Source organism: Rhea pennata, chromosome 2, assembly GCF_028389875.1.
Source record: "Rhea pennata isolate bPtePen1 chromosome 2, bPtePen1.pri, whole genome shotgun sequence".
Lineage (NCBI taxonomy): Eukaryota > Metazoa > Chordata > Aves > Rheiformes > Rheidae > Rhea > Rhea pennata.
In genome coordinates this window covers 158657887-159187886 of record NC_084664.1, presented here as the reverse complement: position 1 = coordinate 159187886, position 530000 = coordinate 158657887, and the positions used below count along the sequence as shown (strand labels likewise).

The following is a 530000-nucleotide window of genomic DNA, read 5'->3' as shown; positions in this document are numbered from 1 at the left end:
TGAAAAGGCAGTTCTGTTTGGATCCAGGTAGAATCAGTCTAGGAGATGTCCTTTACTCAGACATGGTCTACACTTATCCTTGTTAACCTGAGCAGAAATTAACTTGAAGATGATTGAGACTTGATTCATCCAGCCTATCCTGAGCAGTGCTGGTCCCTGTGATATATTATGCCAGGGATGTTACTTCCTTTAGCGGTGGTTCTAGGTACAACAGTTCAGTAGGGTGTAAGAAAACTCTTAAATACTTAGAAAGTCTAGAGCTTGGAGTGGCTGGACCTTCCTCTGAAGTCCATGGAAGCTTTACTGAAGCTAAACTTGTCTAGACTGGGCCTAAGTTTTTCATTTCCTTGGAAATTGTTTGGTGGTTGTTCTTATTTTTCATCTTCTCCCCAAAGAGGCTTCTCCAAAATCCCTGACTGATTCTTTGTCAAACAGTGTTATCCATTGCACAATTTTCCAAGTCATGTACATGTACACATCAGTATTCCTGTAGGGAAAACTCCAGTATAAAACTTTAAATAGGAATTTTCAGTATTTGTGGCCCCTTTCCACTGGAGTTCCATTCAATTCACAGAAGTCACTTTCTATGTGCGCTGGAGAAGACATGGGAAGTGCATGATGGCTGGATCTGCACATTCCCTAGGCAGATGTCGAAGCTGCTAAGCTGGCTCTTGCTTGCACATTCTCTGAAACCAGTGACTTTATACTGCTGTGAATGAATAAGTTAGAGAGAAATGCAGGGCACTAAAATAATAAAAAATTAGCACTGTAGGGCTAATTTTTGTTTGTGCAGTTCTCTACTATTTTTAACTGATTTTGGTGCAGTGCAATGAGTCCCAATTTATATCCTTCTTACTGAAACTGGAATGTGGACCTCTATCTATTTACTGTTAGATATTATATCATTATCTCCAGTTAGTGATTGTTGTGAACAAACTTTACTAAATATAGTGGTGGGAGCAGAAACACCTAAAGACAACAGTCAACCTGTATAACTCATGCTACTGTATTTTGCTTGTGGAATCCAGGCAACCAAAGCTACTTAGCTAATTTTAGGCTGGAAATATTATCCCTGGAGCCTTCAGTTGTCTCATCTTCTGTGAATATTGTAATTAACAAATATCTCGGAGCCTTCCCCCAACCTTGCTTTCTGACCATGTAAGGAGTGCTGCCATACATCAACACCCACAATAGATTAAAAAAAAAAAAGAAAAAGAGAAAAGAAATAGGAAATAGGAAAGGAAAGATTAATGCTGCAATTTTGCTGATAATTAATATTCATAGTTCCAAGCTGTGTTGTCTTTGGTCCATTTTGAGAAATGCAGAGCAAACAGCAGCATGATAAAATTTATCATAGGTGGCTAATTCACAAGTGGAGCTAGCAAATATAATAATCGAAACTGTGTTCTATTACACATCTTCCTCATGCATGCGTTCTGATACCCCTAGCCTGCCTTTGATTCACTGTTGATCTGGTCTGTGGAACAGCTTGCAGTAATTGCTCTATCCATAGCACTATACTTGAGGCTATAAGAAAGATCCATTTCACAGAGAGTGGCCCTCAGGCTTTCGCCGTATACTCTCCCCTTTTCCTGCCCTGACATTAACTCATTAGCCATTTCACAGACGTATGTTCAAGTCTAAGATCACCACATTCTGTACTTTCTCCCATCATGTTTTAATGAAAAGCGTTATATTAAAGAACTGCACCCTGGGGAAGAAAATGTTCCACTCTAATTACTGCTGACAGAAGAAATCTTCAGACTGATTAAAAACAATACCCAGGGAATCAAATAGGAAATGTAAAGTGCACAAACCTGCACGTGTGAGATCCACTTCTTGGCCAAGATGCTATGTGTCAGCCCAGGAGGAGAATTTGGAATTGTGCTTCCTTGAGAGAAGGCCTGGGCACTGGCAGAAAGGAGGGCACAAGGAGAATGAGCAAACAAAGCAGCACAGTGATTTACTCATTGCCTGTAGGTCATTGGCAAAGTCTGTGGTATGATTTCAAACCAGAGGAAGAGCTGTGGATCTTCCTGGTTTAGTCTATTTGCTAGTTGTCTGCATTCTGCCTCCCACAGCAGAAGTAGCAGGAGGTGCAGGGAAGTCGGCGCGTGGCTGGTTCATAGTGGAATGGGTTGTTGTTGGTGAAACTACATTACCAATCTTGAGGGAAAGCAGGGAGCAGGGAAAAAGGTGTCTTCTGTAGGCCTCTTCCATATATTTGTCCTAGTAGAGGTCCATTACATAATCTCTCCCACCTCGTGCTATAAATCCGCAGTCTAACCACTGTGGCTTTGAGAGATCTGGACTGTTGTATCCTTATCCATCTTGATAGATCCCAAGAGCTGTCTCATATAAACGTGTGGGAAATGCTGAGCTACTCCAGTTGGGTGCAGGAGGTCACAGTATAGCAACGAAACATCTTTCTACTGACAATGTTTGGAGAGTTCCTACATGTAGAGCAATAATCAAAATAGACCGTTAGAGAAATAACAATAATTCATTATTGTTGGCTCTCCCTACAGCATTAGTATGCAGCTTCTTTATTATAATTATTGTTAACAGACTGATTAATCTGATAAGAGTATTTAATTAGATTAGCTGAAGTAGTGTGTAAAAGCTTTTGGCCTCCCAGAGACTGAACTCTCAAGTCTACTAAATGATTTCCAAAGGACCTGCTTGGTGATATTCCTGCTGATGAGGAGGGTCATGCCATGGCTATCCTGTTGACAAGCATCAAGATAAGTTGCCTCGCTCTCATGGTGGGAATTTCTGGGGAAAGGATTTGAAGTAAGGTCCAATAAGTGGGGAGAGGACCTTAATTCTCACTGAATTAAATAGATGCTTAAATATCTTTGTGGAGGTAGGCTTTGGACCTGATTTTGTGTTACCTGTAGATGAAAAAACTAGTGCTGTATCACAGATAGATGACATGATCCGGATGGTACTGAGCAAGGGGCTACATTTCAGCCTGGTTCTGATACGAATTTGCTGCATGGCCAAACCGTCTTGGTTGTGATGTCTGAGATGGATCACACTTCTAGGACAGAGCCCAAAGCTGGGTGCAAGGCAAGGGTGAGCACAGAGATGGATTGCTGGCTATGTGTGCCAGCATGTTAGGACTCCTTGGGGAATGGGGAAGGTGCAGCCATGTTTCTCTGTCACAACCTGGATTAATGAGGGAGCACATGCTATTGACATACCCTTCTCCCAAACCCTATCTAAACCAGGTTGAAAAAGGCAGAGTAACAAGGTGGATTTCTGCCTGGAGTCTAGGTGAGGGTAGCGGAGAGCAAGGATGGTTTCTAACACTTTGGACTGCATGTTGGTCAAGAGCTCAGCACAGCACTCTCCTTAGGGACGATGGCTGGAGTCAGGAGCCATCTGCATTTCTTTTGTAAGATAGGAGTAATATTGCTTACCCTCTTCACAGGTGTGTTGCAAAAGGTTTACTTGCACGTGTCTGTCCAGGACCATGAAACTAGTTTATGGTGGGTTTTATTCCTGCATGTTCCACTTAGAAAAATTGGTTGCAAGATTCTGTGGTGGGGGGTGGGAAAGCAACCCTCAAGAAATCAGTACTTCAACAAAGAAGAGGAGCCAAATTGACTGGAACTTTTTATTTTTATTTTATTTTGTTTACATTTTCCCATTTGAACTTGGATTTCAGTAACTCAGGGGAGTCCTTAGAATAGGTATGTGACTTCTCTGGAGGCCAGTCTTCCTATTGCATATTGACAGAGCTTCAGACAGCTCCATATCTATTGCTTATTTTTCCTTTAAACAACTTAATATGTTTCTCTGATCCCTCTGATTCAAAGCTGCTCTTCTGAGAGCCTCTTGTGAATGGTGATGTGGGTGAATCAGAGTTTCTCATTGAGCATGCAGCAGTGGAGCAAATTCTTCTATCTGCTTTGTGTAAATCATCCACATGAATCTGTGGGACAGCTCACAGCGATTCATTGTGCTTGTAGCTACCAGAAAATGGCCAAATTCTTCTGTTTGCTTTGGAAAACGGCCATTTTGCCAGAAGATTGGCCAGGTGTGCACACAGAAGTGAAGACATAGTACCTCTGTGAGTTCCTTTTTGGAGTGCATAGTTAGACTTTTTGCTTTTTTATCTTTACTCTACTCATCTAATTTTCTTCAACGTCTAAGCCCCAGTTGCTTCACAATGACATCTCTTTCCACATGAGAGGACTTCTCTTGTCATTGTAGAATTTCTCACTGTCAAACACATTTTTCCAGCATAGATCGATATCAACATTGTTCCTTTTTAGCATATCTTTTCAATTTCCAGCACGAAGAAATACTGCAGTCAGAGGTAACAATAAGAAATTTCACTTCATCCTTGATACTGTGCCCATTATATTCTCCTGCAGAACCTGGGTGTTTACCACCAAGAGCTTGCTGGTGCACTCAACACAACTTAATGATCTCTTCATGAGAGCTTTTCTTCTTTTTTGGCTGCTCAGCTGCATTTACATCGTGGCAAATATTTTATGTACAAATTATTAATGCAGGAATATTATCCATTTACTGGTGGAAGAGTAGACTGTCTACATAATGAGAGAGGGACCCAACTGTCCAGGTTACAAAAACATCTGACACTCTGACTCTAGTAGTTGGCTTTATTGTTAAGTCATTTCCTGGGTACCACTCTGGGGACCTCTTTTAGATTTTAAGATTAGCAAATTTGGTTAATCCACCTGAAGTTAGTTTGGGTATATGAGTACCGTTGGATTTAACCCTGCATGAAAAAAGACTAGTACATGCTACAGAAAAAATCTTGTTTACTACAATTTTTTTTTAACAATTAACTAATAAGCAGAAATGATGAGAGTGGCTCATTCCTAGAAAGCAAGCCTAATCTGCATTTCTTCTACAGAATGTAAATTTCCTATAATATGCTATACAATCAATAATCCAGCTGTTCCTTTTTTGCAAGGTCGGGAGTGAAAAGTGAGGGAAAAAATATTTTTTTCCTCTTCCCTTGGCTTGTTAAGATTTGTGTGGCTGTTTGTTGCCATTGAGGAGTATTGACTAAAAATATTGATCCTAGTGATATGACGGCAAAGGAATTATTTGGAGCTGGATAGGTCAACGGGGAATGGGAGGGGGACTTAAAAGTTGTTTCCAGTAGGCCAAAAGAATGTGGATACTGTCTCTTCAAGGTGCAATTTCTTACTTCAACAAACTGTTCATCTATGAGAAACAGGGATAAAAGTGTTCAATTTGGGACCTAAGGAGTTTATATGGAAATTCTTGGATTTCTTCCAAACACACATACATGTTGAAACTAAATTGCGATTCCTACTTTGGAGTCTGAGCCTTCCTGCTCAGATACAAGCGTGTGTGTATGTGTGTGTTTGTGAGTGTGTGTTGATGCTAAGTCTCTTTTGGATCTCTTGACACTTTTTGGTGCATTTTTGTACTTCTTTGAATGTGTATAAGAGGACTTACCGATGGTGTATCGACGGCATTCTAAAGGCCCTCAACAGCTCGAGATAGAGTAAAACTCTCTAAATTTCTACCCTAGTTGATACATTTTCTGTGCAGCACATGGGGAATTAGGAGCACGGTCATCTAGAAAGAGGAGCAGGCTAGCTGCTTGGCTGTGGACTGCACTGAGAATTTACCTCCTGGAGGCTTTTTTCTCTGCTCATTTCAGACCATTTAACTTCAACACAGTTGTTGAGCTGGTCCTAGCAATGGAGAAAGAGCAGGTCATAAGCATCAAGATGCAATTTGTTACACCAGTGATAACTTGATTACAGAGAACCAAATTAAAGACTCCTTTGTGTTTTAATTTCTTTTTTCTGGCCTTCTCTGTACCTGGAGAGGTTGCCTTCACCCATGGCCTTAGAATGCCGTACCAGAGTTAGAATGCAACAACAGTCAAATGAAAATAAAATGCATTGCAGCTTACATGAAGAATGAAAACTGTATCACACAAATGTTTACAAGTCCAAGTAGACAGTGAACCCCTGTACAATATGTAATTTATGCAAGGGATTGCATCTTTCTTTTGTAATGAATGCACTAAGCAACCCTGTATATATTTTACAATGTCTTTACAGAGAAAAAAAAAGAATCATTTACTGTAGTGTTGTAAAATAATGCACTTTTCTAATTTTTTCATTAAAAATCCTATGGCACGTTTTCAAATGTATATTGTTTCTTTTATATTGAATGTGGAAATGTTAACTTCCTGTAAAATTGCACTACAGAAGTAAAATCCACCGATGGAACCTATTTTGTTAAAGAAAAGTCCCTTGGCAACTAACAGATGTTTATGATTATACAATATGTATGTGTGCGCATATATGTATATATAATGTGTATATAATGTGTATATATATATATATACACGCACATACGTATATCTAGTACTATGTGTGTATATATATAAAATTATGTAAGTTCAGGTTTATATACAATTGTATTGATATAATATCTATAGATTGATATATATATATTCATACATACATTCATACATACAACAATCACAATGTACAAAACCAGAAAGATTTACTCATTAAATTTAAGACGGGGAAAGAGAGATGTCATATACAGAAGATATTTTGCATTACAATAAAAGCTTTTCTGACAAAAGTATGTGCTGAGTGAAATATGAACCTTCATCAAATACCCCACCAAGCTGTGCCCAAAAGATTACAGTGCAGAATACACAAAAGGAAAGGTTTTAGGGACTGCATTAGAGCAGAACAATGTATGGTGGTTTGGAGTTAGCTATTCAGACAGCACCCACCTCACCATCAACAAGATCTGCAATTTCATTATTTTGGGGAGTGGTCTTTGCCACCACACCATTGTGGAACTGAAGGCTAAGGTCTTAGGATACCAAAGTCAACAGCATAGCTTCCCCCGACTTGAGATTGCTGTTTCACACACAAAATTATTCATCTAGCTCTTCCTAGCCATAGAGGGGAGGAGGATCTTAGTGCCGATTTGAAGTGGTCCCTGTTGCTATGGAGCATAAGCATGAATCCTCATTAAGGATGGGGCATTGGGCAATTTTTATCGTTGTTCCCTTCCAGGTAAGTCTCAGGTGATGTCAGGTACAGGACCATTGTCCGTATGGTATAATTTCTGCACTCTACTGCTTATGGAAGAATTCTAAAAGTTCCTAGATCTAATATTTGATATTCTGTAAAGATCTTGCCTCTTTTTTTTGATGATGATGAAGACACTATGGTCAGAAGCTGATCCTGGCTGTGAAGCAACACAGAATGTGAGTTTTTATATTTCACTCCTTCAGCATCAATGAAGGAAAGAGAAATGTCAACATGAACAGTGAGAATAATTAACCATTAGAATAAGTAACTGGTTGCAGTGAATTTGTGATGACTTGCAGTGATTAAACAGAGACCAACTACCAAGGAGTTTTTCTCTCAGGAAAAAACTATTGTCTTGATGCAGAAAGTATTTGGTAGAATTCACTGGTTTATATTATACAGCCAGTGAAACTAGATTATCATGATAGCTGTCATCTGCTCTTGCTGCATATGTATGTGGCTTGCTTAAAAATGAACAAACTGGGCTGACATGTACTGTGCAGTGTGACATGGCCAGTTTTGTATACACACTATATATTGGTTACTGGCCTAAATTAAAACAAACAAACAAAAATGTTTATAAAAATGCTTCATTTTCTGATGGTGAAGACAGGAGTTCTCATGGTGCTGAAAAGAGAATGACACCTTTAACAACAGAGATAAGTACACCCAAGCAGTCTCACGTACATTTTATGTGCTGGATCAGATAACACCTCTGTTAGCCATTAGGATCAACAATTTCATTATTTTTGGAGTGGTCTTTGCCAGCATATTTTGTCATCTCAATTTATCCAGCATGCACTGACAAGCCAAAGAGTCGTTGAACTCTGTCCTCCCCTTTTGCAAGCGAAAAAGCCTTTTAGAGTAATTAATTGAGCAATCAATAATATAGACTAGAAGACCATGTTTTAAAGGGATCCAGGTAGTGCAGAGGCATACCCAGAAGAATTTGAAGGAGAGCTCTTGTGCTGAACTCTTCTTAACAACTATAAGAAAGTGAGACATCAGGAAAAAAAATCTTGGAGAAAAAAAAATCTCCAATTTTTCATATACAGACAAATGATCTTTAGAAATCTAGAGCAGAGTCATGGATGCTTGACAGTTCAGGGGTTGGCTGCTGCCGTGTGCCTGGGTCTTGTCTGTGAATGTCTCAGAGGAAGAAACAAAAGCATCCTGCAGCAAAATACTAGAGCCTGCTCAGTACACATCAACTGTTTGGTTGACAGCAAACAAAATATTTCAGTAGCTGAAAATGGGTTTGTGTCTATAATCATGCTGTGACCAGACTACTGCATCTTTCTCACCTAGGGCAACGGCTTCAGTTCTGCTTACTCTATTGCAAAAGTGTTGACTTTTGAGAGGGAACAAATGAAGGAATTGGTGCTGGAAATGTACGAAATAATGAGCAGTACAGAAAGGGTAAATGAGCTCTTCCCTGTTGTGCTTTCTCACTCTTCCAGGACAAAGCAATATCCAATCAAACAGAAAGCAAAACATTTAGAACTGAGAGAAGGAAATATTTTTAGCAAAGTTATAAAAAAGAAAGAAACATTTTTGCAGGAAAGAAGCTACATTTCTAGGGTCTTCAGAATGAGGAAACACTGTTCTTTGATTAAAAGGCAACAGAAGCTCCGTAAGGCTTGTAATCAGTGTGTCAGTTGAAGGCTCAAGTTCAGCCACTAGAGCGTGTATAAAAGACTAGCTGCTGCTTATATTGGGACTAACCTTGGTTCCAGCATCTTACTGCTGGGAAATGTTGATCATTGAAGGAAAGGAAGATAATGTTCCCATAGATGAAGTCAGTGTGCTATGCTACTTACATAGCGTCTATTAATGGAAATTCTTGGCTTTAACACTTGACATGGATTCAAACAAGCTGTCCTTTCCTAGCACTATGGTTGTGTGTTCCAGCTCTGGCTGGGGCAGGAGGGTGTTGCTTGGTTTCTAAGGGGGTGGGGGGGAATGCCAGATGTAGAAACTATACTGGCAAATACAAACAACCCAGATAACTTGGACTCTATTCAGAGGCTGATCTTTCCCTTCCACTTCCTGTTTGAGAGTGTGAGGAAGAAAACCCTCTAATAGTGATATTGCTTCTCCATACCTAAAACCTGTCTTGTACTGCAGCACGATCCTGTTTCATTGGAGATTTAGGTCATATCAATGCTGGTGTGGCAAAGAGACCACATCTGGAGTGCTGTGTCCGGTGCTCGGCTCCTCCGTAGAAGAGAGGCAGGCACATACTGGAGCAAGGCCTGTGAGGGGTCAGGAGGACGAGTAAGGTATGGGAGTGCCTGGTGCATGAGGAGAGTCTGACAGAGCTGGAGCTATTCAGCCTAGAGAAGAGAAGGCTTGTGGAGGATCTCATCAATGTGCATAAATACCTAATGGGTGGAGTAAAGAAGATTGGGGGTCCAGATTCTTCTCAGTGTTGTCTAGTGACAGGACAATAGGCACAAGTTGAAATACAAAAAAATTCCGTTAAAGCATAATAAAGAGCTTTTTTACTATGAAGGTGGTCAAACATGGAAAGAGGATGCCCAGAGAGGTTGCAGAGTCTCCATCTTTGGACATATTAATGTCCTGACAAGACATGGTACTGGACAACCTGCTCTATCTGCTTGAGTAGGGAATTTGTACCCATTGATCTTCAGAAGCCCCTTCCCACCTCAGCAGTTCTGGGATTCTCTGATTACATGAATAAACCTAGTATTTCCAAAGGGAACAATCCATGGCTGTGACATTAGATTTAGGCTTGAATAAAAGGAAAGCATACGATACATCTTGATCCCAGGGAATTTCAGAACCAGCCCTTGTGGAGCTTGTCTGTCTCCAGTTTGCACACATCTACTGGAGAGGACCCATGAAAACAGAGACACATTGCTGGTGCCATAGGACAGGAAGAATATCTCCAAGTGTGTCATGCTTCTGTTAGATGTGAGCCAGCACCTGACTTTCCAAATGACTGTTATTCAGTCCGTGTCACCTTGTAGTGTCCAGTGCAGCACAGTGCATCATGAGCGGAAGATTATATCCTGCAACAGCTCATATCTTCATTGTTGTAGTGCCTGATGATGTTATCTGACGCAGTTTAAATTGTAGGATGCAGAAATAAACTGCAAGGCACTGACACATCTGTGGTTGTGCTCTACACAGGAGTGAGATGAAATGAGGTGAGTTTGCTGCTGGATTGACCCTAATTCCACACACTGAGCTATGCTTCTTGATGGTGCTCACACTTAGTCCTATTACTGTGCTTTCCTTTCATTATTTTTGCTTTATAAAAGGTAAGAAATTGCATGTATTAGAAAGGAGAGGCCATGACCTGATATCACCCTGCTCCTCAAAGATTACTTTGGGAATAGTATCCTTGTCTCTGTCTTTGAAGATGTGAGTTGAAATAATTTGCCCAAAAGTTTAAAGGAAACAAGAAGCAGAGATGGAAAAAGAACCAAGACTCAGAAATTTCTAGACTTACTTTACCTTGTAAAACACTGATCATGCAATAGGGGTGATCCCAGCTTGTAGTTCCATGTTGGTCTGTAGTCCCCCACATAGTTCATGAGCTCTGACCCTTGTGGTCCAGACTTTGCATTTCAGAGCATACCTCCTATCAGTTTGCTGTATTTGCATTACAGTAAAGGAGAGGAATATTTGGCCTAATGGGTTAAATTCATCCATATTTCAGTCCAACTACCTGTGGGATGGTATGGGCCAAACTGTCGCGTGGTAGTGTAAAAGCCAACATCACTGAGCTAGGACTCTGCTGAATGCAGATGGGGTGAAAAAGAAAGGAGCTGGAGCTGCTAGAGCAGTGATTAATAACTAGTAGTTAACTAGTCAGAATTACTAAAATAGATTTTGATTCAATTTCTTAGCATGGTATTAAGCAGTTAAATCCAGGCACAATCTCATTGGGGCTGAACTTTGCTCATGTGAGCCTACTCCCAAAATTGGTACAAATTTTATTACCTTGCTAGTTCTGTCTGCTCCTCCTTCCTGAAAAACTCACATTGACTAAGTAAATCCAAGCTCTGTTTGCATTACTGAGAGCCTTACTGTATTCTCCTTGGTCCTGATTTCATCTTCATGATATGCTTTTATTCCTAATGCTAATACAAAATACAACTCATTTTTCTTTCTTTCTTTCCTTCCTTCTTTTTTTATGCATTCCCAAAATGCCTGCAGAAAAGGCTTTGCCATTTTTGTCATAAATTTTCCTGCCCAGATTTAGTCACCAAGGAAGAGCCCTCCTGTAGCTATAAAACATGTAGATGGTGGATGTAGATGATAATGGCTTCTCGCTCATTAGCACAAGAGCAAGTATCTGTGGGAGGTAATTGCTGTAAGGGTGATAATGTAGGAAACATCCAAACCATCGATCTCTGTGTGAAGGTGAATCCCCAGGTGCTAAATCACTTAAATTAATCACCTAGAGCTGTTACTGGTAATGATTAGTGTCTGCCCTCCAGAGGAAGAGGAATAGAGAGAGGGAGAAAGAAAGAAAGAAATCTAGAACACTAAACCCTCCTGTGTTTGTTGTCCTGCAGCAATTCTCTGTCTTGAACAGTGTCTCCTTGGAGCAGTTCCTAGGCCAACATGACTTTGGAAGATGTGGCCTTGTCAGGCTCCCCAGATATAAAGAGGTCAGTAAGGTCTGATGGATCTGCTAGCATAAGGCACTACAAGGGATATGATGTTGTTTCAGTGAAAGGGAGGGCTCTGGGAGCCTGTTTGGTAAGTGGAATCACAAATGCAGTCTGTGGTGGTTGCAGTTAGGTACTTTCAAGATGATTTGGGCTGGTCTTTGTTATTTAAATCCACACCACCTTGATATGGGGTGGGGGAAGGTCTGACCATTGAATGACTGTTCTGTTTCTTGTAAGAAATTAGCTTGAAAATTTGCCATTATTTGCCTGTGCTCCTTTAGACAATCTTACAAATTCCAGTGCTCAATAAGTTGTGGAAACAGAATAATTCTGTAGACCTGAGCTACAGCAAACTAATTAGTGCCTCCTGTTTGTTTGGGCCTTGAGTGGAATTCATGAAGGTAGTGATGGCCTGGAGGTGTTCCTGAGTTTACCAAACTTCATGCAGCCACAGAGGTAATAGAGAGGTTCACCTCTGTCATGAAGTTATGGTGTCTTAACAAGCTGTCATGTAACAGATGAGCTGTGAAACCTGGCCTTGTGTCTGTCTTTAGCCTGTGGCCATGCTATGCAGAGATTTCCAGTCAGTTGTGGTGGAGTGTGCGTTTCTGGACAGATGCACAGAGACCTACACGTACTACCTCATACTTACTGGGGAGCGGTCTGGTCTGGTCTGCTCCATTTAAGCCTCTGTAGGAAATTGGTTTATCCTTATATCCAGTCTTTACATGAGGAAGCCCAGTCAAACTCGTTATTTGGTTTAAACAGTGGGTTCAGAAATACTCTTCTGATTTCAATTGCTACTAGCTCATAACACAACAGGTTTGAGGCACCCAAGACACCCAATGAGCCCACGCAGGGAACCAGCAGAATCTGTGTCGCTTCAGCTAGGATTGTACAAGGTAGACCTGAGGGACAGGAAAAACTGTCTCTTACTTTGGTTTTATATTCATGATTACATGTTATTTTGACAACAGTTGTGCTTAATGCCGAGCAAAAATGGAGTTATTATGCTTGGTGTTGTACATAGACACTACTGAGGCAAATTGTTCCCTTGAAGTGTTTATAACCTAATACGCTAATATGCGCTGCCCTCTTGGGAGTGTTACCATGAATTAATGGAGGAAAAACTATACTCTGCTACTCCAAAACATCAAGCAGTCATGACCTGTTTCTGAAGTATCTGAAAAGGGGTAAACACTACCCTACAGCCATTTATATAGCACCTTGGACTTCCCTGGTAGCTGTCATCCTGGTCCATTTGTGCTAATCTTCCACTGAGCCCAAAACATCATGTTTCCAGGTTTGTGGCCTCCCAGGGAGAGCTGTGTGCAGCTTGGGTAGGTAGACATGAATCATTCAGGACTGCAAAGTGATGGATGGCTGAGCGCGCAGGGCACAGTGTGCTTTCATTCTCAGAAAAGACTGTGATAAGCAGCAGCCAGGGTTGTAAGGACATGATTATTAGTGTAGCTGTCTGATTACCAGAGAAACGGCAACAGAAAACATAATCTGTTTGCAACAGGTACCCAAACACTTCTTCCCTGCAATGGCTCAGTGAAAGGCAGAGAGATGTGAGAGACGGATCGCCTCGCAGCACTTGCAGCTCTGCAGATCGTCTGTGAAGTGGCATTATGTGCTGAAATGTGTGGTTGTCCTCTCTGCTTCTAAAGGAGAGGGTGACCTGACATGGATGGTTGCAAACTGGCCACCTGTGCCTTCCCCCCATCCTGATGCTGCAGAAATTCATGAAGAGCTGTATCTTTTTTGACCAGTGAGTTGGGAGGGCTGGGGAAACTGGGGGCAGAGCAGCATCTGCGCTTGTCAGTGTTACCACATCTTGTCTGTTCTCTGGGAAGCTGTTTCCTGATGCTCATGATGGCTCTGGAGCATCTCCTCAAGTTCTGGAGAATTTATCTGTGGTAAATCTCCATACCTGTGGTACAGTGATACATTGGTGTGGAGAGCAGTACCCAGCCTTAGAGAGACAGTTCGTTGACAGACAGGGGCCATAAAATCTGGGGCCATAAAACCATCATTCAAAATGATGCCAAAAGTTCCCCTAAGTGGAAATCTCAATATGATGAGAGGGACCAGAGCATAGAAAACCAGGTGATTTCTTCCATCCACCTCTTAAAATGGACTTAGGTCCCTACTGTGGCATATAACTTTAAAGGTAACTGAGATCCTTTCCAGACTTTGGCAGGCAATGGAAAGAAATAGTACTAGACACAGGTTGTCTGCCTCCTCCAGCTAGCTGACTTAGCTGTTGTAACTACTTATGTCTATTGACTTTATCAAAAGCCATGCTCTGGTGCTGCTTGTTAGAAGACTGTCTGAATAAATCACACTGTCACACCAGCTGGGAGGCACATGCTGTTGCCTCTGTAAACAGAGGACTTCTCGTTTCAGCAGTGCTTGACTCAACTGATACACAGAAAAAGTGACCATAGAGGGGGAAAAACAGTGCTGACATGTTTGTGAAGACTCTCCTACGCACCTCTGTCATCTGAAAAAATGGCCATTCCAAAATACAGTTGGGAGGACATGCAACTTACACCCAGGTCTGCTTTCCAACATCTGATTTCATGGCTCTGTTTGTTTCTAGTACATATCGCCTTCAGTTTTGGTTCAGTCTGCTCTTTATCTCTGTCATCTATCGCTGAAGGGCAGCACTATTTCTCATCTACCTAACTATCGGATAGGAAGCTACGAGGAACTCATGCACCGTGTCAAAGGGCCCTTCTGAGCGGACGCATTGTAGCTTTGATTTAGAACTCCAGAGGGAGATGGAAAATAAACATTTGCATTCAATTTTCAATAAGCAGATGGTTCACGGCTTGTTTTATAAAGCCGTAAATTTTGAAGTCCCTACAGAAAAATAAGAAAAGCTAGCATATTTGCCTTTATTTCAAACTATCCCTGTTTCCATGGCAATATCCCAGTGAGGTACCAAGAGTAGATGCTGCGATATGAGGTATTAAATAGTCCTGTTTCTCTGCATCATGAAAGATAATGCTGAGGTCCACGTGTAAAGAAAAACAAGTCAGGGAATCATGCAGAGAAAGAACATGGAGGAATTGCCCTGGGAATTAGTGCTGAGAAAATTCAACATCCTGTAAATCATTCATAGAAGGACAGAAAGATGAGAAAAGTTCACCCCTTTGTTTTAGGCCAGTTGAGCTCATTTGATTATCAGTAGACTTGGCCCAGAATTAAAAGGATGGGAACATTCCCACATTATATGAGTGGTTATGGAGAAGACAGAGCCAGGCTCTTCTTGGAGCTGCAGCACAAAAAGATGAGCAGCAACAAACACCACCTGCAGAAAGTGAAATTCCCATTAGATGCAAGGAAAGAATTAATCACAATGAGAATGGTCAAACACTGGAGCAGGTTGTCCTAGTACAAGCCTTGGAAATATTAAAAGTGTGACTGGAAAAGGTCTTTGGCAGCCTGATCTAACTTTGAAGTTGGCTTGGCTTTATGTGGGGTGTTGAATAATCAATTTCCCATTTCCAGCTGTGATTCTGTTAATTCCTATCACAAGCCAGTCCAAAAGCCTTTTCTCCTACCACACTGTACATTCACCTAGTCTGTATTTAGCTAGCTGGAATGATATTCCTTTTATGCCTCCTTTTGAAGACCATTCTGCAAACTTAGAGATTTTTCTCACGATAAATATGTAAACCAGACTTCCCCACTGCCCCTTTCTCCTCAGTTTCAGTATTGCCCTTGGCTGAGATGCTGCAGCACATCTGAGCTGCGTATTTACTATTTACTTCAGTAATTGCAAATCTTTGATATAGCAACAGCCAGACAAGAAGACACCTGTTGAGATGAAATGTGTAATCCAAGCATCGTTAGGTAATAGCACCAATGTAACAAGATCATAGGATAACTCAGGTAGGAAGGAACCTCAGGAAATTTTCTAGTCCTTCTTCCCAAAGCATGATGTAAAGGATACTCAGAGATGCAAGAAATGGTGTGAAAGTATCTTAAGAGAGTCCGAGGACCTGAAATTTTAGCAGACATTTTTTTTTCTTTAAATGTGAAAATAATCATAGTAATCTGTTAGTGTTACTATTATTATTATTTATTTTGCAGTGAAGTCTTAACCCTTTAAACAAAAAGTTAATTCCTTCTTAAAGTCTAGAGAGGGAAGAAAGACAAATGGAGAAGAAAAGGAGGATGATTAGAGTCATTATTTTACAAGCTGAGAAATTAAATGACATTTCTGAATGATACCTGCTGATCACACAGCCAGAAACTCAGTCTTCTGAATCTGGGCCATTGTTTACAAATAAGACCACTCTTTAATCATATTTTTGGTCTCTGAGGTTCATATTTGCCCCAGTAACATCAGCTAAATCTTAGAAGTCTTCAACAAGGAAGAGAATAAAAAGAGAACATTGCCCAAGACTTGAGAAAGAAATTGAGATAGCTTTTCTTCTTGTCCGATATGGTAATGATGAAGCTTATTTTTCAAATGGGACTTACCCATGAAGATTTTTTTCCTGTTTCCAAGTGTGGCAAAGATTTTCATGAGATTGTCTCTGCTGTTAATATAAAAGCATATGAATGAAAGAAAATCTCTACAGCCACTTTGAAAATGGATTTTCCATCTCTCCCCTCACTATAAAGGAAGTGGATGTGGTCCTTACTCAACTGCTAGAAATTCACCTTTAGTGGCTTCTGCACTAACACAGAGTGGGTACCAGCAGAAAGTGCAGCTGAACTTGAGTGCTGTAAAAGTCAAAGACTATACTGCTATGGGGCCCAAGAAATCTAAAGTAGTCCTATCCCTTTTGATGTTGCTGGGCTTAATTTATTATTCTATTGCTTTTCAATATTATAGTGTCTCATTTTATTTTATTAATTTTTTTTATTCATTATGGACTCAATGTTTTTCTCTAACAGAGTCTATTTTTTTTTTATAATGAATGTACAGTGTGCCACTTCTCTGAATACAGCAGTTATCAGTCCCTTTGCTCAGAGTTCAAATTGTCTTTCCAGCCAGGTCAGTAGCATCCTGGGTTTCTCTCAGGGTCATACAGTCAGCGCTTCTCTTGCTGTTTTCCTCCTTTTCAGCCCTTCCACCTGCAACTGCCTGTGCAGCACCTCCCCCATCATGTGCATCAGTCCCTGATGAAGTGGCCACTCTACTTGTCTGTGTTTTGGACAGTGGCTTGGATCACCAAGCTTGTCTCCTTCTTTATCTCCTCCTGTAAGAGGGCTGGCTGTAATGCTCACCACCTTCCAGGCCTTTGAAGGCAGCGAAACAACTTAAGATTGATACAAAGAGCCATGGATGCTCTGTTTTAAGAGGATCTTGAAGCAAAATTGGCAGTGGCTATTAAGAGCAGTTTAAGTATAATATAAGTCTGTCTTGCCCGAAGGGAAGGCAGGACCTGAGCTCTCAGGTCTTACTAGCCTTTACCCCCTCACAGGAAGGGTTCAAGGATCTCCAAGGGACTAATGCTCAGGGAGTGCAAAACAGATTCCTAGACTAGAGAACTACCCTTTGGAGAAGGGAGCCAGAAACCTTCTGGGCAGAGGCCCCCTTCTTAATATTGGATTAACACCATCTTCTGTAATGCAAAAGAAACCACAGCTTGTGACGTGGGCAGTGATTCATGACACTGGAAAAGTCCAAGTTCTGCAAATCATTTGGTCAGGACCACTTCAGTTGCTGAGAACAAACTGATTAAAAAAAAAAGAGCCTTGTTCAAAGTCCAGGAAAGGCATTTGGTAGATTCAGCTGACATCCACCAGGATTTGGCCAAGTCCTGAGGCAGGATATGTTTTAGCAAAAAGCACAACTGAAAGTTCTTCGCCAGATGGGTCTCATCTGGACACTGACTACCCTTCAGGAGTACCCCAAATATCAGAGAGCACCAACTGTTCAGTAATGATGTAGGAAAGAAATATTTTTCAACCAGCATTATTTTTTGTAGTAACAGATGGCTTGATGCTGCCCCTAGTAAGAATTCCTAATGAGGTGGTTCTGGTGGAGCTCCTGCAAAGGGCAGAGGAGGGACAGAAATAAGCCTTAGTTTTTACAAAAGTGCTTGTCTGTGCTCATACTGTCTGTGTCTTGTCTGCAAGAGAAGAAGAATCTCACTGCCTCCTTGCAGAAATTAACCTCAGCAAGCAAAGTTAAGTCAATGAGATAAATACAAAGCTGAGCAAACAGTTCTAAAAAAAGGTATGAGCTGGAAGGTGGCTTGCTTTCAGGGTTCATAGTTGGTTAATTTTAGTGGCATGTGGAGGACTGGGATGGAGCTTTCATATTTGCAAAAGCAGTGACGTGTGAATGGAGTGCTGTGCACAGAGCATGAGGCAGAGAGAGACCCCTTTGCCATCTCTCCGGCAGAGTCTCAGAAAATCAATACTAATAATATTAACACAGAGAGAGGCTGAAGCAAAGTGTACGCACCAGGGCTGTGATATTTTAATATGGTATTTTCAGTGAGCAGTGAAGGAAAACAAGATATTTAGATACTGAGAGAGCAGTTCTTGGAGCTAGAAATAAAATGGGCTTAGATCATTTAAGTTACTTTCTGTGATATCTAATTTTTACTCTTCTGGTTCTAAGTGTAGAACTGAGCCCTCCTGAGTGGGTGTCCTATGCTGTGCAGACAGCAGAAAATTAGGAGGAATGTCTGATACACCAATGGTCTCCTGGGGTGCATTAGGAAGAGTGTTGCCATCTGGTCGAGGGAGGTGATCCTGCCCCTCTCCTCAGCCCTGCGGAGGCCTTATCTTGAGTCCTGTGTCCAGTTCTGGACTCCCCAGCACAAGAGAGACAGGGAGCTACTGGAGAGCGTCTAGCATAGGGCTACGAGGATGATCAGAGGGCTGGAGCACCTGCCCTCTGAGGAACAGCTGCGAGAGCTGGGCCTCTTCAGTCTAGGGAAGAGAAGACTGAGGGGGGATCTGATCAATGTGTACAAGTACCTGAAGGGAGGGTGTCAAGGGGACGGGGACAAACTCTTTTCAGTTATCTCGTGTGACAGGACAAGAGGCAATGGGCAGAAATTGAAGCACAGGAAGTTCTGCCTGACCGTGAGGGGGAATTTCTTCCCTGTGAGAGTGACGGAGCACTGGAACAGGTTTCCCAGAGAGGTTGTGGAGTCTCCTTCTCTGGAGATCTTCAAGGCCTGCCTGGATGCAGCCTTGTCTACCATGCTCTAGGTGACCCTGGTTGAGCAGGGAGGTTGGACTAGATGATCTCCAGAGGTCGCTTCCAACCTTACTGATTCTATGATTCTATGAATCTTTTCTTTAACAACAGACATGCTGACAATGAAGATGATAAATGTATCCTCCTCTTAGACCATAGCTTTGGGGCTAAGGCATCTGCCCAAGAAAATAAGACTCTGGGATTTTATTCCTTCCTCACTTTTGAGTTATTCATTTCTCACTGCCCAATAGAAAACTTCAGCAGTTAAGATGGATGCCCTTGCTATTACTTCTGCTTCGTATGGCTATATTTGAAATGCAAAATGCAGCTATTGGTCCGCCTCTCAAGGTTTCTGGTTCTCTCTGTGGTGTGGAGGATGTTCTGATGATGTCCAGTTGGGGGCGTCTGGAGATATATGGGCAAAACTGTGCTTTGTTCTAGGATCCTAATCATACTTACACTAATGTGGATAAATGAGCTGGTGCAAACTTCTGGTGCTTGGAAAATTTCAAGATCATAAACATGAAGATTTTGAGGTTATGGAGGACAGATACCAGCTGAATGGGATTTTCAGGCAAAGATATTTTGAAGATATTATGAAGATAACATATGGTTATCTTCAATCATTTAAACCTCCTCTTGCCTTTTTCTAAAGGATGTAGCCCACTGTTATATTGATAGTTAAACAGCTAAGCTACTGGAAATAGAAAAAGACTGCCACATCAAAGAATAATGAATCTCTTAAAAGATACGAAATGTTATAAGGTAGCTATCTTCAAACCCTGTCCTGAAGAGGGACTAATGTCCACAGAGCAGGTAATGGGCTGCTCTGTGCTCAGCATGCAAAGAACTGAGTGTCTCTGTCCTGTTTTCCAGGGCTGTTTCCCATTAGGCTTGATTTTTTTTTTTTTTTTTTTTAATGTCATTCTCATGATATACAAGCTTCACAGTTGAGGATGCAGCATGGTTAGGAATAGGCTGGAGCTAGTGTAGTTCTGTCACTGTGTCCCTCGGAACCAGAATTAGTGGTGCGTTTCATCCCAAATTCATTAGCACCCCAGAGTGTAACTTGTTCATAATCCAGCAGTAGGCCACAGACATTAGGAGCATTTATTTCACTGGGTAAAATGTGCTTGTCAATTTACATGGCTCTGTGGAATATGAAGATGAGTAAAGAGGCTTTACTCCCACTTTTCACAGTAGCCATTGCACAGAGGAAGAACATTTCTTTTACAGTGACTTATGATTTATCCCCTAACCAAAGGAATATTCATTATTCTTAATGACATTCTTAATAATGTCCTTAATGATAGCCTGTGACCACAGGGATATTCATTAGATATCTTTATTGACCATCTGGGCAAACAGAAATTGCACTAAGCTATGTCAAAAGAACATTACTCTTTCGAATGCTAGTGGGGCCAGGCCATGGTGTGAGGATAGGCTGCTCGAATGCTTTTCTTGATTGGGTAAGAAATCTTTGAATCTGAGGAAACTACAAGGAAGGACTTGGTGTAAAAAAGAAATAAGGGCTCTCTACACGAGTTTCCTTTCCTGAGGCAGCCAGATGGTGAATGGGCTGCATGAGTATCAGCGTCCTTGAATAAGAAGGGTGAGAAAAATCTTTCAGTTTATTAGCTGAATCACAGAGTGTGAAAGAAACTTCACAACCTGCTAGACTAGAAAGTAGCGTATTTATAAAAATGTCTCTGTAAACTGTATGATCTATTCTTATACTGCGTGCTCTATCTGGGACTGGGCATTATGACTATATGCTCTTACTTTAGCCTAGCTTGAGGAAAAAGTGCTTTAGAGACAACAGGCTAGCTGCAAGGTATTTCATCCCCTTGATGTGCCAGTCCTCAAAATGAAGTTACTGAGATACTCAAACAGCACTGAATTTCCTGAGAATACAGAGCTAACGGGAGCGTATGCCCACTTACACTCTAGCAGATGACTGGGCACTTGGGTGACACAGTACCATGGAGGAAAGAGAAGCTCCTCATGACCACTGTTAAGCCAGAAGGTCTCTGATGTGCAGCAGAGCCCAAAGCACCCGTGTGATAAGACCACTGAGTTTGCAAGCGCTACATGATAACATTGCAGAAATGTAGGCAATAGTTGGTATGGCAGGAACAGATTTACTCCGCTGAGACTCTGTGTCCTGAGAAAAATTGTCCTCTCTCTGGAAGAATTTTCTGGCCCTGAGCCCAGCTGTTTGGGTTACTCAAATGGACTGGGTTTTGAGTGGCTGCAGTTCATTTATTTCAATTTGTGTGAGCATGAGCATCAGTGTGTGCACTGCCTGCGACAGAGTCCCGCTCCCTTTGTAATGCAGTTTCGTAGTAAATATTGCCACTGATAAAATAAAAGTAGCTGTGCTTATTAGGCGTGGTTATGGAGCTACATGCTGGTGGGTTTTTGGATCCTTCTCTGAGTGTCTTGGTTCTTTTCCTGATGAGAGATTAGAAAGGTTAATGGTAGTATCAGAAGTAGTTACATCCTTAATCAATCACAGCTTATTCAGAGAGAAGCAGACCAGTGAGATGCAGGGGATTAGTCCTAGAAAAGATCCACAGCAGACCAGTAAAACCACCTCTTGCAGTCCTTAGAGAGTTTCCAGCTATCTACAACCAGAGCTCTTGGAGGGTGCTCATATGAGACGCTCTGTCAAGGGAAACAGGGCATCTGAGATGTTAAGTACTGGTCTGGGCGCTGTCTCCGGGTCTCGTTGTCCAGGGTGTGATGGGTGACACTCAAACTGTGCAAGGCAATAAGCAGGGAAAGAAAAAGAAAGAGGAGGGAGGGATGTGTTCAGGCCTAGGGAGCATCCTTGAGTCAGGTATCCATCCTCTAGGATCAGGGGCAGCATGGTGATAGTGCAGCCGAGGCGGCCCCATGCCTTGGCCAATGGTGGAAAGAGGCTGCCAGGGAGTGAGGTGGTGGGATAGCCTGGCTGGCAGGGCAGAGGCCTCACAGCACCCCGGCAGGATGGAGGGAGAGGGACCAAGGAGAGGAGCCTTCCGTGCAGCACCTAGCATGACAGTGCTCTGGTTCTGCAAACGTGAACCAGAACTAGGAGCTGAACTTCTGACTGTGAACTGCTCTTTCTTCAGTTGTAACTTACAGTGAAGCTCCTAATCACTGTCACAAGACAGAAGCAAAAATACAGTTGATAGTAGCAGTTTTCTTCCAGAGGAGATCCTAGCAGACACAGGAACAGAGAAGCACAAAGCACAGGACAGTGGCAGCAGAGAGGACAGAAGCAGCAGTGGGAAGTAAGTGGGTGCAAAGTGAGAGCTGGATGGCCAAGAACATTGGTGTTAGAGAGGGAGCTGGGATGCCTTGTGAGGGAAGAGGAGATACCATTTATCACTGTGAAGTTTCTATTTCAAGCCTTTTTAATGTGTGGTATCAATTAACACCTATCGGCATCCTGCAGCAAAATGGTGTCTGCTCTTCTCTCCATTCCCACAAGTTCCCCAAACGAGCTGCTTTCAAAGTCAGTGCTTTCCCCACATTTGTTGCCGAGGGAGGGAGAAAAATCCATGTTTCACACACAATGTTTCTAGATCTTTTTAATCTGTTCTACTCTGTGGCCAGACCTTGGTTTGGATGGGATTTGGGGGTGGAGATTATAATGATTCTGCCTACCAGTGTGTTGCAATGCCGTAGTATAATGAGTGATTGCTTCAGATAATGGGTCATTGAATTACCGCTCTTGTCTGCTTGGCGATCACCACTGAGTGCTTCAATATAAGATTTTTAAATAGGAATTCAGAATGCCTATGAAACTAGAGTAATATGATTATTGTAGAGAATTACTACCTGTTTTTTTAGAACTTTATTCCCTTAAAACCAGTCATGATGTGATTTTTGATATTTAAAATCAAGACACAACCATTGCTTAGGCAGGAAAAGGCTACAACAAACTGAGCTGAAAATTCAGAACTGAGGGAATGAATATCTTCCTTACAGATATCCTTTGAAGCCACTTGAGAGTTTGGGCTTTTGGTTTTGAATTGCTATAGTCTATCCAAGGTAAAAGCTGAAGACAGATCTCCTGAGGACTGGCTAACGCCTTTGTTCTCCCATACCTAGCCCTATATTGCTGAACGAGTGGGTCTTGATCCCACCTGCCCGTCAGAGGTCCACCTACCTCTCATAGCCTTTAGTGCCAGCACTATGGGAGTGTGAACACAGCCCATGCCTATTTGATTTAATTTTGTGCAGGATGTCCCTGGAGAATCAGCTCTGATGGGAGGTCTACAGACCAGCAAAGTTGCTTGTACTAATGACAAAAGTTTATTCACTTGCAGCTGTATATTAGTTTCAAGGTAGGTCGGGAAGTGTGGGTTGATGTGACAAGGTAATACTGAAGTGCTCTTCTATCACCTTTATTTCACAGAATTAGCAAGGTTGGAAGGGACCCCTGGAGATCATCTAGTCCAGCCCTCAAGTGAGTGGCCCGTACAGGGATCAGACCCATAACCTTGGCATTACTAGCACCACACTCTAACCAACTGAGCTAAACCTAAATGACCTTTGTGGCTTAGTACCCTGGTAAGGCCATTCATCTGGTTTCTCTGGTCTGGAACTGCTAATTCTGCAGCCGTGACTGCTTAGTACCTTTACTACCTGTAATTTTTAGGTTGTCTCTCATCCAAGTTGTTCTCAGTTCCAGGATGCCCAGGACAAGGGAGGTGGGTTCAGAGTATGGATGTGGGCGATCTCTGCCACCATGCCATGGGCTGCCTGCACTTTGCAGTGTGTAAGGATCAATTCTGCAAATTAACTCCTCTCAGCATTGATAGCAGCTGAGCTAGGAAACTCTTGTTGTTCAATGTGTCCTTCCGAGACGGCAGTCTGTACTAGCCATTTAGACTCCATGACCATGAAATGAGATAAGGAGAGCATAGAAGACTGGTAGACACAATCCCCAGCGCTCTTGATTTTTCCTTCAAAAAGATGGCTTTCTGTTCTGTGTTCTTGGATAGGATGCACCAAGCCATGCATCTCTATTGTCTGACTCTTTTGCCTTCTCTTCCCCTATTACATCAAGAGCCTCTCAAAGCACAAAAGAGTGCTGCAGCCAAAGGGAATTGCTGAAATGATCAGAAGTGACATTCCTGGGCTAAAAGTGAATCAGAACTGGAATTTTCAGAGCAAGGGTGGAGGGCAGCCTGTACAAGCCAGAAGTGCCTGGGGAGCAGAACTGTGCAGGCACTGAGCATGGCACTTGATGCCTTACGCTTGCCTGCTCTCAGCTACTTTGCACTCAGAGGTGCTTAGATAAGGCCTAGGGCCACAGTACTGCAAGTTCAGAAAGTCATTTGAGGTTGAAGGGTTTTGGGTTCATTTTCCTACCACCGACAACTCCTTTGCTCCCTGGTGATTATTGTGTGCTGGTGGGAATGTAATGTGAACCTGTCATTTCAGTAGGCGCTGCACAGGTCTGGGCAGTGCAGCGGCAAACCTTCATGACTGTGTTGGCTGGCTCGCAGAGAATGGTGCAGCAGTGGGGTACAAAGCTTGGTCCAGATGAGATCCATGCCAAGCCAGAGGTCCACCTCTATCTCTTGCAATAAGAACAGAGGAGCAGAACAATTTCCAGTCTGTCACAATCCTGGTAAAACCACTGAGGACACCCAAGGGGGAACAGCTAAATGCTATCTGTTGATTCCATTGAAGGAGCCATACTTCAATGTCATGAAACTTCTAAGTCATTCTAGATCTGGCGTGATTTTTATAGTCTTTACATGGGCTAACACCTTTTGATATAGTCCTTGGATTCAGTTCGACTGTACCCATACAGATAGCATGAATAATTGAATGGTCTGCTTTCCGGGTCAGACCTAACTTCAGAATTTTGAATTTCGGGGTTGACAGTATCAGGTACTCTCTCTTCTCAGTTTCCCAGCTTTGTTCTATGATGCCAAGAGGGCTGAAGGAGTGTTTGACCTTTAGTTTTTGCCTCACTAACCTACCGAAACAGCTAACTGGGAGGAGTGAAATGCAAAAATGGTAAACGTTAAAGTAGTTTGGTTTAATAATACCAGCAGTGATGAAAGCAAGGATGAACAAAAGCCAAGTCCTCGCATCTGAAGCCACATTTGGGGTGCCTGAGAATGCAGAGGTCTGGACTATATCAGGTTTTGCTCCCTTACTCAGTGGTTTCTGGGCAGGGCTGGGCTTTCTGCTTTGGAAATATTTTTTGCACAGTGAGGATGTCGTTAAATTTTTTAAATGCAGCCCTGAGTGTCCAAGGAGTCATCCGTACCATGCTCCCTCCCTGACACTTGTGCATTTGCAACTTGCATGCTCAATTTTTCCAATGAAAGGTTGCTAAATTTCCCCCAAGAGCCAAAACGCATCTCTAGGGAAAGAGCGTTGCAGCAAAATCCCCACGTACAGCCGACAGGAGGGGAGAGGACATGTTCTGCTGAATAAGGTATGTGAGGTATTGGAGAATTTAAAATCTGTTCCTGAGGGCTCCCTTCTCCTCTGTAAGAGTCAATTTTCCCTCACACCGTCTATTGTTGAAACCGATGTACAAGCTGTCTGCATGGTGCCTAACACAAAAAACCCCATACCTGAGTCTGCTGCAGATACTAATGGATAATTGAAACAGTCATGCAAGTGAATGGTGAGCATCTTCCTGAATGTAATTCACTGACGTCCCCACTTCTACTAGAAACTCACAGATCATCAGCTGATCCAAGGTCTACTGGGGAGGGGAAAAAGAGCCCCATGCATGCACAAGCATAGCTTCTACCTTGTTCTAAGTCTTCCTGAAGCTTACGGAGCGATTTGAATGAAAAATATTATTTTTGAAGATAACTTCAACAGTTATAAATAAATATAGGGGGCAATGCAATCTCCCTGCAGGTGCAGATAACCTTCCAGGACTTACACCTGGGACAGAGAAGGTAAAGCATAATTCACAGACAATGGAGAAAGGAGAAAAAAAAAAATCTGAAAAGCTTTCATCAAAGAAAATTGAATTTAGGGGATGAATTTGCACCATAAATCTAGGAGTAAAAATAGCCAAGGCTGGCTGATAGTGGTCTGAAAAAATGAGTTCAGTTAGAACGGTCGCAGCTGTGATGGATAGGGGAGCTGCTTCTTATCAGGTCAGGCCAGTAATGGAAAGGCAATGGGATAACCATCAAATAATTCTTTTTACTACCTATCAGTTACACATAAGTAGTTGCCTTACAGAGCTAACTAACTAGTGACAGTAAATCTGAGCAGAGCCTATACACTCCAAATGAGGATCTTTTTGCTCCTCCCTTACTCATTCAATTGCATTTTGTTTTGCCATCTCCAGTATTGCCTGGTTTGGCTCTAAGTATCATTGCCAGCTGATAGTGTCTTGTGCTAAAGATGCCATACTAGTTTCAGGTGAGACAAGTATTAACAACACCCTTTCCACCTTCCACTGGTTTCACCAGTGACACTAACCTGAGAGTTTTTAGGAGATTTATATTTCTCATAAGAGTAAAGCTGAAGTCATGACTATGGCTCCTGTGAGTGTTGCTGTTAGTATTACTGATACTCATGGTATAGCAAACCTAGTAATACCAACGATAAAAACAACAAGCAACAGCAATAATAAACCTCACCCTTCCTGCACACTAAAAATCACTTTGCAAGAATAAAAAGACTAGCTCTGACTCCCTGTCACCATTTGACCTTGGATATCTGCAGTTTGTCCACCAAGGAGCTCCCTAGGGCATCACTTTGGAGCTAGTGTTCTTTGTTGTTGAACTCTTGGGTAATTTTGGTGCATGTTGCAGGTGCATGTTTCCACCTCCAATGTGGTGGCAGAAGAAAAGCTCTTTAAGATATTTTAATGTGCTCGCACTCATGTGCCTAAAATGGAGGGATGAAGGTAAATAGCCTGGTGGGAGAGGGTAAGTTGGGGTTGTAACCTGTTACAAACGTGCTATCAGAGTCCAGTGCTAAAATTATAACCATGGGCACATTCACGTGGATGTGCCATATGGCTTTGAAGCTCATTTACAATTTTCAGAGCAGATAAGATCTTTGTAGAGCTAGATGCCTACTTGCTCCCCATGTTTCCAAGCTGAAATATATCTCTATTTTGTAAAACAATGACCTACATGGTATTGTGGGTCAGCTGTTGTGTTGAGGCATGGTGTATGCATAGAATAGCTAGGTGAGGAGCTTGTCTGTCTCCTGACCCTTATTTCTTCTGGTTTAATGAGATAACACTGGAACTAGGCAGAAAGGGTTGCTACTGATATGGCATAGTCCAATCATTTGACTCACTTAAAATGTTCATTAGAACATAAACTGACTTTTAGCTTAATGGCATATGCTTGATCATGAACTGCCCAATTTTCCAATCAAGTTATCATGCATCTGCTGAGTGAATATAGGTCTTCAGCCATGCCCTGTGCTCCCTGCTGCCTTCAGCTGGCATTGGCTTGAACCTTTCTCACTGAGCTGGGGCTGTCTCTTATTTTACTGTGTAACATTTTGTTCAATGGAGTCCTAATTTTATGGTTTTGCCATCTCCCAATATATGGTTTTGGTTGCTACTTTACTGTAGTTACAGTAACTGGTTGCAAAAGGGAAATGCTCATTTTCTTCTTTCTTGGTGGACCTCTCTCTCCTTTCACACAAAAACTCTACTGAAAGAACAATATGCAACATTTGATCACTGATGATGATGTTTTTGTAGTTGTCATACGTAAAGCTTCTGCTTCTGTGCTGCAGCAATTCAGGAAGCTTTTTAGTTTTCCTTCCAAAGCATCACACTATTCAGTGAAGCTTGAGCCAACTCATGAGTTTAATTAGTTATGTGACTTAAAGGAAAACATGATTGCAGTTTCCTAGATGCCATGTTACTCTGCGTATCTGTCAACTGGCTGTGGGAGTCTTCCAAGAAATGCTTGCCCTACTATGCAGAAAGCCATGGCCTTTTGTTCCCTTCAGTGGCAGCTTGACTGAATAATTAATACTTAGCACTATGTAAACATGAGTTAATTCTCATGCTACTCAAGGCTAAGGATTAGTGCTTCTCTTATGCGAAGGCGGAGACTGGGTCACAGCACATCCTACAGGGTCTCCTTCTCCAGTTATGAGGTATTTTTTGAGCATGCAGAAACTTATGTTCCCAAAGCATGTAGGTTAAGTGAGGTCCGAGCAGCAGTTTTCAGTATGCTGATGATGCTTAATAAATGACTTTAGGTGCCTAGATGGGTAGAAGAGGAACAGAGTGTAAGTAGTTCACCCAAATTGCTCAATTTTGTGGGAGAGCCAGAAACTGGAGCCAAATCTTCCAGCGTGCCCCAGTGTCAGCACAGTTAGCCAAACATAAAAGTGAATGACAGTTGTGCACCTGTTCACTGCTACCCGTTGTTTTAATGGTGTCAAGGGCTGGAAGACCTTGGCCAAGACTCTTCTTTCAGATCAAGCCATATATGGCTTTAGCCTCCTGCAGGTCAATGAAAAGTTTGGCAGGGAAGAAACTCCAGAGGAAGGGAGACCTCTTCCTCAAAGAAGCTTAATCCTAACAGGGAATTGCTGCTGAGCCCACTGCAGAGGGTCAACCTCCCCTGCCACCTCAGCACACTGGTGGTCTAAGCTTGTTCTGGTGACTTGGGCTTCTCGCTGTTGATTGCAGAGGTGATGCAGCAACAGCAGCTCACCACTGATTCACTTCCTCAGCGTCTGAGAGAAGCAGGGGCAGGAGGGATATCTGCGTTTCCTTCATTTACACTCCAGCTTCTCTACAAAGCTGGCAAAGTGCTCCTCACACTGTCTGCACGCAGTGTTAGAGAAACCTTCATGCTCACTTCCTCTGGCCAACTGTTCGTGGCATCCAGCATCCCTGTGAGTCGGAGCTGGCAGCTCTTTTGTTTGTTTGTTTCACTGGACATATACAAATCCACCACAGGGGAAATCGCAAAATACATTCAAAGGATGGTCAGTGACATTGTCATGAATGCCATTGCTTTTCACATAACACAAGGGATAACAAGACTTAATGATAGCAGCATCTCTAACGTATTTGTGTGCCAAAGCTCCACAAACAACCAGAAACAGCTGCGTGTTCCACAGTCTTCCCCAGTTCTCTGTAGCAATTGCCTTGGGATGTCTGATAAATTACCTTTGTCTCGAGCTGAATTAAAAAAAGGCCGCTTTTGTCAGTGCATGTGTTACTCTCCTACTCCCGGTACTCTGGTTCCTTGTCCGTGGTGCTGCTGTGCAATGGAGCCTCTTGAGTTCTTTATCTCAGTGTCTGACCAGGTTTTGACCTTAACATGTTGTGCCTTTGAAAATTATAATCTGTTTTGAATGCGATACATATCTAAAATGGGTCAAATGACTTAGAGCTTATAATCCCAGACTTCAGTAAAAACTCTAGGCATCAGACACACAATATCTCTCTGTTCAGAATGCAGTGTTATAATCTGTCAAGGGCCCTCATTTGGTAGAAGGGATTGAATTCCTTGTGTGTAGCGCAGACACCATCGCTTGCATGATCCCTTTGCTTTCAAGTCATTACACCATTGATTGCTCTGTTTGCCAAGCAGCTTCTACAGCTTCTATTTCTGTGCCTGATCCCAGGCATTTTATTTCCATGGTTCACAGAGTATCACACGGCATTCATCAGCAAACCATTGGTGGCATCGGTATCTAGGAGTTCAAAGCCTTATCTGGCTCAGGTGGCTCTGCAAGTGTTTCAGCCAAGGGGTTTCTGAATAGGAAGGATATTGTAACATTCGTCAGAACAGTAGGCTTTTCTGTTATGTTATTTTTCAGTGTTTTCTGCAAAAGTGTGTCCTTCTCCATGAATGCGGAGCAATATGCACTGGTGTTAGTATGAACAGCCATTTGGAGCACTGCCTTGGCAGGCTGGTGTCCTGATCTTCTGCACCAGCTCTTGCTGTCACCAGGCAGATGACAGTCATGTGAGCGAAAGTGTTTTAGCAGGGTGTTGCTGGTAGCTGATCGCTGTTCCTTGTTAGCATACAAGTGCCTGTGGTAATAACAGTGACCATGGGAAGAACCTGGAAGGGCAACAGGTAAATCTTGGCTGTATATCTACACAGCCCTGCCTTAGCACTGCTCACGCATGTGCACTGGTTGCTGTTCTCATGTATATTTGTTCCTGAGAGAAATATACTCTCAGGAGAAACTGAGACTATATTGTGAAAGCAATGTCTAGCATTGGAAGGCAACACCAAATTTGTTCATCTGTAAAGACCCTGCAAGTATAAAACAGACAGATAGTGGTAGAACAGTTGAACTGGATCTGGAGATCTGAGTTGAAGCTGTGCCTTGCTGCACGCAGGCAGCCTTGCACTGAGTGTGGACTTGCACAGCAGGAGAGGGAACCAAAGACACTGCACAAAGTGGATCCCGTCACATTATTGGGTGGATTCAGCTACACACAATGGTGAGTTTTGCTCAGTGACTAGACTTGGGATAGACACTGGATTGGCCTGTGAGCGTACTGCAATTTTTTTTTTACTACACTGAAATATCCTTTTCCAAATCCGGACAACCTTGAATAACCTGGGAGATGAAGCAGCTCTCTACCTGATTTTGAGTCTTTTCATTTGTAATCTGAGAAGGCGACAGTTGTTTCCAGTTCTAGGCTGACTCTATCCAGGCACATACTGGAAACAACATGCTCTATTTCTGCTCCTCTAGTTGTGGCATGCAAGCCATATTAATATTGAAACAAGTCTCTAAAAGAGGAGGAGAAGAACAGAATGAAGACTTTTGCCTCAAGTAGCTCCTGAAATGAATCAATCTTCCTTTTCTTTGGGCAATTTCCCTGTGGCATTAACTTATACTCTTCTGCCTTAGGACCTGCTCATGAGAACTGTTTTATCCCTATTTTTCACCACTATATGAATACCTGTAGGGGTTGCCTCTCTTACCTCTCTTTTCATTTTCTAGTGTTATGGCAATACAAGACATCAGACTTCAAAACTAGGTGTTCAGCCAAGTCCTGTCCAATAATTTAGTACGAGAGATGATAGCCCAGATCTGAGGGATTTCATTTTTAAAGCAGACTTTTTCTTTCAAGGTCATTTGCTTGATACAAGTTAGAATTTTGAAAATAACCTAGCTGGAGATTAACTGTGGTTTGAATGCAAAATGAGGTGTCTTATTGCAAAGCTACTTATTACAAAAATATGGTAAAGGCAGTCTCTGGAGATGGGAGATGTCAGGTTTGTATTTTGATGGAGAGCTGGAGGTTCTGTTTAATTTATTAAAGATTTCACTTGGAAGTTTAGGATGCCCATATTATTCACGAGCAGCCCTTACATGTTTATGCTGCAGATTCTTATAGAAATATTATGAATTAAAAAGTTATAAAACATTTCATGATGCTATAAATCCAGGTTGCCTTAGTTACCATCTAGCCAACTGCACAGGTAAAGAGAGAGAGAGAGAGAGAGAGAGAGAGAGAGAGAGAGAAGGAGTGAGAGAGAAAGAGAGAGATTAGTATTAATATATTTCTTAAATCTCAAAGGATCTTCTGAGCTGTAATGTTGTGGTAAGATAGGAGGATTTCAACACTCGTACAGTGCAAAAGGACTATGAAAGCAAAGATTCAAAATGGTGGTTCGATGGCAGGATTTTGAACACACTTGTACACCTTTTTATTCAGAAAATCATGAACCTAAGCCCAAATATTGCTGAGTCCAAAGCTTTAGCAGAGCTAATACTTAAGCTTCTTGAATACCTGCTGTATCTGGGCTGGAGAGCAGTGTCTTCACTGGTAATAAAATGTACCAGAATCTGTTCTTTTGCTGTGAGAGCAGGTGGCATGGCACAATATGGCATCCACGTGGTTAAACCATCTTCCCTTCTCTCCTATCCAAAGTGCCTAATGGGGCCAGAACAGTCTGTGGTACATTCTGGACCTCATGGTAGTCTGTGCTGTGTGAGAACCAGGCACAGACATTGCCCATACTAGTTTGTATAGACCAAAACCATGCCCTGGAGTATGCAAATCACTAAACAGTAGACAGCTGCAGGATAGCAATTGAATTTGTGCTCTGGTCTGATTTAGTGTGGATAGAGGCATGAGTAGAGAACATAGTATTTTCCAGATACCTTTAGAATAAAGCAGGCTGGAATGGTAGCACTGGTATTCTTGGTAAATTTTGTGACACGGTTGTGAGTCACATATAAGTTGATGTTTTTCTTAGAGTGAGTCCCAGATGCCAGAATCAACAGTGAACACTTGACATTTTCAGCCTTCATTCAAAAGACAAAGAAGGAGAAGACAAAATCAAATAATTTCTAGCTCTCTGTGTCGTAAAGGAATGTTTGCATGAATGATGGTCCCCCTGAGGGCTGAGAGGCCAGCATTTAGTAAAAGCTATGATCTTAAGCCAAATTCATAATTTTCTGAGGATAGACTCATTTCTTTGTGAGAAGTGCATTACAATTAACAGGTTAGATACCTCTTCTTCCTAATACTTTCTATCTCCACTACAGTAAATCAGATTTGCATTTTTGTGTGGTAAAATCACCTGAACTATAAGGAGTTTTGAAACAAAAATAGATGTCTGTCCTTTGCCTGTTATTTCCACAGTCTGGCTCAGTAGTCATGGCTCATTAAGCCCATGGTTTGGGTTTTTGGTTAACTGCTACTGAATAATATGATCACATAGGTTGAGAGCTGTGTGCTGACTTGTACAGGAGTCTGAGCCTCGAGGGAAGCTGAATACAGATGTTTGCAGTCACTTTTCTCTAAATGATACCCCAGGGACCTTCAATATTAATGATGATAGCTCTTAACTGCGTCCTGACAAAAATAGTTTGTCTAAATTCAAGTGAAGAGAATGAGTAAAAATCATGGCACCCTTGCTTTATTTTTAGCCTGGTTTCTTAAAGAAATAAAGGTTGCCCTGAGAGGTGGTGGAGTCTCCTTCTCTGGAGATCTTCAAGGCCTGCCTGGATGCAACCTTGTCTAACATGCTCTAGGTGACCCTGCTGAGCAGGGAGGTTGGACTAGATGATCTCCAGAGGTCCCTTCCAACCTTACTGATTCTATGATTCTATGGCTCTGTGGACATGCTGGCTTGTTATGCTGCTTGGCCCCCTACTCGCTTATTATTTTAGCCTGATGGTCAGTTCTAATCAAATCTAAAAGAAGGAGGGAGATCTCAGAGACAGGAATTTGCTACATGCTCAAGATAAAAGATGTTGGTCATTCTCTCTCTCAAAGTCATGGCAACTCCTACTAGATACCTGAGAATTCACATCAGAATACAACTTTAGGACATGGCACCAAGGCCTATTGACTCCATGCTCAAGGACCTTCTGGTTTCAAAATGAGATAGTTTTTCACACACAACCATGTGTATAATGATTAGTGGAAGAAGCTGTTTGAATAATTTATTTATTTTGGGGAGGATGAATGTGGCGCTTGTCCTCATGGGGCCTCTTCAGAGATCTCTTGGAAGAATTCTGAGGAATACAGCCCAGGATGGAAGAAGGGTCCAAGATAGTTTATTAATATTGAAGGATCACCTCCTCCAGATTCAAGAATGGTCCATCTAACAAGCAGGATATCAAGTAAAAGCAGCAGGAAGCCTGCATGGATGAACAAGGAACTCTTGACTAAACATGAACAGAAAATGAAGCATACAAGAGCTGAAAGCATGGATGGGTGACCAGGAGGAATATAGAGAAAATGTCTGAGCATACAGGAACGGGGTTAGGAGTACAAAAGCCCTCCCAGAGTTAAAACTGGCAAGGGATGTCAAGGGCAACAAGAAAGGCTTCTACAAATACATCATCAGCAAAAGGAAGGCTAGGGAAATGTGGGCAGAGGACCTGGCAACAAAGGATACAGAAACGGCTGAGGTACTGAATACCTTCCCTTGCTGCGAAGACTGCTCTATTTCTTTGCTCGTAAAGACTGCTTTGGTGGTAAGAGCAACCCTCAGGAATTCCAGGCTCTTGAGTCCAGAGGGGAAGTCTGGAGCAATGAAGACTTACTTGATGGAGGAGAATCAGGTCATAGAATCATAGAATGGTAAGGTTGGAAGGGACCTCTGGAGATCATCTAGTCCAGCCCTCAGTGGAACCCATAGAGGGATTGAACCCATAACCTTGGTATTAGCAGTACCATGCTCTATCCAACTGAGCTAAACCTGGCCCCCATCAGGGAACAGTTATACAAACTGAACAGACCTATATCGATGGGCCCTGACTTGATGCTCCTGTGAGTCCTGAGGGAGCTGGCCGATTATATTGATTAAATTTGAAAGGTCATGGCACTTGGGAGAGTTTTGTGAGGCCTGGAAGAAAGAAAATGTCACTTCTATCCTCAAGAAGGCTGAGAATGAGGATCCAGTGTACCACTGGCTGGTCAACTTACCTTGATCCCTGGGAAGGTGGTGGAGCGATTAATTCTGGATCTCATCTCCAGACACATGGAGGACAAGAAAGTGATTTGAAGTAAACAACGTAGATTTACAAATGGGAAATCAAGCTTATCCAGCCTGATAGCCTTCTACGATGAGATGATTGGTATGGTGGATAAGGGGAGAGCATTGGATATTGTTTACTTTGAGTTTAACAGTCTTTTGACACTGTATCCCATAACACCTTAATAGGCAAGCAGATGAAGATCCAGCTAGATAGAAGATCAGTGAGATGCAATGAAAATCAGCTGAACTGCAGGTTCAGAGAGTTGTGAGCAGTGGCACAAACTCCACTTGATGGCCAGTGACTAGTATTCCCGGGTGCTGATACTGGGTCCAATAGTGTTTATCATCTTCATCAATGACCTGAATGAAGGGATAGAGTGCTTCATCAAGTTTCCAGATAAGACAAAATTAGGAGAAGTGATTGATTCACCAGAGGGTTGTGCTACCGTTCACAGGGACCTCAACATACTGGATAAATGCACTGGCAGAAAGATCATGAAGTTCAACAAAGGGAAATGCAAGTCCTGCACTTGTGGGGTATTAAACCTAGGCACCAGCACAGACTGGCACCAAGCAGCTGCAAAACACCTTTGTAGAGAGGGATCTTGGGGTCCTGGTGGACACCAAGTTCAATGTGGACCAACAATGTGCTCTTGTGGCAAAAGCAGACAGCAGTATCCTGGGTGGCATTAGGAAAAGTCTTGCTAGCAGGTTGAAGAAGGTGATCCTTCCCATCTACTTAGCACTGATAAGGAGCACTGGAGTGCTGTGTCCAGCGCTGGGCTTCCCAGGACGAGAAAGTTGTGGATGTCCTGGAGCAAGTCCAATGAAAGGCCACCAAGAAGATTAAGTATCTAAAGCCTCTATTGTATGAGGAGAGGCTGAGATGGGTAGGACTGTTCAGCTTGGAGAAAAAAAGGCTCATCTTCTCAACATGTATAATATCTGATAGGAGGGTGTGAATTGAGCAGGGCTAGATTGTTCTTGGTGGTGACCAATGACAGGACAAGAGGCAATGGGCACAAACTGAAACACAGGAAATTCTACTTGAACATACAAAATACTTCTTCACTGTGAGGATGGTTGAGTATGGGAATAGGTTTTTCAGAGAGGTTATGAAGTCTCCATCTTTAGAGAGATTTGTCATTTGACTGAACATGGTCCTGTGCAGCCTACTTCAGCTGACTCTACTTGAACAAAAGGTTGGACCAGATGATCTCCAGACATCCTTTCCCACCTCACTGATTTTATGGTCCTATGATTCTGTGTACTGGGAGATTTTTTATCTCTTTATCATATTCAGTGGCTTTACTTATACTATTTTTTGTCACAAGTATGAAACAGTTTGACACCTGAATAGCTTGACCCCTCATCAGATTCTGTGTGGTGTGTTGCCTCTCACTGTTTTTTTTTTTTTTTTTTTGACTGCTTATGTCCTCCTAATATTTTGCAAAGTCTACTGACTCACTAAAGAACTCAAATATTCTATGCCTTAATTAAAAAAGGCCACAGTTCTCTTTCTTCAGTGGTAGTCATAATAATGAACAGCACTAGGTAAAAAAAATCAGGGGTGCTAAGCTGATGTACTTGGAAGGGAGTATGATCCTCCCATTCAGCTGAAAGTGAAAGAGGAACCTGAGGAGATGTTTGCTTTTCCTGCAGTAACAACCTGACTGGTGGCATCAGTTTGCTCCGTAATATAATGACCCTCTTTCATGAAACCTACAGTCAGATATACTCTTCTTGAGCTAACATGACCAAAACAGCTCTCTTGGCAATAGTGCATAGTGAAGGAAGAGTTGCTGAGGTTCACCAAACAGAAGACTGCGATACTAATCTTTATTCTCAGCTCTGGCATTGAAGATGTGATTCCTCAGTGCTTCTGTTTACCTTTCTCCATTATGAATGTGATCATAACTTATCTGTTTTATCTGTTGAGATTTTCCTAAAGAGATTTTAACATACAAGTTGTTTTCAAAGTTTAACTATTAGAAATAATTATTCCCACTGATCACAGCTGAATTAGATGGAACCAAGAGACACAAATATTTGATTTGAATACAGAGTAGAATACCAATTAGTCCCAGTATCTACTTCACAGTGCCCAGTTTCTTCTGCTGACTTGATGTCTGACATATACTGGATAGACATTTTTTATAGCAGTGTTAAACACAGATGAGTAATTCTTATGGTCTTTAAAAATAGTTCAGGCAAAGAACTAACCATCTGCACAACTAACATCACCATCACATCTTGAAAATGCCTTACTTCCTTTAAAGGTTCATTGTTCAAGCAATTGAAACTTACTTTAACAATAAATATGGCGACACTGTCATTCCTGATGGGACAAGAAGCTCAGAGCTGGTTAGTGTTAATTTACTCCTTGAGGTGGTTTGAATCTTGACAAAAATGTAGCATTTTTCTGTTGCTGTTTCAGTTTGCTGGCTGAGCATTTCTTTAAATGCTTACAGCCTTTGCTCAGCAATATAGAAGCAAGATTGCTTTTTATTGCCGTTCTCTCTCAGCATAAGTCTGTGTCTGGGTCTCTTAAAAACCTAGCTAAGCTTGTCGATCTGAGAACTTCATTTGTAATTTGCCAGGAGGCCTCAAGCCATATTTCTTTCAGTCATCCTCATCTTCTGTCTCATAGGATAGGGGCTAGATCCACCCTTAGGAGTGTGGGGAGGGCTGGGAACCAGCTGGGAACCTTTCACAGGTTCTGCAAGAGCTGGTGGTGCTGCAGAAGGTGGGCAGCATGCTCTCCCTCCTGTGTCATGTACGGTGGGACTAAAGCAGCAAGCTCCAGGATTCCAGGGAGTTATGTTTGCTATATTTTTGCCCTAACCCTGCACATAGCTCATTGCAGCCCAGCTCAGCTCCCCTCACTGCCACTCTCAGTCGCCTCCTCAGATCCCTCAGTTGCCTCCTCAGCCCATTTCCACAATCAGCCTGGTTCTTATCCCTCCTGCTTCTCGACTGCCTATGTGACAGCCTCCACATTTTCATTTCCATAGTTTTCCCAACCTGCCAGAAGGAGTAACTGGAGGGAAAGGTCATCCCGTTCTTCCAAAATCTGGGATGGAACATGCTTGCTAGATCCAGAGTCTTAGAAGGACCCTGCAACCCTCTGCTACATGTCTTGGTGAAAGTGCAGTTCACCGGGCACCAGGGCAGTAGACAGGGCACCTCTGACACAAAAGGCATAGAGGTGAACATGAAGGTGCTGGACAACATTCATGGAAACAGTGCAAGAATTACTTTATATCTAGGGAAGATACTTTTATCCTTTGTCTTATTCCTTGAAACAGTAGAAGGAATTTTGCTGAAAATTTCTAAAGACTTTTTTTTTCCTAAATCAAAACATGCATTTAAGGGAAAATGTTCAAATTTTACAAGTCTCTGCTTTCTCTTCATAAATAAAGCTAAGACATGATATGAAACTTTCTGTTGATCTCAATGGAAGTTGAGGACAAAGAAAGCTGACTGAGATGGGAGCACAAGAGACAAAGAGGAGAGATCAGTGAAAAAGTGTCAGATCAGTGAACACATGCAGTCCTGCCTTGATGGCTCAGCTTTGATTGTTTTCCTCCAGAAAAAAAAAAAGGTCTTTTTGTGCTCTGTGAGTACAGTCTGTGTCTCACTGAGGATGCTGAGAGGAGGAAGGGAAGGCTTAGAGAGGAGCTGAAAACTGAAGGGAAAATTCCACTCATGAATCATGTCTGTGCTTGGAACCTGAAATTCAAGGTTCAAGCTTCATTTAAAGGGATATGATTAAAGCCTTAGCAAGTCTCTAAAGAGATTTCTGCATGCAGAGATGGATAAGGGTGCCTAGCAGCACTTACAAAAGGACCTAAATAAGGGGGTGTGCCTAATCCTCTATGGTTCCCTTTTTAGGCTCTTTTGTAGATTATATAGAGTTCCTATCTCACATCTTAATATGCCTTTGTAAACCTTATATAATCCTGTACTCACCAAATTCCTTCGCTTGGTTATAAAGCAGGCAGTTATTCGTAGCAGTATCTTGTGAGAATGATGGATGCTTTCAAGCAGCACTTCCCCAGAACGTTTTACTTTCTGTAAACTAAACTGTTTTATCCTCCCTGTAATAACAGTGGCCCTTTAGGGACCCCATCGCAGCAGAGTACCAGGGCGTTGCTAATAGTGAGCGTTCCCGTATGTGCGCTGTACGGGGGCCAGTACGGTATCATCCCGCTCTCACTTGCCCAGCGTAGCTCCAACATGGTACTTGCTCACCTGCTGCTGATGTCAGCTTCCCATCACAACATTTCTTTCTCACATTCCTTAGAAAAACTATCACTCCTATATGCACTTGTTCCCTGCTTTTGATAAGTATGAATACTGAAATGATAAAGGTGCAGCTCATTTTTACCTAGCTTCATTGTTGGAAACAGCAGAAGGATTTTTGCTGCAGCTATCAAATATATAGATATAAATATAGATGTCGATATCTGAATTTTGAGGCCTATTTTAGATGCAACTGCTGAGTACCATGAGATACTGAATGTAAAGAGTGCATTACAAGCTGATACATATTGCCTTTCCCTTGTTTCTCATCTTTTGCAGCATTTGTAAAGAAAAAAAGAGCTTGAAATAAAGTAAATCTAAGTAACTCACTTTATGATTAGTTCTTGAAAGACTCAGTCAGTTTCCTGAAACAGTCACAATTGATTTCATAGGAGAAAGTAACTCTCTAGTTAGAGGACTAAGTAAAGAGAAGTCAGTTTTGTAAAGGTATGCTCTACAGTGATGCCTGAGATTCAGACATTGCACAAAAATATCAAAATAGTAGAAAACAGCATTGAAAAACGGCCTTGAGAAACTCCCTAGTCATCTCTTTGACCTATTCCAAAGCTCAGTAGATCTTTCTTTAGCCTAATGATTCTCAAACATTAGGTTAGAAGCAAAGGGACTGGTTGCTTTCATGATCTATGATGTTTGGAAGAGCTTGGGAGTAGCCTAGTCTGAGGAAATTTCATGTTTTTCTATTTTTACTCCCCATTTTCCTGTTTTCCTTTCTGAAAGTTACTGCTTCTTCCTCAGTCATGGAACAGATATGACACTTGTTTGGACAATAGGACGAAGCCTCCTTTTCCCCATGCACTTGCGAACAAGCTCAGATTGGTAGAAGTGCAGCAATGGCTGCAGAGGTGCCAAGAGAGGAGAGGCTGGACAGGAGTCGAGGGGGTTGGGGAGTGAAGGGTCCGGGGGAACCCTTGCTGAGTGATGGACCGAGACTTGGTGTGGCTATGCTGGGTAGGACTAGAAGCAACTTTGCAGGAAGGTGGGATTAAAGTCTTTTTGGGGAGAGAACAGGCAATTATAGATTGCCAGAGGAAACCAGAAGGCTGAAGGGGGGAAGGTTTGGGGAGAGCAGAGGGTGGAAGCTATTTGTGTGGAAGAAGGTGGCACAGAACAGTCCCAAGTTGTTAAGTAAGAAGATAGGAGATTTTGATCTGAAACAGGGGTGAAGGAAGGAATGGCAAGTCCTGACGTAATCTGCACAGAAGCCTCTCCTAACTCCCACCACTGCCCTGGGCAGTCTCTTCCAGTGCTTCCCTAACTTGTGACTAAGAGTTTTCTAATATCCAAGCTGAATTTCTCCTCCCACTGTCGTTATTCATCATGACTTGCTGGCCTAAACACCAAAAACATTCAAAGTCTGCATTCCCCCCACCTCTTCCCCTCCCCCCCTTTTTTCCCCCAGTAGCAGCTTTTTAGGTATTTTAAGATGGTGGACTATCCTTCTTCAGCCTTCCTTTTTCTAGAGCTCTATTTTCTCCCCTGTTCCTAGGGCATTTCCTGTTAGACTACATCTCTGGAATAATGCTCCCCAGGCACTACAGTGTGTCTGAATGAGGGCAATACCATACTTGTGTGGATATACATGCAGAAAACAATGACAAACAAACACATGTAACAGGACTCAGCCCCAGAATAAAGACAGAAGAATTTAGGGATGTGATTTGATTATACAAGGATAGACCAATAATGCCATTTCAAACAGCCTCCTGCTTCTAAGATGCCTGCATGGGGCTGGCAGGACTGCTAGAGCATCTTAAAAGGCCTGAGATGCTTATAATGTGGGAGCTGAAACAGGCTCTAGGTGTTCATCTGTAGATGTCCACTTGGGCGCTGGATAAGCTCCTGTTGCAGTCACCAGAGATACAGGACTTGATTCAGTTGTCTAAACATAGGTCTCTAGTGCCATTTAAAATTTCTCATCTCACCAACCTTGTTTTCAACTTCCAATCTGGGAAAGCACAAATCTCTTCTAAATCTACATGGTATCTGCCAAACGTATGTGGGTGTATTGAGTAGGATATTTCAAATGCTTCTAGATCCTTTTAGGAAACTGAATTTCTTGCTTAGTCAAAAAGCGCAATTCAGTTCATCCTAAAGTAGACACTTACTGGCTGGTCAGCCAAATTTCTCTTTAGAGTTCATTCACTGTATTGACAAGATCAAAGCAGATTATAATGAGAGCTTTGGCCTCTACCTTATTTTTAGACATATCTGTCTTAATCAGCAGTTAAGTCCCACCTGAGATGGGACAGCATACAAAATCGTAATGGACTTGGAGTTCCACTGGTTTGTCTTTCCCAATGCCTCATTAAATTACCATCTTCTAAATGCAGCGCTGTTTTGACCAGCCAACATGTGACTGCTACATCAGAGTCAGCATTTTCTCTCTTCCTCTGCAGGGAATTCTTTGCTTAGAGTTTCCTAAGAGGAAGGATGGAGGCCTCAGCTCCAATTATCCTTATTACTTGTTTTCACAATATTCTTCAACGTGGTTCCTGAGCAGGCCACTGCTGTAGTCACTGCTCCAATGTCCTGTGTAAAAAGTGCTAACTCTTCTCTCCTATTGCTATTTATGTCCTTCTGTTTATACGTCTTGCCTGAGGGGAAAAAGGAGATTGTGGATACACCAGTGTAATCTCTCAACAAAGTTTTTAATGAGTGCTCCTTGCAAGGACACAAAGAAATGGAGAATATCATGTTTTCTTGCGTTGGTCCCTTCTACAACACGGCAAGAAACTTTGCTTTAAACATTATCAGCAATATAAATCTAATCCTGCTTAGAAACACTTGTTTAAAAGATAAGAACCAGAACCCAAAATATATAAAACCTTGATACTGGTCTGCAATCACTATTTTACAATAAATGATAGAGATTTCTTTTTCCTTATTTCTCCTCTTGGGGAATTCATAGCTTTTGCTTTGTGACAAATAAAAATATTTTTAATAACCTTGCAACAGGGAATTTTGTGTGTGGTTCTTAAAGCCAATGTGAGAAACAAAATCTCCTCTACTCTGGAGTGTGAATGATCAAAGAGATGGTATCTGAAGCACCTCTAGTGCTATCTGGTAGAATTCCATTCATTGGTGGCGCACTCTTTCCATACAAGTGTGAAAAACAGCAACGCTTAATGCATTCATATCCAGTCACTTTTACACTTCATTTCCTTTTCATATTATGAAGCATTGTCAGACAACTAGCTTTCTGTACTTTACGGTTCATTAGCACCCCTGCCAAAACACTCACAAGATTACCAAGCTCTGAGGCAGAGTCGCTGTTTGCACAAACACTTATACACATGCATACACACACAAAAACTTTGTTTAGATGGAATTATTATTCATAAATTAGTCTTAATTAGACTGTTCATCAGTCTGAGAGATTATGCTCCACCATTATGAGTAGCATTAAATTACATCTTAAAATCCATTATTATAACCTGTTTTTCATGTGGGTGTACACCCCTTTCCTCCCCAGTTTCAGTATAACATTCTCTTATCTCTGAAACTTTTGACAAGTTTTTGATAGTCCTGGTTTCTTGTTCAGGCAGGGTGCTTCACCTTGCATAAGAGGTGAACAGCTGTGGGAGAAGGTCTTACCCAGCAAAACTGGCTGATATGGAAATGGTGAGGTCTGCAGCATGGCCTACCTTGCAGTCCCAGAAGTTTCGTACATGCGATTCCCTGTCTAGATCTTCTGTATCCTGGGCAGGCCCCTGCACTTCTAGAGGTCTGTTTGAAAAAAGAGGGTTTAATGGATAAATTAATAAACCCTACCTTCAGGAGAGGGTTTAAATGAATATAGCACTGAGTAAGACAGTTAGAGCCTAAAGAGGAGGGGGATTAATTTGCTTTCAGTATGTCCTATTTCCTAGCATAGATGTTCTTGGCTTTCATGTGTAGCTGTTATAGATCCTGTCCAGAAACATTTAAATCTCCTTTCTCTTTTCAGGGAGCCTAAGCACTTATCCCAAATTCATGGTTTCTACTATAAAGCCATGCACCAAAAGTAGGTTCTGTCATCCTGAGCATCACAGTGGCTGACTGAACCTCTGGTAGGTTTTGACCAGCTGGAGAGGGTTAGTGCATGGTAGGGAACCAATTCTTCTTCCTTTGGACTGTCTCATGTAATTTAATGCCTGATCTTGATTTTACTTCACAGTGCAGCTGCTACTCCAAGAGATGTTCAGCATCTCATGCCTGGGAATGGGACTTCAGCACCCATGTGCACAGACACAGCTGGATCTTTCACACCCATTTCACCAGGAGGTATCCGCTTATGACACCTACATCTGGGAAGTCAACTTGCCCTGTTCTCTGTGCTCCCTAACAGACTGCTCTGTCAACTGCTTTTTTATTTTACTTGTGATGTGGTAAGGCAAGAGGCAAGAAAGCTCAGAAATAAATACTCACACAGAGCCAAGAAGAAGAAAAGACAAAACAAATCCTCCCACTGAGGTAGGGATCTCAGAGCTCATTTATTTCAACTTCTAGCTTAAGCTGAGATTTTCCAATTTGCTGACATTGAAAAGTACATCGAATCTTGGCTGAAGTACAAGATCTCAAACTTCTTTTATATATATATATATATATATATATATATATATATATATATATATATATATAAGCAGAATTTACATCTATGGCTGCACAGGAGACAGATAAAAGAGCAGGCAAATGAAGCCTACCCATTCCAGGACAGGGAATTTGCACAACTCATTGAGAGCACTGTGACAGAGCTCAGAGAAAGAGTCATTTCTTTCAAACTTCAGTTGTGTTGTGGTATTGAGAACCATCAAACCTAATTTCCCTGTTGGCAGAACTGTGAGAGAGGAAAGGGACACTGCTACATTGTTTAGGCCATTGCTTTTGTCATCTGAAGAGCTGAGACCGACCTGCCCCAAAGACATATCACAGAATCACAGAATGCTTGAGGTTGGAAGGGACCTCTGGAGATCATCTAATCCAACCCCCCTGCTCAAGTAGGATCACCTAGAACATGTTGCACAGGATCACATCCAGGTGAGTTTTGAATATCTCCAGAGAAGGAGACTCCACAACCTCTCTGGGCAACCCGTTCCAGTGCTCCGTCATGGGAGAGAAGTTCTTCCTTATATTCAGGTGGAACTTTCTATGTTTCAGTTTGTGCCTATTGCCTTTTGTCCTATTGCTTGGCACCACTGAGAAGAGTCTGGCCCCATCCTCTTGACACCCAGGTATTTATAGACATTGATAAGACTCCCCCCCCCAGTCTTCTATTCTCCAGTCCCAGCTCTTGCAGCCTTTCCTCATAGGGGAGATGCTCCAGTCCTCTGATCATCTTCATATCCCTATGCTGGACTCTTTCCAGTAGTTTCATGTCTCTCTTGTACTGGGGAGCCCAGAACTGGATACAGTACTCGAGGTGTGGCCTCACCAGGGCTAAGTAGAGTGGCAGGATTACCTTCCTCAACCTGCTGACAATTATCAAATAGGTCTAGTAATGAATCCTCTGTAAGATCAATACAGCACAAATTTCCTCTACTTGCATATAATCGCAGAATCACAGAAAGGTTGAGCTTGGAAGGGACTTCTAGAGATTATCTTGTCCAACTCCCCTGCTCAAGCAGGGTCACCTTGAGCACGTTGACTAGGATCATGTCCAGATGACTTTTGAGCATTTCCAAGGAAGCAGACTCCACAACCTCCTTGACCAGTTTGGCAAGCCTTATACACTTATAGTTGATGTCTAGGCTAACATTTTATAATGCTCCTTAAACTGAAATATCTTAAGTCCTGGTTTAAGACTCTTCTAATGAAAAATGGATCATTCAAATACATTTATTCACTTTTGTTACTTCTCAGACATCTTTCCTTAGCATTATATGTACAAAATTCCAACAAAATTACCCAGTGCTGATTCTTATGATTGCGGGAAAAACCTTGCCTCATCACTGTCCTAACAACTGATGCCTGAAGATCTTTTCTGTGTCAAGGTGAAGGCACCAGAGTAAATGGAAAACTGATGGAACAGCAGTTTGTGTAGAAAGACATTTAAATTTCATCATAAATGTCTAGCCTCACAAACTTTTTTGAAAATTTGAATGACTGACACACTATTGAAGATTTATTGAGAGCATCATTGGAGAAGAGTACGCCTTAGTTCCTCAAATAGAGGCTGAGGTGGCTGTCCCTAGGAAAGATTAGAAACTGTATATTGTCTTTAGAGTGCCCTTTCATGAGAATAATCCCAATAAAAAGCATAGTTAGCATTACTGTGACCCTCCAAGTACAGGAATAGGTTAATTGCTGCTCTTTGTATTCTGCTAACACGGTTTCTCTGCCTGACTGACCACACTTTCAAGATCAAGGGACTGCATCTTCACATCATGTATCGCCAGTTCATCTGACTAGTTTTTCTCTCCAAACCAAAAAGGGACTAGTGATGGTCAAAGTTTCTCCTCAAAAGCCTGGGAAATATTCTGGGATAATATATGCCTACCTCTTGGATAGCCTTCATGCTGAAGCCTCCTGTCTACCTGTATTCTAGGTGTGCTCCGGCTGCCTGGATTGTACGGTTTCAGAAACCTCCTGATGTGAAATGATAATAAATAAATGAAAGAGGTTATTGAAAACATTACAGGCCATAATTTTAATAAATGTTGGCTTCTATTCTCTAGTATTTATAGTTTTATATACTGCCAACAGATCCAAATGTTTTGTCTTTTTGACAAACATTTCATGCAATCATAAATTAACTCATTTTTCAACAACATCTGACATCAGCAGTTAAGCTGTCAGTACATAGAAGTACTAGGGTTGGCAAATCCTCATCTCATAATAAAAATAAAGAGCTTTATATGAGCCCCAGACAGTGAGCTAAGTGTGCCTGGGCTGAGTCTGCTATCACAGGCCCCATCGGTCACACATCTGACAGGCGGTGATTCTGTAGCTCACACATTAGCCAAAACAGCTCTCACAAATGTTGGCCTCATTAATAATGCTGCACAGGTATGCAAGAGCAGCTCCTGGGCTTTTGACGAAGCCAGGGAAGTTAAAGCCTCTTCACAGTTGCTTGCTGACCTGTATTGAGTGCTGCGTGTTGCTAGTTTAGATCTTAAAAGCTGTGATGCACCAGGTGGTGGTTCTTTCAGCTGTAGTTCTAATAAAAACAGACCACAGCCTGGTATAAGAACAATTTCTCTCCTTTATTCTGGGTTTCTCCCAGATCCTGATGGAGCAGGACACTTTGGGCAGGCTTGTAACTGAACTGCAAGTTCCCTTTGGTGAACCTACACTCAGGTAGGTTTGATGCTACCTCTTTTGAGTATCTGAAAGGGATGGGACAGAGCTGCACAGAGTTACAAAGAAGCTCAAGAATGCTCTGTTTATAGCTATAATCCATGTGAATTTTTCATTCTGAACAAAGCCTTATGTTTTTAAAAAATCAGTACTTTATTCTCATTACCTGTTCCACATCTCATTGCTTTTGGGGAGAGAGTTCCCTGAGAGACTGCCTCAAGGGGAACATCCTGCCTGCAGAGACCAGCCAGCTGCTAAGGCTATAGGGATACTAAGGCTGTATGGAGATGTAGTACCCTTCAAAAAAGGGAAACATTTCTTCCTCGCAGCACCTCAGAGCACAAGGTGGAAAATGCATGTCAGCACAAAGTTGTATTAATAATAATTATTATTCATTACAGCAATGAGTGACTCTTTGAAAGAGCTAGTGCAGAAGGTAAGAGCAAGAAACTGTAACCAGACTGTTACCAGAAGAGGTGTAGGAGACATGGAACTACAAAGGCTGCTGAAGAAGAGTTTAGGAAGCCTGAGAGAATTGAGAGTCTGCAGATCCACAGAAGTCCTTCCAGGAGATGTCTTGAAATTAATAGGTATCACCCAAGTTCAGACTTGAATGTTTGAGATTAAACATGAACAGGAATTTAATCTCCACCCAGACATTGTTGCAACAAAATTGCTACAGGAGACCGCTGATGCTAAGGTGGGGGCTAAAGAACAGACAGAGATCGACTCACTCTGTTGTGTATCGGTATCACTAATATCAATATCAAGGTGGCCACACACGAGCAACTCCAACCAAGGATTTGTGGCTGTGCTAATAGGGCACTGGATTTCCTAGCTCAGGTATGGTGCCACACTAGCACAGCCACACATCCTTTCCTGGAAACTCTTTCATCCCAGGCCAACGGAGAGCAGAACAAAGCAAATTCATTTTACTATTGCATGCTGAAAGGGACTGAAAGTTTCGTTTGGGTTGGTAAATCTGCCAGGCTAAGCCTTCGGAGACACAAAGAAGAGACAGTGAGGTGACGAGACTCCAATCAGAATACACTTACTGCCTAACTGCATAAATATAAGAGTTTTAGCTGCTTTGGCATATTCCACATGCTCTCCAACAGGCTATGGATCTCCCATTGATGTTGCATGTTATGTCTGCCCATGTGGATGTCTAAGACATCTTAGAGGTCTGCGGAAATATTGCAAAAACTTCCCTGTGCTTTGAAACCTACTTTCAAATGACCTGGGAATTTATCACCCAGGAAAAACTTTTTCTACTCAGGAAAAGGTTTCTACAACCCTCTCTCACATGCACATTTCTTTTAGCATGGGAAAGAGGAAGAAGTTGTCTCCCTGCTCTGAGACACAGGGTGGGGCAGTTCCATCTTGCATCTCAGGAGCCTACTAACAAAAGCTTCTGTGGACATCATTTGTGTTTCCCAGCCTGTTTGGGGATAGGTGGTGGCAGTGGTGGACTCTTTAATTAAGCATAGCCATTATTCAACTTACATGGAATTTACTATTAAGTTGAAAAAAAAAATGATATGCTTTAATAAGCAGAAGCCTTTGGATTAGCTAGTGACAATAAAAGCAGTGACATGCCAATGCCTTATCTTCTTTTTGTTCAGTGTTCCTGCGTCAGCTAAAGTCTACTCTCATTCGTCATAGCTTTTCAACATTTTGGCTTTCCTCCCAGGCTGGGTACAGCTGATTTTTTTCTAAAAGGAATAGAATATAACAGGAACCATTTTTGTTTAGTTGCTGTGGACTATACAAGGAGATAAAGAGTACCTGAATCAATAAAAAGTGAGACCACAGGTCTTACTGTTTAAAGATTTAAACACTGCTTGTTTCTTCATATTTCTTCAAAACAAAAAATGGTGATTCCTTTATCATTTGAGGACAGTTATAGTCACATGTTTGGATAAGGCCTTTGTTTGTTTACCAGTGTCTCTAGTGTGCTGTATTCCTCTTGTCTTCACTTCTTTAATGCAAATCCTTCAAGATCTTTTCCCTCAACTCTTCTGTTGAGGAGTGCAGAGAATACTTAATACAGTATATTGCTTAAAGTGCCAGTAACTTCTCACTTTTCATCCCTTTTTTTTTTTTTTTTTTTTTTTCAAGATAGAAAGCCAAATGGGAAGAGCAGAAGTAAATTCCTCTACCAGTCCCAGGCTAAGAGTGGATATGGTTTCATTGACCTGAAACCCTACTGAGAAATCTCATTGTCTCACTTGCATTCTGGGCTTCGGCTGTTGACCACCCAACAGGAAAATGAGAAGGGAGCATGAGAAGGATGTTCATGAGAGCAAGGTTTTGGCACTACAAGAATATGAGAAAGGGCATGCCAGCCCATGTAGTGACTAGTGTCCTTCTCTGAAATGTTTGCTGCCTGCTTATTGATCATTTCTAGTAAAGGGAGATACAACTTGTCTTAATAATGTTATAGATTTGAACCTCTCATTGGGAACTCCAGGCACTGCCTAGATATTAACCCATTGACCTATCAGCTTGAGAGATCAAAACAAGTATAAAAGTCCTAACAGAAAATAAGGAGTAGTCTAGCGTCTTCTTTACCGTTTCCCCTCTATAGTCTAGAAGGAACAGGAATAATTCTTAGCAACAAAAGTACCTTTTACTCTTATATAGTGGTTTGTTTTGATCACCGTTTAGCAGTAGGTAGTTACCTACTGTTTCCTGGAGGAGAAAAATAGGAATGAAAGAGACTAAGAGACTTGTCATGACGTCACATGTGGTGCAGGGGAAGAGAAAGGTCATTCTCCAAAGTGATGAATGTTTAGGATTAGGGAACCCTTTGAAATTTAGAGATCTCTCAGAATGAGTCTGGAAACACAAAAGCAGCTTGATGTGATCGTTGGGCCAAGCCAGACTTTTCTGTGTTGTGAATTCAGTGAGTCAGATGTGCAGCTTGAAGTGCACCACTGAGCAAGCATGCTTGCTAAGGGATTGCTTTCCCCTTCTCGCCCAGTAAATCTGTGCTTGGTTGCTTAATTACAATTTGCTATGATGTATCTGAGCACAATGCCAATCACATCATTCCACGGTGCGCTGTTAATTATAAACATGAGGAGGCCTTAACTGTAGTAGCCAAGTGGCCTGTCTGGCTTGAAACTGAACCTCAATCTCTGCAAATCCTGCCATTATAACCCCAGTTTAGCAAGCAACTGTCCTTGAGGATGCATGTGAGTGTTTCCCTGAACTGAGATTTTTTTCCTGGATTGGGCTTAAACGGAGTGTGTAAATACACACTGTACTCCAAATTCACAATTTCAACAAATGGTTAAAACTTAGACTAGTCTAACAGTCTAGACTGTTGTAGACTTCATACATGAAAAAGAAGTAGTATAGAATTAATTGGAAACCAAATGCATAAGGGCTCTTGAAAAATCCATTGAAAGATCTGGTCATACCAAAGTGAACATAGGGACCTTAGACTGGAGTAGGCTACTTGGTTCAAAAACTTCAATTCCTTGCAATTATAAACAAGTGTATAACAAATGTCTAGTATAGAGGGGCCACAGAACTTGTATTCCCCCTACCTTCAGAAACCACAAAGCAATTTATAATAAACTGTAACAAAACCTACAATCAAAGACCAAATGCCACCACTGTGATATGCCATGCAAAGAGTGTGTTGTGTGTTGCTATGAAAACACCAAGGTACTCTGAGGAAGAAGATAGTGCATTGTGCTAAAGAGGCGAAAAATCTGACCCCAGCAGCCTGTGCTGCTCTGAACTGAGAGGCGCATGCATTCCTAGGATGTGAGAGAGTCAGGGAAACACACCAGCAAAGAGACAACTTATCACCTATGTCCGTCTGCAGCAATCTCCAGTGATTCAGAAGGTGGTGAAATCTTCTTCTGGCGAAACCCTGAAGAATGGTAATGGTATTATATTCTAAAATTTAGGCTTTCCTGCCAAACCAACAGCATCATCTGAAAGCATCAGCTGCTACAAAGAAAGCAGAAAAATGAAGTCAGCATCTGAAAAGAAATGACAGAATATGAAAGAAAACCACTACATTTGAGAAGTGGGTTCAGACCATTTCCAGTGTTCCTTATACTCTGAGTGTCCCGTGGACAGGTGGTCCATGAAATGGGAAGGATATAAAGGAAAGAAAAGCAAATATGCTCTCTCACTCATGAGGGATGAAAAGCTGCCAGTGGTAACAGTATGGCCTGGACGTTTGAAATGTTAACTTACCAAGTACCTATGTTCACTCAAATAGAATCGTGAACATGCACCAAAGAAGTAATCAGGGGAGAGGCAGGCTCTGACAGCTCCTGTCTGTGAAGTATCTTCCAATTTCTGGTGTTTGTGGTGACGTACTGAGAATAACATTTTACTCACCTATAGCTGCTGTTGCGGGGAGTATAATAACCACATTATTTGGACTTGGACTGGATTTTTACTCTGACAGATACAAATTAGGTTATAATGGTCAAATGTTCGGTTCCCAATTCTCAACTGAGCCAATTAAAAGTTGCTTGACTTTTCAGCAAAGCAGAGTTCTTGCTGGGAGATGCATGAATCCAAATGCTTTTGAAAGGCAAATTCTTCTTCTTTACATCCCTACATATTGATTTAGGAACTTAACATTGGCTACTGAATATAAATTAGGATCCAAAAGATACTGTTCTGTTTTATGGACACAGTTAATGAATTAAGCTTTCCAGTATGCCCTCAAGGTAAGTAACAATCATTACATGAATTTTTGAAATGCAGAAAGCTAAGACCAAGTAATCTCTGAAGTATCCATTAATGTGTCGAGTTCAAGACACTTCCATTTTGGTTGTCCAAAGGCTTGTTCAGCACTCTGCTAACAGTGGGTGCAAAAACTAAGCCAAAGAACAAGATCTGGAAAGATACCATAGGCATTTCCAATTTAAGTGCCAGAAGGTGAAAAATTAGATATCTGTTCAACCCCTTCTCCAACTGGTGAGGAAAAGGAAGAGTTTGCCGTCAATGCTCCCTGCATAGTCATGCGGGAGAGTTACCATCCCACGGGTCAGTGAGTCACAAAGCCTGGCATTAAATAACCGTGTAGGGTTGGGGCAGAGGAATGCGTTCAAGCATCCTATCCAGAATGTGCATGTCTGAATCAGGGATGTAGCTTAGCTGCCTCCAACTGTTTGGGATTATCAGCTGAATGAAAAGTTGTGACATGAGGGGGCTTTTCTCTCTTTGAAGGCAATGGTATCATGAATTTTTGTGTAATGGACTATGGGTTAGAGCACTCACCCCAAACAGTGATCATGTTGCCTCTAGGCTTTCACCAGCCTTCTAATACACCTCACTGAAGAGAAACTCATAATCACATATTTTACTGAAGTTAGTTTACTCTTCAGTCAAGGATATGGGAGACTTTGGACTAGAAGTTGAACAAAATGGTTCTAGGCCTACTCTGTCTATATACTCAAAAATGGAATATTTAATGCAAAGTGTGAGGAGCAGGGGTTGGAACCAAGCTCTCTTTCTGCACAACTGAGTCTCCCGAACAAGATAGGTAGGAGGCCAGCCAGCTGTGGAAGCTTTTTTGTGCACCCCCAGGTCTGGGAATGGCCTTGATCCTACTCACTTTTTTAGGAATTGAACCTGAAGTTGCAACAGTTGTGTGTTGCACCAGAAATCCATGCCAAAAAGAAACCAGATGTAGCTGATGGAGGAGGTTCACTTTGTAGGTGCAAATTTATTTTCTAATAATTATAAATATATATTCTGAATGCTATGAATGATTTCCAGATTTCTAGGAGAGTGGCTAAAAGGAAAATTGAAAAGGTAGCAGAAAGCTCTTGTGGGAAAGAAAAAAGTTGAAGCATACCGTGCTCACCAGCTTCCTTTTGAATGAGTCGACAGCTGTTGTCGACACAGCCCAGCACTCATTTGAAAGATGTCCGTGGAGCACAGTTTCAAAGGAGAACTATTTTAAATTATACCAGAAGTAAATACTGAGGAGAAAACATTTCCCAGCTATCTGAAAGATAGATGGAAGACATGGATGTGCTTATGCCAAGACTTATTTCAATAACAGCAGCTGGTGCTTTTCCCTTGCTTCCATATGATACTGATTTTTCTTCTACTGCACAGGAAAGTTTTGCCTTTCCAGAGCCCCTGAGAGCCTGCATAGGCTACCAGCAATCCTCATCTAGCACAGACCATCCCAAGAGCAGCAAATCACACCCCTGTCAGATTCCATTACTTCTATTTTTCAAATGGTCTTTTAAAAGTGCACATTACAGCTGCCTACCTTCTTCACATAACAGTGCGAGAGAAAAATACTGAAAAGTTTTCAACACATTCTTCCAAAAATATGTCAATTCTTGGATCAGAGAGGTAAGCAATATGAAGAAGGTCTTCGTGTCTATCAGCTTTGACTTTCACTGTTGAGATGACATTCAGGCTTAAAGACCTTAATCTCGAAATTCAAAGTGGAAGGAAAACTGTCACATATAATTAATTGGTAAATTCTTTCAGAATGAAACTCAGGCTTAGATAACCCAGGTCAACCCAGAATTCTTTTTCTACACTTCAAAAGAAAGTCAAAGAAGAAATAAATTTTCCTAAGTTGATATATCCACAGTATTTTGAAAGTGTTATGAGTGATTTTGAGAAACAATTTTTCTGTCTTTCTCTGAAACAAATTACCCTGTTCACCACCTTCTTGGTTGTTAGAGGTATATGCAAAATGGCTAATCAGATTGGAAATGTCTTCAGAGTAAATGTAAATGACCTGGAATAGAAATTGTAACCTTGCAAACAGATATGCAATTAAAAGCACAGTCAAGTCAATCATATTTTTAGTCTTTACTGGAAAAAGCTCTGCTTTCTGTTTCTGAGTGAAGTTCCCTCTTGATTAAGTGCATGTTTCAGGTCAATATATCTAAGTGAAGCTGAAAATATTGAAGTCCACATTCAGGTCTTTCCTGTCAAGTGACTGGAAGATGAGACTGCAGACAAGAAGCAGTGACACATTACACATCCCAAAAGGTGATCAAGAGTATACAATGCTAGAGTTCTCATTATTGCTTCTCTCAGAACAATTTTTTGACACTGATGGCAATAACATGCCTTTTGCCTATGTCTGCACTATATTTTTAATATAACATTATGAAAAATTTTAAATTATGCTAAGATGATTTAATTATTAGCTACTGCTATCTATTTTAACCTCTCATTTTTGTGAAAATTACAGGCCTTATGGAAAAATCTTATCCCACCATTGGCTTTGAAAAGGAGCACAGTGAAGGCACGCCTCAGTAGCTCAATGCCACTCATGGAAGAAATTCATAAGTAGCCACAGGAATCAGGGCTGGAGTAGATTTCTTGCTTCTGGACCTGAACTGGCTTCTCCATATAGCTATGCTGGGTTGTTTGAACTTAATGGGTTGTTTGAGGCTCTCTGTTTTGCACCTCATTGTGTGTTGTGGTTACACCCAGGTTTGATATACGTAAGTGGCCCTTGGTCAAGAAAGGTTTATCATTCTGGTCTAGTTCTATGGGGAACTGTAATTAGTGGAAAAAAATAAAGAAACCGTGGCTTGGAGAGCGAATAATGTATCAAATAAATGAGCAATTTTTCATCCTGGGAGCATGCTGTTAGACTTGGCCAGAAACAGTCAGGTGATGAATTTTGTTCATGTCTTTGCAGAGGTGAGTCTGGAGGAGATAGAAGTGGTCGTTTCACAGTTCAGATGATGCTTTCTTTATAGCAAAATGTAATATAGGAAGGCAAGTAGGTATGACTTGGTTGGTAAGTAGATATGCATAGTGCAAGTATCCATGGCTTGACTCCCCAGACCCTTCAATTCAGAGCGAGAGATGTTCGACATTTCCACCGAGGTGAATTGGGGTGCACAGGCTCCATCTGCACTGCTTATGGATTTGAGGAGCTGGTAATAACTGTTGGGAGGGGAAACCTGTGCATGCAGGGTAGTAATCTCTAACTGAACATCTCTGTCTGGGAGATGGTGTTTTTCAGTGCTTTAGAAGCACAGTAAATCTCTAAATGTCTTCTGGCCCTCTGTGTCCAGTGGAGTGACTCAAAATCCCAGTTTCTCTACAGGCAGGTATTTATATCTTTGTCAACACCACCAGAACAAAAGTAAAGAACCTGGAAACCAAACTCATTCTCTCTCCTGAATGCAAACACTTCCCTGCCTGTTGTTAACAGCCTGTCCATTTTGACAGCATATATTGTTCTTACTTAAGTATTCCATTAACTCAGATCTCTACCAAAATGGGCTAGTCACTCTTAGCTTTTCCTGTATGAGTTGTCCCAGCTTAAAAATGCCTCAGTAATAAGCACCTTAGCTTAATCTCAATACCATGATAATATATTATGGCCATGCATTAGAAACTATTGGATAATGTATCTTACAGCACAAAACAGCTTTGCAATAAATTATGAAACAGCTCCATCATAAAAACCATAAACGATGATTCTTCAGATGAATACACCATTGACATTTTGTCATTGTTTATTATGCTTCACAGCACAAATCATGGCCATCAATATTGCTCCAATGACTAACGCGTGACAGATTGTAGTGTAATACTGTTCCTCAGCTTGATGGGGAGGCAGTCACAGCTTTAAACCACAGCTGAGGCGAATCTGTGGAGGGAACAGGCAGACCTCTGCTATAAGATGGAGTGGCCTCCACAGCCAGAGCACATAGACTGATGCATTTCAAGGACCTCTGATTTTACTGTTCCTGTATCTACAGGGAGTAGTGTTACTACCCTGAATTTTTATGTTGGTTCTAGATCCTGGCTTTTTCATTCCAGATCTTGGCTTTTTCCTTTATTCCTTTAACCGATTTTGGTGGAGCTACTCCTGGGCTATGCCACAACAATAACATCAGGATCTCAGCAGAGACCCATAACATTAATCTTATCTCTGTTAAAACGTATCTCTGGATGCTTCTCAAAGGGGAAAGTTGGAGCACTGCCCAGAATCATGGTTGTCTGACAGAGTGGAGGTAACTGGCTTCTTTTGGGTAGGACTGGTCACACGTGCTGTCTTCACTGCATTGCAAAAAAGTCAAATCAGAGAAGATGGATATATCTTGATGGATATTTTATTACCATCTAGTATCTGGAGGGGTTTTCCAGTGGACACGTAGCTGAGAGACTACACTTTTGTCTGAATACCCTCTCGGAAGAGAGAACAGCAGGTGTTGGAAAGTAGGTATCCATGAAATTAATAATATGCAACTCCTCAAAGTGTGCTAGCCACTTCCTAAAGAACAGACTAAAACATATTCTCTACCCCAAAGAAAGTGCAATTAAAACAGCCTACACACAACATTGTTGGTGTTTTCCTTCCCAGTAATCAACACAGTCATTTCACAACAGGGCTCAGCTTCAGTGTATAAATGTGAAAGTGTGATTTAGACGCACCTGAGTGTACAGGAGGATTGTCCAAATGCATTGCCTAGTTTTAAGCTAACTGGGATTCAGGTAAATGAATGCTAAATGGGAAACCGCTAAAAGACAAAGTCCCTGGAAGGGTGCTATATTGCTGCATCTTTCCTCAAGTAAAATCTAATGCGATGCCCTGGTTATATGGAAACAGTGACTGCATATGAGTGTATGGGTATGACCCTGTTTTAGGCAACAGCTAAAACTGAGGTCACACCAGCAAAATCCCTTGCACTTTCTGAATGAAAAGTACTGTTGGCTGTTTTGTGCTGATGAAATTCCAAGGTCTTGTTACAGGAAAACAAGCAAAAAGGTTGGAAAATGCTTTCCCCAGCTTCCTAGCAGTATAGCATGCCTGTCCCCAGTAAGACTCTCACTAGGTACCCGCATGTATTCCTTCTGGTGCAATGTGCTCTGCATCACTAAAAAGCTGCTTGTCTGACCTCATCATTAAGTTTTTATTTTACTTCTTGATTGTAGTGACTAAATATAACAATACATGATTTAAAGTGGAGACAGAAATAAATGTTAGAGAAAACAAACAACCTCCTCCCTTCCAAAACACTGAGTGGTGTAGCAGTGAATGGTTAAAAGAATCACATTTAATTAGGCTTCTTTTCAGCACTGAAAATTCCATTTATGCACACTATTAAAATAATCTTCTGCATTAATACTAATTTGCATCATCAAAATAGCACTTCATCTATTATTCATGCGGTATTGTAATTTCTCCCGACTGAGAGGATGAAGCGTGGTAAGACTCTTCTGCTAAATACTGCAGAGACATTAAGATATCAGTAATGGCTTAGTTTTCTCTACTACATTAGATATCCCACACAGTTTCCATGCTGCTTCGGGTCTTCATAATGACCACTGAAAAGAAAGTAATAATTATTGCACATTTTGCATGACCTTATGGCGAAAAGGTCTCCCTCCCATAGTCATTCATGTAATCAGTCTCCCTTTTCCTGCTGCTGAAGTTCAGCCTCAACCGTCACGGGAAGGTGTAGAAGCAAAAGAGTAATGCTTGAAGAGAGAGAGAAAAAAAATCCTCTTTTCTTCTCAAGTCTGGAGGGTGATGGGGAGTGTTGATGTGCAGAACACAGCGTAGCTGAATTCTCCTGCATTTGAGCCTTGGTGATGGCAAACTCTTGCTTTCTGTACAGAAGTAAGTGATGTTGGTTTGCATCTGTCACTCGTCAAGGTGGGTTATTCCGGGGTGTGTGCGTGTGGGGGTGTGTGTGTGTGTGTAGGGTGTTGGTGCAGCTCCCCATTACCAACAGACATCAGAGCACACAGCCTTCCTCACGCTGTGTGAAGTGCCAGGCTGGGGTTGCTGGTTCTTCGAGCATATCAGGATATTTGCCAGTTTTGAGGCTGAGTGTCATTACACTAGGAAACAAAACCAAAGTTCACACTACTCTGGCAGTATAAAATAGTCTTTCAACAGTGTAGTTTTCATTTACTTGGAATTGCAGTTCCTTGAAATGTTTTTGTTATTGGGCTGATTTTTTCCTCATCTACACAATTCTGAAGCAGAAAAAAGATTAAATTGTCTATTAAGGAGAAACTTTTCTGATAGGACATCTGTTAGGCTGTAAACATAGTTGATAGTGAGAGACATTTGAGAATTGACTGCACTGAGCATCCGCTTATATCTCTGCTCCAACAGAGCGAAGGGCAGATGACCTAACAGGACGTCTATGTTCTGCGATGGAGTGAGTCACCCTGCTCCTACTGATTAATATGAAGGAAGAAATAATTATCTATAAAGACTGCTGCTAATCACTTGTTAACAAGCTGAAGAGAGGAAGAGAGGTAGTTAGGAGGTAATGTTACTTTTGACAAAGACAGAGGTCTAACCAGAAATCTCAAGTATCAGTTGAAGAAGAAAAAAAATCCCACGTGGTATTTCTTAGCTTTGAGGCTTGAGCGGCCTCTTTACTTCTTGTTGGTGTAGAGTCTGCAGCAAAACAGGGCTTTAAACTAGGGAGGGGGGTGTCATACAGACAGGGTAGACAACAAAACACAAGTTGGGTTCAAGACCTCCAACGGGTGCATGCAGCTGGGGATGTGCATTTGGGACATGGGTATGGGCGACCCCCCGTACACCCTTCCTGGGAAACCTGCAGGCATGACCACCTCTTTGAAATGCCTGTACAGCAATGCACGCAGCATGGGGAACAAACAGGAGGAGCTGGAGATCTGTGTGCGATCGCAGGGCCATGCGCAGTCAGAGACATGGTGGGATAGCTCACATGACTGGAATGCTGTCATGGATGGCTATGTGCTTTTTAGGAGAGACAGGCCAGGAAGGTGAAGTGGTGGAGCTGCTCTTTATGTGAGAGAGCAACTGGAATGCATCGAGCTCTGCCTAGGCGGGGAGAAGGAGGCAGGTGAGAGCTTATGGGTAAAGATCAAAGGGCAGGCCAACATGGGGGACACTGTTGTGGGTGTCTACTACAGGCCACCTGACCAGGAAGAGAAGGTTGATGAGGCCTTCTATAGACAGCTGGAGGTAGCTTCAAGATCACAGGCCCTGGTTCTCATGGGGGACTTCAGCCACCCTGACATCTGCTGGAAGGACAACACAGCAAGGCACAAACAGTCCAGGAGGCTCCCGCAAGGTATTGATGATAACTTCTTCTCACAAATGATGGAGGAGCCTACGAGTAAGGGTGTCCTGCTGGATCTTGTCCTTACCAACAGAGAGGGACTGGTTGGAGAGTGGTTGGGGGCAGCCTTGGTTGCAGTGACCATGAGATGGTGCAGTTCAGGATCCTACCTGAGAGAACTAAGGCAACAAGCAGGAAAAGAAGGTGATCAGGAGTAGCCCAGCATGGATTCACCAAGGGGAAATCCTGCTTAACCAACCTGATAGCCTTCTAGGATGGAATGACTGGTTGGGGAGATGAGGGGAGAGCAGTGAACGTTGTGTACCTTGACTTCAGCAAGGCTTTTGACACTGTCTCCCATAACATCCTCCTAGAGAAGCTCAGGAAGTGTGGGTTAGGCGAGTGAACAGTGAGGTGGATTGAGAAGTGGCTGAAAGGCAGAGCTCAGAGGGTCGTCATCAGTGGCATGGAGTCTAGTTGGAGGCCTGTGGCTAGTGGCATCCCCCATGGCTCAGTGCTGGGTCCCATCCTGTTCAACTTCTTCATCAATGACCTGGATGAGGGGACAGAGTGCCTCCTCAGCAAGTTTGCTGATGATACCAAGGTGGGAGGAGTGGCTGAGACACCAGAGGGCTGTGCTGCCATTCAGAGAGACCTGGACAGGCCGGAGAGTTGGGCGGAGAGGAACCTCCTGAGGTTCAACAAGGGCAAGTGCAGGGTCCTGCACCTAAGGAAAAATAACCCTAGGCACCAGTACGAGCTGAGGGCTGACCTTGTGGAGAGCAGCTCTGCAGAGAAGGACCTGGGAGTGCTGGTGGACAAAAAGTTGACCATGAGCCAGCAATGTGCCCTTGTGGCCAGGAAAGCCAATGGTCTCCTTGGGTGCATTAGGAAGAGTGTTGCCATCCGGTCAAGGGATGTGGTCCTGCGACTCTCCTCAGCCCTGGTGAGGCCACATCTCGAGTCCTGTGTCCAGTTCTGGGCTCCCCAGTGCAAGAGAGACATGCAACTACTGGAGAGCGTCTAGCATAGGGCTATGAGGATGATCAGAGGGCTGGAGCATCTGCCCTATGAGGAACGGCTGCGAGAGCTGGGCCTCTTCAGCCTGGGGAAGAGAAGACTGAGGGGGGATCATATCAGTGTATATAACTACCTGAAGGAAAGGGGTCAGGGGGATGGGGCCAAGCTCTTTTCAGTTGTTCCATGTGACAGGTCAAGAGGCAATGGGTAGAAATTGAAGCACAGGAAGTTCCTCCTGAGCGTGAGGGAGAACTTCTTGACTGTGAGAGTGACGGAGCCCTGGCACAGGTTGCCCAGAGAGGTTGTGGAGTCTCCTTCTCTAGAGATCTTCAAGGTCTGCCTGCATGCAACCCTGTCTAACGTGCTCTTGGTGACCCTGCTTGAGCAGGGAGGTTGGACTAGATGATCTCCAGAGGATCTCCCTTCCAGCCTTACTGATGTTATGGTTCTATGAAAGAACAATCATCATGTAGACTTGGAAATCAATAACCGAAAACAAAGCCATTTCAACCTCAGTAAATCTGAATATAAGAAATCTTTTGAAAGGGAATATTTCTTGTATGAGATGAAGAGTCTTGCTTTATTACTCATATAGTTTTATTAATCTCTATAAAGCTATTTTTACACCTAAGCTGGTGTTTAATAATTACTGATTTTCCTGCTCTGGGCTCTTTAGAGTATATTCAGCACTACAGAGCAGATGGACAGTAAAGCCAACTAAGTCTGACTGGTCATCTTGAAACTGCCTGTGGGAAGGGCACTTTTGTCAAGAACGAAGTGTAACTTTACTAAGAACTTGTGGAAGCAGGCTGAATTTTCAATGCAGTTAGAAATCCGTTAAGTAACATGCATTATGGACAGACTTCCATCGCAGATATCTTACTGCTATCTATGATCATAATAACATAATACAGAATCTCTGATAGAGTGAAAAAATAAGCTTCATAGTGGATTTATATGATTATAAATGAGTGTATGAAAAAAGGATCTTTCAATATACTCTGCATTATCTTCCACAGCATGAGACAACAACTTTTTGAGTTCTTTGCTAACTTATTGTTGCATGTCATTACACTAACAACAAAATCAGGATTTACATGCAAAGGGGTTTTGCACTGTTGTATTGATTCATTGGTCTTCACAGTCAAGCTCTTATGGCTTCAATAGAGAAGATAAAGAAGACAGGACAAGAGTCAACGGGCACAAACTGAAACACAGGAAATTCCACCTGAATATGGGAAGAACTTCGTTACTGTGAGAGTGACAGAGCACTGGAACAGCTTGCCTAGAGAGGCTGTGGAGTCTCCTTCTCTGGAGCCATTCAAAACTTTCCTGGATGCAATCCTGTCTAACATGTTCTAGGTGACCATGCTTGAGCAGGATGGTTGGACTAGATGATCTCCAGAGGTCCCTTTCAACTTCAAGCATTCTGTGATACTGGAAGCAAGTAAGGGATGGGCGAAATGAGTTTCTATAAACAGCTGGAAATTTTTACCAGAAGATACCTAATGACTTTTTTCCCAAGGTCTCACAGGATGTTTGTGGAAACAGGGAGCAGTTACTTGGGAAAAGAGATCCACATTAGGTAGTAAAAGTTGGCTGGGGAACTGGGTTTCGTACGGTTTGATAACCTGGGAGTTGTAGTGACTGGAAAGAAGGGAGCTGCCTTTAGCAAATGTAGAAACCAATGACAAAGCAAGCTTGAACAGATGGTTAAGCTTTCCCTGGACCATTCTGAGAACTTTTTATGAGAAGCAGAAGGATCATGACCTAACAATATACCTAAGTTTCTCCGTGAAATTAAGGATTTTGCTTTCTAGCTCTTCTGAAAGTTTCCACATCAGGTTGCTGACGTCCAGTGACACCGTGACCCATCTATAAAACATCTGGAAACACAAAAAAAGGGTGGAATTCACAAGCTGTACTCTCATCAAGTACTCCGACTGCAACAAGTACACCCAAGTCATGACTCACTGTTTGGCAGAAAGATGCTGCATGCTAATCTTCAAATCCTAAATCTCTGAAATAATTGGCTCTTTTCCTAGTGTAGCAGGTTTCAGAACTAGCAGGAACTACAGTAATAATTCAATGTGAAATGTGTAGGCCAAGCCACATGACAAGGTATAGTTGATTCCTGTTTAAAGCCCATTGTCTCTCCTTGAGTTGCAATGTAACTTTCAGAAAAACAGCCAACATCACTGATTTAAAAATTTTCAGTGATGGAAAAGCCATCACAACCATTCATAAGTTATTCCAATGCTTAATTACTTTGGCTGTTAAAAGATGGGACTTACTTCTTTTCTGAGTTTGTCTAGACTAGGTTAGATCTTTCAGTATCACTCCATCTGAAGCAGAGGAACCTCTAATTCACTTTTCAGTTCCGTATGTGGAAACTGGTAGACAGCTTCAGCTACCTGTGTTAACTTTCTAATATTCTGATACATACAGTGAACTAGAAAAAGTTTTCCTACAACTGTGATACCTTACCAAATCGAGAGGCTGTGTAATCGCTGTGAGTACATTCAGAAATCCTCAAATTTGTGCGTCCAGGCATCACAGTGGCTTTCTGACTACGTGTTGCACTGGGAAGTCATGACTTCTCCAAAGTCGCTGATCTTCAAGAAGGAGTGGGCTCTACCCTTATTCTTTATTCCTCTTTATGTAGCTTCACAGCTAAACATGATAAAAACATTGTGTGCCTACTTTACCAGGTATCTACGTCTCGGTGACCTCTCTTTTCAGTATTGTCTATTTAAAAACACAATCAAATACATTGTGTTTGCAATTACATTTGGAAGTCTATCAGTCAACTAGTTTGCAAAAAGTCAACATCTACATACTCATTTTGCATCCTACTAGTTTCTTGTACAAATTGTTTCTAGTGGAAAGCCAAATACCTTATTGGTTTCTACATTATTGTCTTTATCATCCCAACTTGCAATCTCATCAAAAAAAAATACGTTGTATTATTTTAGCAAGATTTGTTTTTATACTTGAATTCTGATTTATATATTGTCATCTTTAGTTTCTTATTAACCAGTTCTCATACTATCCTGGCTATTATTTTGTCCAGGATAGGTGACAGATGGGAATTTAGCCCTATACTTACCAACATTTTTCTTTCTTTTAAAATATTGGCTAATAATAATATTAATTTTCTCTCAGTTTCTTGGAATGTCCCTAGTATTCTTTTACATATATATATATATATATGTATGCATATATGCATATATAAAATAAAGATAAGGATTCCAAATGCCTTCTCTTTTAAGAAGCTTGGAGGCAAAAAATATGATATGGACCCATGGATAGAAAATGACCTAGTTTAGTAGAGGCTGTTCCAAAATCCACCAAAAACAGTAGTAGTTTTTCTTTTTACTTATATAAGGAACTCGGCCATGCAGAGCTTTTTAGCATAATAACTTTGGATAGTTGAATTAATATACATAATATTATTTAATGCCAAGAAGGATGGTTCATTATGACATTAATAGTTCTTAATGGTCATGGTTTAATGATCAGGTACTCTGTTATATTTCTCTTGTGTTCCTAATATTTTGTTCAACAAGAGTAGACTGCAATTGGATCCACTTTCATACAGTGGTGATGGTAAAAAGGAACTATGTTTAATAGGAATTTAATAGATATTTCTTTATTATTTCACAGTTAATGTATGTTTTATTTTATTGAGTATGAATCAGAATAAAGTAATAAGGTTTTAAAATCTGAGTGATAAACATCTTGTTTATATGACATGAACTTTAATCTTGAGAGAACAAGGGCGACAGAAATCAGATAGTTTAGCCATGGGTCAGATGTTTTTAGTGGCTTATACGCATGACATAGTAAGAGGTGATGGTCAGATACTCCTAACGGTGATATCTGGGGTTTACTTCAGCAGATGTGTTCAATTATGTGTTTTCTGTTCGGTTGCTTTTAGTACCTTAGGGCCAATCATTGTCTCCTTTATGCCAGAGAAAGACCGTCAAAGAAAACTCAACTCAGTAAGCAAAGGCAGATCACATCCTTGATCAGAAGAGGAAAATTGAGAAACTGCGTGGGAGCTCCCACATCACATGAAGGGGAATGTGTTTGCAGAAGAGACAATAATTAGGCCACACTATTGTTAGACAACTTCCTAAAACTGATTTAGTTCTGCTGAGCATTTGTCCCTGATTATATCTTTATGAACAAGTGGGTATTTCTTTCCTGCTTTCTTTCTTTTATTTTTACGTATATATTTATATGTACGTGTATATAAGTATATTTTTATTTATTTACTTTTGAATCCAAATAAGGATAAGCCAGAAGGGCTTAAGCATAGTGAATTATCACGTGTTACAGAAGAGGTCACTTGCGGTGCCTAGAGTTACAACTGTCATCACTAAACTGTAAAGTAACATTATAGAGCCACTAAAGGCTTGTGAACTGAAGCTATGACACCACTATTTCAGGTGAAAAGGGATGCGTTTTCCCATCTGTTCTTTCAGTCGCACTAGTTAAACAGATTAATTATTGGCATGATTCCAGCCCATTAGCAATTGATATGCCTGAATTATTTTTTGCATTATTGAAGGACTGCAATGAAGCATATAGTATTTTTAAGATGAAAAGCACTAACCCATAAGCTCTAGAGAACAGATTTCATCTCTGCCTTAATTTACTAGATCTTCGCTCTCTTAAGCCTGTCCTTACTGGGCATTCAGCAGTGTTACAAAATCACCAGAAGATGATCTGTGGCAACCTCTCAGAAACTCCAGAGGGCTGTAATAAGGCAGAGGGCTCCCAGTTGGGTTACAGTGTAGTTATTTTGCTTTCTCACCATTACTTTCTTCTAGTAGGAGAATTCAGCTGAGACATATCTAAAAAATAAACAACATCTCCAGGCTGCACTGAAGACATTAGCATGACATGTGTGCATCATACCTGTCTGAATACAGGGACTGTCACAACATTCAAAGTGACATGGTGCTGTTTGTGCCCTGGCTAACGTTGTCTCTCCCAAACTGGGACTTGTTCAGCCTAGGGGAGATGCATGCCCCTGACTTCTGGATTTCCTTTGATCTTGTGTTGCACACTGAAGGATTCATCTCTCTCCCTATTTTTGAAGCTTCCTGGGGAACTCCCTCTGGCTTGCTTGGTTCTCGAAAACATTCTAAACCAGACAGCTGTTACTGTAAAAGTAGGGGATGTATTTATTAATACCTTTCATAATTAATACAATAGCAATGTAGGAAATGAGGGTGCCTTTCTATAACTATGTGTATATTTGTTTTCCTTGAAGGGATTTTCTTGGTTTCAGTCTGCTTGCTCAGCTCTCCTAGCTGTGATGCCATCCTTAGGCAAGGCTCTAGCCTTCAGAATTGCTTTCATTGATTGGGATCTTGAGCTGGAGCCAAACACCTCCTTAGAGACTCATCTGTGCTTGGGATTCTGCTCGAGTTCAAACCTTTCCCCTTGAGGACTTTCTATCACTCATAAACTTGATACTTTATCGAAACATTACATGTTCACACTTCTCCTGAAGGGTCATTTCCTGCTCCTGCCTGTCTTCACAAGTGCTGGTCTCCATCGAACGTGGAAGGCTGAGCAGACAGATCTGTTGGCTGGCCAGAAAACAAAACTTGTTAACTTCAGCTGCAGTAGGATGCTCTGTAAAGGAAACGTTTCCTCTGATGACGGGTTCAAACACACAGTAGACTAAAATACTGAAAACTGTCAAAGACATAAACATAGGCTGAGAACTATACTTACACAAACATACACAGAAAAACAACGTCTGCAAAGGGTTCCAAATCCAAAAAATCCAAATTTGAACCATCATGAGATACTACTGCAGCTAAGTGACATTTGTATCATAGGAGATGACATAAATGACAAAGCTTGACTTTGATGGATACCATGAGGTGGAAGCAGTGCATAGACATCAATGGCCAAGTTAGGATAAACACTGAAACTTGATGTATGTTTTCTCTCTCTCACAAAAAAAGCCAGGATATTGAAACATTACTATGATTTTATTTCTGTTGTTTGATGGACTAATGCAGTATTGAGTTTTCAGCCGTGACAAATGACAGAGAGGCAAGGATGCAAGCAGAAGGAACTGACAACATCAAAGCATATATTGACACCTGCTGCATTAAGCAAGAAAACATAAGGGAGCTGACAGTGAAGGCAAAATTTTTAAACAGTGTGGATGTCATGGGAAGAGCACATCTGCTTAGTGTCATCGGCCAGGCTGGGAATCAAAAATCAAGCATGAGTGGAAGAATCAGTGATGTGGCGAATCAAACAGTTAGAACTGAGATACAGTTTGGGTAAATTATCTAGGCTTCTTCTGGTTCAGCAGAACAGTTTTTCCTCTCCTCTCTCTTATCTGACTACTGTTATTTCTATATCTGCAAGTATTATTTGATCTGCTTTTCCCTTCACACTCATTGCTGGGAAATACTTAATCTTTAAGCCAGCCACATTGGTAAAAATGATCAATCAGTTACAGGAAATCAGAAGACTTAAGGTAAAATAAGAAAAGTTATCAAACATTTACAGTAAAACCACTGCCAAGCTGTGAGTTTTGGTAGCTTTTCTAAACTAAACAAACTTAATTAGTAGCAAGATAAGAGACCCCTAAAGAAAACTCAGCCCAGTAAGCAACAATTTATCTTTTCAATCAGTTTATCATGGCTCTTCCAATATAATGCCATTAGCTATCATACTGGTTTTGAATAAATAGGTGTTAGAAAACAGTTAATCTCAATTCCTTGTTTTTCTTTTCTGTTCATTCTTACAGAAGGGAGTCTTGTCTTTTTAGTTGCATGAAAACGTAAGGGCTGCTTCATTACCCCCAAATTTGACAAATATGTTAGCTGTTATTTTCCCTATGATGCTGAAGTGAAGTTTTCTATCCTAAGTGACTGTTATGCACCATCCCTTGTTTACTGCTTATGAATGCCTCTCTCCTAAGATAAATGGAGTTTACAAGCAGAGAGCTGACTTCAGCTTGAACACAAACCAAAAACTGGTTTACAGAAACATTTTTTCTTGAGTTGATGATGAACTGAATCGGTCAGTATGAATTTTTTTTGAAACTGAACTACTTTTTTTTTTTTTTTTTTTTTTTTTTCCCTCCCTGGAAATGGAACTAAAGCCAAACTGTTCTTTTGAAATATACTGCATTTAAACCTGTACTGAACCAAAACAGTTCAGGTCATACCTGGAACAACAAAGAGCAACAATCAAAGTTTTTCTATTGTGACTCCTTGTTTACAAGTAAAGAGCCCCCAAAATGCATATAAAATTATATATATATATATAAAAAAAGAGCATGCCATCTATTTAAAAGCAATTAGAAATAAGATGAGATGCTCTTCTTAGCTTGTGTATCAACACTGGAGTCATGAATTCTAGTGAAAAGAGATTCTCCCTTTTCTAGATGTCCCACAAGTAGTGACTTGCACCACTACCCCTGGGCAAGTTAAATAATGAGGCAACTCAGGCACAGAGAGTCTTATTCAAAGCCTACTCAGGTGATGCTGTTCATTGACAACACTGATGCTTGGATCAGACTCGGAGACCACAAGAGCATCCAGACACTCCTGAAGCGTGTAGGCTGGCTTGGTGGATTAAGAGACCCCAAGGGCAGTAGAGTTTCACTTCTCATTGATCTTATCTGAAAAAATTAAAAATACCAAACCAAATGCGTGGATCTTCGAACATCACTGCAATGCAGAGCACTACTTCTCTCACTTACTGTAGCTCTTCCTGGGGAAACTTTGCTAATAGGATTTAACAGTTTACTGCACAAGAAAACCAGTGGCATTCAAAAAAACCTCTTTGTTCCTTTCCTCTCTCTCTTTTGTTCAAAGCTGCCAGACTGAAGTTTACTCAGTAAATATGTAGAGACTTAAAATTAGCTCTCTGTTAGCATGGACTGAAATGGGAAAAATCCCTTTCTGTCTAATCTAATTTACTGCTGGTATCAAGAGTGTCAATAGAAGAGAGTCGTCAATATGACTTGCACACTGAAAATAATTCATTTCTCTGTGTTCCCAGGTGCTCATTGTGCAGATGCAGCGGTTGCTTGCATCCCATAATTAAGCCCCAACAGCTTTACAATTGTATTATCTGTTACATACATTATCCTCAACTTGTTTCCCTTCCAATGTTGTGTCTGATTGATACGCTGTGCTGTACTGCTGAACAACTGACATGAGGATGATGATGATGATGATGCAGCACCAGCAAAATGAACCCTCTGGTGCAGGAGCTGGGATGATATATCACCCTCTAATGGCTCTTTTTAAGCTGGGGAGAAAACTGCAATGTGGGACAGGACAACACAGCTGGAGGCTTTTGCGGAACTGGAAGCAATTTCCCTGTTACGCTTTCTCTCCTGCGCAGTTTCTGTTGTTTTTATAACAGTGGGTTTCTAAACCTGTCTAACTTCCCTCCCTCCTTCTGTGTTTAGATAACAATACTTAAGTTTTATAGCACTGCAGTGGCAGGGATAAGCTGTGACAACTGTACCTGAAAAAGGAGAGAAACTACCAGAAACCCCATGCAAGAGCACATGCTCTTGGCTTCACATTCAACGCTGCAGATTAAAGCTTCTCATCACCATCTCCAATGCTCTTCGTAGCTCTTCTCTTCCCTACTCAACCCCTTTGCCCAATTCTGTGTCCTCCCCACTCCCATGACCACTCTAACCCCTGAACACTTCTAGCTTTGCCAGGTTTTAGTCTGCAATTCCCACAGTTGCCCATGAGCCCTTTCAGATACAGCCCTCTATATTCATGGCACAACTCCCACCCACGTCTTAAAAACTTTGCGCTGAATTACTTAAAAATGAATTGACTTGAATAGACACTGCCCAGGCAGAAGCCTCAAGGACTGAGAAAGTAGATGGTTTTCTACCTCAGATATTAGGTGCAGACAGTAGTTATTATTCGGTAGCAAATTTTCCTCATTAAATTTTGCAAGAGTAAGAAGTCTGATCCTATTCATGTCTGATGGGGAGTAGTCCAAAAACTTGGCACAAAGTACTCCTGCCTGCTTGCAAAAGTAGGCTAAAGCTGGCTGCATGCCTGGTTCTCTTTCTCTCCTTTAAACTATATCCATCCTCAGATCATGAGCTCTTGCACATAAAATAGCCCTGTCTTGAACCTAGCAAAAACTGAGCATAACTTTAAACAGACAATGATCTTTTATACAAACAGTCTCCCTAAATGTTTTACTGGTTCAAGCAAAACCAGTGTGTGTTAAAAGAGCAAAGTAAAAGATGGTGCAGTTTAGAGTAATGGGTGGAAAGTGTTTATAGCTGTGGTTTGAAAAGAGAGCTCAAATAGGATGTAAGGAAAAGTTGATGTGACATAGGAGCTGCAGTTACTGGAGGCACAATGAAAAGAATTACATTTAAGGAGTAAAGAAAATGTAGTGAAGAGGAAAGGATATAACTGAAAAAGTTATTGGGGCAAAAGGTTTAACAATTTTAAAATCTAAAAGAAAATGATTAAAATGGAAGTCTGTAATTACAGGAAAAGCCCCTATAAAATGGTTAGGAAAATGTTGTCTGAGGTAGCTTTCCAAGTGAGAGACAATGATGGTCTTGTGTGTGATACAATATGGAGAGTTGCAATAAAATTAAAAACAAGGAAGGAAACTGAAACAGGTTGGAACAACTGGGAAAATGCATGGAAGGTGATAATAAACTTCTGGACCTGAAAGCTGGGGGAAAAAAACAGAACAAAACAAAACCCCAAGGTCAAAAATTGAATCAACAATTGCAGTAATCAGATAATACAAGCACCAGTAATTCTGGATGATACAGAATTAGTCTGTCTATAGACTTTTTGTGCCCCTGATTCAAACCAAAACAATAAAGTTGGCAGTTGCTGAAGAATCATCTAGGTACAAGGACAGGGGGCTGTGTGGGAGTAATCCAGAGCTCCTGATGGCATCTGATCCTTTTCAAAGTGGCATTGATCCATGACTTCAGTGAGAACTACACTGGAGCTAATTTATCCTTCTTTTTCTCAGATACTTGGACTGTTTCTTGGTTAATCTCTATCTAGTCTCTTCATGCTGTCTTCAAGTCCAATCCAAAACCAAGAAAAGACAAATTAAACATACTTTTTGATTCAACAGATTTTTAGGTCGTACCTTTGAAATCACTAGCCACAGGCCTCTAACTAGACTCCATGCCACTGATGACGACCCTCTGAGCTCTGCCTCTCAGCCAGTTCTCAATCCACCTCACTGTTCACTCGTTTAACCCACACTTCCTGAGCTTCTCTAGGAGGATGTTATGGGAGACAGTGTCAAAAGCCTTGCTGAAGTCAAGGTACACAACGTCCACTGCTCTCCCCTCATCTCCCCAACCAGTCACTCCATCCTAGAAGGCTATCAGATTGGTTAAGCAGGATTTCCCCTTGGTGAATCCATGCTGGTTACTCCTGATCACCTTCTTTTCCTCCATATGTCTGGAGATGACATCCAGAATGAATTGCTCAAACACAGCTTAAATACCCCAATGCCAGGACTTCTGTTTTCATACTTTTTTCTTCTCTGGTTAACGGGAGCTGCAGGAAACTTGAGAGAAGTCATTAAAAATGAAATGACTCATCCAATAAGGCAGTGAGGGACTTAATTGGATCCCAAAATGAGTAAATCAGGTTGATCCATGGCAGTGTAGAGCAGGTGCCAAGCCTCTTTGCGAGTATGGAAAGCCCTGTCTGTTAATTCAGAACAACCTTGGGGTGCAGAGAGTGCCAAATATCTGTCAATAACACTATACAAGGAGTGCGCACGCGGAGACAGACATGCCATCAATAAGATCTGCAACTCACTGCGCCTGCCATGATCCCTGGAGCAGAAACTCATTGTAAAAGTCCCAGTGTGCAGCGTACTATGGGATCCTGCTGCAGGGTTAGTCATTTATTATCTTTCTCTGTGGCAGCCAGGCGAAAAAGAAAGGCGAATTTTTAAACAATGACAAGTGGAAAATTCAGAAAACTGTAATGCCTGACAAATACCAGTTCAAGGACCTTTAATGAACTGTGATTAAATATTTCATGTTTCAGTTAGAACCTAACTGAAAGTTGATTGAAGCCCACATAAAAACTTCCCATGACTTCTGGCCCCTACCTTCAGAGTTTGAGTTTGATCTATAACTTCAGATGGGTAGCAAAGCTCTTCACAGGGGTCTAGTTGGAGGTTTACCAAGTTTGCTTTGTGCATGCATGTTAAAGGAGATGGGACGATTACATGGTGCCCCTCCACATTAGGGAGAGCACTCCCAGGTTTTGGTCACCACCTAGCACAGCCAGATCCCTCCTGACCGCTGAAGGAACCTACTACATGGGTGTGGTGGAGACTGCAAGTTAGTGCTCTAATAGAGACACAGATCAGACACAGGGCGGCTCAGCAAGGACCCTCCTAAATAGTTGTTCCTGCAGATGGAGAAGGATATAGTTTGGTAAACATAAACATACCTAAGGGCCCCTTAAACTTTGCTATTATATGAGGAATGAATAGCTGAGCTCCCTACTTCATACAGCGGGGTTAATTGTCCATTTGCAGCAGGGGCCATTTGAGGCTCCTCAGCCTCAGAGGCTTTTGCTCTCCTCCACCTCCTCCTCCTGCCATGGCACAGAGGTGCATTCAATGATTGCTTTATTTCTGTTAGAGTCAATCAGCATTTCACTTCCTTAAACAACTGCCACCAGTCAAAATGAAGTACTTGCACATATCATGCCTCTTAACATTTAGTCCTGCTCAGTCTACAGTTTTGTTTTTTCCCCCAAAAAACGGTTCTTTCAAAAATTATTTTTCTGAAAGTAGAAGATATAAAATTATTGTAAAAGGAAAGTGATTTAAAGATTTCAGTGTGATTTAATACAATTCCAAATAATATTCTTTATCATTTTACCTGTAATCAGTTTTTATGATGATGTAAAAGTTTCTGTAACTCTATCCTGCTTCCTGGCAATTATTCGTATCTTAGTTGAAAGGCTTTACATTCATACAATCATAATTTTTATATTAACGATTTGCACATCAACTATCCAGAGATATTTTTCTCATTCTACAAAATTACTCTTATAATTATTCAGAAGCCAAAGAGCATAAAATTTACTTTTGGAAAAGAACTTGTTGGTATCTTTTACTCAGCAGAGATTGTTATGTGGAAGTTTCCCAAAAAACTAACAACACTGCTCATTTCATAACAGCATGAGTTTCAACCACAAAAAATACTGAAATCAAGAAGTAGCTATTCTTTCAGGGAAGCGAAAGATAGTAAAAGTAGACATATGTATAGTTATTTCTTCAAAACTATTTTGAAACTAGTTGGAAGCTGTTTGGGACACCTACACTTATGAAAAGGACTAAAAGGCCTTCTTTTGTCCCCCAAATCAGCCTGTTTTCACTTTTCCTGGTTTGGTTGTTATCATTAATATTTTTTTTTTATTTTATTTTCCCTGCCAAAAGCACTTTGTGCTGAATAAAAATTAGAAGTAAAGACGGTAACTGAGCTTCTAATAAGCCACTGCCTCGTATGCTCTCAAAAGGCACAACGCACAGCGTGCCGAGATGTTGTTTCATCTTTGGCTCATCAGCACCGTTGGAGAGAACAGCCAGAAACCTTTCTTCTGAAAATAACAATGCGTGCTGTTTAGGGATGTTTCATCCATAGTAGGTTTTGAAGCACTTGTTAGAGAAGTCAACAATTTCTCCTGTCTGAGGGGATTTTAATCTAACTGTGGAACATTGATCTTGAAACTAGTTTCATCTGGAGTGACAGAGTACCTGGGTGGAGGAGAAGCTCCATGCAGCTGGAAGTTCTGCGTCCTTTATGGGACAGTCATGGCAAGCTGTGTCTAGAAATGCTCAGCAAACAGTGTTAAGTGAAAACAACATGACACATCAAAGTTATTACTTCCATGAGTCTATGTCCTAGATGTTTCTCTTCCAACTGATTAATCAAATTGGATGAAAAAAAAAAAAAGTGTTCTAACACTCCAGAGGGTTCCTGTTGAAGTAATAACATCATAGTGTAACAAATTATAATCACTTGTACTTAAAATAAAATAACATCCCTCCCATAAATGGCAGCTCATTTTTTCTTCAATCCCTTACACACAGTGGAAGACAAATTCATGACACTGTCACAGAAATTCTGTCAAATCATAATTCAGGGTGGCTTTATCTTTCAGGAGAAAAGGGAACACTAAATTGCAAATTGGAGTCAGATCACTTTACCAAGGGAAAGGGAACAGGCTAACATGCTGCTTCTTGAAGACTTCTCACTCGATTATTTCCCATTCACACTGTATTCTTGGAAAAAATGATTAAAGCTATGAAATATTCAACAAAGGAGATTCAGAGTAAATTCCAGTTATTGCTGTTTCTGGTGGCTGAGATGATCTAACCTTTCTCTTACAGTGTTTCTGGTCTCACAGATTGAAATTTCTTCTCTTCCAATGCTAGAGTTGCATGCAACATAACTGGATTTCAGATTCGATTATGCATCGTGGTTATTCAGAGAGAGCTACACTTATGCTCTGAGATACAATATCAACCGCAGGCTCCCAGATTCCGGGATTAAATCATCCAAAGGAACCGCTGTGGTCAAATAGTCTAACTTATTGTGCGGTAGAGGCTTTGGGACCTCCCTGATTTTACCTTTATCAGAACAAGAGCATATTGTTTCCAGCATACTGCAATTCAGCCAGAAGTGCTGTGGAATCCTCCACAATTCCTCTTCCAATACCGCTGTGCTAAAACTGTGAGCCGCTGTCTAGCTTTGTTTTCCAGCTACGGACCCTTGTATTTTAATTTTGTCTGTGTGATTGGAGAGCTCATTATCCAGGAACATATTCAAACCTTGTCCATCTCCACAAGTGTAACAGCTTAGCTCTGAGGAGGGAGTATTATGATGTTGGAAAAATTAGGCACCCAATAGTCGTTCCAATATTGTGCATAAAGTACTGTGACTTCTCAAAGCAGCCACAATTATGAATTTTACCAGGTAGCCGCAAACTTTTTCATTCACAGTTCACAAGGCTAGAAAGGACCATTATGATTACCTAATTTGACTGTTTCCATAAATACTCTGAATTACAGTTCAAGCGAGTGAGTCATACATAAACCCGTTTAGGTAACAGCATTTTTTGAAGACATTCATTGCTGAGTGAAAAAATTCAACTGATGGAGGATTCATGAGGTCTTTAGGTAAGCTTGGGCTACTTTTAATTTCTCTCTAGGTTTATATATATTTTATTTTAATACGTGTTGTATTTTATCCAAGTATGTCTAATTTCTGGTACCTGTTATTAGATCCCTAGTCTTCACTCCCTACAATAAAGAAATGACTGTCCTCAGAAATCCTCCCTCAGGGTAAGTATTTAGACTCACTTTGCCAGCTAATGTGGGTGAGCTTCATTTGACTATATGTAGATATATGTGCAGCATAATCTAAAAAGTCTGGGACAATCACCCATTCCTCTCTCTGCAGTCAACAGATGTCTGTTGGCTCTACTCAGCGAAGACTAAGCTACAGTTCATCTCATTCTAAAGTGTACCTTTAAATCCATCTGATGTTCTGTGCTATGGCAGTGATTATTTCTCTCCAGTAACTACGAAGTGAACACTAAGGTCACCAGCTCAGCTAACATGGAATGAGACAAACCTCATCCCTTTTAACCTTGCCTTGAATAAGAAGGCACTTCAAAAACAATACCTGTCCTGTATCATGAACATATGGAAGAGACTATTTGAAGAAGAAGAGAAAAAAAAAAGTAAGGTCACAAATGCTCCAAATATATCCCTTTCAAGACTGAGGTTGCTGACAGCAACAGAAATCATATTTCCTCTAGAAGTTTTTCTGAAATTTCACAGTTCACATCCTTATGGAACAGACAACATAATGCTCATGGCTGTATCTGGACTTTGCCTCTTTTTGTTATTTTGGCATCTTGGGTCTAACCGAGTCATTTTCCCCTGTCAGTGAAGCACCCTAGTGGTTCCAATGGGCAACAGGTAGAAGATGGTACAAACAATAAGTAGACAAGAATCACTCTCCTGCTACCTTTGTATAAATCAGTCCTCTACGATTGTTTGAAATGGGAAAGGATACCAAAATATGAAAAACAACTCCCATTTTTTTTCTCAATAGGAAGATGAAAAGTACCTGTGCAAAGACTGGAGAGGTGGTTACCACCTGATACCCTGTGCTTCAATTGCTAGGCTGTGCTTTCTAAACAGAGTCAATATGAAATGAACCACAATCCTATTTTATGTTGGAAGAGCAAAAAATGCTGGGGCTCTGTATAATGTCCCCCAATTGCACATGAGAACTCATAATTCATTTACCCAACGCATATTAAAACTTGAAAGGAGAGTAAAGATATTTTGGAAAAATATTAGTCTCTGATGGTTCAGGCTGGAAAGCGTTTGGCTTTGATTCTGTGCCAGCTAACAAACTGAGGACTTTATTTTCTTTTCCTGTGATCTTATCATTTATCACAGCATCAGCAATAAAAACAATAACAAATTAAAAGTGCTTACAATGCTAACTCTTGATTTCAGGACTTGATTACTTATTATATAAAATATTATCTTCAGGTCTGCGTGTCTTCAATACTTGTAAAAGGTAAAAAAAAATCAATTTAAAATCTCTGTAAATCATGTGAAGCCTAGAATGAATCTCTGATGCTTGATGTGAGATGCTTATCTCTGTTGCTTGTAAATTCAGGATGCATATCTCTCTCCCATTCTCACCCCAGCAAAAGTGGTCTGCAATGTACATAACTTTTCTACGGAGCTGGTTAGAATACCACCAAAACATCAACACTAGACCTTCATTTTGCTATTAGTCATACAAATATTACATTTATATTATAATTTAGAAAATAAATGAAAGGATATTTGCGCTAAGTTAATTCTCAGGCTCTGCAGCCATATCAGGGCTCTGCTACGATACACTGAACAGAATGGCTGAACCCCCAAGTGCTCACAAATTAAATGTGAGTTAGGACAGAAGAGTCACAGAGACAGGAGCTGCATGATACAAACAACGAGAAGACGAATGGATGATTGAGAAGATCATTTCTCAGTGCTGAGGTTCTACATGACAAGACAGCACAATGAATATGGAGATCTTGACTGTGACCCCTAACAAAATACTTTTGAGAATCAAGGCATTTCCTCTTTAATTTTACCTATGGCGGGAGGAAATAAGGAGTCTCCCTACTCCATTCTTCATTCAACAGAAAAATTCCTCCTTAGGAGTGCTTGTTTTGAATGGAGGGGTTTGCTGTTACATGTTTATCCCCCTGGAATGACATGGCCTTTGCATTTGGAGGTGTTGATAGGCTCCACTTGGACATGAGCTTCCTCTGGAAAGCTCTGTTATCCCATTTCTGGCTTCAGTCAGATGTATCTATTGAATAAGGTATCAGTATAGGTTCCAGAATTTTAAAGATACATGGAAGCAAAACAAAACAAAACAAAACAAACATTACTAGCAGGAAAAGAGCTCAGATGCATTTTCCAAACTCCCCACAGCTCAGATGGGTGGAGTATGAGGGAGGGTATTTATACTGGAATTGTCTGTTGAAGGCAAGTTATCTTAATAGATTTTTGGAACAGTCTTCTGAGAGTTGCACACTGATACTGCTTCTTAAGGATTTCTGTTATACTGCTGTCTAAGCTCTTTTTGGTGGGACAGATTCCACGTGCTCAATTCTTCTCTCATGCAGCAAGGGAGCCACATGGCTCGCTGGTGGTGATGGTGTAACGCCGGTTATTATCTATGTAAACAAGATGAGAATCAGCCTCCACCTATGGAGCTTAAGGCAATGAACCAGTAAAATATAAGCCTGAAACACAGAGAGGCTGAATTTTTGCAGTGGGATTTTTATTGTCCTTATCCAACCACCTATGACAAAACTGGATGGGGCTCTTTGCTAATTGCCTTTCTTTACAAACTAACCTCCAGCAGGATTGCTGCAGGGGCCAACAAATCTTTAGGAGTCTCATTAGAGGAAGTCTGATAGGGCACACACTGTGGTCACGGTGTTAGGCAGGAAATTGGATAAGCAAGAAATATCTGGGATCAATGAAAGGATCTTTGAAACAATCAAGTTATGTAACAGCTTTTAATGTAGAAGGGCACATGGCTGCAGTCCCAGCAGGAGCTGCAGGGGAGTCTAAGCTAAGCAGAACAGGGAAGATCTCTGTAGCTCCTTTGAAAGTACTGTGCTGCTGCCAGAAAGCCACCCCTGCTACCCTACACAGGGATGGACAGGGAGAAAAAACAGGAAGGCATCAGTCATCAGTTTTTGGCTATGTATTTGTATATCTGATTTGTAAAATAATTACTAGTGTAGTATCTAGATGCTCTGCTTTGACATGAGAAGGAACCTTTTGATGGGATGAATAGCAAACCTACTTATCCTAAAACTAATAGTTATTAGCATAAATACATTAACATAAAACCTGGAGTGAGGAATTTGAGGCATCGGTTGTTATTGTGTGTGCTCCTTTCTTGACATAACTTTGCAGCACATGTCTCAAAAATCCCTTTGAAACTCACATATTGTGATGAGGACCAGGGCAAGAGGAAAATGGAGAGAGGGCTGTAAAATAAAAAACATGCTTCATAAAATTTATCAAGGGTCTTTTGGCTTTCTTTCCACTAGTCTTTTACAAACTAGTCTTTTATAAATTTTTCTCAAAGGAGTATATAAGAGAAAGATGCATCTCAGAAAACCAGCTTGGATACAGCAGTAAATTGCAGCTTCATACACATTTATAGTGAATTTCCAATCCACCGGGCAATTAGTTATCCTGTAATGTTCCTCTTGTGTCTCACTTGTACTTTTGTACAATACATACAATAAATTTGTATTTATTCATTGAATCACAGCTGAAACCTGGGAAATATTACTGAAAAGTTACTATGAGATGGATACCACCAAGAAATTCCCGACCAGTTCTTGCACTGACCAGTTTATGCTTCCAATACTTCTTTCCTTCTCCTCTCCAGTAAATTGCTGTATGTAAGGTCTTCAAAGATGTTCACATCTGGAGAGTCCAGAGTTAACTTACTTGTTGCTCTTTGTCTTAGTAGAAAAGAGGCAATTGTGATACACAGGCACATTGTGTTGATGCATCAATACAGGCAGAAATTAATGTAATATTAGCAACATTTTACATGCGCTTTTCATTCAAGAAACAGAAGGACAATGGAAGAGCAGTTGTATCTTAAAGAACTGTTACACAAAATATATGAGACTTTGTTCTTCATTGTTCTCCAGCTTGTAGCATCATCTTCAATGCGAGGTCCATCTGAAAAGGTATCAGATTTAAACAAATTCATGATCAGCAAGGCAGAAATGAGTTCCAAAAACTTCTGTTTGAACTCCTCTGGCCTTTTTTTCACAGCTTGCATTATTAGTTTGCAATTTTGGCTTCAGCATGTTACAGCACTATACACTTCAAGGTAGTCTCCTTCTTGAAGAGGTTACCTGTTTGCCTGGAGTGCCTTGCCTTTGGCTTTGCTGTGTCCTCGACAAAGCCCATGCTGAATACAGATTTAGGATTTGGGATTATAAACATTACATTCTGGATTAAAATTTAAATTGTGAAGTATGCCTAATAATGAGGGCTCATAATGGAAAATCAAACTAAGAGATGAAGAACATAGGAAAATATTAGGGAAAGGAACAAAGGAATATTTCTGATGAAGACAAATAACTTCTCTGTCCTCCTTGGCATTCAATTCTCCTTCCTCCTTGGTTGTGTCCTCTTCCATTCTAGTATCATCAATCCATTGCATTAATATTATGTTTGCTCCCTCTTCTTGATCATTAATGAAGGTGTTCAATCTTCAGTTCACTAATTAAAACTGACCTTGGAAAGGACAGCCTAGATGGACGTTAGGGAATGAAAAGCAAGTAGTCAGAAATACAGGAGAGTTTTAAGACATGAAAATCAGAAGTCAGAGAAAGTACTGAAATTGTTGAGAACTTAGTAATGTGGCATAATTCACCAGAAGGAAAACAGAGTAGTCACTGAATAGTCAAGAGGCTGTGGACACCCTGAGGTCCCATGATTACCAACAGGAGTATCCAGACTTCTACATTCTGACTTGTACAGTAGAATTGATTGGAAAATTTCCAGTAAATCTCAGTGTACCTGAAAGCACTATCTAATAATACACAGTATTTGTGAATAATCTACCTTTGGTTCACTTTGACTGAGGAGGTCTTCATCTTTGATGACCATATTTATGAAAGCAAATTAGGATGTGCGAATATAGCAGGATGTTTGCCCAGAAAGTCAGAAAAATGCATTGTATACGTCATTTGATACCCATTCATTTGACAATTTCATCACATAGACACAGAAGTACATCATTTATTAACAGAATAAGAATGCTGAAATAAAATTATTTATTTGAAGGATATCACGAACAGAAAAGGGATTGTATTTATAAGGTAATGCATGAAGAAGAATTTTGGCCCTTTAAACCTTGCATGCTGACTTAGATAGATGGTGGGTTTTAGAAGATGTTGTCTGCAAATACTATCTCAGAAGCTAAAATAGTAAAGGAAAGCGGATATTTTATTCTCTTGTTTCTTTTTTTCCATATATATGACTGTCTGTTAGAGAAATGCCCAGCAAGAAAGGGTCCAGTTAATATTCTAATACTATATGACTACATTGAATAAATAAATGTAAACAATCTTCCTCCTCAGTTGTTGGTACAGTGACTTTGAAATCTCCTGATATATCTTCTAAATTGTAGTTACAATTCCTGTTGGTTAGAAAGAGATAGCTCCTCATTTTTCTTTTCAATCTTCTATCTTTCTATCTGGCTCCCATGACTTTGCAAATTTTACCTGCTGTTCATAGAAGCAAAATATGTACTAAAGCTTAGTATCTTGCAGTAAGTTATAAAAAGGTTTGAACCCCAAAACCTGATATTTCAGCACTAGGTTAGAAAGTGAAGAGATGGTGTCTGAAATAAATGACAACAATTTTTTTTTTTTTTAAAAAAAAGTTTTGAAAATTAACCAGGTGATTATGTGGCAATGAGATAACACAGTAAGTCTCCAGTAAAGTCTCTGCAGTGCCTGTGCATGTTGATGTAGATTATGAAGCCTCAGGTCAGCCTTGGCTTGTTCAGTTGCAGATCCATCTGGCTAGCAAGTTTTCTAGCTCGGATCATAAATCATTAAAAAGATATTCCTGTTATTCCAGGCACTGATGCTTCAGTTTGTTGACGCTTTTTTTTCATTCAGGGGCACAGCACAGTGAAGCAGGTCATTGACTTATGCAGCACTTCTAAGAGAGGTTGGTAAAATGCTCAGAATCACTAATGCCCATTATGTGTCCATTGGCAATGACCTTTCTGTGAGATACCTGCAAAAACACAGCTTGTGCTGAGATTTAGCACTAGGAGAAGCTGGAAGCTCTGTTGTTGCTAGGCAGATGCTGTGGGTGAAGATAACATTGGTTGTTAGACAAGCAAAGATCAGGACCACTGTACCTCTGATATGCATCACAGATGTGCATGTTGGAATTTCCTAGATGCATACTTTATTTTTTTTTTAAGCCCTCCTGCTGCCCTAGGGGGATTTATGACTTCTATCATAGCATTCTCTGGATGCCCTACTGCTGCTGATAGCCTGTGTAGCAAAGAAAGTGCCTTTCAGAGAACTTCCTGTCTATGTATGAGGCAAAACAACAGCAGTAAGGGAGCAAAAGGAAAAATGAGATTGTCTATAACAGCATCACAAAAAATAGCCATGAATGTGCCAAGTCTGACCAATATTTGCTACCAGATGCCCCTGTTACCAAGTTCTCCTGGTGTCTTGGAGGTTCATCAAGATAGCTTTTGTCCTGGGGTGCAAGATTATTGTTTAGGGTTGGCAAGAAGATGTGCTGGGGACATAGAGGGATGGGAAGGAAAAGCCAGAGTTGCACATGTGTCAGGGAATATGAAAGGGCTTATGTCCTACACACAGGTCCAACCAAATGAAGACCTTTACCTTCACTGGCCATGATTTAGCAGAGGTGGCACTGGTGAGTTGTTTAATGTGACTGAGTTGTACAAAGAGGCAGAAAAATCTTCCACAGACAGCCATGATACGCAGTTTACTATATTAGGGGAACGGAGGGACCTCCAGCTATGACGTATTTGGAGAAGCCAGTGAGTGACTAATGGGTGAGTAACTGTATGTGCTGACTTAATTGCAGTCCCTTGGCTTGCGAATGCTGAGAGTTTCTGGAGACGTTAAATATGCATCTTTGGCTTTCCACCTACTTCTGAGCCTCCCATTTGACTGTTCAAATCCTCCTCCCCACCTCTAGCGCTCTAGAGCTTGCGCACAAATAGCAGGCTTCTCCAGCAAACACCGTGTGTCACAGGAGTGGCAAGCCTTGCTAAAACTGTATAATCTCCTTCGATAAAATCCAATATAAGTGACTCTGTCAAGATCCCTGCTCACTCTGCCTTTGTTCCAAATGCTCTGCACCACCTACAACACGGCATCATTTTACATACTCTCCCTGGGGCAAACTGCATCCTTAAATTGCTGCCCAGAGATAAAGAATGAGGAACGTCACAAAGAGAGAAATCATCATTTCAGGGACGTGAAGGGAGCTGAGGCTGCAGAGAAAATCTGAAAGTGAGTAGAAAGGCAAATGGGCAGCAGCAAAACTGCAGTATCTGCTTCAAGTGCTGGACTTCAGCCAGAATCGAAATACCCCAGCCCAGAGTGGTAATACTGTGTGTCTGAGCACTTCAGAAGGCCAGTTTTCTTTTGGTTCATATTTTTTAACAATAAATCACAGTATATAAAGCTGACTCTGTCATTAAATTGAGTGTCAGATAGTCTGGCTATTCAGTTGGAAGGAAACTTCCTTCTTAATTAACATAAATAAAACCGTTAGGGCTTGTAGGTGTCAGCCAAGGCACAAGGGAGAAAATGATAAAGGAAGGCAACTATGGATGGCAAAATGAGAGGCTTTTTAGAAGGGCTGGAAATGGACCTGTCACATGTAGTTTTACTGGTAATTTGATTATTAAAAAATTAAATTTTGATGATCTTAGAGAATAAATGGCTCATTTTACAGTGCTGGAAGGGAAATTTAAAGTGGAGTGAATAGAACTGCAGACTCTGGTATATCATATTCACCTCTGTTTCAGAAAACTGGAAGAAAAGCTCTCCTACTGGCCATTGTAGAAAAGTTCACCAGGCTTCATCTTTGGAAGAGGAAAATTATCTTGTCAAGGGTTAGGCTTTTTTTCTGTTGTTGTTCTTCCTCCTTCACAACACTTCCATGACACTGGGGTCTAATTTAAGCCCCAGTGAACTGTCCTGTCTAGGAATACGATTGGCCATGCTTTCCTGTTATAGAGCAGGTTTTAGAGATTAACTCCTTGGTGCTAAAGGCTCTGCATGGCAGTGACAGACTCTCAGAGCGGACGCAGCACTGGCAGTCTTTCAATTCCCCTCAAAGATGTTTGCTCCTGTACAGCCCCTGTCCCCACAAAGCAAACACCTGAGATGGTTGGTTGGTGTGTTCTTGGAGATACCAGGGACTGAGCAAGGTGCTGTTGTGACCTTCAAGGAATCCAACAGGGACTCGGCCCAATTTGACATTTTTGTGCTTTTAGATATTGCCTGAAGCCTTGTGAGCCCTAGCTGGGAGAGAAGAAGGTGTTACCTTCTCCCTGCAAGAGCAAATGGTCACTCAGGGCTTTTGGACCTAGTCAAGAAATCAGCTCAGACAGAGAAGAGTAAGTGCATCTGAATGCAACCAGCCTCAATAGCCTGCAAGAAAATCCATGAAGAAAGGAGGTGTCTTGCAGGCGTCGCTGTTTTCCAGGGTCTACCTTTTTTATTTTGTTATCTAATCGATTTCAAGTTTATCTGGTTTTGGAAGCAACCCATTTCCATGACAAAACTTGCACTTCCTGCTCAGGAAGTTGACCAGACCCAAACAGCCTGCTGCCAGAAGGAGCAGTAGGATCAAGGCACGGCAGTCATATGCCAGGCTAAGCTGGGATGCACGAGTGAGGATCAGACAGAAGTTTGCATGGCTTCTTTTTTACATTTTATTCATTCAGCTCCTTTGTGTTCATGAAAAGAACTCATGGGAATATTTTTTTCTAGATTTCTTGAACTAAAATTTCAGGGTGAATTGATTTTTTTCCTTCCCTTAAGAGACATTGCTGGTGCTAGCAAGCGACTCTTTAGACAAAACACTTTCCTCTGACGCATCTGTGAAAGTGAGAGAAATAAAAGAGTTTTCCTAGAAGAAAAGCCATTTGAATTTTTCAGTGAAAGTATTTCAAAGTTACTTTTTCTTTTTTTCCTGATATATTTCAAACTATTTAAAGGGATTGCAGTGTAGCAGTCACTGTGGGTGAAATTAATCTTTTTTTATTCAGCACAGCTAAGCATTTAATATTTTAACAATAGAAAAAACTTACCTTGTTCTCTGTTCTCTCTTAAGTTATCTCTGAACATGGACAGGGAATTGAAAAACTTAGAATCAGCAAACTTGCCTAGGAAACAAGGGAAAATTTTGCAGCTTATTTCAGGTTTGAAATGTCTCTATTTTCTTCTCCATGATGGATATCACTGGAAATGGTATGATTTTGCTTAAGACACATTTATAAATTCAAAGGGACAGCATCCAAGGCTTTAAGTTCAGCTGTTTCCATGACAGATTCTGAATGACCGCTCCTTTCATAAACTTGAAATTACTTGGAGTAAAGGTCTGTCAAACTGTCCTTCCTCATTCAGAAACAGACACTCAAGACAGTCTATCGTTACTATCCATGGTGTGAGAATTGACACCTTAATTGCAAGGTGGCTGTAACAACTGGGTAATCTTTTCAGAAAAGTCATTTAATTAATCCTGTGATAATGTGACAAACTTTAATAATGCTCCAAATTGCCAAATGCTCCAGATCACTGAATGTAAAAAGATCTGCAAATGATTTTCATAGTCTCAGATTTTACTCTACAGGGCAAAATCTTTTCCAGCTCAAAAAAGCTTTTCAGTTCTGATACTCTAAATACAGGATAACTAGAATTTAATATAAGGGAAAAACAAGGGAAAAGAGTTATTATGAGATAAATGGGTTATTTAATTACTGCTTGGCAAAGCCACTATTTCTTTGGGCCTTCTTGGAGCATGATCTATGCCCCAAGTTTCTCAGCTAAGGGAATTCCTACCGGAGTCTGGGTCTTATCACAGACTAAGTATTGGGTCATTGCTAAGAAAGTATTTCTGTGTCCAATTCTGGGCTCCCCAATGCAAGAGAGACGTGCAACTACTGGAGAGAGTCCAGCGTAGGGCTACGAAGATGATCAGAGGGCTGGAGCACCTGCCCTATGAGGAACAGCTGTGAGAGCTGGGCCTCTTCAGCCCGGGGGAGAGAAGACTGAGGGGGGATCTGATCAATGTGTACAAGTACCTGAAGGGAGGGTGTCAAGGGGACGAGGACAAACTCTTTTCAGTTGTCCCGTGTGACAGGACAAGAGGCAATGGGCAGAAATTGAGGCACAGGAAGTTCCACTTGACCGTGAGGGGGAATTTCTTCCCTGTGAGAGTGACGGAGCCCTGGCACAGGTTGCCCAGAGAGGTTGTGGAGTCTCCTTCTCTGGAGACATTCAAAACCTGCCTGGATGCAACTCTGTTTAACATTCTGTAGGTGACCCTGGTTGAGCAGGGAGGTTGGACTAGATGGTCTCCAAAGGTCCCTTCCAGCCTTAACCATTCCATGATTCTATGGAATATCCTGAGAGTGGATTATTATGTAAAAAGGATTGTGTGCAATTTGGGGTAACTTGGAAGTACTAGGAGGAAAAACAGGGCGTAAGTAAAATGCAGGCTACTTGATTATATCCACATTGCCAGTAGGGTAGCCTAGTGAGACATACCCCACATTCAAAGATTTACTCTCAATTTTAAACATATTTTCTCTTACCTATGTGGCCCCAGGCCATGCCATGTGTCCCAGGAGTGTTTTTGGTTTGTTCCGTACTATGCCTACATGTTGACCCCACACCAGAAGTGCTGTGCAATTAGCCATCAGTCATGGGGGCTCGGGGCACAAGCTGTCCTCCATAGCTATGGAGCTGAGCTATGCTGGTGTGCCTAGCAATCTCCCTATGCCGGGTCCCTGAAGCTCATCCCTCTCCCAAATTGCCAGAGCTTGTCAGCACCCAAAGCCATGAGGGGTTCTTCTTCAGTGGGCAAGCATGCACTAAGAAGAGGAGGGAGACGCTGAGTGCTAAGGTCCTCCTTGGGTGCTGGGTCACTAAAAAAGGGCCCCTCCATGTCCTTCTGAAAAGGCATTGTTCCCTGTTCAGATGGTTTCAGTCTCTCTCAAGCCCCTGCGCTTAGTGTTTTCTGTCAACTGAATTTGGCCCATGGGAAGCTTTAAGCTGAAGGCCTGAGTTGGGGTTTAGGCCATATGAATCCAGGCTGGTATACAACAGCCCACATGCAACCACATATGGGGAAAATAACTGATGCTTCAGTCAGGGAAATGCTACAGCCCATATGGGACAGGGCGTGTAGGAATCGCTCTTCTAGCTTGAGCTATCTTGAAGGAAAACTCTCACAAAAGGAATATCATAGAACAATAAAATCAGTATGGTTGGAAGGGACCTCTGGAGATCATCTAGACCAACCTCCCTGCTCAGCAGGGTCACTCAGAACATGTTAGACAGGACTGCATTGAGGCAGGCCTTGAAGATGTCCAGAGAAGGAGACTCCACGACCTCTCTGGGCAACCTGTGCCAGTGCTCCGTCACTCTCACAGAGAAGAAATCCTTGTCACAAGTGGTGGAGGAGCCTACAAGGAAGGGTGTCCTGCTGGATCTTGTCCTTATCAACAGAGAGGGACTGGTTAGAGATGTGAAGGTTGGGGTATCTTTGGCTGCAGTGACCATGAGATGGTAGAGTTCAGGATCCTGCAGGAAAGAAAGATCACTCAGGACTTCAAAAAATGTGTCATTAACATAAAAAAATAAACTAGTCATGGAGCTGGAAGTTGACTTGCAGTCACCTGGGATCTGTGTATCATCACAAGGGCATGGATCTCTTCTCACATAAGCCATTATGGTGCTTGCAATGATTAAAATTCAACTTGACTAGACTAAAGCAGCACCTGTAATTGCAGCGCTGGATTAGAGTTGTATCAGTATGCTGTTCTTAGCTTGAAAGATGCTCTTTTCATTAACAGACACAGAGAGCTGGGTGACAGTACTGCAGCCAAAGGGAGGAAGGGAAACAGGTCTGGGGAGATCACTGGTGTTGAAGATCTGGAGCTATCATGTATGCAGGAAATGATTGCAGTGTACAGTGTGAAGACTGTTAATTCTGGGGGAAAACTTAAGGTATTGTCATAGCAACTAAAGAAAAGAAACAATTCCTGATGGATCCTTTGACATCAAAAGTGAAGATTTAACTTGTCCTGGCCACTTTGAACTAACTAAATTGATATATTACTAGAAGGTCTCCAAAGGACACTTAGCAGAGTGGCTTCCTTGTCATGAAGGGCAATAGCATGCACAGCTTTTGCACTCTGGAGCTTTACACAGCCAATAGAGATGGAGACTTTCGGAGTGGGAGTTTGGCTCAGAGTCATTTTTTAAAAGACAAAAGACATTTTAAAGTCTTTTAGTTATAGAAAGCAGGGTAGAGAAATCAAATAAATACTGATGAATAATGAAACTGAGCATATGCAATCACATTCATTAGTTTGCACTCCTCTGAGCCCCTGTGATATTTTATGTGTTTTAAATTAACCAGTTTACCATAGGCCATCTTAATTCCTATTGCCTATATATACATAATATATATACTTATTTTGTGTGTATATATATATATGTATACATATAAGTTTATATATTTTTAAGTTGTTGCAGGAAACAGGAGATATTCAGCTAAGTGTATGATGTGCTCCACAAATTTTCATTTTAAATTGAAGAATGCCTTGAAAGTAATGATTAGAAGCCTCAAGAACATGAGGCCAATAATAACAGAAAAAAAACCCTAAGGCACATAAGCATGCTCACATGCAGAGAGAGGAGGAGCACGACTAGGTCTATAGAATGCTCTAAGACAATTTTCTGGCAACCACATTTTACTATTTCTACCCCAGACTGCAGAGAAATGAATCCATTCAAAGTTCACTGTTGAGTGCTGGGGCAATTTTTATGACAAATTTGTATAAAAACCCCAAACAAACCAAAAAAAGCCTCTAGTCATTTCCGCACAGACTGGGAAAGATGTGTGTCCTTGCTCTTATCCTAGCTTTGACACTGACTCCTTCTGTTGCCTTAGGCAAATAATATACATTGATTCAAATTTCGTGATTTCTTGAATTGGTTTCCTGCCTTTGTGAAGAAATTCTTGAGTGATAAAGTAGTGTTAATCCTATGTGGAGTCAAAAAAAATCCCTGTCAGCTGAGACTGAGACATAATCTGGAAATGAGACTTTGCTTTTTGATGTGCTTATCAGAGAGCAGTGGATATAAGAGCAAATATTTTATCCAGATGGAAATCTAATGGAAATTTGGGGATGCAGATCAGGATGACTAGAACATTGAGCATTTAGAGCTCCCAGCTCAGGGCTGACAGTATCTTCACAGTACATGTACACATATTGAGAACTCAAACTATTTTGCTGCAATGTTTGAGGAGAAACCCTTTTTATTTAAAGGAGGGATGGTTGAATTGTCATTTTTTGGAATCATTTTGAATGAGAGCAGCAGAAATAGTTGCTGATCTTGTACAATGATAGAAGGAAAGGGGGGCTATTCGTATCTTCCTTGGGAAACTCCTTCATTTCATCCAGCTCAAATGTCACTGTGTCACTCTTAGAGATGAATCAGACATTTTCTTTCTCTCCCCCCCGTCTCCAAAATTTAATGCTTAGGTATGCACAATTGGTAGTACATATTTACACTTTGTAGTATCATCAAAATCGGTGTAAAAACTGGATGATTTCCTGATCAACTTTTGATTCAGAAATAATCGGGGCTCTCAATGCAAGATCCAATGACCTTGGAAGGCCTTGCATGCTTTGCCAGTTTTATTGCTAGTGTTCCCTTCACCAAAACAGTATCTCCTCAAAACAAAACCAAAATCAATCCTGACAGAACTCAATTCATTGTCTTCTCCTTGAAATGAAAGTCAAGTTGGCAATCTGTTGAAATGAGCTGTTTGCTACAACTTTCAGGTGGCATCTGATGAACATGCAGCCAGTGGGCTGGTCCAGTTGTGCTTCCTCAGCACTGGTCCCGGGAAAACATGAAGAAGAGTCTTCTGTTCTGAGATCTCTGAATGCTCCTCATGCTTACCTATTTTCAGTCTCAGTGGTCTTGTTTCAAGCTACAGAATAACTCGTAAAAATAAGCATTAAAATGAGCAAATGGCTCATATGGACTTGATGGGAGAAAGGTGCCCCAGCAGGACCTCTGTAACACTCTAGCCACTCTCAGACTACTACGGCTCTTGGTAAGAAACCTGTATATACCCAGAACTGCTGGTTTTAACAATATTATCATGGCTGGCATCTAGCATTGCCTCCAAGTCCATGTAGTCTGAGAAAAGCCTGTCCATTAAAGCATACTGGTCCTTTTTTTCTATTTGTTTTCTTTTGCTGTGATTTTAAAAAGCTCTCCCGACATGCTTGCCATTACAGAAAGCACAGTGTGAGATACCAACTCACCACTCTGGGTGAGCCGTGGGAGTTCCCTGCACTGTGCTATCGCTCTCGCTTCCCGCATAATTACGTGTGAAAATAAATTCAACCTTTGGCATGAAGTTATTACTTTTAGCTTCTAAGAGACAGAGCTCCATCTCTGGAAACAGCAATTCAACTGAGTTAAAGATACAGCTGATGAAGTAGGAAATGCCAAGTCCGAACCTGGAAGCGTTCAATTTCATTCAAAAATATTCCCAGGCTTTCATGAATACCTGTATTATTTACTAATTTTTTACTAAATTTTTTACTATTTACTAAGCTTTTACTAAATATCCTTGACGAAAACTTTTCAATCTGTGCACTGTTTGCAAAATGTTCACTTCAAATCATCATTATTCATTATATGTGTTGGCTCACATGGCCTGGTTTTTGCATGTTGCTTGGGTGCCTGAGATGCATTCACAGGAAAATAATCTTCGGTGCAAGCTGTGCATTCAGAAATATTTTCCTGAACAGGAAATAGTTCTTCTATTCACAAGTATGCTGAAAATGAACAGTACGACCTGTTGAATAGCAAAGCTCTAAATTAGAATCTCAATTAGATTTGATTATTCTGAAAGATATTCATGAATATTTTACTTAGTCAAAAGTATGCAGTAAAATATTTAAAAATGTAGGCCTGACTCACACGAGAAATAACTTCAGTGTTCAGTATGAATAATGGCAGACACTTTATGCAATAGAATTCCTCTCTGCATTCTTGTTAAGGACATATATGATACCAGCAATTTTCATTACTGTAACACCTGACACCACTGAAAGGTATAACCATTACAAGTGAATGCACTTGATGACCCCAGGTGCTCCAGCAATAAAATGTGCGGGCATCTTTACTTGAGTTAGGCTTAATATAACATAAAGATTAGCTAGACCAGATCTATTTTTTGCCCAAGGCTCCTGTAAGAGCTGTTCCCTGGAATATGAGAATTGGTAGCTTGTGAAATGGAACTGGGTTTCCGGACTTTCCAGCATTCATGCTCTGAATTTATCTACATTTTTCTGAGCCTTCTTAAAAACTATTCCCAGCCTAACTCACTCTTAAAGATGGTTTTGAATTTCCAAACTTAATTAATTTTTAATGGCTTATCATGACGTCGTCTAGTTTTGTGATATGTCATTGGTAAATCTGTGAATGCATTTGACATCATAATTTCATAGTAGCACTATTTTGGAATATCAAACTTTTGCTTGCTTGAAGAATTAGACTTTTGAAAAGAATCTAATCATATACTCTTTTTTCCTACACAGTTCGTTCACTCTTTAAGTCTCTAAAAACAGTATGTGATGAAATTTTGTCACAGATAAAGTCAAACTTTGCTGTAAGTGAAGTACTATGTTTGCCAGTTATTTGAAAGCAAAAAGAATTGATAATGCTAGAAAATTAGAGTTGCAGAGTGCTGAGTTTTCAAAAATGATGTAGGGATTATTTTGAAGAGGATGAAAGGGTGAAGTAGATGGACAACTGAAGAGTGGAAGCATAACAGAAAGCGGGCTTTGGTATGGTAATCTGTTGAAAGCCTCAAAAAGCGAATCAGAGTTCAGTGTTACCACAATGCAGATGATTTATACATATCTCACAATCTGCTCTTCCAAAGCATAAGAAAAACAAAATTTTTAACCTTTTGACATAATCAACTCTACATCACATCTCTGCTGTGAAACTTTAATGTTCTTCCAGGCTTATCTCCAGCTGCAAAATGATTATGGCAAGTACCTGAACATTTTTAGCTAGTCTTACAACAGCTCTTTTTATTTGTTCCGCTTTGTGGTTTTTGCAAGTAAAGTACACTGTCAGCATCATTTAAGGGCACCATTTGAAGTTAGATGCCTTGCACTTTTTTTCAATGGCACTAAGTATATATACTGTTGTAAATATAAGACATAAAAGCAGAAGCCTTGATCTATGGAGGCTTCTGAGAAGCAGTTAGACACTGACTCAGGGAGAAATAATGTGGAAATCTTGCATATTCTTTCAAAATTCATTTCCTCAGTACCTAAAAATATTTCTTTATTTCACTGTTAAGCTGAGTGTGATGAGGACAGGGTGAGCTACTGTGAAATCAGAGGATGTGCTTCTTTCTAAGAACTGAAATACCCCAACAGATCAGTGTGTATTGATGTACCTAAAGTCGGTCCTGGGTAGAGTTCAAGAGAGACACAAGCCAGAGGCAGTTTCCTTCGAAGCAGGAGAGGATTTGTGTGTGTTTTGGGAACAAATAAGATTTTGGGTAAAGGCTTCCTTTAGATGCAAGGAGCAGAGAATCTCCATTCTCATCGCTCTAAACAAACCTCAAATTCTAACAATAACCAAACCCTTGTTAGTTTTTTTTCTCTATTTTCTGCACGTTTCTTTTTTCTCTTCTATACATGTATGAATGAAGCCTACAATGATTATTCTTTTTTCTCTTCATTTTTCTGAGAAACAAATTTGTCATAACTATTTTTGGAATTCATTTTTCCACTTCTCTTTTCCCTCCAAGCTCTTGTTGACAGGTTTCCAAGCCTGCCTTCTCATGTGCTGTAAATAAGACAAAGAGATCAGAGTTGGAAATTTTCTACACTTCTTATATAAGATGCACAGAGAACAAATTCCAAAGAAGACAATCACAGATGTCCTCAGTATGCAAGACTACTTTTGGCTTAAGTTCCAGGATTAATGACTGTGCAGTTAGTTATTGTTAAAACTAGATTGACTGCCAAGTTTTTTAAAAAGTATTTGTAATTAAGCTTGATTTTTTTTCCTTACAAAAATTGATATGGCCATATCTTTGAAGTCATCTTGAGTCCTGACTTAATTGATATAGCCCAGATTTCGCAAGTATCTTTGTCTATTCTTATAAAATAATTGAAATGTCTCGGTGTTTCGTTTGATCAGTTAAATTTTTAGTTACTGAAAAAAAAATCAGATATTCCAATGCCAAGCAGAAGTAGCTCATGTCTAACAGGGACAAATAATTCAGTGAAATGACAGTTCTTGGTGATGAACAGTGCATGGAGAGAAGAACTGAGGCCCGCAACACAAAGTGGCTTTTACACTTGAAAGTGAGTAATAATGACTCTCCTTCATTGTAATACAATGAAGTAATTGGGACATTAACTTCCTCAAAGAAATCCATTCTATTAAGAGAGACATAGATGTTACAGTTGATTCAGATGCTTACAGTAGAGAAATTCTGAAAAACAACAATAACAACAAAAGCCTCATTTTTAAGCCAACTTCTGAGAAATAGAATTTACATAGGAGAGAAGTGTGGTCTGTGTGATCATTAACACTGAGATGAGACCATCCTACATAAGGGTAAGACTCAAGTCCCAGGTCTAACACTTGGAGATACTACCATTTAATCACTCCCATGGGTCTGCTGAAACTGCGAATCACTCATCTTCTGACTTGAGCTGTATAGCCACACTTCTCTTTGTGCTAAAACTTAGATGGACTTTCCTTGAACAGCTGTGTGGAAGAGGTATGTGACGGAAGACTCAATTTCAAACTGGTGCAACGGGCTTCAAAACAGCTTTCTGGAACCAAAGTCTAGCTAACTGCCCTGTAACTTTTTCTTAATGGCTGCAGATAAAACAGTTGCATGGATTCCAAGTTGCTCCTCTTGAAAGCCAGATATTAATTAAGCTTGTTTCTGTGAAAGCAGCTTAAGCACCTTTGCCCATTCAGTTTCTTATTTATTTATGCTCTTGCACTATAAAAATATTTCATTAAAAGAAAAACAGAGGTTATAGTCAGATGCGGAATAAAGTCTCCTCGGTTACTGAGCTTGAAACGTTGCCATAAAAAACAATGCTTTCTGATGAGATACATTTTGTAATGTTTAATGAAAGGTAAATGAAGACTTAAAAAATGATAGGTCATAAAAAAAGCCCATACTTAATGCAGCTCAAGAGAGAAAGATTTGTAACTCTGGTACAGGTACATTTAGGAGGAGATTTCTGTGGCATATCTAATTTAACTCAGCCAAATTTGCAAAATATGTTAGATGTAGAGTAGCACCAATCTTGTTTTTTCATACCTCATGTTTTGCACTGAATTCTTTCCCTTTCTCACATAGACAGATAGATAGATACAAAAGTGCATGCATGTGTTGCGTTCATATCTGTCTTATTACAGAATCACAGAATCACATAGAATCACAGAATGGTTGAGGTGGGAAGGGACCTCTGGAGATCATCTAGTCCAACCTCCCTGCTCAATCAGGGTCACCTAGAGCATGTTAGACAGGGCTGCATCCAGGAGGGCCTTGAAGATCTCCAGAGAAGGAGACTCCACAACCTCTCTGGGCAACCTGTGCCAGTGCTCCGTCACTCTCACAGTGAAGAAATTCCTCCTCATATTCAGGCGAAATTTCCTGTGTTTCAGTTTGTGCCTGTTGCCTCTTGTCCTGTCACATGGCACCACTGAGAAGAGTTCAACCCCCTGGGTAACTCTACTAGCTACAGGCCTCCAACTAGGTTCAGCACCACTGATAACGACCCTCTGAGCTCTGCCTTTCAGCCAGTTCTCAATCCACCTCACTGTCCACTCGTCTAACCCACACCTGCTGAGCTTCTCTAGGAGGATGTTATGCGAGACAGTGTCGAAAGCCTTGCTGAAGTCAAGGTAGACAACATCCACTGCTCTCCCCTCACCTAGCCAGCCAGTCATTCTTATTCAGGTAGACAAATAGACATCTTATTTTGCAAACTCTGTGGGACAAATTTCTACGTGAAAGTTTGTGGGTTTTTTTAACTAATAGCATAGCTGTAATTTGAAACTCAGTGAGTAGGGGTACTCACGTATGCCACAGCCATAATAGATAACAGATCCTTGTGGACATTCAAAACTTGACTGGATGAACAGCCTGATCTAGTTTTACCAGCTTTGGGCATGAAGTTGGCAAACCTAAATTAGTCTGTTCTATGAAGCTGTTTTTTCTAGACCAAGAAAAACAGTTTTCATCCTATTATAAAGCTGTTAGCAAGATTAAATTAGGTTCCTTATATGGCTTATTATGGAAAAGATGAACTCTGCAGCATTTATCCAAAACACAAAATAAGGCAATCAACTCCTATATAGAATAGATCAGAATGTATTTATCTCTGTTCATAAAATTTTTAATTACCAGGAGAATTATGATGTTGAAATTGCTTAAAGGTATTAAAAATGAGTGACATTTAGAGAGAACTGATTGATGATAAAAGGAGGCAATACTATGATTATGAATAAATAAAGTGAAGCCAGTTCTTTCTGCTCAGGAAGTCTTTTGGTGAAACAAAGAGAAGCATGAGTGCAAGTGTGTTTGGTAGACCGTTATTATTTTTCTGCAGGAGATATATATCCAATTTTCTTTCAGGTGACTAGTGAAGAATTTATTGATTCTATCTTGTTCCAGTCTCCAGAATACTGCAGCATTGCACGAATATCTTCTTCTCAACTAAATGAATTGAGATGTGTCACAGACTGGAAAGATCGGAGTTCATATACTGTATATATATATATATATATGTAAACTTCTTCCTCTGATATGCCATCTAAAAAATAGATATCCTTTCTAAATAGCTACAAGCTCCACAGTAAGTTTTGGGTCCTGAAAATTGAAAATAACTTAGAATTTTGCAAAAACATTTCTATGAATTTCTCTACAAAAATAAGCATGACTTGGTACTTTTAAAGGCCATATTCTTTCCAGAAGTGATTATATGAATATCAAGTAGATGTTTCATTAGTAATGAAATCTAGTGTTCCAAACTAAGACCGCAGTCTTAGCAATATATATCAAAGAAAAATGTATTTCTCCTCTCCCCATAAAACAAAACACTCACCCCTGCAAAAAAACCCTTAGATTTTATTGTGTCAAAGAGTGACAAAGTGATAAGATTGACAAAGGCAAGGCAAACCTACATTGCTCAAGACTAATCTGATATTCTCATCAAAGAACTGATTTTTATAGGGAAGGGATATGCCATAGATTTTAACCTATTCGTATCTCAGTAAGATATTTGAGAATTCCACATTAAAAAATAAGAAGATAGAGAAGATAAAAATTTGTGAATGAACTGAAAAGCCTCAGAAGCTATTGCAATGGGATCTGAGAACTCTTTATAATGAAAAGAGACTCATCAGACTGGAGAGAGATTACTTCTGCTGTTAGTCAAAGCTAATTCTTGAACCTAATGTCATTTATTATTTTCATTAAGGATACTGGAACAAAAGTAAGACCATGTCAGTAAAAATAACTGATGACAGATGTTTTGGGATGCATTGTCAAGGTAAAGGAGTATTGGATTACCATACAAAAGGAATGGATGGCCATGAATACTGGAAAAATAGATAGGATGAAATTTGGAGGAGGGTCTAGGAGTTTTGAAGATCTGCTGTAAGATGAACTCTTCTCTGTAGAAAACAGAAGAGGAGATGGACACAGACGGAGCATTTGGTTCTCAATGACTGTGACCCATCAGTGTGAGGCTGGGGTCACTAGGATGCTTTGGGTGAGATTTTTCCGTAGAGCGATGGAGATGCTAGCATTAGCATTGTAACAGATGTGGAATACAATGTACACCTCTGATCAGCAGTATTGGATAGAGCGTCATTAAAACTAGAACAAGGTTACTAGAATGAACAAAGTGTAAAGAAACTGCCTTAAAAAAGAACTGAAAGCTTGCTTCCTTCAGCAAGCTGAAGTAAAATGAAAACTAGTAGAGGATGTAATTGCTGTTTATAAATATCCACAAGCGGGTAAATTCCAGGAAGAGATAGGAACTATCTAAGCTAAAGAACAAATGGGGTATAAAATGATCATAAATATGGTTAGGCAGGGAATTAGAAGAAGCCTTAGAGGAAGAAGATTAATGCAGATGAGCTGTTGGCTTGGAGTAGTGGGTACAGATGACATAACTAATTTTAAGAGGGAGTTTGATAAATGTACGACTAGGGTGATATGACATGACTTCCTGCTGTGACTGAGGACTGGAGCTGATTACCCGAGAGATCAGTTCCTAAATGGATAGGTAATTGGTTGAGAGATGAGGGAATAAGACAAGGAGCATGTAGTGTTGAGACTTAAACAGAGTGAAAGCTGGAGATTAGAAATCATTTAACCATTCAGAAGCTTGATGTTTGGTTTAAGAGAGTCATCTGGGCTCACCCTGCAGACAATGCAGAGGAATTGGCATTTTCAAAGGGCAATGAATCCCATCACAACGGAAGCCTACAAAGTAAGTGGATGAACTACCTTCTGCAGAGCACTATCTTTCTCAAAGTCTTTCTCTGTTGAACATAGTGGGAACTTAAATGGCTGGCTTAGATTGCATACCTAACTTTTAGACAGTTATAGTTAGTCAAGAGTGAGGGAGCACTGGATCACATTGCCCAGAGAGGTTATGGAGTCTCCCTCTCTGGAGATCTTCAAGGCCCGCCTGGATGCAGCCCTGTCTAACATGCTCTAGGTGACCCTGCTGAGCAGGGAGGTTGGACCAGATGATCTCCAGAGGTCCCTTCCAACCTTACTGATTCTATGATTCTATGATTCTATGAAGTAAATCTTACCACATCTAGGGGAAAAAATGTGAACGGATAGGAAGCTACAGAGGGAGATGTGAGAAATTCTGCAGAGGGGAAAATAAGGACATTAAATAAGATGTGATTTAATGTAACTCCTGTAGTTTTATAATAACCTTGCTAACTGTTTGGCATTTAAATTACCTTTGCAATAGAAATGAGTTGACAATGACAGCATGTTCATCAGAGAATGCCTGCTAGAGATGTGTGTTGAAGAGCTGAAAGGTGAACGTTTCATCTGAGATTAAGAAAATCATTTTATTCTCATCTTCTGTCAACGTTTCTTAAAGTTACATTACTGTTGTTTCTTTATTTCTCACTGAATTTGATCTTAGGAGAAATAGAAGCTTATATAGGATTTTAAGAAATGTGCCTATTTCACTTTTGGACCAAGTTACAGTCCTCTATCACATTTTCTATAAAAAACACAGTTCATCCTTATACTAACCTGAATGCTGGGTTCTATGTAATTCCACAACAGTGCACAGGATATTTTCCTTTAATATTGGCCTTTGGTGTATTACAGGCTATTACCATAATACAGAAAATGCACTTACAGCAGCAGTTTGCAATTTCCTCACAACCATACAGACATCAAAGCTTGTGAGACACATGAATGAACAATATCAAATGCATGCCAAATTGGGCAAAAAGACAAGGGGCAAGATCAATAGCAAATACCAAGGAAAAGGAGAACACTTCTTTCCTATGTAGAGAAACAGTGATGCTTAGCAGAGATCATTAAACATTTCATTGTTCCTGCTATATCATGCAGATGAAAGCTTTTAATTTAATTTCTATAGGGAGCTGTTTGTGTGGATTCTTTTCGTAGTTATGACCAAAAAGCCAGTTCAAAGGTACTTCAAAAATACCTGTCGCACAAACACACACATGCACACCATTTGTCATTTCACCAGTTCCAGAGGTCATACTTTTCATCCAGGAAATATTAGATCTTCCTACCTCCCACATGGGCCTTGTCCAGACAACTCAAATGGGAGGACTTCTACTGACAGCTGTAGGATATGGATGAAACACCGAAACTAGCCGTTACAGGATAGGATGTTGCCTCCTCCAAAGGCAAATGCTAATATCAGTGGTTTGTCTCTCATGTCTAGTTGGGGTGCAGAAGCCAACAAAAAACTTCAGCCTCGACCCTCCAGGGATGTCATCAGCTCTTCATAAGCTATAGGTAGTTCCAGTTGAAGTGATATAATTTTTCATAGTAGAAGTGGGTTCTACTTGCCAAGAAAATGAAAAGTCAGAAGCTTTCTGTTGTTCTGATCATTGTAACTGATCTCACAACTATGTCAGAGTTGTCTCAGGGGAGAAGATTTGGGGGTTTTGTCATTTCAGAGATAAAGATCTTGAATAGTTATGTATGAATTCTGCCGCCATATCAAGTTCTCATTTCCTCCGCAACAATAGTTGATATATGAAACTTGTGTAAAACTGTAATATGCCACACACTTCAAGCATTCAAGCTAGGGTAGGCAATACACAGTGCTGTCTCAGCAGGGGAGTTACTTATCTTCAAAGAAGTGAATGGCCAGCTGGCTTCCTGGAACTGATGCCTTGCAATTGGCTATTCCAAGGTGATATGAATATGCAGTGAATTTACTGAGCCTAGACACAGTTGGCCTGGTTGGGTTAGTTTGTTGGCACATTCTTGTTCTGCAGCAGATAGAGGTTTGTTTTAATTACTTAGAAGTGTTTCAGGCACACAAATCATTACCAACCACTTGCTTGTAATGCAGAAACACTAGTGAAGATTCTACTAAGTGAAAATGCCTGGGCTAGTTTTTTTCTGTAATTGCTTTCTTGCAACAGAAACATCAGAGGATTTCATCATTTTTTTTGACTAGTTTTATGCCTCTCAACTCCTCTTAACATTTCTGAACATCTGCAGGGGGATAAGGAATGGAGAGGCTTCCCTTCACATGACTCACCCTCCCTCTAGTGTTAGAGCCACCTTGTATTTTATAGTTTTCAGAGCAGAGGATGAAAGTAGACTAGGCAAGGCAATTACAAAAGGGGAGAGGAATTAGGGATTAAAGTCCCTTTTCCTGCCCTAAAACACTTTGCTCAGGATGCATTAATATATAGACACATGTGGTTGGACAGTGCCTGGAGGAACCACCAATAATAACTGAAATATAAGGACAGCTAACGTTCGGACATCTCTTCTGCAGTCATGACAATTGTACAAATACGAAATAAACAGCAGTCCCTACCCTGAGATGCCTTTTTTAGATGGATGAGACATAAAAGGTGGATGACACAAACAAGAGGACCAGATGGAAGTGAAAAGGAAAAGGTTTTGGCTGTAATAAGCTGTAATAACATGAACCAGCTGTGTGCTCAGTTTTCAGTCCTTTGGAAGCAGAAATTGCACCTGTCCCGCTTGCTGCATAGCCAGTCTCCAGTGTGATGGACTGTGGTATTAGCTTCCCGGTCACACACAGTCTGTTTTCGGAGCTTGCCACTTTGTCCAATTTTGGCCAGACTGAGGGGGATGATGAAGTCAGAGTTGATGCAGAGGCTGAGGAGATCCAGTCATTTGGTCTGGACCACTCCATCATTTTGGAGGAGGCGGGGAGGGTTAGAGAGGAGAAATGCATGGCTCAGACTTAGCACTGCCCTTCTTTGTTTCTCCTACTTGCAAAATGTAGTTAATAATACATTTTTTTCTCTCAAAATGTCCTGTCCAATCTGCATAGACTACTTTCTGTTTGACCAGCCCATCTCTTGATATATATTTGCACAGTCTGTCCTAGGTAGAGATTTCTATGAGTTGCTACAATACAAAAAGTACAAAATAAATATTTTAATACTTGAAACATTTATATAGATATTCACAAATAAGACTACTCCAGGTAGTGTCATGACCATGCTTTTCCAGTCCCTGTTCCTTCGTAGTGATCATCATCTGCCTGTTGTGGCTGACTATTTCAAATCTTACTTGTTTAGGAGATTTCTCTTTGCTCTTTCACAATGTTTTAGCATTTTAGAATTACTTTTCCTCACTGTCCCAGCAACTTCCAATAATGTGACAGGCATGAAAACTTCCAATTAACTTTAAATAAGGCCTTCCACTAATTCCAATTAAAATGTAAATCACCATTAACAATTCTTTTGCAAGGTTAAATATGAAAAAGGAGAAGAATGGCTCTTCTGTTTTAATAATCTAGACTGAAAATAAGGGTTTACTATGCTGATCAGAGAAAAAAGTACCTGCTTTAAAACCTCAGCAGCAGTTCACTGTTGAAATATGATATTTAATCACAGCAGGGTGGTCGGGCTTCTAGGGACGTTATAGCTGTGTTAAGACTAAAAATAGAGATGAGTTAGTAATAAAGTACCAACCTACTTTTCAGTGGTGTGTACTCAAATGTTAAGCACCTTAACCTAGTGCCTTAAAAACATGTGGCTTGAATATTTATTACATGAGAAAGGATGAAGACATCACATGTAGATTTTGCCTCTGGTGCAGCATTTGCTGGAGCGAGATCTTGTGTATTTTCTCCTCCCTAGCTCTTGTTTACACACAGAACAACCTCTAGGTCAGTAATGATAGGTTTTAAACTCATGCAATCTGCCTGTCCATTGGTGGGCCCCCAAGCTGGTGTGCAGAGCTGAGGAGAACTTGCACGCTGAGCCAAAGTCAGAGGAACTCATGGGAAGTCTGGAAAAAGGGGATTGCCTAGACTGTCCCAGACTGGCTTTTCATCTTGCATGGAGAAGATAACCATGATGCACTCTTTGGAGTTGTGTAGCAAACACCTTATCTTCTGGTAATGTGCCTCATGTAGCCATTTGCATCATACATAGTGTGTTTCAGGGTCACCGCCTTGCACAAAGCAGGGGAAGTTCCCCTTCTCAGCTAGAACTATTTGCAGCAATGATCCTCCTCCTGGGTAGGTGGGAGTGCTTGAACTGCCATGCCTCAGATCTCTGTGCATTTTTCTCCACGCCAGGGCAGCAGGATGTTTGGGCTGCCTGACTATAATTAGCATTGTCACTTTGCTGATGTGGAGTGGGGAGCAGTACTCTGTTTATAGCTCACGAAATTATGTGGGATAGAACAGAGCCATGTAGGTGGTTCTGACTGGAGCTGCCAGGTCCAACTAGCAAAATGACTGTTTCTGCTGGAAAAAAAGGGAAAGAGTGCTTTATTCCACTTTAAAAAGCAAATAAAAGATACAGAATTGCACTTTTTGGAGCCTTCATTCAGTATGGTCTGATGAAAGTAGAATTGTGTATATTTTGGCTTCTCACCACCCTGATATTTATGGAGAAAGGATCTGGTACAGGAATATCAGGAGAAAACAGCCCAGCCCTGAGCACGTAATAGCAGACCCCTGATTATGCAGAAGGAAAGCTGAGGAAAGTGTTTCGTATGCAGCTTCTTGCATCCTTCCAGAGGAACAGCTGGAGCTACAAACAGCTTAATACTGCTAGCTACTTGTGGGAGCTGACAAAGCACGGAATTCACCTCCTCATACTCATGCCCCCTTTGCGTATGCTTTTGCAGACCATACTGCCATTCAGAAAGTCTGTCTTAACCAGAGACTCAAAAATATGCACAAAGTCCCACATTTGCACCCAGAACGTGAACACTGGTGGTTTTCCTTTAGAGTAATGCTTCTTTAAGGAAGGGTCAAATAGAGAAGAGCCAGAGGTGACCTGCTCAAGGCCAAGTTCTCAAAAGGACCTAAATGCCTAATCCCTACCTCTCTATCAGTGTTGGCACCTAAAACCAAAATGATATCCCTCAGACACTGCATACCTTTGACTGTTTCTATCATCCCAAAGCGCCTTGAGATGTGTCAGTACAACTACTCCTTTATGGATGAGCCTGGGGCAGACAAGCTGATCTGTAGGTTAGCTTTACCCAGTGTCTCAGAATTAACAGAATCTCTAATAATATAGGAAGCCTATATCAGTACTGATTTTTGCATTTTTCATATCCACATCTCCTCAAAGAGTGCCCAATCTATTGATCTAAAGCTGTTCTTGGAAGAGCACTTCGTTCTCCCATTGAAGCTCCTGCGTGTTGGTTGCAATAAATAATTTAACAAACTTTTTCATCTCTGTACAGTTGTCCTTTTTCATATTTGACAATATTATGTGGATTTTTTGGGTCTATGTTAGCCCCTAAAACACATTTGAATATATCTTAGTCATTATAAGAAAACGGATCTTTTTTAGTAAGATCTTGAACTAGATTGTGTGTACTTCTTGGGAGTAGATTAAGAACTGCTTTTTGTTTTCTCGTAGATTTTTGGATTATTTGGTCCATAAAGAGAGGTCATGGCAGTCAAGAACAGAGATATGATATCTGCTGTAGTATAACTCCAGTTGACTTGGGCATAACTGAAACCTTCCATTATTCTTTTATATTTTGCCTCGTAACCTCTGTGATTTCTATCACTCTATCGTCCTGATTGGGTGATGGACTGTAATGTCCCAGTAATACTTTATTCTTCTGCAGATAACCCATGGGGTTTTTATTTGAATATCTAATTTTCTTTTGCTTGACTTTAGGCTCTCCTTGCCGAATAATATTAACCATTCACCAGAGCAACCTATCTTTCATGCAGTTCCTATCCCAGCTATTACATTGTTACATGGATGACCTTTCTCCACTGTCATTTTTTTAATCTCAATATCTGCATTAAAAAAGAGGCATTTTAGTTCTCCCATCTTATTTATGAAATTTCTAGCATTTATGCAGAAGCACGGACAGATTTAGCCTGGGCTTGACTGACACCTTTTCAGTCTCCTCCTTAAATGGGTCTGTATTTGTTGAATCTGATCTTTGTTGCTTCCTACTCTGATGTTATGGATTTCTATGCTATATTTTGATGAGGAAAGGGAGGTTTTGTGACTTCAACTGCTCTTCAAAGCAAACATTTGTGATCTCAAATTGCTTTTTTTGTGAACCAGTTGCTTTGTCCTATCTCTAGACCAAGACCTCTCTTTAGCACCTGCAGGTTGATTCTGTTTTGGTGTCAGTGTTTTGCTTCATCCCTTCTATGATTTTCTGTAGTTCCTAACATATCTGAACCCCTCTTCCCTATGGCTCTTTTCATCCAGGCACTGGGACTTCACTTCTAGTCAGGTCCTGCATGTGGCACTGGAAATGTGTCGGGGATGTTCCTGTGGTATCCTGGTGTGTAATTCTTACAAAAAACTTAGAATTTGCCTTTAGGAGTTCCCTCCCATCTCATATTTTGTGCACATTCATAAGTGCTAGCACTACCCTAGCATGCCTTCCAGATGTAGTGAAACGTGCCATAAAGTGTACAGGAAAACCACACTTCCTGCTGGATTTCCATCTCCATTCTGTCTTATTGTGATGTTTCCTGTGATGGTTATTTAGTTTATTTGCCTGCTCCCACTTTTTACTCTGCGGACTGGGGCAGGAAGAAGTGTATTGCCTTAGGAATTAGCAGTCCTGTATCTCAGTCCCACAGCAGCTGGACTCCCAGTTAGGAACACGGCAATGCCTTATTGATGGCAAGCAGCATCCCAGTAGCTTCACTGGGGAGACTGGTGCCTCAGCTAACTCTGCCCTTCAGAGGTGTTTAACCCTCTCCATCGACCAACACTAAACTGGGTACCAAAGTTAAATAGTTACGAACATCTTGCTAAGCATTGTAGAAGATGCCCAGAGTGGATAGTCTGTGTATGGCCTTTTCTTCCATAGCAGGAAGTGAGGATTTTAGTATCTTATTCCTAATGGAGGTGTTATTAGGATACTGGGAGGTGCTGTTTCAGAGGAGAGGTATAATACTTGAGATTGATGTGTGTTGACAACACAGATCATAGCCTGAATTATTATTCATATTGCAGTGAGATGTAGAGCGCTTAGCTCTATTGTGTTAAGCTGTGCATGCAGATAAAACAAGAGAAGATCTGTGCTCCTTACAGACTTGGAATAAAACAAGAGATGGATACAATAAAGAGGGGAGGAATGTTACCTAGTGATCATGAGATAATCACGGCCACTGTGATAATTAGACTGTTGAAATTATGCCTTCAAGACCATTTTCACTTCAGAAAGTATTTGCAGAAAATGTTCAGCAGAATTTTCAAAATAATGAATTAAAGAAAATAGTGTTCTCCTGTACTCACAGAGCACAATTCACAAAGGGAAAGTATCTAAATTTGTGAAATAAATTATTCACTCAGAAGCAATTGCCAGCTTGACTTCTTATGATGTCCTTCGTAGCAGTGAGGTACGAACCAACAGCTCAAAGACACTCAGGAGAAAATTTAGATTTAACTGAAGAACAACATTCTTCACTTAAATGTGATATCCCAGAGCATCTTTCAGTGTGACCTCACTCACAGCAGTGTGATGGCACAGTGATTTGATTCTGTCTCAAAAAGGAAAAGAAAAAAATCTATCTCGTGAGCAGTGGAAGATTAAAGCCCACCTTCTTGTGGATTCGTAAGGGGGAGTGGATTTTCTAACTCTTGGTAAGGGTGAGCTCAGGCTGCACCGACAGTACCTCTCTCCTCCAAGGCTTTCTGGACAGACAGGTGGGTAGGAAGGTACATACAGATTCATACAGTCATTCACAGAGTGGAATGGCTTAAGCTTTGTATTCTTGAGAAAATGACAAAACCAAAAACCAAAACAAACAAAAAAATGTAGTCATCACAATTTTATTAATTTCCTTTGTACTGTAACTGTTAGACATCTGAGTGACCGAATTCCCTACCTTATTTTTTATGCTTTGTTAGAATAGGGAACACAGACTTTGTGCTCCTCACTCATAGTTGCCTTACTTTAACTTCTTCGCAAGATACATTTCTCCTTGAAAAAAGTTTCACATATCTAAAGAACAACATTAAGGAACAAAAATTGAGAGTAGCATGGGTCTAACCCCACAAATTATCAAGTTCTACAACATTTTTTAAAGGAAAGGGTGACTAAAGACTGAGAAAACAGACAGAAAGCAAGTTGTACTTACAGTTAGGATTGCAGAAGTTTACCCAATATCTTTCTTAATGGGAAAGTACTGGGTGTTATCAATTTCGTTTTTCACTGGAAATTAGCAGTTGATTTGGGGAAATGAGGATGGTGCAATACTTGAAGGACCTGTAGAGATGTGACTTAGTGGTCACGATAACAATGAAATATAAGCACCAAGGGGCGCTACTAAGAGAATTTATCAGGGACAAGTTTTGAGACTGATCATATTTAATATTTTCTTTAACAATTTGGCATGAAATTCAGGGTATGAAAATAACATTCACTTATGACAGAATAGATGCATCCTCCATGCGAAAAAGATGGGGCTATTGTGAATGAAGTGTCGGATGACTTTGAAGATTGCATTATGAGAAATGAAATCAAATATAATCCGAAAAATATGCAGGTCGTATGGGACAGAAGATAAGAATTCCAGCAGCATGACAGGGCTCATTAGCTCAAAATGACTCAGGAGGAAAAAAAATCATGGATGTATTAGAGGTTTACAGATTAACAACGACGTGTCAAGGTGGCAAAATTATGAAAAAGTACAAAAGGATAGATGTATCTCAGGATACATCTGCCGAACCAGTCTAGTAGATACAGAGAATTTTTAGAGAATGATGAAATTATGTTATTTGGAATACTACTCAGTTTTGGTCATCTAAACTGCAGGTAAATGAACTCAGACTAGAACTCACAGAGGGTATGTTTTTTGGATCTTCATGGCAGGGGAGAGCTTTCTTGACTGAGGACAATAAAAGAGCTTGGCTTGCTTGGATTAGCAGAACAGTCCAGCTGGGGATTGCACCCCTATGAATGTACCAAGAAGGCAAACACTCGAGTAGTAAAAGAGCTATTTAAACTAAAGGGCAATACCAGCAAGAGAACAAATAGCTATAAAGTAACCAGGACAGCGTTTAGGCTAGAAATGGAGAAAGTTTATTTTAGAGAAATGAGAAATTTCTAGAAAGAGAAACAGAGGCTCTTATTCGTTTAATAAAGTCACAGCATACTGTAGCTCTGAATGTAAGGACCTGGACTTGCTGAGCCAAGACGTTGTTTGTATTCCAAGATCACAAAAAATATTTTACATCAATGTATAACTGAGTGTTGTGTTTTGATAGTGCTGTTTGACAGGCTGGAAGGGAAATTCACATGAAGTTTCCTATTTATTAGTCTGCAGACGATTTCTTGAAGTTTGCCTTTTCAAAAGTTCCTTGTGAATAGACTTGGACTTGTTTATGAGTTTATTACTTATGATTACCTCTAACGGGTGAGAAGATAAGCTAGGAATAACTCAAACACTGTTTCTGCTGTATGTTTTTATGACACGTCCCTTAATTCATATTGTGTTGCTTCTGCAGGCTGACTGAAGGTAACTGTGATAACGAAGGGGAGACCCTGAGTCACTGGTGGATGCCTTTGGCTGTTACAAGGAAGGGAGAATTGGAAGTGGTGGCTGTATGTATCACACGTGCTATTCTTTACATGATACTAACTGTGTACGTTGCAAACTTCCTGCTTTCTTTGACCATCATTCATCATAGTCATAAGCATACAATAACTACAAGTATGTACTGCAAGAATTGTAGGAAGGATTTGATAGTTATTGCTGTGCAGGTCTCTTCTTAGAAGTGTTGGGAATATTTCAACATATCACTCCCTCTGAATTAATTTTGAGTTCTGTGTCTTTTCTGTCCTTAGTATGTGAGGCAAAATGTCCAGAAAAGAGACATCTGTGGAGAAAGTATATGACCCTTTATCTATGAGCCCATGCAAATCTGAGGAAGTTATTTAACATGAGTTTGGACTACAGATGAAGATGGATTGCCTACACTACAGCCTGTAGTCAGAATGGCTTGGATACAAGCTTTAAGGTTTTACCTGTCACAAATGTCTACATCTTAACTTGCTAGTTTCTTTTACCTTGCTCTTTTAGACCAGGAGGTCCAGGTTTTTGTCTGAAATACTCTCTTTTATAGGAAAAAATCCACTTAATGGTATCACGCACCTTTGGCTCGTGTGAACCAACGCATAACTGATTCCTCAATCCATATCATGTATGTTGTCCTGGTGTTCTGTAGGCTGCATCCTAAACACAAGCTCTGACCTGTGAAGTCCTCTCTAACTCATGTTGTCTGTTCCTTTTTGCAATATACCCGTTTTGAGTCCAGCACTTAGAAATGGGAAGACAGTAGCCAAAATAAGAGGTCTAGTATGGCATTTTGGCAATTATTACTACTTGCTGCATCTTCAGCTCTTCCCTTTAGGCTGTTTTCCTTTTACGTTGTTTTCTCTTTGTTATTTTGAATGAGCAGATGCACGTGCACAATGTCATATCTTCTCAAGTATAGTCAGGCAAGGGACTTCCACAAGTTCCCTTGACAAGGTTTAAGAGCAGCCCTTCTCTCTGGAGAATGACTTTTAGAAAGTTACTGGAAATTTGTCTAAAGTCACCTTAATCGTTCTTCTGCACAAAAGCTGTAATGCTGTAAAATCCAGGTCTGAAATATGACAATCCCAGGCTGCCTTTCCTTCTTGTAGGTTACCTTTATTGTACGTATTGTTTCTCACATCCCAGATCTCCTTCCCATCAGTAGCAATTAATGTCTTAATAACACTAGCATTCATTAGGAAAATGTGTTTCACCTTCTATCTCATCCAGATCAGAATGGATCTTTTTTCTATCTTCAGAGAAGAGGTTTTTTTTCTTTGTCTAGGAGATGCTTGCTATTCAGAGATTGTATTTCACATTGCAGTTGAAAGGGATTTAATGATCCATTTATAATAATTAGAGCTATCGTGTTTTTGTTCTTAATACATTTTTGTGAATGACTAACTGCAGCACCTCCCAGCTGGCTCCAGTAACGTTTGATGGGTTCTTTGCCCCACTAGGTCTGAAAAGTTTCATAAAGAGAATCATTTCTAATAATGAAAGTTAAAAGGGTGACATGTAAGGCTCTATGGCAGAATTTGACATGCCTGTTCAAATCATTTGTCATACTATAGAACTGCTGAAATAGGACTACAATAATGTAAAAGGTAGAAAATGATATGTTGTTTTCCATATTCACTACTTTATTTATTCCATGACCTTAATTTTGAACAACATTTTAGGCCTACCAGACCTAACATAACTAGAAATCGCAGCCTTAGGCTGCTCCTACCAGTCAAAGATCATGACTGTGGTATACCAGGTGAAACTATAATGATATAATAGCTTTGTAAGCAAGCAAAAGTGTCATTAATCACCTATTAAAAGCTGAGAAAAAATGTAATTGGTCGTCTTGTATAGAATAAGCTGCTTAGGAAAAGAATTAACAAGTTTAAAGATTTGTCACTTCTCTCACCACTTTACCTAAATGTCTTACTTTATCCATTTATTCATTTATTTATTCCTCTTTTCATTTATTCTTTTATGTTATGAGCACCCCCAGGCATCAGTCTTGTGGTCTCGAATGCTATATTTTCCTCTATTTTTGTCTATTTTTAGTATGTTACATGGGTCTGTACTTTGTGTTTCACATAATGATAAGAAAAATGAGGTATATTTCATATCTCTGGATGTCAGTAAAGTGGTTGAGCTGATGTGGTGTCAAACTTTACTAATGATATAAGAGATACTGGAAGTTAATATATGCATTATAAAATGAGCAAGGAACTGGATAAACTGGATGAAAATGGATTATGTAAGAAGGAGAACCAAGTCATTTCAAAACAGAGCTTGATCCATTTCCAGAAGAGATTAGATAATACGTATGTCCTACTGGAGGAGATCTGTGGATCTTTTCACTTTAGAGGTTTTTTCCCAAGCCTGCCTTTTTGTGGAGACAGAAAATGAGACATATTCAGAGTCATGGAGCAGAAATACAGCTTCATCAATAGCCTCTTGACTGAAACCGCAAGGCTGGGACCAACACTCGTCAAAGCCAGAGAAAACTTTGTTGAGATGGGCCTGGACAAATCTAATTGTGTGGCCTCAGAAGAAAGTTGTGTCTTCCAGGTATTGCCTGCATAAATGAAAAAGGTTTCCAGCATTCAGACAGAGCAAGAAGAACATCAGGACTTGGATATTTTGACATAATGGTAAGTGCAGGGTACACACATTATTACGGGGGGTGGGGGGCCTGGATCTTTCAGATGCTATTGGGACACAAAGAATAGCTGTAATACAAATGGTGGCATGCACTGGTGGACATTAGCAGAATCAGATGTTTCAGGCACTGTCTTACATTCTGCCAGTATAAAGCAGATGAGCATAAATTGAATTTCATGCTAACTTGCTCTGGGCAATGAGGACCCAAGTTTTTAATTAAGTTTTAGTGAATTAAGGTAACTTAATTAAAAATATTTTCACACAGTTCATGGATACAACAAAAATGTTTTGATAGCTATATTAATCTGTTCCACAGTCTGCATACGTTACAGACAAGGTTGCTAGTGTCATTAGTGATACTGGTGAAAGAACTGCATCCTGGGTGTAAAAACTTGGCAAAGCAAGTGTAGCAATTAAATAACCTGGTATAGTGTAGATGATTGGCAAGAACACCACTATTCAGATACTTAGAAGCAATTAGATGAGGGTGGGAGGGAAAACAGTGAAACTGGAAAGGAGAGGAGAATGAATGATGTGGCAGAGTGGGAGGAGAATGAATGATGGACTTGGGGGTTGCTGAGCTAAAGGAATTAGTGAATAGGATAAACAGGAGTTTGGGTACAAGAAACAAGCTGGACATGCAGACTGGTCCAGAGGTGTAGAGTACTAGTGACTAAAATGAGGCAGGCAGTGAAAAAAGAAAGAGCATGGGACTTGGAATTCCTAGGGAATGGAGAAGTAAAATGAGAAAGCGGGAACTGGAAGGTAGAGAGGAGAAGATTAGACAGGGAACTGTGACAATATTTGAAAAAGTCTATCTGAAAAAAGAGGTGAAGAAAGGGAGAAAGTGGGAAAATTGGGAATGAAGGAAAACTAGGCCTATCTGGCTGTTGAAACTGGGACAGGAATGGCAGACTTAAGGAGTGGTATCTAGCACTGCCAACCGTGAGTGTGATGAGGTGTCAGGGATGGGCAAAAGAAAAGACAAGGAGAAAATGAGAGAAAGCAGACTATGCACCAAGGACCAGTAAGTGGTAATGGCTCCTTTGGTGTACTGAAATAAGGCTTGTATCCTGTGGAAAATACAGCACTAGAACATGAAATGGAAATCTGGCCTCATCTGTACCCAAGCAATCAAACTAAGCATGAACCAGCAATGTGCCTTTGCAGCAAAGGTAGCCAGTATTATCCTGGGCTGCATTAGACCGAGCGTTGTCAGCAGGTGGAAGGAGGTGATCCTTCCTCTCTGCTCAGCCCTGGTGAGACACATCTGGAATGATGTGTCCAGTGCTGGGCTCCCCAGGACAAGAGAGACATGGGCCTACTGCAGTGAGGCCAGGGAAGTGCAACCAGATGTTTAAGGGATAGGGAGCATCTGTCATATGAGGAGAGGCTGGGAGAGCTGAGACTGTTCAGCCTGCAGAAGAGAAGACTGCGGAGGGATCTGGTCAATGTGAAGAAACATCTGATAGAAGGATGTTCAAGAAAATGAGGCTAGACTACTCTCTGTGGTGCCCAGTGACAGAACACGAGGCAATGAGCACAAACAGAAACACAGAAAAAATCCTTTAAACATAAAATCTTTTTTCCTTTTACAGTTAGGAGAGTCAAACATTAGAATGGGTTTCTGAGAAAGACTGTGGAGCCTCTATACCTGGAGATATTCAAAATGTGACTAGACATGCCGAGAGCCATCTGCTCTAACTTGACCCTACTTAGAGCAGGGGAGGTGGATAAGAGGATCTCTGATGGTATCTGCCAACCTCAGCTATTCTGTGTGATTCTGTGTGAACTAATGGTTGCACAGAAGGTCTTGCTTCTGACATTTGCTCATTTTTGAGTGCCTGACTTTGTCACACTCCAGGTCTTTTATTCTAAAGTGCATATGTGCATGTGCAGAGGTGAATATATGTATTTGGGAAAGTGTGGAGGTAAACACACACAAATACATATATATATGTGTATGTGTATATATATATGTATATATTCAGAATAGCTGTCAGTTGCTAACGCTCATGTGTAACATATGAGACATACAAGCTCCACTTTGTGCTTCACTGCTAGCCCAGTGAGGGTTAATGCTTTTCCCCATGACAGTCAATAGAGTACTCCTAGAATTGCCATGGTATTTACATGGGTAAGAAATGCACCTTTGCTAAAGTCAAGAGAAGAATGAGGGCTCATTCTGTTAGAAGAAAGTAATGTTAGCCCATCCAGTGTGCCAGGAATTGGCAGAAGAATGGTGCATTCTTGACAGATGTCACAAGCATAGGGCTCAGGCACAAAGATAAATAGGCCCCCATGTACTTGTACATAGGGCATCTGCATTGTTCCGGTTTCTCCTTGCACGTACCTTCCTCAGCCAGAACCATGGGGAATTAAGCAGGCATCATGCTCAAAAGGGGAGCTAACTAGTCAAATCTCTCTCTTTTTGCTTTTCAATTTCATATATGAGTGGCTGAGAGGACAGCTTGTGAGCTCCAGAACTTTTTGCTTCTAGGTCACCCTTTGAAACTAGATCAGGTCAACATTGACCAAATTGTTTTCACTTGTAGAAAAAATTAATTGGTGGTGAACAAGTGCTATCTTAATGGATACCATGAGTCTCCAAATATAAATTGATGCTCTCGCTGGTCTATCATTGCTATTAATCTTTCTCTGACCACTGTGGAAGATTGCCTTGAAGAGCACGGGTTGTGAGGGTGTGGGCCAGCCTACACATTCAGTTCTTTCTGATGCAGAAAGAGGAAAAAATAAGCATAGTGTTTACCAGAAGTATTCAAATGGACTCAAAATGTCATGGAAGAGAAAACAAAAGGATTTATGCCCACCTGTTTTTATATCTAAATTTCAGTTACAACTGCCCTTGTATGACTGGTGCAATTTTGTCAATGTTCCTCTGTTAAAAAATTCTTCATATTTTTAAGGTTTTTGCATCTTAACTGGTATCTTCCTTGGTGATCCCTGAACCAATGGCTGAGTATTTTTCTTATTCAGAGGCAGAAAAAGCTCTAAAAAGAAGCATGTCCAGAAGCAAAAAAGTGAAAGAAAACCCACACCCATCCCTTGAGACTTTCAACGGTGGTGTTTAGCACGAGATCTTGGGGGAAAAGAAAGGCATGTATTGCTCAGACATATCATATGATATGATATAGAAGAAATATCATATTTAGCTGCTATTGATGAGAACATTGCATGAATAAGGGGCACACAACTGGCAGAACATGGGATTTAAATGGTGGAGTCACAAAAAGAGATAAAGACTAAAGAAAGACACCTGCAGAACAGTTCAGTGCTATGGAAGGAGAGAGAATCCTGAATTTGACAAGGGAGACCAGAAAACAGAAAGAGCCTCATCTAATCTTCTCCAAAAATTTGACCATCAAAGATCAGCTAAGCTGGGATTCCATTTGGTTTTATTGTCACCTAATGAATAGGGGGGAAAAATGGCAAAGGAGGTGAAGAGGTTAAGTTACAGATAGGTTACAAGGGAGGAGGAAATATTTGAATATTTAGGCAGTCTGAGAAGGAAGTCTAGAAAGAATTAAGACAAAATACATCTAGTCAATGAACTGCAGTTTTTTGGCGAAAAGAAGGATAGTAAAGACACACTGGAGAAGTTATGTAGCCCAGAATGTAGCCTAACCAGGGTGGCTGGAAGTACAGTGCTACTTCTTCACAGTATGAGAGGATTTAGAGAGTACGGATAAAAAAGAGTGACATTTTCCAGCTTTCAGTTTCAAAGGTGGCTGAGTGTCCAAGGAAAAGGTTAAGAACAGTTATCAGAAATGTTACACTGAACTGGTCATTAATGGAGAGAGACTTATTTAAGGCTGTAATAGAAGACATGGCCATGAGTCAAGATTATGAATGTCCCCAAGAAAAAGGAGAAGCTAAAAATAAAGCCTAAGGAGACACTAAGCAAGAGGATGGAAAAAGACTCACTGAGGAGTCTCTGAAAGAGGTAAGGTGAAAAGCCCTCCAAAAGGAGAATAGTAGAAGGAAAAGAAACTAGGATAAGGGGTTGCCAGTGAAGATGACAAGTCAGATATGCAGAAACTGGAAAAAAAAACTTCCATCCTTGTGCAGGACTTTCAGGAGACTTAGTAAAAACCATACCACTTAGATCTCTGAAAATGGGAAAGAAGAAACCATGGAGTGAATATTCTGTAAAGGAAAAAATCTTGCACTGTTAGAGATTTGTATAGAGGTAGGATATTGTTCTCTTGCTTCTAGTTTTTACAGTTCTTGGACTAAAGTCCCAAACAAAAGCAAAAGAAGAAGATCTAGCCAAATTGCAGCTGGCAGATTATCACGGATTCCTGGCACACTATTGTAAATGTGCCTCACTTGCATATTCTTAGAGTCTATGCCAGCAGCTACTTCAGCCTCTCCAGTAATGAAGATGTGTCTCTCTCATTTACTTGTATTGAAGCTGTTCCATGTTGCATAAATAATTAATTATTCATTGGAGAAGAAACTAGGATAAAGTGTTTTGTATCCCAGGTGAATGCTCCAACTACTGTCTTATGGAGAAATTCCCACTTTCTCTTGCTCATTAGATCTTAATTCAGGTCTACAAAGAAGAGCAGTGTCAACAGAAGTAAATGAAATGGCTTTGTCCCAGATAACTGTACAATGCACTGAGGAGGGCATCTTGGAAGAGAATGAGAAGCCTGGATTCAAGTTTCCTTTCTACTTCATTTAAAGAAGGGGTTTGAAAACTTACAAAGATGAAGCCACAAGGGTATGCAGTTTTCTTGGGCTGAGGTCTCTCACTTATTCCTGGGGAATACATTGTTTAAATTCAATATTTACTGAGCCAGAGAAAATAAAAATGTCTGTGTGAAGAGTTGTCTTTTGTTACAGTACTTAAGTCCTTATTTCTTAGAGAAAATCTGAGGAAGAAAGAGCAAAAATATAATGCATAGAGACTTTTGTCTCCTGTATCTCCAAGGAGCAACTTCTTTCTATTGACTCTTTTTTACAAATGAAGATTGCTGATTGGAAGAGAAACAAAACAACGGGACAAGAGTGAGTCAGAGTGATCCTGGCTTAAATATTGGTGATTTATGCATCTGCTATATCTCCTGGTGCCTTGTTACACTAAAAGCACTATGCAACTTCTTTGTGAAAGGTTAAAAGAAAAGGTAGAAGCAGCAGGATAATTTTCATGTCTGGGCTAGGAGTCAATGTAATGTGGTCATGTCAAATGACATGAGATTACATCAGAGGAAAATCAGATGTGAGCCCTGTATCACCACTGCTGTGAAAACCAGCTCTTTGGGAGTGTGAGTCACAGGCAGAGCTTTATAGATATCTATTGCAGATGAAGCACTGCTGTAATGCCCCCACCATTTCCCCCTCCAGGCTATGCACAGGACTTCCTCGCTGACCAGGTGCTCGGATGGATTCAGCTATAAAAGCTGCTGGCTGGAGCATGGACACATGTTCATGCACACATTTGTTCATGCGCAACATTGTCTGTGCAGAGCAGAGAGAAGTAGGGAGGCAAATCATTGGGAGGAGAAGCACAGGATGCATGCTTGGTGCCAGGACTGAGATGTTCACCTGTGCCTGATGACACAGAGCAACTTGCCGTCACCAAGAACGGGAGGAGCAGAAAACATTGCCACAGGCACACGCCAAGGTGTGCCAAATTCCTGTGCCTCCTCCTTCTCTTTTCTCACTTGGGTGAAATAGGCAGATGATGAATGTTTGTAGTTAGGTCAGCTTATGGGCTTTGCATGCTTTGAGGGACCTGAAACACAGCAACCTTCACCTTTCCCGTCAAACCATTGACAGAGTTCATATTACAATCTGGATCTCTCTCACCTGGGGAGTGGGGTAGAAAAAGCTTGTTTTCCAGGAGATATATATATATTTTATTTTTTACACATATTTGCTCTTCCAAATTTCCAAATACATCCTATACTTGTGTTTTCTGCCTCTTGCAATAACCTTACATTACTTTTAACAGCCTTCCATTGGTTTAGCCACTCAGGGGCATCCTATGTGGTGTGGACATTTTTTCCAGATCATGGACAAAAATGGGATGTAATTGTGAAGGCAGTGGAGCATCTTTAGCAGTATTTTGTTTTTCCTGGCTTGTGGTGTGGAGGAATTGATAGTATCCCCACCTTTTCAAATGAAAGGAATCATTTTCTTAGGGAAATATAAAAAGTAGACAAAAACAGCAATTTTGTGCATTTTATACCTGCTGTTGACTTGAATGCATGTTATCCAATACAACTATCTGCCAAAGCCCGTTATATGGGAACACTGGGGAATAATAAAAATCATATGACTACATAGTGCTGTCGGGGAAGAGCAAAGCAGAGTAAAGTTACACCCTGTGCAAGCAGGGATATCTGGGAGTGCTGTGTGAAGATGGGAAGCTGCTTAGGAAGAGCGATTTCTTGCATAGCAGCATATGGAGATATTGCTGGCTTTGTGAGAAGCTTTGAAAGTAGTTTTAAAGGTTCTCTGGAGCTGATTGCTGCATGCAAGTTTACCTAATGCAAGTAAGAAAATGCAATAAAAGAGCTGGGGTACCGATCTGTTCAACGGCAAGCAGCACCTTAAACATTAGTGCTTTTCTATTCTGCACCATGAATTCGGCTAGGTGAAAAGACCCTTACACAGACTGAAATGAAATGCTTTTAGTTTCTTTTTTCTTCATCTGGTGAAGGGTTTCCTAGCTTAGTCTCTTTATGGTCACACTTTCCATGAATTTTTCATTATAAGTAGCTAAAGGTTTAATAAATAATTAATTGTTTCTATAAGTATCTTACAGATACAAGCACCTGGATAAGAGGCATTTTTAATTACAATAAACCTTGGCATGGGCAACATATTGGGCTGCCGGGGTTCATCAAAGCTGATTATAAAGTATTTATTAAGTGGTCATTTTTAAATTAACCCTTTACAGAGCAATCTTCAAGGAATAATTGACCACATTTCTTTCCAAAACAAGCACTGTAGAATTTTTGGGCAGCAGCTCTAGGCTCCTTTCCCATCCGATTGCACCAACATCTGTAATGGAGCTGCAGGTCTTTGGAGCTGAACCTCACACAGGGACGTGGGGGGGTGATATGGCCAAAGTCTTCATCTGGAGAGAGAGGAATGGCTGTCATATCTGTGATATTCCCGTGGTGCTGCCACACTCAGAAAATGAGATGACCCCCATTCTGTGCTCTGCTCCCTGTAACCAGCTCTGCCAAGCCATGCTTCCCTCTGAAACCTGGGATTTCGATGTCCTAAATAAATAAATAAATACTTGTTACAACAAAACAAGTGCAGAGAGTCAGATCATAGGAGGAAAAAAATTTTTTCAAAGAGAGACCCAATACAAACCCAGTCCCAGCTGTCACTCAAATACCCCTCAATCACAACCAGCCACTTATGAAAGACTTTGGCACCAAGACTAAATTCACCTCCTCACTCACATTCAGAGCAAGACTTAAGCACAGGCATGAGCTTCGAAGAGGACAACAGCTTTCACCAGCAATTGCTTTAGCTCTACATCCTGAAATGCATTTCTTTCATGCCAAGACCCTGACTGAGTGTGTTGCACCGAAGGGGCAGGTATTGACAGCTATATCCAGGGGCCTTGACCATCTGATCGGAGTTTAAGCGCTGAAAAAAGCCCCTTTCCTTGCAAGTGCTCAGAGCCTGCAGTGCCTTCAGCCCCATCCTCTTACGGACTGAATATTTCTCTTCTAATAAATCTCCTTCATACATTGATAAATGGAGGCTGTTTGAGAATATAAGGAAAAGATATATCTATATTAAAAAAAAGACAGAGAAAAGGCTTCTCACCCATTTGAAAAATTGCTTCACAGACCATCTGCCTCCTCGCTCTCCTCCACTCTCTTCCCAGGCTGCTTAGCACTTTGCCTGGCCGCGTTTTCACATGAGTCGTGCTTATTCCCGGCTCGGCTCCCGGCTCTTCGAGGAGCCGGTCACCTTGTACAAAGTCAGGTGCCTGCAGAAGTCACGCAAGCCGGGCAGTGCCTGTGCTGACCGTTCTCCGGGATGGATCCTGACCAGGAGTAGCTGCGTTGGAGGCATCCAGGCCCCGCTCTCCTGCCAGAGCCGAAAGCACAAGGCCAGATTGATTGAGGCATCAGAAGTGCATTTTCCCCAGAGGTCAACTATATTCAGGTAATGATGCAATGCTGCAGTGCACTCCTCCTAATCCAATCATCTAACGTAATGGTCGGGGCTCTAAGAAATAAAGTTCAAGAGAGGCATGTGAAACGTGGCCGCCCCTCTGCTGCTGGCAGCTTTCCCAAGTGCCGAGAACCAGATCAGAAGAAAAAAAAAAATAAAAAAGAGCATCTTCAAAGAGAAACTTTCACTTAGACATAAACTTGGAAAGAAGACAATACTTAAGCGTAGCTTTCCATACCAGGATTTTTTTGTTATTATTGTTGTTATTATTATTATTCCCATTTCATTGCCGATTTATTTGAGGCCCAAATGATTTCTAAAATTGATGATGAATTTGGATGCCTCATTTTTGAGGTGGGAGCATGTCTGGGAGGCAGGGGGGTACTGATTTGTTCTCAGACATGAGCAGACTCCGTATATTGCATAAAATCAAGCTCTTATGGAAACAGATCAAATTAGATGTCCAGAAAGTGATATGTTACAAAATATTGGTTATTTCTGGAAGTCTTTGGCCTTCACCTCTGGGACTGGACATCTTTACTTAGTAAAATCACGGGCATTACTTGAGCAGTTTTAAATATAAGACCAGGGGATATAGATCTCTATGTAACTCATCTGGTATAGGTTAAGTACTGTAACACTGTTTCTGTAGAAATTTAATTCCTCAAACAGTAAATGCACCAATAAAAATTCGCACAGGTATTGATCTGATTTATTCCTCATTAAATGTTAATTTAAGTTTCTCTCGTTGCTTCTTGTCCTATGAAAGCTGTCCAGCTGTGTTAGGAATGTATGAGTATTTATCCTTCACATAATGCAGTGCATTGATCTGAACAGCACGCGGAGTTAAGTAACTTACCAGTTATTTCCCATGCAGAACATCCGAATAAAAACAAATTGGAGGTACTCTTAAGGTCTGTCTGCTGCATCAGTACCACCCTGTCTAAGGCTGAATTCTCCAGTGAGTTTCCATTGAATTTTCTACCTTGTAATGAGCAGGGAGGTATGCACCTTTCTCAGGTGGTTTGAGGATATGATCAGTTTTTATTTACCTGTGAGGGGGTTGTCTAGGGCAGGGATTAACCCTGTTGAGGGTGTGAACCGTTCAGCCTGGACCTGCTTGACCTGGCTTGGATCTCCATGCAAGCACAGCGCTGCACGTGTGGACAACCTGGCTTGATCCAGCAGACACAACGTGGCTCTTTTGCCTGTTGCAGACTCATGCGGTGGTCTCAGAGCCTACTCTGCATGTGCTTCTCATCACTCCATTTCCCCCAGTTATCCTTCCCGAATATTTAAAAGAGCTGACTGCATTGTCAGATTAAAACAGTCTGTTGGGTTATACTCTTTTCTTCTTCTTGGAATACCTCTCCCCCATCTACTTTCTAGTCTGTTTTACATTTATAACAATTTTCTGCAAGCGAAGCCAGCTAACAGTTTATTTTAACAGCACCAAGGTGGCAGGTGAAGAAGAGCTGTGCTAAGTTGTGTGGCTGCTGTACATAGGTTGAACTTGTGGATTTTTTTTTTTTTTGTCTCTTACTTGTCTGTTGCATTGTAAATCTCTGTGAGGGCAATGAATTAATCAGATTTTGCTGAAACCTTGCTAAGCCCAGTTTACTAATGCAAGACCTGCTATCAAAGGAAAAATGAAGCCTGGAATTCGTTATTTAACCCTGGATTCCTTCTTCTGTATCAGAGCCACTGACTTTTGTTTTCTGGTGAAATCTATGTGTTCATCTACCATTTACACACATTTTCCCAGGTTCTGCTGTGTTGTTGCTCTGGGAGTGAAACAGCTTCTCTCCTCTGATTTATTTGTTTCCTGCCTGCTGTGAGCTCAAGAGTCCAACTCTGCCTGAGTAAGTGTTCCTTTGGAGTCTAGTAGCTCTTTCTGAGTAAACTAAGCAGTTACCAATGTTTACTGAAGGGATTCGTAGACCGAAAAATACAACTGTTTCTTTCACATTGATTGTGACTCTCACTGGCTGCAGTTTTGAACTGTGCATTTTTTTTCTGAAGAGTTCTTTATCCAGGCCAAGGGTTTTGTTTTCCTCAAGCACAGCTCATGTGTGCTATGTGGATCTCAGTTATTTCACCTGGCCATTTTTTAAAGCTTGTGGTCAGATGAGCTCTTTTCAGCACTACAGAAGGGTCAACTCTAAGCCTAAACCTGAATGGTCACAGAGCAATATACAATGCATCAGGTCCCATCCCACATCCAGACCTCATTCTCTCTGAGCGCCACTGGGCTTTTCCATGACAGTGCTTGATGGGATGAGAAAGGTAGATCAGGGAGAAGCCATGATAAACATGTGCTTTGCTTTATTCTGGGCCATGTGGACTTTGATGCAGAGAGGGAAGGATTATGCTGTTCCTGAATGACCAAGACACTAGATTCAGGACTGGGCCCTTGGCTGTTGGCTGATAGTGTCCATTTGAGCGCTATCCCTTGCTGTTGGAGTGCTCCAGCCTCAGCTGCAGAAGTCCTGGGGAAAGAGGAATCTTGCTGGCAGCCTTGTGCACCCAAATGAGCAACCACGGCCATGGCAAACCACCAGCAGCAAGGACATGAAGGAAGCTACAAAAGCAAGTATTGAATCAGTAACATCATTCCTAGCACTTCTGCTACAGAGGAGTGGACCAGTCTTCTAACCATGCTCCCTTTCTCTTTACTTGCATGAATAATAAAACATACCATAAGAACTACCCTGCTTTGGAGGGGACTTACAAATGATGGTCTAATAGTTTTCATTGAGTCTCCTTCTCTGGAGATATTCAAGGCCTGCCTGGATGCAACCCTGTCTAACATACTGTACGTGACTGTGCTGAGCACGGGGGTTGGACCAGATGATCTCCAGAGGTCCCTTCCCACCTTACTGATTCTATGATTCTATGATCTTTTCCTACAGTTTGATTCTTCAAAGGAATGAATCAACATGTCCCAAGGTCTGAGAAATCTGAGGGAATTTGACTTCAGTAAAGTATGTTTTTTGGGGAACATTCTTTTCAAGATTTCTTTTCTCTGATTATGTTTGATTTTCCAGCTGTACTCCAAAGTGAAGGTTGGGCTTTTCAGGGAAGGAGTGTGTTTAAGTTAAATTTCATCCAGAGATACTCCTTTATAATGCCTATTGCATAGGATAAGGTACAAGTATCTAAAGTAAGAAACTCTCTCATTTCTCAGAAAACATTGACATTATAGTGATCTCTGGTCTATTTTTGGGAGAAAATAACTGGGACAACTTTATAGTATTGCAAAAACTATTCATGCACATTATTTAAATCACGCTGTTCTGTTGACAAGCTAAAACCTACTAGGAAATGAGTTTTATTTGCTCTTTAAGTGGATAATTTTGGAGGGGGGACAGTGAAATGAGGGAATCTGACAGGAGTAGCAGTTGTGATGGTGACAAAGACAGACAAACTTCATCAAAAATACGTTCACTAGACATGCAGAAATAAACAATTCTCCACTTTCTGAATAAAAATGACATTTCAAGATAATATGCCCTAGTTGCTGTTTCTTTTTTCTCGTATTTTTCTGCCAACTTTGTGTGTGAAAACATCCTTACATCCTTCATTGTCCTACTTATCATTTTAGCCACAAGATAGGGGGGAAAAAGGGTTGGATTCAAGGAATAAAGGATGAATATGGAGTGAAAATTGCCCAAGCAAGTTTCTTAAGGCCATATACAATAAAGGATCCAAAAGATTAGAAAAGTATCCAAAACATGCCTCATGCTCACTAAAGAGCATGCATCTGCACCGTGCTCAGCTTGCAGTTATCTAAAGCCAGCCAGTAGAAGATGCCAGTGCTGCAGAGAGGTGCCTCCATTTTGCCTGGATCCAGCCTTGGACCATTCCTAGAAAGTGTTACAGCTCCTTTTTGTCTCCACGTTATCTCCAGAGAGATCAGATCTTTGTGGTGTCTCTCATCAGGGATAGATGTCTGTCTAAGCTGTTCTTATAAAGGTCTGGAAGAGGAGGAGATCCTCAAATCACTGGAGGGCGTTCTACTGCCTTTTGTCATGAAAATCGCCCAACAGTCTAAAGTAAATTGTCTTTTTCTGCTAATTAGGTAGATTTTTCTTTTCTTGCTCTTCCTCCATAGGCATTTTTCATAACATACCTTTTATGGGCTGGAAGACCACTGTTATATCCCTCTTCATGTCATCCTTTCCTGAACAATACAAACTCAATTCCCCCACAAGACACATTTTTAAACCTGCTGTCCTTGCTGTGATCCTCTGGACTCCCTCCAATATTTCTACATCTTCATATGAAGCCCAATACTCCAGCTGAGGTTTTCCCACCAAGATAAAGGAGTATAATACTAATTGCCTCCTGTGTCTTCCATATGTTAATTCAGTCAGGAATTCTGCAATAGTAGCAATCATTGACTCCTACTTAGTGGACTTTCACCCCAACTTCTTTTCTGCAGTATTACTGTTCTGCCAGCTATTTCCCTTTTTTCATCTGATTTCTTCTTCTTAAGTATAGCATCTATTTATTGATCTTGTTTTTATCAGAGCATCTCTTCAATAGGCTGAGATCATTTTGGTTTGTGATCCTGTCCTCTGGGGTGCCTGCAATGCCTCTCAGTTTAACATCATCAGCAAACCTTATTAGCCTTTGCACTACCATCATTCAAGGTTGTAATGAAAGTATTGAATATAAGCTACACTGAGAAAAGACTCTCACAGGATGCCTTGTGAAGCCCTCTGAGTTTGACAGTAAACTCTAGTTAATTCTTGAAACGATACATTTACCTGAACCAAGATATATTTTTATCTGTATCTCAACCCTGTGCATGGGGTTCATTAAAATAATTTAAAGCAAGCTCAGGAAGTGTGCGCTAGACAGTGAGGTAAATTGAGAACTGGCTGAAAGACAGAGCTCAGAGGGTCGTCATCAATGGCGTGGAGTCTAGTTGGAGGCCTGTAGCTAGTGGCATCCCCCAGGGCTCACTCCTCGGTCCCATCCTGTTCAACTTCTTCATCAATGACCTGGATGAAGGGACAGAGTGCCTCCTCGGCAAGTTTGCTGATGATACCAAGCTGGGAGGAGTGGCTGACACACCTGAGGGCTGTGCTGCCATTCAGAGAGACCTGGACAGGCCGGAGAGTTGGGCGGAGAGGAACCTCCTGAGGTTCAACAAGGGCAAGTGCTGAGTCCTGCACCTAGGGAGAAATAACCCTAGGCACCAGGACAGGCTAGGGACTGACTTGCTGGAGAGCAGCTCTGTGGAGAAAGACCTGGGAGTGCTGGTGGATGACAAGTTGCCCATGAGCCAGCAATGTGCCCTTGTGGCCAAAAAGACCAATGGTCTCCTGGAGTGTATTAGGAAGAGTGTTGCCAGCAGGTCAAGGGAGGTGATCCTGCCCCTCTCTTCAGCCCTGGTGAGAACTCATCTGGAGTCCTGTGTCCAGTTCTGGGCTCCCCAGTGCAAGAGAGACATGGAACTATTAGAAAGAGTCCAACGTTGAGCTACAAAAACGATGAAGGATCTGGAGCATCTCACTTATGAGGCAAGACTGAGAGAGTTGGGACTGTTCAGCCTGGAGAAGAGAAGCCTGCAAGGGGATCTTATCAATGTGTATAAATATCTGAACGGAAAGTGTAGAGGATGGGGCCAGACTCCTCTCGGTGCACAGAGATAGGACGAAAGGCAACGGGCACAAAGTGAAACACAAGAAGTTCCATCTGAATCTGAGGAAGATCTTATTTCCTGTGAGAGTGACGGAGCCCTGGAACAGGTTGCCCAGAGAGGTTGTGGAGTCTCCTTCCTTGGAGATATTCAAAAGCCGTCTTGGACTTCCCACAATCTTGGGGAATGTGCTCTAGGTAACCATGTTTGAGCAGGGGAGGGGGGTGGACTAGATGGTCTCTAGAGGTCCTTCCAACCTCAACCATTCTGTGACTCTGTGAGAAGTGGTTTGGGCAATAGCTGCTTCCCATGTACAGAGGGCTGGTAGGAGAGGCTGGGGTATTTTGCATCTCCCCAGCTGCCACTGGAAAGAAATAAGTTATGTATTCTCATTTAAGGTAAAACATCGTAAGCTACCTTCTTTTATGGAGGTGCAAGGAACTTCAAGCTCACATTTGTCAATGAGAAAAAGCCTTTTAAGAAATTTCCTCCAAACCATCCTTATCTTGGCTGCTTATGTCATGTGAGAGTATAAGAAAGCCTCACTAAAGTCAGATTAAAGTGCATCCACCACTCCCTCTTCACCTACCAGTTCTGTTACCTTGTTAGAAAGGAAGTACGATCAGTTTGACATGATGTGTTCCTTACATATCCATGCGGACTGTTTTGTGTCACCTGAGTTTCACTTAGGTGCTTATTGATTGTTCAGTAATATGTCTCCTGAATCAGTTTATGAATAAAGGTCAGGTTAACTGGCCGAGTGTAATGAGAAGCCTCTTTCCCCTCTCATTAAAGTTCTATATTTTCACTGCTTCATTCCCCTGGGATCTCTCCTGTCTTCCAGAAGTCCTCCAAGATAATTGATAGTGGTTCATAGATTACTTTGGCTAGGTCCTTCAACATCCTTTGGTGAATTCCATTATGCCTCGCAAAGTTGAATACATCTATCTTATCTACATATGCTTTAACCTATTCATTCTTTGTTTGAGCTTGTCCTCTTGTTAAAATTAATTGCTTTAAGTAGTTGGTCATAATTAATTTTTTAGTATAGTCTGTTGCAAAGAGAATATTGAATTCTTCAGCGTTCTCTGCATCATGTGCTATTTGTTCTCCTTCCTGGTTAAGTAATGGACCTATAATTTCCAATATTTTTTCCTACTTCTAATGCATTTATAAAACTTCCTCTCACTTTTTATGTTCCTTTCAAGTTGTAACCCACTTCATCCCAAACTCTTTCCGATTTTTTCCTCACTCGTTCTTAATCATATGCCTCTTTTTTTGCCTTTTGTGTGATTTTTTTTTAGTTTATTTTCAGGTCCTTTAAGAACTCCTGATGTAGGCATAATGGCTTCTCACTGTGCTCTCTGTCCTTCCCTTGTATCAAGATAGGTTGCTATTGTGCCTTTAATACACTCTCTTGCTGTAACTGCCAGCTCTTCTGCACTCCTTTATCCCTTAAATTACCTTCCCAAGAGACTTTACAGATGAGTTCTTCTGGGCTTGTTGAAGTCTGTTGAAGCCTTTTTTTTTAAGTCCATTATCCTTACTTCATTTCCCTGACTCCTTCCTTTTTCTTAGAATAGTGATTCACAGTCCTTTCACCTAAGTCACCTTCCTTCTTCAGATTTTCAACCACTTCCTCTCTATTAGACACAGCCAAATCCAAAATGCTTTCTCTCCTTATCATTTCTTCCACCTTTTTAAATGTCCCTGATTCATTTCAAAGATTTTAATTGACTATTTGAATCAACCATACTTTCCTAACAAACATTTGGGTGCTTACTGTTATTTATTATCACCCCATCCTGTTCTTCAGATGTCCATGGTATACAGAAGACCCATCTCATTCTATAGCCCCTCCTCATACCCATGTCAAGACATCAACAAACGCTGCATCATTTCTGAACTTCAGAGGAATTACACGTCCTTGATATGCAACACAACACCCTCTTTCTTCTCTGTCCTTCCAGAAGAACTTGTGTCCTCTGTACTGATATTCAAGTTCTCCTGCCTTTCCAACTATGATATTCAGGTTCCTTCATCATTTCTTCATATTTTTTGAAATCTAATTGCCATAGTTTAGAAAGCCTGAAAAAATCTGTGAGGAAAGATCAGCACTGAGCTGGGTGCCCACACCATCAAGAGTAAGATACTGCTTTTTTCTCTGTCTGGACACACGCAGCACTCTGTCACAGCTGACTCAGCCTTAGAGGGATGGCTGAAAGACATCTCTAGAAGATGTGCTGTGCAGCTACACTTGAGGCTCCAGAGGTGGCATTCAGACCTGAGAGACTCAAAAGGGATCAGATGACAATCCTTTTAGCTCAAAAACCTGTATCAGACAGTGGTCAGTAGCAGTCGCCTAAGGGAGGAATATCAAAATAGAGGAGAAATATAGAAATACTACTCTACTTCGGTGGCATACTCCCCAGCTTCTGGCAGCCTCTAGCTTGGGGATTTCCTGAGCTGCAGGTTGCCTCTCTGCTTTGAGTTTAACAGCCCACATTAGATTTTTCTTCCATGACCAATTGGTTTTTGCACCTATTTATAACTTTGGACTTCACAGCATCTTATCATCATGAACTCCAGGATTTAATTATGCACTGCATAAGGAGTTCTTTGTGTAAACCTTCTGGTTGATAATTTCGTTTGATATCTTTAGTTCTTATGTTTTGAAAAAAAGTAAAAAATAAATGTTCCCTACACGCTTTCTCCATGCCATGCATAATTCTGCTAGAGCTTCTCCATACTTCTTCCTTTTCCTTTCCTTTTGCAGTCAGAGTATGTAGAGATGAGGCGAGGAAGGCTAAGGCCAAGCTGGAATTGAATCTGGCAAGGGATGTCAAGGACAACAGGAAGGGCTTCTTCAAATACCTCAGCAGCAAGAGGAGGACTGGGGAAAATGTGGGTCCGCTACTGAATGGGGCGGGGGCCCTGGTGACAAGGGATGCAGAGAAGGCAGAATTACTGAATGCCTTCTGTGCTTCAGTCTTCATTGCTAAGGACAGCCCTCAGGAATCCCAGAGCCTGGACGTGAGGGAGAAAGTCCAGAGAAGGGAAGACTTTCCTTTGGTTGAGGAGGATAGGATTAGAGACCTTCTGGGCAGGCTAGACATTCACAGATGAGGGAGCTGGTGGATGTTCTTGCCAAGCCGCTCTACATCATCTTTGAAAGATACTGGAGAACTGGAGAGGTGCCTGAGGACTGGAAGAAAGCCAATGTCACTCCAGTCTTCAAAAAGGGCAAGACAACTATTGGCAACTATTGGTCAGTCAGCGTCACCTACGTCCCTGGAAAGGGGATGGAACAGCTCATTCTGGATGTCATCTCCAGACATATGGAGGAAAAGAAGGTGATCAGGAGTAGCCAGCATGGATTCACCAAGGGGAAATCCTGCTTAACCAACCTGATAGCCTTCTAGGATGGAATGATTGGTTGGGTGGATGAGGGGAGAGCAGTGGATGTTGTGTACCTTGACTTCAGCAAGGCTTTTGACACTGTTTCCCATAACATCCTCCTAGAGAAGCTCAGAAGTGTGGGTTAGGCGAGTGAACAGTGAGGTGGATTGAGAACAGGCTGAAAAAGCAGAGCTCAGAGGGTCGTCATCAGTGGCGTGGAGTCTAGTTGGAGGCCTGTGGCTAGTGGCATCCCCCAGGGCTCACTCCTCGGTCCCATCCTGTTCAACTGCTTCATCAATGACCTGGATGAAGGGACAGAGTGCCTCCTCGGCAAGTTTGCTGATGATACCAAGTTGGGAGGAGTGGCTGACACACCTGAGGGCTGTGCTGCCATTCAGAGAGACCTGGACAGGCTGGAGAGTTGGGCGGAGAGGAACCTCCTGAGGTTCAACAAGGGCAAGTGCTGAGTCCTGCACCTAGGGAGAAATAACCCTAGGCACCAGTACAAGCTGAGGGCTGACCTTGTGGAGAGCAGCTCTGTGGAGAAAGACCTGGGAGTGCTGGTGGATGACAAGTTGCCCATGAGCCAGCAATGTGCCCTTGTGGCCAAAAAGACCAATGGTCTCCTGGGGTGCATTAGGAAGAGTGTTGCCATCCGGTCAAGGGAGGTGATCCTGCCCCTCTCCTCAGCCCTGGTGAGGCCTCATCTGGAGTCCTGTGTCCAGTTCTGGGCTCCCCAGTGCAAGAGAGACATGGAGCTGCTGGAGAAAGTCCAGCGTAGGGCTACAAAGATGATCAGAGGGCTGGAGCATCTGCCCCATGAGGAACAGCTGCGAGAGCTGGGCCTCTTCAGCCTGGGGAAGAGAAGACTGAGGGGGGGACCTTATCAATGTGTACAAGTACCTGAAGGGAGGGTGTCAAGGGGATGGGGACAAACTCTTTTCAGTTGTCCCGTGTGACAGGACAAGAGGGAATGGGCAGAAATGGAAGCACAGGAGGTTCTGCCTGACCGTGCGGGGAAGTTTCTTCCCTGTGAGAGTGACAGAGCACTGGACCAGGTTGCCCAGAGAGGTTGTGGAGTCTCCTTGTCTGGAGATCTTCAAGGTCCACCTAGATGCAACCCTGTCTAACATGCTGTAGGTGACCCTGGTTGAGCAGGGAGGTTGGACTAGATGATCTCCAGAGGTCCCTTCCAACCTTACTGATTCTATGATTCCAGGCTAAAGACTGTCCTTGCACAGAGCTATTCTGTAACTTTTGTCCTCTTTTTGTCCTTCGCTGTAGACTTTCTAGTTCTTTTGCACCTGTTTGAGTTGGAATAACCAAAAAATGCACCCACTGCTTTGGGTTCACCATTAATGCATCCTGGGCCAAAAGAAAATGTTCTGATTTGTTCTCTGTTCTTTTTCTAATAAGTCCTAACAGGTTACTTGACGTCTGACCCCCTGCTGACATACTGTTGACACTTCTGCAGAGCTATGTCTATTGAATCAACATCCCTTTCTGCAGATGTATTTAGAGATTTAGAGTACACTAGTACACTATAATGTAGGTGCAGCTAATTTTTTTTTTCCCGCCGCCATACAATCCTTTGCATTTACCATCAAGGAATTTAATTTGCCATTTTCTCTCCCAGTATAGTTCTGAAACTTTTTGTAGTTTTAATGGCTGTGTAATTTCAAATTTGCAGCTAACTTTGTTGCCCTGTTACTCAAGATTGTCTGGCACTAGTCGGGTGTTGTGTCTATTAATTATATGGTTATTCTGGACACTCAAATATACTGATTTTTTCCCATTTTTTTAAATCAGTCTAAAAAATAGGCTGCATGCAGAGCCTTTTTGCAGATACTATAGACCTATTCTGGAAATTCTTCAAGTGTTTTTCTGGTTGTCCTCAAAAAATCCTGCTAAAGAATTTGTTTATATGTGAGGCTGCCCAAGATGATTGGTATTTTACTGTCTTTCAATGATCTAGGCCATCAGCTCTGATTTCCATAAGCTCCCTCTAGCAATGAGAACGGTGATGTTCCTTTAAGAGCTCATATAATAACTGTTAAGGGCACTGACAACACAGAAATTATCATCTTTGCTTTGAGGAACTGTGGCATTTTTTGCAGCTGCAGTTCGAAGTAAGTGTTTAGTAAGTGGGAGGCACTACAGAGCAAGTCCCTTTATCTGTCACATTATCCTAATAATTAAACTGTCAGCCAGGGATGTCAGGCTTTAATAGAAAAAAAAGCCATCAGAATCAAACAGTGGCAAAAAACCTGTGACTATTCCTCCAGTTAAGCCTATAATTTTTTTTTATCTTAATCATTATGTTTGCATAAGGCATTGCTCAGATCATGCATTTTAAAATGTTTTTTAATACTTTCTGTATGTTTTAAAATAACAAGAAGTTATTTAACCACTCTCCATTGTTCCTATGACTCTGGGAAACAATTATCCTAAGAATCATCTGTAATTGTGTATGCATGTGGTTTACGTCTAAAATGAGGTTCAAGGGTGTTTTCTAGAATCTCCAGGCACCTTTTCCTTGAGTATGTAAAGTTCAGCAGATGGTCTGCTTCTTCTGAACTCTCCTGGTGGGGCTCATTCTCCTGGCTGTCATGTTGTTAGAGGTCTCTATTACAGACAGAAGTAGCTGAGCAGCTCTGATCTCTTTGCAGGGGGACATGGTTGGCTGTCCCCCATACTTATGCTATAAATCCTGAGACCTCTAATTTTATTTTATTTTTCCCCCTGCTTTCTGTGTCCCACAGTTCTGACTGTGACACATTTGTCTGTAATGAAGCAGGTGGTCACTCCTGTAAGTTATCAGATGGAGGCACTGAACTGGTGCCACAGAGCCTGATTAGATGACCATGAAAGCGATAACAGTGAAGCAATGCATTTGTCCCTGGCAGGTGGCTCTGCCCTGACTCAGAGATACTGTCTTTCAAAAAGATAATGCTCTTCTACCTCTCCTGCTTTTGCTGTCAGGATCAGTTGTGCTAAATGAGCCAATGGTAACGAGTAACTTTGAGAGAGTGATAGAAATACTTTTACTCTGAGAAAGAGACAAAACCTCCTGACGCATTTTTCAATGAACAGCAGGGCTGTTGGGGTGAGAGGAAGCACCTACACGTGCTGGCTGTTTTATCCATAAGACATCTACTCCAAATGGTACCACAAATCACAGAAGGGTGACTGGTATACCTGAATTCATGCTGTAGTAAAAATCTGAAAGCCAAAAGCATCATCTACTCTTGGAACAGTGACGAAGAAGGTAGATAGCCATAGCAATATCCACTTGTACATGTTGACCCATATTTCTCTACATTTGAAATAATAAAGTATTACAGCACACATCACACTTTGCAAATGGTTGGAAAGTGCTATTTTTTTTATGTTATCACTTTCTTTAATGGCTCCTTGTGGTATACGACACTGTGACTGTCATTGCCTTTGTCCTCATCTAACTAGGACCAGACAGAGAGAAGTGCAAGATTTTAGTATCCCATTACCAATTTCCTGAGCAACAGAATGCCAAGTTCCAATTTGCGTTCTAATTTTAACTACACTATAGATTTTTAAATAAGCCTCAAGCTTCCTATTAACATGATCTGTCTGCTCTTTTGGTGCTCTCTCATCCCATCCTGATCGACCCACGAATGGGCTCCCTGTATTATTCATTGTACACTAAATTAAGCTTTTAGTGTTAAAGGCTTTCAAGTGTAGCGTTCCTTCCGTAGAACTCATTACCTGTGTCAATATACAAAGCAGAAGCGCTTAATAAATTTAAAACATCTAGTATCTGCCCATTTTTTTGGCTGTTATTAAGACTCATGGGTATCTGTTATTCTGGTAATATTCCTTATTGTCCTGATATTAATTTCATTAGCCAGTGAATGTGCACTATAGAGTTCCAAAGTGTCTTTGCATCACATTAACTTTAATTAGTCCTGAGGTTTTCTGAAAAGGTTAAGTAAATGAAAATTATTATGGATGATCATGGCTTTGTACACCTTTGGAAACTAGGAAGTCTGCTTTGATCACTTGTGGACAAGTAGGGATAGCAGCATAGGAAAGACCTCATCCACAGAAAAGCATGTTACAACCATGAAATATGCAAAAATCCAATGCAGATTAAGATGATATATTGTTAGGTTTCATTATGGTCCTAAGGAACTTCTTAGATTTTGTGGGGAAACATTTGAATAAGTGTAGAGCATCCTGAAAAACCTTTCCCAACATCATTCCCTGGGGGACCCTACAGAAGATGCCATTCCAAGATATGTGACCCTCTGTCTCATTTCTGATAGGAAGAAACCAAGAGTCAACATTATCAGTAACTACTCAGACAACACTTCATGATGATGGCTCTCAAAGCTGTTGATTCAAGCCTATGCAAGCCATTAAACCAAATCTGGTTTAAGAAATTCTTATCCTTCAGTGCCCCAGATACTCCTCCTTGCTCCCAAGCTACAAAGAACTGTCCCTTTGCTGCATCTATGAAATCATTTATAAGCCATGCATTAGGCTGAATCACTGAAACCAAAAATAAAAATCTGGATATTTTGCAGATGTGATTTACAGTGATATAGGTTCAACATTCTTCACTACTTCCCTTATCCAAAGATCCAATTTCCAGTAAAGTCTCACAAACCATTTCAGTAGCTCAACAGAAGCTGTGGGACTGAAAATTGTCAAGGGAAAGAAGTGGTCAGCAAGGCTTGATTTGAACTTTGACAGCTATGGGAAAGAAATGTTTGTGGGACAATACCCTCAGACACAGCTTTGTGGATATGATTTTCTACACAGACACAGCATGCACGTGCTATGCACATTTGGGGGTTTGTTTTATTTTCTCCTTATTTTCAAAGAAAGCTAAGTTATAAAAGAGCAGCTTGCTGAGCAGATGAGCACTACCAGCTCCCTCAAAGCTTCAGTCTCTGCTATTTGTTATGAATCTAAATGCTCCTGGGTTCTATTCATAGTCATTTCACTTCTGTTATTTGAGGAATATTGCACAAATAGTACTCAGCCTTTGTCTGCTTAATTGACCTCGATGCAAATGCTAAGGAACCAAGCAGAAATACAGCTGCTGCGTGTCATAGGTGATGACCTGTATATGGATAGAGCAGAGCTGATATTCAGACCCAAAGTATGAATGAACAGGAAAAAATAACTATTTTTGTCATTTCAGTTACTAGTGTGAATTTCTTTTTTGTTAAGGGTGACTAAATTGTCTACAAAAAGTTGCACCATTGGTGCATATGTCCTGTAGCTAAAGGACACAAACCTTCAAGACTCCCCTGGTTTATGCCCAGTCATCTTACCGCTGAAGCTGTTTTTTCTCTTAGGGGAAATAGAGTGCTTTTATTGTGGATTTTGTTTTTTCAGAAAGGCACCTACAAGCTTGCTCTTTGCAAAGACCAGAGTTTGGAAGGGAAACTGATAAGTCAGCTTGCCTCCTTCCAGAAGACTCAAGTTCCTCCCACTTTTTCCAAGTTGGGAGCTCCCTTAAGACATATAAATGGTTAAAGCAAAAATCATATTACTTTTTAGTCACAGAAATAAAACAGAGAGAAGGAAAGCTTTAGGGATTTAACTGCTGCATTGTTGGGTATTGGTAATCAGACTCTGGGAGCTTACACAGATGACCTAACACAGGAGGTGGGTGTAATGTATTCGGTTGCACTGGGTAATGTATGCTGAGACTGTTGGTTTCTGTGGAGAGAATGCAAAAAAAAAGAAAGAAAAAAAGAAAAAAGAAAAAAAGAAAAAAAGAAAAAAAGAAAGGAAAACATAAATAGTCCTGGTTAGTGGAAGAAGTGAATTCAGCTCTGTGGCTCCTGAGCAGCTCCGCCCTGCTTGTCCCCATCTTCACTCCTCCATCAAGGTGAAAACAAGAAATCAGTAAGCTGGGAGTAGTGTCAGTGTGGAACATCTTCCAGGCTGCCTTTGTCTGCTTGCTAATAATGAAATTCTATTTATAGCTCTGTGCAGAGCAGGGAGAGTGTGCTGTGGGTGACAACGTGATATGGATTTCACAGTCCATCAGTTTGAATTTCAAGTTTACAGTCCTCTTTTGGACTAATTTGGAAGTCAGACACTGTTTTGGGCTGTAAAAGGCAATGTAAAATAGGGCATTTGGTGCGGTGTTTAGCGAGCATTTGGGGTCAGATTGGCTGGGGAGACGTCACAGTGCTCTGAGATCAGTCAGGTTTTGCACAGTGGCCTGGGAGAACCTAGCTCATGGAGAGAGGTTTTGCATGCTGATCATCAGTGTGATTATAGGCCTAATATCTGCCATAGCCGATCACTTCATCGTAATGATTACCATCAGTCCCTGTTCAGAGGGCACTACATGCGCACTGTGAGGGCTTGGTTGCACATACACAGCAGTCTCACAGCTGTATCTCTTTCTCCTGCTCCTCCTAGGCCTGGCTCCTTGGGCCACCCAGTGTCTTGTCCCTACAGCCATTTATGGAGTCACACGATGGGGCTAGTCTGGGTGCCAGCCCCCCTTGCAACAACAAAAGGGAAGCTGGAGGAGATGTTTCGACATGGCCCAGTTCTGTGGTCTGGTTTTATGGCATGGCTGAGGGGTGGCATTGTGATGAAGAGGGGAAAGTGTTCCCCACGGAGAGGAAGGGGAAAGCTCTAGGAGCCATGCAAGCAGCAGAACTGCAGTAATAGCAATGCCCTGAAGAACAGCTTTCTCTCCAGAGGTTTAACACTTAAGCAGACAAAAGTGGGAAGAGTTATGGAAAGAGGCATGGAGGTAAGAGGTGATTTCCTGGCAAAGTGAGAAATAAGTTGAGTCTTTTCTATCTCAATTCAGTTATGTTATTCATGAGAAGATTCCTCCCAGGACCTGCGGGGCAAGAAATACCCTTCTCCTTCCCAGACTGATCCAGGGGATCTGTATCATACCCCCAGCAAACCATTTCCCAGAAGCGCACATGACCACAGTATCATCCATCTCCCCATGCTGGTCGGTGTGGACAGATGTCATCATATCTGTAGGTTCATCGCTGATCTGGTATCACAAAGTCTGATTACACTTAGATGGGTGTGACCGGGGCCAAATTAACAGAGAGGAAATATCCAGGATGGATATTCAGTGGTCTTGGATAGCTTCTGAACTGCTAGAGCAAGCTGTTGTCTGTGCATGGTACTAGGATTTGGGTATTTATGCTTCTCCTCTCTCTTGCTGTGAGTTCAGTACTTTGGGCTTATTTCCACCATTCACCTCTTTCTGGACATGTTTTCAGTGAAATGCTATTGGACAGGTGTGTTGATGCAGTCCAGTCTGATGCTTAACATTTTCCTATTGCCATTTCCATTGGTAATTCCTGCTCTTGATGGTAAAAAGCCTACTCAGAGCTCCTCACCATGTGGAATCAATGATGGAGTCTATTCCAGGGGATATTTTGTCTAGACACTTCAGTTTCACAGAGATGGTGCCTAGTATCATAGCTCCAAATGTAGGTGCCTACACAGAGGCCCCTGAACTCAGTGGTGGCAGTTAGATATGAGGTCCATATGGGATCTATTTGGGGTCAATGACTACAATGCCTATTTTAGACCTCTAGGTTTCAGATTTTTAGTCTTTTTTTGCTTTTCAGGTTTTTCCCTCAGTCAAATGAGTCTGATATTATTTATGCACAGCTTATGCACACCTTCTGCATTTTGACCCTATTTTCTAAGAAGAAAAAGCATAGTAAGGCCCAGTAGTTTCACATAAGAAGAATCTACCTAAAGCACTGCAAATGCTAGATCTTCATTTAGAAGTCTCTGCCAAACTGTTTTACTTTTCCCTGAGTCTTTAAATGCAAAGTAACACCATTTTACACTTTATTTATGGCTGCAGCAATGGCTACTCCCAGCTTCATGGTCAGCTCTTGAAGAATTTCAGGGCCCTATGAGATGAGGAACATACTCAACACTTGGAGAAATTGGTAGGAACCTGGGCTAACATCCACAATAGACTTTAGATGCTTCATCAGCTCCATGGAAATTCAGGTACCTGCATCTCTTTGTGGGTCTGGTCACTGATCTGGCAGTTTGGAAGGTGTCTATTGATCAAGGGATGAGATTTATCCTGAAACAAACACTCATCTCACTTTCCAGTGCCATGTTCAATTTTCACTTGGATCGAGTACTTGCTGCAAGTTAAATTAGAGTTGAATTAAAGATGTCACATTTTGCTGGTTTTTACAGGTGATATTGTAGAGACTGACACGTGGTATTCTCCCACCAGTGGTGGTATATCAGGCCCATTTCCTCTCCTTCCAAGCCCAGCAATATGGTTGTTTTGCTACATCTTCTCACGGTGAGAGAAACCAGGCTTCTGTGTCAGAGCTAAGTCATTCTGGGATCTGATCAGTGCTGGAAGTTTGAGGCACTCTGCACTAGCAAGTTGACATTGCAAAGTGCAAGGCAGCAATGAATTGGACCTGATCAGCTGTGCTTTAAAACCATAGGACTGCTCTGAACTTGGCACCCAGACAATACAAATTACAGCACCAACTGAGTTTTAAAGTAGCTTTATTCAGAGCCTTTCAACTGTCTTCTCACTCCCTCATCTAGGTTTTCATTTAAGTTCACACCCTTCTCATCGATATATCTGTAATTCAGTTTACTTGACATAGTCCTGATATCTGATATTAAGAAAAAAAAAAAAAAAAAAAAAAAAAAACTTGGAGCTGGGAAAAGCAAACAAATTGCAGTTTAGCCTCTTGATGTTCCCCACTCTCTCCTCCTGCTCAAACACACCCCCACACAGTATTTTTTCAGCCTTAAGAGGAGAAGCACTACCGATACAGAGTTACTAGTTTCATGAGTTCATAGGTCAGTTATCTGATAAAGCCTGCTCACCTCAGATCATGTTTGACAGCAAAGACCCTGAGTTGCACCCGATAAGGGAAAAGTGCTGGATTATTCTGCATTCCTGCTGTTAATGGCTTGCAGTAAAGACATTATGAAAGGAGAAAAGGTAGTTAATTTAGTCAGTGAGCTAAAAATATGCTCTTAAAAAATTTAAGAAGCAAACTCCTAAATTGCTATGTGTTCTGATAAGAAGCAATGCAAGTACAACATGTTGTCACCTGTCAGAAGCAGTTTGCTTCTTTCCTTGCTGAGTAGCCTTTATGTTTTGTTTCTCCACCGGCTAAAGTGCAACCCAGATCATCTGGTGATGACTGTACCATTCCCCTTCTATTGAGGAGCAAAACAGCTCCCTGCTATGATAAAAATACTCCAGCTTCAGATTTACCGGTTTTACCAGCTACATTCCAGGCTTGAAAAATCTCCAGCTATAGCGAGCTAAGTGAATATTTCTACAGCTTCCTTCTGCATTTTGCTCTCATTTAATGGGATTTTTTTTCAGAATCACAATCTTAGCTGTTAAAAAACTTATCATCCAAATGCAGCAGAGATCACATCAGATCTACTCACTGAGCTTGAACTGGGGCTGAATGAGTTTGTGCTTTTTGTATAAAAGACCCTGTGTTTCAGCATTTTCTGAATATGTACATTTCCAGATAGAGCTCATGGCAGAAGAGGCTGATTTAAGGATTGAAGGATGTTGTGGTCACTCCCTGGACCTTGACACCATAAGTCAAATTTTGCTTGTGTGACATGGGAGCTCAAGACATGCTTCTTTGCTTATGTGAGATATGACAGATAGGTCAAAATGTGCTCGTACCAGGTTCATCATTTGTATTGAATCCACTCTCCTCTGCAGTAGGACCAAACAACCAATTGTTTGGTCTTGTTATAAGATTGATTCAACCTTCAAAACACTCTACAACTGACTTCCCAGAAGAACAGCTGATGTTTATGGAGGGTGCAGTTCATGGTGATGATAAGTCTTGACCTCTGTGTCTGACCCTTGAATCTCCAGTTCATCACAGTCCTACCTAGCACCAAGTGCATCAGTATTTTGAGCCCTTCTTTTGAGGAGCACATCCAGAGAGTCTTGAGGGACCTCCAGTTCTGTCTGTATATCTTACATATGGATAACCACCAGTAAAAAGAATTTTATTTCACACTTTAGTTATAATTAACATGCTGTCATTGGGAGAACTGGTAAGATAATATAGGCTATAGCACCACCAGTAAACAGGTTAGGGCTATATAACTGTTGCTGGACTGGGCAGTGTGATGTACAGACATCAAGCATAGAGCTGAGCTAGTGCAGCCTCAGGGTTGAACACAGATATGGGCAAGATCCTGAAGCCATATTAGTGTAGCACTGGGCCAAAATGTTCTGATAAATAGGTGTCAGAGCTCCCAGCCTGAGCCTGCTGCTTCCACGTGTGGCGTTAATACAAGCTCTGCTAGCTCAGACACCTTGAGACACCCCAGAACTCGAGAGGAATGAGAGTAATGGGCACCCTAGGCTGATGTTTCCCAGCAGAAACTATTGGTGTTGGCACATGAGTTGGGGCAAACTGAGGAAGAGGCAGACACTGTTCATGGCTTTGCCAATTTGCTTCCTCCTGTGTACCTTAGAGGGAGCAAAATGCCTTCTTCTGCAAGGCACAGAGGGCTTGGCTTATCCGTATCAAGAGTTTTTCTTCTTACAGATAAACTCCCTCTCCTATAAGGTGTGTTGTGAGGGAGGAAGAGGCATGTTTGAGGGAGCAGGAGGGCTTAGTGAGCAGGTTTGCTTGCAAGGAATTAATGGCTTTTGATGACACTCTTTGTACAGGTGTAAGTGCCACAGTTGTGTGGAAATAGTGATTTCATGCACTTGGCACAGAGATGCTACATTGGCTCAACATCATCAAGGATAAAAGAACTTCTCTGATCGACTAAGGGCCTTGATTTCTATTTTATTTTCCAAATTTGCTGGTGGGGGTGGGAGGGGAGGGGCAGGGGAGCCTGAGAGAGCTGGCAGAGAATAACAACATATCCAAGCTTTGACAGACTCTCGTGGCATAACTTAATTAACTAATGGCCTGTGCAGAGCTATAATGGGATCTGAAAACAGAAAGCTTTTAAGCAAAACTTAAAGCCAGTGGCATCAATAACGGCGATCTGAGGGCACTTACTCCCTTTGGGTTTTCCTGTAAGGCTGGTGACACAGCCTGTCACCTACTGCCTATCCTTAACTGCGTTTCTCCATCTAGTGTCCCTGGGCAATAATTGCAGCCAGCTTGGTCCTAATATTCCACTTTTCCTCCCAAAAGGCTCAGAGTTTTTTTTCTGAAACCCATAAATGCTTTAAGCAGTGTGAAAGAAAAGGGTTTCTGAAAGGATGCTCTCTAGAACATCCTGGACTGCAGTCACTTGCCTTGAGTGCCTCCAGGCACCAGGGAGCAGACTGCTTCTTGGTAGTTGTGGGGACAAGTGGGAACATTCTAGTTTGTTCTGCCACCATGGAGCATATGCAGGCTGAGCTCTTCCACTTCTCCTTCCACAGTGTTTATTCCTACGAAGTAATTGCTGTCCCAGGTTCAACTCTGGAGTTGCTTCATTAGCTTGATAAGGGAGCAAGGGTTTCACACTGCTAAGACACCCTCTTTCCTGCATGTCTCTATCTTTAGGAGGGAATTACCATGTGAAAACAGCCTGCAGACCCCAGCACAGAGTTCTCCCATCCTGTGGCATGCGTGTGGGTGTATATTCACACGGCTGTGAAGTCTAATGAAGCCATGTGTTTCAGGTAACACGGCACTTAAACTCACTGCTTGATGTAGGCTAGCAGAATCTATCGCATCACCTTCACTGCTTATATTCTCTACTAAGCTGTTAATGTGAGTAGTTAGACCTTGGTCTTTATCTGTACTACTAATATTAATTTCTTGGATGATGATGTCGCCTCTCTTCCAAGCACAGTATCCTGGAGGCCCTGAGGCATGCACATATTGTGACACACCGGTCTGTTCCAGTGAAGTAGGTGGTTGTGCTGTGCTCTTCTCTCTAATTTTCCTTTCAGGTGTATACCTTCTTTTTAAAGATGAAAACTACTGATTCCCTGTCACGTTTTCCTCTCACCACCTCCCAGCTTTTATGTGAGGCCAAATGTGGTTTATTCTGCGGGCTTGTGGGAGCTTGCTGGACATTAGCATCAGCAGAGGCAGAAAGTAAGCTTGGACAGATGGCTCTCAGCCGAACCTCCTGCCTGTCAATGGCTGGCAGCTCCTCTGATATCCATAGCTTTTCAGGGAGAACAAAGAGCACTGCCAGCTCCTACATTTAGTGTTGTTGGTTGCAACCTGCCAGAGACAACATATGGTCCACACTACCTACAGAGATTTGGACGGGAGATAACTGCAGGTCCCCCACTGCGATTATGGGCATGCCTGATTCTGCTGGTTGTTACCAGCCGAAATGCCACAAAGCCATGTATCTTGGATCATTCCTAAGAAGGCACCCTCAATGCTATAGAGCCTGAGGAGGAGGCATCCTTATCCTAAGATGTGTTAAAAACCTCTCAACTATGTTATAGGAACCTCATTTAAGATGTGGGGGGATTTGGTCCTGTGACTTCAGTGGAAGTGATATTCAAGGGTCTCTTCAAAAAATTTGAGAGTCCTAAAACTGGCCTCGTGTCTGGATCCTGGATGGACCTTCTTGTATGGCTTTGTGGGTGTCTTTGATGTTTGGAGGTTGAACTGTCCATTTTGGTAGAGGAGGAAAGAGAGGACTGTTCCTCTGGCAGAATAATCTGACTCCATACTCTTCCCACAGGAAGAAGAAACTTTCAAACTTAGGTAAATTTGGGTCCAGAGAAGTAATCCAAAGCTGGTCACGATGATGGCAATGGCCATGAAACAAGCACAGGGATAGATGATAGTCTTCTTTAAGAGAAGACGAGGGGGGATCTTATCAAAGTGTATAAGAACCTGAAGGGAGGGTGTCAAGGGGATGGGGACAAACTCTTTTCAGTTGTCCCGTGTGACAGGACAAGACGCAATGGGCAGAAACTGAAGCACAGGAAGTCCCCCCAGACCATGAGGGGGAATTTCTTCCCTATGAGAGTGATGGAGCCCTGGAACCAGTTGCCCAGAGAGATTGTGGAATTTCCTTCTCTGGAGATCTTCAAGGCCCACCTGGATGCAACCCTGTCTACCATGCTGTAGGTGACCCTGCTGAGCAGGGAGGTTGGACTAGATGATCTCCAGAGGTCCCTTCCAACCTTACTATGACTCTATGATAGATACTGCTGCAAAGGTGCAGCAGACAGAAAATATCTCCATTGAGGCTGGTTCATTGCACATAACTGATCAATAGCAAGAGCAGAAATGCTTCATATTATGAGTAATACTTCATGTCAGTCAAAAGTGTGACTGCAGGTCTTGTACATATGCATGAATCAGCTTTTAATTAACTAGTATCAAAGAGCTTAGCACAGACAGTCTCCAGGGGGGGATTGTGCTATAAGTACACTGTAATTAGTACTTAAGTAATTACCTGTTTCAGAATTTACTTGCACACTTGTCCTCTGCTGTACTTGCACCTTTCTCTGTGGACACATCAGAAGCAAGTGGTGTGACACCTGGTGTTCACTTCTCCAAAACCTACTGGAAATAGGCTAACACATTCTTGACATTTCTGGCCAGGAGAAGCAGTGGCAAGAGCCAAGATGCTGTCCTGTAGTCCTCAGTCTGCCCTGTTATGTAAGGTTACTCTTTACAAGAGAGTTAACTTTTCTGATTTCCTTCTTACCCTTTGTTTCATTCGGATAGGGGACTTTATCTTATTCTACTGAGGTAGAATTTAGCACCATATGGTCCATATCTCAGGTAGGTAAAGACACTTTTTAAATGTAAAGAGGTGATGGTAGTAGTTGTTTGGACCAAGGACATGGAAACTCTGTGATAGTCAATAAGACTTCCCTATGCCCTCTGGCTGGCATTAAGCACAGAGCTTTGAAAGTAGCAGGGAACTTAGTAATTCTAGGAAACCTAAAAATCATTAAAAGGATTTAGTTCACAGTTAACCACAATTTCCCCATGAAAGGTGAAATGCTAATTATTTTCCCCTAATTATGCTAAAATCTTGAGAGGATTCAAATATTGGCATGACCTATAGTTTACAGAGACCCAGATGACACCCACATACCACGTAATTAGCAATGACTTTCCACAGAAGGCATCTTTTTTGAAGTATTACATTTTCCACATGCTTTTTCATATTAGCACTGTGAAAATAACCCTCCCTACTTGCTACAATGGAGGATGAGTCAGAAACACATCACCACGGAGCACCCAAAACCTTCTCCAACCAGAAAAATCCTTGTAATACTTGCTAATAAGTGATAAAAGGGGGGGGTGTCTGTTCTGATCTTCCTGTCAATGGGAGTTTAGTGTGCGTAGGGAGGAGAGAACACAATTAAAACGAACAATTTGCATTAGATACACGTTATAACAAATACATTTTAATCGTCAGGGAATAATTATCTGGCTGTATTAGTAACCAGGTCATGCCTTGGTCCAAGGCCCTGCGGCCACAAGATATTACTTGCCAAATTCTCCGAAGAGCAGCAATGCTGCAGAGATATCCAAGTGGAGATCACAGCTGCTGCGGGGAGCAGGGCTGGCAATTAACTGTTACTGTCAGACCTGTGTGCATCCCTCAGCTCAGCTATTACTATTTCTCATATGAGCACTAGTAGAAGACAAGTAACACCTGAAAGTTTACAGACACGGGAATCATATTTTAAACTGGTTACCTCATAAGTCAGCTACCTTTTCCCATTTAAGTCTACTGAAAAGATGCAGAAATTTCACTTTGTGAAAAAGTTGCTGGATATGTCAGCACTACAGATTCTCCTGTTTCTGCCTAGGATTTAATCAGCGTAGTAATATGAATAAATCATTCTAATTACAGTGTTGAAATACACACACTCATATGCATACACATACCTAGGAAGCCGGTAGTAAACATCAGGCAAAGCTGGAAGTCAAACTATATAGAAACACGCATGTCTCTGTTGCATAGTTTGTTATGTAAAGAAGACCGGTGTTTCCTTCAGGCTGATGTTGCTGTATGCAGTTACTAGCAAAGAAAATCTTCCAGATATATCAGACCAGTGTTGCGAGAACCTAAGAGGTGAGAAGAAAACTTGAGTGAAATAAAGCTGATGTGGAACAAAGTCTTCCTTACCTCCCTGATCTGTCTTCCCAAATCTAATTAGCACAGGTAATCAGTAAAGCCATAAGGAGGAGATGCTTTACTTACTCAGCTTTTGGTCTCCTAAATATAAGCCACGATCTATATTTTGACGAAGAGACTCTTTTCATGTTTTTCTCCACCCGCCTAATCCTAAAGGTAATCTGGATCCTGGTAAAACAGCCAGTTGTGCTTGGATCATCTGTGTAAATATTTCCCTTCTGCAGAGGACCTTAACAGAGTGGGATAAAGCACTGGTGGGAGAGGGGACTCCAGTTTGTTTATGAAACTATGTTGTTCTCTGTCTTTGTACTCAGCAGACTTGTCTGCTTTAAAAGAGGTTACCAGTGGGAAAACTACATATTAGGGGAATGGCATTGCAGAAGAGGTTTGTTTTAGCATGAAGCCATACTTCATGACCTAAAGAAACAATGTATGAAGTTAAAACTCATTCTAGGCTGAAAAGGAAGCAAAAATTCCTTTCCTTTGCTCCTGGCAAGGATTTTTAAAATGAAATAGCAAAATTTTGGGATCTAAATCTGCATTATCTAAATGTCTAAACAAATAGGCCTGACCTGTGAGAAACCCCACAGCCCAGCACTAACTTCAAGTCACCAAAACCCACGATCTTTCAAACAGTATTTCTGTATTGAAATGTGCATGAACTCCTCTGATATGAAGGTGTTGAGGACCTAGATAGTTTAGGGAAATTACAGGGCAAAACGAAAGCAGATCAGTAAGAAGGTATTCCAGCACCATCAGAGAACTGCTTGTAATCTTGTGAGTTTTTTCATACATGCTAAGTCATGGTTATTTGCTTATTGGGCACCTGTCACTAGATGGGAACAACTTATATTAACAAAATCTGAGGCTCAGCAGTAAAGAATGACTTATCTACACAAAGTAAGACAACGAAACAAACTAATTCATCTCTTATTAATAAAAATGAAAAATCTAGATTCTCTAGGAAGGAATGATTTGATAGAAATCGCGTTTTCTGCTAGCAATGGTGAACAACAGCACATTGGGGAAAATGAGGGAAAGAGGACTTCAGGAAGGCACAGAGATAAAAATTGCAGCAACCTTCACCTAATAATAGATTAAAAGTCTTTTATTTGGGGTAGGGGTGAAAACATTGCCTGAGAACATACTTCGCCTTGTATCTGAGTAGCAGCTGATATTTACAGTCGAATTAAGAACTTAAATAGAACGAAAATATCACTGTCCAGTTGCAATTTCAAGACACTTCCTAGCTCTGTGTGCTCTGCAGCAGGCCTTCTCTAACTAAAGCAAGTGGCTGCAGCTATTTGATCTCCATGAGGTGCAATCTCCACTCTTTTTTCTGGCACCTGTAGGGAACCGGTAGGCACAAAGAGCCATTATCTAGCACAGAGGTACCACCTTGCTGACAAACCAGTGGGTGATCTTCTCTTGCCTAGGACTGGCAGAAGCTCCTAGGAAGAAGACTAAAACCTGGACTACCTGCAGATACTACAAAAATCAAGTTAAGTTGATCAAATTGGCAGAATAGGAAGCAGAAGGATTGTGCAAGAACATATATTAAAGTGTCCTATTGGTCCTTCTAGAGAAAGGAAACCCACGGAGCACTTTTAACCCCCAAACTAGGCTTCCTTCACTGGGGGGAGTGCTTATTTCAGCCAATTGCTCTGAACAGAGTTGGGTTCAGCAGACATATGCTTCCTGCTAAAAATTTTGTTACAGCAAAAGCTGCTTCAGAAAACTTGTTGGAGGTTAGAGCTGGTGGTGTAGATGATGAAGGATGCGTATTTCATCTTTTTTTCCTCATATTTGGCAACTGTATTATTTGATATGTTACTAGTTTTGCTCTGTAGCTTGTACAGGCCTATTTTACCGAGTAATTTACATAACATATAATAGCCACACTCAGGTAACATTTGGGGTTATTCTTCATGTTCTTCAGTCCTCTCCTCTATAGTCCATTAGCTGAAATGCTTACACCTATTATAGACAACATCTTCTCACTCATTTTAATATATCCCTCTTTTGAAACAAAAGACTTAAAGAAAAGAACAATTGTATTGACTATTTAGCATCATTAATCCTTGCCTGTTGATACCTGAATTGTCATTCCAGACCATAAAATTGCTTATATAGCAGCTTTCATGCAATGCATCACAAAACACTTTACAAATAATAGCTTAATGAAACACAATAGAACAACAAATCATTACCAGAGCAAAAGGACACATCATAAAATCTATTTGAACACTGCAAGTGATATCAAATGACTTGAAAACAGATACTGTCTGTGCTCCTTGTACTTCTCAGCAGAAGGCAATTCTGTGCATGAGGTGCATAGCAAGTAAGAGCTTTGGAGCCATGCAGTTTTCAGGTAAACTTTTCTGCAGGCAGATTTACCTGTGATCTGAAAGATTGCCCATAGATTTACAGAGGCAAATTCTTCTTTCTTTATGACTTATTTATATAAGAAATCTATGATTTATTCATATTTGAATATGAACAGGACAGGAGTTTAAATAATACGAGCTAAATTCCTTACTTGACTTGTAGTTAATTCCAAGGCTTGCCGTTTCCAAAGCGGAGGTAGCAGTCTTGCACTTACTGGGTTTCCTAGGGGGGATTTAATGCAGAATATGCAGAGACCTATACATTCAAGTTACGCAAACTGAATGTCGTGATTTTAGCATTTAGATACCTCCTTGTACTGCTGAACTTCAGAGCGTTATTCCTGAGCTGTAGCAGTGGGAGAAACTGTAAAAATCTTGGTCTTCTGGTCCTTAAGGGGCAAGAGACAATCCTGAACAAATGTGATATAATTCTGTTCTTTACTACTATTTCTTCATGTAAAGGCTGATTAGAGCTGCAGTCCTCCATAGACTTGCAGTTCCTTTTGTTTGCATTGTCTGTTTAAACGGATGCAAGTAACTAAGGTGCAGTGACAACTACATCTCTGGCCAAGCCAAAATTTTGCTCCGGGACTCCTTATCCCACCCTAGTGCATTAACAGTGATGCCTCATGTCCTCTTGCAGGAGGAAGCCTATATATTTTTTTTTTTATCTGAAAGATATGTCTTCTCTAGGAATAACTGCAAAATGCTTATGATTTGCAAGATGTGTTGAAAATGCTTCCCCTTTTCAGAAGCTATAAGCTGGTATGGCTGGGGAACATGCCATCAACAAACAGTTGCAGGAAGAATCTCAGTAATATCTGTTTGAAATATATGGATAACACCACCCAGCGACATGCCTCCCTCCAACAGGATAAAGACAATGTATTTGTGCAGTATTGACTGCACAAATGGTTATGCTGAGACAGTTTGAATGCCTGAATGCTCTCTGACAGGTACTGAATCAGCTCTTCCCTCTACTGTATAAGGGCAAGGAAGGCTTTGCACAAACTGGGGAAAGTTTCAAAGTTGTTGTGTACAGGAAAAATGGAGTTATGGGTGCATCATAAAACATCTAGAAGCTCTAGCTGAAGGTAGAACTGGATGCTAGAGCAATATGGAACACCACACAAGGCCTGCTATGCTTAGTGGAGAAATAGAGTGAGCTACCTAAGACCAAACAAGAGGTCTGTGGGTCCTTTGATTGCAGTGCCAGCAGTCTAATTTCTTGGCAGTGATATACCCGTAGGTACTATGTGTAACTAGTTCATACTCAAAATGCTGCAACTTAAATGGGAAAGGGAGCAAGAGAGGGCATAAATCCTTAGTCACGGAGCATATGGGAGCTTTGCTGCAAACAAGTATTGTTTGGTCCGTCTCTCTTGTGTTCTCACAGTTTCTAATAGTACTAATGATCCAGAGATGTAAACCACTATATAAGAGCTGAAGCTGATTATGGAGCTTTGTGCAACAGAAGATGTTAATTTGGTTGAGTTTTCTGTGAAACTGATGAATATTTCTGTTCTTGCTAACATGCTAAAGTTTATCATTCTGTTAAATTTGTACTTGATTGTATATATATTTTAAATGCTGGTGAACTGGAAAATTTCTGCATTAAAATCCATTCTCAAAACAGCTATGTTCCTTTTCTTTCAGAGCAGAACAGTCATTACCCAACTGAATAGAGTGGCAACACAATGTGGAGGAGAACAAGAACTCTATAACCTTGACTGAGTCCAAATACATTCAGCAGTATAATATATTCTAGAGCTGGTAGTATTCTCAAGATCTGGTGCAGTGGCATAACTCATATAAACAGATCTTCCACTTTTATTGTTTCCTATTACATTCTCCACTCACACTGAGTGTATTCAATAACTTTATTTGTATCAATTTCAGAAATATGGCCTCATTCCAAACATAAAAGCAAGGTAACATAAGAAAAAAAAATGTTTTAACAAAGTCAAGGACAATGAAATCAAAATGCTGATGTATGATGGGGAAAAAGTTCTCCAAGTTTTTCCTTCCATCATTATGGATCTGGGCAATGCTGTACATGTATGTGCTTCCATTAGCACCAAATAATTTCAAAACTTTTATATTCTTCTCAAATCCCTCTTTTAAATATCTGAGATTCAACATATTACTTAAAACATCGCTTGATGGGGGGGGGGGGAGAGCCTTGTAGTGATGGCACTGTGTGTAGACTGATGTGTAGGGCCACTGACACAGATTCACAAAACTGCGTAGGCTCCTAAGTCCTGTCCTGCACTTACTTTTTTACAGACTTTACTGGGATTTGTGGGTCTTGATCCTTATCTCTTCCAGCCATGGAGAAAGGAATTAATATTGCATAAATAAATAAATCTCATGTTCCTCTGAAAAGGGCATTAATGTTCGTGGTTGACAGGTAAGAGCGGTCTTTCATTTTGCTCTCAGTGACTAAATGTCACTTCACTTTGTGGGGATACAGTCATTATGAACTGTATGCACAGAACTGAGAAAATAACCTCATCTATCATGGAACAATCCCAGTAATTATCTGTGTACCCAAAGCACGTCCCTTCCACCCACTTCTGCAGATGTTTCTGTGCTTGGAAGTATTAGCAAATTCTTATCTTTGAACAATGTGACATGACACCTTGGGGTATTTGCCCATCAAGCTTAATAGTCTCCATGTGAGAATGGTCAAGTCTAGCTTTTAAGGTGAAAAAGCCACAAATCATCCATATCACTACAGGGAAAGTCCTTCCTGCCGTCTCTGCCCATTGACTTATATCTGAAAACAGGACAGGAAAATGAAAAATACCCGGGTCCTAATAAGGCTTATTTAAAGCAAACAGCAGGTAACATACCTAGCTGGAATGCTGCCACTCTCTATCACCACTGAAACGATCCATCCTCTCTGACAAGCCACTGGAAAGGGGCAAGGATGCTGTCATGGCTCGGCTAGTTTTTTGGCATCTGCCTCCCCCCACCCCAAATATGCAATCCTCCTGCTGGGAGAAGGCTGCTTCTGGCAGCTTCATTCTCATTATTACCCCCACACCATCCCGAGTTGCTGTCATGGCAGTGATGACCTTTCTACCATCATCAGCGGGAAGTTCCTTACCTCAACTATCAGGAAAACTAAAAATGAGTCAAAGTAGAGGCTTCAGCTGAATATATGAGATGTACAAATACGTGTATTCTGCTGAAAGGTGACTGCAGCCACCTTCGAGGTAACAGGGGACAGCGGAATAAATGAAAGTACAGATATCGGATAGTAGAATAAAATTAGAAAACAGAATGTGGCTGATACTTGGAGATCAAGTGTCTATCTTTAAAAGAAATCTCAGAGAATCTCTGGAAATATCTAAACTTTTGTCTTCTTTAACTATCTGTGAACCAGTACGTATATAATGATCAGAGTTACAGAGTGTGTAGATGGTGGGTTTATACTGTTGGTGCTCCACAGATACAAAGTTATGCAAATAATTCACAGCATACAGATGTTTATCCTATTAAAATCACCCTGAGGAATGAAAACTTCCTTGGGATGCTAGTATTTTCTCTAGAACTAACAATATTCATAATTCTCACCTATTTCATCCACCTTATGTAAGGGACAGAGCGCTGAGGCAATGAAGTGTTTTTAATAGCATTTTAAAAGGATCTAGTAAACATTCTGCAAAATAGTGAAACTACATTTTCATGTACTTGCATCAGATGAGATATCTTCACAGAGACTATAGACAAATACAAAATTAGTAAACTATTGAAAATAGTCAACAGGACAGAGTAGGATTTAGACCACTGCTTTTAAATAAGTGATTTAGACCACTGCTTTTAAATAAGTGAACAGTGTCCTGTCTTCCACCAGCGGATGTAGCCTCCCCGAAGGGCTGGGCCCATTTAGCACTACCATCATGATCAATAAGGAGAGGATGTGAGGTGTATTTTTGCCAGGAGAAATATAATCATGGGAAATTTTAGGTAAGCAGGACACAACTGAATGCAATTATCCTGCTGGGAGTAGGGTGGATATGGTTATTCGCGTCTATTCTGGGAAAAAGGACTCAGACGGGGTGTTGAGCTGTCAGTCATTACAGTGGACACACAATGTGTCTCAGTGCTTGTTTGAACAATGTTACGCAGGAAAGAGAGAGAGAGTGTTATTACAGGCAGACATTTGAAGCTTTTTTAACTCTAGCATTTAGTTTAACCCTGTGCTCCTTCCTTTCGGTTTCTAGGAAGATGAGAAACAGACCTAACCATGCAAATGTCCCTCTGCTGTGCCTCCAGCAATAAGATTAATGGTTAGAAGCTTTGCGGTGCTGAGTTGTAGACAAACCTCCTTTAATGCTGTCTAGCTCAGTGGCTCTGTGAGAACCTCTCTGAAGGTGCCGCTTTTTAAAAAGACTGCTAAATATAGAAATGCACTTCTCTGAGTATGGACTGCTTTCCACATATTCACCTTTGCAGCTACTTTTATATATACGATATAGATTTTAAGGAGAAAAACTGGGAAGGAGAAGCAAAAAAGGAAAGAATTTTTGAAAGTGAGAGTGTTTGTTTTAAGCCCAGTAAAGAGAGGCTTTGGCAAGCAGATTGGCCAGCAGTGCAATGGCATGAAATGGCAAATGCACGATAAAATACATCAGTCAGAGTGTTTTTGTTAGCCATAGACAAATATTAACCTCATCACTTATAATACTGGTGAAATGGTGATTGAAAATACTGTGTACTCACCAAATTTCAAGAAATGTGGGTTCAGACTGGGGCAGATCCAGGTAAGGGAGTGTAAGCTGGCTAGAGGAGGGGGGATCCTGTCTGGGAAGACAGGCGTGAAGAGCCTAGTACATTCAGTCTGGCAGAACAGATACTAAGGGAGCTGAGAAAACTCTTTGGAAACAGCTCCAGAATGGAGGAAGGCTGTTGAAGCTAAAGGAAAATGCTGGCACGAGGGCACCTCGACATAAGCAGTCCATGCATACATTTCTGACCCCAGGAACAGAGGTTCTGTTGCGTCTTTCTAATACGCAATATAGCATGAAGTCAAATTTGCTTTAAGAAAGAGCTCTATGATTTTATGAATAATATGACACAACATCATTCCCTGTGCAGGAAGGTCTTCTCCAGCCCTCTGCCTTGGATCACCAAAATGCATAGGGGGTATAAAGATGCATTTAGTCACTCTTCCCAACTCCGGAACTGACCTAAAGTTTAAATATGGTTGAACTTAGCGCTTTCTGCCCATTAAGGATGAGGAGGACAGTCCGGAAGTGTGTCCTCTTCAAAAACTCTGTGGTGCCACTCCATGCCATAGGACTTATCCTAGTGGCATTTTGCACGACAAGGTGCCCACCTGTCCCCAGAGGAGGTCAGGACAGTGGTTTGAGCCTGCAGGAGGGGTCACTCACCCACTGCTTGGCTTTGCTCAGTGCTGCGAGTCCTCCTACTGCTCCTCCCAGGACAAGTGGGGGGGCATGGAGACTGCATAGGGAGCAGAAGACAGGGATGCAGAGCGGCACGAGGATCTGAAGTCTCACAGCTCTGAGGGAGGCAAGACAAGTGTTACTGAAGCTAAAGAAAAGAGGCATGGCATGAGCAGTGAAGGAGAGGCAGTAGAGGGAGTGGAGGAATAAAAGGAATGGGAAGGCAGGAGCAGGTCAGTGAAAGCTATTGGTTGGGATCTGAAAGGATCAAACAAGGTTTATGCCAATATTCACTAATAAAGTGATTTTCTTCTTCTAATGGCCTATCCTAGCTGTAAAGGGTAGGTAACACGGATTCAGTAAATTAAGGTTCCTACCCATTTTCCCAAGAGGAAATCTGAGCTTTTTGTGGTGGCTGCAAACAGGGGTGACATTTCTCCATGCTATTCTTGCTTTCCCAGTGACTTTGTATCGCCGGCTATGAGTGGGCCTGGATCTTTGAGAAGCCATTTTAAGACAGGGAAAAAATAAGATTACAAAAATTTCACATTGTTCACTAGGGATTCACATCAGATCTCCATCCTGAGCAGCATCAGAGCCTTCAGTCTGTAGGGGGAGAGGAAGAAAAGAGGCCAAAGAGGATTGCCTCAGAGGGAACTTTTGAGGGACTTTTGTAAAGGCTTCTTTTTTCCTGTTAAATACTGGTGTAGTTTTGTCCTTGGATTCATGTATGAATGGCACGAAGAAAACAAAGAAATAACCACTTGCCTAATCCCAGAACTGAGGCCTTAGCTCCCCTGTGCAGGACCCCTGGGAGGTTTTTCTGTCAGATCTGAAGAGACTTCGGAGTTATGACCATGAGTTTGGAAGCAGCTTCCGGGGTTTCTAAGTCCATCCCCTCCCCAGTACAACAAGCCTTTCATCCCACTCTCCTCACCACATGTAATCCACTTTGGATGCTTGTTGGGCAGAAGCAGGACCCTTTCAACAGTGCAAACCCTCCTTCCCGTCATGCGGCCACGTGGCGTCTTGTTCTGATTCAGAAAGCTGACATATCATGCTTGTGTACCTTGCGAGGGGCGGTGAGCAATCACCAACAGCTTCGTGTCTCTGTGCAACGTGCACTATAACCTCCTCTACATCAGCCATGCGTTCATCCTATTCACACCCGCACGTTGGCAGTGAGCAGCTTAACTGCACGGTGCATTTGCTCTAAAGAGCAGATAACACGAGGATTGACTAGCTCACTCTATTCCAGTAAGAAATCTGCGTGAGGAAAAAGTACTTGGAAGATGGATCCATTACAAAATGATATTAAATTAAATTGAATTAAATATGCAGTGTTAAACAGGTGAACCATAACGGAAATCCTTGAACTGAAAATGGTCGAAGATTGAAAGAGTGTTAGAGGGACATACACGCTTGCCCTAATCTTATCACTTCCTGGTCATCTACTTATAGATACCATTCGCTGATTTGTGGGAGCCAGGACATGTGGAATACAGGGGCTGAGCCTCACACAGACAAGTGCTGCCTCTGCGGTCAGCACGTCTGTCCTGTCCATCCTGCCACTGAATATGGGGCTGGCTGGGCCGTCAGTCTGCAAACTGTGGCTGTCTGAACAGCAGGTATTACACGAGCTGCCTGTGTTTCTGCATGTAGTTTCAAATGTGATGCTACAAGTACTATTCAAAGAGTATCCTTTTCTAAAGAGTGCACTGTCCTTTGTTTTTATTTTTTATTTTTTGTGTCCCTCCCCTTCTTTAGCTTATTTTGGTATTTGTTATGAAAAAAAGTTCCATAACAATTAGTTGCCTTGGTTACTAACGAATTTCTTGTATTCATATATAGTTCTTTGTATTTAAACATAGCACCTAATCTATCTGCTTTTGTGTTGCTAAAAGTGATGAGGCCATGGTGAGCCTGTGGTTCAGTTTTGATTAAATTAATAGCATCTTCAATTTGCTATTGGGGGGGGGGGATTCTTTTTCAGGAAGTAATGTTTAGTGGAGGGATTCAGCGAGATCACATTGAACCTCATGTACTGTTTACAGTGCACCATGGGAGGAACTTCTTTGGCTACTGTATGATTAAAGAAATTAAGGCAGCTCTGTCTGTATGCAGATGTTTGATATCTGGGAACTTGCAAGACTATGGATTTTTGCAATGAGTTAAAACAAGAAAAGGAGGTGTCCCACAGCACTGGCATCCCATACTGCCAGCCTCCTGCAATAGCTACAAACAGAAAATCCTGAAGTCTGAATAAACGGTGCATTTTTACACAGTCATTTCCAAAGAAATACCAAGCTAGCTGGCAAGACGTATCTAGTGACTGTAATTTACTCCAGGTCACACCAAGGTGACCCCATAATAGGGAAGTGAGCTCTGCCTGGTCTCTTGGCCAGGCCAGAGGATTCAGCACAAGGCCAGCTTATTGACTTTGCACTGGAGACTCAAGAGAACAAATATTCAGAGGGGGCTCTTGATGGTCTCTTGAGTGGTGAGATTGTGGTGATTAATGCCCAGGAAAATTTTGCCTGAGTTCTGGGAAAGAGGAGCGCTTGCTACAGAGTTCTGACCTTATATTTCTTGGAGAAAGACTAAGAAAGATTCGCACAAATCAGGTGCCTGAAGTTTGTTTCCTAGCATGGTGAAGTGACCTCCTTGCCCCAAAAGTGAGAAGCAATCGTCATTCCAGCTGAAGCCTGTGGGAGCCAGGGAGACTTGGCACCTATGAAAATCAAGCCACTTAGCCTCAGTAAGAGGAGGTGGAAATAAATGTGAGAGCATCTTTTCTTCAAAATGATACCACAAGTGTTACTCAGCTGGTGTCTGAAATCTCCTGCCAGCAGCACCTGTGCCACCAGTTCTGTGCTTTGGTTTTATGCAACTCCAATTTCATATCATCTAAAGAAAATTATGAACAAGCTTTTTGTGTATATGGTGCATGTGCCCAGTGAAACTATTATCATGAGACCAAGCAGGGGAAATGTAAAGGCTTGACTATGTGTGCACCACTATATGTCACAAGTACAACTCATCTGTCATGCCTAGGAATAAACACAATGCTTTTTGGGGAATAGAAGCACATAGCAATAGAGGTCTCAGCAGCTGGGATGGGTCCGTTCTGGCCAAAAGTTTTGCTTGTTAAATCACATCCTCTATTTTTGCCCTTCAGCTCTTACGCATAGCTATGTTCAGTTTGGCTCTGGAGACAAGATTATGCTTCGGTCCATGCTTATGCCTAGTCAGGGAAATAAATTTGCAGCATGAAGTCTTAGTCCTGCTGAAGTCATCAGGAACTTTTCCATTAAACTGAATGAATGGCACCCAAGGCCAGAAGAGAAGTTTTTACAATTGAATAGTCTTGCTCAGCTCTTCCTTGTGTCACATGGCTGAACCTAATGTATAATGTCAAAAAGGCATGGTATTAATTTACCACTAGACAGCATCTTAGTTAACTACTTAGTGGAACAGTTGGACCTTGTATTATGTTTCCAGTTTGCACTTCATTGACTTGCTCTAATTGGTATGTACCAGAATGGATATTCTTATGGCCATCTCAGGAACTCCTCCTTACCTATACAAGGTTTGTTTCTTCTTGCTGAAGCACAGAGGTTTTTATTAAGGTGACTGTACTTTGAGAGCTAGCCCTGTGAAAAGGTCATCTTTGTGCAGAACAGAGCTGCTGTCCAGGGTTTCTTACTCATGCCTGCTCATGTGGATGAGGTTACTTCTTTGCACTGCAGAAGACATTGGTGATCCTGCCCTGGCTGTAAACCTGGCTACAATTAGCAGTAATCCAGTGTAGCCCTGCCTACAGTTAACCAAGCTGTTAACTAAAGCTAAGCCCAGTGGAAGATCAGGCAGAGCCACCCAGCATGGTTCTCGTTAGGTTGTTAGGTTAGCTTGTTAGCAATTGCCATTCAGCCAGATTGGTTAGTAATCATAGAATAGAATCATATAATCAGTAAGGTTGGAAGGGACCTCTGGAGATCATCTAGTCCAACCTCTCCGCTCAGCAGGCTCACCTACAGCATGTTAGACAGGGTTGCATCCAGGCGGGCCTTGAAGATCTCCAGAGAAGGAGACTCCACAACCTCTCTGGGCAACCTGGTCCAGTGCTCTGTCACTCTCACGGGGAAGAAATTCCCCCTCACGGTCAGGCAGAACTTCCTGTGCTTCAATTTCTGCCCATTCCCTCTTGTCCTGTCACACGGGACAACTGAAAAGAGTTTGTCCCCATCCCCTTGACACCCTCCCTTCAGGTACTTGTACACATTCATAAGATCCCCCCTCAGTCTTCTCTTCCCCAGGCTGAAGAGGCCCAGCTCTTGCAGCTGTTCCTCATGGGGCAGGTGCTCCAGCCCTCTGAGCATCTTTGTAGCTCTGCACTGCAGTCTCTCCAGCAGCTCCATGTCTCTCTTGCACTGGGGAGCCTAGAACTGGACACAGGACTCCAGATGAGGCCTCCGCAGGGCTGAGGAGAGGGGCAGGATCACCTCCCTTGACCAGATGGCAACACTCTTCTTCATGTATCCCAGGAGACCATTGGCCTTCTTGGCCACAAGGGCACATTACTGGCTCATGGTCAACTTGATATCCACCAGCATTCCCAGGTCCTTCTCTGCAGAGCTGCTCTCCACAAGGTCAGCCCCCAGCTTGTACTGGTGCCTAGGGTTATTTCCCCCTAGGTGCAGGACTCAGCACTTGCCCTTGTTGAACCTCAGGAGGTTCCTCTCCGCCCAACTCTCCAGCCTGTCCAGGTCTCTCTGAATGGCAGCACAGCCCTCAGGTGTGTCAACCACTCCTCCCAACTTGGTATCAGCAGCAAACTTGCCGAGGAGGCACTCCATCCCCTCATCCAAGTCATTGATGAAGAAGTTGAACAGGATGGGAGCCAGTCCTGAGCCCTGGGGGATGCCGCTAGCTACAGGCCTACAACTAGACTCCACGCCACTGATGAGGACCCTCTGAGCTCTGCCTTTCAGCCAGTTCTCAATCCACCTCACTGTCCACTTGCCTAATCCACACTTCCTGAGCTTCTCCAGGAGGATGTTATGGGAGACAGTGTCAAAAGCCTTGCTGAAGTCAAGGTACACAACGTCCACTGCTCTCTCCTCATCTCCCCAACCAGTCACTCCATCCTAGAAGGCTATCAGATTGGTTAAGCAGGATTTCCCCTTGGTGAATCCATGCTGGCTACTCCTGATCACCTTCTTTTCCTCCATATGTCTGGAGATGACATCCAGAATGAGCTGTTCCATCCCCTTTCCAGGGATGTAGGTGAAGCTGACTGACCAATAGTTGCCTGGGTCCTCCTTCTTGCCCTTTTTGAAGACTGGAGTGACATTGGCTTTCTTCCAGTGCTCAGGCACCTCTCCAGTTCTCCAGGACCTTTCAAAGATGATGGAGAGCAGCTTGGCAATAAGATCCGCCAGCTCCCTCAGTACCTGTGGGTGCATCCCATCTGGGCCCATGGATTTGTGGATGTCTAGCCTGCCCAGAAGGTCTCTAATTCTTTCCTCCTTAACCAAAGGAAAGTCTTCCCTTCTCTGGACTTTCTCCCTCATGTCCAGGCTCTGGGATTCCTGAGGGCTGCCCTTGGCAGTGCAGACTGAAGCACAGAAGGCATTCAGTAATTCTGCCTTCTCTGCATCCCTTGTCACCAGGGCTCCTGCCCCATTCAGTAGCGGGCCCACATTTTCCCTAGTCCTCCTCTTGCTGCTGATGTATTTGAAGAAGCCCTTCCTGTTGTCCTTGACATCCCTTGCCAGACTCAACTGCAGCTGGGCCTTAGCCTTCCTCGCCTCATCTCTACATACTCTGACTGCATTCCTATAATCCTCCCAAGTAGCCTGTCCCCTGTTCCACATTCTATGTATTTTCCTCTTCTGTCTGAATTTGACCAAGAGCTCCTTGCTCACCCATGCAGGTCTCCTGCCCCTTTTGCTGCACTTCTTACTCATAGGGATGCACCGCTGTTGAGCTTGGAGGAAGTCATGTTTGAATATTAGCCAGCTCTCCTGAGCCCCCCTTCCTTCTAGGGCCTTAACCCATGAGCCTCTGCTAATTAGGTCTCTGAAGAGCCCAAAGTCCAGTCTCCTGAAGTCCAGGGTTGCAGTCCTGCAACCTCCACCATCTCGTGGTCACTGCAGCCAAGGCGGCCCCCAACCTTCACATCTCTAACCAGGCCCTCTCTGTTGGTAAGGACAAGGTCCAGCAGGACACTCTTACTCGTAGGCTCCTCCACCATGACAACAAGAAGTTGTCATCAATGCATTGCAGGAGGCTCCTGGACTGTCTGTGCCTTGCTGTGTTGTCCTTCCAGCAGATGTCAGGGTGGTTGAAGTCCCCCCTGAGAACCAGGGCCTGTGATCGTGAGGCTACCTCCAGCTGTCTATAGAAGGCCTCATCAACTTTCTCTTCCTGGTCAATGCTGAAGAGCAGAAGTCTTTACTATAATGCTACTGACTGCAACACCAACTGACTCGGCAGTGGGAAGTCTGGACATGCTAAGTCGTCCACATGAGTGTCTTCCACCAGTCTCTTCCAGGGATAGGTTGGGGAAATGGTGAGTAAAATCAGACTAAAAGCAAAGCCTTGAGAGTGTGTTGGTACTCAGATCCACTCCTCCCCAGTTACCCTGTCCTCATGCCTGAGTCGAAGGAACGAAGGAAACAGTAAGACATTTTCTGTGGGCAACTCAGCCTGGTTGAAGTGTGAACCAATGGCTGCCTCCAGCTCCTGCCAACCACTGTGGAGGGATCTCAGCACAGTTACTCTTCAAACAGAAGTATTTATGTGCCTAAATTGGAATGGAATGAAACCAGGGATGCCAGGCTTTATTCTATGGCAGAACTGCATTTCCTTTCAGAAGTGCTCTGAAATACAGATATGCATAATTGTTCTTAAATAAATGCTTCAGTGCAGGTATAAAAAATTGCAATGCCTGCAGCAATGCACTTATGGTGAGTAGTCTTACAATAACTAAACAACAATTTGTGTATGCACCCAAGGCAAATGGGCTAGTAATAATTCAGTGTCAAGCTTCTAGGGGATTAATATAGGAACATTGCATTAAATGTATTTTATTTTTAAAAACACACAGGCAGCATCTTTGCATGCAGCATGTTATTAAAAGTGACATGAGTGACTGTTAACTAATGTACACAAGCACACTCATGTCATAACTCATGCTTTATTATGAAACTCCAGGTAAGTACATAAAAATTCAATGTACTGTATTACATCTTATTTAGATTGCTGTTCCAGTGAAATATAAAGTATCATCAACAGATTTGCTCTACTAGCAATTCTATAGTAAATTATAAACAAACTCAATGAAGCTAATCCTCCTGTAATTTATTTAACAGGGTTTTTCCATTTATATTCAAGATGCATTTTGACAAATATGCTACATCATTCAAAAAGAAAAGAAAAAAAAAATACCTTAATATCTCGTAAACCTTAATGCCTCATACTGCCAGGATTAAATTGCTGCTGACCTAGAATCTCTGCATGTAAATAAACTTCAGCAGAGTGTCATCCCTCCTCAGAGCCTCACCTCCATCCCTGGAAAGGTGATGGAACGTAATTTCTTCCCTGTGAGAATGACGGAGAACTGGAACCAGTTGCCCAGAGAGGTTGTGGAGTCTCCTTGTCTGGAGATCTTCAAGGCCCGCCTGGATGCAACCCTGTCTAACATGCTGTAGGTGAGCCTGCTGAGCGGAGAGGTTGGACTAGATGATCTCCAGAGGTCCCTTCCAACCTTACTGATTCTATGATTCTATGTTTAAGAATAAAAACTGCAAGAGAACACACATAGCAAGGGCCACTGCATAGGGGTGCCTCATTAGTACCTTGTCCCAAATGGAGGGAAAGTTCCGGAAAAGGCTGTCTCAAACACACTGAATGCCAAGGAAGTCTTTCCCTCCCAGTATCTAGCAGTCAATAGCTTGATGCTCCGAGCCAATGTTTTCATCAAGATCATTGTGCTCCTCAAAAGTCACTTATCTTCCATGAATATGTATAAACCCTATGTGGGAAAATTTATGCCTTTAGGAACAGTTATGTCCTGTAGCAGTAAGTTCATAGTTTGGTTATGAGCTTTCTGAGGAAGAAGTTTCACTTGTTTGCTTTAGACCTACTGCTTGACTATTTCAGTGGACGTTTTTAGTTCTTGTATAATGAGAAATAGTTAATAGCCATTTCTTCTTTGCTTTTTCCACACCATTCACCATTTTTAGTCTCATTTGACTTCTTCAGGCATCGTATTTGTTTTCTCTTAAATCTATGTGAAAAGAAATATTCCTCTTGCCATCCCCAGAGTTCCTGGGAAGTAACAGGAGATGATATGAAGGCAAATTTTTGGCACTGATTTTCCATGAAATAGCTGCAGTGCACTTCTGGTTATAAAAGTGAGTTTATTCCAGGAGCTGCTGTAGGAAGTGGAAAGCCGAACATCAGCACAGTTTCTCACTCATAACTGGCTGGTAGCTTTATCAGACAACTGCAGTAAAATATGTATGTAAGATGCACACAGTCCAGTTAACACTGGAGTTAGGTAAGGACTAAATGATACCAAAAGATTGCTTGAATTTGAAAATATTGTTTTCTTTAAAAACACAATTGCTGAAAAGAAAAAACCCTACTGATTAAAACAACAACAGAGGAAACATTCTAGACAGAGACCTGGGAGATCAACATCAATGGTTAATTTTGATGTAGATAAAGAAAAATAATGCATTTTTTTTAGGGAGGGGCACATTGATAAGGTCTGTAACAAATGCTCTCTGCAACTGTCACCATACATGACAAATGGGTTTCGGCAACCTTAGCTGTTTTAAATAGCAATTTACATAAAACGAATGCTGAGTTTAGATCTAATGAAAAGTGTTGGACTGGTCAATCAAAACATCAAAACCTGTGGTCCCTTCTGCAGCTGTTTAGAGTGGCCAGCTATAACACCAGCTTCGGTGTTGTACCCAGCGGAGGCTGAGGACTGCAGTATTCTTAGGTATTCATGGAAATCATGCCAAAATCCCAGTGGAATTCCCTTGCAAAAGGCCATTTCACCCTCTTCAGTTCTTTGGCAAATCCTGTCCTCAATTCTGTTCCAGCAGTACCGTCTTTGGCTGGCTTCTGAGTGCAGAATAGAGCTGTGCACAATTTTTTAAGCATAGCTATACAATCTGCTTCAGAAAAGTATGCAAGTAACTATTTAGTCTCTGTCCTTAGAAGTGTTTTTTTAATGTTCATTTGTTTATTTTTAAAATGTTCATTTATGTATATACAGTAATATCATTATAACCCACTCAATCCAATTAGCAGAACCATGAAAAAGGGATGGAGGTTTTTGTTTGATTCAATTGTAAGCAAATGAAGCAGTAATAAACCCCCAATTAGCTCTGAGGAAAATAGGCTGAATTTTTTTTTCCTAGCGTTTCACTGTAAACAAAAATGTGTGGCTGGCATTCAAGAGGAAAGAAAATACAATTTAAAGACACTTTAAATCTTCAGTGATTAATGTCATGCCAAGTAACTCATTAAAATTCCCATAAAAGTATGACCGTAGAAAAGAATTCTCTTCTGAAGAAAATATCAAATGTAATTAAGAAGAGCGAGAAAGAGAAAGAACGGGGGGGGGGGGGGGGGAATGATCAGCTAAAATCAAGCTATGCTAAGCTGAGCTGCTAAATAATGTTTCAAGGCAGAGGGTAACCAGGCCTCTGTTGAAGGGAACGGATTGGGAGTCAGGAGGAATGCATCCAGGTCCCAGTATTACCACCAATCCTTTGTGTTACATCTAGCAGATTGCTCATCCATGGCTTAGTTGCTTTTGTGTAAAGTGGAGATGATGACAGATCCTTTCTCCCACCTTCTGATGACTGTTGATTGTGATTGTGGCTTTGCTGCACAACTGTAGAAGATCTAGCCTGAGAAGATGGTAAGGTCAGAGGCACCTTTCTGGTGGTCTGATGGGGCAAGATACGGCTGGAATGCAATATGGGGCATCAGCGGTGTTAGGACCTCCTTCTGCTGACACCAAGTCTACAAGTCGAAGCATCAGACCCCAAAGTTTCCTGTTCTCCACTCCGAACATCTGAGGAGACACAGATTTACACACCTGTCTCATAGCATTCTCATTTGAACTGGAGTTTGGCTGCTATACATCACAGATTTGCATCGCTGATTATCCTTCAGGGCTCTCATCCACTTCTGATGCCTTTTCTGCAATACAGCATGTTGTAGGACTAAGTTTTGTCAGAAGTCTGGCATCTCTGTTCCCTCTGCTCAAATTTTTGCCCTGCAGCCCCAAGCAATTGGCTGAAGGCTTGGCTTTAATCATGTTGTTCAGTCTACATGTTAATTCATATCTGGCTCAAGCATGCTCTATGCTATTTTTGAATTTTTGAATCAGGAAAAATATCTTATTAAGATGGCAGGTGGTCTGGCACTACAGAGATAAGCCTGCTTCATTTGGCAAAAAAAAAAAAAAAAAGAAAAGAAAAAAAAAAGAAAAAAAAAAGAAAAAAAAAAGTAAGTTATCTAGATTTCAGCATTTCCACCTTGCCTTTAACATGGGCAAAATGCTGATCACATTTAATTTCTGTCTGGTTTGATTTTTTAGGGGTTTTTGCTTGTTTATTTCTGAAAAGGAAAGTCTTTTCTGGTCACAAGTGGTAGCATATACCACAGATGTCCCATGAGGATTCAGTATGAGAGAAATGTTTATTTAATGTAGAGTACAAACAGGAAGGGGAGAAGGAAGAGGACCAAGCGCTATTTATAGACTATACTTGAGTCATCTGGCCTACGTATTGTGACTTCTCTCCACTGAGTGTGCAGAGAGTTAGACTGGCAAGCCAAAACTGGGCTGTACACACCGTTCCTGAACAGAAACGTCATGACTTCTGTATGTCTTAGACTGCTCAATATGGCCCCAGGACTTTCAAGCTACATCCAAAACCAGTCAAGATCTGTTCTCTGCCCCTGAGGTCAAGTGGCATAGCACAACCCATGCCGAGCATGTGTCTACCTCCAAAGAAGCTCCCTGGAATGGTCCTGGCTGTGCTGGCCCCCGCATCTCCTGGGCATTGGCTGGGAGAGTTAAAGTTGACAAAGGCTATAACTGCACCAGGTTCATGCTCAAAGCTGAACTATCTACGATGACTGGAGAGCTCAAGCTCTCCTCCATATGAACAGTCATTTAACTGCCAGATAAAGAAGTGGCAACTTGAAGTCTGATCTTGAGGATGAATACGGTTAACACAAATAACTTGTGCCCCATGTAAAGTAAAATTTTCCTTCATTAAACATAGATGCATGCTGTGCAGTGTTCAGCAGTTTGCTCTTTTATATCCAAGCTCTGATTGTTTTATTTTTATCCTTTAAGAGAAATCAGATGTTAAAGAGGAAGCTATTCTTAGGCTGACTGTACAAGTGATCAAGCCAAGCATATCCACATAAGACAGCTGCTGGCAAATGACAATTCAGGGTTGTGCTTTCAGTGCAGAAACAGCAATGCGAGTGCTGGGAACGCAGACACGGTTTCCTTGGGGATCAAGAGAGTAGCTGTCATTGCACTTCTGGTCCTCATCTCAGGTCCTCAGCTGTGTACAAGTCTCTTCATAGCAACAATTCCAATCCTCTTTCAGGCTGAGACAACTCATTCTTCAGTGCCACGACCTTTCACAGCCCTCAGCCCTACTGTGGAGATAGGCTGCATCAGGGCTGGCCCCAAGGCAATAAGTAGTTCTGGATGATGACTCCTGAAGATTTTCAGAATTTTCTGCTCCACATTGGCAGATCGAAGAGCATAGATCCATCAAACTGCAGTCAGCAAAGATCTGACGGAAAAGCATTGCTCAAGTTCTGTCCCTCGCTTTAATTTTCTGAGTTTCAAAGTTCCTGACCAGGAAGGGGGCTTCTTTGCTCTGTAGGAGCAACTCCCTTAGCAGCTGATGTGGGCTGCAATCATTTAGTAGACCAGAGGGAAGGGAAACACCTTCAGAAATGCACTGAATGGATAACTTTGTGAAATATGGATACTAACTGTTTCTTTTGCATATCTTTTTGGGGTATTCTCCATCTCTTCCTGTGTGCCTATGCAATATTTGGCACAATGGACCTTTGCTCTCATTTGGGATCCGTAGGTACTAAGAAAGAATCGAACACCATATGTGAGCGTGTGTCCCCAGACCCTGGGAATGGGCACTGCTGAGCAGCTCACAGGGTCCAGTCAACCTGCCTTGTCCCAAGTCGTGGCTGCAATAACAAGCATCTTCTGGCACACCAACCAGCACACGGCAGCCCCTCTTGGCTGTGGGCATGCTGCAGCACCAGAGAGGTTGTTGTTGACCTAGAAGTGACAACACCAAAACATACAACTGGTATTGGGTCCTCAGAGTCTGTAAAGAATTATACATGTATTAGAAAAAGTCATTTGTTCTTTTGAAGAAAGATTCTGAAGAACGGCATCACAACGACTTCTGGGATAACGTGAATGAACCAGGTCAGCCTAGGTGAATGTAATAAAAAATATCAGTATTTCAGTAGCTCAGGTAGGGCTATAGGAAGTGCTTGATATCTTTTCTTGCTAAAATTTCCACTTTACTTTACTTTAGGGAGTTTTATTAACCTCATCTTAGTGCCAAATCAGGCAGGCAGATATGGCTGTAAATTTGCTTACAGTGACGTGGTTAGCTTGTAAAATACAGACTGCTAGCTCTAAAGCTTTACAGTATTTCAAAACATTGGTCCCTTTTCATTAATTTAAAGGCCTCTTTCTTTTATTTAAATCTTCTTCTACCGCTAAAGATTCTGAGAGTCTTGCTTCCATAGATTAAAATCTTCTGGTAGAAACATGTAAAAAAAGGAGAACAATGAGAAAATAGGTCAAATAAAGCAGAATAAAGGAAAAGTTTGACTGATGCAAGTTTCTTCACAAGTGGATATTTTTTAACAATGCTTACAATAAGATGCAATTAGTGATGAGCAGAGGAGTTTCATTCTTAGCAGCAGATCGCTTTTGTGAGCAATTCATTGCGAGCATTTAAAGCAGGTCCAATCATGTGCTAGTAATACCTGTTGGCCTTGGGCTGCTAACTGACTAAATAGTGGAGATAGGATAGAGCCCAGCAGGCAAGTGCTAAGCCAAGCCTAAATCTCTAACCTCATTGCTGAAATTTGCTTTAAGGGTTCAGCCAGCACAGATGTGACAGCAGCAAATGTAGAAGGCAGCAGGAGCTTCAGGAAGCCTCCTTGGAGCAGACACAGTTGTGCTGGTGTGCAACAGCAAATATGCAAGGAGTTGCTCACCAAAACTGTGCTGAAACCCTATGGAGGCCGATGGAGTTGTCATATGGTGGGATCCAGAATCAATGCATAAAGGTATGGTCCAATTTATTCCTGCTGTTCTTCACTTACCACCAACTTTTACAAAATGTTCTGACCATACTCCTTTAAGTGACATTTGCTACTCCTTTAAGTGACAGCAGTAAAGAAATGATGTAAAGAAATGGGATTATTTAATCTGGAAGAAAAGGAGTCTGAAAACAGAGATGACTCTTGCTGCAGAGAGTAACAGGATATACTGCTCTCCGTGTCCAGGGTGGGTAGGACAAGAAGTAATGGGCTCGATTCATAAAAAGGGAGACTTAGGAGAGGAAAAAGTTTTCTAACAGTGAAGATAATGAAGACCTGGGGAAGATGTGTTTCATCACTGAATTTTTAAGAATAGAGCAGACAAATATGGGGCGATAATGGCTTAAGTTTACCTAATCCTGCCTTAAGGAGGAAGGCTGCATTACATGATACTCACTCTATTTTCTATGAGCCATATCCCTCTATTTTTCAGAGTAATTGGATGCCTGGCTCCAAGGATTCCTTTTAAAAGTGCCAGACTAAGACATTTTGAACATCTTTGCTAATAGCTTTGCTATTAACTGCAGAAATACGAGTTAATCTAATATTAGTGTATCTACTCAGCTGGCAATTTACTGATTGCCTTTTTCTTTAGGGGGTCTCATCCCATCAGACACCAAGGTCTGGGTGCTGAGCATTAGTGACTCACTGAAGTCAACAGGAGTCAAGAGTCTTCATTTGTGTCCCTGATAATGCTTTAATTTCTGTTAAAATTCTTAAATATTCTATTTATATCTTAAAAATATTATCATGTGAATCTCTTAAAGTATTACTCTGCTGACGATGCTTTAGGTAAGTTGCCAAAAGAGATGTATTTTGCCTTTTAACTGGATGTAAAGTTAATTCAGATTAATCTCAGTTTTTTCAACCTAATCAGTGTTACATACGACTAACTTTTATCCAGCCATGTGTCCCTGTGTTCCTGTGCATGTGTGTGCTGATTACTCATGTGACTGGTCCTACTGATGCCATTGGGCAACTTATTTTAGACTTAGTTCTAGTAAGTCTAACATTAGACTTACTTCTAATATTAAGGATTCTTTTTTTCCCCCACCAAATAGCCTGATCTCAAAAAAAACCCAAAAAACAAAATACAACCTCCCTCCATCCCCCATTCTTCAATTCCCAATCTACAGCTATAAATGAACCTACCCAAGACTTTAAAGGAAGCAACACTGGTCACCCACTGCCTTCTGGGGTGTGCAGGAAGGTTGTTTTGTGTTGACTAAAGAGCCAGAGACTGAGTCTTTCCAGTTCTCAGGCCTTATTATGTGGGCAAACTGCACCTTCCCGTCAGCACAGGTCATGCCCGCCACCATCTCTTGACCTGCATTGTAGCAAATTTACAGAAATCTCTAATCCAACAGAGATTCTCTAATTCCTCAGAGTATGACTGTTTCTTTTGGTGTAAGACTCACTTTTTAGCATCAAGAGACCTTTTTAACCACAATCTGAGGATCTCTAAACTGTGTTTCACCATTTCCCATAGCTTTCTCTCTAAAGACTTTCTTTCTCAGTGTGACTTCTGCTCATTAAGTGCACTTTTGTAATTATTTTCTCTGGAGTGTTTGTCAGTTCTGTAGATCCAGTCACCAGGTAGAAATAGTTTTTCCCTCCCTCACTTTATCTACAAGGGAAAGTGCCAGCATTTTATTTACTTCCCAAATGGGCTCTTCTGTCTTGCTGAATGAGGCTTTTCTCTCACTTCATAGCCCACACTTGGCATTTGCATGGTTTCAGATAGATAATAAAAGCACTCATCTCCATTTATTTGAGCCCTGCTATAAATCTGCATGTAGCAGATAGTGTAGCTTTTTGGCAGAAGGAAAAGCATGGCCTGATTGTTCGCTGAAAAAAGAGTGTAACGGAGGCCTATATGCTCCTTCGGCAGGTGCTATTGGGAATTAATTTGTCTTCCAGAGCCAACTCTCTGCCATGAAGTGAATCCCTTGAGCTTGAAAACCTCAGAGATTCCTGTTAAGAGTCAGGCAGAAGCTAGGAATACACTGAAGAACTTGAAAAAGAAGCTGAATAATGTCAGGTGATGTCTTCTGTGGGGAGAGTATTGATTGGGAGCAGAGAGGGAAGGTTATTGATTTAGATTTTTACCTTTCAGTACGATGAGTTTTAGTCTGATTCCTCCTTCTCCCTCCTGGTCCCCTGTGGCCTGCATTGCTGATCATGCTACTTTCACACCAGAGTCTGCTCTGTTCTGTCTGATCTGTGTTTTTAATAGATGGCAAAGGTGCTCAGAGCTCTCCTTAAAGCCATATAAATCTAAATAAATGCAGCTTCTCTGTTCTGCTGGAAAGCATTTGGGCTGCCCAGGAGGATGAAGACTAGTCAGAGTTTTCTCCCCGTTCCTCATGTGTGAGGGAGCTCTCATCATGCCTTGGCAGGGCTGGCTCGATCATGGGGCACCCCATGCTGAGGCAGGGGGAGGATGGCGAGATATACCCGAGAAATGATATTTTTTTGTGTCAGTCTGGGAGGAGAGATGGTGGGCCTTCATAAATGCTGGAAGTCTGAGGTACACTGAGAAGCCCTTTGCACATGTGCAGTATACCCACAATCTGTCTGCCTCTTTGACAAAAAGAGATTTGCAAAATCTGATATTCTCCATTTCTAAATTGTTATTCTCATATGGCACCAAGTAGCATCGGGGTCTGCTATGGGCCATGGGAAGCATCTAAAAGCCCAGATCCTTTGGGTGCCCAGATGACCCATGGGAAAGGAGAGTGTCATTCCATATGCCTCTTCACAATATACTGCCTTGGGATTTTTATTTTTATGGAGTCAGTAAGGAGATTTTCCTAGGGAGAAAGATAAATCTTCCGGCTCTCCACCTTCATTTATTAATTTTCCACCTTGCATCTGTGCAAGCTCTGAGTCTCCTCCAGTAGCACCAAGAATGAGTGCAGGATCCCCAGGAAGCGCAGAGTTACCAGAGGCAGACTGGTAATGTGCAATGTCCTCATGTCCCTGGAGATCTGGCACACTCCCCTAGGAAATCAGAAGTCAAAGCAAGGTGGCAGTGGCCATGGCCTGGTTTGAAAATGAGTCTACTGTGCTTTGCTTCCTACATCTCACACAGCCCCCTCTCCTCTGCCATTACCTGAGAAACTACTTCAGCAACAAATTAAATGCATGCACTTTGCTCATAGCAACACACCTTCCATTCCTGTAGCATCATCCAGCAATCAAAAACTCCGTTCCCCAGCCATAGGCAAATATTAATTTCTGTCATGTTGCAGATGGAAAAAACATGATGTCTGCAGAGGTTAAATGGAAGGCTGATCATATGTCTTCCTCTTGCCAAGGGCTTTGCATGAGGTTAACATCAGAATAAGGAGGAGACCTTGTTTGCCTTGGTCTGTGTTCACTCTCAGGCTCTCTTTCCTTCTTGGAGTTTGTACTCACTTTTGCTGGTGCCCCATCCCAGTGTACTTGTCACCACCTTCCAGCTTCCTCTTAGCTTGGCCCATCCACTTTAAAACCTTCCCATTCCTCCTCTGCAACTCTCTCCAAGCCCTTGTAGAGTTGTCTTTGCTTCCTTGGTGGCTTTCTGAGTTTAGGCTCTCCCACCTCTTTTAGCTCCAATCCACAGTGCCTGAAGCTGCCATCGCACCATCCACTATATCAAATTTGTCTGAACTTGTCTGCTACAACCAGCTTGAAGAGTTATATTGGATTCACACGAAATACAGTTGAAAAACATTGCCCTCTTACTCCCTAACATCTCCCAGTCTGTGGCATGGGAACCATCCCTTCCGGTCCAAAAGGAAGATCTACTGCACTCGCTGATTAGCATCACCTGGAATGTACAGTGTATGTACATTTAGGTGGGTATTTATTCAAGATCAAGTTTGTCAGTGAAGAAGAGAGTGGGAGGGTGTATTGCTCTGGCCTGTGGTGCCATTTGTCTCTTCTTTAGTTCATAATAAATATTAATTTACTTGAATATATAGAGTCTTTTAAATCTTCCAGGTGCATTACAAGCATTATCTAATTAATTTGTCATCCCTTGTTGCCAAAGATGATATTTTGTGTCTGGTTAAAGATGTCTCTGAGGAGGCAATGCTTTGATTTTTGAAATTACCAAATGACAGGCCTGTGTTGCTGGTTTTTTTAAAAAATAATAATAATAATAATAAAAGGAACTCCTCAAAGGTGAGGTTCTCAGGAAAAGACACTTTTACTAGCATAAAAATGTATCCCTAAGCCACTAGCCTTCTCACAAAAAAAAAAGGCACCTCCAGCAAACAGCAAAGCTGCAAACATGCCCTCTGTACAGGAAAGGTAAAGGTAAATCGCCTGTTTACAGGAAAGGTAAATCTCTGGTAAAGGATTGCGTTGTCCATTGGTGAAGATGCTATTTAAGAGCTATTCATAGCAGCATTTTTTTTAAAACCACCTACATACGAAAACTAACCACTCTCTGCAGCATCATGTTTAAACTATCATTGGTCTGGACAACTGTAGAAAGTGAAAGTCAGAGTCATAGACCAGGACCCTCCTGTGCTAGGCTCTGCAAAATCCAGACAGCTCCTGCCCCAAAGGGTTCACAGCAAAGGGCACTACAATCCGAAGGTGCTGCTGTGACACTGAGCAAGCCAATTCGAGAAGGGATTTCAGCACATAGAGTTAGACAAAGCTGACCCCTAAATGTGCGGCAGGTCCCTGGACAGGCTCTGCAGTGCATGCAGAGCTCCTCACTGTGTGATAGTAGCTCTTTCAGACTAGCTTGTGCTACATGCCACGCAACCTTTTACTGCAGCATCTCCTTTTTTTTTTTTTTTCCACAGACCATCAAATCCAACTCCATCATGCTTTGCTTTTGAAGCCTTAAAACATTATGACCAAGGATTATAAAGCTATAATATAGAGGACTATAGATTTTAAACTATCATTGGTAGCTTACTAATGAAGTTCCTTTTCGGTTCTCAATAGATGGAATCTGTGTGAAAGCAGCAATCACTGTATTTTCCATTAAGTTTAAAGACCACCTAAAAACTAAAGTAGCTATGTAAATTTCCAAGCCAGAAGTCAGTGGCGAGAGACAGGGACATCCAGAAGGTAGTTCATTCCACCCTAAGCACTGAATCCTTTCTCTTTTCTCCTCAAGGCAGAGGGAGCCCTGGGCAAATTCACTCCTAGCCTAGTTAGACAGGATGAATCCTCCATTTGTATGACGTGAAAAGTTGTTCCTTGAGAACTATCTTCATCATTAACATATAGACATAGGATTTGTTGTGCTTTAGGTTTAGGGACAATCTAACAAGCTCAGAAGTCATCATCCGTGGGCCAGGCAAAAGCCAGGAGACTGCAATGATGTCTCAGGAAACTTTGTCTAAATATGGATTTCCAAGCTCTGTCCTGCTGTTCCTACCCAGCCGGATCATAACAGGTCCCATAATCTGTAAGGCTGCAAGACTGCAAAATAGCTGTACTTTGCCTCAGCTGTAGTGAAACCTCTCTTGTAGGTTCTCATATGCTGCTGATTAAACAGAGGAAAAGGTAATGTCTCTCCAGAGGTGAACTACTTCAGCTAGTCTTCAGTGGTGTTAAGGAAAAAGAAATTCTACCTCCAAAGCAGCCTCAGCTATCTCTTCTTAGCCAATCAGTCCTGCATACTTTCAGAGATAAAGAGATTGAAGCGTGTGCCTTCTTTGGTCTCATTTTGAGTTAACTGGCATATCCTCCTCTCTTGCCTCCATCCTGACGCTTTCCCATACAGTGTCCTTGTCATTTGGGCTTTTCTTTTTCAAACCGCCTGGCTGCTACTGCCTCATCTTCATTAAGATGCACCTTCAATATTGATGTAGATCCATTCAGGAGCCTTTTGCTGTCTTCATTTTCCAGACAGTGATATTTAAGCAATAATCTCAGAGTTATTGGTCATTACTTTAGTCTTTAATCATCAGGAGATACCAAAGACAGAAGCTAATCCTTGCATAAATCACTCTGTTACAAGACAAACAGTTAACTTTTAGAAGATTTAAAACTCATAAACTATTGTCTTTCTTCCTGGTCGGATCCAGAGGACTGTTTGCAATGATCTGGACAGAGAAAAAGGGATTGCAGTTGGGTGGATAAATCGCTCATGCCTAAGCTGTTAGATCTTGCTAATAATACCTTGTATTTCTGTTACATAACCTTCCACCTGAACATCTCCAAGCTCTCCACAAGCTGTTCTGCTTTGTTTGGGGTAATTTAGATCAATGAGTTGTATGTTTTTCCATCCTTGACTTTGTTGATACTCTGAGCTGAGCATCTGTGCCTGTAAACCGAGCCACATGAGAGCCTGGTTTCCTCTATCTTCCTGCCTGTGCTTGGTAAACCATCATAATTAGTTCTGGTTCAGGCTAGAAATAGGGTTTAGGGCTTTGTACACCGCACTGCAGAAACACATTCTCATGTTACTTGCACCAGGAGAGGAGAAGGGAACCGTGTGAACAACAGGAGCAGACTTTCTGCGTTAGTTGGTCATGGGCAATAGCACTCTATGATCATAACCAAGACATTGCTTGCTGCTCTCGCTTCCAAGCAATCCCGCTCTCCCTTTTGTGTAGTGACAAAGCAGAAATCTGAGGCAAGATGAAAAAAAATCCAGGCAGCTTGAGAGACAAGTGTTTGCTCTGCAGGAGTTTCTTCAGGCAGCAGTCAACCCCTCAGGCACATCTGGAATCTCATTCCTATCAACATTGCATTGGCTTTATGGGAAAAAGGCACTTCCCACTCTCAGGCTGAGGATCCAATTACTTTAAAAGTGTCTTTATGTTATTATATTCCCATTAAAGTAATATTTTTTCACTCTCCATTGTACTTGGAAATTATTTGAAAATAATGTATTTGAAAATAATGGACTTGAATCAATATTATGTTCTGTATAAATGTAGTGGAGGAACATGGAGGATCGCAGCAAGACTGGTTGCATTTCCCTGACTCTTTGGCTGGTTTGGTGTTTTGAAAGGGTATCTGCCCAAAAGGCAAGCTCCTGCCATACAGACTAATTGTGCTGAGGGGTACAATGAGAATCAATAAGCTATTTGCCAGAAGTTACATGCCCAGTGCAGCATTTTGAAGCATCTGGGGCACACTGGAGTAACTGCACATGCAAGGTAGAATTTTCTGGCTAATTCATCCATATTCTTGGGCAGAAATGATAAGTTTTGCCCCAATATGTAAAGGATCTAAGCCATGAACCTGGCCTGCTACTTCTGAATCTCTCTGTTGTGCCCTGCAGTTTCTGTGGCTTGTTGCAGCTTTACCTAGGACTGTTCTGGAAATCAGAGTGTCTGAAAATCCTTTCCAGCTTAAATGTGCTATTTTTTTACTACGCCCTGCAACTGGTGGCTGATGAGGCTGTGCAAACACGAAGGATGTCCTCTACCCTTTTCAGGTGTTGCTACTCTTCTGAAGGAGAGCACATAAGCTTTGCAAACAGTTTTGCCTCCTTATTTTCCCTTAGATTTGGAAATGCCCTGTGTAGGAGGGCTCATTTTCTGCTGTGTCCATGATGGGGATACTTCACTTCCTCAGTCTTCCTCCAGAACTGGTTGTCTCAGAACCTGGTCTTGCCTGTATCTAATCTTGAAAGTAAAATCGTTGAGCTTAGATTTACACATCCTCTTTTTATTTATTTGATTTTTTTTTGGTAAAATCACGTTTACTTCAGGTATCATAGATTTAAAATAGATTTAAAAAGCAGCAGCAGATATGTTGAGCAGCCATAAGGTCTGAAGTGTGGAAATACGGTTGAACAGATTTCCAGAGATTAACAAGGTTCATCTCTTGTATCCCTCCGCTTCTCTTTGCAGAGTGGAAATGCCCAAGAAGATGGTGAGGAGTCAGCATGCAGAGCAGCAACTCATGGATAAATAGGGATATTTCTGCCCCCCTGCCAGTTTTGAGTGCTCTGATACCTCTGACTTCACCGCAGTTCTTGTGACCCTCAAGCTCAGGGTGCTGCAGGTGCTCCAAAACCGTCCTTTGGGGATAGGCTGGGGAGAGGCACACTGCATGTGGGAAGCAAAGTGTCCAAGTGGCACCGAGCAGCTCAATCCAGGGACCGTGCAAGAAGCTGTAGTGCAGTTCTGGAGCGTGTTTTGTAAAGGCACTGGCAGTAAGCCTACTTCAACCCTCCAACCATATATTTTAGAAAACTTAAATTTTATTCTAACAGAATTTTCTGTCCAGTCCAGCCATATCAAAGCTATTTCCTCCTTCTTTCCACTCAGTGAGTCCTCATTTTTATATTGTATTGCAGGACTACAAAACCAGCACATGCAGTGACAGCAGGATTAGAAATGGAGGTGGTAACAGAGGATGGCAGGAGGACATTTATGACAACAGCCTCTTTATGGGCTCCCAAGGCTCTACTCTGGGAAGGGGAGGGATGAGTTGATCTTCTGTTTTCAGTCTGAGCAATAAAAAGACAACTCTCTAAATAATCTGGTCATCCTCCTTAGCTCAGCCTCTGTCAGCAAATAAAATGGTCCAAAGGCTGTTCTCTGGCCCTCTGGCAACTGGCCAAACATTGCTCATGCCCAGAAAACTGGCTACTCTTGCTTTCCCCAGAATAGCCCCATCCAAACTGCTTCTTGGGAAGAGTCCCTAGCCCATACTGGCTCCAGTTTCTGCCTAGGCTTTGTCTGGGAGACTGCTGGTTGGCATGGGCCAAAGCAGTGACGAACGGCGTGGTAACAGGTGAGCAGTGATCAGTAGTGCTCATTTCTGTGCCAAAGCATGTTCAGTTTGTCACTGTAAATCTTAGGTGTCTCACTTCTCTTTAGCCCCCTGTATTAAAGGATGCCATAAGACTCAACTGAAAAGGCATGGTATTTCCAAAGGCGGTTGTTGACGACCTTCCAACTTTCAGACCCAACGCATGGAGGACTTCACCCCGCTTTTAGTCTGGGGAAGCAGTCTTTGCATTAGCCACTGTAGCAGCTCGTGGAAAAATGTAGGACCTTCAAATGGAATGAGTAAAATACCAAGCACCCGTGGGATTCAACTGGGTGGCAATAAGCAGCCTCCAAGCCTGGGCAGCTATGTGGGCAGCCACCTGAAGCTGGACATGGCAAAACTGGAGAAACTGAGTGTACAAGAGGGTAATCCTATACTATTCCTTTCTGCCAATGTGTGACTCACTAGTTCACATATTCCTGATCTGGTTATATTATTTTAAGGATAAGTTAAAATGAGGACAAGTTAAACAAGTTATGGATTTTGCTTAAACCAAATTCAACTGAAATTCTGTCTATTATGTGTCCTGATGCATTCTAGAAATCATTCAGCTAAAAAACAGGATCAACAAAAGGCCTCCCAGCAACGCTATGTCAGGTAAATGACACATAGGATGCTACTGGGGAGCTGACTCAGCCAAATGAGAGTAAATTAGTTACTTTGCCATTCATGTCTGTCTCTTCTTCCAATGTCAGTTAATTAAATGCAGTGAATTTGCCTTTTTTCCTTTTTCCCCTTCCAAGTTTCCAGTGTTTGCTGGCTATTGCTAAAAAAAAAAAAAAAAAAACAAAAAAAAAACCTGTCTCCTACTTTGCAAGTAGCTGTAAAGCAATACTTCGCATAGCTGGGCCTACTTATATCTACATCCACGGTTAAACAGAAAATGCATATATACATGCACATCTCCAACCACAGAATTGTACTTCACATATATTATATGAAATATAATATCACAGATGTTAAAGCATATTTGCACTGAAGCTAAAGGAGGAGCTTCCAGAGGACTACAGAGCATTTATTTCAGGTTCAAACTTTAAGGTATGACTTACAGTGTCTAAAGTGTCTAGGGATACCATAAGACAGTGAATACTCAGGTAAATGGAGTAAGGACGTTATCTGCTTCATGCCTTCAAATCTCACAGCTTCTGATTCCTAGCTTCTTCTGGGGAATATCCCTGAAGATCTTTGGAAAATGTGTATTAATGAACTTTCCCATGTAGAGCCAAGCTTGGCTGCATCCTCTAATCTTTCATTAGTCACTAGCCACTTCAATTAGAAAAAGCATTAACTCACAAGTCATAAATTTAGGAGAGTAGGTGGTATCCCTCACTGTTCTGCTAAGGGAATCTAATGACTTCTTTGCTTCAGCAGTAGAGAAAGCATTTAAAGTAATGTCCCTTGTGGATGGTCTCCAGTACATGAGATGACTTATTTAGAGTACTCAGTATATTTAGCAATGAAAGAGAGCAAAACCATGAGCTCTTCTATTAGAAAGAACGACACAAAATGCCACAGAAGATATTTTGTGGACATGAGGTACACTCAGGCCTGTGCTTCCTTATACTGAAAGTACGCACAGCTCTGCTTTTGTATCCTTGCTTCTTTTTCAGAAGCCAAAGCAGCTGAGCAGGCCCACAAGCCTCCAAAAGTCTATGTATGTCCTTGGTAGTGCATTTCCTTGAGCACCTTCAAGAGAAAAGCACCTTCAGGAGCATCTTTTATCATTGAGGTGAGGCCCAGCATCACCTCACATGTCAGAGCAGGCAAAATAGGAGTGTTCATGTTGTGTAGGAACTTGATCACAGAAGTTACCTACCTGCAACCTTCCTTCAAGTTTGCTGCATGGGCATAGTGCGTAGGCTGGAGGGACCTGGTGTCCAGGCTAAAACTCTTGAAAGACAGTAGTAAGCATTCACAGCTGGTAAATCCTCTGTGTTAATCCAGCTTATTCTCATCTCATAACATACCTCTACAATATTGCATGCCTTCAGCATCTTCCTGCTTCTGTGACTACTGTGAAGTGCTACTCTGCCGTCCTACTCCACAGTGACTGTCTGAGCTATGCTGGTGGTGCCTCTGTGGAGAGCGCAGCAAATCTATATGGGAACAGCAGTGTATGTATAGTGTCCCTTCCCTCCAGTCCTAAAGCAGTGGGAGCAGAGAAGAGAAAATATTTAGACTCCAGATGTCTTTATTTGCCAAAATAAAAATCCTTGCTGTAAAATATCTACAAAATGTAATTAAAATTGCCATTTTTTCTCACTGTTGCTAACATTGCTAGCAAAACTGAGTCACTTGGTGCTGCCAAATATAGCATTCCAGGTGTAAAACACTCTCAGATGTTAATGACATTTTGCATGTAAATAGTGAGTCATTAGAGATGATCTGGTACTATCCATATGCCTGATACAGAAATACTGCGATGAGTGGGAGATCAGTATACACACACGACAGGATAATGTTTGAGAATGAAATACTCGTGTTTGTGCATGCTGCCTAAATAAAGATGCTGAATTTTGCATATTGTGATTCTTCTGCTCTCAAGACCATTTTACAAAGGAGGGTAACCACCGTCCTCATCCGCGTGTCACAGCTCAGGAATCTGAGGTACACGGGAGTAAAATGGCTTGACCAAGTTCGGGATTCCAGGCAGAGCTGGTTCCTCTCACTTCCCAACCCTCTTACTGCTGCTTCTCTGAGCAATTTTTATAAAGTATGTTTCCCTTTTCCAATTCCCCTCCCCCTTTTTTTTTACCTTGCCTGTGTGAGGGACTTGCAAACTGTGCTGCATCTGAATGGTGACACCTGGATGCTTGGTGTGCTGCTGTTTGTCTAAAAAGAGTGTTTTCTGCAGGTCACCTTTTCAGTCTCCCTTTCGGCTGCTGCTACTGCTCTGTGCAATAAAGCAGCAGTAGAGCCTGCGTTTGCCGGTGTTGGGGGCACCGTGCTTTCCTGGGGAAAGGGATGTGTTTCTGGAAAATGTGGGGGAATTGTATGCCTTGCAATCATGCTAGAGGATCTAAGCCATGGAGAAAGGCAGTGTTTGCTGAAATATAAGCCACAGAATTGAACAAAATCATTGCAGCCTGACAGACATAAGTCTCTTTCCTTATCAGTTACATAAGGAAAAAAAAACCTCTGCTGTTATGAGTGTGGAAGCTCAGGATGAGCTGTGCTGTACTCTATTCTGCTGGCACAGACAGGTAGTCCCTGAGCTTTAGTGAGACTCACCTGGGCTCTCTGAGCTCTGAACAAACTTAGACACTGCTCACACATTGTTCACATGGGGACCTCTTTCTCTGACTTTTCTTCTTTCTTTTCTTTTTCCTTTCCTTTTTTATTTTTTTTGGTTTAATTCAAGTCCCCCTAAAGACTTCTACTCCTTTCTCCTTGCTCTTTAGCAGTGTTCCACTACTGAGCTCACAGGTTTTGGGCAACTGCACTGCCCAAGACACCGCTAGAGCGTAATCTAGCTCTGGATCTAGGCAACCCTTCCCTGTTTTATCATACATAGAAGTTTTTTTTTTTTTCCTTTCTTTTTTTTTTTTTTCTGTTTAGGCTCAAAACAGCTCAGGCTGATAAAATCAAAGACCAGGGCCTGAGACTGCCAGAGTTTGCACAGGGGAAGATTAACGTGCTCAGAATAGCGTTTTTATCTCCTTGTCCATGTTGGTTTGGATTGTTATTCAGCAGCTGGGAAATGCTTACATCTGAGCTTTGATGCGTAAGATACTGAAGAAACTGCATCCACAGTCACATATTTAATGTTGCAAAACATCTTGCATGCTTCATGTGCCGTTGCAGCAAGCTGGGTCCTGGTGACCTTAGCAGTGAACACTGACCTGAGGGGTCCTTCAGAGCATAGGCTGTCAGGCCTCTGTCATTCGAGCTAGAAAGATGATCCAACCCCAACTGCCCACTGAACAGATGCTTTGCCGCTAGCACACCAAATGTGATCAATGATTTTGTTATCACAGACATGTAGTATCTGCTTACTCACAGCCATCCGGAAGGCAGAAGCCACTGCTGGGCAGTGACAAATATCCGGGCAATGTTAAAAGTAGGTTGTTTTTGAAGTCAAGGCTTCTGGAGGGGCCAGTTCCAGGCCAGATACCTTTTGCCTGTTCTCCCTGTGCCTGCCTGAACTAAAATGTCTTTCCTTCTCATCTGTCCCTCCCTCAAGAAATACACTAAAATGTGTTAATGCAGCAATATTAACCTGGCTACTATACAGCTTTCCTTGTTTTCTTTTTCCTGCTTTCTTTCACCACAGAATTTTCTTTTTATTATTATTTTTGCTTTTCTATGTTTTCTGTACATCACCACATCTCTTCCCCTTCTACCAGCTCCCTCTCCTTTTTGGCCAGTTCCATAGTTTATTACTTCTTCCTCTTCTTCCACCTCCTGCCCATACATTTCCCTGATGCTTTAACATGATGATTCTCCCATCAGTTTTTCAGGGAGGAGCCAGTCCCAAAGGCAGCTTTGAAGGCCACATTTATAGCAAGGGTCTATAGAGGTGGTGGCCCCACTGTCAGATGTTCTCTCAAATTGCTCTCAGGATGAAAGAGCTTGCACGAAAGATGGCTAAACTGGAAATACTGATTTTCTATTTTGGATGAAGTTCTTGAGCATCTCCATTTCCTTGTTCAGTTTGCATTCCTGTCTGTTCAAATCATGATAATTAAATGATTGGATACTACGCATGACTCATACTTAGAAAAGCAATGAAATACTGGAAAAGAAGGGATGATAAGAGGTAACCCCTCTGTGCTGCAGCAGGATTAAATAAATCTTGGCCACCACCATCAGAAGATTGGGAAACATCTTAGAAACTCCTTGGCTTGTAATCCACAGCTTTCTTGAGACAATCTCTGTAAGAGTTCCACTATCCTTCCTGTTAGAAGGTTTGTTGTCTGTTTTCCTTTTCCTATCAGCTAAAATAAGTCTCCCCTACTGAAAACTAAGACACTTGCTCCTTCTTTATCCTCAGTGAGCACAGGAAACAGTGGATCCAAATTCTTTTTATATCAGCTTTTCAGACTCTTGAAGATGATTTTTACATGTCCACAGCAGTCCCACAGACCCAATTATTTCATTCTCTCTTCATCAGCCATGTTTTTCAGCACCTGCATCACTCATGTTGCTCTGCTCTGGACTCCTGCCAAATTACCAACCTCCTTACTAAAGAGCAGTACCAAGCAACAGACACCAGTGCTCTTGTTGGAGTCTCATTAGTTCAGTGAGTAATTCCCTCCGGGGCCTTACATAACTGAATGTGTTTAAGGTGTCCCAGAATGCCACATACCTTGTTTGCAGCAATATCACAGGGTTTGCCTAGAGAATATAATCACTATAAAATCAGTTATGGTATACAATGCTCTGCTTTCTCCACACTAATTCCCTTTGGGGACTCTCTAAGCTTACATTAAGTGTAGCTTATTTCATTTTAAAAGTGAAACTGTGAACTGATAAGATTGAATTCAGCTCAGATCAAGACCTATCCTTAGTGCCCACAGTTAGGTGTCCGCCTGCCAACAGGTATCTTAATTCAGCCACTCAGGAGGTATGGCAGGGTTCAGGTGTCTACAGAAAGCCATCTGGTACCACTGGACATGTCCCAGGAAACCCCACATCACCTATCAGGCCATTCTGAAAAGGTATGGGTCTTTCTTAGATGTTGTTTCATGTTTGCCAGCCCCACCTGGACACCCTCTAGAAAACCTCAGTCATGCTGGGCACTTAACTGTGGGCAACTGCGCTGAGATTGGTGTCTGCTACAGGATGAGATGAATCGCTCACAAGGAGCTGATTGCATTGACTAGGGAGCTGTGTGGTTCTGTGCAGGTCTTTCAGTCAGATGTCTAGGCTTGCATTTAGCAGGTGGAGATCCAGCATACAGCCCCCTACAGATTGCCTCCTTGTAAGATGCCCTAGATTGTCCTGCATGGGAAGTGTAACCTGTAGCCTACAGATCATGTAGGCAGCTCCACAGGCAATGAGCTGGTCCCCTGTTTGTTGCTTGTTGTGCTCCACAGACTGTATTGATCAGTTCTCCATGGACTATCTAGGACTCAGCTATGTTGGCCACACATGGGTGTTGAGTGCTATTTGAGTTACCTCTGGGTATTCTTCTGTCCAGAAATAAGTGTATGCTTTTTGCTTGCACACAAGAAAATATTCTTCTTTCAAGAACTGCATCTGAGCCAGAGGGTTATTTATGATGCTGAAGCTGTACTCATTCCCTTGGCACTACTGACTGGGTAAACAGGTAGATCTCAGAGAAATAGCAGTGGTAATTTCATCACCATTATATTAACTCAGAACTGTAATAAACTGGCAATTAGGCGACACATCTTAAAAGAAAATAATTAAGTTAAAATCATTAAAAGCATTAAATTAGATGAAAAATTTATAGTCTACCCAGAAGAGGCTGTTGAAAGTCTATGGAACCACATTTCTCTAACAGTGTTTGCAGTTACAACTTACATGATGATGATGGAGCATTGCTGTGGGAAATGTCAGTGCTTCATCTTAATCACTGAGTAAATTATCCTGTCTTTGGTTGGATGAAAGCAATCCATTTTTGACAATTCAGCGCTGGCTGTTTCTTATCACTTTCCTATCTTTTAGGTGCTTACATATCAACTATTTAATTATTTGGTCTGTTTTCTTTCCAAGTATCAAAGTGGCTGACTCTTCTGGAATTCATCTTTCTTTTTGCAATAGTACTGTTTGCCCTTCTTTGCTCTTTTGGTACTTTTCCTTCATGAGATCTCAAAGACAATCTCTAGTCATGCAGCAATTGCTATTGGTAGTTCCTGATGTATCCTACAGTATATTCCAGTATATTTCAATGGTCTCAAATGACCTGCAGATACTTAACTTATCCAAATACTACTCAATTTGTTCTTTCCCTGTGCTGACCTGCTTTTCTCTCTATGCGCCACTAGTTTCAATTAAGTTGAGAATCTGCTCACAGTTGATTTTTAGTTTTTTTTTTTTCCTTTTTCTCCAGTCAGGTTGCAGTAAAAAAGCACTGTACCAAGCAAAAAAAGATAAAGCCATCACACAGATAAAGCACTTCAGGTACATAGCTTAGGAGTTACATAGCAACAGCTGGCCATGAATTTCAGGGAGAAATTATCCACCACCTAGATGGCTTCATTCAGCTAGAAAGTGGTACTCTTCCAAAGCTAAAAATGTCATAAAAATCAAAAGGGACCTAAAATCTTAACAGTGCTTGAAAGGAAGGGAGGAGTTTGGGTAAGTGAGGCTAATGCAAGTCAGTGAAAAGCTGACAGTCTGTCTGTCTCACAGAAAGCCAAGGAGACAAAGATGTGCCGACACGGTGAGATGTTTCTAACTCTAAAGGATGAAAGGATGCAAATTTATGAAGATGCACCTAATAGCCATGCATTTAGCCTGAGTGTGGTTGTTAGACTTTGTTCTGAAAGCTTTGTACCTTACAGGAATAAGTAAATAATGTTTTGTTCTGAAAGCAGTTGCTTTTGTCACTGCAGATATATGCAGCCACAGGCAGCATATAGGAAGCTGGAAGTGAATTTTGCAGGGTCTGGATACCAGATGGATGGATGAAAGCAAACAAAACTGAAACCTATGGGCTGTAAAGAAGCTTTTGGGCTGCAGAAAAGCAATACCCTGAGGGGAGATGGCCAGGCCCTTGGTCCGTTTACTGTGACCCAGAAATCCGAAGATAATACAACTAAGAGCTTAGACTGATAAAATGACATACAGAGTCAGGTGGGCTCATATTTGATGGACTCCATTTATCCAGGCAAGAACAGCATTGCTTTGTTCAGATAAAAATACTGATTTTACATCCGTTTGATCTTCTGATCCCATAGTTTTATAACTAGAAGTCAGCAGCTTCAATGTGGATTGCCCTGTTAGACTCTAGATTTATCTCCTCATTAAGATATTTGAAGACTAATTAATTTGTTGAGTTTAAGAAAGATTCACAGTATCATCTGGGAAAGTTGTGCTTGAGGCAGGCATGTACATGTCTATATACATCCTTGATAATCCTGTTACTTTGACTGTGAACTTCTTGGGGCAGAGGCTGTCTCTGCATAAACACAAAGGGACAGCAGTCATGGCCCTGAAAGAGCTTTAAAATATTTACATAGTCAAATAATACACAGTAGATTTCAGAAAACACACTATCTACTTTTGAAACTGTTCTTTACATGAATTTGTTATATCATCACCTTGTCTTGTAAGTCCTCAGTGTTTCCATCAGCCTCTTATCTTGAGCTGTAAAGACTTCAGTACTCTTCAATACAAGGGAGTTTTTTATTGCATACATATAAAACAGCAAACACTATACTAGGGCCAAGAATTTTCACTGCTGACTTCATTTATGTAAACGGCAACAGTATTAATGATCAATTGATTAAGGAAGTAACTAGGAGTAGTAGGCTAAATTTAAAAATTGAAAAAATAAACCTGAATATCAGCACAAACTTGCTGCAAAAACATTGATCTGGATGCAGCATAGTCGCCCATGAAAAGTGGTAAAAGACCTATCATTTGTGTCATTTATGATCAGACTGGATCATATTCTGTGAGAAATAATCAATCCTGTATCAGTCCAGTCAGAATGGTCACTGATTTTCATTTGTAATTTCAATTTCAAATAAGGATAGAGTGTATTTCTCTGTACAGAAAGCATGGAAGTTTGGAAATGGAGTTTCCAGTGTATCTCCTGAGACAATAGAGATTTGACTGGAATTTGAAGAGGAGGGGCAGGAGAGAAAAACCAAGAGCCAAGAGCTCTTTCTATTTGACAGTAGCTGGCACAACTGATGGTCTATTTGGGCCACCTGGAAACCTACAGAAACCTGCAGCTGTCGTGCTAACAGCATTGAATGGGTCAGTGATAAAACCTTGGATCTTTTGACAAAACAATGTAAAATATAAGTAATGAGGAAAAAAATAGAGGGGCTCAGGCTAAAGGAAACAGAAGAGATGGAAAAGAATTGGACTGGCCAGAAATGTAAATCTCATAAGCAAAGATAAATTGGTGAAAACCAATTTTACTCAGGCAACGGAGAAAATGGGAGAAAGACAGCCACATCAAGATAAAGCTGTAGCAACTTTACAGAGGATGGTAAGACACTTAAGAGGAGGGTGGCTGCAATACGCATTTCTAAAGACCTCTGAGATGCATACAGAGAAATATTTCCATTTACCTGAAGGTCAGTCCAGCCTTTCTAGTGGAGCAGAATGATTTTGGAGAAGAAGCTGGACGTAGATGTTGATGTCAGGATCGTGATACAGTTAGTCAGAATAAAGATGTGTTTTGCTTGCAGAACATATGGGAGAACGTTTGTGTATGCACGTGAACAGCTACAGTTTGAGATTTGTCCAAAGATCAGAGAGAATCTTGAAGAGGTCCAGCTTGCTACATAAGATCGGGAAATGGCTGCAGCAGATAACCATCCTCAGAGATGTGCTTAAGAAAAGACTAAAGAACAGCAAAATCTTTGGAGATCAAAATATGACCTTTGGAGGTTAAAATCTTCAAGCACCCTTGCACCTAAATCATCTTTGTGATTTAATTGTGTTTGGCAAATTCAGAAAAAAATAAATTGGGAGTGGCATTTTTGTGTGTGAGCTTGCGCAGTCTCAGAGTTCTTATGCACGTGCAGACAGGCTGTATATAGTCTGAAAGATGACTACGTTTGGATATTCTCTGTGTGAACACTAGTGGAGCACCCAAACGCATTCGACAAAGGCTTAGCTTCACACCACGGTGCCCTGCCTTACTACTAAGCTGCACTGCAAATAGCTGACACTGATAAATTGAAGAAAATAAGGGTAAGTTTGAGTAAGCGATATATGCTTGTGCTTGTTAGCAGTTTTAGTTAATAAGAACATAGATGCTCTACTCTGACTAATAATCTAGCTTGAATATGATATAATAAATATTAAGACTCATTAGCATCCGTTGTTATATTCAAAAGACAAGCTAGTAACATGGCAAACAGAAGATGGAAAAATTTAAAGCCTTTTGCTTTATCAAAATACAGAATGTGATGTGGCCTAGCAAGGCCACTGAGGAAGAAATAGTCATGCAGTCTATCGACATTAACCCATCTCCTGAGTATTTCGTATGAGCTGTGTCAAGCATCAGAGGGTCTCCTAGGCATTAAGACTGCAAAAGGTAGCTTTCTTCTTTTAGGTGAAGGAGGAAGCTGTCCAGAGCTGTGATACCAAACTGCAATAATAGATTGAAAGACATCACACCACAACAGAGGAAAACAGGGAAGACATTGTGTCAGATAGCTCTTCGCTTAGGAGAGGCCTTATATAGAAGGAGATACTAAGTTCATGCCCCGCACCAAAAGATGAGTGATGGCATCCAGGGCTGGTGAGTCTCCTAGATCCTGCATATACTGATGCAAGAACTATTTCAAAACCAACTGTTAGCACTGGTGCCACTGTTTGGAAATATGCAAAGAAATTTTGTTTGGAAGGCTTTCTGTGGCCAAACAGTACATCCGAATGACCAGTGAACTAGGGGTGTGAGCTGTGATAGCAGTCAGGTAGGGCAGGGATGTGGACATGACACTGAGCAACCTTCTCTAGCTGACTCTGCTTGGAGCAGCGAGGTTGGACTAGATGATCACTAGAGGCCCCTGCCCACATTGGTGACTCTGTGATTCGGTGAATTTTCCTTTCTAAATTCTAGAGGAGCTTTCAGATCCCCAGCTTAGTTTTATTTGTTTGCTTGCTTGTTTGCTTTTTCTGTGGCATGGGGAACCTCTCCTAGCACTTTTTGTTTAAATCTTGGCTTGGATTTGATATCAGCTGAAGACAAATACCAGGTTAGAGCTTAATAGGGTCAGGAAATCAAAGTTCACCTTGTGGACAGCTCCAACTCCTATGTATATAGCGAGCCAAATAAGTGATGTTTAATTAACCTTTCACTTCAATGAAAGGTTTCTTGGTCAAAGAGTTTAGGAGCTGTCCTTCTGCGTAACCTTTCTAAATTTATGAATACATTTTAAATTAACTGTTGAAAAATCACAGTATATGCTTCATAGTAGCCTGAACTAACATAAACATTGTACATCTGTAGTGAGACAAAAAACAAAGAGGAGGAATTAGTTAATAAGTTTATAATTTTAAATGTTCTTTTACTGGGTTTCCAATACACAGAAGGTTTGTTTTATGATATATGGACAGTGGGACAAAGAAACCACAGGATTATACCAGCAATGTGAAGCAGGGCTATTACAGAGGAAATTAAATTCAACACTAAACATAATAGACAGCATCACAGTGTACAATAAAAAGGGCATAAATACATATTTTCAGTATCCTCTCTATGTAAACATGCCTGCATGCTGGATGAAACCTGGCCATGGTTTATATACATAATCTTTAAACATGCGTGTGCCAGGGAAGCCCTGCTAGGTCCTGGGGGCTCAATCTACCTTGTGGACCCTAAGAACCACTCATACTATACATTATAGTACAGGTTTTTCAAAACAATTTTGGTAAAATTTAACCACTGCAAACCTCATGATTAATCCAGGATATTAGAGATAGTTTTTAACAGTGATCAAAGTCAGCGACAGTTTTCACCAGCAGGTACTTGCCCTTAAGAGAAATGTGCTTTCTCACTTTGTTGGATTAGGAGGTAGGTTGTGGCCAGAGACAATAGCAAAGCACAGAAAGTTGCAGCAAAAGCAAAATGCAGATGGAGTGAATTTTTAGACTGTTCATCATCATCCAAAGATTACAGACAGAGACTTGGAAAGTAGAAAGGCTTTAAAAACCTCATGCTCATCAAATGACTAAGAGAGCTACTCACCAAAGCATTAGACACAAGCAGGGAGAGAGCAGCCAAGTAGCAGCCACCTCTGACGAGAGTCCAGGGAAGGCTTGATACGAAGCTGAGCTGATAAAGGAGGTGGGGGATGCTGGGTTTTCTTGGATCTGTGATGGAAGCTACCTGTGGCAACATCCCAAGAAGTGTTTCTTTCTCAAGCCAACCGAGAGGGATTTTTGGATGCAAGTCCTGCCATTTGTGTATCAGGGAGGCTCAGTAACTACGACTCTGCTATTACAAGCTAAAGGCCACAGGCTTTGTCTTGACCTGACAGTTAAGATGAGTCAGCCCAGATTGTGGATTTGCCTGGGTTTGTCTAGGCTGAGCCAATTTTAGCTTGTTTGAGTTATGATAGCAATTGCCTACCAGTCAGGGAACTATAGCTTAGGTTTGCTGTAGCTCCGCTTTAGTTTATAGCGATAACAGAGGGTTGTGCTATGCGGACCAAGCAGTCAGCGATTCCAGAATATAATGTAGTGTGGAAGAGTACAGACATGGGACGATACTAGAGGTCCTAGGCTGTGAACACAAATCTTAATGATCAGTTGATGGTCACTACAGGAGTGTAGTTCAGATAAAGCCAATTTTGGAGATAACAACAAGAACAGGAAAAAAAAATGAATAATTAGGAACCAATGAGAAGAAGTAACACGCATTAAGAAAATGTATAGCAATAAATTCCACTAGACCCAAAACAGAGGAAGAAGAAAGCATCAACTTCACCATCCTGTGCCTTCCAGAAGAGAGGAGAAAGAAACCCCTAGCTCAAACATCCTAATATGATATTTGGTATTTTAATATCCTGGCAGATATCTCAGGATTTTGAGAGCTTGTGAAAACCTACTTCCAGTTCTTCCAGATGAAGGCTGAAATGGTCAGCTGTAGGACCCAGAAGGACACTGGAAGCATGAGCATTATACCCCCCCCCCCCAAAAAGAGGTAGATATCAGAAAGCTTATACTTTTTTTTCCTGTGTAGCAATTTTAGTAGTATTTTTGAGAGTTTCCTGCATTAATTTGGATGAAAATTTGTATTTTTGTTACTAGATTGATCATTTGGACAATTAGGTTGTTAAAACCTTACCTGGACCAACAATACAGTCTTAACTCCATATACATGTATGAAGTGATCCATTCTTCCCCAAAGCAAGATTCTGAGTGTGACAAATCCATCACATCTTGTTTGAGTTTACAAGTCCATTACAGATCTATAAGAAGCAGCAACCAGCATTCTGGTTTCTGCTTGTTCAATGGACTTGGTTTCACTCATTAGACTTGAAGGATAATTAAGGTTTGCAGAGAGACTACATGGAAGATGAAATTTGATCAGTTTATTCTAGGGAATACAGATAGATTACATGCAATTTTGGCCAGAAAACAACTACTCTTTGAGAGCTATTTCTGGTATTTCTGGCCACCTTCTTGTCTACTTTATCATTTACCTTAAAGTGTGAATGCTAGTGAAGGGGAGTACACCTAGTCCCACTTCTCTTCTTCAGTTCCCCTTTCATTTTTCCTTTCCAGTGTTTCAAATTCTCCAGCTTTCAGCTGCAGAGGAACAAAAATTCAAAAAGAGAATAGAATGAGCCCTGCTTCCTTGTGTGCCCAGTCATGTTAGTGAAAATGAACTCTACATAAAAAGCTCTGGCCTGGGCTTGAAAAGAAAATTGTTGTATACATTCTATGTATGTAAAAGTTCACCCAACATTCTTGTCCACAGACTGTAACTAGTCCTGTAATTTAGCATATTGCATGCAATGGATACAGCTAAAATTATTTCTCATTTTCATGAGACTGTGGCTAGAGGAGTCTGATCTGATTTGTCCCTGGTGTCTACAATGGCACAAATGGAAAGCAGAAAACAGCAAAGGTCTGCTCTAATTAGCTTCTGCTTACATAAGGGTGTTGTTTGAAGACAGTGGGAGCTGAAGATGCCTCCACGAATTATGGATGTTTTTTACTGTATGAAAGCAACCCGTAAGCTTATTACAGCCCCTCTCTCTCCTTCCCCCAATGTATTTCAAACTTCAATGTAATTTGGCTTTTGTTATGTCTTTATTCTCCTTAGAACAAGGATGCAGATTTTTTTTTTTTTGGGGGGGGGGAATGTTAAGTCCTCTTTATATTTTTCTTTTTTTTTTGATTTCTCTTACAGAAGACTTTTTTTTTTTTTTTTTTTTTTCCCCAACAGAGATGGTCGTTCAAGAGATTTCCCACTTGTGTCTGTGGGAATTTCTCAAAGTCTGAAGTGAGGTGAAAGGGAGGAATTGTCATGAGAAGCTTACTCATGACTGGACTCTTGTCGCTTTGGGTGTGTGTGCATGCAAGAGTATGTGTGAGAGAGAGCGTGTGTATGGCACATTGGGAAGTGGACTGCGGTTGAGAGGAACTGGAGATACCCTTTAGTAACCCTATTCACTCCTTTGGAAATGTTGGCTGCCATCTCTGGGATGCTTTTCAGATTTTCACATCATTTTAAGATTCATGTTAATATACACAAGGTGGGATTTCCAAAAGGCCTTGGTGATTTATTGGCACATATCAGTGACTTTCATTTGACTCCTAAGCCAGAAAGTCTATTCCAAGCTCTTATTCAGGAGGATTTTAAGCATGAGTACATATTGCAGACTTACAAGCTGAGCTGCTTCATCCCATGAGCTATTCTCATTAGACAGAACAATTGATTAAAAAATCTACTTAGGCATTTCATTCTTTCTTTTTGATACTGAAAACTCCAAACCCAGGCTAGTCTCCAGCAAACTCTAAGTCCATATCTCTTCTCAGTTTGTTCCAGTGTAAAAAGTCTCCAGTGTTCCAGTTCCAGTAAGTCGAGCTCAGACAAACACTAGCAAAAGATCAGAGATAGAAAAGGACAGAATTTTAAATGAAAAAAAAAAAAAATCAAAAGCCCACTTTCAGAGAGGCTCAAGGACTCATCCTATCCTACGCACTGTGTTCTCTGTGAAAGTGTCCTGGCACAGTAAATAGAAAGCCCTGTAGCAGAGAGGTGACTCTCATCTTTAAACAAGCAGTTCCTATAATGCTGTGCTTAGCTCAAATCATCTTAACAGCTAAATGCAGTATATATATTTTTTCCTAGAAATCTCATAGTTCCTGTTTTTACTGGTTTTTAAACAGAGACACTGAGACTGATGAATCTTTCCAGCCATTACCCATTGCCATCTGGAAGGACGTATTCTGCTTAGGAAAGTTAAGAGCTGCCTTATAATGTAGGCAGTAATTCTGGTCCTTCTGGGACAGCCAAGCCCTAGAAGCCTTCAGGAACATTGACTCTGCAGTAGAGGTAGGGTTGGCCCAAGAGTGTGTTTCCTGGGGCTAACATGAACCAGCCAGGTCAATCAGGCTAAAAATCAAAGCAAAATTCTTTGTAGGGAAGAAATAAGCAGAGCCCAAACGGTTAGAAATGCATACTCTATAACAGCCACTGAGCTGGAAGGCAGCATCAGCTGGGCTGCCCAAATGGCTGCAATTAACCTCCTGTTGTGACCAGAATAGATCACTTCCCCTCCGCTTCCCCTTGTTTCTCCCCCAGTCACTGCCGTATCTATCTGGGTTGTAAATATTTAAGGGACTGTTGTTTGTGGCATTTAGACTGTGCCTAGCACTGGGGCCCTGGAGTTTCTGGGATGCCCAGATAGAGCAGTGGGAGTTCTGGAGCTGCTTGCACTGATCCTGCATGAGCCAGTGGCTGCATATTCAAGTACCAGAATGGTTCTTGCTCTTTGCACTGTGGTGCACAAACTGACTGAAGTTTACCTTGGGGACTGGTACAGCTGTGGATTTTTCATTTCCATTTTATCCTACACAATGTCCAAGAACAACAGCATCTTTACTTTGGATTTTACCATATTAATATTCAGGCTGAGGCACACAACAGCTCCATATTCTAACCCCTTTGTCACACTTTGTTCAGGTGGATACAGTTTATTGTGCTTATTGCTGGAAAGTCAATGCTCATCTGCAGCTCCTCAGCGCTATTCACTGATCCTGCAGGCATTCAGCCCTAGGGCAGAGCTTTGCTGCAGCAATCTCGCTACCCAGTGATAGATGGGAAAGGTGGATACTGTAGCAGGGGTGGTGCTATACCGCTATCCATTTACAGGGCAGATGACTGATCTTCCAGAATAAATGGCATAATGAGTAAGACTGAGATGATCTTTTCTCTCCATGCAATACTCTTCCCTACAGAGAATGAAAGTCTCTGCAGAGTAAGATCACCCTGTAGAGTAAGACTGTCAAAACTAGAAGGGAGCAGGCAGTGGTGTCACCAGTGACACCGCAAATTGTCTGTGTTTACATAGCTGAATTTTCTCCTTGTACAATCCTGGAGTGATCAGCAGTCAGGGTTGGATAGATAGCACTGGGAATAATGCAGAGCTCTAATTCTTCTCTTTCCAAACTCAGCACTGCCATAACCGTCCTTCCTGCTGATAGAAAAACTTACAGGCAGAGCACCTCTGAGGATACATCTTGCTCTAGTTAATCCAACAGAACCAAGAAATATTTTGGGGTATTGGTACCGGGTTGTCTATGCTGATGAAGTGCTGGAAGGCTCTCTGACAGCCTTTGGTTCATGACAACTATCATCCTCCTAAATGATTCCCAGGCATAGGCTGGCACTTAGGACATTCCAGAAACCATACAAAGGAGGCAATTTGCATGCAGTCACCATCTTGTGCAACCTAGCAACCTTTATTTTCATAGACATTAACTGTGCCATGCCAGTCGGCTTCAGTATCCAAGAATGACTCAAGCACATGTAATTTGTAAGTACAGATACAGCCTGAGTAAATTCCAGCATGTTCCCAAAGTTCTCGTGTTTCTTTGCTGGATGACTGGAACTGAATCGATCTGTTCTTGCTGTTCTTGATAAAAGCCAAGCTCCTTTAGCTGTTAAAGACAGAAATGAAAAATAAATAGGTTCAGGGATCACTCTATGGCTATAGCACAGCTACTGGTTGACTGAAATTATGAATGGGTTAGAAAAACACCATACCCAACACTACTACTGTAGACATGACATTCAACAATACATCCGATGAGAGACTGCAGATAAGCACCGATATTGCCAAACATCTGTCAGTGGATATAGGAAGGGACTGGCCAATCCAGAAACATCAGCATTTTCTCCAAACTAGAGTCAGCAGAACAAATGAAAAAGTGTACGGAACACCTGTGGATGTCAGACAGCATACACCAGAGAGTATCCGTGTGCTGTCAGAAGATCCATGTAATTCTGATGATCTCACCAAGCAGCTAAATTATGGAAAAGTAAAACCTAGAGGTGGGAGGACACAAGAAGAGGGCAATGCAGAAGTAATACAGTTAGTGACACTGCAAGATAGTTAGGCAGCACCAAGTCAATAGAACTGAACAATGCAGCAAACAGTCACTGTTCTAAGAACAAGCTTAAACTTAGGTGCTTATCCTGCTACAGAGTCCGAAGCCCAGGTAGCAACAAGAATTCTAGTCATTCTCTAGGTGACCCTGCTTGAGCAGGGAGGTTGGACTAGATGATCTCCAGAGGTCCCTTCCAACCTTACCCATTCTGTGATTCTGCGATTCACAAGGCATGGCTTTCTCTGGTGCTTCATATAGGCTGCTGCCAGGGACAGATAACTCTTAGGATGTAGTCAGAGGAAGCTGGATCCTAACAGACTGCTATCCTTAGCTGGAGACAATAGCTTTGGTGTCACATTAAAGACACTATAAATCTGCTCTCCTTCTCTCCCCAGTCCCTCACTTGTCATCCATAAGAGACCTAACCCTACTATTGTTCAGTGGTTGGTCACCGGATTCACTCTCCCTGCTACTTCTTTGCTAATACAACTAATTTAGCCCATGTATGCATCATCATCATCTGATGGATATCGTAGGCCAGGCTATCCCTTGGCTTTTATTGCTAAAGTCACCTTAACTTGTTCCCTTTTGGCTCTTAGCTGGAATGGCTTTCAGGAGACCAGGCTTGGAACTGTTGTTAAAATATCTGATATGACTAAAACCTGCTGCATTGCCTTCTACTTTCAGTAAGACCTCATGAAGAATTTTCTCTTCAGGGTGTGACGACTGTATACATTCAATGCATATGAATGTTCCTCCATGAGTGGGTAACACCAAAGGTTTGATGTGGCTTGGCATGCCTCCTGTCTCACATACTTCATTAGAGGCTACCAGCCTTCTGGGTCTGATATACCCCACCATGTGCTGGGATCTGGATATAATATAGCAGACTGGGCTTTTAGAAACCCCATATACCCTCCAAACCCCTCACTGATACTTTTGGAAATCAGGCTATTTCTAGTTAGACACTGAAACACAAATATGGGGGTATTATTTTAGAAATCTGCACCTTAACAGTGGGGCTAGCATAATCAGAAGATTTGTGGATCACATGTTGCAGTGAAAAGATGGCAAAGACAAGGTGAAGGACAAGAACACAGGATTAAAAAAAAGAATGAAAGGAGGAAAAGGTGCATGGGATGTGAAAGATAGTTGGAGGTGAGGGACTATTTAAAGAAGGATACTTAAAAGTACATAAAGAAGTAAAGCAAGTACTAAAGAAGGTACTTAAAGTAAAGTAAGGCTTCTTACTTTAAAGAAGAAAGAAGAATAAATGACATTCACATTTGTTTTTAGGCATATAGAATATATTCAGAGCCCTAAGTGAAGGCAGAAACGCTGATGCTAATCTCCCACTACTTATCTCCAAGTAGGTCAGTCATCCTGAGTGAACATAAGCACCTGGTCTTAGCACACACAGCCAGAGCAGCTTGAACACTGTGGAGTAAATATACCTCATCAGTAGAAGGAGACGTGTCTTGGGAATGATAAAACAAAGAGCAAAGCAAGAATTGCCGGGCCGGCTGGTAAGTGTGGGAGCTTTTGGCTTCTTACTGATGGCACAGGAGTCTCATTTTAGAGAGACTGCTGGAAACTTTTACCTTTAAAAATGTTACTCTGAGATGGCTGAGAACAGAGCAGGAGCTAGTGCTGATCAGACAGATCAATGCAGAACATGGGTGGAATGAAGCTATTTGTAAGTAGTAAGACAGTACTTGGGAGCTAATCAAATAAAAACCCATTTTCCAGTCGGGGCATTGCAGACACTTGATTGCCATAGTAATGACAACGGAGAGACTGGAAACAACTACGTAGTAAAACCTACTGAAAAATCCCTTCTCATGGAAGCATCTATTTAAAAGAACGGCTAAAAGAACAATTTTCTAGAAGAGATATATTTCAAGATATTCAACAGGAGTTGTAAATAGGAACTAATGATCTTTGGATGAAAAACTGAAAATAATGCTGGTAAAAGATGCCAGATAAGTCTTCAATCTCAATTTTTCTAGTTATTGCTAGCTGGGTGACAATTTCTCACAGCTGGCAACTGTACGTCTAGGCTCTACAAATGTCTTCACCTGCAGGGATCATCTTCCATTATGCAATAGAGTTATTCAATCTTTGTTATATTTCAGTGAAGTACCACCTGATGTCAGCTTTTCAGGAAAAGGCCTGAAGATACGAATGAAAGGGAAATATTCCTGTAGAATTTTGTTATATCCGCAACAACATCTGCCTAGTCCTGCTAGTCAGTCCTATAAGATGGGTCCAAAACGCAGATCTCTACTAAACTCAATGGATTTTTTAAATGATTGAGGTAGAACTTTTATGTATTCATTCTTACTACATTTATTTGTGTTTTTCTGTATGTAAAGTCTATTTACAGCTTTTCATGATGTATTTGTTAGTTGTACTGAAATTCTCAGCTTCTTCCAATAGATCAGAAAATTGCTATTACCAAAATAGACTGGCTTATTCAGTCACATAAGTAGCTCTAAAACCAAGCCACTAATAACTATCACCATCAGCTCTTCACTACTGGGGAAAGGTTTCAGGAGAATTCTAAGCCTAATTTGCCTAATTTCCTTAAGGAGATTTCCAGGATCCAAGGATTGAACAAGACAATTAAGGGGAAGCAGATGAGAATTTTGGCCTTATGAAAAGGCAGCTAGCTATGAAAAGCCCACAGAAGGGCTATTAGACACCAGAAATCTGTAAGCTTGGGGTCCTAGTGCATAGTTTTTCAAACCACAAAATCACTTCAGATGTGTGTTGGACAAATAGGAAATGAGCTGGCATTTCTTTTCTACTTTTAATGACACTACTCATACTGCTTTCCCAAAACAGTATTACAAGACTGGGGAAACACTTTAAAAAACTGACAGAGGCATGAGGTGCAAAGATGACAGTGAATGTGTGTGTTTCACTGAATGTAGAGCACATTCTGTAACTGAACAATGCAAACATTTCGTGGTACATTAAGATGAAGAAACTGTTCAGGAACATGCTGTGAAACAAAACCTTAAGCACAGCCTGGAGCATCAATGACTGTGTCTGTATGCATGTGTCTGTGCATAGCAAAAAGCTACAAGAACCTCTGTGACCTTAGGAGTGGGGACTGCACAGTGGCCAGGGCCATTTGATGTGATGTGCTCATGGCTCTATAAGTGTCCAGTACAGTGTGGCTTCTCAGATGACTCCAGAACACATTCAGTCATTCTGTGCTGCAGTTATCACAGCAAAGCAATGATGACAGTGTTTTGGGAAAGTTTCCTAACAAATTTCTAAAAGCAGCAGCAGACCATTAGACTAGAACAACTAAACTCCGTTCCCTACTTTCCTTAGTTTCATGGGATGATGATTTGATATTAGCCTTAAGACAATGGACACACACATTTAGTCTCCTTTGAATATGGGAAGCACACCAAGACTGGGTAGGCTTGCTTTTGCTTCTTAGTCTGTGCACTCACAGATTAAGAACTGAGATCTTTGCTGATTCCCTCCATATCTTTGGAAACTGCATTAGAGAGGGGCAAATGTTCTGCAGGGCACAAGAAGGCTTGATTTGCGCTTGTTTAATACCAGTAAGTATGTATGGTTTAAGCTCAACTTTGGCCTGATATGGCAAGTGGAACTAAAAGCCCTATGTGTTCAACATACAGTATATATAAATATCCTGTACACAAGATGCTGTTCGTTGCCTGAAATGGCTAAAGATCATCTTGAAGGATGCTAATGACCTCTGATCCCCTCATCCTTTTCCTACTCCTCCTGGGAAGCAGATGCTTAAAATCAACCCTGAGAAGAGGCTTTATTGCGTGTAATAAGACATACATGTTACCAACTATGCCATCCAAGCACCACCACACATATCCAGCTGCCAAGACATGTGTGTAGACAGTTTGGTGCTTCGGGCAGATGGAAAATGAGCAATAGTTCAGACTTGAACTAAGCCCTGTATTATCAAGGTAACTAATGACAGTGGGCATCTATAAAACTCTCCCTCTCACTCTGATATATTGCTTCTCAGGTCAGGAACCCACTAGGTGAAACAGAGCACAGCAACAGAGAAAGCAGATTGCAGAACTAGGACTCTTCTTTCTGCCACTTGCCTAGATCATAATGTTGGGGGGAAAAGTGTTTTTCAGCAAGGTCTCCTTTTTATAGGTATGACTGTGCCAGGCTGACTCAGTCTAGGTTTTTCCATGCCTTTGTTTTTTCCATCAGAAACAAGATGAGCAGGAAGGACAGGCAGCACATGACCCCATTCAGCATGGAGCCCTTCCCCTAAAGGCATTCCTAGAGATGGGGAACTGGCAGTCACTGCTTCCCCTCAGCTGAATCCCTGCAGTGACTATTCACATATATATATACCCTTTTAGCTACCTTGCTGGGTTACTTATTAGATGTGTTAAAAGCTCCTAAAGCCATCTGGAGGATCTGATATTTAGTTATGATTCAAGACCACGAGAAAGAAAAGAAAATGAATCTGAAGCTGATTAGAGAGCTCCCCTTCTGTCCCCTGACCTGTTAAGAAAGTCCTATGTACTAATAGCTTTAGCTTCCCTTCCTACTATGCTTTAATAGGATTTGCCTTTCAAAGCACTCTGACAAGATAAGGCCATAGACTGCAGAATTGGAATAAGCAACACTGGAACATGAAGATGTGGGTGTCTCAGGACACCCTGATCTGTTGGCTAAGGTAACCCAGCATACCTCTCTTCAGTGAAAAAAAAACAAAATCTTTCCAAGTTTGCATGGGGAGAGAAATTGCTCATTTGCTGTTGAATTGCAAGAACCAGGAGCAGAATCTTCAGTGAGAGAGAGCAAGAGATAGTTACAGTTTTGAGAAGACAGACAGAAGGTTACAATGTGCTAAAAGCAAGCTTGCGCATGGTCTGTGTTTTTGGGAGATAGAGCTATTTTGTGTGATCTATTTACAATGAACATAAAATTTTTGATGTAGACACAGATGCCTTTGACAGAACCCAATCCAACTAGTACTAATGAGCGTACAAATCTACTCAATGAGGAAAATTCACTGCCTTTCCAGAAAATCAGGAGAAGGCAAGACCCTCCTGAAGCTGAAGCCTTGCATGGAAGTTAGACAAGGTCTCATTTTGTTCTTTTCCACTTGTAAGGAAGCTCAATAGGATTGTTTCCTTGTTCTGTAGTGCCCTACATGTCTAGGTGTTTACAGCACTGGATCCTTGGCTACATACATAGCACCCATGAGACATAGGGGTGGAAGGACTGAAAATATGTGATGAAGAGGACACACAGAAAGGGTGGAGGGAATTACAAAAATTGAAGAGGACAGAGACAACAAGTTATTGTGCCTAACTGAACTCAATCACTAGGTAAACTGAAAATGAACAAAAAATATGCAGTGCAGCATGGCCAGAAATAATGTTATGCGTCTCAGAACAAGGAACATCTGGCGCTGACAGTCAGCAATTTGGAGAAGGTCAACCTTCACAATTTTTCCCTTTGGGTGTGGAAATAGTGAATACTGATGATTGCTAGAAGCTCTTGAAAAGTTTGATCTAGATTTCTGGCAGAAGATGAGTTTAAAGAGCTGAAGAGTGTCACAGAGAAGAGCCTTGAGGTGTTAAATGGCATTTAATGAGATTTTCATCAGAAGATTCCCTTCATTGTTCTTCAGCTGCAGGTAAAATTGGGTGAACACTACATGTAATTTATAAAACCGTGCTGGGGAATTTGGAGAGGTCCCCTTTAATTCTGCCTTTGTTGTAATCAAGGGAAGTGCAAAAGGCATAGGATCAAGGCCGGGGAATCAGAGGGGTGTCCTACAGAGTGTCCCTGCTGCAACATATAAATTCAACTTCCGATGATACTGAAGATCTCCTTGTTGGACTAGGTCCAACGTCAAAAGAAATGTTCTCATGGAGAGCTGAATTTCAGAGTACAGTGCTTTAGTGCTAAGGGCAGAACAACAGTCAGTTATTAGAAGGGTTTGCTATACACACAAATGATAGAAAGATCTTGACTGCTGACATGGAACATGCTGTGTTATGTTATGACATCTTAGCTCTAGCTTTAGACCATACTTTACGAAAGAGTTGGACTCGCCTCTATGAGCAGCTGCTCATGTAACAGGAGAAGAGGTCCTCATGAATTCAGGAGGGAGCAGATTAGCTGGAGAAGCATGATTCTGGCTTACTTCAGGCATCGTACTGGAAAGGAGCTATTCATTCAGGCATTGTTTGTTCTTCATGGTAAAATGTGTTTAATTCTCAGAAGAAAAACTGTTTTCTATTCCATCTTAACTCCTGAGTTCAAAGCAATGGTAATAATTACGGGAGGAAAAAATAAAATGGAGGGACATGAATAAAGGCAGTTAGGGAGCTGTCAGAAGTAAATCAGATAGGCCACAATGAAATGAAAGCAACCCCCTTCCATATGGAAACTTGGACTAATATTTGGAATATAATTGGAATATTTATCTGTTTATCTATCTGTTCAAATTATAAATAATTGGAAATAGGCTTCCATAAGTAAGAATGTAATCTTCCTTGGTAGAATCACTAGAATGACACTAAGCTGTGAAAAATGTAGATGTTCCCAGGTCTGGTAGAATAGTTGAACTTTCCTCCAGTGACTGTACATGCCCCATTTAAGCCAAGAGACAGAAAGTGGAACCAATGCTGAGGTTTGTCCATTTTAAAACTAGTTGTCTTCTATAAAATAATTAAGCACAAGATCAGAGTGAAGTAGAGAGGTCTGCTGTGTTTCCTGATTAAATAAAGTCATCTGCTAAGCACTGAGAAAAGAGAAGGACTCTTAACTGATGGAATAGAATATGCTCAAAAGGAGAAGTCACCCTGACAGTACTAGGACCTTACACCTCACGGTTTAAAAGAATTTGAAACTGCTTCTGCACAGACATTCAGTGGTGTGAATTGTATTGTCTCCATGACACCATTAGTGATCCATGTAGGCAGCAACAGCAAGTTCCAATTGTAGGGGAAAGAGAGTTACTCTAACGTTTTAAACTAAGACCTGTTGCAATTAATGAAACAACAGCATTTGTATCCTAGCTGTCAAAGGGAGGACAGAAGAGATGCACTACAGATTCATGAAGTCTTCAACGACCTTTTAGCAATAAATTAGGTAACATAATAGAGCTTAGCTCCCTGGGCTCCTGGGGATGGGAGAAAATTGCTTGGTGGAATCATTAGAAGTGTATTGCCTTTATGGAAGGCATACTATCAAGTGGTACATCTCTTTGGAGGAATTTGCACCCATAAAGCTACACTGGTGAAGAAAGGCCATCTAACATCTTGCTGTGCAGGTAGGGTCTTTCTGTCTCTATTTTCTTCTATGCTGTGATGCACCAACCTGAATAAGCATAAGAGCTCAGAGTGACTTTTCATAGCTGTGACTAATTTTCACCTTTCTCTGTGCTGGTGTCAGAAACTGATAAAAAAATCCTGAAATCTGGACCCAGAGGAGTCTCAAAAGCTCCGGAAATTCTGTCCTTCTCTTCTAATACTTATTATTTGAATTTTGAGGCTCGAGCAAGACCAGGAGAACTGCAAGCCCCTATGATCTCTGGATGCCACACGGACAATATTCTGAGAGAGATTTTAGCTCCTCATAGCACACAGCTTTTCCTAGTATTATGTCTGTCACTGGAGCATCTGGTGAGAGCCGTGAGTGTAATGAGATTATTCAGCTGGATTTCATTATTACTCCTTTTTCTCTTCTTCTTCTCTCTGTCCCCTCTACCACCCCCAGTGAATCTACCTTGTTATAGTATGTACTGTAACCTGCTGGAAAGATAAAGAAGCCCAGCTGGCAGTAGCTAGCCAGGGGTGCAAAAGAAATGAAATAAATAGAAAAAGAATTTCATTCTCAGTAGTTTGGGGTAAAACTATCTAAAGCTTTGTTTGGCTGGTACAGATTGATTAGTGAAGGTATTGAAGCGTAACTTGTCAGCCATAGCTCGCCTGGCATGCTTTAACCATTCCAGAACAACTCTTCTGTACAGAGATATGAACCTTTGTGTTTGTATTAGCTTCTTCATACAGGGGACATATAGTCTGTAATACCTATTCTGGTTGAGTGGTTGATTCCACTCAAATAGATGGACCTTTAGAAAGGTGCTTTATCTACTAGATCCCGAGGGGAAACTGTCTCATATCAAATATAAAGTGGAATAAGCCGCTATGGTGAGATCCAGTGAAGTCATTAAATAATTTATATACAAACTGAGCCTGGTTTTGAGAGGTTTAAGTGATGCACAGCAGGTAATGCCATTCGTTAAGTCAAGATGAACACGTTCACTGATGGCAAGTCCCACTGATGGGATCTATTTTGTGTGCTTAGCCTTATTGTAGAGATGTTCCCTACCTGGAGAAGCTTTTTTTTGGTTGTGGCAATTTTTTCCATTTTTTCTTTTCCATTATTCAGTGAACAGTGGCATAGATTTTGGCAATGTCACCACATAAGCATGCTTTATTTGAATGGTTACCATAGGCTTTGCTTCTCTGGTAACAGATTTTTAGCTGCACTAAAAATGATTAGTCATTGTTGCCCATGGCCTGTCTCTCTGTGTGGTCTGTGCTTTCCAAGACTGGTTTTCAAGAGGGCCAGGGCTGCACCGAGCAAAGTTAAGGAGACTGAGTGACCAGGAACCACAAGATGAAGCCTTCTTTCATCTTTTCCCTAACTCTAGACTAGGCAGAGGCCAAACCAGCCCCAGCTTATAGCAGCTAAGAGGCTGCTGCGGATTCTGCCAGCCTCAGTGATTCTTTGTGGGTGACCATGGCAGCAGGATTCTGATCCTTTCTGGCCCATCTAATTCCTCTCCATGGCAATATGCCCTTTGCTCAAAACTGGGAGAAGTTCCCACTGTGCCAGCTGTCAAAGGGATATTCATCTGTTTCTCGAGGACGTTATCTCTGGGGCTATAACAGAAAACCAGGTGGAGTTAGAGCAAAGATTTTGGCAATATATGCAACTCTGGGGCTGTGTTTAAGGTCACATTTCTGTAGCTATGCTTGTCTTCATTTAATCTTGTTTGCTCTGACGTCAATGCAAATGTAGCAGCAAGCCCATGCTGTTACATGCTCTCTATTTTTTTCCCTCTTAAATCATGGCTAGTTTCTTCTGATTGAGTTAGTTTTACTATGGGGGGGGGGTTGTTTTAGCAGTGCACTAGCTACTGTATTGGCTTATTCTACCCAAATAGGGAGTATCTGCACTTAATAATTTTGTTCTATTGCTTCTTTTTATAACAGCCAGAAAAAGCTGAGTTCACTGCAAGCTGTGTATGCCTGTGTCCTGGTGCGATTCAGCCCTGAATGCTAATGTATTAGTCCTGCCTATTTTATACATAAACAATTTATTACCTTCATATGAATTAAATTTTCATGACATAGATTAATGTATTCTGCCTACCATCTGGAAGGTCCTACAGCAGTCTCCAAATGGTGCAGGAATCCAAATGTCATTGAAATGCAGTCCTTTCCAGAGCAGAACACAATAGCCGAATAACAGTGCACAACTTTAGGAGCATTGGGACAAAATGGAATAAACCAGACTGTGTCCTGCTGAAACTAGAGTTAAATTTAGGTTAGAAGAGGGCATAGTGCTTATCTTGAGCAGCTCAGCAAGTTTAACAGACTCCCATTCCTTGCAAAGTGTGTGCAAAGCAAGCCCATAACAAAGGTAGTAATAGTTCCTATGTCCCTTGCCTGCCCACTGCAATGCTCTATAAATCAGTCTCTGTTTGAAGAGAAAAAGGGAGAAGAGTCAGATAATAGGCTTGAGGAAAAAAGAAGACATCAAAATCTTTCAACATCCATGTCATTAATGGATCAGAGCATAGACTGTCGTTGACTCTTCTGGCTTTGAATGCTACTGAATTCAACAAGGAAGTGGTAATTTTCAGGGAACTGGAAAACTGTAGACTTTTGGGTCATGTTTAATCATCTGGTACAAAGAAGCTCTATTTGTAATACCCCTGCTATCAAAGCATCAGTAGATTAGCAGAACTAGCAGGTAATTCTGCCTTAACATCAATACTGACATAACACTTTATGCTGCCTATGGCTTAATAGGAACATGTGAAAAATGTATTCGTAGAGTGATAGTATTAAGCAAATAATATCTGCAGACTGTGGGTAATAAAACTATCTGAAGGGGTAAAATAAATGTTCAGAACTAGTCCCAACCATCAAAGAGATGGGGCCTGCTGATCAGATTCTGCTTTGCTGCTGGTTCCTTAGAGTAAGTTTCCCTTCCTTTACCTTTAACCATGGAGCCTCAAAGCTATAGAAGTGTGACAGGGTCTTCTCAAAGATAAATCATCCCACTATTTGACATACTATTTGAGGTATCTATTTTCAGACGGGAAGAACTGATTGCTCACTATTCCTGTTGAAGACACTTAGACAACCAGTTCAGATTAGAATTAACAGCTAGAGAGAGGTGAGATGACTCTCGTCCTCTGTGCATAGCCTTTAAGTAGCACATAACTGCCTTTTCAAAGACTTTTCATCTGTAGGATTTCTTTAGTGTGATGGGATTCTGCCAGAGGCGTCCCATTAAGAGCATGCCCAAACCAAAACATGAGGCCAGCCGGGGTTGGAAGACCTCTTAGCCCCTGCTGTTGAAGCTGTGGAGATGGAAATATATTGTAGCAAGGAGTGAGAAAATGTGAGTAGAGCTTTTAGCCCTGTGGCTGGGCATTCAGCTGGTAAGGGAGAGATTTTGGTTCTGGCTGTTTATTGTCCTTGTCAAAGGGCACCTTCAAGGTAAAGACCCTCATTTCTGGTCTGTATGTCTATGCCAGTCTTTCACTTGTGGCCCAGTTGGTCTAAACAAAATGGAACAGTTTTGGCAGGAATAAGGCCTCCCTCAGTGCTATGGAGAGATGGCACATGACGGCTTAGAAGCTCTCCTTTAAGAACCAAAGGAGCCTCCTTTTCAGAAGACAAGGATGCTCTTTCTTCTCTTCTGAATGAAACATTGCAGGAGAGAGCCACAAAAAGGTGCCTGTCTCCTGAAGTATTTCTGAGTGCAATGGATGAGTGGCATCCAGACAACAGGCAGATTGAATAATTGCTGAATTGCTTTCACTGCCTTCTAGGTGCTGGCCTCTGTTATCAGTGGGATAGTGCAAGATACTAAATTAATTTGTAGACAGGAGTTTTCACTGTAGTACATAGCTCCATCTCTCTGGCTGTATAGTGCCAAATCCTAAATTAAGAAAAACTGGCAAGAAAAAAGCTCAATCTCTTTGCTCTTGCAAGTTCTGCTCATGTTGCTATCTTTGTGGACATTTAACATTAAGTAGGAGCTGGTAGTTAGCTGAGGATATTGAATTTTCCATTTTTACTTCACTCTGCTCACAGCAGTGGGAAGATTTAGGCTAGTGCCAAAATGTTACGCCCAACACCCTGGGATAGCTGGGCTCTACAGTGTGGATCCAACTGCACATGCAGACCTTTGTCTTGTCATGCAGTCTTGTTGACATGACTGGGATCTACTCAAGATTCTGGGAAGACAAGGTCCTTATTCTGACAGCTAAGGCTAGGAATTTTGAACCTGAAGCTAGACTCTTAAATTATAATTTAGATCTTTAAATAAGTTGTCTGAATTTAAAAAAGTGCAAAGCCAGCGCTGCTATTGAAAAGCAGGTCGTGTATTTATATCTTAAATTTGGATTTAGAAGCCTAATATTAGTTGTGCAGTTTTTACAGATCTTTGATTGGTCTAAATAAGGAACTATGTCCTTATTTAAATGTGGAAGCTGGAAAAATTAGTTTATGATGTGACTTATGTGTGGTTGCAGAGCATCAACATTAATACTAGGACTGGAATTCTGTAGTAACTGAACTCACCCTCTTCCTGCAATATCGCAAATCCCTATAACAAGCTTACCAAGAACTAAATAACCAGAGTTACTTTGCTCAGTAAAGCTAAGCAGTGATATGGGAAATTTTGGACAATAAAATCAACACCACCTGGAACAGGTTGCTATTCTTGGGAGCCTCATGATTTGCAAATTGGATGGATTTTCAAGGGCAGGTCTGCTATAGTTTTCCTAAAACTCACACCAGACTCTTCATGTATTCAGTGAGGTGCTATACGAAGTGTAAAGAAGCTTTCAGAGTGTCACTGGTATAAGATAGTGTTAAAAAGATCTCACTGCCCATCCAAAGATTCAGTCATGTCAGCAAAGTGAAAAGGAAACAAGAATACTCTACCTTATAAAGTGCCTAGGGCTTTATAGAAAAAAAATGTTTCACACATGTTCAGTGCTATAGGGGTGTGATTTTCAAGATAGTTTTTGATTATTTAACATGTCACATGATTCTGTAGAGCCCTTGTTTTCTGAAATTAAGTTGTCTGGAACAGAATCTATTTTGAGAACTAACATAACTCTATTTCCAGCGTTGCTGAGTAACTTGTATTCTATAATATGCTTACATTCATAATGCTCCTATGGATTAGGAGAGGGAATCAGCCTAAGTTTACAGGTGGAGAACACAGTCACAGAGGGACAAAGCATCTTCCTGCCATCACATATGCAGTTTGTTGTGGAAAAGGGAATTTAAGTGGGTTTCCTGATGTGAGGGCTGATGTCCAAACCACTCCACTTAATTTTGTTTTGAAGATCTTGCTATTGTTATAGTTTTAAGATATCTACAGATGCAACAGAATGGCTCACCAAATCTCTGGATCCTCAATTGCAAAGACTCAGCATGTACTTGTGACAAGTCCTCCCTACTCACTTCACCTTGAAGTGGACACCTGCTTATTTGAGGCTCAGCTGGGTGTGACATCAGCACTATCTTCAGTGTTGTTGGTTACAGGCACTGTTATGTTTTGGCTTCACCAGCCTGATGGACCATCTAACATCCTTCTAGGGCCCAATGGTCCACAGACACCATTGTCTTGTTACATTTTTCTCTGCTGAGCCCCTTTGCAGATGTGATCCTTATGTCAACCAGTGAAAGCAGCCAGAGTTCTCAGAGGCTGGATATTTAGGGCTCTTCTAGGAGTTGCCTGAGGTGCCAGCTCTGTTTGCGGCATTGTCTGATGACAATGATTGGAGTCACTCACTACATCTACAGAATTTGCAGTGGTAGCAAAGCCATTCAGTCCTAGCCATTTAAACTGAATCATGTCTCTCCCCTGCTGAATAACAGCATGTATAATGGATCTCCACATGCCAGAGGCTTTTCACTACCAGCACTTCAGTTATTACATGGAGAATTAAGGCATGCTAAGGACTCCACGTTTATTTGGGACTGAACTCAGAAACCTCCAATCTAGCGACAAGCTTTCAACTGGATAAGCTGGAGCATTTGATTTGTGAACTTCCTTTCTTAGATATTTCTGTCTCTCCCTTTGAACCATAGCAATCAGTTGATACATGTGACGCTGGGAAGGAAAAGCATTTGAGTTGTGTAACATCTGCTTACCATTGCAGATTATCCTGTAGCAATGAGATTAAACCTTTTCCTTATGTAGGAAGGCTTGAGATTTAGGATTTTTTTTAATGTACTATAAATCTGGTTTAATTAAACAAGAAGAGGAAACTTCACAGGTGTGACTAAGAAAAATAGAGTGCAGGAATTTTTAAAGGATCCCCTTCAACTGCGACACACCTGTAACCATGTATACTATAACGTCCTTCTATTGCCTCTTTGTTGTTATGCTCACAACAGGGCAGAAACGGAGGAGGCATGGAATGATGCAAGTTGATTTGCATAAAATATTGGTTTGGATCTCAAGCCTGCAGAGTTGTGTGATACAACCATGGCCTGCAGCTTTTTTTTCCCCTGAAGAATTGACTTTCTGAGTAAAGTCCAGTTGGTTCCCAGGAGTATCTTTGTGCATTTGATGTAAAATGTGCTTGGCCCATTCTGCTTGTCCCAGTTCTACTATGTACCTACCAAGAGAAACCTCAGGACTCCCGAGGCTGCTTGAAATCTGTCTGGTTTCATCAGCTATTAAATGACAAGAGATTGAAGTCCAAGACTGTATAATGTTCTTCAGCTCAATCCCTTCATCAATAGGCCTTGTCTTCTAGCTGGTGAGCAAGATTTTGAAACAGTGTCAGGTTCCCCTGAGGCAGTACTGCATCTCTCACTTTATGCCTATAAATCAAGTGTTTATTGCCTGTAATAAGCAGACTTCTGAAATCAAAGTGAAGTAAAAATAGCAGAAACACCTTTCTCTGAGGACTAGTCCAGGCACAAAGATAGGTTAAGTGGAGGGCCATCAGATTCCTGTTTATGAGGAACACTAAGTTTCCTTGACTAGATCTGTGGCCAGTCCATGCTAATTGGCCACCTGGCTGAAGTGCATGCATTAAGTTTAGTAAAACAGTAATAATGTATACTGATCTTCTGTGGCTGCCTTTCCATTACTGTGCAGTTTATAACAGAAAGATAAGGAAGCTGAGACTGAGTAGGAAAGTATTTAAATGACATGAAGGTTGTGATTTCTAAATAAAGACTGGTGGCCCCTTTGATAATACCACTATTATAATACTTTGATTGTGAGAGCTTGAAGGAGTCACTCTTTGCATGGGTCTCTCATTGACTGCAAAGGGAATTTTGGGCACAGAGCAATTACCAATACAAGACTGGGCCAATTACTTAATTAAAGTTTTAAATAGGGCTATATACATAGCCTATGGACATTTTGAGAAGGTATTGAGTAATGTGTTCAGGGTAACAGAGGAAGCAGCTTATCTTGTACATTGGCCTTGGATAGGTTTTAAGTGTATTAGCATTAGGGCTCCAATAGGATTTAGGTGTGTGTCAAATTTCTCCTGGCCTTCTTAACAAGGTTGATTTTTCATGCAGCAAAGAGTTGCCTGCTCATGTAATCACTCTTGCCTTAAACTAGAATAAAAGCAAAGAATGGCCATAGCTAGGAAGAGGCTGATGTAAACATCTTTGATGTTCAGCTAACATTTTAAGGATGCGATGTCCTATACACCAAGTACCATGGCACCCATTTGTCTAGACTTGGATAGATCATTGGGTTTTAGTTGGTTCCCCACTTTCTAAAGGCATGTAAAAGATTTTTCAACAAATATCATTTTTAGAATGATCATTTGTAGGTACTACATTATTTACCTTTCCTTCCTTTCCATCCCCATACCTCACTGTAAATTGGAGCTTTCATTCTGTCTCATTGCTTTATGTCCTTGAATTTTAGGACAAGGGTTTATTTATGTTTATTGTATTTCACTTTGCTTTTACAGCGCTGTAGGCAGCCTGAATTGTTTCACTGGAATACAGCAAGGCACTTAAAACTAGTGACTTTAGTTAGCATCTTATAATTCAATGGATTTGAAACTGAATGACACCTAGGATATGCTGAATACCCTCTAGACTCATTCAGGAGTATACTTAGAATCATAGAATGGTAAGGTTGGAAGGGAACTCTGGAGGTCATCTAGTCCAACCCTCAGCATAGCCAGTATGGGGATTGAACCCATGATCTTGGCATTAGCAGCACCACTAACCAACTGAGCTAAACCTGCCCCCAAATTATATTGACACTAGAAAAAAATCACCATTGGTGTAACTGTCTGCCACTTATAGAAAGCATTTAGTGTAATTAGGCAGAATTTGGACAGAAATGAAAGCACACGTCCTGCCTTACAAAACAAATGTCAATACAGGCATTAGAGTGAGCTGGATGATTACCTTCAGCAGAAATGCACATTACTCGGGCATGTTGGAGGAATGAAGGGCCCACATCTGTGCCTCATCTAGGAACTTCCCCAAATTAACACCAATTCTGTGGTGATAGTAGCATTTTCCACATCTTGTGCAATCACATAGGATCACACAGAATGGCTGAGGTTGGAAGTGACTTTTGGAGATCATCTAGTCCAACTCCCCTGATAAGCAGGGTCACCAACAGTATGCTGAACAGGATCATGTCCAGGCGGGATTTGAGTATCTACAGAGAAGGAGACGCCACAACCTCTCTATAAGTCTCCATCTTCCTTTAAACTAATGACTATAGCGTACAGAACAGTGCAGCCCACTGCTTAGAAAGGACACTCCATACTTGGGACAAAGCAGAGAAAAAATGGCAATGCTGCACTGAGAAAATGAGTAATGACAGACAGAGCTGGTGACACAGCCAGAGAGAGACAATTCTTGAAGGCTGTCAGGTGTATTGTAAACATGGAGCAGATATAGAAATTAAGTTGGCTCTTTATGTTAGATTAACCAGAGGTGAGCCAAATGATGGAGCAGAGTGCTTGGGGCTTATGGCTATGGGGAGTGAGCTGCATCAAGCTGCAATTTTGACAAACTCAAAATATGTAAAAACCTAGTGGTGACCATTAATGGGATGTGTGGTAGTGATCCCCATGTGTGTTTGCTTTCTTTAAGAGTGCTCCAATGTCTGAGGAGAAGATGATGCCCAAGTACAACTGTACTGTCAGTGAAGCCACCATCATGAACCTGCAGCCTGAGAAGAACCCTATCCCTATCTTGCCAGGAGGTAAATCAGGAAACGAACGTAGGAACTTTGGTCTCCATCCTCCTTCTCCCAGGATTTCAGAGAAAAGGCCAGCCCAAGGAGAGAAAAAAATGTGGCCAGAAAAGGTAAAAAAGGAGGGGGCTTTGTCTCCCAGCCTGCATCGTGCAAATGAGTTATGTAGCACGGAGAATGTCACCCTGAAGAGGCCAGTGAAGTTGGCTCCCCTGGAGATTCCTTTGGAAGTGAAAGAAGCTCAGCTCCAAAAGATTATGATCATCCGGAGAGAAGCCCAAATGGCTGCTCAAAAGCTGACAGTTACTAACTCCATCAGCAATGAACCCCATGTGAAAAGGGTAAAGAATCTGGCCCAAGGGGAACTAGAAAACCTCCACAAGATAAAGCTGAGTGAGAAGGCTACTCTAGAGAATAAAAATGATCACCTTTCCCTGAAAAGCAGCAAACCCCTGGGAGAAATCCAAATTATTTTGCCTCCAGAGACAAGCTCTAAGTTGACTAAACAATCAGGTCCCGAAGATGCCCCAAAGACAGTCCGTAAGCAGTTAATCCCCACCCTCCAGGTGCCTGACATACATGAAGACTCTAACAGCCCTGACTGCAGCCCTGATGCTTGCCAGAGTGATTCCCAACGTCGATTCAGATTAAGGTATATGAAAGAGCAGCAGGAGGATCATGGAAGAGACAAACCCTTAAAGGTCCTAGATCCAACTGTGGGGGAAAGCAAGCAGAAAAATGCAGGTCAACGAACACAGAAAACCTTGAGTGATGCAAGCAAGCTCATTGAGAATGTGGCCAAAAAGCACAAGGAACGAGGAGCACAGCAAAGGGTAATAGATGAGGCTTCCTTTGTAAGGAGACAGTCTACTCGAAGGATGGCCTTAGGAGACATCATCCAGGTGGATGAAGACTAAATATCCTTGCTGCTTGTTGGATCCAAATATGAAAAACAAAGGAGTGTTAAGGAAAGGAAAGGAGAGTTACCCAGTAAAAGGCATTAGAGTGACTGTTTAGGTAGAAATTCTTCAGATAAGTGTCTAGAGACTTTAGTAGACCATTAACTGAAAAGAAGTCAACATTGTTAAGTAACTGCAAATCCTTCCCACTGCCACGATCATTCTTGAAGTGTATAGACAAGCGTGTCATACGGAGAATATCCTTCTACTCTGCTCAGTACTAAAAAGGGCCCAGTTACGGTCCTATGTCCAGCCTAAAGAACAGAATTTCAAGAAGGATGTGGACTACACAGGGAAAATTCACATGTGGACTGGGTAGAGGAAGTCAAAAAAAAAAAAAAAAAAAAAAAAAAAAAGGATCCTAGAAAATACTGTATCTGGAGCAAGACAGAAAGAATTAAGATTTTTTGCTCCTGAGAAGAAAGCCCTGCCATTTTCAGTTACAGTAAGTTAGCTTCAGAAAGGAAAGACTAAAATGTTCTTCATATCTATTGTGGGCAGGACAAGAAGTAATTTACTTTAAATTTAGCATGAGATGCAAGTTACAAAGTGAGAGATACTTTTAAGGACAGTAAATGCTGAAAAATGCTGCTTAAAGACAGAGGCATCTATCACTGAAATTTGAAATAACATATTAGACAAACAACTGCCAAAAATGAATGTATCGAGCTCTGCCTAGGGGTGAATGAAGAGAGAGTTGATAGCTTATGGGTAAGGATTAAAGGGCAGGCTAACATGGGTGACACTGTTGTGGGTGTTTGCTACAGGCCACCTGATCAGGAAGAAGAAGTTGATGAGACCTTCTACAGACAACTGGAAGCAGCCTCACAGTCACAAGCCAGGGTTCTCACCCTGATACCTGCTGGAAAGACAGCACAGCTAGGTGCAAACAGTCCAGGAGCCTTCTGCAGAGCACTGATGATAACTTCTTGACACTGGGGAGTAGAGGAGCCAACAAGGAGAGGAGTGCTGCTGGATCTTGTACTAACAAAGAAAGAAAGACTGGGTGGAGATGTGAAGGTTGGGGGCAGCCTTAGATGCAGTGACCGTGGGATGGTGAAGTTCAGGATCCTGTGAGGAGGAAGCAGGGCAAAAAGTAAGATCGCAGCCCTGGACTTCAGGAGAGCAAACTTTGGCCTCTTCAGAGACCTGCTTGGAAAAATCCCATGGGTTAGGTCCCTGGAAGGAAGAGATGTCCAAAAGGGCTGGCTGGTTAATATTCAAGTATCACTTCCTTCAAGCTCAGGATCAGTGCACTCCTATGAGGAAGAAGTCCAGTAAAGGAGGCAGGAGACCTGCATGGATGAACAAGGAGCTCCTGGTAAAACTCAAACAGAAGAAGGAAGCACACACAATGTGGAAGAAGGGACAGACCACTTGGGAGGACTATAGGAAGATTGTCAGAGTATGCAGGGATCTGACAAGGAAGGCTAAGTCCAATGTGGAATTAAATCTGGCAAGGGATGTCCAGGACAACAAGAAGGGCTCCTTCAAATACATCAGTAGCAAAAGGAGGACTAGGGAAAATGTGGGCCTGCTGCTGAATGGGGTGGGTGCGCTGGTGACAAAGGATACAGAGAAGGCAGAGTTACTGAAGGCCACCTTTGCTTCAGTCTTTACTGCTAAGGATGACCCTCAGGGATCCCAGGGCCTGGAGAAAAGAGAGAAAGTCTGGAGAAAGGAAGACTTTCCCTTGGTCAAGGAGGATCAGGTTAGAGATCATTTAGGCAAACTTGACAGCCACAGATCCATAGGCCCCGATGGGATGCACCCATGAGTACTGAGGGAGCTGGTGGATGTTATTGCTAGGCCACTTTGTCATCTTGGAAAAGACGTGGAGAACAAGTGAGAGGCCTGAGGACTGGAAGAAAGCCAGCATCACTTCAGTCTTCAAAAAGGGCAAGAAGGAGGACGCAGGCAACTCACCTCCATCCCTGGAACAGGGATGGAACAACTCCTTCTGCATGTCATCTGTGAGCATGTGGAAGAAGGTGATCAGGAGTAGCCAGCATGGATTCACCAAGGGGAAATCCTGCTTAACCAACCTGATAGCCTCCTAGGATGGAATGACTGGCTGGGTAGGTGCGGGCAGAGCAGTGGATGTTGTGTACCTTGACTTCAGCAAGGCTTTTGACACTGTCTCCCATAACATCCTCCTAGAGAAGCTCAAGAAGTGCAGGTTAGATGAGTGGACAGAGAGGTGGATTGAGAACTGGCTGAAAGGCCGAGCTCAGAGGGTTGTGTTCTGTGGTGCAGAGTCTAGTTGGAAGCCTGTAGCTACGCCAGTAGCTCAGTACTGGGTCCCATCCTGTTCAACTTCTTCATCAATGACCTGGATGAGGGGACAGAGTGCCTCCTCAGCAAGTTTGCTAATGATACCAAGCTGGGAGGAGTGGCTGACCCACCCGAGGGCTGTGCTGCCATTCAGAGAGACCTGGACAGGCTAGAGATTTGCCCAGAAAGGAACCTCCTGAAGTTTAACAAAGGGAAGTGCAGAGTCCTGCACTTAGGGAGAAACAACCCCATGCACCAGAACAAGATGGGGGCTGACCTTCTGGAGAGCAGCTCTGCAGAGAAGGACCTGGGAGTGCTGGTGGAAGACAAGTTATCCATGAGCCAACAATGTGTCCTTGTGGCCAAGAAGGCCAATGATATCCTGGAGTGCATTAGGAAGAGTGTTGCCAGCAGGTCAAGGGAATTGATCCTGCCACTCTATTCAGCCCTGGTGAGGCCACATCTGGAGTATTGTGTCCATTTCTGGGCTCCCCAGTACAAGAGAGACATGGAGCTACTGGAGTCCAGCATAGGGCTACAAAGATGATCAGAGGACTGGAGCATCTCTCTCATGAGGAAAGGCTGCAAGAGCTGGGTCTGTTTAGCCTTGAGAAGTTTGAGATGGGATCTATCAATATATACAAATATCTTAAGGACTGTGTCAAGAGGATGGGGCCAGACTCTTCTCAGTGGTGCTAAGTGACAGGACAAGAAGCAACAGGCTCAAAAAAAAAAAATCCATCTGAATATGAGGAAGAATGTCTTTCCTGTGAGAGTGACAGAACACTGGAACAGGTTGCCCAGAGAGGCTGTGGAATCTCCGTCTCTGGAGCCACTCAAAACCCACCTGCCTGGATGCAACCCTGTCTAACATGCTGTAGGTGACCCTGCTTGAGCAGGGGGTTTGGACTAGATGATCTCAAAAGGTTCCTTCCAACCTCAACGATTCTGTGATTCTGTTAATTCGGAAGAGCTAATCTTTCACTGGAATATGGAAAAGAGCTAGATGATCTCTAATGTCCCTTCTAATTCTATTTCCTTTTGTTCTACAAATCTTTCATTTGTCCACTTGGAGAGCTACTAACCACGCAATTATTCTGTAGTGCAGAAGTATGCAATAAAAGTAACTTTCCAATTTGTGGTGATTCTTCTCCATTTCCTTACAGCTGGTGCCAACATATTCCCTGAACCCTTCAAAAGGCTGCATCTTATGGGAAGACTACTTCTCCCTGGTTCTTTGGACATAATTTTGTTTGTTCTTTTCTGCTTTCTTGTTAAACAGGTGATGAATCCTTATACTTTCATCATCTAGTTTCAAACAGCACTGCAATCATTGTTTAGCTCTGCTGACTTGCAGGCCTTCGCTTGCAATAACTCAACACCTAAGATGTCCCGCAATTTCTACCTGTTCACTTCTGGTTATTTTTTAAGACCATCTTCCTCTCTTGAAGACTTAATATTATTTAATGTACAATATGAAAATATATAACATACAATATGAAAAATCCCAAGCATGCCTAGTCCCAGAATATTTTAAGTGAGGAAAATCTATTCTGTGTTTTTTTAAGCAGCTAGTATGACAACTGTCAGAGATGATAATACAGTGCAAATATTATTAGTAAAACTAACGTTATGAAATTGCTTTGTAATGACTTTTCAGGGAAAAAAAGAGATGTTCATATATTCTGGGATTTTGCTTGTTTTGTTGGTTGATTGATTTTTAGCAAAGATGATATTTTCTGCACATGATCCTAGAAGCTGGAACTTTGAAAAAAGAAATGGTGAGACTTGCCATAAAATCATGAGAGTTGGCAAAAATACATGGATGTCCTTCGAAAAGTGGCACTTAGATGAGATGGCTAGAAACAGCAGAACTGAGCCTTTACACATTCTGAGCCTGGTGGGAGGAGAGAAGAATGAAGAACATTTGTTACAGAAAAGAAATGAGCCTATTTTTACACTTTATTCTTTTTTCTATACATGCAATGAAGGCAGCCAAAGGCACAGCATATGAATCTTGTGAACCATTTGGGTCATTTTCAGCATTCCAACAATATCAGAAACTGTAAAACTTTTTTTTTTTTTTTTTTTTTTTTTTTTTGCTGAAATGCTCACTGATTCTTCCCTTTGTAGTAGAAAAGCCAGCACGCAGACTTTCATCAAGAATTCATTTCTCACTATCTCTCTTTGAAGAGAAGACAATGCTAGAATAGACATTTTTGCCTCAAACATTTTTTTGGTCTCACTTCCTTGCTCCTCCCTTGCTTTGCTTTGCTTGTGTTTATGTGCTTTCTCTGCCACCTTTTTAAATTTGTTTTTGTTTTGGAACTGTTATTGTTCAATTTTGGTTTTGCATTATCGATTGCCTAGTTCCAGGTAATTCCAAATATGCCATAAACTCTTATGTTTGACTTTGCATAGAGCTTTCAAATCTTTACTCTGAGATTCATTTCCAAACAAGATGGAACAAATTTGTTTTTTCTGTAACACCTGGCCCTTTCAAGAGGCCTCCAATGGCAACCTACAGTTGAATTCAGACTATAGGAATTAAATAATCAGAGACAGACCTGGAGGCAAAGTGTTCCATAGAAGATGTTTTAAGGCAAAGAGAAAAGGTTGCTCAGCACACTGGAAGTGGCCCATACTCCAAACAGTTGTGTTGTGTAAAATGAAACACTGAGATAAGAGGTCATGGAAATCACAGAAATCTTCCCTAATGGAATAAGAATTACAGAGTACAAGAGTGAATGAAAACTAAGATGGGGAGGCAGAAGCAGAGTATGCACAGCACAAAAGGCATGAGGAAGCACTCTGAGGTAGAGGGGGCGTGCTGGAAGAAAGAGAAATTATTTTTCATTTTTTGATTTTTATTGTACTTGGGCAAAAAACTAGTTGGCAGTAACTGATAAGCTACTGTTTTGTAAGCTTTCTGAAGAAGTTAAAAGTTGTCATGCAGGACACGCTTTCTGGTGCTGTTCCCAGATACTCCCACACAGAAACAAAAACCAGTTGCAGAAACCAGGATTGAAAATGTGCCCAGGCTTATCACAGCAGCAGTAGCACCACTTACTTACACAAATCAGTCACCCTATGACTTGCTACTAGCTCTGTTTGTCAATTTTCTTAGTAAGAGTAACTGGAGAGTGAGGGCCTGAAGCTATGCAGGCAAGATAACATAAATACAAATAAGGTAGTTGTAATTGTCCAACACAATGCAATGAATTAAGATTATATGCTAACCCAAGGATAAAAGAAACCAAGGAGTATGTCCTCCTTGTGATGTCTGGCCAGTGAGGAAAAATAATCTGTCAGCTCACATGAATTCAGCTACATCTCTGATTCACTGCACATCACAGAATCACAGAATCATAGAATCACAGAATGGTTGAGATTTGAAGGGACCTCTGGAGATCATCTAGTCCAATCCCCCTGCTCAAGCAGGGTCACCTAGAGCATGTTAGACAGGGTTGCATCCAGGCAGGTGGGTTTTGAATATCTCCAGAGACGGAGATTCCACAACCTCTCTGGGCAACCTGTACCAGTGCTCTGTCACTCTCACAGTAAAGAAGTTCTTCCTCATATTCAGATGGAACTTCTTGTGTTTCAGTTTGTGTCCATTGCCTCTTGTCCTGTCCATGGGACAACTGAAAAGAATTTAGCCCCATCCCATTTTACACTCCCTCTTAAGGTATTTGAGTACATTGATAAGATCTCCTCTCAGTCTCCTCTTACCAGAATAATTTTGAATATGAAACTGCTAGCCCAAGGTGTGGTGTTTTGGTGGCATCTCACAAGTTCCCAGCCAAACAATATTCTATATAACTAAAGTAATAACTAAAGAAAATTATTGCTACTAAAATCTGCTGTTGACAGTAGTAGAAGCAGAACAGGTGAGGGACAGGTGAGTTCTTGAGGTTGGCCTGGCTCATCTGAGAAGCTGTTTCCCTTTATTAAGCCATAGCAAAGTCATGTAGAAAGGTTACTTGAACCTACCTGGCTAAGACTCCTGCCCTGGAAATGCCGTGGAAAGCCAACTGGATGGACAACCTGCAGCTGACTGAAGCTGTAGGAAGGTCATTGCATGTACCAGAATGACTTGCTATTGCTCTGCTCCTTTACTTGGCTCCTTTAATGCAACTAAATGTAAACTCATCTGTTCTGGAACAAGTGCAGCATTTTAGCTGAGGCCACAGTTTCATAGTACTATTCACTGATAAAAAAGCATGCTGTCCTCTTTGGGCTGGTTAGGCCCTCCCATCACCTCCTTGTGCTGGCACTGCTTCTCAGAGAGCTGTATAATGATCTGGAACAGTGACTTTGATATAGCAACTTGCTCCCCCAAATGAGTTTTGAGGTGGGATCCATCCCCAGTCTTGATTGACTGAATGGCTTTAGCAGTGCTTGTGTCAGCATGAAGGAGGTAAGGAACTAGGGGATGGTGGAGAATAGGATTATCCATCAAGGTAATAGACTGTACTTCTGTCATGTTAAAGTGTCTTTAAATCATACGCTGAGGGCATAAATTAATGTATCAGTGTGCCAAGGAACACAGTGGGAACACTTTCCATGATATTAAATTTTGAAAAATCTGGACTCCATCTTTAAAATTCTGTAGACTGAAGAATAATTGTGGCTCTGGTTTAGAAATGCCTCACTAGTGTTAGCAGGAAGAGCAGTCTAGGAGATATCATGGCCCACCCTGCCTTTCAAATCAGTGAATCCCTTTTCTACTTATCTAAGGTTTTTTAATCTATTCAGTTTGAAATGTAATGATAGCCACACATTTTCCATTGTAGAAAAGCACATCACTGCAGGAGGCTCAGGGGAACTCTCATACTTTTCCAGATCATTCCAGGAAGATGCTTCCCAAATTTAGCCTTTTGCTAGTAAAAGATCTGTGACTCAATGTTTCCTAATACTTGCTAGCATAAAAAGAGAGTAATGAAAATGCAGTCCTGTGCACACATGAAAAAAGAATTGAGAGGGCAAATGTAACTTTAAAACAACCTCTTTCAATGAACAATCATGCTTATTTCTTACAGCAAGATTAGCGCAAAATAAGGACTTTGGCAAAAAGGACACTGACCACATCAAGATGGGCATCATGGAGGCGGGCCAAGTGCTGCTTCCATTTACATGTTCTACATACATCATCACTCCCTGAAGTCAATTTAGTTGCTTTGTCATTATCCCCCTCAGAGTAACATCAGAGAAAATCTGTTTCAATAACATGTTTGAACTGGGAATGGATGATGCAATGAATAGGGCTTCAGTCAAACCCTAAAAACATTCTTAGATCTCAATCAAAAAATTCTAGCAAATAAATAATGGAGACGGTCCACTCTTATGTAATGAAATGTCAAAAATGAATAAATGGTGCTTTAAGCATTCATATATGTATATGTATTTAATAGATTGCTCAAAGATAAAACCTTTTTGATTTCCTGTGACACTTCTATGCCTTTGGTGCTAACATTTTTTTTTTTGTAACTTAGGAACTCAGGAGGTCATTTATTTCTTACATCACAAGAGCTAGCTCCATCTCTTTCCCTCACACTGAGGAAAAATAGTAGTTGAAAACAGTCTGCACCTCAAAAGTTTTTAAGCCTTAATGTGAAATAAAGAAAGTGTTGTGGATACAACAGACAGAGTAAGCAGAAGGTAATAGTGAGCTCCTTTGTAAATTAGTGTGATGAATGAAACTTACAGATTGCTGGCACAATTATCTAATTTAGTAATAGCGCATATCCCATGATGATTACCTTCCACTTCCAAAAAATTTTTATATTCCTCACACAACACAGCAAAGCAGCACTCTCTGAGATGGGAAAAGAGGGCAAAAGCTTTGACCAACACATAGCCCTCTACACTCAGATATTGGAAGTGGGAAGAGGACAAGTCAGAGAGATCTGAATCCCAAGCACTACCTGTGACAGATGGGAACACTGCGAAACACCCCAATGTCTTGGCTGAACCTGCCAATGTACAACCCCCCCCCCCCCCCAATTCCTGGAGAATGCCTTTGGAGACGCTGGCTCAGTGTTTGCTTGAAGATCTTCCTCCCTGCAGCCTACAGCAGGAAAACTCTGCATCATGGGCGGAAGACAGGGAGAAGAGATTCAGGAAGGCTTTTAAAGTGAGGATCTAGATCAAGCAACACAGATTTTTTTCATCTTTATCTTATTATTAGTCTCCCTTTGCATTTACCCTTAAGATGGCAATGATTGCCATATGGATTTTGTGTAGAAAAAACACAGTGATTATATGAAACAACAATGTAGCCATCAACAAACCAGAGAAAGAGAAAGATAAGAGCCAAAAGCCTGGAACCAAAAAAGTCTCTCGTAAATCGTTACTGTGACTGCAGTTCCTGCTTGCTGTAAGCATGTCTCTTCATGTGCCATGACTTTTCAGATCATGAAGGCTGAAAGTTTTAAAAAGCCTGGTCAAAGTCTTCATCTAGGAGCTGGTGCAAGTCTGAAGAGGCCTAAACTGTGCCCACTAATAATGAGTCAAAGACTGTACACTAGACACTGTCCGTGCTGCCCCTGAGGGGAATAGAAGTTGCTTCCCACACCAGAGGATGTGATCACTCTGGTATTGCACGACTAGGAGCTTAAATGGAAGTAGGGCCCTTTGCAGAGGAGTTCAGAAATTATCAGCAGTAGGGAAAACGCTATTATTTCAGACTAGGATTTCTAGTTGTCAGAGTGAGGCTAGGAAAGTGTAAATGCCCCCTCTGATTTCTCCTGCTCATGCAGCCTGGTTGCATTAAACACTTGGAAAACGGCCTTGCAACTTCAGTTATGAGCTGGCACAGAGCTTACCTTTGGGATCAATGTGCTAATGCTCTCAGGCCATTTGTATCAACAGGTTGCCTTAATTTTCAGTTTGTGAAAGACATGATTTTACACATAATCATTTTCTCTGAATATTCACTGAGGCCCTGGGGGTGACATGCTTTCTGGCAATTACAGCAGAAATGTCAATAAAAGGAACAGTACTGGAAAATCGTTAGCAGAGTGCACTTTTAACTTTATTCTTTGAGTACACGGGTTTTTACCCTGGGCAGGGTGGTAAGAGTTTTTCTGTCTCTGGAAATTTATTGCGGCTACAGAAGGGAAATTGGTTCAGTTAAAATAAAGAATATATGGAACAGCCAGCTAAACCCAGAAGTAAACACAAATGGTGGTCTCTTAGGGGTTCAAAACGTACACTCCATGCATTTTTCTTTCTTACACTTATTTTGTGCTGCATTTGCCAGTTCCTGCTGGAAATAAGAACAGAAGCTCTGAAAAGCTTTCAAGTGTTTCTGTCCCAGTAAGGAACAGAAAGTAGCATACAAGCGCCTTGTGAAAATGTCAGCTAGGTTTTCAGAGCAGGGAAGACTCAAAAGGTCCAATAAAATTGAGATGAGCATAGAGAATATGAGGTCTTGGTATGACCAAGATTTCTTTTTTTTTTTCTTTTTTTTTATAGCCAATGGGAATCTATCAGCAGGACTTTACTGAATTTCTGAGGAAGTGTTTTCTTAGGCATCATCCAGAGATACCTATCCAAATCCTGACAGACCCCTGAATAGGGATTTACTCATATACTGTAGAAAATTCAGTCTTCGGTTCAACTACTAATTCTAGAGGCATGGCTGCAGGACACCCAACTTCATTTTCTCAATGCTATCCCTAGGACGGAGCCTATCGCGATCTGCTAAAGGTCAAGATTGTGGGCCCCAAAAACAAGAACAAGGCATAAAACAGGGTCTGTAGGGTCTATCAAGTAATCCTACACTCTGTACTAGAGGCAAGTAAAATGCACAGTGAGAGGCATCTCAGCTGGAAGCACTCAGACTGGAAGCACTAAAAATGTCCAGCAAAATGCCAGATGTCCCAGAGGAAATTCACTCAGGTATTGTTAGTTATATCCTCTCCACAATTCTGTCTTCAGATCGCTCAGTCAACTTGTTTGGCTACTACCTATTTTATCCAGAGTGTACACTTTAAGATGTAGGTGCAAGCTCATCATGAGAATGTGGGGGGGAAAGATGTTGAAAAGCAGTTACTCAACTATCGGTCACACACGAGCAGAGAATGAAGTGTGGCATAGTTGAGGTTGAGTCAAACTTTTGGTGGGAGCTTTTTCCCCTTATATTTCCATTTTTTTTTCTTGTTCAAGTTAACTATTCCATAGCACATTGAGAGTAAGAAGCTGTTTCAGGTCCTTGACAACAGGATAAGGTAATTAAGAAAGGTGTTTTCATTCTAAGTTGCACATCCTAAAAGCTGGGGCCTACTCCCGTTGTGCTAGGATCACCACCAGCTTTGCCTGCTAGGAAACACATGCATACAGCAAGCAGAATAAGGGAGCACCAGAAAAAATAGCTATGTCTACAAGGTTCTCTAAGGGCCACCTTGAGGCTACACTCGAGACCAAATTTCCTCCAGAGAGAAAACCTGCCGATGGTACGTAGCTAAGGTCAAGCTTTGGAGCACGTCAGTGTATTTCTTTCACAAGTACTCCTCACACTGTACTGTGCTGCTAGAGATGCCTTGACAGGCTGCCGTACACATTCTGAGACAGTCACGTGGATGGCAAATAGATGAGCATGTTATGGGCTTACTGTCTCAGCTAGATACAGTCCTACCCTAAGGAGATCACAATTTGCACACAGACAGAAGTACTACTACTTTTCTTTAGGCGGGAAACTGAGTAATGGGTCTGTGGCAAAGTAAGAAATGGAGTTTGCTCATCTGAGACCTGGTGTAACCAACCAACCATCAGAGCAATCTCAATATCTACAAGCAGTGGGACACAAAGTCACTTTTAATAATCTCTCAGTTCTAAAAACACAAGGCTGTTGCATTAGCAACACAGGCATGAAAGATTTTTTTTCTTGTTGACAGTGAGCATCCTGTTTCATTTTTTTACCTGAAGTAATATTTTCCATCACCAGTTTTTCTCAGTTAAGCACTTTCTAATTTTAAAGAGTTGTCATAGAAGGTAATGAACATGCAAGCAAACCAGGGTAGTGTAGGCTGTAAGTAAACTTCGGTGTTAGTTATAAAACACAGTTTGAGTTCTGAGTGCACTTCCAGTGGTAATTAACATCGTAATTCTGCCAGTTTGTCTCATCATCAAGCTGTAATATCTAAGCAGTGCTGCATCAGGTCCCTGCCAGTGAGTATTAAACAAGCCATTATTATTTCAGCCCCATTAGTACCTCTCTACCCATGTAAAGATGTTAATCAGCTTCACCTTGAAACAGTATATTCAGCCTTTTGCTTCTGAGACAAGGCTTCCTACATCATTACTTAATATCAGTCCAAAGAACTGTGAACTGATTAAAAAATGGTAACCTGGAAAGCTGTTAAAAGAATAGAAATACAGTCCTAGTTTTTTAGCTGAATATGATAGTTTGTTCATTCCACCTGCCTCCTCTTCGTCCTTTAGTCACCTTTGAAAACCAAACACATTCTGCTAAGTCACTTAGGTGCCTTTAATAATTTTTCTTCTTACCTTTTCTACTAAAGGATCAGACTTGGAATTCCACTAAGTTCTATTACCCTATAGGCAGCAACTCCTCTACTCTAAACAGCTTTCTGCAAAAAAAGCTCCTTTGATTGGCTCCTCCTGATGAGTTGGACACCCACAGCAATTGTCTATTTGCTCTTCTTTACTCTGAGGACCAGCTAATTCATTGCTCTGATTTTCACTGATTAGGTTTTCAACAATTAGTTTACTAGGGTTCCTCCAACTACCTTTGTTCTTCTGATCCTTACTGAGTCTTTCGTTCAATTTGCTTAGCTTTAGTCAAAATACCTGCAGTTGACTTTCTTATGCCAGTAAAAAGTAGTAGTCTAACATCAGCATTATTGTGCTTGATACAGTATACATATGTAAGAAGAGAGCATGCCCATTCTACCAATTTTCTCTTTTCACTCAGATAGATGAATCATGGACTGGAGAAAAATGCAGAGGCAGTGATCTGTGATTCATTCAGGGTCATAGAGCTGTCACTGGTGGAACTGGTAGTAACATTCAGGTCTCCTGTCTCCCTGTTCTCCAACAGACCATATGACCTTCTTGCAGATTGATGATGAATCTGTTCTTAACTTTTCATGCTGTATCCTCCATTCATCACAGAATTTTTCATCTTCCATCATCATTTAACATCTGTCTAATGGTCTATTTTTAAGGGAGTTCTGCATAGTTTCCCCATCTTTTTTTCTAAGCTTCTTATTTTTTATAAAGTTTGAGGAAAAGGGTGGATTTTTCAAACATCAGCTAGCAGCTGTGGCCTGCTCTCCTAAAAGTGATTATTGCAGCAGCTTTCCAGCAGATGGCTGACTTCTGTCATGAATAAAATCCACCAATGTAAAGCATAGTAGTACAGTTACAGGAAAGAGTAGAGATTTCTTTTCTTCTGCCCTTGATTAACAACACAGCTCTTGTCCCTCTTTGGATTCATTAATGTTAACATTAAAAACATTAATGCTCTTTCTAAAAATAGAAACAACCCTGTGCAATCCAAGGAAGATAAGCAAGACAATACAAAGTAAATTGATGACGTGAAAAAAGAGAGTCACTATCCTCTAAAGAAAAAAACTCTAAACTCCATTCCTGTTCAACACACTTCTTTTTATATATTGTTATTACAAAGTGCTTAAGACCTTCAACCAGGATGGATTTTATTTGGGTCATGCTAAAATAAGTGTCATTCCTCTTCCCTAGAGGTGAAGGAAAGAGGTTGAATGTATTTTAACAAACAGGTCTGTTTTGACTCAGTCAGAGAGTAAAAGATGAAGTGGAAGAGGCCAGATGAGATGATCTAGTGGTTCCCTAGTCTTCAGATCTGTGAGTTAAAGTGAGCATGCCCAGCGGCAAGCCAAATAAAACTGTGAAACTGTTGGACACTCGTTGTTTCAGTCAGAATCTTGCCATTCAGAATCTTGCCACGAAATCTTTCAGCTTTCGGTCTCATCATGTGCAAAAGTAGGGTCCAGTGGTAAAACCCAATTAATCTCAACTGTTAAACAAGGAAAAGGTATGGGCCCCAAGACTAAATGTCATAAACTACATGCAGGAAAGTTAACCCACAACAGATGCATCATTCTGCACATATTGCAGATAATCTCTGCAATAGCTAAGTTGACAGACAACTGGATTTTACCACTACACCCAGTGGTGGGATGAAGTTATGACCAGTGAGCCACAACTCTGAGGTAAATTCTGCAGCACAGTGAATCACAGAAAATAGGGACTTAAAGGACTTCCAGGAACTCTCTTCTAGTCCATGCCCCTATTCCATACAAATCTGTCCTGATACTGTTTTGTCAAATTCCACATCTATTCTGGTACTTCAATAGCCTTGTGAATAGAGATATTTTTCCCTGACAAATTATCTTAACCTCCCTAGAAGTCCATTACATCTTGTTCTAACCCAAATAGATATGCTGAAAAATCTACTGCCTTTCTCCTTGCAAAAACTTTCTGTATATTTCAAGATATAGGCCATGTCTACCCTCAGTTTCCTTCTTGCTAGGCTAAACAAGCCAGTCCTTTTAGACATGATCTACTTTCTTAGATCATGCTTTCTTGACTTCTGAACATTGACCCAGCTCTCTGGACACTGTCCAGACTGACTTTTTCATTCTTGTAATGTGGGGCCTGAAACAGAATGCAACACTGAGTGTTGTAAAAACCTTGTGTTTAAAAGTATTGAATAAGCACCTCAGGATCAGCAAATAAAAGCACTTGCCCTGCCTTGTGGTTATTGTCAAGTCAACATAGGTCTTTCTTCTTTGTTAATGTAATGCCCTTTCCAGGTGAAGAGGTGAAGGGATTGAACATGTCTGTATTTCACATAACTGTACTGGAGTTTATATTTCGAATGTGACCTAACCTGTAAAAGTACTGTATTTCAAAGGTCCTCTTTCATGTCCCACTTGGATTGCAAGAATGAAGAGACTAATAGCACATTCACAGCAGTGTTTTCTGTCTAACGGTTTCTGTTATTCATACATAAAGAAGGTACAAGTAACCTCATAGAGAACCACTGTGTGATGTTGTGTCTCTGAGAGAGTATTTAAATCCTGTGAGAGAAAGATTGGCTAAAGCTTTTAAGCCTGACAGTTTATCTCTACTTTTAAATACCTCGCTCATGAAGCTTGTTGAAGTTCTCACAGACTGATAAATTCTTTGGACCATGATATATGTCACGTCATATTAAATCACCTTGCTTCATAAGTAATGGGTTAGCAGATGTAGAGGAAGTGACACAATTGTACTTCATGACTTCAGTCACCTTCTAATAAGATCTGCCATTACATTTTCAAACTCACACAATGAGCAAAAGATACTGTGTGAACAACAGACTGATATCCATTCCCATGGAGCCAATCAGATTGAGTGGAGATGTTGAGTAGGATCCTACCAGAATCTGTACTGGATCAAGAATTACTCAGCTATTATCAATAACAACTTGGGTGATAGAAGAGAGCGCTTTTTAGAAAATGTGCAGTTAATATCATGATGTAAAAAGCTGAAATGAAATTATTTCTCTTAATTCATATTTATTTATCAATGGAAGAGTATCTGTGGCTATCAACACCACACTTCAATATAGAGACAACAGAGAGAGGTATGAACAAAATCAAAAAAGATGGTAAAAGCTTTTGAGAATATGAATTTGGTTTGTTTAGGCCAAAGAAGAGAATGCTGAGGGAGAATCCAATAGAATTGCTCAACTTTTTAATAAAATAACTTCTGTTATTTCTGTTTTAAGGAAATAATGGTCATTGTTTCCTGTTCCTTCTCCACAGACAGTAATTATGTTAGTTTGTAGCAAAAGAAATTTAGAAAAATCTTTCTAACTTTAATAAAATTTAAGTATCAGGAAAGTAATCCTCATTGTTGAAGGCTTTGCAAGTTGGGTTAGACAAGCATCTACTGGGATGGTTTAAGTTACCACAGTTCATTTGTTGACCTGCATGGCAAATCTAGTCCAGCAGGCACTTCTATCTACTCCAAGGTCTTCCTCCTGTAGAAGACTGGGAAGAGTTGTCTGAGGCACAAATGCCATTTGAGTAGGTTAACACTATCTCTTGAGCCTGAATGGCTGTCTTAGAGTATCACTCACATTGTAGTGGTACTATCATGGCTGAGTCTCACCAGGGAGACTCCAAAACTGTCACCTGTCACTTGAAAACATGTCACCTGTGAAGGCAGCTGAGGTTGGACTACCCTGCTTTGGGATAGCCCAGAGATGCTATTCTAGAGGAACCATGACTTTCTGTGTAGTTAGGAGATAATAAATCACTTGCAGAGCTGATTTTTCTTACTTCTTCTGGCCTAGCATTGTTTTTCTCATCTTATCTATGTGGACAAGTTTCCCTGTTTGGGTAAACCATTAGGTGCCAGCCTGCATCATCTTAATGCCCAAATTTCTACTGAAAGGTAGACCTTTATGGAGCTGTTTGCTTACCTCAGAACATGGTCACATAATTCACATGTAATCTTATACCTGACTTAAATTCATAATCATTAGTGTAGCTAAGCAGAAACTCTTTTTTCCTGAGCTGCATGTACATTAATCATTCATACGTGAAGGATTTTACTGCTGCTGACAAAACAAGCAGGAAAATGAAGGGACAGAGAACACTAGGAAGGTTCAAAACCTTTAAGGCTATTTGGTCTCAGTTTCTGACAGTATTTGTATTTTTAAACAATGAGGTGAATTCTGTACATACTCACATGTGACACTCATGAAATGAGGCTTGCTGATACACCACGTGAAATGTTCATTCCTTTGAGTAATACTGCAGACTTCTTTTAAGACTGTCAGAGTGGATATGAGTGCTGCTGTGCTCACTGCTGATGTTTTGCTTAGTTTGTGAGAGGAGCGAAGTGTCCTACGGTCAGCACAGGCTGTAACACCTAACTAAGACTTAAAGGTCCGGAGAGGAGCACTAAACACTGGCAGAAGCAAGGGAAATGTTTTCTCAGGTTCCCTTTGAGACTAGGATTAGTTAGATAGTTAGATCCTATCAGGAGATATTTTTGAAACACTGTGTAGAACACTTAACTATAATCACCGCGCCTGTTTTGGAGCTCCATTGAAATATTTCTTTTCACCACTAACAAGAAAGCTCCCAAAAGACCATCAAGAATCTGTTGTGAGGAGGCTTTTCAACAGACCCACATAACCCTGATCCCAGTACGAGGAACATATTGAACTGAAACAACCCGACAGAGATTAATGTCATATCTGATGAAACAAAAGCAATTTCTTAACTGCTTTGGCGTCTGAGAGGGCAAAGAGGTGGTAAAGGTCATCTCTGCCTTCCCACTTCTTAGCTGCACTCACTGATCCTGACTGATTGTTATGTCTGCTACATACCACATTTGCCACTGCCAAAGCCAGGGCCAAGCTAGACTCTGAGAACGGTGCTTTCTTTCATGCATGTTATAACTCCAAATACTCAGGAGACGCCGTCTGCTGGGAAACCCACACCTGAGGGTCAGACATTTTTCTGCGCATCAGGAAATCAAGGGGAACGGAACAAAAATGTGATTGGCGGGTGCTCTTGAAAAAAAAAGAAAGATAAAATTGCTTCACAAGTTTTGTGAAGCTTCTATCAAAAGTTCTGAAAATTTAAATTTTCACAGAAAAAAGGGAAATTTAGAGAGGATAAAAGGTAATTTTCAATAGAGATATTTTTAGGAAAGCTTTTTACCTCATGCTGATGCTAAGTTTTTCTTTCCTTATTATTTCTACAGCTTTGATTCTTAGGGTTATAGAATGGCTTCCCTCACAAGCCCATCTCTGGGTCTAATGGCTAATCCAGAAAACCACTGCTGTCTTCTTGTCTTCCACTTTGACAATTTACTCCCCTCCAGGATTTGTTTGGCTTTTCTTCCTCTGCTTTATTTCCCTGTAATAATCTAAAAGGCTGTGTATGGTACTACCTCCTCAACATATCTAACTGCCTTCCTTTTACATGGCCTTCCTGAGGTCTGATTCACCTCAGTCAACTCCCAAATGTAGATTTCTTGCAACAAGTAACAAAATTCTACTGCAAAAATGGGAAAATCTTATTATAAGATTTATTAGTGGGCAGGAAGATCAACTGCTCCATTATACTCAGAGCCTGTGAAGCCTCATTTGGAAACCTGAATGCTGTTTTGGGCATCACATTTTAAGAAACACAGATAAATCGGAGACAGTCTAAATGAGCAGGAAATAATCTGTAAAGAAATGCTATGTTTGGAAAGCAAAGGCTTATAAGTGACATGATGCACATACCTATGCTGTCAGTTAAGCAAGCCTAGGTGTTTGCCCTCAAACCAAGCTCACCTCCCATCTGTATTGTTTACCACGGTTTGCACATAAGCACTTCATAAGAGAGTTCCTCAGCCTGAGCTCCAGAGCTTACATAGGTGGTATCTTGAGGCTGTTCAGCATAGAGTCAGCGTAGAGTTTTATGCCATACAGCTTGAGCTAAGCTGTGTCTGAAGATGCTCAGGCCAAGTGCTCCAGTCATCCCAATGACAGTATGTTCCCAGTTACAAGTAGACTATGACAGAGCCAAAGCTAGCAATGTGAAGAAAGAGCAGATACCTCAATGTGCATAAACACATTTTTGTGTGCATTCACAACTTTGTGGCGTAGGTAAGTCTTTCAGGGTGCAAAATCTGCGCTAAAGGAGGCAGTATCTGGCTCCTTTTACTGACTATTAGGTAATGAGAAAGAAACAATCTGTTTCTCCAGCAGGAAAAAAAAAAATAAGAGAGAGGTTGATCAAAGCGAAAGCTTTCTAACTGCAATGGCAATGACACATTGGAAAAAATTGGTGGGAATATTGTAAGAATTGCTCAATGAAAAGAACTCATGAACAATTTAGACAAATACTTGTCAGGAATGACCTGGGCAAACTACATTCTGCTCAGTGCGGGAGGCTGAGCTACAGAGTACCTTGAACTCCATTCCAGGCTCATGTTTTGATCGTTCTCTGTTGCTGAGGGAGAACTAAAGGTTCATGCAGTGCAGTTTATCAGCCAAAGGAGCAAGACCTAATAATTCCTTGCCAGACTTACTGGCCCTTGGCATTTTGCTTGGAATAGCATCTCTGACATTTTAACTTTTGTTTTAGAGAGAAAAATATTAATGATTCTGGGAAGATGCAAAACTTTCCCTAAACAGTAGAACAAACAATTAGATTCTATTTTAAATGTATGTCACATTTGCAGAAAAACTAAGCTTGGTCACTAAAAGCTGGAGACTGCTGCAAGCCTTTAGGTTCCTCCTCCACTGTGAGGGGTCGATTTGCAAGTGGCAGTCTTTTATTTTGGTTACAAACAAAAGTATAGCACAGTGTGTGACTGTGGATGGAGTCACCAGTGCAGTCACACAAGTGTTGATACTAGAGCTTGTCTTGGAAAGGAAGCTGAACAACAAAAAGCAAAGCTTTCCAGTAATATTAGTAAAGATGGAAGACAACCGCACATAGTGGCAGAAAGACTTCATGACATTGGATGATTGGGAGGTAAAAGAGCAGATGAAATTCATTACAAAGTGGTGCATGTGGAAAACTAATTTTGAATGTACATACAGTGATGGGTTTTGATCCAGTTGTTAGAACTAGATCTTAGGATTATATCAGACAGGCTGACGAAAATGGCATTTCAGTGCTCGGTGGCAGTCAAAACAAGGTGAATGTTGCAATTATCAGGAAAAGGACAGAGAATAAAACAATAAGAACTATGTCACCAAATAAATTGTGGTGCAACAAAATCTTGAATATTGAATTGGCCCTTGTTGCTTCCCATCCAAACCTTAATAGGGATAAATAGGAATTTTAAAAGGTACAGAGAACACAGACAAGGAAAAATAGATGTTTTAAAGGGATTTCATATGAAGAACAAGTAAATAGACTAGGATTCTTCAGGCTACAAAATGGAAGCCTAAAGAGGGATATGAAAGAGGCTTATAAAATCATGAATGATGTAGAGATGTTAAAGAGGGAATGATTGCACTCTGCTCTAATAAAAGTATTTAAGATCTTAAAACAAAATGTGTAGATGATAAATACAAAAAAGGAGATCATTCTTTGTGCAGTGTGGTTTGAAACTCTTTCTTGCAGGGGTTCAAAAAGCGATTGTATTCTCTTATGAGTGAGAAATCCACTCAAAGTTGTTAGACACCATTATTCAGAAAAAACAAACAAAAAAAACCCCCAAAACTGTAAAGCTAAGCAAATTATTTACTGTATATTTGCCCTGTTCTTTTCTAGATATGTCTCATAAATGAAGTGATCACTTGGGGCTAATTGACAATTTGGTCTGACTCAATACAGCTTTTCATATGTTCTTGTAATTTCTAAAACACATGCATTATCCAACTGTCTTGAAAATGCAACTGATTAAATCATCGTTCTAGCTTGCCACTGACAAGGTACTAAACGATCCCTTCCTATACTGCCTGATGTCTTAAATTTTCTGTCAATCCACATTTCACATTATCTTCACATACCAAACTTGCAGCCTCGTGCACATAGCTGTACAGTGTCGCTCACCCGATTGCGTGTTCCTCCTGTGCTCATTTTCTCTTCAGTAGTATGTGCACAGAACAATCTCTGTTAAAATTGCTCCTTTCCTCTCTTTTACCTCATCTCATCTCAGCAGTCTGATAGGGCAAACCTTGTCTCAGTCCTCTGCTCTGCTCTCCTTTTTTTCTCCTCTGTGCTGCTCTTGCCTTTTATTTTTCCCCTCATGCCTCTTCTCAAACAGTATGTTAGCTAGTGTTAATATTTATTTAACAAGATCAAAAAGAAATACAACCAACCCTTCAATTCAGAAATGTATTTTATATTCATAGACTTTTTTTACTTCCCTTCTCAGTCTGTAAATATATAGCAGCTGAGTGCATTTGTTGTTTCTTGTCACTGTTGACACTGATTTTTCTCTGTATGTTGAAGTTAATGGAAATGAAAAAAAGCATCTATTAAACATACTATAGAAGAGATGTGGATATCCATGAAATAAATTCATACATCATCTGCCTTGGACCACTGTACCAGCTTGGTGCCCTTCAACCCATCTTCTCAGACTAACTGTAATATTTCAAACCTTGAAAGAGCATAAGGCATTTTAAAAAAGTTATCCTGAAAGTATAATCTTCATTTCTCAACCTTATTTCCTCAAAATTTCCTCCTAAATTTGTCTTGGCTTGAGGCCATAAATAGGCTAGATTCAGTACGGATCATTATTTTTTCTTCTATATATAAAAACCTACAGAACTTTGTTTTATGGAAGTCACAGGAGAAGAAATTTGACTTTATCTTAGGATAAAATTAGATTTTTGGCTCTCAGTGGGATATTAAATGTGTCTTATAGACCCAGAAGGTTCCATGATATGAAACCATTCACACTGTGAAGTTATTTCTGTATTGAGAATATTATTTTGTATTGAAAGTATATTGAAAAAATATTTTAGTAATACGCATGGACTTTTAGAATGGCTTTGTAAAAAGGGACACCTGGTGGGTGGTGTAAGGATGAGAATGTATGGTTGATAGGTTCAAGAACATCAGCCTCAAACTATTAACATGCCAAGTAATAGACAAAAACAGTACAAAAAGGAGACATATACTTAGTACTTACTTAGTATGCCCAACTTCTTTACATGTGAGGATGTAAGTAAAAGTCTCACTTCAAACATAAGTTGCAAAATGTTTTACACCCACTACCCACCCTTAGGTATTTTCTTTCTGTATGACATGCACAATCTCTTACATCTGATTTACTGCTTTCACACTGCTCTAAGTTCAGCTGTAAATCCTCCAGCTGATACAATGTGACAGAGTGGTTCTAGAATTAAGCAAGGATTCTCAGTCACACGAGCAAGTTTTATTGACACTGAGCTGTTGCAGGATACACCAGTCAGAGCAAACTAGAGAACAAACCACTTCAGGTTGGCTGCTTAGAGGCATTTTAGCAGGAATAAGGGTACAGAGCTGATTAAACTATCAGAATAAATTTCTTTTTTCTTATAGATATTGTTACAAGGTTATTGGTAACCACAAGGGAAGACACCTTCTCATTCAAAGTATAGATCCTAATCCTATAATTTTATACCTATACCAATATCCTTAACTCAGGAATCATAATTATATCTTTAATTCCTTCTCCTGTCATTTTTGTCCCTATTCAAAGAATAAATTTTTGATTTCATGTACTATATGCAATGATTTGAGTTTAGTGGGCACTGGTGTTTTCTAAAAGAATTAGGGCTTTGGAATTCCATATTCTTTGTTGATTGTATGGATGCTGAGATGTAAGTGGATGAAAGGAAGAGACATGTCTCATTGTCTTAAGAGAGATGGAGATACTGTATTTAGGTTTTACATTCAGCATCCAAAAACAGAGTCCTATGTCCAGTTGTTGTGAATCATAGAATCATAGAATCGGTAAGGTTGAAAGGGACCTCCGGAGATCACCTAGTCCAACATCCCTGCTCAGCAGGGTCACCTAGAGTTTGTGAGACAGGGTTGCATCCAGGCGGGCCTTGAAGATCTCCAGAGAAGGAGACTCCACCACCTCTCTGGGCAACCGGTTCCAGTGCTCCGTCACTCTCACAGTGAGGAAATTCCCCCTCACGCTCAGGAGGAACTTCCTGTGCTTCAATTTCTGCCCATTGCCTCTTGTCCTGCCACATGGGACAACTGAAAAGAGTTTGTCCCCATCCGCTTGACACCCTCCCTTCAGGTACTTGTACACATTGATCAGATCCCCCCTGAGTCTTCTCTTCCCCAGGCTGAAGAGGCCCAGCTCTCGCAGCCATTCCTCATAGGGCAGATGCTCCAGCCTTCTAGCTCCATTGAAAACCCCCAAAATAAGCACTGATGTTGATTTACCATGTTACAAAGAAATGTGAAGTTGAAGCGCACTCCAGGCAAATCTTAGCAATGTTGGTCAATAAAGAGGAAGAAAAACTATTAAATCAGTGCTGCTCCATCAGGTATGCTCCATTTTGCAATGCATTGAGTTAGTGAATCACAGACCTAAACAGAACCTCTCCTTCCACTGTACTATTGTCATTTAAAGTACCTTGTTTTCAAGTGTGATGTATTACCTTGCCCCAGAGCTCAGCACCACAGAAGTTTAGCACATACGGCTGGAGAGAGAAAACAAACAAACAAACAAACAAACAAACAAAAAACATTTAATTGTAGAACTGTATTGTCACCTACTGTCAGCTGTAAGATTTATGGAATCAACTAAATCTAGCAGTAGTCTTAATTTGCAGTAACTGAAACACAGCTATGAAAAACATGTGATATTTGGTCCTCCCTGATATTTATACAACTGTTTAGAACAAAATATATGTTTGTCTTTTGCACTGTTTTTGCAGACTGTTGTGGAGAGAGTCATGTGATAAACTGTACTTATTATACGTATGGAACTGCCTTACTTTGTTACACTATGCATTCTGCTTATATGTCAGATCAATGAGCTCCTTCAAACGGCTATGTTTTAGAAAAAATAATTCAAAAAAATCGAGCTGTCAGAAAAGGTGTTTTCTCCTTTTCTCCAGCATAGAATTCTGCATCCCAAATTACATGGAGAACGCAGATAAGGTCTTATTAAGTACTGCACCTATGATATATGATATAGTTCAGATATAGTTATCTCCTAACTCATCAAAATGAAGATTACATTTTTATAAAGCTGATACACGAATGAAGGGTCAGAGCTTGGAGACTATGGATAGGAGGATGGATATGGAGACTGTCAGATAGATGGTGCAGTATAAGTCTATTCTTAGAGAAGTAAGGAAACAAGACATTCTTAGAATGTAGCAGGAATAATGGTTTCTGTGAATTATCATTGTGCTTACAATTAGATTAAATGGGATTTAGGCATAGCTGGAGTTACCAATACAGAAATGAATTATATAAGGCTCAATAGCCAACTAAAGAATGATCTCACTAAAGATCAGGCAGTAAATTTTTGAAAGTTGAAGCTCACGATTTTTTTATTTTCATTTTTTGTTGCTACTCTTTAGTCTTTTAAGGTGCTGTTCCAAACAGTATTGTAGGATTATCAGAAATTTTATTTGCTGTTAAATTAATTTTATGAACCCTTTCACTAAACTCTGAGGATTTCATAATTTATGATGTTGTAACTTTCAGTACTATATGAAGTGCTGCATGTAGCACTCATTAAATGGAAAATATTTATGGATCAGGATCTGGGAAGGACAAATCCTACAGTTTATTAGCAATAAAGTGAGATAAGAAGTATGACAGAAATAATATGATATCAGAAAACATGTAATATATAAAGCCTATAACAAACTTAATCATGACATACAGCACAATATAGCATTATAGAACACACAATGCACAGTGCAAGATAGCATATATATTCCATTGCAGCAGAATTTAGTATTTTTCTTTCATTATTTGTAATATATTTTGGCAAAGAAAATTCTACAATGCAGGAAAGGAAAAAAAAACATTTCTATGCTACATAGACTTTTTTAAAGTGAGATAATATGAGTCTGCTTCATGCCTTTGAGGACTATAATATGTAACATATACAGGATAATACATACAAAAATATAAAAGGCATAGAGATGTAGAAATTTATGAGCTGTCAACGTACAGCTAGTCTAGTATTTTGCATCTGAGCCTGGCTAGTACCAGAATTTTCAGGAAATTTGTAAGAGAAACCTGTTGGAGCCATGAGGATATAATAAACAGACAGAAGAGAAGCACTGCAGAGTTGCAGCAAAGTTACTGAGCAAAAACTAGCTGATGGTTACCATTACACGGTTACACATATGATCAGACTAACTAGCAAGTTAAGGCACTGTGATTTGCTGACTGTGAATTACTGAGATAAAACTGTTGTGGAATGTTGTAGACTGCTACAAAGTGTTTGCAAGCAGTATTTATATGGATTCAAATGGGGCTGGACAAGATTACTGAAGAAAAAAGAACTGTGAGCTGTTTAATCCACACACCACCTCTCGGTGAGCAAGTCCCTGAGCCACAATCATAGTGCGTGAGAAGTTTTACTGGGGAAGTGTCATGGAATGATTACTGGGTTTTTATACACCTGCAGAGATATTCATTCTTGAAGACACCAGGCTTCACAGAACCTTTCTGACCCGATACAGACGTCTCTTATGTTCCTGACCCCAGAGTGAAAATGGAAATCAAAGGCTCCAATCAGAACAGAAAGAACTGCCGAATGAGGAGAGAAAATCAAGTTATGCATCTGTCAGCAGTCGTCAGAGCACTCTGAGCTGCTAACACAGCGTTGTTGCAATAGAAATCCTAATAAGACAACATCTTGAATTATCGTCTCCATATTCTTAAAACATTTTATGTACTCACCCAGATTTCTAGAGACAAAATATCTGCAAAGATATTTGTATAGAGGAATGTTTTCCATTCTATTAATCACCCAGATACAGTGGAAGAAGCAACAGCTTTAACAACTGAGTTTGCTTACAAGTATGTTGACAGATGTTTATTAGAAACAGCAGTTGAAGTACTAACTGCTGCAAAATATACATACTAGGCCACTGTTAAGGGCAGGGGGAGGATATTAGATTTTATTTATTGTATGCAAAACTCATCTTTAAAGCATCACTTCACCTAATCTCTTATAGATGATCAAGCTAATGTGCTGGTGAACAGTAAAGACCTGTTTCCTGCTACAATGTCAACAAATGTTTGGGAAGCAAAAACTTTAGTGAAAAAAAACATAAGTATCCTATAGACTGACATTTTGATACTAGTTAATGTATAGTTAATTCTTGGGAGCAGCCTGAAGAAAAATGGTAGGTAGATTACTGGTATATATATATATTGTAGCACTCAACCTTTTGGGGGGCGGGGGGGGAAGTGTTGCTTCTTTGGTCCAGAGGTGTGCGACCACCTATCTTTTTGCTTCTTTTGATGTAGTGTGCACCCTGAATGAGGTACAGTCTGACACAGATGTTTACCTCTCAGAGGTATAAATATATATACAGGACTAGATAATGCAGATGGCAGTACAAACCCTGCAACCAGTCCAGAAGCTAGCACAGGTCAAGTAGGTTGTGAGTCCTCAAGAAATACCTCACCTTCCTGCACTCTCTTGCAGATGTTTTCTTTAATGAATCTGCACATGACTAGGGAAATGTGGGCCTGCTGCTGAATGGGGTGGGTGCCCTGGTGACAAAGGATACAGAGAAGGCAGAGTTACTGAAGGCCACCTTTGCTTCAGTCTTTACTGCTAAGGATGACCCTCAGGGATCCCAGGGCCTGGAGAAAAGAGAGGAAGTCTGGAGAAAGGAAGACTTTTCCTTGGTCGAAGAGGATCAGGTTAGAGATCATTTAGGCAAACTTGACAGCCACAAATCCATAGGGCCCGATGGGATGCACCCATGAGTACTGAGGGAGCTGGTGGATGTTATTGCTAGGCCACTTTCTGTCATCTTGGAAAAGACGTGGAGAACAAGAGAGACGCCTGAGGACTGGAAGAAAGTCAGTATTACTTCAGTCTTCAAAAAGGGCAAGAAGGAGGACGCAGGCAACTCACCTCCATCCCTGGAAAGGGGATGGAACAACTCCTTCTGCATGTCATCTCTAAGCACGTGGAAGAAAAGAAGGTGTAGTATCAGGAGTAGTCAGCATGGATCCACCCAGGGGAAATCCTGCTTAACCAACCTGATAGCCTCCTAGGATGGAATGACTGGCTGGGTAGGTGTGGGCAGAGCAGTGGATGTTGTGTACCTTGACTTCAGCAAGGCTTTTGACACTGTCTCCCATAACATCCTCCTAGAGAAGCTCAGGAAGTGCAGGTTAGATGAGTGGACAGAGAGGTGGATTGAGAACTGGCTGAAAGGCCGAGCTCAGAGGGTTGTGTTCTGTGGTGCAGAGTCTAGTTGGAAGCCTGTAGCTATGCCAGTAGGTCAGTCCTGGGTCCCATCCTGTTCAACTTCTTCATCAATGACCTGGATGAAGGGACAGAGTGCCTCCTCAGCAAGTTTGCTGATGATACCAAGCTGGGAGGAGTGGCTGATCCACCCGAGGGCTGTGCTGCTATTCAGAGAGACATGGACAGGCTGGCGAGTTGGGCAGAAAGGAACCTCCTGAAGTTCAACAAAAGCAAGTGCAGGGTCCTGCACCTAGCAACATATATCCCCAAGCACCTGTACAGGGTGGGGGCTGACTCAGCTGCTCTGCAGAGAGTCAAAGCTGCTCTGCAGAGAAGGACCTCGAGCGCTGGTGGAAGACAAGTTAACCATGAGCCAACAATGTGCCCTTGTAGCCAAGAAGGCCAATGCTATCCTGGGGTGCATTAGGAAGAGTGTTGCCAGCAGGTCAAGGGAAGTGATCGTGCCACTCTATTCAGCCCTGGTGAGGCCACATCTGGAGTATTGTGTCCATTTCTGGGCTCCCCAGTACAAGAGAGACATGAAACTACTGGAGAAAGTCCAGCAGAGGGCTACAAAGATGATTAGAGGACTGGAGCATCTCTCTCATGAGGAAAGGCTGCGAGATCTGGGCCTGTTTAGCCTGGAGAAGAGAAGACTAACAGGGGATCTTATCAATGTATACAAATATCTTAAAGGAGGGTGTCAAGAGGGTGGGTCCAGACTCTTTTCAATGATGCCAAACAATAAGACAAAAAGCAATGGGCACAAACCGAAATACAGGAAGTTCCATCTGAATATGAGGAAGAATGTCTTTCCTGTGAGAGTGTCAGAGCACCAGAACAGGTTGCCCAGAGAGGTTGTGGAGTCTCCTTCTCTGGAGATATTCAAAACCCTCCTGGATGTTATCCTGTGCTCTAGGTGACCCTGTTTGAGCAAGGGGGCTGCACTAGATGATTTGATTCAAAACCCTCCTGGATGTTATCCTGTGCTCTAGGTGACCCTGTTTGAGCAAGGGGGCTGCACTAGATGATTTGCAGAGGTCCCTTCCAACCTCAACCATTCTGTGATTCTGAACAGATTTTCTAATAACATGTGTCTTAAATGCAATCCTGCAAATATGTTCTAAAAAGCCACACTATGAACACTAACTTCAGGCCCCAATTCAGCAAATACGTACCTAAGTGCTTTGCTGAATCTACCTCTCAGTTGTATTGAGGTAATGAACCCTGTAGGAAACCTGAAAGGTGATTATCTTTCTCCATTAGTAAAGTCTTTCTATAGCCACACAAAAGATAAGGAATGTGTTCTGCCCAAGGAAAGGATGAAATGGATGAATGAAACAAGTCTCTTGCAATTGCATTTGGTCAGACATGATGGCTGCAAATTGGTCTTAATAATGAGCAAAGGATAACATTATTACACCACATCTCATTGGCAGTAGAAGTAAGGATACTAGAGTGAGTTAAAATTACATCTGTCACACGCAAGAGGGTCTAAAGAAAGCATCAGGGAGCTAGTCATCCCTGTCCTTTCCACTTTGGCTGATTTCAACCATATCCACTATAGGCCTTGATATCTGAAATAAACTGATGTGACTCCACTTTACTCTGTGCCTGTTAAAAGATCCTTAGCTGTATAAAATAGCCTGAAGAAACAGGCACCATATTAAGGGGAGATTCATTTTACTGGAGGTCTTATTCAAAAAGAAAACCTTTGGGGATACACAAGGACCCACTGACCTCCTGAACACTCTGGAGGCTCTAGAGCATGTCAGTGTAATTTGTAAGTACCATATATTCTGCCATGTGTAGCTCTGCCTCTATCCTACAGCAATTGGAGGTAAAGCTTCAGAGGAGGCAACTCAGAGATCCCTACGGCAGGAGGCAATGTGGCCTTGTTAGTTTAAGGCTAATGCCAATCGCTAGTGCTATCACTTCCCAGACACTGACAGGGATATGAGAGAGGCCATACAATAAAACAGCCTCTAATTCATTTCAGTCTCCCAACTCTGGGAGTCTCCCAACTCCCAACAACTGTTACTGTATTGCAAAAATGATTTATCATAAAGGACTAGTATATGGAATTTGAAGTAATTTTTTGGGGGTCAAAATCATTTGAAATGTGTACATATAAATAAATTGAAATTTTGTATTTTTATCTACACACACACACACATATATATGTATATATATAAAGTGAATACTTTCCCCCCAAAAATTTTGAAATGTGACATCCTGGGACTAACTGTGAACTTGTTCAATGATTTTTCTTTGTAAAGCTGAAAAAAATTGTGGAAGGAAATCTGTAACACTCCTTCAATCTGAGGGTGAGCTGTAACATAATAGAAATCCTATTTCTGCATGTGTTGCTACCATTTAGCAGACAACACCGAATAAAACAGAACTGTGGTCTGCCACTCACAGTCGTGTTCACTTTCATGGAGCTGAACAAACTCAGACTCAACCCAGCAAAAACCTCAGGCCTTAACTCTGCACTGGGAAATTTTAGGAGAAGCTGGAATAAGTCCCTAATCTCAATGAATGCTTTGGTCTAGATTGCTAGTTAACTGTCCTGTTCTACATGCAGTTGCATTTAGAGCCATGGTTTTGCACTACACTTAAACTACCAGATAAATGCATGGCGATGTAGGTAATTTGTGACATCCCTTGTGTTGCTTTGACTCCTTCTTGAGAAAGCCTGGGATGGACGGGGCTGCTTCGAGAGCCCCGTAGCCCATTCTGAAGACCAGGAGACAAAGTTACGGTTGGTACCTGGCTGTAAAGGTGCAGCCTAGGTACAGAGCAAGACACCGGTGAGCGGGAGAGGGAACAAGGTGTCAGCAGACGGATCTAGGAGGGACTTCAATCCAGTGCGAAGTGAAGGTGGTTGGAGAAATGCAGTGGAGGTTGTGAGCAGCTCTGGGCGCCAAGGCACCGGCGCCTGGTGGAGGAGACGCCGGGATGCGTCTGGGGGAGGGATGAAGGAGGAGTGGTGGCTCCAGCGTCTGAGCTGAAATCCAAACACAAATATCCCAGTCCTGGGCTTTTTATTTAGACACTGAGCTCAAGGAAGTGGCGAAAGGAGCGGCCACCTGTTCGCTGGGCCGCAACGGGCCTCTCCCGGCCCCAGCGCCCGGCCGACGCGGCTCCTCCCGCCACTTCTGCGTCCCCGGCCGGGCCCCAGCCGCGAGGGGGGCCGGGGGCTCGGCTTGCCCGGCCCCCCCGGCGCCGGGGCAGCTGTAAAAGCACCAGGACTCGGCTATGAACGGCCGGGCAGCGGCTCCCCGCCCCCACCAGCCTCCCCGGCCCGCGCCGCCACAACCGCCTCGGCCCCCTCAGCGCCTCAGCAGCGCCGCTCCCGCCCCGCCGCCGCCGCCGCCCCGGCCCCAGCCCCCCGGCCCCGGCCGGCAGCCCCCAACTCCTCCCCGCCCGCCCCTCTTCCCCCTGCGCCTTAAGCCGCGGCGCGGCGCGGCGCTGCCCCTCGCCCGCCTCTGCCGCCCGCGCCGGGCCGGCTCCCCGCGCCCGCGGCCCCCGCGCCCGGCCCGGCCTCGCCGCCGCGGCCCCCCGCTTCCCGCCTCGCCGCGCCCGCCGCCGCCCGGCCTCGCCGCCGCGGCCCCCCGCTTCCCGCCTCCCCTTCTCTTCTCTTCTCTTCTCTTCTCTTCTCTTCTCTTCTCTTCTCTTCTCTTCTCTTCTCTTCTCTTCTCTTCTCTTCTCTTCTCTTCTCTTTCTCCTCTCTTTCTCCTCTCCTTTTTCTGTTTTCCTTTCCTTTCCTTTCCTTTCCTTTCCTTTCCTTTCCTTTCCTTTCCTTTCCTTTCCTTTCCTTTCCTTTCCTTTCCTTTCCTTTCCTTTCCTTTCCTTTCCTTTCCTTTCCTTTCCTTTCCTTTCCTTTCCCCTTTTCCTTTCCTTTCCCGTTTTTCCCTTTTCTCTCTCTCTCTCGCTCCTTCACTTTTCCTCTCCGCTCCTCCCAGCCGCAGCGGCTGCTGCCGGCGCTGACAGCTCCGCCAAGCGCGTTCGGCTCCGGCTCCCTGCGCGCTGCAGCCGGCAGCAGTTAGCAATTTTGCGGGTGCTGTTTTTAAGCCCAGGTAAGAGGACACTTTTGGTTTTCTGAGCCTGGCACCAGGGCACTCTGCTCCAAACGTAACCTTTTTTTTCCTCCCATTTCTTTCCATTTTTTTTTTTTTGCTTGCACATGCAGGCAGCTTGGGTGCAGAAGAATTTTATCTTTTAAGTATGCAGGCATGCAGAAACAAGACCTGTCATTTAAAAAAGGAAATCCAAAAATTAACGCGGTTAGACTATACTCAGTCCAAGTTCTTTTTATTTATTTATTTTTTTTATTTAGTCAACAAAGTTTTTAGACAGTCTGCAGACTCTGCCAGGTGAGTCTGTCAGCTCAACTCCGGTCTGGTTCAGCCCTGAAGCCGTGAACCAGCGGATGCAGAGAGCCGGCGCTGCGTGTGCCGAAGCGGAGACTGAGGAACGGGTAATTCCCCCACTGAGGAAAGCCACCAAAAAAGTTTAAAACTGATCGGAGCTTTGTAGATGTCAAAGTGGTGTTACGATTACTCTTTCGGGGTTGATTCTCCTGATGGTGTTTGCCTTGGGGTTTTGGTGACCTAACGCCTTCTTGTGTTGCGTTTTGTGGCGCTTTGGTTTCTGCCTGCAGGTGGGAATACCCTGGCAGGTTCACAGCGCGACTGTATTTATGCAATATTACAATATACTTTGTATCGCTTTCTTGCTAGAGCCCCAAACTTCTTCTAAGCTGCCTAATTCAGCAGTTCCCTTGCACTTTTATATTTTTACATAGCTAACGTTCTTAAAAAGTGTATTGTTTTACAGCTAACACTTCACTGTCAGTAGTATGCACACAGGGCTGTGTGTGTATGTGTATTTTGATTAAGACCTTGAAATAACACAGTCCATCCGCTCAGTGTGGACACTAGCATTGTGTCTCTTGAAACTCTTCCCCTTTCTCATAGTGAGGAACAAAACCTTGAATAAAAACCCCATGTTAGAACAATGTCTTCTCTTGTGCCACCATACTTGAATAATACAGGTGATACTGAATGAGCTATTTCAGCTGTTCTGGGCAATGTCAAGGAGCACCTGCAAAATCTGCACGTAACTGTATGCTTAATTTCCATTCAGCATTACTCTAGATGCATGCATGACTCTTAATTTTTCTATTATAAATGTCTGTTTAGATATCTGACTCAGGGGCTCTAAGGATAAATAATATCTGATAAAGTAGTAGGGACAGTTTCTCAGATAGGTTAGGTAAGGAATTGCAAGGCTGAGCCCACTTCAGAAGCTCCATGACTTTTTTTTTTTTTTTTTTTTTTTAAGAACGGGAGGTTTTGATAGTAGTTTTTACTGAAATTTCAATTCTTCTCCCAAATGCCATGCATATTTTCCAGGATGATGCTGCAATTTTGAATATACAGATAATACCGTTCAGATGTGCTCTTTGTCCGTTATTAGGAAGGTGCTTGGGAGTACTTAAGTAAGACATATCAAGTGTGTGAAAATAAGTGAAATGAATTTACATCAGAGAAGTGTTTACAGAGTATTATTACAAAAGGAAGTGTGAATAAGGATTGCAGATTCATTATGTTTCTTAATAAGTGTGTCGTGTTGCTGTGGCTCATAATAAGGGTCAACATGGTGGTTTGAGATTGTTTTTGGTGGAAACACAGGCTCAGGGAAGTTAAGAGCCACATTCTGAATGTAGTGATGGATGGTCTACCAACAGTGCTGTAGAATGTCATCTGGTTTTGGGTAGAATTACTCAAAGTAACTTACAGAAGAACATACCTCAACACATTGCAAAATTCTGAGGGAAACCAGGTTCTCTGCCTTTCAGACCAGCAAATGGCACCGCTCTGTTGATTTGGGGCAAATCTTGCTTGTTTTATCAGTGCAAATAGTGGTCTCTCTAATCTGAATGATGGTCTGTCTGATTTGAGCGACACTACATCTGTGAATAAAGAGAAGCTTTGGGTTGGAAGAGTAGTGTTATAGAAGACTTAGTATGGTGGAAGTATTGGTATGACTCATGAATGTGACTCAGAATGGTGGAAAAAAGGGATCCTCTAGTTTTACATTACTTCTGCCGTCTGTGGTAAGCTTTTTCTGAGCTCAAAGACCTAGATAATATGTGGGTGAGTGTATTTGTAGCAGATACAAATACATGTACCTCTTTCCTCACTTCCTTTTCTGATATTCTGTATGCTTTTGTGGCAGTCATCTTTGCTACATGTCACAGATAGTTTTTGATACTGGAGGTTATGATACTGAAAATAATAGCAATAAAAGAATGCTTCCAACATGTGATAACTTCCTTGCTAAAATACGTTATTGAGTTTTTCTCAATAACTGTCTTGATTTCAGGGGAAATCTCGATTAGTCATACTGCAACACTTTGACCCAAAATCTGCGTTGTTTAATCACTGCTGGGTGACTGCAATTCCTCCATAAAAAAAAAAAAAAAAAATCTTAAACTCTTCCCCTTTCTCATAGTGAGGAACAAAACCTTGAATAAAAACCCCATGTTAGAACAATGTCTTCTCTTGTGCCACCATTCTTGAATAATACAGGTGATACTGAATGAGCTATTTCAGCTGTTCTGGGCAATGTCAAATTTTGCAGTTCTTCTATTTCTGAGATCAGCTGTAGTTGTGCATTTCCCCCCACTACACTGAAATATTCCATGCAAGCCTTTCCAACTCTGCTTTCCCTAATGAAGAAGATGTGGCAGTGTATTTTTGGCTTTACAGTTAGCTTTATAGGAAGTAGCTATTCCTGCTGGCCTTTCTTTGGCTAAATAGATTTGAAGACGGTGATGTAGGTTCCTTCATTTGCTCACATTGTATTAAGACACTACCAACTATTACGAAGATGTTTTAGAGCATAAGTGCTCACGTTGTAGAAATTAGGTAAGGGAAATGGATCAGATATCTCTAGAAAATACTAAATTGTAGATGAGGAACTGTGTACATGTTTTAAAATTCTTGTAGCAAATGTAGGTAGAACAGGAAAAGAACATGAACACATTGGAAACTGTCTGGTTATACTTGAAAACAAGCTCTTTCTTTGTATTAATTTGTTCTATCTTCTACTTCATTTTACTTGATGTTTTCCTAATGGCTTGTTCCAGTTGTTGCTGAAGGTTTTGTGATCTCCTTCTATGGAAGTGGCATCAGGCTTCTGAAGCTGGCATAAGCAAACCCAGTCTGAGATGACTGTCTCAGATCAGTTAGCGGAGCCAATCTGGAACTTGTGTTTTCCAGTGAGGAAGCTTCTGCAAAGGTCTCTGTTTGTGCTTTTGGAAGATTTACACCTCTTAAGCCTTGCTTGAAGCTGTCTGCTCAAGCTGTGCTCAGACTTACACTCTATACTTGGCAAAATGGTAAGACTTTTGAAGTAATAAATCCTAAGATTTACTCTATTTTATAATTCTCAGTTCTAAAACTGAAAAAGTCTGCCCAGGTTTTAGGATATTTTGCTGGGGAGAGGAGGAGTTAGTCCTAACGGTTTCAGCTTATAAATTACATCAAGGGACAGTAAATTGAGGGCAGAATTAAGGATTGTTGCCTTAACTTTACAGCCAGAAACCCCATTGGACTATAGTCAGAAGCTACAGACAACGGATGTTGCTCTGACAGTGCTGCTGGCTGCTGCACAGCCTTTAGCCAGTCGTTTGAGCTTTATACAGTCCCAGTTCTTCCGGCTGTGAATAAGGGATAACTGAGTAAACCCACATTAGAAGCAAGTCTTAGGTCAATTGTACTCTGAAATGCTAAAAAAAATAGTAAAAAGGTTTATTAATACAAAGCATTCTTAGTTCTTACTGAATTATATATTCTGTAAAGATTGGCAATATTTTCAGAATTAAGGTTCCAAGCAGATTAGTTGGATCCAGTTTTTGGGAGGTATGGAATGGCTTTCTGGTGTGGATCCCGGAGCATATCACTGGCTGAGAAAACATGACCAATGGCTCCAGCAGAGGTGTTTTATGTCGGGGAACGAGGGCCTGGGGACAAGACTTACATAGCATGGCTCTGAAGCCACAAAGAGTAAGGAATCTCCAGAACAGGGCAGGCAAGCTCCCTTTTTTCTCCAAGACGAGCACATTGAGCTACATTACTGAGTTTCCAGCCCACTTCCATGACTGTTACAGTGTCTCTACTCTGTTTATTGAGAAATACGGATAACATGGCTTTCCCTTTGGGAATGGTAATAAAATACTGAGAATCCTAAGCCCCAGTTTTCTATGTCAGGTCTTTTTCCTTTCTTATCACCCGAGTCCTTGCTGGTGTGAGGGTGTAACAGCAATGATAATATATCTTTCCTGGCATCATAAAAAAAATACCTATGAAGATTAAATAGCTGATGCTTCACCTAGCAAGGAAAAGGTATGCATGCATTATTATTGCTGGAGAAAACTATTTATGAACTGGCAACAGGTGGGTAGATTGATGGGTACATAGCTAGCTAGGGACTTGTGCTGTAGATCAGCGTTTTAATTTGGAGTAGAGCAAAAAAACAATGCACCTCTGTAATAAACATTGCTGATAGAGTACATACACAACAGATAAGTTACTTCCTAGTGATTTGAGGAAAATTAATTTAACTAAGTGTTGCATGTAGTGAGATAGCTTTTGTTTCTTTGTACTGCTAGAAACAGCTTAAAAAGCAGAATTTCTTCACTTAGCAGATTGAAGGCGGAATGGGTTGCCTTTCATTTAATTTACTCTATAGAGCTTTTCATGGCAGATGCCTGATATCTTTGCATACAGTGACTGAAAAGAGCCTGGGATTTCTGGACGTATTTTGACTTTTAAAGGCTTATTGCTGTTAAACAGTATGAATAGTCTCTAAAAGCTTTCTATTTCTTCCCTTGCAAGGAAAAATAATAGCAATGCACGGAAGGCAGACTGGCCTGAAGTGCTGCCTGATAGCTACTTGAAAATCCTTGTGCTGCAGGAATGGTAATGCAACATATCCAGAGAGCCCCATGAAAAGATATCCCCCTCCTCCCTCCAAGATGGATATGGGTGCAGAGCTGGCCAAAAAAGTGCAAAATTGAGGTAGTTTTGGTTACAAGTCATAATGCTTCTTCAAGCTCTGCTAGCCTTGAAAATGCATTAGGAATGAATGAAATTTACTTCTGGGTCACATTTTGTGAGTACTGTCAGTCCTGGTTATGCTGTTGCCTAGATTTGCTTGCTTACAGAGAACTGATATCACAGCTTATCTGCTAGGCAATAGACATAAGCTATCCTTTCACAGCTTATCCGAATCTATTTACTTTTCATTGATTCAGTTCCTTAGAAAATAATCTTTGATTCTTTGCAAAATAGAAGGATCCCTTGAGTTTAGTCTAAGCAACTGAATTTGATTACTGTTATACACTGAATACTGATTTCTAAGTGATTTTAATGGGAGATGTCAAACTACCATCTTTTACATCACATTAGAAAGGAAACTTAAACTATCGACAGTTTAAATATTCTTGGACTCATGCTCTTTGATCTAAGCTTAGTCAACACTTGATGTTTGGCCGTTTATTACCCAAGTGCAATTTTTGCTGTTGTTGTTTGCTGTTGTTGTATATGCAAACATATAATGTTGAATTATATGTTTATTGGCAGAGCCCAAATATTTCTTTCCAGAGCATACAGGTTTATATTGATTGTGTTAAAAATAAGATCGTTTTCTTATCAATTACTCTGTCTGAGTTGTAAAATTTAGACTGAAAGGACCAGGAGAATTTCTGTTGGCCTGAGATTTAGGATAAAACTACTTACCATTTGTACTACAGAACTTCTGTAATTGCAATTTTATCAGTAGAAAAAGGCTAGAAATAATCTGCTCCATTGACTAGATCTAGACAGGGTCATCAATGGCACAGTGGTTGTAACTCCTGACTGGGGAGCTGATTCAGTCCTTGCTAACAGAGAACACGGCACAACCCTTCGGTAACATCTGAAGTTCAAGTGTCGTGCAAGCACCGGCAAGGCTCAAATCCGCCTAATTTACAAGACCTGCAGTGTCACAGCCGAGGATACCCTAAGTCCAAACGTGGGACCTGATGATGTGGTTCTGCAGTGGCTTCACTAAATTCACGTTCTTGCAGCAGAGAGAAAAGGAATTCCTTTTGTGAAGGAAAACATTTTAGAATGAGGAAACTGCTCAGCTGCTTTGGGTGGCTGGGGCAGTACTGAGTTACTCTTTTCTAACAGGTGAGTTGATCACCTTTGTTTGGAGGATTTCATAACCCATCTCGTTCTTGAGCTGCTTCAAACCAATTTTCCCCCAATCCTGCTTTGCTGTTTAATTATAGTTCCACTTGTAGTGTGGAATTTCTAAGAGCTATTGGTATGTTTTCTGGAGGGTTTTCTTAATTATGCAGTAAATACTTTTATGATTGATTCCTAAAATTAAAATGGTCTACTATTGGGCTTATTTTAGCTTCTTTCTTATCATCTCTTGGGTTTATTACAAAGTGCAGTGTCTGTTTTTTTTTTTTCACTCAAGTTATATGTGCATTTCAGAGTACTTTCTTCTTCTCCTTTTTAATTCACTGTTCTGTCTCTTTTATTGCCTTCTTCATCTCTTTCCCTCTTCAGTAGACTCCTCTACTGTCAAATTTTCTTCCTTTAACATCCTTTTTACTTCCCTTAACAGCTGTTCACAGACTACAGGCCATGACTCCAAGAAGGCTGTGGCAGTTATGAGTGGGTTGTAAAATTAAGTTGCTAATTTTGGATGTGGCAATACAGGGAAGTCTTAAAAATGTTGCTCTCTAGGACACTATCCCATCATGCTAGGAGCTATGTACTGACATGAAAAGGGATCACCTTTCTCCCCAGAGTTTGATTTAAGACTGGTAACAACAGGTGACAAAACAAACAGATAAAGCATAAAGTAACCTTGTACTTCCACTGGTATGATGAAAAACTTAAAAATATTTACTCTTAGCTCAACTTCTCATTTGCACGTCTATGTTTTTGCTCTCAGCCTGTCTCCCAGAGAGTATTTTTTTAAGGTAACAACCCCTAAGCCTGTTCCTCAACCAGTCAAAGAAGCCGCGGAGCTCACAGATACACTGAGTTTTGAGGAGACTGTCCCCTCTAGCTGGAGCGATTGCTGATGGCTGACAGCCTTGTGGGTCTGGAGGTTTCATGAGAACAACACTAGAAATAAGCAGGAACAATTCTGTGTTACTCTGTATCATGTATTTTTCGTAGCTGTATGTCTTCCTCCTTCTCCTCGTTAAAAACTTGAGGATTCATCATGCCCTGGGCTAAGCCCTCTTAAATAATCACCGCTGTTTGTAGCATGGACACCCATAGACCCAGGGCTGTGCCTGGGCCACCAGGCACAGGATTGTGCAGAGTTTAGCCTTTCCTGGCATGATCCTGAGTAGGAAGGACGAGTAGTACCTGCATATCTGGAGATGGTCCCTTTCATCCCAAAATGTCATTGTGGGTCACCTCACCTGATTTTAGATGTTTGTGATGCTGGTTTGCCCAGCTTAGCCAGATGCCCCTAGCTCTCTTCAGTCAGTGATGAAAAATAGGAAGTTTTACAGCATGATTCATCTGACCTGCACTTAATGAATTACTCCATAGAAGTGTCTGTTCATCTCTATAGATTATGGAGTCACAGTAGGTGGTTTACTCAGATATAGACATCTACTGTAAATCTCTGGTATTTGGTCAAATGAATCCTTGTTACGCCAATGAAGCCTTAGCATATCATTCAGCAGCATTACTAGCAGGACTCCGATTTCCCATAGACAAGCTGCGGTGAATCCTGGCTGTTGACCAATGTGCAGTGCATCTCTATATCAACAAATTGGCATGGAAGAAAAAAATTGTATTGATTAAAACTGTAAGAGCAGTTTAGGTTAGGAGAAGGGCATTAGGTTAGGAGGAGGAAATTGTCTGGAATAGCTGTAACAGGCTGTGACAGTTTTATCCCAGGTGTGAGATTAGGGACCTTGTATGTGGATATGACAGTGATGTCAGGTAGCTGAGTGTTCAGTCCTGTGCAGTTGGAATAGGGAGTATTAGGCTGCTGGGATGCATGTTATCTTAAAAAAAAAATCTTTTCAGTCTCTTCCAGAACTCATGCAGGAGGAGTGATTACGTTGGCTTAAGGGAATTCTAGCCTGTGGGTTGATTTAGTCATTCCCCTTACTCTAGTTAAAATAATATTGTTAGAAAGAGAGCATTTCTCTTGGTGGAAATTGGCTAGCAAAATATGGAACATGGTGACAATTTTCTATAAAGCAGACAGTTGATCTGATTGTTCTTTTTCACTTATTCCTATTACGAATGGGATAATGTTTATTAATTCTGATTTGTCATTAAGGTGCTCCACAGAGCATGGCTTTTTCCTTTGTCAGTCCGAAACTGTTTGCAGAATGGCTTTTATCTATGAAATCTTCCAGTTAATAATAATATTATAAACACTCTTGACCCATTCCTAGGTGCATAGATCCATCCTGTTGTACATACAGCTTTTCCGCTTCATTACCAGCTCTTCTTTTTTAGCTAACTCGTTTGCCTAATTGACTGATAAATGTTAATCCCCTCGCTGTTCTGTGACGTGATGCTGTACTGGATAGCAGTGAAGCGTCAAGAGACTTTTTCTCCTTAAATACCCTCCATAAGAATGGGAAAGGTGAAGAGGCTATTAATCCTCTTTGAATGCTTTACATCTGTTTACTCACAGGATTTGTGAAATCCTGTCTACTAGGCTGTAAACTCTTTAGGTGCAGGGATCATGTGTGGTGAACAGGACACCCTTGGCTCTTATCTCACTAGAGATAATGTGAGAGAGAAGACCTTGTCTTCCAGTGCAAGACCTGGACTGCTGAACTGAACTTAATTCCCAGCTCTGTTACAGCCTTTCTCTGTAACTTTAGGCAAGACAGATTGAGTCAGTGCCCCAGTTTCCTATGTTGAAAAATGGGAGTTGCACAGAACAGATGACAGGTCTGGTCATAACTTTTTTCTGATACCTCAGGGACTTGTTTCTAATTCAATTCATAACAGAAAATTGCTGGGAGATGTATCCTGGTGGGAGATTTGAGACGTGGCAGCATCTGGCAGATCAGATTAGGGAGCATTTTAATTTAGGACTATAAAAGGCTCACTCTGGGAAGAGAAACTTGAAGGATGGGGTGTGGAAGATGGAAGACTTGGGAGACAGGATATGGAAAATTTGGGTAACTATTTAGGGCAGAGCCTGACTTTGAATTGTCCAATAACCTCTAAGATCTGGTGTCAATTAAACATAATTATGCTTCAGAACTGTGTTAGCCAGGAAAGGCCCATGAGTAAGGCTTAAGCAGGTGAAGAAAGGGATGGATTCTGTATGGAGCGATACTTGGAGAAGAACCCAGGAGCTGTGTTGTCCCTACAAGAGAGGACATAGCAATCTTCTGCAAAATAAGCAGAAGTAAGGGGAGTGCAACTCCCGTGACTAATTTCTGAAAAACTCCCTCTCGATAACTTTCTGTGTTGCTTGGGAGCTGTGACAGTGGCAAGAGCAGAGCCCAGCGCTCCTGAGCAGCACGCTAGAGTGACTGTGAAGATCTGATAGGTTTTATACTAGGCCTTTCTACTGTCTACTCTCTTACTGGTGTTTAAGGAGAGTCAGTTCTCATACGCTCATGCAAGACCTGCCGGGAGGGAAAGCCTAAGTCCCACGTTACATTGCTAGTCTAGGAAAACCACCATCACTCCTATCTGTGCACTTTAACCATTTACTGCCCTGCTCCAGTAACAGGCAAGACCTTGTCTCAGCTGAGTTACCCTGTTCTCTCTAATTGGTGAAAACAAGATTTCTTTAGCTCTGTCTGAGTTTCAGGCTCTTTCTTGCAGGCTGTTCTTCTTGGGCGCGTTGTATTCAGGCTGCAGGAATTGTTTAAGGTGTGCGGGCTGCTGTCAGGAGCAGAGCCTTCTTCTTTCACATCTTACAACTGCTACTTTTTGGGCTGCTCTTATCCTTTAAAAGCCCTTTCATGCACATTGAAGCAACCTTGTCCCTTGGTCCTCAGAATTGTGTCATCTTTTCTTTTTTGACTAGAGATGATCCTCTTTAGTTCATGGTTTATCACAAAAGACAAGTTTGTACCCTTTTTGGAGGAGTCGAATCACAAAAGACTGTATGAATTTCAGCTCAAAATCACTTTGGTATGTATGCCAACAAGTGAAAAGAATAGGAATAAAAGGACAAAATTTGTAAAAGTGGCAGTCAGAAATTAAGTGTTAGGGACAGATTTTGAAAAAAGATTGTGCTACTATTTTCTAGGATGAGTATTTGAGTACCTATTAGTCTTATTAGCTAATAAAATCATTCTGATGCTTAAAGGAGAGTAAACACTTAAATTTTCCTCTAGCGATTTCACTGAAGTGAATCTCGACAGGTGAATGTTGTGAAATGTTTTTGAAAAATGAGACTCCTCAGTTTGGTGACCATGTATGAAAAGACTGGCATGCATTTCTGGTTTCCGTGCCTGCTTATGTGACATGGGATATGGGATCTCCGTTCTGTTAAAGAGAAGAATGTTGGTGACAAAAACGAGTAGATTCTCAAGGTTGCAGCATGGGTGGAAATTCAGATTACTTTATATCTAATTTTGTATTTGCCACACAAAAATATATTTCTCCAAAGTTTTTCATTGTACCCTGTGCATTCAGGGAAAGGGCTCTGACCTTGTTCATATTGATGCTTTCTTAGGTAGCAAAAATAGATTATTTGGGATACAGTTTAGATGGTGACTGAACAGAGTGAAAAATACAGATAGGGAAATTAGTGAATCCCAACCCTAAGTTTAATGCTTTCTGAGAATAAATTCTTGAAGTCTAGGAAGGGGTCTATCACTTGCAATAGTTACCTATGATTTAAGGTATCAATAGTGTATTTAGCGTTACACAGAGTTAAATGGAAAATGGCTCCCAATTTATTGAGACTTTTATTTTTTTTTTTTTTTTTACTTAGGGGCAGATTCTGTCATCTTAATAAAATATTATGGAGTACTTTAATCTGCTAAGATGTATGCTGAGATACCATTGGGACTGTCTGAACATTGATCATTTTGCAAGCGGCATTGCTAGATCAGCAAAGCCACTAAAGACTCAATATTAGAGAATACTAATTTTCTGAATACTGCAATTTGAGATGTAAAAAACATGCTACCAAGTTGACTTCTAGTGATATGATGAATTTTACCGCAGATTGCAGTAAGAATACTTGAAGTTCTCAAAATGCCTAATATTTCAAATGTTTCCAATAATTTTCAAAATCTAGGTGTTTAAAATTCAGATTTAAATCTCTTTGTGTAATTGATTATGACATATTACACAAAAATAATTGCACTCAAACTACTTTCTGTAGGAAAAGCAGGTGAGCTAGAATATTGCTGGCAGTATCATTTCCAGCCTGTTGGCTCCAGAAACGCTTTAGATGACAGGCTAAAAGCTTCTGTCCTCTGCTTGCCACTCTGAATTAAATGGGTCTTAGTGAATAACCTGTGCATTGCCCAGTGTGAGAGTGACAGAGCACTGGAACAGGTTGCCCAGAGAGGTTATGGAGTCTCCTTCTTTGGAGATCTTCAAGGCCCGCCTGGATGCAACCCGGCCTAACACGCTGTAGGTGACCCTGCTTGTGCAGGGGGGTTGGACAAGATGATCTCCAGAGGTCCCCTCCAACTCAACCATCCTGTGATTCTATGTGATTCAGTGCACTGGTGCTGGTATTCAGACCAGGCCTGCACTGGTGCATCTCCTCCGGGTGAAAGTTGAAGCACTGCCTACATGTTCTCCTGGGCCAGGCGAGTGGCGAGCGCCAGCGTCACCCGAGCCGTAATCACGGGAGGTGCCACACCAGGGATAGCCCTTCGTTACCCTTCCTTCTTTTCCGCAGCTGTGGTGGCCGTGAGGCTACTTTGGTCCTTGGAAGGGTGCAGCCTTCCAGGGCTGGATCCCAAGCTCTACCCACATCCTGCTTTTCCCTGCCAATTTACTCGCAGGGTTGTAGTCTGCAAGAAAGAGGTTCTTGCCTGCCTTGGGACAGAGCTGAGAAATAAGGTAGGTCTTACATGACTGAGAGTGCCGCTCTGACATGGTAGGCAAAATGCTTTCTCCTCCTCTCACTCTTTTCTTCAGCTAAGTAACAGGAGAAAATAGTCCCTTCCTAGATTAAATCATTGCATTTCCCCTAGAAATGTTCTTTTTACTGTGAGATTCAAACTATGCAATGGCAACGTAGCTATTTATAACTGTAGGTGACCAGAAATCTCTCATTAAATAAAAGGGTCATCTTACAGTAGCTGTTGAATAGACTTAAGATGATTTGGTACTATATTTAAGAACTTGTCCTCTTCAGAAAGGTGGGTCAAACTCAGTGTCAGGGTCTGTGCTGCTTCATTTTTTTTTTTTTTTTTTGTTCTAGTGTAATTTCATTTTATTTTGTTTGGTTTGGTTTGATTTTAGTGTTTTTTCTTTTTCTTTTTCTTTTCTTTTTTTTTTCTTTTTTTTTTTTTTTTTTTTTGTTTACACTAATACCTGGAGTTGCAGCTGCACATCAAGATGGAGTCAGGCTCTGAGATCTTGAAGATTTGCTGTTACAAAGAAATAAGTGATTCCTGCCATTTGGAATATGATGAAACTGAAATGTGTTAAACTTGAATAGTTAGCTTGCACTTGCATGATCTTTTCAATAACTCGTTTTCCTTTGAAGCCTTTTCATTGTGCTGACTTTCCTGTTCTGGATTTGTTGCCAGTTAAATTGAGTCCTCCTGCTGTAGTTCATAGGCTGCAGTCATAAAGCTGACACTCTTTAACATTGGTATGTGGGGAAGAAATCTTTTTGCCTCTAGGATGTTATTAGGAACAAGATGACAACTTGTGAATATTTTCCAGGTATCATAATGCTTTAATATATTGGAATGCTGAATAACTTTGGTGATAACATCACAACAATATGTGATAGCAGACAGTAATTCTGTTACACATAATAGCTGCTAGCTTAAGATGGACATGGAAAATCTTAATGCTGAAACCTCTATCTGTTAAATTTGATCTTTGTCTTTTAATTCTTTCAACCTTAAAGAGACTTCATCTGAAAAATATGCAAGAATAGGGAAAGCACTAGTCTGATGGCTATTTGGTGGCGTTTATGTGTATAATTGAATGCTTTATGGAAGTAATGGACTAACTTAAAAAAAAATATATCCCAAAGCAAAGCTTTTAGAGGAATCCAACAGCATGTTGGATTTGTTTTTGTTTTTTTTTTTTTTTTTTTTTGTGATGGTCTCTTCATAATTAGTGAAGTCACAGATGAGTTAGACAAGCTGTTACATGCGAATAAATGAATCAATATGTCAAACTAATACAACGGTGTGGAAAGGTAAAGGGTCTGTCGTTAATGAGAAGAGGCTGGGGGGATGAGAGAGCAGATGTACCTTGCAATTATCTCTGAGAAACATTTTTCCAGAAACCTCAGAAAGGGGATGTCTGAGTCAAGAAAGGAGAGCTCTGTTATGGTTTTGATCTTTTTTATGTTTCATGCTTCTCAGAGGGAAATAAAATTCTGTTATCTCAAAAGGGAGGCCAAACGTGAAGTGCAAGCATACTTTCTCAGAATGACTTTGGAGTCAAAGCTGTTGTTCATACGGATGAGAGTACCAGAGCTAAACCTATAACATTCTTCTATTCAGATGGTGCATTCAAAGAATAGAGGAAACCATAAGTACTCTCATCTAGTCTCAAGGGAAAAAAAAATGTCTTTCAACAGTTAAATGTCAAAACATGTATTGTATGATGCCAGTCATACAAAGAAGACCATCCCAGGGAAAGGCATAGTTTATGTAAGATGAATGGAGTATAATGTTATAGAGCAGAGAACAGAGTAAATTGTATGAACAGAGAATATAGAACAGTACTTTCATATTTCAAGTAGTGTTGAAGTTTATTGCTATATTCTACTCCGCACTGGAAATAAAAGTAGCAAGGCCACAGTTCTAAAGCAGCAAACATTTCTCCAGACCTAACAATTTAGGGCTGTTAAGCAAGGATTATTTCTTTTACTATTCCCGTTAGACTGTTTTGGGACTTACATCAGTTTTACTGCTTTATTGTAATTCTCCTTGGATGTCAGATTTGCCTGAGAGATGTAAGTCATTGTGCCGGTGTGGCATTTCACTGGAAACGAAGGACGCAGTTCAGCAGTTTCAATTTAAGCATGCTGAATTTTTGAGACAAAATTCCTTCCTAAAATTTAGGAATCACCCCAGCAACTTGCATGCCTTGCATGCCAAGTGGAAGTGCATTGGTGGAAGCTGAATGGAGGGCAGTATTGCATTGGAAGTCCTCAAAGTCTCCACTAAGTTAAATACGTAAACAGTGGATGAAAAATGCACTTTTGTAGGTAGCTTTAAAAAAATGTTTTCTAGTAAAAATGCAGTGAATGCAGTTGCTACAGCTACCAGCAGAGCTTTGTGAAGAACTTTTTGCAATACTTACTCTTGTACACAAATGTGTAGTGTTTCTCAGTCTGAGGATTCAGCATCACTTTATGTTTAGGTTCTCTCCTAAAGCATTTGAACTACACTGGTAGGCAGCAGTAATGTTTAAGTTTCTGGATAGAATAGAAAAAGGAGAGATGCTATGCTGATATTGAGAATTAAATTTTTTATTTTTATTTCTCAAATGAAACACTACTAAGGTAGAAGAACTAGTGTTTTATTTCATTCCTTATTTGTTTGTCTGAAGTTCGTTTTACGCTAAGAAACAGCTGTGGCATTTTGGGGTTTCGTGTTTGCCCTATTAGAGAAAAAGTCTCAAACCCCTGATATATTAACCACTAGTCTACTAGAAAAGGTTGCAGATTAAAGCATGATTAAATTTAAGGATGCAGTAAATAGAAGATGAATGAGTTTGTTCTAGAGATCAAGTATATCTGGCTTGGTAACTAAGCACTTGAAAAACTTCATAGTTCCGGTGCAGGGAATTTTGTCTCATAAATCAAGACTGATGGTTCTCAAGAGCAGAAAAAGTACTGCAGCTTTTGTACAAGGTAGAGACGAGACTCTGGTATTATGAAGAAAAATTTTGGACTTATGTTAGCTGTAAGGTCTGATTGTACATAAACATCCCCTTTCTCTGTAGTGATCTATAAATAAGAGTTGTTCTCTGAATGCATTGACATGAATATGAAAAACTTCCATACACTAAAGTAGGTCCTACACATATTAATGGAAAACAAGAGGTTTAAGTCACCTGCTTTTACTCAGCAAAGAATAGGCAGTTATGCTAACAGAGACAGAGACAGAACAGGAAAATGAGCAAAATCACATCATCTTTTTATTTTTTTTTCATTGAAATCAAAAGAACTGCTCAAAACACAAAGACAGCAGTTTGATTAAGACAGTTACACTTCAGAGAGCAACTACACTTGAAATGTTTGCTTATCTGAGTGTAGGGTAAACTTACATGCGTGCCTGCCCATCTGCCTGTCTTGATGGTGCATTAGTACTTTGACAGGAAAAGGAAAGCTAAGGAAAATATGATTTGTTGCTCTCTGGGGCAGGAAACCTGGTGAAAAAGGACATGGAAAAGGAAAAGGTACCCCGTACTGTTTTTTTTTTTTACGTTCGTTCTTACCAGTGAGGTCTGCCCTCAGACCTGCCGGATGCAGAGCCTACCTGCAAAGTCAGAGAGAGTGAAATATCACCCATTGGCATTTAGGACGGTTGAACATAGAGGCTGACTTCATCCAATGAAGTTCATAGGTACAGAAAATACAAACTATAGTTTAGCGCTTTAGATGGTTCAAGATTCCATGAATGCCCTTTTCGTTCCCATGGCCATAAAATTTCATGTGGAAATGGACTAAATCATGCTTAGGATGTTTTTCAGCTCTCTTCGTGTAAGCTATTCATTCAATAGGACATTGCATTTCCTAGTTCTGTAATGGTCCTTCTATCCAGATCTGTTTTGCTAACATAGTTTTATCATGCAGGAAAGGGTATCTTTCTCTCTAGATGTGCTTCTTCTGTCCCCCTGTTCAACAAGACTTCCTACTCTACTCTTTTCACGCTCTGCCTCTTAACTTGCTATTGTTTTCCTTATTAGTATTACTGTCTGTTAGTGGTTACAACTTCAGTTACTTCTTTAGGATGAGGTAAAATCAATCTGGCTATGGAATTGCCTTTTTCTATCCCCATGAAGTAAAAAGGAAACCCATCTTGAGGAGTTGAAGTGTAAAAAAGCTAACAATGTAAAGTTAGACATCTACAATCTAAACTTAAATGAGCTAAATCTCAGTGAAAGTGCTGCAGTGTCTTGAGAGTTAGCCTAGTGTGAGCGAGCATCTTCTATTCATCTGTAAAATCTATAAAAGAAGCAGACGTCTTTTGATTTAAGTTCTGAAGAGGTAACACTGCTGTCTAAGGGGATTGGCTTCAATATGTCTTTTCCATTTCTACAATTCTTTCTCTATCAAAGTCTCCAATTTTCTGCTTTTTATCTTTTTCCTGGTAGCTACTGTATGTCCTGCCATCTGATCCTGGAGCCCTCATTCTCAGTTTTCTCCCTTTTTAAGGAAATACTGCTTTCCTGATGTTAGCATACAACCTTTTGCCATTTGTCTAAATTGGCTCTGTAGAAGAAAAGAGTGCATGAGAACAGAGAACATACAGATATAGTATTTTAATGTACCTAAAGACCAGTATCCTATCCCTGAGATAAGAATTCAGTGTGCAAAGTGGTCATTGGTTTAGAAGTAATGAATATTTTGAAAAATTTTGAGTCCTTCTACAATTAAAAATATCCTTCCCACACTTGTTGAATACAACTTCTGACATTTCCTACTTCTAATTCAATATTTGCTTATTATTTTAATGTACAAATTCAGGGTAGACATATGAACATATGAAGACGAAGGAACAGGAAGGGGAACAAATAACTTTTTAAGTTTCAGATCTTTTTGAAACAGCTTGGTATCATGGGGTCTTCCTACAGTTAATTAAAAGAATTTGTAGTATGAAGAAGTAAGAATATTAGAAAGACCTAAGCTTGGTGGTGCTCTGTAGTTCATCCTCACAACTCCTTATATTCCTTTGTTTCCTGAATTCATTTTCATTCAATTTCCCTCTCCATTTCTGCTGTCTTTCCTGCAAGAAAGTCACCACCATTTTTAACACTTGTGGAGTGAATTAAAAGGAAGCAATCAGGGTCGACAGTATAGGAGGGGAGTTGAGATGGTTCAAAATCCTTCCAGTGAATGTCAGGGTTATTGACCTGACACTGTCCCACTTTCAGACTGAAGCACAGAAAGGTGGAACCAGCTGTTGCGCAGGGGTGTCAGATTGTGACCTTTCTTATCAGCTAGTACAGGACAGACGTCCTGTGTTTAGCAGCTGCCCGTGCCTTTTGGTTTCTTATCCTCTCCTTGGGAATGACAATGGTGGTGAGAGCTGTTCAATGCAGAAAGCAAGGGAAGTTTGCATACTTCTGGCTACAGTTCTTTCTTACTTCATTTACAGCTTCCAGAGACCTACTTGATAAACTTCTTTTGATTATCTTCCTCATCTGCTGCTTGGTTTTCCTCTTACTCACAACCCTGGAAGCAGCAATGCCAACAAAAGGAACAGGGGCTGAGCTTTGCCTCAGGTCTCCCTCCCTCTGCCAGGATCAGCTAATGGGGCAGTAACTCTGTGTTGCATTCAGAAATTGAGGAGAGTGAACTGTATTTTGTTACAATCTCAGATGTAAGATCTTTGTGAAACTGGACAGATTCTGCTTCTGCTTGATTCCTGTGAGTTTCACCCACGTGCTGGTTCCTGTTTTAATGATGGCCACAGTACTGGGCGGATATACCTGAGTGAGATGCCAAGGATGTGGTGCTCAATTTGCCTTGAGTCAGAGTTAGTGCCTGGGTCAAGGTTGTGTTTCTTATTTCTCCTTTAACTTGAAAGGATTCAATGGTGAAGGTGAAGACACTTACAGTGCAAACCTGTGTGGTAAAAGAAAATGAATCCTCCCCTCTCCTCCTAGCCTCAGCTCCTTCCATGAGAGAGAGAAGCATTTGAGATTAGAGCTAAAGTGAATTGGGTGACATTTAGGCACCTGCTTCCAAGATTTTCATTCTCAAGTCCTTCATACAACCTCCCAACTCCTAACCCCTAAACTGCTTTCCTGTTACCTTAGAGTTCTGTTCCTGGGTCATGCAATTATGAGAAATAAACAGTAGATCCTAAACGGGCCCCAGTCTCACTTTGTATTCCAAAATAGTTCCCTAAGTGCATGGCTGCTGTGTCTGTTAACCTAGAATTGCATTCTAGGCTGAGGCCCTGCTGCAGTATGGAAATAAAGAATGGCCTTATTCCAGAATACCTGGTAGCAGAGGTTTGCCTACAACCTGCCTATTTCTTTGTCAGTTCAACTGGCCTTTGTCTTGTTTTGAAAGAGAGTAGACAGACCTTGTTCTTAGTACACAAGGGTGTGGAGACACTCAGCTCTGGTGGATTTAGGCGTGGATCCTGAACAGGGGACAATACCTCCTGTGAACGTTGAGTAACTTGCAGGAAATTAGAAGGCTATCAAACTGTTGGAGATGTGGAGGAGAGATTCATCCACGTGGTGGAAGTAGGAGGCACGTATATTCCTCTATTTGGGAAATTTTCTGTCGTACGGACAGACGAGCAGAAGAGTGAGGAAGTGGTGGGTGAGTGCGTGGTACATTTCAAATTAGTGTAGCCCTGTTAACAAATTTTACAGTGAGAGACAACTGCTATGAGCTCATTTCTGGAACTTTTAGAGATTCTGGTAATCTGTATCCATGACATTATAAAAAGCATAAGGCAAGGAATCCTGAGAAGTTCTTCCTTGCATTGGCCCTAGTAGGACTTCTGGGAAATACTCTCACCAGACTCTTTTTTGTTAGAAAATATGTTGCCTATTTTCCAAATGGATTTAGGCTGTTACCCCGTTCCAATTCCTGGCTTCGACTCTCTTAGCTGGCTATATAAAGCCATGACATATGGGCCTTTTTACTGACATAATCCTCTACTATACTAAAAAGGAAAAGATTAAGTTACATTCCAGGAGCTGGAAGAACTTCCATGAAGATATAAAAAGCAGGAAATGGTCTCTGTATGAGTAAAGCGTCGTCATACTGAATAGCCTCGAGGTGCTCAGTGTTAAAGGTTTCTTCCTAATAGTTAATGCAGGCTGGAACAGCTATGTCTGTGCTTGAGAGGAAATGAGATTTGTGTGACTTTCTTCATACAAGTTACAGGGCTTAGGGCAAAGGACTGGTGTTCTGTGACCTGTAATACATCTGCGTGCTCTACACACAGCACTAAGGACAGTCTGAGCATGTAGTACTCGAGGCATGTCTCAGGATTTTTTTCTCCACAGCAAAATGTTTCTACAATTTGTTTACTTGAGCCATGGAGGTCATTTTGATCCTTTTCTTACTTACATCGCTCCTAATTAAACTGTATATCCTGCAGCCAGCAGTGGATGATTAACTAAAAGACTGAATTGGGCTCCTCTTCCTTTGAGGAGGCCAGTGAATAGGGGTAGTTGAAATCTGTTATCCTGAAGAGTGTGCTTTGTATTACGTGCTGGTGGTGGACTTTGCAATTCTAGGACGTATGTGTAGTACGTACCCTGTTTCAGTGACCACATGAGAGACATTTTGGAGTTGCGTTCCTAAGTTCAAAAGAAACAAGCAAGGGGGTGTGGACGAAGCTTTCTGTGTAGCTAGAAAGAGATGGTGCAGAATAAGGATGGGTGAGTTGTGCAGCTGCTGTTGAGTCATATATTTTGGAGTGTGTGTTCTACTCCAGCAAGTCCATCCTCTCTAATAATGTATTATGTATCTTATCATTTTCTTGTGTTAATATGTACAACATTCAAATACACATTGGTCCAGTAGACCAAGCCTGCAGAGGTATAATATGTACTGATGCTATAATGTGTACTACTACTATTTTGGAATATATGGGGGAAAAAGGAGAGGATAGTTCCCAAATAAGATTACAAGAAGTTGGCTGACCTCCAAGTCTCAAGTGCTCTTCACAGGTTCCTGGTCCTTGCTAAAGAGGTTCAGGCTAGTACTTTCCAGAGGAAACTTCTCCCACAGATCAGTCATTCCGTGTTGCCAGTATGCCACGTGGTGAGTCCATCTTGCTGGAGGCAAACCCTGCTTAATCCTGGGGACTTGCACTCTGTGTGTGCTGTCTGAGTAATCTAGTACTCTTGAACTATGTTCTCCCTGGGATGGCTGCTGGACCCCCTGAAATCAGTCTTAGCACTAGCAAGAATTAAGGGAAAAATAAAAATAAGTTTATTCTAGCAGTAAGGCAGCACTGAGAAGCTAGTTGCTAGATCTGGAGAGTACTGTGTGGAAGTGTGCATCTGAAAGCATTGACCTGATACTTCATTTTTAAATTCATGATATTCTTCCTGGTCTTGTCAGCAAGTAAACCCGAGGAAAGAAGCTAGCTGACAGTATGAGCACTGTCTGGTTCTTGGGCAAAACCTATTTTCCAGGCATTATCTTCCCAAGTGTGCAGCCCTGTGATGGGCAAAGCTTCCCCTTATGGGCTATCCTAATCACTTGGACTCCATGTACGCCCTGAGACACTTCCTGTCAGTCTTTGTCGTGATAATTATTTCAGTCAGGATATCAATTTGTAACTTGCCTGCTAATAGGACAGTGTTTTATATAGAGCTTGTTTGGTATGTAGAATTTCTTTTGAAATGGAAACTCCTTATTAGCTGAAGCGAGGCAGGGTTAAGACTTGCCTAGTTGATAAACACGTGCGCTCATGTGGTGCAATATGGATTTTTCTGACAAACTGATTAATGATGCCAAAGCATTTCTGAGTAGTTAAGCAATTAGAACTGCCAGTTGTGACTTTCTCTACATGTTTTTCTCATTGAGAACGTGTTTTTTTCAGCACTGGTAAGGGATGCAGCTTGTTTCTCGCTCCTGCTGGGTTATGCTGGGAGACTGAGACAGCTGCACTATGTAGCATGCCCATAAGTCTTGATTTACCCATTTGGCCAGATCTAAAGATTTGGAGGGCACATTGTGGCTTCTGTCCTCTGCGTGCTCCTGTGGCAGCCGGAACACTGGAGACCTGCACGTTCCCGGATCTTGTCCCATCTGGGCCATAGACACAGCACGCAGCTCGTCCCGCCATGTGAGTGCGATCTATTTGGATGAAAAGTAAACAAGATAAATCTGAGGATGGCAGTGTGGATTTGGTAGTGCCCTAAACACAGGCTGTAGCATCTGGCAGATCCTATCATAGAGATGTTTTGTCACAGACTAGTTTGGGATTTTTTTAAGCCAGTCAGCAACAAGAGATTTCTAAGCTTCACATGCAAGAACAGAATTTAAATCTGGAATTACTTTCTCAGCAAAAATCTCTGAAAAGTTAAACTTGGGAGTGTTGCATCAAGGTTTAAGCTTGCAGACACTATGCGGCTGCAGCAGGCAAAAATACATTACAAAGTCCTCAACTGATACTTAGGGTATTTTAGAACTGCAGCAATTTGGCAGGCGACCAGTAATGGCTTGTTTTAAAGCATCTGTGGTAGATGCATTTACAGAAGAATCAGTTTGAGGGATGCATGATCTTAGCATAGGTTAAGGAGTCAGGAACTGCTGAATTATAGTTCTGACTCTTTCTGTCAGTTTTTCCTGTGTGTGCACATGCAACGCAAAGGAGATTAAAAGAACATTTTTAAAGTTACGAAGTGTGCAAAAGTTAGGAAGTGCCAGCACAGGCTTAATTCAGTCCTTCTGCTTATGCTTTATGATCCTCTAAGACTCTTGGTTACACTTATCTGTGTGTTTGCTTTTTTTTTCTCTCTTCTTTTCTCAATTCCTGTCTTATTCAGTATCCTGGATGGACTCCCTGGTCACTTAGCAAACAATGACTTACTATTTTTTCCCACCTAATTGTTCAATGTGTACTTTATTATCACACAAAAATCTTTCTAAATCCAGAAATACTAATCTGTCATGGGCCCTGATATTTCCAGTACCAGGTGCTTTATAGTAGCAGTGCATTTCTGCTGAGGCAAACGGCTGGTGGTTTTGTGTCCTCCTGCTTATCTTTCCCACTGCTTCCTTTCTTCTACTGTAAAACTTTGGCTAGCATTCATGCTAGCCATCTCTGTGGGACTGACCTGTTTTTTAGGGATCCAGATAGAGGTGATTCTTGAGACATGATACTGGAAAAGAACAGGGCAAATGTCCCAGATCCCATGGCCTCGCTATTACTTAGAGTAGACTTTGGCACGCTGTTCACTAGCAGGGTGCATGAATGACCCCATCCAACAAGCTGTGGAACTGCTGAGAGTCACTTCCTTGTTTTCAGTAGATTTTGGATCAGCTTTAGTTGAACAAAATACCTTAGGAGGTACTGTGATGTTACCATAGGATTTTCTGCTCTGTTATTCACATGGGTTTTGATATAATGCCTGCTGAAATCAGTCGCCCTTCTTTTCATTAACTACAGTTGGCCTTGGATCAGACCTAGGAAGATGCCTATCTTCCCGAGATGCCGTTGGATTCTTTATTTAAAAAGTATCAAACAAAGATATATGACACTATGGGCTGATCGAGAGAATTAAAAAAAAAAAAAGAAAAGAAAGAGAGAGAGAGAAAATTCCATCTCTCTTTTACATAGTCTACTTCCTGCTCATATCAGCAGTAATTTAGATAATTAAATTGCTCAATGCAGTAGTTGGACGAGACGTGATCAACAAGCTGACTCTACTAAGATGTCAAATGTATTAGTGTTCCATATTTTTTTTATGAAATGCTGTATAATTGGACACCATCTTTTCACCCCGAGCTAACCTCTAGTTCAGAGGAGCATACTGAAGACATTTAAAATCAAATTATGAATGCCTGTACAGTTAGAACATTTATACAGTGTATGGTGATGTTTCATGGCAGCAGGCGAATGGGTGAAATTAAGCAAAATAATAATATCAAGCCCCCTCCCCCCTTGAATTTAACAGTAAGATGAACAGTTCGGTGTTATGATTTAGTAAAACGTACCCTTCAGCAAAAGTTCAGATATGTTAATGAGCACGCTGAAGTCCGTAACTAGACGTGCTTTTTACATTCAGCCTTGAATCACTGATCTTTGCACTGTCCCTGCAGGGTCTTTGAACTTTTGCTGGCATGAGGTATGAGCAGTTTTATTAGATCACACTGCTGAAATGCTTATCTTACTATTGACTCCAGAGCTTTTTTTTTTTTTTTTTTTTTTTTAATACAATTTTATGACTGAATCATTCCTCTGAAGAATGCAATAGATCAGAGAAATTGGTTGGTTTTTTCCATCTCTAACTCACATGGTTTTCTGTATGGATGACATCTCTAAAAACAGGACAGAAGAACAGCATCTGGAGGGCCTGAGGCAGGGGATATCTAGTGTTTGTCTTTAAATCTCTCGTGCTAGAAATACAGTGAAATTTTTCCTCTTTGACAGATTCTTTGTATTTGTCCCTTCTTTTCCTTTAATTTTTCCAGGATTCTATTTCTAAACACTCAGTTTTATTTTTCTTCCTTCATACACATTTCTCCTTCGTGGCTCCTGCATTACAAGAATGTGACAGTGTCATCTAAGAACCACCTGTGACCCTGTGGTTGTTCCAAATCAGGATCAGGCAGGATGAAGAGAGAGACAGCAGGACAGAAAACACTACTTTCTTATTCACAGTGAACAGGGACTTTATTTTCCACATAAGCTGATGTCGGGATATTCTTTGATGTCGGTTCTCTGAGAAAAAAAGCCATGACAGAAAGCAACCAGTAAGCAAGCAGAAGGGACTCCAGCTAGGCAGTTCAGTTCTGCACCTGTACAACATTTTTCGGACTGCAGAGTCATAGCTCTGTTCCTAGGAACCATAAAGGATAAAGCTCAAGAAGGGAAAGCAGTGTCCCTTAAAATGCAGGAGTGCAAGAGAAGCCCAACAGTGAGCAAAAGCGGAAAACACGTTTGAGTCAAGAAGATCCAGTTCTCTTCTAGCTTTTTTTTTTTTTTTTTTTTTTTTTTAATGCAGCTATTTATGGACATAAAATTCCCAAAGTGTGTTTACATATTGTTTGAAAGCGGAGAGACCTAGGCATGGATGCTCACTGACCTAAAACTCTATACCAACCCCCCTGGAAAATGCTATACCAGCACTGACGATTGTGTGGCACTGGTGCCTGTCTTCTCCATATTGTTTGTTCAGCTGTGAAGTGGTATGAATAGCTTTGTACTATGCCTGTATTTTAAGTGTAGGGAGCTCATGTTAACATTTAATAGCATGCTTTTGGACCTGGATGCCTTTCCCACACGATATTTGCGTGGAGTCAGAATGATTCAGTTCTTTATTTTCCATTAAACTGTTAAAAGCAGGGCATCAGCTACGGAGTCCACAGTCTGGTAACAAACTTGGATGTGGCAGGGGGTTTGTCAATTCTTTTTAGAAAGCCACTTAGTGCATTCACATGTGTTACAAGGGAATCCCACAGTGATGAACAGAAAAAAGATATGTTGTCTTATGCCACTTTGAGGAAAAAATGCTCTGACGTGATAGGCTGGATTAAAAATAAAAAAAGTATACTCCCCCCCCCCAAAAAAAAAAGAAAATTGGCCACTTGGAAATGGTGTCCACTAAACAGAATTGCTTGTTCTTGGATCCCTCTAAAACCTGAACTTTCCCACTCTTGGTTTCTTTTCAACCCTTTCTTCTGGAATGGAAGAAAAATATCGATCAGCTGCTGTAATCTCAAACTCAGCTCAGTCTCACAGTGATGAACTGAAGTGAGAAAGAAAGTCCAATATGGAAGACTCCTCACTGAAAATGCCTTACCTCCAACCCTTCTTCTTCTACCTCTGAAGATTTCATTGCCATGGTACAGGTCATGTTGATGTGAATGGTGCAATTTTCTCTCACTGAAACTTCCATACATAAAGTAGTTGCGAGTTAAGAGGCTTGATTCAATTCTCCATGCTATAAAAATGGATAATATGATGTATTTTGACTGCATGCAAGACTAATATTGAACCACTAATGCATGTTATAGCTACCACAGGTTAAATTTATAGATTTTAAGCAAATGCTGTGATTTGTTTTTTCGCTATTTTTAGCTCTCAGTCTAAATGTCTTTTCAGAGGTAGCTTTCTACATTGCTAATGCAGCAATGAGCTCTAGAAATATTTTATCCTAGCAGATAAAAGAATGATGCCTTAGAAATTCAGGTCTTAAGCCTGCTTATGTACATAGCCCTTCTGCTGGGACAGGAATCCCTTGAGTTCGAAGTCGACGGTGTACACCAAGCTCACAGGAGCAGAGCGTGTGCTCCATTTGGAGCCCATGTCCGTCTGTCCAACGCAGCTCTGCTGAGTGACACCAGCGGGTGGTCTGCTCTTTTTATCCTGTCCTAATGTGGGCTTGCAGCTGGCAAAGGTTGTTTTTAATAATGTATTTATAAAACTTTGATGTTGTGCATGTTCAGACACAGAGAAACAACGTTCTGAGCTTTCCGCACTGAAAAACAAAAAGCTGAATGAGGGATCTGGTTTCTCACCTCTTCCTCTGCCGTTAACCTGCTCCCGGCTGGCTGGCGCCAGAAACCAACTTTTACTGAGAAATACACAGAAGGAAAAGCCTTGGTCCGAAGGCTCCCATAGCAATTTTGAGTAATGCATGCCCTACTCCCTGTGCAGGAGGCTAGCTGATTGGTATTTCAGTAATATATTTATTTAGAAGCAAGTTTAACTTCTGTATGGCATGGCGATACTTTCATTCTCTTCTTACTCTTTTTGTGTAGTTAGCTCAAATCTGAGTGCGTCACTGTGTCACAGGGACACTGTCTGGCTGAGGTGTAAACTACAACACCTAGTTGTACCCTTTGGGTTTAGGGATGATTGAATAAGCATGCTTCCTTTTCTGCATCCTTTCTTGCATTTATTTCACACCCCTGGCAGAGGCTTTTTTTTATTATTATTATTTAAAGAGTACAGGATATATTAGGTATATTATTTTCTCCCTGTCTGCATGCGACATGGACTTTGGAAAAGCAGGAGTCTGCATTTTGTCCTGCGGTTACATGGTAATAAGGATTTACAACTACCTCACAATGACTACATACGGGTTTATCTTTTTTATTTCCTAAGCCAAAATGATATTCAATTTATTTTTGAGGTATATTATAAAGACAGGTCCAGCATTTGACTGATCAAGACTACTTTTAAATAAATGCTGACACAATTCTTTTTTGTCTCTGATTCTCCCAGAACCCTATTGCTTTGAAAATAAATGTCCTAGAATGCATAAGCAGTCCTAGAGCAATGCTAGACAACATGCAGTGTCCCCTTTGCACCTTTTTTGCCCAGCATCAGCAGTGAGAAGCCAATATGTGTACATACATAGAGAAATACGCTGACAAAATGCAAAAAGTAACCTGTGCACTAAAGAAGGAAAGATGGTTCCTGAGGCTGAGAGAAAGTTTTTCCAAGTGTGTAAGAACTACAAGGTAGAAACTGTTTTTGGCTGGGTGTGTAGAGCTCAATACATAAAATTGAAATTATTCTGTGATCCTTATAATATCCATCAATAACACAGCATCAACAAACAAATAGTAAAATAAAAAAGAGCTAGTCTAGTGTTAAAAAATGTATCTAAACTTCTAACAACCCAGACACTCTGTCTGACTTGTTACAATACCACCTGACTTCAGTGGCTTCATTCGAGCTATATTTGAACCTTTAAACTGAAGATCATCCACCTAAGCGTTTGCACTTATTTAAACTAAATAACTGAAAGATGTGTTTTGAAGCTGCTGAGTTTGCTCATATAGACATATAGGACTGGTAGCAGCAAGTACACATATGAAAACTATCACTTTTTTTATCATTGAGCATTTCTGAGGCTCAGGAGCTCAAAGTAGCAATGGATGAGGAGGCAACTGGTTCTGTGTAATTTGCAGTTGATTTTTATCTTGGCTCTGTGTCGTGTATCTCCTAATGATGAATGTTTGGGAGGGCCAGGTCAGGAATGGTTTCCACTCCAGTGCATTGATTGTGTAGTTGACAGTGGGCTCAATTAAAGTATAATAATCTGGTAATCTTTATCCTTTTTCAATTCAGGCTGCTGCATATTGAATAGAGCCTGTGAAAGACTATAGCTTTCGAAAAGTAGGTGAACTCCTTGCCTCTTTGTCCGAGTGGTTTGTGTCTAGTCAAATGACAGAAGAGACAAGTCCCCAAAACGTTGCTCCTCTGACTTTCATCATTGCTTCTGTCCGTGTTTCTGTGGGTTAACACTTGCTCTTTGTTTTCCTCTTCCTTCTTGCTAGGCTAACGACTGGATTTATAGCGAGCTCCTTACCACGGTGGGAAGACAAGCTGATGTGAGAAAGAAGATATGTATGTTATGGGAAGGTGCCGTTTACCCCATCTCCTGGTTGTTCTTGCATTTGTGTTCGGTGGAGAGAAAAGCCAGGCACAAAGAGCAGGTACGCACTGCCGTTCAACTTAACCCCTCGTGTAGCAGCTGGGGCTTTTACTTGTCTGAAGTGTTATTGCTGCTAGGAGGAAAACAGTAACAAACCCAGCAAGACATTCACCACTGAAAAGATAAAATAGAGCTTAGAGATAGAGATAGCTCAAGCATCAAAGTTATGATTTAGCTGGATAAAACTATGATTTAGCTCCCTGGTACTGCTGCAGGGTTAGTAATGTTAGATTAGCCACCAAGATTAAGGGGAGCAGCATGCAGTTTGCTCTGCATATGCTTCATCTACCCTGCATTGTTGTCAAGATAATTTCTTCCATTGCTTTCATTGGGCTTCAGATTAAACTTGGTGGATTTTTGATCTGTCTGGAACTTTTCTAGTGAGCTAAACAGGGCTGAGGCGCTGTCTAATGGTCGTACTGTCCGGTTGATAGCATACTCCTGGGCATATTTTTTGGCCTGTCCCAATTAGCACTTTCTCCCAAATGGCACCAAGTGCATTAGAGGACGGTGCAGTTCTTCTAAGCTTGGTTAGCCTTAGACAAGTCCCTGTGTCTTGACAAGGCCACTCTGTTTTCTGAAGGAATGGGAAGAGCTGATTCATATGGATGTGAACGTGACCATACCTTAGGGCCAGAAAAGCCCTTCTTTGAGATGGAGGTATTCTGGCTGTTCTGTAGCCTTATCTGATTTATACTAAAGAAAAGTAGTTTTTAGCCTGACTCTCAATCTAAGGAATAACTGCTTTACAGTGATGTTATATGATCTATGTACAGCATTTTGGAAGAAGTATAACAGGAATAAGAGGTTAGTAATAAAACAAAGTGAAACTTCATCTTTTTTTCTGCTTGTGGATCAGTCATACCAGAAAGGATATGGTGATACCATTTATGTGTTCATGCTATGATTACTTTAAATAATTCTGGACTTATGGCTTGTTTATGAACCATTTTTAATGACAGTATAGAAAAATGGATGACTTAATGTCTCAGGGATGAATACAACTCCTGGAATTATGTTTCCAGAGAGCATTTCTGTAATTGCAAAACTGGAGTTCTCCCGCTCTGAATTATATTCCATATTCCCTTAACATGAACTGCTTCTGCCAGTAAACAATATTATTATACTATTCCTGGAAAACAATCAATTTTGTCCAGCACTGGACATTATTGTGCTAAAAATGCAGATTAATATTTACTAAAAGCTTTTCTGCAGCATTTCATCTCACTGTCATCAGATCTGTAAGCAACGAATCATTGACTCTAAGAAAATGATCCTGAAAGATCTTTTTCTTCCCTGCAGTACTGTCCGAACAGACATCACATTTTAAACCTCAAAACCTCTCCTTTTTTTAAGGCTCATTGCCCTTGAACACAGACAGGATTCATTCTGTCTGTTCTGTTTGTTTTTAAATTGCAATCATCTCTCCTGCTGAGAATCATTAAAATAAGCAACAGAAAGGTCTGTACATTGTGGGTTAAATACTTAGACCCTTACATTCTTTAGTTAGCCTCACTTAATTAATATTCTTTCAGATAATATAGATTACTATAACCGTGTTTTTTTTCATATAGGAAAGTGGAGATTAGTTGTTTAGCCTTTGCTTTTATATGCTATATGCTTCAAGTTCGGCAAAGAGCAAGCAGAAATACACTCATCAATCTATCTACCTGATGCACACAGAAGTAATGTAATTGACATCCCATAATATAACAGCATATATTCCATCCTCCTCACACCCTTGTCACTTTTGAGAGAGTTACTGTGTGTGTCTTCTCATAGCAACTTTCGGATGACTACCCGTGTTAGTGATGAATCCAGCTAGACCTTTCTTGCTCAGTGGTTAGAGAAAGGCAGTCCCACCGCTCGCAAAATGCCATGAAAGAACGTGATCCCATACAGTACATTATTCCCTTAGACATGGAGGGAACAGCAGCATCTGGGTCAGGTTGCTGGATGTCCTCTACAGTAGAAGTTAATGCAGCAACAGATGCTAACTTCTCACTGTCACCTGCAGCACACCTTGTCTTGTCAACCACTGTCACTGTGCTGTGAGCGCTGCCCTAGAGTGTTGTAACTCATGTCTTAAGAGAAGCTTCTACTGTTACCTGAAGGCAAGTCCTCTTCATGTGAGTGAGCCACCTGTGCTGTCCCTTCCAGTGCTATTGTCATTTCTGTCATTTTTAGGGCAGGTATATGGTCCCTAGAATAATCAGTAGAGCTAATTTATGAACATTAGGGTAAAATTTTGGAGTGGGAGAAGACTTCATAATTTTCCTGTGGGCTCACATGCTGGAACTCAGTAAGGATACGTGGCAACAATGTAATTCCTCTTGTCTTTGGGTAGGACACTTCATATTTCTTTTCAGTGAGCTGGTTTTCCGGTAACTGCTTGACTGGATGAACTGTGGATGATAATTCCGTACTGTTTGGTCTTTGCCAGGTTAAAAATCGTAGTCTTCAGCTAACATGTACATTGTGTGCATTTACATTAGGATTTTAGTTTGGTTCGGGAGTGCAGCAGGGACACTTTGCACCCTAGTAGAGCTGAGTGGGATCCTAGCGCCAGGAGGGCAGGAGGCTCAACAGCCACCACCCCCAGGCAAGGTGAGCAGGGCCAGCCCCATGGTAGTAGCCTGGTTCAGCCAAGACTCCAGATTGCCAGAGAAGCTCACAGTGACAAAGCAGCCGTGACGTCTAGCCAGGAATGCAAGTTAGCAAGTCAGGGTCCGGACCAGGTCTGGAGACAGTAGCTGGGTCGACAACAGTCCGTGCAAGTCCATCACAATGAGGCAGGTCCAAGGTGAAGCCATTGAGTCAGTCTGTGGCTCAGGCAAGGACCAAGGGCAAGAGACAGGCATTCTCACAAATATTCTCAGATTTTCTAACCAAGGGAAATATACTGTTCAATCCAGATCAGAGGCCAGAGGAGGTTATTAATGTCATCATAGTGAGAACAGTTGGGGAACCAGGGCCTTGCAGTGAAACAGGAAGCAAACCTCTTTCGGTGGACGTGGGCTGGATGTGGGCTACCGCAGACCCTGGGCTGAGGGTAGAAGGGTTTATAGGCAGCTGCCAACATTTTAGGGAAAAGAAATAACACTTCCAGGTCAGTGGGGCATAGAAAAGCCCTGTAACTCTGATAGAAATGAAATGGCACAGTTACTGATATGGAACAACTCTTTGTCTTGCATCATGTTAAATGTGCTCGTTCTTCACATGATTAATCAAATTAGCTTTTTACCATTAGTTCAATAAAAGCGGTTGTACTTTGTGAGAGGACATGAGACCAGAATTACTGGAGAAATGATGGTTGTGGTCATAAATAAATTGAATTTGTAAAGCAGCTTTCAGTCCTAAAATTGCGTAATTTGTTAGAATCTATGGCATATAAGAGCCAATTAAATAAAACCTGTATGTATATGTACATTTTGTCCAACTAGTGTATTATGATAATCTGTGTTTGTCACCTCTGAGACTTTCTGTGATTATACAGCATATTTATTTGCATATATTCAGAGAGAGCTACACAACATCTCCTGGGAGATCTACTTTGTTGGCCAGCATTTGACAAATATATGGACCAGTTTGGCTTCATATGACAAGAAGGTTGCAATTATAATACATTTGCCTTTCGGATTACATAGGCCTCAGATTACAAATGTCATGGCTAGAGCCAGAAGACTGGTTGTGAGGTTAAGTGAACGTTTTCCCTACGAAGGAACTGTACTTTGTTGTCAAAGAAGCTATCCCAGTATTCGTGAGTCATCCTTTAGTCAATAGTCAATGGCAGACAGCCTCAAAATCAGAATAATCCTGTTATAAACTTGCTTCATCAAGATACCATGCTGAGCAAAAGAACTGCTTCTAGCTAAGCATAAATAAATCATAATGTTAATGCAAGGGGAAACATAAAAGCTTCACTAGTCAAAGTCAGGATTAACATAGGCAAGGTCAAGACAGGTCTCTTGATCTGCCAAGGTCATTTCAGAGCATTACAAGAACAAAAGGGACAGAAAAAGGAACTGCAATGAGTTTTTTAAAGAGAAAAATGTCTTCATATTCATGCGGAGAGTATAAGTGAAAGATTGAGCAAAGCAGTTAGTAGTGCAGAAAGAAATACAGTTTGCATTTCAAGGTAAAGTATGTGCTGATCTACTGTAGATGCCCTAAAGTAGATGGAGTGAGTCACAAGTAAGAAAGACTGAGAATCTGCACTTTCTTTGTAGGATAGGGGGAGAGTTTGCTTCTCCTCAAAATTACTCATTAAATAGAAATGCATATAGCATATTTGGTTTATTTGGCACTTGTCTTTCAGCTTTCCTTAGTGACATATTCTGCCACTCCTGCAGGTTGCAAGAATGTTCACTATGACCTTGTTTTCATCTTGGATGCCTCGTCCAGCGTTGGAAAAGAAGATTTTGAGAAGGTTCGACAGTGGGTTTCTAATTTGGTGGAAACTTTTGAGATTGGCCCAGATAAAACCCACGTAGGTGTAGTACGGTACAGCGATCAGCCAACCACGGAGTTTGACCTGGGAAGGTACAAGACCCGTGAGGAAGTCAAAGAAGCTGCGCGAAAAATTAAGTATTATGGGGGTAACACAAACACTGGAGATGCTCTCAGGTACATCAACACTTACAGTTTTTCCAAAGAAGCAGGTGGGAGACTTAGTGACCAAACTGTTAAAAAAGTGGCTATCCTTCTGACGGATGGAAGGAGCCAGGATTATGTGTTAGATGCAGCCACTACAGCCCGTCAGGCTGGAATTAGGATCTTTGCAGTGGGTGTTGGTGAAGCCTTAAAAGAGGAGCTGGATGAAATCGCTTCGGAACCCAAGTCTGCTCATGTGTTTCATGTCTCTGATTACAACGCCATTGATAAAATTCGGGGGAAGCTGAGAAGACGTCTTTGTGAAAGTAAGTAGAGCTCCCACTTCTTTTATGAAATGAGAATTGTAATAGATTCAGTTGACACATAGGTATGAAAAATCTGTGATTGTTTTCCTTCATGGTTTCCCGTTTATAATGCTGTGATAATAATTCTTTATTTTAGTGTCTTTGATATTCTGCTCTGTAAAAAGACATTTTACTGTCTGGAGAAGTGATAAAGTGCTCATTTTGAGTTCCTCGGCCAAAGTCAGCATTAAATATAGGTCAACTTGCAGTGGTCAAACTAGAGAGCAAAACATGAATTCGCTTTTTGTTCTGATAGAGTTCATTTACTTTATAATATTTTGGATTGAAAAAAATTTGAACTATTTCCAGGGCATCCTGGCATAGATCTGGAGGGTGATGTCTTAAGTTATACACAGAATTTGGCATATTTTGTATAGGAACTGAACTTTTCCTTATTTTCTGGTATTATAATAAAAAAAAAAGTGCTCTGGAAGCTGCTGAGAATAATCCTTTAGGAAGCAAAAGGGATACTTGGGCTTATTTGCCTTTCAGAATCCTACTGACAACTGGTACATACTAGCGTTCTGGCTACAGACTGCAAAACCTTGGTGTGATATATCGAATGGCTTTTAGTGTAGGTCCACTGAGCATGAAGTTCACACTGAATAAGTGCACTTTGAATTTCCAGCCCCAGGTGAAGGAGGACTGTGATAGAGTTAATTAACGGCTGATATCCCAGCACTTTTACTGGGACAACAATCACACATCTTTTTCCACTTCCATCACTGATAAACCACTATCTCAGAGTTTTTGATGGTTGTATATAAGAAACCCACTGGTTTTGTGGGTTTTCACTGTGTGTGTTGTAGTTGCTGTAAGTTCTTTTGGTTGAAATCATGGAACACTGGTCTGGATCATAGGTCTGAACTTGAAGGATGGGCAGATGAGTCCTTGCATGATGATGTAACATGCTACCGTGCCAATGATCAGGTCTGTGGGCTGGGAAGTTGTGTTACTGTCTGGTGACAATAACTTGCCTGAAAAAAACAAGTCTTGTAGCTTGTGTTGTGATGCTCTTTTACTGCACTTCATTTGCAAGAAAAAATATTCACCTAATGCTCTGAACGCTTGTATGCTTACACAATGGCTAACACAAGCGGGCATTGCTGAACCATATCCAGGTGTGCCAAATAAAAAAGGGTATGGACAGGATAGTCCCAATACAAGTAAAAGCTGTGGTGGATTTTGACTACAAGCTGTAGAGATCAAAGGAGCTTTTTCCTTGATAATCCAAAGTTGTAATACATACTTAAGACTACAATAGAATAACGAAGTGTAGACCGTTCTGGTGGGCCAGCTGCACTCAACCAACTTACTACTGCAGCTGTTGGACTCCCTAGGTCTGATATTCCTTTGAAATTCTATTACATACATTTTTAAAAACAAATGCTTTCAGTACCTTTTTGCCCTGGGTTTGTCTTTATCACCTTCTCAAGAAATCATTTGCCTCTCTTACTGGGCATAATGCCATTGGCCCATGGCACTCTGTGCCCATACTGGGTCCACAAGTGTTTTCATACCACTTCTAATTGGATCCCAAAGGATTATTAAAAGCATACTTCATCCTGAGTGTGTTAACTGTCACTCTCGAGGGTATTTGCTTCCACTTGCCCTAGTGGGTTAAATGGGGAGGAATAAAGCCTCTAAAAGGGTAAGTGAAAGGGAATTTTTATTAGATACAGAGAATTTTTAAGGGTAAAACAAAAGTCTTTTTTTTTATTTCCATGTAAGAACAAAGGGAATCACACCACCAGTGATGAACATTAAATGAACATTAATGAACATTAATGAACAATACATTGAACATTAATGAACAATAAAGGAAGGAGCAGAGAGGAGGCAAATTACTTGACCATACAGCTAGTGGAGAATGTGTGTGTATATAGACCAAATAATGAAATGTAAGGAAGTTAGCAGTGATAAGGGACATTGAGTAGCCAGGTATCTGGGAGGATGAGTTGGATGCAGATGGATTTGAAAGAAGGGTATCCAGCATGGAAAGAGGGGTTGTCAACTAAGGCAGCAAATACAGATGCATAAAAATGTATTAAACTTTACAATAGAATGACTTCCACATCAATGGCAATTATAGATGATGGATCTGCAGTAGACTTCAGGAGGCCATGCTGAGTAGTTTTCTGATGCAAGGTCTACAATGAGACTGTGTAATGTCCCTCACAGCCTTAATCCGAGAGGCTTTTCGGTGCCAAGTCTTGGTCCTTCTTGCTGCAATTTGAGCTTGATCTTGTCCTATTTTCACTGGATACCCAGAAGAGTTTGTTCTCCTCCTGTGTGTATCATTTTTTTCTGCTTTTCTGTTTTCATATTTTCCCAAAACCTTGTCTTCTCTAGATTGAATGTGAGGAAACTGCTTTTTGGCAGAATAAGTCTTACCATTGTTTATTTATTTATTTTATTGTTTTGCCTGTGAAGTGTTTTTAACATCTAACATCTGAGCTAAACAAACAAACAAGAAATTCCTGCTCAGCACTGAAGTTGGACATTGAAACAGAGGGTGAGAGACGAAAAGCACCATCAGTAGAAGTGTTGTCATAGAGATCAGGAAACTTTTTCATATCTGTGGGTTGGAAATGCTTTGGGGGATGGGAGAAGAATGGTGGAGAATAGGACTTAGTCTTTTCTTCTGCATGCACCACTTTTAAATTTCAGGTTAACACAGTAAGTTGTAAGGGCTATACCTTACCCATATTCAGAATGTAACGTTTAATAGTTGTTGTTGTTAAATTTCTGTAATGTTAATACGATAACACTACATATAAAAAAGAACATACAAACCTCTGGAGAGCAGGAGGAGGACCTCACCCATGGAGTGGGCTCATGCCATGCTGGTGTTTAGTTTGTGCATATTCTAAGACAAAAACATACATTGCTGGAGCCAGCTTAGGGTTTTAGTAGACATAATCCTCTGTGAGCTCGTGGGAGACACATGAATCAATGAGAGGAAATGGGAGAGAGTTTTTGTGTTGTACTGACCAACGATGACTCTTCCAGTCCTTGCGCTACTGTACTACGGAAATGTGTGGAGTCGTGCGGTGCTGTAGGTACTGGATTTCATGCCAGCAGCTGTTCGGAATCACTTCTCTCTGGTCTCACTGGATGTCTCCTCATTTCTGTCATTCTGTTTTGCTATATTTGACTGAATTTATTGCTAAGAACATGTCGTTAAGTGCATTAATAGCATTTTAGCTCTCATTTGATACTGTGGAAGTAAGCATAGCGGATTTGGAAAATAACATGTCTGCTCAGTGGAACATTGTGGCAGTGGGAGATATTTTTGCCAAACTTCTCCATTACATTCTGGACTATAGTTAGCAGGAAAATTTGGGAGATGCTTTTACATGACAGCAGGAGAGATGCATTCTGCTAAAAATTCCAGAGATGCTACATGCTTTCTAAATAGGGTTTTTGCTTATATGGTAGAGATGAGAACAGGCAGCTATGGAATATTTAAAAATATACTGGCACCTGCTTCTGTTAGGTAAATAGTAGGTTTTTGCTTGTCAAAGGAAAGCCAATTGCTTTGATTTCAACACATTTGGAACTTGATTTGATAAGTTAGTGCATATACAGAGCTGTCAGCTTGTCTTAGATCTGGTAATACTGGTGGTTAGCACTGTCATTTGACATTTAAGCCTCAATGTGGGGGACACTGAAATGGTGCCCTAAAATAAACAGTATCTGCTTAGAGGTATTTTTTTTAAACAACACTGATTGAAGTGCTCTGAATGCTGCAGTATATGAATTTATTTTGTTATCATTAAACCTCTTTCACGGTTTACTGGCTCCATAAGCCTATTACTTAGCATCTTTAGATCACATTGCATATATGTGGGATTAGTAAACCTTTGCTGTATGACAAAACTCAGATTATACATCTTGAGAAGAAATGTAGCTTTAGCGATACAGTCTCTGCAAAGGGTAGTTCATTCAACAAGTGGATGTTTTCAGAGGAAGGACTGTGGGAGCATTGTGCTCAGCATTGGACCAGGAACTGAAATCTGAGATGTTTGATACTCCACACAGTCTTCTCAACTGCTTGAGGTGTCGGTCAAAGGGATTTCTAGGAACATATGATACTGGAGAAAAGTATGTCTCCTTTCATGACTGTCTTAGCAATTTTGTCGACTGGCCTGCTAGAGTTTGGGTGAACCTGGTGGAATCAGTATGTTGTGTTAACTGCTTTCCTCTGGCAGATGTGTTACAGAGTGGTGTTTGCTTTCTTCTAGCAGAGATGAGAGGCCTATTACCAGACTGCTCAGTGAGAAGCAGCACTGTGTTTAGTGATGTGCTGAAGTCATCTTGCAATTGATGGAGAATTATTGCCTGAAACCTTAGATAGCTGAACACGTAACGCTATTTATCAACACTAATGTCTGTAGAACAGCCTGGAAGACTGGTCTTCGTGGCAGAATTTGGCAGGCCTCTTACTGTCTTTATCAGAATTAATCAATTCTTGTCTGTGGCCATTAATTACTTTTATATATAATGTAGTTCTTCAATCAGTTTTTAGTTGCCTGTAAGATCTGTTTATCTGCAGTCACATGTGTGGAAGACCAAAAGAGTGTATCATCACCAGAATCTCAATTCTTTGCATGCAGAAGGAGATAGGGTTAAAATGTTTGAATGACTGGATGGTACCAATGGCTTGTCATTGATTTCAATGGATATAGCAAGGCCTGTGATGAAATCTCAAAATCACTTGTGTTCAGCTGCTTCACAAATTTTCTGTTTCTATTTGTAGGTGTATTTTTTGACTTTGAGCATGTATGATGTAGGTCTTTTGCTGTCACTGCTCTATTTCTGACATAAAAGGGCTTCTGGTCCTCAAGACAATAACTTGAACATATCGTTCAAAATAATGGTCAAAAAAGTTAAGAAGTGTCTTTCTTGAAGTTAGTGTTGCTCAGATTCAAGATATATTCATTGGAGAGCTCATCATGAGAATGATAGACTTTTCTTCCTGGCCTTCAACATCAAAAAAAATGCACAAAGATCATTCCAAAGGGCAGACTTTGAATTGCTATATTTTGGGTGATAAATATAGGAAGAGTGGGTAGTTCCCAAGAGATGTATCAATATGGCTAAGCTCCACATGAATACTGAAATAACTGAAGTCATCAGCATCTAATGGTATTTACTTAACCATTGACTTGAGTATCATTTACCCTCATTTTATACTTTTGTTGAGCTCTGAGATTTCCCTGTAAATTTACTCTTTTCTGGGTAGCTTTGTCATGGAATAGGAAAGGAGGTGGAACTCAACAACTGGCAGAAATAGGAAAGCTAGACTATTTTTACTGGGCTTAATTGTGGTAGTAGTTTCAGTTCTTTTAGTCTGTAGAGCAGCTTTGGGAATAGATTGGTTTTGCTTTCACAGTTTGAGATTTGCCTTTATCTATGTTCTCTAAAAGTTCAGTTTAGCAGTAGTTCCAAATCTTACTTGATCTTATTGCAGGGTCTTAGGAGTTGTTTTTCATCATTGCGATGGCTTGTGGAGATATCCCACAAATGTGAATATAGCTTCCTGTCGTCTGGACAGAGCTTGGGATGTGCCACAAGTGAACCTATACATTTATTTGCAAAAATTTGTGGCACGCACCTCCATGCTGAGTGCTGAGAAGGTGATGTGTTTTGGAGTAATGACTGTTAATGAACTGGCTAAAATCTGATTAACAGAATATGTTCCATAGAAATAATCTAACTCCTGTGCTTTCTCACTTGGAAATGTAATCACTTCCAAATGGTTTGGAAAGTCTGATAAAAGCTCAATAGACAACTTCTGTTTTTTTAGCAAATAGAACTAGGCAGTGACCCAGCGGATGTCACCTCTGATATCTTGAGTTGCTTCTTGATAATCTTATCTCCCTCGGCTGCAGTGATGCCTTTCTCAAACACTGCACCTAACTTGATCTGTGACATCTCAACCTGTAGTAATCCTTCATGTCACCGATGATAGGATCACATAGCCTTCATCATCGTGTATGCTGGCTAAACTGCGGCATTCTGCAAAGGCATAAAATGGCTGTGACAGACTTTCCAACTGATTTATCCTTTGCTTGAAAGAGGAAAAGAACTTTCACTTTTCATAGATGGTGGGCTGGGAGGAGATAAAATATTTGACAGGCTTAGTGCTGATGACATGCAACTTTCTTCTGTCATTTCATGGTTGAAGGACAGCTTGCTTTCGTGGTTTATGGCTCCAGCAAGCACAGCAAAGATCTTCTTTTTCTCTTACAGCATTTTTTGTTATCCAACCGAATGCTTGCCTGAGACACTCAAATATGATTTTCCACTTGGTCCAGCCACCACTAACTTAAAGCAAAACCATTCTAGAGATGGAATCTAGCAGGTAGAAGTGCTTGAGCTCAGAAACTGAGCAGGGACTCTTGGTTACTCCTCAGCTCCTTCAAATACTATGTAGAAATAACTGCTTTTCCAGAACACAACTTCCATTGTGTTCTGCTACTGCGCAGTGTCAATATCACTTAAATAATTTCCTATTAAGTCTGGGACAGTAGGTTTATTCTGAGATTAGCAATGGTGTTGTTTCATGACCAGTTTAAGCCAGCACTGCTGCTAAAAAAGGAAGTCTTACTCTTCCTAACTTTCTTCTCCCATCTGTCAGCACAGGCATTCATGTGGCCCTGCCGTGAACTACCATGTGGCCTACCAGCAGGGAGCCAATGAATATTCTTATTTTCTTTCCTGGATTAATTTTTACTCAGATTTAGTTCACCATGCAAGCACATGGACTTTTTCTGTCCTGGGGGAGTCACAAGGTGAGAACTAGGGGCAGGAGGAAGACCTGGATTGTATCTTTTGCTGCAGTGCTGGTTCATACCAGCTAGATGAACTACATAACATTAGCTAAGGACTTAAGGAAGCTGAGCAAAATCCTTCATGTACTCCTACCTCTAAACTAGTGCCTGTGTTCTGCTGTCCTCTGACTAAGATGTGCACTAAATGGATTACTAGAGAGGTTCTTCAGGTTCAAACATAGCTTCTAGGCTTCAGGGAAACTTGTCAGGCTTGAGTAAACTGTCTTATCTACAAAATTTCCAATTGCAGACTGATCTCTTCATGATTCTATTCCATTTTCCTTAAATAGACTTTTCAGTATGCGTAGTCATTACTGAGTTACCACTGACAACTTCTTATTGTTCAGGGCAGTAGCCGTAACTTCAGAACTGTCCCTCCTCAGACATGTGTCTGTGTTGGGCTGGAAGCATCTTGCCAGGGTTCAATGGTAGGTAGGATGAGCAAGCTGACCACTGCTGTAACCTAGATGCAGGCTGGCTGTCAGTTCCTCCGGGCAGCACGTTGTTATTTCTGTGATCTTGCAGCCTAGTGGCTTCTCTGTTCAGAACAGATCTTAGTTCTGTTACAGTTTTAGAAAGAGATTTATTGATTTATTTTTCTTCCCTCATGTGCTGAAAAAAGCAATGTCTTGAGATGAGAAAGAAGTTCAGCTTTGCAGCAGCCATGGTCTTATTTCTCCTTTTGTTTAGGGAGCAAAGGTATGGATCCAACAGTCATTTAAACAACACAGTTTTAGAAATAACTCCTTGACAGAAAATGGAATTACTTCCACTCTTCTTTGATAAAACTGAAAAGAGAATTCTATTCCAATCCTGCATATCTGTAAAGTACTAGATGCCTTAATAAAGGACTTTTTGAAGGTAGAGTCCTAAGGTATTATAAAATGAGATCAATCTTTCCCATTTTCCCTTTCTCATCTGCAGTTTCTTTCTTAAACAGTTGCATACAAATAGTAGCATCATAAAACATGGACAATTACTTTACGTAAAATAATGAATCTCTGGATTGCTCACAATGTCGTGTCCCAAATCACAGAATCTAGTTGAATGACGACATCTCTCCTAGTTTATAATAGTTTCTTTCTTGACTTTCAGATAAGAAATCTCTGAACAATGTTTAATGTACAGTAAAACTAATTGTAGAGGCAGGAAGAAGATTAGACTCATGACATAAAAGTAAGTCCCAGACATTAGAAAGAAGCATTGAGACAATCAGAAAAAGTATGGGTCTCAGTGGCAGAAGAAATTACATCTTATGAAAAAGTAATGTGCCGCTTAGAGAACAAAAAGAGGAAAAATATGGTGACTATGGGAGAGATTTCTAAACAGTGTTGGAATGAAAGAGAAATACAGAAAAAGGAACAGACAAAAAGCTGGAACGTATTGTCATGTGCTAAAAGTTATTAGTAACTTGTTTTTCAACAGTGCCTGCAGCCCTCATTGATTTTGCAGGAGCTGTGGATACTCAGCACTTTCAAAAATTAGGCCGTAGAGCTCAATAGTTATGCAGCTGAAAACAGGAGGAGGCTTTCTGTCTGCTCCAGTAGACTCCAAATGGTGGGGTAAAGGAGAGGACTCATCCTTTGGGTAACGCTGTCTGTCTTGGTGTTTGTTTTCTAATGAACTGATGAGGAGTGCTCAGTAGAAAGAATAATCTGTGAAGTCTTGTGGGGCAGGGCCAAGGTCAGGGCAGCTGGGTAGACGCTCAGCAGGAGTCTTGGGCAAGGCACAGAAAAACCTCTGAGGTTTCAGGTTTAGTTACAAGCTTTTCTGTCCAAGCAAAATAGAGAGATGAGAAGCAATCTCTTGCCATATGTCCTTCGCAAAGCTGAAGGGCCTTTAAACCTCAGCAGGGCAGGATAGCTTTTGTGTAGTCAGGGCTTCTTTCTCCCTTCATCAACACCCCCTAAGCTGGCCTCACACTGAAAGGAGAGCACTTATTTAATGTTCTAGGCTTGCCCTTTTTCTTACACTTGATGTAGTTTTTTGGCAAATTCTAGAAATTCCCGCGAAAATCTAATGGTATCTTTCACCATAGGCTTTATGTAGATCGGGACAGCCACTCGTCCTGGTTAGGTGCAGCTATGAGCGAAAGACTTCCTCTTCTCTCCCTTGGTTTGGGGTTATATTTTTATTTAAGAAATGGAAAGCCAGATCTGGAAACATGCTGTGGAGACTTAGTCACAGTTCTGCTGATTGAACTGGTAGAATTTACTGCAAGTGATACAGAGAAGCTCGAATGTTAGTCAGAGCATATGAAAGCCCATATAATGCACTAAAGGTCCTGCCATAGGCTACTATACTTTTCCTGAAATTAGCTTCCTGAAACCTGCAGCTTCTTGTGAAATGAATGTTTCTGTAAGCTTCATAGTGGAATGATGAGCTTGGTCTCTCAGGGTTTTTCTGCTCCTGGCTGCATATGTTCAAGCTCCAAATCTTATGATGAGGATGTGCGATGAGAAATGCAGATCTTAAAATCCCAGGTAAGTCTGCACTAGACCATGTGAGCCTAGATGTGTACCATCATGGGTGCTAGGTCTCCGTGGTGGGACACAGCCGGTGCTGCAGTTTGCCCCTGAGGCTTTTCAGCAAAAGTTTGCTTAGAACAAAAGGGTTGGGTGAATAGCTATTTTCTAATCAAATAGTTTCACTAGAAAATTTGTGACGTTTTGCAGGTGTCTTCATATAACTTGAAAGTGAAACTACTTTTGGAAACAATTTCACAGCAAGGAAGAGTTTGACTGTGAAACCATGTTCTCTGACTTCGTTAATGTATCTGTTATTTGACAACATCTGAAACAAGCTAGCCAGGACCACTTACCGTTACAGCCTTGAGATGAAAATGCTACCACCACTTCTGTCTTGCTGACCTGTATTTAGAAGACAATGAAATTTATCCCTGTTCCCAGGACCAAATCAGGACTTGTTTAAATTTAAATTTAAATTTCAGAGGGCTTATTCTGAAGCTTTAGGCATATCTCTGATGCCTATAAACCTTGCTGTCTGCAATGGAGATCTTAATCCAGATGTTAATGCTGGAATTCACACTCAAATAACAGAACCATTTCATTTTCCATCAACTGGTAACATGAACTGGTGCACACTTTCTTCTGTAGAAAGTTTGTAAAGGTTATCAGTTTTTTCTGCAACTTAATTTCACTTCTTACTTTCTTTTCTAATGAACTGAGCCAACAAACAAAGCTGAATCATATTGCACTGGTCTGCTGAGAATATTTTCCCCCACAGCGCTAGAGATGGTGCATGGTTTAGCTGGTGGGCTATTTTTGTTAGTAAATTGCAGGGTTGGTGTTTCAATCCCATCAAGGTTTCTACAAGTTACACCCAAAGACCAAATTCCTTTTTTTTCAAATTGATAATCTGTTTATGAAATGAAACAAAAGCAGTGGGAGCATTTTGAACACCTAGGGAAATTGCTTTTTCATAAGGCAATAATTAGTTTCTTTAAAATGCAAATAAGAGGTTGGAACAAGTTCTGCTGTATTAAGCACTTACAAATGATGGAGAACAGTTCACAGCTCTGCATAAAATGCCTTTAGGCATGCCCTCCATTTTGGGAATGGTAAGTACTGATGCTAATGCTGATCAGAAGTAGGGAGGATGTCTTCAAGGAAGATAGCTCAAGTGGACACAGTGGTCACTTACTGCCTTAAACTGTTGAATGGCAGTCTAGTTCAATATTAGGTTTCAAAACTCACTTCATTTCATTGCAGCTTAATAGTCAAAATTTAGCTTGGCTAAATACAGCTTGTCTGTAACATCATCTGTACTCTAGAAATTAAGACATTCACACACACACACACACATTTAACTCTAGAAAATAAAGCTGTGCCCTTTCAGCCAGAAGCATCAGTCTTTTTTTACAATGAGTTAGATAGAAAGCCATAACACATTAAAGCCCTAGTGAAGATGAAATACAGGACATTTTTAGTGCCATGGAACTAGGCAAGATCAACCCAATCTACTACCTCTGGGCTAGATTTCGTTTAGCTACATGGCAGTAGAAATCACTATGCTTTGTTCCCCCAGGATTTTATAGCAAGATAGATAACGTGTATTAGTTATCTGCTATAAAAACTTCTCACTTTTGGCAGTGAAGACGTAGCATCTCTGTGAGAGGCTGCAATATTAAGATGACACAAGTAGGATGGTGGAGCAGAATTTTAGTTGCTAGTGCTAATGCTTTTTGGCAAATCACACTAATTTCTTAAGGTCATTTCTGAGTTTAAAGCAATTTTTGGATCAGAACTGAGATCTATAAATTGAATTAAACAATATAGTGTCTTTACTTTCAAGTATCTTCAGTGGGATTCAAATCGCTTAACTTCAACAGTCTGAAAATTATTTGTCTGGACTTTTGCTAGTCAGTGGAAAGAAACAGACACCTCTAGAGAGTGATTCATCCTTTTCTAAGACTGTCCAAGACAGGTGGCATGATTCAGTCTCTGAGGCCTATCTCTTTTCATTAACTTTTGAGAGAGCTTAGATAACTTGCTCGTACTGAATTCCTCATTTTGACGGCCAAAAACAAATGAGTTGAATCTTTCCCCATGGTATTCTGTGAATACAATAGTATTTAGTTACTTGTACCAGTAAATCAGTCTTCTGGGATTTACATTACAGACATGTATATAGGCCAGCCTGATTATATTGTGCCATTTCAGGCTTCTGCTGCTCAGAATTGTGCGTTGTGTTTCTTGTCTAGCTGTCTGAAGCCATGGCAGTTGTGCAGTCGCAGGATACAATGTAAATTAAGGAAACTGTTATCAAATATGTCATTTTGGGTCTAACAATGTACTGCCAAATCGTATGAAATCCTTAAAATTGGGCTCCTGTCTTTTCCTGTGTGTCTTCTCTCTTTCTCTCTCTCTCTCTTTTTTTTTTTTTTTTTTTTTTTTTTGTGACAAATTGGCCCCTGAAGAAAAAATGCGTTGTGACACTGCCTGCTGCAGTCTGTTGACTCATTGTACCAAGGAAACAATACTTTAAAGCCAACTAAGGGCTGACATACAATTAAGAGTAACAGAGAAGGAGACAGCTATTTTAATTACTGTTGTTGAAAGACACCTTTGGTGTGAATAGCCTTTTTCTTGTTAATCGAAGCAGGAAGGATGCATCTGGAGATAGGCAGACAAATCCGCTTCTGCTTAATGATCTTTGAGGTTTTCACTGCAGTAAAGTCAGGCTCAGAAACAAACTGTTCTCATACATACTGGAATGAAACTGGAAAGGACCTTAGCTGGGACCACAGAGCCCTCTTACGTTACCAAGTCTGTTACTCATCCATACTGGTCATCTCATACTGTCAACCTTAAGAACTGACATGTAGGACCTGGTAAAAAAGCCCAGTGGAAGGAATACTAGTGCTTCGTGTAGGTTTGGGGCTATGAACAGGACTAGAAGATGGCAAATGTCTTTGAATCAACAGAGTTTCTACATATATGTTTAGCTCTAGATAGGTAACTACAAACATCTTTATTCAATTTTAAGATGAATTCATTGTGCGTGCCATTTGCACAGGCAGCTATGCTGTAGCCTCTGCCTTGCTGGAAGACAACATGGCTTGTTTGGAATATTTTGCTTTTTGTATATAAGTGTACTATACACAGTAAGTATCATGATCTATAGGGGACGTGTCTGGGACAGACAGTTCATCTGGTCAAGTCTCAGAGGATTAAAATGATCCAGGCAGGCCCTTGATTTCAGACTCCTAAAACCCAATCTCAGTTCTCTTTTTGTAAAAAACACTACTTGTGCACAACTCCAGCAGAGGTAGAAGAGGTCTGTTTAGCACTTTGGAAAGTCTCTTAAGTGTCTAGATTAAGAACTTTGGATATACATTTTTTCCAGTTCTTGACTCTATATTTTCCTGTATGTTTTGGGAGCATTTTATCCTACAAATTGTATTGGAGAGCAAACATTAACACTTTTGCTGTAGTGAAGCTTATTTACAGCCTGGAATCACAACTCCAGTTGTACAGACACAATTTCCCCTTCTAGACTCCGAGGCCTTTTTGTTCAGAAGCTCCCTGCTTTAATGAAAAGGTTAAGAGAGCATAAACTAAATGGGAGTCATCATTATCTTAGCTGCATCACACAGGCCGTGAGACTTATCTGAACCATGAATATATAACATGCTCTAAAAAAAGGCAAAATGTCCTACAAAATTTACTATGCTAGTTACAAATCAATATATTTGGGGAGATATCTGCTAACTATTCCTCCAAGCTATCAGAAAGCTCTGTGCCAGATTACTGAGTCATACATGTTGATTTTTAACAGACTTATTTAAAGATACTGTTTAAAGACTAATATAAAATTTCCATGATTTGTAGAGCAGCTCCAAACCTAAAAATTCAACATTATTTCCATTAGCTGTTCTTATTCCCAGTAACAAGCATAGCAGCTGATGTTTGGTTTGTGTACGTATCTGATAAACTGTTCTTTGACTCCATAATGGCCTTGATAGTATTCTGTAAATTAATTTCTATTTCTTACAAACTGATTTTTTTTATATGCTCATAGCTTTATATGCTCTGAGACACTGGTTTCAGAGAATTTAAGGTGGTACAGAGGAGTCTCTTCACTATGTCTGGTTCCAAGTCAAGGATTTTTTCATCTATAACTGGCAATTTATCCCAGTGGGTGGGATTTTTTTTTTTTTACTTTAAACCCTTTGTGCATGTTATTATTCAGTTAAAAATGCAGTGCTAGATACTTACAGTCAGCTTAAGAATACAACACATTACTGCTGAATAAAAGAAGTTAGTGGATAGGTTACTACACCCTGTCACCACATTCAGTTCTGTGAACTATTTTTGAGATGATTATATCTCTCAAGTAATTTGGCTTTGCATGTGGGTATATTTATTTGTTTTAGTGCAGGGGGCCTATAATAAGAAGAGTCTCAGCTTTTATTTTTTTTTTTCCTATGATTTTCATGGATATATGCTTTGATCATAAACTGTTACGCCCTACTGAAATTTCCAAACCTGTCTCTTGGTCTCCTGGGAACAAGGAAGTTTTTTCTTATTCATATCCTACTGCAGGTTGTTTCTTTTCTCTTTTTTTTGTTTTTTTTTGTTTTGTTTTTTTTACTGCAACTTATAACATTCATGGCCTTAGTTTAGATTATTGCTGAAGAAGGAAGATATATTTTGTGGCTCTCATGTAGACCATGGAGTCCATGTTCATGCTAAGCAACGTATCACTATCAATTACTTTGCATGAAATAGTGTGGCAAGATAACTTTGTACAGCTGTTTACATCACGCTGAGTTATTTCTAGTAAATCCAGTGATTTTCTTAAGCTCGCAGAGCAGGGCAGGAAAGATGTTGGGTGACCTGATTTACATATACTTTATGCTGGGATTAAGGTGTTAAAACATTGCAAGAGTGACACAAGTTCCTTGATATTTCCCAGTAGTCCTCAGGCCTTACCTTAAAGGACTATCTCAGCTGCTGAAAGAGCTATCCATATCTCTTTCCATTTTGTCTCTTGAAGCACGGCCAGCTCTGGGTTTCTGTGATATTCTCACCACTTTGGTCAATGTTTTGGATCATTAAAGCACAAATCTACTACTAGATATGGTGCAGTTCCCTTCACTATGAGGAGTTCTGCAGATTTGCACAAGAAACTTGGTGTTCCCAAGCATAAAAAAGATATGATTTGAAGCTGAGATACGTGATGGTAGGATCCATCTTCTTCAACCCTAAAATATAGCTTGTTCTCCTAGCAGGGAAGAGAATGGTTAAAGGGAAGATATCTAAAGGGAATATAGAAATTCCTTTTAGACGATTCTTGGGTACTTGTGGGAGTACTGAAGGGAGGGTATTGATATCCCAGCATGTCCTAGTGTGCTTGGCACAGTCCAGCCCACAGCAGAGACCTAGGATGGCTCCATACAGACACCAGATGGTGTTTCTTCTCACGTCTCTTCCGATGTTGACTGACAGGCGTTGTCATTGCTGTGCCGGGGCGATGCTACTTTAGTGCAGTGCAGGAGCACTAGAGGCTGTAATTGTGCAAAGCTGACCCTTTCATCTTCCGTTCCCTTTCTTCCCAAGAATTGGTTTCCCTTCGCCACAAAATGTACAGGGAAAAAACAACTTTTCAGGAAAAGTGTTTTCTACCCCTAACTCTCTGCTGTGGTGGGAGGAGAGGATGAAATGACAGGAGGAACAAATAAGTTTATGCCAGTAAGTTCATAGTCACAGAGAGGTTTGTTTGTTTGTTTGTGGGTTCCCCCCCCCATCCACACTTCATTATGCCATAAGCTTCCAAATAACCTGCTGTTACAAGAAAGCAATGGGACTGAGTGCACAGAAGCTGCATAGCCCAAGGAGCCACTATCTGCGACTAGACAGAACCACAGAATCATAGAATCAGTAAGGTTGGAAGGGACCTCTGGAGATCATCTAGCCAACCTCCCTGCTTATCAGGGTCACCTCTGAGCGGTGGATGAAGTATTGATCAAGACACTAAGTGGAACATGCAGACTGATGATCCGTTTGTGGATGCAGGCTCTTCCTGGCTGTTTACTGATGTGGGACTCCAGATCTCCCAAGGGATGGCAGAATCCCCCAAGCTCCTAGCTTGAAATAGCACCCCTTGGCAGGCAGACTCCATCCAGCTTCCTTGCTTGCCTTCTCTTCTGCCCTTGCTTCTTTTTGTAGCATCAGCTAAGGGATTTTTTGAAGTGTGTGTATATGTATATATATATATATGTATATCTATAACTATCTATCTATCTATATATATATATATGACTGGATGTGAATCAAGTTATGTTCTTTCAGTAAAAGAAAATAAAATCTAGGGAACGGAAACCACAGGGTTGGCTAAACATGTTATTCGTGCTGGGTGGATCTGTGCTCTCACGGGGGGAGCAGAGTGCCTTAGTTTCAGAATAGTACAGACTGAGTTTTCATTAAATCAGTAGATGTTTAATTATGTAATTTTGGAGGGGCAGGCGGGGAGTGCAGACATGTACGTGTAATGTATCTATAATTGTATACCTTCATTTATTTTTTTTTTCTATTTTTTTTCCTTACACATTGTGCATGATTTTCCTAGAGTTGGTAGGACCTATAAAAATGAAGCTGAAATACATAAAGAGAAACCAATGTCTGGGCATCAGTCATTTTTCTACTCTTAGAATGAACTTTTCATATCACTCTCTGTCTGAAACCTCAGCCTGGATGCCAAGTTTAGTTCTCCCCACACTTCTCTGTTTGTAGATGGGGAGGCACTATGCTGGTGTGATAGCACTTGTTAAATGATTTCTTTCACCTAGGAAAATAATAACACTGTGCCTACTCCTTGAAAATTCTGCCTTTCCTGCTGGATACTCTGCCTCTACTATGCCTCTTTTCAGCGAAAGTAAGGCATACAAGGATGAAATTGAAGTGTGGGCAGCAGATACAGTCTTAGGTTAAATGATGCAGCTCAGGACTGATTCTAATAATGTACACCACGAAAATGTTAATTAAGAAGCACTTACATTTACTAGCTATATATATGAATACAGTTATGTATATGTTTGAAATAATGAATGCAAAAATTGCAAATAATAGGATCTCTCTGTGCAGCTTTGTGTTTGTCTGGAATACGCGATGCATGCTTGGGCTTGCTCCATAACTGTGGAAGATGTGAGAGCGCTGCAGACCAGGTACTGGTACTGCCTATAGTTTAGAGTTTAGAGCCTCTAAAACATTCCCCCTCTCTCCTTCCCAAGCTGGTGCTTGCACAGCCCTCCTTTCAGATCAGCATAGAAAATGCAGCTGGTGTCTAGTCTACTGACTCTGTTTTCAAAAGTATAGGTTCAAATTAATTCCTGATTGGTGATTACAATAGGTGTGACTTTGTCTCATGATTCAAGATTTGCTGCTGGTCAGGGATGAATTTGTCTTTTCATAAGGACTTCACCACCCAGAGATACCATTCCTGTTCACTCTTTAAGCTCTCCATGTTTACAAAAAGGCTTGTGAAGTCCCTCTGGAACTTCTCATTTTTGTTATATCACCTTTGTTACATTCAGAGAAACAACAATCTCAGTAACACACTCCCTTATAAGGGACACTTGACTTCCCTTATAAGAAGATTGTTAGTCTGTTTAGTGCATAACTCTTTGCTTTAGGCTGAATCAGAGTTTTAGCTTTAAGTTGCTGTTTTATTAGGAGTTTTAAATGACCTTGCACTGACTTAGAATATTCATGCCACATTAAACACTAGCCCTGCTAATGACCAAAATTCCTGAACCAGCTGTAGAATAAAGAAAGGAAATATATTAGGGGTTTTGACCATCAGTGACCATCATGCCTTTGAGTGGGTGTGGAAACATCTGAACAATGGTCCAGGCTGTTAAAACCTGTTGTGCTTTTGGAAATTCTGGAGTACACCATAACCTCTGCACTGTAAAACAGACCGTAAACACTTTGAAAAATAGTGTGGCACACTGATCATCTTGATCCCTTCAGCAGAGACAAAAGTAGGAACCGGAGGTGGAGAAGGGGCATACAAGGGGAAAGAGTTGCTTTTTTAGCTCTGAGGATAATTAATCACTGGAACAAGATCACCAAGGAGGACAGAAGATTATCTCCCTCACTCATCTCTAAAATGCAGGCTGATGCTTTTGTAGGAGATATGGTCTTATTCAGCTCAGCCTCAAACTTTCATATTTAACAACATTTTCTTCTGAGAAAGGAAAAAATCACTCCTGCACTAGGAGATTATGCTGCAGGATGTGATGTATCTGCTCTCCTGTGTAACAGAGGCCTAGATGGTGGTCGTAGTTCTCTGTAGCTCTGAAATCTGTGACTGTGACAGTGGAAGCTGAACAAACAGTTGAAAACTCATCAATACATTTTCTTTATGGATTCTTCCAAAGGAAGAACCACCAGAATGGCTCTCTGTCAGACTCTGATCTTGCAGACCCTGCTGGGAGGGTTGTTTAAATCTGTATGTGTGTTGTATGAGTTGTTCCATTGCAGCAACTTGACCCTGGCATGAGTGGAAGATGGGAAGAAGGAAAAATGGCAAACATGTCACTGATTAGAAGGCAAACTGCACACTAATGGAGATAATTAGAGACAAATTGAAGACTTTGTACATAAGGCAATAGAGTGGTTCTCTTGTGTGGTGGCCTGGAAGGCTGCCAAGGTGTTTCTCAGTAACTAATCCTGAGTCAGTTAAGGGCACAGAAAACATTGTCATATATCTAGCACTTCACGGGGAAGTAGGGCATATGCTCATGCCTGCTTCAGGGAGTGCTGGGTCCGTATCTCTCCCTCTGTCCTGCCCACTTCCTGGAGGTGCAGCGGTGGAGCAATTCAAGAACTATCTGTGGGCCTGGTAATTATAAACATGATCAGTTTTTTCTGCTGTAATACGATGGCTAGTGTGCGCTACCTACAAACTAAGGAAAAAAAAGTAGAAGCACGTGGATGGTATGGGTCAAATCTGACTTCGAAGGGACTCTTTCCTGCATTGTCTTACTTCTAGAATGAAAATCTCTTTCTGTAACACTATGTGTCGTATAAAATCATATCCTGCTTGATAGAGTGCTTCTATGTAAGATGGAGTCACCTTCATCTGGGAGGCATTCTACCTGCCTCTTCTTGACACCAGCAGGACAGTTACCACTGGTAGCTTAAGGTAGTGTCCTGGTTAAGCTTAAGCTGTTAGTAGTAGCTGTCACTAGTAGTGTAAGGACTAAACAAGTCCTTGTCTTCTCTGTACTCTATTCTAAACAAAGCTGGAGTAACTAAACCACATCATTGCTGGTCCTGGATAGCTCCCAGATGAGCTCTGGAAGGCTTCCACCTTCAATAAAGCATCCTGCTTGGTAGATGACTGAGCTGAGGAGCAGTGATGGGGAACCTGACTGTACACTTGCATGCACAGTGAGGGAAAGGGAAATGCAGTTTTGAGAGACGTACTTTGTCAGCTCAGGCGTTACCATATAAGCTATGCCACTGCCAGCATGGTGCTTGGCCCTGGCGCTGTCCTACCATAGGCCATGGGACCTTCCCTGGGATAGCTTTGCTCTGTGCTAATGAGTGCTCTCAAAACAGTGATCAGGCATGGTTCATGGACCAGCACAGTCCCAAGTGAGGAAACATTCCTAATAGGCAACAGGAGTGTGGCATCCCGTTTCAGAGTAAAGGGGAGTGGAGAGAAGAGTCTAGCTCTTCCCTCTTGCTCTCATAGCCAAAGACTAGGTTTAGACTGGTTTTACTAGTTAACATAGAAGTATATGAGAAGTGTTGGACTCTGTGCAGCAGATGGGACCATTTGGGTGTGGAAGCACTGGAACATACTACACTATTTTTGGAGGTTGGTGAGTGTTTCTTCAGCTAATCTTGACTGCATTTTTTTGTGTTTAGTAGTGCAATTATCAGGTCTGTATCTAGTCCTTACACAATCCCATGCTTGCTGGTGTCTTGCTCTACATGGATTGAATTTTCATACAGTGAACCACAAAGTCTAATCTGAAATGCTGCAGGGATAAGGGGCCCAGTGGAATACAAAGGTGCTGGGGAACTCATGGCCAAAGCCAATAATGTAACTTATTATATAAAGATGCATCTTTTTTTATGAGGCCAAGGCTATCTCAGACCTCTTCAAGTAGAGGACCTTACCTGTGTTTTTTCTTTGCTCCCTTTGTGAGCCTCATGTAGATTAATCTCAATTCACCAAAATGTTTATCAACCTCAGAAACAGTAGTGGATGTTAGCAGCCATATCAGGATACATCACTACTTCAAAGTAGGCCCTGCTACTTTATTAATGATAAGATTTAGTTAGTGGTTAGTTTACGTAAGCCCTGTGCTTTTAGCTTTGTTTCTATGCTATCAGCCACATCAGCAGATGGGCGTTCACAAAACAAAACACCCAGCTACGTTCTGTGCTCATTTACATTGATCTAAATCCAGATTAATTTCACTTTAATGAATGAGTTACTAAGCAAAAGAGTTGGGCTATCACTACACTTAGCACTAATTAGTATTTTTCTTACCAGTGCCTGCAGAAAAGCCAATCTGCTTTGTATTCCAAGCTGAAAAAACACCCTCTGGTTTGCAATAATTTTCATCACCAGCCTGTATGTCATTTGTCTAGGCTTCCACAGCTGCTTAGAAAATCCTGTTACGGGACAAAATCATTTAACCAGGCTGCTGGAGTTAAGCAAGCTGGGTGCTACACATGCTCTCTGCCATGGGGACTTCATGGAATTCACCCTGGCCTCTGTTTGCCTGTATCTGTTTTTGTAATAGCTGCTTTCCATGCAAATAGACCAGCTTTTGTGAAATACCGGTGCAGACGTGTGTGAGTGGCAGCTGTGCTCCGCGGCGAGGGTGGCTTTGCCTTTGTGGAAGGGGTTGGTACTTTCTTTCTGTTATTCAGAGCCTCAATTAAAGTCGGGGAGCTGTGGGTTATTAGTTGTGCTCACTGGGGCAGAGTACAATGAGGTCTGCTCCGTGTGCAAGGGAACCCCCCTGGCTGTTTCAGACAGCTCAGCCCTCCAAAAGACAGGCGAAAAAAAAATTGGGAGGGGAGGAGGACAAAGCTCCGGGCACTGGTGCCAGGCAGGGGCACTTTGACTAAACATGTCATATAGAGTCCTGCTCTCCGGAGGGGACAGGGGGCAATGCGTGGGAATGGTGCTGGTGCCAGCAAATCCTGGCAGTGGGGTCTTTGTTCACTGTCAGCGTTTGCTGAGCTGATGGATCCGGTTTCCATTGCGCTAGAGTTAAAGGTGGCAAGGAGCCAAAAGAGTGGTCCACGCTGGGATTGGGGAGTATGTTTTGGACTTATTAAAAGTTTTTAAGAAGTGGATTAACTTTCTTAGCTCCCCTTCTCCATCCCCCACAGGCCCCTCTCGTGTATATTCCATAATTTTTGTAATGAACTTACACTTTTAGCGGCTTTATGTTTTGGCCACTCCAGCTAATGGTAATTATATTCTATATAATCTTATGAGAAACTGCCAAAGAAAAGCTTTAATATTTCTAGTCTAATCCTCTTGCAGACTTTACCACTTTTTGTTTCTTACGTGTCTTTGTATTAACATGCAAAGTCCCAGTGCAGTTCTGTACCCCACTACACTTCTGCAAGCACAAACTCGTTCTCCTGGGATCTTTGATCTGGGGTAATTTCTCCGTCTTAGACCTGACTTCAAAATGCCATCCACACTCCCCAGCTGCAGTCCCTCCATCCTTTCCAAACACCAGATTACCATTGGCAGATGCCATCGGTGGTCTTCCCAGCTAGCATGACTCCAGCCCAACAACGTCAATAGCTGACCTGTGGAACAGAAGTGTGTAACTTCTCCCAAAAGCAGCCTAAATAATCAGTTCAGAGCATAAAATATCCACTCCTTGTATCTCCACAGGGTTTTACCTCTGCAGGCTACATCAAGTAAACATGCACTAAGCTTCACCACATTCGTCTAAAGCTAACCTACCCAAAGTAGGTGAGAAGTTTTTTAGGCATTGCAGTTTTTAAGACAGCATTACATCCCCTCCCAGTTCTCCTTCTACTTTGGTTACACAGCTGAAGCCAAACCTCGCTGCATAGAAAGCTTCCCTAAGAAGTAAAACTGCCACACTCGTTTCCCGTCGTTCATGAGGAGATGGATATTATGGCCCAGCCCAAATAACAGTTTTGCACTGATCAGTGCCTGATGCCGTAATTATCTAACTCCTCTGAAACAAGCACCCATACATCTTCCCCATCGCTTCTGGATCTCGCTGGCAATGGAGAGTGACCTCCAGGGAGCTTTCTTCAGGGTGCTTTCATGTATCGTTCCCACTTTCCCAGGGTTTCTGGGACATTTTGGTGTGCAGGGACACATGAATGTCCAAACTCTATCCCTGTTTCCCTCTGTTTCTATTCTCTGTTCAATGTCCTGTTTGTATAGCATGAGAAATAATTGCTAAACTGTTACCAAGAGCTCCAGAAATTACCATTTTGGGGCGCATGGCTGCACTAGTTGTAATCTGCAGCTATGCTAATGGGGAAAGAAGGAGGAATATCTGGGATAATATATGTGGAAGGAAAAAAGTCTCAGTGATAACAGTGTTTATCCAGCTCTCAGTGCCTGTGTGGTTCTGGTACGAGGAGAGCTTCTTCATTTCCAGGCTACTCCAGCAGTGTCCGTTATGTGGTCTGCAGAGGCATAACTTAGAAAAACAGTCTGAAAGGAAGAAAAGCAATTGTCACTTGGCCTAAATTTGATATACAAGTATACAAGTTCCGGAGTCTTTGGGGGAAAAAAAAAAAAAAAAAAAAAAAAAGTAGGGGTCTGCAAATTGAAAAACCTTGGGCATTCGTGCTTTAAAACGTGCAGTGACTCTGCAGGGACACCTTCTGGAGAGCTATTTCACTACAGTTCAGTTCTTTTGCTGAACTGCTGAGGCGTTTGATGGCAGTGAACGTGTGCTTCCTTGAGTCAATAAGAGCTTCTCTAAAATCATTTTATGTCTCAGACTGGAAAGAAATATGTAGTATGAGCAGTTGCTGAGAGTTGTCCTTCAGAACTAATCTGAGGCACTGGCTGGTTCACAGAAGAACAGCACATTTTGATTCCAAATGCACAAATAAGATGACACATGGATATTGCACAGTCCTGTATTACGGCTTGAAAAATGGGAGCTTTTCCAGCACAGAGAGTCTCTTAGTCAGAAATGAAGATTTTTATGTGCAGAAGTGGCGGGATAGTCGCTGCTGACTGATACCTGCATGCTTTTTGTCTCTTAAAAAGTTTCCTTTTTGTACTTGGGGTTGATTCTCCCTCCCTTTCTTGCAGAGTTATTTAGTCTGAAGTATAATTTCAGACCTCTTTTATCTCTTTAACAGATGAGGTTTTTGAGGGAGGAAGCTTTGGGATGGGGACGGGGGCTGGGGGAGGAAGAGGAAGACCGTGTTTGACAAATGTGTGCACCTGGCCAGAGCAACAGAGCTCAGATATTGTTTCTGCTTTGATTCATAGCCCCAAGCACTTGCTTTCTAGGCTCTTTCTAACACCATTTGTGTAGGCAGCGGAGAGGAGAGGGGCAGATGTGACCAAAAGCCCTTCCCAGGTACTTGCTTTTCTTTCAACTGCTTTTAAACTTGAGAGGCGGGACTCCTGTGCATGCCAGCAGAAGTTACATGCCCAAGTCTAATGCAATCCTTCTTAGAAAGTATGGACATGGTGAAACAAGAACTTGCAGCTGGATAAGGCTGTTGCGATAAAATGAAAACTGGACTAAAGTTACTTTACAGAATGTGAATCAGAAATGAACTGAGTGCTTTCAGCCTGGGTTAAAGTGTGTTTCAGAGCTGTAAAACCCAGTAAAGTTGTCAAAGTTCAATATCTACGAGCCTTTCAAAGTTATTCCACCTAAGAAAGAAGCCACTGGGCTCGATTCTGTCATCCTTCATTCATTTTGAATAATGTCCTTTTTCCAGCTGGATGCTGTAGACTCTAAGATGGCAGAACCAGAGAAGCTGCCGAGCTAAGAAGGCCAACAAATGGATTCAGCTTGTTAGGTCAAGCTGTGTCGCTTTGTGTTCACTGCAGCCCTGCACAAATGGGTTAATAAGCAAAAAAAGAAACCCAAAGGTCCTGCCCTCCCCTTCTCCCAGCTGCTCATGCTGAGCTCTCCTTTGCCCTGTGGCAACACAAACATGTGAGGGACTGAGCACTGATCTAATCAGGGAGCTGTTCAGGCTAAAGATAACCACTGGTTTCTGTTGGTGATGTCAAGACTTTTTTTTTTGTCCAAGTAAGCTTTATTTGAGATCTATTCCCTAGTCTTTTTCAGTGTGTGAAATTACACAGGTAATTTTGCTGGCATGAGCTACATGGGGTGCAAGTGTGAGAACGAGTATTTAGGGGCAGTGGGAAAGTGAGGATGCTACTAGTGATAGCCCTGCTTACTTTCCTCATTTAAAATGTCTGTGAAGCGGTGTGCTCAGCTTGAGAGCTGAACAGTGCTCATTCACTTAGGGAATGGCAGCTCTGTTTTAGTGGTAGCCTGTCTCAGACGGGTTCATGACCCCTGTATCTGTCCCAATTTAATTTATTCATTTATGTCACTGCTTATGTTTCCTCAAGCCATCTGGAATATGAAGGTTTCAATAGAAGTGAAATCCTGCTTCTGGCATTTTGATTTGACTTGAGGAAGAAACAAGTAAATAGAACTTTGAAAGAAAATCTATTCCCATGATTTTCACGCGCTCAGGAGTATGAGGGTGTCTGAGCATCATGCATAGACATCTGAATACATGTAACTCATGTTGAAACTGAACTCAGCTGGGACTAGGACTGAGCCCAGGACTCAGTCTTTCCACAACTTGTCCTTTGTATCTTTATTTGACGTATTGCATAGGTTTAGATAGCACAGAGGGAGGCAGATGGTCACTTAAGGAAGAGTTTAATTTTTATGGATTTCTCCAATCATCATTTGGAATAGGTGCGAAAATGTGGTCAACTGTTGTGCTTGGGAAAACCCTCCAGAGGGGTTTTCCTAGGGCGGTGTCCCTCCTTTGCTGCATTACCAGCATACCTGAGAATACACATGTATGTGTGTATATGCATGTGTAGACACACTCCTGGTATAATCACCAAGATTAACATGTTTTTTTGTACAGTGACATGAGAAACATATGTGTATGCCTGCTGCATCCCACAGGGTTCCTGAATGCTCCCTGCCACACTCTGCTAGTGTGTGGCTGGCTCAGCGTTGTCCCACCTGAATATCAGGTTCAGATGGTGGAAGGATATGGATTACAACCCAGAAAGCCCATGAGTTTTAAGGTGAGGAGGGAAAAATGCCAACTGTGTAACAGTTGGCTTTGTAGCTCAGGGCACTAAACCTGGTCCAGAAGCTGTGTAGACAAAACTGGGATCTCATTCTGCCCCCACTTTGAACCATCTTCCGCTCTCCCTCAGCAGAAGAAACAGCATTTGTGGCTTTCGATTCAGCTCAAAAAACTTTGTACTGGAAGTCACTCTGGTGGGTCTGTGTGTGATCCCCAGAGGCCACTTTCCTTACTGTTGAAGTAAGCTGAAAGCTGGATTCCAGCAGAGATCTGGCAAAGCAGGAAGGTGTTGCCTGAGCAACGTGTTTTTGGCTGACTGTGTGTGGAACAGCAGGCTGGAGTCGAGCACGTTCCTAAGGGGATGGAGGAAACATATTCTCCTGTAGTTAGCTCCAGTGACATTCACCAGGTGCATCCCAAGGGGAAAAGACTCCCATTTAGGCCATTCTTCCACGATATTATTTTATCCCAGCTTCTTCTATGAGGAAGCTAAATCACTTCATTATCTTTAAAAAAAAGTCTTTATTTTGCAAAGGTGATTTTACAAAACAAAAACAAACTCTGAACTGGCCTTCAAGCCTTGTATTTATAGGGAAATTTCAAGGCTTTGCTCTTGTGATTATAATTATACTTCTGCTGGTTCAAATCCCAAAGCTGCTGTTACAGTATACCAAAAAATACCCACATGGAAGACTACACTGTTCTATCTGTAGTTGTATAATTACACCAAAATAGTAAAGCCAGTCAGATTGCCTCTTAAATATGTCCTTGAGCTATATTTCTCTCTTGAAAGTTATTTGAGTACAACTAGTATATATTTATTGATCAGCTGAATAGAAACCAGCTTTGAACCAAGTTGTTTCTAATTCATTCATTTTTGGAATTACTGTAAAGTAAGAGTGTGCTGTGCTTGGGTTTCTTACTGTTTAACAGCAACTTTAACGAATAAACTATTGTTTTCAGTCTTTGCAGGTTATATTCTTTACAGTAAATTATAGAGTCTGATTTTGAGACCTAACCATTTTAACAGTGCTCAAATAAGAAGAATCTGAACTCGTGTTTCTGTGTTGTAGCATGCAGGAGGATAGTGGATAGCCTTGCTCATACTTCCAGCAGGCAGCAGGAACTGTAACCGCAGCACTCTGTTGGACTCGTTTGGGGGATGTGCTTCTCGTGACATACTGAGCGCAAGTGAGATTGATGGGGTTTTATAGCAGAAATATTGTAATGTTCCTATTCAGTGAGAGCCAGCCTAGGCAAGCTGCACGCTTGGGTTTATTTTTAATCATCTCAGTTGTTTCTGTTACAGGACAAACACAGAATTGCTGCTTTAAAAGCCAGACAGAACAGAAGCACCTTCTCTGCCTTATCTGCAGCATTTTACAATGTTTTAGTCTGTCCTAAAAGCAGACATCACTATATGAGATTTTTTGCTGCTGTTGCTACCAACTCTCTGATGTGAGGTTTGCTCCTGGCAAAATTTTGATTATGTATTACTTGTCTAATAGCGCAGGAAAAAAGCGCAGGAAAATCTCCTCCTGTTAGTGGAGATTTTTTTCTTCCTATCTCTGAAATCAACACTAGCACATGTAATATTAATCTCTATCAGTTTTTTAAGAAGTATAAAGCACAGGCATTTCAGCCTGGCTTTTTCTAAGGACTATGGAGGTCATATTTTTTTGTTATATGTGATGGATATTAGAATTGACTCATATTAGAGTGGAAGGTATTTAAGAAACATCCAGTGATGCTTTGGTAGTTGTTGAGCTCTTTTGCTTTATGAACCCTAGAACTTTTCTGTAGCAGAGCTATGGTCTGTGGTAGAGCAAGATGACTTGTTAGTGTTACACCAACCCACAAAGGTTAATTTTCTCTGATAGTTGTGTGAACTAATGCTACTTTGCTTTGAATGTTTGAACAAATAACTACATAGAGCTTCAGGAGTGGATTTCAGAGTTTTAGGAAAGCTCACACATTTCAGTAGTCTCGCCGTTTCCTCTCCCTTACAAGAACATTGTCTTCCAGAGGACGACACAAGAGCTGCCATTGCGTTTTGTTTACTGTTTGGCTTAAAAGCAGTAAATACTAATTATAACAGTAATCCATTTCCGGATGAAAGCCAGCTGAAATTAATCTGCATCGAACGAGTTTGTGGGAGACCAGAACAGAAGGAAAACTTCTGGTTAGCAAAAGCCAGAGGGAAAAATTTGCATCAGTTCCAGACCAGAAAGGCCTGAGTTTAGTTCAGCCCTTGAATTAGGAGCTGCAGACTTCAAATAGCACGACTGTGCTGGCTGAATGGCAGAGATACCGCTTGCTCCTTGCCTGGGCTGCCGAGCACACTCTGCTTTGACCTTGCAGCCAAACAAAAGTCAGCAGATTAGGTAGTGTCTCCTGGGCTGCTTTCTGTTGTCATCCACAAACTGCTCATCCTCATCTGCATCCCTAGAAAGCAGCTAGGTACTAATCTCATCTGCCTGCACCTCTAGGGACTACTACTTTGGTAAGCGGTGTAGCTCTGCCTGCCTGCGGCCAGGTGAGCAGTACCTTTCATCTTGTTCTTGGCCTGGGTTGCAGGGCCAGCAGGACACTTTCTCAGCCTTGCAGGCTTGCAAGGTGCAGACAGGGGATGTGGTGAAAATTGTCACAAGGAGTACAGTGGTGGGGCTGAAAGCAACACGATTGCTCGAGCTGCAATGAAACCCAAGGGAGCCAGACTGGTGACATCTCTGGTGGAAAGAAAAAGAAAGCAAAGAGCAGATCCTCCAAGGGGAGTGACATACTCCACCTGTGCCGCAGGGGAAGGGCTGGTCGCTGTGGCTGCTGGTGACCCCAGGATGTGCTCACACTCAACTCAATGCTGTAAACCCATTGAATATTTTACAGATCATCAGTGTGATGCCTGGCAATTTGTCTGCTGAGGTGATGATTAGCTGCTTGGGGGAAACCCTGTGGGTCACTAGGATCAAGCTCACTTAACAAGGTGAAGCCTCATCTCTTTCCCGCGATGAGGGGAACCAGAGAGAAAGGAGGGGGACATGTACCAGGATAGCAATCATTAGCAGCCTGGGTGGAAAAGCACTGCAGCTGCTAATTCCTTTCCTCAAAACCTTCCCCTGTTTGCCTACAAGCTCCTTGGCACACAGTTTGTGTATTTGTTTAGGGGCAGACGCAAGCAAATTAGCTGGGAAGCGCAGAGGCCTGATGGTATATTCGTAGTTCCCACAGTGCCATTTATTCCCGTGGAAGCATGTGCAAATCAATTCTGTATGCTGCTCACTTAAATGCTGCTAATTACATCAGTCCTCTTGACAATGTATGTCTGCTGTCAGCAGTCCAAAGAGTTTTCTGCATTTGTGTGGGCATGTTAGAGAGGGACAGGCTATCAGTGAATCATGCAAGGTTGGTATCTCTTTGAGAGATAGGTCTTCACTAAAATTCAGCAGTCTTACTAGTAATTTTCAATGAAGATTTGAAGATGGGCTGAAGGATAGAGTATAGGATTAGCCCTGGAGAGAGGGCTGTTGGGCTGTTTGGTGTTCCCTGTGTCATTGGGGTTGGGTAATCATCACTTCATTTGTCATTTCATCCTGACGTAGGATGGTCCCTTTTTGAGTCAAGATCCAGAGCAGATGGAAAGGAGAGTTAAAACCTGTAGTGGATTGTGATAAAAGGGAAAAAAGATAACAACTTGTTGGGAAAACTGTATTTTTTACCTTAACACCCTGAATTCTGGGGCAAGTAAGGCACAACTGGAAGGATGGGAAAAGAACTATTTTGTCATTTGTCACTAAATTCAAAGGGACCTCAAGTGCTTTGCAAATACTAGAACACTCTGAAGTTCCCTGTTCCCATTTGAACAGGATACAACATCTGTTGGCTTTTCAGACATCCCCTTCCCACTTTCTTGTTTCAACTTAATGCATTTAAAAGTGACATATAACCGTAAAATAAATTTAGCACATTTGCCCAAGAGTTTCCATTTGATCTCTGTTACTAAGCTCTTACCAAAGGATGGTATTTACTGGCTGTATCAGAAATTGTAAATTAAGTGTATCCAGAAGCTTCCCTGGGCAATGCAATGCATTCGTTGGCACTGGTAGATGTAGAGAGTGGTTTCTGGTAGACTTTTGAACCTGGCCAGTGAATGCTCTCTGAACATTTTTAGGGCCCAGTTTGGCATTTAAACCTGCCATGAGTTATTCGTGGTCTTCAGCTGTCTTATTTTGGAGGCTAAGACCCTTTTCTGGCGTAGACGTGGACTTTACCATGCCATGGCCTCAGAGTCCAGGAAAACACTTGTTTTAACCAGATGGATGTAGCTACAATGTTTATGGTAGATATCTAACTTAGGAACCATGTGTCCTTACATTTTCGCTGTAATCAATATGGAAAGACCAGGTTTTTCAGGGATGAAAAAAATGAATGAATGAATCAGTCATTTAAATTGAATTCCTGTTCTGAATTACCTTCTGAAGGAGTGCTCATTTCTCTGTTCCTACAAAAAGATCATAGGAAGAACATTCTCTTGCCTGGGACCTTAAAGGTATGTGGTATGAATAGTCTCTACACTGTAATACATAGTAATAGCTTAACTTGCCTTCTGCATGGAATATGGCAGCTACTGAAGAGGACACAAAATGTGTGGTTGCACCTATACTCAAGGCACCACATTTCATATTCACTGATAAAAGGGGAGAGAGGCAGTTCAGACCGTAGCTATCTGAATGCAGGTATCTGCACTCCCACTACAGTCGTTTGGGACCCAGTCGGTATCCTTAGAATAATGGTGCGACGGAGAAAGTGACAACGCTACCAGCTTGGTGGTATTTTCGGGGGCAGGCTGAGCCATAACTGTTGGCACACTCTGCGAGCTATGCTCTGGGGAGTGTCTGTTGTTGTCTGTCCATTTATTATAGGCATTTATGAGGCCCATCACATGGTGATAGAGCACGTTGGTGTGCACATCTGAAAACCTCATCCAGAATCACTGCAGACACTATTTGAGGGGAAGTAGGAGGAATTCACCTTGGCTGACGTTGCTGTTAATAGTCCATTTTCCTATCATTGCTCATCTTTAAGCTGTGCAGTGCACTAGATACAATGTGGTTTCAGAAAGGAAATGAGAATTGTGTTAGGCATTAAACCTGCAGGATGAAATGATATAATTGCTTTGATGTTCTGTTTTACCTTGCTACCTTGTTTTACTCCTTGCTACAAAGTATAATGTTAGTATAGATGCAGTCACAGTCTGTCAGTGACACCGTTATAGATGAAGTGAAAGCTATACCAGGTCTCTTCCTTAAGAATTTGTTTTCAAGGATGAGTGGCACTTCAAGGATAAGTTCGTTTGTAAGGAAAGAACATCTAACAGTGAACATTGGCAGTATGCAGTCAGTATGGGCAGAACATGGAGGTATATTTTTAAAAGGACAAGTATTTTACAAAGTAGAAAAAGAAAACTTGGATTTTGAGGCTTCATATTAGTATATGCACAGTGTTTTTTAAAAAAGAGGAAAAAAGAACAAAGAGAGGTAGTGTTATATAGAGTCATTTTCAGCATCAACAGGCTGCAGAGCCAATGTGGTTTGAGAAAGCTCCTCCAAGAAACTGGCTTCATGAAACCTTCTTAACTTTTAAGAAAAACTTTCTAACCAGGCCCTTCCCTTTTAGTTTAGGTTTTGATGGGAAAACTGGTTTCAATGTAGAAAAAATTTGCAGTCTTAACTGCAATAATAATGAATGAAAGCTTGCTCTATGCAGCTAGCCCATTGTACCTCTCCAAATCTGTCTTGCTTGCAAGGTTATTCTTGTTTAGCTCTGAAAACTGCACAAGATCCAGAACTCATCTTTGTACATTGGCTAAAGAGAAGTCATTCCTTGCAAATTTTTTGAGTTCTGGTCTCAGTTTTGGGGAGAGAAGTTTTAATGAAGGCTACATTTCATAGAATCATAGAATCAGTAAGGTTGGAAGGGACCTCTGGAGATCATCTAGTCCAACCTCCCTGCTCAACAGGGTCACCTAGAGCATGTTAGACAGGGTTGCATCTAGGTGGGCCTTGAAGATCTCCAGAGAAGGAGTCTCCACAACCTCTCTGGACAACCTGTGCCAATGCTCTGTCACTCTCACAGGGAAGAAATTCCCCCTCATATTCAGGCGGAACTTCCTGTGGTTCATTTGCCAGATGATTTTCTTATCTATGGGTAGGTTTTGTGGGAGGTAAAGGTTGGTGTCAGGGGATGAGACAACTCCAATTTTTAGGTTGGGAACATCATGATTTTTAAGAGAATGTGGAGGTTTGCTCTTGCAGGAAGGGCAAACTGAAATACAGAGGGCAGCTGAAACTCTGGCAATGCACTGTATGGTGCTAAAATTCTGGAATATTAAAATTCTTGCTCTGGAAACACCCTACAAAACATAGTAAAAGATACTGTTTGCCTTAACCTCTTTGTGTTTCTCTTCTCACCTCTCCATTTTATTCTTGTATAACTTGACAGCTACATATGTTCAGCATTCATTATACACAAGTCCCTGAAGGAATCGTTGGCAGCTGAGGGCTTATTCTTGAAAGAATAAAAATGAAAATGAGGAAACTGTTTAAACAGAGTCCTGAGGACAAAAGGATGGAGCGCAGGCAGCTGGGGTTTGTGCTTCACACTCTGCATGTTGGGGGAGTTTTTCTCAGTAGAAAGCCCTGATGAGCAGCAGGATCATGATACTGCTGGTCGCGTGTTACTGTAATAGGTGTGGTGCCCTGACTTTAACCAAATTTGCCAAATGAGGGAAGTCGCTTTCCAAAGGAGGTTTTAAGAAATGGCTATTCAGATTGGCCTCACGGAGAAGGCAGTTCTTCCATATCATTCCACCAAGGGTTTCCTGCCCATAGGGTCTTGCTGAGCTACTGTACATCCCTGAGAAAGGCATGCATAGAGGTCTGATTTGGGATTTGCGGTGAAAGGAGGTCCTTGTGTCCTCTTCTTGTAGACTAATCCAGTGGTTGAAAAGGGAAAAAAGAAAAGTCAGCAAGGAAAAAAGTGCCTTGTAGTCTGAATTTTTCTCAGATATCTTCTAGAGAGAGTTTGGTAGTTTCTCTTTGAGATTCAGTGGCTACCATGACTACAGTAATTCTTTCATGGCATTTTCCTTTTTTCTTTGTACTTAAGCCACTGCTGCAGTGTATACCTGATCAAAAGGCTGCTAAGCTAATGCTCCTCTGTTTCAGACTTCATAAGATGGAGCAAGAGGGAACAAGAATCAAGGTGGAGAAAGCAAGTCCTGGATGTAGCACTCAAATCTCTCAGTTCTGTGCGTCTGTGGTTATTTGTAAAGAACATCAACAGCCTTGGAATAGGGAATATGTAACACCGTTGTCCTTGAGTCAGCACTAAGACCTCAAGCTCAACTAAGGTTGAACTGAGTTCTCGGTTTTCATACTGTTGTGGATCCAAGAACAGTTCAGAACAATTTGGAGATCTGTAAATAAGAAAGGAAAGAGGAGACTAAAGGAACCAACTAAGTCTCCTACATTCAGGAAATCATCTGCTGAGAAATCCATGTCTAGAGGGAGAAAGCAGGTTACAAGTGACAGCCCTGGATGGATCTTCTGGTTGTAAGAAGTGTCTCTTGGAGAAATTCTTCAGCTGTCCCAACAAAAGATACCGTTGTTATCAGCAGGTTTGGATTGCCAGGGGACACAGCAGTAGTAAGAGAGAAGAAAGATACATGGGAAAACATTTAGATTTCTAGTGCAACATTAGTGAAGTTATGGGACCTTGAAATGATGATAATGTACTATTATTAAAAAATGAAAAATGATCCATATATATAGCTTTAGATCATTTCACTTGATCTTATTCACAGAAAAATAATAGAACAATCAATTTGGAAGCCAGTGAAAAAAATATTACAGAATGGGAATTATTTTGTATTTCTATTCAAGGATTATAGTTTTATGGAAAAGAGGTCATCTCTAACAAAACTCATTTCTTTCTGTGAGGAGATTACTGTTCAGTTGATATGGTAACTACGTAGATATAATATATTTGTTAGGCTTTGTTACTGTTGGCATTTGAATTAAAAAGTAACATTCTACAATGGATTAAGAGCTGCCTGATCTCATATAGCAGGCATTAGTGGAAAGTCATCACAAACAGGAACATTTCTGATGCAACTGTAAGAGGAATATATAGCACTCCTGATGCTATTCAAAATTTCCATAAATCACGTGGGCATAAACATAAAATCTTTGCTGATAAAACTTGTAGTAAAAGAACTTGAAGTAAAAGATAGATAGAATATTACATAATGTTGAGAACAAAGAAGTCATTCAGATTAACCTGGATTGGATAGAAAGCTGAGTCTTTTTAAACAATATGTACTTAAGAGTCGTATTGCTTTGACTAACTTTGAAGGAAAAAATTGAGGCAGTAACTTTATTTTACAAAATACTTGTATGGAAAGAAAATGCGAGCTACTACAAGATTTTCTAATATGCCCAGAGAAGATGGAACAAGGATCAGTGGCAGGAAACTCATGTCAGTTAGGGTGTATCTTCACTTCTGCAAAATGTTGAAATGTTTACAAATGAGTTGAGGTGTAGCTGCAGTGCAGATTTTATTAACCTTTCTGCCTCGTGTGTTGGGCATTCAACATCACCAATGTCTGGAGAAGTTCTACAAACACTCACTCAAAGTTTGGTATGGCAACGGCAGAAGGAATGGTCATAAGCACCTTTCTTTTATGTTAAAATGTTCACGTTTGCCAGGGATCTTGCTGAAAGCCAAAGGAGAGGAACAGTTCTGGTCTGCCCTTCCTCTAAACGCGCCTTTGGACAGAGCACTTTTAACTTGAATGCCAGTTGGCACTGCTTGTCGTGCTGTCATTTTGGGTGAACATATGGATTTGCTGTATAATCTTGATTCCAGAACAGAAACTAAAATAAGGAGGTGTTTGATAGCTCATACTTCCTTGCTAGGAAATCATGTTTCGTTCTAATCTGCCCTAGTGGAGGGTGTAAGATGTCATTAAAGGCTGAAGAGATAATTTATATGTCTGTAATTAAGCAAAAATAGTTTACCATTGCATGAGAACTTTATATTCTTGTTTATGTATCTCTCAGGATACACAAACATGTACCTCTTGTGTCTTATTCCTATCTTCCATTTTTTTACTCTTTATTTGGCAGAATTTTGGTCATTTTGATTCCATTGATGCTTATTTTACTGAAAAACTGTACACCTTCCAGTTCGGAGACTGGGGCTCCAACATGTTGTGTACTGCACTGAATCAATGCCTGTAACCAAAAGAGCATTTATTGTAACAAAAAACAGAGAAGTTAAAGCAAAAACATCAACATTTGCACAGAGCTTTTGACACTTCTAAGCAATCTTTTGTCAGTACAGCTTGGAGTTGAATGAGTGTAGAGGTAGCGTAATTTTGGCTCTTGAAAGTCTAAATGATTACTAGAGCTTTAAAAGATGAAAAATCCTTTTAAAACTTAAAGGAACAATATAGTTGGAAGCAACGACAGCTTAGTTTGGCTGAAACATACTGTAGAACAAAGTGATAGCTACATGAAATAGAAGTAATAGAATTTAAATAAAAACCATTTATTATGGCAGCTGAATAATATTTTAATATTATTTTGTTTCTTTGTTACACTTATCAGTTATAACCACCAGGAATAATAATAATAATAATAATAATAATAATAATAATAATAATAATAATAAATTGTAGTTAGGACTGTGTGTTGGCTTGGCTCTGGGACATGCTGACTTTCTTAACTGGGGGAATATGGATACAGATCCGAAAAGTGACTATGCTGTAGAAGCATAGAGGAGATTTAGGGTGTAGATGTAAAAGTACACTTTGAAAGAAAAAATAAGGAAGCATTAGACATGGGCATGAATATTCACTTATAATTTACCACCACAGAACCAGAACTTAATGGGAAAGAGCTTTTATATCATTCCCTCAAGGTGAATTTTGGGATTCCAGCATAAAAATAATGAAACTTTCAACACACTGGAAAAGTGAACAGAACTGTGGTCTAGGGAGAGAAAAGGCCTTTGGAAGGCCTGCAGCATATAAGACAATTTTGGAGAGAAGGTGGTGACATTTAGCCTTTGATATACCTAGAAGAGAAGAACCTTCCTGTTGTGTCCGAAAGTTGTGCAGAGCTCTGATGGAAAGGGGATTAACTACGTGTTTTCACCTGTTGTTTAAGTAGGCTTGAGTGAAATATCTTTCAAACCATCAGGCAGGAAGAGATCTCTGGCTAAAATTCAGATGAAATTATCATTTCTGTCAACCCATACTAGCTCCTGGTGTGGTGAATTCTGAATTTTATCTGTTAAAGCAGCAGCTACATTTGTTTTGTGCCCCTGAAAATAGACCAGAGGAAATCAGTTTGCTTGACTCAGCTTGGCAAAGAGAAGGGCACATACTTCATTTTCCTCAAAAAAATGCTGATAGCAACTTCTAAAGTACTCGAAAAGCACTAAAAATGAATCAGTGAACTGTACAGAGCTGGACCCTTAGTTGAATGAAGACACTTTTGTACTGCTGCATTGAATCAAAATTGTCTCTAGTCCTAAATGCGTCTTCCCACTGGAACAGGGAGATCTTAGTAATGAACACTTTGCATAGTGACTGCTCTCTGGCTTCCCCTTGGTGTGGTGAAGGGGTGGACAGATGTGTTCAACCAGTGTTGGCCCTTGGGGCTTTGGGAAATGGCTTTTGCAGTTCCCTTTCTTTCTACTGAGCTGAGAGTGCTTCAGCTACAGCTAATAATCTGGCCCATGAACTCACAAGCACAATGAAGCAGGGAAAATATCTGATTTCATTGCTAGGCTTTACCAAACATTGTAGAATATTGGATCTTTTTTTACTAGGAGTCAGGGAGATGGAGGAGAGATACAAGGGCTGCTGCAATGTCCTCAGAAATGTGGTTTTTGTCACATGGCTTTGGAGGTATTTTTACACACAGTTTAAGGTGGCCTTTCACACATAGTTTAAGGAAGCCTTCAAGGTTCCCTGCAGGACCCCTGCCCTGGCTGGGGTCACCCTGTGCTCCTGGCTCACCATTCCTTAGGGATCAGCCAGCCCTTGTTGCTCACTGAGTAATACAACAAGGAAGGATACTGGAGGAATGATACCAAACCTCAGGTGCAGGTAACAGGAAATACTGTATGTCACTGGATGAGTTTTGCAACTGCAGAAGATATGTGTATCATCGTGTGTACAAATAGGCGAATGAACGAGTGGGACTTGGCTGTCCTTGCTTGGCTGTTCTTTAAATTAGAGAAGGGACATAAATGTGAGGGCTGTGCATGCAGTGAAAAGTCAGGGGTACGTTTTTGTATTCTCATTAAACTGATTCTTGGAGTTAGCTGTCCCCATTGTTTACAAGTGTGAAATTACCTATTGATCTTGGAAAACAAATTATAAGTAAGTGTTACTTCAAATATATGGCAGGGGAGAGGTGGAGAGGTAGACAGTTCTTTGCAGAAAAGCATTCATCCGCGATTGTGTTGACACTAATTGGGAGCACGAGAAATGGCTGACAAAGGCTGGGTATTTCCATGATTTTTGACACACGTATTTGAGAGTGAACGTTCTTTGAAGTTTTAGTCGTACTTAATGCTGCTTTCTGCTTGAACAAACCTGGGAGCACAGGCACCTAAATATAGTCATGGTCCTGGAGAAGTGTTGACAAGCAAAATATAGTAAGGTACAGGAGACTGGGCCTCACTTGCTATCTCTGACACCGGCCTGTTATGGAATCTTGACATGATAGAAATCACTTCATCGTCCTGTCCTTTGGATCCATCTTGTTTCTGTTTAATGTATTTAGGGGCAGTGAGTTTTTTTGAGTAGGAGCTGTCCTTTTTGAAAAGTTTGGACAGTACCGCAATCTCAGGTGAGCCTCCAGAAGTTGCCATGATACAAGTAACTCTTCTGCTGCTATGCTTGAATTTAAGGTTGTGAGAATATTTTTCTTGTATTTCATGTGCTTATGAACTATCACAGTTAGCCAGAGGGATTTGTTTACAAGGACATAGTTTTTCACCAATGGACCATGCTGAACACTTTTGGCCTAGTGTCCTGAGAAGAGGAAGTTCGTGTGATTGTGCAGCTGGTTGCTCTGTTTTTTTCACCTATCTTTGCATGTCAAGTCTTCCCATTCAATAACCTTTTGAACATCTTGTTCAAATTCAACCTAATCTGCAAGTTGAATCCTAGTCTCAACGTTCTTAAGTTTTTGTTACCTTCATGCCTGTTTATGGACCAGTAAAAGAGAGAAATCCAAAATAATGTCCTAGTTGAGAGAAAGGCTCAGGTCATCTATTCTATTTGACTTCTTGGCTGGCTGGTCAGCAAATAGTGGCTCAAAATCAAATACAATGTGTTTATTCTCTTGCCCAGTCTGGGGACAGGGTAGGGGAAAGCAATTAGGTTGCTTAAAGACAGGAAGAAGAGTTGTTGCAGTGGACATGTTGGTCCAAAAGAAAAAAAGAAAAAAAGTAAATTAGGTTTTGTTAGCTCAAGAGCTTACAAAATGTTATGTTTGTCTGTGATAATTTTTTAACATGATTCTTTTGCTTTTCAGATGTTCTGTGTCCAAATGTCCATGTAGAAGGAGACCGATTCAAACACACCAGTGGGGAGACTGATGAGATTCCAGGTAAAAAGACATGCTTTTCTGCTGTACATCTGGGAATTGAAATGGTATAACTGTGTTCCTCTGGTGATATGTTCTGATTTGTTACATGTTTTCGAGTTGGTATTTTCTTAGTCCAACACATGTTCAGTGATGTAGAAGTACACTAGAAATTGCAGGGATAGAAAAGAGTTATTTGTTGACAGCAAATTAATCATGAGCTTTCTTGTGATTTGGTGCAAATTAAAAAGGCAATGGAGCTTAGTGTAGTAGATAGAGGAATGCAATATGCCTTAGAGACAACATTTTTTTTTTAATACTCCATGTTTGGTTAGTTTAGATATCCATTTATTTGCTTTGTGATTGTTGTAAGATGTCCAAGTGCAATGATGATTACCCCAAAGAAATACTTATATATGTGTATATAAGAAAACAAGAGAAGATGAAAAGTCTCAAGAACTCTGTCTTCTGAAACACTCATGAAAAATCAAGAGGAAAACAGATCTGGTGATATCTCTGCTTTTCTATGAGCTCTAATACATCTTTCCAGCCAGATTAAGGACTTAATTTATTTGTCAGACATATGCATGGGCTGAACTTCTCTTCTGGGACCCAAGACACAAGATTGTTTGAGCTGTTGGCAGAGAAAATCTGCCCATCGAGGATATAATGAGAATATCTGTAGCTGACCCTAGAAGTTAAGTCACAGCAGTGGGAGGCAAGAGGATTTTCTGCAACTTGATTATGAGTAGAAATGGCCAAGATCTGACAGCTATGCTACTCACTATGAGTTTCTTCGCTGGGGGATTCACACCGCACAAAATACCAGTTCCAACTATATTGTCTGTGGGCAGCTTATTTTGGCTGCAGTGTGGTTTCATCTAGGCCTGTGATAATGCTGGGTGGTAACATCTTTTCTGGTCTGCAGGGTCAAACCCGTAGTCACCAGACACCCATTCTGAGCTGCTGTCCACTGCTAAATCTTGTAGCAGGCTATTCTGATGGTCTTCCTGTTACTGGGCTGCGCAAACAGTGAACTATTCAGCAAATTGTGTTACTATTTCTGAATGAACCTATTTGTGGTGGAAATTGCAGCCCAAAATGAGTAGGAAGATGATATCCCTGCTCAGACTCACATTTTCTGTGTGATCCCTTACAGACTGGTGTTGTAAATGGCTACCTATGTCTAATCAGTGTTTATCTGACTGTTATTGTAATTCATGTGCTCTTCTGTAAAGTTACTTATTTTTGCCTTTACCTTCAAATCCCATTTTGCTTGTAGATAGCCACTATCTACATCTAATGATGTAGTTCATCATTTTCACTTCAGAGGTGACTTGGTAGTCTGAAGAACTGTAGACTAGTTCAGGTTGGAAGGGACCTACGAAAGTCATTTGGTCCAACCTCCTACTCAAAGCAGGGCTTTAAAGTTAGATCCACTTTAATGTTCAGGGAGGTTGCTCAGGGCCTTTTGCAGTCCAGTTTTGAATATCTCCAAGGATGGACAGTCAGCAGCTTCTCTGGGCACCTGTTCCAGCTTGATCACTGTCATGGTGAACTTTTTTTTTCCCCTAATATCTAATTAGAATTTCCCTTGGTGCAATATGTCTGTGATAACATAGGGCAGTCATATATTAGGCCAGAGATGCTCTGCTCACCATTAAGTGTAAGGCTTGTCATACCATACAATGACTTAATAAAAAGATTATTTATAGTAACTGAATACTGCAACATCTCTGGTCCCTCTCTGCCAATAGAAGAGATTTTATAGAAGTAATCTGATTGCTCTTACATGATGAGCCAACAAAAATTCCTCTTCCTTTTTCTATGATTAAGAAAATGTTTATCTTATATCTGGACAATGATGCTCAGCTGGGGCTCTGACTCTGCTAAGGGTCATTATGATGCTGGAGATCGTCAACATGGGATCTAAATGTTGTTCCACTCCTTCCCTACTCCTTACATACTCCATAGCATTTTCTTAGGACAGTAACCCCTGGGTCCTGTTCCAGAAGAGCATAGTTGTCTTCTCCTAGCTAAAGTACTTGGAAGACTTCTCTTGATTTAATGATGTGCTGTATTTCCACTTCTGAAATGCTTCATTGTGCTGCTAGCTGTTGCTGAGGGGCTTTTATAGTCTACCCTAAGGATGACTGCATTTCTGAGCAACCCTCTGCTTCCTGCTGCCTCACGTTGGTGAGAGCAGTTCGTCTCTAGACTTCTTGTTGATTCACAAGTAACAGGGAGGGAGGCTTTTGCTCTACTAACCCAGCCTTCATCTGTTCAAGGCTTTGCACTTAATGCCAGCATGTTACATTCCACTTTGAAGCTTAATGACAGCCAGAATTGATCTCAGCCCAGCAGGCTCCTAACACAGCACTTCACAGCTGCATCCTGCACAAGCTTGTTTCTAGGTGGACTCAAAGTACAGCCCCATAGAGAGGATGTTACAGTAATCCTCATTTTGGCTGCAGGGGACAGAGGATTAATACACTTCTCAAAACATCTTCTTTCTCTCAGGAAAGGTAGAAGATTTCAGAACTGTAGTTAACAGAGAGAAAACAAATCTTTCTGGCAGTTTTATCTCTTTTTATTTGGTGAGATACACTAGCAAATGGCATATGCAATTGTTTCACATAGAACATCGTCAATGATTGTCCTTTTTGTTATGCCATATTTACATACTAGTTATACCATGACCTGGTACCTTTTAATGTGCGTCTGCAGTTAAGTGAATGTGAGTTGAGTCACTCTAGTTTAAGGAGTTGAGTCACTAGAGATTAAAGAGAAGGAAAAAAAATAAAGACTAGTTCATAAGATGAACTGTAAAAGGACAAACTTTGGGGGATGAAGGGAACCAGTGGCATCAGTTGGAGTGTTCAGTTCAGGACTGAGAAGTGGAAGAGGCCTGGTATTTGGTAAAGTTAGAGGTTGAGGGTAGGGAGCATGATTCCATGCACAATCAAATGAATAACTACATCCAAAAGCACATCATGAGTTGGAAGAGAGACAACAGGTGAAACAGGTATTTTCTTCTTAAAAGACAGGCATTTTTTTCCTTTAGACAAACAGAATTAAGTAGATCTCATCTAGCTGGACTTCAGCAGAGCATTTGATGCAGTAATATTTTGAAAATCATTGCTGAAGTAGAAAAAGCTAGAGGTTAATAAAACTTGTAAAATGAATCAGAAATTAGCTAGCAGGGAAAGAATGGCAGGGTTTATAGGAAAGGAAGTATCAAGCTGGAGGGCCGACAGCAGTGAAACTCCTCAAGATCCAGTTATAGGTCTTACGTTCTTTGAGAATTTCCACAGTATAGGTTGGGATCAGAATATTAAGGAGGAGGAAATGGTTGGCCTAAAAGACTTGGAGTGACCGATTTAGGATTAAATTTATTAGTTCAGAGGGCCTGTTCTTACACTTAGGGATCAGTAACAGAAATTTGCGCTGTAAATGCATACTCTGAGAATTGATGGTGTCTTAGTCAGTCAGCAGATGATTATGAGCCGCACTGTGACACAGTTGTGGGAAAAAGCAGAGGTCACATTGTAGGATAAGGTAGAGTCTGATAGAGACAGGGAAGAGTTCAGGTGATTGGACAGGCCTTGGTTATAGCTTATTTAGAAAACTATGCTCAGATCTCCTTTCCTCAGGAAAGATGGGTTCAGCCTAGAGAAGAGACTAATGTGTTCAGGTGCTGGGAAGACTATTATCAACCAGGAGATTATAAAAGTTTGGTTTGTTTAATCTTGCAGTATGCAGGTGGAAGACGGAGATATGATTGATCGCTTTCCACAAAGATGCCAAAGGAATAATGGTAGGGTGACAAGGGAATCACTCAAACTAAAGGACAAATAGTACAGTAAAAAAAATGGGTATAAACTGTCCAAGAAATACGTTTGGATAAGATATTTGAGGAAGCTTTCTAACTGTCAGAGGTATAAAGTCCTGGAGCCAGCTGTGAAGTAGGAGTAATGGAGACAAGCAGACAAAGATGGACAGGGCTACCTCTCATAGCAGGGGACTGCACTCTATGACACTCTGGCATCACAGTATTTAAATGAAAAGTTACTAGCTATAGCATTCAGTGAGAGCTGCCTCAGTAAAATAGGATTGCAAGAGCTAAGGGTATACATAGGGCTTTATTCTGCTACTGATACAAATTTTGGTGGTGAAGTGAAGCAGCACCTGCTTAACAGTTCATAACGCATAGATTCGGAATATAAATGATGCTGCATGCATTAGAAAACACATAGGGGGTTTTGAAGAGAAGAAAGAAATCTGGTTCAGATACTAGGGCAAACATGGTTTCTCTTTAGAAAAGTGAGATATTTTAAAGCAATATATATTAAATGAAATTCTCACAGCATCCATGTAAGTACCATGTTATTTTTTTTTCTCAAGAAGAGAAACGAAAACAAAAGAGAGTTTAACTCAGTTGCCCTGAAATATTCAAAATAGAAGCCCAGCTCTGATACTTAATCCCCGTCATATTGCCGGTTTCTCATTTTGGTTTCATCAGCATTTAACAAAGAATCATGGCCTCCTATTAATTTTAGCCAGGCAGGACAACACAGTGATAACATTTTGCATCCTGAAGATGAGCCCGTTATGTATTTTCATATATAACTAATACATTGCAGTGAAACAATATGTGAAATACCAAGGTATTGCAAGTGAATTATGCTTCTGGAGGTTCTAAAACTTCACTTTTGTATTATTTCTCTTTTAAAATAGACTGCAGGACATGAGATTTGGTTGCAGAAATCTGGATGATCTCTAGAATTAAAAAAAAATAGGCAGGACTCTAATCCTCAACATTATCCTCCAGAGGAAAGAACGCTCCCCAACAGATACTGGCTGCTCTTTTCAGAGGGAAGCTGCAATGGAAGTACAGAATGACTTGCAATGATTCCCATAAAATGCTAAGAATGATTTAACCCTGGGGAGGGATGCTTACAACCATCGTGCTGCATTACATAACATGAGCATGTGGAAGCCACGCTGGGTGGCGTTAATGGAGCAAGGAGGGAAGGTCAAAATTCTGATGCTAAACTCCTGAGTTGTTGCAAATGCCATCTGTATAGCAACTGCAGAAGTTGCGTTATGGATTGTACTACAGATTGACTTCAGCTGTCTAACTAGAGACTTCCTTCCCCACCTCTGAAACATGCATGCGCAAATGAACAAAATGCCAGTATATTTATGATCTCTGTATTTTTCTGTAGCTCTATAAAGGATGTTTGGGCATTTTACTGTAGAGGTACTGGTTGTAAAACTAGTACTCTGCAATTATAGACTGAAATGGCTGTGTTTAACTGTCAGCATGTCTCCATTTTCCTGCGGTTTGCAGCACACGGTTTGCATTCCAGAGATGCCAGTGACTCACCGACTAATTATAATATTGCTGGGCCTATTTATATTTGCCCACTAAAACACGTGGTAGCTAAAGGAAATTGGAGCATCCAGGCAGTTGAACCTTCAGAAGGAGCACGTTAGACTAATGTCCCCTGGGGGACAAAACTGTCCTTGTTGTGCCAGTGTGATGGGCATTTTGCCCTCCCTTTGCACTTGGGTTATTGTTCCTCTCACGAGCTCCTTAGGAATCCCTCTGAGAGGCAAGTGGCAAATCCAAGAATAACTGCAGAGCTAATGGATCACATTCTTCTGTGTGCAGCGAAGGTGAAGCCAGCAGCGAAGGTGAAGCCAGCTATTTGTGTAGGCACTGCTCACTTTTCTCACTCCTCCAGGACACAGCTAGGATTGGGATAGGAGGCGGTAGGGAAAGACAAGGCATGGCTGTGCCATGTGCAGTCACTTTGCTGTCAGATTTTGCAGTGTACCCCTCACTAGGCAATGAGAATGGAGAAGAGACTGAGGACTTCTTCTTCCCTCCTCCCCCTGCACTTTCCCTAGTGAGTCTCCCATATAACATTTGATAAAAAGTGATCAGCGCTGTCTTGAGTATAACCTTCGTTCACTAAGGGTCTGGAGAGCTGGATTTGGAACCTGGTTCCTAAATTGCATATGTACAGCAATAACTGCTTTGCCTCTATGTATGAGAAGTATGTAGGGAAAGTATCAGTGATCTATACCTGTTGCCCTAAGAGTCATTTCAGTCTCCTGTGATCTGGAGAAACTAGGTGGACTTGTGCTGTGGGGTGAATTCATTCTGCGGACTGGTAGGTGGGATACCTTAAGCCTCAGTGACCTTAGAAAGTCCCTTTTAGCCTTGCTTTCCATGAATCTGTGCACTGTACAATAGCTTGTCTCAACATTGTAGCCTTGATCCTTGCACTTAAAAGATCTTTGAAGCTTTTCCAGACGTCTTCAAATAATTTACCTGTGTTCAGGGACATTTTAATACCTAGTAGCTCCAAGATAACCAGGTCAAGCAGGCAAATAATTACCAGTAAGTCATCTGGGACTTAAAAGTGCAGTCACTGGAGTCCTATAGGCTAGCTCTAACCTATACGTTAAGTTTGCACCCTGGACATCCCTCATGTCTAGATGCCCCAGTTATCCAGGATGGGGGCCTGCTGTAGCTTCCTTTGGGCTTATGTATCAAGGATTTTCCCTTCAACAGAAGCTATAGAATTGGGAAGGGAGAGTGTGGGTGATAGGAGGTAGGGTGCAGCCAAGGTGGATTCAGGAGCCCAGAAACACTCAAGGGTCCTATCAACTGCACATAACCACAAAGAATCAGCATCAGTGCTGGACTCAGAAATTCCTTGAATTGAAATCCCGTATTTTAGATGAATCTTTTCCCCACTGTATCCAGATGTGTTACTATTACCCACATCATGAGCTTCAGTGGGACTTTTCACATATATAGCGCTGTGAATGACCGTATTGACAATAAGTATCAAATGTGTACTGGAGCAGGCAGCCCAGCTGCAGCAGTAAGCATGGAGAATGAGTGCTGAAATTACTTCAGGATCTGCTAGTCCAGGATGAAAACGGAATCTAGTAAAAACTGAGAAGTCCATGTGAAAGCTTTTCTCTACTCTGAATCCAAATTTGAGCACCAAATTCGAATTCTGAATTCTACATTCACACAAAAGACTTGCATGGGTTTACCATGCACAGGAACATGCACCTGAAATATTCTGATTTGTATGTGTATTGAAAAAGAAAATCACTCCCCAAATGCATTTTTTTTAAACTAGCAACACATATAGCAACATTTTTTTAAACTAGCAATCTAGCAACATTTGCCTTCTCCCAGAAGTTAAACAAATCAGAATTTCTTCGTGTTCCAGTGCATCTGAGGTCGATGAAAAGGAAATGAAAAGGCAGCTTCTGCCTATTCAGAGCCCAAGAAGCAGCCATTACTTTGGTTGGGTTGTGTAAAAAGTTTAATTAATTAGAGTAGCATGAAGTAACTCCTTGGTATTTTTCAACTTTCTGCAAATAGTTTAGTTTAGTTCTGCTTCAGAAAGGTTTGCTGCAAAAGAGAGGACTGTAAAGAAACAATCTCTGAGATTCTTCATCTCTGAGAGCTTTCTGGCATTTGTGCACGTATAATGGGAAGAAGATGTATACACAATTTCAAGAAATTCTTCCTAATGCTTGGAGATAAATGAGTCTGTGTGATGTGTATGGCCGCTCAGATGACCGCTGTATTCAGTTTCAGATTGCGTTTTTGTCGAATCCGTTTCATACTGATGATCTGGCATAAAAAAGACACCACATACATGCTCATACAGAGCAGTCTTTACCTATTTTCATATTAAACTTTTTTCATAGCACCTAAAATTGGTGTGAATATTTTCACTCACATGATTAGCCAGTTGGTGAGTTTTTTCTGTGGCCCAGATATTAAAACTACATGGAGAATATAGCAGCTTATATCTTAGTAAAGAGTTTCTCCTCAGACACCTTTTCTCACAGAATCGTTCCAGCCTTTTGTAAATCCTACAAGAAAACAGTGGGAATTATTTATTGCTAGTTAAACTGAATTCACCTATCTTACTCCTCTGCTTGCATAAACATTTTTCCACTGTCGTTTTTCTCAGCTATGTGCATAGAGTTCTCCTGGGCCCAGTGCTGCCATCAAACTTTTATTCAAAAAGGGGTAGAGACTTCCCCTCCCCACTGCTATTGCAAAAGGTGAGTTTGCAGTAATGCCATTTTATGGCTTTCTGAAAGAACACACAACACGTTTGCTCTTGAGGAACTCAGAAGAGGACCTCAAAATAGAGGAACTAATTAAAATCAGAACCTAATTCAAATAGTCCTAGAAAGTTCAGCTAGGGCAAACCTATCTGGCGTACAAGGACATCAAAGGAGTAATGAACCCCTGTTTAATCTTGTAAATCACTGGAGCAGGAAAGGAGCTGAAAGAGGGCCCATGGCACTAAGCCAGATGTCCATCACTGGGAAAATGGAGAATGACTTCGGCACAGAAAAGCCTTCAGTAATGAGGGAAAGAGTTCAGTGTCAAAACCAGCTTTCAGTGTCGTTCAATATGCCACTTGCAACCGTCTGAAAACTGAGAGACAAATGGATAAGAAAGAATGAGTGGACTGACAGAGATAAACAGAACAATGCGTCAAATAAAGTGGTGTGTTATTAACATGAGATCCGGCGACGAAATGTGCTGCCTTAGAGACGGCAGCTTTAGACGTGTGCTTATTTCCTGTTTTTACAATAGGTTGTGGGTTATATTACAAAAGTCCTTTCCACCAGCCTGGATGACTCTATAACTGTGTATTCACCTACTTCCTTATGGATTTGACATCTGTCTCTGTCTCCGCTTTTTTTTTTTTTTTTTTAATTTCATTTTTTTTGTACTGTCTCTTTGGTTTCATTTTCTTACTGGTTTTACATCCCTTTGGTATTTCCCTTCCTGTGTAATGGTGCCAGTTGTCTTTACCTGCCCCCTCTTTTTTTGACTGAAACTTTAGGCTGATGGTCCCAAAAGAGGATTATCCTGTAATTCAACTTGATGACCTGCCCTGCTGCCTCCCAATGCTTGCTCCTTTATCTCTCCTTTTGCTCTCCGTACCAGTGCCTATGAGTGAGGCGGTCCAGAGTTGTGTGAAGGAGGCTAGCAGGATTTTTTTTTTTTTTTTTTTTTTTTTGAGGTATAAATGTAATACACCTCAGGCAATGATCCTGCTTCTTATAATCCCAAATGCAGACTGGTACTTGATCTGAGGTTAAGCTCTTTGTCGGAGATCTTCATGGTACTCCTGTGGCTTTTGAGCTTATTGATGTCAACCAAAAGTAGAACTTGTCTCTCCTGGTGCCCTGATGCAGAAGAAGCAGACAGCAATCAGTGAACCAGCAGCCTGAGTGCTGACAACATGCATTGGGGTAAATTTGTTTTAGTATTATTATAAAACTGTGACCACTGAAGTGCCTTCTAAGCCACCTGGTGGAATATCAACTCGAAGGCAGTAGGACTGGCTGGAAGATAACTTATTAATGCTGTTGTTCAAGCTTCAACCAAAGCTTGTTATTACCTTAAGGTCTTACCTTGTCTCTTCACTGAAGCCATGGTAAAAGTCCAGTGGATCTAGTGAGATGAAAGTTAGGTCAGTGTGAAGTACTGCTCAAATCCCAATCGTAACATCTGTGGAAACAAGGGGCAATTGATTAATAGCAAGAACCTCTTTAAAACACTCTTGAGGCACTTTAATCCATAGGCTTTGGAGAATTTTATAGTTCCAAAATTCCCTTACAAGATGCTTGTAAAATATAGCAAATTAATTTTTTAATGACTTGTGCAGCCCATTTGCTCACTGCTCTACTTGCACACAGGGCTTGTGGGCAGATAATAAATTTTCCTAGTTTGTTACTCCAGAAGTGCAATCCTTAATGCTCTGGGAAGAGCTCAAATAACAGCTGTTGGCTGATGGTGCTGAATCAAGCTGTTGACCTGGGAGTGCTGAATGTGGGATGAATTATCCATGCTGCTGCTTTTTCTGTCTTTGCTGGAGAAGTGAACTAAAAGGGAATAAACCAGTGTAGGAAGGCAGAATTCTTAGCCATTGTAAGTGTTTGGAAATTGCTTCTTTTGACAGGCAGGACAGGATGTAGAAAATGTGTTTAGCAAAACTCTTTCTTTCAGTCTCCTTTTTACTATCTTTTGCAGTGTACTGGTCTAAGCAGTATCAAAGCTGCAGGACTCTGGCCTTTCCTGTTGCCAGGATCACCATGAGCAAACACGAGTGCCAATGTGTTCCATAGGGGCACTGGGACAATGTGAAGATTGGGTATCTTGCTGCTTGAACACTGACCCCGGTGTTGTTAACATAAACAGCTCATCAGTCCTCAACTTCAATGTTATTATTCTGGCAGTAAAACCGAAGTTTTAAAATGGAATTGTCTCGTTAATAGGATAAAGCCAACAGTATGGTATTGCTTCTGCTGGGCTTTATCTGGCCTGGTTGCATGGAGGTGGTCATCAAGATAGAGGAAGAGGGCTTTCTGCTTCCTGTCAGCATGCTAGAAAAACAGACCATGAACTGTGACACCGTCAGTATTCAGACTTACCATCTCCTAAATACTTTTTCTTGATCCCAGGTGAAACTATGATTAGGGCAGTGATATACTGAGATGGATGTAGGTAATTTTACTGTGGTGGAGCAGCCTTGAGATGGAGACTTCAGTAATCTCTTAAAAGTATCCCTAATTATCTGATGTACTGTCAACTCCTGAAAGGATTTCCTTTCCTGTGCAGGAAGGAATGTCAGGAATAGTGAAAATCCTGATGACGGCTACTGTAACAACAACAGCAATGCATGTAAAGTAAAGTTAGTTGGTTTTCCCTTCAGAATTTTGTCACTTTTACTCATTTCCAAGCTCCAGACTGAGACACCTAGTGGCTATTTGGAAAGAACTGTTTTCAGCCTAGAACACTGTGGAACATAAGGATGCCAAATGTTTAGATATAGTAGAAAAAAGTCGTATCTCTCATCTACACTCTGACTTCAAGAAGCTAATTGCCAGACGTTGCTGGCTAAATGCAATTTTATAGCTTCAAAGTATTGCATAATAACAATTCTTTCTGTTTTTATTTATTTGTTTGTTTGTTTTATGTAAGAGCACAGAAAGTAAATAAGAGAGGTAACAAAAATGGGGACTGCTGATGGTGGCAACAGCCTTGTAGATCACATTGGATGAGTTGAATGTGATGTTTAGGCTCCAGAGAGCACACTAGCTCTAGGCTTTTCCCATTCCTTGTGAGCACAGACCAGCCATGAAGGCTTAACTTTCAAGACTGCAGAAATATTAGGTGAGAAAATTGATAAGATCTTGCATTTGCTGAGAGACTCCCAAGTGATACTGTTCCTCCTAGGAATTTATACGCATTTCTAGCCTACCGTAAAGTTTATTGCTGTTGACTTCACGCTAGTAAAAGTAGCATATGCTGTTTTATCACAGGCAATACATATAGCTGTTTTCAAAAGTCATAGAGAAACAGTAGCTGATGACAACCTCCCTTGACCTTGGCAATTGGTGATATTCTGTCAGTATATTGACAAGGGTGATAATTCAGCTGAGAGTTTAACCACGACTAATATATGGTGTAGTTCCTGCAAAAGCCGCTGTGTTTTATATCAATACTCATGGCTGGTTGTCCTCGCTAATAAATATATTCGGAGTGCATCACATGGGGCTCTGATATCGTATACCTTTCCTGATTCCTTTCTCACCGTGCTTTCCAGGCAGTCCCCTCACCAGAACCTTTTACAAATAGAAATAGCCCCATGATTCCTGCGAGGGTTACCTTAGTTCTTCAGGAATGCAAGGTAGAACACTTTCCTCGTGAGATTTTTTCATGATAAAGAATAAACTAAAGGTTCAATCTTACTTTGACAAGACTTCCTGAATGTGTACACCACCTTCTTTTCTGACTGATAAAACTTCCGTCTGTTGCTCTAGTTTCCTGCGTTTGGGAGGTGATGTTTTTTTTCCCAAGAAGCTAGTCAAGAAATTCTCAGCATGCAGGTACCAGCTTCCACCATGCTGTCCACGTCAGATACCTAATGGAGCCAAGCAGAATTCTAGCTTATGCTCATGGGAACAGATCATGGCCCCTTTAGCCTTATCTTGAAATAAATACCTTGAAATAAACTTTATTGGAATACTCGACAAATGCAGAGCTATCTGGTCACCCTTTGGCCATGTTTTTGGATGTGATTGGTTGCACTATGCACTATTTCCTATAAAAGAGAATGCAGTTGTATATTACAATTAGGACGATGTAGAAATTGTTCAGTCCAGTGCCAAGTTTTGCCCATTTTTTACCTGCAAGAGGCAGATCTGGCCATGCTTTCTGGTTCTGGAAAAATGGTCTGCTTCCTGTAAAGAGTTATTACTTGCAAGTAAAGAGACATTTAGCTGATTTGATCAGTAGAGCAGTGCATAAGAAATTGCTTTTAAAGCCAAGTATGCTGTTATGAATCTGAGCTTCTCTTCCAGGTCACTATTTTAATTTCAGTGTTAATGGACTAGGTTATACTGCTTTTCAGGAGATGTAATCAGGTTAGAGGGTTTCAATGGCCTAAGATTGTTTTAGTAACCATAATGAAGTAGGAAGCTTATGATCAAAGAGCGTTATTCATCTTATTAATTGCTGTATTTATGGCATTACTGATTAAATGGTTTATAAAGCAACTGGAAACCACACCTGTCTTGGTACACAAAAAGCCACATTTTAAATCAAAGCAGCTGAGAACAGAACAGTCCTCCCCCTTCATCCTGTGCTCAAGCACAGTGCAAAGATTGGGTAACAGTAGCTTTGTCCTTGCTTTGGGCTGGTATGTTCCTTCCCATTTCAACTGGGAAGGTCTGGGAAACTAAGTGTAATATCTCATTTTCCTTACTCTCAGTCAGCACTTAGTTTTGTCTCCTAACCATGGTTCTGCACTGAGAATCTTACCTTCTTATATATGGTTTGAGGGAGTTGGAGATGTCTGTGAATTTTCTTGGACTCAAAGGTCACTCCATCCTGTATTACTCTATGGTACTTACAGTGTGATCTTCCCTTGGTAATGGGAAACTGATGTCCAACCCAGACTTCTCCTGTTACTCCAGCCCAGGATGATGTATGGCAGACTAACTGAGCAGCAAGATGTTTGGAGGAAGTTATAGGTGAGGTGTTTCCACCACATTGCTGGCAGGTAGATAGTGTAAGATGCAATATCCTGCTCAAATGTTGGAGAAATGGTTACAACATCACTTATTTCTCCCATTGACATAACATAAATTGAAAAAGTCATACTCTTTTCCTCACTATTTCACTCCAGGTCCTAAAGTGTACAAGGGAACATATGCAATATATACATATATATATATATATATTCTTCCTTAGCTGAAATAATCTTAGAAGTTACATGCAAGCACAAATTCATTTGGAACTTACTTTACATGTCCTTTTTCCTATCCTACCTGGATAGTGTGCACTGGTTAATTTCTCAACTCAAATGACAGTATTTTGGGTCTGTTTCGTTCTTCTCCCACTCAGAAATGAGATGATATCTTTTTAAAGAGATACTTACAATAAATGGAAGTAAAATTCCATTAGTAATAAAATTGAGATATTGCTATTCTGAATTTAAAATCTGCAACCTTTATTCAATCCTAAATGCAAATGAAACAATGGAAATTTGTTATGTGTGATTACTTACATTTTTTTTCCTCTTGACTTCTGCCTCATTCAGTGCCCAAAATGCATAGCACTCCCTAAAAGTGGAATTTATCTCACCTAACTTGAGAAGTCTGAAAATTACTCTCTCTCTTGGCTCCCTTTCAGAAATAGTCACTGCCAAATAGTGTTTTGGTCTGTCCTTAGATAGGTTCAAGATAGATGTGATGAATTGTCTTCTTAAAGGCTCCAGCCTTTAGGACCAAAAAGGGAACTGAAGCAACCCACTTACATCAGACATCTTGTTTTTAGGGAGATAAAATTAGGTGAGATGCATCTTATCCTTAGCAAACGGTTCTTCGTTGTCTGCACTATGAACTGATGGCGTATTTTCCGTAATGCCGCTGAAATCCTTCTGCAGCTGAGCATTGCCTCATAGCCTTTGATTGACGGTAGGGTATCTAAGAGTGGGAGTCATCACAGCTAACTTTGGACCTTTACTAGATAATCTTTAACATACAGCCTGGACATCCTGTGCTGTCTTTATGTCAGTGGAGAGGCACGTGGACTTTTGGTCTTTCTTGCAGTGTGAGATGAATGTCTCCCTAGAAGCACTTGTATTCAATTCCGTGTGACTATGTGAATGAGAGTCTGTATGATTATCCTGCCTCCTGAGCTGACATTTAGCCAGAAGAGACCCATTTTAAGTGCTCTATGAACATGAATTAGTTTGCCTTATTGCTCCCTCTAAGGAGAGTGGAGGCAATATCTGTATTTGGCACAGCATGAAGTCATGAATTGAGTAAGGTAAAAGTAGTTGCTGGTTTTGGCTGTGTGCTCTGATATGTCTAGGGCTTAATGTTTCTGTGGACTTATATAGCACTTGAACTTTCCACAGAACAGCCCTCACTGATTCTTAACAAAAAGCGTATAAAGAAATTTGTGATTCACCGATTCATAGTTGGAATAAGAGGGATTCTACTGTGATTTACCTGTGCGCTTTGTGAGTGCAAAGTGTTCTTAATATTGCAAGTTCTGCTTGCAGAAGAATTTTAATAGCCTTGCTTATGTTTCATTGTGTTATTTAGGCTCTCTAAACTGCATCTTATTTGGAAGTTTCAGCAAAAAGAGTTTGACTAACATGACTCTCGGTTTGTCTGAACACCCTAATAGTTGCTCATGATGAGAGCATTGGCTTGAGTTCTCAGAAGAAGTTCAGAGTATATTTGGGGTCTGAGCTAATGATGGGAATGCTGCGAAGGAAGGTGTTGCCATTGTCATTTGCACTTGTGTAGCTGAGCAATTCTCCATGGCTTGAGGAGTCTGTCCGCGGGACACGGCGCTGTGGCTTGGGCGGTGTGCCAGCCTTCTCCGTTCACAAATTAGCAGCTCCTCTGAGTGCTTAGCAAGCCTTCTTGCCAGTCACTGTGGGCTCATCTCACCAGTAACACTCAAGTGCCTTCCTCATATTTCTGTGGTTGGTGTGGATGAAAAACATGCATTGCATTCTGAAATGAGTTGCAGGAGAGCTTGTACGGACAGGTCATACTGTTTTTTATATGATAGCCAGCAGGGAGCTTTCATGTTCTTGTAGCTTCTATTTGGAACAATTTATGGATGCAATCATGGCTGATTACTGTATGTCAGAAGGGGGCATCACTAGAGCTGTTGCAGAGGTCATTACAAGGTGGAGCCATGAGGCCCTGGGGTGTCTTAACCACCTTATTTGCCCTCCTGAATGTCCAGTAATAGCTGAAAATAAAGTGGTCGGGAGGGAAAAGCTTTTGACAGCTAGGAAAGTTACTGTAATAGAAAAAGCCTCAACTGGCATCAGGCAACCATTTCTGTCTTTGCAAACAATTAAGACTGTATTTCCTCAGAAAGAGCTATTTCTTTAGAAGAAGCTCTGTGATGGAAGCTAATGTTTTATTTGCTCTTTGCTGTCACACCTTGCTTTGTCAGGCTGGCCCACAAAGTTTTTTGCACTTATTTATTCTTATAAGTTTTAAAAATGTTACCATTAGATGGGCACCTTTTCCCGTTGCTGTGGTTTTCAAGCCCTGGCTTTCAGTCTGAAGCTTCAACAGATTCACAAAGACAACTGAGAAAAGCAGAATTCTTGTCTTAAGACCTAATTTTACCACACAGCAATTTGTATTTACTCAAGTTTTAGGAGGCCACTAACTGAACAAAGTTAAAACCACTGCCCTAGTTTAAAAACAATTTCCCAGAATAAACTATTCTATTATCATCAGTTTTATAGGTTGTAATTATATCCACAGGAGTTAATATGTATAATCATGTATGTGTGAGGGAGAGTGGAGACTGGAATAGCCCAGATAAAAGAAAAAGCACAGCTTCTGTGTTCAGTCATGCTCAGCCTGGCTTCTGTAGTGTCTTTGCTCCTAAATCCACAGTGTGTCTGGTTCTGGGTGCACTTACTAATTTGGATGTACATCCTATGGAGTCCATTTAGACCTCAAAGCATGATAGTTGCAGTCACATAGTAGTGAGCCTCCTGCAGCTGGGTAAGTTCAGGGACATGGTGTGGGTACCTTCCAGTTGGCCCCGGCAGGATTCAGTAGCTGGGACTTTGTGTCATCAAAACATGAGTTAACTGTGGAGGGGTCCACAGCGACACTGAAGCTGCACTGGCCCGCTTGCACGCTGTACATTTTAGCCAACAAGCCCTATCAAAATGGGGTGAGCTTGACAGAAATGTTTGCAACCAAGATGAACAGCTCATGGTAATAATGAGTAAATTAGGCTATGCCTAAATAAAATTAAGATAGTATGAAGATTGTTTGTAGACAAGTGTTTTCAGTAAATATTTCAGTCTTCACCTGGGCTTTCTCTTCTACCCTATCTGAGCATCCGTATGCATTGGTGAACTGCACAGTTATTTTCAAGGTGCCAGAGCAATGCAAACAAAACTTGTCATTGATATCTGGGGAATTCTGTTCTGATCTCTCCAGGGTCTGTTACAGTTTGACTTTATGCTTGGTTTTGAGTTTTTGGGCTGAGTCGGTTAGACCATGTTAGAATTTTCTTCTGGCTTTTCCTGACAAGAACAAGGTTAATCTCTGAAGAGTTGTGTCTGTGGGTTAAGATAACTACCTAAGCATGGCTGAAGAGAGGTCACACTACTCTAATTTTTATGTTGCAGCCTCATGGATGTCTCATATTTATGCTTTTGTTATGGACAGGATTTGACCTGATGGATTCATTCAGTGTGAAACAAATTTTTGGAATGAAAGAAAGTGGAATTCAGAGCTCTTACGTGCGACTTGGAAGCTTCCCTATTGTCCAGAAAACTGAGTGAGTACCTGGTCTTATGTTTTATTTTCGTCTGAGCCTCTGGTTTGGTTCTATTTTCTGGCCTCTGTTATTTGGTTCCTTTAGGTTAGCCTTGAAGTAGTTACCCAGTACCTGTGTCACCACAGCTAACACATACATATTCTGCTGTTTTAATTAGCTCTTTCAGTTCTTCTGGCCTAAAATTTAGACAAGGTGCCTGTGCACTAGCTCCGCTTTCCATCCTGGTCGGTGAATCAGCTAGTTTTACTGCATTTCAGTTGTTTCGAAGAGCAGTATTAAGACATTCACAAAAAAACTTAGGGCAAAGTACCCAAAAGGCCTCTAAAAGGAATATTTGTTTGTACTCTCATTGAAATACATATTTGCTAATCCCGAGAGACCCGTTCCTACTAGATGTTATAATCATTCTGCTAATACAGTTTTTTGGCCTCCTGAAAAAATGAGCAGTTGTTAATCCAGTGTCAACATGGATGCAGTCCTTTGTAACCTGAGGCTGCCAGCTGTGTCTTAGTCTATCAGAACAGTTTCTCTTCAAGTTGTCATTTGAATCCTGCTAGCATTAGCCTTGAAAAGAGTGAGTGCATAATTTCACTGAGTAATCTTGAGTGATAGATTGAATTGTCATCATTAACATTTTTGCAGTAAATTTCACTGTGATGATTTTGAACTTCAGCTTAAAAAATCAATAGTATTTTTTTCCTTCTTATGGATGAGGGCTGTTATATTTTATTCTGTTTCGGCTTCTTTACTCAACTTGCTGCATCTTTTAGATTGTACTGTGATTTGCATTTGCTTGATTTCACAATATTTTTTCATCCTGGAGCCGGCCCGGGTTGATTTGCCCTTCTCTCCTCCATTTCCTTCTCCATATAAGCATACAGTCTTTTTTTTAAAAAAAAAAGGTAGAAATATGATATATTGAAAGGAAAACTGTTTGCGCTGAAGTCCATAAATGATGTCAAGTCTCAGGGTAAGTAAATTCATGATCTGGGAGAATGCCATCAAACTAAAGACACCTTGCCTCTGATAAGAAGTGTATAGGAACTGGAGTGTGTAGTGAGAGAAAAACATCGTTTTTTTCTCGCAGCAGCCTGTGGGCACAACTCCTGTGTGATGTTGCTTGTAATAGCTAGTGGTAGTCTGCTTTATCACTGGAGAAGGTTATCACTAGGACTCTGTCGGAAGAAGCCCTTGAAGTAGAGAGGTCCAGTTTGTGCTTGAAAAGCTCTGGGAGTGATGAATCTAAGCTCTGTGGGATACTGTGGTAAACAGGACTAATGCAGCCCTTGGGTATATAAGCAAGAACTGTCATGCCTAAGAGCAGACTGTTTCAATATCAGAGAACTCTGTCACTACTGCAGTAATGATGCATCCAGTCCCTACGTCTGTAATTCAGTAGATAGATAGGGATGGAGTGTATGAAAGGTTAAAGAATTCGGAAATGTGGCTAATAGTGAGAGACTCAAAAAGCTCTGTGTAGTCAGGTAAATTAGGAAGAGGTTAACAGCTGAGGTGGTTACAGTTTATAAGAACTGATGGGAAATCAAAATTTAATAAAGGGACTTAAGTGTAATGAACAGCAGTAAACCAGAAGTCAATTGCTACCTGTTAACAACAGGCAAAAACCAGCATGGAAGGAAGGCAAGCATTTTTAACAACGAAAGTAATTAGTGACTAGAACAAGTTTCCATGGATAATAGTGAGCTGTCCTTTTGCATTCCTTTTTGAAATTAAGACTTGAAATACTTTTTGTTGTTATTGCTATCGCTGTTTTCCCAGAAGGGCTGAGAAAGCAAACCAGACCAACCAGCTGTAATGTGTTTTCGTTTGCTCAGGTTGCATCCATTTAATTCTTGATGCTTTTTTTTTAAAAAAAATAAGGAGAGTATTTTGTTGCTGAGAACAATTAGAGTTAAAACATACTAAATTAGTAAACTCAAACGACTAAGCTTCCTTTTAAATGGTTAACTGAAATATGGAATTAAAAAAGAAACTTTCTATTTTCCGCCTTCTATGTCTTAACTTTGCTACACCTCTGATTTGGAAATAAACCTAATTGGGTGTGTTGCCGTGGAAGGTGACTGTATATTTGATCCGTTTCACTTTTTAGATGTGATAATGCATATAGGGCCATTGCTCACAGAAAATGGAATCATACAAAGATGCACAAAACTGATAACTGAAATAATAAACAAAATAAAAACATCTGTCATTTCTTGCAGATAACCTAAAGCAATGTTTAACAAATGATAGAAACATCCTATAATTAGATACAAAATCATTAACTGAGTGATATGTCCAATTTACTTTATTATCCATTTCAGTGATATGTATATCTTTATATAAATACTAGCACTAGTACAGAGTGCCAGTTTAGTGGCCCAGGAAATGTGCCTGTTCATCTTCTGGTCTGGAGCCTACACCTACAAATTGTCAAACAACAGCCAGGAATGTGGCCCAGATCAGTGTCCCAGTAACTGAGAGACTGGCAGGTCTCACTAGGTAGCTGAGGACAGGTCTGTAAAGCTGGATGACACTTTTTTCCTCACTCTCAGAAAAGTGAAGCTGTCCTACCATTTTCTCTCAGCTCCTCAGTGACCACAGCTGTGATCCAGATTTTTGTTTCTGGGTCTTTGGGCTTGTTTCTGTCCATTATAGACTTGGTTACTGCCCAGCTTCTGCCTCACCATCCTGATATCTCTTCCACCTATTTCTCCTAGTTCTGACTCTAGAGCCTTTGTACTGTTGTGTCTACCCCTAGATCTTCTCTTCACCAGCTTGCCTGACCTGGTCCTGGCCTGGCTTAGTTCCCATCCCAATTTCCACCTCACAGAGCTTCTTAATACCTGACCTCTAGTCATGATCTATTTGCTCTTTGTACTGAGACAGTGTTATCTTCCCTGAGCCTTTTTTGCTCTTGAGTGTGCATATCTTGGAGCATTGATCTGGAGACTCTGACTTCTGACCTCAACTTACCTTTCACTTCAGTTACCTGCCTTGGGTTTCCTCATCAAGTCTTACCTTGGTCTAGTGATTTGGTCTGCTCCATAGAGAAGAAAATTCTACCCAGAGCTAGCAAAAACCTCAGAGGCTGAATATGAAACCTGCTTAGTTCAGAACTGCTGAATGCTTCCCTACTGCTCATTTCAGCTCACACATTTGCAGTTCAGTTCTGTACCCTCTCTCCCTCTCTCTGCCAGCCCAGTCTTTCCCTTTCTCCCTCTCTTCCCCAGGTCAGAAGCAGCTGCCAAGTCTAGTCTGTGACCCTTCTCAAAGTTTCCTGTGTTACCAGAGTTAGAAAAAGACCAAGATACTGTGCTGAAGTCAGGGATGAGACACAGGACTCCAAGCTCTAAGGAGGTGGTGAGGGTAGTCGTCCCATCTGAAGGCTTTGTTGTGGCCCCTCTCTGATCTCATGACCTCAGTTGCCATAGGAGTTGTCATGTGAGTTGCTCTATACTGTGGAAGAAGAAACATGTAGGTCCACATCTACTATGAATTAAGCAGGAGAATGCATATATGCAGCCCGTCTCAGGCGTCCGTTGTAAGCTCTTTCTCCACAAATTAAACGTGGTGAGTTCACAGGACCCAGCCCTAGAGTTCATACGCTTCATTTGTTTGTGTGCTCATGTCAAGTTAGTTTTGACTGATGCCAACTAGTGCTATTCCAAGTAATGCCTGGGCCTGGTGTGGAGCATACAGTGTGGCCACAGACATTAGTGAATGACATTGACTATTAGCAGCTTTTAACTGTTTTGAATATGGTCACATATAGAATCAGTGACAAGCCAATAGGGATTTACCCTTTGCTTCTACATTTTTCTTTCTTATTAATTTTGTCCCTTCTTCATCAAATGCAAGCACCCTGTTAATTGTTGTTATAGTCAGTGACTGAAATGAGAACTGGCAATATTTTCTTCTCCACTGTATAGTGATTACAGATGAAGGATCTCATGCTGCTTATTAGAGACACCAAATAAAAGAATGTAAGAAGGCAGCTATACCTTGGAAATGGCAGTGGCTAGGAGAGTTTTCTGCCTGCTCATTACCATTTTTTGTCTGTAGAAGTTGTGACTGGTCTGACCTGGGAGCTAGGTTAATTAACTCAGAGACTAACTTACAGCAAGAGGGGAGCTTCTCTTGTCTTGGGATTTTATAATGGGCTCTTCTGCAATCCATGCTGTTGTCAGAGTTATAGATTGAGGAGCCAGCAGAGAGTTCCCTGTAGGTACCAGACACTCAGGAAAGCTCCATAACCGAGACCATCAGCTCGTTTCAACCTTGGGTGAACAGAGGGAAATAAAACATTTCTGGGTATAGCAGTTCCTACCGTAAGTACAGCTGAGCCTCTAGATGGAGATCACTTTTTGGCAACGAAATAAATGAAAACTCATAAACAGAGCTGTTGTTATTTATGTGGTAATTCAGTTCCACAAAAGATGCAGTGGCCAAGGACTTCATAAATAGCTTTTATCGTATCTTCAGAGCAACAAGAGTGTCTTTAGATTTGCTTTTGGCTCAAAGTCTTTCTCTATCTGGAACTTGCAGTCTGTTCTTCAGCACCTTTAAAAATTAGTTGAGGGTGAGAGGTAATGGGTCATTATAGCTTTCCATCAGTTTAAATCTACGTGATAGGTCATTTGTCAGCCCCTGTGTGATGAGGTGTGGCCAGGTCCACAAGGATATTTAGGTACCTAATTCACAGCTACTTCTGTGGGCGTTAAGCATCCAAAAGCCTTTTCTGAATTTGAGCTTGCATGATGGTGTTCCCATTTCCCAACTCTAAGATATCCAGAGAGCTGCACAGGCTATCTTAGCACAGAGGCCAGCAACCGGCTCTTCCAGATTTGTATGTAGGTATCAGGCCCAAAATCAGCCTTGACATCAACACAAGGGATTAACTTAACCACATGCTCCTATACCTCCCTGCTCAACAGAGCACTAATGCCACTGCCCTTAATTCTTACTCGGAAAGAAGCGTATGTGCGTGTGCAGAGCTGGAAACGTGTTAGTGAAAGGCAGCATCGAAAGTATGTGCCATGCTGCTGTTGATGGGACAATAGCAAGTGTGCTGTGGGCCAGCAGGACAGCTAAGTATTCCCAGCACAGTTACTCTGCTAACTTGTGGCAGCACTGGATTAACGTGGAAACATTTCTCTGACTGGTTTTCATTAAGTAGTAGCTTGGAGTTGGTGGTGAGATACAGCTCGGACAAGTAAATGAATGGGGCTGTCGGTGCCCAAAATGCAAGGTAGGATCATAAAGGACTGGGTAGAGGGTGAACTCATTAAACACAGTGAAACTAAATTGCTTCCTGCTGTTCCCAGCTGCCAGAAAGGGCACTTCAGCCATCAGAACAATTTAGGGCTCTGAATTGCAAGTGGGGTGGAAAGAGGTTGCAGCAGCAGGGCTCTCACACTGATAAATGGAGAAGGAAAGGCAGCATGGAAGCAAGAGAAGAGGCAAAGCCTGGAAATAAGATGAACCAGCTGGTAAGGAGGAAGAGGCAGGGAGGAGATGATCAGAGGGAGACCAGATGTGACTACTGTTTGCAGAAGAAGCTGAGACTGTGAATACCTGGTGAGAAATGAGTGAGTGAAGATAAATGCACTAGGCATGTATGCTGAAATGGGTGTGTTTTAAGAGCTGAACCACAGAGAAATCTGCTAGCACTCATATAGAAAAGTCCATGCTTTTTATTCGAGAGGAGGGAGTCCTAAGTAAAGTCTTTCTAACCACTGACATTGCTGCCTTCAGCAATGCTGAATTTTCTTGAAGGAGTGGAGGAAGACAGCCCAGTCTGTCAGTGACTTTAGAAGTTCAGACATGCCCTTCTTCTCAAATTTAGACAAAAAGAGTGTACAAAGCCAAGCAGCCTTTTGAAAGGAACTTCACTAACATGTCACTAAGACATGTCGAAAGTAAAGGAGACATGTCTGGGTGCCATGGTGGGAGGACTGATTGACCAGTTTGGCTACCTCTGGCCAAAAATCCCCTAGTATTTCTTGGTGGCTTTCACTGCCAAAACCATGCTGGTTGTATTCCCCACAGCAGCTGTGCCTCAACAGTGACAACCAGTAGGCCTCTTGTTTTGTTGTGAAGGTGTAAAGAGTGTCTGGCTATTTTGGGTACCACAGGAGAGATGGATGCTGCCATGCAGTGGATCTGTGCCCAGGGGAGGGATGGTTTCTGAGTATCTAGCACCAAGATGTGAAAGAGCCTTGTCTGCTCGCCTGAGTGAGTGATTTTTTCAAGGAGCTAGTGGGAGCTTGGTTCAGATTTCGCTTGTGTTGGAAGATGGCACCTGCATCTTCCACTGGGAAGACCAGCATATAATGGTGTGAAGCCTTTGTGGGTGTTTTATATATATGTTTTATATATATATATGTTTTTTTTATATATATATGTTATATATATATGTTTATATATATGTTTTTGTGTGTGTGTGTATATATATGTTTTTTATATGTATACATGCTTTGGTGTGTGCATGTCTATATTTACATATTTATATTTATATATGTGGTATAAACCACAGCAATAATCTGATTTAATAACTTGATTGAGAAGACAGGGAATTCAAAGCACAAATTAAAAAAATGACTGAATATTTTGACATTAAATAAGAATGGCTTTGAATCTTTGCTGCAAATGCAAAACAAAGTTTTTGGATTCCAGAATTTTGCAAATTTTGCAGGATGAGTTTGTTTTAAACTCCAGTAGAGGCCTCTACTTCTCTGTGCCTCTGACGTAACTATGCCAGTTTCTAGATAGCGATGGACCGTGTCAGATGTTCCATAAGAAAATCTGTCTTAATTGTTTTATTCTTTATTTTTTCCTCGCCAAAGGATGCTGTGGATGCAGTAAGTTTACTTGAGTTCAAGGGGAGAATGGAGAAGTCCATACAAGAGAAAACCATAGAAAGTTATGAATATAGATACTTCAGTTGACTCTCAATTTGACCCCTGAATCTTAAAGAGCTGGAGCCTGAGGAAATATGTTTGTTCTGTTTGTTTTCATTTCTAGGTGTCCACTTATGGCCAGTGACAAAATGCCCCCAGAATACTGGGTTAGATGTACACTCTGTCCAACCACGTATGCTCATTGCTGTGTTCATAGAATCGTAGAATCAGTAAGGTTGGAAGGGACCTCTGGAGATCATCTAGTCCAACCTCCATGCTCAGCAGGGTCACCTAGAGCATGGTAGATGGGGTTGCATCCAGGTGGGCCTTGAAGATCTCCAGAGAAGGAGACTCCACCAACTCTCTGGGCAACCTGTTCCAGTCCTCCGTCACTCTCCCAGTGAAAAAATTCCCTCTCGCGTTCAGGCGGAACTTCCTGTGCTTCAATTTCTGCCCATTGCCTCTTGTCCTGTCACACGGGACAGCTGAGAAGACTTGTACTGGTGCATGGAGTTTTCCCTCCGTAGGTGCAGGACTCTGCACTTGCCCTTGTTGAACCTCAGGAGGTTCCTCTCCGCCCAGCTCTCCAGCCTGTCCAGGTCTCTCTGAATGGCAGCACAGCCATCAGGTGTGTCAGCCACTCCTCCCAACTTGGTATCATCAGCAAACTTGCTGAGGAGGCACTCTGTCCCCTCACCCAGGTCATTGATGAAGAAGTTGAACAGGCTGGGACCGAGTCCTGAGCCCTGGGGCACACCACTAGCCACAGGCCTCCAACTAGACTCCGTGCCACTGATGACGACCCTCTGAGCTCTGCCTTTCAGCGAGTTCTCAATCCACCTCACTGCCCACTTGTCTAACCCACACTTCCTGGGGTTGTCTAGGAGGATGTTATGGGAGACAATGTCCCTTGCTGAAGTCAAGGTACACAACGTCCACTGCTCTCCCCTCATCTCCCCAGCCAGTCATTCCATCCTAGAAGACTATCAGGTTGGTTAAGCAGGATTTCCCCTTGGTGAATCCATGCTGGCTACTCCTGATCATTCAGTAGCGGGCCCACATTTTCCCTAGTCCTCCTCTTGCTGCTGAGGTATTTGAAGAAGCCCTTCCTGTTGTCCTTAACATCCCTTGCCAGACTCAGATCCAGCTGGGCCTTAGCCTTCCTCACAGCATCTACATACTCTGACTGCATTCCTATAATTCTCCCAGGTAGCCTGTCCCCTCTCCCACATTCTGTGTACTTTCTTCTTCTGTCTGAATTTGGCCAAGAGCTCCTTGCTCACCCGTGCAGGTCTCCTGCCCCTTTTGCTGCACTTCTTACTCATAGGGATGCACCACTCTTGAGCTTGGAGGAAGTGATGTTTGAATAGTAGCCAGCTCTCCTGAGCCCCCCTTCCTTCTAGGGCCTTAACCCATGAGATTCCACCAATTAGGTCTCTGCAGAGCCCAAAGTCTGCTCTCCTGAAGTCCAGGGTTGCAGTCCTGCTTGTTGCCTTACTTCTTTCAGGCAGGATCCTGAACTCCACCATCTCGTGGTCACTGCAGCCAAGGCTGCCCCCAACCTTCACATCTCTAACCAGGCCCTCTCTGTTGGTAAGGACAAGATCCAGCAGGGGACCCTTCCTCGTAGGCTCCTCCACCATTTTGTGACAAGAAGTTATCATCGATGCATTGCAGGATTCTCCTGGACTGTTTGTGCCTTGCTGTGTTGTCCTTCCAGCAGATGTCAGGGTGGCTGAAGTCCCCCATGAGAACCAGGGCCTGTGATCGTGAGGCTACCTCCAGCTGTCTATGGAAGGCCTCATCAACTTTCTCCTCCTGGTCGGGTGGCCTGTAGTAGACACCCACAACAGTGTCCCCCATGTTGGCCTGCCCTTTGATCTTTACCCCTAAGCTCTCACCTGCCTCCTCCTCCCCGCCTAGGCAGAGCTCGATGCATTCCAGTTGCTCTCTCACATAAAGAGCAACTCTGGCCTGTCTCTCCTAAAAAGCACATAGCCATCCATGGCAGCATTCCAGCATTGTGAGCTATCCCACCATGTCTCCATGTCTGCAGTGAGATCATGGCCCTGCGATCACACACAGCTCTCCAGCTCCTCCTGTTTGTTCCCCATGCTGCGTGCATTGCTGTACAGGCATTTCAAAGAGGTGGTCATGCCTGAAGGTTTCTCAGGAAGGTTGTACAGGGGTTGCCCATAGCCATGTCCTGAACGCACATCCCCAGCTGCATGCACCCGTTGGAGGCCCCCCAACCCAACTTGTGTTTTGTTATCTACCCTGTCTGTATGACACCCTCCTCCCCCCTGCTACCTAGTTTAAAACTCTCTTTACTAGGTTGGCCAACCTGTTTGCAAAGGTAAATGTGCCCCGCTTGGTCAGGTGAATCCCATCTCTCCGCACCAGTTGTTGGTCTTTTTTGTTGGTTATGTTCTTATGTTGGGCTGGGTCAAATGAGCTGCTGTTTTTGGTTACTTCAAATGTAAATGGGGATCACAGTGTCACGCTGAGTGAATTTCTGCCACATGTGTTTGTAAAGTGTGATTTGAGAAGATTCTTCTGTTCTTCCAGGCCATCAGCCAAGGAGCATTATCTTGGGCAAGCATGAGGCATAATGCTTGTTTTGTGAGGGGAAACATTACAGCACTTAGTGCTGAAATTTGGTATGTTCATGGATGGTTTCAGATATGCCAGCCCAGTGTCACAGATTTCCAGTGCATTTAGAGAAGAAACAGGATGTTTTACAGGTAGCATGGATTGAAACAGCTGAAACCCAACTTTTGACGTGATGGATTCCAAATTCCAGATTTCCCCCATTTTTTAGTTAACTTGAGAGTTTCACCACTGGAGTTGAGAAGGACTGTTCATGGACAGAGACACCTTGAGGGTAACAAGCTCATGTTCACCTCTCTACATGTTTCCAGATACAGCAGAGTTTTAAAGGAATGATAAAACACTTTTGGAAAGTGTCCTGGGGCATTCAGAGAGTTTTGTTAGAAATTCTGCTCTTCGCCGTTAAGCCTATTACATTGCTCTCTTTTTCCCTGCCCATGCTAGGGATGTGTTCCCACAAGGTCTGCCTGATGAATATGCCTTTGTAACTACCTTCAAATTCCGAAAGGCTTCCAGGAGAGAAGACTGGTATATTTGGCAAATTATTGACAAGTACGGCATCCCACAGGTACGAGGCCTTTTGCAGCCAGCAAGAGCAGCCTTTTTTTCCCTTTTATTGCATGAACTAGCCTTCTCGCCTTAACTTCCCACTGCTTTTTCCTTGTGGACTAATAAAAATTCTTTACCTGATTTTGTTTCAAATCTTTGTGCTGGGAGACCTTTGCCATTAATTCAAACCCTGGAGGAAGGTTTGCTTAGACCTTGCTTGTTGTCAGCATGCAGATAGATGTGCTAGTTGGAAAGAGTGGAGAAGATACACCATCCTTGTTCTTAAAAACACTTTCTGAGTTTTCAGTTGTTTTATTCATGTAGTTCTGCTCAGAGAAAATACTTTATCTGTTTGGAGAAAGATACCAACCTGGGTAGACCACAAGACAGGAAAGCAGCGAGCTATTTCAAGTTTTTGCACAAACTTTTTAAGTCTTATGAGGAAGCTGTATGGATTCCCTATTTAGGAGGTGCAACATCTGTTACAACTATTGTAACTGTAAGAGTCCTGTATGTTGCAGAATTTCATCCAGTAATGTTAGTAAAGTACCCTCAGGTTCTCAGAAGGAAAATACCATGGCAGTGCAATAGAGGTCTGTCTGTTCATCTATAGTATAGGTCCCAGCATGCTATAGTTTAGGGGCTTGTGTGTGTTTGGAGAGCAGTGTGAGTTAGTTCAACTGCATATTTTGCTGCCTAGTACAAACGTGATGCTTACAGTACTAGCATGACTCTAAACTGGGCTGTCAGCATGGGCTGACTTAGTCATATTATGCAGTATGGCTGCTTTGGGTCTGATGCGCCAAGGGACGCTGGGAGCTCACAGCGTGAAAGATGGGTGCAGTATGGACTTAGCTAACTGAATCTCAGACAATGGTAAAAGGCTAATCTGAATAATATTTTGATAAATTGTCAGCTGTGCTTTCCTAAAAGAAATATAATTTATTGTGCTACATGCATTGCTAATCCTGCACAGTAAGAATGTATTATTATGTTAACACACTAATTATTTTGTGGAGACAGCTGAATACTTGAACTCTTCAGATGTGGAGGAAAAAACAGCACTCAAGATTCTCAGTAATATTTTCAAAAGTGACGTGAATTCTGGTGTCAGAAGTGTCCTAGAGCCTCATGAGCCTTTTTTCATTTGACGTCAGCAGCACTCTGGCCATCATCTGTCTGCAGGGCTGCCTGGCCTGCAGACTGAAGAGACTTCTGAGCTAACGCTAATCTGAGCTGGCGTTTCCAGACAGCGCAGTGCTCTGCTGCGTGTAGATGCTGGATCAGATCTGGAGGCAGGCTACCTTGGGCTACTTATGTCAGACCCTGCTCTGCGCCGACGTGGCCAGACCTCTCCCAGCTCTGCAGCTAGCCGACGCGCCGTTTGTTGCGCAGGCTCCGCTCTGTGCTCCGTTTCTTGCTGCTGTGTTACTTTGGTAAAAGAGGAAATCGATTTGTAAATGAACTAAGGAGCAACGTCTTCAAAAGCCAATTTCTGTCTGCTATGTAGCTGGTGACACAGAGGGTAGGTAGCAAGATGTTGTTAGGAATGGCTTGGGGGTGAAGAGAGAGACTGGAAGAGGGAGAGAGAGAGGCAGAAGTGAGATGAATTCTGCCGTGACGAAGTGGAGGGACAGTGTTTAATGGAGGGTTAAAAAGGACTTTTTTTCATTGTCTCATGAAAATGTTTCCTTTTTTTTTTTTTTTTTTTTTTTTTTTTTTTGAGAGAGAGTGGCCACTTAGGACTTCATTTCTCATGGGTTATGCTTGATTATTGTAGTCAGAAAGAAAGACAATCAAGGCCATATTAATCCTTCTAGCTTTTATAAATCCTATGCCTCATCTCTTCTGTTTTTAATTAACTAAATTAGACCAGGAACTACTCTTCAGCACTGCTGGTAAGTGATACATCTGGCTGTGTCCACACTGTATAACGCAGCCCTAGGTCTCTTCTGGGCCTAGAGCATAATTTTTATTGTGTGTTTCAGTTTTCAAGTCAAAGCATCTGAAATATTGTGTGAGCAACGTTACAACCTAGCAGAATGTTTTCATACCAAGAAATGAGCGATGCATGCATGCCCCAGAGATTGAGTGAGGACTTGTGAGGGACACTAAAGAGCACAGAGTCTGCTGGGAAGTGATGGAGAATTGCACAGGCTAGAGGGATCCAAAGCAGGCTCAGCTTTGTTTGTACTCTCTTTTGGGAGAGGACCCTGGTATGTGCTACCACCCAACCATACCCAAGCACCGTCTGTAAGGTGTCAAGATGGTGTGACCTGAAACCATGCCATGGTGTGTGTTCACAAGGGAAGACAATGGTCATGAATCTGTGCCCAAGTGCGTGCTCTGCCCATCTTGTTTAACAGGTATAGGCTGCCTATCTGACTTCATATATCACTAGAAAGTGTGTCCTCTACGGTTTGCCAGGACACCTCCTTATCATGTCCTATACCATCCCCAGCCTGGGGGTTATCACCTGGGGAATCAGTCAGGACTGAAGGCAGGCAATAGAAAGGATGATGAGGCTGTGCACTTTATTAGCAAAGTCACTTCTGTCTGTTCACAGGTCTCGATCCGGCTGGATGGAGAGAACAAGGCAGTGGAGTACAACGCCGTAGGGCTCACCAAGGACGCTGTGAGAGTGGTCTTTCGAAGTGTTCAAGTCAGTGATCTTTTTGATCGCAGCTGGCATAAAATCGCCCTCAGCATTCAGTCAGAGACTGTCGCCCTTTACATAGACTGCAGACTGGTACAGACACTGCCTATTGAAGACAGGGAAAATATCGACATTCAAGGAAAGACTGTGATTGGCAAACGCTTGTACGATAGCATCCCCATTGACGTAAGTACTGCGTGTGCTGACTAGACCTGGGGTAATGTTCATCACTGGGCTTGCAGCTTCTGAAGCTTTTTATTTTAAGTGTGATATTATAATTACCCTTTTTCTTAGGCAGCATCACCTACTGAAATGTTACATGCATTATATAGCTAAGAGTGGCATCTCATCATATACAAGTCTTATTGTCATCTAATATGAGAGTGTTGATATCTCCTTAACAGGGGTTAAAAGAGATAAATCTTCCTGATCTTTCTGTGTATTCCCAGAAGGTGTCATAGTTAAAGCCAGAGACAGTCATCCACAAATACCATCGAGCTGAGTGCTGAATTACACATGTAAAGTTTTTTTTCCTGTCTAATCTTGACACTGTGAAGGTTTTCACATGTGGTAGTGACAGATGGGAAAAAAGAAACCTCATTAACTCAGAAGAGTTGTGATATAATCTCAATCCCTCAAAAATATACCTGATATTTAATGTTTCCTGCGCCAATTGATCTTAATCTGAAAGTTGAGACTTTCACTTTGGACCTAGATTGTCTGGTAGCAGTGTTAACCAGGTATAACTGTATAGAAGTTATAAAATGCATAATTGTGTAGTGTTTTGAGTCTTGTATAATCTTTCTTAGCAGCACAAAATAGATGGAACATTCATATTAAAGGTGGTAATAGCATTTCTCACACAGGGGTAAATGGTCACAGGGCACAACAGGAGAAAAACAAACCTTATGCTTCGATGAAATTTTGGAAGGAATGTAGGTGGGCAGAATATATCTTCCCAGACAGGAATTTGGCTAGGACATAGTGGTTAGCATTCTTCCTTATTTATATGAAAAGCTGCATCAGAATTTTAATAGGCATGTTCAAGGTCTCATTAGCTCAGCACTCCTGGAGCATGCTGAGAAATTGGTCCATTATTGATATAGAGAAATAGATATTGACTGCAGGATCCACAGAATCACTGTGAATCTAACCCCATCTGGCTTTTATTTATTTTCCTCTGCACTGTTTGTAGCCAAACAAAAGGAGATGCAGTCTTTAATAATTCACTGTCTTTAAGACTATTGTCTCACTTTGTCTTCTAGTTTGATCTTCAGCGAATGGTTATTTACTGTGATTCTCGCCATGCTGAGCTAGAAACCTGCTGTGACATTCCCTCTGGACCAGTAAGCTTCTTCTTGTTTTTAATTCATTTTCACATGAACACTCTTTACTGAAATATATTACACAAATAGAGGATGTGACAGTGTGGGTTTGTCATTTTTATAATGATGGTGAATGAGTCCTAAGTATACAATTGGTAATGCAGCAGTGCCAGAAGATGACCACACTGAAGAGATGAGTATGAAGAATTAGAAATTTCCAAGCCCTTTTTCTTTGCCAAGCTGTCAGGGGAAACAAACCCTGAAGTGATGACAGAACAACAGAAATTCAGCATGAAATACTCAGCGTGTTTCCTACTGTTTTATTTGGGAAGAACTAAAACAGTACCAGTTGCTGCTCAGTTTACTGTGCTCTCAGTAAACACTTCGACCCTCCTTTCCTTCTTTTCGCCTAGATTCTGATTTAAAAGATTCATCGCTCACTTTGCCATCTTTTGCCCTGTTGTTTGAATGAATGGCTTTTGTTGAATTTCATTCCTCAGTGCAACATGTTTAGCCATGTGTTGTCCAGTAATGCCAATGTGGTTTCTCTAACGTGGGTAAAAGAGAAAGCATTGAAGGCTTCATAATGACCTTGAGTGTTTGGGTGTAGTGCCAGGTCACGGTCCTGACAGAAGCACCACCCCTCGAAGTGAAGCCCACGGTTGGCAATGAACAAGTTGGCCACCTCAAGACTGTCAATTGCTCCTGTCCGGCTGGAGAAAAGGTGAGAGTTGAAATGAATGTGTTTTCTTTGAGGAAGAAAGAGCTAGTTTTGTTCATAAAGCGTTTTAAGACCTATTAGCGTGAAGCAATATATAGAAAGAGGCAGGCATTGTGTTATTCACAGGTGACATATCTCTGGAGGAAATGGCAGGTTTTCCAAGTGTTTTCTTTTTACCAAATTCAGTGCTTTTTGTAATACTGGTAGTCCTGGAAGCAACATTGAAAATGGAGTGGTTAGTTTTATCCACCCCAGGTAGGTGGGTAGAATAAGTAGGAGGAGATTCTGGAGTTAAATATAGCGAAATCTCTTGGCTTTTAAAAATAATGAACTTGGTTATATTGTGTGTGACTGGGACTTCTGGAAAGCCAGCTTTGTTGCTTTGTTGCTGCTGTTCTTGAGAACATGTCTTTTATTAATCTGCTGTCTATTGAGACTAGAAAAACTTTCTGTTGTCCCCAGTGGCTGTGGGATTGGGCTGCTTGCTTTGTTATATGATGAGTAGACCAGTCTGCCTAATCATGTTATTTTTTTTTTTCTTTTAGGGGGAGAGAGGCCAAATTGGTCCTGAAGGTCCTAGAGGTCAAAAGGTCTGTAATATGTGCTAACTGATTTGTTTAATAACAAAAGTAGAGGAATTTTGTCTGCTGAATAAGCTGAAGAGTCTGAGGAGGCAAGAGTCAATTATGACTAAATTGTGACTAAACTTAGACAGTTTTGGATAACTCTGAAGGAATGCAGGGGACTTTGTCCCGTTTGTGTTTTTTTTTTTCCTCTAGGCTCACATCTGAATTTCACTGTTGTAACTCTGTCACTTCTAGAATACGTATGTTCTGAAACCTTTTCCTGTGAACTTCTGAACTGGCTTTTTTTGCAAGCTAGCTTTATTTGCTAGGTCATACACGGCTTTCATATGAGTTGCCTAGAAACCTGTGTGCTGCTTTTGTACTGTGCCTTGCTCAGCACTGCTAGTTAGCTGTAGGTTATCTAGCAGCCTCCCAGTCGCTTCACACAAAACTTACTGAGACTAGGGTAAAGAACTAGCCATAGTGTGTTAGTCTGAGCAAGGCAGTTTGAGTCATGAGTTGATGTTCAGGCCATTTTCCTCTATGTGTTTCTTCCTAGATAACAGGGCAGGAGGGTGGTTGTGAGGTCCACCTCAAACTTCCCAGTTTCTATATTTATCATGCATATTTTGTAAGTGTCTTTCACATGCACATGCATGTAATTAATACACACACGTTTCCCTTCTGTGCTTGGTTACATTTAGAGCTGTGGGGACAACTGACTTAGAGAAGTACTGGAAGCAAAATAAGATTTTACTGGAGAGGTGAAAGCTGGTGATTTCAGTGCTTCCCAGTTTCACCTGTTGTGTGATAAAAGAACACTGGGAAACAATCTCAATTTAGAATCATTTCCATCTGAAACACTTCTTCAAATTCATTCAGTGTTCATCAGTCACTACAATATATTTGTTTGGTGAATAAAGAAATTGTGCTCCTCCCCCCCCCCCAGAAAAAAAAAAAAAAAAGAAAAAAAATTATCATGAAACACTGGGAGGAGAGGTGCAAAGTCTGTGGGTCTTTAAAGGTCAGACACTGCCAGCGCTGACTTTTTTTGACAACACTTGCTCTACTATGTGCAGGGAGAAGTTTAGTGTTATGAGGAGATGTGTTTTGGGGTACAGCTTTTTTGCCCATTGAATTGCCATGAATGCAGGCCCATTAACACTGAGATGTGCTTGCCTGAAACTGCAGAAAGCATTTCTTTATGCTTCCGTGTGTATATAAATAGCAACTTTCTATTTTAATCTGTGACAGTTTAAGTAATGAGGGGCTATTTTGAAGAACGTCAGAACTGCAGGAGATTGTTGTGAGGAGGCTGCAGAAGGATGATGATGGTTATAATAAAGCACTGAGCAGCAGCTCCCATTGCTTTTCGTTGATGTGACAAGGTCTGCACGCTGGTGAGGGTGTCCGTATTGCATAACACGGCCTAGTGCTGAGCACATTAGTAGAATATGTAATGGTGTATCTCTAAGCACAAAATTAAGACCTAATTACAATGTATAGCTACCTTATCTGGACAGCTATGTGATTGCTGATTCTTGAGCACCTTAGGCAGCTTAATTAACAGATCTTGATGCTAGTGGCTGTCCCATCCCTGCAGGTGGGTCACTGAATGGCTCTGCAGATTTGTGCATGAATTTTCCCTGGCTTTAGTTGTCTATGACTTGCATAAAGCTAAGGGAGGACTGTGCCCCAGTCTCCGAGAGCTGGGGAGGATGCAGTTTAAATCCAGGCTCTGACAACGATTTGGTACAAAGAGCTGATGATTTGAGACAAACAACTTAGCTTCTCTGTGTGCTAAATAAGGCAAGTAATAGATTTGGTTCCTGACTAGCAAAGATGCTGTGATTAAGTGATATATAAAGCCCTTGGTAGCAGTTCTCACATAGCTATTGCTGATTGTCACGGCCTTATTCCACGTGCAGGGACTAATGCGTTGTCCCTCCTCTCTATCCTTGAAGCATTATTGAGCACTACCCAGACTGAAATACTGACCTCTGGGAGAAAAGCAAAAACTATTTGTAACTCCCCACTATTAGCAACTGATGCTTTATTTTTGGAAAGACATTGTCCTCACAAAAATGAGAATGGCTTCTACGTTATGGGGTTTTAAATGTTAGTAATATGTTCTAGGATCATTCATCTTGTCTCCTCATTTCTAAGGTTCAAGGGTTGTATTTTAAATTTTGTGTGTAATGAGGAGGGTTGTAAAATTTTAAGGTTAAAAAAACGGGTTTCACTTGTTACAGGAATCTGAGAGCTGGGCCTTCATCAAAATAAGTTGTAAGTTATTGACTAAACTCATGAGTTTTGATTCAAACATACTAGGAAGTGAGTGCAACATAAGAAAAGACTGAGCATTAGCTGACTAAGCAAAGAAGTGGGAGTAAATTAATGAGTAAGGAAAGAAATTATCAGAAAAAGGTGGAATCTGAGAGGCTTCAGGACTCTACAGCAGAAAGCATGACTTCTGACTCAGAGTAAGCATCTCTTATTTAGGGTGAACTACAAGGTTGAGGTCTACTTCTAAATAATTGGGACCCAAGGGATATTTGGGTAGACTGCAGGCACATGAGCATTACCTAAGAATATGTTACAGGCTGATACTGAGAAATACCCTGTAAGGGACTATATGGCCCTCTCAGAATCTAGGCAAGCAGCTGGTTCAGCTGTATTAGAAACATTTCTCTGATGACTCTCACCAGCTGCGTGCTATGAGTCTCACCAGAAGATACAAATACGGACACAGGTCAGCTAAGGGGGAGGGAAAAAACGTCTGCTAAAGCAAGGAGGACTATGAAGCTCCTTGTCTAGTCCAAGAAAGGTGGTTTCTCCCTGCCCCCACTAGACTAGCAGTAGCTGGTCACTCAGTCATTCCTTATCCAAGGAAGGAGTAATGCCTACTTCTTTTGACTCCTTTTTAAGGAAAGAAACAAAGAATTGGGAGGTCTGTTAGATGACTGCCACAGTTGCTCTATTTTTCTGGGTTTGAAGATAGAGACTTGCCTACAGACTCTGGTATCAGAGCTCCAGTAACATATCCCCTCTTTTAGAGAGGGGAAGTTTGGACAAGCTTTTCCTATGGTGCTGTCTGACTTGTGAAGATACTCCAAGCGTATATACAGTGTGGGAAGATAACAAGTTTCTACTCCTCCCTAATTTAAGCCTCCAAACCGAGGGCAAAATAGAAGCTTCTTGCAGTTATTAGAGAGAGAAATCTCCCAGAGATGAACCCCTCTGCCTCAATCATCCATGCTGCCAAACTGAGGGTAATGTATTGTGACACAGCATATGCATTTTAGAAGGAGATACAGTAAAGGAAGCTACTGGGGAAAAGCGAGGAAGGAAATAGCCTGGGAAGAACTGGAAAATGCACTTGAAGCTAGGTCCTATTGATAAGTACTAGATGCTAACAATTAGCAGACCAGTGTAATTTATTTTCCTTCTATGCACATCATGGTTGCTGCGTTGTTTAGAGGCAGCCACGCTAGCTGGACAGTCAACAAGCTTCTGCTCTGTTCCAGCACTGCTATCAATATGTGCTCCGAGTTTAGGAAAAATTGCTTCCTGTCCAAATCATAGAAATGATCTTGCTTATCTGTCTTTAGGATTTTGTGAAGGCCAGAGTATTAGACATGCTCTAAGGGGATACATCTCTTTTCTCCAAAATTAGAAAGGAGTTTTGCCTATAAGAGACAACTGTACAAAACCTTCTATGAACTTTGCCACAGCCTACTAGAATTGACTGTGACATTAGTTTTGCATACATGTCTCTTGCTCTGTGAGGGTTTTTCCCCTTTGGCAAAAACACAAAGAAACCTTCATCTTGCCTGTGGTTTTTAAAGTGTCTTGGCGGGGGGGGGGGAGCATAATTCTGAGAAAAGGTTGAGGATCTGGCGCAGCTAAATACATTTTATGGACATATATCAGGACAAATTAAATTTAGCTGTAACATTAAATCCTATTCCAGTCCATGTGGGGGAGATTTGGGGTGTGCAGGAGTCACTGAATGTATTATTGCTGTGGTGCTTTAGGAGTACTGCTCTAGGTCTGGGACTCTTACAGCTGGATATTGTGTCCACAGTGAACAAAACTAGATCCAAAGCACTTAAAGTCACTATAAACAGGAGACAGTAGGAGGTACAAACAAGTGAGGAAAGTGCAAAGAACAGTGACATAGTATTTGTTAGTGATGGATGGGGAGCTCAACACAGTCTATTTCTGGCGTATCCTTTTTGTGTTAGGACAAGGAAGGAGCGAGGTAGGGGAATGTAGGCAGAGCACTCTGTCCCCCAGCAGTGCTGCAGAAATCAAAAGATCTGCTGGCAATGCTGAGGATAGCCTTAAATTGTTTTTAGTTGTGGGTATATGCTCAGCTGGCCCCTCTTCCAGTATTGCAACTGTGCAGTGGTATGTGAGAATAATTTGCAGGTGTTTTTTGTACTTGCCATTTTGGGTGCAACTTCTAGCTCTGTAGTGGATAGATATATATCAAATGGTCCATCTCCCTTGTGTGTCTATCCCTTTCCCTGCCCCACAAACTATTTTTTTTCCTAGGAACTGAGAGAGGAAGAAGTAGTTCTGGCTGGGTTTTGCTTAACCAACTCCTCTCTATGCATTTACTTTTCCAATCTTCATTCTTCTCCCCATAATTATCTATGTTTTCACTTGTGTTTTTTCCCCCTATTCCATGATTCTCTTCTCTCTTTTCCATTTGAACAAGTAGGGAGAGTGCCTGTGTGTTGTACATTTGTGCTAGAAGAGGGAGGTGTCAGCCAATCGTGAAAATCTAGTATGAATGAAAAAATCTTTTTTGAAACTGGAAGGAGAGAAGTAACTCTTAAATTGTGAAAATACTTACAGACTTATTTTTTCCCATATTTTAGGTTTGTACTCTCCAGGTCTTGTGCAAACTACTTCCCAATGCATGTCGTCCTTTCTGGCTTAATAGGATATAAGGCCTTTTGAGATACCCAAAAAGAGAGTGCTCTTTGGCTTACCAGGGCACACAGGGATTCTAACTATATTTTAAAATAAAAAAAGAGTATAAAATCAATTTTAAAATTTGGACATTAAAACCAGTATAAATGTAGTGGTGTCCACCGAGTCCTAGTAGGAACTAGAATCTTGTCCATAGAGGCTGGTGGGAACAGAACAGAAGAGTACATGATCTCAGCCAGAACCTAGTTGCACTTTACGAAGAAAACAAGTCAACCACAAGCTAGTAACAAAATACAAAGACTAATGTGGAACAGCCCTCAGCTGAAGTCAAGCGGGAGGGCTAAGAGGAAATCTTACCTGTTATCTTCATGCCTGTCAAAAGTGGAATGAGTTATCGCTGTGGTATCAACATCCTTTCTTCTTTTTCAAGGGAGAAAGTGGCAGCCAAGGACTTCCTGGACTCCGAGGAGAAAAAGGAGAGTCAGTAAGTAAGAATAAAGAGTTGGAAAACCGAGTAGTTGTGTTTCCCTACACACTGAGCCTTTTCTCACAATCCCATATACTTTGTTGAATACATTCCCTTTATCTCAGGGAAAAGTTGATCTTTCTAGTGCCTGGCAGCATTCCTTAGAGAGGGAGAAATGGATGGGGATGATAACTGGCTTAGTACTGGCTTTTTAATTAAAATATGTTACTTGGATGTACTTGATTTTAGCACAGCTGTGTGTTGAATGAGGGCAGTACAAGGCAATTTGCACACACAGAAGGTGCAAGTCTGTCTCAACTCTTTTACATTCAGGTGAGTGAGATCCAGCTTTCCCCAGGTGCAATTAATGCAAATGCCAGACTGAGTTTTTAGGCAAGAACATCGTTAACCCTGTTTAAAATTCAGTCTAATGAGAGTTGTTGGCATCTTTGATTCTGGAAACATCTTAGACTCCATGGAATGGAGAACAAGAGATTTTTCTGGGGCTGGAGTTGGAGAATTGGGGAGGGAGTTTTCTGTTTTAGTTCATCATTGATTTCTTTCTTTTTTTTTTAATCAAGAAATTATGGCCATGGAATGTCACTTAACCTAAACTAGCAGTCCTGTAATTTGTGTGTATATATACACATACATTCAGATGACAGAACATCCTGTGCTTCAATTTCTGCCCATTGCCTCTTGTCCTGTCACATGGGATAACTGAAAAGAGTTTGTCCCGGTCCCCTTGACACCCTCCCTTCAGGTACTTGTACACATTGATAAGATCCCCCCTCAGTCTTCTCTTCCCCAGGCTGAAGAGGCCCAGCTCTCGCAGCTGTTCCTCGTGGGGCAGGTGCTCCAGCCCTCTGATCATCTTTGTAGCCCTACGCTGGACTCTCTGCAGCAGCTCCCTGTCTCTCTTGTCCTGGGGAGCCCAGAACTGGACACAGGACTCAAGATGAGGCCTCTGCAGGGCTGAGTAGAGTGGCAGGATCACGTCCCTCAACCTGCTGGCAACACTCTTCCCAATGTGCCCCAGGAGACCATTGGCCTTCCTGGCCACAAGGGCACATTGCTGGCTCATGGTCAACTTGTCCTCCACCAGCACTCCCATGTCCTTCTCTGCAGAGCTGCTCTCCACAAGGTCAGCCCCCAGCTTGTCCTGGTGCATGGGGTTATTTCTCCCTAGGTGCAGGACTCTGCACTTGCCCTTATTGAACCTCAGGAGGTTCCTCTCTGCCCAGCTCTCCAGCCTGTCCAGGTCTCTCTGAATGGCAGCACAGCCCTCAGGTGTGTCAGCCACTCCTCCCATCTTGGTATCATCAGCAAACTTGCTGAGGAGGCACTCTGTCCCCTCATCCAGGTCATTGATGAAGAAGTTGAACAGGCTGGGACCGAGGACTGAGCCCTGGGGGACATCACTAGCCACAGGACACCACTAGCCACACATACATATATGTCAAAATGTTTTTATATGTATACGTGCACAGATATATATATTTATATACATGTGTGTATATATATATATATATATATATATATATGAAAAAAATCATAATTTGACATCTTTGATGTCAAAAGTACATTTTTCTTTCCTCCTTTCTTCCTAGGGCAGAGCCTATGGCAGGGGAGAAAAAGGAGAAAAGGTAAGATCTAATCCTTCATTGGGCTAAATAAACTACAGATGCTTTATGTTGTTTTGTTTAGCTCAGAGGTTACTTTTGGAGTCTGCAGAATGTAGGAGATGATACAATTGGATCTTTGTGGGAAGCTTTTATGCCGGTTTAAGCTTTTTTCCACAGGAAGGGTGGGAAAGGGTTCTTTGTGTTCCCTTTGTGTGTTGAACATGAAAAACTCTACCAACTTGAAATCTTTTTCTTTGTGTAAATGGCAGAGATTTCATGGAGGATAATGAAATAAAGGAACTGTCTTGGGATGGATGAAAAACAAAGGAAACTGAGTTTGAGTTTATTGAATTTTTAACAGGGTTAAATTGGAGTCCTGAAGAAACTGCTATAACGTTTCATCTCATTGAATATTTTCATTAGTAACCTAAAGGAGGAAAGGCAGAATATTTTCTTATTGCAAATACTAAGCAGCACAGAGAAATTAGGCTTGAAGGTTAAAATTAAGGATACAGAGTAATGCCATGGAAAACTACTTGGTCATCTATCTTGGAGAAATACGTTCAGTAGGAAAGAAAACATCACTGGACTAATTTGTAGTAAAATAAATACGGTTTTCCAGACATCTATGGCCACAAACTCCAACAAAAAGCATCTGCAGATCCAGACTGCAGAAAAGAGGTAGCAGTTTTCCTCTGTAGCTCTATATCACACCCAGTTGGAGACATTTTCTTTATTACCAAAATGAAATTTCAAGTTACAGAGAACAATAGGACAAGACTGACAGGGTCTAGGAGATAGCTCAATAAATTAAGAAAGAAGGCATGGATCATACTGAAAATGAGATTAAAGATCTACGGAGCAGGATGGTCTCTGGCTACCCAGTTGCTCAGGAGATGTAAAATAATATTGGATTGTGGTCTGAAAGTAAGAACCCTGAACAAACAAGACCATGGTATTTACGATCATTGCATCTTCTCATTTGTTTTCTCTGTGATTATGATATATTGATTGTATATGGTGGTACACCATGTGAAATTACATTCTAAATGAGGGTTGCTTATGGCAGAAAATATTAGTGAGCCAAGCCACAGGCATGGGAGCTGTAAAGAAAGCATTTTGGCATTCGTCTTCCTGCTGTCCTCCTACTGACAGCCAGTATTTAGCCTTTGAGACTCAGAATTCAGCCTTTGGAAACCAGCTCGTGTTTGGCAGGTGGTGAGAGTCAGCAGTCTGGGAAACATCATATTTACAATAGAGTTGTGCTGCAGCTGAAGTGAGTTCTTTTTTTCTTACGTTTTGGTCTCTGCAGAAAAGCAGCAGAAAACATTATTCCACCTATTTTATTGCCTTGCCTCGAAAAATAAGTCTGGACTAGGGGGAAGGAGAGGGAACAAAAAAGTCAAACCCAGAGATGCAATATATCTGTGCTGGACTTCTCTGATGAGGATAAGCCGAGCAGCATTGCTGAATGCCACAAACAAATGCGTCCGCATAGAGATCCATGAGATTATGGCCAGCTTGTTTTGTTTGTCTGGTACTCCTGCCAGTTGAGGCAGTGTGCGCCTGTGCTCATCAGTGGAGGATACCACGTGGAGGACACCTCATTACTCAGTGTGTCTCGTGCGTCTGGTCAGTGGTTGAGTTGCAGTGCCGTTGCTGATGGAGGTTAACGATATGCCTGCTGTGCATAGCTGGCTTGATTAAAATAGGAGCCTGGGGATATATGTATGTGTGATCGCATATGTAACTTTTCCTGGACGCAAAAGGTTGTTTTCAAGGTTGGCCTTCAGCAGCAGAAGGGGGAATGTGTCTACATACTGCAGTGAGGAACTGTGCATGTGTGTGGAACCAGCAATGCAGGAGGTGTGCATGTGATGGGGTGGCTGTTGCATGGAGGTGTTGAGGACTATGCCTGCTTTTTTTTTTTTTTTTTTTTTTAATGGTAAGAAAGATCAGAGGTGCATGAGAGAGTGGTAGCCAGACAGGAGGATGTGATGGACCTGGAAGGAGAGGGGTGGTGCAGTTCTCATTTATTTGCCTTCTGCACTGTAATGGCTGCATGAGTATGAATTATTTTCCCTCTTGCTGCGACAGCTTTGTTTCATGGATTTTTTGGCTATGGGCCAGTGGTAGGAAACCAGATCAGAGATGCTGCACTTCGAACAGCCCCAGTCTTTGCATGACCTTTGCTATATGTGTGCTGTGGGCCTCTTTATAAGGATGAGGCTCACGTCCTAAGTACTGGTGGAAGGTTACCCTGCCACTGAAAAGACTGAGATGATGTAATTAACACTATCCCCTTATTACTGTATTATTTTCCAGCTGTGCCAGTGCCAAACACCTGCTGGGTCATGCGTTTGCCAAGTGTTGTGTGAGGGCAGTTATGTGAGGTCTGAGACATTTGTTAGAGGGCAAATCCTGTCCCTTTCCAAGAGGATAGGGGAGGCTCTGGCCTTGCTTCTCCAGGCCATTTCCTCAGTTGTATATCTATGTTAAAGCCAGAACGATGCTTGTATTGATATGCATAACATAGCAACCTCGTCATTAGTGGTAAACCAAAAGATAATAGCAGCTGTGGCTAAAAACCTAATTCATATTGACAAGAGGATGTGTGTGAAAATCACTGTGATGGCTCAAGTGACAGCCTTGGCATGTTCTGCTATGCCTAAATATCTCAGTCTAATGAAGGATGCTTGTTATGTGCAGAAATGCGCATGTGCAGACCAAGGAAGCGTGCGTAGATGTACTATGCTATTGTCTGTGTTTATCTTCAGATGCTCATGTTAACTGCTCACAGGTGGGTTTCTTTGTTTAAATCTGATTCAGTTACCACTGCTTTATATTGGATCTTAGACTTCAGCTGTTGACAGTCATCTTTCAGCTCTTGATGTCTATGTTAATCCTTGTGGCATTTGGACATAGATTATATTTCTTCTCATAAATTTGCATCTATCTATTGAGTGCTTATCTACTTGTTTTAAACGTACCTGTGTTACCAAACTGCTGATTTACATGGGTATGTATCCTAACTTATAATACAATCCCTATGAGGCAATGCTTGGCTTTATTCCACAGGTTATTTGAACAGATGTTGGCTAAACCAGATGGACCCTTCCTGTAAGGGTTAGAGAACAAATCTTCAGACCTCTATTGCTCCAAGAGGAGTAGGTGCAAGAGATGAGTAAGGGGCCGAAAGAACAGCTGTAGAGCATTTTGGGGGATGATTCAAGCAAGACAGTGTTTCAGTGACTGTTGATCAAAGTCTGGGAAATGATGTTTGACAAGGGAGGTTCTGTACAGTATGATGTCTGCATTCCTGGGACACAGCCATCCGCATCACAGGCTAGCTTGCCCTTTTGGTACCCCCGTACAGACTTTACCTTAGAAGCTTTTAAAAATTTGTGCCCTTGTCTTGCAAGGTGTTGAGCATTACCTCCGTGGTGCTGAGCCACCCTTCTTGCATTGTAGAGAGCAAGGGCGATGAGAAGACTCTTCAGGTGGAAAGATGGCAAGTGGTGGACTTTGGAGGGGATGTGATAGAAATCTGTAAGACTTGTGGCATGGAGATACCAATAGGTAACCATTTTTCACCAGTTCTTCCATTGCAAGAGTTAAGTGAAAGCATGGAACTAGCTGATGCCAAGTTTAAAATAAGCAACGAAGTTGCTCTTCATACAATATGTATTCAAACTCCTCTTTACATTATGTTCTGGTGGTTAAAAGTTTGTGTGCTAAAGTACATACAAATTTAAGACCTCACAAGTGTTATTCAGTACAAAGACTGTATCTATGCTCAACAAAGTCGGGAAGTCACTGCAGAAGTCAAATTGCATACCTGCCATGCTCTATGCACTGTTGGCTACTGTTGTAGACAGGATGCAGGCTAGTTATGCCCTTGGTATGACTGCTGGTATCAGTTCTTGTGTTCTTAAATATAACTCTTGGTGAATATCAATCACACTCATTGCAGAGAAGAGGAGAGAAATTTTACTGGGATTCCTTGCCCAGGAGGGAGTGAACTTTATTGTTAGGTATCAATATAAGGTCTATGTGTCGTATCAATATGGGGTTGCAGATTCACTTCTGAAATGGCTATGGTTGTTTCAGATGTTGCCTCCTGTTTGATGTTCTCTTCTGCCTCCTTAGTAGAGATGTGGTAATTATCAGCACAAGTGATAATTCATTCAAGGGTGTCTTAGCCACCACTATCTGTAGCTGTTGAAGAAGAGTCTCTGGCTCCTGATGTGCAGAAGAATGAGATAAGAAATAGGTTTAGTCATGCACAGTCATAGCAAAGGGCTCAAGGGATTGCTACTGTGATTTCTTTCTTTCTTTTTTTTTTTTTTTTTTTTCATAGAAAAATAACTCTGTAGGAGAAGAAAACTCCAGCAAGGAGCATCCAACTTTTCCTGCAGAAACAATAAATGAAGGTTTTCATTTTGGCTTGCAGTGCCCTCACAGGAGTTCCCTCACTAATGTGTTTCCAGGAGTATCTGAGCTTTCTCTTCATGCTTTGTGTTTCCCTTCATGCTAATACTCACATATGCAGCAATGAACATGAAAAACAACTTTAGTAGATCAATTCTATATTCTCCTGACAATGTGTTTTCATGATAATGGCTTGTTACAGCAAAAATGCAGGAGCATTATTATAGGATTTCTAGTGATGATTAAACCTCTGAAGTGGCTTGGCCTATCAGTTATGGTGAGTGCAAGACCAAGTGTAGAAAAGAAAACTAGGCAGATAGCTAAAGCTATGGGCTAGACTGCAAGAGACCTAGGCTTAAAGCTTGGTTCTGACAGACTTGCTGAACTTGGGCAAGTTAGCTAATTTTTGTTTTGTAAAATGAAAACAGAGAGCCTCTTTTCTCCCAGTCTTCATATAGCTTGTCTCCCAGAGCCTTCAAATGAAGGTTTTGCTTCTCCTTCCCTTATTTATCTTCCAAACTAGAGTTACTGCCATTTTTAGGGCCTCTGGAAAAGCTGTGGAAACTTCCCCTATTGGAGGATGCAGCCTATCCACGTGGAGCCCTGTGCTCTACCTCTTTGCTTCAGGGCAGCTGAGTATAAGAAAGGTCTGACCTGAAAGCCATGCGCCTTCTTTACCCCAGCACTGTGCTGTCGGCGGGGCTTACCAGATTAGCACGAGCACGGTGCCTCTGGGTCAGCGCTGGCTCGTGTCCAGTAACTGTGAGCACAAGCAAAATGAGCGCAGGTCTGTCTACCAAAAGCTGCGCAGAAATAGTGGGAGTCTGACATTGTCTGATAGTTGGAGGGCAGGGGTGGCTTTTGCTTGGGTATTTTGAAAGTGTGTATTTTGGAACCGATAGGGCTCTGCATGCTGCTCATTTGCAGGTATGGCCCCTGTCCTCAGTGGCGTTTTTAGACACACAGTGCCATACAAATTTTGAAGTCAGATGCCTGCGTGTCAGAGAAACAAGGGGAATGGAGCTGAAGATGGTAACACACCAGCAGGGCAGGGGCCTCACCAGCCAGGGTCTATATTGCCACCACTGGTGAGGAAACAGGACAGGACTAATGATGGCAGCCAGGTTCAGCTGAGAGTCCAGGTCACCAGATGAGCTATAGTGATGAAATGAGTCCAAGGCCAAGCTGGGAAGCTGGATTGACAAGGCAGAATGAACAAGGTACATGGCAAGCCTGCTGCAATGTAGTTCAAACAAGGGCCAAAGATGGGAGTCTCAGCCTAAAAGCAGCTTTAATGCAAAGAAGCAGAGGAACCTCGAATAACTGGCTTAGACCCCGAGAAGTGGGTGTATGTACTTTGGGTACTAGCACAATGCAGAGCCTAGGCTTGTAGAGATTAAGAATTAGTCCTTAGGCCCACAATGTCTGAATAAAACTAATTATCACTCCAGGGGCTACCTTGTGTGCTCCTTTCATTGCTAAAACCTCTGCCCCATTATAACGAAGGTGCTCCAGAGAGGTCACAGGTTTTATCTAGATTGCTGTTGCATTCAGATATTGTCACCAAGTCTGTAAGCCGTCATGTTGTTGAGTTTATCTACAGCTGGCCAGTTGAGGGATGACGTTGAAAGATTTAGGAAGCAGTGGAGCAGCAGGCAGCAGGATCCTCTGAGCCCTGAGATCCAGGACAATGGCCGGTGTGCATTAAGGTGGTAAATACTGACAGTAGCAAGATAGAAAAATCATCTCTAGGTTTAGAAATACTACTGAGTTTGGAATTGAAATAAATAAGACTCTCAGTAACTGGTGTTCCTTGGAGACAGTGGCTGTGAGAATGTAGCCCCCTCAAGTTTGGGTTCTCAGTGCTTGGATCTTGTTAGTTTATTACAGGATTAAAAAAAAAAAAAAATACCATGAGCCTGGCTCAGACTGACCTAATAGTGAAAGCTGAAGACTGCGGTATCTGAAGAACTTTATTTTCTGCTGGGTGTCTTATCCCTTGGGATCCATTCTTTGCTACTGACTTCATCTGGTTAAGGTTATCCAGCACTTAACCTCTCAATCCAACATTTACACATCTGTATTACAGCACTTTATCCACTTCATAAGGCTGCCAGGCAGCTCTTTTGAGTCATTCGTATCTGTCATTTCTCTTCTGAACCTTCAGATTAAAGGGTAAGGTGTATTAATGTTCGTATCAGCTTTAGGACTGTCTGAGCACAATTTTGAAACGTCTTGTGTATGCAGGCAATTTCTGTCTACACATCTTCTTTTTTTTTGAGTTCTCTTGCCTGTAGTTAAAGTACATTCTGCACAGTTAAATAACTGTGGTTTGATGGAGTTCTTATCCTTAACAATAATTAGAGGGTTTTAGATAAATTCTGTGGTTTTCTGTGACCCAGAATAACAGCTGCAGATTGTAATAAACAACTCAAAGCCAGATCACATACTAATTGTACATCGTGACAACTTAATTCTCAGTAGTACAAGAATACTAGTAACTTTTTTTTTTTCTTTACATAAACTTAGAAAATATTCCTCTTCAGTTCTGGGCTCTGGCTTTCACGCACATTGTTGGTATGTAATGACATCTACTGGCAACCGGAAGGCTGTGAAATCTCCAGCACTCCTTTCTTTAGAGGATTTCTATGCCACAGTCCACTGGCCGTGTATAAAGGAAGCAGGTCAGAAAGCTTTGCCATCCCTGTGCTTCTGATATCCTCACCCCCAAAACAAACAAACAAACAAAAAAACCACCAAAAAACCCACCTTAGCCACCTTGGGCCAAGGGCAGAGGCAGGGTTGTAAGCTCTGGTCCCCTGTTGAAGTTAAGCAGCCAGATCTTTCCCTTTCCATAGTACATGCTGCTCATCAAAGCTTGCTGCCTGATCAGCTTACCTTAAGCATGGCTGAGGATGTCACCAGCCACGCAGGTGGAGAGGCAGGCGCGATGGATCAGGGACCATGTCTGGCAGCATGAGTGTTTCATACAGTTCTTTACTTGCCCAGACACCACCTAGGACACTTGGAATTTTCCCTTTTGGGTCTCCCATCATTCTTCCTCCAAGCGTTATCTAGAGGTATTTTGTCTCCTAAGGTCTACAAGACCTAGTGTCCCTGGCTTTGACATGATGATTTTACTCTCATGTGCTTCTGGGTGATGAACACATAGTAGCAAACTCCAAGCTAGGAAAATGCTTTCTTTGTGGCAAGCATGTTTGTTTTCCTGGTGAGACAGCAAGCTGAACATTAGTGGTCATTATTTCAAGAGAATCTAATGCATATGTTGCTGTGAGTGGGCCTGGGTCTCTGGAGACCCAGTTTTTAATTCTGGCTTTGTGCTGTTGGCTCTGTGGGGGATCTTGGCCTTAGCATTTTCCTGTCCCTGTGCCTCAATTTTCCCATTTGTAAAATGGGGAGAATGATCGTGATCTTTGCAATGGGCTCAGACATGAAAATGAGCTAAGGAAGAGCAGCACCTTATATACAAGTCTGATTGGACCAAAGCTCTTTATAATCTTGGGAAAGACTTGACTGAATGGCCTCAAGTATGCTTGGCAGCAGGCAGAGGCCTTGTGCTAGGGCAAGTTTTAAGTAAGTATTGGTAAAGCTTCAAGCAGGATACTGTCTTCAGTTTGGGCATGGCATTTCGAAGGAGGTGTGGTGCAAGTGGAGGGTCACTGCAGACAGCAGCAAGAATAATCATCAGTCTTGAGAATTTAACCACCAGGGAGGGATTGTGAGAAATGTAGTTTGTGGAGAGAGGAACAGACTGAGGAACTGGGGTGAACTTGATACATTTGCAAGGTACAAAAGCTGTGTGTAAAATGGAAGTGCTATCTTTTCAGTATGTGCTTGGGAGATGGGGGAAGAAATCATGAACTAGATGATGTGGTTAATCTTTTTTTTTTTAAAAAAAATCTTTCTATGTATTTCAATGAGGCACTGCAATAGACTCTAAGAGGTGACTGTGAAGTATCAGTAACAGCAGACTCAACAGCAGATCAACGTGGGATTTTGGAGAGACTTGGGAAGTGTAACTGTACCCCAGCACAGAACGCAGCATTCCTCCATCCTGAGACACTCTTCTCAGACACTATACAAACTATTACGGAAACTTTGGATGAGAGGAGAGGTGAGAGGATGACTGGGCAGTCCTGAAGCTGAGCAAAAAGAATTGGCAGATTTTTCTGACCAGGCAAAATATCAAACTAATACTTAAACAAACAAACAAGCAACACTATAAGCCAATCTCATGATATATATGACTGGGTTATTTTTCTATCTCAGTGAACACTTTCCCGCAAGCATTTGGCAAGCTGTTTGCCTGATCCTGAGCTATGGCAGATGCCAGGAAAGATCATCAGCTTTTACCTGAAGACAAGGAAATTTCTTAGGCAGAGCTGTTCAATTTTTCACGTTTCAAAGGATCTAGGAATGTGTCTTTAACAGAGGACCTGTTGTCCCAACCATGCAAACTGGAAAAACTGAAATTTTGATTTCAATAATAATTTAATTTTTCCATGTTAGTGAGACATCTCACTTGCCTTGTAGATGATAACTGTGGGGTTTTTGTTGTTGTTTTCTCAGCCTTCAGCCTCAGATACACAGTTTATGTTCATGTTTGTGCACTGGAGAAAGACAGAGTATTATCTGGTCTGGTTATACAGGGAAAAGCTGCATCCCATGGCTGTCACGTGCAAAGACAACACTAGCCTTTGCTATGTTAAAGCAGGGTATAGGTCATGTGTCCATCAATTTGTCATACTGGTACATGTTATTTTAAACATATTGTTCTTTTTGCTTTCCCTTTTCCATGGCAAGTCTAAGGTTGTCTGGCAGAAGCCATTATATACCATCCATGCACCTTGATTTAAACAGACATGGGGATTTAAATTGTGTTTTACTGTAACAGTCTTCTGCTGTTTGCAAGATCAGGATTGACTGAGTTGTTCCTTGGTTCATTTTCCTCTGAGAACTGCAAGGAAAGCTGCACCCCAGGAAATACTGTTGCTGCTTCTTGAGTTCAACTACTTGTAGCCCAAATGAGCAAGCTCTGCACTTTCTCCTGCAACACCAAGTTTATGGATAGCAGTGTAGCATATTCATTGATAAAACACCCTTTTTTTTTTTTTTTTTTTTTTTTTTGTTATAATGCAGAGAGGCTCTGGGTTTCTTCAAAAAAAGATATTTGCTGGACCATCTTGAAAACGATGCGCATACCCTTCCTAAACTAGGATAATATGATGAAGGGCCAATAGGCCCTTTCTGGTCTCATGGTATATTCAGACCCTTGAAACATACTGTCCCTTGAATTTCTTTTGAGAAGTACCTGCACAATGATGGTGTATCTTTTGGAAGCAGTTATGCTCTATTGAGTAAAGCCTTGATGATATTTATTTGCAGTGTGGAAAATGCCCTTAACTATCCTTTGATTAGCTGTCTACAAACTGGACTGAGTTTCATGATAGACTAGGCCCACCTACGACTTCTGTTGGCCCCTGCATATCCTCTCCCTATGGCTTTTGTGTGCATTAAATCAGAGTGTAATAGAGACCTGACAGATACGTTTTTCTTCTTTTCTTAGAAAGAACTAAAGCAAACTCTTAATTTGCTATGTTTTATTTCTGGTAGTGGTGGAAGATGGAGCCAGTTTTGGTATCAAACTTGCCAGATGCTAACAAGGTTAAAACTTCATTAAGCCGATATACTCCTTCATCTGTGCTTTCAAAAATGGCAGTCATTCATGCTGCCTGTCCAGTCCGCAGCTTTTGAAAATAGAGCTGAGTGACCTATATCCACTGCAGCTCTGCCTCTCGGTTGATCTGCAGATAATCCCTGGGTTTTAAGGAAACCTTTGTCCTTCTCTCCTCAGTCCAGAAAGCAAACTCAGAACTGATGACATTCTTCAAGAAAAGACTTTTATCTTGCTTTGGTGATGAAGTTCTGAAATCTCTTTCATTTTGCACACCTGAAGCTGGGGCATCTGAGTTAGAAAAGCCTGGAGAAGGACTCCTGTGGTCTTTTGGCTTTCTTCACTTTTCTCATCAAACTTTGAAAACAGTTTAGCCTGGAACTATGGATCAGCTGTAGCCACTTACAAGATGTAGACCATCTTGTGGTCTGTTCTTTGTGAATCTCAGATTAGCAAGTTAAATGCAGGCTAAAAAGCCAGGAGAAAGCAAGGATAAACTTAAGGTTAGGGCACTGACCTAGGACCCCAAAAATCTGGAGTGAGTTTCTGTCTTTGTTCCAGATTCTGTGACCTTTCAGCTCAATTGTACCTCTGACTCCTCACCCTACTGAAATTAAAGCAATGTGGCAGTTACTATAACTTTATTTTCATTTCACCAGGATGTTGTGAGGTTAAGTAACAAAGGACAGAGGGGTCTATAAATGACAAAATGGTAACAACACACAGTCCAATTTTGTTTCTATTTTCACTTTATCTTGCCCTTTTTGTTCTGTTTCTAATTCAGCTGTTGCTATTTTATCTTCTACCTTGGATACAGATCCTCTAGTTTGCAAAGCTGTCAATATTCTCAGTGTGTGATTCATGGAGTTCTGCTTGGATGATTTTCAAGGGACTGATTTTGAAGGACTCCTAATGACACCCTTATCAATACTTTATGACAGAGTCAGAATTTTTTATAAAAATTCTCTTTTTATATAAAAAGAGTGAGGTATATACCTCACTTTCATATAAAAGAGGAGGTACTTACATGTGTAGGCCAATGTGGAAGAAGGGCTAAAGAAAGCCTAGAGAATTGACCTTTGGATGATATAGCTTCTATAGTCTTCTTGGTAAGGTTAAAGGAAAAGGCTAGTGATTTACTTTAATTTGACAGGAAAATGAGAGTCTAACCATGTGGTTTGGACTGATTTCTTCCATTATTTTCTTGTTTAGTTTGCTCTCATTTCCATTAACATAGGCCACAACCCAGAGCTGAAATAAAATATGTGATTATAGGCCACAGCTGTTCTCAAGTTGGAAAAAATGTTTGTAAACTTGGCAGCTGCTTGAGGAGCTGCAAGTGGAGGAAAGAGAAGCAACTCAACTTGAGCAGATTGCCTAAAAACATCATGGATGGATTATTCCTTCATGTGTTTTTGATGTCCCTCCAGGATCAATTAATACTACATTGCTCTATCACATCCCCGTATCTTTCCATATGCTCGCAAATCACTTTCTCCCTTTATTTTAAATCACTTTCTTTTCAGAGAAATTTCGAAATGAGTCTGGATATGGCAAAGTTTCTGTATGACTCGTTGCACTTTGAAAGAGCATGTAATCTAACAATTAGGTTACCTACTTTGTACTTTCATAGTTATGTCCATTCAGTGGTCTGAGGATCTACATGGAGTATAGATATAATTTGGTCATAGTCCAAATTCAGTCCATTATGTTCAGATCTTTACATGGGGTAGTGATGCTCAGCACAACTCAGGCAAGGCAAATCGTTGGACAATATGCAACAAATCAAGCTAAATGTCCATATGATGACCATGTAATGGAAGGTAAAAGAACAAGCCCTTTTTGGAGGGATCCCTATCCTAGAGCTGACGTGGTCTGATAAATCCATGGGACAGTGTAAGATGTCTTTGAATCTTGAAATGGCATGATTCTGCTGATGAACGCAAGCTGAAAAAAGAAACATATCTTGGTACATCATACTTCCTCACCTCCGCCTCTAACTTTTTAGTATTGTAGATGATGCACTTGAAGACAATGGATATATCTTTATGGTTACTCACCCTAGTTAGCAGTCTGCAACAGCTGAGGGTTGCCTGTCCCTCGTGAGATGTCATTTCCTTTGTTCCTTCACTCTAGATTAACTCTGTGGCCCATGAAAACCTTGTTTTGAAACTCCAGGAAAATTAGAAGCAAGAGCTTAGGTCTTGCTCTGTACCCTTTTTATGTACAGGTCAGAAAAACTTCCTGATTTGCTTACAATAATTCCTTAAGGAATTGAAAATAGTCACAAATCACTCATCAGAGTGATTTGTCTAGTGGTATAGCCTCATAATTTGCAGTATTTAGTATTTTAGAACCTTTGTAAGCCAAACTGTCATGTCTGTTAATGCACTTCCTCGTAGGTTTATTACATATTATGTGTTTATATTAAATATGAATTAATAAAATATGAACAAATATGATTACATAACAAATACAAAAGCTGAAGATTTTGTCTGTAAAACTGTTGGACAAGAAAGCAATAGGCCACCCACAAAGTGTGTAATTACTGCATCAAAGCATAGGCTAAGCCGAAGGGAGGTTCTGTTCCCATTCTTAACGGCAGTTTGCCTTTGCAGTTTTTTCCACTCTTCCTTGGAGGCTTGTTCTGTGTCACCTTCCTTTTCTAGACCAGGTGTTGCTCCAGAAAGTGATAGTATTCAAAACTCAGATATCCATAAAGTAGGTGGGAGATGGGTGATGATAGAAATGCATGGTAGAAACATCTGTGTGTGGTTTACATGTCACCAGCAGAATCTCATTGTGCTGAAGCTGGGAACGCAGCCAGCCTGTGGAGATGGAGTGTTATTTTTATCCCTCTCAGTGGCACAAGCAGGTTTGGCGTTGGTGCAAGGAAGGCAATAAGGTTTTCTTCCCCAAGGCTTAATGCCAACTGCTAGAGCCTAACTGTTTTTGCAGTGAGGTGCCTGGATCCTGCAGCCCAGTGCAGTTGCAGAACGTGTCTGCTTGGCAGCTGTTTTGCTGGCATGTGCTTTCTGTCTCTGCTATTTCTCTATTACATTTACTCACTGCTTGCAATTTCAAAATGAGCTTTTGACTGCAGTGACTGTCATTCTGTGTTTATTCATACAGAATGGCCCAGGCAGGGAATAAATGAGGCATTACTGTAATTCAACTAAATAGTCACAGAATAACTATTGAAAAGCTAAAAATGGCATTTGCACTGTAGAAAGATGTAGCTTCAGTGCTTGTAGTATGTACCTGCACTCTTTTACTCAGAATATAGTTTCCTGTGACTGACAGCACTCCACAGCCCTATTGCAAGAAAAGTCATCTTGTTACTTCAGATCTCAGCTTGCCAAATGTAGGCTCTTTTGATAAATATTTTTACAAGCGACAGTGAGCTAATGAATGTGTCTATTTTTCCACTAACCCTGGTGGAAAGGTTTGATTAAAGCTCGCTGTCTGTACAGCACAGAGGAATTTAAAAAAAAGTTGGATTTCCAGTAGATAAGAAAAGGACAGCACACTCGTGAGCCTGAAAAGGGACGAGTGCCCTGGAAAATGTGCTACCTTCCTTCTGAGCTTAATTGCTGAAGTTGTAATCTCCCCAGCAAGGCACCTCTTGAACAGTGCTATTTCAGGCCCCTGTGATTTCTTCTTTGGCCAACTGCTCTATCTTTCTCTAATTGAGACTTTCTTTGGCTTTATATAGTGTTTTCTAGGATAGATGCACTGGCAGAGCCTGTTAGTCCGTGAGTTTTGGAGAGAGAGGCAATCTCTTTTACTAAATCAACTGACCTAATTGGAGGGGGATGAGGGAAAGGAACGGACTCCCTTTCGGGTAAGCTAGCACTTCCGTAGGTGTTAGCAGCACGCTGAGCGCAATGCTCTGGGTTTAACCTGATTAAGTTAATCTTTTTGACAAACAGAGAGAAAAGGTGATTGTTCTGCGGTGCAGTTTGACATCAGGAGGCCGCTTTTGCCAGGGTGGGTCAAAAATAGTTATTTAGTGAAGCAAACTCTGATGGCAACAGGACTCTTGCAGTGAGTGGCATCCTCACTGCCGCTTTGGCAGCAGGTTCTGAGTTAAGGATGTGAGCTGCTGGAGCCTTTCCCATCCCTGCATGTCACAGCTCTTCTGGCACTGTTTTGAACCACACCAGCACTGATGCTTTTTGACATCTTTCTCTCTTCCCCTGCTTGTCCTGGCAAGTTACAGAGTTTACTTTGTGAAAGTGAGTGTTTTGACATAGGCAACACGGTTCTTTAGTTTTTATGAAGGCTCAAGCAGCTGCTGAATCTACCCTTAGCCTGACTGGGTTTTCTGCCTTGTGAGGAACACCAGCTGACTAGCTTGGGTTAACGGGGAGTTGATGGAAGTGGCAGAAGTAGGAGCCGTCCTAGTCTGTTGCCTGGTGGGATCAGTGATGGTTCCCCAGCTGACCGTGGATGTTAAATGTGTCTCTAGAGTCCAGGTTGCTTCTGCACAGTTTCCTGCTTAGGAAGGGGCTGGTAAAGCCAGTGGATGCTCGGAGATTGCTACTGCTAAAACCCACATGTTTGTAGGAGTGTCAAGAGGACAAAATTGGACTGCTTTGCTTAATAAATGAATAATTAATAAATGGATAAAAGCAAGAAGTCTTTTTCTCCTCCTGAGATGCCATTGGCTTAGAAGGCAAGTTACTAATTGCATCTGGGAAGAAGAGCAACCTTGTTGGAGGTTTTAAAGTCTTAATTGGATAAATCCCTGAACAACCTTCTCTTAGTTCACTGTTGATAGTGCTTTGAGTGGGAGGTTGGATTAGAAACCTCATGAGGTCCTGTCCAACCTGTATGGCTGTATGAATGCTATTTTTCAAATTTATTGACTGATGCAATTATTTATTAACTTATTCAGCCGTACCAAGAGTTGCTATTCATGGAAGAAGAGCAAGAGGGAAAAGTTGTTTAACCTCATTCCTCCGCTTTGCAAATAAAAGATGCAAATTTTTCTTCTGTGTTGCACACTTTGCCATGAAACAGCAGCTTCTTCAAGCAATATTGACCTCTTTGAGCAAATGATTTCCTAGAAAATCTTATTTGCTGTTTGATGGGTTTTCTGTCTCATTAGGGAGCCATTCAAATACAGCAGACCTGATTTTTACCCCTAGCTACATTAGGAATTCCAGACTAAGTGCTTCATGAAGGTTCAGTTAGCAAGAAATGTGATTATAAAAGTATTTAATGACTTTAATTTGCATATATAGTACAGATACTTTCCAGATGCTGTCTTTTATTAACGTCTAAGTGCCAAATATACCTATAAATAAATAAGACCAGATTTTGTCATTCTCTCTGACATTGGCAAGAACCTTACCATAGGAATGTATCCATGCAAGTCTGCTGGACTGCTCATGCAGGAAAACAAGGAAACAAAGAAGCTCAAATTAGAATGAGAGTGCCAGAATTTGGCCTGGATTTATCTACATGTGTAGGTAGTCCTTGTGTATTTACAGGCAACTTTATTCAGAAATATATGCATGAATTCAGGCATTTTCTAACTTGCTGCTCCACATCTCTTCCCTTGGTAACCAGTCTCGTGCCCAACTCTCCGGGAAGTCCAGCAACGCAGGGTTTGTTCATGCTGCTGGGCACCAGCGATAGGAGCACTGAACTTGCTAACCCAGAAGCATACTCTGGATCTTTAGAGAAAATAGTTGCCAATTATGAGAAGCCTCTGTTGATGAGGTATAACTGGAACAACTTCCAATGCGTATGTTTTGGCCTAATAGGAGGACATACAGGAAAAAACAGACACCTCTCTTGTAGTAACTTGGCCATCTCAAATTTCAAGTCTTCATGTTTTGAAAGGTGGCAACAGGAGAGTTTCCCAGTGAAATGTTTCTCTGGATGAAATCATTTTATTTAGCAAGAACAGGCTCCTAGTTTTGTTCTTGGAAAAAATGTAGTTTCCTTCTGAATGATGTTTACAAAAAGAAAAAAATATATATATATATATCAATCATCAATCAGAGGTAGACACTTGGATGGAAAGCTTGAAATGAACTGGTTCAAATACAGCCAAGTGACAAGTGACTAAGAAAACAGCATCATTACAGTGAGTAATAGAACTTGGCCTTGACTTCCTGAAAGTGATAACTAGGCTGTCTAATTCACAGAATAACATTGCATTTCTTGCAAGATATATTATACATTGCTGTTTTAGGGTGAAGAAGGATTTCAAGGCTTTCCTGGACTGAAAGGTGAAAAGGGAGAAAAGGTAAGCTTGAGTTGTTATTAATGACAGTATTAAAAGTTCAAAAGTTTGTAAAGGTACTGTGGAAACTTATGAAATATGGCCATTTTGTAAGTCTTCTGCTTTTACATCTGCATTTCTTGGTCTGTGGTAGCAAGATGTTAGGAAAAGGAGACTACGCTGTTGTGCTGTTTATCTGCAAAATAAAAACAAAATCTTTGAACCTGTTGGCCAATTCCTGTCCTGTCGGACAAGTATGTGGAGATCTCAAGGGCATGAACATTGTAGAAGCCTGAAAACAGGTGTAAGAAATGCTAATACCTCCACCTACAGAAACATTGGGAATTCTTCTGCATGAGACATGGAAAGTCAAAGGTTATCAGGTCCTTTTTTCTGTCAAACGTAAATAACTTGTGGAATGAGATGGCCTTTTGCTGCGTGCTGTGGGTGCTGTGGCAGCCTCCTTCAGGAAACGATTGTCCCACACCAAGCTTGCCGTATAGACTTGTATTTACTTTGAACGCAATTGTCAGAAATGCTTTAAATCCCGCTTGTAGGAGAGATTTCAGGAATTTAGATGGTTTTTGCACCTCTTGAAAAATCACAAGTTCAGGATTTCAAGGTGAAAACCTTCACCAAGTAAAATGTAGCAAACTAATTTAATCAGAGCTTAAAGTTGCAGTTTGTCTGTATCTGCTTCCCATTTGAATTTTTTTGTTTGTTTTTTTTGTAACTGTGTTTCAATAGGAACTACTGCAGTGCCTAGAACTAAAAACACCAGGCCAGTTCTTCTCCATATACACTTGATTGCACATTCTGTTTCTGTTCTTTTTCCATTCGCTGTCTGTTCTATAACGTGCATACAGCAAGGCTTGGCTTTCTTCTGCATTTGGTGCAGTCCCCATTATCTGTGGTGCTGCCAGTCTGAACATACTTACTCTTGTTCATTCTAGCACACAGAAAGCTTTTTTTTTTTTTTTTTTTTTTTTTTTTTTTTTTTTTTTTTTTTTTTTGAAAAAAAAGTATATTTTCCTGTTTGTTTAGTTTGTTTTATAGCTTTGTGCATTGTGACCTCTGCGGTTGGCTTCCCGGTGGGTAGAGCAGTTCATGAGGGTTGCTCAAGTTCTCAAGGCTTCTTTTCTGTTTACTTTTAGACTCATTACGTACATATATTATAGCTATGCCTACTGGCTTCTGTGGTTTGGGATGGATGATGTAAAAGCATGGAGAGAAAAAAATGAGTATTTATTGATGAGGCAAAACAGGAATTTTTCAAGACAATGGAATTGTGGACAAAGTCTGAGAGGAGATAATATTAAGCTGATTCAAATATGACATGTCTAATTAGCTGCAAAGCTTTTACATTAATTTATTTTTAAATGAGATAAGTGGCTAAGAGTGCCTAGTTCCTCATTAGCGGCTCATCAATTGGCCATAGTGTGTTGATGTCAGCAGCAGCTCCTCCAGAGACTGTAAATAATAAATGTTTGGGTGGAAATGATTCTCCTCATTCGTTATTCTTGTCTCACTGTATTGCTCATGTCTTTGTGCTTGGAGCTGATGTTAATATTATGCTGATGATAATTCTGTTGTTGTTACAGGGGTCCATTGGCTCACCTGGCCCCCCTGGGAAGGATGGAGCAAAAGGAGAAACCGTAAGCCTTTTTGTTCCTCCCCTGTAATCCTTTCTTTTCAGTGTAAGCCAGGCAGTGGAAATCAATCTGTATTGAGTGGAACATGTCTTGGGGATTTGTACGGTCATTTTAGGAGCAGCAATAACAAATGGCAGGAGGTTAATAACCCCAGTGTTCTCCCTTGCACGTTTGCAGCGGCCACGGATGTCATATGGATTAGCCGACCTGAGAGACTCCTGGGACAGGGCTGTTACAATTCATTAAGCCAGGAAGAAGGGGCAAGAAGGGGCAGGCCGGCATCTCGTGGTTTGGGACCCGCTGCTGCAGCTGTGTTGGTTTATAACTGCAGCCACAAAGCTTGGCCATTTGTTTCAAGTCTGGCAAAGAGCTACCGGGTGGTGAAGGTGGTGGGCGTGGATGTGTGGGACCATCTTGTGCTTACAGGAGCAAATGGGCAGGAGTGAGAAAAATAGGCATTAACTCCCTGTGTATGCTGTTTAAATACTCGGAGCATGGGAAGGTTAATAACCCCAGTGTTCACGCAGGCTTAGCTCAAAAGAACATGACACAAACCAAGTATTGCCTTTAACAGAATTTCAGCTGAGGCATAAAAATACGGACACGTTTTTCAGCATCTTATATAAGTTTGGTTTAGAGTTTTCCTCCCTTTCCCTGCATGATCACTAGAGCTCATAGGCCTGCTTGCTGAACCTGTCAATCCTGATGGTCTGTTATTCTAAATTCTTTGCTTTTGGCTGTTAGCTTTTCGCCTTAGCTATTCTTGGGGAAAGATCTCATCTTTCATTTTGCAGTCTTGGCAGCCATTTGGTTGTGGCTGGAAGAACTTGGGGAAAGGATTCTTTGCAAGGGCAGGCATGTACAAAAGTAATGGTACAACAGCAGAAGAATTCAAATTTCTTGTCTCTATCATGCTGTTCCTGATTCTTGCTACACTTGACAGTTGTCCTATTTATGCAGAGTACTCCCAGTTCTGAAGGGCTGAAGATGTTCCTAGATAGCTTCCAGGATTGATGCAACTTCCTTACATCACATGTGGCATGATATGGGATCTGACAGTGACATACTGGGATATAATGACCTAATATCAGGACTTGCAGATTTTCCTATGTATTGTGCTTATTGGTGACTATTTGAGATAGCATTGTCTACAAGGAATTGGCAGATGTAAATTGTAGTTTGTATAAGCTGTTCACTAGTTGGGAAACTCATTTCTTACTGCTTCAGTTGCTGTGTTTGAGGAGCAGATGAGTATTTACTTTAATGTTCTGTTTGTCTCTTTTTGCCTTTATTTTGCAAGGAAAGCACACTACAAATTTTCAGATCTCTGGATAATGGTACTCAGGATTGTAGCTATCAGATAGAGCTTTCATTTCTAAAGCTGTATGTAATGATTATTTTGAGTCATTCTAACCTATATTTGACTAGCATTTACCACTGAAATTATTGTTATTTACAGGGTGAACGAGGACAGCCAGGAGCGTTTGGACTGCCTGGGCCAGCAGGTCTGAAGGTGAGCTTTCCATTTATACTTTATATGGGTAGGTATATCTTTTCACTAACTCCTTGTGTCTAGCTTGCTTGAATTATTTTCTGTGACTCTTAAAATGCTCACTCATGAAGGAAGAAGCTCTAAGTATTGGTTTCCATCAGAGGGCCTACTAAGACATCAGCACTTAGGCAAGGTATGTAGAGAGAAGAAATGTCTTTTAATCAATCAACAGTAGAGATGGCAGAAGAGAAGAGGACATGTTTTGTGTCATATAACTCTTTCTTCATGTCTTCAGTAAGCCCTCTCAACTCTCTCAGATGCAGTAGGATTGTTATCCCTAGTCTACAGATGGGAAAATAAAATCACTGAATTTTTATGCTTCTATCTATTTTGGGAGCTTCAGTTTGCACCCATAGATGGTAGCATAGTGATAAAGAATTTGTGCTGTTGTATCACTGGATTTGCTTCAAACAAGCTGCTCATGAAATGAGATTTGGTAATACTTAGCTGAACATAGTGTCAGGAACATGCTTACATCTGGAAGCTTTTGTCGTGGGCAATTCTTTATTCTCCTTTCAAAACTTTAGCTCTTCCTTGCCTTGTTCCCTGATAACTTCAGATATCAATTGAAACTGGTTTCAGTTTCTTCTTTATAATACAGAAAGAGGATGATGCACCAGACTGACAATGGATTTCAGTGGCATCATACACAGCAAGCTCATGACAGCCTATGAAAGCCGCTGCAAGAGCAGCATACTGACTGCCTAAATTTACTTCACCCAGTTCTGCTCCCATACATGCAAAGGAGCATAGTCTTCTGAAAGGTCTTTAAACCCCAAATCTGCTGCTCTACTAGTGGCCTTATTGTTTTCCGCAGCCCAGGCAGGTTCAGAGGTGGAAGTTGCACAGCATTATGTTCAGCAGACCAAACTAAACTGAGGCATCTACGTGTACCTCTAGAAGGGCTCGATCCTGCAAAATGATCCATGTTTCCCACTGGAATTTTCAGGCATCTCTAAAACAGAGTGTATAGCTCAACAAAGTATTGAGGCAACACTGAAGAGAAATCACTGTCCAGCACTATGGGCTGGGCAAGATAAGTGCTGTTGTGGCTGAACGTGTGCACAGTCTGACTAAATGCCAAGCGTTCACGGTGAAGAGCTGAGCTCTGCTAGCCCCAGCTTCTCAGCTAGTGTGTCTAAATATAAAACGATCATTTGCTTTCGCTGTGACTTTTATTTACTTTACCAGGCACGCTGACCGCATGCAATGTCCTTGAACTGGATTCTGGACTGGGCTATTTTAAGAAACAATTCCGATTTTGCTGACAGGGCTTTAAAATATAAAATACGGTCAGCATGCTCTTTTACCCCCAGCATCAAACTTAACCACCTCACTGGTGTGGAACGGGCCATGCTAGGATGGGTGGGGTTGGAGATGGGGAAGGTCACATCCCCAATTACTGCTGTAATGATTGTTTCTTGTCAGATCACTTATTCTTGCTGAAAATCGTCAGCAGCAATACGGTGACTCTGAAACCCTGAGGTCCTACCCTGGGCTCCACGGAGAGCTAACTTGCAGTTTCTCTATTCGGTTGGGATGCGGTTCTTCCTGGCTCGATCCATCTTCGTTTGCCTGGAGCCAGGCAAGAGCGGTGCACGCTCGGTGGTTCAAGGGCTCTCTGTGCTCCTCATGAAATTTGGCCAACTGCTTAACTACCTGGCTAAGGGGTTTCCAGTCTTTTGCCTCAGTGGCAACTGTAGGTGTTTTCTTTCTTTTAAGGAGGTGCCAAGCAATTTTTACCGACTTCATTAACTGTGTCTTGAAACTTCCAGTAGCACAAGGGTACTACAGACTTCTGGTAATAGCACAAGGGTACTACAGGCTTCTGGTAATAGCACTTTAATCCCCAGAGGTACCCTAAATGGATGATAAATAAGGGTTACAGTAATGAAATGCCCTCAGCATCCCGTCTCTAGTTTTACTGCTTGTGTTGCTTAGTGAAATCTCCAGGGCAGACTGTTCCCTGCTCAGTGTCTTCAGTGTAAAAAAATTTTTTTTTCCCTCAAACTCCCTGGTGAATTTTGGTGGTCACCAAGAAGGAAGTCTGATTTTGCTGGTACAAGCAGGTATAACCAAAGAAGAACTGTCTAACTAGCCTTGTGCTATTCAAGGTCAGGTCTTCCAGTTACAGAAAATCCTGCAGTGGTTTGGGATGGCGAGAAATTTCCACTGGCCAGTGGAGAAGGCTCCCACAATAAATATGTGAGGCCTGACAGGTTAATTTCAATGGAATAAATAGCCCAGAGAAGACTATATCACAAGTCCCTCACTTATGCTTAACTTAACCGTTAAACAAAGCTTGAATTTTTGAGACCAAGCACTTTAGCCTATACAGTCCTGCAGCTAATACACAATCTTTTCTTTCTTTTTTTCTGTGCCTTTAATAAAAGATTAAAGAGGTTTTTAGTGGTTATCATTGCAATGACACTGAACTGATAGAGGTATCTGTACTTTTTACAAAAAACAAAAATTTAAACCTTTTGTAATATGAAGTATTAGGTAAGGTTTTCATTTTGACGAATTTCTGTTCACTTCAGCTGTAGAAGGTCTCACATTTTAGTGATTTACCAGACATGGTCTCGACACAGGCCTTGAATGGGCTCAGCAGATCTTTTCATTCAGACAAATCTAGTTTTTCTATCTATAACTTTTGCTGACTTTTATAACCACCTTTTATGTAACAGTCTGAATTGGACTTTGATAATTTGGACAAGTTAGAGCAGTCTTCTATTCCTCTAGGGGTTTTGACCAGACTGTGATAGCACTATTTTCCTGCAGGCTGAAGGCAAAGATTAAGGATGTGCCCACTCCTCTCCCTCTGCCAGTAGAAGACTTGCGCTGCCTGCAAGTCCTCAGGTGCCTAACGGTGTAGAGACCCCACAGCCATTTGTGTTGCCTATATGTAAACCTAAATCCACCTCTGCTTCATGATACTGAGTTTGTGGATCTCCCCGTGAGGCTGTGGCGTGGTTCACTTCCGTGCTGAACATGAGTTCAGCCGCTTTACAGTTGCACTGATAAACTACTCATAAGCTTCGGGGCAGAGTTTCATCCAGCCTTTTGGTGCCTTTAAAAAGTAAAATCCTCTCTGGTAGAAGGAGAGGGATAGCTTTGGAATTGTTCTGCTTAAAAACATGATGAAATACTTGCCAAGTACTGTCTAGTCAGCCTGCCAGATTTGTGCTTAACAACCATTTCAAATGAGATTGTCACTTGGTCTAAGCAAATGTAAACAGCGTGCATGACATTACCAACCTCCTGGCCTCTTGCATTTGGACAGCAAAGCCTGGTTTCTGCTGAGAGTTCATTGCAAACACACCTTGCATTTTAAATGTTGGATTTTAGGGTTGTTTTTTGTTTGTTTGTTTTTTTTAATATAAAATATCAATCAATATGAAACCCCACAATCATTTAAGAATAAAATTTTCATCTCTTTCTGAAGCCCTATCCATTAGGGCATCCCAATACAGGAGTTAACTAGAGAGGGAAAAAAAGGAAAGTGAAGTAAGTAACAAAATAACAGTGAAGTAGATGATCTTACAGGGCCTATTGAATTTACATGGCCACCAGGCTGTCTGCTCTGGATTTCTTGGAGGGCTGGTAGTGTTCAGCAGAGGATCCAGACCATCTGCAGGTACTGTAGGCATGCAGAAATAGCACTCTGCGTTTCAGTTAACCCTCTGTAGGAATGGAAGATTCAGTGTGCTACCAGCTGAAGGACTGCTATTTCCTATGCATTTTTCTGAATGGTGTTGAAAATTTTTTCTTTTATATCTTAAATATATTTGGAGAATGTAGTTCTGATCTGTTGCTTTTCACTGAGTCTTCAAAATAGCCAGTAACATCTGAAGTCTGTGGTTCATTGGACACTGCTTTTGCTGTGTAGTTTGTAGCAGTATATGCCAGCGCTTTATTCCATTAACACCAAGTTGAGGAGGTAAGACCAAGCCCAATCATCATATATACGCACCAGGCAGGGAAATGACAAAGGAATGCAACTACTGCCATTACCAAAACTTCTGAAACAGCCTTCACAGGAGCTTGCATGTGTCAGTTTGCCTTTATAGGGCAAGGCTGAAAGCGGAATGGTAAAACTGAATAACTTGATGTAACCACTAATGCCTGAACAAAAGAAGATATTTGAGTGTAACTTTGGGAAAGTTGTGCATTTTGTGTAGTAGCCCTAAGGCAGTCGAGAAGCCTCTACAGCTTGCTGTAAGTCGAGGAGATGCAAGTTTTATTTCTGACTGATTTATTTTGTTCTTATTTTTAACATGAAATGGTTTCTGTTGTTCTATTGTGTCTGAATTCCTTACCAGGGATCTGAAGGAAAACAGGGTCCTCCAGGAATTAAAGGCTATGTAGGAGCGCCGGTAAGTCATTACTCTCCTATTACATTTTGGCAGTCTGGAAACTTTCTTCTTTTCTTCTTCAATGTGTCTGCCACCTATGTCTTTTATTAAGTGGTATAAGATATGTGTGACCACTTATCTCTACTGTGTCCAAATAGTGCCATTTTTTTGAGTTCACTGAGCTTTTTCTCACTTTTTAAAATGAGAACAGATGTCTCGCCAGTAGAAAACTATCTGTAGAAATGACTTGATTACCAAGATAACAGCTAAGGACTTTCTGATGTTCCTGCTGTAATGAACTGCGTTACAGCTTTGGTTTATGTTGATGCACCATTTCTAGGTTGCTTGAAAGTTTCATCATAACACCAAGCAAAAAATGCCACCTCTCAGCAGGGTTCCAGTCATGTTTTCAAAACTATCAGGGTATAGCGCTTTGAACTCAGGAAACAAACCTACCTTTAACAGACAGCAAGACCAGAATAAATCAGATGGCTATCCAGTTAGCATCTGTGTCTTGTGGTCTCACCTTGGTAATGGAGGTAACCTTTAAGTTGGCGTTGTAAAGGCTTATTGGATTTCCTGAGGCTTAGTGACCTGCCTGTACGTCAGTGTACTTCAGCAGGATACCAGACATGCTCATGCACTGAAAGATTTCCCTGTGCTGGCCAAGTTCTTGCTTTACAACTTGCTACAAAGAGGCCCAATGTTTTCAAAACAGCTTACGCGCTCTTGCCTTTGTCCAGGTGTGTGCTGTTTAGCTTAGTGTAAGGCTGAATTATATTAGACCTGAAAGACCTGAAATGAATGAGGGGGTGGCATTACCTGCCTCTGCAATAGAGCTTTGTCTTATTAATGAGAAAAATGGACAAGGTTATTGGAATGCTTCCTTCCTGCTCCGTAAGTCACTTTTTTAATGTGAGAAGCAAAGCATTCGGTGTAGCACTCATGGTGCACTGTTACTGAACATCCTATTCGTTTCCATCATCAGACTGACATTTGGCTTGGGTTGCTGGTGAGCAGCAAGGCTATAATCATCCAGTCAGTGTACCTGAGGGTCTCACAGTTACTAGTGCATTAAAGGAATCATATTCTAAATCTCTTCCCATCTGCTTTTTGGAAGTAGTGAGATTATTGTTTTGCCACGTGAGAAATGGTACAGGCTCAGTTTAGGTCATCAAAGATGGAAAGGGCAGTGCAGAGTTCACTCACCATCACTCATGGTTTAAGTCCTGAATATCTGAACAATTAACTAAATCATCCTATGGACTAAATAAGTCCAGGCAGGAAGTTCTCATTAACTTGGAGGTGAACCTCCACTATAGTGTAAACTACAATTTAAAATACAAATGTACTAGAATAGGAAATGTTTAAGGTTTGGCAGTTTTGAGGAGCTTGCTGTTGACTGAGCATATTTATCTGATTATATATACTAGTTAGTTGCTACAATAAAGGTAAAGTGCAAGGTGTTTACCAAGGGAAGGTGAAATCCATGCTTGCTCATTGAGTTGATTGCCTGTGCTATCCTTCATCAAATTAAGCCCCAGCAAATGGCTGTGTGTACCTGGAAGGACCTGAATTACACAGTTCAGATGAGCTCCGGCATTTGATTCACAGTTCAGAAATAAGCTTGGGCTCCCAGCACAGAGATTAATCAGTATTTGTCAGTTCTCAGGGATACGTATTTTCTGCCTAGCTACTGTATTTAAACCCACCAGGAATGGGCATTCTTTCTTGCTTATGCAATAGAAGACAACATTGATGGAAAAATCTACCTAAGTTCCCGTTGTTTATGAGCACATGAAAAATACAGAGCAGTGGGTGGTTTCCAGAATGTCTGCTGCTGTGGTGTGTTCCCTGCCTCTCCTCATTGCTGCTAGTGGGAAGGACATGTGTCTGATGGCAATACAGTATTACAGATGTTCTTGGGCCCACAAATCAGCCCCTCACTGAAAGTCTGCTTAGACAATGTTTGTGGCCAAGTTTGAGAACTAGCAATACAGAAGTCTTTAACATTAGCTTGAATAGATTGTGCAGAAACGACCAGTGGTTTGGTGACTAAACTAGCTCCTCCTTAGATGAGGGTAATTATGTTGCTCCTTGGATTAAGCTTTATAATCTCTTTTGCTGTTATTTTTAGGGTCTACAAGGAGAAAGAGGAGAAAAGGGAACACGAGGAGACAAGGTAATACTACGACTGGCCATGAGCTAGGAAAAGCCAAGCTGCTCTTCCTCTTCACCCTTGGCTTTTTAGGTGGGGAGGGCTGCCAGGCTTTGGAGGTGAATGGTGGTGGTGGTGGTGGTGGGGAGTCTCTGCATTGCTCTGAGCTTCCCAGTGCTGTCAGGAGTGACCTCCCATGGAAGTGCAGATCTGTCCAAGCACACCATCAACAGGTCTGTCTTTGTGTTTAGCCAGCCAGGGAGGAGAGAAAGGAAGGACAAGGTGAAGGGATGTCACTGAGAACAACTAGTGGGGTGTCAACACAGCACACCACCTGGGAGCTGTGAGTGACCACTGACAACCACTTCCAAATGCAATGTTTCCCCATTGCACTGCTATTTTCTCACAATATCCAACTTCCTACATTCCTGTCTTCTCCCATCACTGTAAGTCAGTTTTGAATCAGTACCAGGTACTTTCTCTGTTAAAGGCTTCATTGAACTGGTGCTGCTCCCCAGTTTTCTACTCTCTCTTCTCTGAGAATACCTGTGGGTTTTTTTTTGTTTTTGTTGTGTGTGTGTGTGTGTGTGTGTGTGTGTGTGTGTGTGTTTTAGCACAGGGCTCTGTGATTAGATGTAGGAGCAGAGGTGGTTTTTGAACTATTGGATTAATCAAGTAGCAATTTGGTAGTTCTCTGCCACTCACTTGAGTGCAGAAACCACAGCCCTGTACTTAGTGAGAGGAAAGCTGCATGTAGTGTGATAACACAGAAAGTGTCCACAGTCCAGTCCAGGCAGCAAAGGCAGCCTTAAGCCTTTCGTGGAAGTTAAAGCAGGCTGTGACTGTTCCAGTTTACAACTGCCCGACAGTGTTTCTGTGCAATAGGTAGAAATCATTGAACATGATTTTACAGGAAAGAGGCCAAATGCCTGTTATACCTGAAATAAGGCTTTAAAAGAGAGCTGGGCAGGTACAAATCCTTTCATTATTCCGTTTGCTCCTTGTGTTCAAAGAGATCTCGGATGCACTTCTGATGCAGACATTCTGCTGCTTCTCAAAAGTGCCTGGAAAGATACATTTTGCTGCCCCCGTAAGGAGAAACAGGTGCTAGTCTGGTGCTGTCCCAGCAAGCTGAGGGAGATGGGGCAGAGCCAGTCTCTCTGGCCGACACAAGTAGTCCGTTTTCTCACTCAGACAACACAGGCAGGAGGGCCATCTTGCCAGCTCAAGTAGTTTGCAGCACTGAGCGATGGATTGTCTCACCTATATCCCAAATCTGTCCTGAGATAGGACTATCTCAGTGCTGACCTGGCAGGTTTGCCTGTGCTCAAGCTGTCTTTAGCGAGATCTGGCTGTATGTGTTTGTGCAGGGGAAGGAGTTATTAGCTTGCTAACTTGACCTTCTTCCCATTTCTCACTCTCCATTTCCTTGTGGAGAAGAAACCTGGAGATTTACACCCGGCTTGCACATGCTGGCACAAATGATCAATACACCCTTAGCGTGAGATACAGCGTTTTGCTTCGCTGTGTGTTGAGGTGTCTGTTCCCAACATCCGCTTTGTTGTTTATGATAAAGTAGGAAGGACTGTGTTTCGTATTACCTATTCTCACCACTGCAGCTGCAGCAAAGTGCTGGATATTACTTTATCTTCCTCATGCTTTTGCCTCAGCCCTTTGCAGGACTGGTTCAATGTGTTGTGTCTAACCAGTTTCTCCACTGCTTTTCCTGCGGCAAGGTTGTCTAATCTGCTAGAATATTTGGCTTCTGGAAGAAAATATATCTTTCTGACATCACCGTGATGGAGAGGAAGTTGGAGCAGTGAGTGGGCAGATGGCTGACTAAGCTAGAGAAAGATTAAAGTATGAAAAAAATGAATTGAGGTTTGTTTCATTATTGGAATATGCAAAATTTAGAGCCTACTTCTTTTTTTCTTTCTTCTTTTTCTTCTTGGAACAGCTATATGACCCAAGATTTCTGCTACAACAATTTTGCTTTGATTTACTGGGCTTTGATGTTGCTCTCACAACATTCACTGCCATTGCTTTAACTTCCAGCAGTTGGGACTACTGTGCAAACAGTGGGCGTTAATGTGGCGGGCCAAATATTTCGTTGTCTGTTCCTCCATCTGTAACTTGAGTACTGACACCTACACAACCTGTGTTTCTATCCGCCTTAGGGAAAAGGGGCTTCTTATATTTAACTTGTGCACTGAAACTGGTCTATTGTACTAGCATCCTAGTATGACAGAAGACTGAATATCCTGAAATACGCTTTGCTGTTATGTTCTTATACCGTGGGACCTCAAATGATAATGTGGAAATTATTATAGTGAGGTTCCCAGGTCCAGTATTAGCCGTTATGACTGTACTGTAGGAGAGCCACTGCGCTGTTTGAATGATAGCTGTCTCATGTTCTTTGTCACATCCAGTGGGCTCTCTGTAGACCACATAAACTTCTCAGAGGTAAGTGTGCCTGACTGCTCTGCCACCAAAGGCATATAGCAAAGCCATCGATTGCGATGCTTGCCACGTTCGTTTGGGCATGTACAGCAATTCAACATGTCGTGAAGCACTGGTTTTACTATATAAGCATGTATCTCTAGCTAGTAAATCCTTGTAGCTGTATTTGAGGAGTCATGCAAGTAGCCAACTGAGCTGGCTTCTTGCTGTCAGGTCTGTCTGTACACTGTGTTCACCCTGCCAGGGTCCCATAGACTCTTGAGGAATAGTATTTTCAGCAAATCATTTCAATTTTTACCAGATAGAAAATATAAACACCGCTAAAATTTGTGCGTAATTGGGATTTCCTCCAGCTGCTTACAGCTCTTGACTGTTTTGTTCCATGGTTGAATGCAGGAAACACATTAGAGCACAGGGGAAAGAAACAGAGTCTTGAAATGAAAATGTAAGAATAAAACTCTTCCATTTTTTTTTCCTTTTTAGGAAAAAATACATTGCTTTCCTTAAATGGCATTTTTCAAAGAATAGGAGGAAAAAAAGGAAAGAAATTTAAAATGACAGATTTTGCTGAAGCAACAACTGGAAGCACAATTCTTTTTGGAGCATTTTCAAATGGCTCTAGTGTATACAATTGTATAAATAATACATTTGCCTTTTCCAGCCCCCATTAACAGCAGTAAGAATATTGACTCTTTTCTGTTTTGGCAGCTAAATCAGCGTGTGTGAAGTACTCATTGCCGCAGCATATTGATGCTAAAAAATTCTCCAGAGAATATAGTGCTCATTTTGTCAGCAATTCACCAGACTGTTGCCTGCCGAAAGTCTCAGATTCAGGATATTCACAGTTCAGTCAGACAGTGCAAGTGTTCTCATGAATGTGAAAACTATTGCTCCAAAGGAGAATGGATTAAAATATCCATAGCTGTTTTTCTACTATTTTCTGTGAGATACAGGTCTCTCTAATTCCATTCCTTGGATGTTCATTTTGAAATAACATTTTTGGTAGAAGATTGATAGACTTTCTAAAGGAGGAAAAAGAAAAAAATCAATTGATTTGCAAATGGATTTCCAACTTGCTGAATCAATGTATTTTTTCAAAGGGAGATAATTAAATATAATGCTGTAAGTATTGGTGTGCAGATAATTGAGGTTGTTATTGTAGAATATTAATCAGAATTAAAATGCCTGAAAGTTTTAAAAATAGAGTAAAACTAATATTTTACCCTCTTGTAGAACACTTGCAGAATTTGTTTTTGCACGTGACAGTGTGTATCAATTGTGTTCAGTAGTGTGTGCAGACTCAAAAGAAAATCAGCGTTCTATTTTACAGAGGTTTGAGTTAACACAGTAAAAGAAAATTCCTGTTCCAAAGAGCTTTAACTTAAAGAGGCTAGACAGACAAGTTAGGCCAGCTAGAAAAGTAGAGTTCTGCAGAAGGATGTCATTGATCTGTTCATCATTGCTGTCACGGACCTGGATGATAAAATACTGAATATGGTTATTCAGTCTGAGTATGAGACAAGGCTGGGAGGGACTTGGAAGTACAGCAGAGGTCAGGGTTAGAATTCAAAATGATCTGGAAACATAATTCCCTGAAGCATAAGGTGACATTGAGAAGGGGAAACTGCAAGATGCCACTTTGTGTGCAGGAAAGTAATTGCACATTGGTGCAGAATGGGAATGGCAGATGAAAGTAGCCATTTCTCAGAAAGGAGCTGGGGCATTATGGTAAGACAAACGTCATCCTGGGGTTTAAACAGAAGTATAGTTTGTGAGATATGAAATAATCTCTCTGCTCACAGTTAGTCAGGCCACAGCTGTGTCCAACTTGGGCACCAAACTACAGTGAAGATGTGGAAAAATTGGAAAGTGCCCAAATGAGAGCAACAGAAGTGATCAGAGGTCTAAAAACATGCCCCATGAGGAAAAGCTGAAAGAACTGAGGTTAGTTAGTTAGGAAAGTTTGAAGGGGGGGTTTTATAAGTCTTCAAATACATAAAAGGCTATTGTAAAGATGAAAGAAACTATTTTCTGTGTCCAAAGGAATTAGGGAAAGACATACTAGTCTGAAGCTGCAGCAAGAAGTCAAATTTAGAAGAGGAGAAGAAATATCCTCAGGTAGAAAAAATAATGCTTTGGAATAGTTTGCTTGTAGAGTTTGGGGACTCTCTAGCTTTGAAGACATACCAGAACAGATTAATTGATCCCCTAGGTTAAGGAAAGCAAAGGTGAAAAATCAAAGGTCCTTGTTAACTGGGTAGAAATGAGTTGTTGCTGGACTGTTCGTTATTATCGTGAGAGCTATGCCAGCCCAGTGTTCTCATTGTGCACCTTGTCTGGTTTGCACAAACCCACTTCAGCAGGCGAGAGGAGAACACCCACGTGGAAAACCAGCATGCCAGAGCATCTGGCTTCTGAATCCATATCTTAGCTATTTGGTGCTATATCTTAAGTTGGGATAAATACTTCCTACTGACTGAACTCAGTTCCCCTCTTTGTTACTAGACATCCTTAAGCCTTTTTTTTTGGTACAGGTGTGAACTCTTCATATCCAAAATATAACTTAGCCACTTTCACTATTGGGCGGCTTGAATTGCTTTTTTTTTTTTTTTTTTTTTTTTTTTTTTTTTTATCTTGGTCTTGGAACAGAGAATATGTATGTCTCTTGCAGCATGGCAACCTGAACGCATCATGTTTGAGTGATGGTGGTTCTTTCTATTCCTTTTTTAGGGAGAACAAGGCCTAGATGGGTTCCCTGGAAAGCCAGGTGTGGAGGGGAAACAGGTACGTGACAAATACTCAGTGACCAGATGCTTTTCATTGGAATGAGTGGAAGCTGACTCTAAAAGCTAGGACTTACTCCAGCTAGCTGGAATGTCATGAAAGGACACCATTATACTGGTGGGTTTTGGACTCTTTATTCTAAGGATCCATATTTGCACTTCTTCTAAATTAAGATTTATATTGTAATATACATGTAACAGAAACACACATACTTAACTGTGATAGGAAAGATATTTCAATTCCATTGAAGACATGTGCAAACACACACAAATTCAATTATTTGAGCTTGACTTTTTTATAAAGGTGTGTTTTCCTACCACAAAATTGAAAAGAGAACAGAAATTTGTGTTTGGTTGGTTTTCGTAAGACAAATTTTGAACTATTAACATTTTTAAGCCAAGGTGATGCCAGAAAGATGGTTTCTCTTGTTCATCTGCTTGTTTATAACAGACCAGCAAGCTTCTACTGATTAGATGAATAATATCTGTTTGTTTGTATCTGAAAGCTACTATCTGTAGTTCCCACAAGGCTCTTTCACTGTTCTTGGAACTGCACCTAATGAGAGACATCACTCCCAAAGGTCTTCTGGCCTAAATAGCAGAGGATGGAGTAAGAAGCAGAGGCTAAAAAGTGATGTGACTTGCCAAAGGTCGTGCAGCTAACCGTTGCCAACCTTGAGCTTGAAGCCTGTAACTTCAGACTGCGTCTGTACCATTTGCTAGCCCGGACGGCCCATTCGGAGGCGTGTTTTTGAGTCTGAGGATGTGGAGGGGCTGTAGGAGGCATGCTGCTTCCTCGAGGCAGGTTGCCTCCAGGTGTTCAAGATGCAGATGAAAAGCAGAGAGCTGCCTGGGTCTAATCAGAGTGTGCCTGTGAAGCACAGCAGCCATTTGGTGCCCAAGCACCTTACTCTCACTCTTTGAGCAGCCAGGGTTTCAATTTGATTTTATTGGGAAGTAGTTTGCTTCCCTATCAGATGTATCTTTTTCCCCCCCCAATGGCAAGCTATAGCATCATTAGCAATCTTAATCTTTGTTAAACGTACACCTTCCTCTCTCTGAGATAATGTAGATTCCAGTGCACTGAATTTCGTTCTGCTTCTCTGGGGGTGATTCAACAGTTAATCATTGCTTTCTGTCACCTTTATTCCTCAGCCATGGTTTAACCTATGCTGTGAACTATTTGTCTAGTTAGTGTTTATCACCATCTTCATAAGATGGAAATGTTTTTCTGTGTTAGGTGCAGCGCTGGAATCTCAATGAACTGTATACACTGTGCCCATTACATTGTTTGCAGGACTAGTTTATACTTGCAGTAAATGTGGATGAAGTGGGAAGTTGGAGAGGGATGTGAAGGTGGATGCTGATTATTTACTACTTCTAAGAAACAATTTCTCCAAGTGACACCCCATTACAGCAGCTGGGTTATTCTGAAGCTTTTCTGCCTTTTTCATGTCCAGACATCTAGCAGAGGGTGAATCTTCATGCCTGAATTTTATCCTAAAGTTTTGGCTTTGACACTGATACGCTCCCTGAACTACAATCCTTCTCAACTGGATGAAATTGCACTGCTATTATTGTGCTTGTTGTGCTATTGCTCTCCTTATTACCTTTTCTTGCTACAAAGTAGGGCCAAAGGAGCCATGTGTGTTTTATCAGCTCTTGCCCCAGTGCGATGGGGCATGGTCTACTGTTGATATCCCAGTGTGCAGCCATGTATTTCATGAATACTTTAAGGTGAATTCCAGTTGATGACCTGAAGTAGACAGAGCAAAGATTTTTCTCTCCATTAATCGAGACCTTTTGTGCATAAAGCTATTCATTGCTCTAAGTTCTGCTTTAATTAAGTTTTTTTTTTTCCTACAAGAATAACTGGATTGCAGGAGACTTGGTGAGTCTCCCTGCAAAATAGTGTCAGCTATAAGGAGGCAAATCCTAATGCACAGTTCACCTATTTCCAGGGCCCTCCTGGCAGCGCCGGCCCTCCTGGTGCCAGCGGGACCAAAGGAGAAAAGGTGAGCTGGGAAGGGACGCGTGGAAGGGGTTTGGAGACAAGTTTATGAGGCCGTAGGCCTCCACTTTTAGAAATGGCAGTGGTATGGGCCTAATGTTCCTCTTGTTTGTGTGTATGTGAAACTTTTACGTATAGAAATGTACTGATGTAGTGATGTTGCTTTAATCTGAAATGAGTAGGAATGAGAGGTAAATCAAACCTGTTTGTAGCTCCTCTGCTGTTGGATTTAAACTTCTTGGTGCGAGTAGGAAGAAACAGAGAATAGTTTTGCCCAGAAAATCTTCAGTTAAGAAAAGTGAATAGGAGTACCCACATGTCAGCAAGCATTCATCTGGAGGCAGGCTCTCACACGCAGCTGGTGTATGACTGTCTTGGAAAATAGCAATGAAATGAGAGTCCCAGCCCAGCCCTCTTACCTGCATAATAATTATTCACTGCTCTTGCCTGGTATTTTTACCTTGGTATTTTATAGATAGTTGTTATTGTTTACAGGACAGCCTTATGTTTCCCTGCTCAAGCTGACATTGTGATTTCAGTATTTCCTACCTAGTTATTTGGCGTCAAAGGGAAGATATGTCCATTTTTGGCTTTTCTCTGAGAAGGCAGAGCTCAGAAGCAAACTACTATATTTCCCTTTACATTTATGCTCAGATACCAAAGGTAAAGATGAGATTTCTAAAGTACCTACAGCAGGGCATGTTTCCTGAGGTGATAAGAGGTAGAAAGATCTTTTTGTGCACCTGGATGTATGAAGCAGAGAGCAGTCCTGAGTTCAAAACACTTCATCCCGTCACTGAGGTGGCTGCATTTGACCCTTTGACAGATGCTTAGCGCCTTAGAATCATAGAATCAGTAAGGTTGGAAGGGACCTCTGGAGATCATCTAGTCCAACCTCCCGGCTCAGCAGGGTCACCTAGAGCATGGTAGACAGGGTTGCATCCACGCGGGCCTTGAAGATCTCCAGAGAAGGAGGCTCCGCAGCCTCTCTGGGCAACCAGTGCCAGTGCACTGTCACTCTCACAGGGAAGAAATTCCCCCTCACGGTCAGGCAGAACTTCCTGTGCTTCAGTTTCTGCCCATTGCCTCTTGTCCTGTCACATGGGACAACTGAAAAGAGTTTGTCCCCGTCCCCTTGACACCCTCCCCTCAGGTACTTGTACACATTGATCAGATCCCCCCTGAGTCTTCTCTTCCCCAGGCTGAAGAGGCCCAGCTGTCGCAGCTGTTACTCATGGGGCAGATGCTCCAGCCCTCTGATCATCTTTGTAGCCCTACGCTGGACTCTCTCCAGCAGCTCCATGTCTCTCTTGTCCAGGGGAGCCCAGAACTGGACACAGGACTGGACATGAGGCCTCTGCAGGGCTGAGTAGAGTGGCAGGATCATGTCCCTCGACCTGCTGGCAACACTCTTCCTAATGCACCCAAGGAGACCATTGGCCTTCTTGGCCACAATGGCACATTGCTGGCTCGTGGTCAGTCTGTCATCCACCAGCACTCCCAGGTTCTTCTCTGCAGAGCTGCTCTCCAGCAGGCCAGCCCCCAGCTTGTACTGGTGCATAGGGAACTAGGTGCAGGACCCTGCACTTGCCCTTGTTGAACCTCAGGAGGTTCCTCTCTGCCCAGCTCTCCAGCCTGTCCAGGTCTCTCTGAATGGTAGCACAGCCCTCAGGTGTGTCAGCCACTACTCCCAACTTGGTATCATCAGCAAACTTGCTGAGGAGGCACTCTGTCTCCTCACCCAGGTCATTGGTGAAGAAGTTGAACAGGCTGGGACCCAGTACTGAGCCCTGGGGGACACCACTAGCCACTGGCCTCCAACTAGACTCCACACCACTGATGACGACCCTCTGAGCTCTGCCTTTCAGCCAGTTCTCAATCCACCTCACTGTCCACTCGTCTAACCCACACTTCCTGAGCTTCTCTAAGAGGATGTTATGGGAGACAGTGTCAAAAGCCTTGCTGAAGTCAAGGTACACAATGTCCACTGCTCTGCCCTCATCTCCCCAATCAGTCGTGCCATCCTAGAAGGCTATCAGGTTGGTTAAGCAGGATTTCCCCTTGGTGAATCCATGCTGGCTACTCCTGATCACCTTCTTCTCCATATATCTAGAGATGACATCCAGAATAAGCTGTTCCATCCCCTCTTAGGGATGGTGGTGACGCTGACTGGCCTGTAGTTGCCTGGGTCCTCCTTCGTGCCCTTCTTGAAGACTGGAGTGACATTGGCTTTCTTCCAGTGCTCAGGCACCTCTCCAGTTCTCCAGGACCTTTCAAAGATGATGGAGAACGGCCTGGCAACAACATCCGCCAGCTCCCTCAGTACCCATGGGTGCATTCCATCTGGGCCCATGGATTTGTGGATGTCTAGCCTGCCCAGAAGGTCTCTAATCCTTTCCTCCTCAACCCAAGGAAAGTCTTCCCTTCTCCAAACTTTCTCCCTCATGTCCAGGCTGCAGGATTCCTGAGGGCTGCCCTTGGCAGTGCAGACTGAAGCACAGAAGGCATTCAGTAATTCTGCCTTCTCTGCATCCCTTGTCACCAGGGCCCCCGCCCCATTCAGTAGCGGGCCCACATTTTCCCCGGTCCTCCTCTTGCTGCTGATGTATCTGAAGAAGCCCTTCCTGTTGTCCTTGACATCCTTTGCCAGACTCAATTCCAGCTGGGCCTTAGCCTTCCTCGCAGCATCTCTATGTACTCTGACTGCATTCCTATAATTCTCCCAAGTAGCCTGTCCCTTCCTCACCTTGTTCCCATCGCTTTTAGCATAGCTGACATTTGTGTGTCTCTAGTTCTTCTGCCGTAGCATGGACCATGTAGAATAAGTAATAAACAATAATTAAGCTTCTTTCCTTAGGAGGAAAGAGTATGAAAGATATGTTAGGTCATTCAGGTTGCTCTGTGGCTAAGGAAGAAATAAAGTGTGTGAAAGGAAGCTATAGGATAACTTTTGCCTCAGTCTGTACCTAAAATAAAGGAGATAACCTTTTGGAGGCTTAGTCTTATATAGTAACAAATAGCAAACTGTATTGGAGAGTATTGGAGATAGATGTACTGGAATAAATTGAGAGCCTAGAGGACAATAAATCATATAGCGTGCATGTAGCATCTCAGTGACCTGCAAACACTTACAGCATGATTGCAGTATAAAACAATTTGGGGAAAATGGCATTGTTTCTTGCTTTTTTTTCCCTACAAAAAATTTTTGCATGTGTGCTTCTTAATGAAAAGAAGCATTTTGGCCCCTAAATTTCAGTCCTGCAGGCCCCGCTAGGGAGCTGAGCGTCAAGCAGGTTTCTTTCTTTGGTTTGTGTACACCAATTATAAGATTTCTGAAACTCTAATGTTACGGACCGCCATGCATCATTCATTTTAAATCAATAATTTCTATGGAAATCAATGTGTAACATCACAGCAAAACAGAAGGCAATCAGTTCATGCCTGTATGCACCTGCAGAATATAAAAAATGAAATTAATTAGGATTGCATATTCATATCTATTAATTCTGGAATGATATAGAAAATAAGAAAGTATGACAGCAGTTGAAAAAGATGTTTGGAAGATTTTTTTTTCTCCACTTCTTTTGTATTTCTATGCAGGGTGAACCGGGACTTCCAGGATTGCCAGGCACTTCTGTGAGGACTTCTTATTTTTTTTCTTCTTTTTTTTTCTCTCCCCCCCTTTTTTTTAATGCTTAACAAACATTATAAGCCTTATTGCATGACAAGAGAAGGTGGAAGCTGGGTTGTGAAAGGTTTATTAAGTGAGAGATAGCTTTTGAAACAAAGTGAAGTTTAAGCCAGTGAAGACTTCTGAAGAAGGAATACGGTGAGTTCCAACAAGGAGATGCACTGCCACAACCTTGGGAGATTTTGGAATGTGAAGACTAAGACTTGAAGAGACAAGGAAAGCGTTACCTAAGGTATATCAGAGTGAGCAATGTCATGACATGATTCAGTGTCTTCTGGGACAGTTGTTGGGCTGGTTCCCAGCGAGCTTTGGAAAATAGAGCCTGTGGAAGTTAGAAAAGCAAATGAAAGTTCAGAGTTGAGTTGAACTGCTGAGTCCCTTTTTGTGGGCTGGGTGTGAGAGTTGGGTGAGGGGAGAAGAAGGACGCTTCTGATCAAGGGAGATCATCTTTGGGTGCCTGTTATCTGGAAAAAGTCATAGTGGAGTGTGAGAAAATGCAGAGCTGGTGTGCTGAAATCAGGAAGGCTGTGATGAAGCAGCGAACTGAGAAAATGGGAGAAACGGATGAGTTTTTCCTTTGACACCAGTTTTACATCTCTCTGTGCGTCCCTCTGCCTTCAGCAGAACCGTCAGTGACCCCCAGTGGTGTCATTAGCAGGGGCATGCGGGTATCCAGATCTTAGTACTGGCTGTGCGAAGAGGGTCATCTGCAAGTAAAATAAGATTTGCTGGGAAGTATGCAGCGAGGAGGTCTAGAATTAAGTTTTGCAGTTGCAGAACTACGCTTTTACTTTCCAGGCTAAAACTAAGGGTTCAAATTAAAAGACAGCAATGTGTAGCACCCTTGATGGAAGGTGTTACATAGCTGTGGAAGGTATTACACAGCCATTAAATCCAGTAACTTTAACTGGAGTGCTGTACCAAAGAACTGGATGCTCAAGACAGGTGAGAAGCTCCTTGGTTATCATGTGAAAGGCCACAGGCAGTTTCTTTATTTGGAAAGTGGTAGAAACCAAGCAGGGAGAAAGAAAGAGCTCTTGGCTGGCCTTTCTGGGTAAGAGCGTTTTACTGTCTGTTTTGTGAAATGGTGGATGTGAAGTTAGTGAAGTGGCAGTAGTTACCAACAGGTTTTTAAGGATATGCAAAAATGCTGGGAATGAGCAATGCCTTGTCCTAAAGTGCACTGGAGGTTCCTGAAGGCTGAAGGACTGACAGCCGTCCGTCTTGTTTACGGTAGCTTGCGTCGAGGACCCAAAGCAAGGTCTGGTTTTTACGTTGTCTCTGAAGTTGTCCCGTGATTTATATGATGCTTTCTCCATTTTGCAGGACTATATTGTTTAAAATAAGGCAAGAGCCAGGGAATTTATTTGCTTATTTATACAGAGGAGATAATGAATTAAGTAAGTTCTTACTGTTTATTCAGCCACACAAATGTGTTAATTGCTTTAAGGGCAACTGGTTGAGCAAGCTTTAGTGAGTCTGAGCTGGGTAAAGAAGTATGCCCCATCCTGTAATAGGATTTGAGGAGCTGTGGTAATTAGCATGGATACTGGTCAAATGGGGAGGAGGGAAAAATATACTTTGTGGGACAATCACACCCTGGCACTTCGGTGTTTTTTTTTTTTTTACCTCTTTTTCTCTTTTGTGACTCTGCATTTCTGTTGCAGGTACATACTGAAGGCATAAAAGGAGAGCAGGTGAGAGTGATTCAATGTCTGTATTTCAGTTATGAGGAAGCTTTTACACAGCTCAGCTGCCTGTTAGGTCAGATTTTGCTTTAAAATGCTGTTTCAAAATTAAAATTTTGAATGTGGCAAAAGTGGCCACATGTCAATGTGGCGAGGTTAAGGCCACATTGTCGGAACATCAAGAAACAAGCTCTTCTGTCCTCTTTCTTTCCCCATTTATTCTTTCCACTGTGAGTAATGTCCTTATAGGGTGTAGTGAATCTAACATGAATGAAAAGTGTAAATTGGGAAGAGTCTGCTACCCAGAACAATTCTTTAAATCCGGGCAAGTGTTAATAGAAGAGTGAAAAGTGAAACTGTATTTGAGTTTTGTGCTGAGCTCATCTCTGAACAGGGATGCTTGAACAAAGAAAGGATGCTAGTTTCTCCAGTCTCTTAGTCCTACATAAAACCTGAGTGTGTGTGTATGTATATATGAATACTAGTATATTCAGTTTGTGTGTGTATAACTTATATTTTAGTTTTATTTAATATAGTGATATTTATTGTATGCATGATAATTTGAAGCTCTTCACAGCTGTGCTGGTTCTGGAGGAGGCAGGACACCATAGCTTTGGAACTAACTGCAGTAGCTGATTTTTCAAGTACCACCTTCCTGCTTTTCTCCAGCACTGAATTCCAACCCACAGTGTTTTCCTGGAATATCCAAGATAACCTAGTGCCTTTTGTAAAGCTTGAAAAACAAAGAGCCTATTATGGATAAATGCCTTCTAAGCATGGATGAATTGATCTGTTTGCAGTGTAATAAATGCTGATAATTAAAGCAGCCCCAGGATTAAAGGAGAAACGCAGCTGGTCTGTGTATTGACTCTTTGGGACCTATGAGGGAAAGAGTCATATAGGACCTGTAAAGATGGCCAGCACAAATGCTGTGCCCACATAGTTATTCATTTAGATATTTTAACACTTTTTTCTTTATTTCTCTTATTTTTGCAGGGGGAGCCTGGCCCACGAGGACCACCAGGCCAACCTGGACTTCCTGGACCTCCAGTGAGTAATTCTTCATCACTGCTTACAAAACCCAGAAACTGAAATTCAGATTAGTCTGAGGGTTATATGCAAGATCTTGTGGAGTATTCAGGTACTTAATGTTTAAATAATACCCTTAGCCTTCTGTTTTCTTCATGGATGAGAGAGTTTCTCCTACTGTGGACACTCTGAACACTATGAGGATGACAAGTAGGACACAGGTGCTAATTGTACAGAAACAGACTTTGTCTCAAGACCCTTGTCCTACAATGGCTGTTTATTTCCTATTTCTAACTTCATTAGGGTCTGAATGGGCATTCAGCGCATCTCAGCGCATCTCAAAGATGTTCACTGGTAACTTGCAGACCATCATCTAATGAAGTGCAGAGGACTGCTACAAAAGGAGTTGGCCTTATTCTATAAAATTCTGGCTAAGAAATTTCACAGATGAGCAATAAAAGAGGGGAGTGTGTGTTTATGCATCTCAGCAGGAAACGTTTAAAACACACGCACACACACATGCACACACACACATATAAAACACATTTTTACAACAATTTAAGCATACTGATATTCTTACTCTTGGCTTAATTCCAGCTTCTAGTTTTATTTTATAATGCAACTCTATTAGGAAATCTCACTTCAAACTACCACTGATGCCTCATTTTCACATAACCTGTATGTTCTCACTTCTCAGTATTTGTTGTATTTCACTGTTGATTGGATTTTGTAAAATTAATGGCATCATGAAGATGCATTACTGAGTTAAATCTGGCTTTAATTATATAATTTAACTATGGTTGTGTGCTCTGGATTTCATCAGGGCATTGCTGCTTTTCTCTATTTTCTTATACTCTCCTGCTCACAGGACATTTATGAAAAAAGAGGGCTAAGGCAAGGTGAGATAAGACATTCTGCTTGCAGGGCATGTGACCATGCACGTGCTTTCTGCAAAGCTGGAGTATAGGGGAAATTTCATTAACACGTAATTATCCAGTAGGAGTTGTTTAGGTAGCCATACAGTAACAGTAGCACAGAAGAGGTATGATGTGGTTATGTACTTCATAAGTTATTCCTCTTCAGTTAATTTGCTAAAAATATTTTCACTTTTAAAGGGAGTGGCTGGTCCGGAAGGCAAACCTGGAGTCCCTGGTTTACCAGGTCAAAGGGTGAGTTTAAATAAAAATTTCAAGTAAATCTCAGTAGGCTGTGGATAGCTATATTTAACAGAGATTGGCACTTTGATCTGTTTTATGTGTGTTTTTCTGGTTTGTTTTTTATGTTATTTAAGCATCCTTGAGGCCTTCATTCTTTCTTCTAAAGCTTTTTTTGTGGCCCAACAGCTTTCAGTACTACTTGAATTTCACAAATTTTGAACAGTCTTCTGAGAGTACCTAGAAAAGCTTCTGTCATGTCATTGCCTCTCCTGCGTTTGTATCTGCTCCTTGCTGCTGAGAAGGTTGTTGCGTCTCTTCCCTGCGTAGACTCTTTGGAGCCGTATTACGTGTTCATGGTTCTGAGAGGTCAAAATGATGGACACTTTATTTTTTGTTGATTTTTATCTTTTAAAGGGATGCCATCGTCCGTAAAAACGGTATCCAACAGAAATTGATGTTAATAGAAGAGCACAAATAAATATCCCCTTGTGTCAGATTTCTTGGTAAATGGTAAGGGAATGTAAAATCCCATAGAATCTCCCACCTCCTGAAAGTTATCTATGAACTTGCCAAGTCTTGTAAACTGAGGCACAAACTCATCTCTTTTTAAGAGAAAAACAGGTTTGAAGATTCTTAAACGCACATTAATTCTTAAAAAAAGAACAGAGTTCAGTTTTGTTGTTTGTGGATTTGGTACCTAAACGTGAATGAATTTTATCCAGAGTAAGATAGAACTCTTTATCTGAATGTGTAGTTGAAAGTTCACAGAAATACTATTGTCCTGGAAGTTAAATAAATGGAAATACAGTTGTAATACAAATTGAGGCTATTCTGTTTTGTCTGATCTGTACGCACAGAGAAGCTCCTACAAAATACTGCAGTGCCATACTCCACCTGGAGCCCAGATAGGTTGTTCTTGTTTTTTTAAATAAAATAAAAATCCAGGGCTGTATCTTAAAATATTCAGGTACTAATTAAATGTGAGTTCATAGTGGGTCTGCCTGATCACATCCCATAAATGCCTTGAGTCTGCCTTTCCTTGCTGTCCCAATCATTTGAAGAGCATCTTGTTAGACGGCAGATGATAAGGGTGGAGGTGAGATAGATGTTTAACCTTTCTGGAGACAGTCACTTCAGTCTCAGTATGGTTGTTTGAGGAGTTACATTTTTATGTAGTCACAGAGGCTTGGTCATCAACCGCAGTGGAGATCATGGAAGGTGAGGGATGCCTGTAATGCCTTGCACTTGAGTCAGCACCAGTGCCGTTAAAGCATGGATGTGAGAGCTGCCTGTGAGTGTGGAAAGGCTGTGGGCAAAGGACCATAAAGGGAAGAAATATATTCATTGGTGGGGGTTTTCTAGATGCTTTCTGTTAATCAAATGGTATTGAATGGAATGTAAGCTTGGCTTTTAGTAATCTTCTGGGGAGGGTGGTGCAGAGTCCCATGTTAACGTCTCAGTGGAAAAGGGCGTTTGCTTACTTTCTTGTACTTTTCCAGCCTTTAAAAAATATCACCTTGTCTCTTCAGCAAATAACTGTGCTGTGCTTTACTTATGAGTTGACAAGATCTGGATTGTCCTGGTTTTAAAGCCTGCTGTGAAACATTGTTCTCTGAATAAGATTAATAGATAGTATTAGCTGGGTAAAGGACAGTGATCTGTCAGGGTCTGTGACAGGACACAAAATGCTTCTCCTAATGATCATTTGATTAGAGATGTCATTTGATACATACTGTGTTTGAATGTTTCCCCAGACTCTGCTGTGTCTAGCTAGTTAGACTTTTCCTAAGGGTCTTTATTAGTCATCAGGCATCTTAGGTGGATATTTTTTTTTCTTTAATTAAAGGAAATTAGTCAATTACTCTGAACACTTGAGATGAACAAAGCCCTAGGCTTGGTGGATATCATACAGGTGAGGGAGAGAATAGATTAGCAGATACCATCCATTCACCATTAGTACTGTTCTTGCCAAAATGTAGACATAAATCTAAGCATTAATTACCATCGCATATAAATTTAATTGCAAAGCCCAAGTATTTCTCTAAACATTCTTAGAAGTTAAAATACAAGAGTAGGAATCCTCTCAAAACGCTTGACTGAGTTTTAAATGACTGGATGTGAGGTGAGGGCTGACTGTGAAGCAGCAACTTGGAGCTATAGTGAATCCTTCTACATATACCCAACAAGGAAGGTTCTCGAGCAGCACAGTGGCCCAGCAACGAGGACACTGGCCTGGCTTATAATGTCTCAGTTTCACTTGTGACTTTAGCCTTGGCTTGTTGCAAGATGCTTGTCATGCCACTTGACCTCCATGTCTTTTTTAATGAGGGGTAAGACTAACGTACAAGTACATGAGCATCCCAAACAGCCACAACTGTGGCTGTGGTGTACACACAAGTTTGTTTAATGTTGAGCACATCCCCTGGCAGAGTGTTGGGTCAAGCCAACTGCTTGTCTCCCAGAAATGTCTTGGCATGGTATGGGGGACACTGTCCTGTAAGAAGGATGGATGAGGCCATCTTCTGTTTTGGGAAGGAGAGTTTAGCTGTACGAATGCAAGGTCCTCTGTGCTGTTCGTACATGGAGCCCTGGCCCACTGTGTGTACTACACACAGCCTTCTTGACTGTGACGAGGACAGAATTGCGGACATAGCTGTATGCAGCATCCAGACTCCTTTCAGTGTTGTTACCAGACCTGTGCAAAACAGGTGCAAATCACTAACCATCTGCTTGACTGGTGTATCTGCTGTTTCATACAGGAGGGATTTCAAGAAGTGATTTTCCACCAATTTCTATGTGCTGAAAATTTTTGTCCCTGAGGCACTTTATTCTGTTGTAATATCTTGTAATGTAAAGGGCAAATTACAAAGAAAGATTGAAGGAAAGAGGGAATTGAATTCAGATGCATTTGACTTTAGATCCTCTCAGTCAGCATGCTGCAAAGAAGCTGATATAAAACGGGTAGTGGTTTGCATTATAAGTCAAAAGCCTCAACCAGGACAGGACTGCACGGAGTCTCTGTCCTGACAGGGATGCAGATACAGCTGTGTGTTGCAGTTCTAGTGTTCTTCAGTGCTTTAGTTAGCTGTAACACAGTTGGCACAAGCTACTAATGGACTAGAGATGTGTTTGGAACCATTTCATACAGGAGGAATTCAGATCTCATAACCACAGTCTACTGGAATTGAAAGATCCTGAGCTGGGCAAGGACAGAGACATTGCTGTCTGGTGTTAGAAATATGATGCAAGAGCCACCTACACAGTGTGTATGAGATTTTGTAAAAGATGTCATGTTGCGCCAAGTACCTTCGTAACAGTTCTGCCAGCAGGAGTAGGGTTGTACATGTCAGAAGGATTCCTAGAAAAGGAATATGATATTCTTTTGACCTGAAGCTGCTGTTCCTGTTATTGGTGAAGAAATAAAAGAATATATGAGATGCTACAGTTACCAATAAACAAGACCTACTCTTGTAGAGTCATCATTTGTGTTACAGGAAAGAGTCAGTTTAATTTCTTAAGATTGATACTGCAGGCTTAATCTTTCACTTAAATACATTTGTTTTACTCATGAAAGTTTTCCCATTATCCCTGCTTAGATTGCACGTTCCTTGGAACAGCTGCAGAGTCTTCTACTTGTGTATAATACAAGTATGAGTTAGTAACCAGCTGTGGTGAGCAAACCTTGTTGTCATCAGGGCTAACAGTTATAGGTTACTTAAGACCATATCTCTTTTGACCTTTGGAGGATTCCCCACCCAGCTGGATTTTCTCCTTGCAAACATTAAGAATTTCAGTTATAACCCAGCTGCATCGAAAAGGTCCCCCCCAAGTAGAGCACCACTGTGCGCTCTCGGACAAACTTTTAACAAGCGGTGGAGAAGAGACCTATCAGAGAAAGCAACATACAGCTGCTCCAGAAAGCGTGGAGGTAACTGCTGAGTCTCCGAAAGCATGCCCAAAGGCTGGGAATCCCTGCGCTGTAGAAGGATGAGCCCTGGGAGAAGGGGAGATAGGTTAAAGACAACACTGCTGGTCCCTAGTTGGCATTAGAAAGAGAAAGGCTAATGAGCTGACCGAAGAATGTGATGGAGGTGTACCTTTCTAATGTTTTATTTAGCAATAGAAAACCAGACATGTTCAGGGGCAGAGAGTAGGAGTTTTGTGTTCTAGTGAAGCTGATGGTATTGCAGATTGGGTAGCCAAATATATCAGAAGCTAGCCTTCCTGTATATGCACCTCTGCTGCCTCCACCCTGTTCCCAGGAGTTCCAATACAAAGAGGGCATTTTCAGGGTGGTTATAATGTTTTGTATTCATAGACATTGATCTTTAAAGAGGAAAGCTATTCAGATGGCTGCTTACATCTTATGGAGAGTCTCAGTGGTGGCAGCACACCAACTAAGGGGAACATAAGCTGAGGAGACAGATCATCTGGTATTTAAAAGCACTCATCTGTTAGCCTGCTTTAATTGCAGATATTGAAGACTCTTATGGGTGTAGCAAAAATATAAACAGTCTCCTCTGTACATCTGCTGAACTGCTGATCTGACAATTCACGTTTGTCCTTTGATCAGGAGATACTTTTCCAAACTGAACCAAGCAACTTTGTTATGTTCATTACATTAGCCAGACATTTCCAAGTATCTGGCAGCTGAGGTCAATGTTTTGACAATGATCTCCTCATCTCAAGAGTGCACAGTGGGAAGAATGAAGCTTTGCTGTTCTCATCTCTCCTTTAAGATCCTTGAGTGACAGACAGTACTGTCTCTTCTGATTTTACTATAACTGCCTGAATAAGGGCTAAAACTCTGAGAATGTGAACTCATTTGAGTTTGTTCCTTTTCTCTTCTTGACATTGTCTTCTGCAAAATTAAAGAGAAGTGTTTTGATCCCACACTCATTTTTTTAAAACTTTTGATATCTGATCTACTGAAATATTTGCTCAAAATAAACCTAGTTTTTCTACTTGATAGACACAAAGGGTGCAGATGTCAGAAATGCTCCAAGAAAGCATGGAGACCTTTGGATAATCCATCTTAAGCACAGGAGTCTTCTGAAGTGGGTTCCAGAAAACTTGGAATTACAGGACTCTTCTTCAAATTACAGGAATTACAGGACCTCTTCTTCAAAAGGTGCAAGTTCATTTAAAATAATTAAAATTTCAATAAAAAGACAGGCGAAGACATCTTTTTCCCCTCAACAGTACTTGCCATTTGGGCATGAGATGATAGTTACTTAGACCCACTTCAAGTTTGATGTATTGTATTGCCCCATAGCTTTCCGAGAAAGGCTAATTCTCAAGATTTTTTCATAGAGATAGAATAATAAGCACAAAACATTTAAAAAATACAAGAATAGTAAGAATAGTCATATAGGGAAAAAAATCACAATGGGAACATCTGTTTAGATTAGTAATCTTTAGTCAATGCCCTTCTCCATGGCTAGGACTCCACTACACCTAAATCAAGCAGATAAGTAGTAATAATTCCACTTTTCAAACCGCTTCATGCGCAAGGTAATTTATGCAAAGAGCCAAGCACAGAATGAGAATGAATTTGACATAGAAACAGAGATAACTTATAAAAATTTTACCAAGACCATTTTGTGCAAGTTAATTGCAAAGTTCTATATTACATTTTGTCAGGTTTGAGCATGAGGAATGAGTGTTAACTCTGGAATGAGTTGCAAAGGGGTGTCTTCTGCATCTTTAATTCAGCTGTCGTGTTTTAGCAGTTTTTCATGTTCCTGTGTCCTCATCCTCTGAATGTTTATTGCTGAAGGTGGAGCAGCAAAGACAGCTCTACAGACCTTTCTTGACTCTTTACAACTAGATTACAAGACTATGAGTTTCAGTAAGTGCTACATATTTGTTTTGCAATATAGCCTAAAGGATCCTGTTAAAGCTAGAGTCTGCTGGGTTCGAGGCACGTTCTCATCCTAAAAGAGATGTTTTCAGAGCACTTGCTAGTACATGAAGGTTTATCCCTGTTAGATGTCACTGGGGAGGTTAATTTCTCAGACCCATGGGGCTACTGAGCTCTTCATAGTCTTAATAGATGGACAGGAATAAGATTATTTGGCTTTCCCCTTTTTGACCCACATCTCTCCTGTCAGTCAAAGCTCTCCCTGGCTACACATGATGTTTCTATTCCGGCCAGTTATAACTTGAAATGTTACACTGCTCTAACTCTTATTTCTCTGTATATTAGCTTCCCTTGATTGTAGCCAGTTTAGACTTGTAGGATCCAACTGAAAGAGATAGCTGACTGCTATCTGCAGGGAATGAGGTGTCACATTAGGAAAATATGTCAAGGAAGAGAGAAATAATTTATCCAGTAGTGGGTCCTGTGCAACCATTTTGGGAAGAACCACAGCTACTTCTCTCAGTGTCCCTGAGTCCTTATTTCTCTGTGTCACAGCAGTCCCCATGGTCACCCACAAGCAGGCCAGCCCCAATGGTATTGGCACCCTCAGGCAGGCTAGGGAAATAATCTCAAATGTTAATTTGTTTTCATCACCCAGTACCTATGAAGGCTGTAAAAGATCGGTGCATTTAAAAGTTCAAACACTGGTCACCACTGCTGGATTTCTTCTGGCTCCTTTTGTAATGTTGAGTTAAAGGGATAGGGCTGGAAGGAGTAATCCTAGAATCTCATCTAGTTTACAGAGAAACAACTGGCATTTATGCTAGCAGGCATGTTCACATTCAAGGGTACTTCCTACATACTTGGCACCAAAACCACCTCTTCTTTTGGGCCAAACTTTAGTGAAAACCATGCTATAAAAGCATTTTGCCATGAGGTGTTCAGGCAGTTGGACAGCAAGATAGGAAATGGCCTTGTGCTATGATTCCTTTCAAAATTTGTCCTTCAGCAGAGCAGAGCCAACACTTCCTTCTTTTTCCTGTCTCCTGTATGGTAGATATCTCTCAAATGGATTTTTGTGCTCATATGTATTTGTGAGTGCTTGAATTGTTCAGACTGCAAAGTTCAGCAGTGTAGAAGTAGAAGAGTAAGCAAACGAACAAAAAGCAAGAGGAGGACTAATGGGCTGGATTAAAACCACAGCAAAACTGTGATTGTTGGTAAATATCTTCATTCCCAATAAAACACATATTTTTAACCATGCTATTATTCAAATTACTGATGAAGGCAAATAACATATGTTTCATAGAGTAAAAGGGTACACACTCCTATGCACTTAGCTGAATCTTGCTCTAAGTAACAGAGCATAATTGCTAGCTCTGTCTGTCATATTACTAGGTGATGTGACATTTCCCTGAGCTTTGTTCTCACAGGTGTAATTTCTCCCAGCAACTATTTCTGTACTTTCCAGACAGGCTATAATGTTCTGGAGCCACTCTGTTGTAGTTTGACTTTGAGTAGCCTTTGAGTGGCCAAAATGACCCCTTGAAATTAGACTCATGGCCTCTTTGTCAATATAATTATAAGCTGCTTTCAGGGATTTATCAGTGTTTTCAAAAGCACAAAAGTTTCTCAGGGTTGTACTCAGAGAAAGGATGAGCTTCCTCCACACCTCTCATTGCTGCCACAAATTAGCCTGACCTGCCATTACTGTAGAAAGGGAACAATTAGTATATGTTTAGTACAGCAAGGAAACTGTCTTCTCTGCCCCTTTTTGGCTTCTGAAACAGGTCTGGGGAATAGATGGAGCTGCCACATCCTTTCTGAAGTTCCCCCAAATAATTTCACCAGATGAGACTGTTCCACAAAAGCAGCATGCTCAGCAAACTATAACTAGGTAGTGTCGTTAAGCTATAAAGCAACTAAGGACACTCTTGTGGATGGCCAAAATGAGGTCTCACATCTGCTCACATCTGATCATCCTTCAGTTAAAGTGGTTTGTTGAGGTGTCGTTGGTCTGAGCACCAATTTATTACCAGTTTTGGTTTTAAGTAGTTATACTGAAGGGTGTATTCATGCCTTCTAACTTTCCAAATCTGATTTAGGGGGAATTAATTCCATTACGCTCCTTCAAAGAGTTGTAGAAAGTGCTTATATCATGTTCCTCTAACCCACACTACCTCTCTGTCTCTGAACTAATGCCTCTAAATAGAGCCAGAGGAGACTTGCACGCTTTGTAACGGAGGGTACAAAGCGGGTTGGAAGTACTTAAGTGAGCAACTAGATCGCTGGAGCGAGAGGAAAGCTGTGATAATGCATTGCATGCTGGCATCAAGGTTGTAGGTGTGGAAACAGCCGTCTTAGCGGATGGATCTGATGTTGGTACGAAACGAGCTGTGGTGTGCTCCTTGCCCACAGTCGTGCTAGTTTCCTCGTGTCTGACCACGCACACCCTGCTCTGGACACCCAGGACTCCTGCAGGCACTTGGCACGTCCTGTGTTGAGACAGAGGAAGGGTGTGGGATGCAGTTCATGGATTTCATTGCTGTGTAGCCATGTCTCAACCCATTTGAACATGATTTTTTCTTTTTTTTTTTTTTTTTTTTTTTTTGCATTCCCGGATATTTTACTCCATTATTACTGGAAAAGAGATAGTTTGCTGAAGGAGAGTGAAAAATGAACTAGGAGACATTTTTAAGCACTAAGCTAGCCTTGCTGTATTCATACATTGATTTATTTATTTAAACAAGCATTTTAATAGGATCCCTTGCATGGTTATATCTTCGTTAGCAAATAGCAAAATAAACATTGTGATTTAGAAAACAAATGCTGATTCATGTGGTGACTTTTTAAAATGCTTTGAACAAGCAAAGAAGTGATGGATGTTGAAAAAGTAGGAGTGGGAGCACTCATGAATCGTACAGTATATACTTCAGTATTAAATGCAGATCATTGCTGGTACCAGTGTCCTGAAGGTGACTGTGCAAGTGCTTCAGACACACAAGGCCCCCATGACCTCTCTTTTGATTCCCACCTTAATTTCCTCTGATATTTTTATTATGAGAAAAATAAGAAAAAAGATCAAATTCTGATACCCAAACTAACTGAACTGAGTCAAAACCAGGTAAAATGTGACTGCTTGTTTTTGTTTATTTTAGCTGTTCCACTTGTTTAAGGTAATAGGAAACACATAGATTGTTTCTGGATAGTTCAGTAAAGGAAAATAAAGAGAAAAATATATTATTCTTGCATATTTGTATGACAAATCACATCATCAGTCACATAAAACTTGCTTAATTGTAATATCTTTTTTAAAAGAAAATCAGTTTGGGTGCAAAGTAGAAATGAGGAAAGAAAAACAACTTCTTTCTCTGTGATACTGATATGACTCCTCTGGTGCCCTCCTAGTATATTACTAACAATCTCAGAAGTATAAATGATTCAGTATTTATTACACCTCAGGGAATGATCAGTTATTTTTACAAGTAGAAAGCTGAGTCACAAAATATGTGACTTGCCCAAAATCACACAGCAAATCAGCTGGTGAGCTGAGAAACAAATCAACCTTGTCTTTACTCTAGTGCTTCAGATGTCCTTTCTCTTCCTCTTCCTCTTATGGAGGATATTTTCACTGTGAACTTTTTGAGGTCAAACCCATGGTGAGCTCCGGTGCCACCATATTCATGTGGGTGCGCTTTTTTCAAGGTATCCTACAGATGCTGGCTTATGTTTCCCTTGTCCTGGGGAATCTTTCTGGTTCCTCTGGAGAAGTTTTCTTGGTTGCAGAGGAGTCAGTGAGCTCTGTCCATTAGTGATGATCTCACCTCTAGTTAGAAATACCTCTTGTATTCATGGTTTCTGGCTTGGAGAGTGTAAATATTTTATATTTATCCGTGCATCAGAGTTAATGTATCCCAGCTGTGACCTTGGTAGGAAGATTACAAGCCTTCCGGCCTCTTGATGTGCATGCTTGGGTGGTTGTGACACATTCTGCTCACGTATACATTCAGCTCTTGACATTTCTGACGTGTCACCAAGCTTTCTTTCAGCAACATCAACCTCCACCTTCCTTCCCTCTCACTCACGTGCCAAAACTCAAAGAAGATCTTCTAAGGCAGGAGCTGGAAAACCCAGCTGGTCTGGCTAAAACAGCCTTGCAGCAGCTGCACACATCTGGCCAAAGAGGGCCAATAAAAGTATATTCAGCACACAAGTCCTTGTTTAAAAAAAATGCATTATTTTAACAGGCATCCATGCCGGAAGGTTCTTCTGTTTTATTACACTTTTGGGGCATTGCATGCAACAGAAATAAGAGGATGCTTTATTTTCTACAACAACTTTCAATTCAAGAGTGATTTCATGGAGTGCAGCATATTACACAAGGGCAATGCGATGGAAGTGCAGCCAGCGCTGGGCTGGTGGAGCACTCGACTGGCACAGAGCTCTGGAGAACAGGCAGGGAGTGTGACACATTAGTGAAACAGGCCTATGTCTGTAATAAGAACTAGTGAAATAGCCTAAGGTTTTCACAGCTCACGTTTCTAGTACGTCACTGAAAAACACTCGAGGTTTTATTTTGTAAACTGTTTTTTTTAATTAAAAACTTTATCATTAACTCTCTCAGTAAGTTAGGTTGAGTTTTTGGGTGTGATTTCAAAGCAATGAACTCTTTCATGCTTGAACGTGAAAATACATTGGAATTTTCCAGTGGAAGAGGAAAGCCAGTGGAAGTAGACTGGAACAGAGTTACTGCAAGGATGGATCCTGACTCGCTGCTGATGGCAGTCTAACAACATTTTGCTGTTTCATGCTGTCGGTGCCTGGATTTTGGTGGTTATTCTGTCTGAGTTAGCTGTAATTGCTGCATTCCCATCAGTTGCTTCAGGTCTGAAGAGGAAGCTGAGCAAGATCTCAAATGCTGCAGGCAGCTCTGCAGGGAAGTAGGGGTGTGGAGCATCATCCCTCTCCTGAGAGTGTGTCTGGGGTGATGGCAACGGGTGCTCCCAATACTTTCACCCACTTCCACTTGTGCGCAGATATCATTTGTGGCTACAGATTTAAACATGATTTCCTGGTCATTGCATTATGGCTAAGAGGTCCCCTTCAGGTTGTTTTGTCAGTCCCCAGAGATGAGTCTCCTTGAAGATGGGAGCACAGTTTTCTGGATATTCTTGTGCTGTTTGCAGGAGTACGCTCTGGGTTACTGGGTGCAATATTATCACAGCTCGGAGGTGGGCAGGCAGGTCGAAACGCACATCCAGTCTGCTGCCTTCTTTTCTAGCATGTCTTTGCATTTAGTGTGCACCCATATTATGCTGATTTACCTGTATTTAAGTGAAAGACTTTGGAAAGTCTCAGTAATTTGCTTTTCTGTTGAATACACAGGGTAAGAAGGGGGAACCTGGATTCCCAGGAATCAATGGTCTGCTCGGACCTCAGGTAAGTGGTTTTCTTTATTTTCATACGAGTGGAATAAAATACAGTAAAAAAAACTCTTTTCTTTTGTGGCAACAGGTGACTTGGAACTGCAATGCAGCATGCAGTGACCTTCTTCTCATCATAACACTTCTAAATATGATGTTTTTCCTTTAATATCCATACTGATTTATTCCAGTATGAGTAAGAAAAGTATCTGTCTGTCTGGCAATCATTCCTTTTACCTTCTGCAGTTTTTCAGGTTTGAAACAGGAACATCAGGAGGTGTTTTGTATGCAGTTTCCCCCCTTGCTTGTGTACAGAACAGTATCATTCCAGAGAGAAAGCAGTGATTTGTGTTTTGTAATATTGAGGGCAGTGTCTCAGCTAATTATTGGCTGTGTGAATTGGCAATTGCAGATATAGCTTCTGTGCTGCAGTCTTGAGGGAAGAAGCAATTTAAAAGGTATTTGCTATTCAGAAAGCATGCTGCTTGGAGCACAAGTTTGTTTTTGTGGCTTTGATGCTTACATTTCTACTAGTTATAGCAGGTTGAGAGTTGGCTAGCTAAGGAAGGTAGAGGCAGGGGCTTACAGCTGAGTGATCATTCTCCAAGCGAGGGACGATCTCTTAAGCTAATGATCTCATAGCCTCCCTTTTTTTTTTGGCTAGAAAATGCTCCAATTTGCACCATCTGCAACTTCATGAGGACTGAACAATGCTGTGCACGTTATATACCGCCAAAGAGAATTAACTCCATCTGGGAGCAATGCATGCTGCCCTTCAGGGTAATAACACTGACACTTGCCGATGGCTTTGGCTCTTGCCACCCTTATAGCCAATTTCAGCTGACCCTGGTCATTCCCATAGGGTGATATCCTACAATAAGAAAAGTATCTTTGGGAGTGTCTTCAGGCAGGAAAGAGACAGCCTGACTTCAGGCTGACCACTCCAGAGAAAACTGAATAGCTCCTCATTCACTTTTCAATAATAAATTTGATAATCTGCAGGAGTTTGTTTGAATAATCAGTTAAGCTTTGAGAAGAAATGGCAGGAAGAATCTCAATTTTTACAGCTATTGGTGATGTATGCTGCAAACATGACAAACTGCCAGACAGCAGATGTTTTTTTCTAGCTGATGTTTCATATGTTTCCTCTGGCAAGCTATGCTCTTGGAACTGGGAAATACGATCTAGAAACGGATTCTCATGTAGACGTTTTGTAAGGAGCTGTTTACATGTCTGCCGAAGCCATCAGAGAGGAAATCCAGTGGTTTGCAGGTCTGGGCAGATGAAGGTTCTTGTATCCAAATGGGAACGTTGCCCTGCGAAGCACTACTTGACACTTGGTTTATGTATTTTAACATGTCTTCCTTTGCTGTGGCGTCTGATTCAAGTGTTTCATCATTAGCTTTCAAGAGGAATGAAAACTGTGTTTTCCGATGAATTTTAATTTATTTTTTCTGAATATAATACTAAAAAGTCCCTCCAAAATAGCCAACTATATGCCACTGGGAGAAAATTTTCTGTGCTTTTGGGGGAAGATTCCTCTGTATTGATTAATTCTGACTGTATCCAAACAGTATCATATTTAGTCAGCTCAGGTTCTCTGTGACTTTTAGCAAATATATGTATGTGCATGTATCAGCAAATTTATGCATATATCTGAGAAAACTACTGACTTAACAGTAAGTAGTCTTCCTTTCAGGATAAGCTAAATAAAGCTTGCAAATCATATGTTAACTAAAACTGGATACTGCCCAAGCCCCATCAAGGAATTCTTACATTTTCTGTTCCTTCAACCTAAATTTAAGAACGGAAAAGTATTGTTCGTATTTCTGCAGTGGCACTCTGTCCTGAGCATATTGCTGCAGGTCTTCATATTTCTGTTTGGAGAAAGTGCTTACATTTAGGTTGTGACAAAAATAATTTACAGCTTAACAGCAGTTTTTGTGACACTAGGTTTTCCAAGCACTTAATCAGCATTTCTATTTTATTGTTTGGATTTTCCCAGAACATATTCTTGAAGAAAAATTATTTCCGTATGTTTTACTTACATAGATAGTCTTCTCCAATATTTTAGGAAGTCTGTGTCACCTGTTCCTGTGCCATCTCCATGGTGTTTAGAGCCAACTTATTTTAGGCCATACATAAACTAGATTAGGACACTGAAAGAACCTCATTTCCCTCTGTTATTTTAAATTTAAATACATTTTTGTTTTGTGATATGGCTCACCTTGTTGATAACTGTGCAGGAAGAAGGAAGGAATGGGGATAGGTGTTGTATAAGTCAATTTGTTGCTGAACAACTTAGAAAAGGCCATGAAAGGATGTTATCTGATCCTTACCCTGAATTCTCTATTCTCTCTATTCTATAAACCCTGGAAAGTCTTTGGACAAGATGGTCTGTCCTCCTCATTGCTATGAGACAGCTGCTGGTTCCTCAGCACCTTCAGAAGATGCTGTATTTTCTAGAGAAGCATAGTAGAAGAGCCTGCATCCTGCAGAGGAGCAGAGGTGGATTGTGGCATCGAGTGCCTGGGGGTACACAGGCTTTCAGTAGTTGCTGGCTTTTGTCAGTGAAAACTGCCCTTATCACACCCAACCCCAGTGAGAAGCTGCGGAATAAGCAGCTAGCTGCTGTGGGGAGAATCCTCCTGAGTGCTGCTCTGGAGCAGGGTCAGAAGATAAAAGTTTCACTCTTGATGAGCCATTACCTGGATTTATTTACATTTGAGAGTTAATTTAGGTGGCAAATTCTGGAGCAGCAGTTCATCTCTTGGCTGGCTATGAAACTGGTGGCCATCCATTCCAGTAGAACAGACAGATTCTGTGGCACTCTCAGAAAGAGTTGGAAAGAACTTCTCACATAGTCTCAGCGTGTTTTAAGACAGTAAGGTAGCACTATTTTTAGTGCTACAATCTAATTCAACTTAATTCAAAAATTTCTTTTTTTTTCCCTAAATCAGCTAGGATTATAAGCCACTACACGCGCTTATTTGCTCCAATTGTGTCCGGTCACCATCCTCAAAAACGAACATTTACTTTCAGTGGCCTTTAGAAATGAAGCATTTGCAACATCATTAAATACAGAGTAGAGAGACTGGAGCTTATTTCCCCTCTGGATATGAATGATTTTCTGTGGCAAGGGCACACACATCTGAACCCATAATGTCTTTATGTCTTTAGGGGGCAGGTTTAGCTTAGTTGGTTAGAGTGTGGTGCTGCTAGTGCTAAGGTTGTCGGTTCAGTCCCCGCATGGGCTATGCTGAGGGTTGGACTAGATGATCTCCAGAGGTCCCTTCCAACCTTACCATTCTGTGATTCTATGTGGTTATTTATTTGTATTATTTTAGTTTCTAGGAACCTTAATCACAGGCCAAACTTCTGTTGCAGTAGGCTGTTAGTAGGCAGTCTGAAGAAATGGGCTTTTCTGTAACATGTTTTCAGCTGAAATGGATGGATTCTAAGCATGGGAAACAATGAAGTTCTGTGTTTCTACATGATCGCCAAAGATCTCGGTGTACCTTGTCTATCCTGTCATCTGTTGAGAGGAAGAGCATTTAAAGGAGGGGCTGAAGGCAGATGATGAGGTACTGTTGCAAGTGTTTTTTCTAGGCAGGAAGGGATATCGTGGGGCAAAAGGAGATTTGAGCACCTCATGTTCAGTTAGTGGTCAAGGCTGCATTCACAAGCTCAACAGAGATGGGGGCTCATTGCCTAGTCCTACACAAGGACTCAGACAGTCTGAGCTGAATCACTGAACACCAGGGCTGAGATTCAGCTCCAGATGCAAGTAATTCCATATAGCAGTCGATTCGTGGGCATGTGGGTGTCCAAACGCCCGTTAGAGATGATGAAGATCCAGTTAATGCAGTTAATGGAGCCTGGAGAGCTGTTGTGCTCTCCTTAAAGCAGATACAGTTGGTCAGCTCAAAGGCTCTGTAGACTCCACTATCTGAGCAGGTAGGCACTCTTTCCAGCAGTGGGTAAGTAAAGCAGAACTCAGAAGTCTCTGAGTCTTAAGGGAAGATGCTGTTCCTTAGGGTTGTCACGTTTTGGGGTCTCAGAGACTGTTACACAGCTTACCTTATGCTGGATAACCTGGTGGTATAACAGACCTGTGGGGGAAAACTGGAACAAGCTGTACCCTTTATGATAGTGACTGGGTAGTAATTTAATTACTATAGATTTATCCATAGAGTTTGTGCTCTAGTCCAGCTTTTCTTAAGTAACTCAGAGGAAATAAATGGTATCCTCTGAAATGCATGGTGTCGTAAAGTCCCTTTTATAATGCAAATTAATGCTGTGAAATATAAGAAAAAGATATAAGCCCCCGCTGCAAAACTCAGATTAAATTCAAGCTATGCCTGTGCTGCTTGAAATTGGAAGATGCTGCTCAGAGCTATCTTTAATAAGATCTATACCTTTAACAAAATGAAGAAAAGCAGTACAGGTCACTAATAGTATTGGAACAGAAGACTGTAAGGAAGGTGGTTTTTTTCTTATTTGCCTCACTGAGTCAGTAAAACAACTCAAGGAAAGTGAATAGGGAAATAAAACTTCCTCTGCAGACAAGTGAGATCAGGTCCATATCTTACACTAAGTGGAAAAAATTAAACAAATACTGCCTTGCACTGAAAACAAGAAATTCTTCTGGTGAGACTGCTACTGCAAAGTCAGCTTTACTCAGAACTTTTGTGGAGCTGGAAAGACAGTCAGTTCAGAGAATTTTTCTGTTCAAAACACTTTATTTCCTAAAATATTGTTGGTACTCCAATTATAATGCCACCTGGTGTAATAACTGGAGACATAATACATATATGAATTATGATGCTATCACTAAAGTTGAATATAAAGCATGTTTCGTAGGCAAATCTGTTGGCTCCTTACGCTCTTGGTTTTCAGTGGCATGAGGAACAGCCTTTTTCTGTATCCTCTTATCTTTCTATTGGTTTGTGAGGCAGAATTTAAGCAGAGAGAGCAATATAATGCTCTAATGTGGCATTACTGAAAATAATCCAGAGGTGCTGTGTCTGTGGTAGTATGTGGGGTGAGAAATGAGAACAGATCTGAGGAACTGATTTCAGAGACATTCAGATGCAGCAGAGGAGAGATGGAGAGCTGGAATAGCAAGTGAAATAGAGTGAGATGCGTGGACTGCTCCCCAAAACTGGCTGCAACAACCTAGTCCTCATGTCTGATGGGGGAGAAGAGCAAATAGAGAAGCCGACAGGAAGGATCCATAGGGACTCTCTAGGAGGTGAAACTGCAGGGAGCAGTTGGTTTTGCAGTGGAGACAAGCACAGATGCTGAAGGGGAAACAGCTTGTTGGTACAGTGGTTGTGCGTTTTCTTAATGTTATGGCAGCAGACAGGATGTTCTCCTTGTCCCAGAGGCTGTTCTCATTCAGACTGACGGGCTGCCCAGAACACCTGGCCCGCTTGTCTAAGCCTTTCTCCTCAAAGTACAAGAGGATCCAGTCATTCTCATGGAATAACATACAGAAGAGACGTCTGTGCAAGCTTTGCCTCCAGAGAGAGCTATCTGGAAAAACCATCAGGCTTCGGTTTCTGTCTTAGAATGTCATTTGTTCACCTCGGCTTAAAATGCAGCTTTCCTATCTTTCATGGAAAAGAGATTTGGGCCCCAAACCCTGCTGATGTAGTCACAAAGAAAGGTTTTTGTTCCTTTTTAGAGCTTCCTTAGGGAGTGCAGATCCTAAATCTGCCTTTCCCAGTCCATCTTTGAAGCAGAGTATGTACTGGAAGAGAGCATCCTTTAGTGGTTCCTGGAAGACAGAAACAGCTGTTCCTCCAATATCAAGAGTTTCAGGTTTCTTTACTGAGAACTGTATCTGCATTACTTTGACTCAGGAATGGAACAGGATGCAACATAAGCCCACCCCCGAATGTTTTGTAGAATTGTCCTCCCCGTACTCACATCCCGACATACTTTCCGACAAATGTTTGGATTTTAATGATCATTCAAAATGTTTAAAAATAAAATTGAAAATATTTTTTTAAATGTTGATAAAAGATCTGTATTTTACAGTTATTTTCCAGACTACGTTTGTATGGTCCTATCTTAGAGAATGAAGTGTTTTATAAGTCGGTCTTAGCCTCAGCATATAGGAAGCATCAGTTGGAATCTCTACCAGCCATGGTAATGTTATTGCACATACAATTCATCATACACTGATGAAAAGTAGCAGGTAAAGACAACATGATTATAGAAAGAAGAAATAAAAATAAAAAAAAAGTGTTTTTTTTTCCTCCGCTTTCCTCCCCCTTCTAGATCAAGGTTTTAAAGGGAACACACTGGAGACTAGATCTGGGGCAGAGATTCTGATATGTATAATTTGTTGAATGATCATTGAAAAGCATGATCAGTAAATTCGGTTACTTCAGTATGGATTCAGTGACAAAAGGGAATCATAGAAAACAGATGGTGTGAGATTTTGGGGCAAAGCACTACAGGCTATGCTGCTGCTGCTGTTTTTTTTTTTTTTTTTTTTTTTTTTTTTTCCATCATAAGTAAATGCCGTCAGTGAGTTAGGTCTCTTTTAAATACTTAGGAAATCCCTGCTCTGAAATATAGTCCATTTCTGAGGACATGCAGAGGTCAGGAGAAGGGGCAAAACAATCGGGATTTAAATACGAATTAGATTGATTTGGTCTGGATAGTCTGGCAAAAGGGGAGGGGTGCTCTACAAATTACTTTTATGTGTCATGGTGTATTTTTGCAGCTTTTGAGTGACCATGCCTCTTCATTTCTCTGGGTCCCAGTTGATTGGTGCAGCCCTGGCTGCAGAAGGCAATAAATCCAGTAGAAGCAATAGATATATTGGTGTATGCAACCAGCTGGACCAGGCTGGCAGCATCTTGTGCATCTCCCAGGGATACTTGGCATCCCAAGTATACTCATCATATAAAACTGCGCTAAGTCCATCTTGGAGAGGCTTTTACCAGAATAGCTCTCTAACAGTGGGTGTAAATTTGCTCATGGTGCCTGTGTGCACCTGATGGAGTAAACCGGTTCTGGGTATAACGTCCCTTACGATGACTCTCGCAGGATATAATAAAACTGAATTATTAGTGGTTATGGCAAGTGTGCTTCCATTTCAGGACATATGCTGCATGAGCTTTCTGTTGGATAACAAGAATATCTGGAGTTACTAGGAAAGATAGTTTGGACAAGCAGGTTGTGGAACCTCATGTTTCATGGGTCATGGTGGTTACCGTTAGATGCTGGACTGAGAATTCTTTTTTGGGGCAGATTGACCCATATCTCTGTGTGTAGGGTGACTTGCATTATGCTCTGGAGATGTTCAGGCTGGGACTGGGTCCAGGCTGAGGTTTACTGTAGTGCGACATTGTTCCTTACTAATTGCTTGCTAGATGCCATTGTTACAGAAGTCATGATGGGTTGGTAAATCATGTAAATCAGGAAGAAGTCTAGGGAGATACCATTAAATAGAAATAATATAATCCGTCTTCTAAATCAATCTGCAAGAATAAAGCATGGCTGACCCTTTCTGGAGAAGGCTCAGTATAAGACAGATTTCTATGCGCTTGATGGAAGCTCCCTGTCATAAGGTCATGGGGAATGTGAATGTGATGGTAGGAGGTGGGGGTGGGGGTTACTGAGAGAGATAAATAACAAAGGAAGAACCAGGAAAGATCAATAAAAGTAAATTTTTCACTTTATCTTTCCTGCAGATACATATAATCCATTTTGCTGCTGAATCAGTTTGTCATTATTTTTCTAAATTTAGCCCAAGTTGTGTATGTGAAAATATACAGTACACTGCTACCCCTACAAGCTTAAACATCCCTTTGGTGGCCTTGTCCCATTCTCATCTCTATCCAAGCAGCCTCTTCTGCCATCAGGCCGTCCTTTGCCTTCTTTCCCAGTACTGCACTCATTCCTCCTGGCAACCTCTCCATGGAGCACAGACCTTCTGCAGGTCTCAGTAATATTGTCCTTGTAAAGCTAGAGTAGGGTCAATAAGGACTTCCACATCCCAGGCAACTGATACCAATCTGTCTCTAGCCCTTTCCTCTCTTTTGCCATCCCAGGAAACCTGATACCAATCCTCCTGCTGCCTTTTGCCTTGATTTGTGTCCAAATGTGCTGCCTTTTTTCATGCCAGCGGCTGGCTTCCCTGACTCCGAGTGCCTATCTGGAGTTGTCCTTTGGCCATGTCAGCAGTGTGTGGTATTTTTTTCTAGCACAGGGCTAATTTGGACTGCTGCTCTCGGAGCTTGATTCTTTTCTTTGAATGACAAAGTCTCCTTTAAGTGATGCATGGGCCTGCTGAGACTTCTCCTAGTGGGGCAAGAGGTCCTTAACTGCGGCACCCTCCCGTAATGGCAGTGTCCTCAGAAGCAGATGCGTGACTCCCCATGACTTATGTCAGCAGCATCAGGATGTCCCAAGGCATGTTTTTCCACTGATTTTTGAGCTGTGCACATAATTGAGGCACCCTAAATAATAATGGTGGTGGTAGAATGATTCTGTGGCTATTGTAACTCAGTCACAGTGAAAGCAGATTATAGGCAATATGTGTCAAATATATCTGCAGCTTTCTTTTCTGGCTGCTTTGCCCCATCTATTGGTGAGAAGCTGTTTTCTAGCCATTTTTTCCAGGCGTATTCTAAAATGACTGCTTATCCACTACCTTCCCCGTTGAACCATGCCACAAAAAGACTCTTTATCCTTCCTTGTTTACATCGCTTTCTTCTCTTCTTCATCTACCTTTGTGCTTTAAAATGCTAATATAGATATTAGCTGTAGTACCACAATTGCAAAAGCTGTGACTTGTGATATTGAATAGTGACACAGATCTAGCAAGGAAAATCCTGACTTGCCATTTTCCGTTTTGTATCTGTTCAGCTTTAATTCCTTACGCTTCCCCCCCCCTCTTTGAAGTACAAATATCAGAACTCCCTCTGTACTACTAACTGAAAATGAATGAAACGGTGATGTTAGGAAAGTAGAAAGAGAGAGGCAAGGTAAAACTTCAGCTCAATTGTGTATCCATCCTTATGTTGTTTGCTTAGGTCTTGATCCAAAAAATACATGAACATGTCCTTCATTTTGAGTAGAGAAGAAATCCTATCTTGTCTTCAGTGGAAGCTAAAGATAACAAATAACTCTGAATCTCCGGCAACTTGTATCTGCCAAGTATGGAAATTTTTTTTCCGAGGAACCCAAAGTAAACAATCTACGTGGTGCTCAAAAATAAATCTCTGAAAAAGTGATGGGAAAATATTCTCTCAATAGCCCAGAGAAACAGTTGAATCTCTATTGCATGACTCAAAATTAGATTGAAAAAAAAAGGCTGGTATACTACAAGCAATATTATGCTGCCTGGCGATGAGTAAGAAAGACTGTTAGGACATTTCCAATTTAATTTATGCACTGAGATGTGAATTTGTGAGATCCTTTCACTGTCAACAAAGTTAACATAGAGTGCTAAAATTATGGAGTATTTCTTTAAACCCCCTTGAGTTACTGTATCATTTTTCATTAGATGAGGCACACACATAGACTCCCATTTACCCCCCAAATAAGTAAATAGATAAACACAAGCCAAAAGCCTATTGCATTCATTACTTCAGAGATCTTTTGCAGAGGTAAATTGTTCAGAGAGAAACAACATTAATCAAGATGAAATTAGGCTAGATGCCACAAGAGGTTCCACTGGACAAGCTTTGCATTGCACGCTGCTGCTGATTGCCTTCAACTCCTTCATTTCTCATTTTGGAGCCAAGGATAGAGTTCATCTCACAGGGATAGAAATTAGTAGCTTGTGCAGCTGCCTGCAGAAAGCAGGCGCTTCTGCTCTGCTTGTGAGCATGGTTCCCTGGGAGCGCACATTGGCATCTCTCCATTTTTTGGACAGAAGCTGATGAAATAAAGATCAATGCTAATGCTCGTCAGAATGGTCTTCAGTGAGCAGGACCTGAAGCTTTCAGCCTCTATCTGTAGGTCTGATAAACTGTTTTTTGCTTCTACCCTTATAGGGACCTCCAGGGCTCCCGGGCATTGCTGGACCCCCTGGGCCTCCTGGAACACCAGTAAGAAAACAGACTTGTTTCTTGATTTTTTTATCAAGAAGAGAAGAAGCAGTTGAGGTCATGATTTAGGTCATGATTTCAGTGAAAACTGAGCCAGGGCTTCTGGCAATGTATGTTTTCTTTTGTACTTTCTCGCTGAAAAGCCACAGCTGGCCTTAGACGACAGCTTCTCTGCACCAAATGCTGGATCTGCATTGATGCCACCTGAAGATGGGTCGATGTCTGCAGAGCTCCCTACAGCAGTGAACTGTCTGCTGGGGAAGGGGGAATCGCATTTGAACAGAAGACAGCAGTCTCCAAAGAGGCAACTGTAAAGGGCAGAAATGCTGATGATTCTCTGTGCTGGCTTCATTTTCCAGGGGCTACCAGGAGAGATCGGTGTTGCTGGTAAAACTGGACCACCAGGACCAGCTGTAAGTTTTGAGGAACCACTTCCTTGGTCTCCAGGCCTTGTGCCATCAGTTACTTTGCTTCTAGAGTAAAGTCTGCACTCCCTTTCCTGCAGCTTGTCTGCATGCAGGGTTTCAGTGCTGGCTACAACACTATCTCCTTTAATGCAAACATTAGACTCTGATGCCTTTCATAAGCAATAATTTTAACAGTTATGTACCAGCACTGACCACGTGTGGCCCCGCTATTCCTATGCACGTGGACTATGACACTTTCTTTATATGCTGATTTTCAAAAATCATTTTGCATCTGGCAAAACATTTTTCTCCATACCTGTAGTTTCCTTCGTCAGGCCTAAGAGCTGAAACAAAAATCTCAGATTTAGGAGGGCATAGCAATTTCTGTTGGCTGTTAAAATCAATAAATATGAATTGTAATGTATACTTACTATTAAGAAGTGCCACCTACAGCCTCTAGTGTTCAGTGATTGACTGACACTTGGAAAGGGGACAAAACTTCTCACTGTTTTATATGCATTACAGGAAGTCTTTCTAATTTTTATCTTGCCAAATGGTTCTGTCTCTAGGTGTTATAGGTATTGTATAATTTAATTTTAAGAGTCTTTGTATTGTATAATAAATTACTGACATTTAAAAAGAGAAATAGACTTTAAAAATCTTTATAGCTATAGACAAGAGACTTATAGTGAATGATAAATAAAAATGTACTCTTTAAAGTCATTTAAAAATCCACAGTACCTAAAACTTCTATATTGTTGTGTTTTTGTAACAACACTGACCTCCAGTGGTCATTTACCAAAACTAGGTACCAAAACTGGAAAAGGAGGCAAGTGGCTATGTGCATTGCGCTGTGTAGTTTAAATCACAGTAGTGAAAAAATCAAAAGAAAACGCCTTGAGGTGGTGGTTCTTCTCTTAAGCCAGTGGCAAAGAGAGATGAAATGAGCATGCTTATGCTGAGCTTACTTTTAGCTGTTTAATGAAAAGGCCCTTAGAGCTGATAATTTTCTCTTATTTAGGGGTTACCTGGCAAAGATGGATTAAATGGTCTTCCTGGACTTCCGGGTCAGAAGGCAAGTGACACCACGTACACTGGTATAAAGCTAGTTGCCTGGGCAGCTTGTCCAGGTGAGCTAGCGAGCGTAAGTCAAAGGTATGGTGGATCCCCAGAGCTGAATCCTCCTCATCCATTTCCGCATCTCTGAGCCGCTAGTGAAATAGGGGCCAAATCCCTGACGTGATTGAATTGTACCGAGTACTTTGTGAAGATGGAATTGGTTGTAAATATGACAAGGGTGAGAGAATCTATTCCAATCTTCCTATCCTATTCAACAAATACAGCTGAGCATTGCAGAGAAGTTTCTACTGTCACCCAGGAAAGCCAGCGACAATGACAAGAAAAGGCATTTTTCCAAGACACAAATTGCAAAAATGAGAGAAGAGAAACAAGAAGGAAGTGTAGCAGGCCCCAAAGACAGTCTTTTCTTTCCTCCCTGAAGGGCCATCCGTGCAAGTCTTCTCTGGATCCATATGACAGAAAGATGGCTCTTTGTTGTTTCCCACCTGTTACGCCGTACTTGAAAGCTTCTACAAATGACAGATTTAGGAAGCCTTCTCTCTTCTGCTCTCTGTCCAGTGGGAGAAGAGAGATAGGAGGAGATATAGAGATAGGAGAGGTTCTGTTTGAGTTACCATTACTACGTAAATGAAACATCAAGGAAAAGTGCCGTCTGCTGGGTGTAATAGCTGTTTCTATGTGGGGACAGGCTAGGCTTTGGGGATTCTGACACTCTGTTGGAATAATTATGACAACCCTGAACCATTTGCTACCTTGGACTGCGTAAGACAGTACTCTTCTTGCCTCTGACATTTGGGCACTGTTACCCTATTTGCTCCAATGACATGCTACATTTATGCTTACTTCTCTTATGTGACTGCAGGGAGTTCTTGAGCCCAGGTCCAGCAGAGTTCTCAACTCTCATTTTTTGATGAATAAAAGTGAGACATTGGAACTTGGAAAAAGGAAGATTCTGGAAGAACTGGGACTGAATTTGCCATGGATATCTTTAATGTAACACTGGTTGACTTTGTGTTATTCCAGAATTATTCCGGTAGGGTGATCAGTGCTGGAGATATGTCTACAAATAGTACAAGAATGAACAAACAATCTAGGAAACATATTGTCTTATGGCTCCATTTACATGCTCAGGCTGTTACTGGATATCTCAGACAAAGAATTCTTCACTGTTGCCTGCAGATACGCTGTACTGTCAGAGGAATTTGTATATACGCTTCTTGTGTTTCCTGCAGGGAGAACAAGGAGAAAAGGGTGAGGAAGGCTTTCCTGGAAAAGCTGGCCCCAAGGTATATGTTTTCGTTTTATAGTTTGTTGTGAACATTGAGTTAGCCGAGATTTGATTCTGATTTTCCTTATAGTGAAATCAGTTGAGTAAGATCCTTGTAAATTTGGAGGGATAAAAGGAAGTGGAGATGTGGATTACCTCAGGATTTCACAGTTCATGGTGTTTCAAGAGGTCAGGTCCTGTTTGATGCTCCTCTCTCAAGTCTGAGTGTATAGAAAGACCTGAAATGGCACTTACACTGGATACTTGTGGTTTGGGATCCCAAGCTGGGGACTGGCCAAGAGGCCAATTTCAGTGGCTTAAGGAAAGGTGGAAGAACGTCGGTTATGACAATAAGGGACACACTGTAATGATGATAAAGCTTTCTTACAAAAGTGTCAGTCCTGTGCACCATTAATGTTGTACTTTTGTTTTTCTAGGGTGAACCAGGCAGCCGTGGCCAAACTGGTGAACAGGTGAGTAGGAAAAATTATTTTAGCATCCAGGACTACCTGTCAGGGCAATATAAAGTGATCACATGCAAGAATAAAGCCATTTGTCTATAACAGGATAATTGCAAGTCATTTACATCTGGAGCTGAAGATGAAACGGATGAATGGATGAGACTAAGGATTGGACAAAGTAATGTGAAAGTTCTAGAGGAGAAATGTGCTAAATCCAAGGTTCTTTTGTGTCCTAAAAAAAATCAGTTGCTGGCTTTTAAGATCCTCCACACGCCACTTATACCCAGAAACAAGATCTTATTCCTTCATCTGATTTCTTCTGCAGACACATTGTACCTATATCATAGTAATGTTTTTGCTTTCCCCTGTTTCAAAGATAGTTTCTTTAAAGCAGAGGTCATCATCTCTTAGTTGGATATTCGTATAACGCTTAGTGAAATTGGGTCCTGCCATGACTGAAATCGTTTGTGAGACTGTGTTACAGATACAGCTGGCAAAATAATAACAAATAGCAAACCACATGGTTATTCCCAAATAAACTTGGCCAACCTGGAGCTAAATTTAAGAATACTTGATATAATTAGAGCAAACCACATTATAGAGAAATTGCAATTATTACAAAAGCAAGCATTATAAACCAGGAACTTAAAGGCTTTCAAATGGAAAGACATCCAAATGAAATCATACGTCCAGAAAATTCTAAATCTGCTTATCTTTTAGCATCTATACTATACATATTAGTATGTCACAGTGTTTGCATCTCCAGACTAGACCAGATCTTTTAAAAGGGGGGAAGAAAATTGGAATTCATTTTTAGCTGCTCTTATTTGCCTGTGTGGTATTGCTACAAGGCAGCATAAAACAAAACTGTTCTAAATTTCATGGTTTCAGTTGACAGTGTAAAGGCAAAAAGGAGAGGTCTTAGCAGCTGTTTGAAATCATGATTTCCCAAGAGAAAACAATTTTCTCATAATCAAATTAGATCCTATTCTCTCTCAACAAACTACATCTAGAGTCAGTCCCATGAAAGCACTGGACCAGATCCTGGCCTGCAGTATAGACTATATGCATCATTGTAACTAGATATCAAGAAGAAACCATCTGCAATTGCCATGAGTGCTGAACAATTAGCAATCTAGTTATTAGCGATGCAAAGAGACAGATAGTTAAACCAAGGCTTCATCCTTCCTAGCCTAAGGTCACTCTGGCTGGATAGATTAGCGTACCCTGAGGACTAGACACTTAATTGACAGGCATGAGAGAAGAATTTTACCCATTATTGTGCCTTTTTGTTCTTAATTGTTTTTGAGAATGATGAAGTTTACTAATATAAGTCATACTTGATGCACGTCCCTAGATTTCATGCACTGCTTTATATCACTTTCAGGGTGAAGCAGGTCTTCCTGGCCCCCAAGGTTTACCTGGACTCAGAGGAGAGAAGGGAGATCAGGTGAGTGACTTTGAGCCACAGCTTGATATTGTTTGCCAGGAGGACTTCTCTAGAACATCTCTAGTTGACTTTCTCTCTTGGCGTGATTGTTGTGATGAGCAGCTCATTGGCATCCAGCAGCCCACCAACTACTCCTTCTACCTGGCACTACCTAATGACCTTTCCTAATTGCAATGGAGATGCTAGTGAGCAGTGTCTGTCCTAAACCCAGAAGGTTATGATTGATGTCATATTGTTCACAAGGCAGTAGAAGAGGTGCATTTTTCTTCAGGCCTCACTTTCAGAAGCACCTACATGATTTAAGAACATCAAAATATGTTAAAAACAACAATAACCAAAACCAACCCAAATTGCTTTTATCAGTGAACCCTGGAGAAGATGCCAGACTGCTGGATCATTTTCTGATGACATAACTTCCACTCAAGTCCTGGTGTCTACTGCTTTCTCCTGGCTAGCTCCAGACTTCGAGAGGCATTTACACTTTGGAGGGAGTTGAATCAGGGACAGAAATTTGGGTCATCTGAATAAGGCCGGTTGCCTCATAGCTTGAGTATTAACAAGATCTAAAGTCAATTGAAGTGTTACCGTTAGACTTGCTATATTTATATATATTGTAGAACATAGAATATATAATATATTCTCTCTGTATATAAAATCATAGACATGTAGGCCAGCTAGTTCCTATCTGCATATAGGATAAATACATGTTGTGCATGCATTTTGAGTATTCACATCATTCTTGTTAAGCATTTACCATTTAGGGCACCAGGTTCCCTGAACAGTCAAGGCAGATAGGCACCAGTGAGCAGATGATTCAGAAATCCTTTAACATAAACAAAACAGATAGTATGAATGTCCCCTTGGTCATAAGTCCAATTCTGCTGCCTCTCCTTTTCAACTGGAAAAATATACTACTGCTACCTTTTTATTTAATTGTTTGCACTGTCTCTTGAGGACAGGTGAGATCATCTGAAAGTGTAAAATATTGATGTATCATTATAGCAGCGCAGTAGTGGGATTGATTCAGTTAAATCAAAGTGTACATATTTCCTTCATTCTTTTACCTACTTTTAGGGAGAAAAAGGAAAAGATGGCCTCCCCGGATTCAAAGGTGAAAGAGGAGAAAAGGTGAGTCATGAAATAAAAATGACCTTCCTTAGACAAGAGAGGAAAAGAGACAACAAAAGGATGTGGGACAACAGTGATAACTGATAGAGGAGAATTTCTGAGGAGGATTAGAAATAATTAGAAGTCTGTTAGCCAAGCCTTACAAAGAAACAGCAAAAGAAGCTGTGTGTGAAATAGAGACAATCATTTATTGAATAATGCAAGGAGTAATGTTTGATGAAATCTACGGACAGTGTCTTTAATTCAAGGAAATCATTTGAGTTTCTTTGATTCAAGAAAAAAATAAACGTTTGTTGGAGAACTGGCTGATAGAAATGGGTCTGGAATTCTGAAGTTCCTATGCTTGACTGTACTATGATAGCACAATAATTTAGGGAATGGTCTGGACATCTGCCATCACACCACCATTAATTTTGGTGGAAAGTAAGAGAACTAGACAAGGATGAGTTCCACCAAACTTTTCATACAAATCCTGTGAAGGTGAAGTTAAGGCACTGACCTTGCAGATGCTTATGTCTATGTAGTAAAAAATTTGCTTTGCATATAGTGGCAGTGCAGCAACCTCAGCCTTCAGGAAGTGGGTGTAAAATCGCTTTCTCTGCCATCAGCATCAGAGCCTTTTCTGGCTTTGATTTCTGTGAGAGTCTAATTTTGGGGAGCTGTTCACCTTCATTCTGACCAGTTCATGCAGTTGGTTCTCTTCAGGCAGGTTGGGATGCTGGAGAACTGGCTTTCCTGGGATAAGACCTAGCATTGGTTTGCATGGTTTTGCGTGGTTTGGCTTCCATAAGCAAGTCATGTAGAGCTGGTGATAAAGAGGACGGTAACTGTTTAGTTGTAAATTTTCAGTAGGCTTTGGGTAAATCAACTGTACTTCTAGTCTTCTAGTTCCAGTCTGCTTGCTGTTTCTTTATTTTGATTTTTCTTGTCATATTAAAGACTTTCTAACTTTTTTTTTCATCTTTTTATTCCATCCTGGGCAACACTGTTTCCTTTGATCTTATTCCTAGGATACATCAGCCTTAGGTGTACCAATAACTTTCGCTGTCTATGGAGGTGGTATTTCATTCATGAGTGGTCAAATGACATCCTCAGTATGGCATCCCAGTATCCTATCTCTGGAAGGTTGACGAGTGTTGTTAGTAGTTCTTGGCTTTGATGTGTCATGGAGAATTAAACTGTCTGTGGAGCACAACTCGTAGGAAGGTCACTGGCAGCTAGGGCACTCAAACTGCAACTCCCATGACATAGTCCAGCGGCAATCTAATTTTTGACTCAAAAAATAGTGAAAGCATATTTTTGATGAAGAAGACCTTTTTCCAACAGCAAAGAATTTTCACCAGAATATGATTTTCAGTCAAGGCTTTTGATCAGCTTTAACCTAAAATACAAATTAAGATCCATGCCACTCCTACACGGGATGGGTAACACCGGAAATTCACTGACCTGTGAAGTGATAAAGACAATAAAGTAAGCATCTTGCCTGAAACAAAATGAGGACAGCAGAAATTCTGGCCAGAACAGTGGGTAAAATTCCATCCATCAGAGAAGGCCCTCTGGGGATTTTTTTAGTGTCACTGAACTGACAGGTTGTCATTTGACTAAATCTCACCTGGAAATGTCACGTCTTCCTGCTGATAATGTTGAGTTTTATTTGAGTATCATTTTTTATCCTTGATTGTACTATTCTCCTTCTCTCTTTAGGGTGATATGGGTTCCCCTGGACCACCAGGCTTACCTGGAACAGTAAGTAAGATTGTGTTCTGTACTGTAATAATAATCTAGGCCTCATACTTCTCCCACTCAGATCCCTCAGTATCAAGGCCTTTCCAGATCCCTGTTTTGCAGAAACGTCAGGGCCCATTTACCCTGGGCACATCTCCCATTAGCTTCAGAGAAGCAATATCAAAATGCATTTGATCTTTTTGGGGGAGAGGAGGCTGTGCCCTCCTCTTCCACTTTGCAACCCGGATTTTTGTGCACCCTTGCTTTGTCATAGCAGTTAAATGGATTTTGTGGTTTTGTAAGCAGCTGTAGGAGCTGTCTGAAGAAGATCATGAGTGAAGATGTTAACGTGCTACGTGCTGTCAGATGCAGTTTCCAGAGTGAACTAGATTTTCCCATCTGGGGTCTCCTAGTGAAACTGGTTCATGGAGAAGAGATTCCAGTGGACAAATAACTTGATTTTGTGGGAGACAATTTACGTGTTCCCAGGAAAAGTGGAGATTTTCAGTTCTCACTGACATGAACTTACATTGGTGCTTAGGGAAGGATTCAGCTTCAGCGGTGCTCTGACTCTGCCGAGCCTCTGTCACTAACAGTGCTGTGTTGTGCTGTTGACTCAGAGACCCTGTAGTGCTGGAGCCCATTTGGATATTTCGGTTCAGCACTGGATTCCGTGCACAACCAAACCAGTCATACCTGGTTGCATGCACCCTTTCTGCTAATAAAAAAGGACAAAGAAAACATTCATTCATTTTTTTTTTTTAATAAGCCTGCACAATTGCCTTTGGGAAAGCATGAACATAATTCCAATAAAGTTAAGTACGGATTGTTAAACCAGCATCCACTGAATGTAAATACCTAAACCTCACAGTTCCTCCAGCACAAACTGAACAACCAGCTTGCACTAAGCACGAGCAACAGGCCTCTCGTTACAACGGGAGGGCTGATCCCACAGTCACAGACCCTCCGGGAAATGGCAGAGATCCACGTTTCAGCTTTGTTTGCAGCAGCTGCTTACAGCTGCCACATTAGCAGATTATGAAGCGAGTTTGAATTAAGGTCTTCTGGCTAAAATCCAAGGCCTCCAGGCCTTCATGCAGCAGCGCAGGAAGTATTGTAATTTCCTCCCTGCCATCAGTTGGTTCTTTAGTCTGTGCCAAAGGGTGCTTTCTGTGACTGTCGGCGAAGGGGCTGTGTGTATTCAACAAGGATAATCCGGCCACACCGCCAAGGGTAGATCTGTCTTGCTCAAAGTGGAGAAGGCGGCTCAAACACAGCGCCACGTGGCTAGATGTAGAGAAGATATGCCTGACTGCTCAAGCTTCCTGTGTATGCAGGGAGGGGTGATTTCTGTTTTAGCTGGAAAATAGACAACAATTTCAGCATACTGTCATTTCACCAGAGATATTGAATCTTGTCTGATTATTCTATTTTATCAGTTCCTACTAAAAGATACTGTCTCTGCTAACAAGACTTGATCCTCTTTTGTGGTTAGTCCTTGAGGGTGACTGTGTAATCCCTAAGATAACCGGCCGTGTGGAGACATACGTTTTGTTAGTGGTATGAAACAGAAGGACAACGTGCCAAGCTCAGCCGTGAAGTCAGCAAAGCACAGTTCCTATCAGATTTAGTTGAAATTGTATCTTTGTTCATTATCCTGAATTCGGGTCCACAACAGGAAGTTTAATGATGCTGAAGATGGCTCCAAGTGAAAAGGTGAGCTGGAGGGTGCCAGTATCTCAAGGTTAAATGTAGTTTGGCTTTTCATAGTGGTTGACACCCAGGACATCTTTGAGTTCATATTTCAAATACTCTAGTAGATTTGTGCTCTTTTTTCTTTCTTTCTTTTCTTTTTCTTTTCTTTTTCTTTTTTTTTTTTTTTTAAGCTTAAGCAGCCTGATATTATCTTGAGGGGCTCATTTAGAAATCTACTGATGGACAACATGGAGTCTACGATGACAAGGAGAATAATATATTAGTTCCTACATTTCAAGGAAACTAGACAATGCTTTTGTCAATATGCTTCTTTTAACACTCTGGTTTCTTTTCCAGACAGCCTTCTTTACCCCACACCCAAGAATTCCTGTAAGTAACATCCTTAATGAACATGGCCTCTAGATTTTTGCCTTTTATATTTGATACATAAAGAGCACCTTAGTTTCTTTCATGTTATTTGTATGCTTTCAGTAAGGAGCTCAGCTTGAGTCTGATTCTGTGCAGTTTCACTGTTGTAACCAATAATGATGAGAAGCCCATGGGTGTCCTAGTAACGACTGCATCCAAACTGACTTTAACTGGGACAGAGCTGTATGTTTGAAAGTCTGTCCCAGCCTTTTAAATTAAAAATGCATTCAGCATTGGAATATTCATACTGGAATAGACCTGCAGTGGGTCACACCACTGGTATGTGATCAAAGTTCTTAAAGATAGGTCCATTTATGGCATGTAGAAGTCACAGAGGAAGGTTTTAAGGGTCACATTAGAAAACAAAGTGAGTACTACTGTTTCTTCAGAGACCGAGGAGGGAAGTAGGACTGTGAGGTAGTGCTGGAAAAGGGAGATAGGATTTCCTTGGTTCTGTTTTGCCTAAGCTCCCTGCATTTCTTCCTCTGTTACCTTGTAGTTTACCAATATATATACAAAGAAATTATGCTGGACAGTGATGCCTTGTATGATCTTCATAATGCTAAATCATACAAGAAGCTATCTTGTTTTCTTTGAATGCATTGCTTGTAAATAAACCACAAGGCAGTGAAAAGGCTTGAAGTGTGTCAGCAGGCCAGGTTGCTGGGATCTCTCCATCTGCAAGATGAATGTGACAGTATTTACTGTAGCACAGATCTACACAGTGCATTGCAAGGTTTGGGAGGAGATGAGGAGGTAAGGGTAGTTACTTTTGATGTACTGATCTGCAAATTAAGATGTCAGAAGGTGGTGATCTGCTTTAGGAGAGTGCCCTGGGATATGTTATAGCAGTTTCAGCAATAGCAAAGTTGAAAGTTGTCATGCACACTCCAGAACACAAAACCTGCCTCTGCTTTCCTCTGAGTACATGGTTACAGTGGCAGGGAATGACCAGTGTCAGGATAAGTGGCAGCACCACCGTTACTCTGGTGTTAGTTGAAATCTGTTTTACTTAAAACACACCTGGGTAATTGTCGTAACTGGACACTCTCAGAGCAAGCGAGTCTGAGCTTCTACGTGGCCGTGTAGCTGTGCAGCCTCGCTTTGCCCCGTGCCAGGTGCTGGAGCAGGGCCCAGCTGAGCCCCCGCTGGGTTTGCTGTCCTTGGAGTGGCACAGAAATGATGAACATGTTCACGGAGACCGCAGGAGGCTCTGGCCGAGAGAGCAGGTCAAGGAAGCTGCAAGCACCAGGCCCGCCCCAGCTGGTAGCAGCTGTTAGGCATCGCTGCATCGTTTCTGCTGCCGGAGAGAAGTGGGTGACAGTGGATTAAGTTCAGGTGCCAGGGACTGAGGTCTTCGTTAGGCACAGTGCTTGTGGCTGGCCTTAACAGTGTCAGCGGATAGTTGAGTGGCAAATTTACTGGCAAACTGGGTTAAAAAATGCTGGTCTTACCCACTTCTGTGGATGTGAAAGGATACCAGACTGGAATTTTCCTAATTTGGCAATAACATGCAACTCAGATATCAAGGAAAAGCTAGGAGACAGAAGAATATTAAGCCTCTTTCCTTTACCTGTTGAGGTACTTCTTCCCTTTGCACTCTTGTTTTCTATCATAACATGTGCTCCTATTTCCATTTATTAACACTGTTCCTGTCTACAAATATATTACCATATGTCTCTGCTTTGCTTTTGTACTCAAAAGGATTTCAGAGGTTGAAGTGTCACTACACAAAACAAATTCCAAGTGCAACCATCCTGCTTGTTGAATAGGATCCTTTTATTGAAGTATTTGATACGATATCCTTTTCTTTCTGAAGGCCACTAGATGGCATCACGGACTGCCTGATTAAAAGCTGGTCTGACTGGGCACTGCTTTATAAAGTAAAATTTCTGCTATTATTTATCACAAATTATAACATTTATTCATAATGCATAATAAATACAGATATAAGTAATATTTATGCAGTTACATTTATTTTGTCTGTTAAAGAATCATTTACAAAAGGACTTTGATTTCCCAGGTGTTGCAGAAATGATCTGGCAAACAGCTGATGTGAATAAAATTTAAAGTGATTTGTTCCTGGGCTCTGCATTTTGACTAATCACTATTCCTCTTGTGCATGTGTGTGTGGGGGGTAGCTTAAGTCACTGATATTCTTACTGTTTCTTGATTGCATAATTGAAACACCTTGTATGATAAATAATGCATAAGTAATGATTGCTACTGCTGAATAATTATGTTCAGAAAAAATATACAAATTCATGCAGTGCCTGGCCTATTCCAGATAGTTCCATGATTTTGTGCTGTTCTCTTCATTTATACAAAGCAGAAATATGGGCTTATTGATTATCATTATAGAATTCAGAACAAAGCTGATGAACTTCTGAACAGAGAGCAATTTACTGTAAAGAGGAAGAACAGGCATAAATTAATCCTATTGATCAGTGATGGTAGTGCATGAAATAACATGCTGACATTGCAGAGGGAGGGGAAGTTACTGGAGTATATGACCATGTTAAAAGAACTAGATACCAGGAAAAGCTGTGTGATCCACGTGTCTGAAAATGCTCAAGAGGAGACTCTGAACGCTTGTCTTTTATCGTGCCTTTACATGGGATACTTTTGCAGTTGTAGGACTATGTTAGGCCTGTGGTCCTACGTGGAGACAATAGGATTCAGGGGCTCTGGTCATCTTGCTGTTGGCATTTCATTTTAGATCATCTGGCATGTTAATATAATCAGAATTGAATACAGCATCTCTGAACTGATTGAATTTTAGACCAGTAGATTCCTTAACAACCATTGTCTGCGAAGGAAAACTAATAACTTTTTAAATCAAAAAGTTATCCAGAGTAGTGTTAGATTTTTTTTTTTTTTTTTTTTTTTTTTAACAATTAGTGTCATACCAGTTCCAGAAGTCTTGACAGCCACAAGGAATAACCACGAAGAACATAGATTTCTAGTTCGACTCTTCAGGATCCAGACATCAAACATGATCCACACGAGCCACTTAGCTGGGCGTGTTTACTTTCAGCCTAGTCTAAATCTTACTGAATCATATGATAGTTTCAATTCGTTGACCTCAAAGTCCTCTGCATCCAGATCTTTTTTAAAAAATACTGTAGCCATATGGTTTTCCCCTGACAAGACAACCTAGCCCTTCTGCATTGTCCTCCTTCTGACAGAAGAATACCAGATTTTTGTGTAATGCAGGAGGAGAGATTCAAATATCAACTATGTCTATGTCAAAAATGAGTCTGTTATCAAAAGAGCCTTCTTAAAGAGCAGGACTGACAGAACTACTAGCCACGGAAAAAGATATAATTTCTTTCTTCATGTTCCTTTTTTACATCAGGGTGAACCTGGACCAAAAGGGGAGAAAGGAGATCGAGGAACGAGCGGAGAACCTGTAAGCACAGAAAAGTGTTTCTTCAGTTTTGATTTTGAGTTTTAACAAGGAGATAACATGAAGGCCTCCTTTTTTGGAGGGAGAGGATGGGACAGGCTTCTTCTGTAGTCAGGATGCTTCTTTCACCATAAATGGCCGCAACAGTGTAAGGGCATCTAGCTTTGTATAAACTCTGAAGGAAGCTAGATGGCTACCTGGAACTAAGCACCTAATTTATAGCTGGGGGACTTAGTGCCTGAGAAGAGGACTGTGGGGATCACTAGACAAAGTTTGGCTGATAGTGAGGTTGTACAGGCTTTATTAAGGGCTTTTGAAATGAAGTGGCCTAGCTAAATTGTGGAGTTGGCTCTTCTATTTATTTTCTGTTTTACTCTTGTTTTGGAGGAAGAGATAGAGCCCTGTGTAGCCATGGCCTCCGTAAAATGGTACTACTTTCCCTCAGTAGGAGAAAGGAGAAAACTCTCCTTCAGCTCCTTCACCTCTCCCTTCTAATTTTGCAGGGATTACCTGGGATCCCAGGTGAACAGGGTGTCCCAGGACCTGCAGGACTTGAGGTAAGAACCAACCTTGAACAAAATCTTTGACGTGACCGGAGAAGAGTATCTTCAAGGTGTAGATCACTGCAAGTAATTCTTCCTCTATATGCTAACAGCCCATTTCTCCATCCCAGCTTTTGTAAGTTCAGGGGCTTCTGTGGAGTTATTTACTTTTGCCAGACATCAGGGCAACATGAGGAAAATCAAACCAGAAATACAACATCTTGTAGCATGGTCCAAGAGACTTCCAACGTCAGGTTCCCTCAACAGAGTGTCTTTTGTTGATGCCACTGAACCACAGGTCTCACAAATAAGAAGCTACAGTACTTTATCAAAATGTTCCGGAGCATTTAGATTCAACCCTGGTCCATTTGACCCTGAATTCACCGGGGCTTGTGTGACATGAATTTATAGTCTGAAATTGCTATCAGTTACTACTGAGGTATGTTTTCATGGCAACATGAGAGGGTCTTTACTCTGCCATCGTCTGTGCTGTGCCCAAGATAGCAGATATAATCTGATATTACTTGGGCATCTGCAGCTTAAACAGGTTAGCGGCAGTCTCAGAATCATGAAGAAACCAGTAATACAATGCAAATTCCACGCAGTATGTGCTAAAAGGGGGATTAGTACAGTGAGTAGACTCTACTCTGTCCTACAGAAATCTTTATGAAAGTGCTACAAGGTTTGTATGCCTGAGGCAAACCCTCTGCACTGTGATGCATTTTGACCCTTTCTGAATGATTGTTGTTTGTATTTGAGAACCGCGGGCAAAACTTCCTCTGTGCGGGGAAACCATCAGGGTTCAGCTGGAATTTAAGTAGCTGGTAGGCCTGAGGAGAGAAAGGAATTTCACTCAGGTGGATATCTACAAGTTTTAGCATCGAATGCTGAGAAACAGCCTCTGAGCTGATCAGTCATTAGTAATTCTTCTTATATCTCAGAGTTTTATTTTTGTATCTTTTTTTTTTCCTGCATAGAGAACTGAGAGCCATTTCCTCAGCCGTTAAACTCCTTTGTGAATTGATTAGCTAAGACTGTTGCCTAGTGCATGTTCAGGCGTCACGAAGGCTGGGAGCCTTTTTGTCTGGCAGGCAGTTCCATCTCTTTCTTTTTTTCCTTTTTTTGTGCAGGGCACAAAGGGGCAGAAAGGAGCCCAAGGAGAAGCCGGAGCCCCTGGAGAGACTGTAAGTAACTGCTTCACTTGGAGCATTTTTCCCCAACAGTAACACACCTGAAGGGACTCTGAGGCAAATTTATAATCCCAGGCTGATCTTGCGCGGAGCACGTCCTCAGCTGCAGCTGGAAGAAGAGTTGCTGCTTGTGGGCAAACAGACACAGCTGCACCAAACAGATCAATGCCCCAATCAGTCCAGCTCTAAATCGTGTGTCAAGTCTCTCCCTCTCTAATAAAATACCCTCTTTTCGGGATGAGGTGCCTGCAGAGCTTGTTACTGCATTGTGATAGCGGCCAAGCCCAGAGAGCCATCTGGTGCAGCGAACTCGCTTCTCATCAGCCAGAATTAGTTTTTGATCACGGTTGGTTTTAGGCTTCTTAGTCCATTCTGCGTTCTTTAATAAAGGCTCATCACCGGAAGAATCATCACATGCCACTTTTCAGGGGATCTGTCGTGAGGAGCGCTGCTCCTGCCTGACAGCGTGCTCAAGAAGAGCAAAGGAGTCAAATCCCGTTTTATTATTGTAACAGGATATAAGCCTGCTGTGGCCACATGAAGTGCCACGTGCCTTTTCTGTAACCAGTGGAGGGAGACTGTTTGAAGAAATATTTGAAAGTGTGATTTGGAAAGACGTTTGTGTCAGGGAGAAAGGAGCTATAGCAAACCCAAACGAAGCGTTTGACAGTGCTGAAGTTCCTTCTTGCTTCTTTGTTTTCACAATGTTCCTTCCCGGGTTTTTTGTGCTCAGAGTTTCTCTCTAGTAGTACTTTCACACTAAACTCTGAACCTCTTGTGTCATTCTTCTCCAACTCTCTACCACTCTGAATTGAAGAACTCTATACCTTTTATTTATTTATTTTTTATTTATTTGGGGGGGGGGGGGAGGTGGGGACTGTAAGGCCAACCCCTTCCCTCAAACTCAAATCTGTCCATTGATCTTATTTTTTTTTTGTATAGATTGGTGGCTGGAAGGAAGTTGCCACTGCTCCACACACTTCTGTTGGCTCATAGAGCAGTGACTGTGAATATTGCAGAAATGAGGAACTCTAATTCTCCTTTAGTGAGCCAAAGGTGACAGATAAGACATTTACTTTTTGAAGAGCTGTGTTGGCTGTAGAAGATTTTCATCATCAGCCAACTATTTGCATTGTCCTTTTGCAAGATAATTGCTACCCAGCCCGTCCAAAAGAAGTGGTGGGATTTCTCCCTATCTTCAAACCAACTAGAATATTTCAGTCTACTGATGTAGATATCTAGATAGCCTGGTTGCTTTATCTCCAGGTGGATTAGGAATGCGAACAGAATTCCTTTTACTTGCAAAGCTGTGATGATTGATGAACTCAGGCCAATACAAGGTGATGAGCAACTGCAGAGATAACAACTTCAGCCTCTCAGATCTGCAGGAAAATGTCTAAACAGAATTTGGTAACATCAAACATACACCTCTGCATACTAAGAAATCCTGGACTTTTCCATCTTCTCCATCTGCACTCCAGTTTGAGTTGTAGACAAAGATGTGCAGTTCAGAAATACAGCATTCAGAATGCTTTGTGGTGGTGATCTATATTGTGCAAAGGAGTGTTTTCAGGTTTTGCTCCCCAGAGCAAAGAAGGGTAAAAATTGTCAGCAAAGGATACTGTGTTGACCTGGATTTTTATTTTAATGAAAATCAACATATTTTTCTCTGTTCTTCTGATGTTTCGGGATAAGGCCTTTCTTCCTATATCTGAGCTAGATTTAGGATTTATTTTGATGGTGGGTAATTTGCAGTTCCCAAGGAGAGTCTTCATCCATTCTGTATTGTTTCATCCTTTTTTTATACTACAAAGTATTTCACAAAAATGTTTTTTTCTGCTTTGCATTTGCACAACACCTGGTCTGACATGAACTCCAATGTCATTTGGAGCTTCTTGTTCGTGTAGTGATACACATTGTGAATTATATATGCACACAAATTTCATTTTCTTAAAACAGGGTGCGGCTGGACCAGCAGGGCCCCCCGGTCCAAGAGGCTTGCCAGGAAATGTGGTATGTGTGCGTCAGTGTATTTATTTTCCCATCTGTGCCCTGATTTTTTTGCTTAATTTGTTCAGTTTTCCATTCCCCAGGGGGTACTACCAGGTTCAAAAGACTGTGTTTTCTTCCTTTTTTTTTTTTTTTTTTTTTTTTTTTTATGATTACATTGAAAGATCTGGAGGAGCTTGGGGCTCTTCTGGACTTACACAGGAATAAGTGAAAAACAGCAGTTAGTGTTACAGTGTGCTCAGGCACAGTGGTTGAGTGCGAGGGCTAATGCAGCAATTTCTTTTCAAACTGGAGAATGATATCCAAAATGGAGGCCTTTTCCCATTTCATACTCCTTTACTCAAACCTCTGAGTCTGCCATTGGTATATTTGTACCTATGAAAACTAGGGTATTTGGGTATCATTTTTACTGGCGTAGAAAATAAAATAATTATTGCATCAATTCTGTGAGGAGGTCAATCCAATCTTACTGATGCTAAGACATCGTTTCACATCATCTTAATCCAGAGAATCATTCCATAGTCCTAAGCCCCATTTTAGTGAGTTAAGAAGTTACAGTATTTGATTTGGAGGTAAGTCACCTATATTTTGGCAAGGAATCCTTTGAGATCTGCCTCAGCGTGAAGAAGATTGAAAATTACAATAGAGAGTAAAATAAACATAGCTACATTTTCCAGTGCATGGCTTTGGGGAACATTAGACATAAAATATGAGTATTGTAAGACTTCTGGCTTCTCTGATACAGAAATGATGATTTGGGGTTTTCCTGTAATGTACCAGGAAGTGCTGAGGATTTCACAGAAGGAAAAAATAGTTGTTGATAAAAGGAGAATGAACAAATCTGATATTAACTCACTTTTTACTTTAGTTGTTCAATTCCTTTTTATGTTGAAAAAAAAATAATTCCTTTAAGTACTTGGTACACAGCTCTTCTGAGCTGCTTTCTGGATTACAGGTTGTCTGAACTGGAAAGTGTAAAATTGATACTAATCCTTGAGATGTACTGTACTGAACACATTGATCTGTCCATTTTCTTTAGCATCAAATATTACCTAAAAAAGAGAGTTTTAAACTTCAAAGTTCTTTTCTCTCCAGGGAGTGCCTGGAGACCCTGGACTACCAGGAAAGGATGGAGAAAAGGGAGAAAAAGTGAGTTTGTTCTTTCATGTTTTTGTTGTTGTTGTTGTTTTAACTTTAGCTATGTAAAAGTGCATTTTTAATAACCTGCAACAGAAGCAGTCTGAACTGTGAAATGATTTCCTAGGTTCATGGACTGCTAGAAGACACAAGTTCATTAGATCGTCTTGTATGGCCTTCTTCATTACACATGCTATAAGGATTTCACCCTGTTGTACCTTTCTAATTTACCTGATAAAACTGCTAAGATAGAATGGGATTCAGCGAAGTTATGTACCTTCTGAGATATGTGTTTACCACTGTACATCCAAAACTAGAAGGAAAACTGGCTTTCATTGGTTAGGAAACAGATTTCTGCTTTCTTGATAAGTACTTGTAATTATACCATTACTTCAGCTTGTTTTCTTTATCTGACTCGTCCAGCTGTTACATGCCATCTCATAGCTAGGCTGCAAGCTCTCTGAGGTCAAGGATTTGTAATTTACTATTACTTTACACAGTGCTTTTCACTCTGGAGCGCTGATCTTTCATTGCTGGAGTAGAAATGATTAATCAGAAACATGGCCTCATATATGCAGGATAAATGCATATTGGGATGGGGATGCATCCCAGCCCCTCCAGTCAAATTGTGTTATGTATTACCAAGATCCACCTGAGTCCTTGACCCAGTTACAAACTATATAATCTCCCAGAACTTCTAAGCTTCAACAGGCAGGACTGTGATGGAGGAGAGAAGGTAAGGAGTTCTCATGCAAGGACCCCTTTCTGACAGTGTTCCAGCACAGACTCCTTTCTTCCCTTCTGACGCTTTGGGCTATTGACTCAAAATCCTCATCTGAGTATAAATGCTTCAGGGTCATGTATGAACCAAAGCTTTTAGCATATAGCTGGTTCTCAGTATATTTTGTTGCACTGTTTTCCTTTTTTTAGGCAAAATTAAAACAGCCTTGAGATTATTCCCTTAAAAGAGGACTTCCTATGATACCAAGAAAAATTCCAATCAAAAGGCTAGACAAAAATGCATATCTTTTAATCCTTGTGAAAGATCTGAGATATAAATGGTCTTTAACATGCAATTAATTGGCCTGGTGGATTGTCTTCTACAGGGTGATCCAGGAAAAGAAGGAAAACCAGGTGTACCTGGTCCAGCTGGTGAGCCCGGGCCTTCTGGAGAACCCGGTTTGCCTGGCAAGGGTAAAGATGGAGAACAGGTAAACTATGGGCAAACTCTGCACTCGAGAAGGACTAGGTTTGATGTCAGCTGGACAGACATGATTTCTGCAGAGGAGATAGATTTTTGATGTAGATTTAGGCTGAATTATTATAAGCACTCACTGACTATCTACCTGAAGACACCAAAGGCTTGTTTCTTCACAATGCTGTGGATCCTACTGCAGCATCTAAAGGGAGAAAGAGCCGAGGCTGTATTTCTGAACATTAAACTGCCTTTAATATGCCATATTGGCCTTTCAAATTGGAGACATCTGCAAGGACTAACCACATGGATGTATCAGACCTTGTGACCAATATAAAAATGCCTAGCTTACAATAATTTCCCTAAAAGTATATAATTCTAGTCAAGTTGACAGATTATTTCATTTGCTTACGAGTTATAAAGTATCAGGACGATGTTAGTGTTGACAGAGGTTAGTTGGTGAGGACTCCTTTTGCTTTGACCCTCTCAAAGGACAGGGTCCTATTTGGCTGTGTGTTGACTCTTTTCTGGTTTTGATTTTGTCATTCTAGGGAGAAAGAGGCCCACCAGGCTTGCCAGGACCCATTGGGCATAAGGTGAGCATTGCGGTTATTGTTCGTTGTGGACTGCTTTCCTGCATCATTGGAACTGGAGGAAAAACTACGGTGAAAATTTGGTCTGTTTTTCAGTGGTAAATAGAGTTGATGAAACTTTTACTCTGCAGTGTCCTAGCCTTTTAGAGAGGGATGGGTTCTTTTTGACTTTTCCAGGATCTCTGTAGATGCAAATGTTAAGACAGGAGTTAACTGCGCTCACTTCTCACGTTACTTTTTCTTCCAATGTTATATGAATTCAACATAAGAAGGGCTAAGGGCTAAATGCTGCACACTTTTTCAAAGCAAACTGTACCTCGTTACCTTTAATCTGTACAACAAGAGAGACATTGGCATAGCTTAAAGGATAAACTACACTTGAGACCACCTGTCAGTGCTTTTAAGAGCACTTCTCTGTACCACTTATTTCCTCAAGGAAAACCTGTCTCAAGGAGAAAATCTATTATTTCCCAATAGGACTGGTTTACTCTCCTATATTGTAGCTAAGGAAAGGACTGACTAATTGATTAAAGATAACAGCACTAATTTGTTCAATTGAAAATAAAGTTTATTCCCATAAAAGTACACAGCAAGTAGAGAAAGGAGTAAAACAACAAAAATGCTTGTTCTGGGGGCATCCAGACTGTGCTTGAATCCTCAAACAGATATGACAAAAATTCTCCTAGTTGAAATGACTGTGTTCTGATCAGGATTGAAAGACTAATTGGTTGCTGAAACAGACTATGTAAATGATATAAGTAGGGATAGAGCAACACAAGAACAGTTCCATTTAGGTCTCATGATTTTGAAATAATCAGACTACTTTGAAATGCTTCCTTTTGGTTTTGCTGCATTCTATATAAATGCATTTTTTTTTCTCTTTGTTTATATGTTTGACAGTTCAGAACACAGGCATAATAATAGTGTAAGAATTCAATATCAACATGAGATGTTAGGAATCTTAACTACACATGGAAAAATACTGTTGAGCTTTTTGTACTGAAATTATGTTCTAGAACAAAATAACAGATAAGGGATCTGCCAGAGTCTTTTAACTAATCAAAACATATTTGCTGTAACTGCAGGATTGTTTCTGTGTTAAATGGAGCTTGCTGTAAGAAGAAAGAAAGAAAAAGAGGGGGGAAAAAAGTAGGAGATACTGCAAACTGACTTTTGGGCAGGCATAATCCACGGGTAACAATTTTTCTAGAATAATAGCTGGAAATAGTGTAATAATAAATAACATAAATAAGGTCCAAGTCTGCTGCCAACGTGAGACTGAATCTCACAACTGCAATACAGTCAATAAAAATCTTATTTGACATTTCTCCCTATAACAAGAGAGCAGACGTTAAATTTAAGTACTGTAGCTGAACACATTCTCTTTCGTTCTTGACCTTCTGCCTATAATTGCCATTTAGCAGTGTCAAATGGTTGCCTATCCCTCACAATTTTTACTGCTGAAAATTCAGTCTTGTAGAAGTGAGGCCTCTCCTTTTGCGGTATACTTTGCTTTTCAGCATGTTCACTGCTGTGAACAGGCCTGCCCTGGTGAAAGGAGAGGAGAACTTTAGGATGTAACCCAACATTTCCAATTCTTTCTCCCCTGGATAAATAATCTGTATTTAGCTATGTTTTCAGATTAGCTGTCTACCACAGAAATATACAGAAAGAAAAGCACACTGTGATGCTCAGTATTTCCCCAAACTGTGAGGAGTCAGCTCAGCAAAAGTGTGTGCTGTTGGAAGTTGGATACTATGCACCTAATTTTAAAGACTATATTCTCTCTGTGTTATGTGACCTGGTGCATGTTGTAACATCGTAAGTGCTCATTGAAGTGTGGTGGGACACCATGTGAAGAAGGAAGGCAGATTTATGGTGTGACGTGACACTATCCCACATCTCCATGCTGTCTTAACCTGACACAGCTTCTTAGAGGAGAGAGTTAGTGCATCAGTGCATCAGTGTTACACTGTGTTGTAAATCCTTATTGCATTGCAATATGTCTTTTTTCAGTAGTGCAGAAAATCTGTCCACTGTTTAATTTCTTCCTTTGTTTCAGGGTGAGAGAGGAGCTCCTGGCCTTCCTGGGCAGCCAGGAGATAGAGGTGTGCCAGGAATTGGTCTGGCTGGACCCCCTGTAAGTAACAGATTCCGCTGCAGCCTGTGATGAGACAAACATTTCCCATTGCCAAATGGTGAATGGATTGCCTGTGCTCAGCTGTGTCAAGAACCTATGGGACATTTTACCCACTGCAGACGCAGATTACAAGCTATCCTAGAGGCTGCCGTTCATGGTTCGGATGTCTACACGTGTTGTGAGGGCTCCTGATGCGCCTGCTTTTTAGTTGAAAGAGAAAGGCGAGAAAGTGCTATCAGAGTGATTAATGTCACTGTGTGTTACTTGTGACTTTCCTGCAGCATCTTGACACATGGGCTATGATTGGAGATCTGTGCTGAGCTAGAATTGTGCTAATGGGGAGATTTAACCTTGCTCTCGCCCCGTTAGAAGGAAGAGGTAGGACACACATGCCCACATCAGTGACACAATCAGTGCTCTGATAGATACAAAACCAGACTGATTAAAGAGCTGTGTTCCAAGAAAGCGATCATCACCCTAATTTCCCACAGAGGTTTAGTGAGACCTTACGCCCTTGCCTCCTACTGTCAGTGTTGAAGCTGTTCCCTTTTCTGTAGGCTGCAAGGTATATCTGGGATTCTGTTCCAGAAAGTTTGGATTTTCATGTCGTTAAGATCAGACTGTTCTGCTACTTGGCATGAACAACTCCTCTTGAGATCATGGGGATCTGCGAGTGCTTCCAGATATGCATTGAAAGTGCAAGCAAAACATGCTTAGCAGAAAACAGACTTTACTTCTAGCTGTAATTGCTAGAGGGTATCAGAGACCTTGCATTCTTTTGCAACCCTTTGTATGCCTTCTGACACTATATCTACATCAGAATGGTAAAGCCAGCCCCAGCCAATGTTTCCGTGGAGTGGTTATCTAGATTCAGTAGTTTCCCAATTAATACAGGAAATTAGCTTGAAATGGTACACCATATTGCAGTATGATATTGATTGAAAAATGCTAACTGTTTAGAGTGTCCCTACACTTAATACTGGATTTTCCAACACTATTTAAACACAACGTCAGAGATGTGAGGTCAAGCCTTGTTTTGGATATGTTTGGAAACCAGCTTGATTCATCCCTGCTGGAAATGGGTACCACATCGCTTTTATGTTATTCCTACAGAATTTGCATGTCTCCTTGTAGTTCTTTGTGCTTAGTTATACCTTTTTAAGTTGCATCCCCAAATGAATAGTAGGCACAAGCCCACTGGACTCTCCGCTTTGACCTTATTTCAAGACTACGCTGGCCCTATGGGGTGTTTTTCCTTGTGTTAGAGATGGCTAAGTGCAGTTAGCTTCAGGACCCAGGAGAGTTGTCGTGTCCCAGCCCAACGGCTTCAGTTCTGCATCCTCAGCTCTCACCTGAGGCAAGGCTGAGCGTGTGTTCCCAACAGGACAGCACACACAGCCATGCAGACCAGCACAGAGAACAGCGCCTGTCGACACTTGTATACGCCTAACCAGCACTCACAGAAACATGAACAAGAGTGGCTTGATCCTGCTCTTGCCCCCTGACCAGGACTGATGGCTGCTGTTGGAATATACACACACAATATGAGTCTCTCCATCAGATGGTCTCAGTCTGCCCAGTACCAAGCACCTAGACCCTGGTCTCCTCCAGCTGCTGGCACCCAGGCAGGCAAGTCCCTTGGGCTCCCAACCTCTCACTCTAGTTTTTGGCACTCAGACCCTCTCGACTTGCAAGCAAGTCTGTCTTGAAGTTCATTTATGTTCAGACACACAAGCTCATAATAATGAACTCATCCAAATTGATGACAATTAGGAATAGGATTTGATAGGAATATAAGACAGACTGTGGTGATCAAACACAGAGCTCAGTCAGACAAGTATACTGACCAGCAACATGTTAATGCACAGCTGGCCCCTTTGGTCCCTTTTCTGTTTATTTTCTCATACTTATTCCCCAATACTTGATCCACCTCAATCATTCTCTTTCTCGAGCTTTAATCCTTCTCATAAACATCTCGTATTAAGTTCTGCACTTTCCCACAATCCCCTTAAAACATTCCCTAGTAAGTTTTACACAGTCTTTAAGTTCTTTCCCCATGCATCTCACAATATGTCCTACACATGTTTAGGCAATAACCTTTAGTTTGCCTGGATTTCTCTGGAGAGAATTTTCTTTGGTTAACTCATCCTGATGGATTTCACACCAGCAACAGTGATCTAATCATTCTCTGATAGTCTTAGGAGTAGCAGATTCAGTGCTATGGTTTTCACTGATCAGGTTACTAAGGTTCTTCCACATACCATTTTTCTCCTAGTCCTCACTGGATCTGTGTTCACTGTTATTAGCCTTCAATCATGTAATGTAGCATCTTGATCCTGCTGGCTGCCTGGAGCAGTCACTCACCAGGCTGTCTTCTTGTCTTAGTCTGTGCTCCCACGTTTCCTTTAGATTTATGCTTTTTTTTTTTTTTTTTTTTTTTTTTTTTTTCATTTTCTCTTTCTAGTCTTTTGTTCCATCAGGCCCAGGTGAGCATCCTGTCAAACTCACTCCTTTTCCTGACCTCTCCCTCTCTACTACGTTTTAGTACCTCTGTGCTTTGGAACTAACTCTGGTCAGCCAAGTGGGATGCTAATTTTGAGCTGTGCTACTATTTTGATTGCTGTGTCTTCTCTCTGTTCATAGGGCCCTGTAGGACCCCCAGGAGACAAAGGTTCATTGGTACAGTATGTCTTTCTAACTACACACAGATTTTATGTGAAGGGGACAAGCAAATGAATTGTGTTTTTTTGATTTTTTTTTTTGTTTGTTTGTTTTTTTTTTCTGTCAATGGTTTTGTAAATGCACATTTAATTTGTTTCCTTCTGCCTAAGGATGGTCATGTCACAGGGTGGGTGATCCTCCAAAGTGGGCCCTGACCTCCTCGCTTTTACATTACCAGCTGCCTTTCTGCTGTAGTGGTTTGTGAGATAAGGTTGATTCAGGCTTTTGGTATGGTGGCAGGTTTTTCTTACCTGTCAGTACAGACCCATAGCTGGAAACAATGTGTTAATAGTTTAAGCATTCATTCGAAAAATGTATTTCAAGGCATGTAATTACACTGTTATGCCTTATAATCAATGAAGCTCCTCAGAGGTTTAAAGTTGAGTGTTTTTAAGCGTTTTGCCTGCTTAAGTCTTATAGAAAACCTGTTTTTCAGTATTAACAGAACACATTCATAATCTGTAAGGATTCAATCCATTAGTGTGGAACAAGTAGCTTGATACTGTGATACTGGTATATGCTAGCATGAATTTCTAGCATTGTAGCCAGTCTTGATGTGTATTAGCTCAGTGCTGAGCTTATTTGGACCTTCTTTTCTCCTATTTTGTCCAGTGGTCAATCATATTTTCTCCCTGTTCATAAATTTGTCTGCTTATAAAGAAAATTCATTTTTGCTTTTTTCAAAGAAGGTATGTGAAGCTTCCCTCTAGTGATGCATGTGGAGTCCCTTGAGGTACAGAAATGGCTGATTATTGTGATAGCATAATATAGGATCAATTTTTTTCTTAAACTCTCTCTGAGTGTAGTCAATTGCTAACAGTCACTTGATAACTGCTGTCCGTGTTACTGAGTTTGTCTCTTCTCTCCCCATCAGGGTCCCCGTGGTGTACCTGGTATCCCTGGGCCACAGGGGCCTCCTGGCCACGATGTGAGTAAAACAGAAGTTTAAATGCTCAAGAGTGCTCGAATCTAACTTTTGTAAAAATCATGCTCATACTAAACTGCAGTCATGGAGTGTTACTAGGATGATCCAAAGGAGATGGCTCACATAAATGGAGCTCTCAAAGGTTAGGCAGAACGTCAAGGAAAAAAAAAAAAACAATTAGGGTGAAGAGTAATCTCAAGGCAAGTGTTGGAAGCTTTATCAGTAAACTATCTTAAATATCTTAAAGCAACTTGACAGTTGACACTGGGGAATATCCCACATTGGAAAATGATTGTTAAGCTATTTAGGAACTTCTTAGAAGCAGCTGAAATAAGTAATCCATGGTATTTCTATGAAAATAGAGTTACAGCCATTAAAAAGCTCTTTGTGAGTTAATTTTGCTTCTGCTGCTGTGCCTGAGAGATGACATTTTAACCTTGTCTCAGCATGTTCTTCTAACTCCTGCCATCTCAGCGGGTGAGTCATGGTGCTGAGGGATAGAGGAAAATGTGGCAAACTCCCAGCTGGAAGGCTGACTCCTGTTGCTACCTGGCTTTGTCACAGTGTTGAATCAGAAGGGGAAGAGGAGTTTTGTCCTCTGCTGGTCAGCCAGTTCTGTGATGTGGAAAGCAATCCTGGGAGAAAACTAGCCAGGGGCTTGGAAGATTTCGAAAGACTTGATCTTGGCATTTGTGCCTGTGAATACTGTGATGTGAAGGATATTGGCCTTCTGTAACAGCCTTCCTCAGTGCTGCTTTGTGATGCTGTGGTGTCTGAAGTGGGTAACACTTCTCATGATGGCTGTGCACGTGATTTCCATCTCTGGTGCAGCTTCACTGAAGTACACCCGTTGGCCTAAAGGATGTGCTTTCGTCTGATATGGACCTGCCTTCCTCCCAGAGTGTTTGGAGAAGAAAGTCTTGTTTTCTTCCCACCTGCTCCTGTCATAAGACACAATCATTATGGGAGTGGTATTTCTCCACACACCATCATGGAAGAAATTATCTGCTGTCTCCATCACCCCTTGTCCCTGAACAACAACAGATTCTGTATTAGATCTGTTTTGACTTTCCCTAGAGTTCCCTGCCTTAATTCAGATGTTTGAGTTCTTTTAGCCAAAAGATTTTAAACAGGAGATAGAATAAATGGATTTATTATAATTGTATTGTGTGAGAAAACTGCTAGAGCTGGCTCTTCTGAGTTTCCTCTGTGTCTGCGCGGATCAGCATTCACTGGTCAGCTCTTAGAGAGGCAGCATCACAATCTTTGCATCTTTCCCCGACAGAAAGTTACCCTAACATTGCCCTTCGTTATGGTACTTATAAAGCACATCGCATTACATTAGCTGTTACGATTGCACTCGGTATGTCTTTTAGAAGCTCTCTGTATTCCGGTTGGTCACCTGAGAAGCAGTTCTGCCTATGTTTCAGGATATGTAAATGTGACCACATACTTCAGGGCACACTCCAATATTTCTTGATATAACAGCAGGGATACCTAGTTTAACAAGATCATGCATTAGCTATTTTTTGATCTCTACTTCCATTTATGATGAGTACAAAGAATTTTGGGTTCTGCTTTTGCACTCTTCTGTATCTTTGTAGCATTCCTGTATTCTTTGAATCGTGCCCACTTTTTCACCGTGTTGTCTCTAAAGAGTGTGTTTCATCCCTTAGAGAAAGAAAGCTCTGATTTGAATTGGTAATATCAACTTGCCATGTAATTTCCAAGCCATTCAGTAGCAATAGCCTTAGTGACTTTCCTCAGTGTCTTGTCTTTTGCTGTGGCATTTGCAAATGTATTCTATGTTTTTTTCTGAGACTGCATGATTTTTTTTAAATCATATTTATGTATATCGGGTCACTCTCTCCATTATTTTTCCAATTGTACACTCATCAGGTGCTCTTGAAAGTGTGTCTGCTGTAAGTTGTCATTTTCCCTGATGCTGTCAAATTAGAGTTGCAGCTATTTTGGGGGAGGTGGAATATTAAATACTTTTTTGCAGTGGGTTTGACCAGGATAATCTCCCATAAATTAACTAATTGTTTTTTACAAGCATACATGCTAGCCTCTTTCTGGTGTCCTGGAAGCATGTGCCATATTTTCACAATAGCGCTGTGCCAGGTCACTTTTTGAAACACCTATTGGCAATTTGATCAAATGTTAAAGACTTCTCAGGATAATATCTTGCTTCATTAAACTTTAGATTTTGAAATTCCTTGCCCAGATTTGCAGTACAGTTGTGCATGTTTGGCTTTGTTCTGTTAGTCCTAGCATGAGACTTGATGTTTATTTGTATGAACTGTCCCACAAAGTTCGTTATATCCATAAATCTCTACAGATTCTGATCTTCTGGGGTAAAGCAAATAACAACTGGACCTGTTGCCTTCTTTTTCTGTGTTGTCTTTCTCCCATGTGTAATATTTTATTGTCTATCAATTTGCATATTATGTAATTAAATGACGTCCCACTTTTTAAAGCCTAACAAATGCCTTCCATGGGCTTTTATATGATCTTCTATTGTTTTTCTCTGTAGCAGGACTACTTTGCTCCACAACAGGACTATTATATATCATTTCTACCTTCATGCCCTCAGTTCCTTCAACTATTCATTGAACTTTCCTGTGGGGGAAAAAAAATCAAAACTCATTTTAAGCTGGCAATATTTTCTGTATTGAGTATTAAAAAAAGCATAGCCTTCAGTGCCTTTTTTGGAGAAATTGCCCAGATCCATCTCATGCTATGAGAGTTGCAAAAAATAATTCAACGTATTTGTCTGGAAACATCCACCCTCCTCTCCTTGTCTGCCGGAGGAGAAAATGGTTCCTTTCAAAATACCTACCTAGTTTCCTTAATTTTAAATACAATCTGGCTGAGACATTCTCTTGTCCTACTGTTATTTAATAGGATTTTTCTGTTTTTTCTTCTTGTGATAATCATAATTAAAACAAGCATAGAATTAATTATGTTTAAAATTATGTTAAGTATTTCTGGTAACTAAGTTCTAGTATTACCGAGAAGTAACTCTCCTCCTGCATTTATTTTTATAATTACAAAAACTTTGTGAATACATACATTGCTGCCATTGGGTTGGAAAAGGAGAGATTTCTGTTCCATGGTGAGTTTACTCATCTAGTTGAAGGCTGGTACCAAGGAGTCTTTGTGTTTTAGAGTTCACACACCCCAAATCAAAGTGCACTTATCAAAGCTTGGTTTTTTGTTCCTAAAAACAATAACCTACTTAAGCTATCACATTTTATATTTAATTGCCAGACTTATAATAGTACTTCACTTTTATAAGCCTTCAATTTTACTGCTTTGTGCAACTGGCTTCCTTATTTATCTCAGCACTGCTGTGCAGATTCCAGCAGTTTCCAGTTTGAGACCATTCCTGAGTGTCGGAGTTTGCAGGCACATCGAGTATTTTGGATTCTGTGCATTGCACCTTTTCATCTCTGACTGCTTTTTCCTGCACTGATACACTGTAGCACTCTTCCTATTTGATGTTCTCCTTTATCTCAGCTACTGTTGGCTATAAAATTCAATTGTTTTTTAGGAGTTTAGGAGGTTTCCAAATGATGGTTGTTAGTGGGGTCTGTGCGTGTTCCCACATTGTATTAACAGCTCTTCTCTCCAGTGCCATGCAGTTTTTTGTGCAGATGCTTTAATGCTTTAAGTTTTCTTTTTTTTTTTCCCTTTTCTGTCTTTCTTATTTTCTGTTTCCCTCTCCTGTTAGTCAGCAGTTATACTCCGCCTCCCTTCTAGCATTTTCGGTCTGCTCTGAGTGATGTTCACAGCCTGGCACTGGCTGACAGCTTTTTCTAATTCCAGGCCTCTATATTCCAGCAATCCTTTCTCTACTTTGGACTTTGCCTCAATTGCTGCCTGCTCTCTGATTATGCAACGTGCCAAAGTGCCATCGTTCCACAGCTGATTTATTAATCTCAGATCAGACAAGAATTCCTCAAAGGACATTTTCCTCCTGAAGACCTCTACCTTTCAACCATTTGACTTTTCCGGGGTATGCAATGTTTTTCAGATACATCAGCCATGGCACATACCTTAATTTCTTATCCTGCCTTATCTGCCTCCTGTTAAAGACATCAGCAGCTCCACATCACACAGTGTTCAAGCAAACAGCTCCATCTCCTTTTATCTCAATTCATTTTACTGCCACACAGATATCTAAGCCATGCTTAAATCTTTCCCAGGATTTCAGTTTTGGTCGTTCTCTTTTCCTTCTTTTCTCGTGACTAACATGCCCTTTCCTATACTCTTATTTAAATCAGTCTGCCTTACTCAAATTCCACCTCTAGTTCCATACCATGCTTCAGATCCCTAAGCAAAAAACTAGGGCTTAGGGCCCTAAGCAGGCCCTAAGGTAGAAATAGTTTATTTATAGTGATGTTAATAGTCAGCATGAAAGACACTTCTGAATTGGCTTTTCTGCATTGCTTTCTCATCCAGAATGATTCTTCTGGCTCAGGTCTTTCATTTGTGTCATACACTCTTAAGAAAATGTTACCTTTCTTTGTGAATAAAGGAGACCTGGGAATGTAAGACCTATGTTATCATCATTTAGGCAACCCACTTCCCACTTTCAGAAGTGGCTGAGAATTACAGAGGAGAGGACACCAAAAGCATGACCTGAAGATTAGCAACTGTGAAAGAGAAGGCAGTTTGGGAACATCCCACACTCTTCTAACTAAAGCATTGCTGTTCTGTAGAAGCATCAAACTAAAACCAGTTGTAATATTTTCTTACATTTCCTCAATTTCCCTAAAAGACAGTTGTGGGGAATTATGAATGGAGACTCTCATTCAGACCTTATCTTCTCATGATTCTCACCTGTGGAAGGTTTAGTTCCTCAGGAAACAGGCATCTTATCCAAGGAAGTTCAGTACCACTTCAATTCCGCTTTCAGTTCCTGTTTAATATTAATTTCTTAGAAAGTCAAGATAGCTGAAGGGTTGTTGTTCACCCATAAGTGTTTAATGTGGACATAGCAAGATAACAAAATAGCTTCCAATTTTCTTTCTCTTGTGGCAAGAGGTGTAGAATTGAAGTTTAAAGTGAAACACAAAGAAGAAATTCACATTTGGTCTATATTTATAATTGTGGTGGGGCAGGTTTTCGGGACTGTGCCTGTATGCACAGTCAGTGCACTTAAGTCATTAATTCCCTGTATGGCCCAGGAGCTCCCCATCTAGTTGTCTGAGCAGATAACATAAAGGACTGATAGATATCAGCTTGAGTCAAGGTCATTGACAGATCTCCTAGCCCTTTTCCTGACAAAGTGTCTGACTAATTCTTACAGGAGCTCTCCAGGTGGAAATTTTGGACAACCTCAGTTTCCCCTAACGAGCCTCTGCTGAGCCTAGACCAATTGAGAGATACTACTTGTATGCTTCAAAGTGTTTACTAGCATCTTGGATGGAGAATCTGGCTTCTTTGCTGCATTATTGACCAGACTAAACACAGATAAGAATCTTGTAAACAGCCAGTAGAAACTTCCTGCAGAGGTAAAATGGACAACCTTTCGTATGTAGCTAGGAAAGGACTTAATTTGTGTGTAGTTTAAGATAATCAGTAACGATGAATCATGCATGTGCTGGAGTAGTCAGATAGGACCATGAACCAGCCAGGTATAAGAATTCAGCAGAGAATGATTTGGGAAATTTCACTCAGTCCGACCTAAGACACCACAGCGAGGATCCTGGCAATAGAGAATCCTGTCACTGTCTGGGCAGTGACCAGCTGTCCTTTTTAAGAGATTCAGTTCCTGTTAATTTATGCAAATAACTCAATACTTAATTTTTGTTTTTCATCTTTTTTTTTTTTTTTTAACAGTCTGTTCATGGGTATCTGTAAAATATTCTCTATCTCTGAGATAGCTGATTCAGAGTTTGTTAATTCAGAACATCAGGAATTAGGAAGGTTCAGTAGAAACTGAGAGGAAATTTCTGCATCTCCTTGGGCACCTCCTTGCCGTTCCTGCTTGTGAGATAAGGCCTGACAAGACCATGGCTCTCTGCTAGCTCAGACCGCTCACGTGGAAATATCAGGCTCCTTTTTGCCTTGTGGTAATAAAATTGCTCATATTTACTCAGCCTTCATTTAACATCTTAATCTGCAAATGTTACTTTTGGCGCAGCAATGAGTTGACGTGAAAATTGTCATCTGAATGTATTTTGTTGAGGAGCCAATTGCCAAAGTCATAAGATCTCCTGATGTAAAACCAGGTATTTCTCTGCCTTTCCGTCCTGATGCAGGGCTGATCCGGTGGGAAGTAGGCTAATGACAAGCAAGGGATATCATATCCTCTGTGGGTAGGATCCTGCCCTCCTGGAGATAGGTCTAATTATTTTATAACTTCTACACAGAGATCCCTCTAGGTGCAAGGGGTCTGTTTGCAAGGCTTATCCAAGAGCAGAGCCTTGATTTTGCATGCTCCAGGTATCTTCAAGGTTTAAACCTTCATCCATGCCTACTTCAAACTACTGCAGTTCACAGTGTTTCCCATGACCAGGAGCCATGACAAAAAAAAAAAAAAAAAAAAAAAAAAAAAAAAAAAAAAAAAAAAAAAAAAGCATTACTCATTGTGTGACTCTAATTAATTAAGTGTCATGCTGTAGATAAGTGAGATTAAGGAGGGAGTGATTAAGAAGCGGAAAGTAATGAGAAGCTCTAGTTTTAATGTTACTAATACTTAAGAGGGTTAGCTGCCACATACCTGTGGAAGTCGTGCTCAGTGGCAGAAAGCAGGAATGTATGGTAGTCCAGAGCAGTCAGCAGAGTGTGGGAGCAGCCAGGATATTACTGTATGATAATCTCACAGATTTTTCTTTCCATTGATCTGTAGGGTCTTCCAGGAAATCCAGGGGAAAGAGGACCTCCTGGAAAACCAGTATGTGATTTCGCTTCTGTATTATATCCTCAAATGTTTTTTGTTCTGCCGTTCTTCTGTTATTTTTTTTAATCTCAATGCCTGCCTCCCTCAGAACTGCAGTTCAGTGTGTTTCCCCTGCTGTTCTGCTTGGCAGAGCAGCTGGAAAAACACTAATAACCTATGAGGGATTATGGTAAAAATATCTGCGATACATTTGCATCAGTATTAAAATAATTGAATGTCCTACATAAAAGCCAGTGCTTTAATGGCAACTTCTTAGCACCACCATGCAGTATCCTCAACAGGAACTGCATTTCCTATATGTGAAGAGTTCAACTCATCTCAGGTATGACACTGAGTGTTGATAATGTAAGGGGACAAATATGAATTTGGCCCAAAAAGTGCTGGGCAACACAAGGAAAACAAGTATTAAGCCAAAAGTGTGTTTTGGAAAATTTCTCATTCTTTAATGCCTTTTAAAATTGCCCCAGATAACGAATCTCTCATTCTACAGGGTTCCTCGCCCCTGCTGACTCCAGAGGACATAAATCTCTTGGTAAAGGTAATCAGCTTTTGAGAATGGCTATGATTGATTCAAACCTGACTAACACACTGTAATGTGAGAGTGTCTAAGCTGCAAGTGCAAAATGTTCCTCTAAACAGCCTGCCAGAGCAGGAATCTTGCAAGTTTGCTGTTTGCACTGCTGTTAGCACACTGGAGCATGTGCTGGAGATCAAAGTCCAGAGCCCTCTAACAGTCTCCAGTGATGACGTGTCCTACAAGGAACTTTATAGAATGGTGTTTGATACAAAAGTTCTGAGACTTTTCAGCTCATTCTAAGGCCTGCAATTCCAAGGAGAAAAATATATTGTCCAGTTGTTTTATCTGAAGCAGAAAATGGAAACCACTTTATTAAAGTGGCTGATTTTTCATGTACACCTGCAACTGTGACTGCAGTAGGTTTGAACTGGGGATGCAAAGTCAATTTGCGTAGCGTATCTAAAAGGATGTATGTAATTAACTGCAGATGAACCTGTGTTTCAAAAATGATGATTGGTCTGTTTTAGCTGTCTATGTAGACAGTTGTCTGGGAAATGAGTCAGTATTTGATAGCTGTTGACTACAAAATCTTTACAGATTTACGTGGACTGAGTTGGGAGATTTTTAAGCAGTCTTGGGACATGGCAAGAAATCCTTTCTTATTGATTAAAAGAAACTACATAATTACTTTTTTTAACCAATCTCATTAACAAAAGGTCTATTTTACGATTGCTACAGTGAAATGTTTTCATGCAGAGCTGCTTTTTGTAAATCATAGAATCACAGAGTTGGTAAGGTTGGAAGGGACCTCTGAAGATCGTCTAGTCCAACCCCCCCTGCTCAAGCAGGGTCACCTAGAGCATGCTAGACAGGGTTGAATCCAGGCAGGCCTTGAAGATCTCCAGAGAAGGAGACTCCACGACCTCCCTGGGCAACCTGGTCCAGTGCTCTGTCACTCTCACAGGGAAGAAATTCCCCCCTCATGGTCAGGCGTAACTTCCTGTGGTTCAGTTTGTGCCCGTTGCCTCTTGAAAAGAGTTTGTCCCCATCCCCTTGACACCCTCCCTTCAGGTACTTACAGACGTTAAGATCCCCCCTCAGTCTTCTCTTCCCCAGGATAAAGAGGCCCAACTCTCACAGCCGTTCCTCATAGGGCAGGTGCTCCAGCCCTCTGATCATCTTTGTAGCCCTATGCTGGACTCTCTCCAGTAGCTCCATGTCTCTGTTGTGCTGGGGAGCCCAGAACTGGACACAGGACTCCAGATGAGGCCTCAGCAGGGCTGAGAAGAGGGGCAGGATCACCTCCCTTGACCTGCTGGCAACACTCTTCCCAATGCGCCCCAGGAGACCATTGGCCTTCTTGGTCACAAGGGCACATTGCTGGCTCATGGTCAACTTGTCATCCACCAGCATTCCCAGGTCCTTCTCTGCAGAGCTGCCCTCCATAATGTCAGCCCCCAGCTTGTCCTGGTGCATGGGGTTATTTCTCCCTAGGTGCAGGACTCTACACTTGCCCTTGTTGAACCTCAGGAGGTTCCTCTCTGCCCAGCTCTCCAGCCTGTCCAGGTCTCTCTGAATGGCAGCACAGCCCTCAGGTGGATCAGTAAAGAACCAAGTATTTTCCCAGAGAGTTTACTATGTGGCATTGCTTGGAATTTCTGATCTGGACTGTAGTAAGACACTGATTTTTGAGTGCAGGATGACAATTTGGTTTTTCTTTCCCCCCTTCCTTTGATTATGTTATAGTTAAAGACATTCATACCCCTGTCTGTTTGTTCTATTTGCCACTTTTTCCCTCCACATGTGGTACAGCTCTGTGGACAGCAACATCATGAGCCCAGCTGAAATTAGCGTTCTGTTGTTCTGGGTGTCTTATAAGCTATATTATAAAGCAGTAACTCTACCCTAAAGAACTTACCTATACTGTAAATAGATAAAGATACCTCAAAGCACTGAGGCTGAGAAAGATAGTTGCCCACTGTTTTTCAAGATCATTGACAGAGCTGGAAGTTGGACCAAGGTCTTTGAACTCTCAGCCTGGTGATCTGTTAATTGGGCTATGCTGTTCTTTATAGGCAGGGTTCATTCCCCTTGCTAAAGGGAGCCTGTCTTTGAAATAGAAATGACATATTCATGGTTTTCCATTTTTTGAGAGTAGTAGAAATGTAAAAAGTAATATATCAAGATAGTGTTTCAAAGAGGGAGGTTGTAATTCTCCATGATAGAATCTGGCCAGGACATTAAGGTATCTGGTCTTCATGAACTCCAGCAGATAAACTCTCCTCCGCCAAGCTAGCTGATGAATGCAGTTTCCCTTCCAAAACATTCCAAACTTCCCAGAACATCCAAAACTTTCTGACATTGTGCTGCACCTGGGTTTTCCCTAACAATCTGCCCTCCAAGCCATAATTCAACTCTTTTAGACTGTTGCAGACACAGTTTTCTGAAGCTACAGTAGATTTGCAGCTTCAAAACAAAGCTGTTTTTGGTGGTCTTGCTTTTTGGCTGTCTGATCTCCCCATTAGGAAGAGCTTTTCCTATGTTTCTTGATCCTGGATGATGAGATAGAAACTGTCCAACACAGCCAGTAAGAAATTCCCTATGGGAGTGTGTGTAAACTTGGAGCTGACCTTGCTATGTTCCATGCTGCCCTGACCTCAATTCTACAAGTCAAAGTAACCCACATCCACAACCAGTATGGTTGAAATGCAAAGGCCTATAGGCTGTGCTTCTAGCACCACACTGCTGGGTCTGCAGCAGTCTATTTTTTGTTTAGTTCTCAAGGTTACTCTTCTCTCCTAGGATGTGTGCAGTGATTGTCCCCCTGGCCCACCAGGACTACCCGGTATTCCAGGTTTCAAAGGTGATAAAGGTCTCCGAGGCCCACCAGGTAGAGATGGCCAGGATGGCAAAATGGTAAGAGAGCAAGAAAGTGTGGCCATGCCTTGGATGTATTCTAACTCATTTCTCTTGTAATATTTTTACATAGTTGACTTCTTTTGCAACAACAATGTATTGAATACTTGTCTGTGGGTCAACGGACTGAATTTCAGCTTTTGCTAAGGTGTCTATGCTTTACTTTTGGTGATGTAAGTATTCTTGGATGGCTTTTTCTGTGACAGAAGTACCAAAGTATCGGTAATAGTGGTTTTTTTTTCCTCTAACGTGGTCTGAGCTTCACAGCAAGTGTGAGAGGTAGAAGTGGTTAAGTTGCTCTGCCGTTCTGAAGTTCAAAGCTCCATGGACTTGACTTGCTGCCTCCTAGAGCAGCATGAAATTTAGGAGCTACAAAAAACCACTTTTGCCATCCACCTTCTGCTCTGTGGGAGCTACTAAACAACTCAGAAGGAGTTTTTCAGTTTTGTTTCTTATTCAGGAGAAAAGGCGGATGTGCATGAGGAAAAAGAGAGAGCAGTGACTGAGGAGCGAGTAGAGTACACTCCTGAAAGCTCAGTGATCACTGTATGGATTTTCTGTTGGCTACAAGGATGCTTGAGGGGAAGAGTTAGGAGTAACAGCTGTTTCAGAGGCATAAATTTTGCAGAATGCTTGAAAAGAAGGAAGGGGGATAAGGAGTCTTAATAAGTGAAATGTAGTGAAATTAATCCCTTAAACTCTTTGTAGGGCATGAGAATTGGGGGAGAGGAGAAGTGCTGAGATTCTACTATCCAAAGATCCTTTATTATTCACATCTCTAAAAATCCTCTTCTAGGAGTCTCCGTTTCAATTTTCCCTTGTCCGTGACCCTGGTGGATCTCTCTCCCTTTCTACATCCAGCTCTCTTAATTGGATAGAAGCGAATGAAGAAGTCTATGCTATAACTGAGAATTTGATTAGTCTATCTATGATGTGTTTTATGCATTCTTGATCATTATTTTTCCATGAATTGCAGTTTTTGTGAGAAATACCTTGATTTTGCCTTTATCCTAGTACACTTAGACTTGTATTTCAGTGAAATTTAGTTACTTCAATACCTTTGTGAATCTAGGTTGAGAACTCCGATATAAAAAGCCTGTCTTTGGGAAAGAGAAAACAGAAGCTAAGATGGAAAGTGTGCGATGCCACATCTCATTTGAGCTGCAGGAAGGAATTTGATAGAGGAAAATACAGTGCCCACTGTTCAGGAAAACTTGTCAGTTCTGTTAAAAGCCGAAGAGAAAATGCTATTATTCCAAGGATTCAGGATTTTGATGATATTGTACCATGCTGGCCTCAGCATAGTTGGTTCAAGGCTCGTTGAGTCCTATAGACTGAATCCTTTTGTGGCATTCTTCATATGGTTCTGCCCCGAATCTTTTTGTTTCTAACAATAACCTGGGCTGATGGTTAATAACAAATTAATAACAATAACAAAGCCTTTTCCTAAAGGTTAGTCCATCTGGGAAAGAGCCAGCTACATATTTAGGAGTACACAATGTTGTGCTGATGAGCCTGTCTGATGCCGTTTATGAACAGGGCTATATTCTACCAACACAGCATGTGCTGAAGTATGAAGCAGTCTGTAATGCTGAGTGTAAAGGTAGCCCTTTTGACTCCACAGTTTTAGTTGTGAGGAGTCATTACTGACTTTCTAATCAGCAAGCAACAAATATTTACCTCTCTCTCTTCTGTATTGCAGGGGATTGCTGGTCCCAGAGGTCCTGCGGGCCCACCTGGGCTAGATGGTCCAAAGGTCGGTTGTTTTTCCGTCTGTTGCCTAACCAAAATCTACTTGTGATTAGTTAGCAGATTGGCTGAAGCAGGATCCTGGTGGCATCCATCCCTGTGAAAAGGGGTAGGACTTGCCCGTTAGGTAGGCCCTGTACTGGTAATTCACTAGAGTGAAATTTTGTCACAGGCGCTTGGAACTGCACAGCTTCCCGTATGAGCAGCATTTCACTCAAATGCAGTCTTTCTCGTACCATCCCTCAGTTCAAAAAAACCCTGACAGACTTGATTCTTGATGCTGAAATTCATTCCTTTGGGATTTTTTTGAGAGCTAAAGCCTGTAGGGTAAGTTTCAATTCAAATCAGGTGAGGAAGAAATTAAAGCCTCAGCAGTAGCAACTCTGCATGTTCCTCTCCTGTTTGAATCCTGTATGCTGGAATCACTTTAAATTGAGGGTGATGCAGTGGACTGCTGGGTTCCAAATACGTTTTCTGCTGGGGATGCTTTATCCACCGACTCTAAATATTTGTTGAAATATGCTGTAGGAAGAGCAGCTCTTTCAGCTGTGTACTTCTGCCTCACAAACATCAAACTTGCAATGTCTGAAGGATTTTAATAACGTAATGTTTCAAGCTGTTCCCATGAATAACTCTGTCATTAGTCTGCTCAGGATGCCAGTGCCTGGTTACAGTCAAAACCTTTACAACTACCTAATATGAAATAAATCAAAACCAATCAGTGGAAGGAGATATAAGGGGTTTTCATCATGGAGCACAGATAGTTTTCCTTCAGACATGGCTGCATTCCTGACTTACTGTCTAAAACAACTTCTGCTATTTTAACATCTTTGTATTTGCACTTACTAGCATTTATAACAAGCTATTTTTGATTCAGAAATTAATTTTACACCTTGCAATTGAAAGTATGAGGATGGAAGGAAAAGTAGAGTCCCCAAAGTAAATATATCGTTTGATATAGTTGATCAAAACGAGTGTGCTCTCAGATAAAATTTGCAGAATGACTAGTAACTCATAGCTACAATAACTGGTAGAAATCCTAAGTAGTCTGAGATACACTTCATCTTCTGCTGCTTTCTTATATGCTATGGAGAAAGCAGAGAGCTGGGCAGCAAAGAAGAATGTTTAGCTGAAATAGCATCAATTTTAAAGTGCACGTGTGAATAGTATTAATCAAATAAGTGGTAAAAACTCTAACTTGTATTGAGTAAACAGATGAATTCACCGAGTTTGCAGATATTAAAAGCAATTATTCTAAACCCTCTAAGGAGCTGCAAACACAGTCATTGTACTCCTTTCTAATTATATTAGGAGAGTGCTAAGGGATGAAAGACTAAGAGAGCTCTGTGCTTTTGAAAATGGGGTGTGTGGTCCCTAATAACACCACAAAAACTAGTATTAGGTACCGTTCTGAAGTGCAACAGTGGAATTGCAGATCCTTACGTGACCAGTTTCATTGCTTCTAATAATATGAATTATACCTCTTTTAACTGATAAATAGCACCTCTTTTTTCCCCACTTGTCTCCCAGCTCTCATGTAATGAACCAGAGTATCATTTCCATTGTCAGTATTATGCATTAGTATCCTGTGCATTGTTCAGATCATAATTTGTTCCCCATCATCTTAATATGTTTCATTGTAAGGGTAAGAATCATCTTGCCTAAATTTAAGCATTGATAATACAGGCATCTACATCCCAGTAGTCATTTCTGTTCTGTTGCTGCTAGTAGAGGGAGGGAGAGAGGGGCACTTTCTTGGTATGAATTTCATGACTGCACCTTGAAATGATTTTTTTTTTCTTTTATCACTGTTGTCCCTCAAGGGAGAAGGGTTTAATAGCTCACACTGTGGACATCTGGACTAGATAAATCCTTACCAAAGAGACCCATTAGTTCAATGCTTAACAACCTGTGCATTTTTAAGGATTTGTAGGTCCTCTTCATGTCCGTGAGACTACAATATTAAAAAACAAAACAAAGCAAAACAAAAAAACCCCCGAAACTATTGCTTCCTTCTCCTCCCCTCTAAAAAAAAAAAAAAAAAAAAAAGAAAAAAGAAAAAGTCTATGCTGGATCTGATCAAAGACCACTTTTGTATCTGGGCTCCAGCATCAGTAATTACTCTGGCATAGAATTGAAGAGGAGGGTAAGCAGGACTCAGTCCTACCTTCTGTGTTTGATACTCCGGTGTCCAAGCACTTGAAAAAATGGTCAAAAGACTGATACAATACTGAATTGTACTGGCTTTTTTTGTGTTACCAGGGTGCTAAAGGAGACCGTGGTACAACTGGGGATGCAGGAGAAAAAGGCGAGCAGGTGAAAAGAGTGTGCTTTCCAACAGTGCGGTAACTGAGATTCCTTCTTCATCAAAAAGTGCCATGGTGGTGTAGAGGAATCCCTTTCCCAGAGGCAGAGGAGAAAGACGGGAGCTCCTCACTGTTCTTAAACCTCAGACGCCCATCTAGATGGAAATACAGTACTCCTCCTCATGCTCCTCTCCACATTTCCTGCAAGAGCCTTCTCTGTCTTGTGTTGGTGGATTCCCAGATGATCTGTTTCCTTATTTCTGGATTGGATGTTTTCAGTTCTTTACATTACCCAGTCTGCATTCATTTCCCCAACTAATGCGTAGATGAGATCCAGGAGAGGACTTTTTAATGGGAAAGGCTAGTGTTTCTATTAGTCCTGGAAGATGTGTGTAAGGAGGGCCTGTTTTGGGAGGAACTGAGATTCCAAAAGAAAGAGAACTGTCTAAATCAGAATATATCTTGCACTTGATTTTGTCAGGGGCTAAGCCAATAATTCAGGGTGCAAACCAACACCTACAATGAGATTTGTATGGTATTATAAACAGCTTTTGTTTCCTGCCTGGTCTCCTGTCTTGTCTAATTCACAGTGTTTGCTCTCAGCTCCTGTTAGCATACAATAAAATACACAGTAGAAAAAGTACACTCTAAATATAAGTATGTTCCAAAATGCATACTTTGAAAACCAAGAGTTTGCTTTAAAAATCCATAGTATCTTAGTTCTTTATAACCAGCTGTCTGTGTATTGTCTTATTTTGATGTTACTGCACAGTGCATTTGACCAGTTAATTTACCTCCACTAAAGAGGTGAATAATGCATAAAGAAAATCTGTGTTCATTTTGCAGGGCCATCCTGGAATACCAGGCTTCTCAGGGCCTCCTGGAAACCCTGGTCCACCTGTAAGTTCCCCTGTTCAAAGCAGATGGACCTATGTTTTCCTTACTGATGAAGATTATTGTAAGCTCCGTTATACAGAAAGTGCCATTCCCACCTGTTTGTGCGTTGCATATGCATTTTCCAGTGGATTACCGTCCTTTGAGTATCATAGAATTCCCTACTCATGATAATTGCTATTTAACACATTCCATTGATTGCTTCAACTCACTCTGTAAGTTGATACTAAGTTCCAGTCTATTTCTTTATACAAGGCAATGATCATGAAAACTCTTCCACAGAGACTTCTTTGTAGTATGTATATAGATGTTTCCTTGTGCACGGAATATGTAGTCAATCTGGAACTAGCAGATATAACTGTGTTTCTTCTTTCTCAGTTAATATACAGTGGTTTGAGACTGGATTATCTCCAGTTTTCATAACCTGTGGGGTACTTATGAATTAAGAATCCATTTCCATGTGTGCCTCTCCATCACGATCCTTCTCATTCCTTGTTCTACTCTCTCCACAAATACAATTATGCTTCTTTGTATTTCAAAAAGCATAATGCTTGTGTGATATTGCAGAAGCAAGGTTGAAATAAGTGTCTCTCTTGCTCATGGTATCACCACTTACACTTTCCAATAGCTGTGACTTCCCCTTAATGAAGGGCTTTTCTTTCCAAGCCTCCTTTGCCATCGTCATCACTATTCATATTCCTGCTTACAGTGCAGTCTGGCTCTGTCTTTCACGGGGGTAAAACCTTCATCTATTCTGGGGATCAGCACAGTCTCTTCAAAGCTGAATTTGTATTGCACAGACTAAACAACAGGAGGTACCAGAAAAGAGGATTGGATTGCAATTCTGTTTTCAGATGGTAGCAGTGCCTAAAGATTGCTGAATGCTTTGGAATTAGGACAACACTTGGACCTGCTTTGTGGGTCACTTACTTTCCTGCAATCTCATCTTGGGAAGCATTATTTTAGGAGAAACTGGCAATACAAGCAGGTTTACTTCCACAGCCATACTGTTATTCCAGTAAGGATTAAAACCCCTAAAAATGTCTCATGAGACCCTCTGAATGTACTCATGGTGAAAGGAATTGGCAAAGCAAAATGGATCCTGTCAAAGGAGAAAAAAATACAATATTCCTCTAGATCTTTTTTTTTTCTGCAACTTTTGCTGTGACTTTTCCCCTGTCTGCATTGACTCATGATTTCAGGAGTTTGCATTCCACAGAATATGGTTCATACTGCTGCCATCATTTCTGTTCTTCAGAGTTATTTTTGTGACAAGATTGTTTTTTTCCTAATCAACCCCTCTTTTCAGAACAGAGGGCCATGACCAAGCTCAAATATTTGACTATTTCTGGCTTTAGAAGATGATTGTGTGCAGAGATTGGCACTGCTTTTCTGTGATGAATGAAGGAATGAATGCTAAAATGAGTAAATGAGGGAAAACTTCAGTGTTGCCATCTGTGGTAGTGAGTCCATTGACAAATGTACAAAATACGTCAATCACTCACATTGTTTCTGCTTTATTTTATTTAGGGACCAGATGGGGCACCTGGACCAGTAGGACCAGCAGGAAACCCAGGAGATATAGTAAGCTACAGGCTGTGTGCTTAGCCACTACCTTTAACTAGCTTTACTTCTGTAAAGTAAAGCAGAACTGGAACCATTTTAATGCTGTTTGAAGGCTCCCAACATTATTCAACTTGAAGCAACTCTGCACCTGCAGCTAGGACCCACACAGACAACGGCAGGTTACTCTGCTCCTACAGTTTTGTTTACTCTCCAAAAGGAACTCCAGCTTAGCCAGAACTAAATCCACTTTGTGGGACCTCTTCGGCACACCTTGGGCCTACTCTCTAAAGAGCTTTTTGTACCTTTCTTTCATCCAGTAAATTACCTGCCGCTAGGAATCAGAACATATGCTTGCCATTTCTCAGATAATTGCAGATTGCTAGTCTGGACCTGGGAGAAGAGCAAGAGGCTGGCTGCGTATGTATTAATATGTTAAAGATGCCTCAGATTTTTCTCTGGCGTTAACGCCAATTTCATGGCCTGTCTTTGCTATTAATGTCTCTTAGCTTGTAGAACAAGATGGCTACATCCAAAAAAGCCTATTAGGATGCTTCGTGATCCAGGCCAACACCTGAATTGTGCCTGGGGATTGTCAAAACCCAACTAGAGACTTTTTGAAGGATGTCACAGCACAGGCTCCTCAGATTCCAGGGTCTGAGAACATTCCCTTGCACCACTGAAAATACTAGTACAAATGTAACCTTTGGGAAATCTAGAAGAATTTTGCGTGCTGTTTTATTTGAAAGGTGTTCAAAATTTTTTTATGGTAAATGCATCAGAATGCCCTGAAAGAGATGGGAAATAGGATCAGACATTGATTGATACTAACTTCAGTTTGAAGAGGAAAAGGTGAACCATCCTAGAGTAACGCATGCTATTGAGCTGGAACAGTTTGGAGCGGTAATTATGTGATTAATTTCTAGAGCAAGATTTCCTAATGAACAGGGCACCTTTTGCCCATTCATTTCAATTTAAACTTCATTATCGGTGACCAGTGATGGTCCTTCTGATGGCTGTTGTGAAAGCAATGAGCATTCTCAGCAGAGATGCCACAGGCTCACTGAACTTCCTTTATAAATGAATGATCAAAGTTGAAATAGTGTGACAGACCTTGGATGCTGTTGTCCTATCCTGTAGAATAGGAAAGGATTTCTTTCTTAGGACTGTCAGCTAGACAGTTCTCATAACCATTAATTCAATAGCTAGAAAATACAGAACTTCTGTTTCCTGGCTAGACACTTTCATGCAAGCAATTAAGCACTCTGTATTAAGAGTAATTAAACTTTAGAGAAAGTTTCACAGTGATTTTAGTACTTTCTCCATATGTAACAACATAGAGCTAATACAGAACATATTAGATGATGCTGGATGATTAGATGAAATATCCAATATATGAAAAATGGATATTATATATGAAATATTGGATATTTCACGTAAAAAGGAAACTTTCTAGTTTAAATAGGAATGTCTTCAGGGAAGCCTTGTAGACTGTGTGATGTGGGTGCAAGACTTGATTCTCACAGTGGTCTCTTTCCCTCCTTCTGAACACTAAATTTGTTAAATCTTCATCTGATAGAAGTATTTGAAGAGCCTGTCTGATTCGTGGTGTTTCTGGTTTCTTTTCAGGGTAAAGATGGCCCTCCAGGTCCACAGGGACCACCAGGGGTGCCTGGACTTCCAGTGAGTGCAAATCAGCTCCTTGTTATTTGATATATTACATTGTTTATAAACACGTGGCCTTGTAAAATGAACATGTGACATTTTAGAGGTGCTTTGAAAGATGTCTGTGATCTGTAATAGTACCTGTCATGTTGATGCTACAATATGCTCTCTGTGGAACTGCATGAATACTGTGTTTGACCACTTTAAAGCTAAGTATTAATTACCAAAATGAAATAGATCTGTTCCTCATCCTCATCTGTTCCTCATTCTTTGGCAGAGATACTTCCGTGCAGAGCACAGAAGTCAAGTAACATACAGAATCACACAGAACTGTTGGGGTTGGCAAGGACCTCTGGAGATCATCTGGTCTACCCCTCCTGCTCAAGCAGGGTCACCTATAGCAGCTTGACCAGGACCATGTCTAGTCAGGTTTTAAATATCTCCAAGGATGGAGAATTCACAACCTCTTTGGGAAACTTATTCCAGTGTTCAGTCACCACTACAGAGAAGAAGTATGTTTTCTTGTTCAGATAGAATTTCCTGTATTTCATTTTGTGCCTGTTCCCTCTTGTCCTGCCACTGGGCACTGAGTAGAATCACACCCTGCCTTTCTCACAGCTTCCTATCAGATTTATATACACTGATAAGATCCACCTGTTCTCAGGCTGAACAGTCTCAGCTGCTCCTCAAATGAGACTTGGCTCACCACGTCCATGTCTCTTTCATACTGAGGAGCCTAGAATTGGAAACACGGCGCTCCCAATATGTCTTGCTAGTGGTGGATAGAGAGGAAGGATCACCTCCCTTGACCTGGTAGAAATTCCTTGTTAATGCAGCCCAGGCTGGTCTGCCTTTGCCGTCAGGGCTCATGTTCAACTTGGTGTCCACCAGGACCCCTAGGTTCTTCTCTGGAAAGCAGCTTTCCAGCTGGTTAGTGCCTAGCATGGGGTTATTCCTTCTCAGGGGCAGGACTCTGCACTTCTTCTTGGTGAACTTCATGCCACTCCTCTCTTCCCATTTCTCTAGCCTGTCAAGATCCCTTGACATAATAGGTCCCATAACAGCTCCTAGTGTAAGGCCACAAGACTCTTAGGCTGAAATATTGTCTTTATGTGAACCTACAGTTGAAATAATTCCTTTGCATTGACCAAGATGAAGAGCATCTTGGCCATAGTATCTGATTTCTTTTCTTCCGGGAAATGTGTTAGTACGTTTTGTTTTCTTTTGTTTTTATGCCTTATGAGGATAAGCCAGAGCTATTTCTCTGCAAAACAGTCTAGCCCAATGAAAATAATGGCATTATAATGATTTATAACAGCTAAGAATCTGTTTTTAGAATCCTATAATCTTTTGGAGCACTTGCCTTGCAGAAAAAGGAGACTCCTCAGAGGTACTGTACTGGCAAGGGAGACAGTTTATGCTATTGCAATAGTGTGGCAAGGAGAGGTATATGGCTGAACTATAGAAATAGCCCAGCTTTCTGAAGGCTGTGCAAGCTTAAGTATACCGTGATGAAGCAGAAGTGTCACTGTAAGATTTCACAGTATCAAAAACACGCCAATCCTTCTTAGAGACTCCATCCTTATACCTGTTTTGCATTTTGTTTACAGGGCATTGCTGGAAATGACGGCAAAGATGGCAAGCCAGGATCTCTTGGGGAACCGGTAATGTAATTTAAACTCTGTTTCACTCAGATATTCAGAGTCTATATGCAGTTACTGCTTTTGGAGCTGCCTATCTACGGACTCCTTTGGGGTCCAGAGAATCTGTTTGCTTGTCTTTTTTTTTTTTTTTTTTTTTTTTTTTTTTTTTTAACACCAGAAGGACTATATTGTCTTGAGCATTTTATAAGAGTCATACACTAGCAATCTTTAGAGGAAACCGTGTTCTTTTACTTTTACAGCTACCATAAATAGTCTAAAACTTAGTGATTCCACTTTCACAACTACCGTAAATACTCTAAAACCTAGTGATTCCACTTTTACAACTGCCATAAATATTGCAGAGAAATAAGATTGTCTTGTACTGTTAAACATTGTGATCCATTTTTTGGCAGAAGATTTTGGAAAAAAAAAAAAAAACAGAGAGAGGGACAGAGGTATCTTCAAAGAAGCTATTCCTGTGATACTCCGGGATTGAGGGATTTACATTTGATTTTCTCTATTTAGTTGCGTTTGTTGAGAAAAAAGTCTGAGCCATGAAGTTGCCAAATGAAGGGAAGGGTTATTATGGAATATCAATCTCTGCAACTGTATTTGTTATAAAAATGCACTTTTGATATCAGGCTTTGCCAACCTTTTTATATGATTTGTCAAAATATAGCAGAAGAGTTAGTGGTTCTGTAAAGAGCCAAGTCCCCAGTCGTCAAGGAAACCAGTGTGTGTAGCACTGAGTCCAAAGACACAAGTGCTCTTTAAACTTCAAAGTTGTGTTCCCAGCAGTACTAGTAGAGGTACCCACGGGAGTGTCTCTATTGCATGCTCAAACACAGACATTGCTGGAGAAACCCTGGGCAATCATAGTTCTCAGTGTTGTTACATATAAGGGAGAAGAGTGGAAAGAGTTTTCTGCAGCAGAGGAATAAACTTGAGACTCCTGTTGATATGAATGTGATTTTTTTCCCCATAGGGAAAGCCTGGAGAACCAGGACTTCCTGGCCAGGAGGGTGCCAGAGGCTTACCGGTAGGTGCAGTAACTCTTTTGTACCTTGGCCTGGAAGCTTTTGTTGGGCAGATGGAGTCCTTTTCTGATGTAAATGTATAACCAAAGAATTGACTTGGCTGAGAACAGTGATGGTATTGTGACTATGCACATAAATAATCAGTAAAAATCAAACAGAGGCATTTCCAAGTCCTTCACACTAAGGCTGCCCTGGAGCAGGATAAGTCCTTTACCAAAGGTTAAGGCACAAAAACACACGACCCCCTCTTTTACCAGAACGTCACAGCTGTAATTCGTGTGCTCTGTATGAGTTTTCAGAAAGGACAGGGACAATGAAATCTAGAGCTAAGTGATCTATGGGCTGATCACAGCAGCAATATGCACACTGTGGTCTTACAGCCTATGGAGTAATGGAAATGTCTTTTGTGTTCCCGGGACATAGCCCTTCCTAATCACTGCCACAGACCTGGCAGCTCCGTGGTGACTAGTTCCTAGTAATCTTAGGCAAATTGGAAGATTATTAAGTGCACATTAAAGCTTTCTGAATGCTTCATGCATTGGGATTATGGGTGATCACTGATTTCATTCTCTTTTATAGGGTTTCAAAGGACAGAGAGGAGATGCAGGTCCCCCAGGTCCTCGGGTAAGTACATGCCTTTTATGCACACAGGATAATCTTTTGGAAAAATACTGTGTTGATTAAGCAGTTGAACCTGAATAGTCCTTTTGAAACTGTAGAAGAAAATTATGACAGGTCTGCTATTTTCAACCACAACTCTGTGGGCCACACCCATAGCGTAAAATCATAGCAGCTGTCTTCATTCTCTCCTAAAGTTCTGCTTCCACGTAAGGTGAGGCAGCTGGTAGATCTGATTTCTTTGATACTCCCTTTGACATGTCCCTTTATAAGAAAGTTTCACAGGATGCTTCTGTACCACATCCACTGGTACGACTGCTAAAGTGCAAGGTGAGGAACCCTACTGTACTGTAGCACAAGTATCAGATCTCCTTCAAAAAAGCTTTACTAATGCAGAGTATGTTCAGAGACAAAACATACAGAAAAGAGAATAGAAATGCCTCTAGGCCTTTGGCTTAGTTGCCTATGAGTCATAAATCTCAAAACTCAAGTCCTGCATGAAAAATTGGGCTCCTTGCAGTTCTGAGTCTGCAGTGCAGCACAAAAAGGTTCCTTGGTATAGAAGGTGGAATACAAAACTGAACATCGCTCTGCCTCATTCCGGCTTTCCACTGGGAGAGAAAATGCTCCGTTTGCAGGAGCTTAGCTGACTAATCCAGTGCTAGATCTGCTCATCTCTTTCTCATTAAAATAGTTTTTTGCATCATGAGTACATTAGTGGTTTTCAGTCACTTCACTAGCAGTAGCTAATCTGCTGGAAAGCAGCGCACTACCTTGCGCATCACTTACAGAAGATGCTCCAGTGTTATTTTTGTAAGCCGTGTATCTTGTCTGATGTACGAGGCTCCTGTTGGCTTTAAAAAGTCCTCACACCTCCACAGAGTTATGAGCTTCAGTCCAATATTGCTGAAACTCCACACCATTGGCAGTGATGTTACTGGTTTGTCATTGACCTTGAGTTGATTTCTCTTTTCTTTTTGCTGAAATGCAGGGGGAGCCAGGTGCAACAGGTCCTGCTGGACGGGAGGGGCCACCAGGGAAGGATGTAAGTCTGCCATTTTGAGCAGAAATTAATCCCCTGCTCCCTGACAAATGAAAATTTTCATTCACAATGTTCTTTCCACTCAAAAGAAAAAAAAAACCCTACAGAAACTGCAATAAAGGGTGAATTATTGCGGCAGTGCACTGGGAATGATTTGTGCAAAGCTCATTATGGTAACGAGGAATTAGAGGGCCTTTGTCACTGCTCAGCAGCTGACACTTAAATGTCAGCTATATCTTTGGAAAAGGGAGAAAACTATATTGCTTGAATCACAGGCTGTGCTGCGTAGAGATGGGCCTGCTTTCTGCCACACACCTCTCCAAACCATGCTTCATTCGGCCAAGTCCCATTGGGCCGGATTCTGTCACACTTCCTCTACAAGAACTGTACCTTACTGCACAAATAGCTCCACTGAAATCTGAGAAATGCCGATGGAATAAGACGCTGCTGCTCGGAGGAATGAAAGAGAGTATAAACAGATCCTTTGACATTATTCATTTTAAATGCAGTCACAGAACAAAGTCCTGGGAGAACATAACCTCGGCAGAATCCTGCGGTAGCTGCAATGTTCCAAGTGGCTGATGTGCCATTGCCATGGGACTTGGGGAGGTCATTTTTCATTTGAACCCCTTGTGTCAATGGAAAAATGTTATGCAGTAAATGGTACCACTACAAAGTAAAGAGGAAGACAGGCCAAGTGGAACCACTCAGAAAAGACAGAAATGGGTCTGAAACCCAGTTCAACAGAGAACGAAGTAGTCAGTTCTTGAGAAGTGCTGGAGAATCTCTGTTCCTGAGAAATCCAGCTTTGAGATAATTTGATGCTAATGGGTTCTCCTTGCAATCACACTGCATTTGGAGACAGATAGACTTTTAAAATTCAAGAGACTGGTCTTCCTCCTGCAAAACTGGAAGGGAGTAATGAGACCTTTCTTTAATGCTTTTTTTTTCTGTAATACATGAGCAGAGCAATTTAACAGGCACCTTTTAAGATGATAATTTACTTGCATCTGTGTCAGATCTTTCTCACTCAACAGAATACTATTCTTCCTTTCAGGGTGATACTGGTCCCATAGGACCACAAGGTCCTCGAGGACTCAGAGGTCAGCCGGTGAGTTTTATCTTTCAACAGGCAGGTTTTGAAGGGTGCATTATGTGTAGTGAAAATATCCTAGAATCCAATCCACCTCTATTTGGAAGAAGAATTTTATATGTGATTCAGGTGGTATTTGATTAAAACATTTGACTTACTTTGGGAAAGAAAGATCAGCATGATATTTCTAAATACTAGTGTGGACTAATAGGTGCACTGAACAGTGATGACTGCTGATTCAGAGACGGGGAGGATTGTTTAATGGGTTCTGCCAAGACTGGGTTGTTAGAAGTGCTCATATTCCTGTCCTGTCCTGCCTTTAACATTTCATTCACTTTTTATGTGGCCTCAAAAGGTAACTTTCAAAGGTAGACACTAATTGCAGATGCCCAGTTTGAGATATTTGGGATCCAATTATGGTACTTAAAAACAAACCATTCATTTTGTCATGCCTTCTGTTTTTTTCTTCTACAGAAAAGCTTGATTTTAGGAAAAGGTATTTTTTTAACTGAACACCTGTAGAGTTTTATTACATCTCAAGTGGAGAAATGGTAATTTATTTGACATTTCAGAAAGTGCTAGTTGGGATAGCTGAGAAATTACTTTTCCTGGGCTTCTTAATTCTCTCTCTAAAAATCAACCCTTTTCCAAATTTGAATGCAGGTCGCAATTCCTGAACCTGGGTGCATCTTTAATGTGTTGAAATAAGAGTGATTTTGTTTCCTTCTGGGAAGACATGCTAGCAAAACAGATTCTACAGCATGTTGCAAAATTAGGACAAAATGCTGACTCAGCAAGCAATGCCAGGAACTGGAACAGCAGATCCCCCAGAGCTGGGACAGTAGGGGTTTAGATTAGACTGCAGGAACATATGGAGAGTTCTTGTGTCTAACTTCTAATTTATCTCATTATTCTTCCACTGCTGGCATCACTCATGAACATGTGGTGTCCCTGCACAACACTAGCAATGAATAAGAAGGTTTTAGGAGACAAAAATTACCATAGCTCTAAGCCAAGCCATTTCCCTTTGGAGAAGAGATGCCTGGGTTTTTGTTTGTTGGAAGGCAAAGTATCAGTTTCTCTCGTTCTTCATTTACCTAATTTACTCTCTAATAAAGAACATGAGATATGATTTTGAATATTGGCAGTAAGGGGCTGGTTTTCGTAGTCAACTCCGGTGCAGTGAGAAGCACCTCTATGTGGAAGAGAACAGTACAAGGTGCAGAATTTCATCTCAACAAACTTTAGACAGTGTAGATGCTCACCTCAAATCCTTTTATAAGGAATGGGAAGAAATAGGTCCTCCTAAAGAATGATTTGACTCATTCCAAGTTTTCTGGTGTCAGAAAACAACCCTGAGAGGATGGTAGGCCTTTCCAAGGAGTAATTTCCAGGCCCTGCCTCAGTCACTGGAGAAAGGGAGTTTTCTAATGCAAGAGGGTGTGGAGGGATCTGAGAAATATCTGTCAGTTGCTGCAGAGCACTTTTACACTGATCTGAGAATTGCTAAGAGCAGCTTCAAAATGGGAAAAAGGGAACTGTCTGAACACAAGTGATTTGGAGCTGCCATAGCAATTGAGCAATTGATACAGCAATGTGCCCTTGTGGCCAAGAAAGCCAATGGTCTCCTGGGGGGTGTTAGGAAGAGCGTTGCCAGCAGGTCGAGGGAGGTGATCCTGCCGCTCTACTCAGCCCTCAGGAGGCCTCATCTCGAGTCCTGTGTCCAGTTCTGGGCTCTCCAGCACAAGAGAGCCACGGAGCTACTGGAGAGAGTCCAGTGTAGGGCTATGAAGATGATCAAAGGGCTGGAGCATCTGCCCCATGAGGAACAGCTGCGAGAGCTCTTCAGCCTGGGGAAGAGAAGACTGAGGGGGGATCTTATCAATGTGTACAAGTACCTGAAGGGAGGGTGTCAAGGGGATGGGGACAAACTCTTTTCAGTTGTCCCATGTGACAGGACAAGAGGGAATGGGCAGAAATTGAAGCACAGGAAGTTCCGCCTGACCGTGAGGGGGAATTTCTTCCCTGTGAGAGTGACGGAGCCCTGGAGCAGGTTGTCCAGAGAGGTTGTGGAGTCTCCTTCTCTGGAGATCTTCAAGGCCCGCTTGGATGCAACCCTGTCTAGCATGCTCTAGGTGACCCTGCTTGAGCAGGGGGGTTGGACTAGATGATCTCCAGAGGTCCCTTCCAACCTTACTGATTCTAGGATTCTAGGATTCTATAGTAGTTACACCCACCCCTACAGGAGGATCCCATGTCTGATAGGGATAGGGATGAGGAGGAGTGATCAGCTTTCAGATCCTCTTCAGACTAAGGAATCTACATATCTTACTTTTTGTCTTAAGATGGGGTCAGCCATGCAATCAGAGATGTAAAAGTTACAGGGTCAACTGAGAATAAGAGATACTTTCTCTCTAGTCTGCCAGGAGGAGAGGAGGCTGTCAATGCTGAAGAAATTGCTTCTGTTGTATAGTAGATGGATATTTTTCATTATAGTATATTTTGCTTCACTACTTATCTTTTTCCTTTTGACTTAGGGCAAGAATGGATTGCCTGGACCTGCGGGAGAACCTGGCCTAGCAGGTAACCCAGTAAGTACCACAAAATGACACTCATGCAGCAAGCAGTTATGTCAGGGAGAGGTGACTGATGAAGTGTACATGGAGAAGATGGTGTCGCTGCTCCTAGTCCCTCAAGTTGCCATATCTAAAGTTAGGGGCCAGTGACCTGCAAGACATTTCCTGGCCACAAAATCAGGGATGCCATTGGCTCTGTTGCTGGAATTCAGCTACTAGTTGGGTCATCATTCTTCCCAGCAGAAGCTAGTGTTCAAAGAGATAGGAAATGATTGATTACATCGTATGAAGAAAAGATTGTCATGCCTCATCTTTACAAGTGGATTTAATTTTGTCAAGCAGAGAAGACCAGCAACCAGCAGAGAGTTGTCAGAAGGAAGGAGAGGGCCTTGGGGTGTTGGCAGACTGCCATTGAGGAATAGCAGCAGTAGAGAAATCATTCCCAGGTGTTTTGGGAAAGAGCAGGCAGTGGGCAGTAAACCAAGATCACAGAGCTGATCAAGTCCCTGGGGGACATCTGATGTGAAAGAAGAGCATGGTAATGAAGATCTCTAAGGAGGGCAATCAGGAAGATTTTTTTTTTTTCTGTTCTACTGCTGAAAATTATTTAGGGTTCAGCAAATCCATGCAAATGAACCTTTGTCCAGTAGCACCTATTGAAATACTGAGCTTTGCCCTCTCTCTGGACATTACAACTCTGTGGGTTATTAGATTCAAAGAGAAACGAAGGCATAGCAGGAGGAGTTTGAAAAGTTGCAATAGGACTCATTCTTCTTTGTGTTGCCCTTGCATCACCATTAAGCAACCTCAGCCTAATCATGGGCTTGTGCCCTGAGCGCATTTTGCCTTGCCACAGGGACCTCTTTCTAAGCTGTAGCAAAGAAGCAAACAACACCTTTTTGCATGTGGAGGTGATAGCAAGTATGGGGCGGGGGTGGCCCAGTCTCCCAACCTTTCTGTAGCCAAGAACCAGTGCTGCTGCTTCTCGTTTTCACAGCTTCTCCCTACCTTTCTGGGACCACTGTCATTGCCTGTGTCCCCTTGTATCACTGCCGCCGTCTTTTCAGCCACCATTTCTTCTTTTAATCATGCCCACCCCTGTTCCCGACTCCTGTTGCTACTTCTGACTTCCTGGGTTGATGCCTCCTCTGGCGTCATGGCTCTGGGGTGATCCACAAGTGCCAACTGAAGGCAGTTTTTTGAATAATCACTGTGTTATCATATTGCCTAGACAGTCAGCTAGTCACCAGGGGACTCACCAGGCAGCTTTCTTCACAAGCTCAGAACCAAGGTAACCTTTGCTCCAGAGGATTTACAGTCCAAAAATAACATGAGACATTGAGAAATGGATAAAGTCAGATAAAAGACAAAAAAGGAAGCAATGACAGTGCTGGTCAGCAGAACAGACAGTGGTCTCCTCAGTACCTTTCTCTGGCATTAAAATGAATTCTCTCCTCTTCATAAAGGTTATTATGAGAAGTACATCGTGCTGTACACTAGTCTGTTTATTTGCAGTCTTGTCTGGAAATACACTAATTTCTTTGGCAACATACTGTGGTGTGACAAGCCAATATATTACCTTTCTGTTTGAAAAAAAGGGAAACAGTTGTGGCAGTAAGGATTTCTTTTCCACCTTACGGACTGCTTCACTACTGCTGACTTCTAATCACAAGGACATTGGGTAATTACTGGCAGGAAACTTCTTTTGTACTCGTTATTTGACAATACAAGTCCAGCTTCATAATAGTACTTAAATCAGCTTATGGAAATGCAACCCATCTCCTGATTATCTCCAAACTTTTCTGGTTTGTATAACGTCACAGGGCTCAGAGTTGTTGTGTGCTTGAAAGCCACGTGCTTTGTGCCTGTCAGGTTTGTTGGAGCTCACTTTATAGCAGACAAGTTGAAAATAAAAACAAATTTTACTCTAGGAAGCGAAACTGTTACATTCTGAATTAAAAGATGGGGAACAATAATGTGAAAAAAGCTTAAAATATAGTAAAAAAAAAAAAAGAAAAAGAAAAAGAAAGAAAATATCAACAGGAAAAGGATCTGTTTCCTAAGCTGCCATTTAAGCTGCCCAGGTTTGTAAGAACAAAGGGCAGATTTGGCAGAATATCACAAAAGGTAGGTACAGGATAGATTTTTTTTTTTTAATCAAACACAGAAATAAGCCAAGGGAGCAACTCAGCAGTCATCTGTCTGTTAATTGTATGCTCAGATTTGCACACTATGACCATCTGGGCTGTTTACCGGTTGTGCATCACAACTTTTCCGTGGCTGTATTGATACCTTATAAACTATGCAACACAAGAAGTATCCACTAAACATACCTCCTATAACTTCCACAATTGTTGTTTCATTTTCATGTTTTTACAGGGACCCCATACAACTTATTAATAATATAGACATGATGTTTGCAATCTGCTTTTCTAAATGACTTTGTTTTTCTATTCTTTGTCATTTGGGGGAGTCCTGCTGCTACAGTGAAATTTCCCAGTTCCAATGTATCTGTAAATGCATGCTCTGGAAAAGAGATTTTGGAGAAAGAGCTGCTAGTATCTGACTCATTTCTGTTCTAAGGGTCCAAAAGGAAATAAAGGAGAAAGTGGCAGCCCAGGACTCCCTGGTTTTGTAGGACCCCGAGGACCACCTGTAAGTATGTGCGGGAATGGATTGGAAGCACTAACTGCTTGGCTTTAAATGTTGAACTGATGAAGATGGGACACAGTCATCTTTAATTAGGTTAAAAAGCAGAGACAGTAGATCTGGCAGATCCACAAGCCATACATTTTAATTTCAGAGGAAACTGGACTGCAAAGGATAGCATTTTCCTTGTGTCCAAATATCTATAATCTCATCTGCTGAGCTAGTACCCATCAGTCAGCCCTTATAATGTGTGAATTTATTGAGCTGGTACAATAGTCGTCTTAATACAAGTATGAGGTGTTTGACTTACTCAGAATATCCCTCTGCATGAACCTCACAAGAGCTATAATAATACAGGATACACTTGATATTTTCTGTTCTGAGGAAAATTCCTTTGTTACTGTGAATTTGACTGTTCAAGGGTCAGCAACAGAGGTACATTGCAATTAAAATATTCAGATATCTCGCAAAGTGATCTAAAAAAAACCTGTACACATGAAAATGTCACAGCCTTGACATCCAATTTCTTGGGCCTTTTTAGGCCTAAGGAGGATGGAAAAGCTGAATGCTGGGTGAATATTTTTGTTTCTGACCTTGTTGTGACGTAAGATGATGAGATTTTAAACTTCTTCATGTGAATTTTGCAAAGCCGAATCTTTTTTTTTTTTTATTATTTTTATTTTTTGATTGGAGAGGGATTTTCATGTGAAAAGAGGAAGAAGAAATATTTATTTGGAAAATTAATTTAAAGCAGCAAACATGGTAGCCATTTAAAACTGACCTGGCACTATGGAATACTTGGATAAGTCTGCTGCTTTCTGATTTGGAGCTCCTGTGATCACACACCCATGATTAGAGCGTACTCGGATGCTTACCTTGCGTAGTGCATACGTGGATGTAGGATATCCCTTTGGAAGTATTATATGCATTTCCAGGTTACAGGAAAAATATCACCTGCACAAGCATGTTAGAGATATGATCATGTGTGTGGGTTGTAGGTGGATTCTAAAGATGAATCTTTCCATTCGTGATACAGGAATGTCATCAGAATTTTAGCAGTTACTAGTTTAATGCTTGTTTTGCTTTTCCAGTGCAATATTTCAGGGCTGTAGGGATAGTTTTTTTTTCCCCTGGAATGCTAAAATACAAAAATTGTAGCAGTTTATTATCCATTGATAAATGCAGGCTATAGAGAAAAATAGTAGGGTGCTTATTTAAATTTAGGTAATTTGAGATCATTGGAAAACATGTAAGCTGTCAGGCTCAAAGTTTTATTACAGGAGCTGTACCCGTTATCTCAGTTGGTCATAGTACCTTTTCCTTGCATCTTTAGGCTGCTACGTTTGTAACATTGGCACAGATTAAGCTAAAAAGGACTGGCAGCATTTAGTAAATCAACCAAAGTAAAGTTCAGGCAATTTTGTGAAACATCGTTAAGAAAAAGGAACAAAATGTACTGAAAACAGAGACACATTTTCAATGAAATATATATCCTGATCTCAGCTGGTTCTGCAGAAATGACTAAATGTTTCCTTTCATTTAGAAACTTTTACATGATATATGCAGCTGTACTGAAAATGCATTTTAAGTAGTAGGAACTGCCTTTCCAGAAGATAACCTATAGCAATAGTCTAAGAATAAGTCGTCTAAACCCACTGCTGTGTGACAGGACACTTGTACCTAGATGGGATTTGAGATTCAGGTTTATTGCTTAGTGTCTAACTTCTACCTCCTTCCAGTGTTATGCTAAATTTACTCTTTGTATCTCTTAGGGAGAACCAGGAGAGAAAGGTCCTCCAGGAAAAGAGGTAAGATAATTCCCAGTTGTTTCAAAGTAGGGCTGCTGTCTCAGTAAAAGTGTCAATTATGCTACCTGGATTGCAGCAAACTTTTTCTTTTCCTTGAAATGCTGATACTTGAAAGCAGACAGAGCTCTCAGGGATCTGTAAGATAAACAGCAACATATTTCCCCCTAGTTACAGGAATCATTGCAAAACTGTGGATAGCTCTTATGTGCTTACCCTTATTTTGTTGCAGGGCGTACCAGGGAAACCAGGCGAAATTGGCTCCAAAGGACAGAGGGTAGGTTGGAGAGCATCATTAGAGTTATTTTGTTAATCTGAAATCAAGAGAGCTATTTTGGATTAGGGATGGGGGAAGGGGTCATTCAAGAGTGAAGTGTGGCCTGTAGGGATCTACCATGCTTTCCCGCCCTCCCAAACACTCTTTAATCATTCTGCATCAGTAGTAATTTGTAGATCATTTGTAATGCGCCAGATGTTTTGCTCAGTAACTTTGCCAGCTCAGCTATTCGTATTTTGCTGTGCTTGGAAATCTGAAGATTTTTATTTATTTATTTATTTATTTTTTTGATGGTAACACTGGCTTTTTTGTGTTAGGGGGAGCCAGGCGTCAAAGGTGAAAAAGGCTCTCAAGGAGAAAAGGGCCCTCCAGGTGATCCCGGAATACCTGGACATAAAGGCCATCCTGGGCTGATGGGTCCTCACGGACCTCCAGGAGACAATGGGCAAGTTGGACCTCCAGGTCCCCCAGGACAGCCAGGATTTCCTGGACCACGGGTAAGACTGGCAGATAAGAGTCCAGTAATACTTACTGTCATAGTGTGTGGTCAACAAAGTGCCGTAGAAAAGATAGTGGTGGGGGTGATTGTAACAAGCCCTTGCCATGATCTCTGTGAGGTGGCAGCATTTTTGTCTGCTATCTGTTGATAATTATAAAGCAGAGCTATGGCATATTTAGGGATGTGCTGTGGGGGTAGGGTCCTTCTGCTAAGTGAACTTTAATTGAACGCACGTAGCTACTGCAGCAGCCTTCTGATGCAGCATGCAACTAGGATCTCAAATAACGGACTTATTACAGTTTCTGTGATGTTTTACAAGATGAATGTTATTCATAAATTCTAATTAGGGTTATAATAAGAAGAATTCTTCCAGTATATAACTGCTGCTGTGTGGGTAGCATCCCCTGTAATAGGTTAGTTAATGACTTGTGTGTGTGGTGTTGGATTAAACTTCAAGAGGGCTGAGCAGTTCAGACCTTTAGTGAAGGCTTCTGTTCCTGGACTCCTGATACTCCTAAAGGCCTAAATCAAGCTGAGCAGGAGCACCTGGAGTCTGAAACAGCTTCTTTCTATACGTGTGTTAATGCATAGTTGTTCATATCTCCATATGTCTTTCATCTCCCTCTCATTCTGGTTGTTACAAGACAGAATGCTGAGCTGTGGAAAGGTCACTGGTTTATTCCTGGAAATCCTGGAGTCAGCTCATCAGAATTCATGAAAACCTATTTTAGCTCAATATTCTTTTTCTCTAACAGGAAACAATACAGCCATGGAGAGTGCCTGGGGGTTATATGTGTAAAAGAATGAAAACAACTACTTACACTAGTGAAACCACTATAACCATTGTTGAGGGTGATTTCTGTCTTTTGAGGTTACCTTGACGGGGGGGGGGGGGGGGGGGAATAAACAGTAAAATAACCTCTGATGTAAAGTTGGATAAATTTTAGACAAAGCATTTCTTTGTTTCTCAACAACACAGAGAGATTTGATGAAATCCAGTAATGATTATGGAGACATAATGCAACTAATAAGGTTAAAGCTTCAGGATACTTACAAAAGATACTTTTTAAGCCTTCAGAGCTCCATTCATATTTACTTATTAGATAGTCACTAAGAGCTATCACAAATGGTTGCGAGCAATGGCAGTCATTTCTTTTGTCACAAACAAACATCATTTTCTCATGCAAAATCTCTGTTGGGAAGAAGGCAGCAAGTGGACAAACTCTGTAGTCTGTATTTATCACCAATGTTATATAAAATCTGTTAAAACTGGCATATCTTTTAACAGTTTAGTAAAATCTACAGTTCTTTTTATTTCTGATTTAGAAGACCCCATAGGCTTTCTGTAAACACAGAGGGCACATTCTGCATTCTTGTATGTTAAAAGGAGTGAGGGAAAAGAAAAATTTTCATGTGAATGGTTTGATCTGAAAAGAACGTAGTTTTTAGTCTGACTAAAAGTATTTTCAAAATTGCCACAAATTCAAAGAATAATTTTAGCCAAAATACTAAAACCATATTTTATGTGAAACATCTCACCTTACAATTTTTGAAGGAAAATGTTTGAGCTTGTTGTTTCAAAATGGTGACATTTTAAAGTATAGCTACCTTTTTTCTTTAATTTTACAAAGCATCTTTACAAAGCAAAGTTTTCCTGGAAAGCCCCAGCCGAAAATATTCTCATTCCAGCATGGCAAACATACTTTCATCCATTTTTCACTTGGATCACCCAGAGCTCTTGTTCACACAGTGTTGAATGTTGGTGGAATATTGCAGCTGGTTAACTGCATTGCTGCACAGAAGAGCTGAGAAAGGGGCGTGAAGGATACTGTCTCTTGGAAGGCTGGGTAGGGGGTCCAGGAGACAGATGTGTTGACTATATCTTTGAGCCACACTGTCTTCTACATCCTCAGTCTGCCTGCCTCACTTCAATATCCTGAAATCAGGCAGAATCTTGTGTCTGCTTGGAGGAATGGGTATCGTATGAGCAAGCTGGATTTCGTTGCCCCTGAGATAAGGGTTATCGGCAATCAGTATTTATACCAAGTCTAGACATCAGCCTTACCCGTCGTAGGAACACACACATCTCTCTGCAAGGAAATGTGCAGAGCAGGGAGGAAGAAAACTTGCTTTCCACTGTGCTCTGGTGATGCAGAGAGCGTCTCCAGATTCGATTTCCATTACTCCTCTTATTAATGTATAGGAGGGAGATTTTCTTGAGGAAGCAGAGGGAGCCAGTGTACCAACCTGGATTCTAACCATGCCCCCCTTTTTGCTTTTCTAAGTTCTTGGAGTGCCAGAAGAGCGATAATTTTGGATGTTTTGAGTTCCTTGGCATTCCCCTTCTTTCAGGCAGTCCCTGCAGCCCTGGGTATGCAGCAGGTGAAAGAACACAACCCGCTAAGCCCTCATTGAAGGCTTCCTTTGCCCCACGGGCTGTGATTATTTTGTTTTGTTATTACTGTGATTATTACTTGCCAGGGGGAACCGCCATCTCTGGAGACTCTGAGAAGGCTAATCCAAGAGGAGTTAGCAAAGCAGCTAGATGGTAAGTAATCAGCTCTGGGAAGCCAATAGATTTTTCTGAAATTATAAAAGATTGTTGTCGTATAACTGGCACCTGAACCTCTCATGCTTGTGGAAGACAATGTTGAGATAGGTCTGCCTGGAAAGAGATGTATAAATTAAATGTACTTAGCAAGCTTTACCACTCCTCTTGCTTAAAGTTCCTAGCAACAGTGCAGGCACCTTCTCTCCTCCTCAGACCAAAGCCATTGCCTGTGCTAATTGCATCATGGCTTTTGAAACAGCTTAGTTGTGGACTCATTCCTGCAGGTACCTGGGCTGAGATGGTAGGAAAAGAGAAGATACAAGTTAAAACAGATTGCGCTCTGGAAGAGCAAACAGAGTAAGAGCCCGCGGAAGGACTATGGGATCTGGTAAATGTGCTTGTTAGGTCCCAGCTGGAGGAGAACAGGACAAGACATCCAGTGCACATCTATATGGGGGGAATGGATGTAGCCTGCTATTTTTCTCAAAATATGTGAATTTAGGGCCACCACTGACCCGCCTCCACAACGAACTGTAGAGGCATATGCTGAGACTTCCTCACATAGCTCTTAGAACAGCTGAAACGTATTCATGGGCATTTGCCTCCATGGTAAAATCATGGTGAAATGGGGCAATTCGTTTGAACAATTTCATTTCCATGCTGTCAGACTTTAAACATCACCCCAGCCTAAAAGGTATAAGGATTTTGGATCAATGAAGAGAACACAGAAAACCCTTTTCCCTCTCTTTTGTAGGATGTTTTTATGATTTTGAGTGTGTTTTAAGAACTCTCTTTGCTGCTCTGTGTTTGAATCTGGAAGCAGCAAGTGGTATACCGGCATGGAAGTGAGAGAATACTCTAGCACAGAGAGCTGCCTCAGTTACAATTTCTAACTTCACAGCCGGAGATGGGTACCTTAGATTTGACTTCATGTGTGTAACAGCCCAGAACAGAAAAGAAACATTTCTTTCTACCTGTAGCACTTGCACTACAGAAGCAGTGAAAATAGGTGCTTTCTTTCAAAGCAGTGCTGATTCAGTTCTATGGACACCCACCCATTGCATATACAAATAAAGGAAAAAAAAAAAGCCTTCTGATCATGGACAACAGGATAAGAGAAGTATATAAGGTTAAGGATGATATTCAGAAGAAGTTTTAAGCTACTGGAACATCAGGCTGAAGAAGCAGACAGAGTCAGGGAGGCAGCATTGATGGCTTATGGGGAAGGGCTGTGTCAGGACACGAATTAGGAAGACCTGAAGAGCTGGTCTTTGAAAATACATGGGATTTACTGGGTCAGTAGTTTTGGTTCTCTAGGCACTGACCTTCTAATCTAAACAAAAAAATCTATTTCTCTTCCTTCACAGTAAAGTTAGCCTATCTCTTGGCTCAGATGCAGCCTGCATATGTAAAAGCATCCCATGGCAGACCAGGACCTCCTGGTCCCCCTGGGAAGGAAGGACTCCCAGGAAGAACTGGTCCACCAGGAGAGCCTGGCCGGCCTGGACAGACTGGGTCTGAAGGGCCACCTGGACCGATTGGTCCCAAAGGTGAGTGAATCTTAGTCTGTTTAGAAAATCTAATGAGGTGTGTCCACTGCCCATATTTTAGTGCAGGCACTGAGTGGCTGAAGGAGCATGCTGAGGGACAGCAGTTCTGGTGGAGAGCTGGGAAATGGAGTAGACTAAAAAGGATTGTCTGAAAGTCTTTTCTGAACACAATCATCGCATACTTTCCTAGATATTGGAATATCCTAGCATTTCCTTAGGTCTAAGTTATTGTCGAAGTTTGGTTTTGCTGTGGGTAGACTTCACTCAAATATTGCAATGATGTAAGCAGTCAGCTGGACTAGCAACACTGGAATCCACCTCTCCTGTTTATAGCGTATGAGTGGTCCTCAAAACCTGTGCGTTAAAAGCTGCAGCTTGTTCAAGCAGAGAGGTTGTGAATGTGACCAGCAATTAGCAATTGTACAGTGTGTTCAGCCTCTAGACAGAACTGTAGTAGTGCGTATCTCCATCCCTGCATTTGTCCTATCTCAGAGGCGTGAGCGCTATTAGGAACTTGTTTTTTTAGCAATATCAACTTAAGTGTGGATAGAAGACCTGTTATAATATCCTTTAGTTCTGTATGTCATAGTTTTCAATTCATTGCTTTTTTCCCCCCTATTTCTACAGGAGAAAGAGGAGCAAAGGGTGAGAAAGGAGACACTGGTATTGGTCAACGAGGTGAAATAGGTCCTCCAGGAATTCCAGGTGTGTTTATTCAGAAAGCCCCCCAAACCATTATCATTCAGAATAATTACAGGGACAAAGGTACATTAGATTGACTGTCTGGATAACATAAATATGGTATACAGAATTCCTGTACCCAGTAGCTCAAAAGGAAGAGATACATCTCTAATATCCCATCTGGCCACCTTTGTTTCCCCAGTCTGACTGACAGGTACAATGACCCAGTTCAGTTGCAGCTGGGTTAACTAATCTTGGGAACACACCCAAAGTGAGGTTTTAATTTCCACTTCCAGATACACAACGAACAGCATTATCTGCCATTTTCAGACTCTTACTGTGACCAAACTAAACCCAGAGATGCAGGTAGCTTCAGAAGTTATAAAAGGTCAGATCTAACACCTGTGTCTCAGGCAGAGGACAGTGCAGCAAACATTTCGTAACTCCATGGGCTGCATTTGGCATGCAGGCCCTGTAATGCCTTAAAATACTGGTGGGCCCACTATGCTTTGTACAAATTGGTTTTCTCCCACAGCTGGCTCCTGCCTCAAGCTTCCCCATGCCCCCCTCCTCTCTGCTAGGACTACACATCATTAGTTGGCTAGCGCAGCTGCACAACTCCAAGAATGGGGGGCAGGGGAACAGTGGCTGCAGTGGATCTGTGCAGCCCTACGGGGTGGAGGACTGGCGTTCAGAGGCGCCATGCTTGCCACAGGCTTGTAGATAGATGCAGGCCAGACCCAAATTGGTGGAAGTTGATGTCCCAATGTGGCTACAATGCCATCTCCTGTCACACTGCACTGCTGGGTCATCCCTGCAGGGTGCCACTCAACAAGGGTGTTTTGCTTTTATTCTAGGCCTCCCAGGAGAGCCTGGCTATGCCAAAGATGGGATGCCAGGACCACCTGGCCCTCAAGGTGAAGCTGGGATGCCTGGCCTCATGGGCCCACAGGGACCTCCAGGAACCAATGGACAGTGTGACCCCACTCAGTGTGCCTACTATGCAAGTCTGGCTGCCAGGCCTAGCAATGTAAAAGGACCCTAGTGTGCGGAGACTATCCCCAGACTTGTTTTTAAAACTTGAATTCAACAAGCCTGCCAAGAGCTGTCAGATGTCTTCAGCTGTGTTTCTTTCCTGGGAGGCCTTTTAGGTGATTAAAGCCAACAAATGCTGCCGGTCGGTCAAATTATTTTTATTATAATTATTATTATCTTTGATGTGACATGTGGCTTTGTTTTTGTTTTCTCTAACATCAGGGCATATTAAAACATTAAAAATAATTGTTTTTTTTTTCTTTTGAAGAGCGTGAGATGTTGATGCATCATATAGCTGCTTATGCAAAACCATTCTGATGCCAAAATTTTTGTCTTTTATCTAGTTAATTCTTTCCCAAGCTTTACCCTTCACCCTTAAAACTCAAATCCAGCCCTGTGCAGCCCAGAGCATTGACTGTGAGATACAGGCTGACTAAAAGACTGTTGATGCTAACTGCAGTCCACATGGAGGTGAGGCAGGCAAGGCCACACTGGGGAGGAGCTCTCCAATGCATTCAGCTCAGAATAGACTGTCAGCTATGGAAAAGCAATGCATGTTTGCCAGAACAGCCCTATTAAATTTAATGTTCTTCTGCTTACAAAGGACAGAAATTTGAATCCTATAGCAGCCACTTTTTATGGGGACAATGAGGGATCTCACAGTAAGGCCTGAGGAGACCACAGGGATAGTCTAAATCTTCTCACTGTTCCTTTTGCAAGAACTTTACAAGGGCAAGTGCAGAGTCCTGCACCTAGGCAAAAATAACCCTAGGCACCAGTACAAGCTGGGGGCTGACTTTGTGGAGAGCAGCTCTGCAGAGAAGGACCTAGGAGTGCTGGTGGATGACAGCTTGACCATGAGCCAGCAATGTGCCCTTGCAGCCAAGAAGGCCATTAGTCTCCTGGGCTGCATTGGGAAGAGTGTTGCCAACGGGTCGAGGGAGGTGATCCTGCCCCTCTACTCAGCCCTGGGGAGGGCATCTCGAGTCCTGTGTCCAGTTCTGGGCTCCCCAGCACAAGAGAGACATGGAGCTGCTGGAGAGAGTCCAGTGTAGGGCTACAAAGATGATTAGAGGTCTGGAGCATCTGCCCTATGAGGAACTGCAATTTTTAAACTGTTCTGCACTAGGCAGCTTGAACTGGAAAATCAAAGTAATGAACCTGATACAGACACCAAGTGTTTGGAAATCTTATCAGGTTTTTTTAGAGACAGAAGTGAGAACCTGCTCTGCTGGTACATTCACCATATGGCATGGTGCTCCCAAGCTGACTAAACTGAGCAGAAGTCACAGCTGTCTACAACCATCCCAGTGGCCAAAGTCCAGAGCTAACCGTGTGCCAGCCTTAGAGTCTCCTCTCACGCTGTAGCAGATAACAGGAGCTTCTAGTTTACTGAAAAATCAAATTAAATAACATGTTCACATGCCAGGGTTAAAGAAAGTCTTTCCTGTGTAGACCTCCAGGGTGCTATTTCCTATGCAAATAAACTGTCTGATTTGATTTTGTTGTATTTCTTGCTATGGAAAGACCAATCAAAGTGAAAGTATCATGAAGTGAAAAGCCTGCTACTTGCAGGTAACTCTCAGCGGTAGCTGTTACTGTACTGCTTCTTAGGCAAACTTGCTATATTTTGGTGTTAGGCAGACGTGTTTATCACGTTGTGTTTAACAGCACCATGCTTCCAAGTCTTGACTCAGAGAGATTTCATCCCTGCAGTGGTAATGTAGAGCAGGTTTCCTACCCCAGAGATATCTCCCAACAAGTCACACAATTGCATGAGCCATGATTTTGAGTACATATAAAGGCGATGAGCAGGTTTTGTACAGATAAAGCATGTTAACTGGGCTATGTTAGTGTGATATTTATTTTCCGTCATGACAGGAATTAAACTCAAATTTGGTGCATTTTCTTTTAACATATATGTTTGCACATGCCATACATAATGTAGACAATACACTCAAGAACACCATCAAGTGGGTAAATACATAACGATGTTCATGTTGAGAAAATTTCAGGATCTTTTATCCCTATGAGCTGCTGCAGTTGAATCTAATTGAAGATTTTGGGATTTTTTTAAAGTCTTTTGGAGTTATTGCCAAGAGGCTGTGTTAGGAAAATGAAAGGCAACCTGCATCTTTAATAGCAATTAAAAGATCTGAGTGAGCAAGACACAGACTAGAAATCTGCAAGTTATCCCTGAAAAGGGAACACAGCCTAATTCCTTTTGCTCTAACATGTACCCTAGCATATAGTTACCCATTCAGTCTGTTCTGGGGGACATCCTTGATTGTCTCTGTGCTCTGATTTTAGTAGGTACCATTTCCTTGCTTTTTCCTTAAAATAGGTTTCTGGCCAGTTAAATGGCATGTACTCAGTGTAATTTTTTGCTGGTGAGAAGAGTTCAAGACACGTGCTGCAGACCCAGATCAGGACTGGTGCTGAGCTGCTCATTCAGTAGGGATATAGTCATCAAAGGGACTTTTCTATTGCCATCACATCTTATAGAAGTGAGCCCTATGTGACAGTGTTTAAAAAGGGTAAGAAAGGAATGTGTAGATGCAGGATTACTGCTCTATGAACCCAGGCAACACAAGTTGCAACAAATTTTGCCTTAATCTGTGTGCAGGTATTTGCAGTCTTTGGAAAGCAAGCCTGAGACTGCTTTCTAAATCGGATCTGCTATCAGGGCAGAGTCTAAACCTACAAATACAGCCCTGGATCTGGTCAGAAGCTGCCCTCCAGAAAATGCAGATGCCTTTATGCCTGCTCAGATGATTAGGTATGGTGGAAGGAGGCTTAGGTGGCAGATAGCCATGTATTACCTGACCAATGCCCTGCAAAGCAGCTGAGCAGACGGGAGGTGATGGATCAGGGCAGAGACGTGGTTCACAGATTCTTCCCCTTCTAATCATGCTTGAGTACGGAGAACATGGCTTTTTGCATCTCAGTACTCCTGTCTTTGCAATAAAGGGCTGAAGCTTCCTTTTTTTTCCTTTTCTTTTCTCTCTCTCTCTCTTTTTTTTTTTTTTTTTTTTAAGCGCCTTGAGCTCTACCAGAGTGAAGCAGCTAGAGCAGGCGCGTGTCAGTTTACTGCAGTAAGGTCTATTCACTCAAGTTTAAACCCAGGAATTAATGGATAGTTGTTGCTGGATTTTTCTGGTTGGCCCTGTGAGGAGATGCTATTAAGAGATGTAAGAGAGGAGATGCTGTTAAATTTGTGTTAGGGAACCAGGCAATGTATTATTTACAAATTACAAAGGTGCTAATGATATACAAGTTTTTGGTGTCACATGTCCTTTTTTTTTTTTTTAATTAAGTGTGTAAATTATTGCAGTTGTAGCAAACAGATCAGTATTCCTTTTTTCCTTTTTTTTCTTTGCCTGTCAATAAAATGCAAAAATCTTTTGGAGAAAATAATTTTGTGTGTTAAATTATTTAATGATTAATATTTGTGTTTTAAACTGAATTAACTGCTTCTTGGTAGCTGTAGCTGGGAAGGGATTATTTTCCTTCTTAGCCATTTGTGAATGGTTTTTTTCATTACAGCCTGCTGACATTGTTTTACTGACCTGTCCTTTTCACACTTCTTGTTATTAATAATATTAACTATTATTTTCAGCTTGAACTCTGTTCTGTTTATTTGGAGATGTGTAATCAAAGCAAAACTACTCTGTTCAGAAGTAAAACAAATGTTTGTTGTTGCTGCAATAATAAATGCTGCAGTGGCTGCATCTGGGCAAAAAAAATCCCTACAAAGAGCGTTTACTGATGACTCAGTCTTTTAAGGTGGAAAGTGGCTGAGTTCTGCCCTGCCACAGACTGTGGAGCAGGACTTTCTGCCTACACGTGGCTGGGTGACATCCTCTGAGAGTGTGCTGGGTGCCAGGGACACTGATGGGACTGGTAGATGTGATGTTAGGACCTAGGGATGGATCGGCAACAGGTGTCCCGAGGAAAAGTAACACCTTGAATGACATGAGATGCCTGCGTCAAGGTAATTGAATCCTATGCTCCATCTTGGAGTGGGATTCAGTGTCAGGCCATGGGACCTGCATTTAGGTGGCTACAATGTGAGCTGTGGAGCTGGGAGAGTGTTTGGGATCATCCTAAAGTAGTCAGCTGGATCTCTCTCTGAGCTGCCTTGACTGCATTAACTGGAGCTCCATTGACCAGGATGGGAACCTACTGGTAGATGTCTTTATCTCACCATTCTGGTTCCACTGAGCTGCTGTGGGGATAAACAAGCTAGAGATGATGAGGTGTTTGGTGCTATGGGAATGGCAGCCACACAGCTTGGAGGGAGAGGGATAAGGTCGTGGCATGAAACTTGACCCTATCACTGTGTCCTAATGCCTGCTGCCAAGTTTAGTAACTGTCTGAAGTCTACGGGAAAAACACGGAACCCGTAAGAATCTAGATTTTACTTTCAACATCCTTACAAAAAGTGAAGTTGAATTAAGAAAAGGGAGCCTGCTTAGCCTCACGGGTCTGGATCAAACCTAAAAGTTACAGACAGATTTTTTGACTGTGAAATGGGAACAATTGATTAGAAAAGCATTAAGATATGAATATGAAACTATAATTGTCAGAGCTGCTTTACCAAGCAGATTGTCATTGTAAAGGCTGACTTCTGAATCAATCAATTGCCTAGCTTGGTTCAGTCCATGCTCTGGCAGTATTTGGATTGGAGTTAGTCTGAACTGAGAATAAGAACATGCTGGTGGATCTCTAGGGACATTGTGCACTGAAAATACAGGCTCTGTGTTGTCATTTTTCATTTTGGATCATGAAGGTTGTGGCGAAAGCACAAGGGAACAATTTGACAGGGGGATATTAATCATACTCTGAAGTTCCCAAGGAGGAAGCAATCAACAGCAGGGTGAAAGATGTCCTGCAAGTCAGGGCAGAAAAAGACCTGCTCCTTGGTAAAGGAAAACCCAGGGTCAAACTGTAAGGGTGAAAAAGTGCACAGAGATAACAGTACACAACATCAGAGTAACTTTCTCTAACCATGGCTTTGGCTCAGCACGATGTCCTGTGTGAAAGGCTCAGGTTTTGACTGGAGAGAGAAGCCTGTTTAAGCAGAGGGCAGACACAACAATTTATTTCACAGGGTAGACATATTTAAAATGAGTTCTAAGAAATATATTTTTTTCTCCTTAACTGCTGTGGGTGATGACTTTCAAGTCAGAAATTGCTTTCATTGCTTCAAAGCTCTTTTGATGGGAGTTGAGTTTGAGTTACTTTTATAGTAAATAGGAAGATCTGTCATTTCTGGTCAGATATTTCCCCTTGCAAGTGAAAAATCTCACTTTTCCTTGGCTCCTGTATTCATCTCATGTAGGTATTTTTTTTCCAAATCATTATGCCCATTCTTCTTTATGAGCAATAATTAGACTTTCTTAAGTCCTATGAATTGTCTCTTGTAAAATCTCTACCTTTCCTTGATGAAGCCAGCACAGCCTTCAGAACGCATTGGGGTGTGGGTGGCATTAAATGGTGACTCTGAAGAATGGGGGCAACCACTCTCAGTGTTCCCAGGATCCACACTCACTCAGCTTTGATAATGTCAACTTGGTACCTTGTGCCAGGTCCTAGCAGAAAGTGCAGCAGACCTGTCTTTAGCCACTAGCATCCCAGGAGCTGACAATGTCAAAGCAGCCTCATGACACTACTGAACAACAGGCAGATGTTACTGTTTTCTCTTACAGATGGTGAGGATGAATCTGAGGGAAATTCAGGGACTGATTTCAAAAGAGTTAGAGGTTTTCTGCTCCCAGTCCAAGTGAGGAGTGGAAGCCAGCTCTGAAATCTGCCTTTCAGGACTAAAGCCAATAAAGATCAGGAGCCCAGACGGTTGAACTATGATCCTGAAATCCTCTGGTCAGCTGTTTCTGGACTGAGGACTCCGAACACTTAACTGCCCATCTGTGTGTTCATGCTCACTGGCACTGAGACATAGACTCCCCTGCAAACTCAGCACTGTCCTGGGCTGAGGAAATCAGAACTAAGCTGGCTGGGAAGGCAAAAGTGTCCCCTCTCACCCCACCCCACCCCACCCCCGAGAGATCTAACCTGATAGATCTGCTTATACTGTCCCTACAGCGTGCTGTTTTCTGCCTCTAACAGTCTATAGGAAGGTGTGGAGATCCCTTTTCTTAAAAGGAATTTTAAATGGTTGTCCTAAATGTGCTTTATTTGAGTGCCTTAAGGATTAGAGCATAAAGCAAAAGAGGTGGGTTTCTCAGCCTGAGGCTACATCTACAATCTATACTTTTCTGCTTGCAGGAAAATGCCCTGCTCTCTACATAGCACGCTGTGCTGAATAGCTTGGGATAAATATGGCACTTTTCATCTCTCCTCCCAAACCTGCCCAAACAATGCCAGTGAGGAATAAAAAAATTTCTTTTAAATATACCAGAGCCAGTGTGGTACATGAAAGACCATATTTGCAAGGTGCAGAGGTTCATAAGCTTAGCTGGAGAGAGAAGGACTCCCAGATTTCAAAACTGATTCTTTATTGTGTTTGCTTACTTTTAAAGACACAAACTGTCCTAAAAGCAGGACCTGTTCCTGGCTCCCAGGTTCCTATCCACCCTCTGGGAGTCTGTCTCTTTCTTGTCCCACCATCATGTGCTTCATCTACCCAGCCCTGCTGCTTCCATTGCAGTCCCGTGGGATGGACCAACATGCTGCCAGAGACTACCAAATTCCTCAGACAGCTGCACCCTAGGCACATCTACCAGGTAAGAGCTATACATGAGAAGGATTTGAGCACAATGCTGGAAAGCAAAGGCAGAAAATTTCTGTTTCTAAGCATAGCCAGGTATTTGCTACCAGCCCAGTAAGTTAAACAAGGAGTGCAATGTCAGACTGGGAGCTGGCTTTTGTGTACAGTGCAGTGCTGAAAGGGGAACAGCTGATCAAGTGAGAATGGCAAATGTTGACTCAATGGGATGTATCTGAGCAACCTAAATGCTGTGTATGTATGTGTGTTGTTAATGTGCCTGGCAGAGGAAAGTTCACAGAGGGCAAAGAACCTCAGAGGTTGCTCATGGAGGGTGCAACACTTTGCAAGTGACTGTCCTAATATCTGTGCAACTGGCCACATTTCTGGTGGAAGAATGAATGCAGCTGCCTCCTTCAGATGTGCCTCTATGGGCCCTGATCCACTGTGGAGGTACCTTACAGAGCATGATCCAAAGTATGAAGGGAAGAAGAAACTCAAGATTTCAGGCAGAGAACTAGCGTCAGTTCCCACACAGCTCTTTGGCATGGACCAGCTGCAGGTCCTGGAGATGAGTCCCGAACGGGAGAGCTGCCTGAGGTACCGCTTGGAGCTGCTCCCCCGTGAGATCAGCCACCTGAAGAACCTAACCCTCCTTTACATGGACTCCAACAACCTGAAGAAAATCCCTGCTGAAATTGGCACCTTGAGTCACTTAGAGAGGCTCACTCTCAGCAATAACAGCCTGAGCTCTCTGCCCCGAGAAACTGGGGCACTGCAAAGGCTGCACAGCCTCCACCTGGCCAACAACAGCCTCACTGAGCTGCCTGCTCCCATCTGCCAGCTGAGGAGCCTCACCTTTCTGGACCTGAGTGACAACAAAATAGGCACAATCCCCCCCGATATTCGGCATCTGGAGAAGCTGGAAACGTTGCTATTGTTGTTCAACTCACTGGAGACTCTGCCAGAGGACATCTGTGTTTTAAGGAATTTGCACACACTTTGGCTGGGAAACAACCATCTCCAGTCCCTTCCAGCAAACTTTGGTGATCTGGTGAACCTGGACTGGGGATACAATTACTGTTCGTGCAATTTTGAGGGCAATCCACTGGAAAGTCCTCCCCCTGAAGTCTGCAGCAGAGGCCCTGAAGCGGTCAGAGACTATTTCTCATCATTTCATGATGCACAGAGGGAATAGATAATTGGTATTAGTCCTTCTGAAGTGACTGAGATGGATTTATTCTATACTTATCAACAACACAAGCAAAATGTGTTTCAGGTGGAAAAGTTTGGTCTATTCACTCTGTAGACCTCTAAAGCTTCCTCTTTGATGTAAGGTGATTTTTCTATCTATCTTTATAATACTAGTATTGAACAGTGGTGTATAGATTTCAAAAATTATTTCAGGGACAACTATAATCTTATTATTATTTATAGTTGCATAGGAAATGTCAGAGCCAAAAAAAACATGTCTGGGGAAATGAACAATATCTAATCTGAGAAGGTAGAGTCAGGTAAACGTAACATGGTATATAGCAATAATATGTATTATTTGTTTGTGCTCTGGGTCAGTTCTTGAATCTGAACTTGAACTAGGTGCAGGCTGAGATTTACAGAAGTGTTTACAGCCAAAAACAAATGTGTACATTTGGATTTGCTTTCGGTGGCCTACAATTTCACTAATTTCCCTGTAATTTCAGATATTTTTCAATTTTTCATCCTGCACATAGGAAGGATCAAACAGCTTCTGTTTAGCTCTAGACAAGAAGCAATCTGGGTCCAGGGGTCACAAGGCATTGTATAAGTGATGTTTCTTTTGCCTCTGCATAAAATACAGTATTTTTTACCATATTTCTCTTGAAGAGCAGTTTCAGTGCAGGGGTCTCACTCTTTGGCGGCAGCATGCAGCACCAAGAGCTCCAGCATAGAGCTGGAGCCAACATGCCAGTCCCTCCGGAGGAGGCCTCAATGATGTTATTTCATGGATCTTGGTGACAGACAAGGATAGCCCATATTTGGAGCATGCAGCATTAAGAGAAAGGATCTGCCTCTGCCAATGCTGGGAAAATGTTCAGAGATACTAAAGTCTGGTTATGCAAACTTCATCAGAAGGAACATTTCTGAGGATTCCTGTTTATAATCATAAAAGGCATTGTCAGTGTTACATTATGGAAATTTGCTGAGATTCCCTTTGATTTCATTTTTCTTTCTCGTCCCCCTAGTTCATCAGCATTTTCTTCCCACCTCTCCTTAGTTTTGCTTCTGTTTGCGTGTTTTCTCTGAAGCTACTGCCTCTAACATTATTTTCCTGTTTCACTACTTCCTCCTCAAAAGCCTCTCCCTTCCTCCTAAATGCATTTCTTAACATGATTTGCCCTCTTTCTCCCTTGCTTTGGGTAATGTACAGAAGACTGCAGCTTTGTGTCTTGCCTTGCTAGGAAGGGAACATATGCTTCCAAGGTTCACAGAGAGAGAGAGAGAGAATATCTGAAACTCTGATACATGGACAATTAAGACTCTTGTTGGGTCGTTTTCTTCTTCATAAGAAGGATCAACGCTAGGAGCAGTATAAGAGATCTGAATTAATGCTCAACATTTACTGGGTAACAAGGACACAACTCCAGATATTCTCAGCCTGAATCAGTTTTTACACTTTTCTGAGTGTCTCCTTGACCTCTGTGAATCAGAGATGAGGAAGCAGGACATGCACTGTGAGTACTTTGCACCTGGTTCCTTTTCTGGAGAAGGTTTGCAACATTGCAGGAGACTGAGAAATAGCTCCTGCAGCTGATGTTAGGTCAGACACAGGCTGCATCAAGGTGGCAACGTCAAAGGCATCGGGAGGACTGAGGTTTTGTTCCCATTCATCTGATTCATGTTCTGGACTTAACTATGTCTAGTTTTTATTTTCCCATCCCTCCCTCCGTATCTGACATGTACAGTCATCCTGCCTTTGTGTAGCTTGCCTAGTATAGAGCATGGTATAACAGCAATGCTAGCAGTGGATTACAAATCAAAACAAAGATTTTCCCTTGTTATGGGTTTAGCATGGGACTGAAACTGTAGCAACTATGGCCTTTTTTAGAGGCTTGTGTCTGACAAACTGAATCCTTCCAAGGCAACATCTTAGCTACATGGTAAGGAGGGAAAAATTCTCATGCTCCTTGTCAAACTCTTCGGATTCTGCCTCTCTGTTCCCCACTGTAAAGGGTTTGGGCTTGAGGGTCCAGTTCCAATTCTGGTAGCTTTTCCTTTCTGCTACTTAGCTTGTGATTCCCAAATGGCAAGCTCAAGCTGACTTTGGCGTCTTTGGGGAGCTTTTAGTATTTCACATCTTCTGCCTTCTTTTTGGGCTGATACGGTTCAACACATTGGAGGGTCCACAAATTTCTCATTGAGAAAACCAGCTCTTTTCAAGGCAATTCAGGGCTCATTTTAGCTTGTCCTCTCTTGACAGTCAACAGTTCAGAAGCCTGATTAGATCCGTTAATCGCATGCCTGTGATTCCCTGGAGCAAATGGAGCTAAAAAGGGGGTAGAGAAGGGAATGTAATCTTTAACAATCTGAAAGGAAATGTAATCTTTAAGAAGCAGTGCCAACATCTCTGCTGTAATTCTCCAGTCTATTGGTGTCAAGAGAAATCCTGAGAAATTAATCCAAGAGAGGGCACGTTGACCATGCCATTGAGCTACTTGGACAGACTGAAGTGTGTTTTTCAGCAAGAGGAGATTCTTTCTTGACATCATGCTGTCTGATATATTTTCCCCTCCATTTGCCCTGGTTGCTTGCAAAATCTTTCTTCCCAAAGTGGAAAACACGGTAGTGTGTATGCACCATAGCATGACAGCCTCTATAAGAGTGGCATAGGTACACAGAGCAATCACTAGATCTTGGTGTTGTCATTAAGATGGTATTAAAATCTAATCTTAGACTGCTTTTCCTGTATTTGTTGTGCAATATGTATTGTTGCTAAGCACCTTCCTTTGCCTGTGTTCATTAAAACTTAAAGCACTGATACCAGAGAATGGCAAACTGCTAGGATACAGGCCCCTGATGAAAAGACCTAGATATAACCCATACTCTGGGGGGACACCATTAAAGCTGACATTCAGCATTAATGGGAGTTCTGCATCCATTTCCCTTCATCCCATACTGTACTGCAGACAGACTTGTATAGGAGAGGAGCATTGTCCCCTTGAATTGGATAGGACTTTTATTTGAAAACTTTGAACTGGTGCAGCAGAATAGTAATAAAAAGTGAAAATGGTGACTGAAAAAAGCTGCAAATGGAAATTCAGGAGAATAATATATATAAGGGCAGAGGGCTCTTTAATTTAACATACAAATGCATAATACTTCAAAGGCTGGTAGCTCAAGCCAGGCAAGTTCAGACTACAGATAAGCTGCATATTTTTTAATGCTGAGGAGTTCATCTAAGGCTATGGCGTATTCTCCACTGCCTCAGATCTGTAAAACCTACTGTCTAGCTCAACCCGAAAGGATGACTATAGCAGTCCGCCTTATTTTATGCAGAGTAAAGATTATGAAGGCTCCTTCTGGCTTTAAAATTCTACGGCTACAACACAGGCTTTAAAAATCTATGGTCAGCATAAATCTAAAAGACTAGATTGCAGCATTTACTTACTGCTCCCTCAACTTGCCTTTGCATGAACTTCAGTATTTTTAGTTTTCAGTGGCTAAGGTCAATGCTAGAAGAACTGAAGGTCATCGAGCTAGGAGTACTAATCAGAGGTTTCTCTTGCATTCTTTACTGAAGTCTTTCAGGTGGCAAAACAAAAAGAAGTGACGATTGCTATCATCCCCATATTTTTAGGAGGTCAGTGGATTTTCAGAAGCACAACCGAAGACAAGTCCTGAATTCCCTTCAAATGGGGTTTAGCACTCATCCGTTGTCTTAAGTCTTTGGAAATTCTTATTTGATGGACCAAATATAATATATATTCACAGACATTAAAAGAAACACAACTTTGCTGATCTCAGAAGACAAAAGATTTTGCGTCTGGTGTACTATACACAATACAAATGCATCTGATGTCTGAAAGGAGAGCACTACCTCCTGAATGTGCATTTGTTTGGGATCCAGTCTCGAGACCAGATATTCTCCATGAATCCTGTGGTCATTGAGAGTATCCATCTAAGAGCTGTTCTCATTAAGTCATTTTGCCTACTCCAGCGTGTCTACTCCAACATTGTCTGCCTTTTTGCCTTCATCTGTGCTCCGTAGCCTTCTCTCTGAATTTGGCAGTTCAGCTTCCGAAATGCTGATTTTCTGGTATTTTGACATTGAGTCAGAGTGAGCAGTTCAGGTTGGACATGAATCCATGGGGGTAATGGGTGTAATTATCATTGATTGCAGATGATCAGTCACTGTCAGAAGCACCAGATTCAGTTGAAGAAGGTTCCCTACACTTGGACAGAGTACCATAGGAGAAACAAGGCAATAAATTATGAACAAGTGCCATATCATTTGTCACATCAAATTACAGTGGGAGCCTAAATAGCATCTCTAATGAATATCACCCTAAGCCACACAAAGAAGGCTGGAAAACTCCACAGTGTTTTGCTTTCAATTTCCTAAGTCCAAGCGACAAGGAATAAATGGTGCTTAAATAAATACCACATCCAAGCCAAAGATTTCTTCTGTATGTTAAAGATCTCAGTGACTGTCAAGAAGCTTTTTCTAAATGTGTTACCATTCTCACTGTCATGAAAACAAACTTTTCTTAAACAGCTCAGGCAGCAAGGAAATAGTGAGAGGGGAAGGGCTGATGCAACAAGCAAAGCCCAGATGGAGCAGCCCACACTGAATGTCTCTATACTGAAACTCAAGGAGTTTTGCCAGGCTACATGCCTGACAGAGCCAGCCTGGACCTCACTGCTGCTTAGACTCCAAAAGTGATCCTGTGTACTGTCCTTTGTTGTATGAACATTATTATTAAAATCTGTGTTCAATAGCATGCAATCACTCTCACATCAAGGGTGCTTGTTCGCATGGAGTTAAGATGTCAGGCCATTAGCACAAAATTATGTCTGAAAATGGGATCAAAATTAAGGCTTACTCATATCAACAGCTACAGCAAAATTTCTGTCCCCGTCATGGACCTTAGATTGGCTACAGCTTGCATTAAAAGCATTCACAGGAAGAGTCAGAAGAGGTTCAGAGAGCACCAGCTGACTGGGGGTTGACTGTGGGCTGGCTGGTCCCAGTATGACCAATCTGTGCACATCCACATGCACACTGAGCACACTGGTATATGTCCTACGGTGGACTCTAGCAGTCTGTAGTATTTCTCAGCGTGCCAGCACGATAGGATGCCTGTGCGTAACTACCAGGGAAGGTCCTCTCTGAAAGCAGATTTGAAGTAGTGGTACATGCAGTGTTATGGCAGGACCTCATTATTAGGTGGGAATGCCTAAACTGGAATTACAATATCCACAAAAACAGAGCTGGAAGGCACAAAGAAAGATCAAATAGTCAGTCCATCTTCTTGCCATGGAGCAGAAGCACTGCACATATATCACTTTTTAGTTATTTTTAACAACCTCAGAAGATGACATCTCCATATATGTCCTTGACCACCTTTTCAATACTTTTCTAATCTCACTGTTACACAGTTCAAACTAAAATTTCTTCCTGTAATTTAAGCTTAGTAATTTTTTTTAATTCCCTACAGAATCGGAAAACAGATTATTTTATTCCTGTTTGCCACAATCTTGTTATATATGAGAAGTTTGTTAAAGATCTTTCCAAGCTTTTGTAAAAGTTTAGCAACTGCTAGATTTGTTAGTCTTTCTGCTCTGGCCATGTTTTCCACACCCCTGATTCTGCTGCGGATCATTGCTCCACACCTTCACTGAGCTGCTGCATTTAGAGCTGGACACAATATGCTGCCATCCAAGGTCTTTCCAGTGCCAAGCTGAAGGACTACTGCATGTCTTAAAAGTTATGCCCCTTTTTATTCATCCTGATATGGTGGTGATTTGTCTCGCTCTCTCTCTCTCTCTCTTTTTTTTTTTTTTTTTTTTTTCAGCTTGTCATTCACAGTGATACCACGCTCTGCTGCACGATTGCTATTGGAAAATGTTGCTAGTGGTATATTTGGTTATTGCTTAAGTTTATAGTCTTGCACTTGCCCCTGTTCAAGCTGATTCTTTTTTTTCCCTCCCCTCTCTTTCCTCCCAGACAGGTCATGCAATTTTTCAAAATCATTCTGAATTCTAATCCTGTCCTTCTGTGCATACGCTGCCTCCGAGCTTTATGCCATCTGAAAATTTAATAACCACACTCTCTTCTCCATCAGCTAATTCATTAGTGCAAACACATGCCAGAGCTGGATGCAGAGCAGGCCTGGCTGAGCTCCACTTGCTACACCCTTCCTTCTGACAATGCACCGCCGATACCCGCGCTGATACGTTATCGCACCCGCTCTGCACCCACTCTGTCATCGTCTCCGCTAGACCGTGCTACCGCAGCTTGTTTATGAGAATGTCACGTGCAACCATTTTGAAAACCTTAGTAATGGCAAGATTCGTGACAGCTACTTCTCTTTTATTCCTAAAGCCTGTTACATTGCTAAAAGTGGAATTAGCTCAGTTCAACACAATTTGTTCTTGACACATCCACACGGGCTGCCTGTCCTTGCTGCCGCATGAAGCAGCTACTGCCATGCCTTGTTATCTTCCAGGTGCTTATGGAAAGTGTATTTGTCCCAGAATTTTTACAAGGCTTGAACCTGGGCCAGGACAATTTCCCATACACCACCTCCTCCCCACTCCTTTTAGCTCAGGCTAGATATACTTCTTACAGCTGCCATGACTTTGTGGTCTCACAACCAGGGTGTAAACAACAGGATGTATGTACACACACACTGGCCATAGCACCGTGCTCCTGGGGTTCATGTTAGGTCCCACAGTGCTCTTGGATGGCTACAGCTCTTCTAGCAATATGGGGAATGCAGCTCCAGAACTTGTGAAAAAAACGCTTGCTTCCGTTTCCCTGCTTGGTTTCAGTGCAGAGTCCTTCAGAGATTATCCAGAGGATCTTGAGCCTGGTGACAGTTCAGGGAAAGGATGGTCACTGGGAGGGAGAAACGACACGAGTTTAGAAGTATGCATCCAGTTCTGGTCCAGCCTCCTCAGCTGGGAGCTTTTCCTAACTGAAACCATCCCACTGCCGAACAGATGTTCTTATTCCTATTGCTTAGACTCAAAACCTTCCTGAGTAACATGCTATTTCTAAGTGCACAGCAGGAAACTGGCAGTTTCGATCCTGCAAAAACTGGCTTCAGTAGCTCACAGTGTGCATCTGTGTGTGTTCCCTGGGCAGCTATGTCAGCTACAGCATATCTGCGCCCTCCGACGTGTACAAAAGATATTTCAGATCAGCCCAGGTATCTGCTTTGTATCTAGATGAAAAGAAGATTTTCTTCTCAAGACTACTGCTGGCTGTTCAGAGGTTTGCCCTTTGCAATGGATGTGTGTGTTCACAGAAAGAGCAAGGAGGGAGAAAAACCTAGTTCACGTAGGCTAAATATCTGCCAGCGAAGGCCTGATGGCTTCTGCATAGTTTTCCCACATAAAATACTGTTGGACTTCAGCTCTTTCTACACATAATATGAACAGCAGTAACAGTCTGGTGCTGTATGTGGTGACTATTTGCAAAGCTTCTTTTTCAGATATAAAGCAGGCCTTATCCAAACCAGATACAGGAACAAATTGTCCTTCATTCCTAGAACACTTATAAACCAGAATTATTCCTAATGCTTTGCAACTGCAAGGATTAAGAACTTTGGATGTGTCCTTGATTCCCTCTTCTAGAGTTTTGTCATCTTTGGTTTTGTGCTAACGATGTCGAATATATCATAGGGTATGGGGAAGAACTGCATGGCCTGTGGCAGGTGGGGTTGAGGAGTAACACTTTCTCTGTGGATCCCTTTCGAGTTAAATATCTATCAAAAAGCTACCTGCCCTTGCAAGAATTTGGGCGATGACCTTACTTATTCCTTCCAGCTCTCTGTTTTTAGACATCTTTTGGCTTATTAGATGGCATTGCTTGTTAAGAATATGCTAAACTGATGATCAGTGTTTCTAGACTATTTCTTTTTGACATTTTAAGGTGATTTTTCTTTAACTTTTTACTATTACTGTATCTAAAATGCTGCATTCCAGGTTGGCACCAGTTCTTGATACCTTCTGCCCAGTCATTCATGTTGGGATTTTTGCTTCCTACAAGCATCTTGTTGATTTGACCCAATGAAGGGACAGGAGAGAAACCTGGTGGGAAAATGAAAACAAACCCCTAAACCCCCAAAACTGTGTTATGGTATCATGGATTTGTGTGCCTGTGGATTCTGAAGACACTTATGAAATTAAAACAGGGCAAGGAACTTGCAGATAGATGCCCTGTATGGATCTTAGTTCCTTGCCCTGTTTTAATTTCCAAACCATCACACGTTTCTTCAGAAAGAAGGGCTAATAATGAATTGAAAAACTAAAGAAAAAGAAGTCTCCCCTAAGAACACTTCTTTTATTTGAACTAGTCAGATTGTCACTGGAAGCAGCTTTGCAAACCAGACTGGTAGAATGAGCTAAAGCCAAAAGGATCTTCTTCTGCCTTGCAAGAAGATAGTGCATAAGGATATTTTACAATTATTTTTCAAAATGAAATGTGCTTTTTAGTTGCACAAATCCTCACCCTTGCTGAAATAAAATAAAGAGGAAGAACATTTTATTTCGGAAGTAACAAAAGATTGTTCTTTCATTTGCTCATTGCAGTAACAAATCAGCATTTTGTTTCCTTTCTCTTTATGTGAATATTTCATGTATCATATACTGGCGAAATGCAGCCATTACTGTTGCAGACACATTTGAATATTTTTGAACTAATCTTCTTGTGTAAGGAAAGGAAAAAAAAAGAGGGTGGCTATAGGCTAAGCTCATGTTTTCTGGCCTGGAGCTGCTGAGCTGCAGGATCACTCAGAAGACCAACAAATAATGTTTCCTTCTTACCTTCAGGATAGATTGTAGTCATTAGTCTGGGCCACTGTTGGCAAAAGCTCTTTAGGCATTGAGGCTTCAGCCGATTCCCTTGGGATATCTCGCTGTGTGGCATCACCGCTGCATATGGGCAGCTTGTTGGCAGCACAGAGATGGGGGCCAGGAGGATCCCACAGCCCAGGCTGCCCCTTCCCCAGTGGGGATTCCTTGTGGGTCTAGCACGCTGGGCTGAAGTGTGTTTCCTTAGATGATGCTCTCGAGATGGAAATCCTCTCCCAAGCTGAATCTCTTCAATAGCATTTATTTGCAGACAACATGAGAAGGTGACATGGGGAATGGAAATGAGATCTCTGGCAAATTCATGGTGCTTGGCCTGTGCCCCCGCTCTGTGGCTGCATTGTGTCCTCATGTCTGTCCCTGCAGGGAGCGTTGGTGGCACCAAAATGGCTCTTGTGCAGAGCTAACACTAGGCTTGCTTACGCTTGAGCTCTGCCCCAAGAACAGCCATGTTGCAAGAGCTACCGTGAACTTAAACTTCTTCTGGCTCTCCAGTATAATTACCACCCGAAGAGGAGAAGAGGCCATGAACGAGGCATGAACTGCTCTCTGGGTGGGATTGCTCATATATTTTGTAAACACACTTCTTGGCAGCAGTATTGTACAGGCATCTGCTCCTAGCTTGATCCCGCAGCTGGATACCTAGTTAGGTGATAAGCTGTAGTAAGCTCTCAAAGTTATATATATTACAAAGAAATCAACCATTTCAGTCAAAGGATCCCTGCCCTTCATTTTAATCTACAGCCAGACAGGTCTAAAATGTATCTTCAAACACTGTCAGACACGGTAGGGAGGTTATGGAGTGGTATGAAATGCACAGACCCACACAGTGATGATGACGGCCAGTTCCCGTGCATGATAGTCTGTGTCCAGGCTCCTCCAGGGCTGTAGGTACTGCTGAAATTATCGGCCTGTCCCACCTGCAAAACAATCTGGCGAGTTTAACCTGCTGGAAAAAAGAATGCCTGGAAGCATATGTCTGTTGTTCAGATCAATGAGTGAGAAAGGCAGAGCTTCTAGGTGGATTTACCTGCACGTCTCCCTGAAAGCGAGACCCAACCCCCTCCAAACTTCCCAGCAACACTTCAATGTCTCAAAAGGTAGGTTGTATTACAACAGAAACTGAGACAATAATAATTTTAAAACAGAGAGAGCTCAGAGTGAGAGAGAGCGGGAATGGGAAGTGGTTGGTAAACATAGCTCTGCATTGGCAGTTGGGTCCTTTATTTGAGATTTGTTCTCTGTCCAGTAATCTTTCAGTAGCTTCCTGGATTGTGACATCCTGCACATGGTACCCTCTGGAGCAGAGTTGCTTTTTGTATCTTATTAGTGCTGGCTGCCTGTCCCCGTAAGAAGAGCCATACTGTTCAGATCAAGGGGTTATCCTGGACCATCTGTCCAGTATTCTCACTCCAACTAGGGCCATAAGAAATAGCCTACTGAAAGATAAGGGAAAATATTAAACCCTCCCCTCTAATACTTTCCCAGATTTTGAGTATTTTCAGCCTGAGGAATTTTTTAGCCTGTTGTAGTTTGTCTATGTAGCTGCCAACAGATCCTTCTTCAAGGGAAACTTGTGCCGGCTTCCTTGACCTTGTGCAAACTCCTTGCATCCATGCCACCTTTAGCAAGGAGTTTATCAGTCCTGTGGCCCATTTTAAGCAGAATCACCTATTGTTGCTCATTGCAAACCTGAACTGCATTAGTCTCATATCAAGGTACCTGATTCTCGTCCATGGATCAACACTGACCAGTCGGTCCCCACTCACCCTCTTTCTGCTGATTGTGGGACTCAGGGGCCTCCTACTCTTACATGTTTCTCTGTCTGCTCCATACTGCTTCTTGGAAGCTTTTCATTCTCTGGCATGTTCAGTTTTTCTCAGGGGCGGCACAATCTTCTCCCTTCTCAATGCTTTTACCTGGCCACATTGCAGTGGCCAGCACAAGGTAGATAGCTGACTTCTCCTGTGCCCAGTCACAGCCTTTGAAAGGAAAAAACACAGGAACAAAATGTGAAACAGGTATGATTGTTCTCACTGAGTTTTTATTTTAGCTTGTTTAGGGAATCCCTTCTGTTTTCAAGCTCTCTCCTTCACTTCTTCATTCTCCTGCCCTCCCCAGCCCCCCCCCCTCCCCCCAGAGACATTTTTCCTTTGCTCAGAAATGGCACTTCTTTTGCAATTAATACAGAACAGGGACCATTTTTTAGCAAGTATGTTCATAAAAACTAAGCATGTTTGGGGCTTAATTGAAAGGTCTCTGTGGGAATTAGGTCATTAAAATAATGCTGATAAGCAAAGATGCAAAGTCATCTTGTATGAAAATGCAAGTTAGATCCATAGTAAAGACTGCTTTAGTTCCACTCACTTCTGTAAAACTGTAGCAATCTACTGCACTTGACCTTTAGCATGAGATTTAGAAAAGAAATGTTTGATATGCTGCTCTATTTGCAGGAAACCTGTGAGTCAGAGAAGCAATATTGCCTTCTTTTCTAGACCGTTCCCTGAATGATTTTTTTCATACACAATTTGAATTCAGCGAGCTTGATTCCTTGCTCAAAGATCTCTTAAGAAGGGAAGGAAGGTTGTTGTACATGTTAAATCTTGACCGCACAAGGCCATACGCTCTTGTTCTTCAAACTTTTCCTTAAGAATTCTACTGAGAAGCAGCACAAATCTATTCTTCAAGGAAAGGCATGTTAAAATAGGTGTAAATCTACCTATCCTGGAGGTTAGCATTCCATCTTGGCTTCTTCCAGCACTTTGTATGACTTGGGAATTCATTCTAAATTTCACATGAAATTGCTTCCATAGGAATTCCTCCTCAGATACACAGTCTGCAGTGAAGAACTGGATTTTATCTGCAATATTCATGTGATGTGGCAAGCGGTGCTGTCTGTATGTGAATTCATTGCAGAGTATTTTCTACAACCTATTTTGGAACCCAGGATTATTTCAATAATGGATGGGAAGAACATTGATTCAATTCTTACCACCTTCATTTTACTCTAGAACTTCAGTTTGCATTTCTGTTTCTGCCTTGCTAAAAAATGGAATAGGAATTATATTTCTGAAAGGTTTAAACCCTAAGAAATTAGCAGTACAATTAATGTATTAGACTACAATAAAATATCCATGTAAGACCATCCCTCTGTTGTTTTTTAGTATATCATCAGATGAACTTCCCATACTGGAAAGTGCCCTAACAAGATGCTGCAAAGCTGCCCAGTGTTTCAAGCAGTGGATTGGAAATAAGGAATTAGGTATAGTCTAGCTATAATCTTAGATATATTAGGTATACAATCCCAGGTATAGAAATGGCATAGTGTGATGATGAGCACTGGAGGAAAAGGATCCATTTTCAGGATGAAACCTATTAAGATTAGCAGCCAGGTTTCTAAGAAGCTGAACTGCATTTGTGCTGTTCAGCATTCAGTTCTGGTTTGTATGACCAATACTTTCCTACACAATCACCTCTCACATCATTAATGAGGTACTCAGGCTTTCTCTTTAGTCCTCCCACTCACTTGCTGTTGAGTGATATTTACTGAGTAAATCACCAGTGGATATTTTTTGTTCATAATTACTTTCGGGTTGGTCTTTCATTCCCTGTCTATTAAGTTAGTCCATGAGTCAAGGTGAAACCAGTGCCTAGGCAGGAGAATTCCAGATGGATCTTTTTGTCTGGCTTTGTACCACCTATTTAAGCATGCTAACTTTTATACATGACTAGCTTTTCCAAAATGGTGTTCAAAGTGGCACTGAGATTTGATAAGATCAGGTGTGTTTGTGCCTCTGTATTGTTCTTTTTTTAATGTGAATTTCAAGAGAATTTTGTGCAGCTTTCAGTACAGAGTGTATTATTATTGATGCATAAAGTTGCCACAGTGCTAGAGATGATAGATTTGAAAGGAGCCAAGATCAAGAGCTACAGTATTTCTGTGTGGAGATATTTTATAAATGAAAAGTGCCATGAAAATGCAAGGCACGAATACATCATGGTCTCCTCGGCTTCCAGAATCGTGTAAGGGCTCAATAAATATAATTGCTTCAGTCACATGCTTTCTCCATGCCATTTTAACAGAGCAGAAGGAAAACATAAAATACAGCAACAGATAAACTCCTTTGGCCACACTTCATTCATTCATTCACACGTGGAAAACAAAATGCCTACCAAACTACATCATGCTGCCTTTGTGGTGAAGTTACTAAGAACTAGATAGGAATTATTTGAACAGTAAATAGTCTGGACATTATGTAATTCATTCAATACTTGAAAGGATAAGTACAGCCCCTTGCATCTGGAAATTAGGATCACCGTAGACCAAGACTGTGTTCAAGGAGCATTCCTGCGAACACTTGTCTGGTTGGGGTGATGCTAGGGGGTGTCAGGAGAAGTAGCATTGGGATGCACAAGTGGAATTGCTGTTGAGTCTCTGTTTCTTCAACCAAGGTCTGAAAAGTCATCAGGTAATGTGGTGAAAACAAGTCCAGGACAAAAGCATCACAGGCTTGTCTTGTGAAAAGACAAAGCAGTGACATACTGCATTAGAGACAGAGGAAGACAAGGATGAAATTACATAGGCTGAGCAAAGAAGGATTTGATTTAGCTGCTGCTCACTTGCCTATCAAGCTGCTCACTAGCCTCAGGCTAGACTAGATTCAGTGTGCTGGCCCACAACAACATCTCCTTGGGTCTAGATTTTTCTAGCTAGTGACAGGTGCTATCAACAGCCCTGGAAAAGAAAGAAAAAAAGAAAAAAAAAAAGAAAAAAAAAAAAAAAAGGAGAAAGCACTTAAGGCTGTGTGTGAACAAGTTATTGATGAAACTTCAATCTTTAGGATTAGCACCAGTAGTTTATATCCATTTTTGATGTAACTGCTGTGGAAGTTGTCTGGGAGCACCAAAAAGTGTTTTCAGAAAAGATTGCTTTTATTCTGTTGACAGTCTTCTATTTATAGTTGGCAAATATTTCCACAAAGATGGTTTATGAGAACTCTGTAGGCTTTAGCATCATGGCTCAAGCTTAAGCTGCTTATAGCCATGCAGCTGGTGGTACATCAGGCTTTTCTGCTGGGAGGTGCAATAGAGGGTCCAACATTCATCTTGAGAGCAGGGCTGCAAACTACAAGGTCCAATAATGTAGAGAAGATTGTGAAATCTCTTAAAAAGTCAAGCTTAATCACTTCTTTTGTCAAGAAATAGAAAAATACAGAGGTAAGGTAAAACTCTGAATCCCTTTGCTTCAAGTTATTCAGTGATAATGATGAAGAAATAGACCTTAAATCTCAAGCAGAAGGTAAAAGGTCTGCACCTCAAACTATGGGTACTCAGAATCACAGAATAGTTGAGGTTGGAAGGGACCTCTGGAAATCATCTAGCCCAAAGCAGGGTCACCTAGAGCATGTTTCCCAAGATTGTATCCAGATACCTTTTGAATATCTCTGGAGAAGGAGACTCCACAACCTGTCTGGGCAACCTGTTCCAGTGCTCTGTCACCCTCAAAATGAAGAAATTCTTCCTCATATTCAGATGGAACTTCCTGTATTTCAGTTTGTGCCTGTCACCTCTTGTCTTGTTGCTTGGCACTGCAGAAAAGAGTTCAGCCCCATCCTCTTGGCATCCTCCCTTAACATATTTGTAAACATTAAGATCCCCTCTCAGTCTTCTCTTCTCCAGGCTAAACAATTCCAGCTCTCACAGCGTTTCCTCATAAGAGAGATGTTACAGTCCTCTAGTCATCTTCATAGCCTGATGCTGGACATTTCCAATTAGTTCCATGTCTCTCTCATACTGGGCAGCCCAGGCTTGGGCAAAGTACTCCAGATGTGGCCTCCCCAAGGCTGAGTAGAGGCGCAGGATCATCTCCCTTGACTTACTGGCTACACTCTTCCTAATGCACTCCAGGATACTATTGGCCTTCTTGGCCACAAGAGCACATTACTGATTCATGGTTAACTTGTTGTCCATCAGAATTTCTAGGTCCTTCTCTGCAGCGCTGCTTTCCAGCAGGTCAACCCCCCAACCTACACTGGTGCATGAGGTTATTCTACTCATCGAAATATTGTGGTAGTTTTAATTGCATAAAATGAGAAGATCCTGTTAATTTGGAAATACTCATTGTCTATCATCACTTTTGAAGTTGAAGCTATCTTTGTGCTCTGCCCTGTGGTATCTTATGTAGTGTGCCAGAATATTGTAGGATAAATCCCAAGAAGAGAATATGTAATGATATTACAAAATTAGCATGCTTCCTTGGATGTAAGCCAATGATATGCTTGCGTGCCAGTCAAACATTTTTACTGTGTTAGCAGACAAGAAAAAAACTGAGCCCTAAAACTTGGGCAATATTGAAGAGATCTTTCTCAAAGCTGGGACAAGAATAAGAATATGACTTATCAGTGGCTGTCTCTGCAAAACTACAGGAATTTGCATGCTGTCCTTAATGGGGTGAATGCTGTTACTAACTCCTCTTTGCCAAAAGGATTAAAGCCATCTTATGTCATCCAGATCCGTTCATCATTTATCCCATGTGAACAGTCAGGTAGGATCCTGGAGGTGATCCCTGTGGTTCAATCCCTCTCACCCCTTGGACTATATACTGTAAGTACTCTTTTACCTACTGGAGGGAATTTTAGCATCCAGAAGTTGTTTCACTGACATCCCAAGGTGGTCTGTATCCTGATAACCAGGTCCTTTTCTGCCAGATTGGTGAATGGACATCCAGAGGTGACAAAGATGAACAAGTAAACACTGAGGATGAGACAGATGATGAATTTCAGGATCATTTCATGGTGGATATGATAAGGGAAAATAAGGAGAATCACAGTAGTGTTTGAAATATGTATATCTTGCACATGTCTCACACTGTATCTAATAGGTCCATTTCCTTAGGAAATGTGCTATGTATTCATGTTAAAATAAAACTGTGATATATAAGTTTATTAAGAATTAGTAATAATTTTTTTTGCTAATAAATATGTAAAGCTTGTGGAAGGTTGCCCAGGCAGGACAGAATAAATGACAACCCATAGTTATACTGGGGTTTATTTAGGAACCACTGAAATTAGAGCCTTTTCCCCTCGATTGTCTCACACATTCATTCACAAGTTCCCCCAGCTCCAGGATGTTTCCTCCAGCCACACCTTCTTCTTTTCATGCCCCTTTTTTCTGTCTAAGATCACTTTTTTTCCAGGATTTTGGGTTTTTTTGGCACCACCTCTTCTTTTCAGCCCCCATTTTCCCAGTCTAAATAGTCCATATGCAGAAGTATCCAGTGTGATCAGCTCCTAACTAGTGGTTCTACCTCTCATCTCTTTATTAACTGGAGGATTCAGGATGTGTAACTTCCTTTTAGTCCAGCAGTTATCAAAATTTACAGCCAATCCGTACCATTTGCAGCTAGCAAGTAGCAGGGTTCTGCCTGAGATTTTGAGTTCAGTTTTGGACATTTTCTACACATATACATCCAACTATCTGCTGTCTGCTGGTGTTCACAGTTTAATCTATTTTTTTTTTGCCTATGACAGAGTTATAATTTGAAAAAAAATGTATAGATCACTAGATGTGAAGTTTTGTCATTCAAGATATTTCCGCAACCGTATAGAAAATGTTACAATTTTCATACGAGCTGTATAGATGTATACACTCCAGAAGGCATCACTAAAGTCACCTGATGATGCCATTTCTGAAATTATTGACTACGGCCTAATAATTAAGTGTCTCCACTTCCATCCTTTCAGCTAAATCACTGCTTAAATTTGATACATTCATGAGTCCATCAGAACTCACTCAAGAGTAAATAGCCCTTACTCTGCCTTACTTATAGCAGCTCTTCCTCCATTATCTCATTTTAGCTGCTGGAGAAACAAATTCTTTCAGCTGATGCTTTGCCCAGTGTAGCTGAATTTTTATTCTTACTGCATTTTCAGACAAAGAGCTGAGGTCTCTGACCGTAATACAGTTTTTGCTGGGATCTTGGGCCCAGAGGAGGTCCTGTCCCATACGCACGCAGAGGGCAAGGAATAGGGCAAGAGTATATATCTTTGCCTTTTTTAATTTTGTCTGTAAGCTTTTGTAGGCAGAGCAGTGGTATTTCTTTCATTTGTTATTTCCATCTATGGGAGTCTGGAAAATGATTAATTAATAATGATTTTTCAATGTATCATGTAAACATTTAGAATTCTTTAACTGACAGGTTGTTATGATGCTTGAGGGTGAGACATTTCTGGCAAGGAGCAGTAGGTCTCCCCTGACTTATCCTAACCCTTCATTAGTGATTGAGGCCAAACTGTGTCGTGTGAAGTGTGAAAGTGAACATTTCTGGAGCTCAGCAGCTGGTGAGTCACTCCCCAACCTAGGTGAATGTCAATAAGAAAAGATGCATTGTGAGAGGTGATTACTTTCTGTAGAGACACTCAGTGATTCATTATCAGGCCTTGCTGCATTTAAATTGAAAAGGTTAAAAAACTATGTTTTGACCTACTGGGTAATAAGGAAAATAACACATTTTTGTTGAGTGGAAGGTCTTAGCTGAAGCGTTTAGTTAGATGTGCATGTAACCATTAGCTGAGCATGTCTTGCATGTCTTTTCTTCATATCCTGAGTCTTGTGCCAGGTTTGCACTGTGCTAGGAGCTGCAGAAACACAGAATAAAACTATGATTTCTGCCCTAGGAATGTGCTATTAGTAGAGAATAAAAACAAACAAGCAAACAGGTGTGTGCAGAAAGGGAGGAAGTGCAACGGGGGAAGAAGACAATGCAGATCACGTGAAACGCTGCTGCAAAGCGTTAGGAACTGGGAACTCAGTCATTTAGGTCACACTAGATAGCCTGAGATGAGGTCAGCTGCAAAGAATGGAAGCATGCTGGCAGAACTGAGAGAAGACTATGACTTTTATTTTATTTAGGCAAACAGAGAATTTTATGCTTTTATCAATAAAAGATAAGAACAGAGAATATGACTTTCTCTTCTGGACAAGTTAGAGAAAGAAGATCTGTGTGGTGTTGGTTGAAGAAAAGGTATTATTATCATGAGCTGAGCTGGTAGAGTCAGATAGGGTTAAGATTATGCAAGACTTACCCTCATTTCAGTTACTTGTAGCTTTGCCAAACCTTAATTATCCTGGCTGAGATTTTTCTTGCTGGGTGTGTGCCTGAGACTGAAGGGCGTGTGTGTGCTGAACTATTTCAGTCATTTTAAAGACTGAAAAAAAGAATTGGAAAAAGAAATTTTTCACTCTGTGAAAGAAAAGACACTAGCATTTTTTAAGAGACTTTGATGCACACAGTAGCTGTCAGGCCAGTTGTTGGTAATCTTAGCATCAGAGATATGCCTTTTGCTGATGGCTCACAGATATAGCCAAATTTGTAAATCTTCTGGAAAATATAGAAGAAGCAAGAAAGACTCCCAAGACTTGGGCTCCCTGGAGGCTACTCCATCCCTTCACGGCATCTCTGTATGCGTCTTTCATGTGCTGACTTCAGATTCACATGAGACTTAAGGAGCTTATAGGTAAATGTTAACAAGCACTATAGGTATCTGGTATCCTGTGGTAGTCAGTGGAGCCTGGAGAACAGCTGAGCTCTCCAGCTGCGAGGACATATGGATCAGTCTCTGTTGACCAGATCTCTGTTGACTTAATGGAAGCTTGGACACCTCCATGTAGATATCTAGATGTGGATACTTGAATTTGGAGCTGAATCTCATCCTTCCCTCCTCTGGCAAGCTGGAGATAAAAGGTGTTGACAGCAGAGGATGTTGGCAGGGAATGGGTGCTGAAAGCAGAAAACCTCTCTTTTGTGCTTGGTTGTTTCTTGCGCAGGCACCCAAGCAACATGATAGAGGAGAAAAGATCCTGGCTAAAATAGTGTGGGTCTGCAAGACCAACAAGCCTGGGAGCAAAGAGCAGCCCAAGGGGCCCAGGTAGAGCGAGGCCTGGGACGGGACTGGGTAGAAAGGGAAAGGCCTGGGAAGCGAGGCTGGCAGGGAAAGTCAGCTAAGAGTGAGAAGGGAACAGAACAGTTTGAAATAGAGGCAGTGGGAGGAAATTTTGCTTGACTGCATGAAAATATTTCCTAGATGGAAGGATGTGAGCATTTTTTTTTCATGAGAAAAGCAAAATAAGACCCAAAGCCTGCCCTTGTTTAAAATGCAGCAGAAACATATTTCCAGGCTTTAGAGTATCTATGCCATAACTTCCTTTCTTCAGAATTTGAGTAAGAAAGGGGAAAGATGATCACTTTCAGAATCACTTTTGTAGTTTTAATTAAAAATAAAACAATCTCCTTCACTCTGAAAAAAAGCCATTAAAAAGTCTTGATAAAACTGCACATTCTCTATAGCACTTAACATGTTTAGCTCTTGGGGCTTTCAGCTGGCAACACCCTTGCACAAGAGTGGAAAAAACCACATTGCACTGAGCAACTTGTCCACTTACCTTCCCTCATGTCGACACTCAGACTAAATCTTTGGTCCATCTACATTTCTCGCTACATTTTTTGGAAAGAAATCAAAACTATTCTGATAAGCTAGTAATCACACTGCTAACTAGCTGTTCCAACACAGTAAGATACAAGCAAGGATCTAAACATTTTATTGAATTAAAGACATATATCACATGTAGAATTTCTGGAAGCCCTGGTGCTCTTGCCAGAACTTGGTCTTTAATTTTATTTATTTATTTTTTTAAAAATTTTTTTTGTAGGACTCTTGCATTTCAGTGTTTCAGCTTGTCTGCTCCTCATACTAACCGTAAGAAAGCCACCGAGAAGTGCTTCAGTTTGTGCTTTTAGTCTTGTCACTTAGATGGATTTTATAATTAGTATTTCGTAATGCCTGGGAGCCGTGGTCATGGATCAAGAACCCTACTGCATTAGCAGCTGTACAAACAGAGGAGCAATGAGCTCCTGATCCTTTCAAATTGCATCCTTTCCCCACTAATAGAATACAGTTTTCTTGAAGTCAGGTCGAATTCTGTTGTCAGTTATCTAAAGCAACTTTGTTGTTACTTCCACACGAACCGAGAGCAGAAGAGTATAAAGCAAGGTTTTTCTTTAGACTGAATGCCCTTCACGAGTGTAGGATTGTCTGCTACAGCAGAGACATATCACTGAGCTCTGCTGTTTAATCTGTCAGGCGCTGACAGTTAATACACTAAATGCCAGCAAAGCCAACTGGCAGCCAGTTGCTTGGGTGGATTAAACCAATTATTACTGCTCTCTCTCTTTCTGCTTTGTGCTCTCCGCTGACTTCCCAGCCCTGCAGAAGTCATGGTGCAGTGCCTGCGATTCTGTACGAATGTCATGGAGCTGTGCAGTCTCTGTGTAGAAGAGGGACCTTACTTCAGCTAGTGCAGACCTTCTGCTTAACGTTGTTTGTGTTATGAGGAGGGGCCAGACAGAGGTCCAGGGACACTGGGGATGCTTGGAGGATGTCCTGTATGTGCCTCTCTGCCTCCTTTCATCTTCTTAAACCCAACTGTGATGTTAAGTCATTTGCCTGCCTTTGAAGGCTGGGTCTGTGCATGCTGAGATACCCCAGCATAAGCCTACACCCCACAAACAGGCCTGTGGGCTCAGGAGATAATCTTTCTCCTGTCTCTCTGGATGCTCCCAGGATTGGGCCCATGGTGGTTCTGTTGAGCGGATGTGCGGGAGGCTTAGAAAGATGCTGACTTCTAGGAGGATTGCAGGTCTGCTTTCTACCTGTGGCTTGGACGAGGAGTATTTTCATTGCATAGATCAAGGAGGGTGATGCACCACTTGACCATGGTACAGGCATCACACTGGCCCACCCTGTCTTATGTTCACATCATTATAGTTCATCACTGAGCAAAAAAAAAAAAAAAAAAAAAAAAAAAAACAAAGCAAAAAAAAAAAAAAAAAATCTTCCTCACGGCACTAATCTGGGTATTGCACTCTATCTACACTTGGCCACAAATCTGAAGTTGCTCCATTAACTTCCTCTATGGGTATGGCTGCAGGGACTCCTCCTCGCAGCACAGGAATGCTTGGGCTTCATCAGCATCAGGTTGATCTAGCCCATCTGGCCTACTTCTCCCCAAAAAGCATGCTAATAGCTGTGCTGGACACAGCAGCATTTCACAATGTCCAGGGTTGGGTTAAAGAAAAACAAAAAAGGGATCAGTCTGCTGGGAGCTGGTAAGTCCTAGATAAACCATGTGATTTTGGGATAGCCTTTTTTTTCTCATATACTTTGGAAATATTTATTACTATTATATTAATATTACTAAGTTATTATTGTGAATGGCAAATTTTGGTTCTTCTTCATCAGCCATGCCGTGCTCAGAGACCTCCAGAAGAATCACAGGCAGATATGATACAGATTGTGCCAAAAAGCTCAAGGCCTTGCTTTTTTGTTTCTTGTCATATTCTGCTGTGATATTAATGGCTATTTCTGTTTATTTTATTTTATTTTATTTTATTTTATTTTATTTTATTTTAATATACAGTCACGGTCTGTCCTACCTTTTAGAGAGTGATATACAGAAGTCAGGCAGTAAAAGTAATTAGTTTTCACCTTTGTTGTTAGTCCTGTATGACTCTTTTGACTCCTGTTTTTTGCACCTATTACATTCTTTTCCTCCTATGCCAGAACTGATCTCCATTATGGAGTGTTGCTGATGTTATTATTTTGTGATTAATATACACAGAATGTTGGATCCAACCAGAGCTACTAAGTTTAATGAACAGGTCGTCTGCTCTGCTCTGCTCCCACCTTGCTCCTTTTCTCGCCCCTTCCCACCCCTTTTCTCATCCCTGTCCCTGTCCTTCACAGATTCTTGTCTTTCCCAAATAGTTTGGCAATGGAGGAGTTCTCCTGAATAAAAACTATCTTAATACTATATTCAAATATCACTGGGCTAATTTCCTTGCATCCTAAGAAGGAAATGCAGAAAATTGCATGGTGCATGAGTTATTTAGTGTACCGTCTTTCGTGTCACCTTTTAAAGTTACTTGAAATAATAATGTTTGAACAAAAACAAAGCTTGCACATGTGTTTTGGAGCCTTAAAAATATGTGCCTTATAGTGTAATTCCTGTTGAAGGATATTGGGTCCCTGTTTTAAGAAAGACAAAAGATCCAAAAGAGCCCCAAGACTGTGCTGTATTTCTGCAGGACCAATGAACATTTTTGTGTTGTACAACAGTCTAAATGAAATGTGTCAGTATTCCAATTTATCTCTTTTTCATATCTTCAAGGTATCTGTCCTATAAGGACTCAGTCACACAACCTGTAGCTAAACTAGAGCGCATCAGTGTAGTGCTTCCCAAGTCCAGTATTTCAAGACCTTCATCGAATACAGCCAGTCATGTCTGTAGGTGCGTTTAGGTGGGAAGATCGAGGGCTTACTGTCCAACACACCTGCTTTCTAGTGTTCCCAGCCTTATCACAATACGGTTGAATGGGGTATTTTAATGTTTATGAGTCCCTGTGATTTGACGTGAACCATATGAGGTCTTTTAGAAAGAAGAGCACAAACAATGTTCCTGAAAAGCCAGAACATCAACGGATATTCCACCTACATGTGTGCTATGTCTCTTTGCCATGCAAGTTACAAACTAAGGGCTCATACCAATATGGGATCTAGCATTTAAAACTTATGAAGACCTATTCCCCTTCTTTCCACTACAAAGTGATTTTATCAAATATCATCCAGTGTTTAGACCAAGGTTTGGAGGTATGCTTTAAACATGGTCCAGAGTACCACTAGCACAACAGCAACACCACAAGGATATGACTTCATCCTAGTTCCTCCTTTACCTAGATAAGGATGGAAGAGGATCATATACCTTACTGGTATAGCAAAGCCTGCTGTGACTTTGTGGCTTAGGCATTCCTGGCAGCAAAACGGGTGAGAAACCGCTTGACTCAGACTGTGGTTTTGTCAGCTGTCATTAAGACTTGTTAAGAGGATGGCCTACCTAGAGCTGAAATACACTTCACATATGCAGTGTGTATCTTGTAGTACATTGATGTGAGTAAAAATGAAATAACAAAGTTTGCATTGCAGAGTGCCAGAAAATCCTGGATTCACACCGGGCAGTTTTACATCACAATTTCTACTTGTCTGTTCCTCATCTTAACCCACATAATCTGCTTGCAGAAGGGGTGACAGAGCCGGAAATGTTCTATCCTAGCTCATTAAATTAAAGCTGCCATTCGTTTAAGTTTATTCACCAGTATATGAACTGTGACAGCTGAGGGCTCTAATTCGTAATCTTTATAGATGGTAACATATAAGACGATGCTGTAAGACTGTGCCTTGGGTTTTTGTGTCTGATTCACACACCACTGTACAGAGTATGTTGGTCTGTCGCAATCTCTGAGTGAGATGGTAATCTAATCCTTTGCCTGGGCTGTATGTAAGCTGCAGAACAAAGAAAAGTAAATGAAGGAAACTGAGGGGGTGTTAAATCCATGGTACAAAGCTAGCTGATGACCTTCTCACCAGCAGCTTAATGACTTTGCCAGCAATTTGCAGCTGCTTGTCAAAATTTATAGGTGAGACTTCAGCACAGAGCATTTGAAGGATTCCCTCCAGGTACAGTAATTAGGGTGTAATTAGAACAATTTATGGGGGAAGTATGTACTGTTCCCTGCTTGGAACAGCAAGATCTCTCCTCCCCATGCTACAGCTCAGCTGCATCCATCAGTCCAGACTCCACAGATCACACTGTTATTTCATATCTGTTCCTGACTAATTGTTTGGGAGAGGCTTAGATATATCCTTCCACAAAGAATCATGTTTGGGGGAGGATAGAAACTTAAGAAATCTGGGAACAGGAGTTTGGCATCGCTCGACCACTCCAACTGCCAGATGTTGTGCCTCTCCCTTTGGTCAGTCTCAATGGACAAGATCCAGCCAATTTTCTGCCTATATAGCATTTATATTTATGGAAGATATGGGAGCCCTGAGTGCAGGAGGCTGCTAGTTTTAGGTCTATTATACCACCCATGCCCAGTGTTTCCTATTAATACATGTAAACAACAGTTTGTAAGGGAAATCCTGATCAACAATGTTATCAGCTAAAACTAGAAGAGCTCTTCCAGCTCCCCAGATACAGCCTCCTAAAATTACTCCTCCTCTTCAGGCAGTTTTTTACCCTGTTCTCCTTCTCACATATGTGACTGTGTCTGAAGTAGGCTCCCCGTGCATTTTATGTGTTACCTTGGTTTTGATACTAGAAGGTATGAGTCCATTACTAGTCTCAAACCTTCCTGTTCACATAAAACTGATAAGGTTTCCACACTTCAGCTGTAGAGACCAGAGGTAAGTCCACGATGTTGACTAAGAGGGAGGGAATCACCCAATTTCTCTCTTTCACACTATAAGCATTCACTTCCTTGAGGATGATTTTTATTCTACACAGTTCTATTCATGGCAATTGCTAAAGTCCCTTTGGATACTCAGCACTAACAGAAGCTCAGGAATTTATATGGATGCCTTTCTGAGGGTTAAATTTCTTTCAGAGGAAAATCACTACTTCTATCTAGTTCATCATCATCTTAAACGTAAGGCCTCAGCTTTTTGGAATATATTTCAGGGCAGCTTGGAATAGCTTCTTCTTGCCTCTATCTAATTTTCACTTGAAAAACAGTCACAGATTTTCATTTTCTCTTCACCTTTCCTTCCCTTCATTTGAACTAGGTGAGCTAAGTCTTTTTAAGCACCTTTCCCTTTTCATCCCTTGCAGGCCTTTTACCACCTCTGCTATAGTGCTTTGTTTCAGGCTATTTTAAAACTTTGCTACTCCATTTTCTATGAAACTGAGCAAAATACTGGTATCATTAGCAAGATTAAATCAAAACTATCTGTTCACAAGAGGATGTTGTGTACTGTAGTATTCAGCTCCCTGTGTTTTTCAAAAGAGGTATCTCTTGAACATCATAAGAGGAGATTATATAAAATGGCTTTTTTATATAACATATTGCATTTTCAGATGCATAGACCTGCCACGCATGCTAAGCAACAAAGCTACACAGAGCAGTATTGATTAGCATATCATTAGATTCACAAGTAGAGCCTGGGACCATGGGCATGCTCTAGGTGAGCCTGGAGATGCTAATGACAGCTGTGAGCAGAATTGAGATGAAGATGGACTGTGCTCAAAAGTCAGCTCCAAAAGGTAGAGGAATATTAAGAGAGACATGGAGCTACTGGAGAGAGTCCAGTGTAGGGCTATGAAGATGATCAGAGGGCTGGAGCACCTGCCTGTGAGGAACTGCTGCGAGAGCTGGGCCTCTTCAGCCTGGGGAAGAGAAGACTGAGGGGGGATCTGATCAATGTGTACAAGTACCTGAAGGGAGGGTGTCAAGGGGATGGGGACAAACTCTTTTCAGTTGTCCTGTGTGACAGGACAAGAGGCAATGGGCAGAAATGGAAGCACAGGAAGTTCTGCCTGACCGTGCGGGGAAGTTTCTTCCCTGTGAGAGTGATGGAGCCCTGGCACAGGTTGCCCAGAGAGGTGGTGGAGTCTCCTTCTCTGGAGCTGAGCAGGGAGGTTGGACTAGATGATCTCCAGAGGTCCCTTCCAACCTTACTGATTCTATGATTCTATGATATTCAAGGCTATGAGTGTCTATCTTTCACACAGATCACTGAGAAGTTTTTATTAGAAAAGGATTTAGTTCATGACTAATCTGAACCATATTTAGACCATGACCTCATTCTTTCATTAATTTCTGTCTCAATAAGATACACTAGAGTGAGGAAAATGATCTGTGTACTTTTTTTTCACGTCACTTGTTTACATCTGTCATGTTTTTCTGCAAAAGGTGTCAAAAAGTACTAGACCTGGAAACCCTGACTGTAAATATGAGTTTTATGGTGCCGTAGCCCATGATTTCCTCTAAAAGCATTTCTCTCCCTTTCAGGTATGGTCGTGCAGGAAGTTTGACGTTAAAAACATCAGCAGAAAATCCTTATTGATTTATACAACATTGTAAAGGCATAACAAAAAGGCAAGACAGGTACCCTACAGAAGTTATCCCTTAAACACACTTTAAAGAATGTGCACAGCAAAGGAATTTTTAAAGTATGGAAAGGTGTGTTAATTCAAAGTTTTCTCATGAAACTTGAGCAAGAAATGCACTAAAGGAAAAGAAAATAGAGAGGAAAGAAATGGTTGTGTAGGTGTTCCAGTGTGAGTGCTTGCTTTCTGTTTTAGAGAAAGGAAAAAAAGTCAGAAGTGCACAAAAATGCACTTTTGTCCTGGATTCATGAAATCACAGAAATATATGCTTAAGTCTCATTGTCATCTATAAAAATTAATGACATTATTAAAATTCCAGATTAATGCTGCTAGACTTTACATACTTAACTAAAACCACTACATGTGTTTATTTGGGAAAAGTTTCTTCTATAGAAAGAGAGAGGCTTCTTCAGAGCGCAGTTTATCCCATCCTAAGGTCTGAGTCTGGAAGAGCCTGGCTCTCTTTGTTGGCTACACGGGTACCATTTGGGAGACTGTGTTCCTAATTTAAATGCTTGCACAGGGAGACTGAATCTGGAGCTCAGTGTTTCTCTGTGTATTGGCTTTTCAGAGGTCACAGAATGATCCCAGGTATAAGGAAATCTGTTGGGCACCAAAAATATGAACTGGTATAGAAGGCAAAGTTTCTTCTTTTCAAGCCTTGGCATACATGCAGCTCAAATAACACACACATATTGACAGACTCTAAAAAGCATATATATTTCCTCATGAGAATGAAGCAACTTCTGATCACTAAAAAGTAATTTTGGTAATGAGATCAGCTCTCTTTCAAATAATATTCTTTAATTCATCTATTAGGTTTGGTGCATGATGTATTAGGTAGTTAGAGGTAGGATAGGCAAGTAATGATTATGAACTTCTGTTATTGCAACTCTACAATGATTGCAGACATCAAGAATCAGTGGTCTGTGTGCAGGTTTTGAATGTGACATAGGAAGTCAGTGCCTTGGCCAGGTGTGATGGGACCTGGAGATAACACCAGTGAGGAACAGCAATGTTCAGCTGTATCTTCCTAGGGGGCACTTTGTAGATCTGGGTACATACTCTGATAGCATCCTGACTTCATGCTAGTACAAGAGCTGGATGGTCATCACTGGAAGGAAAGCAAGGAGTGGTATAATATTTCATTTTATCCCTTAATGGTAAGGCTGGTGGAAGAACAGCTAAAATTGGCATTGTTTTGAGATACTAATGAGCCACCTAGATGAGGTGAGTGATAAATTACGAAGCTTGAAGGAACTTGTTTTGGGTGCGTAGAGGAAGGTGGGTCTCAAAGGGGCTTTGCTGAGAGAAATGTGCCCTGGTCAGCAGTAACCTGGTGAGTGAACAGAATAAAAGCTGTAGAAGGGAGATGAACTGAGTGCAGGGTTTTAGCTGTGCAGACAACAAAGCATGAGCCATGACCATTGCAATACCTCAAAGTGCAGGAAGTGCCAGAGGAAATTTTGGCTACTATCAATTAGTAAACATAAATCATCCCAATGAATCTTCCCAGAACTGGCAAACAAACAATATTGCAGGAAAAACAGAGAAAGAACTTTCTCCTGGCAAGAAAACAGTATTTCTAGCACTACATTCTTACAGTAACTGAAACCTCCCAAAGTAGAGGAAATGCTGTGTGAGAGAGTTTTGTTAAAGCAAGGGCTTATAACATATAGAAGGGAGAAATTTCTAACCTGCTTAAAATCAGAAGGCTGCAGCCCTAGGTAACAACTTGCTGAGAAACTGGGGAAGTTCTGAGGCTGAAACAGGATGGAAAGAGTTATCTGAGGAACATAAGATCTTGAGTCCAGTTGAGATAACTCTGAAAAATGAACACAAATTAGCCCTGCTAGATAAAATGTAGATAAGGCATGCTTCTGTACATCAAATACAGCTTCTGTGTTGCACAGCTGAGAAGAAGTTACTTTCATTCCCACTTTCACAGGACAGTCACATGAAATAATTAGCTAGCCAGTAAATACCACATCAAATAGGGAGCAGCATAAGCTGTTCCTAATTAGAGCAAATTATAATGGCAGAATAGTAATTTTGCTCTCCTCAGTGGCATACAGACAGGTATAAGTGAAGCAGAATAGAGGTCTATTTTTATTAATGAGATGTAGCTATTCTGAAGTAAATCATATAGGTAGAGGAGCAAACTTTGCAAGGTGTCTGGTGAGAAGACCAGTAATGAAAGGGGAGAGAAGGATGTTTGTAAGTAAGTCAAGCTAAATGCTGGCTTTGGGGTGGTTATCCAGTAAATGCCTGCTCAGCTGTCTTATTCTGGAGGTACCAAGGTCTGTGGGTACTGAGTTTCTGGAGGTAAGTTTGTTGGTTCAGTCTTTGCTCTGCTGAATGCTTAAAATATAAAAGAGGAGACATAAAATGATAGGTTCAGTGGTGAGAAAAATTCTGTATGGTAACTATTATTATTATTATTATTTGACTCTAGGAATTCCTAATTAGTCCAATTTCAATGTGAGTTATGCAGTGCTTCCAGACTGGTTTTTAGCATGTCATGGAACAAATTCTGTCCCCCCCCCCCCCCCCACCCCGGCTTTGGACAGATTGAGGAGGGGGGGAAGAAACGTGGATTAAGATCAACACAGCCAGAGCGAGGGAACTGAATCTTGAGTGACTATCATGTGGTCATGAATAGTCTATTCATTGAGATCCCAGATGAAGGGCAAAGTTGTGGTTACTCAGAGTTTTGCGAATCTGGATAAAGAAAATACCTTTGCAAAGTGCTGTTATGTTTCCCTTGCCCTCTCCCCACACAATTCCTTTTGGTAATGCTAGAAGATGAATTTCTGTCTTACGAGTTTGTTTCCACCTTATGTCAGCTACTCTAGAAAAAAGAAATAAGTCTGGATATACTGTAAAATAAAAAATGGGCACTAGTAGGAATTAAATGTTCCTATATTTTGTTGGGTGAAGGACACATAGTTGGAAGGAAGCACCTGACTAACTGAGTCCAATCCTCTGTTCTGCAAAAAATGAGGAAAGATCAAATAAACTACATTTAGATGTGTTTACACAGGAGTTGTTGCATATATGTGGATGATCAGAATTGTGTACATACACACATAGCTACGCTTGCAAAACACAGGTACTACATACCAAAGGAAGAGACTAAGAGCTACATGTTTTGAACTCCTACAGTAGGAGATAGTTAGAGAAAATAAAACTCTATGAGCCTCGATGGTTAGGGGTACCTTAGCCATCGTGAAGACCAGCATCACTGAACCATCAATGGACGTGAAGAGTCTGCTTGTCTCTGTGTGCTGGAGAGCACAGCTGTGCAATATGTGGGAGTGTGCTGGGCTGCCTTAGATGTAAAGTGTTTCCTTCTTTGGAAGGAAAGAATCAGATGACCTTTGAGCCCTCTGCAAAGCACGTGCCAACATGGATACCATCTGATTTGTGGTGGATGAATCATCTGTAGGGGATGCTTTTTTAATTATTATTAAAAAAAAAAAAAAAGAAAAGAAACAGGAAGGGGAAGCCATGTATGATCTAATAGTGCTCTTCCAAAAAAGAGGTGAAAGTCACCCATTTCTACTGCTGCCATGTAGCATGCTACATGCTTTCCTCTGCTGCAGTGGTAGTGGCGTGCCTGCTTTCGGCTCTCAACTGCTTACTTCTGCTGTGGGCTTGAACATGCTGGCCAGCAGGAGACAGCCAAAAATCTGACCAACTAGACCAACAAAATACTTGACTTTTAGAGTTTGATCTTTAATAGTGACTGGGAGAGGCTGACTGCAGAGTCAAGTTTAAGAGGTAAAGCTAGGTGTGTTTGCATTTGTGCACTTTGCAGTAACCTAGCTGCATGATCTTTGTCTCCTAAGAGGAAATGAGTCACTCTGTTCTACCTTTTATCATACCAGAGTCCTCATCAACCTATTCTAGTTGGCACCCTAAACAGGCAAATTAGAGATGAAGGAGGGATATTCAGGGATATTCTGCTATCCCTGGAAGCTGTCCTTCTAGAGTAAGGCTGGACCATGCTGGTAGAGCAGCATGATCAAGGTAGGCTTTGCAATGCCTACGCTATAACTATTTTGAGGAGATGCATCCTTAGGGATATACTATATTATCTTTCTTATTTTTTCCCCTGAAATAAATTCACTTTTTTACTTTTTTTTTCTTCCTAAAAGGACTATTGATCTGAATGCTAAAGTCATTAGCCCCAGCATTTAAATGTATTTCTTTATACCCTCAGTTAAGTTTGCCTCATCAGGTCGAAGACTGATGTGGGATGGAAATCATTTCTGGATTTCTAGTGAATTGATTCAATGCAACATACTATCTCTACTTCAATTTCTTGGTTCCTATGCATTACACCTTATTTCTGCAAACAGTTATGTCCCCATAATAAACCACTCTGAAATATGTTTTTTACCAGGTCAGTAGCAAGCTCCTGAAAAAACAAGAAAATGATAAGTTTTAGAGAGGCTAGAAACTATTGTATCTGATAGCATGAGAAACATGAGAAAATAAGATCTAATTTATGTTCTACTTCATTAGCTTGGGCTGGTAATAGTCATTTACAGCCACTCATGGAGATGCAGTAAAGAGTACAAATACGTACTTCAGCACCTCAAATTCTCAGACACTGTGGTAAGGAAGAATCTCTCTAGACACAAGGACACAATGGTTTAGGGATGACAAATTTCAATTAGCCTGACAGCAGCAGGTGCCCAGCTCTATTCTTCTGAAGCTAAATTTGGGATTCAAATGTCAGAGTTAACAATCGGAGGATGCGAATAACCAGCTCTGCATACTGGGGCTCATCCAGATCCCTAATATTCAGAAACTCTCTTGAGTCCTAGAGCTTCAGATTTAGTATCCTTTCTCAAATTTTTGTGAGGATGAATTATTTTAGTTAAAATTTTTAATCATCAATAAAAATGATGGCAGATGTTCTTGATATCTATCTATCTCTCTATATATTTTATCCCATTTAGAATCCTTTTTTTTTTCTTCAACCCCATCTTCTAGCAATTAATTCTAGTTTAATCACATGGTGAGTTAGAAATGACATTCCTTTGATCTACCTTTCATTCCCACCTCTTAATTTCCTTGAACATTTATCTGGACTCATGAGACAGAGAGAATCTTCTCCAGAGCATTCATTATCTTATATTCTTTTACCACATCCCCTCCTAGCCATCTGCTTTCTAAAATACATTAATTACAGCTTTCTGAGGTTAAAATTTGGAACAGTCTACAATGTCCTTTGAAAACCGGATCAATTTCACTTGGAAAAAATTTGCCATGAACATCAGCTCCTGATGTGCTATAATCAGCAGAGTTATTACTAGTATTTTAATGTTACTTTACCTGGATTATATTAATATTTCTGATTCCCTTTGGCTATATAGCAATGTTGAGGCTGAGATCCTCTGCTAGTTTAGATCTCCTCACTGCCTGATCAATCTCATCTAATCTCTCTATTCCATTTTTACATCTTTATATTTTTACATTGCTCTTTATCTGAACAGCTTGATGTACATCTCTGAGCATCCAGGTTGTCTGTTCTGGGTCTAGGCCAAAAAAAAAAAAAAAAAAAAAAAAAAAAGATGAGGATGTGCATGGCTGCTCTCCCTAAACCTGGAGACTTTTCCCTTCCATGTCTGTCTTGGTATGGACTTCTGGAGCAGAGAGCTATGCTCAGCTCTTGACTATGGAGATAGGAAGGTTAATGATTACAGATATGATAGGATAATTGGAAGTCTGAGATCCTGTTTAATACAATTAATGTAAATAACTGCCCTTAAACACACTTGAGAGAAAATAAAGGTAGCCTCTCAGAGAGAGCAAAGCTATTTAAGCTAAATAATAATGAACTTTAGTAAATAGATGCTGAACATTTGGAGAATATTTCTAACCAGTGAAATTTCACAGTGCTAAACCCCTCTGATGTGAAGGGGAAGAAATGAAATCCTTTAGGGGTAGGGAAGGGAGTGAGTTCATCCTGGGAGTCCTCCTTTCTGCTCCTGGAGAACAGGCCAAAAAGAATCTGCTTCTACATGACTTAAACTTGAAAATCTAAGAGAACCATAACAGGGGAAGAGGGGAAAAAGTACATTGGGAAATGATTTTAGGAGTTAGAAAATAGAAAGAAGAGCTAAAGATTTATATAAAATATTTGAAAGGTGACCGTTTGGAAATAAGAGCTGTCCTCACAGCAAGGAGCAGAAGGGAAAAGCTCACCGCCTGTGATGAAACACGCAGGAGAAATCCAACAAATGACATGTAACTGTTGCATAGCTATATGCATCAAGGACAGGAAGGTGGATCAGGAGAAGACATTCTGCACAGGAAAAGAGCAGATGATAGGATTGGTATCTGTACATCATCTCGTTAATGCCTGCAGGTTCATGCCAGGTACTATTCTGTTTCAGGACTGGAGAGAAGGGCTGGATGCATCCCTATTTTATTCTATTTTTATCCAAAAATAGAAGATTTCTGAGTTGGACATGACTTATTTTGGTTAAAAAAAAAATAGCACGATTCTCTGCTTTTAGGAAAAGCTAGCGGCAGCTCTCTGCTCTGAATTCAGGTGCAACAAGGAAGCCTTATGCTGATTTTATTCCACAGTGCAAGTAAAAATGCACAAAATAGGATTGTGGGGGGAAACACAAAGCCTTATTTTCAGAGGAACCAATCATTTGTGACTCTAGTTGCCTTCTGTTAGACACTCAACTCCTCAGATATCAGGCCTGGAAAATGGAAAACAAAATAGCTTTGCCCTAGATAAGGGGCGGGGCGGGGAGAAATTACTCGAACACCGTTATTCTCGCTCTAACTCAGACTGACAGCCATCGTGGTCAGCTATGTATTATGGAAGAACCCCGTTATTGCCAAATGCGGTTATCTGGATCGCTCAAATCAAATTTTATTCAGCTATCCTCTCCATCACTCTGCTGTTACAAGCAAGGCCACATTAAATACCTACATCTCTAAAAAGATTGCTGCTTCTTATGCCAACACACTCACTTTCAGAAGGGAAAACGAAACCAAGTTCCAGCACTAGATGCACAAACTATACGCAAAATAGCGCTTTCCTATCGGCCACCACGCTTCAGCAGTCCGAACCTGCCTCGTCCTGTCCGCGGTGCTGTGGGTGTGGATCAATGTGTTTGCATATGTTGGGATCTCGGTCCTTCCCACCACTTAACGTAACCTGGATCGTGGCGGAGCTTCCCTATAAAGGCTCTGCCTCTGGAGACATAAATCTTTCAAACATAAAGACATGACCCAGTACAGAGAGCTAGCTGAAACGGGTAAGTTCTTTGCACTGAGAATGAATGAAGATAGAACAAAATATATTCAGAAAATGAGGAAAAAAAGATATTTTACGTTGAAATAGGATAAAGAGGTACTGTAAGGGTGGGAGGTGCACATTGCAGATCAGTATTGCTCTCTGTGCAAGGAGAGATTTCAGGTCTCCTGGCTGGCTGTCACTATCTTGATGTTAGTTCATTATTATGCAAAACTTGTGATTATTTTCTTCCTGAAAATGAACTGCATTAAACATTCCTGTTTGACTGAGGTATCAAGATCACCTCTCAGAAATTTTCTGTAAAGAAGGCGAAGCATCACACAATCCATAATTTCATTATTGTCTTTCCCACGGTGATCACATTCTGTTCTCTCTATTGTATTGTTCCTGTTATCTGGCCAAGGCAAGGGTAACAGTTTAAGACATGTGCTGATAAAATAAGTGAAATCTATGGTGTATGGAGCTTCCAAAAAATTAATTCTGCTATGCTGCACGTGGAAATGGAGATGCTAGTCTCTCTGAGCTTTCCTTGAGGATCTTGGTACATTAGTACCCGTGATGATGCAGTAAAAGCCCTGTTGAAAGAGGTTATTCAAACAAAATGGAGAATTAGCGCTTTATTTATTTGCTGATCCCCAGCCTGACTTTTCAGCTCAGTGGCTTGTGCAAAGTTACATACCGGCGCGCAAATATACGGGGTTATTCAGAGAAATAAAATTAGGCTTTCTATTAGGAGAGTCTGTCCTAAAATGGAAGGTTACTGCATCTTGAATTGCAAAAATTATCTTTTTATTTATTTTTATTCATGAGTAAAATAACTATATTTCTGATGTTTCCAGAGCAGCAAAAGCTATTCTAGAGAGCAGCAACTCATAGAAAATTCTTCCCGTTATTAAAACTTTTTTCCTCCTTGTTTCATTTCTAATTACTTGGACTACCTCGAATAATTTTTATCTCTCTTATCATTGACTATGCCTACAATTATAGAGGAGATTAAATATCACCGAAGGGAAGATCAATGCAATATTTAGTTTCTAAGAATTCTTAATACACCCAGATATAGGTGTATATAAGGTGAAAAGGAGATTGTTATAGTGTTACTGATCATAAAACAGGATGTAATTTCTTCCAGTTAGGACTAATTGACTGGTTTGGGTCAATTAGACTCAGTTATTCAGAAGAGCTTGACTACTGGCATGGGAAAATGGATTTTTTTTTTTTTTAATGGTTGAGAATAAGCTGTTTTCTGAAGAAAATCAGTATTGTGCTCCTACCCTTTGGGAAAAGGATGGTCAGTGGTGAAAAGAGGAGGAATCTGTCTGAAAAGCCGAAGGGAATAGTGGAGTTTTTACTGTTTTAAGCCGCTCTTGTGAGGTGCAGTCGCCGTGCATACTTGTGCTGCAGAAAGTTTTCTGCAACAGCATTGCAGATTGGTTAAACGCAAGGAAATTAGTTGCTCACAGGCTCTTTGTCTGCTGAACACTACAGAAAGAGGGCTGAAAGAGGGGCAGTCCTCCAAGCAGAGTACTGAGAGTCAATGTGCTAAGGAGAGAACCAGTGGAGACTCAAAGGAGGAGTAAGCCTACGGTTTATTATTATTGTTATTTATTATTAGTTACTTATTTTGCTGTGGCTTATTTGGATTCCTCTTAGTGACGCTGGGAAAGCCATGTGACAGGTTGTAGTATAAGACAGGCAAAAGCATGTCCAGAAGGGATGGAAGATGTGGACAGCTGCTTTGTTTTACAGGACGGCTGTCTCACCAGAGGCTAAACGCTAACGGGATGAGGGCAGAGAGATCGATGGGATCCACAACAGACCGTTAAAATAATGCATTTTGCGATGGGAGAGGTAGGAGGGTTAAGGCACTAATGAGTGTTTTGACTGTTTACCAAGATTGTACTCCACTGAAATTATCAGAGACTTGGAGGTGTATGGTAAGAGCTAGTGAAGAAAGGTGAAAGTTTTCAGATGCCTTCCTGGGTCTTTGTGCATTTGCTCTTTGCTGGGATACCCATTGGTGTAATGAGCCGGGGCACTCGGGCAGTTTTGATCTTCCTTTGCTCTTCTTAACCCTCCTTTGGAGATCAGACCTTTCCTGGTAGGTGCTTTTTAGCTCTGCTATCTTGCCTGCTGGTATCTGTTTACAGATTCACTTAGCAATGTTTTCTGTAGTTAGTGTAATTAGGGACTCCTCAGCTCTGATAAAAGATTGCATTAACACCAGCAGGGATTATATAAGCTTTATTTGTTTGCAGGCTAATTCTCCAGCCATGTTAACGTAACAAGACATCTTTTAATATTCTGCTTCACCTTTGTTTCTCTGATCCCAGTGGAAACCACAGCTTTGCTGGGAAATCTGGCCAGTCTGTACACAAGTGGGTTGCTCTGAAGATCTTCTTTTTTTTTTGTTTGTTTTGTTTTTTTCACTGGCAAGTCAGGTAACTTGCGCAAGTTGCAAGTTGATAGGAGCACTACTGAAAACAGTGGAATGGACCCTGAAATAAGAAATGTTTAGGCCCTCCCAGAGATAAGATCTTAAGTCAAGGACTTGATTTTTATTTTTATTTTTTTTTAAAAGAGTTTTTGCTTTGGTTTTGCACTGGATAAGACCTAAGAGTGAAATCTGACATTGGTGAAGCCTTTTGCCTCTGGTCGTGCCAGATACTTGTCGTTCTTAGGCTATTGACTTGGATATTGAATGCTCTAGCGTTAGAGTTATTCACGTAGAGCTGACAGATGTAGCACAAGATGTGCAAATGACCCAGTTCCTTTGATGGTGAAACTGGGACTTCCCGAATGGCATTAGACTTCTCAGCAGTTCAGGCAACTGAATCCCATCACAGTGAGAACATAATTGATATAAAAACAGGGTTTCATGGGAAATATTTTTATTTAAAAAAATATATAAATTCCATGCAGGTTTGATAGCTTGTATTTCAGATAATGTACGCTTTGATATTTGCCACTGCTGTGCGCTGTTATGATGCCTAACAACCTGTACAACTCTGCTGGAAACGGTCTATTAAACCACAAGGTTTTAGTGCTTCGGCCAAAGAAAAATTTGTCAAATTTTCACATTATTTGACATTCTGTGTATATCTTTTTAACTGAAAACATCAAGTAGCAACGTAATTGGGAAAGACCAGGTAAAAACTATTTTTTATTGAAATTCTGAAGTTTCAGGGAGAAAAAGGTATAGAAAATAATCTGGAAAATGGAGAAGAGGGAGCTGAAATCTCAATTTTTGTTGGAGGGCCTTCCCCAGGAACCACGTTTTCTGATGTTTTTTTGCATAAGTATCTTGTAGCCCAAGGCTGGGATGTTGTCATGGAGACTTTCAGAGTACCTCATCATTTTGCTAGAAAATACACGTTTCAGAACAGTTGTCTTTGTATTAACTTAGTCACAGGATCAGACTTCCCACTGGTGCTACCCCTGCAGTCTTCATTCTTGGTTACACTTAATCTTTTCTATGTTGTTACAGAGCTTCAGGGTGATTGCATGTTTTTTTTTCTGAAGCTGGCTTCACATGACCAGACAACGAGCAGTGCAATAAATTAGTGGGAAGAAGGATTCATGGCCCACTTGAGGAAAATGTATACACAGAGGCTTCTGTTTTATGAATATAGAAATCTGTTATCACTGGAAACCTGGTTTGCCATTTACTTTGTCATGTGGCACTGACCATGTGGTGCCTGGAGAAAAAAAATGTCTAGTCTTTGTGTATGAGATGTTTGAGATAGCAGCATTATTCAGGTTTTATTTATCTCTGTGATGATTCCAGATTTAATACCATGTACCAAAACATCTGGAGCCTCAGCTGATATTAGAAGTGACAAATTTGAATGTATTTAGTTGTAAAATGGCTTGTGTTTGTTAGGAGTTTTCTACTCTGAAACGCTTACAATATAGAGATACAATCCCTTACCACAGAGCTGAGTGTCATAAAACCTTCAGATTTCCAGAGTCAGATGACTGAAATGCACATTGATGCCTAGATCTCAGGGATTTTCCCTGAAGCTATGCGCCAAAGCACACTTGGTTCCTAGTGTCGGCAGAGTTGGTCCCAGCCTGGCTGTCCACCTAAAAGGGTGTAAGAGAAAAATGACATAAGGTTATGTCATGAGCAGCTTCCAAATATACTCTTCAGTCTGACTTTTCTCTCATCCTTGCAGTAACTCTCTGTTCTTTTGGCTCTTATTTTCCCTGATGCGTGCCCCAGCCTTTCCCCTTCGTGAATTCACAAATCCTCCCTCAGTTCCTCTGCTTTCCCTGCCCCAACCTCACATATCCTCAGACCTTTGTGATGTTCCTATTTCTCTCTGCTCTGCTTCTACAGCTCCTTCCTGCATGAAACCAAGGATGCTCCCTGCTACTGTAGGCATCAGACAGTTATATACCATTTACTGGGATGCAAGCCTCTGTTCAGGCTGCGTGAAGGTGTGCATTGGTGGAGCTGGTAGATAACCTCAAGTCCTCACAAGGCCACTTTGGACAGACAGTGGAGAAAGCAACCTGGCTTTCCACAGGTCTGTTTTCTGTGTCCTGCCTGCTGTTCCTCAGATTTATTTTACTGCAGTAGGACACAAGGATTTCTAGAAACCTATTTCAGGCTGATGTTCCGACAGGACTGTTTGTCCCTACGACTGCCTTATTTCTAATGATATAATTCTTTCTTTTTTTCCTCCTTCAGCTAGAGGCAAATCAAAATGTCTCTAGGTGGTTGTAAATTGTCAGTGCAAATTTTCATAACATCTCTCTAAGTCAGTCTATGGACTTTGAGACAAGACCGCTTCCCTCCCCCCACCTCCAACCTATCCAAATAAGCTATTCTCCCTTTGATGAACTCATCTGGAATCACTATCTCCAGCTCAGTGAGAGGCCCTAGGACCCTTCAGTGGTGGAGGCATGAGGCACCTGGTGGCACAAGGGTGGCAGGGGAGAGCTGCTGCTCCAGCTCAGGTGGCAGGGCTCAGTGCGTCTATCCGGCCTTTGCCATGCAGGATGCCAAAAACGGGGAGTGATGTAATGTAACAACTCTGCGATATCTGCTAGCCTTGCTTGGAGCATATTGACTGTGGAAGGAGTTGCAGGTATGAAAGGCTGGGCTCAGGGTTGGCAGCAATAGCTAAAGATTGCTGCTGTTGGAGTAATGACCAAAGTTTTGCTAGTCAGAGCGTCTGTGGAGACAACGGGAATTTTGCCTGTTAAAGGGATGATGTATGTTTGTGATTTATTCTGTAGTTCCTTTGGAGTTTCAGCAGGGTGCTAGGTCTCTTGGAAATGCCAAGAGAAATATTATCCTTACCACAAGGAATTTTATGGTCTAAATCTGTAGCAGATTTTCTATTTCAGAGCTTTACTGTGCTGGACGCGGTACATAAGATCATACAGGAGAGAACAGTTTTTCTCTAGTGGTCCACAACTCCTGCAGTCTAGTTTCCCTGAAGAACCACAGTTACCTCTTCTTTCTTGATCTTCATGATGTTATGGCAATATGAACTCAGAGGTTTAAATAGCAAGCTCTGTGGGTGAAGACACCCTACTAAATCATGCTGTAGAAAAATCTTGTTATATTGGTGGCAACAGGGGCTGAACTGCTTTACTTCTTCCCTCAGCTTTTTTTTTTTTTTTTTTTTTTTCAGAGGAGGAGTGAGGAGAATTGCAAATGGAATCACTCCTTTGCATTGAAAAGAGATGGAAATGTATGGGAGAATATTTTTGGTGGCAGAAATAGAGGTTACTGCATTTGTCGCTTGTACCTCAAAGCTAGGAGATAAAATATTAACTCTCAATCAGATGTTCCTGAAGTGAGGTCCTTTTCAGCTTGGATGAAACGGGAGGTCTGCATATGCCGGGTCCCTGGAACTGTGCTGAATTACCCTAGCTGGAGGTCCGGCTTGCGCTTGCAAAATGCACTTTGTGGTTCCTCACCAGCACCAGCCTGTCTCGAATCTTTCATATCTGCAAAAGTGAGTTGGGAATCTCCCAAGAATTTGACAAGTTGCTGTTAAAGCCTCCGAGACCTACTTGTCAGTATTCCCACACACACTTCTGCACATGTCTGAAATGGACCCCAGTTCCTGGTGATATCCATGCCACGAGAAGGGGAGTCAGGTCTAAACTTTCATGCTACTTGCTTTTGTAGAGTGTCTTGGCACCTCTTCTGGTCTCAGCTGCCGTCAATTTACGTTTCCTGGGAGAACAGAGAGCGTTGTGCTCTACTGAACACCCTGATCCTCCTCAGCTTTACGCCAGTACTAAGCCTCAAGAAATGTAATGAGGTAGGGAGCAAATTAGCTGGTACCTGTGTTTCTTTGGCTAGAAGTGACTTGTATTCTGCAGCGCTGAATGCTCCAGCATAGCAGGGGTCCCTGCATCACTTCTGAAGAGTAACTGAAGACAAAGTCTTCTCTTGGTGCTCAGACACAAAATCTCTCCAAAAGTGGATATTTATTCTTTCTTTCTTTCTTTATTTTTTTTTTTGGTGGTGCACTACAGGCATTTCCAGTAGAAAGTGTTTCAGTTACTGTTCTGCTGATGAGTGCCGTGTTTCGTGGGGCTGCATTTTTCTCAGTGCCATTCAAAAAATTAGAGTCAGCTTCACAGTAATAGAAGAGAATAAGTTATGATTTTGGTCTGGAGTGAAGTGTCCTAGGCAGTTTAAATGAGTCCTTTTGGACATGATATTAAGTGCCCTCAATTTCAAAGGTGTTGTAGATATAGACCCCACTAAAAAGCCTCTTTATCTCGGGGAAAGCTAAGCTATGCTAAATGCTTGATGGTTATTTTAAGCAATCCCTTTTCCTGCAGTTAGTAAAGCCACTATAAATCTTATTCAGAAATCCCAGCATGCACATTTGGGAAATAAGCACATGATGCAGCAGACTGGGGCTTTTAAGAAATAACAGAAAAGCTGCTTATTGCAGCTCTTCACCTGGCTGTTCCTAGGCTTCTCCAAATGCAGCATGCAGCCAAATTGCTTGCGGTATATATCCTCCTAAGACAAGTGTATTTGTGGCAGGGGTGGAGATATTTCACGGTTGCTAAAAACCTTACTCTATAATCAGAGACAACCCTTAAGATATACATTAAAAAAAAAAAAAATCCTGCAGTAATCTCTTTCTCTAAGAGATCTTTAAATCTATAGCATACAATGACTGACTACAACTTCCCAATTACATTTGCATACTGACAGCTTGGAAGAGATGGATTAAATGATTTGGCTAATTACCCACTGTTTGGGGCTCAGATGGATATATATGTACCAGTTATTTATCTGACAGGTGTTCCTTTCCTCTCTGCCCTTTGCTTTTGTTGTTCTCTGTGCTGTGATTCCAACCTAGACTTATATATATTTTATTTATATATATATATATATATATATTTTATATATATATAAAATATATATTATATATATAAAAGAAGATTAAACAAAAGAAAGTAATAAGATAGTTTTTAGTTTACACTTTACACTGCTATGGAGCAGAGCGTGCTGTGTTGCTGCAAAAGTACAAAGCACCCAAGGAGCTCTGAACGCCTGGTTAGGTAGGAAAACTGAGACATTTAGTTAATAGCATGGCAACAAAAGGATTGTCTCACACTAGGAGTTCTTTGATCTAAATCCAGCGTCTACGTAGTGTTCATTTTATCAGCGCCTGTGCAAAATATTATCAGTTTGATGTATGCGCTACTTCAGAGCATGTCTACACGGTAGGGATGGTCACTTGCCACAGTATCCAGCCTTTGAAAGAGTGGCAAGTGATAGCTAAAGTGACTTGGCCAGTATGACAGAAGTCATCTGACGTGAGCTGGGATTCGGAGCGAAGTCTCTTGAGCAGCAAGCAGGGAACAGTTCACTCTCTCCCAAACCACCAGCTCTGACTTCCTGTCACTGGAAAATGACAAAACTGAGGACATACGTTCTAAGGGTGTTTAGAAATTTACTGTGAACAGGCATAAATCCTGTCACCTCTGTAAGCCAATGGATTATTCAAAAATCTTCTGGATCAGAAGAGGAAAAAAAAAGCGGTTTAGGTAAGACTTTAAGGGCTACCATTAGATGCAAAGATTATGGTGAATGGAGAGACTTGTGGCTAAGTCCCAAAGTCAGTGTTTATTTCATTAATTCAGTTGGCTGAAACCTCTCAGCACTGTGTGTATCATCTTGGTATCGACTTCCTTGCTTTTATTTCCCCTGTTCTGTTGTCCAAAGATGCACATGTCTCTGTAATTTAGTGAGACAGGTGCTGGGGCAGTAGATTATGGCAGCCCAGGGGAAGTCTGAGAATAGCATAAAATATGCCAGCTTGTTGCTATACAGCTAACTCTGCTGGCTCATGAGGATGAGGGTTTGACCTTGCTGTTTCGTTTGGGGATGTCATTCTGGACACCAGAATAGAACACATTGGCCTCCAGCACGGCGGTTGTCCACAGCCTCTTCATAGAGATTATTCTTAATCTTATACCCTTCTGTCCATCTGTGAATGCAGCCAAAGGCTAGATGCTCCGGCTTCTGTCACCTAAAATCCTGGGAAGAGTGCCATAACGCACTCTGTGCTTCACCTTCCCTTGTAGATGTCAGCCCTACTGCTGCCCAGCATAGCACCGTCCGCCCAAGGTTCTCCAAAGTCAGAGAGTCCTCAGGTAGTCTGGCTGGAGAACTGGCTATGAAGTTTCCATATTGTGGTCCCACTTCTGCCACTAACCTAATGATCACAAATTTTGTGTGACTACATATGTAAGTCTTTTTAAATATCTAATGCCATTATGAAACACCTACCTGCCTACAAGGAAGGGACAGCATAAGGTTTAATTAAGTGTTTGCAAGGTGTTCTGCCATGCTGAGATACAATGTGCTACAGAATGCAAATATATATTACAAATATTGTCTAGCACAATCCTGAGAAGTAGATGTCCTATAAAAGATGTGTTTAGTAATGACTTTATTGCAGTGTGCAAGTGCAGTGTAAATCATGACTTCAAGACAGTCTCCCTGAAAGGAAAGTCCTTGGTCCACACAAAAGAGGTTTTTTTAGGCAAGACAGTAAACTGTAGGTGTAAGTCAGACACAAAGCTGGAAGATGGGATTAATTTTTTTTTTTTTTTTTTGAATATTTACCTTGTTGAGCTCAGTCATTTAACCTCTCTCTATAGCCAGGGAAGAGGAATGAGTCCTTTTGCCACTGTTCCTCAGTGTATTTTTGGCTCTTTATTTAGAGAGATATGAGTTGTTCCCTAGATCTTTCCTTGAAAAGCAGTTTAGGGTATTAGTTGTATTTAGATATCTGTGAAATGATCTTGAGAATGGGCACAGAGCCCCACTGTCATGAAGAAATCTTTTATTTAGTAGTGATGGGGCTGCCATTCTGTAATGGTTTGGACTCATTGCTACACTTCAAATTTATCTCCAGCAATGTTGAATCCTGACTCACACCAAGGCACTGAGGCTAACTTTACCTTAGCCAGTGAATTTGAAAATGACCCTCACAGCACTTGTCCCTCAAGCTGCAGGTTGGGACAGTATGCTTTCCAGGTAGTGGTTTTACCGCTGATGCAAGATCGTCAGTGGGTGTACACCGTATCAGTGAACTGTGCTTAGCTTGCTGATGGGGACCATCCAATATGCCTGTTCATTTGCTTTCCGTGTTGTTATTTCTTTTGCGTTTGATATCCTTTCTTGGATGAAACAACTAGCACTTGTGTGTCACTATGTGGTAGCCATTAAGGAGATCAGCTAAGCTCCTCTCTGATGTCGCTAGAGAGGAGCAATGTTAAAGGCAGAAGAAGGTAGTGTGAATCATTTGCAAGAAGAAAATAAAATTCACGTCTCCTTCTGCACGTCTCTAGGAATCATTTTGTGCTCCAGCACAATCACAGCCAGCAAAATACTCAAGATATTATTACTGCTCTTGTTTTTATTAACACCAATCTGGAGTTGGAGCCATATGTAGTGCTTGTCATAATGTTATCTGAGAACAGATTACAAACATAAAGATGGAATATCAGAGAAGATATACCGAGGATTATGTGGAGCATTTTTTTTTTCCTAGGGAAGTAAGGATTGCTTTAATCTTCAAATACTTTAAGATATAGAAACCAAGAGGTTCATGTTTCTTGGAAAAAAATAACTGAAACATCAGTGCATGAAATATTTTCCCTGGGAAAAGCTACAAAATAAAGAAAGGGAGGTTATACAGTACATGTTTTGGGAGGTTATTGTGGAGGCAGTAGACAGCACTAGAGAAAGTGGTTGAGTAGTGCAGTGAGCCTGGAACAGTTGGAGCAGTGGTGGGGAGAGATCCTGGCCGAGTGCTGGCGTTTCCAGAGGGAAGCGAACATTGACCCGTGATAAAGGTAGGCAGGGACAGAAAAGTATTAAGATCGGAGGTGTAGACAGTGACCTGTGACGTTACAGCTCCTGCTTGTCCAAAATAACCTGCTTGAAGAAGACAGGATTTTAATAGAGATGCTTCCTGATATTTTCTGAAAATTGAGCCTGTTGAATTCATTCTCATTGTATTTAATTAAAATTTCAAAATAATTTACTATCTTTGGCTCTATCAGTTCTAAACACTTTTATCAGTCACTACAGTTACAAGAATAATAAATATACGCACTAATACAGCAGCTGTTAAATATTTTTTGGCATACTCAAAGTATCTCAGATAATGCTTATGATACTGCTCATTGCTATTACTCAGACAAAATACGCTGATTTATGTGAATATATGTTAAGAGCATTTGTGGTTTTTTGGAAGTATTTGGAATCATAGCGATTTATCCATGTGCCCTGGCCTTAATTTTCCTCTTTCTTTACTAATGTGTGTTGTCTAATCCACTGTACCCAGTCATTAAGGCAAGAAATGCCACAAGTAAAATGCAAGCTGGGATGGGTCATAGCTGTGTTGCTTCCTGGCTTTTCTTTCTCTTCTGCCTCTGCTGCTGCCTTTGTGTCTCTGTGGAGAAGATGAAACTGGGAACAGTGCTGAAATGACAGCTATGCTGTGTATCCCAACATGGCCTACCACCACAGGCTTAGCCTGTGATCTGTCCTACAGGTAGGGTCAGCCCAAATTTCTCTGAAGTTACTCATTCCGTAGTTTCTCAGGCTAAGCGGTGGTACTCATACCTCAGCCTTTCCTGTTCCCCTTTGATTTCTATCATTTGCAAGGCTGGGAGGTGAGAAGAAACAGGTTGGGAGAAGAACATGCAGAGATGGCAGGGAAAGTTGGGACAGGCAGATATCAGATTGATGGAAGGAGAGGAGTATCTGTAAGGCTAGCTCTTAAAACCCTGGGAACCGCTTGACTATGATTTTCTTCTTGTCTGGGTTGTAGAAACACTTCAGTGTGCATGATGCATGGTTATAAAACACAGATAAGTCTTTCTGTGAAAAATGCGAAACACTCTACTGATGGCCTCTGGTCTAAGTCCTAGTTTCAGTGGAAAGTAAGGTTTTCTGTGATGGACAAAGTGACCACACTGAAAAGCTCTTTTTCACTTTCATAAGTTTTCTAAACCTCTTTCCTCCTCCTTTCTGTCTTCAAATCATCCAGCTTACGCAGTAGTTGAAGACTGTTTTGTAAAGAGATGGATCCAATAAAAAATGCTTTGCATGGTGTGAGGTTCATCCTGAATGTGGAACTGAATTCAGGCTTAAATCATTTTAAGAATGACTGAATCATAAGAATTCATTAGTAATCGAGACATCAGCTAATGAAAGATAAACATGGATCCACTGAAAAGGGAGAAAAATCAGTGAGAACGGGTACAGAAGTTTATCTATGGGAATGTTTTTTGGATGTGGCCATATCAAATGCTCTCATTTCAGAATTGTGAATCCAAACTGTTAAGAACTCTCAAACTTAAACCATACTGATTTAAATCATATTGGGTTCTTTATACTGACTCCCTCCCTCCCTCCCTCCCTCCCTCTCTCTCTCTCTCTCTTAAGACTTATATTTGAAAGATTTTTCTCTAACTTTAAGAATTAAATAGACTATATCAAAAATGATTTTTTCACTTCAAATCTCTGTTTCTGCAGTCTGGTAATTTAGGAAAAATAGCAAGTGTTCTGAGACCTAAAGAGAAAATAGCGAGTGAGTAATAGCAGTACTGCAAAAATTCTTTGAATTTCAAAAAAATCCCATGAAATAAATGAAACTAAATTATGTGTTTCACTAAAGCTAACTGTTAGTGACATGAGAAGATATGCAGAAAAACAATGACAAAAAGTGTCTTAAGAGGACGACTATTATGAAGTTTATTGATGACTTGAATGTTATGTAAAAGTCCATCAGATGTCTTGCAGTTTAAGTTTTAGACTATGTGTCTACTATGCATAGTTAGGAAACTTTAATCTATGATCACTGGACAGAACAGCTAAGCTCAGTCGTAACCCACCGGTGGGCTATGGAGCTGCAAAATCTTGTGACAGACAGTTAAGTAAACACAGGGTTTACTGTGTGCCAGACGCATTCTATAAATACTCAGAAGAATAAAAGAGTAGCTTTTAAAGTGAATATTTGAGTATACAACCATGCAACCTGGCAAAAAGCTGAAATGGAAGCTCATAAATACTGCATAAAAATGACCAACACACATATTGAGCCTGTGGTTTACAGGAGGCTCCTCATTCTTGTTTTATTTCTTCAGAGAAATGAGTTACTATGGATTTACTATGGCAGAAAAGCACACAAACACCTAAAAACCTAGCCTGCTTCTAGGTTTATCTATGTGGAAAAAGTTGTTATGAGGTAGATCTGCCCGCTATGTGAAACTGGCAGTTGTGGTGAAGGCACCAGTATAGGATCTTCATAAAAAAGTAACCAACTTGCACAACAGTGCTTTTCTAAATCCTTCAGCTTCATGATAGTTTGACATGGTTATCTGATCTGCTCCAGACATTCTTTCATATTAAATGTCTCAATAATGGAAGATGATGTTCACCAAGATCGACTGCATAATCAATATGATGTACAGTAAAAGAAAACCAATTATTAACCAATATATTAATAAATTAGCCACAAAGATTGAGATTGTACTTGACCATTTATTTTGTGTGATTAAATACCAGTGAATCATTTGGGGCATTCTTCAGAGTTGCTCTAGAGAAAAATGAATATGGGAAAAGTACAGAATGACCTGGGAGACCTAATAGTTCTGTCAATCATTCATAGCTGAAATCCAGCCTCATTTTTGAGGAAGCAAAAGGTTTTATTGTCTTATGCCTATGAGGAGAGAGAGGGGGGGTCATGGTTCAGTTCCAGACCATATCAGAAGGAAACCTGAAAAACTTGATCTCCTTTTTTTGTGCTAAATATTTTTTTGGAGAAAATGGTTACCAGAATCGGTCATCTCTTCACCAGTAATTAGTACCCTAGGAGGTCACATACTAAGTTCAAAGACTAATGAAAATGTTGTCTGAATGACTTTTTAAGAGTTTGTCTTAAGCAGCCTGGATTGACTTTTCCTGATATAGTTTCTTCTTAACAGAGTTTCTATGTTAGTTAATATAGGTGTGTCCAGGACTGGATTTGGAGAAGCCTCAAAAAGACACTTGGAGCAGGAGGAGCACCGTGTGAGGAAGGTAGGTGGTGCTACTCTGGCTGTCCGTGCCTGGGTTCACCTTGCAATAGTTCTCCTGTACATCCCAAAGAGCAGCCCGTGAGGAAAGCAGATGGTCTGAGAAACTTGCCTTTGCCATTGCGATCACAGCCACGGGCAAGGCTCCATGGCTATTCATTGCATTGTAGCCGAAAGCAGCAAGGATTTTATTTGGCTCTATCTACCTCAAAACTAAAACTGGCATTTCTCTGTTTGTGCGACCCATCTGATACCATTCAGCTACAGGATTTATCCTTCAACCTTAGGGAAATAACAGGAGCTTTAGCCTCATGCACAGATAATAGTTTGCATGCAATATACCATACCACCCTAAAGAAGCATCTTTGCAAGAGAATCTTGTGCAAGAACTTGTATTTCCAAGTTGTTCTTTATCGTTGTTCATGATAGTCTAAAATTCAGAAATGCATCATGCACTCGCCCAACACACTCGATCACGGGACCTCCTAGTATGTGTGGGATCAAGAATATCTCTAAAATATGGGGCTGTGTCATCATGTTTTCATGCTGCAAGAATATTTGCTAATTGTCTACATGATTCTTAGCATAAGGTAAGTGAAGTGAAAGCAATTCCTGACAGATTTAGTTTAATAATAGTAATAAAACAAACAAACTTCTAGTAAACTTACAGACTTGCAGAACTTGCCAGTCATGTTGCCTATTCATCTTTTCCATTGTAATGGTAAAAATGCGTTCCTTTTTTGCACCAAAGCAAAAATCCTTTTCATAGGTGAAAAAGCAAAAGCTTTAACAATATGAGCAAATTCCTTTCTCATTGCCATCTGCCTCTGGAATGTGAACAGGAAGGGAGTTGATGCAGTATAGGCTCTGTCTTTGTGATTTAGCTAATCCCACTGTGATAAAGTCTCACTTCTGAAGTAGACACTGCCAACAGTTCCTCTGCAAAAAATAGGAGAACAAAGAAATATAAACCCAAAAGGAAAAAGAAAATGCTGAAATTTCAGTTGGAATATTGCATGTCAACTTCAAGATGAAATTAAATCTACTTTATTCTCATGTCGACTGCTGCTTTTTCTCATATCTAGAGACTTGTGTAGGAAGGATGGTCCAGTGCTGTGTGGAAGAGCCAGAAAACTGGTAATTAACTCCTTGCTCCATCGTGGGCTTCCTTCACGGCCTCTCTTGATGCCTCTATGCCTCAGTTACTCATCTTAAAAATGGGAACTTTACCGCCCCTTACCAGAGTCTCTTGCTATGGACCCTTAGTTATCTTTAACTTCAGATCTAAATTTCAGGATCAGATTGGTGTCACGGACTTCTTTACTCTTTATAGCAAGCCCTAGGATCTGTGGCTAAACATCACACCGTGAGATGTGACTACTCAGCAGCTAGAATGGAGGTACATACTGTGGGTCCCAACTGTGTGTGGTTAATCATGTTCCTTGCACATTATATCATCTGTTTTCCTGTTGGCACTTTTTGTCATTTTATCATAGCCCAGAAAAGGCTTATCTGGGAAATTCTTAGGAAAGCAATAGTAAAACAAAAAGACCATAAAAATGCCCTAGCCTTTCATGAGATCTGGACTGATTTCAGAAAGTGTTGTCATCTGATTCATCCAGGCAAAGATTTATCACAGGTGTAGTAAGGATTGTGCATATTGTTGTCATAGACATTGGTTGCTAAGAATGGAAAAATCAGAAGCTTCATCCTTCTTTTGCAAAGCAGATAGTGTTTTGGTCAAAGACAGGGCAAGATCCTGTGACAACATAATTGAACTCTTGTGCCATTTCTTGGAGATGCTGATCTTGCTTGTTGTGCTGAAAAACTGCAACATAGACTCAGAGGGACTGTGATCAATTCTTTTACAAAATTCTCCTTTTTATTAAAAACATCAGACCCAAAATATGTTCCCAGATACAATCTTAAGTGTGGTCATTGTCAGATGTCTTTGTAAAAGTACTCGACCTATTTCAACCACAGTTTAAAGAACTCGGTGGTAGGAATGTGCCAAGGAAGAATGATGCACTTAGCTCATCTCAGAAACTGAGTTGTTTCAAATTAAATCACATTTTCAGTCAAACTGATTGCAGAATTCCTTCATTTATTGTTGTAAAGATTAGAAATGCAACCAATGAAACATTTTGTTATCCCAAGTACAATAAACTTTAAAACTATATATGCATGCTTGGGTTACAGTTGACTTTGCACTGTCTGTCAGGTTTGTTGGCCAAGCATGGAAAATGCATATTTGTCAGCAAGTCTAGGCTGGGGGGTGATACCTGAAGTAGGAGCCATATCTACCTGCGTCAGAATACATGTCTGGACTTGGGGAGTTCAGTGACTCTGATGGTGTAGAGCAGGAGCTGGGAGTAATTCCAAACTGCTCTTTGGGCCTCGCATCAGAAAAACTTTGGTGTATGGGGAGATATAATCACCTCCTTGCACCTTGTAGTGGTAGTAGTGATTTCGAGGGTCAAGACTAAAATGGCTTCAATGGGAGCCCTGAAGAAGCTGACTGTTCAGTGTCTGCAATGAAGGCTTCCAAAAAGACTTTCCCTTAAAATGACACCGTGTATTTACCGAGCAAAATGAAATATGTAATGAAATAAAAAAGAAATAGTAATATATATTTTTTAAATTGACACTAGAGTTGACTGAGGGTAGAATTCACAGCTGAATAGTATGATTTAAACATTTCTGCTTTTTGCTCCCTTTGCTAGAAGAGAATGTTTCTGCCTTAACCAGCAAGAAAACATTTAACAGTATTATTTGTTTCTGTTGCTAGGAGTACCTTTCTTTATTTTTAACCAATTGGTGCTCCAGACATTTTCTTTCTGCAAGGATTTTATGCTGTTGTATGTATCTGCCATGCAGACAGCAAGCTTGCCCAAGGCTGTTGAATTATTTTCAGCAGCTGCTTTGATTTTTCTTCAAGTTTTACTCTATAGCAGGAGATGACAGTGTTGTCTTGTGTCATTAATGTTCTTCTCTTCCAGTGACACAGCCTGTTAATTAGAGAAAGGGAATAAATTAAAAGACAGTAGATGATCTATAAATCTTCACTGAACAAGATGATTTTTCTGTGTTCCAGAATTTGTCACTTTTATTTCTTGATAAAAAAAAAAAATATGGATGTTATTTTTTAATAATTTTTGCTATCTAATTTTTAAAATTGCTAGCGGTACTGTAAAGTTTGAGTGATTTAAAATCCCAGTGCCTTTACTTTAGTTATGTGCTTATGAGATTTTTGCTCACTTTGAGATTTCTCAGAGATGTTGCTGTATATTCCTTCAGTTTTCATCATAGCAATTGGTTTTCTGGGATAACCTGATTGTGTTTTTCTCAGATTTTTAGAGAGGTAACAAATAGCAATTGGATTTGGACCCAACAGAGAACTGAAACACTTTCTCAAGATGCTTGAGGGTGTCTAGCTGTGTCACAACTGCTAGTCAGAATTGCTTCTCAATAATCATAGAATCACAGAATCAGTAAGGTTGGAAGGGACCTCCGGAGACCATCTAGTCCAACCCCCCTGCTCAACCAGGGTCACCTAGAGCATGCTAGACAGGGCTGCATCCAGGCAGGCCTTGAAGATCTCCACAGAAGGAGACTCCTCCACATCTCTGGGCAACCTGTGCCAGTGCTCTGTCACTCTCACAGGGAAGAAATTCCCCCTCACAGTCAGGCGGAACTTCCTGTGCTTCAGTTTCTGCCTGTTGCCTCTTGTCCTGTCACACGGGACAACTGAAAAGAGTTTGTCCCCGTCCCCTTGACACCCTCCCTTCAGGTACTTGTACACATTGATAAGGTCCCCCCCTCAGTCTTCTCTTCCCCAGGCTGAAGAGGCCCAGCTCTCACAGCAGTTCCTCATGGGGCAGGTGCTCCAGCCCTCTGATCATCTTTGTAGCCCTATGCTGGACTCTCTCCAGTAGCTCCATGTCTCTCTTGTCCTGGGGAGCCCAGAACTGGACACACTAGGGCTGAATAGAGGGGCAGGATCACCTCCCACGACCTGCTGGCAGCACTGTTCCCGAGGCACCCCAGGAGACCATTGACTTTCTTGGCCACAAGGGCACATTGCTGTCTCAATTGCTCAACTTGTCATCCACCAGCACTCCCAGGTCCTTCTCTGCAGAGCTGCTCTCCACAAGGTCAGCCCCCAGCTTGTCCTGGTGCCTAGGGTTCTTTCTCCCTAGGTGCAGGACTCTGCCCTTGCCCTTGTTGATCCTCAGGAGGTTCCTCTCTTCCCAACTCTCCAGCCTGTCCAAGTCTCTCTGAATGGCAGCACAGCCCTCAGGTGTGTCAGCCACTCCTCCCAGCTTGGTATCATCAGCAAACTTGCTGAGGAGGCACTCCATCCCCTCATCCAGGTCATTGATGAAGAAGTTGAACAGGCTGGGACCCAGTACTGAGCCCTGGGGGACGCCACTAGCCACAGGCCTCCAACTAGACTCCATGCCACTGATGACGACCCTCTGAGCTCTGCCTCTCAGCCAGTTCTCAGTCCACCTCACTGTCCACTCGTCTAACCCACATTTCCTGGGCTTACGTAGGAGGATGTTATGGGAGGCAGTGTCAAAAGCCTTGCTGAAGTCAAGGTACACAATGTCCACTGCTCTCCCCTCATCTCCCCAGCCAGTCATTCCATCCTAGAAGACTATCAGGTTGGTTAAGCAGGATTTCCCTTTGGTGAATCCATGCTGGCTACTCTTGATCACCTTCTTTTCCTTCATATGTCTGGAGATGGTAATCTTTTGAGCCAGGGGAATGTCTGCCCTTTTTGAACTATACATAAGCATTTGCATGAGAGTTTGATGGGAGGAGGAAAAATAGCACTAGTGATCCAGAATTTATTGCTGCCTTGACCCATCTCTCCAGTCATCCCTCCTTCTGTTTCACCTTACTGCCAGGATTTCAGTGAACCTAACTTTTGTTCAGAGTGTAAGAAGGGGAGATTGCAAGTGGGAAAGGAGAAGGCTTCATGGCCTACTGCAAGGTCTGGGTTGTTTTTGGCCCATTTTCTGGGTGGACTGTAACTCTCTTCTCCAGGCTTGTTTGATTGAGGCACACAGACTCTCCAAGCTGGATGTACATGTCTTAAGAGTACACAGCAATTCTTTGCTGGTTAATACAGACTACAGACAGCTATAGCTAATGACCTATCAGGCTAAGCATTAATATGCTCACCACAGTCTGTCTTTGCTGGCGATGCGGCCATCAATCAGACTCGTCTCCATTGCTCCTTGGAATGGGCCGATTCCTGACACCACTGAGCCGCCATTTTCTGAATCTGTGCTTTTTTAATTAGGGTTTCATACCTTCTAATGACAATATTTTCCCCTCCTGAACCCTGGAACTGCTACATATAGCATCTCAACTAACACTTCTCTGTGTTTTTATTTTTCTGAGCTTGCATGGCTTTAGGTCACAGATATTCTCACCGCTTACTTAACAATTTTATCAGGAAAACACAGACAGGGTCACGCAGCTGCTCTGCACCAAGCTGGCTCTCAAATAACTTAACCCCTGAACTGAAAGCTCTGGGACCATCAACAAAGAGGGAAAAGTTGGGGACTTCAGAAGTATTTCAGAACAGGTTAAGCACTGATCTACAGTACGGTACTACTAAAGGTGGGGAAGACGATACCTCAGTGGAAGTGAAATTACTTTATCCTTACGTGTATGAAGACTGGTCTAAGGTTTATCCTTATAATGGCCAGTTGATGTTTTGCCAAGAGATTGATTCAGAAAAGGATCTGTATTATTCCAAGATCCATTTGTACATCTTCTGTTCACCTCAATATGCTTTAAACTGGGCTTTCACAGGTTCAGAATTAGCATCCAATTAAAAAGATAATGTTTTATTTCCTCTTTTCTCCTATACTTTGTTTTGTTGATTGCAAGCCTAAATGTTCTTTGTGTTACACTTAGAGTAAATACTGTGCGTCTGATTATAATTAACATAAATCACTATTGGTTCATTGACTTGGATTTATGGTAGTAGTACCTGTACTTATTATATAAGGCAGCATTTGATTAGACCTCTGAAATTAAACTGTACAAATTCCAAACAGAATTTGTCTCCAGTTGAAGGCTGATCTTTGAAAGTGTCCCTCCCTCATCTTCCTCTCAGTGTTTTCAGCTTAAAGTG

The 530000-nt window shown here is 41.3% G+C and overlaps 2 protein-coding genes across 2 annotated transcripts; both read left to right on the top strand.

The window, feature by feature from the left end:
- The first annotated feature begins 234724 nt into the window (after window positions 1-234724).
- COL22A1 (collagen type XXII alpha 1 chain) lies at window positions 234725-470022 on the top strand. The gene is made up of 64 exons (XM_062568435.1): window positions 234725-234766; window positions 262095-262253; window positions 266605-267171; window positions 304489-304563; window positions 321346-321457; window positions 331414-331537; window positions 334085-334360; window positions 335440-335520; window positions 336110-336223; window positions 336766-336810; window positions 342161-342214; window positions 343807-343842; window positions 361787-361840; window positions 363297-363350; window positions 367712-367765; window positions 369882-369926; window positions 375093-375146; window positions 377107-377160; window positions 380757-380792; window positions 382515-382544; window positions 383532-383585; window positions 384680-384733; window positions 395970-396023; window positions 406030-406083; window positions 406443-406496; window positions 407512-407565; window positions 408803-408856; window positions 409275-409310; window positions 410686-410748; window positions 411823-411876; window positions 413581-413622; window positions 415654-415686; window positions 419084-419137; window positions 419638-419691; window positions 420807-420860; window positions 422826-422879; window positions 423972-424025; window positions 425120-425224; window positions 425760-425804; window positions 427864-427941; window positions 430585-430620; window positions 431537-431590; window positions 438450-438494; window positions 438991-439038; window positions 441820-441933; window positions 443636-443689; window positions 445945-445998; window positions 446835-446888; window positions 448413-448466; window positions 450075-450128; window positions 451721-451774; window positions 452739-452792; window positions 453370-453414; window positions 454400-454453; window positions 455508-455561; window positions 458081-458134; window positions 460703-460774; window positions 462541-462576; window positions 462806-462850; window positions 463168-463347; window positions 465831-465897; window positions 467268-467450; window positions 468078-468155; window positions 468989-470022. Exons 2-64 carry the CDS (start codon window positions 262163-262165, stop codon window positions 469174-469176), a joined length of 4791 nt encoding a protein of 1596 aa, XP_062424419.1. The 5' UTR covers window positions 234725-234766; window positions 262095-262162; the 3' UTR covers window positions 469177-470022.
- A 6301-nt stretch (window positions 470023-476323) lies between these two features.
- Window positions 476324-477091, top strand: LOC134136651 (leucine-rich repeat and IQ domain-containing protein 4-like). The gene has a single exon (XM_062568569.1). It carries the CDS (start codon window positions 476324-476326, stop codon window positions 477089-477091), a length of 768 nt encoding a protein of 255 aa, XP_062424553.1.
- Window positions 477092-530000: the final 52909 nt, after the last annotated feature.

Bases quoted from the DNA above. Each gene is read 5' to 3' on its own strand.
- COL22A1 (XM_062568435.1), top strand. From the start codon at position 262,163: ATGTATGTTATGGGAAGGTGCCGTTTACCCCATCTCCTGGTTGTTCTT. The intron at 267,172-304,488 runs GTAAGTAGAGCT...TTTGCTTTTCAG, and splicing joins GAGAAGACGTCTTTGTGAAA to ATGTTCTGTGTCCAAATGTC. The intron at 450,129-451,720 runs GTGAGTGCAAAT...TTTTGTTTACAG, and splicing joins CAGGGGTGCCTGGACTTCCA to GGCATTGCTGGAAATGACGG.
- LOC134136651 (XM_062568569.1), top strand. From the start codon at position 476,324: ATGGGCCCTGATCCACTGTGGAGGTACCTTACAGAGCATGATCCAAAG.